Raw genomic sequence first — 501,004 nt, forward strand, 5'->3', positions numbered from 1 at the left:
TCATAATTTTCATAACCTTCACCGTGTCTGTAGTTACATCTCCTTTTACAATCCTAATGTTATTTTCCTATGCTTTCTACTTCTTACCTATCTTGCCAGATGTGTGTTTGTCTTTTCAAAGAACCATCTTTTGGTTTTATTTGGTTCTCCCTGTTTTCTATTTGATTTTGGCTTTTATTTTTATCTCCCTTTTTAGGGGCAGGGTGGGGACTTATTCTATTATCCATTCTATAACTTCTTAGAAACTTAGCTAATTAATTTCAGCCTTTCTTCTTTTTAGATTAGCATTTACTATAAATTTCCTTCTCTTTACCACTTTTACTGTATCCCACAAGTTTTGATATGTAATATTTTCTATTATCATTCAGTTCTAAATATTAAAAAAAATTTTCCATTGTGATTTTTTTTTCCGACCAAAGGGCTATTCAGAAATATCAAGGTTTATGGTAATTTTAAACTGTCTTTGTTGTTGATATCTAACTTAATGGCACTGTGGTCTGGGAACGTGGTCTGCATGACATCAATTCTTTGAAATTTGTGAAGACTTGCTTTGTGGTCTTGCATGTGATGATTTCAGTCATTGCTGCATGTATGCTTGAGAAGAATGTGCTTTTTAAATTACTGAGTGCAGGGTTCTGTATTCATCAAATCCAGTTTGTTTTTGATCAAATCTTCTACAGCTTTACTACATTTCATCTTTTGAAGTAGTAATAACTCAGAGACGCTTGCTGAAATGTCCCACAATGATGGTACATTTTTCAATTTCTCCATGAGGTTGAATTAATTACTGCTTTATATATTATTTAGATTTTTAAGATCAGTTTTGTACAAGTTTAGATTTATCTGTTGGTGAATGAAACGACCAGAATGTATCACTCTAATAATACTTAAGTCTATTTTAATCTGAATTTAAGACAACTAACCACCTTTCTTTTAGTTACTATTTGCTTGCTATTTCTTTTTTCATCCTTTTACTTTCAACCTTGGTGTCTTCATACCTCAGATATTAATATAAGCTGCAATTAACTGGATTTTATTTCATCCAATCCAACAGTCTCTGTTAATAGTCACCTTGTTCCACTTAAATTCGTTATGGTTACTGATATCTTTTGTTTCTACCATTTTAGCTTGGTTTCTATTTGTCTCACTTTCTCTATGTTTCTTTTTTCCTCTTTCTTGCTGTTTCTTGTAATGTGTGTGAGTTCTATTTTGTTTTGTTTTCTTTTGTTTGTACGTTTGTTCATCTGGGAGATTTCATTTTATTGGTTTTTAGTTTGGCTTTGTATTTAAATTGTTTGCTGTTAAACTTTACACAGTATTACTTTTTTTAAAAAAAAATTATTTATTTATTTTTGGCTGCGTTGGGCCTTTGTTGCTGCATGCGGGCTTTCTCTAGCTGTGGCAAGCAGGGGCCACTCTTTGTTGCTGCACGTGGGCCTCTCCTTGTGGTGGCTTCTCTCGTTGCGGAACTCGGGCTCTAGGTTCGCAGGCTTCAGTAGTTGTGGCACACGGGCTCAGTAGTTGTGCCTCGCAGGCTCTAGAATGAAAGCTGTGTAGTTGTGGCTCATGGGCTTAGCTGCTCCGCGGCATGTGGGATCTTCCCGGACCAGGGATAGAACCCGTGTCCCCTGCACTGGCAGGCGGATTCTTAACCACTGTGCCACCACGGAAGTCCTTACCCAGTATTTCTGTATTATTAAAATGGGAGGAATTATTTCCTTTATCAGTATGGTCTGCCATTTTTATCTAGAAGCCTATATATGTATGTACACACACACACACACATTCTCTCTCTCATATACAAGAATTTTTGTGAGACTGATACCCAGAAATGTAATCTTTAGGTCAAAAAGTTATATACTATTTTGAAACTACATTTTAAACTTAATATTTCATGGACACCTTTTCATGTCATTCAATATTTTTCTATAACACTATTATTTAATTGCTCACAATATTTTACTACTGTAAAATTAATCATATTTAAAACTAATTCCCTATTTTTAAACACTAATTTTGCTATAATTTATCACTTCTTATAATTATAAGCAAACTGATGATTAATATTCCTGGGCATACAAGAATGACTTATTTATATTTTTCTTCAGATAAAATCCTACAAGCAGAATTACTGAATACTCTTTAGAGTACATGTACTTTAATATGCTTCAATACCAAAAAAAAAAAAGGGCTTCCCTGGTGGCGCAGTAGTTGAGAGTCCACCTGCCGATACAGGGGACACGGGTTCGTGCCCCGGTCCGGGAGGATCCCACGTGCCGCGGAGCGGCTGGGCCCGTGAGCCGTGGCCGCTGCGCCTGCGCGTCCGGAGCCTGTGCTCCGCAGCGGGAGAGGCCACAGCAGTGAGAGGCCCGCGTACCGCCAAAAAAAAAAAAAAAAAAAAAAAATGCTTCAATACCAAATTTATACTTACAGTGAAAGTTTATGAGAATCTGAGATCTCCAAATGTTTGAAAACTCTGGGTAATATAATTTCTCTTATCTGTGCCTGGTTGTCAGATGGAAGTTTATATCTCATTGTTTAAATTTACATTTTTTCCTTATAAAGTTAAACATTTTTCACATGCTTACAGCTACTTGTTTATCTTTGGTGAATTGTCTAATCCGCTCAGACCACTTTTATTTGGGGTAATTTTTTAATGTAAAAAATGTATTTTACATTTAGGATGGTATGCTTTATACTCGCTGCAAACATTTTGCCCTAGTATATCATTTGCCTTTTAATTTAACGTTTATGTGACTTTTCATGTACAGAAGTTATTTTTCTCTATGCAAATCAATCTTTTCCTTCATAATTTCTGATTTTGGCATCACACTTTAAAAGGCCAGCTACAGGGCTTCCCTGGTGGCGCAGTAGTTGAGAGTCTGCCTGCCAATGCAGGGGGCACAGGTTCGTGTCCCGGGCCAGAAAGATCCCACATGCTGTGGAGCGGCTGGGCCTGTGAGCCATGGCCGCTGCGCCTGCGCGTCCGGAGCCTGTGCTCCGCAACGGGAGAGGCCACGACAGTGAGATGCCCGCGTACCACAAAAAAAAAAAAAAAAAAAAGGCCATCTACAATTCCAACAATATATACACATTTCCTTTTTTCCTTCTGGACTTCCCTTGTTTTAACTTTTACATATGGATCTTTAATTAGGACTGGGGGGAGGTGTAAGATTCGAGGTAGAAACCACACTTGCCTTTTTTCTCCTAATGGTTAATTAGTCGTCCTAACTGATTTATTGGATAATCGATCCTATCTTCTTTATCATATATTAAATTCTTTCAGATACTTGTGTTTGTTTCTAACTGATCAATTCGGCCCCATTGATCTCTTTACTTCCTGCATCAGTTCATCTGGGAGATTTCACTTTATTGGTTTTTAGTTTGGCTTTGTATTTAAATTTTTTTGCTGTAGATTTTGACCAGTATTTCTGTATTATTAAAAAGGGAGGAACTATTTCCTTTATCAGTACTGTCTGCCAATTTTTATCTAGAAGCCTATGTATGTATGTAACACACAGGTGCATGTGCGTACACACACACTCTCTCTCATATACAAGAATTTTTGTGACACTGATTCCTAGAAATGTAATCTCTTTCACTCTATGGTACATGGGACATCTTCATATCTCAGATGGCAACTCCTCCCTCAAAACTGAACTTTTGAGGGGGTTTCTTGGCTATTCTCACACAATTATTCTTCCTGATGATATGTGAAGTCATTTTGTCAATCTCCTTCTCCTCTTCCCACCAAAAGCTTTATTTTGATTGAAACCGTGTTATGTTTATATACTCCATCGGGTAAGAATGGATATCTTTTATAGTATCATTTTCCAATCCTAGAACATAAAATGTTTTTCTGTTATTCAAGGCTTCTTTTGTATCCCATAATAAAGTCTATAGTTTTAAAAAATAACAGCTTCATTGAGATATAATTCACATACCATACAATTCACCCATTTATTCACCCATTTAAAGTGTACAATTAAATCATTTTTAGTATATTCACAGTTGCACAATCATCATTGCAGTCCATTTTTAAACATTTTTCCACCACAGCAAAGAAATCCCATACCCATTAGCATTCACTCCCCATTTTCCTCCAATATCCCCGTGCTAGGCAACCACCGATGTGCTTTGTCTCCATGGATTTGCCTATTCTGAACATTTCACATAAATGAAATCATTCAGAATGTGCTCCTTTGTAACTGGCTTCTTTCACCTAGCATAATGTTTTCAAGGTTCATCCATGTTGTAACAATTGTCAGTACCTCATTTCTCTTTATGGTCAAATAATATTCCACTTTGTGAATATGCAACATTTTATTTATCCATTCATCAGCTGATAGACATTTGTGTTGTTTCCACCTTTTGGCTAATAAATAATGCTGCTATAGGTACTTGTACATACGTTTTGGTGTGCACGTTTTCACTTTCCTTTGGTATATACCCAGGAGTGGAATTCCTTGGTCATATGGTAGCTTACCTTTTGAGGACTTGTCAGACTGTTTTCCAAAGCATCTGCACCATTTAACATTCCCACCAGCAGTGTATGTATGAGGGTTCCAAATTCTCCACATTCCTGTCAACATTTGTTATAGTCTTTCTTTTTGATGGGTGTGAAGTGGTATTTCCACTGTGGTTTTGATTTGCCTTTCTCTGATGACTAATGATGTTGAGCGTTTTTTCACATGCTTGTTGGTCATTTATATATCTTCTTTGGAGAATGTCTATTCTTATCTGTTGCTCATTTTTCATTTGGTTTTTATTATTGATTTGTAGGAGTTCTTTATATATTCCAGATTAAAGTCTCTTATCATATATATGATTTGCAAAAATTTTCTCCCATTCTGTGGGTTTTCTTTCATTTTTTAAAAAATATTTATTTATTTATTTATTTGGTTGCACCAGGTCTTAGTTGCAGCAGGTGGGCTCCTTAGTTGCAGCTCCAGGGCTCCTTAGTTGTGGCTCACCAGCTCCTTAGCTATGGCACATGGGCTCCTTAGTTGTGGCATGCATGTGGGATCTAGTTCCCTGACCAGGGATCTAACCTGGGCCCCCTGCATTGGGAGCAGGGAGTCTTATCCACTGTGCCACCAGGGAAGTTCCTGTCTTTTGTTTCTTGGTGGTGCCCTTGAAGCACAAAAGTTTTAAATTTTGATGACGTCCACCTTATCTGTTTTTTCCTTTGGTTGTTTGTGCTTTTGATGTCATATCTTAAAAACCATTGCCTGGTCCAAGGTCATGAAGATTTACACTTATGTTTTCTTACAAGAGTTTTATAGTTTTAACTCTTACATTTAGGTCTTTGATTCCTTTTGAGTTAATTTCCATGTGAAGTGTGAAGTAGGGATTCAGTTTCTTTCTCTTTCTTTCATTCTTTGCTTTTTTTTCTTTCTTTTCTTCTTTTTTTTGGGGGGGGTTATGGGTATCCAATTGTCTTAGCACCATTTTTGAAAAAACAATTCTTTCCCCCTTTGAATTGTTTTGGCACACTCATCAAAAATTGATTGTAAATGTGAGAGTTTATTTCCAGACTCACAATTTTATTCCACTGATATATAAATATATCTGTAGCTTTGTGGTAAGTTTTGAAATCAGGGAGCTTGAGTCCTCCAAATTTTTTCTTCTTTTTCAAGATTGTTTGGGCTATTCTGGGTCTCTTGAATTTCCTATTCTCAGGCTTTTTTGCTGCTGGTATGAATGAGCTCTCCTTTCGATTTGGTCAATGCTGTGTACAGAAAACTACTGAATGTCATATATTTATTTTTATGTCCAGCTACTTTACTCTGCTCTCTCATAAGTTCTAAATGTTCCTCAGTCCATTAGCCAGTGTTTCTCAGCTAGACAATCATATCTTTTGTAAGTAAGCTTGACTCTTCCTTCCCAAGTTTATGTCTCATTTTTCTTCTCATTGTTTTTCCTTGAATTTCAGAATATGGTTGACACTATTCAAAGTGTGACATTCTTGTTTTGCTCCTCGTTTTCATAGGATTGTCTGTTATTAAGGACTATATTATCCATTCCAGGTCATCACTAGGTATCACACTGTCTGTTGAATTGGAATAAATACATTTATCTTCTTGAAAAAGGCTTTTTACTCCCAGTCACTAAGAGTTTTCATCAGGTCGCATCACATTAGGATAATTATATGATTCTTCTCCTGTGTCCTATTCATATGATGAACAATATTAATAAACTCTTAACACTGACAGCCCCCTGTGCCGGCCCCTTGTGTAAACTGTATCTCTTGAGCCAGTAGGAACAAATTAGCTCACACTAACAGGAATAACTCAGGTCTTACTGGTGCAGCTCCCACCTGTATAATATAGAACAGATGTCACAAACTGAAAGTCAGTAGGTCATGTCTGGTTTGGCCTGCAAAGCGGTTTAAAATACCGTTTTGAATTAGTTTCCAGCACTTAAAAATCAGATTTCAGATTAAGAGTTCCAGTTTTTGGTTGCTCTTTACAAACTATAAAATCTGACCACACCAGCCCTGCATTCTCACATGATCACAGTGAGCTGAAGTTGCCCCCCTCGGTGGGGGGTGCTTTAGAGGTCTCCACATTTGCATCCTTGCCACACCCTATCGTCTCCATACTGTATTGTCCCCAGACATCAAGGTCAAGGGTCGGTTGCCATGTTCTGTATTTGTGCAGTAGTTTTTCTTACAACAGAATTGCGTGAAAGTGAAATGTGTCTTGTAATCATGTCTCTAGCAAATGTGGAAAAATAAAAGGGGCCAAGAGGGAGATGTGCTTTGGGAGACATGGGAGCACGCTTATTTCTTGGCAGGAGTGAAGAATATTCCTATAATGTTTAATACACAAAGTGTGCCTTTTGAAAGGATACAATGTGAGATGCCACCAGATAAAAAACTCATAAGAAGAATATGGAAAAGATGTGTAGGGGAAAGAAAACCTTACTGAACTGGAAGAAAAAAAAAAAAAGGACTGAGATGTCAATAGGGTTTGTTTCAGGAGGCACAGAGCATCAACAATACTATTGTGAAATGCCGTTATCTAGTAAATGAACACCATCTCCCCAGTTCTGTCCCTGAGTCTGAGCTGTTTGGCTCTTGGCGACATTTGAGTGTCTGACCCCTGCTCCAGTCCTGGCTGGCTGTAGTTCTAAGTCCTGGAAAACAGGTGTCAGGTGCTGATCATATCTCCCAGTTGGTCTGCCCTCTTGGGACAGGGAGACACAGGTGGAGCTGAGTGGGAGAGTAGGGGTGGGGGTGAGGGTAGATAACAGGCGAGCTTAACACCTGGGTCACACGTGCTGGTGGAGAAAGAGAATGTCCACTTTTGATGTGGGATGGGACCAAGTGGTCTTCATGGGATGCTCAGCTCCCTGGTAGCGAACCCTAATGGACCCCTCTGTTTCGGCTTTCCTCCACCTTCAGTTTTAGGAACACCAAAGACACGGAAGGAGGCAAGGATGCCATAACTTCTCTAGCACTCTCTGTAGCTTTCCAAGTGCTCTCAGAATCCACCACGTCAATCTGGCACACGCCATGTCATTCTCACTACTCAGTTCCTGCTTCCCGAGCCGTTCTACCCCTTCTTCCCTACTTGGCCACGTATGGGCTGTCTCCATCTTCCCCCTTCTCCTTGTTTTGTGGTGGAAAAAGTAAGGACAGGGGAGACCAGAGTCCTTGGCCACCCTTCTCAAGTTGTACGACCTCGGGCACATCCTCTCACAGCCTTTGTGGCTCTGGTTCCTTATTTGTAAAATGCTGGGTGTGAGGGTCGGGTGGTGGATGAGGAGTAGAAATACTAGATGGTTCTGGGCGACTTCCCATCTCTAATTGTAGGCTGGAACCAATTCTCTGCGTTCATCCAAGAGTACTTTCTGTTTCTACGTTTTTGGGGAAGTTGCTTTTTCTTGGTATTTTGCGAGTCAGGGAAAGAAAAATCATTGGCGTTCACATCTCTCAACGCCTCAGGTAGGGCTGTGGCTTCTGACCAACAGTAACGGCTGATCTTGTGGCCGATTTTGAATGCCTCTAACAGATATTGTGACACAGAGTCCCGTTCAAGAGTGGAAATGGAAATTCCAGCCTTGCCCTTTGCGAACTCTGACATAAACTGCGATTCTTTCGTTGCCAGGGCTGTCAGCACAGTAGCCAACCTTCTCATTCCCAGTTTGCAATGAGAAAACGGAGGCACGGGGAAGTGCAGTGACTTCCGGGATCCCTCGAAGAGTTCTTTCAGCTCCGGTAAAACCACGTCTGCCGCGTGGCCTGTGAGGAGAAAGGGGGCGGCCAGAAAAGGGCCTCGACTCTGGAGACTACCCCAACCCGCCTTCAGGAGCCGAGAAATGGCTAAGTCACAGCCACTGGTGGTGGAAGGTGAGAAAGTCAGACCAGAGGCTGGAGCAGCAGTGCGCAAAGTCTGGATCGGCTGGTATTTCTAGAAAGGTTTGTAAAGAAGGGTGAGGGTCACGGCACCCGTCTGCACAGCAGGGGTGCAGGCATTTTAAATGTTAACAGCACCCAGAAAATAGAAGTAAGAGGAGGAAGTGGGGCGCTCGGTCGCAGTGAGAGAAGGAAGCAGCTCGTCGGAGCTTCCCCTTTCTCCTCCTTCCCCGAAGCCCTCACCCCAGGCCCCTCTCCTGCTCCGCCCACCCATCCAGCCCCGGCCAAAGCCGCGCTTCCGCTCCCCCGGCCTCACCTCACCTCATTCCTGGGGGGGTCGCTGGTGCTAGCTGCTGGTGACCCTTCTGCCGTGCCCGCCCCCGGCCAGGGCTGTTCCTTCCGAGGGCAGACGGGCTCAGAGCTGGGGCTGCTTCTCAGGCGCGCGGCGGGCTCGGGCCAGACTCCGAGGACGCTTGGGTCAGGCCGGTGCCTCGCCGACGCTTCCCGGTCACCAGGTGGCGCTAGAGGCCGGCTGGGCGGCCAGCCCCGCCCCGCTCGCGTCCCGAGCAGGCCCCGCCCCGGCGTGGCCCCGCCCCCGCCCCCAGCCCGCCGTCGGAGCGGAGCCCGGATAGATGCTGGGTCCTACCGCGCGCGTCTCCAGCTCGGGCGTGGTGGTCCCGACCGTACCCGGAGTCGCAGGGAGTCGCCGCTGGAGAGGGGCTCGGCGCCCAGCGGGGACTGCAGGTGTGTGGCCGGGGCGCGGGGGCGCGGAGGGCACGCGTGGGGGCCCGAGGCGGAGACAGAGTTGCCCGCGGACCGTCGGGGAGCCGTGCGCCCTAAGCGCATCAGCTGCAGCGGGTGGGCTGGACAGAGCCTGCTGTCTTCTGGCTCCGTGAATAGGGCCCACTGCCGGGGACGGGATCCGCATGCACACACGCGTGCCCAGTAATCCCGAAGATAGAAGGGCGTTTCGGCGACTGTCCATCCTTATCTAAGTAGACACTGCTGGCCGTGTCTGTGCGGTCCGAGCGTGGCCGCGGCCTTCTACTGCCTCTTTTTTAGGCCGCCCTTTGTCGTGGGGTCAAAGAGTCTGCCCTCCCGTCTGGGAGCTCTCTCGGTGAGCCTTGGCATCAGGGGTCCTTAGCCACCAGGACCTCTAGCCAGCGTGGGTCCCCAGACAGTGGCTGCTGTCAGCGGATTCGTGTTTACACCCCGGGTGTCCCTGTGTGACTCGCGTGTGTGCGTGTGTGTGCGCGTGGGCGTGCGTGCTGGCCTATCCCAGGCCTGGGGTAAATAAGCAAGAAGTTCAGGTCAGTAGGAGGAAGGAGATTGTTCAGAGGGAAAAGGAAGGCGAGATGAAAGCAGCAGGATGTGGTATCAAGTGAGTTACAAGCCTCCTGCAGAGAGGAGGAGTGGGTTTAGGCGAAATGAGGGCCAGAAGTAGGCCAGGTCTGCCTCCAGGGTCCTGTCTGGATCCCCTTCTCTTCCTGCCTGTGTGGTCGTTCTGTCTTCTCCTTCTCCACACCTCCCTTCCTCCTGGCCTGGGACCACCCAGTAGGGCACTGGTTCCCAGAACTTGTTAAAACACACATTCTCCAGGCACCCCCTACAACACAGCTTTGCAAGGGTGGGGTCTGGAATCTGTATTTTTCTAAAATTTGAATAAGCTCCTGAAGTGATGGGGCTGGTGCCGATGCTTGGGAGCCCTGTGTGGTATGGAAAGGGCTCCAGCCGGGCCCAAGGAGCTGCTCCGTGGGTGTTTGCAGAACAAGGGAGTGGGCGTCTTGTGCTTACCTGCTTCCTCAGTGTGGCCACCCGGTGTGGGTCCAGGAAGACAGTTTCAAACGGTCCAGCTCTCTCTTCCTGCTTCAGGATACCCTCCTCTGCTTTCTGGAGAATAACTAGCTGGGACGCTGGGTAGGGACAGCTCAGGGTCTTTGTATGCTGAGCCTCATTGGGGTTTTAAGACCCCCCTGCCAATCTCTTAGGTGAGGGATGACAAATTATCTTCTCTCCACAAGCTGTAGTGGAAGATCTTCTGCCTCCCCTCCCTGCCATGCACCGCTTTTCATTTCTTTCGAGAAGAATCAAGTGGAAGCTAACTGGGTGAAAAGCATGGGGTTACTGGAAGGGTCGTGATGGGGAGGCTCCACAGTGGAGGCTGCTCTGTATTCCCAGTCGTTGATCACAAGTTTACTGGCTGAGAAGTGGGAGGAGAGCCAGTCGCCTTTGCCTGGGCAGCCCAGCATTGGAGACCCCAGCTTGGGTTCAGACAAGCGCTCAAATAGCGTTGACTTGGTCTTAGTTCAGAGAGGCTCACCCCAAGAAGCCGAGCTGGCCAGCCCTCTGGGACCTCTATGAACCAGAAGGCTTGTCTGGTGCAGTTGTGGGTGGGCTGAAAGCCTGGATCAGCTTCTTAAGAGAGGAAGCTTCTGGAGGGGCAAGATAGGGTGGTCGCCAGCAGCTCAAGGGAGAGGCGTGAAGCTTGAGTTTGGAGCTTCTGGCATAGATGGGGTGGGAGGTGGACAAAGCAAAGACTACATCTGACTTCTGCAAAGGCAACATGAGACACTCCCACAGCAAACATATATTATATATTAGGATATTCCATCAATTGGAAGGTGTACATATTTTTGCTTTTTTAAAACAATTCTGAAATCAAGATGCATCTTACCATCAATGGTATCTTACCATTATAATAGGCAGCAATCTTTCTTTCTTAATGGCACACAAAAGAACGGTGCATCTTACAATTGATGGCGTCTTTATTTTATTTTATTTTATGTACTAAATCAGAGTTTCTAAAACTGTTCCATCTGTCCTGCAAGATGTTCCACGAAAAAGAAGAGGACTCCTGTCTAAAAGTGCATGAAATAGGAAACCCTATTCCTTCCTTAGAGATTTATCAAGCACGCTAGCACACTAAAGTCTGTGAGAAGTCCTATAGTCGAAAACGTGATTTAATTTTTTTTAACATCTTTATTGGAGTATAACTGCTTTACAATGGTGTGTTAGTTTCTGCTGTGTAACAAAGTGAATCAGTTACACATATACATATGTTCCCATATCCCCTCCCTCTTGCGTCTCCCTCCCTCCCACCCCTCTAGGTGGTCACAAAGCACGGAGCTGATCTCCCTGGGCTATGCGGCTGCTTCCCACTAGCTAGCTATTTTACGTTTGCTAGTGTATATATGTCCGTGCCACTCTCTCACTTGGTCCCAGCTTCCCTTTCCCCCTCCCCGTGTCCTCAAGTCCGTTCTCTACGTCTGCGTCTTTATTCCCGTCTTGCCCCTAGGTTCTTCTGATCATTTTTTTTTCTTTTTTCCTTTTTTTTTTAGATTTCACATAGATGTGTTAGCATGCGGTATTTGTTTTTCTCTTTCTGACTTTACTTCACTCTGTATGACAGTCTCTAGGTCCAATTGATGCCATCTTATTCAGTTCTGTCAAACACGATGTGCGTTTTACAGATATGGGGGGATGCTTTCGATGTACACAGGTACACACAGAATTACGTCCTTCTTGTAAGTGAATTTGCACACATCACTTTTTCCAATAGCTCTACCTTCTACACACCAAAACTTTTCATGGTATCCAGTTTTAAAGGAAATCTTTGTAACATGTGCTGCTTGCCTTTGTAAATCTAGCACACAATGTGCGATTTAATAATTTCTTGAAAAGATCAAACGGTTCTACCTGCCGTATTGTACCTTGGGTCTGCTCAGGGCAAAATTTCTGTCATCTTTCTTTTTGTCCTTTCCCCCTTTAGCTATAACTTCATGGTATTGGGCAGTGGGCTAAGTACTTCTCCATTTCCTTTAATCTTCACAGCCACACTCTGAGGTCGCCACAGCTGTTATCTTTATTTCATGTGGGGAGGGGGGAACTGGGGGGGCGAGACCACACTGCTAGGTGGGCTGATGACCAGAGATGACCCAGCCCAAGTGGCAGCCTGTCTGTGCCTGTGGAGAGCATGGCTTGTAGGGCATGACTTTGGGGGCCTGAATCGTGGCCGTCTCCAGGTCTTTTCTGTTTACCTCCAGGCTAGTGGCTGGGAGGTTATGGATAGTTGGGTTATCAGCTAAGTAACTTCCGGATAAGCGAGGTATAGCTGTAGCAAGGTGCAGACGATTGGAGGGTGGGGGCCGCTGAATGGGAAAAAGTGGGTGACTGGTGGCACAGAGCAGACACTGGCTGCTCCTTGCGTCTAGCGGGTCTAGCAGCTGGGGCACATGGCTTTGAGCTTTAGAGATTGTCCTCAGTGGGAGACGCCTGCCTCCAGCCTTCCCCAGCTCCCGGTCCAGCCTCTCTCCTGTTGCCATGGTGATGTAAGGCAACCAATCTGAGCAAGTCACTTTTCAGCTGCAGATCCTTCAGGGCTGCTCTTGCCCTCTGGAGAAGGTCCGTACCCCTTAGCGTGGCTAGCAAGGCCCCCTGCCCCCCCCCAGCCCAGGTCACCGCGTCTGCTTCATCTCCTGAAGCTCGGGCAAACCTCTGTACCTTTGCACGTGTTCTTTCTTCCTTGCACGTTGCCCTTCCCTTCCTCTGCCTGCCCAGTGGACCGTGAATTCATCCTTGGGTGCCCAGCTCCAACCCCATCCTCTTTGAAGTCTTTCCCAGTCCCCTCCTCACTCCATAGCACTGGCCACCCTGTCCTTCCGTCCTCACCGTGCTTTCATGTCCTCCCGGAGCGCTGGCCCGTCTGGCCTGCGGGGTCTGACCAGTGACTCGGTGTCTGGCTCACCAGAGCCACCTGATGCGCAGCCTGGCTGTTCAGCCATCACCACCGCAGGATCCCTGCCCAGGGTCTCTCAGGTGAGAGCGGAAACCCCCCGCGTAGCAACAGGGGAGGATGCGAGTGCAGGGTGGCGTGCGGGGGCAGAAGGGTGGGGTCCAGAGGGAGTGGTGCACTTTTCATTTTCGTGTCCTCCAGAGTCTTGCTGTTGTTGTTGACCTAGGCAAATGAGTCTGTGTGGTTTCCTCGTGGGGGGCAGGGCTGGGGTGTGACGACCAAAGGCAGCTTCCAGGCTTCTGCCTCTTGTGGAGTCAAGGGAGCGCGTTTCTGCCCGGCTCCTTCGCTCCCAGCCCTGTGACCCTGGGTGAGTCCATGTACGTCTCTCTGGGTGTCAGTTTCCCTGTCTCCTTCCAAGTGCACACGAGATGCTTTCCACGGCCCCTTCCTCACCTCCAACGTGCCGTTCCTTGGCTTAGCACTTCTGCACGGAGCACCTTCCGGGTGCCGGGCGTGTGCTGGGCTCTGAGGATCCCGAGGGCGACAGATAATGTTCCCGCCGTCGTGGAACTTAGTCTAGTGGGCAGGACACTAGACACATGTCATGTAATAACAATCGTGACAATGATGGGGTCCTCTGAGAGTACAGAAAGGGAGCGCAGTATAGTTTGGGGGTTAAGGAGAGGCTTCCCTGAAGAAGTCACATTCGAGTTGAGACTCGAGAGATACAAAATAGAAGAAGACAGCAATGCTAATAAAAATAATTCCTAACGCTGAGCAGACACCTGCTAAGCGCTCTTTGGGTGCACCCTCTCAGGTATTCCTTTCGGCATCTCTGTGGGGTATGGGGTCCTCCTCTCCTGCGAGAACCAGGGGAGATAATTCTGGCGCAGACCAGGGGCTCCTCCCCTGTGCCTCATCTCCTCCTTCCTTGCCCCTCCCCCATACGCTAAGGTCTGGCTTCTAAGGCCATAAGCACTGTTAGGGGGTGCCTCCCTTTTCCTTTGCACTGATCGTCGCCAGAGAACGCGTTTCGGTGCTGCTGCCGCCGGGGCTCCCTGCAGGAGTCCCCTGCATTTGTGCTTTTACGTTGGCCATCCACAGAAAACCACCGCGTAGTTCGCTGGCCCTTCATTTTGTCTGTCTTGGAGCTGCTGTCCTTGCAGGGTTAAGCAACCCTGATTTTGTGTGTATCCTCTAAGAAGTCACCTCTTCAGCCTTCACGTCCTTCTTCTTCACCCCAAGTTTTCTTCCCAGGACCACGAGGTCCCTGCGGACGTACCTCTGGCTTTTGGGTCTGAGCATTTGTTCCCAAATGGCTTGGTGGTGTTGACTCTTGTCAGGCAGTTCTCCCCACAGCCGTTTCTATGCAGCCGGGCTGAGGCCACCCACCTCCTCCGTGCATTTTCTGGGTGACATCACATCGCCACCTGCAGCTCTTACGGAAGAGTTTCGAACCCTCTCTCAATAGTGGGCCTCTCTGAAAAACTGATAAAGTGATAGGTCATCTCCTCCACCCCCTACCCACCTGGCAAAAGGCACACGTGCGCACACACACACACACACACACAGGCTCTTGCAAAGTTTTGCAGAAAACCTCAGGGTCTTCTCAGACCTCTGCTGTCCACCACGGAACCCAGGTGAATAGCCTCTGTTCTGGAAAACAGGACTTTCTGTTCACCGATTTCTTTGGCTACCCCCCAGCACAGTGCCACGCAGGAGTCAGCGGGTGTCTGAGGCAGGGTGGGGTGATGATGGGTGGTGAACACGTGCAGTCTGCAGAGGAGGCCACTGGTGACTCCCTGGGGTGATCTCGGGGCTCCGTGCGGGGACCACTCCCGAGCCACGTGCACGCTTTCTGGGTGCATCGTCAAGTCTTGAATTCAGTCCGTTTCCAAGATGATTGAAGAACGTTACTTTGGCTAGTGGTGTCCTTAAAAGAAGCCCTCTGATCCGTCCCCCAACCAGGGAGCTAGATTTAAGGCTCCAGAGAAGCCAGAGACCATGAGACCAGAGAAGGTGCGTGTTTGTGCCTATTCGCACAAATAGACACCGTCCAGGAAGCAGAGAGGCAGCCGCTGCTGTTGTTTTTGCCGCAGATATTCTCATGGCCTCCCGCACGCCCAGACGCTGGCGTGAGCCTGAGGCTTTGTTTCACTGGTGTGGTCACAGCTGTTTAAGAGCCGATGCCTTGAAGTCAAGTGTCACCTGTGAAGGAAGTTTTCTTCAATTCCTCATTTCTAAGGATTTGTTAAAGCATGAATGGAAGTTAGGTTTGTTACAACTTGAAGCCTCTACTAGGAAACTCTTGTATTCTTTCACCTTGAGATAGATTTGCATGACATGTTATAGTATTTATTTATGCTGCTTTGGGTCTTTGTTTCCGCGCGTGGGCTTTTCTCTAGTTGCGGCGAGTGGGGGCCACTCTTCTTCGCGGTGCACGGGCCTCTCACTGTCGCAGCCTCTCTTGTTGCGGAGCACAGGCTCCAGACGCGCAGGTTCCGTAGTTGTGGCTCACAGGCCCAGTTGCTCCGTGGCACGTGGGATCTTCCCGGACCAGGGATCAAACCGGTGTCCCCTGCAGTGGCAGGTGGATTCTTTTTTTTTTTTTGCAGTACGTGGGCCTCTCACTGTTGTGGCCTCTCCCGTTGCGGAGCACAGGCTCCGGACGCGCAGGCTCAGCGGCCACGGCTCATGGGCCCAGCCGCTCCGTGGCATGTGGGCTCCTCCCGGACCGGGGCACGAACCCGTGTCCCCTGCATCGGCAGGCGGACTCTCAACCACTGCGCCACCAGGAAAGCCCTTGTTTTTTTTTGTTTTGTTTTGTTTTTTTAGGCGGATTCTTTAACCACTGCGCCACCAGGGAAGCCCGACATGTTATATTATTAACTTCCTTCTGTTCTGCTTGCACTTCTGGAAGAAACTCTACTTGGTCAAGGAGTTTTGTTCTTTCAGTACAGTGCTGGGTTTGATCTGCTGCGATTCCCTTTAGGATTTTTGCATCTATGCTCACAAGTAAGGTCGGCCTATATTTTCCTTTCCTGTACTGCCGTTGTCAGGTTGTGATGTGCTGGTTTTGTGATGTTCTGGGTTTGGAGGCATCTCATCTCCTCCTGCACCCTGAGGACAGCGTGTAGAGCTGGGAATGATCTGTTCCTTGGAGGTTGGGAGAACAGCTCTGGTCTTAGGTCTTCCACTGCTGGATTCTCGGCTTCCCACCGCCCAAGCCTTCCTCTCCTTTTCTCTCTTCCTCAGTCCTCCCACGTACACACCTAGCACCTCAGCGCTCGCAAGTTGGAACCTGAGAGTCATCTTTGATTCTTGGGCCTCCAACAGTCAGCCAGTAATTCCCATGAGTCCCAACCTTCTCTGCCCTTTGGCTAAGGAAAGGCCCATTTCCACTCTTAGGTGCTTCCATCCATCTGGAGAGCAGTTCAAGGCCAGGTGCTGTGTTCAGTGGGGATGCAGGTAAACCACCGTATACCCAGAGAAAGGTAACCAAGATAGTGATGGCATAATACAAAATGTTTACAGAAGGAGAGATGTTCTTCTCTAAGAAGAGGATGTAAGGGAGAAGTCATATCTATCTTTAGATGTTTGAAGGGCAACATCCTTTGGAAAAGGTGAAGACCTGCCCTGTGGAGGTCATTCTCCAAGAAGGAAAAGGGACTAATGAAGGGAAATTATAAGGAAATAGACCTCAGCTCACCACAAGGAAGATCTTGGAGAAAGTCAGGCCAGATTAACGATGGAATGGGCGGCCTTGTGGTAGTGAGTTCCCCATTGGGAGAAGTATTCAGGGAAAATACATGTCAGATGTAGAAACTAAAGCCATGAGAATGGAGACTGAGCTCACTTCATTTCTAAGAGTTGGTAGTTCTCCAAATCACAGTGGCTGTGTCCTACTGGCTATAGAAAAGTTGGTTGTTCTGAGAACATAATTTGAATTTAAGAAATTCAGTGGCCTTGAATAAACAGATCCCAAAGCTGGGCAGTTCCCTTACAGATCCCACAGCCCTGCTCCACAGCCCGTTTCCCCAGAGCAGGAGGAGCCTGTTGGTGGTTAGAAAGCCAGAGCCGTCCATGGTGAGACCCTGGAACCATGAGTGGACACCAGGATGCTTGCCCATATCCTGTGCTGGAGAAGGGGCTTTTGTGATGGGGGTGGGGCTCTCTTGTTCTTGGCTCCTTCCAACACCTGGTGAAGTCGACTACTTGAGTCACCTTCCTGGGTGGCTGTCGCAGATAAACTCTCAGGGCCAACCTACCCAGCCAGGTTGCGCTGGGAATTAATGGCCTCTTGTTCTTGGGGTTTTCGAGCCAACGTTTTGTGGGCCTTTGCATTTTGCATTCACTTCTGTACTGACATCTTGGGAGTTTCATTTTGAGAAAACCCCAAACTCAGAGCTCTCCTTGGCCTGTTACTGTGCTTAAGAGAAAACAGGCAGCTGTGGTGTGTTGTTCAGGCTCCAGGATGGGGATAGAAGATGAGCTGTCTCATCCTAGCTGTCCCCCACTCACCTCCTTGTTCCCTCTTGGATCAATGGGCTCTGTATTCTGGCATCCCATGAGTTTTCAAAGTCCGCTGTCCAAGAGTACATCAGTAGGAGCTGCTGTGGTGGGCTGAGCAGAGAGGGGACCCGCTCCTTCCTTCCTGGTACCCATGTCATGGGCGGGACTCGCAGAGACTAAAGCCCTTCTGATCAAGGTGGCGCCCTGCCTCCCGCCCTTCCCAGGCTTCTCTACTGGATGGCTTCCTCCAAGGTCCTTGGCGGCCTTGTAATGGCAGATTCCAACGGCCTCCTCCCAATTGCATCTCTCTCTGCAGTTTCCGTAGCATTTGCTGCCCAGCACCCCTTCCGAGAGCCTCTCCCTCACCTTGTGCACCCCCTGGCGGTCCTCTGCACGTTTCGCTTCTGGCCGGCCCTGGATGTGCTTAGCTCCCTCCCCCCAGACCCTTGTCTCCAAGTCCATGCTGGTCATTTTCACCATTTCAACATCCACACACGTCCAGAGCCCAACTCTTCATCCACAGAGCAGGCTTCCTCTCCAGACTTCCCCATTTGGGGGTCTCTAGTGAAACCAGACTCCTGGCCTGGAGACGTTGCAGTCACCTCTGAGTCCTCCTTCCTTCTTCCTGTCCCCACTCTCCAGCCAGCGTTGATGGTGCTTCCTTTCCCCCGGGCTTCTCGCTTCTTCTCATTTCCCCATCGTCCTCCTAGCCACCCCACTCAGCTTGCGTCACCGGCACCGTAGGCCTGCTTAACTCCTTCGTCACCCTACTCAGAAGCCTTTGGTGCCACCCGCCTCCTAGGGAAAGTCCAAAGTCCAAGGTCTTGTGTTCTAGTTTCAAAGCTGAGTCCCCGCTCTTCGTATCTTCTCCGTGAATCCACACCCTCTCCTCCAGCCGGACTGCCTGACTCAGGTCCCCCAAGACCTGATGGGCGTTCTTACCTTTCGCATCCCCCTCCCTGATGAGGAAAAAAACCTCCCAACCATCCTGTTCAGTGCCAACTCCCCACTGCAGGGCCAGCGCCTGGTGGTGTTCAGATCGTGTTCGGTGAATGAATGGTGGCCTGGTACAGCAGCCAGTACAGAGGAGGCCTGGGTCAGCCCCGGTGGCCGATGATTGGGTGTCTGAGATCTTCGTGGGGTTCAGTCATCCTCTGGGGATGCACCCTCCAGGCATCTCCCTGGATCCTGTGGGCGTCTGAAGGGGCAAAGCCCTGTGTCTTTGCGCTCCAGTACGGGCGGGACAAGGCAGATGTCCTCCTCTGAGGGGGCTTCAGACCCCGGAGCCCCTGGCCACCTCCAGCTGCTAAGCCCTGGCTCCTTGGGAACTTCTGTCCCACCCTCCAAGTTACTCAGATTCAAGGCAGCAGCTCTCTTAAGTCAGGGAGCTGGGAAGCCCTGGGGAACTGCCTGGGGACAAGCCACTCCCAGGCTGCTGACCCCGCCTTACAGGAGCCAGGGGAAGTGTCTGTTTGCAACATGGTGTTTACAAGGCCGAGGGGCTTCCTGTCCACCTAGCAGGCCGGCTGTGGGGCAATCGGGAGCTGTGTCTTAAGGGGAGCCGGGCAATGAGATGCTTGGAGGGTTTCTGAGGATTCTTCAGACATCCCAGGGGCGGCCTGGCTGTGCTGACCCTGGAAGACGCCAAGGGCGCAGTGGAACGAGCTCAAGTTTTTAAACTGGGAGAAAATGAAGTATGACGGATCATTATCATTAATTTGCACATTGTCCTTTACAGCTTCTAAAGCACTGTTAACAGTCGCGGCCCTGCTGGTCTAACGTGCAGCCCACCAGAGTGAAAAGCGATTCCCTCGGTCTCTCCCAAGCAGGGATGGGCTTCTTTTTCCTTTCCTTTTTTTTTTTTTTTTTTTTGAAAGGGAGTTATGCTCTGGGGAGGAAAGAAGGCTTTCTGAGGGAAGGAAAGGCCTCCTCAGGAGAGAGAAGGTTTCCATTCTACTTCCGAGTTCATCCAAGGTGGAGAGTGACGCGCCTCTCTGTGCCCAGCTGAGAAATGGGCTGAGACTGGCCCACCCACCAACCTGGAACCAACCGGCATGGCGCCCACAAGAACACAGGCCTGGGTCCAAGGCCCCTGGCTATCTCTGGTTTCCAACATAAGCACCTGGAAAGGTCTGGGAACGTGCCTCATGTTCTCTTGGCTCTGGGGACAGGAATACTCCAGGTTCTCTCTCTAGGGAGTGGGTGATCCAAAGATGGGGCTCATCCTCTTTACATGACTTCTGAGGACCTGAGATTGTTTTCTGTGGTGAACGCTTTCTCTGAACCCATTCGAAAAAAAGAGGCAGAACATGAGCTGCCCCTCCCCCCACCGGGCAGAGGTGCGAGGGACACCTGTGCCACCAACACATTAGCCTGCCGGTCACGGCGCGATGATCCTGGCTTGTGTAGGGAGGTTTGCTGTAAAGGGCAAAGGAAGAAAACAACAAGGGCACGGCCCTCGAAGAATCCGATACTCAGACCTCCTACTTGAAAGCGGCAGAGGTTGGCCCGAGGGCCGGGCTTGAGAAGGGAGGTGAGAAGTTGAGTTGAGCAGGTACTAGCCTTGGGGTGGCATCAGGAGAACACATTTCTGAACAAGTGAGGCTACAGAACTCAGGTGCAAGGCGTGTGAGCTGTTTGGGGGTCGGGAGAGGAGGTCGTTCTAGCAGGCACCTGAGTCAGCTGGAAAAACAAGATGGCAGGGACGTGTGGGAATTGACAGCAGCAAGCCCTCCGTACTGGGCCAAGTGCTGGATGCAATGGATGCAGAAGGAAATACCACCAACTTCCCATTCCCTTTAGCCTCCCTCCCCGGCCCAGGTGCCATCACTGTCCCACATTCTCCCTGAGGTGGGTGTAGAGGCTGAGAATGCCCGTCTTGCCCCAGCCCTCTTCCCTACTGGGTTCCCGTCAAGGCTCCTGTAGAGGGAATGTTGGAGGGACTGGGCTGGCCTCATGGTTGGGTCCAGAGCTTAGTCCTCTCCGAGAGTCCTGTTGCCTCTCCTCCCCTACCCATCCAGTGCTTTTGAAGATGAGATTCCTTCCCATTGACTGCATTACTCCTAAGACCTGCTCGGTAGATGGAGGTGGGAACATTATTATGTTTTCAATTAAAGACTTACTCTTTTAGCGCACCTGTAGGGTTACAACAGAACTGAGAGGAAGGGACAGAGATTTCTGCACATGCATAGCCTCTCCCAGTATCAACATCACTCACCAGAATGGCACTTTTTATTTTTTTAACCAAGGATGAACCTACATTAAAAAAAAAAAAACTTTTATTTTATATTGGAGTATAGTTGATTGACAATGATGTGTTAGTTACAGGTGTACAGCAAAGTGGTTCAGTTATACCCACACAAGTATCCATTCTTTTTCAAATTCTTTTCCCGTTTAGGTTATTACAGAATATTGAGCTGAGTTCCCTGTGCTATACAGTAGGTCCTTGTTGGTTATCTGTTTTAAATATAGTAGTGTGTACCTGTCAATCCCAAACTCCCAGTCTGTTCCCCCCCCCCACGACCCTTTCCCCCTGGTAACCATAAAGAATGAACCTACATTGATGCATCATAATCTTCCAACGTCCATAGTTTACCTTAGGGTTCACTCTTGGTATTATACATTCTATGGGTTTTATAAATGTATAATGACATATATCTATTATTATAGAGTATTGTCAATACACTAAAATTCCTCTGTGCTTTGTCTATTCATCTCTCCCCCTCCCCCTCCCCCAGGAAATCATTGGTCTTTTTATTATCTCCATAGTTTCATTTGGAGGACATAATTTTTCACTAAACTATTTGATCTCGTCTAGGGAGGAAGAGTTTTGTAATACCCATGCTTTATTCTCATGGTACCTTCTTATCAACCCATAAGAGATTATCTCTAATTCATTTACCAAAACAGTACCCTCTCAACCTGAATTGCTTCAGTGCTGGCCAGTTAATCCAGTTTGCTCTGAAGAATGTCTGACCTTTCAATAACTCAGTCACTGCTTCTCCCCACAAAGCGGGATACACAGAGGTGGGCACACCATGTGGGAAATGTATGCTGCTTCTCTAGAGGATGACTTCAGCGTTACAAGGGAATTTTGGGTACATCCTGTAGTCTCTATTTAAGGTCAGACCATAAAACATAGTCTACAGATTTGAGGAAAATCCCACCCACTGTATCTAAATGACACAGTAATGGACAAACAAAAACGTAATTTTGCTTCTTAGGGAACTCAGTGGTGACTGAAATATCTGTTAGTGTATTGGTGTTTGTTATTTCGGAGAGACCCCAAAATGGTAGTGGCTTAAGCAAGATAGAGCTTTATTTCTTCTTCATGTAATAGTCTGAGCATAAGTGGTCCAGACTCTACATGACAGCTTCATAGGCTGGGAACCTATGCTCCTTCTATCTTGTTTTTGTCTCCCTCAACATGTAGCTTTCATCTCACGGTGCATGATGGCTACTCTAGCATTTGCCATCAGATCTGCATTCTAGCGAGCAGGAGGAAGAAAGAGGAAGAAGGCAGCATGCTTATTCCTTTTAAAAGCATGATTTGGAAATTACGCTTATCAACGTCTACTTATATTCCATTGGCCAGAAGGTAATCAGATGGCCGCACTGAGCTACAAGAGAACCTGGGAAATATAATCTAAATTTTCGAAAGATTATATTACTATAGAAGAAGGGAGAATGGCTATGGAAAGACAGTTATGAGTCTCATCCACTTTTGAACTTTACTAGTTTGAGACCTTTCTGAATCTTCACTGGCATATAACGGTTCTTTATCTCTTCTGTTGTGCAGTAGCCTACCTCCTAAGTCCTATTGAACACCGTTAATAAAAAATGGCATCCTGTACCAAAAGGTGGAATCAGCCCAAATGTCTGTCTCCAGACAAATGAGTAGACAGAATGGGATCTGTATGTACAATGGACTGGTATTTAGCCTCAATAAGGAGTGCAGTTCTGATATATGTTATCATATGGATGAACCTTGAGGACGGCATGCTACGTGAAATAAGCCCATCACAAAAAGACAGTGTTGTCTGATTCGACTTCTATGAGGTACCTAGTGTAGCCATGCACATAGCGACAGAAAGTAGAATGGTGGTTACCAGGGTCTGGGGCAAGAGTGAAGTGGGAAACTAGTGTTTAACGGGGACAGAATTTCAGTTTGGGAAGATGAAAAAGTTCTGGAGGTGATGATGGTGGTGATGGTGACACAGCAATGTAAATGTACTTAATGCCACCCAGCTGTCTATTTTGAAATGGTTAAAATGGTAAATTTTATGTTATTTATATTTTACCACAATTTTTACCATGGCGTGCCCTAAAGGATCAAAGGCAGAGTTCTCCGGCATTTTAGGAGAGGTGACCCCCAGATGAAGACCCTTGGCTCTCTTTTTTGTTTGTTTTTGTTTTTGGCGGTATGCGGGCCTCTCGCTGTCGCGGCCTCTCTCGTTGCGGAGCACAGGCTCTGGACGCGCAGGCGCAGTGGCCATGGCTCACGGGCCCAGCCGCCCCGCGGCATTGTGGGATCTTCCCGGACCGGGGCACGAACCCGCGTCCCCCGCATCGGCAGGCGGACTCTCAACCACTGCGCCACCAGGGAAGCCCTTCCTTGGCTCTCTTGAGTGAGTTTCTTAAGCCAGTGGTGAAGCATTTATCTTGTGATAATTCTGCTCACATCTTTTTTACATTGGCGTGGGCCTGTAGCAGGATTTGCTAAAATTCAGGTGTGCTGTTTTTGTGCATTTTCTTTTATCACCTGTTTAGTTAGTGAATTCCATTCTCGCCCCTGGTGGTCCCTGGACCCTTTCCTGAATGTTGTTCACAAACTGCCTCTTAACAACATGTAGACAGTGTTGTCAGGGGGGCTGGCAGACTCAGAGACTGTAGTTCCCAAGATTCTACCTTTTTAAAAGTTTTCCAAAATTGGGACAGCCTCTTCTAGGGTTTGTCCCCGTCTTTCTCTGTCTGTCTCACCCTCCGTCTTTGTCTCGTACATCTTTCATTTTCTCTGATCCTTCAAAGACTATTGGTAGCAGTTCCCTTTCACAACCTCAAGTTTCTTTATGACTCTGAGAGGTATTTATACTCATCTGCAATCCTCAACTCATTTTAAGCAGCGGGCTCCCTATTTGACTTCAGAGCCCTCTGTGTCGGCGGACCCTTCTCCTCCCCAGGCTCCCCCGACCCCCTTGCTGGTGTGATCATCTAATTCCCAAGGCCAGTGTGACACTCACCCATTGAAAATGGCGCAATAGCTCCACAGGGCCCTGGAGGAAACGCTTAAGCACTTCACTTGGCATGTAAGGCCGTTCTCAGTCTGACATCCCAGCCCGGGCATCTTCACCTCCCAACGCCCGTGTCGTGCTTTACCCTCCAGTAGTTCTGAATGCCTGGTCGTTCCCTGCAGGAACCAAGCTGTCTCACATCTCTTGCTTCTGTGCATTTTCTTACACCCGTGCCTGGATCCCGGGGCAGCTTCTTCCTGTAGACTTAATCTCGGGAGTTACCTTCTTGGAGAAGCTTTGCTAATTGACCTTGACCCTCCTCCGTCGCACCCGTCCCTTGTTAACCCCTGCGGGGTTGCCTCGCCCATTGGGGAGGGTCTAGTTGGGGGTTATTTTGAATGATGCTGCTCTGAACTTTCGCGTGCGTGTCTTTTGAGCGTGTACCCGGGGGTGGAATTGCTGTGTCATGGGGCAGGTTGTGCTGTGGTGGGTACCGCGAAACGGATTTCCATTTGGAAAGTGGCTGGACCAGTTCACGCCCCACCTGCAGTCATGAGGCTGAAGTTCAGGTGCTTCACATCCTCACAAAGTGTTCTCTGTCTTTTTCGTTTCAGCCATTCTGGCGCGTGTCTAGTAGCATCGCATCGTGGTTTGAGTTTGCATTTCCCTGGGGACTGATGAAATTGAGCGCCTTGGCGTGTTTATCGGCCACTTGGAGACCCTCTTTTGTGAAGGGTCTATTCAAGTCTTTTGGCCATTTTTCTATTGGGTGATCTGTCTTTTTCATGTATTTTTTTCTTGTTGGTGGTCCTACCACATTGCTTGGTGACCTTCAGAAGCCCATCTTCCCCTCTGACTATGAACTCCTTGAGATTTCTGGACCGCCCCCCGCCCAGTACCTGGTAAGACCCTCCGATAACAGACACTCAGTACATGTTTGCTGTTGACTAAATAAACCATCTTTGATCCATCCTTTCTGGTAGGATAACCGTTCTCCTTGAGAAAAAAGATGGAGGAAATAGCCACGGAGCAGATCTGCGTTCTCTCCTGCATCTATAACTGTGCCCCCATCTTTCCTGAGTGGCTAGCCTAATCTCTCCAGGTTTAGGCTCTGAAGTAACTCTGTGGGCCCTTTTTGATGTTTTCTGTGTTTTTCTCAAGCCTCCCTTTTGTGACACGCTCACTCTCACTCTTTTGTGATTTTTCTGGGGGACCTCACTTCCCACTTTTTTTTTTTTTTTTTGCGGTACGCGGGCCTCTCACTGCTGTGGCCCCTCCCATTGCGGAGCACAGGCTCCGGACGCGCAGGCGCAGCGGACGCGGCTCACGGGCCCAGCCACTCCGCGGCACGTGGGATCTTCCCGGACCGGGGCACGAACCCGCGTCCCCCGCATCGGCAGGCGGACTCTCAACCACTGCGCCACCAGGGAAGCCCTCACTTCCCACTTTTACGCATACCCCATGAAGTCACGCTGGCCCCTGACATCCCCCCTCTTTTCTCTTTCCTGAGACTCTGTAGCTTGCCTCCAGAATTTAATTTTCTGAGTTTCTTTCCCTGCTAAGCCATCCTCTCCGATTCCTGGCCTCTTAGGAGTCTGCTTCCTTAACGTCTAAGACAGGGGTCTGACTGTCTGGCATTTTCTTCTGGGATTAGCCCAAACTTTGAGGTGAGGTGGTCACTTCCCCCTGTTTCCCCCTCACTCCTATTTTACAAACCTTCCGTTTTTCTCGGTCAGAATTAAAGACACAAGACGGAATAGTAGTTTTCCTCTTTGCTTCCTTGCCCCTCCAAGAGATGAGATGATCAGAGGAGCAAGGCTTTCTCAGGTGGCCTGGTTTTAACCTAAGCCTCTAAGGAGACATCCAGCTGCCGTCCAGGTGAAGCACGCGGCCATCCCTAGCCTTGCAGTGGCTCAGTCCTGTGATTCATACGAGGAAAGCGCCATCCTCATCTCAGTCAAGCTAGTGTGCGATCCCACGTGCTTCTCTCTTCGGTTTTCTTTTTTCAAACCTCTTGGTCATTCACTTATTCATTCATTATTCGTTCATTCATCCAGCAAATATGTGCCAGGCACTCTTCCAGGTCCTCATGGAATGACATTCTGATGGGGCTGGAGGAGAGAGACAGACAATAAGCAGGTTATCGTTTATTATTTATATAATAAGTAACATGAGTTGTGTGTCAGCTGGTGATAAGAGAGGTGGAAAAATAAAGCAGCAGGTGCCAGAGGTTTACCAGAAGATTTCATTCAGAGCGTAACATAAAGACCGGAAATATGAGGGAGTTAGCCCAGCAGACATCTGGGAGCAGAGCATTCCACGCAGAGGGAACAGCAGGTGTAAAGGTCCTGAGGCAGGTGTGTGCCTGGCATGTTGCCCTGGTCATTCTAGTCCACAGAATGTGGCAGCCACCATGCTGGTGTCAGCGAAACTCAGTATCTGAAATGAAGGACAGTGTATCAGTCATGTTTGTATCTACCACAGCATCCAGCAAAGTATCTTGTGGTCATATATACTCCATAAGAGAAGTTTCTATTTGAGGAAGAAAATTTAGGTTGGACACCATTAAGGACCCTTTCATCTCTGAATTGCTGTGATCATCTTAGTTGCCTGGTGGCTTGCACCCATCTCTGAGTAGCTTGCTTTCTAGCTGTCCCATCTGGGCTCTTCTGAACACATGGTCCGGTGGCTTCTGGTCATGTGGCCTGGTCTCTGTCAGGGTGTGGGGTCTACACTGGATATGTATGTTCCAGATACTATTGCTTATAACAAACTACTCCAAAACAGAGCGGTAGAAGACTTTAACCATTTTAATATGCTCATGGATTCTGTGGGCCAGGAATTTGGGCAGGGTACAATGGGGTTGGCTTGTCTGTGTTCAGCGATGTCTGAGGCCTCAGCTGGGAAGACCTGAACAGCTGGGCCTGGAACTCTATATCAGAGGCCCTGCAAAGTGGCCACTCCACATGGCTTGGGCTTCCTCACATCAGAGCGACCCCAAATGGGTCGTTAGATTTCTTACACAATGACTCAGAGCTCCAAGTGCAAGTCTTCTAGTACATGAGGCAGTAGCTGTATCACCTTCACGGCACAGCTTGGGAAGCCACCCAGTGTCACCTCCACCGTCATCTATCGGTTGAAGCAGTCACAAGCCTAACCAGGTTTAAGGGGAGGGAATTAGATTCCACCTCTTGCTTGGGGAGGTGGCAAGGCTGCATTGTAGAAGAGGCCGTGGGATGGGAGATGTTGTGGCCATCTTGGAAAATACAACCTTATGATGTGCCTTCTGTTTCCCTGGGGAGGAATTCTCATTTTGTGTTGTCACTGGGCTGTGGTGGATTTTCAGACGTCCGCTTTGTACCCTGCCCAGCGTAAACTCCCAGTGTAAGAGGGTTGCTGGGACCAGTAGCCCTCCTCCTCCTACTGCTTAGCCCCTGTACGGATGAGGTTCCCCGAGGCGCAGGGATGGTGGGTAGTCAGTCAGGCACAGAGCAGGTGCCTTGCAAGAGCATACACACCCCTGGGGCCTAGCAGACGAACTTGTGTAACTGTCATTCTTTTGCTCAGTCCGATAATGGCCTCAGGTCGGAGAATGTCCTTGTCCTTAAGGGATGCATGCTAAAATATTAGATTGAACCGTAGGAACTTGCTGATATCCGCTCGCGTTTAATATGGTTCAATTTAATATCGAGGAGTGATTTGCCGTGATATCCGCAACCTCTACCTTACTTTCAGCAGAATACGTATGTGAATGGCGTCGACCTGAGAATTGGGTCTACCCACTGGAGTAGCAGCCAAGTAGGAGTAAAGGCTGAAGGCGGAGGAAGGCTGGGGCACTTCCGTCCCCCTTCCTCCATCCACAACCCCTACTGGTAGCCTCCTTCCCAGCCCTGCCTCTTGGGGGAGGGGGGGAAGGGGGAGGGGGGAGGGGGGTGTTCCTGGTGGGGCTCAGTGGGATTCTGCAAGGGGGGCGGGGAGGGATGGCAGCCCGGGGCTCTTGAGTTGTCTGCACCGTGGCACGCCGCACGGGCTCCTGACCGGAAGTTCTCCAGGATTCAGACCTGCGTGGGGGCAGCCCCGTCCACGTACATCCTCTGAAAGGGTCCTCCGAGCCCCACGGATCTTCTGGTTCCCTGTTTCCCAGGCAGCGTCCTGCTTCCGAGTGCCCTCGAGCTGCAACCTTTCGGGTGGCTCCGCCACATCCTGTGCCCGGGTACCACTCTCAAAGCACAGCCAGATGTGCAAATTCTGCGGCTGTGCCCGGGGCCGAGCGCAGCACAGCTTGCTTTTCTTGGAAGTCATTGGTGATTTGTTAGAAAAACAGGAAACATTGGGGCTGCTGGTGTACATTCTGCCTTTTTTGTTTTTGTTTTCGAACCGCTTTCATCCGTCTCAGCCTCAGGACGTTTTAAGGGCATTTATGCTCTACCCGGCCCTTCAGGCCTCCTCCTTGACATTCCTCCCCATCCCGCGCAGCCTCTTTCTCTCTCCCTCTCGCCTTCTGTCGCCACGGGGACGAGGCAGGTCTAGGGAACCACGGACACGGGTGCCGCATCTCGGTGATGTTTGTAACTTCGGGCACGTGCTTCTGGGGAGTCTGGCTTCCCGGCACCTGCCCTTCTCCTCCTACCCCGTCCCCCACCTTGTTCACGGTCGTTAGACAGGAAGCAGGGTGGTCTCTGCCCACCGGGACCTGCTGGGGCACACGGGGGCAATGCGGCTGGGCTGGGAAATCCTTCATCCCTCCTGGGTCAGACTGGAGCTAGAGGCGTCCTCGGAAATCACTTTATCTCTCTGGGGACACAGAGGCCTGGAGGGGACTCTCCAGGGGCCCCAGGTTGGAGGCCTTGATGAAAGAGGAGGGACGGGAAGGGGTGAGGAGGTCAGGGTCTGGCTCTGGCTTTGCCCCAGATCACCCCCTCCCTGGCTGGGTCTCAGAAATGCAGGGGTGGGGCCTGTGGTTATTTGGTGCATTGAGCATTGGTTGAAGTGTCAGAAAGTGCTGCTGCTTCTTGGTGTCCCTTGGCGAGTTTTTCCTGGGTCTCATCTTGTCAGGGGTGAACTCTGAGCATGTCCGGTGCTTGGCTTGGGGGTGTACTCGAGCCTTCTTGATGTCTCTTCCCCACCCCATAGGTATCATGACGGAGGGGCCCATTTCCCGTTTTATGGATGGAGAAACTGAGGTCCAGAGAGGTTATGTGGCTTAACCACTGTTCTCCGCTCCGCAGGCAGCCCCACGAGGCGAGGTCTCTCTGCCCAGGGAGCTCCCCTGCTGGGCTTTGCCCTGGGTTCTCACCCAGTGCCTCTGCACCACGCCTGCAGCGGGGCCTCCCCCTCTCCAGGGGGAACCGAGCTTAGGGGCTGCCCTTCTGAAGTCATATGAGAAATGTTACGTGAGAGATGAGAAACTCCCCAAACCTCTCAGGGGCGATGTTTGAAAAAGGCATTAAACTCTCCGGAGAGAGATACAAATGGTAAGACAGAGACTAAGGTGGGAACCAGCCCAAGAAACTGAAACACTGTTTAGGGAGCTTCCCAGAAAAGAAGCGGTTTTGAGGAATTCTGGGCTGGGGACGGAGAGTGGGTGGGAAGGCAAGCCCTCCTCACACCGGGACTCCTGAACATCCAGGGCAACAAGAGGTTCTGGGGGGCGGGAAGGGGCAGGAGGGGTGGGCCCTCCCTCCTCCCTCCTCCCTCCTCCCTCCTCCCTCCTCCCTCCTCCCTCCTCTCCTGCCCACATTCCCATTCCTCCTGGTCCCACAGCTTCTGGGGAGCAGAGACTCTCACCCAGGGGTCTGTGAGCTTGGATGGGAAAGCCGTGACATCTTCATCGTCACCCACCTCTAACTGAACCAGTAGAAATCCAGATGTTTTCCTATCACTTTGCAGTCGTTGTATGTACTGCAAACAGCACTTATGCCTTTTATTACTTCAAAGTGATGCTAATGATTAGACCCACTGCCGGATTTTGTTATTTAATGTGTAATGAGAAGAGCAGATATTACCATGTTGAAAGTCTGATTACGGAAAACAGTTGATAATTATATTTCAGTGTAATTCATTTCCTCTGCAGTCCCGTGCATTTTATTCGTGCGTTTAAAGCATTATTCTGAACGGGGTGGGGGGCTGGTGTCTGTGGACTTCTCCAGTGGGTCTAGGGCATGACGAGGTTAAGGATACCCACTATTGGAGCATTTAGGTAAAAAAATTCTAGGTGTTACCTGACAGCTGAGGAGGGCTTTGGTGTTAGGCAGACCTGAGTTGGCATCCTTGCTGCAGACCCTGAGAAAGTGGCTTTATCTCTCAGACCTATAGTTTCCTTATTGTATATAGAGATAAAAGAAGGTCTATCTTGAAGGACTGTTCCATGTGCAAGTGCCGGGCAGGCACTGGGAACCATTGTGGGTAGTAGCTGGGGGTACTGGCAGTGGTTTATTCAAGCCCATGAGACTCAAGCAGGATTATTTTTTATTACAGAGGAAACTCCAAGCTAGGTTCACCTCTTACTATCCCTCATACAGAAGGGAAAACTGTATGCCTGGATAATGCCTGTCATTTTTTTCTTTTGCTCTGGACTGGGAGCAGCTAGCCCCCAGGTATCCAATGTGAATCTTGGTCCAGAAATTGAAGTATTTAAGAAATAACCACGTCCATGCAATGGAATACTATTCAGTCACAAAAAGGAATAAGTACTGTTACATGCTACAACATGGATGCACCTAGAAAACGTGCTAAGTGAAAAAACCCAGATGCCAAAGACCACATACTGTATGATTACATTTCTATGAAATGTCTAGAATAAGGAAATTCATAGAAACAGAGAGTGGATTAGTGGTTTTCAGATGATGGGGAAAGGAGAATGGGGAGTGACTGCTAATAGGTATGAGGTTTCTTTTTACGGTGTTAAAAATGTTCTAGATTTAGGTCGTGTTGATGGGCATACAATATCATGAATATGCTAAAAACCACTGAAGTGTGCCCTTTAAAATGATGAAATTTTAAAAAATGTTTTATTTTATTTATTTATTTGGCTGCACCAGGTCTTAGTCACGGCATGTGGGATCTAGTTCCCTGACCAGGGATCGAACCTGGGCCCACGGCATTGGGAGCATGGAGACTTAGCCACCGGACCACCAGGGAAGTCCAAAATGATGAATTTTATGTTATGTAAATTATATACTATGACTAAGTGGGATTTATTCCTGGTATGCAGGCTGGTTCCACATGGGAAGATCAATGTAATTCATTACATTGATAGGCTAAAGAAGAAGAATCATATCATCAGTAGATCAACAGTAGGTACAGAAAAAGTATTCAACAAAATCTAACACCCATTCATGATAAGTTCTCTTAGCAAACTAGGAATAGAGGGGGAATGTCCTCAACTAGGTGAAGAATATCTACAAAAACCCTACAGCTAGCATCATACTTAATGGTGAAAGACTAGATGCTTTCTCCCTAAGATTAGGAATGAGGTAAGGCTGTCCCCTCTTATTCCTCCTATTCACCACTGTACTAGAAGTCATAGCTAATGCAATAAGACAAAAAAAAAAGGGGGGGGGAATGAAAGCTACACAGATTGGGAAGGAAGAAATAAAACTGTCTTTGTTTACACATGACATGATTGCCCATGTAGAAAATCCCAAAGAATTAAGAAACTCTTGGAACTAATAAGCGATTATGGGAAGGTTGCAGGATACAAGATTTATTCAAAGAAATCTATTGTTTTCCTATGTACCAGCAATGAGCTATGGGAATTTGGAATTAAAAATACAACACTGTTTACATTAGCACCAAAAAATTCTGCACAAGATCTACATGAGGAAAACTACAACACTCTGATGAATGAAGTAAGGAAATATCTAAATAAATGGAAAGATATTCCATGTTCATGGATAGGCAGACTCAATATGCCAGTTCTTCCCAATTTGATCTATAGATTTAATACCATTCCAATCAAAATTCCAACAAATTACTGATTCTAAAGTTTATATGGAAAGGCAAAAGACCCAGAATAGCCAACACAGTATAGAAGAAAAAGAACAAAGTAGGAGAACTGAACTACCTGACTAAAAGACTTACTCTAAAGTTACAATAATTAAAACAGTGTGATACAGGTGAAAGAACAGGCAAACAGATCAATGAAACAGAATGGAGAGCCCAGAGATAGACCCACACAAATATAATCAACTGATTTTTGACAAAGGAACAAAGGCAATTCAGTGGAGACAGGATAGTTTTTAAACAAATGGTGCTGGAACAATTGGACATCCACATACAAAAGGAAAAAAAAAAGAATCTGTATACATACCTTAAACCTTTCCAAAAAATTAACTCAAAATGGATCATATACCTAAAGGCAAAATGCAAAACTATAAAACTCCTAGATGATAACAAGAGAAAACCTAGATGACCTTGGCAATGAGTGTTTAGATATAATACCAAAAGCATGACACATGAAAGAAAAATTTGATGAGTGGGACTTCATTAAAATTAAAAACAGTGAAGTATTTGCAAAATGTTTATCTGATAAAGGACTTATGTCCAAAATATACAAAAAATTCTTAAAACTCAACAAAAGAAAATAAATAACCCATTTAAAAAGTAGGCAAAAGATCTGAACTGCTCACCAAAGAAGATAAACAGATGACAAATCAGCATATAAAAAGATGCTCAAAATCATAGATCATTAGGGGATTGGAAGTTAAAACAATAAGGAGATACCAGTATATACCTATTAGAATGGCTAAAATCCAAAAAACTGACAGCACCAAATGCTGACAAGGATGTGGAGCAACAGGGACTCTGATTCATTTCTGGTAGGAAAGCAAAATAGCACAGCTACTTTGGAAGACAGTTTGGCAGTTTCTTAGAAAGTTAAGACTTAGAAAGCCAAGTCTTGCAATTGTGCTTCTAGATACTTATCCAAATGAGTTGAAAGCTTATGTCCACCTACAAACCTGCACATGAATATTTATAACAGCTTTATTCTGATAGCCAAAAATTCGAAGCAACCAAGATGTCCTTTGGTAGGTGAATGGGGAGACAACCCAAGGTACATTCACAGAATGGAATATCTTTTAGCAATAGAAAGAAATGAGCTACGAAGCCATGAAAAGACACGGAGGAGCCTCCGATGCATATGGCTATGTAAAAGAAGCCAGTCTGAAAAGTCTACATAATGTAAAATACCAACTGTGTGACATTCTGGAAAAGGCAAAACTATAGAGACAGTAAAAAGATCAGTGGTTGTCAAGGGGTGGAGGGAGGGGAAGGGATGAGAGCATTGGGGGTTTCTAGGGCAATGAAACTGTTCTGTATGATATGATAACGGTAGATACATGACATTTTTGCATTTGGCAAAACCCATAGAATGTACAACACAAAGAGTGAACCTTAATGCAGACTGCGGACTTTAGTTAATACTATTGTATCGATACAGGTTCATAAATTGTGACAAATATACCACACTAATGGAAGATATTAATAATAGGGGAAACCCTGGGTTGGGAGGGGAAGGGGGGCAGGGGGGTATATGGGAACTCTCTGTACTTTCTGTTCAATTTTTCGGTAAACCTACAACTGCTCTAAGAAAGTTAAAGTTTATTAAAAGGAGAAAAAAAATAACCATTTCTTTATCTTCTTACATCAGCTGAAATCCAGCTCTGAGCCCCACCTATTCTGCCAGGAGCTGTCTAGGAGCTCAGAGTTTGAAACTTTCCTGCCACGAACTAAAGCAACCGAGGTGGTTGCTTTATTAGCATGGGGACAGAGCCAGGGGAGGGAACAATGTCCAAAAAGAAATAAATTAATAGCACCATAAATTGTCCTGTATCTGTACCCTGTGGCCGGAGGAGCAGCTCCTGGAAAGCTGGGGTTCTGGCCTGAATCTCTCCCTTTGGCCTCTGGCAGAAGACATAGAGGAGGAAGCAGGTCTCCAAGGCAACTTGTCCCACACCGTGGGTGGCTAGAATGACTCGATCAACACGTCCCTCCCAGGACTGACTCATTGAGAAGTTACAAGAGATGTGATTTCCCCTTGAGGCCTGAGGAATATCCCCTGTTTCTCAGTAGGGTCACAGCGTCATGGCTACACATTTGGGTGGGGCTTTCGGTTGTAGCACATTTGCAAACTCACCTGTCCAGGGAGACTCCTCCTGGGTCTTGCGCCAGGCGCTGGGGTTGGAACCGTGTGCGTGGTGGACGAGCCACTGTCGTCACAGCTGAAAGTCCAGCGGAGGAAACAGTTACAGCGCAGGCGAAGGGGAAGCAGAGCGGGAGGGGGTGGGCACCCAACCCAGCCTGGGAGTCTGGACGCCTTTCCCAAAGAAGTGACCAAAAGAATGTGTATTGAGAGCCTAAGAGCCATATTGTAACGGAAAAGAATCTAAAAAAGAATAGATATATATGTATGTATAACCGAATCACTTTGCTGTGCACTTGTAACTAATGCAACATTGTAAGTCTTCAGTTTAAAAAAAAAAAAAAAAAAAAAAAGAATCTCTAGGAGGGAAAAAAAAAAAGATACAGTTAAAAAAAAAAAAAGCCGGATCAAAAGCAAGGAGGATGGTGGAAACGTTTCAGGCCAAGGGAGCACAGGCAGGAAGAAGTCTCTGATGGACAAGGAAGGTTGGGGTGAGAGACGGGCCAGGGGGAAAGGGCCCGGACTCCCCGGTGACTTGTAAGCAGGGTGAGGGGGTCGAACTTTGTCCTCAGGCAAGGGAAAACCACTAGAAAGCTTTAAGAGGCAGGGAGGTAATGACAGTCAGATGTGCTTTTTCAGAGACAATTCTGCATAGAACAACGTCTGTGCTCTGATGCTGTAAGAAGAAAATATGCGGGGCGGGGGGGAGAGGGACGGGGTATGTTACATCAGCATGTAAATGCATTAACAAGACTGGAAGGATAACAGGGCACGCTGAGTGGGGAGCGTGTGCGTTTGAAAAGGGAAAGCGGGGTGCAGGTAGATGGTCAGACTAGGAAAAACTTTCAAGGTTTATTCTATACACTTATGTATTATGTGAGTCTTTAAAAAAAAACATTTTTATTGGGGTATGGTTTACATACAGTGAAATGCACAAGTTTTATTGTACAGTTTGACGGGTGACGGAAAATATGTAACCTTGTAACTCCTATCAAGATATGGAATATTCCCATCATCCCAGAAAGTTCTCTCCTGCCCATTCCTGGTCGTCTCTCCTTGTACCTCCCAGCGACAACTACCATTCTGATTTATTTCACCACAGATTAGTTTTGCCTGTTCTAGAACTTCTTGTAAATGGTACCACAGAGGGTCTGTTTTTTGGGGGGTCCAGCTTATTTGCACAACACGTTTTTTGGTGTTCATGTTGTTACACACATTCATAGTTTGCTCTTTTTAATTCCTTCCATCACCTAGTAGTAATGGATTATATGAATACACCAAATAGGTTTATTCACTCACCTATTCATGGATTGGGTTGTTTCCGGTTCGGGGCTAATATGGATAAAGCTTCCATGAACATTTTTGCACAAGTTTTTTTGTTGACACGTGTTTTCATTTATTTTGGGTAAAGAGGTGGAATTATTGGGTCAAAGTGGTAGGTATTTGTTAACCTTATGAACCTGCCAAGCTGATTTTCAGAGTCGTTACAACAATAATGTATGGTTGCCCTATATCCTCACCAATTTGGTAGTGCTAATCATTTTACTTTTAGGTATTCTAATATAGTATAATCTCATTGTGATTTGAAATCTGCATTTTCCTGATGACTAATGATGATAAACATATTTTCATGTGTTTACTGACCATTTGGGTATCTTTCGTGAAGTGTCTGTACTTATTTGTTCAATTCTGGAATATAAGTCATTTATCAGATATATGGATTGTGACTATTTTCTCCCAGGCTGTGGCCGTTCTGTAATTTTGTCATTTAAAAATATTACAGAAATGGAATCATACATCAGATAATCTTTGGCTTTTTGATTCAGCATAATTTTCTGGAAATGCATCCAGTTTTTCGTGTGTATCAATGATTGTTTCCTTTTTATTGCTGACTAGTGTCCCATGGTATAGCTGTACCATCATTTGTTTAACTACTCGCTCACTAAAGGACATGTGGGTTGTTTCCAGTTTGGGGATATTATGTGCAAAGCTGCTATAAACATGCACGTGCAGGTTTTTGTGTGAACATAAGTTTTCGCTTCTCTGAGACGAATGTGCAGGAGTGCAGTTGCTTGGCCATATGTTAGTTCTAATGTATGTATTTACTGCTGTAGATTTCCCTCTCAAAACTGCTTTAGCCGTGTCCCACACATTTTGATATGTTGTATATCCATTTTCATTCTGTTCAATGAATTTTTGGATTTCCCTTGAGACTTCCTCTCTGATCTATGGATTTATTTAGCTGTGTGTTTCGTTTTCAAGTGTTTGGAGATTTTCCTGGTATAGTTCTGTTACTGCTTTCTAGTTTGATTGCATTGTGGTCATAGAACATACTCTGTATTATTTCAGTTCTTTTAAATGTGTTGAGGTTGGTTTTATGGCCCAGGGTATTGTCTGTCTTGGTATAGGTTCCATGGATAATTGAAAAGAATGTATATTTTGCTGTTGTTGGGTGGAATGTTCTATAAGTTGATTAGATCCTGTTGGTTGGTTGTTATTGCGTTTCTATGTGGTTGTTCTATCACTTGTTGAGAGAGGGATGTTGAAGTCTCTACGTTTATGGATTTGTCAATCTCTCCTTTTCCATTTTATCATTTTTTCCTTCACAGATTTTGTAACTCTGTTGTTTGATGAAAGCACGTTTAGGATTGCTGTGTCTTCTCGGTGGATTGACCTTTTTGTCATTATATAACAGTCCTCTCTGTCTGTGGTGATTTTCTTTCCTCTGAAGTCTTCTTTATCTGATATTAATATAGCCATTTCTGCTTCCTTTTGATAAACGTTTAAATGATATATCTTTACCTATTTACTACTTTCAACTTGTCTGTATCATTATATTTGGAAGTGAGTTTATGATAGACAACAAATAGTTGAGTCATGATTCATAATCCACTACCAATCTCTGTCTTTTAATTGGTATATTTAGCCCAATTAAATTTAATGTAATTATTGATATGTTAGGGCTTAAGTCTGCTATTTTATTATTTGTTTTGTGGGGTTTTTTCTGTGTTTTTGTTGTTGTTTCTGGGTTTTTCCCATGCCTTTCTATAGATTACTTGAACTTTTTTTTAGAAATCATTTTGATTTATCTATAATGTTTCTATAGGTATCTCTTATATAGCTTTTTTAGTGGTTGCTCTAGATATTATATTTTATATACATAACTTATCACAGTTTAATTATGTCATAATTTTACCAGTTCTGATAAAGTATAGAAACCTTACTTCTTTTTAGGCCCCTTTACCCTTTTCCCATTTATTATAAAATTGTCTTAAATATTTACTCTCCATTTATTTATTTATTTATTTATTATCTGCATACATTTAGAACTACATGAGACAAGTGTTATAAGTTGTTATTCAACCATCAAGCATAATTTAGAAAACTCAAGAGAAGGGAAGTCTATTGTATTTACCCAGATTTTTGCTTGCCATGTTCTTTCTTCAATCCTGATATTGCAAGATATTTTTCTTTTATCATCTTCTTTCTGTTTAGAGAATTTCCTTTAGCCATTCTTTTAGAGTAGGTATGCTGGCTACAAATTCTCTTAGTTTTTCTTCATCTGAGAATGTTTTGGTTTCCCCTTCATTCCTGAAAGATATTTGCACTGGATATAGGATTCTAGGTTGACAGTCCTTTTCTTTCAGCACTTGGAAAAGTGCTGTTCCATTCCTGTTGGCCTTCATGAATTCTGATAAAAAAAATCCACTGTCATTTGAATTATTTTTTGTCTAAGAGAAGATGTTGTTCCTCTCTTGCTGCTTTCAAGATTTTTCCTTTGTCTTTAGTTTTTATAAGTTTGGCTATGATGTATCTTGGTGTGTATTTCTTGGCTTTATTTTGTTTGGGATTCATACAATTTCTTGAATCTGTAGTTTTATGCATTTTGCCGAATTTTGCCAAGTTTTCAGCCATTGTTTCTTTGAGTAGATTTTTTAGCTCTGTCTTCTCTCAGTGGGACTCAGATGACACGCACGCTAAACCTATTTGTTATAGCCCCACATTTCCTTGAGGCTCTGTTCATTTTTCTTCATTTGATTTTCTCTCTGTTGTTCAGATTGGATAATGTTATTGTTGTGTCTTCAAGTTCATTGATTCTCTCCTCTGTGCCCTCCATTCTTATTTCTTAAAATTCTTTTAAAAATTTATTATTTTTGGCTGCGTTGGATCTTCGTTGCTGCATGCAGGCTTGGGGCTTCTCTTGTTGCAGAGCACAGGCTCTAGGCATGCAGGCTTCAGTAGTTGCAGCATACAGTCTCAGTAGTTGTGGCACATGGGCTTAGTTGCTCTGCAGCATGTGGAATCTTCCCAGACCAGGAATCGAACCCATGCCCCTGCATTGGCAGGTGGATTCTTTTGGCTTTTTTTTTTTTTTTTTTTTTTTTTTTTTTTTGCGGTACGCGGGCCTCTCACTGCTGTGGCCTCTCCTGTTGCGGAGAACAGGCTCCGGACGCGCAGGCTCAGTGGCCGTGGCTCACGGGCCCAGCCGCTCCGCGGCATGTGGGATCTTCCTGCACCGGGGCACGAACCCGTGTCCCCTGCATCGGCAGGCGGACTCTCAACCACTGCGCCACCAGCGAAGCCCAGCAGGTGGATTCTTAACCACCGTGCCACCAGGGAAGTCCTGTCCCCTCCATTCTGCTGTTGAACTCATCCACTGAATTTTTTATTTCAGTTTTTATATTTTTCAGTTCTAAAATTTCCATTTGGTACTTATTTGTGTCTTCTATTTCTTTGCTGAGACTTTTCTAGTTTTCATGTGTTTACAGTCATTCATTGAAGCATTTTAAATAATGGTTGCTTGAAAGTCTTTTTCAGATATTTTTAACCATCTGTCATTTTGGTGTTGGCATTTACTGATTGCATTTTTTCATTCGGTTTAAGATCTTCCTTATTCTTGATATGACTAGTTATTTTCTATTGAAATCTGGACATTTGGGGTATTTTGTTACAAGAGCTTTAAGGCTCTGGATCTTATTTAAACCTCTGCTTTGCTGAGTTTCTCCAACACATCCCTGAAAGGGAGAGTGGGGCAGGGAGTGGGGAGGGGGAACTGCCTTTCTACTGCCAGGTGAGGGTGTAAATCCAGGTTCCATTCTCAGCTTCCACTGGTACTGAGGACATGCTCCTTATTACTGCTGGGTGGATGGAGTGGGAATTCTGGCTTCACACTAGGCCTCCACCGATACCTCCCTGGCTGGGAGGGACAGGAGTGCCTCATTACTGCCCCATTGACAGCATGGGGTAGAGGAAGTGACCTCATTACTTCTGGGCAGCAGTGAAAGCCCTGATGCTCACTACACTTCCTCTGACAGCACCCCAGAGTGGGGGGTGTGCTCTTTACTGTCTGGTGGGGCTGGACATCCAGGCATCCCAGCGGTCTCCGTTGAGACTGCAAGGTAGAAGGGGGGCCTATCACTGCCAGTGTGCACGGAACGCCTGGCTCCCTACTTGGCCGGTTGGGGGAGGGGTTGGGGCACCTCATTATAGCCTGGCCAGAGCTAATAAGTCGTGTTCATGAGCGGGACAGAGAGAGAGAGAAGGCGAGAGATTTTTCTTACATAACTGGGCAAGAGCTGAAAGAGAGTGAAAAAGAGACTAAAGAAGATGGACATGCTGGTGTCTGAGAGCAATCGCCTGCTGTTGGATTAATGGAGGGAAGATGGATGGTGAACGGTCTTCACTCTGGGAGGGAGGAAACGATAGTCAAGGTCAGAGATCATGAATTAGGCAGTCTGTCTCAAGTTTATTCCAATGGCAAAGCATCCATCTGGAAGTCTCAGTGCTCCATAAAATCTGCTTTGCCCAAAACTATGAAATATTCCTGTCTGTCTCACAAACTGGAAGTGATTCTGCAGAAAGTGAGCAGCTATAACGAATGCAGTTTGTCAGAACCACAATCTTTTTACACATGCAAAAAAATCAGAAAGCTGCCAGTATATGTGTAATTGGCCTTTCTGGAGTTTCTACATTTGCATTCATTTGCTGCTTTATTACTCCAGGAGCATTTGCTGGCAAACAAGGCAGGCTCTAAATTTGCAACGTGGCGAGATTAAACAGCCTCCAGTGCCAGGTGCCCGTGGTTTGGCCCAGGGGCCCATAGAATTTGGTTGCCGCCTGGAGTTTATATATTGGTAAATTCTTATCGTCTTTCTCTGGTTCCCCTTCTTGGCAGTAATTTCATTTTGCCCATCTCTGGCTCCATTATGGTTTCCTTTATGTGCACAGAGAAGCTAAATTGCCTCGGTCCTGCCAAGAAAGGACATGCCTCACTTACCAGCTGAGAGAATGCTCTGTGCCTCAGTCTTCTCATCTGTAAAATGGGAAAATGGAGATAAGAGAGTGTCTACCTCATATGGGTTGAATGAGTTAATTCATAGAAAGCACCTAGAAGTGCCTGGCACGTTTAAAATTAATCTTGAGGAGAGGAGCTGAGGTCACTCACTGCCGGGCCGTGGTGTCTGATTCTCACCCAAGCCAGAGGGTGCCATGACTGTCCTGGGGTTCTAGACTCAGATTCTAGTTATAGATTTGCCACTTTCTTTTTTAAAAATTTATTTTATTGAAATATAGTTGACTTACAATGTTGTGCTAATTTCTGCTGTATAGCAAAGTGATTCAGTTATGCATATATATATTCTTTTTCATATTCCTTTCCATTATGGTTTATTACAGGATATTGAATCTAGTTCCCTGTGCTACACAGTAGGGCCTTGTTGCTTGTCCATTCCATGTATATTAGTTTGCATCTGTTGATTCCAAACTCCCAATCCATCCCTCCCCCACTACGGTTCCCCTTGGCAACCACAAATCTATTCTCTATCTCTGTGAATCTGTTTAGATTCCACATATAAGTGATATCGTATGATATTTGTCTTTCTCTTTCTGACTTACTTCACTTCGTATGATCATCTCTAGGTCCATCCATGTTGCTGCAAATAGCATGAGTTCATTCTTTTTTATGACTGAGTAAATTCCATTGTATATATACACATTTTCTTTATTCATTCCTCCATCGATGGACATTTAGGTTGTTTCCATGTCTTGACTATTGTAAATAGTGCTGCTATGAACATATGGGTGCATGTATCTTTTCAAATTATGGTTTTGTCTGGATATATGCCCAGGAGAGGGATTGCTGGGTCATATGAGATTTGCCACTTTGTGATCTGAACAAGTCCTTCATTGCTTGGAGCCTCCATTTTCGTATCTGTAGCATGGGAGAGTTGCATTAGATGGTCTCTAAGGTGCTTTCCTAGTCTTAGAGTGTAGTGTATAGTCTAGCTAGTGTGTGGTGGGGATATGGGTGAGAGTGTATTTGTAAAATAGAAAACGTTACGATGTATCAGAGTCATCCAGGGAGTGTTTTATTTCTTGGCCTGATCTCAAAGCCACCTGGAGGTGAAATGTATACATTAAGAAGGCACTGCAATAGCTAATAGGTAGCATTTATTTTATTTTATTTATTTATTTATTTTAACATCTTTATTGGAGTATAACTTTTACAATGGTGTGTTAGTTTCTGCTTTACAACAAAGTGAATCAGTTACACATATACATATGTTCCCATATCTCTTCCCTCTTGCGTCTCCCTCCCTCCCACCCTCCCTATCCCACCCCTCTAGGTGGTCACACAGCACAGAGCTGATCTCCCTGTGCTATGCGGCAGCTTCCCACTAGCTATCTAATTTACATTTGGTAGTGTATATATGTCCATGCTACTCTCTCATTTCGTCACAGCTTACCCTTCCCCCTCCCCATGTCCTCAAGTCCATGCTCTAGTAGGTCTGTGTTTTACTCCCGTCCTACCACTAATCTCTTCATGACATTTTTTTTTCTTAGATTCCATATATGTGTGTTAGCATACGGTATTTGTTTTTCTCCTTCTGACTTACTTCACTCTGTATGACAGACTCCAGGTAGGTAGCATTTATTGACTGCTTGTTATGTACCAGGCACTATTCCAAACATTTTCCACTTATTAACTTATTCTGCTCAACCTTCAGCTCTCGCAGACCCCAGGAACACACCTGGCATGCCCTGTCCTTTTAGGGGACACCAAATTGGTGATAGACGCAAATACATCAACATTTTATGGTAACATTTGGTCATAGTGTTATCAAGATATTCCAGAATATATTAACTACTGACTTTTCCTGGACTGCCATCAAAATGAAAATACGGTTTAAGCATTCTTCCGGAAAGCCCTCAGAGACCCTCTAAGAGCCCCAGAGATTCTCAACCCCAGTTTAGGAACATGGGGTTAGGGGATTTTGAGGCAGCCAGCTCTGTGGTGGTCCACCCACCAGTAATTAAGAACTGTGACTCTTCATTAAATAACAATTAAGTCAAGTTCATGAAGGGCAGTGAAGCTTTGGACAACCATCAGGAAAGATACAGAAAGGGTATATAAGGCTATGTAACTCTATGAAGGGTTATATAGATCAAAGTATATACCCTTCACCGAGCTTCCCCTTATGTTACAATTTATATGACATTGTACAGTTATTCAAACCAGGAAATGATCACTGGTACAAATCCTTATTTCGATTTTAGCCAGTGTCCCCCTAACCTCCCCTTTCCAGAATCCAGTCCAGGATCCCACGTTGCACTTAAGTGTTTGAGTCTTCTAAGTCTCCTCCAGTCTGTGACAGTTCCTCAGTCTTGCCTTATTTTTTATGACCTTGACTCTTTGGTGAGTTACTGGTGAGTTATTTTATAGAATTTCTCTCCATTCAGTTTTGAATGATTTCTCATGATTAGATTGTGCGGTTAGGAATTTTTGGCAAGAATCCACAGAAGTGATCTTATGTCCCTTTCAGTGCAGCATATCAGGATATCAGGGGATATGTGATGTTGATATGTCTTATTATTGGTGCTATTAAGTTTGGTCATGAAGTTAAGGCAGTGCTGGATTTCTCCACTGTGAAGTTATTGTGTTTTGTTTTGTTTTGTTTCGTAATTGATCAGTTTCTTGGGCGAAATACTCTGAGACCCTGAAATCTCTCATTTTCTCTCAGATTTTCACTCACAGATTTTAGCATCCACTGGTGAATCTTGCCTGCAATAATTATTACCGTGGTGTTCGTCTAATGGTCATTTTGTATTTCTCTCATTCCTCCCGCATTTACTAATTGGAATTCTTTTGTAAAGAAGACCTGTCCCTTCCCCTCCATTTATCTTTTTTAGTTTATTATTTATGACATTAGTGTAGGCTCATGGGTATTTATTTTATCCTATGAATTACAATCCAACACCTTCATTATTTAGTTGTTCAGATTGTCCCGGCTTTGGCCACTGGAAGCTCCTTTAAGCTGGCTCACATGTCCTTTTGACATTCCCCATCCTTTTTCAAGTACTGACTTATTTTCTGACTCTACAAGATGTTCCAGGTCTTCAGGTTTAACTTCTATATTTCCTGTCCCAGTCCTAGAATCAGCCATTTCTCTAAGGAGCCCTGATTCCTTTGATTGGAGAATGATATTTAGAGACGAGGGTCTGGGCACTAGGTGTGCTCATCGTTACTGGGAAGGCATTGTTTCTAGGCTCTCTCCGCAGACAGAGCTAGAAAATATATGTATGCCTATTAATCCAAGCTCACACACATCTTTGTTTCACTTCTATATGTATCTATCTGAATATGCACGAAAAACCATGAGTTGATACTGATTTCTCCCGTTCCAGTCCAACACCATAAGGTGGTTCATTCTAGACTTCTCCCTTTTCCTTATCTGTAACTTCTTTCTCCAACAGTGAGAAACTGGCTCTCATTTTCTGAGATCTGTTTACTTATTTGTTCAGTCCTAGCATACCCATGAAGAAGCTGCAGGATTTTTAAGCCACATCCCTATAAGAAACAGATTTAGTAACTAGAACACAGTATTTGTATGTGGTTCTTTTTGTCTTTAGCCTTTACAGTATCCAGTGAAAATACTACTTTCCAAAGTTACTCAAGCTAGTTCCTGTATTCCCCACTCCTTTCAGTGTGGTTATGCTAACCATTTATAATACAGTCAATTTGTTGTTTGTTTCCCATTTTTGTCCCCCGTGCCTCCCCATACCCTGGTCGATTTATTTATTTCACTTGGGGTATGTAAAATATTGCTGTGGTTCTAAGAGTCAAAGCCAGAGATACGAAGGTATCCCCAGAAAAGTGCTGTTCCTTGTCACCCCCCATCTCATTCCCTTACCCTCCCCCCATCTCACCCCAGTCTCTTTGGTTTCTGGTGTATCCTTCCTGTATTAGAAATGAACATTTAGGGGCTTCCCCGGTGGCGCAGTGGTTGAGAGTCCGCCTGCCGATGCAGGGGACGCGGGTTCGTGCCCCGGTCCGGGAAGATCCCACGTGTGTCGCGGAGCGGCTGGGCCCATGAGCCGCGGCCGCTGCGCCTGCGCGTCCGGAGCCTGTGCTCCGCAACGGGAGAGGCCACAGCAGTGAGAGGCCCGCGTGCCACAAAAAAAAAAAAAAAAAAAAAGAAGAAATGAACATTTAAAATATTAGTTTGTGGAAGAGATTCTGCCTTACGAGGGGGAGCGTGGTGACCGAAAAGGGAGGTCAAGCCACAGGGGACAGTAGGAAGGGGGTGAGGGAGGAGTGACTCAGGACTGACGCGAGTGGGGTCAGCGTGGGACCACATGCCTTGGTGCTTCTCTTATGTCCACCTGTGGGACTGAGTCTTCAAAGCATGGGCCTGGAATGTTCCAGAACACCAGGGAAGCAGTGTGGGGTGCCGCCAGACCCTGGCCCATACTTCCCTCCCTAGGAGATGTGGACCCTCCAGTTCTGCCGTTTTGCACTAAGTCCCCCAAGAAAAGAAGCTTTCTTCCCAGCTGCATGGGGTGGGGGGGGGGGCTGCATCAGGAAGCCGGACCCAGGCAGGCTCTGCCCCTCTGACTAGCCCTGCCCAGGAGGGGAGATGACCCCTGTCTTGCATCACAGGTCATGTCAGCGTGTGAAGAGGAGGTCTCCCTGTGCCCTTGGGCACCCCCTTCCCCCAACCCCCTCCCCCTCCAGCTCCAGCGCTCACTGTCCTGTTCAGGGTCCCCAGGACAGACTCATCCTTACTGGCTCAGAGGAGGAAGTTGGAGGTGGCAGCAGGCCCCGTTGTTGAATGTCTCAACGCTACCCCACTGTGGCGGGGGGGGGGGGGGGCATTCCCATTCCTGGCAGCAGCAGGAATTTCACAACTGGAGCTCCTTTTAGTAAGGTGGCAGCGGGGGTTGGGAGGGGGATGCCAAGGGAAACCAGGCCTTGCCCACCAAGGCTTTGAGAAAAGGCATCATCCTTGGGGAGGGAGAGTGCCACCTCTTCCCCATTCATCTCCGCCCCAAAGCCGCTGGGGTTTTGCTGACGAGTCACCAGAAGCGGCTGATGACTGACTCATCAGACAGAAATGAGCGTGCCAGAGGGCCAGGTGGCGAGCCGCGGGGTGCTGGGTTTACCCCCAGGACAGCTCAGCTGAGGATCCCCGGCCAGGCTCCCATCGCTCGGCTCCCACGGCCCAGCGCCTTGGGCAAGTCCAGCCTCTCTGAAGACCCAGGGCAAGCTCTAGATGGCCTCAGGATGCCGGGGGGCGGGGGGCACACCGGGAACTCTGCCCAGTGCCCGAGGATAAGCTCTTGATCGTCTCCAATGAACAGCAGAGGACACTGAGGCCAGGAGATGGGAAAGTCGCTCGGGGCCCAGAGCAGGGAAGATGCGTGGGCCACGGGCATCGGAGCGGGTGGTGGGGAGCAGCCTTTAGCCCGTGCAGGCTGCTCGCAGCAGCCCCAGGACCCCGCTCTAAGGATAGGGCTGCAGCAGAAGTAATGTCGCCGAGGACGTTCATTTGCATCTTACCTTTGTATCACCAGTTACACTGCGACACAATAGGGCAGGGTGACTCACTCCTGCTTTGTGACCCAGCCAACTTGTCTGTCGCAGCAGAGACTGGGTGGTGGGATCTTTAAACCTAGTTCCCAGGGTTCAGCCCTCGCTCTGAGCTAGAGAATGACTGGGACCCTCAGGCCACCGTGGTCATCGCCCGGTCCAGCCTAGACTGTTGCTTCTGTGGGCCCTGGTCCTCCTTCTGGAGGAGGCAGGGCTGCAGTGGACAGCTGGCATAGACAGACATGGCGGGCGCAAGATTCCCAGCAACTGGGAATGCAGGGCTCCTAATTAATGTTAGTTCATTGAGCCTGCGCTCGCTGGGGTAGAAACGTGAAATCGTTTTATTTGTCTCCCAGTAACTGCATCTGACTGTGCCGAGCAGCAGGCAGAGCCAGACTCCCTGCGTCGCCACCTCCTAGCTGTGTGACCTTAGACAAGTTGTTTAACCTCTCTGTGCTGCAGAGTGCCCTTGCTCCCTCCAGCTTCCCCCAAAGGTGGTCCAGCCTTCAGCCTCTTACTGCTACGTTTCCCTCACCCGGCCGGGGGCCCTCCAGGTGAAGAATCAACAGAACAGCTCAAGTCTAGCTTTTCATCCAAGTATCTACCGCTACCTCCACCCTTCCCCGAGGAGCTCACATCTTTGCCTTACCCAGCAGGGAGCCTGCCAGCCTCCCTTTCCTCTCCTCTTAGCCCTCCCATGGCTCCCAAGTAGCCCAGAAGTATGTTTGCTGGCTGGATAGAGAGTGAGCTGAGAACAAAATGGCAGCATCCCGTCCTGGCAGGTGTCTCATCTGAATAAGGGATTCTTTTTTAAGCCCCTCTGCCCTTGGCCTTGGGGAGAGAAAGGAGGACCCCCTGGAATGGTCGACGAGCCCTCCTCTCTTCCCAGTACTCTTGTATTGAGGGGGGTTGGCGAGTGGGCAGCTGTACCAGTTCTGGACCCGTACCTCCCGGCAAGCCCCCCAGCGTGGTTGCCGGCCCCTGTCCCTGACAGCTCACGGTGACTCTTAGCACTTCAGCAGGTGGGTCGTTGAGCACCTTCTGTGCTTAAGAGTTGTGCCTCACCTGCCATTTGGGGTTTTGGAAGTCCTGCTTTATATCCTAGTCGATTTTTTCTGGCGTTGATTCTCCCAGCCCCGCCCAGACCCAGGGCTGCCCCTTAGGCTGTCTGGGTCTTAGCTCCTCCTCTGAGCACCGCCCAGGGGGCTGACCGGGGATGAATCAACCTATGGGGACCAAGGCCTGCTGATGACGTCTGAGCCAGCCACTCACGCTCCAAACTCATCCTTTTGAAGGTGCCTGGTCGTCTAGCTCCTCCCGTGGGTGCCGTCAGCCCTGAGCCTGCACAGGACCGAGCTCAAGAGGGTCTTGCACTTGGGTGGCCACTGCAGCCAGAAGGGTGAGGCCGCATCCTGAGTGTTCGTGCCCGGGGACATGCATCCATGCTGGGCACCGGCACACCCAGGGAGGAGGGGCCTGACGTCTGCCTCGTGCGGCTCAGGGTCCACAGAGCCCCTGTCTGGACTGCACACAAAGAGTCGGCACACAAAAGGCCCTAAGGTGACCATGAAAGTTGCCCTAGAAGGGCCCAAGGACGTCTTTGGACATCCAGGTGCCACTAATGGAAACACCCAAGGTCCATGGTCCTGACTCACCAGTGAAAGTGTTTCTTTTTTTTTTTTTTTTTTTCGGTACGTGGGCCTCTCACTGTCGTAGCCTCTCCCGTTGCGGAGCACAGGCTCCGGACGCGCAGGCTCAGCGGCCATGGCTCACGGGCCCAGCCGCTCCGCGGCACGTGGGATCTTCCCGGACCGGGGCACGAACCCGTGTCCCCTGCTTCGGCAGGCGGATTCTCAACCACTGCGCCACCAGGGAAGCCCCAGTGAAAGTGTTTCTGATCTCAGTCCGCCACCTCAGCCGCAGGAAGGTGGGTGACCTGGGGGGCTGGTCCATCCTGGGCCCTGTGCTCCAGGTCTCAGCCCTTGGCAGGTCCATTTCTGCACCCAGATCTTTGCATCTGCTACCTCCTCCTTCTGGAACATTCTTCCCCCTCACTTCTCTCCTGGCCTCCTCATCCAACTAAAATGTCCCTTCTGAGAGGCTCTCCTGACCTCCCAACGACCTGGAGGGGGCCCCCCACTCGGCCACCTCCCAGCACCATCACTTTCTTCTCAGCATATATCCCCCTCTGCCGTGACCTCTTTCTTTGTCTGTTAGATCGTTCCCTTTCTCTGTCCTACCACGGGGCACGCCTGCTTCATTCACTGCTGTGTCCTTAGTGCCTGGCACATAGTAAGGGTTTAGTAAATCCATGGAAGAATGAACGCATGCATGCTGCTTTCTGTGTGCCCACCCCCGTGCCATCCCAGGGATATCATCGAAGTGAAGTGGTGTCGGGCAGCTCACAAAGGGCTTCTGTTTCTCTGGGTGCCTGGTTCCTTCCTGGCTGGGGAAGTAGGAGGTTTTGCCTGCTGGGTCCAGGGTAGGATTTCTTAGCTCTTTGCATGTCGTTTGCATGGCTCAGCTCTGAGCTCTGTGCTTCTGCTTGTGGTTTCCTGGTCCATCCCCTGTTCCACAGAGTTGGACCACTGCTTCCTTGACTTCCTTCTATGACCTGGCCTGACTGGCCAGCCGTGGGGGTCTGCCTGGAAGGGGTGAATGCAGTGAAATTCCCAAGGGAAAGTGGGCTTGTGGCAAAGACTGTAACAGGAGAGCTTTCGTGTCTTTTTTTCTTTTTCTACATTTATTTATTTTTGGCTGCGTTGGGCCTTCATTGCTGCACGCGGGCTTTCTCTAGTTGAGGTGAGCGGGGGCTACTTTTCGTTGCGGTGCGCGGGCTTCTTATTGCGGTGGCTTCTCTTGTTGCGGAGCACAGGCTCTAAGCGCACGGGCTTCAGTAGTTGTGGCTCATGGGCTTAGCTGCTCCGCGGCATGTGGGATCTTCCTGGACCAGGGCTCGAACCCGTGTCCCCTGCATTGGCAGGTGGATTCTTAACCACTGTGCCACCAGGGAAGTCCCAGCTTTTGTGTCTTGAAAGCTCACTCAGCGCATCCACTGTGGCATTTAATCTTCTCAACAGCCCTGGGGGGTTAGTACCATTGTCACACCCATTTTACAGATCAGTAAACTGAGGTTCAGAAAAGTTTAAAGAACTTGTCCATTTGCATGGCTAGCAAATACCAGAGTTGAGATCTGAATCCATGTCTGTTGATGCCAGAGGCCAGGCTTATTTGCTGCACTGCACTACCTGTCACAGCTTCCTGAGGGACCCAGGAGCCCTGACACATCACTGTGAAGCTAGGCTGGCTCTGCTGGAGGCTCTCAGAATGTGGCCCTTGTCATGGTTCCCCACCTGGTGCTAAAACCCCTTCTTAGATCTCCTCCTCAGCGGCCCTCCAGCCTGAGCTAAACACCCCGGCTCTTTCCTCAGTAGGACTGGAGAAGGAAGGGGGTTCTTTTTTTTTTTTTTTCTGGCTGTTCCGCGTGGCTTGTGGGATTTCAGTTCCCCAGTCAGGGATTGAACCCGGGCCCTCGGCAGTGAGAGCGTGGAGTCCTCTAACCACTGGACCGCCAGGGAGTTCCCAGAGGAATTCCCAGAAGGGGGTTCTTTGAAAGACCAAGCCAAGCAAGGGCTTTGAACAACTGGTAACATCGCTAAGCCTCAGAGACAGCAAAGAAAAATGGCCAAAGTGGAGGTGAGGGCCAGGGGCCTGCGGCCTGGGCACCCAAGCAGAGGGTGTGGCAGGGTGGAGGTGTGGCATACGTGAAGGCAACCCCTGCCGGGCGCCAGCATCAGAGTCCCCGGCACCCTGGCGGGGAGCTCTGTGACCTTGTCAGCAGGAACAGGCTCCCTGGCCGTCCCTGAGGGCTGGGGCCCGCAGGCCTGGAAATTCAGAAAAAGTTCCCCATGTGATCCTGATTTTCCCTTTGAGGTCCTCCTGCCCAGCACTGGGGTCTGGTCACGCCGTGGGCACTCCCTGGGCTGTTGCAGCCACTCACCCCTGCCGGGGTGGGGGGAGGGGGTGGCAGGCGGGGAGGCGGGAGAGGGCCGCACCTCTCCACTCCCCCTGCCACCCCTCACTTCCCGTAGCCTGTGCTGTTGGACCACAGGCGTGCGCCGTCCTGCCGTTCTGAGTGGCACTTCCAGGAGCCCAGGAGCCGGTCCAGCCCTGGAGGCAGCTGGCTGATGGCACCGGCTGTGAGTGCCCCCTGTCTCTGCTAGCTGCCCTGCTAGGCCATGTGCTTCTCGAGTCCGGGGTTCTCCAGGCTGACCAGGGTCTGTCCCCCACGCAGGCAATGACTCAGGATGCAGCCAGGGGCCACGACGTGCACGGAGGACCGCATCCAGCACGCCCTGGAGCGCTGCTTGCACGGGCTCAGCCTCAGCCGCCGCTCCACCTCCTGGTCAGGTAGGTCCCAGGGAGCTGGGGAGGTGCATCTGGGGCCCAAGGGAGCTTCAGGGGCTGTGGTGAGCACTGGTTCAGGCACGGAACTGGCAGGTTCTGGTTCCAACCTTGTGTGTGTGACTCCCCAGACCTCACTTGGGCAGTTGCTCAGCACAGCACCTGATGGAGAGTCGCCCTCTGTGGGTGGCAGTTTCTCCTCCCCCCCCCCCCGCCCCGTGCTGCCTTCCTCATCCTCCTCATGTGCTAGAAGCATAGCTCCCTGAAGAAGGTATTGGACCAGCTTAAAAATGCCACACTGCTGATTTCAAAAGAGCAGCTGGGTATTTATAGACAGTTCTCCCCAGAATTCTCCTGTTTTCCTGGTTTCTAGTTTTCTCCACGGCCCCATCCTCCTCTTCCCCACAGAACAATGGAGAATCTCAGCAGAACTTCAGGGAATAGGAGACCTCCGTGTTCCACGATCCCCAGGACTGAGAAACAGGGGTATCTGCAGGCTGGGGCAGTTGTCTCCAAGGCTAGAGATTAATTTAATAACTCCTTATGCCCCTAAAGATTTTCCACATCTCACTTGCCTCCCTAACTACCCCACGAGATAGATACCCATGCTCCTTGAACATAACTGGTTCCTTCCTACCTCAGGACCTTTGCACTTGCTGCCTGGAATTCTTCCCTCAGGACTACGCTGAGCTGGCTCCTTCTCATTCAGGTCTCAACTCAAATGTCACCTCCTCTCAGAGGCTTTCCTTGGCCTCTGGAATTAAGCAGATCGGACTTCAAACTGTCTCTCACTGGCTGTAGGAACTTGTGCAAGTCCCTTAGCCTCTCAGGACTCACCTGCCTTGACTGTAAAATGAGAATAATAACAGCAGGAACCACCTTCCCGAGGCGGGGGGATGGGAGATTCAATGGAGGTGATGTGTGAAAGGCCTGGCACCTTAGAGGTGCATAGTAGGTGGCCCCTAAATGGCAGTTTTCTTCCTTCTGGCCTCCTACCCAGGTTTTAATGAGACTAAGCTTCTAGAATTGAGGGGCCATCAAGTCAAAGAATACACAAATATCTGACTGTAGCAAATTTTACGAAAACCTGTGACCGTATGAACACACTGACTGGGGCCTGCGGCGCTTCAGAAGGAGCTCGTACACACGAGGGGGCCACTTTCACCCCCACTGTTCTCATTCCCCATCACACACACCCCCCACAGACCTCTGTGACTACCCCTTTAATGTGGGGGGAGTTTACCCATGCTGACTGCAGGGAAGCAGAGATTGACCAAATGAGAAAGTCTGGGGAAGTTACAGAGCGACCAAGTGCTCCTCGTAGCTTTCAAAATAGAAATGAATGGCGCTTCCCATTCCCGGGCTCCACTGCCCAGCAGTTCCGGGAGGTCCCATGGCTGTTGCAGACTCAGCCTTGTGTCCTGGGGTGGCGACCTCTGCTTCTGTGCCCCTTCCCTGCATCTCGGAGGATGTGGGAAAGCGGGTGCTCTCCAGAGGCACAGGGAACAGAGTCGTGGCCGGTCCTTGGCTTCTAAGGGAGACCCCAGCCCCTCTCTGTGTCTCTTGAGCCTCCTGTCTACGCAGGAAGAAGAAACTTTTCATTATCTTGATGGGGCACAATAGGGTCGAGTGCGTCGATCCAGAATTTCCTGAGACTCTTACTTCAGAAGGGAATGCCCCAGTGCAGCCCCAGGAATTGCACTTCCCTCCATCCCACAACTGACCCCTGGCCTCTCCGTCCCTTTGCAGCTGGGCTGTGTCTCAACTGCTGGAGCCTGCAGGAGCTGGTCAGCAGGGATCCAGGCCACTTCCTTATCCTCCTGGAGCAGATCCTGCAGAAAACCCGCGAGGTGAGGGCTCGGCCTGGGTTTGAAGGGCAGCGCTGGGGTCAGCCTCATAGAATCGAGAAATAGGTCCCCACAGAACGTCAGTTCTGGGGTGCCTGGACCACCAGGGGGCTTCGGAGGCACTGGCAGCCTGAGTTCTCTGCTTCGGTGGTGTTTGTGGATTGAAGGCCTCGGGAAGGGGCGCCGTCCTTTTGCTAAGAACATGTTCTGGGTGAGCCAGGGTCCCGAGATTAAGCTGCTTCTTAAGACAGACATTGCTTGTAAGTCAAGGTGTCAGCTACAAGGAAGGGAGGGCACGCTACCGAGGTCCTTTCCCCCAGAAGATGCAAAAGAGAAAACTGATTGGAGAGGTAAACCGAGACCTCCTCTAACAGTTCAGTAAACAGGCTTCTATGACTCAGAAGAAGAGTATGTTTAAAGCTGATCTGGGGGACTTCCCTGGCGGTCCAGTGGTCAGGACTCCGCACTTCCACTGCCGGGGGTGTGGGTCCGCTCCCTGGTTGGGGAACTAAGATCCCGCATGCCGCGTGGCCAAAAACTGAAAAAAAAACAACAAAATTTTTTTAAGAAAACAAACCTGATTTGGGCTGGGGTTCCAGAACAGGCACGAGTCCCTAAAGAGAATGGCTCTTTTATGTTTTATTTTGATTTTTAAATACACGACTGAGTTGGAAAACACATGTCTTTCTCAGCTGTCCCTTTACCTCTAAGAAAAAAGTCTTGGTTTATCAAGACACCCAAGGTTTCAATTCTGGCACCACCATTTACCTGGTGCCTTTATACCCTGATCACAAGGAGACCAACTCAGAAGAGCTGAACCACCTCTGAAGTGCTTATCTTATTAAACCCCAATATAAAGGAACAACTACTGTATAGCAACAGGGGAGGGTTTTATAGAAGGGGCCAAGCAGCAAGTGTACTGGACACATGGTCTATTCAGGACCATGAAGGAGAATTCTGTCTGATCCTGCTGCCATCGCCAGGCACAGCAGAGGTGGGGCTTTCTCGGCTTCTTCAACACCCATGAATTCCAGAATGGGTTGCGAGACCACTAGTATTTTGACCAAAGAATTCTGAATTGTGTCTATACATGCTTGTTTATGGTGTGGTGGGTGAGCTCTATCAAAGAGGTGATTCACAAAAGAATAAATAGAACTTTTAAACAATATGGAAAATGTTGCTTCAGTTATAGTAAAATAAATGGAAACCATAATGACACAGCTTTTGCCTAGCAAATTCGCAAAAACATGATAATAACCAGTGCAGGGAAGGGTGTAGTGAAATGGCACTTTTATACATACACAGTATTATAAATGGCAAAATTCTTTTGGAAAGCAATTTGGTGATACATTTCGAAGATCATAAATACGTTTACAGTCTTGTATCCACTCATTCCACTTCTTGAGCTCTATCCGTGATAAATAATCCAAATTATAGAAAAAGGAGTATGCACAAAGATTTTCACGGCACAGGTACTTAAAAGAGCAAGAAAATAACCTCAGGTGTCTAAAGCTAATAAATTATGGAGATCTACCAGAAGGAGTATTACATAGGTAATAAAAATGATGGATAGTATCCAAAGGTAGAAACAAAATTTAATATATTAAAAAACTGTGGGGAATTCCCTGGTGGTCTACTGGTTAGGACTCGGCACGTTCACTGCTGGGGCCCGGGTTCTGTCCCTGGTTGGGGAACTAAGATCCTGCAAGCCTGCAGAGCCTCCAAAAAAACCAAAAATTGCATCATTAAAATGTATTAAATGGTTTAGGGAAAATTGACTAAACATTTCCAAAAATATGGAGTGAGATTCCAAATTCATATTATACAGAACTCTAGGTGGATTAAAGGTTTAAATTTAAGAAAATGAAGCTTCCAAGAAGAGAACAAAAACCCTATATGAATATTTACATGAACCTTGCATGCAAAAGTGAAAATCCATAAAGGAAAAAGCTAACACTTGTAATTTATGTACATTAAAAAATCCATAAAATTCAAAGACCAGCAACAAACTGGAAAACATGTTTACAATACAAATAATAGATAAATGTATAACTAGGAGGGGGAAAAATATGGTCTTAGAGATGATGTAGCAAAACAGAAATCCACTTACAATATTGTATGTAAAAGACATGAAGCGTAAAAATATGCACCCAATGATTACAACTTAATACACAGAAAAAAATGGAGTAAAAGGAGAAATACATTGCAATATTAGTTGTGGCTGAGTTTGGAAGGGGGATATCGTGGGGTTGTGTTTTTTTTTCTTCTGTTTTCTGAATGTTTGTCTTGCGATTGCATTACTTTTCACTTAAAAAAGAAAAAGAAAAGAAAGGAATAGAGAAGAGAGCGGTGCTCTGTTGTGTACCTGTGATGAGCCTGCCCCCCCTCCTGTCCCCCGCACAGGTCCAAGAGAAGGGCACCTATGACCTCCTCGCCCCCCTGGCCCTGCTCTTCTACTCCACTGTCCTCTGTGTAAGTTCCCGGCTGGGCCAGGCTGGGGGAGGTTGGGGAGGAGAGGGCAGAACAGCCTCCACGGAGAGGGCAGAGCCCTCACAGCTCAGAGGGTGAACCCACAGAGAGAGAAACTGTCCCCCAGTGACACTTCAGGTGGGTGTCACCCCTCTGATGGCTTCAGATTAGCCATTTGAGAGGCCTCCAGTAACTCCACGCGGACGCCATCCCGCCTGGAGTATCTGGGCACCCATGGAGGGGATGCGGTCACAGCCCTTTCACAAACCACGGGAGAGGTTCTCTTAAAGACATGTGACGTCCACCTCCTTTTGTACCCCAGTGCCGTCACCCCGTGTTCACCAGACCGGTGGCATCAAATGACCCCCGCAGTACGTTGAGTCAGTCCACTTCAAAGAATAAACATTGGCCTCTCGTGAGGATATTTAAATAAAGGCGGTTTAGGCATTGAAGACCATTCCTCGAAAGGGGTGGCAGCGGTGGCACCCTTTAGGACGACCTCCAAGGTGACAGCTTTTCAGAGAGGCCCTCTGGGGTATTTGGTAAATTGTTATGTTTGGTGAAAACAAGGCCCCTGTAGTAGAGACATCCTACATCCTTGGGCACCATCTTGCCCATCTGTAACTCACTTCCTATGGGTGACTTTCAACTCTGCCTGCCCTCGTCCCGGGACGCACTGCTGCCAGGAAAAGTGTGCCCTCTGTGGAACATTCCAGAAAGGAGCAGGGTCAATATCAGTGAGCTTTCTCTCACCCGGACCTCACTGCCCGCCCCTCCCTCTCCATCCCAGACGCCACACTTCCCACCAGACTCAGATCTCCTTCTGAAAGCAGCCAAAACCTACCACCGATTCCTGACCTGGCCCGTTCCTTACTGTAGCATCTGCCAGGAACTGCTCACCTTCATCGATGCTGAACTGAAGGCCCCAGGTAAGTGTTGAGGTGGCACGCACGTGGGGCCGGGCCCATGCGGTCGGGAGGTTTCCATCTTTTCTGAAACTGGGCTTTGGCTCTGGCGCCCCCCCCCCCACTTCATATCGTTCAGCTCGTCTCTGCCCGTGGCCTGCTTCACAAGCCTGGAGCCCCTTTTCATGATTCTAGTGCTCCGTGTCTGCCTCAGCATCAGACAGCTGAAGGCAGCAAACACGGGCAGTAGCTCGAGGAGGAGCTCTCAGGGGTACTGAGCAGGGGTTCAGGGCACGGAGACCCCACCTCCTGGCCTGTGCCTCCGCTCTGGTTAGCCAGGGGTTCTCTGAGGCTGCCCAGGCCAGACAGAGAGGCCCACACAATGTTGACGAGAGGCCCTTGTTTGTTCTCTTTACCCCAGAACACGTAGGGGGATGCATGTGTGAATGGACTCGGTTCTGGCCGGGGAAGGCGGCTGGTACCAGGAATGAACAGGTAGATGGGTACCACGACAAGTGTGGACGAGGGCCTGGTACTGTCCAAGTTTTCATATGTGGATTCTGAGAAGTAGTTCCTGAGACATTGCAGGTGCTATAGCAGACGGGAAAAGGAGGTCTAACGAAACTATTGTAGAGCCAGAAAAACATGCTCCAGTATGATTTACTGAGAGGTGGTCCCATATTAGAGTAATTCATCACATCAGTAGCTCAGAGGAATAAAGTCACACAAACATCCCAGTAGATGCCTCTGAAATGTTTGATAAAATTCAACTTCCATCCATTCCAAATAAAAATATTTAAGGTAAAAAAAAAAAAGACAAGAAATGAAAAAAAAATTCAACATCCATTCCTGATATTCAAAGCCCCTCTAATATGTGGAAACGATTAATATATGGGAGGGTCCTTAATAAGGTAACAACCCACTAGAAGCGTTTCCATTATTAAGTCAATAATCTTCCTCTTCGTGCTTGTAGTTATTTTGCCCGTGAAAAATAAGAAAGAAAGAATATTTCCTCTTTCAGAAAGATAAAATTTTAATTACATAGAGATCAAACAATTGCTTATCTGTCAAGACTAAGAATAACCCAGAGCACTGTCAGACTAGTAATCAGGTAGGTAAGAGCTTTCTTATATAATAGCATCAACCAGTAAGAAAACATAATGTGGAAAAAAACAATTTACGATAGCAACTAAAAATATAAGTAAAGAAATGTGAATAACCTACACAGAGAAAACAAACTTTACTGAAGGATAAAAAGTTTAAGAGACAGGGCTTCCCCGGTGGCGCAGTGGTTGAGAGTCCGCCTGCCATTGCAGGGGACGCGGGTTTGTGCCCCGGTCCGGGAAGATCCCACGTGCCGCGGAGCGGCTGGGCCCGTGAGCTGTGGCCGCTGCGCCTGCGCGTCCGGAGCCTGTGCTCCGCGAGGGAGAGGCCACAATAGTGAGAGGCCCGCGTACCGCAAAAAAAAAAAAAAAAAAAAAAAGTTTAAGAGACATTGCTGGATTGAATCAATATTGTAATAACACCAGGTATTATGGAAATAAATGTAACTGCAGTCAAAAATACCAATTTTTAAAAATTTAACAAAATAAAGTCTTTTGGACAGAATAAATGCTCTACAGTAGGATTTATTATGTACTTATGTATTCTTAAGGAAGAGTAAGAATGAGATAGTTCTCTACTAGGTCTTTAGAAGTACTGTAAGGCTATAGTTATTAAAATAGTACACTGTTGGTATAAGAATAGAAAATTAATGGAACTAAATAAAATAGCAAGGAACAGATTCGATGTATAAAAATGTATTATATGACAAAGCAGCATCCTCAAATCAGTGATGTAAACAATTGGTCATTTTATAAATGGTATCAAGATAATTGACCAAAAAAAGGAGGGGTTTAAAATTCTATCTGAAAAAAAAATTGAGTTCTATTGCAGACATAAAAATAACTTTCAGATGGATTAAATATTTAAGTGTGGAAATGAAGACCATAAAATTAAAAAAAAAAAAGACCATAAAAGTAATGGAAGAAAAATAGGTTACATGAGCCTAGCTACAAGGGTGTTCATTGCTGCATTCTTCTTAATAATCAACTAATTCCAAAAAAACTTAAATATTGTACATAGTTGAATAAATCGTAGCAAAGTCATTTGGTGGAGTCCTCCTCACTTATTAAAGATGAGATCATAGAAATAAGGTTACTGAGATGAAAAGATGTTAAGTAACGTGTTGAGTAAAAAAGCAGCCCCCCCCCCAATACTAAGTATGTTGTAATCTTGTTTTTTTTTCTTTTAAATCTGTATATGCACCAGACCCTGTTTAGTATTGGGAGTGTCTTAAGTCTCATCGTGTGCATGAAACACACACAGGACGGAAGTACCAAATCTTATTCCCTAATAATTCAGGGACCCTAGAAAGCACAGGACTGAAGCTTTATATGAAAATTCCTTTGGGGAGGTTTATGACTTCCTTCCCCAACTGCTCATCTGATTTGTCTGCCCAAGCAATCGGCTGATCTGTCGTCTCCCAACCAATCAGCTGATCTGTCGTCTCCCAACCAATCAACTGATCTGTTTGCCTAACCAATCAGCTGATCTGTTGTCTCCCAGCCAATCAGCTGATCTGTTTGCCTAACCAATCAGCTGATCTGTCTTCCCCCAGCCAGTCAGCTGTCCGTTGTTACAGGCACAGGCTAGGGTAGCCAAAGTCTACCCATTACGTGGACCTTACCTCCTGGTAGAGACTTGGGTGGAAGAATTAAGAAATCCGGAAGGCCTTCAGGAGAAGGGGTTGGACTGGGAAAGGTGCTGAGGCACATGGTGAATAGACAAGTCAGGCAATCTCTTTCATTCCCTTGCTCCCTGCTACCCACCCTCCGAACAAACAGATCTAGATCACTTCTGGGCTTCTTGCTGGTGACCAGAATTCCTTTTAAAAGAACGCAAAGCTTTCCTTCCTTTCTATAATGAGACAGAAAGGATTCAAAATGCAAATGCCTTGGCAGGACCTTCAGTCTCTACCAAAGATCTAAATGATTTTACTTTGAAATGGGTAAAGGAGAGGTTGTCCTGGGGGAGGGCTGTCTGTCACCTGCGTGCAGGGGGACGCTTCCCAGTTTCAAGTGGAACCAGCTGTCTCCCCTCAGCTGGATGCACGCTATGCCTTGAGATGTTTTTGTGGGCAGCTGAGCAGGAACTCAGCTCCGAGCAGCCCCCAGCGAGCCGATGTGGGGCCAAGGGGTGGATGTGGGCTGTGGGGAGGCCCGGACTCGGGGACGTGGGGTTCTAGGCTTGGGGGACAAGAGCCAGGCAGAGCAGCAACTGGAGATGGAAATGGAGTGAGGGTCCTTGGACTCAGAGCAGGGAGCACTCCTGGCACCCGAGTCGCTCACTGCCGAGGGTCTTCCCCTGCACCTTGCCCCTGGGACCCTGTGAGGGCTCAGGTATGCTGGGGACCGAAGCAAATGGCTGGAGGGGGACGTTCAGGCCAGGCTGCTCATGCCAGGAACGCCTCCTCTTCCAGGGAAAGCAGAACCGAAATAGGAAACCATTAGCTCTTTCTTGTGTCAGAGAGTCATTTTCAAACAGTTAAAAAAAAAAAAACCAGGCACTCCTACAAATGTATAGCGAGCCCGTGTCGAAACGCATTCAGTTCGTTACTGAGGGGACCAGCAAGGTGGGAGGGCTGGTTTAAAGGAGGGTATGAGAAACAAATAAATTTCTCATCTAAGCCACAAAAAGATGGCAGAATTAGATACAAAATTAGTTAACATCATATGGGGGACTAAAACATCACACAGGGCAAAAAACCCCTTTGAAGTTATCTTTTATAGTGAGCAAAAATTACTCATCTCACATCCACAAGTGAACCTCTAACTAACTTCACAGAACCTGCGCCCTCATGAATAGCAAGTAGCAAATTAAACCAGATTAGCTCCTTTTACATAACCCTCAAGTGGGCTAGTTAGGAAGTGCTTTGGTGTGATCCTTGTAAAGGCACATGGTAATAGTTTTGCCTTGTTGCTGAGTCGCTCCATCCCCAGTAACCCCAGCTGAGAGAGGCAATAGGAGGGAGGGAGAGGGGCGGGAATGGGGGCCCGGCGATGAGCTCTTGGGGAGAGGCTGAGGCTGAATCACTTGGCGGTTACCGGTACTTGGTACTAGCCCATCGCCGTGTCAAATCCTGGGGCTGTGGGGCCTTTGGCAAGACATTGAACATCGTAGGAACCTCAGTTTCCTCGTCTGTAAAAATGGGAGCGTAAGAATGTCTCCCTCTCCGCAGTTTGTGAGGATGGATGCTGGCCTATATTGATTTCCCATTGCTGGGGACAGTAGGGTTTGGGGTGGTATTAGCTTAATAGATGGATCTTGGCAAGGTCACAGGGAGAAGATGACAAGGGACCTGAGAGCTGGGCCCTCCACCCATGGAGCCTTGGGGAGCGAGTTGCCATGGAGATGAGGGAAACAGTTTATCCCACTTTGATGTGGCTGGGTGGCAGAGGAAGTGGGCAGGTTATCAAGCCTGAGGGCCTCCCCCTTCCTGACTCTGCCTCCAGTAGGGTCGCCTACTGCCTCCATCTGGGGGTGGCAGGAAACCTCACGTCAGTGCTTCCGGGTCCTGCCCACCACACCCCTCTTGGGTTCAGCCCATATGTTTGTGGAGTATTTATGCCCACACAGCTGTGCAGACCATAATGCTTGCCTGCAGAGAATTGGTCTGTCATCCTGAGGGGTGACAGAATCATATGTGTGAGTCACCGCAGTTTTCAAAGCACCCAAAGCCCCATGATTGTATCTCACCCAGACCACAGCCCTGTGGAGTAAGAGGGAAAAAGCAACATTTCTCCCATTTTGTGCGTGAGACAACCAAGGCTCAGAAAAGTTTGATGATTCTGGCTTTAGCTATAAAGTCAAATGTGAGAGAAGGAACATGGGCTTTCAGATAAGAAAGACCTGTGCTTTGTCACTTACTAGCCGATGACCTTGGACAGGTTACATAAGCTCTCTGAGCCTCCTTGTCAAAAGTAGGACTGCGTTCATAGCAGCTCTGTTGACAGTAGCCAGGACACGGAAGCAACCCAAGTGTCCGTCAACAGATGAATGGCTAAAGAAGATGTGATACACACACGCACACGCACACGCACTGGAATATTACTCAGCTATAAAAAAGAATGAAATAATGCCATTTGCAGCAACATGAGTGGACCTAGAGATGATCATACTGAGTGAAGTCAGACAAAGACCAGTATCACATGATATCACTTAGATGTGGAATCTAAAAAAATGATGCAAATGAACTTATTTACAAAACGGAAACAGACCCACAGACATCGAAAACAAACTTATGGTTACCAAAGGGGGAGGGGGTGGGGAGGGAGAAATTAGGAGTTTGGAGTTAGTAGATGCAAACTACTGTATATCAAATAAACAACAGGGGGCTTCCCTGGTGGCGCAGTGGTTGAGAATCCGCCTGCCGATGCAGGAGACACGGGTTCGTGCCCTGGTCCGGGAAGATCCCACATGCCGCGGAGCAACTAAGCCCGTGAGCCATGGCCGCTGCGCCTGCGCGTCCGGAGCCTGTGCTCCGCAACGGGAGAGGCCACAACAGTGAGAGGCCCGCATACCGCAAAAAAAAATAATAATAAAAAATAAAATAAAATAAAATAAACAACAGGGATCTACTGTGCAGCAGTGGAACTATATTCAGTATCTTGTAATAACCTATAATGGAAAAGGATCCAAGTCTCTTTGCTGTACACCTGAAACTAACACCACATTGTAAACCAACTGTATTTCAAGTTAAAGAAATAGGACCGCAGTCGTTCTTGAGGAGGAGGAGGAGGAGGTGACGGAGGGCAGTGATGGCGTTGGTGGCCTTCACCGAGGGCTGACAGTGCGTTCAGCACTGCTGAGGGTGAGTGTCATCTACCCTCAGAACATCCCCGCGGGGAGTTACTATTATTCCCGTCTTTCAGGCGATGAAACTGAAGGCCAGACAATTCAGCTGGCCCACGGCCACGTGGCTAACAAGAGTTCTACCACTTGAACTCATGTCCATTTGATTCCAGAAACCATATTCTTTGACTCCAAACACCACATTCTCATGTTCACATGAAGCTGTGTTTTCTACCAAGAGGCACAGGTAGGGGATTGTGTGTGATGAAAGGCCCTGGGCGGTCCTAGCTGGTGAGTGCTCTCCCCGCTTGGGCAACTTCTCCTGCCCTTTTTCCTTTCACTGAGCACGTGCCCACCCTTTGACCTCCTTTCAAAGCAGGAACAAACCCGCATTAGTCAGTTTTGTCTCTCAGCTGGTGGCAGGTGAATTCCGAATGTTCTTCAGTGGCGATGTGTTTCTCTGGGACATGACTGATCAAAGAATTTTCATTTTATACTTTTTATCTGTGATTATGGAATGGAAGGTTTACACCCCTTGAGAGAACGTCAGACTTCATTGGCTGTAGGTGGGCCTCTGTGCCGTCGTTGCAGAAGGAACATTCTGACACCAGGTGCGTGGGGTTCCCCCACCCACCAAACGGTTCTCCAGCTCTCCAGGCCCCTGCTGGGTATCCAGCGATTCAGTTCACTTCTGACCCACACTACCTGGAGTTTGGCAGACCGTACGGGCTAAGGGCTCAGTGCCACAGACCACCCCCATTTCAGATGCCAAGTCCCTTACTTCTGACTGTCTGGCTATAAATCGGGGGTTCCCATGACCTCCTCCTCGGGTTCTTTAATTTGCTAGAATGGCTCGCAGAGCTCAGGAGAACACTTTACTCCCATTGACCGATTTGTTACAAAGGATGTGATAAAAGATACAGATGAACAGCCAGATGAACAAGTACGTAGGGCAAAGGTCCGGAAGGGTCCTGAGTGTAGGATCTTCTGTCCCTGTGGTGTTGGGGTGCATCAGCCTCATGACACATGGATGCACTCCTCCCAACCCCGTAGCCTGAGGTTTTTATGGAGGTTCTGTGATGGAGGCACGATCAATTAAATCTTGGCCATTGGTGGTTAACTCAACCTCCAGCTCCTGGAGGGAGGAGGGGAAGGCAGTCACGTGGTTGGCTCCTTCAGGCAACCAGCCCCCATCTAGGAGCTACCTCGGGGCCCACCAAGAGCTACCTCATCGGCATAAGCTCAGGTCTGGTTTAAGGGGGCTCGTTGTAAATAACGAAAAGACGCTCCTCTCACTCGTAATCAGTCACTTTCCTCAGGAAAACAAGTCTTAGGAGCTCTGTCTGAGGAACTGGGTTGAAGACCACATTTGTTTCTTATCCTACTGCAATATCACAGGGAGGTTTGAGGAAAAGAGTGGAGGGCACCTCTTCCAGAATTCACAGGCTGTGATTGGTTAGGACTTAGCCAGCTGCCTATAACAGCCCACAATAACACTGCCTTAAACTCATAAGGGTTTGTTTTTTCTCTCACATTAAAAAAAGTCTGGAAGAAGGCAGTCCGGGGTTAACACAGTGGTCCCACGAACGCTCTGGGCCGGCCTCCTCCCATCTTTCTGCTCCACCGTCCTTAGCAGGAAACATCGTCCTCAGGTCACTTCATGGTCTAAGATGGCTGCTGGAGCTCTGGCCATCATGCCCCCATTCCAGTTAACAGAAAGGAGGAAGTGAGTGGGGGTTGCAAAGAGGGGTCTTCCAGAGGCACCACCCAACTCCTTCTGCAAGGGAGGTTGAGAAATGTGATTTATCAACCGGGCACATTGCCCCGTGTCCCGTTGGTGAAGGAGGGGGTGGGTGTTGGGTAGATGCCCAGAAGTCTCTACCACGTGTGACTTACGAGTAAGAGGGGCTGGAAGACCTGGACTGGTCCTGTTGGGTGACTATCAGCAGGGTGCTGAGAGGGCTGGGGTGGCAGACCTCGCCTCCCCCACCCCCAGGCCTGGAGACTGTGCCAGGCTGAGGCCTCGTCCATCCCACGGGCCGTTCCAGGGGGTCACTGCAGCATAGGTCTTTTTTTTTTTTTTTTTTACATTGGCCTATTTATGCCAAGAACCAACTCCCCTCTGCGTGCGTGTAGTTCTGCCCAGTGGTTTCCTTCCCCTGTGTTTTCCTCTCGCCTCCCCGACCTGGCTCAGGCCACACCCCTTCCCACCCTCCACATCCTCCTCCCCGCCCTGGATTTATTCACACCTGAGGCCGAGCCTCACCTTCCTGCCCCAGGGCCTGCTGAGGCCCCAGGGCCTGAGTCCCCCATTCCCCGATTCCCGCAGACTCTCTAGAACCCAGGCCCGTCGCAGAGATGAGGGGCAGGAAACTGCTGCCCAGGGGACCCCAGAAGGGAGGAAAGCATAAGAGGAAGCCAGCTGTCGGGAGCTGTTTGGGTCAGGGTCCGATGCTGCGGGTCAGGCGAGGAACACGGCATCGTCTCCTGCTGGGACTGAAATGCAGCTAAGGCGGGGCCCCTCCTGTGTCGCGCTGGCCCCGAGGACTCTGTGGACTCTGGCGCTCACCTTCTGCCAGCGAACCCGGACAGCGTTCTCGTTGCCCGCCGCACGCACGCACGGATGCCCAGTGGGCCGTTCCGTAAGAGTGTCGTCAGTGTGGAGCCAGTTCCTGCTCGGTGGCGCCAGGGCGATGGTCACGCATCCTCTGTCTTCCCGGTCGGCTCTCCTGTGCAGAATGGCCATTGCTAGTCACCACTTTAAAAGAGGGAGAGGCGGGGAGGGGTAAATGAGGAGTTTGGGGTTAACAGATGCAGACTACTATGTATAAAATGGATAAACAACAGGGACCTACTGTGTAGCCCAGGGAACCATAGTCAGTACTTTGTGATCACCTATAATGGAGAAGAATCTGAAAAAGAATAGGTAGATATATATATGTATAACTGAGTCACTTTGCTGTACACCTGAAACTAACCCAACACTGTAAATCAACTCTACTTCCATCAGAAGTCAAATAAATAATTTAAAAAATTTAAAAGAGGGAAAGCTCAGGTGGGTAAACAAAGCTCAGTTGCAGAGGGGCTCACGTGCCTTGGCAAGGCGTTTGAACTTCACCGTGGCTGCCCACCGTTGGCTCCCAACTGCCAGGCCCCATCCCTCGCCCGTGTGAGGGGGCCCTTTCCATCTCCTACGTATTAGGACCTGACACGGAACCGCCTAGGTGGGTTTTTTGTTCAGCCCTTGGGCCAGCCTGGGTCTAAGAAAGCCAGTCCCAGAAAAGTGTTCCCGTCTGCCAGAGATGCCCAGGTGGGAGGGGCGAAGGTCAAAGGGAGAGAGGCGCCCAGTGCCCTGAGGCTCCCCGGTAAGTGGAGGTCCGTTATCAAGAGAAGCCAAGGAGGGGGGGATTGGATGGGTGTCTTTGGGAGAGGGGTAGAGAGTTTCAGCTGATGCTGCTGGAATCCGGGCTGTTCCGCAGCACCGGCCAACCAGCTCTGGAAACAACGGCCTCCGGGTCCCCCCGCTAATACAACAAAATCAAGCAAACAGCAGCTCCCAGCACTAACGATGCTATAAATCCCCAAATGAGACCGTTAAAGCATCCTAAGATACGCAGGTGGAGACATAGAGGATGTTAGAGAATGTTCCTCGTCACGGAGACTAGAGGCAGGAGCAGGTTTCAAGGAGAAAGTGGTCAACAGCCCCCCGGGAGTGTGGCCCCGGCCTGGCCTGTGTTTACAGAGTCAGAAATGGGGCGGGGCCGGCAGCGGGTCAGCAGGGCGTGGGTTCCCCGTTAAAAACATTAGATGGTAAAAGAAGAGCGTGGACGGGTCAAGAGAAGACTTGGCTCTCCGTGTGTTTTGGGGGGCGGGGAGATTGGGGGGCGGGGAGACCTGGGGTGCGGGGGACACTCCTGCAGCACTTTGTTGGGCGTGGAAGGGGCAACGAGGGGACTTTTCTCGCTCATGTCTGTGAGCGGCCACCAGGTGGCGTCCTGAGCCCTGCTCGTAATCCCTGTTTCAGGGACTTTCCTGTCAAAATAGACGTAACATTAACATCCAAACACGTGACAGTATCATGGAAGACACGCCAAATGAAAGGCCCCCAAAGCAAAGCAATTGGGCCCTAAGTTGGAATACCGTGCATTGGAAATGTTCGGCCATTTACTACCCAAAAGTCACGGCCCTTCTGTTGACAGCCGCCTGTGACCCCAGCCTTGTCTCTGGCTCCTCCGAGGGGCTGCCTTTCCGCTCCCGGCTCCCACCCGGTCCACACCCGGCAGGGCCCCTGTGACGATGCCCAGGCTCTAACAAGGAGGCTGCCTGCCCCCCTGAGTCCCAGCCTCATCAGCGAGGAGTGTGAGCTGTCGTGTTAGCAGCCTCACCGTAGTTGACGCAGAACTGAATACGCACTTTTCCAGCTACGGAATTGAGTCAAGTTGCAGGGGAAAAGGGAGACCTTTGGCTAGTTTCTTCTCAGCACATTGGAATCAGAGGTCACGGAGAGGTGGGTGAGGCCAGAGCGGAAGGTGGGGAGGGGGTCTTTGGTGCAGAGAGGCTCAGCCCTAGAGAGGGACAGCGCCAGGCAGGACCACGGGCCCCTGAGGGCCCCCCGAGAGCATGTGGGAAGCGGGGCCGGGAGGCCAAGGGGGAGGCTGGGGGCTGGCCGGAGCTGAGGCTGAGCTGAGGGGTGCCTGGCACACCCACTGCAGGAGGTCACCCGGGACCGGGAGAGGTCGGCAGGACCAGCTGGATAGCAGGAGATCCGGCCGCTTCAGGGGCCTCCGTCTCCTCCCAGGGTGCCCTGCCCCGCAGTCTCTGAAGAGTGAAGCTTTGCAGGGCGGGTGGGGCCTGGGAACCAGACTGTTAAAGACCCTGCTGGCAAGGGGCTTCATCTGCCCCTCATCCGGGAACTCCCAGCTGGATTCTCCAGTGCCAGGCTCCTGCGAGGCGCAGGGCCATGGCTGCTGAAGGAACAGGTTAAGTCCGTGAACTGTTTTTTTGTGTTTGTTCTTTTGGCCACAGGAATCTCCTACCAGCGACTGGTGAGGGCCGAGCAGGGCCTGTCCACTAGGAGTCATCGCAGCTCCACTGTGTGAGTGCTCTTGAGGAGGGAGGAGTTTGGCGGGGGTGGGGTCAGGTTTTGTGCACAGCCTCTTTTTTCAGGGCTAAGTGTCTTTCATCAGATTCCTAAAAGGTTAAAACCACCTGCCTTGATTGTGCCAGGTGCTGAGCGAACATACGTTACCTTACTTGACCCCCATTTTTCAGTTGAGGAAACTGAAGGTCAGAGAGGCCAAGTAACTTCCCCAAGGACACTCAGCTAGTAAGTGTCTGAGTCAGGATTTGAGTCTTAGACTTCCTCAAAAGCCGAGGCTCTTTCTGTAATGTCTTTCTGCCTGTTAGTAAGACAACGTTTTTCCAAACTTTTTTGACTGGGACCTACAATAAAAAATGCATTTTATATGAAAGCCTGGTGTACATACACACACACACACACACACACACCCCTGGGACAGGTTTTAGGAAATGAAAGTCACCCTCTCCCAAGGATGAACTCTGATCTCTTCTAGTCCATTTCACTTAAAAGGCTGTTCTGGTTGTGAATCCCTGAAGTGATTTCATTACCCACTCTTGGGTCCCCGCCTGTTGGAAAAGCGTTAGAGAGGAAGCCTCCATTCCAAGGACCCTCCGGCAAGCCTCCAAGCACGTGGGTGCCTGAAGACCCCAGCCTCCACCAGCTCAGAAGGTCTAGTCAGCCCAGCCCCTCCTCACCCTCAGTCTGAGGGGTTCACAGCACATTCAACTGAGCAAACATTGGTTGAGTTTCTTCTCGGTAAAAACAAACAGAAAAGCTACTGGTAGATTTTGAGAGAGACAGAAAGGGCATAAAAAAATGTCTTATAAATGGTGGCTTGGTAAAGTAAGCAGGACCCTGCCAGAGGGCTGAGGCAGGTGAGCGGTGGATTATCGCCAACGCCTTTCTGGGTACTTCCTGAGCCCCGGGCACTGTTGCAGGCATCACCCCATCATCCAGGCCTTTTGTTAACCCTGCGAGAAAGGTATTTTTTAGATCAGGAAACTGAGGCACAGACAGGTTCGTAGAGCGAGCTTCGAGTAGAGAGTCGGTCTCACTTTGGTTTTCTGTAGGTTGGGAACGGGCGTGCAGAGGAGGTGCAAGTGGTGAGGGCCCGGGTGTGGCTGGCCTGGTCCTGTATACAGTGGAGCTCAATGCATGTCCATGAGGGGACGATCCAGCGGTCGGTGAAGGAGGAGGGCCCGGGGAGGGACCGTTTACTTGAGCCCGATCCCTTTTTCTTACAAATAGAGAAATCAAAATGAGTTCCTCCCTAAACCCTGGGAACTCTGACAGAGCCTGGTCCCATTCCTGAGCCCTGGCCACAGGGCCGGCTCTGGGACCTCTGTCCACAGACGCTGGCAGGAGGGCCGCCTGCCTGGTGCTTCTTGGCACTGGGTTTAAACACAGCACAGATTTGTGAGAGAACGAGGGCAAGTGTGAACAGTTCATACTAAAACACCTTGGGCTTCCCCGGTGGCGCAGTGGTTGAGAGTCCGCCTGCCGATGCAGGGGACACGGGTTCGTGCCCCGGTCCGGGAGGATCCCACGTGCCGCGGAGCGGCTGGGCCCGTGAGCCGTGGCCGCTGAGCCTGCGCGTCCGGAGCCTGTGCTCCGCAACGGGAGAGGCCACAACAGTGAGAGGCCCGCGTACCGCAAACAAACAAACAAAAACATACTAAAAGCCTTTACAGGTATAATACCGCGATGGCTGGAATACCTTCGAGAAAATACAGTGATCAGGGGTTGGCCAGGGTGAAATGCGGACAGACATATGTCGACTGTTAACTGAGTGATGGGTCTTCGGGGTTCACGATTCTCTTAACATTTGGGTATGTTTGAAATTCTCCATGATGAAGACATTTAAACACTGGGATCAAGAGGGAGACCAGGGGCCAATCTCGCCTTCTGACATGGACCACATTCTGCCTGTGGAATGTGTATCTCTCTCAATAAACTTGCTTTCACTCAGAAAAAAAAAAAAAAGGGAGCCCAGGGTCCAGGGGAGGAGGAGGTGGGGGTGGGGCGTGGCTGGAGGCACACTCCCTCCCCCAGCCCGATGCTGGCCCGCATGATGGCTTTGGCAGGTTAGAAAGGGCATCCCCTGTAAGCATAGGAATCAGATGCAGCCCTGGCTTGGCTCCCCTTCCTCCTGGCAGATGCCACCCCACACCCCGACCTTTGGCTTGAACAGGGAACGGGCTGAAATTTCAGGCCACACCACACGACGGCATGTGGCTGTCCCGCTGTCCCCTCCCAAAATGACCGCCTGGCTTCCGGTCACCTCACCTAAAACACAATCCTTTTCTACGTCATCTTGCATCTGTTCAAATATCCTGTAGGAAAAATGTTTTGTATAAAAATCAAGGTAGACATTATTTGTGAAAATTGGGTTCAGTTTTTAAAGATTTTTTTGGATGTGGACCATTTTTAAAGTCTTAATTGAATTTGTTACAGTATTGCTTCTGTGTTTTTCTCGGGGGGACGGGTTTTGGCCCCAAGGCATGTGGGATCTTAGCTCCCTGACCAGGGATCGAACCCTCAGCCCCTGCACTGGGAGAAGTCTTAACCACTGGACCGCCAGGGAAGTCCCGAGTTCAATTTTTAAAAGGTCTTTGAAGACCCCCAGCTGAAAACTACTCAAAAGTAGATCATAAGCTTTCCCCTTGGAACTGGGACCCCTGAGCCCCCAGCCTCTCTCCTGGCCTCCGGGCCCATGTGGGCTCTGCGGCTGCCACCCCCGCGCCCAGTAGCCATGGCCTGTCCTCTGTGTCCCCAGCACCGTACTGTTGCTGAACCCCGTGGAGGTGCAGGCCGAGTTCCTCACCGTGGCCGACAAGCTGAGCACACCTGGGCCCTCCCCGCACAGCGCCTACACCACCCTGCTCCTGCACGCCTTCCAGGCCACCTTTGGGGCCCGCTGCGACCTCCCAGGTCTGCACTGCCAGCTGCAGGTATGTGTCTGGGGCCCTGGGCTCAGCACCGCCCCCTCCCGGCAGAGCACCTCTCTGCAAAGGCAGCGTCCCCTCGCTGTCTCCGAGGCCCGGGTACATTGGCCTCCGTCTCCCTGAGTGACATGGCGGGGAAGTTGCTGGAGGGCTGGCCTCGTTGAGAAGTTTCTGTTGTGCTGGGTCCTAACCCAGGTGGGTGGCACCCTAGACGATGGGACTGGACACAGAGCCTCCGAATCCAGCGTGGGCTGGGTGGTACAGGACTGAGCTTTAGACTGAAGCGGGAGGCCCCGGGGTCTAGTCCGAGCTCTGGGACAGGTCAGCTGTGTGGCCGTGGGCAGCGCCCCCCCCTCTCTGGGCCACAGCGGTGAGCTCTGAAGTCCCTCCCAACTCTTCAGGGCTCTGGCCCTGGTGGGCCTTTCTTTCTGACCACTTCTGGAGAATAGGGGCTGAGTGAGAGGCCTGGCTCCCTGCTCAGCCGTGGGTGGTGGCAGGAGATGAGGCTGGGGACAGACTGGTCACCGGGAGCTCGAGAAGTCGGGTGGCCGAGCCGTGGTTCGGGAGCGAGCCTGCCTCCCCCCTGGGTTTCAGTCCAAGACCCTGGCAGAGCTCGAGAACCTCTTCACGGAGACGGCAGAAGCACAGGAACTGGCGTCTGGCATCGGGGATGCAGCTGAGGCCCGGCAGTGGCTCAGGACCAAGCTGCAGGCGGTGGGGGAGACAGCCGGCTTCCTTGGTGCCTTAGGTGAGGCTCTGGGGGGTGAGACCCGTTTCCCCCGTGGCCCGAGCACCTCCCCTGGTGAGCAGCCCCGGTCGGCCTGGTGCTTCCGTGCCACATCATCATTCAGGGACCCGGGTTCTCTGACACCTCCTGGCTCCAGCATCCCTGAGCGTGCAGTTCCCGTCTGCAGGGTCAGGGTTGGGCCGCCAAGATCGCCACTGGGGTGGCCTGGGGGAGGAGGAAAAGAGTGCTGAACAAGGGCAAGGGGCTTCGTTTTCACAATGAAGACAACGTACCCCTTTGAGCCACCTTAGTCATGTGGCCCGCCTTGCCCCAGTGGGTCCGGGAAACGTCTATCATAGAAGAAGGGATGCCTGATGAGATGGTGCCGTAGTTCTCCTGTTCGAACCAGAGGCGCAGGGGCTGAGGCCTGGCCACATTCATGCAGCTCACAAAAGGGCATGGCATCTACCTGGTGGCCTTGAGAGAAGCCCTCCGGCTGCGGGCCAGGCATCCCAGCTTCCGACTCAGCCTCGGCCCACCCAGCTGCGTGTCCTGTACCGGTCCTCTCCCAACTCTGGCCTCTCCTCCAAGACGAGGGGTCTGGGCTGGCCCATCTCAAGGCCTCTATCCAGCCCTCACCTCCTGCCCCTCCCTCCCCCGTTGCTGCAGACACTGCAAAACCTGGCAAGCTCCGTACCATCCCCATCCCTGTCGCCAGGTGCTACACCTACAGCTGGAACCAGGACAGCTTCGGTAAGCAGCCCGCTGGGGCCCTCGTGGTACGCACCCCCCGAACCGCCCGGGCTCTCTTCCTCTGCAGCTGCCCCTCGCCCCAGCCCCCTGCCAGCCCCAAGTTCATTCTGTCTCAGCCTGTCACCCCCCGCCCAAGGGTGTGCAAGAGGGGTTCCAAGGGCTCAGACACCCAGACGCCGTCTCCCCTTGCTTCCCTGCAGACGTCCTGCAGGAAATCCTGCTCAAGGAGCAGGAGCTGCTCCAACCAGGAATCCTGGGGGACGAGGAGGACGAGGAGGACTTGGGAACCGAGGGGCATCGTGCTGAGAGGGACTCGCTGCTCTCCGCCGGCTCGGCAGCCTTGCACGACTCCGCCCTGTCCCTCGCCTCATCCCAGGCCTCGGGACCCGCCCTGTCCCGCCGGTTGCTGACCTCCTTTGTCTCGGGCCTCTCCGACGGCATGGACAGTGGCTACGTGGAGGACGGCGAGGAGGGCTCCTTCGAGTGGCCCAAGAGGCCTGGCAGCCAGGAACTCCGGGGCCACCGCAGGCCCGGGCAGAAGTTCAACAGGATCTATAAACTCTTCAAGAGCACCAGCCAGCTGGTGCTGCGGAGGGACTCCCGGACCCTGGAGGGCGGCCCGGACAGCGCCCCGCCCCTGCGGCGGGCCGGCAGCCTCTGCAGCCCCTGCGGCCCCCTGGACGGCCCGGCGCTGCCCCCGTCCCGGGCCCAGCGCTCCCGCTCCCTGCCCCAGCACGAGCGCGACCCCCAGCTGCCCGGCTGGCTCCTGGCCCCCGCCTCCCGTCACCAGCGCCGCTGCCCCTTCCTGAGCGGGGACGAGGACCCCGGGGCCTCCACGCTGCGCGTCGTGGTCTTCGGCTCCGATCGGATCTCGGGGAAGGTGGCCCGGGCGTACAGCAAGCTGCGGTGAGAGCCGAAACGGGGCGGCAGGGGCGTGCTGCCGGCGGCGTCTGGGCGCCAGGGCTGGGCTGCCAGAGGGACCAAGGGCCTCCCTTCTCACCGTCTTCTTCTCAGCAGGCGGCTGGAGAACAACCGTCCGCTCCTCACGCGGTTCTTCAAGCTCCAGTTCTTCTACGTGCCCGTGAAGCGGAGCCGCGGGCCCAGCGCCAGCGCCGGCCCAGCCCCTCGGAGCCAGACGCCGCCGCTCCCCACAGACTCCCCCAGGCGCCCCGGCCCGGCGGTAGGTCCCCAGCCCTGTGGACCCAGCAGGGCGGCAAAAAGCGAGGAGACGTGAGCAGGCCCCAGTGACCGGAAGGGGGCTGGCTCGGAAGTCACCGGCAGCCCTGTGTTTAGGGGCCGCCGCCTCCCCCCCCCCCCGGGCGTGGCCCCTGCCCTGCACTTGGCCGGACGGTGGGCGGGGGCACGTTTTGCTGTGTGACACGGCCTGAGAGTTGTCAGAGCTCTCCAAGGGCGCAGAGAAGCTCAGGGTGGGGCTGCAGGGGCCGCCCAGGGCCCCGAAGCGAGGGTGGCAGGGCATGACTCTCGCCCCCGCCCCAGGAGCTGGGTGCAGCCCCCTGGGAGGAGAGCACCAATGACATCTCCCACTACCTCGGCATGCTTGACCCCTGGTATGAGCGCAACGTGCTGGGCCTCATGCACCTGCCCCCTGAAGTCCTGTGCCAGGTAAGCGGCCCCCTTCCCGGGTGCAGGTGGAGGGCCCTGGCTGTGCCTGCGGCCCCGCTGGAGGACCAGGGCTCACTCGGGATCGAGCAGGGAGGGCTGAGCTGAACCCAGGGCTCGGGGGCCCAGGGAGGGCTCACCGCACCGAGCGGGAGGGGCCCCAGAGGGTCCAGCTGCCTTAGGCTTCAGCTCCCTTCCTCAACTCCCAGCTTTTGTCTAGCTCGGGGCTCATGGGCCAGTGAGGGAGGGGCGGAGGCCAGGCTGTGGGTCCTCCCTTGACCACTCCGTTTCCCGCCCCCATCTCACCGCGCCCCTCCCTGGCCACGTCTGCCTCGGGATCTCCACTCTGTGTGTCTGCACCTCTGTCTCTCTTCCTCTCATCCTCCCTTTCTCTCTCCCTCTCTGGCCACCTGTCCCTCGGGCTCGGGCTCAGGCTCGCCCCTCCCCACCCACAGCAGTCTCTGAAGGCTGAGTCCCGGCCCCTGGAGGGCTCTCCTGCCCAGCTGCCCATCCTGGCGGACATGCTGCTCTATTACTGCCGCTTCGCTGCCCGGCCGGTGCTGCTGCAGGTCTATCAGACCGAGGTGAGGCCCGCCTTGCCCCGCCCCTTCCCCCAGACTAGCTGCAGGGCTGCTCCCACACCCGGGCAGCCGGCAGCCCCGTGCCGCGGGAGCCCCGTGCCGCGGGTGCCTGTGCCGGGGCGCTCCTGGAGGTCCACGCTGATGCCCACGCCCCTGCCCTCCCCAGCTGACCTTCATCACCGGCGAGAAGACGACAGAGATCTTCATCCACTCCCTGGAGCTGGGTCACTCTGCCGCCACACGCGCCATCAAGGCTTCGGGTGGGTGCTGCCTGAGCCCCAGTGGAGGCGGGGCTGGGGGGCTGTCACACCGGAGAGGGGGGGACCCTGGGGTGGCGGGGCGCCGGGGCGCCAGGAGGCGGGGCCCCTGGAGGTAGAGCCAGAGGGAGGTGGGCCGGGATCTGGGGCCCTGGGGAGGAGGGGGTCCCAGGGCGGCGGGGCAGGAGGGACGAGAAGCGGGCGGGGAGGCAGAGCCCAGGGTCTGTGACGGGCACTGGAAGGAGAAGGAGCAGAGGGTCTGTCTGTCTGTCTGTGTGGCGCAGGTCCTGGCAGCAAGCGACTGGGCATCGATGGTGACCGGGAGGCCATCCCTCTAACACTACAGATTATTTACAGCAAGGTGAGACCGATGCTGGCCCCGCCTGTCCGGGATCTGCCCCCCGGCTGCCCCCACAGAGCCAGCCGCCTGTGCTCCCCGGCGGTCTTTCAAGGCTCTCCTGCATGCTGAGAGAAGGGGCAAGGAGAGGCAGTGGGCCTTCCTCTCCCCCTCTGCTTCCAAAGCCTCCAAATCCTCCAAATCCCCGGGTCCACCCCACTGCTGAACGGGCTCAGCCCTTCCGTGAAGTGCTGGGGCCCGGCCTCAGGGCTGGGGGTGAGAATGGGCCCCAGTGAGGGACAGGCCAGGGACTGCTGTGCCTGGTGGGGGTATGGGAGTAGGTTTGGTGTGCGGGGAGCTGGCGGGGGAGCCCACGAAGCACACCCAGGCTCTGGCCCACCCCCCGGACGGGCAGCCTCCTGCCTCCCTCCCTCCCTCAGCAATTTGAAAGATCTTTATTGAGCACCTACTCATGTCAGGTTCTGTGCTGGGCCGGGCCCTCCCTCTTAACTTCTCTAGAGGAGGGAGACAGACAATAAACAAGGAAACAAAAAGTGCCCAAGGTAATATTAAAGGGTGGCAAGTGATGACAAGGCAACCAAATGGCTGGTGGGATAGAGGCAATGGGATTCTTTCCATGTAGCGGCCGAGGCGGTTGGCAGGGGCACTGACACTCACTGGGTGCTATGTTCCGGGTGTTCGTTAAGCGCCCGCTGTGCCCCGGATGTTGTTCATGGCACAGGAACGTTCATGAGAGTGAGCAAAGCTTTTACAGTCTGGAGGGGTTAGACGATCCCACAACACATATAGTTACAACTGTGATGAACAGATGAAGGAGAGGTAAAGGGTTCTGTGAAACCCTTGATGGGATTGTTCAACCCAGTGAGGAAAGTTAGACAAGGTTCCTTGAGAAGGGCCATTGAGTCAATGTTGGAAAGAAAACCAGGAGTTAGTTAAGTAGGAAAAAAAGAGAGACGTGCCCTGCAGGTAGAGATAATAGCATGTGCAAAGGCCCTGTGGTGAGAGAGAACATGAACATCAAAGGGCACTGAAGGAGGACCAGAGGGGCTGGAGCAGAGACAGTGGTGGGTGGGGAAAGGATGATTAGGTGAAGCTAAAGAAATTGTCAGGGCTGGAATGCCAAGGGCCTTGGTTCAGTGAGAGGGGTTTTGTCCTTGTCCTAAGAGCAGTGGGTATCCTGTGAAGGGCTTTCAGTTTGGGGTGTGGCAGGGTCAGATTTGAGCTTTGGAAGCCCCCTGTGGTGGCTCTGTGGGGAATATTGGAGGGGACCCCAGGGAGTGTGGGAAAGCCAAGTCAGAGGCTCCCGTGGTTGTTCAGGCGAGAACATGGGCAGCCTGCACTAGAGAGGAAAGAAATGGGGGTTACATGTGAATCACATGAGCAGCAGGGCTTAGGGAAGGGTGAGAAAAGGAGAGGCTCCGACTCCTGGATTTCAGCCTTCTGCGACTGGCAGGCCATTTTCTCAGAAGAAGCCCAGCTCCAGTGGGGGAGTGGGTGTGGGCCATAGTGGGTTTGAGAGGGAAGGAGAGACCAGAACAGGCAGTGGGAAGGCGGGCCTGAGCTCAGAGGTGACGTGTGGAGATGGGTGTATAGGTGGCCATGGAGAAAGGGCCATGGCTGAGGCTCCCTCAAGGAGAAAGTAGGAATAACAGAGCGGAGGCCCCAGGAGAAGCTCCTGAGACCTGCGTCCTGTGATGAGGGCAGAGGAGGGTGATGGCACAAGGCAGAGGCCCCAGCCAGGCCGGCGGTGGGGAAGCCAGGAGCGCGCCGCCACGGACGCCCAGGAGAGGGGAGGGGTGGACAGGATGGCATTCTCCCGTAAGGCCAGGCAAGCTGAGGACTGAGGGTGCTTGTGGCTTTGGCAACGCGGAGGTCCCTGATGACAGAGACATTCAGACAAAGACCCAAAGAGGGGGCTCTGCCTGGGACCCCCTGCCCGTGAGCCTGTCTCTCCCTCACTCGGGGTTCAGAAGATCCTCAGACCACCCCTTGAGACATTCTCAGCACTCGCACCCCACGGCCCAGTCACCAGGCTGACCTGTGGACCAAGCCAGTGACCTGATGCCCCCCCCCGGATCCAGTAAGGTCTATATAGGGGTCGAGGGGCTCTTGGTGAAGAAGCTGGAAGGCTCGGGTGAATGAGAGCAAGCTTCCTGGGTGAGCGGCTGCAGGCGGCCGGTCTGGAGCCGCTTCTTCAAAGAGAAGGCAATAGGCACGGGGGCGGGGGGGGGGGGGGCATGCGCCTGAGAGGGTCCGGCTTTGCTGCCTTCCCAGGGGGCCATCAGTGGACGCAGTCGCTGGAGTAACATGGAGAAGGTCTGCACCTCCGTCAACCTCAGCAAGGCCTGCCGGCAGCAGGAGGACCTAGGTGAGGGGGCGGGGGGTGGGGGAGGGGGGAGGGGGAGGGGAGGGTGGGGGAGGGGGGAGGGGAGGAGGGGGAGGGGGGTTGGGTTCCTGAGCCTGGCCTGAGCCGCCCTTGCCCTTCAGACTCCAGCACGGAGGCCCTGACGCTAAACCTGACAGAAGTGGTGAAAAGGCAGAACCCTAAATCCAAGAAGGGCTTCAACCAGGTAAGCGCTTTCCTCTCCTCCCTGCCATCCCCTCGGGAGACTTACTGGGAGTGTGTGTGCCTGCGTGTGCGCGTGTGTGCGTGTGTACGGGGGGGTGTCCAAGGGCCGCACTGGGGCCTGTGGGTGGGAGGAGAGGCCGGCCAAGGGTGTGCACACCTGTGGGGCTCCGTGGTGGCCGCCAGGGGCGCCCCGAGTCCGAGACGGAGTGGCCTCTGTGTCAGGGAACTCGGGCTGTCACGGTGAGGACGGTGGGGTTTCTCCTCCCAGGACACCTGCTCCTTCCAGACTCAAGAAAGGGCAGAGGCTGGGGAGGAAGCGGGGCCCGACGGAGGGGCCAGTCCCCTGCACGCCCGTTGCGCCTGGAGAGCCGGCAGCCGAGCTCCTGCCCCACTCCCTGCACCCAGTCGAGCGGTTCCAGGGGAAGAAGCAGCCGAGGGCTGGCAGCTCCGGGGCCAGGGCTCCCGGGTGACCTGGGCCTTCCTTCTAGATCAGCGTGTCGCAGATCAAAGTGGACAGGGTGCAGATTATGGGCTCTAACGGCTGCCCCTTTGCCGTGTGCCTGGACCAGGACGAGAGGAAGATCCTGCAGAGCGTGGTCAGGTCAGAAAGCGGGGTCCCCCAGCTCTGCTTCAGCACCCCCCCCCCGGAAGCCTGGAGGGAGCTGGAGGGATGGGAGGCCTGCCCTGACGCCTGCCCTGCCCCACAGGTGTGAGGTGTCACCCTGCTACAAGCCGGAGAGGAGCAGCCCCTGCCCCCCGCCCCAGAGGCCCTCGTACCTGCAGGCACAGGCCGCACCCGACCTCTGCCCCCTCCTCTGTCTCCCCATCATGACTTTCAGCGGAGCTCTGCCCTAGCGGCCCGGCACCAGCCCGGACAGCAAGCCCGGGGGCAGCCTCCTCGGGGCCCCCTCCCTCTTGGAGGGCCTCGCTCCCCGTGGAGAACTGGACCACCCTTTGCTGGTTCAGGGTCCCGCTGTGGGCCCTGGCAGCAGGCAGGGGGCAGGGGTTAGGGGCTTGATGGCGCCTCAGGGCTCTGTTTGGGAAAGAAACAGGCATTAGGGACACGGGCCTGGCCTTACAGCCCCTCAGATCCCTCAGGTAGAAAGGAGAAGCATGGGCGGGCTGGCCTCTGAAGGCCTCTAGTGTGGTCTAGGATCCTTTCTAGAAGAAAGATCTGAGGCTCTGGTGCTCTGGGGTGTGGTTTAGGCCTCCTCCCCCAACCCTTGGCCAGGCCCACCCTTTACTTTGTCAGGGACTTGGGGAGCCCTTGGAGTCTGGGATTTCAGCCCCCCTACTCAGGGGTTCAAGGTGTAGAAACGTAGATGCGACTTTTCTGACCTCAGTACCGTTGCTCCCATCCCACGCCCCTCTCTGTCTCTCTCTCTCTCTCTCTCTCACACACACACACACACACACACACACCCTTTCTCTCTCTCTCAAGTTCCCCGGATCTTCTAAAAAACAGCACTAACACTTGACCTGTCTACTGTCAGGACTCAGAAGAGACTCTCTCTGGAGCCTCTTTCTGGATCGAGATCCTTGGGAGACAGGACAAGCTTAGATTCAGTGGCGTCTCAGTTACCTTCTAGCTAAATGACCAGAAGGAAGTGAATTAGCTTCTTCGAGCCTCCCTTTCCCGAGCACTAAGATGGGGGGATATAAGACCTCCTGAAAAGGCTGAGACAAAATGGTCTGCAAAGCGCCCGGCTCAGCCGCCGGCTCCTAGCAGGTGCTCAGTAAAGATCAGCGGCGTCGCCCCTTAAGCCCTGACTCACCTGTCTGGCGGGGGGGGGGGGGGGGGATGCTCTCGCCGCTCCCGCGACGCTCTTCCTTCCCTCCTTTCCAATTCACTGGTGAGGCAGGACCCAGACCGAGGGGGTAAGGAACACTCGGTTCTACCCTCTGAAGGAGGAGCGGCCTTCGCCAGGGTGAGAGGAGGGTTGCACACGTGCCTTCACCTCCTCCTCTCCCAGGTTGGCCCCTGTGCCCCACTTCCCATCTCACTCCACTGTGTGTGAAGTCTTCAAAGTTGCCTGGCAGCATCGCACCTGGGGAAGTTCCCAGAGGAGTAGAGGAGGGACAGTTGAGCTTGCGGAGCTTAGGGCCTGATTGGGGGGAAATGGCTGATACAGCATGAGAGCCAAAATGTTTAACTACCGGGTTGCAGTGGTTTGAGAAGCTGGAAGCTGATGTGGGCTAGGATGGTAGGTGGAGGGCGGACCTGGGCCTGCGATTTGGCCTCGTAGAGGTGGAGAAAGTAACCACGGAAGCAAGACAACTGTATTCTACGCAGAACCCCTCCTTCCCCTCCTGCTCCTGCTTCATCTGTTCCAAAGCTTCTGGGCTTATAGGAGCCCATGAAACCGCAGCCCAGAATACTCAGGACTGGAGAGAAGTGGACAGAGTGTCTCTGACCGCATATCGTCACCCTGCCGCTGTCAAGGCCATCTGTCCTTGGTTCAGGCCCCAGACAGTGGTTGGCAATATACCTTCAGTATTTTTTGTTGTGTGAGCTGATTGTCCTACTATTGACAGATGTTCGTGATTGACAGATGTTCAAGAATAAACGAGTGGAATTTAATATTATTGTCAAATAAAACTTGATTCCTCCTGGATTTAATGACTTACAGTTATTTTCCTGCTAGTTGGCTAGTTCACGGAAATCACTTCACACAGAGTGGAAATAAGATTCTTGGGCGGTTGTTTTGTTTATCTTTTTGTAATTTTCCTCTCTATCAAAAATACGCTTGTGCCGAAATTTTCTGTGTAATCCTCATCGTGCTGCCGAGAGGAAGGGAAGTGAGATCCTTGCTGACCCTCTGGACCTGGGGCTGTTATTAGACTTGGCTCCTAGGGAGGGAGAGAAAAGGAGGTGGAGGGATGGTGGAGGACACCTGTGACCTGGGAGAAGTAGGTAAGCACCAGGCTTCCAGCACAACCACATGGGACGGAGGAAGAAGGAACCGTGAGAGGCTTTAGCTCTGTATCAGCGAGCTGTTGCAAACAGGAAAGCACACCTGATGCTCAATGGACCACAACCGTGATCATTTATTCTCGCTCGTACATCTACGGGACATCTAGGGATCAAGGTGGGGCTCAGAGTGGCTTGGCTCCAAGCTGCAGGTTGGGTTCAGGTCTGCTCTATGCGTTCCTCGGGTACCTTGGGTCAGCCTGTTAGCATAGGAGGGGTAAGCAGAGACATGTGATGCCTCCTGGGGCCTGAGCCTGGAACTGGCACAGTATCTCTTCTGCCAACATTCAGGCGGCCAAAATCGATGAAGGACATCAGCCCCACAGAGTCAATAAACTCAGCAAACCTCACACAAGAGAAAAATAAAACTGCATGAGAAGAGCACTTCACCTCTGATATTCTTTCCAAAACCCTATGACCCAAGACTAATAATGAGGAAAATGCCAGACAAACCCAGATTGTGGGGCATTCTACAGGATAATCTGACCAGTACTCACTCCAGTGTCATGAAATACAAGGAAGGACTGAAAAATTCACAGATTGAAGGAGACCAAGGAAACCTGAAAACGTGGGATCCTGAAACAGAAAGAATCTTAATGGAAAAACTGCTGAAATCCCAACAAAGTCTGGAGTTTAGTTTAAACACACACACACACACACACACAAGTGCCCCTTGTCAAACTTCTGAGAGAAAAAAAGTAATGAGAAAATCTGAAAGACAGCCAGAGGAAAAAAATACACTTAATCGTCAAAGGAGCAACAACTAAACTGAGAGCTCCCTTCTCTACGGAAACAATGGAAGCCAGAATACAATGAAATGACATATTTAAAGTGCTGAAAAGAAAAAAAACAAAACCTGTCAACTTAGAATTCTATACCTGCGATTGTTCAATGATTTTTAAAAAATTATACACTGCTCACAAGAGAAATTCTTTAAATGTAAGAACACAGGAAGGCTGAAAGCAAAAGGATGGAAAGAATAACACCATGCAAACATGTCCCAGAAAGATGGTGGTGTTACACCAATATCCGACAAATATTTTAATGTCAGAAGCATTATAGAAGATAGAGGGGCATTTTATAAATTTAAACTATAAAGCAATAATTGACAGAATTAACATTTCCACAACTATAGTGAAGGACTTTAACACATTTCTCTCAGTAGCTGATAGAACAAATAGACAAAAAAAAAAATCAGAGTTATAGAAGATCTGGACAACACAATTAACAAATTTAATCTCATTAAAATAGAACACTGTGTGCTCAACAACAATAGAATTCACATTGTTTTCAAGTACGAGTAGAATATCAAATTTCAAATGATTGAAATCAAACTGAGTATATTCCCTGACTACAATGAAATTAAACTATCAATAAGGTAAATTTTACTAGAAAATCCCAACTGCTTGTAAATCAGGCACTTCATCTCTAAATAATCCAGGGGCCAAGAAAGAAAGAAAAGTGGAAACTAGAAAATATATTGAAGTGGTTAATAATGAGTATATGTTACTGAAACTCTCAGGATGCTTAAGCAATACTTAGGAGAAAATTTATTGCCATAGAAAAAGCATATCTTGGGGCTTCCCTGGTGGCGCAGTGGTTGAGAATCCGCCTGCCGATGCAGGGGACGTGGGTTCGTGCCCCGGTCCGGGAAGATCCCACGTGCCGCGGGGCGGCTGGGCCCGTGAGCCGTGGCCGCTGCGCCTGCGCGTCCGGAGCCTGTGCCCCGCAACGGGAGAGGCCACAGCAGTGAGAGGCCCGCGTACCGCAAAAAACAACAACAAAGCATATCTTATAATAGAGCAAAAACTCAGTTATTTACATTTACATCTCAGAAAGCTAGAGAAAGAATAGTATATCAATCCTAAAGAAAGTAGAAGGAAGGAAATAAGTGTAATAGCAGAAATTTATGAATTAGAAAACCAACATACTAATTGAAAACCCCCTAGCAAGACTGATGAGAGAACAAATTATCAATATCATGAATGAAAAAGAAGACATCTCTACAGATCCTGTACACACTAAAAAGGTAATAAAGGGATATTATAGATTTACCAATACAGTTGGTGATTTGGATAAAACAGAATTTTCTCAAAAATACGCTTTGCCCATCTGACGGAAGAAATGGATATCCCAAATAGGCTAATATAATTAAAGAAATTGAAACCATTATTTTCTTAAGTCGACTGGCAACCAATCATGTTTTTACTGTCTCCATAGTTACAAATTTTCCAGAATATCATATAGTTGGAGCCATACAGTATGTAGCTTTTTCAGATTGGCTTCTTTCACTTAACAATATGCATTGAAGATTCCTCCATGTCTTCGTGGTTTCATAGCTCCTTTCTTTTTGTTTGCCGAATTTTCATTTTATTGATGGACCACAGTTTGTTTATTCGTTCACCTACTGAAGAGGACATCTTGGTTGATACCATTTTTTGGCAGTTCTGAATAAAACTGCCATAAACATTTGTGTGCTGATTTTGTTTTGGGTTTTTTTGCGGTACGCGGGCCTCTCACTGCTGTGGCCTCTCCCGTTACGGAGCACAGGCTCCGGATGCGCAGGCGCAGCGGCCACGGCTCACGGGCCCAGCCGCTCCGCGGCACGTGGAATCTTCCCGAACCGGGGCACGAACCCGCGTCCCCTGCATCGACAGGCGGACTCTCAACCACTGCGCCACCAGGGAAGCCCTGTGTGCTGGTTTTTGTTCGGACGTACGTACGTTTTCAACTCATTTGGGTAAATACCAAGGAGCACAATTGCTTGATCGTATGGTACAAATATATTTAGGTTTTTCCGTTTTGTTTCGTTTGCTAAGTGCCAAACTGTCTTCCAATGTGGCTGGGCCCCTTTTTTCATTCTCACCAGCAACGAATGAGCGTTGCTGTAGCTCCGCATCCTTAGAAGCATTAGGTATTGTCAGTGCTATGGGTTTTATCCCTTCTGATGGGTGTGTAGCGATATCTCGTTGTCTTAGCTTGCTGTACCCTAAAGACTATGGCGTTGAGCGTATTTTCATGTGTTTATCTGCCATACGTATATTTTCTTTGGTGAGGTGTTTGTTCAGATCTTTGGCCCTTTTTTAAAACATTTTATTGGAGTATAATTGCTCTCAATGGTGTGGTTTTGCCTATGTTTCAACTGAGTTGTTTCCTTATTGTTGAATTTTGAGTTTTTTGTATATTTTGGATACCAGTCCTTTATCGGATATGCGTTTCGCGAATATTTTCTGCCAGTCTATGGCGTGTGTTTTCATTCTCTTAACAGTGCCTTTTGCAGAGCAGATGGTCTTAATTTTAACGAAGTCCTATTTGTCAGCTTCCTCTGGGGCCCAGGCCATGGTGGTCTGGTACCATCCTTAGACCTCTTCCTAAGGTCCCTGACATCCAAGTCACGCCTCCTCCGGAGGGAAGGCTCTCCCACAACCCCTGTGTCAAGGAACGCTTGGAGCCCTCTCGGTCTGCTCAAAGCAGGGGCATCAGAGAGTTTTCCAGCCCCTGCAGCTTCACCCCCACGGGAGACGGGTGTGGACCTGGACTGCTTGGCACCTGCCCTGGGCAGACTTCCCTTCCCCCACTGTCACGCCCACCCCACCCTCGAGCACTGGGAGGTTAGCCGCTGCCCTGGGAAGAGGGCTTCTTGGTTTTCTTGGGGAAGAAGCTACTCCCTCCTTTACCCAAGTCTCTGAATCCCTCTTCACTCCCCTAACCCTAACCAGCGAAGGGGGGTAAAGGGAGCTCCTCCCCCACCAAGGAAAGGGGCCTCTCTGAGCAAAACTGTAGCCGCAGGTCTACGGAAGCAGGACTGCCTGGGAAAGAAGCCGGAGAAAGCTAGGAAGGCTTTGCAAACACACTCTCCAATCCCTCGGGTTACAGACGGGCAAACCGAGACCCAGAGAGGAAGGGACGGAGCAGAGGCAGCTAGGACCAGAGCCCGGCCAGGACGCTCTGTCTCCTGCCCGAGTGCGTGTGCACAGGCCAGGGAGTTTGCGTAGGTAATAAAGGATTGGGCTCTTCAGGTTTTCTCACTGACGTCCTGATCGATCCGCAGCCTTCTAGGTGCGAATTTTATACAGACAAGCGCCTCCAGCTCCTCCTCCACACTCTGCGAAGCTTGCAGACCTGCCCTGGAGGAACCTGCCTTATTAGGAAGGTAAAGGGGAGGGGGGCGGTGCGAGGGTGCTGGGGCAGGGAAGGATGGTCTCCAGGCTGACCTGAGGACAGGGGGAGTAAGAGGATGCCAGGCCCTGCCCTCCAGGGCCACCCCAGGTTCTCTCTGCCCTTGACCCCGTTTCAGAGGGGCCTGAGGAGTTTGGAGGGGGCACAGGTGCAAAGGGAGGCCTGGGCAGAGAAGTTTTCCTCACCACCTTGAAGGATGGCTTGTGCAAGAAGGAATGGTCTGGGTTTCTCTGTATCGTTCCCATCTTGCGGGCCTCTCACTGTTGTGGCCTCTCCCATTGCGGAGCACAGGCTCCGGACGCGCAGGCGCAGTGGCCGCGGCTCACGGGCCCAGCCGCTCCGCGGCACGTGGGATCTTCCCAGACCGGGGCACGAACCCGCGTCCCCTGCATCGGCAGGCGGACTCTCAACCACTGCGCCACCAGGGAAGCCCTATCGTTCCCATCTTGATCCATGTAAACGTGTTACTAGTCCAGCAAATACAGACATTTAAATTTAAGATAGAATGTGGTTGGTCCTTAGGTACTGATAATGATTTGCAAGAAACAAAGCAAGCTGAAAAACAATCTGTGTAAATCACCCCAAGCTATGGCCCATGGTGGTCACTGGGAGGGGAGGGGAAAGAAACTGAGAAGGGGGAGGAGGAGGCTTGCTTTTTTATTCTGTATACTGCTGTATAATGTTTGTTATTACAATGAAAATATAGTTTTGAATTGCCTGAGCAATATTTTAAACACTAAAATTTAAAAAAAATGTTGCCAGGGTTTAAAATCAAAATTCCTTCTCCCCCCAAAATAAGAGTGGCTGAAAGGTGAGGGAATGGATAAAAACAGAAATCAGTTTCCTACAAACGTCACCCCATTACCCCTAACTCTGTGTGCTCACACAACCAACAAAACCACACTGCTGGGTTTCCCTGGTGGCGCGGTGGTTGGGAGCCCGCCGGCCGATGCAGGGGACGCGGGTTCGTGCCCCGGTCCGGGAAGGTCCCACGTACCGCGGAGCGGCTGGGCCTGTGAGTCGTGGCCGCTGCGCCTGCGCGTCCGGAGCCCGTGCTCCGCAACGGGAGAGGCCGCGACAGTGAGAGACCCGCGTACCGCAAAAAAGTAAATAAATAAACCACACTGCTGGAAGTCAAGGGTGGAAAATCCCCGATTCGAGTACTGTTCCTCGCCAGACATTACTAGTTGCTAACAAGGTCCCAGGAGATACTGATGCTGCCAGTCCAGGAACCATGCTTTGCGAAACGCTGGTTTAGGGCGTGATGTTGTTCTGCTGCCCTGGAGGGAATTCACTAGAAGCAGGGGTGCCCACCAGGTGAGTGCCAGACTTGCCACTGCCTTGGTCTTCCTGCAATAGAGTTGAGAGCCAAGGAACACAGGCCAGGCTTCAGGCTGGCTCAGCCTGCCTGCGGGTCCTGCCTGTGGTCCAACAATGAACTCTCTGGACTAGGTGTTTCCTGGTTTAAGTCCCATCATCTGCCAGTTATACGAGCCTTTAAACTCAAGTTTACCCATCTGCATAATGGTCCTAACTCTTGAAGTGATTGTATAGATAAAGTAAAATGTGTTTCTATAACAGCTATTTTCTGGTTTATTACCTCTCACTGCTTTCTAAGGGTGGGTCCTACCAACCAGAAAACCATTTGTTTTTTGGTTGTTGTTAATGAGTTTGGGGTATAAAAACTGGGAGGCAAGGATTAGAATGGAGTTGAGGTGGTCTGAATGCACTTCAAGAGGACTTGGCTATGTTTGTGAAAAAATCTGGGTGGGAGGAGCCAGGAGTTAGTGAGTTGGGGTCACGGGGAGAAAAGAGAAAGGAAAAAAAAAAAAACTCTACCAAGTCCAACGGCATGGCCTGGAGGAGGGCGTCCGGACAACAGAAGTATCCACGGAAGATTTTTAAATAGCTTGTTAAAAGATGAGTAATAGCCACTTCTTTTCCATCCTCCTAATGTAATCGTCAGTAAAATCTACATTGCTTATTAGGATTTTCTGAGAGTGAACTTGGAAAACTCAAAGAGATGATGAATTCTGCATCGGCTGCTGAATGATCCCAGAGGGGGACCCCCGCAGAATATGGGGCTAGAGCAATGCACAGGTGGCCCTGGGTTTCCTGTATCCAAAACAAATAATTCTTCCCTGACTCCAATACCCTGGCCCTCTAGAGTGCCCTGAGCCAGCACTCACTCCCTACCACCACAGTAACAAGAGGATTTAGTTTGTTTTAATTTGTTTAAAAATTTAAAGTTTCATTTGTTTAAACCTCTCAGCTGCTTAGTAATAGACAGGGAAATAAGTAAGACATGTCTTTCTGAATAAAGGGGACTAGAAAGAGGAGTGAGGATGGAACAGAAGCGGTGGATTGTCTGCAGGAAAGATAAGTAACTTGGCAGCTCCAAGGTGAATTAGTGAACAGAGTTCCAAACGCCCAGGCTGGGATAGAGGAACCTGGGAGGCTATCACAGCTGTGCCCAAAGGGGCCATAGATGTTGAGCCTCTGCTTCTGTATCTTGGGCATTGATCACCCCAGAATGGCTTTTCAACCATTAGCTAACCAGGTGATCTAGGAACCAGAGCAGTAAGTGCAGGGAACCCTCACCCTCTCGAGTCTGATGCTTTTATGGATCGTGTTGGTCTTGCTGGGGGAAAGGGCTGTTCCTGAGAGATCGGTGCAGATGGGAAACTTGGCAACAGACGGCCTGAAAAGCCGTCTTAGGTTTTAAACAAACCCTAAGAAGAGCATCTGGAGGGACACGGCGTCACTGGGAACAATCAGAGGGGCGATGCCACCCCCTTGGTGATGGTAGGTGTGGTGCGCTGGGGGCAGGTATGGGGTCTTGGTCCTACCTCTGTCTACGTCCTTCACTCTCTCTTTGTCTCCTGGCTGGCTATCAGCTGCGTGCCCTCCAAATGAGGACGCCTCAGCTCCTCCTTGCAGGGGACAGCTCCCAGGCTGTCCACGGTCACCAAGCAGCCCCTTCCGTGGCTACCACACCCACGGTCGTTGCAGAGACATCAGCCGATGATAAGAGGAGCAGAGCAGCCACAAGAGGCTGACACCAACTTGTGATTTCCGACTCAGTCAGGCCAAAGCTGATAAGGAGAAGGGGCTGCCTGTGATGTCCACACTGCTGCTGCTGCTGAGTCCTGAACCTGCAAGGGCTGACTTCTTGGTCCTTTATCCTGTCCTGGACTTATTCACTTCACTCATTCATTCCCTCATTCATTCGTTCATCCAGTCATCTCTTTGTTTTATTTACGGAGGCAGACTGTGACTGTCTCTTAACATTCTCTTATCCTGTGATAGATAGAATAATGAATAAGGCCCAGCCTCTGCTTTCTCAGAACTTACAGGGGGAGGGATGGGGCAGACATGTGACCTAAGAATACAAAGATGCAAGATAAAATGTGAGTTCAGTCACGTGAGTGGGACGGAAAAGAAGCAGCTATGAGAGGGAAGCTGAGCTCTAGAGCAAATGATTCAAATTTCTGGACTTTTTTCTTTTTTTCAAATGGCCTTTTCTACAAAAGGAAGGGATGGAACAGAGCCCACTCGGCCCTTGCAGAGAAAGGTCAGCGGCTTCTCCTTTGGTTGCAAAGGAGAAACCCAAGTGACAGAAACCCAGTGCAAACAGTCTTCATCGAAAAGGAGGGGGCATTTATTGGATCACATAGTTGAACAATTAAGAGAAGATCTAGGCATCAGGGTTTCAGGCACAGCTGGATCCAGGCATTCATGCAGTCTGCAGTCTGCCTCTCTCCAGAGCCCTTTAGGCATTAGGCCAAATTGGATGACAGCATAGAGTGTGTGAGTTTTTCAAAGGTCTAGAAATGTGTTGGCGATTCCTCCCAATATTGCTTGTCTTCAAAATATGAGAAAAAGAAAGAATACGACAAACTAGCAAACATGTCACCTTGGAGGCGATCTGCTCCCCAGCACTGCCCTCTCCTAATCATCAAGGTCAGCAGATGCTTTTCGGTGCTCTTTGTCCACGTCTTCTCTGCAGTCTTGGACACCGTTGACCATCAAGTCCTTGACACTGTCCCACCCCCAGCTTCCATGGTACTCCACTTTCCCTCCTGACCTGTTTTGCCCTCTTCTGTACGGAAGGAAGGATGATTAGGAGTGAGCCAGGAGAAGGGTTGGGAAGAGAATCCCAACTTCACTGCACATGTGAAGGCCTGGAGGTGGGAGACGGCCTGGATCATTAAGGAACTGCAGTCGTTCTGGAAGGCGTCAGAGCAAGGGGGTAAAGCCTGAGGTTGGCCCTTCTTGAGAAGGGCCTTGCAAGTCATGCTAAGGAATTTGGGCCATTCTCTTGAAGGTAATAGGGAGCTGTTGAAGGTTGTAACAAGGTGTAACGCGATCAGATTTGTGTTTCACTATCAGAAAGAGACCTTTGGCCGTGAGGCCGAGGCAGGGAGACATCAGGCAGTTGTCATAATTTAGGAGAAAAACAATGGTGACCTCATGACAGCCATGGGGGATGGGAAAAAAAAAGTGGGACAATTCATGAGACAGTGACAAGACTTGGTGCTGTTTAGGTGTAACAGGTGAGGGAGGGGGAGGTGTGAAGAATGACACCCAGGTTTCGGATTCTGAGATGAGCAGCAGAGAGGTGGGTTTAGAGGGTGAAACGAGGAACTGGCTTCGCACCTGTTGAGTCGGAGGAACTTGGGGCCATCTGGCTGACGGTGTCGGTGGGGTGGGGCGGGGGGTTCTTGGTGTGTCTGGAGCTCGAGAAAGAAGTCACGGCTCCCTGCATCACTGCCCAGGCAGCGCCAGCGGGGGGCCCACGGAGGTGCCACCCTCCCACCCAATCAGAATAAAGAACCTCCGGTGGCCAGTGGATGACCACAGACACTTCTCTAGAAAGCAACCTCGCAGCAGGATGTGCTCTGGGAGGAGCTTTGAGGGCCATGGGGAAGGGGAAGGAAGAGGAGGGGACAGAGCCAGGCCTGTGCGACACTGGGCTTTTCTCTGCAGGTCTGGAGGCTGCAGACACCGGTCAGGGCTCGTCTAAGACATCAGGTGGTCCCGGGCCGGAGGCCTCCCTGGGCAGGACTGGGGACAGCTGAGCTGCAGCTGAGCCAAGGTAGGCGCTGGCTGGGGGTAGGGTCTCCAGGGAGGGAGCCGGGAGAGGCCGATCTGAGCAGAGCAGATGAAGGGTCCAGGAGGAGGGACGCTGGAAGGGGAGCCCGTGAGGGGCAAGACACCCCTGGCGCTTGTGAATACACGCCCAGCCGTTCTGAGACGGGTTGCCCAGATGTGGTGGCTACTATGCCCATTCTGCCAAGTTAAGATTATCCAACCCGGGCGGTCCAGTGGTTAGGACTCCGCACTTCTGATGCAAGGGGCACGGGTTCGATCCCTGGTGAGGGAACTAAGATCCCACATGCCTCGAGGTGCGGCCAAAAACAAATTTTTTTTTAAGATTATTCAATCCATTTTCACAAGAAGAAAGGACGCAGGACCCTGTGAGAAGACCTCTCCTTTCCTCTCCGAATCCTGTAAATGCCAGTAATAACAGGACTAATTATTCACGCCTGATGCTATAGAATATTCATTAGCCCATTGGATTCTCACGGGCGATTGGAGGAAGGCTGGGCATGTTTCTAATGCCGGTTTATAGGTCAGGAGACTGAGGCAACTGACTTGCCAAAGACTGCAGAGGGGGTAAGCAAGGCTGGGTCCCCATCTGTGCCCCTCCTGGGACATCACCTGTCCATCTCTGTCTCGAGCCTTGGCCATTCTCCACACACACACACACACACACACACACACACACACACGGATCGAGCATCTTCTACGTGTGCAGCCGGCGCCAGAGTCCAACCAGAGCCGTGTCTCCGTCCTTGAGAAGTGCCCGGCTGGTGTGGGGTTGAGACACGGCCGTGAGTGGCTAACACAGACAGTAACCGGCGCCGGGGCCGCTGGAGGCGCGGTGTGCGCGCAGGTGGAGAGAGCCCCGCAGGTGTGGCATCAGGGAGGGCTCCGCGCAAAGTAGCACCTGGGTCTTGAGGGAGACGGAGGGCTCGTGTGCAGAGATGGAGCGGCGGGCGGCCCGGTGAGGGGGGCAAAGTGCGCAAACCCAGAGTAGGAGAGTGGGTGTGAACAGCGAGAAAGAACAGCTAGAGATTCCGTTGGGCTGCTAACGCGTGGGGTTTGCGGCGGACTTAGCAGCGTGGGCCTCTCCCGTTTCTTTATTTAGCTCTAAGTAAGCGGCTTTTGAACATCATCTCATTGAGTCCTCACAGTAATCTTGTGAGGTAGGTGCTAATATTAGGTCTCCTTTAAAGAGAGGGAAACTGAGGCACAAGGGCTCCAAGCAACGTGTTGCCATAGCAACAGAGAGGCCTGGAACCCGGGCAGTCCAGCACCAAATGCTAACCTGCCCGGCCACTCTGCCACTTTCCTGTGTTACCGCCTCGATGTGAATGCCAGGCTGCCTCGTGGCTTCCTGGTCTGCATCCAGGCCCTGTCACATTCCTCCCAAGCTCCCCCCGCCCCCCTACCAGGAACAATGCTCTCCTCCTCCCCCCTCGACCAGCCCTCTCGCATCCAGGTGTTTCCTTCCCATCCGGAGGCAGACTCCGTGAGGAAGTGGGCCTGCCCGGTCCTCAGGGGACAGCGGGGGAGCAGGGCTTTTGGGAATCTGGAAAGCCCAGCGGGCCTCGTGGGATGAGGGTCGACAGGGGCCCCCCCTCGGAACCCCAAGCTCTGCATTTCCACCCCCCACTCATCACAGGCTCTGAACCAAAGAACTGGGTGTGTCGTCATCTGGCAAGTCTGTCTCTACCGAGAGAAAAACTCAGAGTCCTGGAAATGGCATCTGCCCCGATAGCCTGGGGGCGGGCGGCCTGCAACGCGGGTGGGAGGAGAGGGGAGTGGTTCGGCGGTAGGGGGTCCCTTCTGTGTGTGCCAGGGCGGTGGGCGCAGGACAGGAGGGAGGCAGGGCTGTGGTCCCGGGAGACTCCGTGCCTTTCTTCCCAAGGGGTGGCTTCTTCTGTCTGAAGAGTCTGGGGCAGGCAGGGGATCCTCCGAAGCTGGGATCTTCACGGCCAAACACTGACCCGGAGCCAGGCCCCCTCAGTCCTGCTCTCTGCGGCCCTTCCTCCAGCCGGGAAGGCTTTCCCGCCATCTCTTGCACAGAGAGAATGGACAGCAGCAGCTGCGAACAGGGTCCCATCTGCTTCTTCCTGCTGCGTGTCACAGAGCCGCCTCTGTGGCTCTGTGGCTGGTCCTGTGGCCTATTTTACCCCAAGGCGGTGAACAGCCGTGTGTTTCACCCGCCCTGAGGACCGTTCGTTGCTAGCGTTCTGTGTTTAAGGAGGCATGTCCTCTGCATCCCAATTCATTCATTCACTCGTTGGTTCTGGGTTTCTGGTCTCGCCCCTCTGCTGGAAAGGGACAAAGATTTTACCCTCCTCGGGACTAATAGGTTAGCGTGCCACCGTTTTAGGGATGCTGGCAGAAAACACGAGATCCTAGAGTCAGAGACCCAGGTGTGTATCACTCACGGTGCAACAGGCAGCGTGAGCGTCCTGCCCCCAAGCCCCCTGGGAGAGCGGGGAGGTGGCCCCAAGAGGATGCTGTGCGTCACGGCTGAGGAGCCCTGAGCTAAGGAAACCCCCAGTGTTCACGGTGGGCTGCGAGCAAACCTGCCATCTTTGCCCTGGAAGGAGACATTGTCTCTATCATACTGGTCGGCAAGGAAATCCACCCTCGGCCCTGGAGGAGATACTCGCTGTCTGTTCCAAGGCTGTTCACGATACAAAGCTCCTTGAAGAAATGATCTGGAACGAAAAGCTCAGCAGACAGGCACAAACCCGTGGAGAACTGTCTGCCAGCACCCTCCCACTGTCCCCTGGCTGACTGCATCCCAGCTGCACTGTCCCTTGAAAAACCTCGGGCGCCTCCCTCCTCAGCGCTTGGGTGGCTGTTCCCTTCGTATGGAACGAGTTTCCTGCAGACATTGCCTGGCTTGCTCCTTTCCTCCCGCAGGCTTCAACTCAGAGGTCACCTCCTTGGGGAGACCTTTTAAAATCGCGCCCCCAACGCTGGAATCTCACGATCCCCTTCTCAGCCGTGTTCCTACAGCACTTCTCAGCATCTCACACGCAACTGAATTATGGCATGTATTGCCTTACCCCCCTCCCACCCTCACTGCCCACCCTCAGCAGTGCAACCTTTCTGAGAGCAGGGGTTTTTGTCTACTTTAACTCATTGCCACATCCCTGGGAACTGGAACAGTGTCTCACACTTAGAAGGGGCTCAAAACATATTCGTGGCGTGAATGAATGAATCCATCCACTCGTACGATCTTCAGCTGAAGACCTGGTTCTCTTACCTCGAGTCTGTAGGGCAGATAAGTCTCCATCACTATTGAGCAAATGAGACAAGGAATGAATAGCACTGGCCGGGGGTGGGGGTGGGGGACGTATGAGAGGCCGCGGCGCCGTGACCGTGGGGCTGCTCCCAGGTGGCTAGGATTCGCCCCGTGGCCGCTTTCCGTGCTGCTTGTCAGCTGCTGGGAATCTTCCCAACTGGTGGCAGAGGCCGGTGCGTTTCTATCCTGCGATGTCGCATTCTTGCTATGACTGGGGGAACTGGGAGAGGGCAGGGGCCTGTGAGCTGAGCTCGGACGTGCCGTTTGCCTGGTTAGCAGCACAAAAGCCACAGTCGGTCATCCGAGATGGAGCCGGAGACCGATGCCCCGCCCAAGCGGCAGAGCAGCGCCCTCACCACTGTGTCTGGGACCCCCTTCCCCCGGGACCGCCGCCTCTTCACCAGCATTCTCAGCAGCATCTCTGTTTCCTGGGCCACTTGCCATAGCAACCATGCTGAAGAGACTTGATTCCGTTCCCTAGCCTGAGGGCGGCTTGGGGACAGGGACCCTGTCTTGTCTTCTTCGTACAAGTGCTTGCCTTTCACGATGCAGTGCATCGGGGGCTACGGAGAAGTAGAGAAGTGTACCGTAAATGCTTGTCACATGGCCCCTCGGGGCAACTGCGATGCCCAGCTCACATCAGGCGTGTCTGTAATTAACTCTTCTCTCCGAGAACTGGGACCTGGGCCTCAGCAGACAGTCCCCAGCTTACAATGGTTTGACTTAAGACTTTTCGACTTTACGATGGTGGGAAGGCAGCGTGCATTCGGTAGAAACCGTACTTCCAATTTTGATCTTTTCGCAGGCTAGCGATACGGGGTACGATACGCTGGGCAGGGCAGCCCCTAGCCAGCTCCTAGTCCGCCCCATGATCACAAGGCTTACAGCCGTTCTGCACCCACACGACCATCCCGTTTGTCACTTTCAGTAGAGTATTCAATCCATTACGTGAGACAGTCAACCCTTTATTATCAAGTAGGCTTTGCGTCAGAAGATTTTGCCCAACTGGAGGCTAATGGAAGAGTTCTGAGCAGCTTTAAGGAAGGCAGGGCCAAGCTGTGGTGTTCTGTAAGGGTAGGTGTGTTCGATGCATTTTCGACTTACGATATTTTCAACGTACAATGGGTTTACTGGGATGTAACCCCGTCATAAATCGAGAAAGATCTATATAGCTTGTGGGTTGCCGGCTTGTCTGCCTCCAAGAGCCCAGCAGGAAGCATGAACGATGCCACAGACCAGCTGACAGTGGTGGACGCGGTAGGAGGGGCGGGTGCGTGGCCCTTCCAGGGGGGCAGCTGCAGTCCAAGCCCGCTGCTTGTTGCCACGTGGAATCACGGGCCCATTGTTTCCAGATCTTCCAGTTATTCCTTCTAAGTAAAAGCTGAGAATCTTGATTTTTATGTGAAATCTGACTTTTAAGTGTGGGCTACAGAGTCAAATTTTCTAGAACCGTGGCTGCTTCCAGGGAAGGAGGAGGCTTGCTTTTTCACCGTATGGCATGTGTACCTTTCAGACATTTGCCATGGGCAGAGTTTTTAGCGTGGGCAGTGAATTCTAACAATATACCAGGCAGAGCAAGTCTCTGGTTCCCCGTGCGAATGCTACCGAACGAACACGTTTGGTCTGCCCGAGTCGCAGTGAGCCCAATGCTGAGATGCTGAGGTTTGCAGCAGAGAAGGGGTTTATTCACGAGGCAGCCAATCGAGGAGACGGGAGAACAAACCTCAGATCCGCCTTCCTGAAGGCGAGGGGGCGAGGGGTACCTATGAGATAAAGATGAGGCGTGGGGAGCCTGGGGAAAGGCGATGGGGATAAGGAAAGGTGAGGTAATCATCGTTCCGTGCAGGTGCAACTAAGCTACAGGCTTCTTCGTGGGACGCGTGCTCAGAAAATGGTGCCATTAGCACGTTCTGAGGGTGGAGGTATTGGGCCCCTGACGCCAAATGGTCACCAGGTGGACACTTGCGCCTCTGCCCAGGTGGAGGGTCTGTGGTCTCAACCAGTCTTAATGGGCTCAAACTCAGACTGGACACAGCCTTGAGTTCCTAAAACACACCTTGGGCGTGCATCTCATCGTTCAGGCTTCACGACACTTGGAGGACACGCGAGTTTTTGTAAAAATAATTAAAGCGAGCTTGATCAGCAAAGGCAGTTGATTATTTATTAATGGCTCACTGGTAACTCCCCTCGGTTTCCGTGTAATATGCGTGTCATCAAGCTTGCCGTGGGCCTGGGGACCTGTGTGCCAACGGTGGGCCGAGAATGTGGCGAGTCGGGCCACGCTGCGGTCAGTGAGAAGTCACGGGCCGGTAGACCCCCAGCTCCTAAGGGCAAGGACTGTGTCTCACTTATTTACCTCTAAACGTTCAGGCCTGGCACAATTTCTGCCACGTGAACAGTGCTCCATAGGTGCTGTCTGATTTACTCAGCAATCGCAGTCCCTCGAAACACTGCCAGGAGCTAGGAAGAGAGCCAGAGGGCCTCGGAGCAGCCCAGATAGATGTTCCAAGAGCATGGGAGGTCCGTGCTCTTTTCATAGATCAGTTTCTCGGGCTCTGTCTCCATATTTTACATACAAGACAATGCCACGTGTTTGTGTGGCTTCCCAGCCTCCAGCAAATTGGCGGTCTGGTGAAAGAGCAGAGACAGCAACAGGGCAGCCACCAACACGGAGGAGCCTTTGTCCCAGTTTCAGAGAGGCACCCCCCTCAGAACAGACAGATGACAGCAAGCGCCCTGTTGGATGGATTACAGAGCCTCGCCCTTCCTGGCTGGGAGGGCCAGTGAGGCGGTGGGGCAGACGGCAGCCCCGTCCACCCACTTTGTGCGAGGTGCGGTCCCCACTGCTGAAACGGGATTCATACCTGAGAAAGTAGGAGCCTTTCAGCGTAGGGTGGAGGCTTCCTTCACCTACCAGCAGCCCCTGAAGTCTTCACTGTGTTACCCGTGCAGTCAACTCCCATGAGATTCATCGAGAAAACCTCAGAGGCAAGTTTGGGTGCTTAAAAGGGCAAGGTTTATTTCCTGAGAAATTCACATCATCCTGAAATGAGACAACTGAGATGTTGCCGCCTTTTGCCAGAATGACCTGGATTCTGCCTGTTTCCATTTCCTGTCTGGTGCAGGCTTGACCCCTGAGGGCTCTGCCCCATACTGGTGTGGTCAGCAGCCCCAAAGGACAGGAAATAGATTACAGAGCTCCCCTGAAGAGGAACAAGGGGGTGGCACAGCATATCCCCAAGACCTGCACAAATACAGGCACCGCGTACCTGGTTGCTGACTGAATGAGTGAGTGATGAACGAATAGAAGAATGAAGGAGGCGTTCTGACAGCGATTGTTCAAGCTTCTTAGAATTCTGCTTTCCATTAAATATCATCCAGGCCACCCCCAGCTTTACATAGTTAAGTCCTGAGGATACACACCTCTTTTTAAAAAATATTTATTTATTTATTTGGCTGTGCTGGGTCTTAGTTGCGGCACATGGGATCTTTAGTTGTGGCATGTGGGCTCTTTTAGTTGCGGCACATGGGATCTTTAGTTGTGGCATGTGGGCTCTTTTAGTTGCGGTATGTGGGCTCTAGTTCCCTGACCAGGAACCGAACCCGGGCCCCCTGCATTGGGAGCGCAGAGTCTTAACCACTGGACCACCAGGGAAGTCCCTACTTCTCTCTTTTTTAATTGAAGTGTAGTTGATTTACAATATCGTGTAAATTTCAGGTGTACAGCACAGCAATTCAGCTACATATATTCTTTTTCAGATTCTTTTCCCTTATAGGTTATTATATAATATTGAGCATAGTTCCCTGTGCTGTGCAGTAGGTCCTCGTGGGTTAACTATTTTATACATATTAGTGTGTATATGTTAATCCCAGCCTCCTAATTTATCCCTCCCCCGACCCCACCTACACTTCTCTTTTTTTTTTTTTTTTTTTTTTTGCGTTATGCGGGCCTCTCACTGTTGTGGCCTCTCCCGCTGCGGAGCACAGGCTCCGGACGCGCAGGCGCAGCGGCCATGGCTCACGGGCCCAGTCGCTCCGCGGCACGTGGGATCCTCCCGGACCAGGGCACGAACCCGCGTCTCCTGCATCGGCAGGCAGACTCCCAACCACTGCGCCACCAGGGAAGCCCTACACTTCTCTTTTAATCTATATCTTTGCAGTTTCTCTTCCTTTAAGGCTGCTCAGTGGTCATTATTAGCTGATTCCTCCCCGACAAAAGTTTAACTGTGTGTGTACTTTATTTTCCTCGGGCAGAGGGTGCTCTGTGAGGTTTGGAGCAGGGGAAGAATGGGTACGGAAGGAAGGGAGGGGGCCATGACTGGGCACCCCAGGCTGAGATCTGAGCTCTAGCCCTGGTTCATCATTCATTGGACATGTGACTTCAGATATTTCTCCAAAATATTTATTCACTGTCTCCTGGGTGCCAATAACTGCCTTAGGCACTGGGCATGCTGCAGTGAATAAGACACACTGGAACCCAGTGTTTGTGGAGCTCACATTCTAATGAAGAGCCCAGAAAACTAATCATTACATGGGAAAATTTTCTGATCCTGATGAAAGCTATGAATAAAGTAAAAGAATGTGCTAGAGCATGACCGGGAAAGCTGTTTTAGAAAGACTGGTCAAGGAAAGGCCTCTCTACGGAGGTGACATTTCACATGAGACCCGAGCGTTGAGAAGGAGCCGGCTGTGAGGAGAGCTTGGGAGAGAGGTATTCCGGGCAGAGGTGTGCAAAGGCCCTGAGGTAGGACTGAGCTTGGCAAGTTAGAGGAACACGAAGAGCCAGCCATGAGGTGAGATCCTGGTGAGCCAGAGGGAGAGTGGGATGCGATGCAGCTGGAGAGGAGCTCCGAGGCCAGATCGGGCAAGATTTAGGCAGGATGTGAGGAGTGTGGACTTTATGATAAGGTCTAAGGGAAGTTATTGGAGGCCTTCAATCAGGGGCTGGGTTGTAGGGGGAAGAGTGGGAGCTAGGAGACCCACTGGGGGCACTGCCATAATAGTCTGACATTCTAGCTGGTTCTTCTGGGTGTCCATGTCACAAAGAGAGGAGGAGGCTGCAGCTCAGAGAGGCCCCCAGTGGGCCCCATGGGGATGGGGGTGCTGGGACTTGAGCTGGATTCCTCAGACTCCAGAAGTCACGCCCACAGCTCAGCATGGTCAGCCTTACAGTACGGCAGTCCCAGAGACCCAGGGAGGAAGAGAAGAGCAATTATTTTAATAGTTTTATTGTTTTTTCCCTGCGATTCTAAGTTACACGCGCAGTATAATTCAATGACCGTGTCCTTGAGTGATGAGCTCACAGGTGTCTATTTTATTATGCTTCCCAACTTACATACATGTCAGCCCTCTCTTTTGTGTGCCCTCTGCCACATAATAAAAATAAAGTCAAACCTATTTCATATTAAGACATCAGATGTAGAAATGTATTTAAAATGAAAACCAGTGCCTATGGGTAAGTGATACCACTTTTTTTTTTTTATAGTTTGGTGTGTATCATTAAAAGATAAAGGACTCACACACATACACACCAGGGAAATCTGAATAAAAAGGTATCGGTGTCAATATCCTGGTAATGATATTTGCACTGCAGTTTCACAAGGTGTTACCACAGTGGGAAACTGGGTAGAGCACACGTGAGATCTCTCTGTGTTATTTCTTACAACTGCGTGTGAATCTACAGTTACCTCAACATTGAATGTTTAATTTAAGAAAAGACAACAGCTGTTTTTTTTTTTTTTTCCAAACAGAACTACAAGACTATTATCTCCCTCCACCCAAATTACTGTGGTGTTCAAATTCCCAGTTGCCTCGAGTGTCATAGTTTTTTGTAATAGTTTGAATTAGGATCGAAATAAGATTCACTTTGTTGATAATGTCTCTTAAATCCTGTTAATCTGTAGCGCCCCCCCCCCCGTTCCTTTGGCTTTACGTCTCCCCTCCTCACCTTCACCCCATCTTCCCTGCAATTTATTTGTTAAAGAAAACAGAATGTCCTGTAGAGTTTCCCAAATGCTGGATTTTGCATCCTGGTAATATCTGTATTTCCTATAAATTGGTAATTCGATATAGAGGCTTATTTGCATTTAGAGTATATAAAACATGCACAAGCTTAAAAAAATTAAAATGGTAAAAAAAAGGGTATATATTAAAATGTCAATTATTTTCCACTCCAGTGCCTCGGATGTTTGTCAAGAGGTAGCTGTGCCTTGTGTGTAAATGATCTGGTTTTTTAAAGATGTGAGAGCACCATTGAACAAACGTGCCTTTTTCTTGGTAAATTCTAGAATTTGGTAAAAGCCAACTAAGCACACAAGCACGTGATACCAGTTACAAATTAAGATGTGGGTTTCTCTCTTTTTTTAATACTTTTTTATTTTTTACATTTACATACAGTAAAATTGACTATTACTGCTATGCAGTTCTATGAGTTTCAATACATATATCGATTTTACCACAGTCAGGCTACAGAGCAAATCCATCACCCCAAAAGTTCCCTCTTGCCCCTCTGTAGTCACCCCCTCTCCCTATCCCAAACCCTTACAACCACTGATCTATTTTCTTTCTCTTTTTTTGGTAATAAATAAATAAATAAATAAATTTATTTGTTTGTTTGTTTATTTATTTTTGGCTGCATTGGGTCTTCGCTGCTGCGCGCGGGCTTTCTCTAGTTGCGGTGAATGGGGGCTACTCTTCGTTGCAGTGCGCGGGCTTCTCATTGCGGTGGCTTCTCTTGTTGCAGAGCTCGGGCTCTAGGCGTATGGGCTTCAGTAGTTGTGGCACGTGGGCTCAGTAGTTGTGACACACGGGCTTAGTTGCTCCACAGCATGTGGGATCTTTGCGGACCAAGGCTCGAACCCGTGTGCCCTGCATTGGCAGGCGGATTCTTAGCCACTTTGCCACCAGGGAAGTCCCTTCTGTTGTATTTCTTTTTTTAGTAGCTATCCCAGTGGATGTGAAGTGCTTGCTCTATGTTTTTAAACTATCCTCATTCGATTTTCGGTACCAAGGGTAGGCTGGCTTTTTCAGAGAATCTGTTCTTCTTTCTCTATTCTTTGGAACAGTAACCTCTGTGCTAAGTAACATAAAAACTTGCTTCACTCTGTAGGTTTGAGAGAACTTACCAAAGGAACCATCTGAGCCAGATACCACTTTTTAAGAGCTAGTTACTTGATGGCTTTCTCTGTTTCCTCACTGGTTACTAATATAAGCAGTTTTTCTAACTCTTCTAGAGCCTTTTGAGTCATTTTTATTTTCCTAGAAAACTGTATGATACAGAGGGTTCAGACTTGCTTTATACAGATAAATGTCATATGGGATGTTTATCATTCCTAATATTGTCTCTTTGTTTTCTCTTTCTCGATTAGCTTTCCCCAGCGTGTGTATTTTTTTTTTTTTTTTTTCTTCAGAGAAACAAGCTCTTGGATTCTTGCAGAGTTCCTCTGTTTCCAGTTGTGGAGTGTGTTGCCCTGGGAAGCAGACTTTGGGCATCCGTCCTCTGGGGTCACAGTGGGGCAGCCTGTGGTCATGATTGAGGGCATGAGCTCTAGGGCCAGATGGTCTGAGTTCAAGTGTTCATTCCTTTACTTACTAGCTATTTGACCTTGAATCGTTATTTGTCTCTGTGTCTCAATTTCCCCATCTGTGAAATGGGGAGAAAATAGTGCCTAGCTCATAAGGTTAATATTAAAGAGCTGATAGTGTTTAAGTGTTTAGAAGAGTGCCTGGCACCTAGGAAGCACCACGGAAGCACTTCTTAAATAAATCTAGACTCCCCCGCCTCCGGTTGGGGAGAAGCCTAGGTCCCCTGGGAGCCTCTCCATTCCACAGATATACTTTGTACACGTCCCACCACTTACACTAACTGTCTCTTCTTTTGCAGAACCACCTCTTTGCAGGAAAACAAGCACCTTACTTTCCATTCTGCTGCCTGAGACCGTCACGTCCTCCTGACACTTACCCCAGGCCCCCATGGAGAGCTCAGGTCAGTATGGTCCGGGAGAGAGGGGTCTGGCGTGCCTCTTTGCAGAGTGGGGGAGGCCCATCTGGCAGGTGAGGATGCCCCCAGGGCTGGCAGGACCACGTCTACCCAGCGGGGCTGAGAGACCCGCCCTCAGCTCCCCAAACGCGAGACCATCTTGAGAGATGGATATCTACGTGCTTGTACGAGCCCCAGCTTCCAGCAGATCACTGAGCGGGACATTGGGAGTAATGACAATAATAGAAATATAAATTGCCCAGCACTTGCATTTATTTAACAAAAACCTCTATGGCACTTACAATATATCAAGTAGTGGGAAAAGCGCCCGACAAATATTAATTCGTTTAGTCTTCATAAAGACCCCATAAGATAGATATGATTATTACTTCCACTTTACAGAATATGGGAAAGTGAGAGAAGACAGGTATTGTCCCAAGGTCACATAGATATTGTATGGTCAAATCAGGATTTGAACCCAGCAATCTAGCTCCAGCATCTGTGCTGTGAATGACTTCTCTACGGGTTGCCTCAAGCAAAACATCAGAAGGATTCTGCGAGGTCGGGATATCAGTACAATTGTCCTCATTTTACTAAGAGGGAAACAGGCTCAGAGAGAGGTTAGGTAATTTGCTCAAAGCTACAGAGCTAGTAAGTGGCAGATCCAGGATCGGAACCCACGTCTGGCTGATTCCAAAACCTAGACTCTTCTCCCTACACCATCCTGAGACAACAAGCAGAGATGACCCTTCCCCCAAGATGTGTATCAACTCACGTTCACCTGGAAAGTCAGAAACCACTCCTCCGGCCACCAGGCATAGACTGCAATGCCGTTGAAGGTCCCTGTCCCAGGGAAGGGTAGGGGACACCCCGAGGCGGGCACAGCCACGAGCTTGTCATCATTGCTAAGACAGCATCCTTTCCACACCCCACTCACCCTCAGAGAGCCTCACCCAGTCAGAAGAAGCTTCAACCAGTGAGTCTTGGTGTCACAAGGTTCCTGGTCGTCTTTAACCAGCTGGGGTTTGGGCTGGGAGGACAAGGGTGGGGACAGCACTGTGAAAATCTCCTACTGAACATTTCAAAACCAACTTACTTTGCGGTCACTTTAATTACAACAGTAAAGACACATCGGTATCGTGCTTTAGGAAGGGAGGTATACCGATAAAGTTTCTTTGGATAGAAGCAATAGAATCCCATATGGTTCATTTAATCTTCAAAGATAAAAAGTGGCCGAGCATTGAAGGAACAGCTGAAGCACCAGACAGGGCAGGGAACAGGGTGGATCTGCCGCCAGGACACAGGAAGAGGGAGGTTCTCTCCACTCCGGGCTGTCACCCACACAAAGGTCACCCAGAGGGAGAGAGAGAGTCCGTTGGCCAGCTTGCTCCCGTGCCACTCCGAGGCCAGGGCAAAGCAGGGCACCTGGGTCACAGTGTCACCAGGATTATAGTGAGCAGGCAGGATCCTGACAAAAATATCTGGGTGCCCTGCTGCCCAGTCAAGTTGACACCTAAAATTAACCATCACAAGAGGGTATGGGACAGCTGCAAGAAGACAAAGACTGGTCTGCTTGAAAAAAATCTTAGGAGATTTTATTCCTGTCATGGCTGGACCCAAAGAGAGTCAGAGCACTGGTGTCTATAAGGGTTACATTTCTAAACAAAGGTTATATCTTTTGCAAACAAGCTAACAGACAACAACAGAAATAATAGTAATAGTAATAAACTTTCTCCACTTGTGTTCTTTTAAATACATTTATTTATTTTATTTATTTATTTTTGGCTGCGTTGGGTCTTCGTTGCTGCGCACGGGCTTTCTCTAGTTGCTGAGAGCGGGGGCTACTCTTCGTTGCGGTGCGTGGACTTCTCATTGCGGTGGCTTCTCTTGTTGGGGAGCATGGACTCTATGTGCGTGGGCTTCGGTGGTTGTGGCTCACGGGCTGTAGAGCACAGGCTCAGTAGTTGTGGCGCACGGGCTTAGTTGCTCCGCGGCATATGGGATCTTCCCGGACTAAGGATTAAACCTGTGTCCCCTGCGTTGGCAGGCGGATTCTCAACCACTGTGCCACCAGGCAAGCCCCTAATTGTATTCTTTTAAATCTCCTCCCACCACCGTGAGAGGCAGGAGTATTGCCAGGGAGGGGCCATCCTGACCCTGTGACTTAATTCAGGGATGATTGTCCTCTGTGAACTCTGAGCATCTTGTCACTTCACGGCTTCTCTAACAGATCAGTTACTCTAGCTCCAAGCTTATCGCCTAAGGCAATAATTGTCACTGAATTAGATTAGTTCTGTAATCTTGTACATTAGGTTCTCCTGGGGAGATATTTTTAAAAGTTGAGTATTTGGGCCCCACCCTCAGATATCTGATTTATTTGGTTTGGGGTGGGCTCTGCATTGGTATTTTTTAAAAGCTTTCCAGGTGATTCTAATGTGAGCCAAGGGTGGGAAGTAGGGGAAAAGCAAACATCCAAGAGGAGGTTGGGGAGAGATTTGACTGTCTAGGATCGCAGGACAATGGAGAGCTGACATTGCCAAGTCCCGGGTCAGCTTTGAGTGGCCGGAAGTAGAAGAGCAAACCCTGAACTATGGGTGTCCTGCCACAGCAGGACCCTGTCAGCCTTTCTTCTCCCTTCCTTCCTCCCTGTTGTCTCATTAGCTGTAATAACATCTGCCCTGGTTGGAGAGCAGGGAACCCTTTTTCAGGCAACTTTATCAGGGCGTTTTTTTTCTGCATTCAAGCCCCAGGCACACATAGGTAGATGCATGCTCACAGCCTCACCTGGGTATCCCCTCTTCCCTTTCCCCAGTAAAGAGGTGAATGGTCACAAGTAAGATGACAGCTTTAGAGGAAGCGCATTTCGGCAAACAGAAAGCTCTGCTCCAACAAAAAGCTCTGTGACCTTGAGAAAATCGCCTCTCCCCTCTGAGCCTCATTTCCCCCTCTGTGAAATGAGAAGAGAGCCAGCCTCCGAGGTCCCTCTGGGTCTGACCTTCTGTGGTTGGAGAGGCGATATGGGGCGACTTTCAATCTAGATTCCACAAAACAGGGAGAACAGTATTTGTTCTGCCAAACTCACAGGGCTCTGCTCAGAATCCAATCCAATCCAACAACACACACACGTTGTGTGTCCCTGAGTCAGAGAACAGTAACAGATGACCCCAGTGTCAGTAGATCAACACAACAAATGCTTATTTCTTACTCATGTCACCACCCAATCTGGGCTACAGTCTTTCAGGGACAGAGGCTTCTTTCCTCTCGGGCACCATCATCTTCCACATATATATTCCAAGATCATGGAGGATAGGGTGGAGGGTTTTATGGCCACGCCTGAAGGTGGCACATACCTCCTCCACCACGTACCATTGGCCAGAACTCAGTCACATGGCTCCGGTCAAACCGCAAGGGAGTCTGGGAAATGTAGTCTTCTCATCTACCTGCAACAAACATGAACTTGGTTTGATGAACACGTTATCATTGTCTTGCTACGCCTACATAAGACTCTCTACGTGTGTACCATTCAAGTGCTATTTATTTTGTTATTTTTAAAATGTATTTATTTATTTTTGGCTGCGTTGGGTCTTTGTTGCTTTCTCTAGTCGTGGCGAGCAGGGGCTACTACTCTCGTTGCAGCGTGCGGGCTTCTCATTGCGGTGGCTTCTCTTGTTGCGCAGCACGGGCTCTAGGCGCGCGGGCTTCAGTAGTTGTGGCTCGTGGGGTCCAGAGCACAGGTTCAGTAGTTGTGGCGCACCGGCTTAGCTGCTCCGCGGCATGTGGGATCTTCCCCTCGAACCTGTGTCCCCTGCATTGGCAGGCGGATTCTTAACCACTGTGCCACCGGGGAAGCCCTCAAGTGCTATTTAAATGTTAGGTATTAATAGTAATCTGGATACCTGATAGTTATATCCTATTCCTGGATGGAGGGGTGGATAATGAATGTTATTTATTTAGTGGCGGTTCTGGATCAAGAATGCTGTTAGACATTGCATATCATGTATATCATGTATAAACGACCCCGAGATACTTGAGGCACGAGTATCTTATTTCTTTGGCTTAATCAAATCAAATCCAGCTTCAAGCTCTTGTTTTCCAAGGTCCGTACAAATTCCAATGTCATTCACTTGCGGTACCCCCCTCCTCTCCTTGGCATCCTGTGAGAAGCCCAGAGGTTACAAAGTCTGGATGATGGGAAGGGTCCGTGGTCTTCAGTCCACTATGGCTGCAGCCCCCAGAACAGCTTGCATGGTCCATAAGGAGACAGAGGGCTCCTTTGGGGACATTCTTGTGCTCTGGCAAAGGTGGCTCAGGAGACCACAGCAGTGGCACTCAAGCACACAGAGTTTAGCGCTTAGCTGCCCTCACCTGAGATCTTTGCCACCACCGGTCGGCTGTGTCTCAGTCAACCCTGGTCTCCCTCCCTCCTGGGTCCCCATCACCCTCGTGCCCTCACAGTCGTGGGAATCCAACCTTCCACCCTTGAATTGCCCCTCCCTTCTTTAACTAAAAGCAGCAGCCGTCACCCCCATTCCTTGGAGACAATCCAGCTTGATTGTCTCAATCAGGCAGCCAGGGGTCTCAGAGTCAAGGGGCCGGGGAGAGGATGTAAGTGAGGGAAACAAGGGGAGTGACCACTCGGAAGCCCTAGGGGATCTGTGCCCCGTCTCAAGGGGCAGCTGCTCCCCAGCCCCTGTCCCTGTCACACGGAGGAAGAATGCACGCCCGGTGTCGACAGACTTTCAGGAGATGCCAGAAATCCGAACTTCTATGCAAAATCTCCTGATTTGTGAATGTTGGCAGCTAGTTCCATATGTTTTTTTTTCCAAGACACTCTACAAGCCCAAACAAGACACGTCTGCAAGCCAGATGTGGACCAAAGCCTGAGAGTTGGTTCCAGCTGCCCAGACTTTTGAAAACAAAGTTTATTTGCGGCTGTCTCCCGGGGCTACTAGCAGAGTCTAACTTCTTCATTTTTCTCTGAAACATAAAAACTTAACTCCCTCTGCAAAGCAGGAGAACCTAGGGCTCAGGAGACAAAGGTTTGGCTGCCCTTCTAATGAGGGGGCAGGGGGGGAAAATCACAGTTATCACAGTTTTAAGTCTTTTGTGTAGTCCATGGCGGGGAGGTAGGAAGAAGAAGGGAGGGGAGAAGGAAGAAAGAAGGAAAGAAGAAATAGGACATAGCATTATTTTTTAATAACTCACCCTGCGTTAACTCATTTATTTTCATGCCAGGTGGAGCTCGGTAGATGGAAGGATGGCTTGCGACAAGACTTCTTGCCAGGCCAAATAATTTCCTTGCCAGTTTTGGCAGATGCTGCACTGACCAACAGAGTGGCCGGGTGGGCAAACGTGCGCTGCAACGCCTGCCCACTTCCTGCCTGCTCTGAGCCTGAAGGAGACTCAGATTCAGACCTGGACCTGGTCTGGGCAGGGGAACAAGTGAGAGGCAGGAGGAAAGTGAGGCTTTCAGAGATGCTGGGTGGCCCCAGCAGACGTACAAGGGCCCACGCCAGAGCCACGGAAGGGCCAGTCCATGAGTACCAGGGCATGGGGTGCCTTGACCTAAACAAATTCTAACTCCCGGACCGCAGCCTGCTGGTTTTTTAGATCTGTCCTCTCTACCCTACCTATTTCCAAAGGAATCTGAGGCAATTAAGATACGTTTAGTACAACATGAAGCAAGCACACCCGAAAAGGAGCAAAGGAGAGAGGTCTCTGTCACTTGAGATGAGCTGATTTTTGAGACGGGGCCCCAATTTGGCTGTAAGTTTCCTGAGCGCCAAGGCAAAAGGGGAACCTCCGAGGCGTGTGGTTTGTACTGTCTGACAACAAGAGACTGCACCCTCGCCTGTACAAACAGCCCCTCGGTGGGAGCTGATCATAAAGGGGAATTGATGGTACAGGGAGTGTCTCCCGTACTTCCTGTGTTGGTCCAGATCCTCTGAGAAGCAGACAGCCAGACAAGATTAGACGTGCGAGGCTTCATGTGGGGAAAAACCTGTGGGACAGAAAAGGGAGAGGGAGCTGGTGGGGGCTGGGAGAGCAAGCGCCCGGACTGTGATGAAAATCCGACTCTGGAGGAAGGAGGAAGGGAGGAAGGGTTGGGTGGAAATGTGCTAGACTGACGGGTCTTGGGTTGGGGAATCCCGGAGCCACAAAGTCCGCCACCTACAAAGGTTCCTGAACACGAGCTGGCTTTAGAATCCCTGCTGCTGTCCCTATTGGCTGGGAAGTGTGGCCTCGGCAGGAGGTGATGGATTTCACAGCCCAACAGCACAAAGCTCCTTGGTTCCCTAAACTCTGTAGTGGGAGATCAGTGAGGTGCATTCTCGTGGCTACCATGCTTTCCAAATGTCAGTTACTGATTCGTGTACCCACCTCCACAGCTCTGCAGTGTCAATGCTCTGCTGTTAAAGAAAAAACTCATTTTGACACTTGTTAAGCCCTAAAGAAGACTTTATTCAAGATTATTGCAACAGAGGAGAGAGATGGGCCTCTGCTCTGAATAAGGCAAAGACAGCTGGGGATTTACAGCCAACAAACAAGAGGAAGGGGTCAGTGGATGGAAAATTCCTAAGAAGGGACCTCAGGGGTGGGAGATTCTTACTAAACTGACCTAACAGGATTCTTGCTGGACACAGGTCAAGGACTTACACATCAAAGGTGGGGCATAGAGGACTCGATCACATATCAGGGAGAGGGACTTCTATCGACTGACAGCAGGATTCTTGCTAAAACTGGGCTTGGAGACCAAGGACAGGACAGGGCCTACGCTGAGGGCCCAGTGGAGAGCAGGGCTCCGAGGATCCTGAGTGAAGTTTGGTCAGGGAGAGAGTTCTTGTCACCTCCTGGTATTTATCTGATATGTTTCTTTAAATTGACTTTAAATTTTAGCTTCGTACTAGTTGAGGAACTAGTTATATATATTTTTTCTATACATTAAAATAAGTGCATAATTACTCAAATTTTAGAATCATCTGTGTACCATCTAAAATGGTTTCACATGTCACTGGCAATATATGTACCACGCTCTGGGGAGAGTGGATTTTACAAAGAACACAGAAAGGCTGATTGAAAGGCTGTATTGCAGTCCTGGCCAGGATGCAGGCTGCCAGCTCTAAGTTGATTACTTCTGGGCCCCTCTTGAGGCTCAGAGAAGAGGTAAAAGACATTCTCAGGGAGAGTGGAGGTGGCAGTAAGGGCCAGGCCAGGGGCTGCTGGCCTCAAAGCTTCCCCACCCTGCTGCCCAGATGTGGATCTGGACCTCCAGCGGAGCGTGCACGCCGTGCTCCGAGAGCTCAGCGCCCAGGCCCCTGCCCTGCCGAGCAACCAAGGTAAGAGCCGGCAGACATCCTCCGCTCTCTCTGCTTCCCCCACCCCAGCCCAGCCAGCTCTGCCCACGTGTTCTCGGGTAGCAAGCGCCCCGGCCTGGAGCTCACAGAATGAGGGGCTTCCAGCCAAGCCCCCGTGCTCCTGGAAATCCTTGGAGCCTGAAGGACCCAGAAGGCCTTCTCTGCCCCCTGGCTCACCCTCCGGGGACTGTAGCACAGCCCATCGGGGGCGGGGGGGGGGGTCTGCCGCCCTCTTTCTTAACCGCCTTCTCCAACTTGCCTTGCCAATAAAGGTCCCCTGGCCCTCCAGGCCCGCATGACTCCCAGGAACAGTGGCTTGGGGTGCTGAGCTGTAAACACCGCTGCTCCAGAAGCCACGTGCACACGCTAGCCTCCCGCCTCCCTCCTTTCTGCCCTGGGGATTCACTGCCCATGGGGGCTGCAGATCAGAGAAACCCCCCCACCTGGGCGTGGAGCCCAGCGCCTGGCAGTGGGGGTGGGGGTCAGACCTGGGACTCCAGGGCCCAGGGTCCTGCTCAGAGGGGTCTCCTCTCAGAGGCCCCCCGCCCGGCCCGCCTGGCCGGGCACCCCTTTCTCCTGAGTCAGGCATGTGGAGATGGTCCCTGCACAAGAAGGTCGAGCGGGATCCTGGTAAGAGTCCGGCACTGGTCCGCATCCTGCTCAGAGAACTGGAGAAGGTGAGTCCTCGGGCTTCGGGGGGTGTCGGGGGGGGCAGACGGGGGGGCGAGAGGAAGAGGGGCCCTTCCCGCTGGGGACTCGGGCCCACCCGCCCGTGTCTCACACACTTTGGTCGTTTGATTTCTGCCGTATTTCTCCCTCTCCAGTACTCTGCTATAAGCAATTTTATCTTGACGTTGACTCCCACTCTTTGACCTGAGTCAACGTCTTTCAGAAAGGATCTCCCTACAACGCGACTGTAAATGGAAAACCCGTTATCACTGGACAGAAATGCAAAGTACCCGTAAACGTAAATGCCTCACTACTAAAAATTTTCAGAATTACCCTCCACACCACCCCGGTGCTCCACGTTTGGGAGACGCTGCACTCAAAGGAGCCTCCAAGCTGGCGCCTCCCCTGTCGCTTTGCTCCCGGCTCCTGCCCGGGGTCGCTGCCGCCCCTCCCCCACGCCCCCACACCTGGGCGCCCCGCACGTGTGCGCCCCTCCCCTCCTCTTCCACCAGGGCAGGCGGTGGCCCTTTAGCACTCCCCGCGGCCTGCTGGACACCGCCTTCCAGCCCATCCCCCGCTAGGACGTGGCGAGACCCCTGCGACCCCCAGCCCCGTCCATGTCCTGTGATCTCCTGTTTTCCAGGCAGAAAGTGAGGACGCCCGGCACGTCATCATTCCCTTGCTGCACACCCTAATGTACGTGCTCACGAAGGTGAGCGGGCGCTGAGGGTGTGGCCCACGGGTGACGGGGCCGGCCTCTGCCTGGCGAGCGAGCCTGCAGGAGCTCTGCGAGCACCCGCCCCCGACTGGCTTCTCGCCATAGCCCTGCCCTCGCCCTGATACACGAAGGGATGAAATCGGGGAGGTAGCGGCGGTGAATTTGCAACCCCGACGGAGCACAAGGCCTGGGGGAGGGGAGTTGATTTGCTGGCAGGACAGGATGGGGATGGGTTTCCATCTTGATCAGCCTGACTGTGGTGTAGGAGGGGAGATGTCTTAGAGATGCTGGGAGAAGAGGCTGAAGGTGTAGATTTGGGAGGGAAGTGTGAGCCCAGGTCTGGCTGCTCTCCCCGCGCGCGCCCCCCCCCCCAGGACCCTTCGAGACCTAGGGCTCTGGGCACCCTGACGCTTCCCTCTCACCCAGGCCACGGGCATCACAGAGGAGCTCCACCGGAGAACCTATGCCTTTTGCACAAGGTTGCTGACCTTGCCCGCCCCCTACTGCACCATCGCCCTGGACTGCGCCGTAAGGCTGAAAACGGAGACGGCCGTGCCAGGTAAGAGCCCCTCCAGCTCCGCCCAAGGGCTTGCCTTCCTTTCCAGGATTCCAGGGAGCTCAAAAGCCCCAGCACCTTCTGGGAAAGTAGGGAATGGGGGTCAGGGCCTCGGACGCTGGTTGGCTGAAGTGCTCTGCCCTGCAGGGACGCTGTACCAGAGGCTGGTCATTGCCGAGCAGAACCTGACGAGTGAGCTGTACCCCTACCGGGAGAGGTGAGTGGCCCCAGCGAGGGTGCTGCGCGCAGGACAAGTGAGGCATCTGGATGGGGAGCAGCCCCTCCCATCCATGGCATTTGTCCAGCAGCGGGCGGCCTCGGGGTGGAGAGGGCGTGTCCTTCCCTGGAGATCCCTGAAAGCAGTTAGGACTTTCCTCTGGGGCTGGATTCAGAGCTCGCCCGCTCACATGCAGAACGTGCACACGAGCACTGGTCCATGGTTCCACCTGCATTCTGCCCTTGGCCGTGGTGTCGCATCAGGCAGCCAGAGGCACCTCGAGAATATCAATAATTCAGGCCACAGTCACACCATGAGATGTGGGGTCTTTCATCTGCGTGTGTGTAAGACCGAGGACACGTCCACTGCTCGTGCCGGGGAGAGAGGCTGACGGAGTCGGGGGTGGAGCAGGGGGTGCGTAGCCTCCTCCCCTGCAGGTACCTCTGCCCACCTGGTACTGAAAGGTGTAGCCTGGGGCTCTGTGTTCGTGGGGGTTGCAGGGAGGGGACGGGATCCAGAGGACTTGGCATTGGAGAGGTTGAAGTGACAGTTGAGTATGGAAGAGAGGGTGGGTGAGGTTGGTTTTCTGGTGTGATGAGGGTGATGAGAGGAGAAGGGGCTCACTTAGGGTTCAGAGCTCGTTTCAGCAGGAAGGATGTAGGGTCCCTCCTACAGGGCTATGGGGTCGATGGGCCACGACACTGAGGGAGGGAGCGACATTTCAGCTGGAACTTACCTAGACATGAGAGGGACCCAGAGGGACCAGCTGCCCCCCTGGAAGGGCCGTGCCTGCTCTTCTTCTTTTTTTTTTTTTTTTTTTTTTGCGGTACGCGGGCCTCTCACTGCCGTGGCCTCTCCCTTTGCGGAGCACAGGCTCCGGACGCGCAGGCGCAGCGGCCATGGCTCACGGGCCCAGCAGCTCCTCGGCACGTGGGATCCTCCCGGACCGGGGCACGAACCCGCGTCCCCCGCATCGGCAGGCGGACTCTCAACCACTGCGCCACCAGGGAAGCCCAGTGCCTGCTCTTCTTTGCTGCAATCTCCACCACTCCCTAGTGTTGTCCCCCAATAGAATTTTGAATTTGAGGCTCCTGTTTTTGGAGGAAGTAAATAACTTGGGGGGGGGTGGCGGGTGCTGCAAGGCTCTGAGGGTGGCCCTTCTCCCCGTGGTCGTCCTCATCAACCCCCGATCCCCGCACCTTTGCCCTCAGAGTGTTCCTCTTCGTGGATCCTGAGCTGGTGTCTCCCTCCGTGTGCAGTGCCCTGCTGCTGGAGATCGAGGCGGCCCAGGGGCAGCGGACACCGGAGGCCTGCATGCGCCACGTGGTCTCCCACGCCCTGCAGGCGGCGCTGGGGGAGGCCTGCGAGGCAGGCGTGCTGCAAAGGAAGCTGCAGGTGAGGTCATTGCCCTGCCCTCCATACCACTGCTCCCTTTCCTCGGCTTCCCCCTTCTCCTGTTTCCATATCGCCTCCCCCCCCCCCAGCCAAAGATAAAGACACATTCACTAAGGAAAATTTGAAAAACAATGCAGAAGAGCCAAGAAAGAAAATAAAAATCACTCGCACCCCCTCTACCCACACACATTAGCAATTAACATTTGGTTTGGTTCCTGAATAATAACGACAGTGACCATCATAAGAGCCATTGTTTATTGAACGTCTGCTGTGTTCCAGGCACCGTGTTAAACACTTTACAGGTGTCACCTTAAAAAAGCCTCACCACAGCATTGTGAAATGGATGTACTTGTCAAAACAAAGGCACAGAGAAGCCCGTGTCCTACCTGTGGTGGCACAGATAGGAAGTGGCTGTGCCTGGATTTGAACCCAGGTCTATCTGACTTCAAGCCTATGTTCAATCACCTTCCAGCCCCATCTGCAGCCCCACTCCTTTTTAACAATTGAGCTATCAGACTCTGTATACAGTTTATATACTGCCTCTCTATGTGCATATATATAATATCTATTTTTCCTTGCCACTGGAAATATGCCATATGGAAATATTTTCCTTGGAAAACATGTGCTTCTGCTGGTGCAGAGAATTCTGTCTCGTGAATGTGCTGTTATTTCTTGAACTATCCCCTGCTCCTGATGCAGGCATTTAGTTTGTTTCTAACACTTGCCCGCTCATTTCCTAGCTTTTCTCTCTGACTCAGCCTCACTCCTGTCCACGGCCAAGACTGCAGCAGGTTGCGGATTCTCTGGCCGCGGTGGCCCCAGGTGCTGGATTTCTTGGGTGGGGGAGGATGCCGGTGTGGCCAGTCGGAGTCTGCACAGTAGGAGGAAAGGCGCCTGCCCTGCGGGAAGCGGGGTTGGAGGATGGCTCAGGGCCGTGGTGCCGTAGGAGGGGCCGGCTCCAGAACAGGGTGTCCCTGTGGCCCCTTCCAACTCTGATTCCTTGTCCCTCTAATTGCTCGTGTTCATTCAGCTGGTCATTCAGCAAATATTTACTGGAGCCCTAGCTAGACAGGATGACCCACTCTCCCGTAGCCCAGGAAGTTAAGACCCTGCTCAGCGGACCCCTAGCACAAAAAAGAGATCAGAACAAGCCCTGCTGTGCCTGCCCATGTCACTCGTTTGGGCCCTGCATCCTCAGTCATGAGCTGGGATTAGCTGGTGGTGAGTGGGGGTGAGGGGACACAGCCAGAGAACAGTGATCCAGGGGAGTTCTCAGGGTGTCAGAGAGGTACCCATGGAGACAGGAGCCTTCGGTGCTGGAGAGCATGGTGAAACTCAAAGCTCTTCAAAACCTGTTTGCGCTAAGGAGAAAGGCTCAGCTTGGTGCTTTACCCTTAACCTCTTGAACGCTTGCTAATCTGCCTTTTTTAAAAGAAAAAGCAAGCTTCCGGCTCTAAAGCGTTGGCAGGCCATAGTACCTGGCTAGAATTTAATAATAGAGTTTTGTGATCATTATATTCATCTTAGTTATTTTCTGATTATGACAAGTGACACTAGCCTTTTTACTTAGACCAGCGATATAAAATTTGCTTTTGAAATAATTTTGAAGCAAAAAAAGTGCAATGATTTAAAGAAAAATAATGATTTATAAGTGGTAGGTCAAGGCAGCATAGGAGTGACAGACGTTTGGGAAATACTCAACAAATATTTATTGAGCACTTACTATGTGCCAGCAGATGTTCTAGGTGTTGGGGATGCAGCTGTAAATGAAACAGACAAAACTGCTGCCATCCTGGAGTTTCCGTCCGAGTGATGGCGGAACAGTGATCCAGATACTTAGTGACATTCCAAGGAGGCTGGGCGCCAGAGGCCATCCCTGCCCCCCTGGGTTCCCGACATTGCCGGGCGCCAGCTGTCCCCCCACACGCCGAGGGGACCCCCAGCTGCAGGCGGCATCGGGCAACAGCTATGGCAGGGCAGGAGCCGAGCCCTGGACGTGGGAAGGGCTTCATGGGGAAGCTCCTGCCGGAGTCCCGGGAAAAGGGGAGGTGCCACTGGGCTGGCTGTCCGTGCACCTGCAGGCTTGGCGTTGGAGCAGGGGTGGGTGGGTGCAGAGCCGGAACTCAAGCTCTGATGCTCCTCCCCGGCAGACCAGCTCCCGCCGCGCCCTGGAGCGCTATTTCCACGCCGTGGTGGCAGCCGTGGAGCAGATGGCCAGCGAGCCCAGCCCGAGCCGGGAGGGCCACCTGCAGAGGCTGGAGGAGATTTACTGTTCGCTGCTGGGGCCGGCGGAGGCCGCCAGGGGGCGCTGCGGCGGTAAGCGGCAGGCGCGGTGAGCTGCGGTCCGGGTGCCCTGCAGGGGGCGGCAGAGAGCAGCGCTGTACCTGCTCTGAGTCTGCGCGCGTGGCTGAAGCGGGGTGGGACACGCAGCGGCTCCCAAGAGCTTGAAGGTCCCGGGCTAATTAGAAGGTGGGTAATTAGGGTGATGATAACAGCTGACACCTACTGGGCACCTACTAGATACCCCAGTTGCTGTTCTCAGCAGTTTACACATATTAAATCAATTAATCCTCACAGTAGACTACTTATGAGGTAGAAAGCATTAACCCCATTTTGCAGGTGAGAAAACAGAGTTAGAAAGAGGCTATAAATCTTGCCCAAGATCACCCAGTTAGTAAGTAGCAGAGCTGAGATTCAAACCCAGGCTGTCTAGTTCTTAACCACTATACTGTAGCAACCAAGGGATCCAATGGTCCACGGAGCCTCTAAAGAGCATCCAAGATAGCATCTGAGTCCACATCACTTACGTCTGGTCTCACAGATTTTTATTCCAACGCTTCCTTTCTGCTTGCATTTTGATAAGACAATGCCATACACTGATGGGAAGCAAGCCCGTGTGTGTTGCAGAAACTCCAAAGAGCCCAGAGAAGTGTCTGGAACATATATTTTCTGGCTATTGGAGGACGGTTCTGATTTGTGTCCTGTTTCACGGCCGCTCAAAGCACCCGTGGAGTTTGTCGGCCGGCATGCCCCGAACGCACGGTGCACCCATAGGTACAGAGCATTTATTTGCCTGAGGACTGGAAACCATGGGCAGAGGCCAGCGTGCCAGCCCTCCCTGGGCTTGACCTCGGCAGCCCAGGGAGGGTGGAGACTGCAGAAGTCAGGGTGAGGCAGGCAGGTTGGGCACCTACTTAAAACTTCCTCCTCCTTCTCAGCCTCCTCTTATTTTGCTTTAATATTCTACACTGCCTCTGATTGCCACATGGAAATGTCTACTCATGAAGCCAAAGGTGGGCCAAACCCTGGGGCAAATCTGGCTTTGTTCTCCTTGGGTACCACTTGCTAACTCAGCAGTAAATCTGCGTGGGCAGGACAAGACCAGTCTGGGCTGCCCCCACCATCCCAGACGCATCCAGGCACCTGCCTCCCGCCCAGACTTGCCCTGCGCATCTTAATGGCCAGCCAGCACCCCCTTTGAGCCCCTGCTGCTGGGGGGCAGCGTGGGACAGTGGTTATGGGCACCGTGTCATGGGTAAAAGCATGGACTCTGTAGCCGGGCTGCCTGGGCTCAAATTCTGGCTCTGCCACTTACTGTGTGACCTCAGGCCAGTTACTTAACCTCTCTGTGCCCCTAACTCCTCCTCTTTAGTGAAGATAATATTACCTGTGCCCAAGGGTCGCTGGTAGGACCCGGTGAGATGATAGCACTGTGGGCATGGTGAGAACAGTAGTAAGTTAAGTGTTCAGTGACCGTGGGTTGCTCTCCCCTAAGGAAGCTTGCAGCCTTGTTCAGGAGGGAGCTGTGCTATGTGGAAGTTAAATCCTGAGGCTACATGTTAGGTGTGCCCAGTGTGCAGCCAATAAGGTCTGGGGAGGGGATGACTCCCGGGCTGGAGTGTCAGGAAGGCTTCTGGAAGGAGGAGGCGGGGGGGGGGGGCGGGGTTGGCTGGCCCTGCTCTCTCCCCTGGATGCAGGCTTCCTGCTGCTCTTCGTACTCGGCCGTGACTCTTTTCAGCACCAGGAGCGAACATTGATTGAGCATTTACTGTGTGCAGGCTCCCGGAGGAGGCCCTGAGAAATACGGAGGCCTTTCCCCTGGTCTGCATGTGGCCAGGATGTCTCTGAACAGTGGGAAAGGCAGCATGGCTGCAGCGGGGCTGGGCGAGGGAGAAAAGGTTGGCAGTGATGCAGTGAGCTGGCCTGCGAAGGGTCCTGAAGGCCCAGCTAGGAAGTCTGCAGGAAACTGGGAGCCGCTAGGCATTCTTGGGCAGGTGTTAGGCCCTGGGTGAGCTGATGGCGGCAGAGAGGCAGAGGAACTCGACGGGGCCAGATATGGGAGGGCGAGGGTCTCTGCCACCCGCCCCCCTAGGCCCCACACCGGAGCTGGGGGTGGGGAGAGGGCAGAGAAGAATGCCACAGTCCTCTCCTCTGTGGTCTCCACAGCCTGTCCTTCAGGTGACCCCCCCCCGGACCGGCTGCTAGGCAGCTCTCTGCCCAGCCCCCTTATCACCTTCCACCTATGGACCGACGAGGAGCAGCTCTGTAAGTGCAGTGCCTTTGACCCCTCTGGGGGGAGCGGGCTGGAAATAGTGGCGTGTGCGTGTGTGCCTGTGCGTGTGTCTCTCAGCGTGTGTGCAGGTGTCTTTGCGTGTCTGTGTCTTTATGTCTGCGTGTGTGTACACTGTGTGTGTCTATCTCTATGTATATTTATTGTGTATCTGTGTGTACGTCTATGTCTGTGTCTCTGTGTGTATCTTTGTGCATTTGTGTGTCTGTGTTGTGTCTTTGTGTCTGCCTGTGTATCTGTGTGTGCTCCTTGTTCCCTGAGTTGCTTGCAGCACCTGAAAAGAGGATACATTTTCTCTATGTCAGAACACTCCGTGCATTAGCCACTGGCCCCATGTGTCTAGGAAGCGTCACATGCCATGATGGTGCCAACAGACAAGACATGTCCCCAAGAAGGAGACAGGCACGAAAAAGCTATGGCTTCCGGAGCAGGAGGGGGCCTTCTAGAGAGGCCCACTCGCCCACACTTCCCCTCCACGCTGATGTCTGTCCCCCAGTCCCCCTGGCTCTTCTCAAGGGAGGGGCGAAGATAGAGCGGCAGGCTGTGGTGGGAAGTGCCAGACTGGTGAACCGGGTTCAAGGCCCACAGGTCCTTTCACGTGCTGGGTCACCCTAGACGGACTCAGTTCCCTGGGGGCCTCAGTTTCCTCATGAGCAATAACATGAAGGTCGATTAGAAAAGCCAGGAGCTGGGGCTGCCCTGGTGGCGCAGTGGTTGCGAGTCCGCCTGCCGATGCAGGGGACGCGGGTTCGTGCCCCGGTCCGGGAGGATCCCACATGCCGCGGAGCGGCTGGGCCGCTGAGCCTGCGCGTCCGGAGCCTGTGCTCCGCAACGGGAGAGGCCACAGCAGTGAGAGGCCCTACTCGTGGCAGGAGTGTGTGGGGTTCTTAGTCTCTGGTGGCCACAGAACCTCTGTTCCTTCACGGAACATCTCAGGAGGCTTCTGTTCAGCTAACCGTGTGTGGGAAACACGGAACCAGCAGCCTTGCCAGGGTGGGGCCCTGCCAGCCTCGCATCCCCTCTCCGCCCTGATGGTCCCCTTCGTCTCCGCATCCCAGGGAAGGAGCTGGTGCTCTTCCTGCGCCCGCGATCCCAGTGCCTCAGTGCAGACTTGGAAGCCTTGGATCTGCAGGGCCTCCTGCCAGACCAGGCGTTGGCCCGGGCGTCCATGCTGTCCACCGACAGCGGCATCGAGCGGGACCTCCCTTGGGGGGCCGACGAGCCGCCCGCACCCGGCAGCCCCGAGGTGGAGCGAGCCAGGCTGCAGCGCAAAGGGGGCATCAAGAAGCGGGTGTGGCCCCCGGACATCCTGATGCCCGGCAGCTGGGATGGGCCGCCGGGGCTGCACCGGAGGACTGGCAGGCCCAGCGGGGATAGGGAGCTGCTGCCTGGGGTCTCCCGGCTGCACACGGCCCGGGTGCTGGTGCTGGGCGACGATCGGATGCTGGGGCGCCTGGCCCGGGCCTACCACAGCCTCAGGTAAGGGCCCCTAGGTGCGGCTGGGAATGGTCGGGGCACAGGTGGGCCCAGCCTGTGCTGGTGGAGGATGGAAGGGGGGGGTGCTCAGGTGGCCGAGGCCTCCTGAGGCAGAGGGTGGGGCACCGTGCTCCCGGTGCCCCCGCACCCGGCCACCATGGAGCACTGTGCTTCCTGCTTTACTGCACCCATTCTACAGATGAGAAAACAGAGGTTCAGAGAGAGTAAGTCAATTGCCCAGAGTCAAGAGATAATAAATAGCAGAGCCAGGGTGTGGAACCAAGTCTGTCTGAAGCCAAAAGCCCCTGCCCTCATGCCTGTGCTCTGCTCCCCCTTGCCAGGAAACGAGAGACCCAGAAGTTCTGCCTCACCCCCAGACTCAGCCTGCAGCTCTACTACATCCCTGTGCTGGCACCTGAGGTGGCTGGATGGGGGCGGCGGGGGACGTGGGGGAAGAGATGGCAGATGGGATCGTTCTTCCTTAGGATGTGGAGCTGGGAGAGACCTGGACGCTTTCTGTCCCAGAAGCCACAGACGTGGGCCCTGGGGGCTGCATGTGGCCAGAGAGAGATGCTCTCTCACTGGGAGCATCGTTTTGCTTTTCTAATGGAATTAATGGCAAGCTTCTCAAACGGGGCTCTCACACACACGCACACGCGCACGCGCGCACGCACACACACACACCCCCCCCCTCAGCCACATACACGCCGCCCTTCCTGGGGGGCTGGGAATGAAGCCGGACTGGCAATTTTTCATTTCCGTTGCCCACTCTGCTTCCGATTGGAAAGCATTAAATTCAAGGCAGTACTTGCCTCTCCCCTTTTAAGGCTGCTGATCATTTTTCAGTGTCCCTGGCATGCATCCTCAGGGAAGGGGATTCCAGCTTCATCTCAGGTGTAAAACACGTCTTCACATGGTGCACAAATCGACACCCCAAGCGGTTGAGTGATTTGGCCACATTCCCAAAGCTAGTTTGCCTGGGAGGGGTACCTGGGGACCCTCCGAGTAGGAAGAGAGTGCCAGAGGGGGCCTGACGGGTCTGCCCTGTCCCCTTGTCCCTTTGTCCCCAGAAGCCCACAGCATCCAGGCATTCAGAGCTCGGAGAGTTGGCTGCGTTCCTGGGCCGCGCAGACCCGTGGTATGAGAGCATCGTCAACACCCTGTGCCCTGCCATCCACAAGCTGGCAGAGATGGTGAGGCAGCGAGGGTAGGAGGGTGGGAGGGAGGTGGTAGGGGGTGTTTTCTTGACCCTTGACCTCAAGAGTCAGCCCAGGGAGCCCCATGAGGGGTGAGGCGGGAAGGGGTACAGAAGAGGAGCCCTAACCAGCTAGTGGCTGGAATTCACTTGGAGCGCGTACCAGGCACCTACAGGAACGCTATGGAGGAGATAAAGTGAAACATTCTTAAGTGTGTAGGCCGATTATATGCCTTCTTTTGTGAGTTTCTCGTGCTATTTTCTCTCCAACTGCAACAGTTCATGCTTCCTGAGCACTGCCACATGCCAGGTACTGTTCTAAGCACTTATACGCAGCAGCCCTACCAACCAGGTACTCTTGTCTGTCTACAGGCGCTATCGCCACTGCATTCCCATTTTACAGATCAAGCAGCTGAGGCACAAAGAGATTAGGTCACTTGCCCAAAGCGACAGAAGGCGTCCCACTTGGAATCAGGCAGCTTGATTCCAGAGCATGTTCTCTTAACCGCAAGCCAGTGCCAGTTCCCCACCCCAGGCAGCGGTGCGGGGCAAGGAGAGCTCAACTTTTACTGATTGGAAAGGCCTTCCCTTTCTGCTGTCATATGTGCTGCAGACATTTTCCCCCACTTTTTTATTTGATCATCAATTTTGTCAAAGTGGTTTTTTTGACTCACAGAATTTCAATATTTTTACCCTTTATGGTTTTTGCCTTTGGAGCCGTGCTTTGAAAGGCCTTCTCCACTCCAAGATGAACTAAATATTTACTGATAATTTCTCTAACACTCTTATGGTCTCAATTTTTACATTTAAATAACCTGTCTGCCGTTAATTTTAGTATGTAATTTTATTTTTTCCAAGTGTTTAGCCAGTTGTCCTAAAGCTATTTATTGCGTAAACCGTCTTGCCCCATCAATTTGAAATGCCACTTTTATCGTTTACTAAATTGTCACACATGCTTGAGTTGATTTCTGGATACCTATTCTTTCTGATTCATCTATTCATTTTTGTATAAATTAGCACTTTTTAATGTTAATATCTGGCACGGTACATCTACCCCGTTACTCGTTCAAAACTTTCCAGACTTGGAAAGTCTTGTTTCTTTATCTTTCCAGATAAATTTTATTTTATTTTATTTTATTTATTTATTTATTTTTTTGCAGTATGCGGGCCTCTCACTGTCGTGGCCTCTCCCGTTGCGGGGCACAGGCTCCGGACGCGCAGGCTCAGCGGCCATGGCTCACGGGCCCAGCCGCTCTGCGGCACGTGGGATCTTCCCAGACCGGGGCACGAACCCGCGTCCCCTGCATCGGCAGGCAGACTCTCAACCACTGCGCCACCAGGGAAGCCCCCAGATAAATTTTAGAATCGCTTTGTCAAGTTTTATTTTTAATTCCCTTGGGATCTCGATTGAAATTTGGAGAATTAACATCTTTAGCACCTTATGTTACACTCTCTGGGGGTGAGGTATAACTCTTCACTTATTAAAGTCTTCTTGTATCTCCCTCAGGTGAGTTGTACAGTTTTCATCATATAGATTTTACCCATTTCCTGCTAAACTTATTCCTTATGTTTGATGGTGTTTTCTTATAGTCGTGGATTTTTCTCCCATTATATTTGGGTAGTAGTTACTGCTAGTATAAAAGGAAGTTATTGATTTTTACATAATTACTTTCTAACTGGCCACATTTTGCTTCATTGCCTGATGGATTAGGGCATCTTCTTATATTCTAATAAAGATATTGGAGATAGGCATCTTTTCTGAATTATTACTTATCTGAAAATGTCTTTGCCTATATATGAAAGACTGTTTCGCTGGGTATTAAAATACCTTTTCCTCGAAACCTGGAGGATACTAACAGGAGAAACATCTGATGCACGGTCTCATTTATACTCCTCTGTTGGTAGCTTTTCTCCCTGCCAAGACACATGTAGGATTTTTATTTTCCCGTGCTCTCTTTCCCCTTATAATTAACAATTTATGTGGCCCTTACACTTACTCCAAAAGCATTTTCCACATGGAGAAAATGGAAATAGTGTGAACAATGGCAGCACTATTAGAAGAAGTTCATAGTTCCTCAGTGTGAGCTTTTTGAAAGGAACAAGATTTCAATAGACCAGATGTGAAAGTTAGGCGAGATATTATAAGATTGGATACGGGTGAAATACTCTGAGCTTCTTTCCAACTCCGATACTATCAGACATTATGTAGACATTCTGTTTACCTGAAAAACCCATTATGCTTTATAATCATATGGGGTTGGGGAAGGCCTGTAGGACATGGCACCAGTCATTTCCCAATAGCATGTAAACATTAGCTCATTTATTAATATATTCAGATGCCACAAGAACTCAAAGAGACCTCAGATCATCTGGTTCCAGCTCTCATGCCCAAGGTTACCTGGCTAGTGAGTAGCTAATGCAAACTAGAACCCACTCCAGTCTCTCTCATCATTACTTACATTCTCAAGCATCTTGTCTACCCCAAGCACCCAGCACAGTGCCTTATACACAGAGCTGCCCGATATGTCTGTGTGGATTGAAATGAATCAGAGTCCCTGAGATGGGGATTTAGACAGGCATCTTTTGATTAGGAGCAGAAGTTGGGTGGTGGGAAAGGCTTGGACTGTTGAAGGACCAGCTGGCTTAGTGTATCACAGAGGGCACATGGGGGCTTTGGAGTTTCTCTGTTAAGAAAGTGGTGGGAATTCCCTGGTAGTCCAGTGGTTAGGACTCGGCACTTTCAGTGCCAGAGCTCGGGTTCAATCCCTGGTCGGGGAACTAAGATCCTGCAAGCCATGCAGCATGGCCAAAAAAAAATGGCAGCTCCCACAGTAGGATGGAGGAAGCTGGCTGAAGACAGTACCTCTCCCTCACTCACAGCCTCTCTGCCTGGACACCTCCCAGACCGTAGACCCCTTCATCCTGGATGCCATCACCTACTATGTTCGCATGGGCACCCAACCCATCTATTTCCAGATCTACGCAGTCAAGGTAAGCTTCCCACCTGGGGCTCCAAGGAGACCATGGCGGCCTGCTGGACCCCAGGACCCCACAACCTAAATACCCTGGTTCCAGGGAAACAGGGGCCCAGGATGCAAGTCATAAACTCATCCAGACATTCTTGGTTGTTAACTTTCTCTTCTTACTCTCTGGATGAGTCAGGTAACTATTAACCCCTAAGGCCTCAAGTTCAAGGAGGAGCAGGTTTTCTTCATGTGGAAGGTTCTCTCCCTTACCTCACATCCTTCCCTTCATCCTTGCCAACCCTCACGTCCTACAGCAAAACTGCCCTCATCTCTGCTCCTCTCAGCCCGATTGGGTGCTTCTCCTGGGTGCCCCTGTGATGCCCTGGGCATCCCTCTGACGCCTCACTGCCACTTTGTCATATACCTGCAGATGCCTGTCCCTCCCCACCAAAACCCTGAGTCCCCTAAGAGACTGTCCTTTGTTTATCTTTGAATGTCCTGCTATTAACACCATAAAGTGTGTGTGTGAGTGTGTGTGTGTGTGTGTGTGTGTGTGTGTGTGTGTGTGTGTGTAAACCAAAGAGTGGGTCAGTGTGGGACCGGCTGGGTGCAGTGGGTATAAAATTAGAGCCAACGTGAGGTGGTAAGAAGTTCCTGGCTTTGCCTCCTGGTCCCTGCACCTGTTCACTGTGTGATCGCGGGTACCTCTGCCTATCTAACATTCATCTTCCCCATCTTTGAAATGGGGATACGCACTTCCCTGGTGGTCCAGTGGTTCAGACTCCGTGCTCCCAATGCAGGGGGCCCAGGTTCGATCCCTGATCAGGGGACTAGATCCCACACATATGCCGCAACTGAGAGTTCGCAGGCCGCAACTACAGATCCCGCGTGCCACGACTAAGACCCAGCGCAGCCAAATAAAGGCAGAAAGAAATATTTTTTTAAAAAAAAAAAGGTGGGGCTGTCTCAATTGGCACAAGCCTTTCTCCTTTCCGGAAGGCAGGTGCCATGTAGGAGGCGGGGCAACCATTTAAAATAGGAATAATAATCTTCACCACAGGGTTCCTGTGAGAATTCAAATGAGTAGAAAAATAAATTAAAGGATAGGGGAAGATAAGGGCAAGGAAGTCGGCCCACGGAAGATTTGAGGGCAGCAGTGGGTAGTTGGATTAAACCCCCGCATCCTGGGCTGCGGGGGTTAGCGGGGAGCCGCCTCTGCTGGCCACGGCCTCCTCCAACCCCCCTCCTCCTCGCCTCCCTCCAGATCTTCTTCAATGACCTGAGCCAAGACCCTGCAGAGGACATCTTCCTCACCGAGCTCCAAGTCAATATCCAAGACTCCAAGTTGGCCAGAGGTGAGCATCTGTCTCCCCTCCCCAAAGCTGACCCGGACTCAGCTCCGGAAGGCCCGCTTCCAGAAAGTCCTCTCACCTCTCACCTAACGGTTCTCCCCAAGCCCCGTCCCACCTCTGCTGAATCCCGGGGCGCTTTGCCCGACTGGAGGGCCGCCTGGGCCCCCTGGGGTACTGCCTTTCCACCCCGGGACAGAGGCAGCTTCAGCCCCACCTCAGTGAGGTGGGGAGCCAGGGCGGCAGGGACGGGGACCCCCCGCCTTCATTCAGCCTCTTCTCCCCACTGCAGATAGCCCTTCGCCCAGGAGGAGGGCCGTGGCCGAGGGCCCGGGGGCTGAGCTCTCCGTCTGCTACCAGAAGGTCAGTGTGCGTGGCACGGCCAGCAGGTGGCCCGGAGGTACATCTCGGGGGGAGCAGATGTCAGGGACGTCAGGGGGAGCAGACAGAGCCGGAGGAAACTTCTGCCCTTTTCTCGCGGCTGCCCCCAGAGTTCCCCGGCCCCCAGGGGGTTTTGCAGGGATGCGCGGCTTACAGGTGTCCTTGCCCACGGCCAAGGAGGCGATCTGACCTAAGGAACAAAGGCGCTGTCCCCTTGCTCAAAAATACCCTCCTCGCTAGCCGGCCCGATGTATGGGGGTGTAGTCCTCGGCCCGGAAGGCTGATGGCGCTCCCTGGGCTGAGTTCTGAGCCTGCGTCCTCTGGCTCCTTACTGGACATTAGTGACACGGCCGGCACTCAGGGCAGGGACGGGAAGCGGGGGACACGGGGGGCAAAGGGGACAGAAGCGGGACTGTTGACCTAGTGTTGCGTACCTTGTCCTGAGGACCCCCTTCCGTCCCTCCGTCCCCCTCCCCAGGCCCTGCTCAGCCACCGCACCCGAGAGGTCACCGTGTCCCTGCGGGCCACCGGGCTGGTCCTGAAGGCCCTTCCAGCTGGTGACACTGAAGGTGAGGGACACGCCGAGCAGAGACAGGGAAGGACGCGCCCGGGAAAGCTGGGCCGGGGAGGAGAGAGGGTGGAGCGAGAGGAGACGGGCCGAGCCAGGGGAAGGAGCCTCCCTCCCGTCCCTGGGATCACAGAACATGGTCGCACTCTTACCCGTGCCGAGCCCGCAGCTGGGCGCCAGGCTGCCCGGGTGAGGACCCGCCTGGCCTTCAGGTGGGTCGCCACGGAGCGGCACTGGGTGATGTTTCTGCCGCCAGATGAACCTGGGCTGGAAGGTGGAGGGGCCACGCGGAGGGGTGTACGTGGCCTCGTGTACGTGAAGGAGACGTGTGACTTTGGCAAGAGCTCTAAGACAAGAGGCGGTCACAGAGCAGCGGGTCAGGAGCACAGATTCTAGAACCAGTTGCGCAGGCTTCGAAGCCCAGCTCTGCCACGTTTCCATCTGTGTGACCTCGGGTTACTTGTGACCTCTCTACCTGTTTGTTCATTTCTAAAATAGAGACAAGATGCCAATGTATGTGCACATAGTAAACTGTAGCGTCAGCCCTTATTGTTAAACTTTGATTTCTTCTGTTTCCTTTACAAAACTCCCACCCCATCCACCCCCGCCCTAACTCCTGAATCTCCTCCAAATTTTCCATCACACAGTCCTGTCCGAACTGTTGTTGGATCTCTAAGAACCCTCCTTCGTCGACAGAGAGGGGTAAAGCCAGGCAGCAGTCACACAATAATAATAATAATTATTTTTTTTTTTGCGGTACGCGGGCCTCTCACTGCTGTGGCCTCTCCCGTTGCGGAGCACAGGCTCCGGACGCGCAGGCTCAGCGGCCACGGCTCACGGGCCCAGCCGCTCCGCGGCACGTGGGATCCTCCCGGACCGGGGCACGAACCCGCGTCCCCTGCGTCGGCAGGCGGACTGTCAACCACTGCGCCACCAGGGAAGCCCACAATAATGATTTTTGACACATTATACACTGTGAGGAAAGTCAAGGAAATGCTCTCAACACGTTGGCGCAGATGCCCTCCTACAGCCCCTCTGTCTCACACACCATCCTGGGCTACACACTTCCTGCCGTTCTGAGCATGCCCAGTGGCTGCAGAAGAACTTCTTCCCACTGGCAAGGGGCACAGGAGAAGGTGAAAGAAAGGATTTAGGTTGGTGATGGCTGCTATTCCTCAGGACATAGAAATGTGGATTCTCCAGGGGAGGGATACAGAGGACCTGGAGGGAACTGAGGCTTGGCGAGAATCAAGGTAGAGTCAGGAAGTCGGGGGCTGAACAGGGTGTGGGGAGGGGTTAAAAGGGGGTGGGGCGGTAGTCAAGGTGGGTTTGTGTCCTTCTTGGGAGGCGGAGGCTCAAGCTCCCCTACTTCCCTAGAGGGCCATTCACAGCCCTTCACCCGCCTTCTCATTCTTCCCAGTTGCAGGGCCCACCCACTGCCCCCCAACTGCTGCTCCGGAGACAGACCACACGTGCCTGAGTATTAGCGTGACAGAGGTTGTCAAGACCTCCAACTTGGCAGGAAGATCCTTCTCTGTAAGTACTGGGTAGAGTGAGAACGGGGGAGATTCAAGCAGGGTAGGTGGCAGGGAGCCCGGGGGGAGGGTTTCAGCCAAGGGGGAATGGACTCTTCTGAGCCTTTCTGAGCCTTTGCTGTTGAAGTGGGTCTTCCTGTTGGAAAGAATCTGCTTTCCAGTCACTCTGTTTGAAATACTGAGCAGCAACTGGCATGCGTAAGGCACTGGAAGAGTTAAGGCCCCGCCCTCCACCTCCACCTGGACCATCTGAGGACCTAAGACGAGCCCAGGTAGTAGGAAATGCACCCAAGTTCTGGCGTCCCCCGCACACAGCAGCCAGACTCCCAAACAGCAGTGGCCCGGCCTTTGACCACATCAAACCAGCTCTTTCAACCTCATCGCCCTACCGCCACCCTTTGCCCTTACCGATACTCACAGAGAGTCCCTTATTGACACAGACATGGGACCTGCCCATTTTCTGCCTATCTGATGGCCTCTCTGGACTTCACTGCCCTTCTCGGCTGGGCTTGGAGCCCGTGATCGTACCTGAACCACGTTCTCGGGACAGCCTCAGCTTCCCTACATCGCCTGCCAGGCAGACGCTACCTTTCGGTCAAGCCGCCTCCTCGGTCTGACGCTCAGGTGTCTGCTTCCGCGACATCCTGCATCCGTGCAGGTCAGGGCCGCTGCACGCTCGTGACCTCCCACCTCATCCCGAGCCCCGGCATCACTCAACCCCTTTCCTCTGGACTCTTTTTCCTCAGCCAATTCCTCAAATAGCTACTGTTCTCCACTTCAGTCCATGGCCCACTTCTTTTCTTATTCCCTGGACTCTCAAAACCACGTCCATGGCTTTAGTCCAAGTCGTTAAGGGTGCCCAAACCTTTATCTCCTGCTCTGACATTCATCCTTGAGTGTCTGACTCCAGCATTCGACTAAGTCAGCGTGGCCTCGGTGTCCCACGGCACCCCAAACTCAAGATGTTCAAAACCAGAGCCGGTGCTTTCTAGTAGTTAAGAGCTCTCTAGAGCCAGACTGCCTGGGCTCAGACCTGGGCTCTGTCATTGACCAGCTACGTGACTTCAGGCAAGTCACTCCAGCTCTCTGTGCCTCAGTCTCATTGCCTGGAAAACGGGGTCGATCATGGTACCCCCCTCTCCAGTTGTTGTGAGGATTAAATGATGGCGACGTGTCAAGCTTCTAGAAGAGTGCTTGGCCAAGTTAGAGCTATATATGTGTTAGCGGCTGCTCTTATTTCATCCCCTCCTCCCCTGTGTCCCGTCTCTCATTCAGCGGGACCATCATTAACCAGTCACCTGTCCCAGAAACCTTGGAGTCAGCTCCGATGCCTCCCCTGTCTCACCTCCCCGTGTCCACTGGGTTTCTCTCTCAAACACTCTCACACCTCTCCCTTCCTCTCCACCCTCCTTCTTGTGGTCCAGCGAGGCTGACCATCTGTCCCAATTTGCCAGGGACTAAGGGTTTCCTGGGACGAATTGGTCACCCTTGGGCCAGACCTCCATCCACCCCCTTCTCCTGGACAAACTCTACAGCCTCCCCGCCAGTCTCCCCGATGTCATATCCCAGCGCTCCTCCAATCCACCCTCCACACCTCGGCCTGCGTGATCTTTCTAAAACAGAGCTCGCACGCTTGACTCTGTGCTTAAAAGCCCTCGACCATTTCCTACTCTCCAGGGCAGAAGGGCGGAGAAACTTCAGTGTTGCATTGCTCGGTTCCTCTTTCTCTCCATCTGCAACTCTGGCCACCCCTGCGAGCACTTTACGCGGGGCTATCGGTGATACTGAACCACGCCTGGGTCCTCTCGCCTGCCCTCAGCAAAGCCAATACACTGACACCGGGTCGTGGCGAAGGAAAGGGCGGTGTTTGTCGCAGGTGCCAAGCGAGGAGTCCAAGGAAGCTGGTGCTCAAAACCATCAAAGCCCCCGATGGGTTTCAGCAAAGCACTTTTAACGGCCAGGTGAGGGAAGGGCCTCCCAGTGTCAGCTGGTGCACAGCTCTCTGATGGGTTGATGGCGAGGTAACAGGGTGGCGTCACAGGGGTTCACATGATCAATCCTTAGGTGCCAGTAGGTCTGGGGGCTACCTGCTCATGATCATCAAGTAGTTAATTCCTTCCATTTGGTGGTGGTTTTAGCATCTGTAAAACAACTCAGGAAATGTGCATCAGATACTGTTATCTAGGTACTTCAGAGAGGAGCTACAGCAGAGGATATGGGGGAGGGGTCTGTCCGGGGAAGGTCCCATAGTGTCCTGCTGGGTTACATTTGGAGGTGTACCGGCAGACCCTCCTCTGTGCCTTTGCTCACGCGCTTTGCTTGGCCTGAAACCCCATTCCTCCCTTTCTTTTCCCCATCTGCCCATCTGCCTTTCATAACCCCTATTTCTCTTTCAAGATGAAGCTCAGGTGTTATCTCCCCCAGGTGGCCCTTCCCTCCACCTCCTCCACCACACTCCCCATTCCCCACTCCCCGGAGAGCTAGGGACCCCACCTCTGTGCTCCCCCAGAGCCCTGGGGACACAGCCATGGAAGCATTTGCAAAACTATCAACGATATGTGATCTCGTGGCTCAGGCCCTATCTCCGCCTTTCCAGCACTCACCGTGGGAATGGGCCAGAGCGGGAGCTGGCTAGATGTTCCCTGATCATCTGATCCAGCCTCCACGCGTGCACGATCTCACCTCTAACCAGAGTTCATTTTTTCTGGGGCAGCCTGTGCACTGGAGGAGCGCTCTGACAGGCTGAGAGCTTTGTACTGAGCTGAGATCTTCCAACAGGACAGCTCTGTATTTGAGCTTCAAGTTCCAGGGTGGACCTAGTTACCTTTATGTCTTTCCTCTTTCAAAGTCAGTTCCTTACCACAGTTTCTATTTTTAATGGCCTCTTTAAATAACCTGGTTGTGAGCTTTTTGCAGATCTAAACCTACCACCCTAGCGAGTTCCCTTTTACCTCCGTACTGTCTTGCTACCTACAAGGTAGTTGCTAGTACTACCATAATTTTTTCTCAGTCGGTGGGAAGCAAAAGCACAGAGTGATTAAGAATCATGTCCAGGGGCTTCCCTGGTGGCGCAGTGGTTGAGAATCCGCCTGCCGATGCAGGAGACACGGGTTCGTGCCCTGGTCCGGGAAGATCCCACATGCCGCGGAGCAACTAAGCCCGTGAGCCATGGCCGCTGAGCCTGTGCGTCCGGAGCCTGTGCTCCGCAACGGGAGACGCCACAACAGTGAGAGGCCCGCATACCGCAAAAAAAAAAAAAAGAATCATGTCCAAGGTCACACGGCTAATAAGTGGCAGAGCCAGGATGAGAACCCCGGGCTCTGGGTGCAGAGTCTCTCGGAACATTCTTGCACACGCTGCCCGTAGACTCCTGGCTGCCAAGCCCACCTCCCACTCCACAAAAGTCCAGCAGAAATGCCTGGACATGCTTGAGCCCCCCCTCCCCCCACCAGGTTGAGGCTCTGTTTGTCCCTCTGCTGTTTGACAGCAGGAAAGTGGATCAGCCCTGTCTACCATAGAGAGCTTATGAAAAATGCCCAGGCCGGGGCTGGACTCCAGACCACTTAGGTCAGAATTTCTAATTTTATGTTTCGGAACGGTGACTCCAGGGTTGAGAATACTTGAATGAGGTGGAGGCTAAGGCTCTAGAAACTCCAGTGCTCTGTGGTGGTGGGTCATGCAAAGCTGCTGTCCACGTGTGCTATGGGCCAGTGACCGGAAAGGCCCTCAGTGCCCCACCGGGAGCCCAGGATGCTCTACGTTCTCTGTCCAGGGGGAGGGGTCTCTCGAGAGCTGCCCCCTCAGGTCACGGGTTGGAGGGCTGCCTCGGGGCTGCTTTCCTCTGCTCCTGGGTACTCTCTGGAGAAGCTGCGCGGGGCTGTGGCTGTGAAGGGTGGGAACACCTTGACCCGGGCTCCCCGTGCAGAGGACGTAACTAGCCCCCATGGTACAAACTGGGGCAGGCTTTAGTCTGAGTCATGGGGATAGGTGGCTGTTTTCCAGACCCTCTGTCTCTGCCCCAGGGAAATAATCTTGTATGCAATCCAACACTGAGTACAGGGGTCAGGGCTTATTAAAAACCCTGAAGTGGCCCCCGATTCTATACATAACATGCCCATCAAATAGGAGGTGCTCAGGTCACTTCAGCACCTGGCAAGCTCTAGCTGTAGCATCCCAGGTTGTGTTTGAACTTAAGGACAACAGGTGGGAAAAAGAACTGCAGAAATGATGGGAGAGCCAAGGACCAGGGCAGCCTAGAAGCATCTTATGCAGGCTTGTCACTACTCAGGGTCACTTGCAAGAAGAGAGGCAGGACCCTTGTGTACTGAACTGAAACACACACGATTCCGGGGTAGGAGGTGTTGGCTGGGCCGTCTGTTACCAGGGTGACGCTCCCCAAGCTGTCTCCGTTGCAGACGGTGACAAACACCTTCCGTTCGGCTAATGTCCAGATCCAAAGCCGGGACCAGAGGCTGCTGGCGCTGTTGCTGGACAAGGACAGTTGCCGCGCGTACAGGGATGTGGCCAGGTGAGGCTGCGCTCCGTGCCCCTGGGGCAGAGCTTCCCGGCTGCCGGCCCCGCCGCCCCCCCCCCCCCCCCCCCCCCCGCCCCGCGCTTGCCTCCAGCCCTGAACGCCTTGTCTGGGTGGCTCGTGGGCCAGGCAGGTATCCCTGATGGGTGTGGACTCAGGTGATGACTTAAATCCAGGAAGAAGAGCAAATGACGGCTGACCTTGGGCAGTAGCTGAGATTAAGTTTTCCCGAGATTCTTCTACAAAGGCTCAGCCCGCAGCCCTCCTGATCCAACTCCCCGTGCTGGCACTGGCCCTCCGACACGAGCTGCCCTTCTACGGCAGCTATGACCCAGTTAACACGACACTTACTGGGGTCCCCCGGGGAGGTGTATGTAGGTCAGGCAGGCACGCGGGGTGACCCATTCAGGCGTATCCTCCTCTCTGTGCGTTCGCCCCAGGCTCAGGGCTTCTCTTTCTCCGTCTGACTCTTCCTCTTCCTTCTGCGGAGCCCCCTTGCCCATACCCGACAATAAAGGGGCTACGTTTAAAATGCCCAGGCAGACCTGACCCCTGAGATGGGTCTCCCGAGCTGGCCTCTCTCCGCCTACAGGTTCGAGGTTGCTCCCTGCCCAGAGCCGTGTTCTGGGGCCCAGAAATCCAAGGTGCTGGGGCTCAGCTCACACCAGGAGGAGATGGAAAGGACCAAAGCCAAGGCCAGACCCCTTCTAATGCCCATCAACACGTTCTCTGGCATCGTCCAGTGAGCCCAAAGGGGCTGCAGAATCGCTGAGTCTGAGCGCGGCGGGCCCGAGAGGAAGGATACACTACCCCACCCGCCCCAAACACTCACAGCAACGACTAGAACAAGGCTCCTTGGGCCGGCTTCCAGCCCCATCTAAGAGCCAGCAAGCCCCAGGAGCACGGGGGGCTGGCCGTGGCGGGTGCGATGGAGCAGGGCCCCCACGAAGGGTGGAGGAGGCCCTGGCCAGGCTGTGAGCACAAAGCCCAGCTCCTTGCGCCCGTGTCCGCTCCTCCGTTGATTTCCAATCCCTGCCTCTCCCACGCAAGGCCCCCCACCCGGCCCTTAAAACCAAGGTGAGAGCTGCCGTCCCGTGGCCTGGGGCAAACAGGATGTGGGCAGCGGCAGCCCCTGGCGCCCAGTCTGTCCCCGTCCCTGTAGCGGGCCGCTGCCCCACCTCGCCCACTCCCAGGCAGGCGCGCCTCCCGCTTGAGAGGAAATGTCAGGTTCAATAAATGCACGCTGAAGTCTTTCCGCTGTCCTCTGTATCGGGCGATACTTGTGTTTGAGTAGAGGGCATAGGCACCACATAGTCTAACCTAATGACTCTGCTTAGGCCCAGGTAAGAGCTTGGTGAAACATTCACTGGTGTGTTCTGTCCACCTGCCCGGGCCCCTCCTCGTTCACGTTCACGGGGGGCCTCCTGACCAGAGATGTCTCCAGAACGGAGGTGGGGATGCAGGCTCATTTCAGAGGAGCCAGAGATGAAAGACATCAGAAGTCTTGGCTTTTGAGTTCAGATGTTAAGTCCAGATGTTATCCAGATGCTAAGTCCATACCTATCACCTGGGCAGTCCCAGGGGATGGTGGCATTACAGGATGGGAGAGTCCCTTCCAGGTCTGGGACCCAAGAGTGGAGAGGTAGGCACTTCACTTTGGGCCTCATTGCCCTGGGGGTGGGGGCAGTTCTCAGAGCCTAGGGGCATGGCGTAAGAGGGGGTGCCTGGGGGCCTAGGCAGATGGACCCAAGAGCAAGCTTAAAGAGAGTCCCCGCGCCTCTGTGGGCTCGGGAATCAGCTACGGTTTTCCCCAGGTAGTTGAAAGCAAACAAGCCCAAGGTAAGAGGTGCAGCCGTGAGTGGCTACAGGGACCACAGGACCTGAAGCCTGGATGTGGACCGCAGGCACCTTGACAGACACCATGTGGAGAAATCCCTGCCCCTCGGTGGCGATCCACCCTGGACAGGTGAAGACGGAGAAGCTGATGGAGGTGCGGTCCTCCACCGAAGCTGCCCCTGCGGAGCCCGGGGAGGAGAGGGACTAGGGACAGCCCTGAATGTAACGGAGATGGTTTTAAACGGGAAATGACCGATATCACTGAATTTGAGGGAGTTTATCTGAACATGGCTAGACTTTCTTTTTCTGTCATTGGGGTTATGTAAATTGATTCATATCCATTTGGGCAACAAGTACTAGGTTCTTGAAATAAACAGCTGCAGGGTTTACCAGCTGTTAGAGTTAGGTGAGGGCTCTGGGCCTTCTCCCCCAACGATCTCGCCACCAGCTTACAAGGAAAGTACGTCATAGACCAAACTCGTCTGCACACCCAGATACGCGCCGGCTAGTAGCCCTCCGCATCCCCACCCCCAGTCAAGTTAGGTGCTCTGAACAAACCTTGCTTGAAACATTCACACAAGGACGCTGGGTGGCTGGACACTGTAAAGTGTCCATCTCAAAGTAAAGTCTTCCCTTCCAAAGGGTCTGGGCTGCTGGAATCTCCGGATTCTTAATCCTGTTCACCAAGGGAGGAGATACCTCCAAAAACTATAATCCATGTGACTTGGACACCACGAATTTCACCAGTGAAATTTTGCCAATATCTCTCGGGATAATTAATGAATCCACTTCCGTTGATCTGAGATCATTAACGTGTTTATATTCACTCCTTCTGGAGTGTGACTTTTGGATGAAGCGTTAGCTAACCACCTCTGGCGTGTGTATTCCCCAAATGGACAGCTGAGCACTCTCAGGTGTAGATTAAAACGATCCAGAGCTTCCCTGGTGGCGCAGTGGTTGAGAGTCCGCCTGCCGATGCAGGGGACGCGGGTTCGTGCCCCGGTCCGGGAGGATCCCACGTGCCACGGAGCGGCTGGGCCCGTGAGCCATGGCCGCTGAGCCTGCGCGTCTGGAGCCTGTGCTCCGCAACGGGAGGGGCCACAGCAGTGAGAGGCCCGCGTACCGCAAAAAACAAACAAACAAAACAAAACCGATCCAGTACATGCATAACGTTGGCCGGGGGTGGGGCTGAGGGTGGGTGCTGCACGGGGCTGCCTGGAGGAGCTGCCGCCTCAAGACCACCCTCAGCTGTCAGTCCCTCTCGGGGGATTGTCTCCACTGAAGAAAACCGTGTCACCTAAGGTCGTGCCTCTTCCGGAGGCAGCTCACATCCAATCAAACAGTTCTAGGCCCTGGGGACAAAAATAGCACTTTGATTCCAATGGAGATAGACAATCAACAGGACAGACCCGTGAAACAGAAACCGGCGGTGTGTCTGACAGCGATGCGCACCGCGGAGGAGAACAAGCGGGGAAGGGGAGAGTGTGAGTCTGGGGAGGGGGCGGGGTTTGTCAGCGAGGGTAGACAGGGACGGTCCCTGAGGGAAACAGGGTCGTCCTTGATCAGGGGGCCCATGAGTAAAGACCTAAAGAACACGGGGCAGGGGGGCATATCATTAATTCCACTCTCGCTCCTCCCCAGCCAAGTTTTACTTGCCTGAAGCAGTTCAGGGATCTAACTCAGCATCGTGGGCTATGCGGGGGCCCTGGGGGTGGCCTCGAGCGCACCCTGCAGGCCTCAGCCCACGACCCTCCTGCACCTGCGCACGTCTAGCCGGTGCGGCCCGCAGGTGCGCCGGCCCCGCCCCTAAGGGGCGGGGCCCTCCGGGCAGGGCCACTTCCGGGCCGGTGGCCGGACGTGGGGCGGTGGGCGGGGAGGAGCGCGGGCGGCCGTTGACCCGGCCGGTGACCGCGGCGCCGACGGAGGCTGGAGGTGCCGTGCGGCTCGCTCCCCGCCTCCCTTCAGGGCACATGGCGCCGCACCCGCCCCGCGCCCCGCCGCGCCCTCCGCCCGCCCGGGTCTGACGGAGTCGGGCAGCCATGAGCGCCAACCCCCAGTGGGACATCAGCAGGGCGCTGGGGGTGGCCAGGTTCTTCCATCTGGTGTGCGGGGTCCGGGATGCCTGCGTGACCCCGTTCCTGACCCTCTACCTGCGGCAGCTGGGCCTGGCCGCGCCCTGGGTGGGCATCCTAATGGGAACCAAGCACCTGATCGCAGCCTTCTGGGCTCCCTTCTGTGCCCTCATGGCCAAAAGCTACCAGAAGCGGAGGGTGCTTCTGATAGGCTCGCTGCTCGGCTCGGTGGGAGCCAGCCTGTGGATGGTCCTGGTGCCGCCCTTGGACAGAGACCCAGGGTACCGCTCGTGTAATGGAAGCCACAGTGTGACGGCCACGGTCCCACCACCGGGGGTCGCACTGACTGTGAACGTCACCTCTGCCCCCGAGCCAGCTCCGAACTACCCAGCGCCCAGACTCGCAGCCGAGAGGGGTACTGGGGTCGCCCCAGCCGATGGCTTCAGAGAAGGGCCTGGGGAAAGTGGCCAAGAACCTTTCAGTCGTCTGCCCAGCTCCTTTGTGGGCTCCATCCGAGGAACCAGGACCACATCCCGAGTTCTCCTCCATCCTGTTACTTCAAGAGTGAAAGATACTCCCCAGGAAGATGCTTTTAGGGTGGTCAGTCCTGCCCTCCCTTTGCTTGCTGGGGGTATGGCGTTGGCAAGTCCGGCCAACCGGTCGGCAGCCACGGGCATGGTGGGGGCCCTCGACCTCTCCTTGGAAGGGTTGTGGTGGACTTTCATCCTCTCCCGGGGCTCCATGGTGTTCTGGGAGCTGCTGACATCCCCTCTGGAGCAGGTGGCAGATGACAGCCTTTATGAATACCTGGATTTTGTGGATGCCACTGACCGCTACAGAAGCCTGTGGATCTGGAGGCTGCTGGGCATGTCGGCAGGCGTGTGTGGCATCTCAGCCTTGGTGGGGCAGCTGGACTGCTTCCTGACGACAAATGGCCCCCGGGGTGTAGTGCACTTCTGCGGCTACTCACTGGTCAGCACCCTGGCTTTACTGGTGAGCATTGCCTTTCCCGTCCCCTTCTGCAGGTGGTGGGAGCCCAGCTACAAAATGGTCAAAACCCTGTCTCTTGTAGGCGGTGACCCCCGCCTCATCACCCTCGCCCTCACTGTCTTCTTGATAGGAACCGCCACCAGCACCGTGCAGAACTTCCTGTTCTGGCACATGAAAGACCACGAGAGCTCCGAGCTGGTCATGGGCTTCTCAATGGCCCTGGGCTTGCTGGGGGAAATTCTACTTCATCCTCTCAAAACTCCGTTGCTTAGGAAGCTGTCCAGGGTGGGCACGGTGGGGCTAGGGCTGGGCTGCCTGGCGGGGCAGCTTCTGTATTTCTCTTTCCTCTGGAGCTGGTGGTCCGTCCTCCCCGCTCAGATCTTGAGTGCCCTCAGCCACGGGGCTCTGTGGCGGGCAGTCGGGGCCTCCATAGAGCATCTGGCCGCGGCTGTTCAGTCTTTTTAAAATAATGGAGCAAGAATACCTTTGCTAAAAACCAAAGCATTTCCCTTTGTGGTCACTCTTTTTTGGCGAATGCGGTTTGCAAGAGCTTTGCGTGGTGCTGTTGGTTTCAGCCGCGGCTGAACTGCTCAGGTGAAACTGACGGGGCTGGGAAGGCGATGGAACTGCAAGACTCAGTCGGCAGAGGCGGCAGCAGGCTTCCATGAGTCATGTACATTCCTGTGGATCCTAAGGCTTGAGCCCGAGCCTGTAAAAGCCATGGCGGGCAGGTAAGGATGGTCATGAGAACCGAAACTCTTCTCTCTGTCTCTCTCTCTCTCCACTGATATACAGGTGCCCACCCTCACGCCGAGGTACTTAAGTCTCCAATAAGAGAAAATGATGGGAAGTGTAATGTGTGTTGGGGGGATGGGGGTGGAGGTGAATAGGTTTCCATTCTTCCTCTCAGTTGTGTGCGTCACCAAAATAGGATCCTTAGACTCATCTTCCAGACTGAGATGAGAGCAAGAGCCATTTCACGTCCTTTGGACTCCCGTTTTGCAGGCTCCACCTCCCGAGAGCACACGGAGACATTGTGCATCTGCTTCATGAGGGTGCGGCAGCCTCCTTGGGGCTCGGGTGCTAGTACCTGTGCCATTGGACCTCCCACAACAAACCTATGAATAAATCAAAGTTGTTCACTGCATTTTACAAGCAAGAAAACAGTCTCAGAAAAGTCACACATTGGGTCACTGGCGGAAACACCTCCAGAGCCCTGATCTCCTTCCCGCAAATCTGGTGCATTTTCCTCTATGCCAGTAGTTCCCAAGGCTGGATTTAGACACGAGCCACAAATTCGGGGGTCCCCAGGGCTACCCTCACTTCTGACCCACTGGCTACAAATCTGGGGTTCCCACTTTCCCCCTCAGGTTCAATAATTCACTAGAATGACTCACAGAACCTATGAAAGTACTACACGAATGTTTACAGTTTTATTATAGCCAAAAGAAGAGACACATAGAGTGCGGCATGGAGGGTCCCAAACGTGAAGCGGCCACGTCCTCTCCACGGAGTCAGGGTCCACCACCTCTGAGCCACAGATGTGTGCAAATACACGGATGCCATCCCGGGAGACTCTGGCATCCGTGGTCTCCATTACATCAGCATATGGTTCATTGAGCCATGGGTCTGCACTCAGTCTTCAGCCCCTGTCCCCTTCAGTCCCAACAGAAGTCAGGCTGTTGTCACATGGCTCAAAGCCCCAAACTTCTATTCAATCACGTGGTTGGTCTTTCTGGCACAGCAGTCCCCTTCCCAGTCATCTCATTAGCATTAGGGTCCCTCACTAGTTACCTCATTAACATAAACCAGAGGCCCTCCCAGAGTCACGCATTAGCATAAACACAGGTGTGGTCCAGAGAGACCCACCAAAAATAACAAAGACGCTCTTATAACTCAGGAAATTCCAAGGATTTAGAGGCTGCCTTCCAGGAACCAGGGCAAGGGGCAGCCAGCAGGCCCAACAGAAAACACATACACACACAGAACAAGACAAGCTGAATGTCAAGCGAGATGTTCAAACAGTGTTTCAGGAACTGTAGGGCAGGCATGATGGTTGAATGCTGGGAGGAAACCTCATGGAGGTGATGACATAGGCCTGCATATTGAAGGAAGGATTGGGTCACAAAGACTTAGACCTCAGAGGTGTGACTTTTACGCTAGTAACCAGCCACTAGATCAGTTCAGCATCATAAAGTTAAAAGCAAATGAAATCCTAGGCTCGCAGCCTCGTGGCTATCAGGGATACTGAGTTCTAACACATCTTAGTTCCGGCTAAGAGGAAAGTAAATATCGGGTGCGCCATTAACCTTTCTTGCTCAGCCTTACTTAAACCTTCATTTCCCAGGTGAGTTTGCAGAATACTTGATCCTAGCAGGGAGGGGGGTGGGGGCATTCAAAAAGAATTCTGTGCCAAACAATTTAAGAAATTATGTAAATGATGTCACCTCTTAGAAACTTCCAGTACATATCAGCAATGGAAGACTTTGGAAAGCCCTATAGCCAACCAATTTGTTTAACTTTGTTGGCCCTGTAATTCCCCTGACATAACACGTATCACAACCTTCTTCCAGGCACACAGATCACTATCTTGCAGAGCTAGTGTTCCCTGGAAGAGGCTTGGAAAACACCAGTGTGGGTAGTTTTCTGTGTGACCCTTTCGACTCAGGGGCAAATCTGGGCTCCCACAGCCAGACTGGCAAGAGTCGAGGGTATCCGTGCTACAAAGCTCTCTCATTAAGCCAGAGCATCCACTCCTTTTACACGTGAAGCAACTAAGGCTCAGAAGGTTAAAATTCAAAACCAGATCTGTTTGAGCCCATCTACTCAAGCTGTATGTTGAAACTGGCTCAGAGAAGTGGAGAGGCTATTCTACAAGGGTAGCGGGTGATCACCAGGCAGGGGCACGGCGGGGACAAGACACTAACCTTGCTTGTGGATTTTGCATGAGGAGTTGTGGAAAATAGGCTGGAGACATGGGTTGGAGTCAGATTGTGGACACCCTCAATGTCACCCTAAGGGAAAGGGAATTCACACAGGTTCAACCATGCCTGCCCCCACTGTGCCTGACACCTGCACATGTCATGCTCATAATTCTCACCACACAAATGCTCGTTTTACAGCAGGGGAAACTGAGGCTCAGAGAGGTTAACTGACTTAGCTGCTCGGGGTCATGACTGTTGGATGGTGGAACATAGCTTGAACCCAGATCTGACCACTGCCGATCTCATGGTCCTTCCTCTGAAAATTCACGCTGCTTCCCGGAAGTGAAGATTTTTACCAGCCAGCTGAGAGGCACTGAAAGTTTAGACTCTCTCTTGCGGGTTGCACTGCGAACAATGGGTCTGGGTTGCTGGAGCTCCGTCAGGGCTGGGACGTGTGTCTTGGACAGACCATTGCAATTGTCTGGGCAGCAAGGGGGCTGCATCTCAGAAGCATGTGATGATCCAATGATGTGACAATGTATGTGCCACAGATTGAATTGTGTCCCCTCCAAACTCATATGTTGAAGCCCTAACTGCCAACGTGATGGTGTTTGGAGATAGGGCCTTTGGGAGGTAATTAGGGTTGAATGAGGTCATAGGGTGGGGCCCTAATCCGATGGGACTGGTGTCTTTATGAGAGGAAAAGGAGACACCCGAGAGCTCTCTCTCCCTCTCCCTCCCTCCCTCCATCTCTCCCTCCCTCTGTCCTTCTCTCTCTCTCTCTCCCTCTCTCTCCACCAGTGCAAGAAGAAAGGCCATGTGAGGACACCTCGAGAAGGCCACTGTCTCCAAGCCGGGAAGAGAGGCCTCACCAGAAATTGAATTCGCCCACAATTTGACCATGGACTTCTAGCCTCCAGAACTGTGAGAAAATAAATGTCTGTGGTTTAAACCACCCAGCCCAGGTATTTTATTACGGCAGCCGGAGAAGACTTATGCAGTATGCAAAGGAGTTGCAGAGATGGATGGTTATTGATCGACTAATGATGTGGAGGTTAGGGAAGAAGGAGGTTATCAAGGATCACAGATGATTTTGCAGTTTTGAACCCATGTGATACGGGGAAAAGTCTGTAGAAATGGCAGAGTCCAGAATGACAGAAAACCAGTGCCTATATCATAAAAATGAAAGACAATACAGAAAAAAACATTACTCCTAAGGCTTCTAGGTCCCTTCCACAATGGATGGCTGTCACCGAGACCAGGGATATGGCTGTTTGGTGATACTTGTGATGTGGGACAGAGCAGAAGACATTTCCCAAATCAGAGGCTTTTCCAGAGCAACGTTCAGGAAACCGGACTCTCTTTTCAAGTCTGGTTGGGAAATAGCCTGGAGACATGAGTTTGGACTGGACTGCAGTTCCTCTGGACCCTGGGAGCCTGTGATCTGTGATCGGAGGGTGATGTGTTGAGGTGTCTTCTGTTACAGAAGTGAAGCTTAAGATGTGACCCCTTGGGCAAACCACTTACCCTTCCAAGGTCTCACCTTCCAAGTCTGAAAAACAAGGGCCTTGGCCTCCATGATCTTCCAAATTGTGCCGTTTGACCGGACATGATCCCTTCCTTTGAGCCTCGGCCCTTCTCACCCCGCAGAACGGCATGGCGTCCTGGAACCCGAGGGATGTACTGAATGAATGTTTATTTCCTTCCCTGAACCTGGTACTGAGCCTCTGGTCTGCTGTGCAGCGTGGCCACGTAGAGCCCCAAGTCCCAGCCCTAGACTGACCCTCTGCCCTCAAAACCAGGGCTCCAGGGGAGTGATGGGATGAACCCGAGGGGCAGTCCCTGGGGGCTGGAATTGCGAGCCTGGGGTGGAGGGGGGTCTGCGGTGGAAGGGGGAGCCCCAGGCAGGCACCTTCAGCGCAGGGAACTCCCTCCTAGCAGCGTCCGAATTCCAGCTCTGCACATGTCAACCATCATAGGCTGCAACGTTGGACTCCTGCATCCGCTCTACCCTGTGCCAGGGATGAGGGCATCCTCTCGGGCCAGAGAGGCCATTTTCTACCTCCACATGGAGTGCGAGGGCCATAAACTGAGGGCCATGAGCTGGGACTGCGGAGAACAAACCGGGACCTGAAGGGAGGAAGGGAGTCGACCCGCAATTCAGAAATGTTCCACCAGGGGGCACCAAACACACGGGAAAACATCCGCCTGGCTTCCTTTGGCAAACATGGGCCCGGGCCCTTCCCAAGGCTCCGGTTCAGGGTGAGGCCAGCTCCCTGAGGACCCTTTAGATCTCGAAGCTGGGAACTATGGGGAAAAAAAAAAACAAAAACAAAAAAACAACGATGATCAGGTGCCACTGTTGAGCTGGATTTGAGTGAGAGATAGACCTCCTCCAGGAGAAGGACTTGGGAGAGGGGATGCTGCAGGGTTTACAGTGGACTTGGCAGGTAAGAGACACGGGTACCAGCGGCCCTGCCGGCTCAGAGAAGCCGCTGGTATTTCTTCCTGAGGAGACAAGCTACCCTTATGCTGCTTTGGTCTTGGGCAGGGTGGGTGGGAGTCCCTGTAAGTGTGAAAGAAACAGGACAAATGGCTGCATGTATCACTTGAAGATCCCAGGGTTGATGGGGGCCGTATGGAGTCAGAGCCTTGATAGGAATAATATCAGCTTCACAGGTCCTCACTTCAGGCCCCACCCCTCCATCCCTGGCTGCCCCTCGAGTCTCACCTGTTTATATTTGGATGCCTGCAGTGAGGACCTCACCAGCATTTACCAATTACTCTGCTTTCAACAGCCTTCACCCCCTACCGATGGAAAAAGATAGGAGGATTTGTCACCTTTGGGAAAATCCTGAGACCCTCTGATACCACCAGGATACGGCCTCTTCCTTTCTCTCCGGAAGCAGATGGCATCGACAAACTGCCTCTTTCTATTGTTCTTGGCAAGATATGTTAAAATCTGTGTGCCCTTTCCCCAGAAAAGAGACTAGACTTCCAGTAAGGAGAGAATCTTTTTTAAAAAAAATTAATTTATTTATTTTGGGCTGTGTTGAGTCTTCACTGCAGTGCGCGGGCTTTCTCTAGTTGGGGCGAGCGGGGGCTACTCTTTGTTGCAGTGCGTGGGCTTCTCATTGCCGTGGCTTCTCTAGTTGCGGAGCACAGGCTCTATCTAGGCTTGCAGGCTTCAGTAGCTGTGGCACGTGGGCCCAGTAGTTGTGGCGCACGGGCTTAGTCGCTCCGCGGCATGTGGGATCTTCCCAGGCCAGGGCTTGAACCCATATCCCCTGCATTGTCAGGCGGATTCTTAACCACTGCGCCATCAGGGAAGTCCCAGGAGAGAATCTTTTGCTTGGAGGTTGTAGAGGCTGTCAAGGTTTCCACTGGAGAATAGTGAGAGGCTTGCCCTCAGTGGGGTGAATGAGGTGAAAGAGCTATGGTTGGGTGGTGTCACTACTGAACCTGCCATAAATAATGGCCACGGGGGGCCACCATTTCTAAGGAAAGTTGTGAGAGGGATCTGAATGCCTTTCCCCCCCTCACAACAGCTGCCACCATGCCAGTTGTGGGCAGCAAACATACCTGGCTGTGTCTGTCCCACGGGCTGGTGAGCCAGACCACCTTGGGGGCTCAGGACATTTAAAGAAATACTGTCTTCCACAGAGGGGGTAATATCTGAATATGCTTGGCATTTTCTTGGATAGAGACTATAGAAGCATTTAGAAAACAAAACCATTTTTTTAAATGAACTCTTCTGTGTTACTTGGTGCCCAGAAATCTTTGCCTTACTACAATCAAAGGAATCTAAGCAAGGTGACCTGGGAGAGGAGAGAAGAGATACTGGGTACCATTACTACATCCAAACTGGGGCCCACCACCAGCATCGCGCCATCCACCAATAGAAACATGATGGGGTTTACGGGTGGAGGACAAAGTTTGCAAACAGGCACGTGTAGCATCAAAGCATACAATCAACAGAGCAAAAGGCAGCCTATGGAATGGGCGAGAATATTTGCAAATCCTACATCAGACAAGGGGTTAATAGCCAGTATAAAGAACGAACTCCTACAACTTAACAAAAAACAAACAACCCAATTATAAATATAGGCAAAGGACTTGAAGAGACATTTCTCCTGAGAGTATATACAAATGGCCAACAAACACAAGAAAAGATGCTCCACATCTATAATCATTAGGGAAATGCAAACACCATGATGAGATAGATACCCATTGTGGATGGCTGCTATCAAAAAAACAAAAACAAAAAAACACAAAAGAACAGAAACAAACAAAAAAAAACAGAAAATAACAGGTGTTGACAAAGATATGGAGAAATTGGAACCCTTGTACACTGTTAGAGGAAACGAAAACTCCTGGCTTTTTCTGAACATACGTCTCATGAGGAAGCCGGGAACTTAGCTGCACCTGCACCAGCACGGAAGGACGACTGCCTCACCTTTTTCTTATTTCCAGTCCCCTTTCCCCACGCTCCCCACACCTCAGACCACCCGGCTTCTTTATCCCATACCCACAGGGGTCAAACTCATGCAGACAGAAGGTAGAACGGTTGTTACCAGGGCTGCGCGCAGGGGAAATGGGAGGTGGTGTTTCTGGGTATAGGGTTTTAGTTTCCCAAGATGAAAGAGTCTGGAGGCTGGTTGCACAAACTATGTGAATGGATTTAACGCTACTAAACTGTATACTGACCAATGTTTGAGATGGTCAATTTTATGTTTTACCACAATTTTTAAAAATATTTATTTATTTAATTAATTTATTTTTTTTGCGTTACGCGGGCCTCTCACTGCCGTGGCCTCTCCCGTTGCGGAGCACAGGCTCCGGACGCGCAGGCTCAACGGCCATGGCTCACGGGCCCAGCCGCTCCGCGGCACGTGGGATCTTCCCGGACCGGGGCACGAACCCGCGTCCCCTGCATCGGCAGGCGGACTCTCAACCACTGTGCCACCAGGGAAGCCCCCCCCCCAATTTTTTTTTTTAAAGAGTCACGTCGGGGCTTCCCTGGTGGCACAGTGGTTAAGAATTCCCCAGTCAATGCAGGGGACACCAAGACAGTGGTGTCCAGCCCTCTGTCCCTCCCCAGCTTTGTGGGCCAGTAGCCATGAAAAGTTAGCAGTCTCCAAGCTGATGGAGAAGTCTGATTTCTCTTCGAGTTCTGTTAAAAGCCCATTCCTAGAGCACAGTCAATATTTTTTCCAAGTTAGAAGCTACCTGAAAAATCTCCATTCCCAAGGTGTTATGGCTATTTGAGTTGACTCACAGCTGGGGGTGGCGGGGGAGGGAAGGTGGTATCCCTAGGGCGTTACCAAAAACAATAGCAATCTTCTAATAATATCTCAGCTGCCTGAGGTTGTGATTTTGGTTGGAGCAAACAGAAGCCTGACCAACAACAACAAAAGTTTTAAAGTAAGCCCTGGAGAACTAGAAAACCACAGGGAACTTTGCAAAGCTCCACCATATTCCTAGGGATCTAGAAGGCTGTGCACATGCACATGGTTAGGAAAGGCCTTTGGAAAAAGGCTGCAGGCACTCACCTCTGACTGACCCTTAGGCCCTGTGTACTCAGGAAGTGAAAGCTGAGTCTGTTCTGTTAACTGCCTGAAGTTTGAATGTGTGTCTTCAGACACAGATCTCCTTGTCAAAGGGTAGAAGACACATAAGCAAGGCATTTAGTGGAATCTTTAGACCGGATCATTGGCTTACCACTAAATTATACTGAACCAGGGGTGAACCCTAGGAAACCAGACTTTTAAATACGAAGTTAAAAAAAGGTGGTGGGGGGGAGCGTAACAGAGAACTCAAGTGCTATACACTTCAGGGAATACAGAATCTGTAGAATTAATTGAGGAAAGTCACTAGCAAGCAGCAACTAGAAAAACAATAACAAAACAACAACAACAAATCTGGGGAGAAAGAATCTGATTTCAAGTTGTTACAATATATTATTTTAAATATCTTTTTTTTTTTTTTTTTTTGCGTTACGCGGGCGTCTCACTGCTGTGGCCTCTCCCGCTGCGGAGCGCAGGCTCCGGACGCGCAGGCGCGGCGGCCACGGCTCACGGGCCCAGCCGCTCCGCGGCATGTGGGATCCTCCCAGACTGGGGCAGTGTCTCACCAAATAGAGAATATCAACAACAACAATAAAAACAGAAATTACAAAAAAGAATCAAATAGAAATTCTGGAGTTAAAAAGCATAGTTACTGAAATGAAAAATTTGCTACAGGGTCTCAGTCGCAAATCTGGGCTGTAAGAAGAAAGAATCAAAAACTTGAAGGTAGGTTAATAGAAATTATCCAATCTAAGGAATAAAAATCAACAGAGCCTCAGAGACCTCTAGGATATCATTAAGCATACTAACATACACATAATAGGAGTCCCAGAAGGAGAAGAGAAAAAAAAAGAATATTTTTAAACATAATGACTCAAATCTTCCCAAATTTGATGAAAAGAATTAGTTTTGTCGTACTATGTCTAGGTGTGGTTGATTTTTTGGGGTTTTTTTTTTTTTTTTTTTTGTATTTTGGGTTCTGTTTTTTGTGTTCTTTTTGGATGTGAACTTTTTTCAATTTGAGGTCTCTTCTGGAAATTCTTGGTCATTTTTTTCTTCAAATATTTCATCCCTCTCCATTTTTTTCTTCTTATGAAATTTCCATTATTACTTTAGATTTTCTATTTTTTACTTCAATCCTCTGTATCTTAGCTTATTCTCCATCTCTTTCTGATGCCTTCTGGGAGAGTTGCTAAAAATGGTCTTCCACCTACTAATTGTTCTTTGTCTATATGCATCTGCTCTTCAATGCATCCATTAAGTACTTCACTCAGTTCTCATATCCAGTATGTCCTTTGAATTCGTTCATCTTTTATGCTTGCTTCCAGCATCATGTTTCTGATATCTTCCCTCCTCTCTCTGAGGATATTTGTTATGTTTAGTTTAAATGCTTATTCCTTTAATCCATTCGTTCTGTTTCCCTTGGTACAGGTTCTTCTGTCTGTTCCCTTTCTTTTATAACAGTTACCCTCCTCAGACATCCCATTATTTTCCCCTCTGAACTCATGTGTCCTTGGAACCACCAATGACCTTGGCCTGGCGGTGTGTAATTGGGCAGTCAGAGAGTCTCTGTGTTGCTGTCTGAAAGCAACCACTCGCCCTTCCCTCTCCCAGCCAGGCAATACTCTTTCTCAGTAAATCTTCCAGAACCTCCTCCCCAGACATTGCTCTTTTCCAGGGGCTACCTCCCTCTTGCAACTCTCTGTCCCTTGAAAGACGGAACACTTAAGTGTGTCCAGCCTGGGTGCCCCTGTATCTGCTCCAAGGCTGCCTCCCCCTCACCTCACTGCTCCGGGCTGGTATCACATTGGCACTGGGCTAATGCTGTTTTCTTGCCCAACAGTGGAAATAGGGTGTGCAGTGATCTTCCCAGCAATGTAAAGGAGAGAAATGGCATGGTCTGAGCCCCCTCCAACTTTTTTTTTTGTATCTGGCCCTCTTCTGCTCTAGACTACCATTAGAGAGAGCGAGAGAGAAAGATTAAGAAATCCAACCACTTTCTGTTTCCCTAGGGTTTTCTTCTTCGTTTTTATGTTCGGTTCTGGTGTCCCTCAACCTCCCTCCCATCTCTGCAGCATCTCACTTTTCATTTCAGGAACAAAGAGCCTCTCCTGGTTTGCCATCTTGTGGGAAACCTGAAGTCAGCCTCATGTGTTGTGGCTGAAGATGAATTTTAATCTCCAAGCCTCCATTCTTTTCTTCTCTGTAATGAGAAGTTTGGAACAGATGATCTCAAGTTGTCCTAGCTCTAAAATTCTGTGATTCCATGCAGTACACGCAGAGGTGGCAGGTAAGAGACACTGAGGTATTTTAAGACCACACAGTTTCCAAGGTGATATAGAGACATAATGGGGGGGGGGGACACCCAACGAGAGAGAGTTATTAACGAAAATGAATGTCAAGTTAGAGGGTGGGATGTCAATCAAGTTTCAAGGAATGAGAAGGGGTGGATATTGACAGAGAAAGAGAAAGATGTCACAAGCGAAAGGGAAAACCACTCATTGGAAAAAGGTTTGGAGGAGAATCAGCAAGTGTGGAGAATGACAAATGGGCTTAACCCACCATGGGAGCAGATGCCATCTTTTCTTTCTAATTTATTAGGAAATATTTCTGACTTACCAATAGTACACAGAGTAACATAGTGAACACTTGTGTGCCCCAGTGCCCAATCTAAAATATTACTCACGACCAGTATATAGCAACCTTCTCTCCACCATCACCAAGAGCTGGTAGCCATTATCCTAATTCAGCGTTTATCATTCTCAGTAGTTCTTTATACTTTTACTTCATATATGTATGCAAGGCAATACTTTGTCTTTGAAAAATCAGTTTTCATGTTTGAAGACTGAAGTATGATGACTATGGGAGCTTCCCTGGTGGCGCAGTGGTTGAGAGTCCGCCTGCCGATGCAGGGGACGCGGGTTCGTGCCCCGGTCCGGGAAGATCCCACAATGCCGCGGGGCGGCTGGGCCCGTGAGCCATGGCCGCTGCGCCTGCGCGTCCGGAGCCTGTGCTCCGCAACGGGAGAGGCCACAGCAGTGAGAGGCCCGCGTACCACCAAAAAAAAAAAAAAAGAAGAAAGAAGAAGTATGATGACTATGTATTGAAATACTTGTTTGAGTTTTTTTAAAAAAAGCGTCAGTGCTGAAGGAGTCCCAGGACAGGGGAATAATCAAATAGATGGAATAACTTGGATCAGAGCATGAGAAACTTCTTTCTGCTCATTAGGTCTCTCCAAGGTGATGACGCAGTGGCTGGCAGAGAGCTCCCCCGTAGCTGGAGCGTTGGCCCCCTTCCTGATGGAGAGAGCCACACTCCTAGAACATCCAGAGCAGAAGGAAAGGGATGGTCTCAGCTGCTGCCCAGCAGAGCCGTTCGTTTGGACCAGGGGGAGTTCACTTCTCAGAAACACCAGCCTTGGGAAATCAGGCATCAGAACACAGCAGGGAGGCAGTTTTCATCTCAGAGACAAGCCCAGGGGCAGGCTGAGGTTTGGGGCCAGGCGCCAAGGTCAGAGTTGGCCCGGGACTAGTCACTGACATGAATACCACCAAGTTTCTGCCTCATCCTTTACGCGTAAGAGGCCCTTGAAAGTGCCTCTGAAGGGGCCTGTCAGCCTCGGCGGGAATAAGAACCATTCTGTGAAAAGATGGCTGGGGTCAGGGAGGCCCTGGCTTTGCACGATCCTACTGTAGACAACCCAGCCCTGCTGGGTGCGGCCCTCAGCCCGAAACCCCGCTGCAGCAAACAGATTAAAAATGCACTCCCGTCGACACTAAGTATAATTTGCATTGACACTAAATATAATTTGGGGGAGAAAGAAGTGAGAGGATTTTTGTAAACACACTTTTGAAATCTTTGTCTATAAATAACTCATTTAATTCTCAATTTGCTTTGGTTTTTTTCCCAAAAATCTGTGCATAATTGGGAATTTTTGAGAAGTGAAGAAATCAAATCCACAGATTACTTTCAAATGTGTGAAAGACTGTATGAATGCTAAAATTAACACTTCATGAAGTTGGAATACTATGTTTGTATGCATTTAATTAAACATTTATTCTTTATTTTGCGGTTTTCTTTCTGTATTCTAGAGCCAACAATCCTTTCCAGGCTTCAAACATTGTTGCAAGCTCTTGAAAAGCTCATAGACCCTGGGCCCTGGGCCCACAGGGCCTGGAGGATAAACAACCCAGTTGGGGAGATTTTATGGGAGGTGCCTGGGTCTGTGGGCCCTGATTGGCTCCTTTGTCCCAACTCCCTACTCATGGTCGCTTGTGGTGGTAGTAGGGGCAGCGTCCTGAAGACAACATTCTCAGAGGTAGTCACCAGAGTTTATTTCCTATTTTCTCCCCCAATCACCATAAGATTGGGAACCTTGTTTTGTTCACTGCCGTATCCCCAGCCTAGAATAGTGTCAGGCATGTCACAGGTACTCAACGTAAGTATTTGTTGAATGCACGCTCATTTCTGGGAAATGGGACTGGATAGTAGATCAATAGGGCCCCAGCTGTTATCAATTGTGTCTGAATGATGGACAATGAGAATATATTCACTCATTACCCTTCTAATTCGAAAATAACATATTTTCACAATGAGATGTCACTTCATACCCATCAGGATAGCTTCTTTCAAAAAAAACCCAGAAATAACAGGTATTGGTAAGGATGTGGAGAAAGTGTAACTCTTGTCCTTTGTCGGTGGGGACGTTACATGGTACAGCCGATATGGAAAACAGTATGATGGTTCCTCAAAACTGAAAATAGAACTACCATATCAATCATTCCAGCAATCCCTCTTCTGGGTATATCCCCAAAGGAAATGAAATGAGTACCTCAAAGAGATCTCCGTACTCTTATGCTCATTGCAGCATAAACACAGTAGGCAAGATATGGAAACAACCTAAGTGTCCGTCAGCCAATGAATGGATATAGAAAATGTGGTGTATATATGAACAATGGAATATTATTCAGCCTTCAAAAAGGAAGGAGATCCGGCCATCTGCAACAACGTGGGTGAACCTCGAGGACACTGTGTCACATGAAGCAAGCCAGACACTGAAGGATAAAAACAGCATGATCTAACTGATACATGGAGCCTAAAAAACTGTGGCACTGTGGCCTCAACAGACCTCCACATGTGTGTTTCAACTTGTTTTGGTTTTGGCCGGAGGTGTTTTTTAAGCCTGTGAATTTTAATACCTTTAGGGCAGTGGTCCCTAACCTTTTTGGCACCAGGGACGGGTTTCGTGGGAGACAGCTTTTCCACAGGCGGCAACGCGAGGGACGGGGAGCTGGCAGATGAAGCTTTGCTCACTCGCCCGCCCCGCCGCTCACCTCCTGCCGCGCAGCCCGCTTCCTAACAGGCCGCGGACCGGACCGGTACTAGTCCGTGGCCCAGGGGTTGGGGACCCCTGCTTTAGGGGGTCTAGAGAGTCAGTTCTGTCTTAGACCAAGTTACTCGCCCAAGCTCTTAGGTTATTGAGTTTTTTCTGTCTGGAGGGACACTAGCAATATTAATATTTTATCTTTAGAACATATTTTAGTATGGAGCAGTGGACACTCTCTCTTGTCCTTCTTCTTTTTCAATATTTAAGTGCTCTAATTCTCCAAATAATTTAGACATTATTTTGTCAGCTTCTGGGGAAAAAAATCTCTCTGGGATTTTGATTGCAAGTACATCAAGTTCCTAAATCCATTTGGACAGAATTTACCTCTTTACAATATTGAGTCATTATTCAGAAATGTAAGTCTCTACTCAGTTCTTTTATATCACTGAGTAAAAATTTAAAATTTTCTCTTTGAAGATCCTGCATATTTCTCGCTAAATTTATTTATTTCTAAGAATTTTTTTTGTTGCTGCCAATACGGATGGATATCTTTTTCTCATTGTTTTTCAAGATTACAAAAATAACATGTGGTCATTGTACAAAAAGAAATTAAACAATATAGGAATATAAAGAACCATCACCCCACTCCCGTGTCATTCTGTCCCCAGAAATACGGTGCTATCCTTCTAGGGCTATGCTTAACTATACACACACCGCAGGCACACACGCCCGCACGCGCACACACACACACAGACTACACATTCTGTTCTGCATCTTTCTTTTGTCACATAGCAATTTATCACAGAAACCTCTCCATGTCCATGCATATAAATCAACCTCAATCTTCTTATAAATAGCATAGAATTACATTAAATTCTAATTGTTTTTCCACTAATTAACCATTCTCTTGGATTTTGACAGTACATGATCACAGCATCTGTCATTATGAAAAAAAGAAAAAGAAAAAAGAAAACTTTGTTTTGTCTTTTTGCAATAGCCAGAGCATCCAAAACAATGTCAAATGATTGTAGTGACAGAAGAAAACCTGTCAGGTCTCTAACTTTAACAAAAATGTCTTTAATGTAAATTTTAATGTTATCTCTTGGGTTCAGATATTTTTTATCATGTTGATAAAGTGTCTTTGTGTACTAATAATTTGGAATTTAAAAAATCAGGATGGATGTTGAGTTTTTCAATGCATGGTTGGCATATATCCCAACGATCGTAAGTCTTTTCTCCTGAGACATATTTATAGAATTAATTTTATTAATAGACTTCCTAATAGTAAACCAGTTTTGTATTCATGGTCCTGGTGAATTATTCTTTTAATGTACACTAAATTAAATTTGATAATGTTTTCATTAAGATTTTCTTTTTTTTCAAATTGAAGTATAGTTGATTTACAAGGATTTTCATACTTGAGATTGTGACTGGCCTGTTTTTTTTCTTTCTTTGTCTATAATTAGTTCTTCTATAAAGCTCTGCTTTCAGCTTACTTCCAAACATTCTTTTAATTCTCAAAAGAAGTACAGCACAAACGGGTTTGATGCTGCTGGGAACACAGCTAAACCACATCGCTAGCCCCTTGCAACATAACTAGTCATGTGACCGGTTCCCACCAGAGGTCAGTGAATGGACATGGTGTTGGGTTTGTTAAGAGCAGAAGGGCCTTTGCTTTCTTTCTTTCCCTTCCGTAGCGACCTTGGAGGTCATGGAGCTGCGAGATGGGAGGGCTTACACTTTTCACTGCTTGGAAGAGAATCTCCCAGGAGAGCTGCCCCGCTGAGAAAATCCATATTGGACCTTGGTAAGCTCTTGAGACTTGAGGTTGTTTGTTACAGCAACTAACATCAACATAGTTGACCCATACAAGGAATTTCCATAACGTCCATTTTGAAATGTATTTAATATGGTTTATCTGTGCGATTCCACTTAACATGGAATCTAAGACACGGAAAACAACATAGACAAAAAGTGGTTTCCTCACACCCAGTACTCCGTGTGTACCTAGCACTGTGCTGGTCTATATGGCAGGAAATATTTTTTGAGACATTAACCTAGATCTTTTTTCCTCCTGATATTTTTCCCGCTCTCCCTTTTCAAACAGATAATTGTCTCCGAGGGAGGATGGGACAGGATAGAAAACAGAAAATATTATGCCTCTTGGTTCCCAACAACCTAAATCCATCAGATTTTCCTAGATGCCTCAGAGGCAAGTATCAAGATGGAAAAGTGGAGGTAGGGGGTGAAGGGTGGTAAGAAAGCGGGGCTCACCCAAGGAGGGAAGAGGAGAGGAGTGGGGGAGAGTACAGACTTCCGTGAATCCCAGACAGCCCTGCATCTTGACCCACAGCTCTGGAAAAGGCAGTGAGACCCCAGGGAGGGATGGTGGGTGATGGCGATGAAGATTCTCGTGACTTTCCCACGAGGTACAGAAGCAACAGAAACGCTACACGGGCACGTACACCGGCAGGAGAGGAAGATGCCTTAGCAGCTGACTGTATGCACCAGCCGGGCCCTGGACCACCCGATTCGTAGATGCAACCAAGCACGTGTCGAAATACCAGGGCAAGCAGGTGATTTCGAGAAACAGAGAGCCTCCTCCTCGAGGCCGGGCATCACACACACCCCCTCTTGGGGGAAAAGGGAGGGAAACCGCCGCTGTGCCAAACTCTAGGTAGTAAAAAGGAGAGGGTCTGTTTCTTGCGGGTGCTCCCGATGGAGAGCCCTCTCGGGTGGAGGCGCTGAGGGTGGACTGGGATGGTGAGGGGGTGGGGGCCGTCAGGCTGCCTCTGCAGATCCCGCCGGGCCGGCTCTGGAGGCGAGACTTGGGGGAGGGAATGGGAAAGGGCGGGGTGGGCCGCGCCCCGCCACGTCTCCTCCTCCTCCCCCTCCCCGGCCGGGATGGAGGGCGGGCTCGGGCGGCCAGCAGGGGGCGCCGGAGGACAGGCACTGCCTCGCGGAGGACTTGCCGGGCTTGGGACGCTGCCCCGCCCGAGACCCCCGCCCCACCCCGGCTCCGCATCCCAGACCCGGAGGGGACCCGGGCGGCGCGGGCGGGCGGCGTGCGCGGGGGAAGCAGGGAGAACCCAGCGGAGCCCGGAAGCCTGTGCCCGGCCGCGGCGGGCTCGAGCTCACGGCTGTTACCTCCGGGCGGGGGCCCCAGGGTGTCCGCCTCACACACGGGGTCTCAGATTTAGACGCTGGACCTCGGGCCAGATGAGCTGATGCACAAAGCTCTGATGGGATCAAGGAAGGCAGGCGTCATAAAGCAGGCATGTAACATATCTGACATTTATGTTAACACAATTCGGCATTTCTTCCTATTTTAGTACTCCGCCAACCTCAAAACATGGCACTGGCCGTGAGTCTCTTACCCGACGAGGGGCCTCGTCCTGGCCCTCCTCCATCTCTCCGGGGCACGGCCTCTTTGGTCCCCAGGCTTATCGCCTATCTGCACCCCGCCCCAGCCCTCTCCCAACACATACACCCCTACACATCCTTCGCCCACTACTTGTCTCTCAACTTCGAGCCTCCTGCCCTCCTCCCACAGGCCCCATGCGCCTCTGCCCACCCCTACCCCTGCCTCAGCTAAACAGCTTCCTTCAGTTCTTTTCTCCTCGACCATCTGTCCCAGCCCCAGCCCCCTGCCTCGCCCTCACACATACACCTGAGCCCAGGAGGGAGCCCGCCCCCTCCCCGGGCGGGGCTGCCCTGCAAAAACATGCCTCTACCAAAACCCCCCTTTCTCAGCCATGGTCGCCCGGCCCCTGCCTCCTCGGCCCCCGGCACCAGCATCAAATCAGGCCTCCGATCAGGCCGAACTTCTTCCCAGAGTTCCTGAGGGTTAAATGCAGGAGCAGAGAGCCAGACCCCAGCCAGAGTGGGGTCAGTGTGGACAGGCGTCAAAGGGCAAAGTCTGGGTTCCGCTTGTGGTTCACAGAACCCAGAGACCTGTTGCTAGGTAACCAGATCTCCCAGCACCTTCCCAATACATCCCGAGCTGCCGATAGGCAGCCTCCAGCCATCTTCCCTGAATCTCTCAGACACCCACCCTCTGTGGGACCCTGAAAAGCAGGAGGAGGGGAGAAGCAAGCCCTGCCACCACCCCGGAGCTCCGCCACCCCCGTTTCACCGTGAAGATTCGGCCGCTGGGCCGTTAGGTCACAGCTGCCATGAGTCTGGGCATCATGGAGGAGGAGGATCTGGCCGAGTACTTCCGGTTGCAGTACGGGGAACGGCTGCTGCAGCTGCTGCAGTGAGTGTCAGAGGGCCTGGGACCACCGTGCCCAGCCAGTGCCCCACCTTCCCACCTGTCCCCCCTGCTCCTATAACCCAGCACCCCAAATCACCCTGGCACAGATCTCCCCCAGCCCCAGCCTGCTCCCCAGCACGCCCTCCTCTCCTTCTCTTCTCTCCCTCTCAGCACACCGTTCTTTTCGCTCAGATGGCGTAGGGCGCCTTCCCTCCCCATGGGGGGCCTGTCTCCACGGGTTCCTCCCGGTCCCGGGCTGCCCCAGGCACTCAGCGCCCACAGTCCCTCTCGCCTGTGTCTTGGGCAGGAGGTTCCCCAGCATTGAGGACCACTCCGTCTCCCCATCCATCCGGCTATTGGAGAAGAAGAAAGAGGCCAAGATCATGCATCAGGCCATGGGGCAGGAGAAGGAGGTGGGCGGCGCAAGGCTTGGGTGCGGTGAGGGCCACGGGGCTCAGGGAGAGCCTGAGGACGGCCCCGTGTTTTGTGGGTGGGGGTGGGGGTGGCTAGAGCCAGGCATCGTGGCTGGTGATCCTGTGTTTCCCCTGCACAGCCCAGAAGGGATCCGAGGCTTGGGGTACCAGCGTCCTGCGATGCTCTGCTCTGAACCAGACGTGGGGTGGAAAGTGGGCACCTGGGGACAGGGGCTCTAGGGCAGGGGATGCTGGGGCCTTCCTCGGTTCCCATCCAGGGGTCCTCCTGACCTCTCTGCTCCCCCTCACCCCTAGACATTTCAGCGCAGGATGGAAACCCTGAACCTGCGCTGGGAGGATCTGGGAGTCAGGGAGGCCCAGCTGAAAGCCTACGTACAGAAGTTTGAGCCGTTCATCCAGGTACGAAGGGGCGTGGCCTGCTGCAGCAGGGGTCCCACACTCGGCGGCTGGTCAAGTTGCCTCTCCTTCCACTCCGCACCTTCTCTGCCTCTTGCCCCTCCCTCCTTATCCTTGATTGCCCTGACTCCTCACCTGGGTTAGAGGTCTCCTTGGTACTCACCGTGCCTGGGGCTTTCCCCTTTATCTCCCCCTCCCATTGCTCTGTGTGTATTGATAGTTTCCCGCTGCCCTGTCAGGCTCTGGATTGCTGTCTCCTATTTCCTTGCCTGCGGTTGGCACATACAGTTTTGTCCAGCACATGAATGATTGATGGATGACGAATAAATGAATGAATGTGCCACGGTTAGGGCCAGACACTTGGGGATACAAAGATGAATCAGACAGGGGTTTATTTTTTATTTTTATTTATTTATTTTTAACATAAATTTTTATTTTATTTATTTACTTTTGGCTAAGTTGGGTCTTCGCTGCTGCACACGGGCTTCCTCTAGCTGCGGCGAGCGGGGGCTACTCTTCGTTGCGGTGCGCGGGCTTCTCGTTGCGGTGGCTTCTCATTGCGGAGCACGGGCTCTAGGCGCGCGGGCTTCAGTAGTTGCGGCACACGGGCTTCAGTAGTTACGGCGCACGGGCTCTAGAGCGCAGGCTCAGTGGCTACGGCGCACGGGCTTAGTTGCTCCGCGGCATGTGGGATCTTCCCGGACCAGGGCTCGAACGAACCCACATCCCCTGCATTGGCAGGCGGATTCTCAACCGCTGCGCCACCAGGGAAGCCCCCAGACAGGTTTTTTTTTTTTTTTTTTTTTTTTTTTTTTTTTTTCGGTATGCGGGCCTCTCACTGTTGTGGCCTCTCCCGTTGCGGAGCACAGGCTCCGGACGCGCAGGCTCAGCGGCCACGGCTCACGGGCTTAGTTGCTCCGCGGCATGTGGGATCTTCCCGGACCGGGTCACGAACCCGTGTCTCCTGCATCGGCAGGCGGATTCTCAACCACTGCGCCACCAGGGAAGCCCCCCAGACAGGGTTTTAGTCCGCACAGCTCACCCTACCCCTCCATCCTTGCACTGAAGGCCCAGGCAGGGGGCATTGAAGAACCAGGTACTGGAGTCCCCTCTGAGACAACCCCTCTCAGTGTGTCCTGAGAGGAGGGATTTAACCATTTCAAAATCCAGATTTCTCCAGACTGGCTCCAACCGGGCACCTGCCGAGCCTTGAAGGGCTGGCCCAGCCCCAGGGGGTAACCTCTGGCCTCTGCTACAGGGCAGTCCTGTTCTCAAGCATCTTTGTCTCTCTCTCTCTGTCTAAACCAGGTGGGAAAGGAAGCTGATGGATCAGGCATTATTCTCCAGAGGTCCAGTCTTTCTTACTGGCCAGAGAAAAGCTCATGGAGTGCTTGGGGTGGCAGGAGATTTGGGGGTGAGGGGTTCCGCAAATCGTCAGCATCCTGGAGAGCTTGTTACAGATACGGACCCTGGGCCCCTCCCCTCTCCTTGCTTTCAGCAGGCCTGAGGTCAGGCCCAGTCGACTGTATTGTTAAAAGTATCCCCAGGGGATTGTGATGCCCGGCTGGACTTGGAAACCACTGGTTTGGGGCCCCTCTGTCCGCTCCTGGACCCACAGGGCCGAATGCAAATCCTCCCGGTGCCTTCCTCCGTGTCTTCCAAATGCCACCACCACAGGCACCCATCTGGGTGGGATCACCACAGCCCCTGAAGGGGGAAAGGAGCCACACACATGCAGTGTGAGAGGTCTGCCCCTCGTCTTGGGAGGAGAGCTTGTCCGCCCAGGGAAGGAAGGAGGACGGATCAGCCCACTTGCAGCAGCTGAGCCTCATGTCTTTCTTTGTGGGCACTGAATTGCCTGCATCATCTCCTCCTGATGCCAGTCTCGAGCTGCAGGAACATCCTCTCCGGAATGGCCTTGCCCCCCCCAGGCCCTCCGGACTAGGCCCACCTCCTAGCTCGTCTCCCTAGAGCTCCAGCAGGGCTGCCCCAGCTTTTGAAAGGAAGAGAGGGGACCCTGCCTCTCATTTCTACAATTGGAGAAGCTGAGGCACCAAATCAGGAGAAACTGTGGGCTTCCCAAGTCTGGGCTCAGGACTCTGCCCTGTGACAAACGGCCACCACTAAGGACAGAGATGAGGGACTTCCCTGTTGGTCCAGCGGTTGGGACTCCGTGCTTCCAGTGCAGGGGGCTCCGGTTCGATCCCTGATCGGGGAACTAGGATCCCGCGAGAGGAGCGGCGTGGCCAAAAAAAAAAAAAGAAAAAAAGAATAGAGGTGGAAACTTTATCGGAAGATTTTCCCAGCCTTCCCCGGGTTTGAGTTCTCTCCAGACGCTGAGCCCAGTGGGGCGTGGGGCTTCCAGAGCTCAAATCCCGCAGAGTCAGGATCACTTCCTGTCTCGTCCCCATAAGGCCACCTTCTGATGTTGGATTAAATCTCTGTCCTCTCAGCCTCCTCAGTCCATAGAAAGCCCTTCAACCAGCTTCTAATAACCGTGGAGATGCTCTTCCTTACACCTCATCCACCACATGGGCAGCCTGGCCACCCCCATCCACCCTCAGGGCGGACAGAGGCCTTGTGGGAGCCCCACCAGCCTGGGCCCCAGGGAGGGCAGGACCCACGTCCGATGGGCATCACCTCCCCGGCCCCAGGAGAACGACCAGAAACGGATCCGGGCCCTGAAGAAGGCCAAAAAGGAGCGAGAACTCAAGAAGCAGTGCACGTGCGAGCTGGCCAAGGCCAAGCAGGAGATGGAGGCCCTGCAGCTGAAGCACCAGCGGCTGAGCGCCAAGCTGCAGAAATACTCCATCTTCAACAAGTACCTGGAGAAGGTGGTGGAGAACTCCAAGGTGCGTGGAGGGCTGAGCGGGGTGGGAGGTTCCTCAGGCCCACCTACTCTTCCCCAGGGGCCTGGGCTGTGCGGGGACTGGGGCAGAGATGGTCACCTGCTCTGGGGAGAGGCCTCCAGCCAAGGAGGGCAGCTGGCAGAGGCCCCTGGAGAGGCTGGACTCATTTCTCAAGGGTGGGGACCTGGTGGTGTATCTTCGTCTGTGTGCGTGACACCTGTGGACCTGTCTCTATATGGGTCCCGTGTCCGTGTCTAGGAGCGAGGTCTTGTTTTGGAGCACCAACGATCAGCTGCGTCGGACGTGACCCAGGCTCTCCCTGCTTCCCCTCCTTCCTGGTGTTCTTTAGTTTACTTGAGAGTAAATGGGCAGAGAAAGCCCCAGCCTTGTGCAGAGCTGGGCACTCAGCATGTGCTGGGCCCCGGGCTGGGTGGGTGCTGCAAGCGCAGCCTTGCTCAGTTCACTCACTAGCCCCCAGAGGAAAGCCGTCATTTCACCCTGTTACGAGGAAGAAGCAGAGGCTCAGAGAGGTTAGGTAACCTGCTCAGGGATGCACAGCTTATAAGTGGCCGAGCCGAGCCCTTGCTTCTAACGACCCTTCAGTGGGCCCCACAAAGCCACTGACAACTGCTCTTCATAAAGTTGCCTTGTTGCCGGAGCTAAGGGAACTTGTCTGCCCCTCTGCCCACTCATGCTTTCTGGAGCATTTGACACTGTCCATGCTCCTGCTTGACATATACCTGTGCCCTTTCCGCTGGGCCTCCTCCCTCCTTCCACTTTCAGGCTACCTCTGGCCCTTCCTCCTCAGGCTCCTCTGGGGCTCCTCCTCCTTAAGTGCCTCGGTCTTTGTCCCACAGCCTGCGCTTTTCTCCCTGAGGAATTCCCTGGGCCTCTGACGGATGTCACCCATGTCAACGGCCATCCACCTATGTCCCCCATCCTCCCATGTGACAGCAGCAGGGCCCTTCACCAGGGTGGAGGGAGGTAGGAGGTATGCCCTCTGGGGTGTGAGTCCGTGTCCTGTGGGGGGGCACGGGGAGACAAAGGATGCACAACTTTTTTAAAGGTCCCGGCAATTTCCATATAGAACCACTAACCTAATTTAGTTATGCGTGAGTCCCAAGTCTGAGTTACTTGCTGCATTCTAAGTTACTACCTACTGTATGATAAGTTGTTCATTTAATAATTGGGTTTTGGGGGAGGTGGGGGAGTGAGAGAAGACTGGTATAGTAAAGCAGCAGATAGATTATAGGACACGACGCAAATTTAGAGCTAGTAAAGTGTGTCTTAGAATGGAGGAGGTTGGCCTGGATCTCTCTGGCCTGGAGCTCCCTCCGAAGCTTCAGGCCCCTACATCTAATTCAGTGAGTCCACAACTGCTTCCTGCCGTCCCCTGGCCAGCGCTGCTGCTGCTGGGTCCGGTGCTGGTGAATGGTAAGACCACCCACCCACCCACAGCCTCGCCAGAACTCCGGCTTCTTCCTGGACTCCTCCTCCTCCTCCCTCACTCCCCGCAGCCATCAATCAGCAGATCTGGTCTATTCTGCCTCCTAAGTATTTCTGGAATCCAGCCCCTGCCCCTTCCTCATCCAGACCGAGTTCAGCTCTGCGTTATTCCTCGCCGCCACCAGTCTGTCCAGCATTCTGCAGCCAGTGGGATCCCAATCTCTCTTTCTCTTTCCCTGTCCTTTATTTCTTTCAAACTATTTTAAGTGTACTGAAAAGTATACATAAATATATAACAGCACCCGAGGACTCTCCAGAGCTTCGTCACATCTTAATATTTCCCCCAATTTGCCCCCTTTTTTTTCTAAAATAAAACACGACTGGTAATTGAAACCCCCAGTGTGCCCCCCTTCCAAACACCATTCTTCAGAGGTAACCAGTTATCCAGATTTTTTTTTTTTTTTTCTTTTTTTGCGGTACGCGGGCCGCTCACTGTTGCGGCCTCTCCCGTTGCGGAGCACAGGCTCCGGACGCGCAGGCGCAGCGGCCGCGGCTCACGGGCCCAGCCGCCCCGCGGCATTGTGGGATCTTCCCGGACCAGGGCACGAACCCGCGTCCCCTGCATCGGCAGGCGGACTCTCAACCGCTGCGCCACCAGGGAAGCCCCCGCAGTAATCCAGATTTTTAAGCTTCTCATTCTCAGGCTTGTTGTTATTATTTTGGGCCACAGTTTACATTATCCATAAACTATGAATAGTATGTACATGTCCTTTTATGGCTTTTTTCCAATCAGTGATTTAAAAAAAAAAAAAAAGCTTTGTATCATGGGAAATTTCAGACATATACGAAAGTAGAGAAAATAGTCTATTGAATCCCCATTACTCATCACCTGATTCCAGCAATCATCAGCTCATTGTCACATCCCCACCTCTGCCATTTTGAAGCAAATGATATTCTTTTCATCCATAAGCATTTCATTATATGACTCTAAAAGAGCTCTTTTTCACACAGCCACAATACCTATATCCAGACGACATCGACATTTCCCCAGTCATTGCACAAATGCTTTTTGTACAGCTGGTTTGTTCCAGTTGGGGTCCAAATAAGGTCCTCAGACTGCATTTGGTTGATGTGTTTCTCAAATGTCCCAGATATTATGACTATGCTGATCAAAAGAAGCCAGACAGGAAAGAGGACATACTGTATGATTCCACTGATATGTTTAAAAACAGGTACAATGAACCCTTGGGGCTAGAAGTCACAATTCTGGTTTCCTCGAGGCAGATACTGACTGAAAGGGGGCCAAAGATCCTTCTAGGGTGCTGGAAATGTCCTAAGTCCCCCTCTTCACATGTTAGCTAGAATACCACCATCAGGAAAAGGACTTCATAAAGAGAATCTTCCCCTCATTAACTGTTTGATGGCTAGGTGGACCTTAAAGAAAAATCTTGTTAAATGCTTGACTTTTTATTACAGTCTTCAGAATAATGAGTTGGTTCTCCCGCATCCCCTGCAAGTGCCCTGTGATGTTGTTGGTATCACTGCGAACAACGCATTTGCTACGGTTCAATCCTTTGCACTTATTTTTACTGATGTTCAAAGGGTCCCATCTTTGGACGGTGGGAGCCTCTTCAAGTTGCCACCAGAGACCTTTTGGCATCAGCGTTTTCAGGTTTGGAGAGGTGCTCCTGGTTGCTCTGATGTATCCCATTCGCTTTAGCTGTTGTATACCACTGCATCTCTCAGAAATGCAGACAGGAAGTTCTCTCTCTCTGCTGTCTCCTTCAGTGGATGAAGTTCAAGTTCACACCCCTCAGGGTTTACCGGGCACTTTTTTAACTTCTCCAGGGCGATCTCTCCCTTCCCATCTTGAACTCAGGCCATTCATATGAAACTCTCTTGCTCATCCTGGATATGCCACACATACCCCATCATCTTTCCCCAGGCTGTTCCGTCTACCTGGACTCCTTCCTCACTTGCCCCCACCTGCCTTTGCCTGACTATCTTCTCTTCGTACCTCTGGTCTCATTTTAACCATCCTTTTCCTGAGGAAGCCTTTTCTGGCTGTCCCCATCTCCTCTAATGCTGGGTTAAGTGGCCCTTGCCCACAGAGGATGTATTTGGGGAAAGGCCAGTTCCTGGAACTCCAGTCTATCACTGGAAATGTCATGAGATGGAGCGACAACTCAGGGAGTGTCCCCTGGGTGGCTGCAAGTCACGTGTTGATAACCCTCCCCCCCCCCCCCCCGGGACGTGAGTTGGCATCCTGGAGCTGGCGCTCACAGCGCCTTCTAGAGAGGGAGGGTTACAGGGCTCCTGTTCTGCTGAGTTAGGGCCAGCAGCGTGGCCCTGCACCGTGGCAGACGGGGCAGCTGAGCCTGGCCAGCCACCTGCCCCACTGGTACCCACCCTCTCCAGACCCCGCCGGAGGGAGGCCGCAGCCCCTGTTGAACAAACACCAGAGAGCACGAGGCTGAAGATACTACCCAACAGCCGCCTGCAGCCCATCCCCCAGTCACCGAGAGAGCTTATCACTCGGTGTTGTAACTGACTATTTACTTGTCTGTCTGTCCTGCCCCGCCACCCCAAGTTGTAAAGCTTCCTAAAAGCAGGGTCTGGCTTTCTTATCTCCCGTTCAGCTGGGGAACCTTTAGAGCGGTTTATTAATCCGGGTCTCTGAGGGTGGAGCCTGGCACACGTCTTTGTTAAAGCTCCCAGGTGATTCTAATAACCTGCAGTCAGGACTGAGAGCCTTGGGCGTAGATGCACGTGCTCCCAACACGTGGCCCACGGCCCATACCAACTCAGGAGGAGCACAGGGGGACTCCAAGGGCCTCACAGCCTCAGCCCCTTGGCCCAGGGCCTCACTGCCGGGCAGAGGCATCAAGGCTGGGAGTGGAGGGCGCACGCAGAGTGGGGTCGGACCCCCGGGGCGGCGGTGCACTGGTCCGAGTCCGTCCCTCCCCCCCGGCCCCCCCCCCCCCCCCCGCCCATCCCCAGCGCAGTTCGGAGAGATCCACGAGGTGATCGCGCACTACAAGACACTGGTGAGCATGCACCGCCACCTCATGCAGTCAGTGCAGGAGGGCCAGGAGAAGGTCGAGCGCGCCAGGGCCCAGCTGGCGCACTACAAGGAGGAGAAGGAAAACGAGATCCTGCAGCACAACAACGAGCTGGCGCACCTGCAGATGCGCTTCGACCACGCCCGCAGTGATGTCATCATCTGGGTGAGCGCCCCGGGGCCGGTGGGTAGGGGACACCCCCCCCACACACACACACACACCTCCCCCACACACACACTCCTAGCGCTCACGCCCCGCCCTCATTCTCCTCCCCAGGAATCTCGCTGGGCACACATCCAGAACACCGCCGCCAAGAAGACCCTCTTGCTTGGCACCATTAAGATGGCAACGCTGAACCTCTTCCAGATCGTGAGCAAGCAGCTGAAGGAGGCGAGCTTCGTGCCCGTGGAGGACACGCACAAACAGCTGGACACGGTAAGAGGAGGCCCAAGTGTCTGGCCAGCTGGCTCGACTGAGCCGCGATGGTTCTCCGTGGGTTGAGCAGAGACGTGATTCCTACAGAGCAGTGGTTCTCAAATTTTCACAGCATCAGAATCACCTGGGGGCTGGGGCGTATCGCTGAATCCCACTCCCAGAGTCTCAGACTCGGTGGGTCTGAGATGAAAAGCCATGAATTTCCATTTTCAACAGGTTTCCAGGTGCTGGTGCTGGTGTGGGTTCCACACTTTGAGAACCACTGCATGAGCGCTAAGGCTCTGTTGGCCCCAGTCAACACGGGCAGTAGCAGGGACCCACTACTGCATTCACCAGTCACACAAAACAGTCTTACTAAGTTCTAGTGAGATGCTGAAGGCTTGTGACTGACCCCCACGCTTGGGGAAAAGAGAAAATCGGCGGATGGTGCGGGGAGGGAAATCAGCAAGGGCAGGGAAGTGTCAGAGTCTTATTAGTACCCTTCTGAGATTTTTCTCTTTGAAGTAGTTGAAAGAAAATGACTTTTTCACTGTATGATTCAAAGCTATTGGATGCCATGTCCGTGTGCCACCTGAAATTGTCTCATTTCTGACCAAAGGTACTCGCATCCCACGATTTGGGAAACTGCACCAGCAGATGCATTAGCCGTGCTTCTTGTAACATGCAGAGAACCATGACTAATTATTTATCCTTTTTGGCAAAAGCCTGCCTTTAGCTCTGTCGTGAAATAGTAGAAAGTAGGCTCCTAAAGGCTGGGGTTTCTGTTTGCTTTGTTCCCTGCTGTATCCCCAGCATCTAGAACAATGCCAGGCAGATAGCAGGCACTCAGTAAGTATTTGGTGAATGAATATGAAACACAAGCTGATAAAAGCAATTGACTGAGAGGTGCTTCCTCTGTTTAAAAAAAAAAAAAAAGTGAAACTCATGAAATGTAAAGAATTTCACCCACTGACCAGCCAGGAAGTAGGATTTCCTTAAACCAAAGAATCAGCCTGCATCTTAAGGCTTATTAGAGCAGAATTATTAACAGTCCAAAGACTGTAAAGGGAATTTGTAAGAAAAGTTGTTCTGAAATAGCGATCCTCAAACTTTTTTGGTAGCAGGATACCTTTACACTCATAAAATTTATTGAAGACCCTCAAAGAGCTTTTGTTTATATAGGTTCTATCAATTGACATTTACCTTGTTAGAAACTCAAGCAGAAAAATTAAAAATAATTCATTTAAAATGACAATAAGGGGGCTTCCCCGGTGGCGCAGTGGTTGAGAGTCTGCCTGCCGATGCAGGGGACACGGGTTCGTGCCCCGGGTCTGGGAGGATCCCACGTGCCGCGGAGCGGCTGGGCCCGTGAGCCACGGCCGCTGAGCCTGTGCTCCACAATGGGAGAGGCCACAACAGTGAGAGCCCCACGTACCGCAAAAAAAAAAAATAATAATAAAATAAAATAAAATGACAGTAAGAAGCACATTAACACAGATAGCATTTTTTAAAATTAATTAATTTATTTATTTTTGGCTGTGTTGGGTCTTCGTTTCTGTGCGAGGGATTTCTTTAGTTGCCACGAGCAGGGGCCACTCTTCATCGCGGTGCGCGGGCCTCTCACTGTCGCGGCCTCTCTCGTTGCGGAGCACAGGCTCCAGACGCGCAGGCTCAGTAGTTGTGGCGCACAGGCCTAGTTGCTCCGCGGCATGTGGGATCCTCCCAGACCAGGGCTCGAACCCGTGTCCCCTGCATCGGCAGGCGGACTCTCAACCACTGCACCACCAGGGAAGCCCCACAAATAGCATTTTTAATGAAAAACACGTTTTCAAATAGTATTTTATGGGACGAGTGGCATTATTTGACACTTGCAAATCCCTTGAATGCCTGGCTTCCTGGAGGACAGGTGGATTCTCACACCTGCTTCTGCATTCAGCCTGTCGCGATAGCCTATGTCACGGGAACATCCCACTCTGGTAAAAGCCCCTGTAGACTCTCAAGAAAATAAGAGCACAAAAGACAATAACATCTTAGTATTATTTAAAAAAGAGTTTTGGGGGCTTCCCTGGTGGCGCAGTGGTTGAGAGTCCGCCTGCTGATGCAGGGAACGCGGGTTCGTGCCCCAGTCCGGGAAGATCCCACATACTGTGGAGTGGCTGGGCCCGTGAGCCATGGCCGCTGAGCCTGCACGTCCGGAGCCTGTGCTCTGCAACAGGAGAGGCCACAACAGTGAGAGGCCCGTGTACCGCAAAAAAAAAAAAAAAAAAAGAGTTTTGGCCTTGCAGACCCCTCTACCCGGCAGTGGGTCTCAGGACGCCCAGCCGTTCTCAGATCCCTCTCCTTTAGCCGTTGTAAAGAAAGATGGGGCAGGAGGTGGTGATCTCCAGCCCGTGGGCCCTGCTCGAGCATCCCCTGCTCAGACCATAGCTTACAGTCCATGCACTCCAAATTCTGAGCTTTCGGATTCCCTCTCAATCTCTCTCTTTTTTTTTTTTTTTGGCTCCACGGCTTGTGGGATCTTAGTGCCCTCACCAAAGATCGAACCCAGGCCCCCAGCATCGAGCAGTGAAAGTGCCGAGCCCTAACCACTGGACTACCAGGGAATTCCTGTTCTCAACCTTGATTTGCTTTGATAGGAATTCCTCATATTGCCCAAATGTTATTTTTAAATATTCCACTTCATTCCTGTAGGATATGAACCTACACACACATGATTAAGTAGCCTGAAAAAAGAAAAATAAAGACCTAGGGAAATATAAGTTAAAAGCTGAGGTCAAGGCAAGAGAGAGATGTATGGACTCTAGATTCTTGGATTATAGAGGACAGTAGTTCAACAGGGACAGTAGTTGGCTCTGAGCTTCCTGGTAACCAGAAGGAAAAGCAACACATAGTTCTTGTACCAAAATAAGAAAACACATGGTTTCTTCAGAAAGAGCAAAACTTTCCCAGCACTTAACCTCCAGCTGAAAATTTTCAAGGAGGCTTCAGAGACACTCAGTGAATGATGTTCTCAGCAGTGTGGCTCCAACAGATCCATGCATGGGCTTCAGAAAGCAGCCACTTATTTAGAATGAGGAACAAGGTACCACTCAGGGAAAGTGATTTTGCAAAAGACCAAGATGATTTGCGTTCAGTATACTGTGTGTGGAAGGCGGAGTGTTATTGTTTCTGAATAAAGCCCAAACTCTCTGCAGCAGCGTCTCCCAAACCGTGCTTCGCAAATCCTAGAATCCCAAGATAGTAGTAAGTTTCCTCCAGGGAACTAAACGGACTCTACGACCTAAAAAAATTTAGAAAACTTAAGTTAAACAAAGTTGGCTGGTTTTAAAATACAGGACTTCACAGTGCCTTTGCTATGGTTCTGCCCTGAGACTCTCCAAGCAGATAAACTTTCTAAAACTTACTTGACCTCAGACCCTTTTTGGGGCAGGTGACTACTTACTACAAGAACATAGTTTGGGAAATACTGGACTTGTCATCTCTGTAACCTTGGGAAAGTTGCTCTAATTCAGTCACTGTTTGTTTCTTTCCTCTCTTGCAAAATAGGAATTATGTTGGTAATAGTAACAGTATTAGCAACTAACTGGGCTTTTTGTTGTTGTCTTTTTAACTGGGCTTTTGAGAGTGTTGGCCAGTCTGTATAGACCCATCTTTAGGAACATTCTTGAAAAGGAGAAATTTTAGGACTGAGATCTTAAAGGCCATCTAGGTCAACCTGTTCTCCCCCTTCCCTTTTTAAAGATAAAGAAACTGAGTCCCAGAAAGATGAAGTGATTTCCCCAGAGCTGCATCCAGACCCCAGGTCGCCATCCTTTTTTAAAGTGAAGTATAGTTGGTTTACAATATTGTGGTAGTTTCAGATGTACAGCAAAGTGATTCATTTGTACGTATGTATGTATATATCCATATTCTTCTTTTTCCAATTCTTTTCCATTATAGTTTTTTATAAGGTATTGAATATAGTTTCCTGTGCTCTACAGTAAATCCTTACTGTTTCTCTGTTGTATATATGATAGTGTGTATCTATTAATCCCATATGCCCAATTCATGCCTCCCCACACTTTCCCCTCGGTTAACCATAGTTTGTTTTCTAGGTCTGTGAGTCTGTTTCTGTTTTGTAAATAAGTTCATTTGTACTATTTTTTAGATTCCACGTGTAAGTGATATCATATAATATTTCTCTGTGTCTTCTTTGTCTTACTTCACTTAGTATGATCATCTCTAGGTCTATCCATGTTCCTGCAAATGGCATTATTTCATTCTTTTTTATGGCAAGTAATATTCCTCTGTGTGTGTGTGTGTGTGTGTGTGTGTGTGTGTGTGTGTGTGTGTGTGTATACCACATTTTCTTTATCCATTCATCTGCTGATGGGTGCTTAGGCTGCAGGACCCCCAGGTCTTCTGACTCGTGAGGCTGTGCTTTTTCCACTGTGTCATACTGATTGCATGTTCTTTACAACAAAAGTTAGCGAATAGAATTCAAACTTCCCTTGATGACTCAAGATTATCATAACGAGCATCCGTTCTAGGTTTCCAGCAGATGACCTCCTTGAAGGCTTTTAAATAGTGGAGAGCCGTCGGCCCTGACCCTGGCTGACCCCTTCCTGCTAAGTGCGCGTAGCCTCTGCGTCCACTCAGGAGCCTCCCTTTGTCTCCCTTTGTTAGACCGTCAGCCTGTACTTCATCCTCTCGCTGCGTCTTCCTCTAGGGGGTTCCCACATCCATCCGTGTCCATCACTTCTAGTCTGCTAAGCCGCGTTCTCCATGTCACCGGGAATAATTGTCAAATGAGGGAAAGTCGGTCGCAGGACATGGTGACTCCTTACAAGCAGGTTATGCCAGGACATTTTTGGATGGGTGGCTTGTCACCTGCTGGGATTAACTGCGGTCCCCTGGCCTTGCTAGATCCAGCAGTTTATCCAGGACCTGTCAGACATCTGGGCAGAGGTGAAGAAGAAGGAGAAACAGCAAGTCCGGGTTTAAGGAGCAGCCACGGTTCCAGGATGTTCTGAAACAGAGAAGGGAGAGAGAAAGTACCTGGTGACCCCGCCATCCAGTCAGCCCAGTCCAGCCCTCTGGGACCGCTGGGCCTTTCGGAAATGCCTGTTTTTCCCCTCACGCCGCAGCCCGTCCCATCCGTGAAAACATTAAATTCTATTAGAAGTTCGTTCCAAAGTTCTCTCTCTCTCTTCGGTGGTTTATTCACGGGGAAGAGGGTCCACTGAGGGGAGAATCCCCCAAAGCAGCCCCTCTTGAAGCTGGTCACTTAGGCTGCCCAGGTCTGGTATCTCTTAGGCTTTGCAGCTTACACGGGAAGTATCCACGTGGCAACGCACAGCAGGGTGAGTACATAGGACCCTTCTGTCCTCTACCACTGGCATTTTTTTTTTTAAGTTGGTGTTTCCAGTTGGGGTGCAAAGACTCACTAGAAACCGTGAGGGTAGCTTCCTGGGTCAGAGCACCGGAAGTGGTAAGTTAGGAACTCTTTCTTCCCTGACCTCGGGGGGAAGCCCTGCTGCCCTGCCCCCGCTGGACCCTAAGACATGCGATATGGTATCAGCAATGCTGACGTAGGAAGAGCAGGCAGGCTGCCAGGCGACAGCATCCTAGCAGGCCGGAATGATGGCTTCAGACCGACAAAACTAGACCGAGTGGAGGTAAACGTGAAGTCTCGCCCTCAACGGCCAAAAACTCAACGGCACTGGTACCAGTCGTCAGTGGCAAAAGGCAGGTCAGGGGCTGGACCGAAAGAGCAGCGTTTATTGAGCGTATGTTTCATATGCATCATCCCAGTGGGAACCGTGTGGAACCATTAGCACCTGAATTACCAAACAGGACGCTGGCCCAAGGACACTGGCTCCAGCGACGGGGTCGGGAGCCGCACCGGGTCTGCCTGCCCGCAGCCTGTGCTCCCCACGCCAGGCTGCTTTGCCCTCCAGGGGCAGGCCGAGGGGGCGGCCTGAACAGGGCTCCTTGTTTCCTCCTTGGCCCTGTGATCCCAGAGGCCCTGCGGAGAGACCATCCCCTCCAGGGGAGTCTGCCGCAGCGCCCCTGCCCGGATCCTGCCGTGGGCCGCGGTCCCCCCTCGCCTCTGTGTTCACCATCGGCCAGCAGCGTCAGCATCCCCTGGGAGTCCACTAGAAAGGCAAATTCTCGGGCCCCATCCCAGGCCCAAGCATTGGAAGCTCTGGAGGTGGGGCGAAGCCCTCTGGGTTTTAACGGGCCTCCAGGTGATTCGGATACGAGCTCAAGTTTGAGAACCGCCACCTTAGGGTAAACCAAACACTCTCAAGGACCTGGGATCCCACCGTGCGAGCTCACACCTATCGGTAATCCCGCCTGTAGAGTCCACGCGCGGTCAGAGGAGCAGGACCAGCAAAAGGAGATGCAGGAGGACATCGGCGGCTTGGTTCGGGGGATCTGACCCGTGCAGGGAGGCCGCCAGTTGAGCAGTCTCTGCACACCTGTCGTCTTCGCACCGATGCTGGAGCTGGAAGCCCAAGGATGCGGGGTAGTTGGCAAAGAAATATGGATGTAAAATGGGGGAGATGGAGAGTGAGTCGGAACCCACGCTCACAAGCTGGGCCCGTGAGGATGGACAGAAACCCATGGTAGTTCTTGTGGCCTCCAAGCCGGGAGGGGTGGACGTCTGTAGAAGCTGGACCTGGATCACGGAGCCGAGCAGCCACACTTGGCCCAGGAGCTGGAGACGCTGCAAGAGGGTCCAGGGAGGGAGGGACAGCTGGGGCCATGGCCTCCCGCAAACGAGGGGAGTGGGCAGTGCAGGGGTGGCGGTGGGAGCCTCCACCTCTGCCCTCAGGCCTCTCACTGGAGCCTCTGTGACCCCTGCTCCTTAGAAACACCTCGGAAAAGGAATTCTGGGGAACACAGCGCAGCCTGGCCAAGCCGCCACGTCCCCAAGCCTCCACACGACCATCATCTGTTTCACAGGTGAGGGAAAGGGGAGGGGAGTAGGGCTTTCTATCCCCTGCCAAAGGGCCTTCTCTCTGGAAGGGGTTGGAATGTAACCGAGCAAGGGCTCCTGTGCTGGCAGCGCAGAAAGCCAAGCTCTGACGGCAGGTGTTTGCAGCAAAATCAGGGTTTATTTGCAGGACGCCAAGCAGAGAGAACGGGCGACTCAACGCTCAGAAAATGCAAACGCCCGATGGCTTTCAGGCAAGGGTTTTTAAAGACAGTGTGAGGAAATGTAACACCGGACACTATAAAACTCTTACAGGAAAACATAAAAAGAACACTCTTTGACATAAAGCACAGCAAGGTCTTTTTTGATCCATCTCCTAGAGTAATGGAAATAAAAACAAATGGGACCTAATGAAACTTAAAACCTTTTGCAAAGCAAAGGAAACTACAAACAAGACGAAAAGACAACCCTCAGAATGGGAGAAAATATTTGCAAACGAAGCAACGGACAAAGGATTCATCTCCAAAATATATAAACAGCTCATGCAGCTCAATATTAAAGAAACAAACAACCCAATCCAAAAAATGGGCAGAAGACCTAAATAGACATTCCTCCAAAGAAGACATACAGATGGCCAAGAAGCACATGAAAAGCTGCTCAACATCGCTGATCATTAGAGAAATGCAAATCAAAACTACAATGAGGTATCACCTCACACCAGTTAGAATGGTCATCATCAGAAATCTACAAACAGCAAATGCTGGAGAGGGTGTGGAGAAAAGGGAACCCTCTTGCACTGTGGGTGGGAATGTAAATTGATACAGCCACCATGGAGCACAGTATGGGGGTTCCTTAAAAAACTAAAAATAGAATTACCATATGACCCAGCAATCCCACTACTGGGCATATATCCAGAGAAAACCATAATTCAAAAAGACACATGCACCTCAGTGTTCATTGCAGCTCTATTTACAATAGCCAGGACATGGAAACAACCTAAGTGCCCATCGACAGATGAATGGATAAAGAAGATGTGGGGGACTTCCCCGGTGGTGCAGTGATTGAGAGTCCGCCTGCCGATGCAGGGGACACGGGTTCGAGCCCTGGTCCGGGAAGATCCCACATGCGGCGGAGCAACTAAGCCCGTGCGCCACAACTACTGAGCCTGCGCTCTAGAGCCCACGAGCCACAACTACCGAGCCCGCGTGCTGCAACTACTGAAGCCCGCGAGCCTAGAGCCCGTGCTCCACAGCAAGAGAAGCCCCCGCAAGGAGAAGCCCGCACACCGCAACGAAGAGTAGCCCCCGCTCGCCACAACCAGAGAAAAGCCCACGCGCAGCAACAAAGACCCAACGCAGCCAAAAATTAAATAGCTAAATACTTATAAGAAGATGTGGTACATAGATACAATGCAATATTACTCAGCCATAAAAAGGAACGAAATTGGGTCGTTTGTAGAGACATGGATGGATCTAGAGACTGTCATACAGAGTGCAGTAAGTCGGAAAGAGAAAAACAAATACCATATATTAACGCATATATGTGGAACGTAGAAAAATGGTACAGATGAACCGGTTTGCAGGGCAGAAGTAGAGACACAGATGTAGAGAACAAACGTATGGACACCAAGGGGGGAAAGCAGTGGGGGTGGTGTGATGAATTGGGAGATTGGGATTGACATGTAGAAACTAATATGTATAAAAAGGATAACGAATAAGAACCTGCTGTATAAAAAAAATAAATAAAATTCAAAGAAAAAAAAGTGTGAGGGGAGAGGGTCGTAGGGTGCCCGATCCGCTCGTGGACCTCCTTTTGATTGGTCGGTGGTGAGGTAACAGGGTGATGCTTAGGGGATCTCAGTCACGGGCCTCCTGGTTGCAGCCAGGCGGCATGCTTGGGGTCAGCACGGAGTCACCATCCTCCGTCGGGTGGGGAGGTCTTAGCTTCTGCAGAACAACTCAGAGATGCGTCACGTCACGTTGTTATCTGTGTCCCTCTCACGAGGACCTAGGAGTCCTGTGACTATTGTCCTGGTCATCAACCGCTTGAGCCTGCTCTCTGGAACTCGGGGAAGGTCTAGGAGAGCGAAGCCTTTTTTCTACGAAGAAGCAACAGGGGACACAGAGGGGCTCTTGTAGCAGGAGGGCCTCGCAGGGTCCAGTCCCCCCCTTTTCTTTGACCCTCCTCAATCCTGAGAGGAACAGGGGCAGGACAAGAAAGGGAATAAGGTTTTGGATAGAGAGGTTAATCGTAAACTTGGCAGGAGAGCTCAGTTTTCGGGGGAGTGGGTTTCAAGAGGGCAGAGGTCATCCCGCAAACCCAGGAGGGCGAGTTCTGGGGGTGGTGCTGAGAGGGGGATGGGCAGAGTCTCTCACTGCAAGGAGGTGTCTGGGCCTCCAGCACCAGGGTTGGGGGTGAAGGATACGCCTCTAATACAGCTTCCCCTCGCCTTTGAGCCTCCTGGGCTGTTTTCTGGGAGGCGGGAAAGGGCACAGGACAGACGGTTACCCTAACCCCCCCACACACAGCGCCAACGTGTTCTGCTGTATCTGTGAGGTGTTGTTTGAGAAGTTCAGCCTGTAGGGGCTGAACGCACTTCCCGGGAGGCCTTGGGGTGGTGGGCGGCCCAGCCCTGCCCCAGGCCCCTGCCTCCCTCCCCTTTTCCCAGCTCCTCCCTCTTGGAGTGTCAAGTTTCCCAAAGTGAGGGATCCTGAAGGGTCACACTCCGGGCCCCTGTGATCACGCACAAGCGTACCCTGACCCACACGGCTTTACACACGTGTGCATAACTCACTCGGAGACTCCTTGCATTTTTCAGGTTTCCAAAGGGGCCCAGCCCGGGAGCACAAGAAATTCTGTGGGTCTCGGCAGATTTCTTGATTACAAGCGAAGCCACAGATGCAAACTCATTCCCAAACCCACAGAAAGGGGCAGAGCCACTCCAGGAGGGCCAGCGATTCCCTCCCGAGCCTGAGCCAGAGGGCTTCTCCTTGGAGCGGGGACAGGCGGGGGTCACGGACACACCCTCACTCCTCTCCCCCAGCCCCTCAGCCCGTCCACCTCGGGCCCTGGACCCACAGAAGGAAGTCCAAGGCGGCCCACTCAAGAGGGATTGGGGCTCCCAGATGCAGGAGAGGGTGTTTCAAGGAAAACAAGAAAGATGGAGTTAAGATGATTGGAGCTCTCCCAGCAGGAAAAACACCAGCTCATTAAAGCAGAAATAACTGATTGGTTCCAGAAATGAATGGTTCTCATCAGCACAGGCAGGAAGTAGGGTGCCGGGTGTTTTATGGGTAACGGGAGGCAAGAGGAGGGAAGACCTTCAGGGACTTACTCTCAATGCTGTTAGTGCTTCCTGATTGGGGGCGGGGGGCGTGGGGGAGGGGAAGGAAAAAGGAGAAATAGGGCCTCGAGACGTGAAAGAGCCCAGCCCGCCGGCAGCCAGGTAGGAGGACATCTCCATGTCTGTCACTTACGTCACGCCACACACGCAACCCCCAAACAGCAGTCAATGTCCCAAAGCTGCTGGTGAGGAGCGGGCTTAGAACAAAGAGCTGGAGGCTTTCGGAGTGGTATCCATGTCTCTGGAGTAGTTGAAGAGCTCATGCTTCTGTAGGATTAGCTGTTGGTTCCTGGGATCACACCCCTCCCTCACACCCCACATCTGGGTGGGGTCCCAGCTGGGGTCCCACGTCTCACATCCAAGGCTTTGGGGCAGCTTGCGGGGACCTGGAACCTTCCTCCTGTCATTTCAAGCCATCTCAATTAGGGGTCATCCCGCAGGCACCTCCGGGCTGAAACTTTGGATCCGGTGATCTCTATCAGAAGTGTCCACAGCGGGGTGTGGGGGGCAAGCAGAGTCCCAGGAGGCCCCAGGCAGCTCCTTCCCCTGGGAGATGAGCCCTCACTGGCAGCTGTGGGCCTCACCTCAGCTTTCCTCACCTGGCCCGGCACTCCCCGCTAGCTCTAACTCTTTGAAACTTTTAACTTTTTGAAATCGAGAAGTCTCCCGCTGCACACCACAGAGTCGGGGGCGGTCAGAGCCGGGCCCAGAGGCATCCAGAGCGTGAGGACTCCACCTGCCGGGGAGGCAAATACCCATCTCAGGAATTTTAGGAGGAAACAGCCTGGATCTAGAAACATCCAACAGAAGGAAAGCCAGCTGCCCGCTGACGCAAAACGGATTGTATTCGTTTTCCATTCTGCGTGACAGGTTGACACCAACTCAGAGACCTAAACCAGCACCCGTGCCTGTCTCACAGTTGTGGGTCAGAAGTCCCTGTGGACTCAACTGGGTTTTCCACTCAGGGCTGAAATCAATATGTTGGACGGCCTGGGCTCTTGTCTGGGGAGTTTAGGGAACAATCCACTTCCCAGCTCGTCCAGGATGTTGGCGGGATTCCTTGCAGCTGGGGCTCGGAGGGCCCCAATTCCTTGCTGGCCGCCAGCCCGGAGCCACTCTCTGCTTCTAGAGGCCGCCTGCCTTCCTTGTCGTGTGTGATGTCCTCCATCTTCAAAACCAGCAGTGGAGTCATTGTCACTCTTCAGATCCCTCAGACTTTCTCCTCTAATACCATCCGGAGAAAACTCTCTGCTTTTAAAGGGCTCAGGTGGTAAGTTTAGGCCCATCTCCCTTTGGCCATATGGGAGAAACACGAGGGTGTGAAGGTCACGCAGGCCATCTTAGAACTGTACCCACCCTACTGATCAAGAAAGGATCTGGATGGGTGTGGAACGTCTAGCGTGGCAACCGTTGTTAATACTGTAGCGCAGGGCTTCCCTGGTGGCGCGGTGGTTGAGCATCCGCCTGCCGATGCAGGGGACGCGGGTTCGAGCCCCGGTCCGGGAAGATCCCACGTGCCGCGGAGCAACTGGGCCCGTGCGTCACGGCTGCTGGGCCTGGGCTCTGGAGCCGGCGAGGCACAACTACTGAAGCCCGGGCACCTAGAGCCCATGCTCTGCAGCAACGGGAGAAACCACCGCAGTGAGAGGCCAGCGCACCACAACGAGGCGGGGCCCCTGCTCGCCCCAGGTGGAGAGGGCCGCGCGCATCAGCGAAGACCCCGATGCAGCCAAAAATTAGTAATAAATCAATAAATACATTTCTGAAGAAAACACACTGTAGTGCATATTTGACAGTTGCTACGAGTGTAGATCTTAAAAGTTCTCATCACAAGAGGAAGAAAATGTAACTGTGTGGTGACAGATGTTACCTAGATGCATTGTGATGGTTTTGCAGTATATACACATATCAAAGCATCATGTCGCATACCTGGAACTAATACAATGTTGTATGTCAATTATACCTCAATTGAAAACAAAAATGTCAAGACAGCTTGAAGAGGAAGAGGAGGAGAAGGCTAGGAGGGACTGTGACAAGGGTGGTTCAAAGCCAAGACGAGGCGTGGATGGAAAGGAACCTTCCAGATGTGCAGCTGACCTAACGTTTACTCGTGATAGTTTCATCAGGACAGGGTTCTCCTGGGGCCGTTAAGCGTCCTGGGAGGCAATAAATGGGCTTTAGCCAGTCTGGGAGTCTCCTGATGTTTTATGAAACTTTTATATACATGCACATATAGAACTTTCATGAGTGAGGGGGTGGGGTGGGGGCAGGAGGAGGTCCATGTCTTTCAGTAGATTCTCCCAAGAATCTTCACCCAATGAGATTAGGAACTACTGCCTTTCTTTCTTTCTTTTTTTAAATTAACAGCCTTATTGAGATATAATCCGTATACCATACAATTTACTAATTTAAAATGTGCAATTCAGTGGTTTATAGTACATCGACAGAGTCGTGTGATCAACACAATCAATATGAGAACATTTTCATCACCCGCCCCCCCAAAAAAACCTCATACCCATCAGTAGTCATTCCTGTTTCCTCCCAAACCCCCAGCCCTACCCAACCACTAACCTACTTTCTGTTTCTCTGGATTGGCTTATTCCGGACATTTCTTTTTTTTTTTAAATTTTTTAAATTTTTAATTTTAATTCTAATATATATATATATTTTGGCTGTGTTCAGTGGTCGTTGCCGCATGCGGGCTTTCTCTAGTTGCGGTGAGCGGGAACTACCTTTTTGTTGTGGTGCACGGGCTTCTCATCGTGGTGGCTTCTCTTGTTGAGGAGCACGGCTCTAGGCACATGGGCTTCAGTAGTCGCGGCATGCAGGCTCAGTAGTTGTGGCACAGAGGCTCAGTAGTTGTGGCACAGAGGCTCAGTTGCTCTGAGGCATGTGGGATCTTCCCCGACCAGGGATGGAACCCGTGTCCCCTGCACTGGCGGGCGGATTCTTAACCACTGCACCACCAGGGAAGCCCCTGGACATTTCTTATAAATGGAATCATACAATATGTTGTCTTTTGTGTGGCTTCTCTTCATTTAGCTTGTCTTTAGTGTTCACCCACGTTGTAGCATGTATCAGTACATCATTGCTTTTTTTAATGGCTGAATAATATTCCATTGTATGGATTTACCACATTTTATAAATCCAGTCAGCAGTTGATGGACATTTGGGTTTTTTTCTACCTTTTGGCCTTACTGTGAATAAGGCTGCTAGGAACATTCTTATACAAGGTTTTCTGTAGATGTAGGTGTTTGTTTCTCTTAGGTATATACGTATATATATATATATATATATATATTTAGGAGTGGAATTGTTGGTTCATGTGGTAACTCTGTTTAACCTTTTGAGGAGCTGCTAAACTGCCTGGAACTACTGCATTTTGAAATACTCTGGAAGCACTTTCACTTCAGGGATTAATGGCAGATTAGCGAAAAGGAAGGCCAGCTGGCAGGGAATAGTCAGAATGAAAAGCAGGATTTGATGAAGCAATGGTCTAGGGACAGTTGATGACTGTAATATCCAATTACAGGCTGCCTGGACTCAAGGGAAGGAGGCTGAACCATGAAATAGACAGCAGACAGCTGTCCCAGCCCTACGCATAATTCACTTATCGGCCCCCCCCCCCACCCCCCGTGTGCCTTTGCGCCTCCCGCCCAAGCCTTCCCATCCACCACCCTCACACCTGGGCGTCAGCACCCATCTGTCAGTCAACAGATAGTGGTATAATTGGGTGCCTCCTACATGCCCAGCACGGGGAGGAGCGGAGGGGACAGATTAGCAAACAGTTGATACGGTTCCTGAATCTGGAGCTTATGGTCTTTGGGGAAAGAGAGCTATTAAACCAATACTTATAAGTAACTGAATAATTATCACCGCAAGGCTGTCAGGAAATGCGGGGTGCTGAGATCATATAAGGGGATGGAGGCGGGAACCAACCACGTCTTTCTGAGGAAGCTGTGTAACGTTTATGGAGAGACTTAGAATACGACGAATAGGTGTTTTTCTTAGCCAGACGATGGTGAGGAGGAGGGGGTGGAGAAGGAGGGAGGAGGGTAAGGCTGTCCTAACACAGAACAGGAGGCCTCTGGGTCTGGAAGAGATGGGGCAGAAGGCCAATGTCACTGGAACAGAGGGAGTAAGGGGAGAGACGGGCTAGAGCATGCAAGGCCTTTGGGGTGGGCCTTTCCAAGGATCTCGTGGTTTTTTTGTTTGTTTCTTTAAACATTACTTTTTAAACTTTTTAAAGAGGTTGTGGGAAGGAGTTTATTAATTAGTTTGTCTATTTCTGCTGCGTTGGGTCTTCGTTTCTGCGCGAGGGCTTTCTCCAGTTGAGGCGAGCGGGGGCCCCTCTTCATCGCGGTGCGCGGGCCTCTCACTATGGCGGCCTCTCCTGTTGCGGAGCACAGGCGCAGGCTCAGCAGTTGTGGCTCACGGGCCCAGTTGCTCGGCGGCACGTGGGATCCTCCCAGACCAGGGCTCGAACCCGTGTCCCCTGCATTGGCAGGCGGACTCTCAACCACTGCACCACCGGGGAAGCCCGGATCTCGTGTCTTATTCTAAGGGAACTGAAGAGCACTAGAGGATTTTACTAAAGCAAAAAAGCAAAGGCTACGAGGCCAAAGGTTGGGCTCTGAGGAGAAGTTTATTTGGTTTTTGTTTTACAGTGAGAAGCTTGAGAAGCCAATGTGGCCCATCCCTGCGCCAGGACTGGGGGGCGGTGGGGGTGGGAATGAGGTTTGGGGGAAGAGAAAGGGAGTAGACCTTTCAATCTGAAAAACAGAACAAAACAAAACTCCAAACCCTCTCTGTCCTGTGCTAGGAAGGTAAGTCTCTGAGTGCTGCAGGTGAAATCTGGGCTTAATCAGGTGGGCACAAGGCCCCCTGAGGGGAGATCCTTCCTTGGAGGCTGTCCCACTGTTTGATGCAAGGCAAGGTGCCCGACTTGGGGTGACGGCACGCGGTTGTCTTAGAAGCCAGACCTGCACTGCTGTCAGCAGGCTATACAGCGTGTCAGGGTCGAGCCAGGGAGGAGCATGGTGACGTTTGCCCTTGGAAGAGATGCCTTTGGCCGCTGTATGGAGAGTGGGTTAAACAGGGTGCCAGCGAGGAGGGAGGCCAGAGCGCCTGCAGGGAGACCACCTTGCCGAAGGATATTTTTTCAGGTAGAATTATAACTTCCATATAAATATAAAATGGGCACGTCTTAAAGGTTTTACTGAACTCATCCATGGAGTGAACCAGTGTGACGTAAAACCCAGTTCGGAGGAGAATCCAAAGAACAGGTGTTCCAGGGAGACAATCTGGTACGCTGAGGTTAAGTTGCTAATAGATTTTCAGCCTCACTTCCTCAGCCCTTTCTTGGCTGACACCCTAATCTAAAGCAGCCACTCAGTCATTCTCAAATACATAAGCCCATTGTATTTTTTTTGTAATTTTAAATTAATTACTACTTGGGAATTCCCTGGCGGGCCAGTGGTTGGGACTCTGTGCTTTCACTGCCAAGGGCACAGGTTTGATCCCTGGTCAGGGAACTAAGATCCGACAAGCTGCAGGGCGTGGCCAAAAAAAAAAATTACTGCTTAATTTTCTTATTTGCTCATTGTTTAAATAACTTCACTATAAGCTCCATGAGAGCTGGCATAGTTTCTGTCTTATTCAGAGATGTGTCTTCATTGCCTAGTTAGCGCCTGCTACATAGGAAATGCTCATTAAATGTTTGTTGGGTGAATAAAGTGAATGAAGTATATATTCTTTAATGGAAGGACCTATGCTGATCTTTGGATCTCTATAGTTCTGAGCATAGCAGCCTGAACGTGATTGGAGCTCAACTAACATTAGTGACTGAATTAACATACTTTATAAGACAGTAAAGAAGTGAAAAATGAATAGCATGTGTGTGATCTTATTGTTTTCTGCCCCTAAATTTGAGGTAACTTAACACTCGGTAATAGATAACTATTGCAGATAGCTAGGGTTTTTTTCTTTTTTGCCTAATCGTTTGAAAATAAGTTGCAAACATCATGACCCTTCAGCTCTAATTATTTTAGCAAGTTTCTTTGAAGAACAGTGACACCCAAGAATTTTATTTTGATTTATTAGGAATTGTCACATCTGTACATTTGAATATCGATTAAATGATTTCTAATATACAGTTCATACATTTCTCCAATTGTCCAGTATATCCCAATGGCCTCCCACTTCATACAGAGTAAAAGCCAAATCCTTACCGAGGCCGCGAGGCCCTCCGTGATCAGCCCCGCCTACCCCTGTCACCTCTCTGACCTCATCTCCTACCCTCCCCGTTGCTCACTCCTCTCCAGCCTCACCAGCCGCCTCCACGTTCCTCTCACACCACGGCCTTTTGCACTCGCTGTTCCCTGGGCGCAGAATTTGCTCTCACCTCCTTAAAGCCTTGGCTCAAAGGGCTCGGGTGTCTCTTCCTCCGTGGGGTCTACCGTGGGTACGCATTCTGAAATTGCAGTCCCCGCCCCTGGCACGCCCATTCCGTTGCCATAAACATAGCACCTTCTAACCTACTGCAAAACTCACGTGTTGACTTTGTGTAACATCCGTCTCCCCTATTAGAAGGTCAGCTCCAGGGGGGCAGGGGTTGTCATCTGTGGTCACGGCATTATCCCCACCGCCTAGAAGGATGCCTGACACAAGCGTCAGTGGGGCTGGTACATCCATCAATGGATGTTTGTAGGATGAATGAGTGAACGGAGGAGTGAACTGAGAGAAAGGCCTCCCGTGGACACTGGCGAAGCGGACATTGGCGAAAGGGATCCAAAGGTCAGCATAGGTCCTTCCATTAAAGAATATGTAATGAACCGAACGCCTGCTGTCCCCACATTTGGGGCAGAGTCAGCAAAAGGAGGGCGAGCCTTGCTAGCCAGAGAGGGGCTCTGTGGCGGATGCCCTGTGTTCTGGGTTACATCCGGCATCTCAGAACATCCCTCTTATCTCAGGACATTTCTATACTCTGCTTTAAGAAAGAGTGAATAATACGAATAATTTCTGGCCTGTCATACTGAAAGCTTACCATGTACCAGTCATGATGTCAAACACTTCAAACCCAGTGTCTCATTTAAGCCTCCCAACAATCCTACAAGGCACGTATTACCATAAATCTCATTTTCTAGACAAAGATGATTCAGAGGTTTCACTGACTTTTAAAATTAATGTTTGATTTATTGGAATTAACATTCACAAACCCTAGTTCTTCCTTAAGCTTCGGCTTACAAATCTTACTGTTATTTGTGGCCAACATATTTTCACAATCACTTTCATAAAGATGTGGAATGTTTGATTCCAGTTACAAAGTTAAACTCCCTTAAACATTTTAAATTGCATTTAAACATTTATTGTGTTCAGTTTCCTTTTATGTGCTTTAGTGGTCTAACTTACCAAACAGAACCTTTCCAAGTATTTAAATTTAAATTATTCTTCCAATAAATTAAACTTATAAATATGGTGAACTTTGAGTTCTCTTAAATGTTCCCATGCTCTAAGTTCAAGGAGTTTTCAGTTTAAAATTATAATCTGAATCAATTCCATTCCTACTGATTTTCCATTGGAAATTCAAGATTTTTACTCTAAATAGGCCAAGTCCTATTGAGCTATAAATGCGTAAGTATCAAATGTGCGCAGATTCTTTTACCTAAAAACATTAATATCATGATTTGGGTTCCCTTGAACTTTCTATGCTTAATTTTAAATCTATAATGATGCCCACTCATCGAGGAAACTATAATAATTTCACATCGTTTGGGGGGTTTGCCTTCTCAACTCTTCTGAGATGACAGAACATCTTCTCTGCCCTGTCATTGCTGTGTCAGTGACCCCATAATGCAAAGGAGGTGCCACATGGCCTAGGACACCTAGATTTAAAGGACATGTTATACCCCTGCCAGGAAACTCTACTGCCTGAATTGATTTTGCACCTTTGGCTGTTAAGATCAGTCAAGCCATTTTTAATCTGAAGCTAAAGAGCTTCAAACCAGAAGGAATCCTGCATTCTTTCATATTCTTTTGTCTCTTTGGACCATGCAAATGTTAGAGATATTAAACTGATATCTGATTGAATTCTGGCCTAGGAATCAGCTATTTTCCATCTAGAAGGGGAACCCCAGGCATCCGTCAACAATGGGAATGGACTCGAGGGGTTATCAGTTCCTTCCCAGGCCTGTGACATCACACCCTGTACTTCCACACCTGAGAGGGCAGCCAGCTCTCCGGGCAGGAAATAGGGAGACTTCCTCCAGGGGCCCTATGCTGGATTCTCTCCTTCCGTAAAGGTTAAAGTTCACACGTGAGACTAGAAGACAGAAGCAGCAGAACTGCAGCTAGACGCACTCCTCTGGAGGAAGCACAGAGGTGCCCGAGTCCTTCTTTACTCATCTCTTTACAAATCACAATAAGCCTGGTGAGGCTAATAAGGCGGGTGGCATTGTTCCCATGCTTCGTTCATTCATTCATTCAACAAACATTTATTGCCCATGCTTTCTGGGCAAGGTCATTGCCTTTGAGGTGGTCAACAGTCTGCAAGGGAGCCCACCAGCCGGAGCTCAGGGCTGAATGAAGTTTACGGTTTGGGAAGTGCAGGGGGGCCCAAGGGAGGGAGAGTAGTGTCCTTCAGGTGGAGGACATCAGGGAAGGCACTTGACACTCATCTGTGTTTACCGGGTACCCACTGTATGCCAGGCGCTACTGGGGGAAGGGTCTAGGGATGAGTAGGAAAAAAGTAAAACGGTGTAATTTCAGGTTCTGGGGCACCGTCGTTTGTTGAGTGCCTACAATGTACTGACACTAAGTGCTTTACATAGATGGACTTGGTTAATCCTCCTGGCCCTTCTGCGAGGCAGGAAAACATTAATATCCCCATTTTGTCAGTGAGGAGACCGGTTCACTCATCTCTGGCTGCATAGCAATGCACCCCAGATGTAGTGGTTTCAAACAGCCATCGTTTTCTTGCGTCACGAGCCAGCGGGTCAGGATTTCAGGCAGGGCTCAGCAGGGGCGGCTCGCTCCTCTCTGCTCCACAGCGTGAGCCGGGCTTGTGGCTGCGGCTGGAGGACCCAGATGGCCTTGTCCCTTGCCTGGAGCGTCAGGCTGCTGTCACCTGGGGCGCTCTGGTTGTCCTGTACGTGACCCCTCTCTCCAACAGGGTGGCCGGGACTTCTTTACTCTTCTTCCCAGAGCGCAAACACAGAAGCTGCAAGTGACATTGCACCACGGCCACCGCATTCAGCTGGTCCACAAATGTCACGGAGCCAGCCCAGGTTCCAGTGGAAGGGAAACTGACATGGGGGGGGGGTGGCGAAGTCACAATGCAAAGGGCACGCAGGATGGAAGGGATCGCTGTGGCTGTCTCTGGAAACAACCTCACGCAGACACGGGTTTAAATCCCTTGCGCGTGGTCATACAGCTAACAGGTAGGCTGTGGGGGTCAGTAGGGTAAAGGTCAGACATGCAGAAATATGGAGGACATCTCAGATAAAATGATGCTGTGAGCAAGGGCCCAGAGTCATGAAAACCTGGAGAGTCATTGCTCCGTTTGCTGGAAGAAGTAGGTAGACAAGAATGAAGCCATATAGGGAATTCCCTGGCAGTCCAGTGGTTAGGACTCAGCACTTTCACTTCCGTAGCCTGAGTTCAATGCCTGGTTGGGGAACTAAGATTCCTGCAAGCCTCTCGGCCAAAAAAAAAAAAAAGATACAAGAAATTTAGGGTTACCAAAGGGGAAAGGAGTGGGGAGGGATAAATTACGAGGTTGGGATTAACATATACACACTGCTGTGTATAAAATAACCAACAAGGACCTACTATATAGCATGGGGAGTTATATTCAATATTTTTTAATGACCTATAAGGGAAAAGAATCTGAAAAAGAATATATATATTCTGAATCACTTTGCTGTACAGCTGAAACTAACACAACACTGTAAATCAACTATGCTTCAATAAAAAAGTTTTTTTTTTTTAAATAAAAGAATGAAGGACTTCCCTGGTGGCGCAGTGGTTAAGAATCCGCCTGCTAATGCAGGGGACACGGGTTCGAGCCCTGGTCCGGGAAGATCCCACATGCGGCGGAGCAACTAAGCCCGTACGCCACAACTACTGAGCCTGTGCTCTAGAGCCTGTGAGCCACAACTACTGAGCCCACGTGCCACAGCTACTGAGCCCGTGCTCTAGAGCCCGTGAGCCACAACTACTGAGCCCGTGGGCTGCAACTACTGAAGCCTGCGCACGTGGAGCCCGTGCTCCTCAACAAGAGAAGCCACCACGATGAGAAGCCCACGCACCACAACGAAGAGCAGCCCCCGCTCGCCACAACTGGAGAAAGCCTGCACGCAGCAACGAAGACCCAACGCAGCCGAAATAAATAAATTTATTTTAAAAAAAATGTTTCTGATGATAAATGTTAAAAAAAAATAAATAAGTAAATCAAAGAATGAAACCAAACAACGTAGGCTGGGGCCAGACCGTGGCTGACCTTGAACACCAGGCTGAACTGTTTGGACTTGACTCTGTAGGCAGTGGGCAGCTATGGAAAGGTCTGGAGCAGGAGAGTGACTTGATCAGTAGGGAGGCTAAGCCGGCCCTGCATACCCACGTGCGGGATGAATGCAGGCAGCCGGATAAGGGAGGAGTCTCCTGCCGGTGGTGAAGACCTGACCCGGAGAGCACACAGGGGAGCAGAGAGCTGGGTCTGCAGGCAGGAAACCCCACAGGGGTGCCTCTGACACAACTTGGCATCTTTGACGTTTTACAGATGAGGAAACTGGCTCTGAGGGGTTAATGCTCCAGGATCTCCTAGCAAAGCGAACGGCAGAGGTGGAAGGTAAGAGGTCTGTGGGCAAAAGAGTAAGAGGACGGTGTGGCCTGGGATGGGGTCTAGGTCTTTGGACCCCTCGTCCATTAGAGCACAACGGGAGTGTTCGTGGTGGGGGCCAGAAAAGTAGGGGCTCCGGTGACTTCTCTGTAGGGCACGTTGGCGTCAGCGACGCGTGGTGTCGGTGCCTTGAATTGTCCAATGAGGAGATGACTTGGATTGAACCAACAGAAAGAGCCCGCACTGGTGGGGAACCCACCCTCTTCCCAGGGCCAGGAGCCCACTCATGGGAAGCGAGGCCTGGTCCGCTGGGTCCAGTGGGGGCTGGTGTGGACGGGGAAACAGAGGCTTAAGTTGCCATCTCCACACACACCCTGAGTTGCTTCGAGGGTCTTTCTGAGTCGTACATCTTTTTTTAAAAAATAAATTTATTTATTTATTTTTGGCTGAGTTCAGTCTTCGTTGCAGCGCGCGGGCTTCTCGTCTTGGTGGCTTCTCTTGTTGCGGAGCACGGGCTCTAGGCGCGCGGGCTTCAGTGGTTGTGGCTCGCGGCCTCCAGAGCGCAGGCTCAGGAGTTGTGGCGCACGGGCTTAGTTGCTCCGCGGCACGTGGGATCTTCCCGGACCGGGGCTCGAACCCGTGTCCCCTGCATCGGTAGGCGGATTCTTAACCACCGCGCCACCAGGGAAGCCCCTGAGTGGTACATCTTTAAGAAAGCAGCAGGGAAGAAAGAAGAGGGGACACAATATGCAGTTCTTTCAAAGCTCTTAGTTTTCAAAGACACTGAGGTTTCTGTTTTTTTTTTTTTAAAGAGAGCCTGCTTGATCTCATTCTTAGCATCTCTGGCTGAAAGGGGCCCCCCCGCCCCCTCTGTGCTTGTTACTCCCTGGGATTTGTATCTTTTCTTCTGACATACTTCATGCAGGGAGAACTCATTTTGGCTTCCTCAAAAATTGGACACTAAATTTAGAACTGGCCTCAAAATTTCTGGTCTTTGAGCTCAACTTGTCTGGCTCAGCCCAGCCCGCCACAGCCGTCTCTTATCACCATGATCGTTGTTCCTATTTGGTTCTCCAGTTGTCTTAGAAACGTGAGTTGGTATGATCGGTCACGGCCAAGAACGGGAAGCCAGAGCCCACCGGCCTATCTGGGTAGGACACTGTCTCTGCTCTTCCCTTGTAAATAATGTTCTCTCCGAGCAGAAAATATTTGCCCCTCATTTATGAGAGCCGGGCCCCTTGGGCCCATTCCAAATTCCTCTGGTCTCCCTTCCATCTGTTGCAAGTTCCTTCCCTAACTTCTCATCCCTGGAACCACCAGAAAGCCTAGGAAGCAGGCCTTCGTTTGCGCCTGGGCCCATCTGCTTGCCATCTGGACTCAGGCCTATTAACCCCTGACCTTCAGCCATAATCCCTCCTCTCGGCTCCTTTTATAAATTCACTTTGGGAGAAGGAGCCAAGAGCTGAGGCACCTCCCAGGCCCCACTGAGTGGTCCTTCACATGCCCAGTTCTAACGAAGGAGACGTCATCTCCCTTGGAGCCTAACGGCTGGTTCTGATCTCTGGGCTCTGCCCCTCACTTCGTATGTCCTTGGGCAAGTCACTTGACTTTCTAGCCAAGCCTGTTTTCCCATCTATAAAACGAAGAGTGGAATAAGTGGGTCTCTAACCTTAGGGTGCATCCCACTTTAAAACATGCCATGCCTCTATGCCATGACCAGTTCTTACTGGAGAAAGCGTCCTTTTAGCATTAAAGAGAGGAGTGTCGCCCACTACATCCCTGCAGAGCATCACCCCAGAAGGGCACTGGAGAGTGCCAGCATCCCTCGCTGAAATGCAGTCATAACCGCCCCTACAACTCAACTCAGAATGATTCTGCAGGAGTCCATGGCCAGCTGGATCTCATCCATGATAGTTCAGAAGGTCCACAGCATTCTAAAGATAAAAGCTAAGTTCTCTAGAGCAGTGTTTCCATGGAACACCGGCATCCCATGTGGGCTTGGGCTTTGCCAACCTGTTGTCCAATAAATTTTGGGAAAGCTGGATTTCTTTACCGCAGGGTTTCTCAGAGCCTTGAACTCAGAGCCACCACTACAGACATTCTGCTTATCCTTCAGAAGAGCCTCTGTTTTTGCCCTTTTGCTAGTTCCATTTCACAGGTGAGAAGATGAGGCTCAGAGAGGGTTAAATGATCTGCCCAGAGCCCTGCAGCTTGGACGGTTGGGATCTGAACCTACAGCCGTGTTCCTAACACGAGGGTATATTTTCATCCCACATTACGGGCCCTGAGAGGCCGCCTTTGTCCCAGCTGAAACCCCTCAGAAAAAACAGAGCAAAGGGCAGCTTTCTGGGGAAGGCGAGGAGACGGTAAGGGGGCGTGTTATGGGTGTATTAAAGCCTCTGGTACGGGGACCCTTAGCTGTTTCCTGGGGACAGTTCACTGGGGGGGGGGGGCGCTCACAGGCTTGTCTGCCGCTCCTTCCAGCTGTAACTGTCTCTGGAGTAAGTCGGGAGGAGTGTCATCCCTTTACAAGAAAGTTTCGCAGAGATTCGTGTTGATCCAGAGATGCCGGTTCTAGAAGTATCCATTGTTCTATGCGGATTAGTACGACACAACTGCCCCTCGCCGCCATACCTGATTTCATGGGGTCAGCAGCAGCTCCCAGGTGGCCCGGCTGCTGCCAGGGGGTTCTGAGAGCCTGAGTTAGTTACTAGTCACCTGTTCACTCTTCTCCATCTCTATCGAGCGCTAACTGAGCACAGCGCGTGGGAGACGCAGTGGCGAACAAGTTCAATGTCCCTGTTCTCCAGGAGACGGACCTTACCCACAAACAAAGGTCCCAAGGGGTGTAGTTACAACCGAAGTGAGTTCTCCAAAAGGAACGTCGTTCTGTTACAATAGGTATCACGGGAGCGTGACCTAGTTTAGGAAGGCATGTGTGGCCGCGAGGGGCACCAGTCACGTGTCCCTTCCAGAGACCCTCTTCCGAGGAAGCTGGTTGGCTGACAGCTCCCAGCGGCCGCACCTTCTGGTGTTCACACAGCAAGGCCACACCCTCCCCAAGTAGCCTGTAGCCAATGGCAGCACAGCAGAGACGTCCCGGCTGGGCGGTCTCTGCTGACCCAGGACCACGCCCCCAGGCGGGCAGAGCGTCCCCCAAGCTGAGCTGCCCTGCCCTGCCCTGCACACGGTGCCTCCTTCCCTCTCCCCTTCCACAGGGTCCGACCTGAAGGCTCTCCCCACCTGTTCCTACTCCCTCACTCGCCCTCATTCCGCTTCGGCATCTGCTTCTGGTTAAAAAAAGACATAACTGAGTAAACTTTAAAGACCTATTGGCTTTATTGAATGATTCATGAATCGGGCAGCAACCAATCTAGCAGGTAGAAAGGAGCTCCTAGGAGCTGTGCAAAATGAGAGGCTTTAACAGGCAGAAAGGAGCAGGAACAAGGAAGTTAGGCTTGGCAAAAAAGCGGGTTGGTAATTGCAAGGTCATTTTCCTTTAGGGGATGGCAGGGGTCTACCAGGCAGTTTATGTAACTAATACCGATCATTTGATGCCTGACTGGCTGGTTTGAGATTTCATTTTTGGGGACCTCCCTGGTGGTCCAGTGGTCAGGACTTGGCACTTTCACTGCCAAGGGCCCGGGTTCAATCCCTGGTCAGGGAACTAAGGTCCCTCAGGCCACACGGCGAGGCCAAAAAAAAAAAATTTTTTTTTTCATTTCTGGGAGAGCTGAAACTGTCATTAAGTCTCAGTTCAATGGTGACACGGGGCATAAGCAACTCCATTTTGGACCTGCTGTCTTGTTTTTAACAAAAGGAAAATGAGAAATTAAATATTTTGAGCTGAATGATCAATGAAAATATAATCTATCAAAACTTATAGTATACAGCTAAAGGAGTGCTTAAAGGAAAATATTGTTTATTAGAAAAGAAGAAAGATATAAAATCAGTGATCTAATATTCCATTTCAATAAGCTAGAACAAGAAGAGCCAGGTAAACCCAAAGTAAGGAGAAGGAAGGAAATAATAGTGATACGAGCAAATATCTGTGACATAGAAAACATACAAACAGAAAATTAACAAAGCCGAAAGTCGGTTCATTGGAAATATAAACAAAATTGGTAAATTCCTAGCTAGACTGATCAAAGAGACAGAGAAAGGAGGAGAATAAATTATGAGTACAAGGAATAAAAAAGGAGATATCACCACAGAGCCTGCAGACATTAAAAAAGAATAATAAAAATAATAAGACAGTTAAAAGAATAATAAGAAAATATTATAAACAACTTTATGCCAATCAATTTGACAACATAGATGAAACGGACAAATTGTTTGACAAATCGCAGCTTACCAAAATTGACACAAGATGAAATTGAGAATCCAAGGAGTTTTATCTATTAAAGAATTCGAATTCATTATCAAAACCCTTCCCTCCAAACAAACTTCAAGCCCAGATACTTTAACCAGTGAATTCTATCAAACATTTAAGGAAGAAATAACACCAATACACACATTTTCAGAAAATAGATGGGGAGGGAACCTTTCCCACTTCATTTTATGAGGTCAGCAGTACCCTGATACCAAAACAACTAAGACTTTATAAGCAGATTGAACCCAGATCTCAGCACCATAATTAACAAGACTTATTTCTTAGTCGGCCGCACGTCCAGAATGGGTCATCAGGAAAACTGTGCTTGTCACAGACACTCAGGGACCAGGCTGATGAAGCTTCTGTCTCAACAGAACCTTCCACTATGATTAAGGCAGAGAAAGGAGACCTAGAGAATTGCATACTGACTCTTAAAGCTTCTGCCCTGAAGGGACATGTGTCACTTCTGCTCAGGTTCATGACCATGTCCCAGGGGGGTGGGGGTGTCCTAACATGCTTTTGGAAGGAGAGGAGAATGGACAGTGATCATCTCGGGAGTCATAGGTGAATATATAGTAACAGAAGAGCCGAAATAAGTAACATGAATGGCCTGCCCAGTGAGAGTACAGAGTGGACCCGGGTGCCCTGGGGGCCTGGGCTTCGGAAATCCCACCAGCCCGAGAAGGGGGGAGAGCCTGGGGAGGAGGCTGAGATGGAGCCACCAGAGGGAGGGGGCCAAACCGGCTGAGTCCACGGAGGGACCGGCCAACGGCGTCTCATGTGATTGAGCGGTCGTGTAAGAGGAGGATGCGGACCGCCAGGATGCCACTGGTACCCCGGGCAAGATTCTATGTCAGGGGAAGTGATGGTGGTAGAAGCCAGAATGAAATGAGTAAGAACTGAGCGTGGGGTGAAGGAAAGCAGAATATGGACACGTTTTAAAGAAGTTGGTTGGGAGGGGAAGGAAGGCAGTCACTGGAAGAGGACGTGTTAGGAGAAGGTTTGTTTATTGCAGTGGGTGAGCCCAGAGGATGTTTAAATGTTGATGGGAACCATGTAGTTTGGAGGAAGGGATTCGATGTCTAAGAGGAGGGAGTCGGGGACAGTAGAAGGTTCCTGGAAGGTGGGACTGGAAAGTCGGCGATGAAGGATGCCGTGAGGTGGAACGGGGTGGGGTGGGGTGGGAGGCTGTGGCTGAGCTGGTGTGAGTGAGAGCAGGCGGGAGGGGAGCCAGAGGGAGAGTAAAAGCTACGCAGAGCAAGCACACCGTGAGGCGGAGAGCCGGGCGGGAGGAAGCCTGCGGCAGAGCCTTACTTTTCTTTTTTCTTTTTTTAACAATGGAGGTGTAATTGACTTACAGTGTTGTGTCAGTTTCAGGTGTACAGCAAAGTGATTCCGTTATACATACACATATATATGTATTCTTTTTGAGATTCTTCCCCCTACAGGTTATTATTATAAAATATCGAATAGAGTTCCCTGTGCGATACAGTAGGTCCTTGTTGTTTACCTGTTATATATGTAATAGTGTGTATGTGTTCATCCCAAACTCCTAATTCATCCCTCCCCACCCCCTTCCCTTTTGGTAACCGTAAGTTTGTCTTCTATGTCTGTGGGTCTATTTCTGTTTTGTAAATAACTTCATTGGTATCATTTGTCTTAGATTCCGCATATAAGCGACATCATATGATATTTGTCTTTCTCCGTCTGACTTACTCCACTTAGTATGACCATCTCTAGGTCCATCCATGCTGCTGCAAATGGCATGATTTCATTCCTTTTTACGCCTGGGTAATAAATACTCCATTGCATTTATATACCACATCTCCTTTATCCATTCACCTGTCGATGGAGCTGGTCCTTTTTCTTGAAAAGGTTTCCTTCATTCAACAAATACACCAAATACAACAAAAACACACCTGCTGTGTGCCAAACCAGGTCCTGGGCACCGTGCGTAGAGCAGTCAACAGGACCGATGCCATCCTCGTCCTCAGAATCCGTGCCTGTATCCAAAGAAGCCAAGTGGCAACAACCTCTTTGGCCGGGCAGGTGCCCTCAATTTGGACCGATTTCTTGAATAGCAGCAGGTAGACACAACAGATATGGGGGTCAGAGGAAAACAGACTTCCCATAATAGGAAGGGGCTGCTGGATAAGGCTTGTCCTCTGGAAAGTCTTAGGGACTTTGGGGAAGGGAGGTGTGTGTGTGTCCAGATACGTCTCTGGAGCAACTTGACTCAGAGAACCCCTCTGTGCTTGGAGTGTGTTGGGATGTGTTGGTGGTTGCCTCTACATGTGTTTGGAAGAAAAAGAGCCAGACCAACAAAGTGACACCCTCCTAGGAAGCATGGTCATTCTGGTTCTTTGTTGTATTTTACTTTCTGTTGCAGAAATTTGAAAGCAGATACAAAAATGGAGAAAATAGTACAGTGAGCCTCCACGGCCCATCGTTCTCACCACCACTGACCTCTTCCTCCTCCAAACACCTCTGACTTGTCCGTGCCTCCCATTTGGCAGTTAATAATGTACTTTCTCATGAAATCTGAGTTTCAGCTCCTCCTGAAACCGGCACTGTTTCTGGGCTTTTTCTGTTACGTGAGCCAATACATTTCTTTCTAGACTTCATTGTGAAATGATTTTTTTTTTTTCTCTTGTGATGGAAAGAATCCTATCTGCTCTAGAGACCCAACCTTATTCACCCAGATCCCTGGGCCCAGGTACCCTTACAAGGGCATCCAGTTCTGTGTTAGTTATCAATGGCTGCATAACAAATGACCCCAGACTTTGTGAGTATGGTAACCAGCCTCTAAGAAAGCCCTTAAAGATCCTCTCCTCCTGATATCTGTGCCCTGATCAGTCTCCTCCTATATCCTATTGAGGTTTCTCTGTGAGACCAACAGAATGTAATGGAAGTGATGTGACTTCCAGATCATAAGAGACTTGAACTTGGCACCTTGCTTCCCCCAGGCATGTCCCACTGCCTCGTTATGTCCGAGGGGCACACAGGCGGGTCCCTGGCCTAGCCCTGGGGGGCCAGGGAGGGCTTCCTGGTGTAAAGCAATGGCTGAACTGCATCCTAAAACCTCATCTCCCCCCTGACTGCTCAGTGGACACAGGCCTCTGAAGGCACATTCGAGGATGACCTCACCCCTTCAGGACAGGCTCTCACGCCTCCCAGGACGTCAAGGGACATGTCCGGTTGGATGCATCCTCGAGGGGAGAAAGCCAGACAAGGCCCCCAGACCCTGTTTCCCAGCTGGGCCTCACACGAGCACTTTCTGAGGGGCCGCCCGCCTCCAGTGCCCCGGCCCCTGCCGTCAGTGCAGGTAAAGGCAGGAGCCGCGGTCCCCACGGGCAAGGCAGGGCGGGTGGTGGAGGTGAGGGTCGGAGAGGAGGTGTTGACCCCCTGCAACCATGCAGACACACGTCCTGAGCCACGCTGTCGGCCGGGGGGGTGGGGGGCTGGCTACTGGCTGGTGCTCGGGCCCCCAGCCCCTCTGCTGGCAGCTGTCGCCATGCCCCGCCTGTGCCTTCCCCAAGGGGCGCGGGGAGCAAGCCAGGACACCTCTCCCCCTCCATCAGCAGCTCCTGTCCTCCTGCCCACACGCTTCCCGCTCCCACAGAACCCCTTCCTGGCAGAGCGCCTTCACCAGGCCTGCCTCCTCCCCCAGCTTCCCGTTTGGGCTTCATTGTTTTTCTCTTCCCTTTTGCTAAAGGTCCTTGCTTATGTGAGCTGGCAATGGCTGGGCATTAGCATGGCTCTCTGTGAACATTGCTGTGTGTGTGTGTGTGTGTGTGTGTGTGTGTGTGTGTGTGTGCGCGTGTTCACCACTGGATATCGGTGTGTAAGCTGGACCTGGCATAGGGTTAGGCACATACTCTGGGGACTCACAGGCTCAGATGTGAGAGGAGGCAGGGAGACAGGCAGAGGTCCAGACTCTTTAGCACTTCCTGGAAAAGACCCCCAGCTGCTCTATCCCCTGCCTCCCTGCCAGCCTTAGCGCGTACCACCCCTACAGAACTCACCCAGCTCCTGCCCTCTCTCTCCCCTCAGCCTAGACTTCCTGTTCCCAATCCCCACCCACTACTAGGCAAACTACTGCCTGACCCTTCAGGCTCTGCTCAAGTGTCACCTCCTCCCAGGAGCCTCCTTGAGCCCCTGGGTCTGGGCTGGATGCCCCTGCAGCAGTCGCCACTGCCTCTTCTCTGCCCAGGGCAGCTGCTGGAGGCCAGGACCTCGCCTGTGCTGGTCATCCTCCTTCAGCATCCCACCTGGTACCAGGCCCCGTGTGGGAACTCCCTGCAGAGGGGTGAATGGAAAGAAAATTATATATGTATGTATATAACCATAGCCAGAGAGAGAGAGAGAGAGAGAGAGAACTTTTCCCCCCCCAGCTAAGCAATCTAGACTGAACTTTTCTCCTGGTGGCCTAAGTAAGGGTAAGGTTCAAGCGTATTGTAGGGATGTTGGGGGATGTGGGTTCATTTGATCTTTGGAACTGGGCGTGGCGTGTGCCCCTCCACCCTGCTACCTGCATACACGCTGGTACCACACCAGGCTGCTTTCCGAAGAAAAGAATGTGTGTTATCCCTCAACTTCTAATCTCGCTGGTTTAAAGCCAGCGTCAAACACCCTCAAGCCATCATCCTCCCCACCAGGAACAGACTTTGAAGTCAGTCTGGGCCTTAGAGGGGGCAGAAGCCTTCTAAGGGAGGGAGGCCCCGCCCCCTCAGCCCCCACCCCGGCTCCCCACAGCCAATCACTGAGCCCGTTTGGCTTCCGGAGCAAGGGTTGGGGGCGGGAGGCAGGGAGCGGGGCTGGAAGGGCTTTGGAGCCCCGCAGGCTGCGTGCTCCAGGGGCTGACGCAACTGGAGAATTTGGCTTCTTTTTATCACATATACCATTTTGCCATATATGGTCAAGGAGAGCTACTGGCAGCGAGGCTCGGGTCCAGATGGTGGGCTCCCAGAGTGAAGTGAGCTACATACCAGCCCGGAACAAACAGACCATCGCTCACTCGCCGGACAGGTGGGTGGGCCAGCAGGGGGGTTATATATAGTTCTCACATTCCTTCACTAATGCATGTTGGCCCCCAAAGGCGCAAACAGTCTCCATTTCTGGCTCTTTTTACTGAATTTGCTAATTGCTATTCTTCTATAACCAGGGGAACGAAAAGAATTCCAGGAGGAATGTGGGGAAAGAGATGTGCTGGCCATTTCCCTTCCTTCAGACCCTCCCCTCCCCTCCTCCCGCAGCCCCCCTGAAGTCTTTCCCAGCCCGGCCACCCCCAGAGGGCCTTTTCTGCTGACTCGCCTCATTTCTCCCCTTGCGCCAGAATCCTCGCCTGCAGCCCTTGAGCCCAGGTGAAGCTGGCTGGGTGCAGGTGAGCCCCTGAGGCCGGGCGGGATGCAAAGAAGTGTGGAGTCACAGCAGACAAGACGCCCCAGCTCCCAGAACCTGTCCCAGCCAGATCCTGGCCTGGCCAAGCAGGAGGTGCTGCCCCAGCCTTCCCACGGCCGGCCGTGAGGTGGCAAGAACGGTAACACAGGAAGCCAACCGCTAAGACTCTACGAGGCCCGAGTAAATATCGGCGATCCCCCAAGGCCACCGTCAGGACCTCACTTTATATCACCAGCCTGAGGCAGTCAAGATTTCCGAGGTTTACACCTTCAGCCCAGAATTTTTTCAGAGCTTCAGAATCACAGGTCGGAGGTGGCACTGTTACACGCCAGGGTGGTGGCTCAAATCCTAAAGCAAAGACAGATGGAGCAAGGTTAGACCCGGTCTGGAGGGGTGGGTGCAAGCTTAAGGATGTTCACAGGAGCAGCTGAACCTCTGACGTCAAGGGCGAGGAAGGCAGGCGGCCAGCCTCTCGCATGGTGTCCAGAAGCATCCTTAGAGAGTACACCCTGGGTGAGATGCGGCTTTGGTGATCCCCGTCTTCTAATTCGCTCCAAGTAACAGGGACTGATTCTTCCAGCAGTGCACCCCCCTGTGCCTCTAGCACAGAGCGGGAGCTTGACCCTGCTACACAGAGAAACACGAGGGAGCTTTTACAAGCTACTGGTGTCCGGGCCTGGTACACTCTGACCTAATGGCCTGGGGTAGGTCTCGGGAGTGTGATGTGTTATATGTCAGTCCCTCCCAGCTTCCCTGGTGATCTGATGTGTGCACAGCTGCAAACAGGGTGGCTCTTCCTGGAGTGTGTGACATGAGCCGTCCAGCTCCTGATTACCTGGGTCAGCCTCAGGTCCCCCAAGCAAAGCCCCTTCCCAGGGGGCTGCGTCGTCCAGCTGGCCGGTAAGGATGAACCCTGGCCTGGAAGTCAGAAGCTGACTCCCACCTGGCTCTCCCCTGAATTGCCAGAGCCCCCTCCTCAACACTCCGAACGTCTTAAAACCCCAGTTTCTTCCACCGCAAAATCAGGAGGTAGAAAGTTCTAGAAGGGCCAGTGAGATTGTTTACCTAGTAGTCATGCTACTAAATAATTGCTATGTACCCCACCATGCTGGGTGCTGAAGGCATGCTATCTCATTTGGTTCCACTACTCTGCCCACTGTAAAGATGAGAGAATCGAGGCTAAATTGCCCGGCCAAGGTCCCACCACCGCTAAGTGGCGGGCTGGGCGAGGGGGAGCTGGAACCCGATTCTAGAGCTTGCAGGTCTGAGCACCGCCACTGGTTTACACACGAGACGAATGTGAAGGGACTTTTCGCTGGCCGTCTTTCGCAGGATGTCAAGGCTAAACCTGGCAAGACAGACTCTGGGAGGGTGCTTCGGGTCGTGAAGAGCAATGCCCTCAGCCGGCTCCTGATTCTGGCACAAGCAGTGCCATGCTTGCCCTGCCCTCCACTGCGGGCTGCCAAGGAGTGGGTTTCAAAGCCGGCCTCTTCATTGACTAAGAGCACAAAGTAATGGTTGGCCCAAATATGAAGCGACATCAGTCAGCGGAGAGAGTACGGCGACCCCTCTGTGCCCAGCAGGAGGGAAAGAAAAAAACAAAATGAAGGGCTTCCCTGGTGGCGCAGCGGTTGAGAGTCTGCCTGCCGATGCGGGGGACACGGGTTCGTGCCCGGGGCCTGGAAGATCCCACGTGCCGCGGAGCGGCTGGGCCCGTGAGCCATGGCCGCTGGGCCTGCGCGTCCGGAGCCTGTGCTCCGCAACGGGAGAGCCCACAACAGTGAGAGCCCCGTGTACCGCAATAATAATAATAATAATAATGAAGCAGGAGGAGGGTGGCTGAGTGGACAGTGGGCCTGTCTCCAGGAAGCCAGTAGCGTGCAGGTTCTGGTCTCCTCCATCTCACCTCTACCTTCCACCTTCTTTGGAGGAAAATCAGAAGGAAAAGGAATTTGAGCTTAGAAGAAGGTCGAAGATGATGATAGTGTCGTGAAGGAGTGAAGGTAGAAGCAGCCTGAATCAGGAAACTGGGCCATGGTGACCGGAATTGGCGAGTCCAGGAAAAGCCAAGAGGCCAAGAGAGAGAAGTCAGGGAAATGGCTTTGTCCTTGTGTGACCTTTGTCGACTTAATGGAAGTTGGACTTGAGACATGCGAGTTGAAGAGGTGGTCGATTGCCTCCAAGGTACTTTGCCTGAATTTAGGGGAAGCTGCCACTGGTGGGACTTTTTTTTTTTTTTTGCGGTCCGCGGGCCTCTCACCATTGTGGCCTCTCCCGTTGCGGAGCACAGGCTCCGGACGCGCAGGCTCAGCGGCCATGGCTCACGGGCCCAGCCGCTCCGCGGCATGTGGGATCTTCCCGGACCGGGGCACGAACCCGTGTCTCCCGCATCGGCAGGCGGACTGCCAACCACCGCGCCACCAGGGAAGCCCCCTGGTGGGACTTTTGTCAAGGTGTTTGAAAAGTCTGACTACAGTCAGAGCGTGGATAGCTGTACAGTGAGCATCCTTCTCTTCGTTTTTATTAAAGACACACACATACAACTCGTAAGTTAAAAATTAAGAAAACCGAGTTTGAAAAATAATAACTTTATAAGACACAATAGAGAGAAACCAGTTTCCGGGTGCTTTCCTTTCCACTAAGGCTGGACTCCGGTGGTTCTGGCTCTTCTTCTCAGATGGTTTCGGTGAGAAAACCTTGCCTTTGTGTTTCACCTGCTTGATTGGATGCCACACTCCCCCTCCCCTGAGAGATGTTTGGGGCTAAGCTCTACAGCCTCATCCAGGGCTCTTCGTGCCCACGGGGCCATGTAGGCAAGGTTTGAAGGTCAGGAGGGAAGACGCCCCCTGAAGCTCTGACGACGAGGCTTCCTGCTCCAGCGCTGATTTTAGAAAATGTAGAATGTCAGCGGCAAAGCATTCCTCCGGATCTAGTTTTCCACTCCCCTGCAAGGCAGAAGAAGCAGGTAAGGGACGTACAGGGAAAGCCGGTGAAAAGCCTCTTGATCCAATCAGCTACATCCAGAGAAAAATAAACCACCAAAGGGAGATGCTGACAAGGCCCAGATGAGGCTGGGTCAGGAAAAGCAGACTTGAGAGGAGCCTGGGTCTTCAAACCCTTACGATGGTATCATTCTTTTAAGGTGTTTTCCTTATTGAAATTCTCAGACATATACCAAAGTAGACAAAATAGTCCAAAGAACCACCTTGTACCAATCTCCCAGTTTCAACAGTTGGCAACACTCTGCCATTCTTGCTTCATCGTCTCCGCCCACATTTTTTTTTTTCTGGAATATTTAAAAACAAATTTCAGATACGTCATGTCACCCCGAATACATCAGTATTTATCTCTAACAGATACAGACTTTGTGTTTTTAACACAACAATATCACATCCAGCGAAACTAATAATTCCTTAATATAAAATAGTTTGGTTTTTCTCTCATTGTCTCAGAAATGCCTATTTTTAGTTTGTTCAAATCGGGATCCAAACAAGTCCACACATTGCATTTGGGTGTATGTTTCAAGTCTTTTGGTTTATAACACGTTCCACTCTCCTGCTGTTTTTCATGTCATTTATTTTGCTGAAGAAACTGGGTCATTTGTCCTTTAGAATTAGTCACATTGGCTGACAGAATCCTCTTTGGTGGTTAAACTGTTGTTCAAGGATAAAGTCATGTGTCAAGATTCAAGACCTGGGTGTTCTCAACCCTGACGGCACATCAGTCTCACCTGGGGAGATCTTAAACGTTTCAGAAGTCCCGGCCTTGGCCCTGGTGATCCTGATTCAGCCAAATCTAGGGTAGAGCCCAGGAGTCTATTTTTTTAAGCTGCCAAAGCGATTCTGCTATGCACCCCCCAGTTGAGAACCACTGACCCCGATAGTTGGGCTTTTCTCAAAAGGGCTACTGATTATCCACAAGGAGGAGAGGAAACGGTGGGGTGGGGGGGAAGGGGAAGGAGAAGGAGTGGGGGGAGAAGGGGGAGAGGGAGAAAGAGGAGGAAGAGGAGTTGTTGACAAATACTTATTGAGCCCCAAGCACTAACTTAGATTGGGATGGTGTTTAGAGAGAAAGAAAAGAGGTTCAACTTACTGGTTTAAAAGTTTAGACCAGGGCTTCCCTGGTGGCGCAGTGGTTGAGAGTCCGCCTGCCGATGCAGGGGACATGGGTTCGTGCCCCGGTCCGGGAAGATCCCACATGTCACGGAGCGGCTGGGCCCGTGAGCCATGGCCGCTGAGCCTGCGCGTCTGGAGCCTGAGCTCTGCAAAGTTTAGACCAGGGAACCAACTCTGACTAAAAATGCAACAGACTTCAAGTCTGAGACCTAGCTCACGTTTTAACTCCCTCTCCCCCCCCACAGACAAATGTGATTGGGAGATACCAGATTCTGGTGGGACTGAAGGAAGTGGTGAGAATCAGTCGCTCTGGCAAGAATGGGAGGCTGACCTCCATGGGGCCTGTAGGGGCCCATCTTTCTCTGTATTCTGGGTCCGCTGCCTTGAAGCTGGCATTCACTTAATACTGCAGATCATTTTCATCCTTGGTGGGTCTACTTGTGAACAAGAGAAAGACTAAGATGAAAGATCATGCCGATAAGTTAAAAATGTTCTGTGACATTCAGCTCATGGGATAAAATCCCTTATTTGGCATATGAAGAAAGCCATATTCCACTTAAATTATAATGTCTAACAAGTAATGAATATCAGTTAGAAAGGTTACCCTTTATGCTTGAATATGATAAATTTCTCATTATCCACAGAGGTGAGTCAATAGATATTAAACAAGATTCAAATTGGAGGGAAAAGCATAAAGGAAGGATGTAAGTTTGATTCATTAAAATATAGCATATTTGGGGAATTCCCTGGTGGTCCAGTGGTTAGGACTTGGCACTTTCACTGCCAGGTCCTGGGTTCAATCTCTGGTCAGGGAACTAAGATCCTGCAAGCCATACAGCCAAAAAAAAAAAATATATATATATATATATATGTATATATTTATTTATTTATTTATCATAAACTAGAAAGATAATATAAACAAAGTTAAATTAAAAGCAACAGGTTAGGGCTTCCCTGGTGGCACAGTGGTTAAGAATCTGCCTGCCAATGCAAGGGACACGGGTTTGAGCCCTGGTCTGGGAAGATCCCACATGCTGCGGAGCAACTGAGCCTGTGCTCTAGAGCCCGCGAGCCACAACTACTGAGTCTGCATACCACAACTAACCAAAGCCCGTGCTCCTAGAGCCCGTGCTCCACAGCAAGAGAAGCCGCCGCAAGGAGAAGCCCGTGCACCACAACGAAGAGTAGCCCCCGCTCACCACAACTAGAGAGAGCCCACACCCAGCAAATGAAGACCCAATGCAGCCAAAAATATCCTTTTAATAAATTAAATAAAATTAATTTAAAAAAATATATATATAAATAAAAATTTTAAGAAAGCAACAGGTTAGGAGAAATAATGGTCACATATTTAACAATTTTTTTTTCCAAAATAAAGAAAAATCTCCCACAGATCAATAAGAAAAACACAAGTAACTAAGTAGGAAAAGGGACAAAAAAATAGGAACAAGTAATTCACAAATAAGAGTTTCCATGTGGCCAAGAAACAAAAACAGGATCAATTACAGTAGTAACCAATGAAATACAAATTAGAACAGCAGTAATATACAGGTTCTCTTGTATATTGTTTGTGGAAGTATAAATCAGTCAGATTGGAGGTCAATTTGACTGTATCTATTGATATTTTAAATGCCTGGACCCTTTGACTGAAAGCTCCACTTTTAGGTACCGAATCTGAAGAACCAATAGCCTGTACACCCAAAGAGCCATTTACAAAGATGCTCTTTCATTCATCCATTTATTCAGTGAATATTTATTGAGTGCCTACTGTGTAGCAGACACGGTTTTAGGCACGGCAAGGAACAGAGCAGGAAATGTTTTTCTTTAAAGAAGTTCCAGTGGGAGCAGCCAGAACAATAAACAAACTAACAAATGACTAAATAGGGTAAAGTCAGGCAGTAATAAATGCTATGAAAAGTGTTTCAGCCACATAATAATGAAGAAAATTTGGAACCCGTTAAACGCTCCTAAATAGGAAATAATTTTAAATATATAAATATAAATATATATATCCATACTATGGACTATTATATAGCATTTAAATAGGATGAGACAGGTCTGTGTATACTGACGTGGTAAGTTCTCCAAGACATAAATTTGCTAAGTAAAAACAGAACCAAAAAGCCCACAAAACACAAAACCTTGCAATTCAGCATGTGGAATTTAATCCCATTTCTGTAAAAAAGAAAAGTACCAAATTATATAGATGTACGTGTATATATGGAAATGAAAAGGTTTAGAAGATAATGTGGTCAATTCTAGGCAGGGGATTAGGATTTGAAGGGAGAGTCAGAGAGAATTTTTGCTTTTTCTGTATGGTTTGAACTTTTTTTTTTTTTATAATGAGAATGTTTTTATAAATGCCTCACATATTAAAAGGAACAAAATAACTGTTACAGAACATAGAAGATGGAAAGCTTCCTGATTCAATTTATAGAACTAGCATAACCCTGATATTAAAACCTGACAATGTTAGCACAAATAAAGAGGACTGGAGATCAGTGTCACTTATGAATACGGATGGAAAATTCCTATGTAGAACATTAGCAAATAGGATCCAGCAGTATATAAAAAACCATGGCTCAGCAGGGTTTATTCCAGAATCACAAGGATGGATGAATATCAGGAAGTCTATAATATAATTTAGCAAGACAATCAGTACTGCCCTTGGACCTGGGCAGCAGGGCCACCTACCTTGGCCCCCCTCCAGCCCCGCTTCTCCCAAAGGGTAAAGGGTTCCTCTGGGTCAGGGAGACTTGACCTGTGTTCCTCCTTCCTAATAGACCACACTGTCAGTACCAGGACTCCCAAACTGCCTGCCCAAATGGCCCCAAGTCCATTTCCAGGGCCTACACTGACCTCTCCCCTGGTTCCAGCCCATCAAGGGTGGGTCCTGCCGCCAGAATAGGACACACCCCAAGGCCTCAGGGACGATGCCAGGGTGAGGCTGTTTGTGTGGTAGGGTAGAGCTTGGATACTTGGGCTGGGGTGTCCATAGGTGTGCATATGAGGTTCCGGGTATGGGACGGAGCTGGGGGTGGGAAGAAAAGCATGGTGGGCCGCAGCCCGGGGTTGGGGGTGGGCAGCCTGTCTCTAAGCTTCCCTATTCTAGCACGATATTCCAAGGGGTGCGAGTATTCTAAATTCAAACCTGGCCTGCCAAGTTGTTACGAAGGTAGATGTCAGGGTAGGAAACAAGAACGTGTTTTATTTAACAGTTTGACATTTTGGTTTGCAGTTTCTAAATATTTACAAATATAACAGCCCCACGGTTGTTAAGGGCAACTCGGCAATAATAGAACCCACGAGAAAGAAGCATGATACCAAGCATAGAAAAGACATTGGAAAGACGAATGGAGACGAAGAAGAGAGAGTAGTGGGGAGATGGAAATGGAGATGTTCTGAAATGCAGTCACGTGGTCCTCAGTATGTGCCTTCCTCTGCTAGGTGGTATACGGAGTGGAGAAGAGATCCCGTGGATTTTGAAACTTGGAGGGGATAAGAGTGGTGGCTGTTAATTTAAAAGTTGGGAGTTAATTTTCTGTCACTAAAGATGGAGATTTATATGTATCTTTAAGGCCAACTGTTTTTATCATTGTTTGTCCCAGGCCCCAGCAGTGAAAGCACGAGTCCTAACCATTGGATCCCCCAGGGAACTCCTGATTGCTTTTAAACAAACTGTGACGTCAACACAACCTGACTGCTCGTGTTAATTGTAATGATTTCCTCATGCTGGTCTCAGTGTCTGCTGTATCAGAGTGTATAAGACTGCGCCACTACTCCAGCTTTCTCTGTGGAGAGGTGGTTCTGTGATTATTTTTTAAGGGAGGTTTCACTTCTGGAGACGAGAATCCGAGGAAAAAAGCATAAGAGAAGGCACTCCAGGTCTTCTAAACTTCTATCTTTAACTTTGTTGCCCCCTATCCCAGAATGACTTTTTTTTTTTTTTTTTTTGCGGTACGCGGGCCTCTCACTGCTGTGGCCTCTCCTGTTGCGGAGCACAGGCTCCGGATGTGCAGGCTCAGCGGCCCGTGTGGGATCTTCCCGGACCAGGGCACGAACCCGCGTCCCCTGCATCGGCAGGCGGACTCTCAACCACTGCGCCACCAGGGAAGCCCAACTTTTTTCTTTTTAAATAGCTTTGTTAAGGCATAATTTACATGTCATAAAATTCAACTATTTTAAAGGTACAGTTAGACAAGTTCTAGGAAATTGATACCGTTGTACAACCATCACCAGAATCCAGTTTTCGAAGATTTCCGTTACCCCAGAGATTTCCTTTGGGCCTCTTTGCAGTCCTTCCTTGCTTCCACCCCCAGCCCCAGGTAACCACTGATCTGCTTTCTGTCTCTATAGTTTTGTCGTTTCTGGAAATTTCGTATAGATATAATTATACAGAATTTAGTCTTTTGTAGTCTGGCTTCTTTGAGTTAGCCTAATATTTTTGAGATTCATCCATGTTTTAGAGTATGTCAGTAAATCACACTGATACTGTATTCTTACTACTACTGAATAGTATTCCACTCAGTGGATATATCACCCTTTGTTTATCCGTCCATCAGTTGATGGATGCATGGGTTGTTTCCAGTTTGGGGCTATTATGGAAAATGTTGCCGTGAACATTTGGTATAAGTCTTTGTGTGGACAAAGACTTTGTATGTTTTAATTTCTCTTGAGTATATACCTAAGGATAGAATTGCTGAGTCCTATGGTAAGTTTATGTTAAAAATTTTAAGAATCAGCCAAACTGTTTTCTAAGGTGGCTGCTTTATGTAAATTCCCACCAGCAGTGACTGAGAGTTCGAGTTTCTTCACATCCTTGCCAACACTTAGTATTGTCAGTCTATTTGATGATAGCCATTTTAGTGGGATATCTCATTCTTGTTTTAATTTGTATTTTCCTAATGTCTGATGATGTTGATTGAGCATGCTTTCATGTGCTTATTTGCCAGCCAAGTATCTTCTTCGGGGAAGTGTCTATTTAAATCTTCTGCTCATTTTTAAAACTGGGTGATTTATCTTCTTATTAAGAATACTCTGTTAAAAACGTCAGTCGAGGGACTTCCCTGGTGACGCAGTGGTTAAGAATCCGCCTGCCAATGCAGGGGACAGGGGTTCGAGCCCTGGTCCAGGAAGGTCCCACATGACGCAGAGCAGCTAAGCCCGTGCGCCACAACTACTGAGCCTGCGCTGTGGAGCCCGCGAGCCATTAACTGCTGAAGCCCATGTGCCTAGAGCCCGTGCTCTGCAGCGAGAAGCCACCGCAATGAGAAGCCCACGCACCGCAACAAAGAGTAGCCCCTGATCTCCACAACCAGAGAAAAGCCCTCATGCAGTAACGAGGACCCAACGCGGCCAAAACTAAATAAGTAAAACTAACACACCATTGTAAAACAGTTATACTCCAATAAAGATGTTAAAAAATAAATAAGTAAGGGCTTCCCTGGTGGCGCAGTGGTTGAGAATCCGCCTGCCGATGCAGGAGACACGGGTTCGTACCCCGGTCCGGGAAGATCCCACGTGCCGCGGAGCGTCTGGGCCCGTGAGCCACGGCCGCTGCGCCTGCGCGTCCGGAGCCTGTGCTCCGCAGCGGGAGAGGCCACGGCAGTGAGAGGCCCGCGTACCACAGAAAATAAATAAATAAATAAAATTTTAAAAGTCAGGTGACTCAGATTACCTTCTTTGCTGAACACTTGTCAGTGATTACACATTTACCTCCACCACCACCACTTCTTCTCCAGGTTAATTCCCACTCATCGACCTCCCTCAACTCATAGGTCTCTTCTTTAAGGTAGTCTCAGGAACCTCCAGTGTGATATGCTTTGTCATGGCCTCCTGGATGTCTACTTCCTAGCACTTGCTACCATTGTAGTTAAATACTTAAATGTGTAATTTAAATCTTTGTCTCCCATGTCCTTCAACAGAGCGTGGGCGCCATCTTGTCCCCCTGCATCCTCTGTGTTGAGCCGTTGCCGGGCACAGTGGGCATCTCAAACACATTTGTTAAATAAGTAAGTGGACAAAAAAGGTCCTGCTTCCTTAAGGAGCGAGGTTTCTGAAAGGCCATGTTCATTTCAAGCCAGGGGCTGACAGCAGTGTGAACCCTCAGGGGACTCAGGAGGCCTTAGTGGAGCCTGGTATGGTCAGGGCCACAGAGAGGAGCTGTGCACTGAAAAAAGTAACAGGTTGGGGGCAGGGGGCCGGGGGAGTTTGGGATTAACTTACACACACTCCTATACATAAAACAGATCACCAACAAGGACCTACTACTGTATAGCACAGGGAGCTGTACTCAATGTTTTGTAACAATCTATAATGGAAGAGAATCGGAAAAAGAATACCACCACCACCGCCACCCCCCACCAAAAACAAGTAACAGGCTGTGTCTGAGGAGGACTTGTAAAAGGCCAAGTGTAAAGAGCCTGTCCTACGGATGGGCCTCCACCTGGAGGGAATTTGTGCTCCCAGAATTCCTTCCTGGGGAACAATAATTTAGCTCTTGAATTGAGAGATGAGGAATGACAGTGGATGTGATGAGGAAAAAGCTCTGCTGTAGAAGAAGCTATGGGGAAAGGCCTCTGTGACTCCATGTTGAAAGGAGAAAGTCCCTCTTTCCAGCACAGGTTGTTTTTTTTTTTTAAAGGAACTTTATTTTTTATTTATTTACTATTACTTTTGGGGGGGCTGCGTTGGGTCTTCGTTGCCGTGCGCGGGGTTTCTCTAGTTGCGGCGAGCGGGGGCTACTCTTCATTGTGGTGTGTGGGCTTCTCATTGCTGTGGATTCTCTTGCTGCAGAGCACAGGCTCTAGGCACGTGGGCTTCAGTAGTTGTGACACGAGGGCTCAGTAGTTGTGGCACATAGGCTTATTAGTTGCTCCGCGGCATGTGGGATCTTCCCGGACCAGGGCTCAAACCCGTGTCTCCTGCACTGGCAGGCAGATTCTTAGCCACTGCGCCACCAGGGAAGCCCCCAAGTTTGAGTATAAAACATTAACTGGAGACCAGTATTTCCAGGAGACACAACAGTTCCCCTCCCCCACCCCCATGGTGCCTGGCCTCTGCTTGAAATTTTGTCTCAGCCTTTTTCTCTTCCTCACAGTCCCCGTGTCTCTAGTTCTCTGTCTTTACTTAGAATGGAAATGTATTTACTGGTGATTGTATTTGTTTGAAGTAAACCAATGTTAATCAAGCTTTGGATGCATTGAACATTTTGAAGTATCACCCTGAAAGAAAATCTAAATGTCCCCAAATGAGGTTCTGACATATTTTATGTTTCCCACGGGTGGGTGGCTTGGGTGGGTGAGCTATTTGAGCAAGAATCATTTTATTTCTGCAAAGCTGTGTGACTTCTGTTTTTCATTTTTACCTTTTGTAATTCCCTTTTTTGTTTTTTGAAAATTTATTTTTCTTGGGCTTCCCTGGTGGCGCAGTGGTTGGGAGTCCGCCTGCCGATGCAGGGGGCGCAGGTTCGTGCCCCGGTTCAGGAAAATCCCACATGCTGCGGAGCGGTTGGGCCCGTGAGCCATGGCCGCTGAGCCTGCACGTCCGGAGCCTGTGCTACACAACGGGAGAGGCCGCAGCAGTGAGAGGCCCGCGTACCGAAAAAAAAAAAAATTTTTTTTCTTTTTATAAATTTATTTATTTATTTTGGCCACGTTGGGTCTTTGTTGCTGCGCTCAGGCTCTCTCTAGTTGTGGTGATCTGGGGCTACTCTTCTTCAGGTTGCACAGGCTTCTCATTGAGGTGGCTTCTCTTGTTGAGGAGCACAGGCTCTAGGCACATGGGCTCAGTAGTTGTGGCTTGTGAGTTCTAGAGCGCAGGCTCAGTAGTTGCGGCGCACGGGCTTCGTTGCTCCACGGCATGTGGGATCTTCCCAGACCAGGGATCAAACTCGTGTCCCCTGCATTGGCAAGCAGATTCTTAACCACTGTACCACCAGGGAAGCCCCTCCTTTTTGTTTTTTAATTGAAGTGTACTTGATTTACAATGTTGTGTTAATTACTGCTGTACAGCCCAGTGATTCAGTTATACATATATATGCATTCTTTTTTTACATATTCTTTTCCATTATGGTTTATCATAGGATATTGAATATGGTTCCCTGTGCTATACAGTAGGACTTTGTTGTTTATCCATTCTCTATATAAAAGCTTACATCTGCTAACCCCAATCTCCTGTTTCACTCCCCCCCCACCCCTTCCCCCTCCCCCTTAAAACCGTATCACTTTTTTTTTTAAAAACAGGTTTTTTTTTTTAATGTATATTTTTTATTTTTGGCTGTGTTGGGTCTTCGTTTCTGCGCGAGGGCTTTCTCTAGTTGTGGCAAGTGGGGGCCGCTCTTCATCGCGGTGCGCGGGCCTCTCACTATCACAGCCTCTCGTTGCGGAGCACAGGCTCCAGATGCGCAGGCTCAGTAGTTGTGGCTCACGGGCCCAGTTGCTCCGCGGCATGTGGGATCTTCCTGGACCAGGGCTCGAACCCGTGTTCTCTGCATTGGCAGGCAGATTCTCAACCACTGCGCCACCAGGGAAGCCCAAAGCCGTATCACTTTTGTTGAGAGAAGAGAGAAAGAGGATGAAGAATGCAAGTTACCATCCTGGTAAGGTGAGCCATGAGAACGGGGGCTCCGCACCCAGACTGGGCATCCCCAAGAGCTATGGGGCTGAGGGGCAAGGTACCCAGAGCTGGGTCTGGAGCCCTGGCAAGGTTTCAAGATCCTCTAGCAAATTGTGATTCAGACATCTCTGTATTATAGAGTTCCTCTTAAGTTGTGGCCATTGGATTATTCATTCTTTTTTTGTTTTGTTTTGTTTTTTTGGCGGTACGTGGGCCTCTCCGTGTTGTGGTCTCTCCCGTTGCGGAGCACAGGCTCCGGATGCACAGGCTCAGCGGCCATGGCTCACGGGCCCAGCCGCTCCGCGGCACGCGCGATCCTCCCGGACCGGGGCACGAACCCGCGTCCCCCGCATCGGCAGGTGGACCCCCAACCACTGTGCCACCAGGGAAGCCCTTCATTCTTATATATACATTAGAAAGAAAATCTCTAAAGAATACATCAGGCCATATGGTTACCTGTTATTGGGGAGGGGTAGCCAGATGGGGGTCAGGGATTTGGGGCAAAATTTTTACTAGGTAATTTTAAACAATTTTTAAATTTTGAAACAATCTCAAATTTATGCAAAAGCTGCAAGTATGGTAAAAATACCTTCCCCCCCACCCCTGAACCGTTTGAGAGTCAGTTGCTGATAGGATGCCTGATCACCCCTGAGTACTTTAGTGTGGATTTCCTGCAAGAAGGACCTCCTCTGACATAACTACAATATAAGCAACAAAATCAGGAAATTAACATTGATACATTTCCACCATTTCAGGTGTCCCAATAATGTCCTTTATAGAAACAAAAGGATCCAATTCATAATCATGTGTTGTCTTTAGTTGTCATGTCTCTTTCAGTCTCCTTCATTCTGGAATAGTTTCTTAGTATTTCCCCAGCCCTCATGATCTTATAGATTATAGGCCAGTAATCTTTTTTTTTGTAATTGAAGTATAGTTGATTTACAACGTTGTGTTAGTTTCTAGTGTACAGAAAAGTGATTCAGTTTTATAGATAGATAGATAGATATGTCCTTTTTCATATTCTTTTCCATTGTAGGTTATTACAAGATATTGAATATAGTTCCCTGTGCTATATACACTTGGATACACTTGGATCTTGTCGTTTATTTTTTATATAGTAGTTTGCATTTGCTAATCCCAAACTCTTAATTTATCCCTCCACCCCCTCCTTCCCCTTTGGTAACCATAATTTTGTTTCCTATGTCTGAGAATATGGTTCTGTTTTGTAAATAGGGTTATTTGTGTCATATTTTAGATTCCACGTATAAGTGATATCATATGATGTTTGTCTTTCTCTGACTTACTTCACTTAGTATGATCATCTCTGGGTCCATCTATGTTGCTACAAATGGCATTATTTCATTCTTTTTAAAAAAATATTTAGTTGTTTATTTGGTTGCATTGGGTGTTAGTTGCAGCAGGCAGGCTCCTTAGTTTGGCATGTGAACTCTTAGTTGCGGCACGTGGGATCTAGTTCCCTGACCAGGAGTCGAACCTGGGCCCCCTGCATTCGGAGTGCAGAGTCTTATCCACTGCGCCACCAGGGAGGTCCCTTCATTCTTTTTTAGGGCTGAGTAGTTCCATTGTGTGTATGTGCGTGTACCTATGTACATATATATATACACACATATGCCACATCTTCTTTATCCGTTCATTTGTCGATGAACATTTAGGTTGTCTACGTGTCTTGGCTTTATTGTGAATAGTGCTGCCATGAACATTGGAGTGCAGGTATCTTTTTGAATTAGAGTTTTCTCCAGATAGATGCCCAGGAGTGGGACCGCTGAATCATGTGGTAGCTCTATTTTTAGTTTTTTAAGGAACCTTCATATATTCTCCATAGTGGCTGCACCAATTCACATTCCCACCAACAGTGGAGGAGGGTTCCCTTTTCTCCACACCCTCTCGAGCATTTATTGTTTGTAGACTTTTTAATGATGCAGGCCTGTAATCTTACAGAATGTCTTTCAATTTAGGTTTGACTGATGTTTCCTTTTTTCTTTTTTTTACTGGAGTACAGTCGCTTTACAGTGCTGTGTCAGTTTCTGCAGCACGGCGAAGCGAATCAGCCATAGGCATACGCACGACCCCTCCCTCTTGGACCTCCCTCCCCGCTGTCTGACGTGTCTTTGATTAAATTCAGGTTATGAATCTTGGGCAGGACTATCACAGAAGTGATGTATAATCTTCTCATGGCTGTCTATCCGGTGGCATATGATTTCGATGTGTCCCCTTACTGATGACGTTAACTTTGATCACTTTTTTAAGATGGTGTCTGCCAGGATTCTCCACTGTAAAGTTACCCTTTTCCCCTTTGTAACGAGTGAGGATTTTGTACTTTGAGACTATGTAAATACCCTGTGCTGTCTCAAATTTTGAATTTACTCACTTTTTAATTAGAGACTCATAATTTCCTATTTTATTACTATTTCCCTTCTTTACTTTTTTTTGGAACCATGTGAATGGATTAACTATTTTAAAAACTAATTTTCAAAAAGAAAGAACCTGAAGTCCAATACCTTCACTGATCATGAGACTTCACTGAATTCACCATTATCCTTTGGCCAAGCTTAGGGCATGTACCACCCAAGGTGCGGGGGGGGGGCGGTGGGGACAGAGGGGGTGTTATCAACCCCAGGGGAACTCAGGACTGAGCGGGGAGAGAGATTCCTCCACATGGAAATGGGTGGCTGTTACCAAAAGCAGGGAGAATGGAAACTAGGCGGCTAAGACACTAGTGGATACAAAAACAACAAAACACAAGAAAGAAACTATGACCAGAGGGCCTTGGGAGTCTTGTGCTGGGACGCAGGGGATGTGTTGGAGCGGAAATGGCTACGAGCAAGTAACGAAACAAGCCCCAGGGCCAGGGGATGACCCCAGGGCAAGAGGCCCCGGCTCGCTGGCGTTCCGAGTTGGAAGCCAGGCCACTTTCCGTGGAGTTGGGACCCAAGTGGGGACAGTTGACAGCACCTGGCTGCGGAAGCCATTCAGAGGCAGAGGATTGGCTCCTAGGAAGGCCTGACCACGTCTCCAAAAACATAATGTGTCTTGGTGAGAGAGTTTAGATGAAAGAACGTCCCTGGGAATTTGCTAGTCGTTCTTCCTAGAGGTGGCCTTGAGCCCAGCATTTGAACTGTGGCAGCGTTGCTGGGATGGAGAGAGTGGTTGGCAGCCGTTGAACTCTTTGTAGACTCTGTTTTTCAAACACAGGAAGGATCTGCCACATTACGTGAATTATGCTTAATACCGTTCACTCTATGCCTCTCAGCCAGGCTTTGCTCTCTCCACTTCTCAGCCACAAACCCATGGAGTCTGCTTATCATTCCTGCGTTCACAGGATATTTTCAGAAACGGTATGCTGCCAGTTCTCCCTGGCCTGACCAGAGCACACCTCCGCAGACAGACTCATTTTGCAGATTTCTAACAAAGCAAATATGTTGATTTTGGCATACGTTAGCCCCAACTTCAGACTAGATTGCTCGATTGACTAGGAAAAAAATATCTAGGGAAAACACATTTTATGATTTTAACTGTTATTATAGGTGCTCTCAAAAAATAAATCTGTGACCTGCCATATATTTCAGTGAAAGAACTCACATCTGGTTCTGATTAACGCTGGAGTCTGTTGGCTGACTTAGCACGGGAGTCTTTTCTGGAAGTCAGCTCTGTGTCTCAGAGATTTTTGTTTTCACCCAGAGAGACACAGTGGAGACCTTGTTCCAGCACAAAGGCATTAACTGTTAGCGTGACCCTTCACAAACATGGCGATGCTCATCAAAGACCTCAGAATCCCTCCTGGAGGTCTGACACAGACAAGGCCGAAGGCAAGGGCGGATGGATGGAGAGAGAGAGTTCCAGGCTAGCTCAACAGACTAGGCTTTAGGCATTGCCATTTTAACCCCCAGTCACAAGGAGGACCCATAGAAGCTTTGAGAAAAGCATTGTCAACCCTCACCCTCTCTCTGGGAAAGAGGAAAGAAAAAATAATAAACACTATGGTACATTCACTTTTGTGATGAACAAGATGGTAAAATCTGTAACAGACATCCTGGGATAGCCCACTTTTTTCTCTCAAGATATAAGAGCTATAATAAACACACATCTCGGACTTCCCTGGTGGCGCAGTGGTTAAGAATCAGCCTGCCAGTGCAGGGGACATGGGTTCGAGCCTTGGTCCGGGCAGATCCCACGTGCCACAGAGCTGCTAAGCCCCTGCACCACAACTACTGAGCCTGTGCTCTAGAGCCTGCCAGCCACAACTACTGAGCCCACGTGCCACAACTACTGAAGCCTGCGAGCCTAGAGCCCGTGCTCTGCAACAAGAGGAGCCACCACAATGAGAAGCCCGCGCACCGCAACAAAGAGTGGCCCCCCTCTCGCTGCAACTAGAGAAAGCCCGTGCACAGCAACAAAGACTAAACACAGCCACAAACAAAACAAAACAAAAAAACACACATCTCACTTTCTTTATGGGCAAGATGGCAGGATGAATGGTAAAACTGTGAAATGAAGCCAACACAGCCAATAGCTGCACTTGGTCCATAGAAGTCGAGTCCACTAAGCATTGTCCAGGATGAAATGCCTTTGACCTGAAGCCTCATGATTTTTTTTTTTTTTTTTTTTTTTTTGCCTTGGCCGTGCGGCTTGCAGGATCTTAAGTTCCTGGCCAGGGATTAAACCCGTGCCCTCAGCAGTGAAAGCGCAGAGTCCTAACCACTGGACAACCAGGGAATTCCCTGAACTCTCATGGTTTTAAAATCTGCTGGCAATAGCTGATTCTGGCTAATGAGGAGTCACAGCTCCTCCTGCCTCCTTCTCTGTGGATAAGAAGAACAAGATAGCTTCAAACTCTAATTCCTCCCTCTTACCTCATATTCTTTCTGTGGAAGATGGGAACCATGTGGAAAAATAGCATCCTGCCCTGCTCCTGAGACGTGAGTGGGTCTCGCTTGGGGTGGCCTCCCCTTACTCTCCATCTATATGGCCCTTCCTCTCCAGTCACACCCTACACACCCCAAGAACTCTTTGCCTAACTGCATGTGCATTGCCTCTCAAAGGAAACAGAGAGACCAGTTGTTCCCAGTTACACCAAGGAACAGAGAGAGGTAATGATAGCCTTGAACAAACCTGACTTAATAGGGGCAGGACAGTTTCTTTCCCGAGTACATACCTGTAATGGACTTTATCTTTCAAAAAGCCTTTGATGAGTTCCCCACGTACAGCTCCACGAGTCACTGGATGACTGGTCACTTTTGTCACAAGTAGGGACCTACCTTAGGGGCAGGGATAAATGGGTTCTTCTCTGCATGGAAATGTATGAATACTAATTTTTTAAAAATCAAACAAATTATTTTTATTTATTTATTTATTTTGGCTGCGCTGGGTCTTAGTTGCAGCACACGGGATTCTTTAGTTACAGCACGTGAACTCTTAGTTGCAGCATGCTTGCGGGATCTAGTTCCCCGACCAGGGGTCGAACCCGGGCCCCCTGCGTTGGGAGCGCGCAGCCTTACCCACTGGACCACCAGGGAAGTCCCTGAATACTAATTTTAAAAATAGCCAACAGTTATTAAAGCACCTACTATGTGCCAGGTGTTGCCCTAAGTGCATCCCAACTATGAACTCACATCATCCTCACCACAACCTTCTCGGGGAGGTACCGTGACAATACCAATTTTACAGGCAAGGAAACAGTTACAGAGAGATTAAGGGCCTTGATTGAGGCAACTCAGCTAGCTCTAGAACAATCATCGGTGACATTATAAAAATTCATTTAGATTTTACAGTAAAATCTCATTGTAATATTTGTGAATGACAAAACACGTAAGCGTATGGAAAATTCAATGAGACTAAATTGCAGAAAGATCCTCTTAGCTTTAGCTCTGTCTGCCCGCAGCCTCCTGACAATTCTAACCCTGCGTCATCCTGCAGCAATGTCCCTTCCTTTCCAAGCCCCAGTCACCACCCTTATTTAGGCCTTTACTCCGTCTGCCTTGAACTTTATAATGGCCTCTTAACTAGTCTCCTGGCTTTCTGTTGCTTCCCGGCTCCAATGCAGTTATCGCAGCACTGCCAGATTAAATGAACACAGTACAGCTCTGTCTCAGCCCAAGCTAGCTCCAAGCCCACCCATATCCGTGTTCAAAGCCGTTCACGGCATGCCATGGCCAACTTTGCCAGCATTGCCGGAGTCATGCTCTTTTTTTTTTTTTTTTTTTTTTTTTTTTTTTTTTGCGGCACGCGGTTCTCTCACTGTTGTGGCCTCTCCCGTCTTCCGTTGCGGAGCACAGGCTCCGGACGCGCAGGCGCAGCGGCCGCGGCTCACGGGTCCAGCCGCTCCGCGGCATGTGGGATCTTGGAAGGTCAGTCCTTGTCCTCAAATTGTCTTTCGTGGTGAGAAGACAGACTTGTAAACAAATGCAAAATCATAAGTTAATTGTTCCAAGGTAGGAGTGTACAAAGTACAGCAGGAAAAGAAGTACCCACATCTGCCCGGGGACATCAGGGATCTGTGAGCTGAGAGAAAAAGCCAAAGGCCCAAGTGGACCATAGGAGAGAGTTCCAGGAGGAGGACACAGGGCACAGGGACACCGTGGAAGGACAAGCAGCTGAGTCCAGTGGTGATGCAGAGTTTGACGGGAAGTCAAGGAAGTTTAAAAAACAGGGGGCCAGATAAAGGCCTTTCATGAGTTGAGTTATTTTACAGATGTAAGTCCAACTCCAAACTACAAAATGACCTTAAAGTTTTTCTGGAAAAAATAAGTGTGAGAATTGCCAGGATTTTTAATTTTTATTTATTTATTTATTTATTTATTGGCAGTACGCGGGCCTCTCACTGTTGGGGCCTCTCCCGTTGCGGAGCACAGGCTCCGGACGCGCAGGCGCAGCGGCCACGGCTCACGGGCCCAGCCGCTCCGCGGCACGTGGGATCTTCCCGGACCGGGGCACGAACCCGCGTCCCCTGCATCGGCAGGCGGATTCTCAACCACTGTGCCACCAGGGAAGCCCCCAGGATTTTTTTTTTAAGAAGAATAGTGAAGAAAGAAAAAAATATTACTCTACTAAATATTAAAATATTAGATCACAATGGATGGTCGGAACTGTGTGGTCCTGGTGGGGATTAGAAAGATAAGGAATATAGTAGGAAATACGGAAATGGATCCAGGTATATATTACAAGTCTTATAAAATATTTTATTCCATTTATTTATTTTTTAGTTTTATTTTTTTGGCCATGCCATGCGGCATGTGGGATCTTAGTTCCCCGACCAGGGATCGAACCCGCACCCCCTGCACTGGAAGAACACAGTCTTAACCACTGGGCCGCCAGGGAAGCCCCTAGACTTATAAATATTTTAAATGTGATATCTCAAATCAGGATCAAAACGGTGGATTATCCAAAAGATGTTTTTGGAACAACCACCTGAACTATTTTGAAAAAAAAGTTGGTTCCCTACCCTTCCCCATCCTTCACAAAATAAATTCTAGATCAGTGCTGTCCAACAGAGTTTTCTTTGATGTTGGAAATATTCTGTATCTGTGCTATTCATTATGGTAGCCACTGGCCGCATGCGGTTATCGAGCACTTGAAGCGGGGCTAGTGCGTTGAGAAGCTGAATTTTTTATTTTAATTGATTGAAATGTAAATAGCCATTTGTGGCTGGTGGCTACCAAATTGAACAGCACTGTTCTAGAGGGACTAAATGTATAAATATAGGAAAAAGAAAGGACACGAATAGGAAAATCACAAAAGAAGAAATACAAATGTCCAATAAATATGAAAAAAACCCTTCAACCTCACCTATAATCACAGATTCACCAATCAGGCCAACTATGAGAAAATTCATCAATCTGACAATGCCTTAAAAAATGTTGCTTTAGAAAACTTTTAGAGGAAAACATAGGAAAAATACTCTTTGACATAAACCACAGCAAGATCTGTTTTGACCTATCTCCTAGAGTAACAGAAATAAAAACAAAAATAAACAAATGGGACTTAATTAAACTTAAAAGCTTCTGCACAGAAAAGGATACCATAAACAAGACAAAAGGACAACCCTCAGAACGGGAGGAGATATTTGCAAATGAAACAACAGACAAAGGATTAATCCCCGAAATATACAAACACCTCATGCAGCTCAATATCAAAAAAACAATCCAGTTAAAAAATGGACGGAAAAAAAAAAAGGGCGGAAGACCTAAATAGACATTTCACCAAGGAAGACATACAGACGGCACATATAGGGGCACATGAAAAGCTGCTCAACATCACTAATCATTAGAGAAATGCAAATCAAAACTACAGTGAGGTATCACCTCACGCCGGTCAGAATGGCCATTATCAAAAAAGCTAGAAACAGTAAGTGCTGGAAGGGGTGTGGTGAAAAGGGAACCCTCCTGCACTGTTGGTGGGAATGTAAATTGATACAACCACTATGGAAAACAGTATGGAAGTTCCTTAAAAAAGTAAAAATAGAACTATCGTATGACCCAGCAATCCCAGTACTGGATATATATACCCTGAGAAAACCATAATTCAAAAAAAGACATGCACCACAGTGTTCACTGCAGCACTATTTGCAATAGCCAGGACATGGAAGCAACCTAAATGTCTATCAACAGATGAATGGATAAAGACGTGGCACATATATACAATGGAATATTAACCATAAAAAGAAACGCAATTGAGTTATTTGTAGTGAGGCGGATGGACCTAGAGTCTGTCATGCAGAGTGAAGTAAGTCAGAAAGACACAAAAAATCATATGCTAACGCATATATGTGGAATCTAAAAAAAAAAAAATGGTACTGATGACCCTAGTTGCAGGGCAGGAATAAAGATGTAGGCATAGAGAATGGACTTCATGACATTGGGTGGGAGGGCGAAGCTGGGGTGAAGCGAGAGTAGCATCGACATATATGCACTACCAGATGTAAAAGAGTTGGCTGGTGGGAAGCAGCCGCATAGCACAGGGAGATGGGCTCAGTGATTTGCCATGACCTAGAGGGGTGGCATAGGGAGGGCGGGAGGGAGGCTCAAGAGGGAGGGGATATGGGGACACGTGTATGCATATGGCTGATTCGCTTTGTTGTGCAACAGAAACGAACATGGTATTGTGAAGCAATTATACACCAATAAAGATCTATTAAAAAAATGTTGCTATAGACATTGTTCAGGAGGGGGCAGGGAAGTAGGCATTTTCCTGCATCGTGTGAGGAGGTGTCGATTGATGCAACCTTTTTGGAAAGCAATTTAGCAAAGCAGATCAAATTACACATTCTTGAGTCAAGTTTCAGGTATTCTTATATCCCCCGTGTTTATTTTACATGAAACCCCGCCCACCAATTAAAACCCCTCCCCCTCGCAGTCATTATTATTATTACTTTTGTTTGTGCGTGGAGTACATTTTTATTTAATTGGGTCACTTATTTCTGGATGGCCGTTGTCTGCTCTGTGATGGTGGCAGTCCAGGCCCCATGTTGGTATAGTTGGTGGTATCCCCTGGGGCAAAGGGGAGCCGGGGAGAGGAGAGCTCAGGCAATGGTCAGCACTGCCATTCACTGAGCATTCAGCTCTGTGCCAGCCACCTGGCCCCCAGCCTCTCACCACAACCTGGTGAAGTAGATACTATCATCCCCATTTTACAGATGCGGAAACAGCTCCAGAGGGGTTCAGCGTTCCCATCCCGCAGCCGGGAAGCCAGGGTTTGGAGCCGGGTCTGTGACTCCGCTGGCCGGCAAGGACTCCAGGACCACATGCGACATTGAGGCCCTCGTGGGGCGAGGCCGTGGCGGGTAAGACACCCCCCCGCCCCCCCCACCCGCACACAGAGAAGCTACGCCCCTGGGCCCCCCTGATGGCGAGCGGGGACCTCACCAGCGAAGCCAGGCAGACATCCCTCCCCCACTACCCCGGAGACACAACATCCCTGGTGATCTAGCCATCTCTTACCTCCTCACGCTCCTGGGACCTGAAGTAAGAAAACTGGTGTATGTGTGGGTGGGGGGTTGCTGGGGTTTAACTCGTTTTGAAAAGACTTTAACTTGCGGAGGCTGGGATGGGGTAGAGCTCTCAGAAAAGGAATTTGGGGAATGGAGTGTCCTCAGATTTTTCCATCTGCTGCGACCAGGCCCTGCCAGGGATGCCAGAATGCTGTGTGTGCCCGGCCTCGTCGCGGCCCAGCCATCTCCCGCGACGGGCTGGGGCGGCAGGTTCTGCAGCTGCGGTGGGGAGGGGGGGAGGGGGAGGGGATGGGGGTGGTGGGAAATGGCGGTTCCGGGGGAGGGAGAGCCCGGAGGCTGCCAGCTCCCTCTTGCAGCATAATAGTTAAAGCCTGAGATAGTTGTGTGCTCACAAGGAAGTGGGGTTGGGGAAGCAGAGCCAGACTCCATCACTGCTCAGAAAGCAGCTTGAGTCGAGGCTGCAGTCAGAGCTGGGTCTGTAGCAGGGAGCTGGCGGCGGGGACATTTTCTGGGGGGGCTTAGACCTGCCCAAAAGAACAGGAGAAGGCTGGTCTCCACAGGGCAGGGAGGGATGGACTTTAAGGTTTGCAGGGATGGTCCATTTTTATTTGAAAACTGACCGACCTGCATCTTTCCCGGAAGAAAGAAGTATTTGGTTTTGTGTCTGTTTTTAAACGGTGAGAAAACGTAACCGTGTGAACCTGGAAGATCACTTCAGCTCTGTTGAGTCTCATCTGCGGTATCTGGAACAGGGAACTAAACCCGCGGGTGTTCGGTTAAGGTCCCTTTTAGCGCGAAGGTCAAGGATATTCAAACATTCCCAAGTTCTGCCCCAGACCCACTGAGTTAGAATCTCCGGGGGAAGGGGCCTGAGAACCTGTATTTTATTTTATTTTATATTTACTTGTTTTTTTAAATAGATGAGGATTCTGAAGCACTTTTTCTATAGTCTTACTGAGATGTAATTAACATACAACACTGTGTAAGTTCAAGGTGTACAGCATAATGACTTGACATACATATATACTGTGAAATGATTACCCAAATAAGTTTAGTTACCATCCATCACCTTATATAATTACAAAATTTTTTTTTTCCTTTTGCTGAAAACTTTTAGGATCGACTCTTTTAGCAACTTTCGAATATACCAATACAGTCTTTTTCTTTTTTTTTTTTTTTACTATAGTCATAATGTTGTACATTACATCCCCAGGACTTATATGTCTTTTTCTTGAGGAGGGGGTTCTTTTTTTTTTTTTCGGCTGTGCCATGTGGCATGCGGGATCTTAGTTCCCCAACCAGGGATCGAACCCGCACCCCCTGCACTGGGATCACGGATTCTTAACCACTGGACCGCCAGGGCAGTCCCAGAGACTTATGTGTCTTATAACTGGAAGTTTGTACCTTCACCCAATTCCCCCACCCCCACTCCCTTCCTCTGGCAAACCTCAGATCTGATCTCTTTTTTGGGGTTTGTTTTGTTTTGTTTGATTCCACACATGAGTGAGATCATGCAGCATTTGTCTTTCTCTGACTTACTTCACTTGAAGCTGTATTTTAATGGTACCCCAGATGAGTCTTACACCAGGAAAGAGCAGGAATTGCTGTAGGGAAATGGCACATCTCTAACCACCCCCAGCTCTGTTTGGGAGAAACGAAGAGAGAAAGGGGATGGAAGCTGGGAGCCCTGGCATTCAGGACTCTGAGATGTCAGGAACTGAGTTCCTGAGTCCTTCGGTCCCCCTTGGTGTCCCCACCTGCCATCCAGCAGCCCTGGAGCTCTGAATTTCTTCCATGAACTTGCCCACACGCTGGCACCCAGGAGAGGCAGCAGGAGATCAGCACACGGGTTGGGGGACACGTTCCAGACCAGAGTTTAGGGACTTGGGGCGGGGGGGTCTGGCCCCACTCTACCACTGGTCTTGGCAGAGTAGCTTTGCGAGGCCTTGAACCCACGGCTTGACTTTTCAGAGCCCCAGTTTCTTCATCAGTAGAATGGGGACGATTAATAAGCTCATTGATTGTCAAACAGTCAATAAATATTACTGAGGTCTAACTGTCGGGGCCTGTCTTTAGGCTGCCGGCAGCATCCAGTGAGGCATCAACGGAAGAAGTGCTTTGAGCAGAGGAAGCTCTTTATCAGCATTTCCCGAGTGTGCACCAAGGATGTGGGCTATTAATAGCGCTCCGTGAAAATAAAAAGGGTCTGTATTCAGTGAAGGAAGTGCTTGATTAAATCGAATTAAACCGTCTTTGATTTAGGACTTCTCGGAGTCTTTTATTGAATGTGCACTGACTTGCCAGGGCTGAGGCTGTGTGTGAGGGGGGCTGGAAGGGGTAGAATTCAGATCTTGGACTGGTTTGTTTGGTGATACCACTAATTAGTGGAGTATCTCTTTTGTATGTGTGTGTGTGGTGAAATATACATACCACAGACTTATCCCTACCATCCATCTCTAGAACCTTTCCATCTGTTTTCAAATGGAAACTCTGTACCTATTAAAGAGTAACTCCCTATTCCCTCTCCCCCTAGCCCCTGGCAACTACCACCCTACGTTTTGTTTCCATGAATAGGACTACTCTAGATACACCATATAGGGACTTGCCTGGTGGTGCAGTGGTTAAGAATCCGCCTGCCAATGCAGGGGACGAGGGTTTGATCCCTGGACCAGGAGGATCCCACATGCCGACGAGCAACTGAGCCCGTGAGCCTCAACTACTGAAGCCCACGCGCCTAGAGCCCGTGCTCCGCAACAAGAGAAGCCACTGTAATGAGAAGCCCGTGTACCACAACAAAGACCAATGCAGCCAAATAAATAAATAGATAGACAGAGAGATACACCATATAAGTTCAATCACACAGTATTTGTCCTTTTGTGACTAGCTTATTTCACTTAATATATTCACATAGCATTCCTCCATGCCGTAGCAGGTGTCAGAATCTCTGTCCTTTTCAAGTTGAATATTACCCCGTTGTATGTACAGACTGCATTTTGTTTCTCCACTCATCTGTCTGTGGACACTGGGGTTATTTCCACCTTTTGGCCGTTGTGAATGATGGTGCTGTGAACAGGGGTGTGCAAATATCCGTCCGAGTCCTTGCTTTCCGTTCTGTGGGGTAGGTACCCAGATGTGGAATTGCCGGAGCATCTCTTGGACTGGTGTTCTGTGGAACACACTTTTGAAACATTGCTCTTTATAGCTCTGAGGGAGCACTGTTTAAGTGAGAGAAAATTCCCGAATTTTCCAGGGATGTTCCTGCCGTGACTGATGCAGTGGGAAAACATCCTGGGTTAGGAGTTTGAACTCACATTCCTCTCTGATGAGGACCTCTGTGGGCCTTAGATTCTGCAGCGGTTCCTTGAGTGCTGAACTGGACGGTCTCTTGAAATCTCAGATTCTCTGACCTAACTTGGTCTCCCTCCCACGTGATCTGGCACGAGAATGGGGGGTGGGGGCGGGGGCAGGCCCCGGTCCGGAAAAGAGATGGTGTGCAGCTACGGACAATTAAATGTCTTTGTCCTTCAATCTCAACATTTTAATCTTTTTTAAACCTGTTTCCTTTGGTGGGGGAAAAGGATATTTAGCTCTTTCCTCACCTTCTTGCTTCGAGGTCTCTAACTCCGAGCTGTCCTCTCCGTCTCTAGAGCCGGTGTCACAGCTGTGACCTTCCTTCGCTCTTTCTCCCCAATCAAACAAACTGCTAGGAGGGAAGAGAGCTGCCTGTATTTCCTCTTCACTTTCCTGTTGGAAGAGTGACTTTCCTTTTCTTCTACCATTAGAAACACCAAAGAAAGAGTAGTCACAGAAATTTGTCTGTAGGCTACAAATGATGAACCTCAGAAGCTCCCCTGTCCCACGAGAGAGGAGCAATTTTCCACTTGCTTCGTCAAAAACAGAGACTTCGCTCTCCCATTAGGAATCTCTGGCTGCTACTTGAATTTTAAATATAATAGCCAGGTTTATACATTAAGCAAGCTTTGCCTGGTTTGCTTAGCAACGGCTCTAACTTTTATAGCTCCTTCTAAAGGAACTTGCAGATTTCATGATAATAACATCCATCTCACTGATCCAGAAGGGAAGAAATCTTAACCTTTCAGAATGATGAAAATCTAAAATTAAGCCACAAAGCAAAACAAAACCCTCCAAGCCTCTGGAATAACCTTCACAAAATCCCACACTAAAGACAAGAGCTTTATTTGTGAGAAAAGCCTTTAGACCTGGAAATTCCATTCACTTTTTTTTAGCAGAGCCTTCTCGACAGCGAGTCAAGACCTGGGAGGGAAGCGCTACAGACGTGTTAGCAGCAGTGTTAAACCATCTGGTAGCTCGAGGACAAAGGAGACGGAAACCTAAAAAAAGCAGACATGGAACTGTGCTGTGACATTTTTGACAGATTCTAATCAAAATGACTAAAGTCAACAAAGTATCGATTTTTGTAAAGATAAGCTTCAGTTATCTGGAAAACTCATTTGTTTTTGAAGAATTGGGTGCCAGCAGAGCTGCATAATTGAAGTATCACTGTGTTTTGAAGCAAAAAAAAAACCTAGCAAGATGTTCAGAGATTTAAAATCTATCCATTGGATGAGTCACTGGTGGTGTGTACAGGGCTGGAGGACCGGGTGAGGTCTCAGCTAAGACGAAACTCCTAGATTTTTTGAAAGTTTGGTGGTTCTGTGTAGGAAAACCCAACACTTTAAATGCACAAGCTGTCCTCTTGTTTAAGTAGAGGCTGGGATTTGGGCCTTGATTTAGAGGAAAACCTTTAATAGACCTTTGATTCTGTAAAGGTAAAGTAGCCGTGTTACCCTGTTCTGGATGGGGAGGTTTGCTTCTCTGTATGATCATGTAAATGAGTGTCTTCCCGTGGGCGGAGCTGCATCCCGGATGTTTCTAAAATTATTGTTTCTTCTGGAAAGATGTGTGATGGGGTCTGGTCCAAGACTAGGAACAGTTATCAGCAGGTCCAGGAAAGCTGCCTGGAGCCTTATCTTCACTGCAGGCTGACTGAGTCCCCTAAAGGCAGCTAGACGGGCATGGCCTGAGGCCACCTGGATGCTCCCACAGATATTCCCCCAGACCAGGTTATTCTAGAACAACCGTGCAACCTAAGACCTTAGGAAATGTGCTGACTCCAGAGTATTGTTCTGATGCCGTTTTGGGGGCAAAGGAAGGCAAGACCACATTCTTCTGGGTGTGGGTGGGGTTTCCCCTGCAAGGAATGGTTGTTCCCCTGATCAGTCATCCTGGGGTCCAAAATAGGGACTTGGGGGCTTCCCTGGTGGCGCAGCGGTTAAGGATCCACCTGCCAATGCAGGAGACACGAGTCCGAGCCCTGGTCTGGGAAGATCCCACATGCCACGGAGCAACTGAGCCCGTGCGCCACAACTACTGGGCCCGTGCGCCACAACTACTGAGCCCATGCGCCACAACTACTGAAGCCCGTGCACCTAGAGTCTGTGCTCCGCAACAAGAGAAGCCACCGCAATGAGAAGCCCACGCCCCGCAGCGAAGAGTAGGGCCCGCTCGCAGCAACTAGAGAAAGCCCGCACACAGCAACAAAGGCCCCGCGCAGCCAAAGATAAATGAAGAAAATAAATTTATTTTTTAAAAAAATAGGGACTTGGGAGGAACTTTAGACTCTCCTAGGGGAAAACTGCTCCTTGTGCATTGAGCTTTGAGGAAGGAAAAGCCTAGACCCTGGCAAGGAAGGGTTTATTCAGGATACTCCCAGGGCGAGAGGGAAGTCGAATTCTGCGATGGACAACACGTCAAGGGCAACTGAAAGACACCAGAAGGCGGCAGCGTTGCCAGATAAAATGCTGGACGCCCACTTAAATTTGCATTTCAGATAAACAACAAATACTATCTTAGCGTAAGTATGTTTTGACTATTGCATGGTTCTTAATATTGCACAAGACATACTGACACTAAAAAATTACTTGTTGTTTATCTGAAATTGAAAGTTAATTGGGCAGCCTATATTTTTCTAAATCTGGCAACCCTAAGAAAGGAACCTCTGTGAAGACCCTCCATGCTATCTTTCTTGTTACCTCCAAGTTTCCGGCATTACATATGAAATAAGTGGCTCAGCCTTGCTAGGGGAACTCGAGGAAAAGGTCTGTGCCTTGCTGAGGTGAGCCAGATGGGCTGGGAGAGCTGTCATTGCCGGAAGAGTCAGGCTCTAGAGGGGGGAGTGGGGGAGGGGGTCCTTGGGGAGACGGGAGTAAGGGAGTTACCCAGGATCTCAGGGCTGATAGAGGTGAAAGTGGAGTCAGGACAGATGTGTAGGTCTTGTGGTATTTCGTCTGGAGTTCTAGAAAACTTGCAGAGGATCCTGGTAAAAGTGTGTGGTCAAGGAGGCTAGGGCCCTGACTACTGTGACTGGGACAGCATGAATACATCACCTGATGACGTCTGGGATACTTGGGTTACGAATTCAACTTGATGCATCAGGGTTGGAGTCTGTGATGTTGTGATTCATAGTAAGAAATATGTATTTGGTCTTTGATTCCATTTCTGGCACAGAGCTCCTAAAACCCTTAGCATTGCCTGTGTCTTTTGTTATGTTAATGGAGGCTCTTGGAAAATACCTAGAGCTGGGGCTGGTTGCTGGGAGAACCAGCCACGTGATTAGAGGGTTGGAACTTTCAGTCCCACCCCCCTGACCCCCGGGGAAGGGCGGGGCTGGTGAATCCATCACCAGTGGCCGGTGATCGAATCAATCAAGCTTCTGTACTGAAGCCTCCATAAAAACCCAAACCGAGAGGCTTTGGGTTGGTGAACAGGTGGAGGGTCTGGGAGAGTGGTGCCTGGAGAGGGCGCGGAAGCTCCCCACACAACTTCCCACGCACCTTGCCCTCTAGATCTCTTCCTTCCATCTGGCTGTTCCTGAGTTATAGCTGTCAACTGAAAAAAAAAAAACAAAAAACGTACAACCTAAAGCCGAGGATTATGTTTTATTCGGCGGACTTTCTGAGGACTTAAGTCCGGGAGGCAGCCTCTGAGTTAGCTGTGAGGGGCTGCTCCGAAGAGGTAAGGGGGTAGCCAGGATACATAGGAGTTTTTGCAACAAAAACCCAAGTAGTTGGAACATCAAAAGATTACTGTTAACGAACGAAAAGCAGACATCAAGTTAATGCATTTAGCGCCGTTCTGCGTATGGGAAGTTGCAGGGGTCTGGGCTCCTTGAGATCATTCCTTTGATATGCACCTTAACTATCTAGGGTCAGTATCCTGCTTTTCTCCTTCCTGAATCCCCTCAGGGTGCAGAGCTGGGCGGCTGCAGGGGCTGGTGGCTCGATCGCCTGCCACATACTTTGTTTACTGATATGGCAGGTGACATTTCTCATCCACATACCTTTTATAATAAACTGGTAATCCCATAAGTAAAATGTTGCTGTTCTGTGAGCTGCTCTAGCAAGCTAATCCAGCCCAAGGAGGAGGTCATTGGAACCTCCAATCTGTAGCTGGTCGAGCAGAAGCACAGAGCTGGTAACCTGGGCTTTCGATTGGCGTCTGAAGTTGTGAGGGAGGGGGAGGTCTTGGGGGACTGAGCCCTTAACCTGTGGACTCGGACGCGTTCTCCATGCAGATAGTGTCACAATTGAGTAGATTCGGAGGACGCCCAGCTGGTGTCGGAGAACTGCTCGTTGGTGTGGGGAGCCCCTCCCGCCCTGCAAACACACCCACGTTGGAACTGGGTACAGAACCCTTACAGGAACATTTCTGTGCAAGGGTGTCCTTTAACATCCCAAGTGATTATACACTTGGTATTAACATGCAACTTTTCCTGTCGTCTGTGTTTCAGCTGAGGCGCCCGCGATGAGAACATAGCTTGTTGGGTGCCCACATATTCTCAGGAAAGGCTCCAGATCATCTTTGCAGAACTCAGTAAAGTGATGCCCCAGACTAATCCGGACCTCAGAGCATCAGCCACTGGAGGCTGTGCCACTTCAGCCACTGGGAGCTGAAGTGTCCACAAGGAGACTGGAAAGGGAAGGTTTCCCCCAAATCATGGGGTACAAAGGTGAGGAGGGGGTGCCCTTCCCTTTCCCAAGCCAAAGTGCCCGGCCTGTGTCCCCCCGGGGGTGGCCTCACACTGGAACCTGCCACACCTGGAAAATAAAGGTGGAGCAGCTCAGGGCAACTTCCTGGGAACGGGCTGCGCTCACATTGTGTGTCAGGACACGGGTGAGCGGACTTTCCCATGGGCCCCGTGTACCTGTGGACAGTGGCCAGGCTTCAGTTCTCTGGCAAAGGAACTCCGTGATGAAGCTAAAAAGAATGATGCTGCGTGAAAGCAGCCCAACCAAAAAAAAAAAGAGTACAGACTGTATGATGCTATTTATATAAAGTTCTAGAGAATGCAAATTCACCTCCAGTGCCAGAAAGCAGATGAGTGGTGCTTGGGGGTAGGGGAGGGACAGGAGGGAGGAATCACTGAAGGCCTCAAGGAAACTTTTGGGAACCATGGAATGTTCATTATCTTGATTTCTGGTTCAGTGGGCCTCTTCAGAAGTCAGAACTTATCGGCAGTACACTTCAAGCGCGTATACTTTATTGTAGGCCAGCTCTGTCTCAGTGAAGCCGTGTTCCATGTGAGTGTGCCTTCCGCCCCCAGCAGGGAGAGGTTGGATGCAGAAACTGGTCCTAAGTGGTTAGCAGGGCAGTATATTACCTGGGCCAGAAAGCGGCGCCGGTGCCGTGGGATATGACTCTGGAGAATTCCTAAGCACTGGACCACCTGCCACACCCAGAGGGCACTGAAGCCCAGGAAGCCTCCCCCTGTCTCTCATCCTCCCCGTCCCGTCCCCAACCCTAATTCTGCAAGAGCCTGAGGCAGTCAGTTGAGTGGGGCAAGGATGAAGGAGGAAAATGAGGCAGCCACCCATGACCCCCTTCCCCCGTTGCAAATCTCCAAATGTGGGGCGGGAGAGAAGCTTTCCAGTGGTGGAGAGATTGGAGTTTTGATCTCAGTTTTAACATCTCTAATGACAAAATCGTTTAATTCCTGAAAGACGATGGTGTGGAACGAAGTTGTTTCCTGCTCTGCATACCAATGAGTCCAGCTCACTCAATAACCAGTTATGTTCTAGTGTCTATCGACCTAGTCTCTTCTACCTGCTGGGGATCAAGTGATCTGCTGTTTATTTTATTTTATTTTTTTGTAAGTAGTTCAGTGCAATTTTTTTTTTTTTTTTTAACATCTTTATTGGAGTATAACTGTTTTACAATAGTGTGTTAGTTTCTCCTTTACAACAAAGTGAATCAGTTATACATATGCATATGTTCCCATATCTCTTCCCTCTTGTGTCACCCTCCCTATCCCACCCCTCTATGCTGTTTATTCTTAATTACCCCCATGGGAAATGAAGAACAACAGAGCATACGTGGGTATCTTGCCAGCTAAAGGAGTGTTGAAAGGAACAACGAGACATTTTCGGGCAAAGTGCACAATCTCTGGGTGCCTTGATTCCCTCATTTGTGAAAGGGGGATGAGGTTAATAGTCAGCTTAGGCTGAGTTGTGCTGTAATGACAAACAGCTCCAAAGACAAAGTGGCCTACGCTAACAAAGATTTATTTCTTGCTCATATCACATGTCTATCACAGGTTGGCTTTGGCTCTTCCCCCTGGGACCATACTGAAGGAGCAGCCCTTTTCTGAGACATGGCTGGTGTTAGGGCAGCAGGAAAAGAGTGGGTGATGGTGGATCCATGCACTGGCTCTTAAGGCTCGTTTTTTTTTCTTTTTTTTTTTTCAGCCTCACCCGCGAGGCTTGTGGGATCTTAGTTCCCCGACCAGGGATTGAACGCAGGCCCTCGGCAGTGAGAGTACAGAGTCCTAACCAGTGGACCGCCAGGGAATTGCCAAGTCTTGTTCTTAAAAATGGCATCTGTCAGGCTTCCCTGGTGGCGCAGTGGTTGCGAATCCGCCTGCCGATGCAGGGGACGCGGGTTCGTGCCCCGGTCCGGGAAGGTCCCACATGCAGCAGAGCGGCTGGGCCCGTGAGCCATGGCCGTTGAGCCTGCGTGTCCGGAGCCTGTGCTCCGCAACGGGAGAGGCCACAACAGTGAGAGGCCCGCGTACCACACACACACAAAAAAAGGCATCTGTCGCCTCTGTTTACATTTTCTTGGCTGAGCGTGATGTCAACAGGGTGGGGAGAGAGAATTCTCCCATAAGGAAGGACAGAGAATATTGGGGACAATAATACAGTCTACTGCAGTACCTACCTACCTATATAAACTGCTTAAAATAGTGCTTGATCAGGCCGTGGAAGTGCTCTATAAGGACTGTTCTTAGTACTTTCTTTTCCTCTTGAATTTTTGGGGACTTCTGCTAAGGAGGCCAGTTGCTTGCAGACCCTGATTTAGGAAGAGCCCCTACATCAGCTGCCCAATTCAGCAAGAACTACCAAAACACCAGAGAGGAGCCCTAACAAAGAGGTTGCTGGAACCCAGGCCCCAAAGCCTGATTTGGTGTCTGATTGAAACATTCTAATGAAGAGGAATAAATAAAGCTGTGTTTTACTGAGCTATTTCTGAAAGTGTCTCCCGAAAGACAGGCGTCAGGGTATTGGGTGATCATTCGTCGGCTATTTCAGGATGACTAGGACACTGCAATGTTCTTCGCGTCTCCAAGCAGACTGCAGTAGCTCCGCTTCTGTCAAGTGCCGAGACCACGGAGGGAGCGAGGCCGGGCTCCGGGCCGGCTGGGCTGCTTCCTCTCAGTATTGGGATCAGTATTATCTGGGCTGGTCACTGGCCACCAGTTTTCCGTGCAGCACCATGGGGACCCAGACCATCCCAGCGGGAGACAGGAGGCCTTCCTGGTGTGTGTTGGATTTGGGCTTTTACATTGGGCAATCAGAGTCTGTGGCTGGAGGCTGTCATGGGATCATAGGGAGGGGGACTTTTCACTGTCCTTGAGCCTCGAGGCCACTGCAGCCACTGGACAGGGGCCATTCTTGGGTCTCAAAGACTCTTCTCGGCCCCTCCGAGCCTTTCAAAGCCCTCTGATCTAGAGCACTAAAGAGACCAAAACTCTGATTGTTGCAAGTGGGGCACTGAGGCAGAGGAGCTACAGAAGAGGAATAGCAAGATTTGTGATCACCTTTCAATTCTTATTAGGACAGATTTAACTTTATTCTCTCTCTTTTTTTTTTTTTTTTTTGCGGTACGCGGGCCTCTCACTGCTGTGGCCCCTCCCGTTGCGGAGCACAGACTCCGGACACACAGGCTCAGCGGCCATGGCTCACGGGCCCTTTATTCTCTTTCTTTTAATGGCTTAAAAGCCATTCCAGGGCTTCCCTGGTGGCGCAGTGGTTGAGAGTCCGCCTGCCGACGCAGGGGACGCGGGTTCGTGCCCCGGTCCGGGAAGATCCCACGTGCCGCGGAGCGGCTGGGCCCGTGAGCCGTGGCCGCTGAGCCTGTGTGTCCGGAGCCTGTGCTCCAAAAAAAAAGAAAAAAGAAAAAAGAAAAAAGCCATTCCAGCATGCGCCCTACAGCTACTGTCTCTTATCGCTTTTCTCCTTATCAGTTCAATTCAAAATGACAGGCATTTATAGGTTATTTTCTGACTAGTGAAACAGGCACTGCCTGAGGTCTTTGGATGGTACAGACAGACCTTGAATCCTAGTCCTGTTGTTCTCGAGTGGTAGTAAGTGTACAAGGGTCTGTACCGCAGGGCCAGATGTGATAAGGCTTCACAGAGCTCGGGAGTACTAGGCATTCATGCCGTAGGCAGATGATGAGGGCTTCCTGCAAGAAGTGGCACTTGAGCTGGGCTTTGAAGGGTGATGTTCCCTGAAAAGATTGATTCATGTTCTAAGCCCCATACCGGTGAACGTGACCTTATTTGGAAATTGGGTCTTTGCAGGTGTGATCAAGTTATGATTTGGGATCATACTGAATTAGGTTGGGTCCCCATCCAGTCACTGGTGTCCTCTTGGGAAGTGTGGACCCAGACAGAGACGGGGAGGATGCTCTGTGACACCAGAGGCAGAGATTGGAGTGACGGGCTACAAGCCAAGGAATGCTGATGATGATTGCAGGTACCAGAAGCTAAAAAGAGGCAAGGAAGCATCCTCCCCTAGAGCCTTCAGAGGGAGCATGGCCCTGCTGCCACCCTGATTTCAGACGTATAGCCTCCAGAAGCGTGAGAGAATAAATTTCTGTTGGTTTAAGCCACCCAGTTTGTAGTAATTTATTATGACAGCCCCAGGAAACCAATATAGATGGGTAGGACTTTGAAATGGAGGAAAGGACTACGTGTAGACAGCCACTATGAGTGAATGTAACAACTTCGGAAAGCCTATGATGTCCTTGGGGAATAATCAGTAATTTGCTATGTCTGGGGCAAAGGAAGTAGAGAAGAGGAAAGAGCCAAATTTAGTGGGAGGTAATGGAAATACAGACTGGCGCCCTGAATGCCTGGCTAAGGAGTTTGGCCTTTATCTTGTATGGGATGGGAAGCCATTAGCATTTTTTTTTTTTTTTTTTAATTTTTGGCTGTGTTGGGTCTTCATTGCCACACGCGCGGGCCTTCTCTAGTTGTGGTGAGTGGGGACTACTCTTCGTTGTGGTGCGTGGGCTTCTAATTGCAGTGGCTTCTCTTGTTGAGGAGCACGGGCTCTAGGTGCACGGGCTTCAGTAGTTGTGGCACACGGGCTTCAGTAGTTGTGGCGCACGGGCTTACTTGCTCCGTGGCGTGTGGGATCTTCCCAGACCAGGGCTTGAACCCGTGTCCCCTGCATTAGCAGGTGGATTCTTAACCACTGCACCACCAGGGAAGCTGCCATGAGCATTTTTGGTCAGAGTCTGAACTGTGCTTGAGATAAATTACTTTCATTAATCAGGGGTAAGAAATTGCCTTCCTGTTATGGCTTTGGGTTTCTTCTTGTCCTTCTCACTGGTTTTGGCCACAGTGATGTTAGGTGATGCTGGGCTTAGTGCCACAGAATGGATGACTCAAAGATAGGGACATGCAGAAAAGGCATTTGACAAAATTCAATGTCCATTTATGATAAAAACTCTCAACAAGGTGGGTAAAGAGGGAACGTACCTCAACATAATTCAGTGCAATCCCTAGAAAAATTCCAATGGTATTTTTCAAAGAAAAGAGCAAATAATCCTATATGGAACCACACACACACACACACACACACACACACACACACACACACAACCAAACAGCCAAAGCAATCTTGAGAAAGTAGAACAAAGTTGGAGGCATCATGCTTCCTGATTTCAAACCACATTCAAAGTGATAGTAATTAAAACAGTATGGCATTGGCATACAAACAGATACATAGATCAATGGAACGGAATAGGGAGCTCAGAAATAAACCCAAACATATATGGTCAGTTAATTTATGACACAGGAGCTAAAAATATACAGTGGAGAAAGAATAGTGCCTTCAACAAATGGTGCTGGGAAAACTGGACAGCCACATGCAAAAGAGTGAAACTCCACCACTGTCTTATACCATACACAAAAATTAACTCAAAAATGGATTAAAGACTTGAATGTAAGACCTGAAACCATAAAACTCCTAGAAGAAAACATAGGTGGTAATCTCTTGCACATAGATCTTGACAATTATTTTTTTAATCTGATACCAAAAGCAAAGGCAATAAAAGTAAAAATAAATAAGTGGGACTACATCATACTAAAAAGCTTCGGCACAGCAAAGGAAACAATCAACAAAATGAAAAGGCAAACCTACTGAATGGGAGAAAATATTTGTAAATCATATACTGATAGGGAACTAATATCCAAAATATGTAAATAACTCATACAACTCAATACCAAAACCAAAAAGCAAACAATTAAAAAATGGGAAGAAAATCTGAATAGACATTTTTCCAAAGACGACATGCAGATGGCCAACAGGTACATGAAAAGATGCTCAACATCATTAATCATCGAGGAAATACAAATCAAAACCACAATGAGATATCACCTCACACCTGTCAAAGTGGATATTTTCAAAAAGACAAGAAATAATAAGTATTGACAAGGATGTGGAAAAAAGGGAACCCTTGTGCACCGTTGGTGGGAATGTAAATTGGTGCAGCCGCTGTGGAAAACAGTATGGAGGTTCCTCAAAAAATTAAAAATAGAACTACTTATATGATCCAGCAGTTCCACTTCTGGGTATTTATCAAGAAAAAATGAAAACACTAAGTCGAAAATATATCTGCACCCCCCAGATACTTGCAGCATTGTTTACAATAGCCAAGATATGGAAACAACCTAAGTAAACAACTCAATGGGTGAATGGATAAAAAAGAATTATGGTGTATATATGTATAATGAAATATTATTCAGCCATTAAAAAGAAAAATGAAATCTTGCCATCTGACACAACATGGATGGATGTTGAGGGCATTGTGCTAAGTGAAATAAGACAGAGAAAGGCAAACATGGTATGATCACTCTTACATGTGGAATCTAAAAACAAGCAAAACTCCCAAACTCATAGTTACTGAGAACAGATTGGTGGTTTGGGGTGGAGGTGCCCAGAAGGATGGGGTGGGAAGAAGGAAAAAATGCAACGCTGGGGATAGTTTGATTTATCACTAAACTGTGCTTTCCGTAGTTGATGAGCGCACAGTATTTGCTGAATGAAGTGAATGAATTGGCTAGTCAACTTTTGGTTTAGGAAACAACAACAATCCCAAAAAACAAAAAAACCCGCTCTATTATATACTTTATATTAAATATGGGGAGTGGGATTGAATGCTGCAAAAATAACCTAAAAAAAACCCATAAGAACAGGGTCTAATTTGAGTTTGCATCCTTAGCGCATAGACTAGGTAATATGTGTTATTCAGGACTTTAGCTGTAAGTAATAGAAAACATTCTGCTTAAGCAACCAGAGAATTCATTGGCTCACAAAACGGGGAAAAAATGAGAAGATGTATTAGTTTCCTAGGGCTGCTGTGATATTGTGATTTATAATATGAAGTATACATTTGGTCTCCATCCCAGTTCCTGACCCAGAGCTCCTAAAACCCTTGGAATTTCCTCAGTGATGAGAGCCGTAAAAGATGTCTTGTTACATTAATGAGTGACTTTTGGAAAGCCCCTAAGTCACCTAAGGATGGGGGCTGGTTGACAGGGGAACCAACTGTGTGACTAGAAGTTTGGAACTTTCCATCCCACCCCTGACCTCCAAGGAGGACAGAGGAGCTAGAGATTGAGTCCCGTCACCAATGGCTGATGATTTAATCACTCATGCCTACATAATGAAGCCTCCATAAAATCCCGGAAGGACGGTGTTGGGTAAGCTGGACTGGTGAACACGTGAAGGTTCTGGTAGTGTGGCTGCCTAGACAGGGCATGGAAGCTCTGAGCCCTTTCCCCACTTGCCCTGTGCATCTGGCTGTTCCTGAGTTATGTCCTTTTATAATAAACCAGTAATCTAGGAGGTAAAATGTTTAAGTTCTGTGAGCCACTCTAGCAAATTAATCTAACTCAAGGAGGGAGTCATTGGAACCTCTGGCCTATAGCCAGTTGGTTAGAAGCTCGGGTGACAGCCTGGACTTGAAATTGGTATCCGAAGTCGGGGTGGGGACAGTCTTGTAGGACTGAGCCCTTAACCTGTGGAATCTGATGCTTTCTCCAGGTAGACAGTGTCAGAATTGAGTTGAATTGTAGGACATCTCGCTGGTGTCAGAGAATTGCTTGGTGTGCGGAAGCCCTCACGCGTCAGGGGTCAGAAGTATCGTGAGTTTTGCAGAAGTGTGAGAGTAAAGGAGAAACATGGGAATAGTGTAGGTTTCCTTCTCAGCTGCCCTAAGAAATTACCACAATCTGGGTGGCATCCAACAACAGAAACATTCCCTCACAGTTCTGGAGGTTTCAAGTCTGAAGTCAAGGTATCAACAAGGTTACTTCCTTCTGGAAGCTCTCTCCCTCTCTGGAGGCTCTAGGGGAAGTTCTGTTCCATTCTTTTCTCAGCTTCTGGTGTCACCAGCAATCCTTGGCTTGTAGACACATCACTCCAATCTCTGCCTCCATCATCACATGGCATCCTCCCTATGTATCTGTCTCTAGATCTCTTCTCCTCTTCCTGTAAGGACTCCCATCTTCTTACAAGGACACCCATACAACCTCATCTTAACTTGATTATATTTGCAAAGAAACTATGTCTAAATAAAGTCACATTCATAGGTGCTAGGGGTTAGGACTTCAACATTTCTTTTTTCTTTTTTAAAGGAATTGTTTAATTACTATCATTTTTAAAATTTTTATTTATTTATTTGGTTGCACCAGGTCTTAGTTGCAGCCGGCAAGCTCCTTAGTTATGGTTCCCCGTCTCCTTAGTTGCGGCATGCATGTGGGATCTAGTTCCCTGGCCAGGGGTCGAACCCGGGCCCCCTGCATTGGGAGCTTGGGGTCTTAACCACTGCGCCACCAGGGAAGTCCCAGGACTTCAACATTTCTTTTTGGAGGACACCGTTCAACCCACAACAGAGATATGGCTGGCTTCAGGAGCTCAAGCAATATCATCAGGGCTCTGTCTCTTTACTGTTCAGATGGGCTTTCTGCCTGATGGCCAGCATCAGACCAAGGATGTAAATATGCGGTGGTGGTACAGGTGGGCTTGGGCAGGGAAGTGGTGTTAAACAGCTCTTGTGTTTCATGCTCATGGATGCGAAGAGGGATAGGGAACCCAGGAAGACGACAGTTAGGCGTGATTGGTGAGGAAGGGCAGATCAGAGACAAATGGAAGGCGGTTTGGATAAGGAGCAGAGATGGGGGAGGGGACAGAGTTAGTGGAGTGGAGCTATCATGGGTCCGGATACCCTGTTACCTGGTTGGCACAGATCTCCTTGTTTGTTTGTTTGTTTTTTGGCTGCACCACACGGCTTGCAGGATCTTAGTACCCCGACCAGGGATCAAACCCAGGCCCCTGGCAGTGGAGGCGTGGAGTCCTAACCACTGGACCGCCAGGGAATTCCCAGCACAGTTCTCTTTAAAAGGGTCCAGTTGGGCTTCCCTGGTGGCGCAGTGATTGAGAGTCCGCCTGCCGATGCAGGGGACGCGGGTTCGTGCCCCGGTCTGGGAAGATCCCACAATGCCGCGGGGCGGCTGGGCCCGTGAGCCGCGGCCACTGCGCCTGCGCGTCCGGAGCCTGTGCTGCGCAACGGGAGAGGCCACAACAGTGAGAGGCCCGCGTACCGCAAAAAAAAAAAAAAAAAAAAGGGTCCAGTAAAGAGCAGGTACCTAACCCTAAACTTGAGGAAAAGCACTGCTTTTCTGCGGAGATTGGTTGCTCCTCCCGGGATGGGCGGGGTGGAATCTGTTGTCTTCCCTCTCCAACTTCCATTCTGCATCCCTTGGTTAAAAGCCCCGTCATTTTCCTTTAGGATAATTCCCTCCACCACCGCCTCCAGCTCTAGCTCCTGGGGTCTCTTGAAAACCCAGGACTGGACAATCAGGACAGTCCAACCCTTTAGCTAGAGCCGAAGTGATTGGCTCAGGGAAAGGCCTCCTCTGTGTCTAGTGAGTCCTCCTGCCTAGACTTTTTCTGGAAATATTGGGAAAAAAGAAGCACCCTTTTCGGTGGAGGGTGCGAAACCGGTAGGGTGTAAGTGTGAAGCTGCTAGGGACCATCTGTGCCACCAGCTGGCGAAGCCTGCCTCTGAAAGAAACCAAGACAGAAGAAAACAGAGCTGAGAAATGGAGACAGGACCTGAGGCCCGGTGACGTGGTTCTAGCAGATGTATCTGACCAATTCACCCATTTATCCTCCTGTTTGTCCAACAAATGTTTATTAAGGATCTACCAAGAGCTGAGCTCTTTGCTAGTTTCAGTAATAAGTAAATAAGACTTCATGAACTCTGCCTCCCAGGGGTCCCTGGTCTGTGAGGAAGTTAAAGACATGGTTTTAAATTATAATGTTAAAAAGGCAGAAAAGGGTACATTTTATGAGAGCCCCAGATCAAATGATGTGGAAATTCAGGAGAGAGATTATTTCCACTAGGGAAATTGACATTCTTGGATGTCTTTGGAAGGCAAGGAGGATGTGGACATACATGGATGAGATGAAGGACGTTCCAGGAGGAGGAACTATATGAACAAAATAAAAATTATGGGGTGTTGAGGGGGTGGATCAAAGCTTGAATTTGGCTGGAACATAAGAAATAGGAGGAATAGGAGAACTTGGAAAGTTGAGTTCAAAGAGCGATCTTAGAAAGCCAGTGGGGGCAGGGCAAAGAGATTGGGCCATATTCTGTTGACAATAACTTTCTTTTTTTTTTTTTTTAAACAGGACTCCTACAGCTTCTTCAAGAAAACAAACTGAGTGGTGTAGAGCATGGTTGGAATGGCAGGAGATTGAATGTAGGAGTCAGTTTTCCAGGTAAGAAGTTATAAGGTTCCAAGCAGGGTAATGTTGCGGTAATGTATTGCTGCATTAACAAATCGCCCTGAAACTTAATGGCTTCAAGTGACAGCAATAGTATCACATCTTACAATCATGGAGATCAGGAATTTGGACTCAGCTACAATTGTTTGGACCAGCCCAGGGCTCAGCTGAATAATTCTTCTGTTCGACAGAACACCCAACTAGAGTCACTCAACAGTATTCAGCTGGTAGGCTGAGATGGTCTAGAAGGTCCAAGAGAGCATTGCTCTTATGTCTGGCTCCTTGGCAGAAATGGCTGGAAGGCTGGTCTCAGTTGGGCCTTTCTCCCACTCCATGCAGTCTCTCAGGGCCTGTCCAGCAGCCCAGGGCTGTAAGCGTGAGAGTTTCAAGAGACAGGAAGTGGAACTTGCCAGCCTCTTAAATCCTGGGCCTGGAGCGTGGCACCTCCATCACTTCTACCATATGCTATGGGTTCAAGTAGTCACAGACTCCACCGAGGTTCAAGAGTTGAGGACATACACCCCACATCTCAATGGGAGTATTGGCCAAGAATGGTGGCTCTCTTTAAACCACCATGGGTAGTAACAATGGGAATGAAAGGATGACAGGTTGAAGCTAAATTATAGAGGGAGAAGTCAGAGGACTTGGCAAGTGCTTAGAATCATTCACTGATGAAATATTTATTGAGCATCTACTATGTGTCAGGCAGCATTGCAGACACTGAGCACACGGCAGTGGACAAGACAGATCTCTGTCCCCTTGGAGCTCACATGCTAGTGGTCTGGAGAGTGGAGGATGGTTTCCAGTTTGTGGACCTGGAAGCATGGAGGTGCCACTATCAGACAGAGGAAACCCAATTTGATTGAGTCTGATGGTATAACCGAAAAACTAAATGCTCAATTCTCCCAGCACTTCAGTTGTAATCAGAATAGCAGTAAAAGCCCTCTGACTCCAAGCTGTTGAGGAAATCCAGGATTTTGCCTCCAACCTCAGGCAGTGCCTATAAGAGCACGAAGAGAAAGACCGGCACTTTAACAGCCTCGTAGATGTCCTGCCTTCCTCCAGCAGGAAGAGCCTTGGAATCATGCAGATCCCCTGCCAATTATACTCCAGTAACAAGGAGGGCGCTAATGTTGGAATTCACACTCTGACCCACTCAGCTTGCTTCCCGCATGAATTTTTTTCCGGGAGAACTTCTCCATTGACCCACGTTTTAAAGAAACAGAAATCTCTGGCCTTAGGAAACTATTTTGGGGCCTTTGGGAACTCAGATTGGTTTTATTTCAAAGAGACTCAAATACCCATGATACATTATTGAGTTTTTTTTAAAAAAGCAAATTGAAGAGTCATAGGTATAATATTCATGGAAAAAACTATTTTATACATGCACAACGAAAGGCTTGGAAGGATATTGTGTCAGTCAGGACGGGTGAGGTTGTGTCCCAGTGCTAAATCATTGTAAAAATCTCAGTGTCTGCCACGATAAAGGTTTACTTATGTACACCAGGGTGTCACGGGCTGGTTGTGGCTTTGTGGTCTTCACTCTGGGATCGAACTTTCTGGAACATCGTGGCAGAAGAGAAAACCATGTTCTGGCTCTTAAAGAATCTCTGTTCTTTGGTCCAGCAAGTTCCATGGCTAAGCCTGAGCACAACAGGGTGAGGAAGCGTACTCTCGCCTTAGAGTAGCATAGTGACAATGACTGAGCAGTAACACAAAATCTTTTTTTTTTTTTTTTTAAATATTTATCTATTTATTTATTTTGGTTGTGTTGGGTCTTAGCTGCGGCACGCGGGATCTTCGTCGCGGCATGCAGACTTCTTAGTTGCAGCATGCATGTAGGATCTAGTTCCCTGACCAGGGATCGAACCCGGGCCCCCTGCATTGGCAGCACAGAGTCTTACCCACTGGACCACCAGGGAAGTCCTAGTAACACAAAATCTTACCACAGAATCTACTGAACCGTTGGTAGTGATTATTGCTGAGGTCAAGGGCCAGGGGTTAAGGAGATTTTATCTTTCACTTTCTACACGCCTGTATTATTTTAATGTTTTTCAAAAAGCATGCACTATTTTTGTAATTAAAACCACGTTTAAATCTTACTTATTTTTAAGTTTTTATTATGGAAAATTGAAACATAAGCAAAAGAGAAGAGTCTGAGGACACCCCCGACCATGACCTGTCACCCAGCTTCCAACAGTTTAACTCATACACAGTCTTGTTTCAACAGTAATGCTACTCACTCCTCCCAGATTATTTTGAATGACTCCCAACATCATATTACTTTGTTTTGAATATATCAGCATGTATCTCTAGATAGGGATTCTTTAAAAAAACCCAACAAAACCACAATATCATTATCACAACAAAAAAAATTAACAATACTTCCTTAATTTTATCAAACCTCTAATGAGTATTCAAATCCCCCAGTTGTTCTACCTGTATATTATTATTATTTTTTTTGGTGGTACGTGGGACTCTCACTGCCGTGGCCTCTCCCGTTGCGGAGCACAGGCTCCGGACGCGCAGGCGCAGCGGCCATGGCTCACGGGCCCAGCCGCTCCGCGGCATTGTGGGATCGTCCCGGACCGGGACGCGAACCCGTGTCCCCTGCATTGGCAGGCGGATTCTCAACCACTGCGTCACCAGGGAAGCCCCAGATTTGGGTTTGATTTCCTTTTTTTTGGACAACTCAGAGGTTGCATTCTGTACTTCCACCAGGAGGACCATGTCAGGTTGGTTTTCTTTCTATGATGTTAGTATCCACTGACGATTATTGTCTAGCTCCAATATTTGCAGGGGGTTGTAAAGCAATGACATTCCAATTCTACCATTCCTTTGTCATTTATTAAGGGAAAGAACTTTTCCCTCGTCAATTCTTTGGCTATCCTGCAGTTACAGTTTATATAGGAAAGGCAAGATAAATGCTTGATTTTTTTTTAACGTCTATTTACTTGTTTCCTAAGTCATGAGATTGTTCCCTTGCCCTCTTCAAAGGTAGCCCATGAATTTGTTTTTTTGTTTTAATCATTGTGAACTCATGTATTTAAACATATTTAATATGTTTCGATTCATTGCCATTGTTATAATTATGATTCACAAGCTGTGGCTCCGGTATTTGGCCAGAGGGAGCCTCTCACATTAACTCCGATGTCCTTTTGTCATAACTTAGTAGTTTTTGATATTTTGTTTCCTTGCTTTCTGTTATGATAAGATATTCCAAGCTCATCTTGTATATTTCCTGTCTCAGACCTGGACTTAGCCACTTCCCTGAGGAGCCTATGTTTGATAGCATTTGTAGACCACAGTATAGAGCCTCCAGGGGTGCTCATTGCTCTAGGGGTGTCTACTGTTTCTAGGCTTCTTCCATGGGCAGAGCTAGCAAATACTTTTTTTAAATGACAGAATATTTTCATCAATTCTTGCGCAAGTTCCGGTTCAAATGCAGTACTGCAAAGTGTTTACTTCACCTCATCTATCTTACATATATGCCTGCTTTCTCCTATACGGAAACACCTGGTTCCTGACAATATAACACAATTACTCATCAGGTTTAACCCACAGAGTACACGTAACAGTGTCAGAATAGCAATATCAACCCTATCACCAGCAACATGATTACTGAAGATGGTTCCAGATTTCTTCCCCGCCTCCCCCCCTTCGTTCCTTCCTTCCAACAGTTCTCTTTGTCCTTACGATTATCGCACTAGGAACGTGCACGCAAGTTTCTATGCTTTCAGGTCCCTCGGAATACTTTGTGTGGTTATGCCTCAAATTGGATAAAGAGTTCGGTTCATTTTTTTTTTTCCCACTTACTGTAGATTTTCAATGAAGATGCTTTTTTTAAAAAAAAAATAATTTATTTATTTGTTTGCTTGGTGGTTTTTTTTTTTTTTTTGGCTGCATTGGGTCTTCGTTGCTGCACGGGCTTTCTCTAGTTGCAGTGAGCGGGGGCTACTCTTTGTTGCAGTGTGCAGGCTTCTCGTTGCGGTGGCTTCTCTTGCTGTGGAGCACGGGCTCTAGGCGCGCGGGCTTCAGTAGCCGTGGCAAGTGGGCTCAGTAGTTGTGGCTTGCGGGCTCTTGAGTGTAGGCTCAGCAGTTGTGGCACACGGGCTTAGTTGCTCTGCGGCATGTGGATCTTCCCGGACCAGGGCTCGAACCCGTGTCCCTTGCATTGGCAGACAGATTCTTAACCACTGCGCCACCAGGGAAGCCCCAAGACCCTTTTTTTAAACTTTAATTTTGTTTTAGTTATATAAAATATTTACATGGTTCCAAAGTCATACCTACCAGACAAGGTCTATTTAGAAAAGTCCAGCTTCTATCCTTGGGACTCTACTCTATTTCCTTTCTCTCCCTATAGATACTTAAAAAATAATAATAAAGTATGGCTTAAGTTTTGTGATTAAAAAAAAAGATACATCCTTTCTTATATTCTGCACATACTTTTCTCCACCTTGCTTTTTTCATTGGAGATGACTCCAAAGCAGAACTTTCCTTAGAATTCGGTAAAAGGATTCCCACCCTGGGTCCCTGCTCCAGAATCCATGTTTTAGGGGCCTCCACATATCACGAACACAAACAATACGCTCGTTAAAGAGTGTACAAATGCAATAGACTCTTACATAATAAAACATGGTTCCCCGCTAATGCGGAGTGTACCTGTTTCTCCACCAACCTTGCCAAGAGTGTGTTGTAAACCTTGAGTTTGGGCCAATCTGATAGGTTGGAAATAACATCTGTGTAGTTTTCATTTATGTTGTTCTTATTATGAGTGAGTTTGGGCATTTTTTTCATATGATTAGGGACTGTTTTCATTTCTTTTTTTCTGTGAATGATCTATTCATATCTCTAGCTCATTTTCCTGTGGTGTTACTGATTATTTTCTTCTCCATTTTTAGAAGCTCCTAATATACTAGGGATGTGAATCTTTTGTCTGTGAACAACTACAGTCTTTCTCTGTAGTAGACTCTGGATTCGATTTGGCGGGGGGGTGGGGGGGGGTTCAGCAAAATATAAAGTGTCATCCATGCCCTCACAGGAGCTTACAAGATAAATAACAACAAGGGGTATAAGTAATCTTATGAAACAGTAAGAAAAGAGAAATCTCAAAGGAAAAGGATGAGTGACAACCATTTGGCCACAGTCCTGGGCGGTGACTAAATGCCGTGAGGGTCAGAAGAGCCCAGTGCCTTGTGCTTTGCTACTCAAAGCCGTGAGCATCCCTGCCTGGACCCACACTTTTCCCACCAGGAGCTGGCGTTGGTCTGGCACACAGATTCCTTGGCTGTGTTTCTTTGACAATTATAACTGAGGAATTCAGCTTATTTTGGGTGAAATCCCTGGAAGTCCAAGTTCAGCTCTCAGTCTGGGCAATGCAGCCACGTTTTCCAATGAGTAACTCCTTCCAATATAACTCCTGGCAAACGACCCTATCAGTCGCGGAGAGAATGTGCCGTCATGTGCGGTGAATTGTAAGACCACTGTGTGGGTCTTGACTCATCTGTCAGAGAAGGGGTATTTTGAAACCTTGACCTCATTGGCAAACATGTGTTTGCACATACCTTTTTTTTTTTTTTTTTTTGCACATACCTTTTGTCAGATGCAAATTTTCCATTCCCAGTTTAGCTCTTCCAGATTTTCCCCGAAATGAAAGATGTGGCCATGAAGAGAGAGAAACTTTTAATAGGTCTTGACTCCAGGTATGTTCCGGGGAGCTCATTTGTCTCTGGGCCAACTTCCTGTTGACTCAGCAGCCAGGACGAGGGAGACAGAGGAGCAAAGTACCAGAGTAGCAGCTGCCATTTACTAAGCGGTTACCCGTGTGCCAGGCACCGTGCTTATCACTTTACGTACAGCAGCTCCTGAACTCATGCCATGACCCTGACAAGTAGGAAGGACTTGACTTCATCCAAGGTCAAGTCACTACTGAGCTGGGATCTGAACTCAGGCTGTGTCTCCAAAACGTCTCTGCTTAATCATTACGCTGGATGTTATCTAGATATGACCTGCTTGGCCTTGAGCCAAGAGCCACTGGCCCATCAGCTGGGGACTTGGAAAAAGTATTAGGCATTTTCACAGGCTGTCAGGCATTGCAGGGAAGAGAAGGTAACTGGATGTCTCCATGATTTGTGAATAGATGCTTTGGGGGAAGAATGGGCATCCCTTTACTTAAATCTCCCTCAGGCTTCTAGACCTATCTCCCCGTTATCTTGATACCCTGTGCCATCCTCTCCCCTCTTCTGTCCAAGCTGAGAACCAGCGCTATTTCCGTGAGTTCTTCCTCACTCCCTGCCTAAACACGCGAGCATCTTCTGAATTCTACAACCCTTTCTGAGATGCCCTGTATTATTTTTCTCCGCACACAGCAGTAGTGCTGCACACAGTAGGTGCACCACAAAACTGCCGCGGCTGAAAATGATGACACACAGAAAATCCTGTATGGAGAGTGGGCAGGTGACTCAGGTCTGAATCCTAGCTCTGCACTGATTTGCTCTGTGCTATTGGGCAAGTCCCTGACTTGCTATCTCATCTGTGAAATGATGACTAGGCAGCTTCTACAGGCTCCTCCATCCATAAAGGTCTAGACTCTGTGATTCCCACATGTCTGTCTGAAGGGCAGATGCAGGTCTGGAGCTCCTTTGAGAAAGCTGGGTTCCTGGGCAGGCCCTCTGCTTCCCGCCAGCCAACTCTCAAATACCTGGTATGGAAAATAGTGTTATTATCAGTGGGTTCACACCCATCAGTGTTTTCAATAGAAGGAAATAAGGAAATCTTTCATGAGAACATTCAAAGGCAGAGCAGGGACCACCCTTTCCGAACATGCCAAAAACACTGCACAACTATGAAACTGGAGCCTAAAATTGAGGAGAACAGGGGCCTTTGCTTGAGGTCCCCAGTGGTGTTTCTCAAACTGAAGAGCTTCAACAAGGCTCCCTGACACAAGTCCTCCTGGGAGGAGGACTTGTCCAGGTGGATTTGTGGAGAAAGGGCCCTCCAATGGAAAATACAATAGCATAGGCAAAGGGGAGAAGATGGCCAGAAGAAAAAAGCAAGACAGATGGAGAAGGCCAAGGAGAGGTGATTATTAGGAGAAGCAGCTGTAATGAAGGAGCAGGAGACAGGAATTTGAGAAGGTAGGTTGAGATCACATTATACAATATTGTGAAAATCAAGCTGAGGAATTTCTGTTTTTTCCTTTTTTGGCTGTGCTGTGCAGCTTGGGGGATCTTAGTTCCCCAACCAGGGATTGAACCCTGGCCCTCGGCAGTGAAAGCACAGAGTCGTAGCCACTGGACAGCCAGGGAATTCCCTGAGGAATTTCTTATTTTTTCTAGGATTTCATTTACTTTCCCTTAGAATCTAGCCTTTCCAGTAGAAATCATATCAACAAAAATAATTTTTGAATTTTATGTTATTGGAGAATTTCAAAGATATGCAAAAGTAGAGAGACCAGTAATGCAATGGAATGAATGTTATTTTGGGGGGACCAAAATCCATATGTTGAAATCCTAACCCTAATATGATGGTGTTAGGAGGTGGGACCTTTGGGAGATGAGTAGGTCATGAGGGTGGACTCCTCATGAATGGGATTCATGCCCTTGTAAAAGAGACCCTGGAGGGCTTCCCTGGTGGCGCAGTGGTTGAGAGTCCGCCTGCCGATGCAGGAGACACGGGTTCGTGCCCCGGTCTGGGAGGATCCCACATGCCGCGGAGCGGCTGGGCACTGAGCCATGGCCGCTGAGCCTGCGCGTCCGGAGCCTGTGCTCCGCAACGGGAGAGGCCACTGCAGCGAGAGGGCCGCGTACCGAAAAAAAAAAAAAAAAAAAAAAGAGACCCTGGAGAGCTCCTTCCCTCTTCTGCCACATAAGGACACAGTCAGAAGACAGCCATCTATAAACCAGGAATAGGGCCCTCACCGGACACTGAATGTGCCAGCACCTTGATCTTGGACTTCCCAGCCTCCAGAACTGTGGGAAATGAATTTCTGTTGTTTATAAGCTATCGATTATATGGACTTCTTTTCTTTTCTTTTTTTTTTTTTTGTGGTACGCGGGCCTCTCACTGCTGTGGCCCCTCCTGCTGCGGAGCACAGGCCCCGGACGCGCAGGCCCAGCGGCCATGGCTCATGGGCCCAGCCGCTCCGCGGCACGTGAGATCTTCCCAGACCGGGGCACGAACCCGTGTCCCCTGCATCGGCAGGCGGATTCTCAACCACTGCGCCACCAGGGAAGCCCTATGGACTTCTTTTATAGCAGCCTGACTGACTAAGACAAGTGATAATAAACTCCCTTGTACCCATCACCCAACTTCAACAATTCATGGCCAAACTCCTTCCATCTGTACCCTCTCCACTTCCCCTCTTTTATGCCATTTTAAAATAAATCCCATGGACTTCCCTGGAAGTCCAGTGGTTAAGACTCCATGCTTCCACTACAGGGGGCATGGGTTCAATCCATGGTCTGGGAACTAAGATCACGTATGCCATGCGGTGTGGGGTGGGGTGGGGGACGTGTGTATATATATATATGTATATTAAATCCCAGACACTGTATTCTTTCATCTGTAAATATTTCAGTGTAAATTTCAAAAATAAAAGGACTCTTTAGTGTCACATAACCGCAATACCATAACCACACATAAAAAAATTAGCAATAATTCATAATTATACAATATTCAGTCAACATTCAAATTTCTATTTGTTTCCTGAATTTTATTTTATACACATACACACACATTATTATAATTTGTTCTATTGCTTGAATGAGGATCCAAAAAAGGTTTCATTGCATCAGGATCCAAAAAAGGTTTCATTGCACTTGGTTGATGTGTTTTTTAAATCTCTTTTAACCTACAGCAGAGCCTCATCTTTTTGTTGTTGTTTATTTTTTCCTTGCAATTTATTTGTTGAAGAAACCAGGTTGTTTGTCCTGTGGTGTTTCCCACAGTCTGGATTTTGCTGATTACATTCCTCTGGTATGGTTTAACATGTTCCTCTGTCCTCTATAGTTTCTGTAAATTGGTAGTTGGGTCCAGAGACTTGATCTGATCCCAGTTTGAGCACTTAAGGATAGCTAGATTCTACTGACAAGACTTTCTAGGATTCAAATGCTGGGCCAAGCCTTTGCAAATATTCTCTTATTTAATCCTTGAAATAATCCCGTGGAATCTGTGCTATCATCATCGTCATCACCGTTATACAGATGAAAACACTGAGGCTTTGAGAGATTGTATCACTTGGCCAGCGTCACATAGTTGTAAGTGGTAGAGCCAATTTAATTGATTGCTGAGTCCAGACGTTTATCTGTGGTACCATACTACCTACTGTGAGAGGCCCTGTGTGACACGGAGATGCACTTCGAATACTGAGATTATCCCTTCACATTTCTCTTGCTTAGATGTACAGAGCAAATGCTCCTAAGTGTAGAGGTACCTGTATGTCTATCAGAGAGGACCTTTATAGGTAAGCTATTTGTGAGGTCTATGTGTGTATATATAACTTCCAGTTAGCATTGTTTGTCTACCTTTTTCTTTAATCTTTCGGCCACACTGCATGGCATGTGGGATCTTAGTTTCCTGACCACACCCCCTGCATTGGCAGCACAGAGTCTTAATCACTGGACTGCTGGGTAAGTCCCCACCTCATATATATATATATATATATATATATTTTTTTTTTTTTTTAACATTTTGGGATTTATTTATTTATTTATTAGAAATGTTTTAATTTTTATTTTTGGCTGCGTTGGGTCTTCGTTGCTGTGCGCCAGCTTTCTCTAGTTGCCACGAGTGGGGACCACTCTTCCTTGTGGTACACAGGCTTCTCATTGCAGTGGCTTCCCTTGTTGTGGAGCACGGGCTCTAGGTGCGTGGGCCTTAGTAGCTGCGGCATGCAGGCTCAGCTGTTGTGACTCGCGGGCTCCAGAGCGCAGGCTCAGTAGTTGTGGCGCACTGGGCCTAGTCGCTCCACAGCATGTGGGATCTTCCCAGGCTCGAACCCATGTCCCCTGCATTGGCAAGCGGACTCTCAACCACTGCGCCACCAGGGAAGCCCGGGACCACTATTTTAAACAACAACAACAAAAAGCCTTTGATAAAATATATCTTTCAAGAATAGACTGATTTGGATTTTTAAAACAACCTCCAATGAGATGCCCACATGCTTTTTTTTTTTTTTCCTGAAGAGTCATATCCATTTTTAGCAAATCCAGGGCAATTTCTTGATTTTCTCTTCACCTAGTGAGTAGGACCAATGCAAACCAGGACTGGCTCCTTATGGCCGAGGTGGCAATAATGCTGCGTCACATAATAGCAATCAGGCTTGATTTCAAACTGGGGTTCTCTGCACCGAAATGTGACTCCCCCTCTTCCCACCAGGTCTGATCCACCAGGGTCCACAGATACTCTGAGACCAGTGACCCTGTTTTTATCTCTAACCATTGACCAGACTTCAGACTTCTCCGGTGACCTGTTCCTCTTTCCATCAAGACAACCTGGACCCTCTAAGAAACTTGCTTATGGTTTGTTATTTGCCAGCGTTCACACCAGCAGTTGTTATCACTTTGCTAACATTTCCCTTTCTTTTTGCTTCCTTGTCTTTTTCCTGCTGCCTCGTCCTCTCAACTCTCTTTTCATTTGTTCCTTAAATATTTACTGATGAAAATTACACTGGAAGTTTGGGAATCCCCAGATGTGTATAGGGTTCAGTGTCAGCTTCCAGGAACCTCCGGTATTACTTCTCACCTTCTTTTCTGCCGCAAGTATTCTGTTCTTTAGTCCAATGCTGTGACTTCCCACCGTTTCCTGGTATCAGTTTTCCCTGCCCATGCTTCGGTTCCTTGCATCCTTGCCCTTGCAGCCCATTATCCTCCACTGTTGCAGTCCTGATGGGGATTCAGGCTCAGCTGAAAATGACACCTGGAAAGCGGGAAGGGATCTCCTCACGCATCCATCCACCCATCCATCCATCCTTCCATCTTTCCATCTTTCTCTTCAACAAGCATTTGTTAAGCATCTGTTCTGTATCAAGCACTGAGCTAGCTCCTGGGGATACAGCTGAAAACATTGACTTTGCCTGCAGGGAGTTCACAGTCTAGCACTGTGGGGTCCACTGTGGTAGCCACCAGACACGTGTAGCTCTTGAGCACTTAAAATGTGGCCAGTCTGAAATGAGAAGTGCTGTAGATCCAAAACACACATCAGATTTTGAACACTTAGCACAAGAAAAAGAATGCGAACTAGCCTCTTAGTGATTTTTTTACATGTTGAAATGTAATATTCTTTTTATATTGGGTTAATATGTTTTTAAAATTAATTTCAATTATTTTGCTTTACTTTTAAAATGTAGCCCCTAGGAAGTTTCAACTTAGATATGTGGCTTGCATTGGTGGCTCCCATTCTGTTTCTCTTGGACAGCACTCGTTTCAAAGGAGGATACAGGGATGGAGATAAAAAAACATACAAGGGGTTTTTATAGGTGCTTTGATAAAGGTGTGTACAGGGTACAGTGAGGGATTATTTTTATTCAAGAGGCCACGAGAAAGTGGAGGAAGGGAATCAACTTATACTCTGCTAGGCACTTGCAGATATCCTCACACACGTTTGAGGCAGTTTAACATCTTCATACGTTGGCTTGGCACTTTAAGTATCTCAGTTAATCTTTGCAATTGCTATCACCACAGCCTGACCACATCTTTTCCAGGCTGCTTACACCAAGTCACCATCATCTCTCAGATGGACTGTTTGTGGCAGCAGCCTCTTAACTGGCCTGCCCTGACCCCCACTTTAATCCATTCTCTACATTATGACCAGAGGGATGCTTCCAAAACACAAACCTGGTCACTTTACTCTTCAGTTGAAAACTCTCGCATAGTTCCCTCGCTGTCCTCCAGATGAAATCTAAATTCCGCCTCATGGTTTACATGTACGATCCGGCCCCCACCTACCTCCTCAATCCCTTATTTCACACTCCTCCGCCTCCTCCGTTCACTTTGGGGTAGCTTTGCTCTGAACTTCTTTCTGAGCTTGGAAAGCCCTGTACTCTCTCTTCTACGTATTATTTTTCTCTGAAAGTATTTTCTTCCTCGGTTTGTCTGGTTAATGCCTTATTTTTTCAGATTATATTTTCAAAATGACTTTCTCTAAGAAGACTTTCTGGAACTTCCCCCACCCCCACTCCTGCCACCATTATGGGTTAGGTGTCCCTTATGTGTCCCTGGATCTTGCTGTACTTCCCATAATGTAGTACTTATCATGCCATATTGCATTCTTTTTTTTTTTTTTTTTTTTTCTGGCTGCATTGGGTCTTTGTTGCCGCACGCGGGCTTTCTCTAGTTGCGGCGAGTGAGGGCTACTCTTCGTTGCGGTGCACGGGCTTCTCATTGTGGTGGCTCCTCTTGTTGCGGAGCATGGGCTCTAGGCACGTGGGCTTCAGTAGTTGTGGCTCGCAGGCTCAGTAGTTGTGGCACACAGGCTTAGTTGCTCCGCGGCATGTGGGATCTTCCCGGACTAGGGCTCGAACCCGTGTTCCCTGTACTGACAGGCGGATTCTTAACCCCTGCACCACCAGGGAAGCCCCATATCGCATTCTTGCAGTCTTTTTGGATCAGAGTCCTCTATAAGAATCTACTAAAAACTGTACAGCTTCTCCCCAGGGCGGGGGGGGGGGGAGAAAAAAGAACAATACGTTTTGCATACAATTTGAGGCTTTATAAAACCCCCAAAACTCTTTAGGTTTCCACAGACTCCAGATTAAAAACCCCTGCTCTCTTCCTAGATGCAAAAGACAGTAAGCATTTCTCACAGGTACAAGTTGCTCTAAGACATTAGGATGCAAGGACTATCGTGCTTTTGTTTTTCTAAATCAAATTAAATCTGAGTTAGCCTTATCCTGCGTGGCTGGTGAGAAGTCTTAAATTAGTCATTTTCAGGAAACTTCTGTTTTTTTCTTTTCCCCCCAAAACTCCAGAGCTTAAGGGGCCCAAGAAAATTCTGGAAGGTTCCTTCTTTCTCAGATCATTAGAAGTTTTCTATTTTTAACTGTTCTCCCTTCTGTTTCAAAATGCCCCAGTTGAGCACTGACCCTTCCTGTCAGTCAGGAATTATTTCCCCGGGGTGGGCTGTGAGGGGCTCAGTACAATAGCGTCTGCCCCAAAGGAATCTTGTTGAAAGGGGGCCCCTTCTCATGGACACCCCAGATCTCCTCCTCCTTCACCACTGTCAGGGAAATAGCTCTTTAACTCAAAAATACCACCCTTTCTCTTATCTCTCTGGAATGATCTGACGTGAAATCCCTTGACAGGCATGACAGAGACTGAAAACGCAAATAGATGCCTAAAAAGACCCGGAAAAGAATGTCAATGAATAAAGCAGGTTGGCTTCCAGAGACAACAGGGAGTAGTGGTGACTGAGGCACGCTCTAGAACACAAGCTTTGTCTGAAAATGAGCAGCAGCTAAGGCATCAGCGAATTGGCGCTGAATTTCCAGATCTTTTGTGTTTTCAAGGGAAACCAGAAATCTGGATTGTCATGAGAGAACTCTTTTTTCTATATTTTTAAAACATTACTTGTTAAGGTATAGTTTTTAAATCATGTAAGTCACAGAATAATATTCAGTGACTTTTTAGTAACTTTATCCAGTTGTGTAACTCACCATAAAGCAATTTTAGAACATTTTCATCATCACAATAAGATCCCACATGTATATTTACTGTTAACCCCTGTGCCGTCCTCCTCCTCCCCACCCCAGCCCTTACCTCAGGCAACTACTATTGTACTTTCTGTCTCTATAGCTTTGCCTTTTGGGGATATTTCATGTAAATGGAATCATACACTATGTGGTCTCTCTGTCTGACTTCTTTCACTGAACATAGTGTTTTCAAGGTTCATCTATGTTGCTACATGAATCTGTAGTTTGTTCCTTTTTATTGCTGAATAGTATTCCATGGTATGGGTATACCACATTTTGTCTACCCATTCACCAGTTGGTGGGCATTCCTTTTTTTTTTTTTTTTTTTTGTGGTACGTGGGCCTCACTGCTGTGGCCTCTCCCGTTGCGGAGCACAGGCTCCGGACGCGCAGGCCCAGCGGCCATGGCTCACAGCCGCTCCGCGGCATGTGGGATCTTCCCAGACCGGGGCACGAACCCATGTCCCCTGCATCGGCAGGCGGACTCTCAACCACTGCGCCACCAGGGAAGCCCTGGGCATTCCATTTTTTTCTGCTATTATGAATAATGCTGCTATGAACATTTGTGTGCAAGTTTTTGTATCCATATATATCTTTTTTTGTTGTTTTTTTGGTAGATACTGAAGGATAGAATTGTGAGTTACATGTGAGTACATTCATGTTTAACTTTTAAGAAACTGTCAAACTATTTTTCAGAGTGACGACACCATTTTCCTGCCAGAAATGACTGAGGGGCCCTGTTTCTCTACAACCTCGCCAACATTTGTTATTGTCTGCCTTTTTGATTATAGTCATCTAATAGTGAAGTGGTATCTCATTATGGTTTCGATTTCCATTTCCCTAATGGCTAATGATGTTGGATAGCTCTTGACTTTTAAATGTTGGAATTCACTCAAATTTATTAAAAAAAAATGCTTCATATCAGCACTGTACAGACGGAACAAAACAGCTTAGAACAAAACAGGTTCATGGGCTGGAACAGCCCTGAGGGAATGAGTTTGGACTTGTGACCTAGACTCTGCAAAACAGTGGTCTGTGACCTTTTTCTTTTGGGGGTAAAAGCAGCCTAGACTGCCAGCAAAAATTACTATGGAGAGAGGACAAAGATTTCTCACTCTTTTGTAATGAAATTGTAGATTAGTAAAAAAGGACAATTTTCAATCTATATATTCATAATGCCATTTTTTCCCCCCAGTAAATCATCCTGTTACATATTTGTTGAATGAGTCCTTCAGGTATATGTATATTTGTATCCTTTTTCTTTTCTTTTTAAAAATAAACTTATTTATTTATTTTTGGCTGCCTTCGGTCTTCTTTGCTGTGGGCGGGCTTTCTCTAGTTGCTGCGAGCGGGGGCTACTCTTCGTTGCGGTACGCAGACTTCTCACTGCAGTGGCTTCTCTTGTTGCGGAGCATGGACTCTAGGCGTGTGGGCTTCAGTAGTTGTGGCATGCGGGCTCTGTAGTTGTGGCACACGGGCTTAGTTGCTCTGCAGCATGTGGGATCTTCCCGGAGCAGGGATTGAACCCGTGTCCCCCGCATTGGCAGGTGGATTCTTAACCACTGTACCACCAGGGAACTTCCATATCCTCTTCTTAGAGATGAAGTTAAGGAATTTGTCAAAGATTAAAGCTCTAGTAAGTGGCAGGGACGGATTCAAAGCCAGGTCTATGTGGTCCTAAATCCTGCATTTTCCTGATCAAAATGGCAAGAGGTTCAGGGATGGAGCTACATGGGGTGAGACTGGAGTCAGAATTCTGAGCCTGGCTGGCTAGATGACTGAGGTGGAGGGGGACATGATGTGGGAGCAAGGGAGAGGAAGGAATCAAAGAGGTTTCAAGGCTGGTTTCATTAACAGACAAAGGGAAGTTGGGAAGAAAGAGTTTGGGTGGAGGGATGAAGTGCAAGTGGAAAGAAAATAGGTTTGGGGCTTCCTGCTTTTGCAGTTGTCCCCCCCATCCAGGTAGGGACCTATGGCAGACAGTTGAAAATGTAGGGCCCAAGGGCTGCAGAGATGCCATGGCTAGAGATGCATTTGGGGACAGTTTCTATATTTTGGGGGCCATGCCACGCAGCTTGTAGGATCTAAGTTACCCGGACCAGGGATCGAACCTGGGCCTCCGCAGTGAAAGTGCCAGAGTCCTAACCACTGGACTGCCAGAGAATTCCTGGAGACAGTCTCTTTATTATTGATTTCTCTTCAAGACTGACATCTTTGTGATGCTGAATTCTGGTGAGCTTCCTGCCCTCCTCTTCTGATGGTCCACTGAGTTTGTTTTAAAATTATGGGAAACCACAGACTCGGTGGCTGATGGGGCTGTTTGTGTGTGAATGCTCTAAGCATTCAGAAATGACTTCAGGGGCTGGCAAAGCTGAGACTCAGGCGTTAGAGATGGAGTGTTTGGTGTTCTCTAAAAAGTTTGTTTTTTTTTTTTTTTTTTTTTTTTTTTTGCGGTATGCGGGCCTCTCACTGTTGTGGCCTCTCCCGTTGCGGAGCACCGGCTCCGGACGCACAGGCTCAGCGGCCATAGCTCACGGGCTTAGTTGCTCCGCGGCACGTGGGATCTTCCCGGACCAGGGCACGAACCCGTGTCTCCTGCATCGGCAGGCGGATTCTCAACCACTGCGCCACCAGGGAAGCCCTGTTGTTGTTTTTTTTAATTCAGAAGAGGAATACCGTTCACATGCTATGTACAGTTAACTTGTACTCCATGTGCAGGCTGCATTAAGGAGGACAGACTCCCTGGAGCCAAGTCACAAGACACCTGGACAGGGGGCAGCTTACTCCAGGAGGCTGGTGGGGGTGGGGGACAAGATGCCCTAGGACAAAGGACAGTACAGGACCTGATTCGGACTTCCCCAGGAGGGACTCTGCACTCAGCTGCCGTGAAATCTTCTCTGAATTGCACTACCCGCTCCTTATCGTTTCCTGTCTTGTTTTGTTTTTTCCTTTATTCACATTTTACCAGACCGGAAGTTTCCTAGGTCTAGCCACTTACATCATAAATAATAAAATGCACCCCAACATGAAATAACTACATCTTGCTGTAAAATTTTTTTGAAAAGATTTGGATAAACTTCAGTTTTTGTAAGAATAAATCATTTTGTGACTTGTGACTTAAACTTTATTATATTAATATATAATTAATTAAGGGTCATGTTGCAGTTGACTAGATATTGCAGATGTTTCATTAAATATTGATTAACTTTGCTTTTTTTGGTTCCCTTTCCTTATTTGGGAGCTTTTTTTTTCTTCTTCTTCTTCAGGTCTCAAACGTTTTCTAAGGCCTTTGAAAAGTTAATAGGCCCTGGGGGATAAGACAGCTCTACAGAACCTGCTCATAGCCCCTCTCAAGTAGGGAGCTCTGTTGAATGAATGAACGAACGAATGAATGAGGTTAAGTCCTTTTCCCAAGACTTCTCTCCAAGGGTGGTTCGCTTCTCAATCTTCTGGAATCTCAGCCCAGCCAGGAGTCTGGGTAGGGAGGCGTCTCCCCTTTCAAACATCAAACCGCAGCAGCGGAGGAAGCTGTCCGGCAGCCGCCGCTCGGCGGGCCTGGGCAGGGTCAGCCCGGGCCCGGGGAGGGTCAGCCCGGAGCCGGTGGTCGCGACAGTGGCGGGAGCGCGGACCGCCGACTGAAGCCGCTTCGGCTTCAGGGCCGGAGCGCATGGGCAGAGCAGCAGCCCGAGACTTGCCTCCCCTCCCCCACTGCAGGTGAGCCGCCGAGCCGCGGCCCGCCCCCCGCCCAGCTGCCCCGGGAGTGACGTAAGGCCTCTGGACCGCGCTCCGGCCCCGCCCCTGTAGGCAGCGCCCGCGGCCCGAGGCCCGCGACTCCGCGGTGGAAGCCGGTCCCGCTGCGGGAGACGCCGGCTGTGACAGGCAGAGGAGGCGGCGAGGCACTTGACTGGGCTGCCCCCGCAGCCCGACGCCAGGACGAGGCGCCTCCAGGCGGAGCTCGGGGTCCCGGCCGTGGCACACCTGCCCCGCGGTCCGCACGGCCGAGGTCGTCTGCGGGGTCTGCACCCTTTGCCCCACGAAATCGCGGGGCGCCCAGCCAAACGCAGCTGTCTATCTCCGCCCGAGCCAGCCAATCGCCCGCGACTGCCCCGGCCGCACCTCCCAGAATCTCTGACGGGCGTGCGGCTCAGCCTATGAGATGGGGGCCTCAGCGGCCTGGGCTGGGAGCGGGAGCCAATGAGCATCATTTCAGGTGGGTGGAGGGAGCGGACCTCGGGAAGGTAGCTTCTTTCGGGTTGCTAACGTTTTCCCTTGGAGATGGGCGCGCAAACGGACCAGTGGGTCTGGGGGCGGTGGTGACGGGCGTGGAGCTGGCCCAATGAGGGTGGGAGGGGGTGGGGCAGTCCGGAGTAGCAGTGCTAAAGGAGCCCGGCGGAGGCAGCGGTGGGTTTTGGACTGAGGCGCCGGATCTGTGGTCGCGGCTGGGGACGTGCGCCGGCGCCACCATCTTCGGCTGAAGGTGAGAGGTGCGGCTTCCCGGGTCCGAGTGCGGCGGCCGGGGACCGGGGGACGGTTTGTGGGGGAGGAAAGGATCGCCGGCTGGGGGCCCGGGCGGCTGTGTAGGGCAGGAACGGAGCCGAAGCGGGAGCTGGGGAAGACAGAAGGGGTTCTGGGCGGAGGGTTTACGGCTGCAGGGGCCGTAGATTCGTGCAAGGAAGGACCTTGGGGGTGGGTAACGGGACCCTAGTGGGTGGAGAGACCCCTGGAGGGGCGGGGAATGAGGTACTTGAGAGTGAGACCCCTGCAGGGATTAGGGCCTGGGTGTGCGGGAGGACGACCCCTGGGGGGCTGGGGATGGAGATCTGCGGGTGGGCATGTGCTGACCTGGTGCTAGGCGTGCGGGATCCGTGGGGCGCGGGGTTTGGGGGGCCTCGTGCCCTGGTGGGTGTCCCCGGGGGTCCCGCGAGCCTGTGCTTGCCCCTCGGGAGGGGAGGGAGTCCTGGGGCGGGCTGGAAAGCGCCATCCGGGTTGGGGGTGGGGGAGCGCTGGACGGGAAGGGCCACTGGGTGGGTTAGGCCGGGTCCGGCATCCTGAGTGCGGTGAGGGGTTCGCCAAGGGCTCGGAAGGCGGGCAGCGCGCCGGGACCTGCGGGGTGAAGGGACCGGAGGGCAGGGCTGCGCACGGCCCAGGAGGCGTGCGGCGGCGGGTGAGGGTCTCAGCAGCCGGCCGCCGGCTTGGGGAGGGTCGGGCTCCGCTGGTCCCTGGGGAGCTGGGCGGGAGAGCTGGGGGGACGTCTTCCCAGGCGCTCTGGGGACGGCGGGGGCTGGGTTTGGACGCCCGGCCAGGCCCGGGCGGTTTGGGGGGGGTGAGGCGGGAAATGTGGCGGGGGCGCGCTGCAGCAGGGCGGTCGGGGGGGGAGGGTCAGCCCTCGCCTCGGGATCCCTTTATTGTGTAAGTGATCTGGGCATGGCGCGGAGTCTCTTCCTGGCCTTCTGCAGTGGGGGTCACACCCTGATCCCATAAAATCGGCCTGGAATGGGGTCGGAGGGAAGTTGAAGGCGCGGAGTCCCAGCGTCCGCGGGGGCTTTGTGGGCCTGCGGTGGGCGGATGCGGCCCAGGGACCGGCGAGGCTCCCAGCCTGGCCTGCCTGGGAACTAGGGCCTTGGGAAGGAGGTTGGCGACTCTGGTCTGAGCTCAGCTGGTGAGTTTGGGGTAATGTGGCCTCTGCCTATGACCGTTATCTCTGTTCCTTGGGGCCTCTGCAGTTCCCTTCGAGATCACTGCGGTGGATGGAAGGGGGTGGGGTGGGGTAAGGGAAAGCAGGCAGGGTAGATCCCGACTGCAAATGAAACAAAGACTGCTGTTTTCGCTGAATAATATAATACCAAATATAATACTTCGGCTTTGCTGAGATTTTTGTTTTTAACATTGAAGCTGAGAATTCTTTGAGTCAGGCTTAATTATTCTTGATAGTATCTCACTCTGGAAAACTTTAATGTATTTATTGTTTCATTTTCTTCATCAATCCACCTTTATTAATTACTCTTTCAGTTCCATGCTTTTGATGTTTAAGTATGCCCTGTCTGTCACGGACTCAGGAAAAGTGGCCATTTTATGCAGCTCCTTACTTCTGCATCTTAAATTCAGTTCTTCCTCGTCCTTATCTGGAGAAAGCATATGGTGTAATTGTGTGATATAGCACTAGCTTTTGCTGCAAAGGGATGCGACCCGAGAGGTTGGCTTTTTATTTGAGCTCCGTAGGGAAATCATTTCAATGAAGACAGGCTGGATGGAAGGTGAGATGGAGGAAATTTTGAAGGGCACGTTGTATGGTGAAAGATTATAGGCTTCAGCGGAAGATGTACTTACTTGTCATATAGGAAGAATAAAAATTCCTGGTGTCGGCACCACGGTTCCGAAACATTTAACACGGTGTAAAGATATTCACAGAGGTGGCTTGGGCCATGAATAGCGATAGTGTCCTTTTGTACTTAGTTTGTACTTCTGCTCATTTGTTTGAACAGAATTCTGATAAATGAACAGACTTGCAGGTCTCTAATGTAAGTGACCTCTGTGGTAGCGTTACACAAATCGGGACACTTCTCTTTTAGCTTATCCATCTTAGAAAGATGCGCTATCATATGGATCCCTTACCCATCATTTTTGTTTGGCTTTTTATATGAAAGATATTCATAAAACTGTTTTCCTGTGCCTGTACCTGTAGTAGGTGCTGGGAGGCAGTCGAGAAGTTTCATGGGTGATATTTCATTGAGAGTCTAAAATGGCCTTGGAGATGGAGCTCTGGGGTGTGTGTGTATCTAAAAGTAAATGAAGGGGATGGGGCTTTGGCTCTGTAGGGAGCTAATTTGTGCACAGATCAATGATTCAACTGTAATTAGACAGTTATTTCAGATGACACCAAGAACCTTCAGATTCTGTCTGTTGCAAAGATGTTCCTATTTATTCCTTTTATTCCCCAGTATAGGTTTTTTTTTGTTTTTTTTTTTTCTATAAAATACAAAGCCTTTGCTAGATTGTGCTAGTGCGTTCATTGGCCGAGCCTGTATTCTTTTGTTTCTTTTCTGGCGGCTTGTGGGATCTTAGTTCCCAGACCAGGGATCGAACCCTGGCCCCCGGCAGTGGAAGCGCAGAGTCCTGACCACTGGACCGCCAGGGAACTCCCTGAGCCTGTACTCTTGAAGCCATGATTGATAATTGATCGAGAGGCAATATGTAGTGTACTACATGCCCTTCAAAGTTTTCTCCTTCTCACCTTCCATCCTTGTAGCATGTGCTCTGGAGCTGAAGTGAGTTTACTCAGCTCTGCTCCTTGTTATCTCTGTGACCTCCAGCCAGTTATTGGCTTTCTCTGAACCTTGGGTTCCTCATCTGTAAAATGGAGGTATTAATAGTACCTACCAGGTAGGGCTGTTGTGAGGATTAAGAGTTAATACATACATAAACAGCTTAGAATAGTGCCTGGCCATGATTAGTGGTATATAACAACAGTATCTGCTGTTTTCAAAATTCTAGTGTTATCCTTGCCGAAAGGCAAAGCGTTTGGGAGAGGGTTCCCTGTTAAATACCAGCATTATCAAGATTAGGTACCAAATGTACAACGGAATGAAAAAAATAAAGCATATTTGGCAACCGCAAGTGAAGAGTTAAGATGAACAAAACATCTTCACTGGCCTCAGGGACTGTCAACTAAGCAAGGATTTGAGCACCTACCACCTGAGTCCTCTGGTACCGAGGTGAGGGAGGGTGAGAAGAATGCCAGGAGAGCCGCACAAAATGTTAGGAGAAGGATAAGGATTAAATTGCCAGGTTGACCTGAAGAGAACTTCTGAAAGGGTGGCGTTGGGTTAGGATTTGAAGGAATGGTTAGCTTTTGGTGGTGGAGGAGAAGCTGAAGCTTACAGTGAGGGTCGGGACCATTCGTGTCCTATTGATCAATAGGAATGTAGAGGCCCTCCTGTGGACCACAGGAAAGTATCCTCACGGTGTTTAGTTAGTTGTAGAAAACAATGGAGAAGTAAAAATTAAAAGTAGTTTGTGATCACACTACCCAGTGGAGACCCAATGACTATTTGCTTCTTTTAAAACAAAAAGGAAAAAAAGTGTTTATTTAATTCCCCCCCCCCCCAAATCGGGAGCATATTGTAATCACACTATTGTGATCTATTGTGGGTTTTTTTTCCCTTATATTAAATTATAGGTGGTTCCCCACCTAGAAAAAGTACAGACTGATACATTTTAAATGTGTTGATTTGATCAAATAATTTTTAAATCCATGATTTACTTTAAAAAAAAGAAAAAAGACCTGCCCTAGAAATGACCTGTTAAGTTACTGTGATTTATAGTTATTTGCTAAATCTAAGCGTATAATTACATGTCTAATGTAAAAGTAAAGAAATGTGTGCATACATACAGGCAGCAAGGCAGTTTCTGAAGTGTTGTATGGGCTATACAGTTTATACCTAATAAGAATAAGAGTAACTTGTTATTGTATTTTGTTCTAGTTGGATATTTTCTCTTTTAAGAGACCGTCCTTCCTAAGGCAGAGTGTGTGTCCTGTTGTCTGTATCCACATTTATCCAGGATGATTCCCATTTCAGAGCCATCCTCTCCCTAGCAGTGGGTAGTGAGTGTATAAGTTGGGAAGACAGAAAACTTGTTAATAGTCTTACTAGTGCAGTCCGGAGAGGTGATGGGTTGGTTTTTGAAACCGTTCTTCAGAATGTACATGTGTTCGTGAATATTTTCTCTATTGCCCACTCCCACGTGTATGCCTGAGAAGGCAACTGCAAGTATCGTTAGAGAGCATATTAGCAATTCTGTCGGTAGAAGTCTTAATGTTACATGTTTTGTGATCTTTTTGTTTGTTTGTTTTATTCTGTTTTGTGATTTTTGTTTTGTCCAAGTGTATACCCCTTAAAACGTTAGCATATCCTTTAAATCAGGTTATGAATTAGTCTAAAACATTGGTTTTCAACCTCTTTTTCTACTCCAACATACCTGGTAGTAACAGTGGTTCACCACGGCAACCGGAGACCGGTGGAGGAATGGTTCTCAGAGTGTGGTCCGGCATTATCAGCAGCATCTGGGAGTTTTTGTTAGAAATGCAAATTATCAGGTCCTCCACCCCAGACCTACCGAATCAGAAATTCTGGGAATGGGGCCCAGCGATCTGTATTTTAATAAGCCCTTTAGGGCTTCCCTGGTGGCGCAGTGGTTGAGAGTCCGCCTGCCGATGCAGGGGACGCGGGTTCGTGCCCGGGTCCGGGAAGATCCCACAATGCCGCGGGGCGGCTGGGCCCGTGAGCCGTGGCCGCTGCGCCTGCGCGTCCGGAGTCTGTGCTCCGCAGCGGGAGAGGCCGCAGCAGTGAGAGGCCCGCGTACCACACACAAAAAAATAAATAAGCCCTTTAGGTGTTGCTGATGCCCTTGCCAAAGTTTTGAGAACCATATGCTCCAGGGCATGAGTGTTTGTAATCGTTTACATTGTAACAACCAGTTTCTGAAGAATCTTAGCTATTTGATTCTAGTACCTTCTTACTGGGGCTGAAAGGGCTAGTATCTTGTACCACTATCAGTGATTAATCTTTTAGGACAAAGATAAATAGATCCCCTTAAGAATCTGAAGAAAGTTATACGCGTTCTCCTCAGAAAAGCACAGATACACAAAAAAAGTTGTACGTTTTCAGACCATCTCAGTGATTGCGTGGAGCTTGAACTTCGTCTACAGACTCGAGGTTAAGAACCTCGTAACAACTGTGGATGACTTTATGATTTCCCTTGCAGCCTTCCATTCTCTTGCCTTCCAAGCATCCCCATCTTTTTCAGGAGAGGGAAAAGCTGGGAGGGTTTGATGGTTACTCACTTGCCTTCTTGCTTTGCTTTGGATGAGATTTGTAATAACCTGGAATTTGGAGTAATAACAGAAGTATTTAATGATGGTGTTGGATTCCAGAAAGATGTTGTCAGGCAGGAATAATGAGTCACATCAGAAAGATGAGTGACGAGTGTAAAATCCTGTCCTTTGATCCAAAAAGTCAATCCCACAAGTATAAGAGGAGAAGTAGCTTCCAGGAGCCTGAGTGGAGCTTTCGCTGACAGCTCCTTGTGAACCAATCGTAAATGAGTGCTCAATAAACCACTTAGGTCTTGAGATACTGTTCACCGTAAAAGTCACAGAAGCAGTGCTTTCCCCAGTGGGGCCTAAGGCTGTGAACAGTTCCTTTTCTTCTGCACTGGTCAGACTGTGTCTGGAATATTCTGTTTGCTTCCAGTCCGCACACTCTAAAGGGGCATGGAGTCTGTTTAGAGGCGAGAGACCAGAGTGGAGGAGTGAGTCCTGATGAAGGACAGGATGCAGGAGAGGAACCGGCGGGGAGCAGCTGCGGGCCTGGCAGTGGAGACCTGAACAGCCCCCATCACATACTTGAAAGGCTGGGTGCGATGCTAACTTACGCCCTTCCCCTGCGGTCTCGTGATCACACTGAGGCCACATGGGCCATAGCGAAGCTGCAGGGGGCTGGCTTGGGGTAATTGTAAGGAAGAGCGTTGAGCCTGTCGTCTGAAGGTAGGATGGGAGGCACATTCTAGACCTGAGGGTCGGTCTGCTGGCGGCCACCGTGCGTTTCTGTAGCTGTCAGTACCTCCTGGTGGTCCAGCAGCACTCCGTGGGCCTTTTGTCATGAGACTTTGTTTTCTTTTTCTTCCTTTTCCTTTCCCTTCTTAAGTCCCTGTTTAGTTTGTGGTGAGGGTGAAATAGGAGATGGAGAGGGAAAGAAGGGTAAAACTGGGACTTTGCTTTGCTTTGCTTTTCCCTCCTGCTCGTTTTCCAGCCGTCAGTGACAGGCTACATCTCGAGTGGTCCTCAGACGACCGGAGTCGTCATTTGTGGTCACCCCTGAAATTTACCTTGCAAACCCAGTTAGGATGGCCATGGAGAGGGGCTACCCCAGCTCCTTCACTCAAAGTTCACGCTTTCTGTTTACCAAAGCGTTTGTTTTAAGTTTCTTAGAAGAGTAAAATTTGTGAACCATAGGAGATTTTGAAATATCTGACTTTGTCCTCCTCCCCCTCTTCTCGCAGAGGCCATCGCTCTCACACCCTCCTGTTCACAATGGCGCAGAGAACTGGACTTGAAGATCCCGAGAGGTATCTCTTTGTGGACAGGGCGGTCATCTACAACCCTGCCACTCAGGCTGATTGGACGGCCAAAAAGCTAGTGTGGATTCCATCAGAACGCCATGGTTTCGAGGCAGCTAGTATCAAAGAAGAGCGGGGAGATGAAGTTATGGTGGAGTTGGCGGAGAACGGAAAGAAAGCAATGGTCAACAAAGATGATATTCAAAAGATGAACCCACCTAAGTTTTCCAAGGTGGAGGATATGGCAGAATTGACGTGCTTGAATGAAGCTTCTGTTTTGCATAATCTGAAGGATCGTTACTATTCGGGACTTATCTATGTAAGTATGCCCTCTAAATGATCATGTGAAGTGGTGACTGGGAATTAATGGAAATTATACATGCTGTCCTAATCAATGTGGAATACTCACATACTCTCTGTTTAACATGTCTATTTCTATTAAAGATAGAAAGATTGTCCCTTGCTTACCCAAGTCTTGCTTTGCTTTAAATCCGAACACATAATTTTAAATAATCCAGTCTGCAATTAAATATACTAAAATGGTATTTGAGTCTTTTGTGTAGTGGTGCGCTGGAGCCTAATAAGAGGGGGGAGAGCGTGTGGCAGAAAGATAAGGGAATTTAACATGGTCGTAAGAGTTGCATGAGTGGTAGGACACAGACGGCAGATTGGTAGGAAATCCGGTGTATATCCAGGGCGTATAAAGTGGTGGGGCTGCAGGCTTAGAGGTTTCAGTGAGGAGCAAGACCAAGGCCCTTGGGTACAGGGAAGTCCGGAGGCTGAATGCTGAGGTTTTTAAGAGGAAACAGTTCAGGGTGAGATTGAGGCTGGGGTTGTCCTGTGGTTAGCAGTTGACACACATGTCACAGTCACTGACGGTGTTGTGACCGTATAGAAGTCCCCAAAAGTAATAAGGGATCAGGCTGAGAGGAAAATGCAAGCCAGATACTGAAAGAATCTCGAATGCCAAAAGAGGCTTGAAGGGATGGTAGACACGGGTGGCAATGATTTAAAGAAGGCAGGGTAATTAGCAGCAACATGGATGGACCTAGAGATTATCATACTGAGTGAAGTAGGTCAGAAAGAGAAAGACAAATACCATATGATATCACTTATATGTGGAATCTAAAATATGACACAAATGAATTTATCTACAAAACAGAAACAGACTCCCATACATAGAGAACAGACTTGTGCTTGCCAAGGGGAGGTGGGGGGAGGGATGGATTGGGAGTATGGGATTAGTAGATGCAAACTAGTATATATAAGATGGATAAACAACAAGGTTCTGCTGTATAGCACAGGGAACTATGTTCAATATCCTGTGATAAACCATAATGGAAAAGAATATGAAAAAGAATGTGTGTGTGTGTGTGTGTGTGTGTGTGTGTGTGTGTGTGTGTGTGTGTGTATAACTGAATCACTTTGCTATACAGTAGAAATTAACACAACATTGTAAATCAACTATACCTCAATAAAATAAATTTTAAAAAATAAAGAAGGCAGGGTAGATAGAATGTAGATTTAGAATGAAGAGAAGTAGAGGGAAAGGTTGACACTGTAATGGTCTGAATTTGGAAAAGAGAAATTGAATTTTATGCAAAGAGTGTGGTACTAACGTCCATGTATAATCCAGAACTTCAGCAAAGCAGAAGTCGTTTTCCCATAGAATTAATTAGTTTACTTAGTGGATGTTTACTGAGCACCTACTATGTTCTAGGTGCTGGAGAGAGTGTGGTGAACAGGCCAGGCCAAATCCCTGCCTTTGTGGTACATCGTGTACGGAAATAAAACAGGACTATGGGATGGCTTTCCCCAGCAGGTCAGGGAAGGGCTCTTTGAGAAGGTAGCATCTGAGCTGGAATCTGACTGATAGGAGGGAGCTAGCCATGGGAACATCCGAGAATGAGTAGTTCATTCATGACCTTTGCCAGAGTAGTCTGAATCAAGCCTGGTGGTCTCTTTTATTTTATTTTATTTTTTCTCTATGAGTTAGGATGCAAAGTAAGGGTGAGAGGCACCAGGGTCGGGAAGGTGGCTTGAGAATGCGTAAGGTTTGGAAAGGGGAGGAAGCCAAGGATAAGAAAACAACTGGAGAGCAGCATTGGGAATCCAGCTGAGACTCAATAACAGAATGTGTAAGGTGGCCCCATTTTTGTCTGGAGAGAAAGGAGTGGAGAGAGGGAGTGAGAAAACTGGGATATTAAGAGCTTGTGGTCAGATCATTACGTTGACGTCTGAGATTTGAGAGGTGGATCAATTTTGGATGATACCAGGTGCGATGAATTGCACGAAGGGCTGGAAATGAACCAAAAAGCTGTGGAGTGCTGTGCTGTGGAAAGGAGCCTGTCTGCCCCCTGACCCCACCCTGCCCTCGAGGGCTGCTGCAGGGAGGAGAGAGGAGGAAAAGAGAAATGAGAAGGAAGCTGTGGGTAAAAGGGAAGGAGGAGGGGAACGACAATTTAGTTTATTTGTAGCCATTCCTCATGATAATTCTAAGTATTGCAAGTATCTTTTATTGAGTTTGATTTTTTTCCAGCTTAATTCTGGGACAACAGGAGTGAATTTCTGGGTTTCTTTTCAAAGCATGGCCCCTTGGGCTTTACAGAAGGAGAATCTGAGTTTTCTCCTTTTTAGAAATTTATTTATTTATTTATTTGAGGCTGTGTTGGGTCTTCGTTGCTTCCCACAGGCTTTTCTAGTTGCAGTGATTGGGGGCTACCCTTCATTGCAGTGGCTTCTCTCGTTGCAGAGCACGGGCTTTAGGCACGTGGCCTTCAGTAGCTGCAGCACGCGGCCTCAGTAGTTGTGGCTCACAGGCTCTAGAGCACAGGCTCAGTAGTTGTGACTCATGGGCTTAGTTGCTCTGCGGCATGTGAGATCTTTCCAGACCAGGGCTCGAACCTGTGTCCCCTGCATTGGCAGGCGGATTCTTAACCACTGCGCCACCAGGGAAGTCCCTGAGTTTTTTCTTGAAGTACTAAGGTCACAGCAGAGGTGAGGGTTTGGGAGGATCATACCTTCAATTAGTGGGGTGGAGAGAGGGTTCCTGCGGAAGATTCACGTTGGAGCGCTTAACTCTAAAGAAATCTAAGAGAATGGGGCTGTGGACGGCTGTGGCTGCTGAACATTGAGTGAAGGGTGTAGTATTGGGCTTTGGAATTTACCCAGCACTTGAAATTGATCAATTGAGGTACCATGGTATAGACACTGTAATAATTTGGATAGGACCTTTGGGACCTATTTCTTTTTTAAAAAAAATAAATTTATTTATTTTTGGCTGTGTTGGGTCTTTGTTGCGGCGCGGGCTTTCTCTAGTTGCGGCAGGCGGGGGCTACTCTTCATCGTGGTGCACCTGCTTCTCATTGTGGTGGCTTGTCTTGTTGTGGCTCGCGGGCTCTACAGCGCAGGCTCAGTAGTTGTGGCTCACAGGCTCCAGAGCGCAGGCTCAGTAGTCGTGGCTCACAGGCCCAGCTGCTCCACGGCATGTGGGATCTTCCCGGACCAGGGCTCGAACCTGTGTCCCCTGTGTTGGCAGGCGGATTCTTAACCACTGCGCCACCAGGGAAGACATATTTCTATAGATAAGACATAACATATGTTCATTTAGGTAAGTTACTAACAGGTTTGGTTATGTTATTTCCTTGTATTTTCTTTGGATTTAATCTCCCCAACTTCCACCTTCTCAGGTCATTAATTTTCATCTTCTTTCTTAATAAAACTACTTAAAAACTGCAGATGTCTTCTCTGCTACGTTTTAGCTTACTTCACACATTTTGACATGTAATATTTTTAGTGTTCAGTTCTAAATATTTTCTAACTTCTATTATTTCTTATTTAACCTATGAACCATTTAAAAGTATACTTTTAAAATTCCTAAATGTTGTTTTATAAGTTATCTTTGTGTTATTGATTTTTAAATTAATTGCATTAATATAGTCCATATAATAACACTCCTTGTTTTTGTGAGACTTGCTTCATGTATCATATTGTCAGTTTTTATGAGTGTTCTGTATGTTTGTTCAGAATGTGTTTTCTGTTGGGTGTAGAGTTCTATATGTGGCCATTAGACTAAGTTTTTTAATTGTGTTTAAACTTTACTAATTTGTGTCTTCTTGGTCTGTTGATTATTGAGAAGTGTCTTAAAATCTCCCAGTGTGTTTTCTCAAACTAAGTATGCATTCCTTAAAAATATAGTTTAGCTTTGCCTGTTGTTGAATTTTTATATGAATGCATCTCTTAATACATACCTTTTTGTGTCAGTATTTTTGCTCAGCATTACAATTTTAAGATTCACCCATATTACTTTGTGTTGATGTAATTCAGTTGTTCTCAAAGGGTGCTCTACAGACTTCTAGGGTATCTTTAAGACCCTTTCATGGGATCCTTGAGGTCAAAACTATTTTCATGATTATTGAAGACTTTATTTGCCCTTTTATTGTTGACATTGGTACTGATGGTATAAAAACAATGGTGAGGAAAACTGCTGACACCTTATCGTGGGTAAAAGCAGTGACCCCAAACTGTACTGGTGGTCATACTAATCCGGTGTCACTCCAGAATGTCACTGGTAAAGCAGGAGGAATGAATGAATTTATTTCAGCTCTTGAGAACACATCTTTTAATATTCTGTGTGATGAAATGATAAGTATGCACAGTGCTTCTGCTGCATATTGAACTAGGATGGTTGCTTTGAAAAAAAGCACATGTGTAGCTATTTGAGTTGCAAACTAAACTTGCCACTTTTTTTTTTTTTTTTTTTTTTTTTTTTTTTTTTTTTGCGGTACGCGGGTCTCTCACTGTTGTGGCCTCTCCCGTCGCAGAGCACAGGCTCCGGACACGCAGGCTCAGCGGCCATGGCTCACGGGCCCAGCCGCTCTGCGGCATGTGGGATCTTCCCGGACCGGGACACGAACCCGCGTCCCCTGCATCGGCAGGCGGACTCTCAACCACTGCGCCACCAGGGAAGCCCTGCTACTTTTTTTATAGAATACCTTTTATTTGATAGAATGGCTGATACATAAGCTATGATTAATTCACACTGGGGTATTTGGCAGACATTTTCTTGAAAATGAACAAAGTGAGCCTGTCATTTTAAAGGAAACAATTGAATGTATTTGTTGACAATGATAAAATTTGAGTTTTCACATGAAAATTAGAATTTGTATCTGCCACTGTGAACTTGACAGCTTGTCAACACTTAAAACCTTCCTGATGGGCTTCCCTGGTGGCGCAGTGGTTGAGAGTCCGCCTGCCGATGCAGGGGACACGGGTTCGTGCCCCGGTCCGGGAAGATCCCACGTGCCGCGGAGCGGCTGGGCCCATGAGCCATGGCCGCTGAGCCTGTGCGTCTGGAGCCTGTGCTCCGCAGCGGGAGAGGCCACGGCAGTGAGAGGCCCGCATACCACACACACACAAAAAAACCTTCCTGATGAGATAGATGGCAATATTAATGAATGTGATTTTTTTTTTTAATGTCATATAGTGTGAGATGTCATCATTTGGAAGACTTGAACACTTCCTTGAACCAGAGTTTTCCAAATGATGTGTACATGATGTTATAAAATCATGCCTGGGTAGAAGATTCATTCACCTGTGCAAGCTTAGCCAATGGATTTGATGTATGTAACGGAGTATGAAAAGTTCATTAACAGGGTGTCAGATGCTACATTGCATCTAATCTTTTAAGAAATTCTTACTTGTCGAGTTTTGGTGTAGTATCGAAGAGGAATATCTATAATTACATGAAAAGGCTGTTAAACTACTCCCTTTTCCAGTTAAAAATCAGTGTAAGGCTAATTTCATGTGTTTCAGTCAAAACATCATCACAATAGACTGAATGCTGAAACAGTGTTGAGTGTTTTCTATTAAAAAAATTGAGTGTTTTCTATTAGGCCAGACAATAGAAGATTTGCAAATATAAAGCCATACCACTCTTCTCACTTTTATTTTGGAAAACAAAAGGTTATTTTTCATAACAGATGTTATTTATTGTTATTTTTAAATGAATATACATTATTCAAACTATGTATATTTGTATAAAAATGTATAAAACAAAAGATTTAGGATCTTTAACAATTTCTAAGAGTGGTAAAGGGCCCTGAACTATGAAAGTTTGAGTATTTTGTTCCTTTTTGAGGAATGGAATGTTCCACTGTAAGATTTTTTTTTTTTTTTTTTGCGGTATGCGGGCCTCTCACTGTTGTGGCCTCTCCCGTTGCGGAGCACAGGCTCCGGACGCGCAGGCCCAGCGGCCATGGCTCACGGGCTTAGTTGCTCCGCGGCATGTGGGATCTTCCCGGACCAGGGCACGAACCCGTGTCTCCTGCATCGGCAGGCGGATTCTCAACCACTGCGCCACCAGGGAAGCCCCCACTGTAAGATTTTTGACCCAATTTATTTATCCTCTCAACTGTCTTTGGACATTTTTCTTTTCCCAGTTTGTGGCTATCATTGTACAAACAGTGCTTTAGTGAACAGTTTCAGACATGTCCTGGTGCACAGAAGCATGGCTTTCTGTAAGGTATATAACTAAGAGTGGAATTTCTGGGTGGTATAGGACATGCATATCTTTGACACATATCTTCAGCTTTTCTAGATAATGCCTAAGTTAGTCAGATTCCAGCAGGAAACAGAAGGCCCTCTCACTAGGTATTCTGCGAATTTAATAAGGGGACGACGATTTGCACACATGGGAGTAGAGTTTAGAAAACAGATGCAGAAATGTTGCAGTATCCCAGCACTAGTGATGGCTGAGAGCCCTGGACCCATCTTCATCTTTAAAGGAACAAAGAGCTGTTACCTCAGCTGGGAGAGGATGCTGTTTGGAGAGGGCTTCCTGCTAGGAATTGTGGCCGCCTTTAGAGGGAAGCGGACAGCTAGCGGGGAGGGGCCTGGGGGATAAACATCCTGACTTCATTCTCCCCTCACCCTCAATCTCCTGGTGCCTAACTCAGCTTGAAGCCGGAGGAGAAGGGAATTTGGTGACGTATTTCTTAGGTTCAGCCTCAGTTCCATTTGGAATTTAATCTTGGGTATGGTGTGAGGTAGGGGGCAAGGTTAATTTTTTTTCCCCAAATGACTATTCAGTTGACCTAGTGCCATTTACTGAAACATAGCCAGCCCTCTCTCCACTGCTCTGAAGTGCCACCTTTGTTGTAAATCAGATGCTTATGAATGTGTGCTTGACTACCTGTTCTGTTTCATGGGTCTATGTGCCTATCCTTGGGCTGATACCACATTGTCTTGATTATTGCAGCTTTATACTATGGCTTGGTATCCAGTATGGTACGTTCTCGCATTTGTGTTCTTCAGGATTGTTCTGGTTGTTAGGTCCTTTGCATTTCAGTATAATTTTAGAACCCACTTGTCAGTTTTTCATACACACACACACACACACACACACACACACACACAACCTTATTGGAATTTTTATTGGGCTTTTGCTGATTCTATAGTTCATGTTGGAGGAGAAATGAGATCTTTACAATATCTGTTCATCTAGTTCATTTATTTAGTTCTTAATTTTTCTCAATATGTTTTAGGGTGTTTTTTGTAGAGGCCGTGTATATCCTTTGTTGGATTTATTTTCTGTAGGATTTATTTTTAGGTGTTTGATTTCTTTTTTTTTTTTTTTTTTTTTTTTTGCGGTACGCGGGCCTCTCACCGCTGTGGCCTCTCCCGTTGCGGAGCACAGGCTCCGGACGCGCAGGCTCAGCGGCCACGGCTCACGGGCCCGGCCGTTCCGCGGCACGTGGGATCTTCCCGGACCGGGGCACGAACCCGTGTCCCCTGCATCGGCAGGCGGACTCTCAACCACTGCGCCACCAGGGAAGCCCTGATTTCTTTTTTTTTTTTTTTTTTTTTTTTTTTTTTTTTTTTTTTTCTGTGGTACGCGGGCCTCTCACTGTTGTGGCCTCTCCCGTTGCGGGGCACAGGCTCCGGACGCGCAGGCTCAGCGGCCATGGCTCACGGGCCCAGCCGCTCCGCGGCATGTGGGATCTTCCCGTACCGGGGCACGAACCCGTATCCCCTGCATCGGCAGGCGGATTCTCAACCACTGCGCCACCAGGGAAGCCCCCTGATTTCTTTTTTAATGCTATTTAAGTGGTGTTTTAATTTTTATTTTTAAAATAAATTTATTTAATTTATTTATTTTCGGCTGTGTTGGGTCCTCGTTGCTGCACACGGGCTTTTCTCTAGTTGCGGCGAGCGGGGGCTACTCTTCCTTGCGGTGCGCAGGCTTCTCATTGCAGTGGCTTCTCTTGTTGCGGAGCATGGGCTCTAGGCTCGCAGGCTCAGTAGTTGTGGCGCACAGACTTAGCTGCTCCACGGTGTGTGGGGTCTTCCGGGACCAGGGCTGGAACCTGTGTCCCCTGCATTGGCAGGCGGATTCTCTACCACTGCGCCACCAGGGGCGCCCTAAGTGTTGTTTTTAAATTGTTACCATTAGGTAGAAATACAGTTGCCATGTTTTTTTACAGTTAACTTTTGTATATTGACTTTATATATTCACCTACCTTACTAAGTTTATTTATTGATTATAATAGTTTAGCTGAAGAGTCTTTGGATGTTGTGTTGAACACACTCATGTTGTCTGTAGATAATGACATTTTTATTGTTTCCTTTCTAATTCTTGTACATTGTTTTATTGCATTGTCTAAGAAGTTTGATAAATGTTTGTTGAATAGTGGTGGTTATTGAAGGCGTCTTTGTATCATTCCTGATGTCAGAGGGAAAGTTTTCAATATTTCACTATTAAGAATGACTTGTTTTGAATATTTTTTTATTAGATTCAGGGACGTTTCCTTTTGTTCCTAGTTTTTATCCTGCATGGATGAATTTTTTAAAATACTGATTGGTTGTTAATTTATCACATGTTTTTCCAGTTTCTGATCAAGTGATAGTGTGATTTTCTGGTTATTTTGTTATTGTGGTGAATTATATATTATATTTTTTAGTGTTAAGACTAACCTGGCAAGGACCAAGTATTCTTTTTATGTATTACTGGATTCCTAGGTTTTGTTTGCTGATATTTTGTTTAGAGTTTTTGCATCTATATTCATAATTGAGATTGACTTTAAAATTTCCTTTCTTTTGATGTCCTTGTCATATTTTGCTATCAAGATTATGCTGGCTTTATAAAATGAATCATGGAATATTTTATCTTTGTATTTTCTCTGGAAGAGTTTGGATAAGATTGATGTTATTTCATTTTAAAATAATGATATAGTTTCCTTTGTGGGGAAGTTTTTCTTTCGTAGATATAGAATTTTTCAGATTAAAAATTTTGGGTATCAGTTTTGATATTGAGTTTTTCTGGAAATTTGTCTATTTCATGTAAATTTTCAAATTTATTGGCATAGTGTTGTTCATAATACCCTTTTTTTCCTGTAGGATTTGTACTGATGTTCTTTCTCACTCCTGATACTGATAATCTGCTCTACTCTTTTTAAAATGAGCCTCACCAGAGGTTTATCAATTTTACTAATCTCAATCATGTCTTTTAATTACTTGAGCATATTATTGTCCAAGATAATAATACAAGGCAATAAAAGACTCACAGGGAACCCACATATTATCTTGGTTTTTAGTCACAACTGTTGCCTTACGTGCCACTTACTGTATATAAAATTGTGAAGTTAATTTGAGGCTCTGCACGACATCAAGCTAGTTCTAGAGTTTTGCTCTGGGCAGCCAGTTAGATGAAGGGGATCGAGCATGTGTAGATCAGTCAGGGATTTACATCCTTCTCAACTGGGCTTTGGGCTGGTCTATTTCTGGTATACTCTAAACTCTCAGGGTGTAGCAGTTAGGGTCCTAGCTGAACCCCTGGGGTATTTACCCTCCTCCGGGAGTGGCTTTTTTTTTTTTTTTTTTTTTTTTTTTTTTAATCCAAGGTCTGTTGTGCTGTTGAACTTCCCATAGTCTGGATTTAGTTGATTGCATACCTGTGGTGCCTTCTGTAAAGTGGTAGTTGGATGCAGCGGCTGGATCTGATTCAGATTCAGGACGCACAGGATGCCAGCCGTCTCTCAGTTTACAATGTTGAGATGGATCGGTGACTCAGTTTGGGCCTCGTCAGCCTGATTTGTGCTGTAGGAGTGTCTACCTTCACCTAAGGGTTTTAGAGACGGTGGTGGGCTCTGTCCTGATCCATCATTTCATTAGGAAGCAAAATGGTGATAGTCTAATGTCATCATTCTTTCTGTTATCATTGGCTTGATGACTTTTTTTTTTGACTCAGTGTGTATTATAACACCTCCCCGCCCCAACCAGGCACAGACAGTTTTCTTCAAGTTTATTTTTATTTAATTTAATTAATTAATTTATTTATTTTTGCGGTACGCGGGCCTCTCACTGTTGTGGCCCCTCCCGTTGCGGAGCACAGGCTCCGGACGCGCAGGCGCAGTGGCCACGGCTCACAGGCCCAGCCTCTCTGCGGCACGTGGGATCTTCCCGGACCGGGGCACGAACCTGTGTCCCCTGCATCGGCAGGCGGACTCTCAACCACTGCGCCACCAGGGAAGCCCCAAGTTTATTTTTGATTACTGTTCTTTTTACAGAATTTTGACCTTTTTTCCTCCCTAAGGAGCAGTGATTAATATTTTAGTTATCCTTTCTTTGCTCTCCGTGTTCATCTTTCCTCTATGTATTTTTAAAATTGGTTTTATCTTTGTACCTTCTTTTTCTTTTATTATTTACCTTTGGTTTATCTTTCTTCAAGAGTCCATGTTGTATTACATTCTGTTGCAGCCATAAATCTGTTCCCTAAAGTTTTCTTTCAGCTTATTTTGTAGAGAATGTCCAGAGGTCATTTCTCTCTCTCTGGATATTCTGGAAGATGATCTTTTCTTTATTACATAGGGTTGTTGTTGTTTTTTAAATACACACGTGAATTTTATCTAGGTGTGGTGTTTGCAAATGGTGTGAGCGACCTGTTCTTTCTTCTCTTCCTTTCCTTTTTGGGCGGCGGTCTGGTTTCTTCTGAGAGCTGCGGGTCGGGGTGCAGGGTGGGGTGATGCTCCCAGTTCAATCCCCTGTTCCTAATAAGAGACTGTTGTATCTGCTCTATTGCACTGATATACCTATACCTGCCTCTGTTTCCTGGTTCTTGAATCCTTCAAAGCTATGAAGTAATAATGTATATGCGTATCCCTGTTTTCTTAGACTGAGGCCTGACCCTAAAGGATGAGCAAGAGTTCCTAATACTGGATAGGAGACGGGCATTCTGGGCAGAGCCATCAGCATATGTAGAAGCCTGGAGGCATAAAGCAGCACAGACTGTTGGGGAAATTTCAGGGTTGTTTTGGTGCTGGTATTTTTGTATAAAAACTGTTACTTGGTGTCTTAAAGCCTTTGCAAACTTCTTCAAGCCTTTGCAGTTCTTCAAAATGTTCTCATGGCTTTAGGATTCCAGTGTTTCCAACTGTTCAGTAGGCATTCATTCTCCTGGGCTCCCTTATTGTAATGAATCTCCTTTTAACGTGCCACAATTCAACATGTTAAAAGGGGATTCAGTATCTTTCCCCACAAATCAAATGATTTTTCCCGTCCACTCGTTATACTTTTCCATCTCTAAAGCTTGACGACCTTGGAGTCATCTTTACCTTGAGCCCTGAATGGTTTTCTCTATTCAGAGTCCTAACTGCTGTTGAATCTCCAGCCCGCTTTCTTCCCGACTCATTCCTGCTCCGTTTTTTGTCTCATGTTTCTCTCCTGTAGGCCTGTTACTGTGCCTGGAGAGGTCTCCACCTCCTGTTTCCCACCTCTTGCCCCTTCAGTCTCTTTTCCATATGGCTGCCAGGTTTATGCTGCTTCAGGGATGCCTCTTTCCTTCCATCACTCTTCTCTCCAGAACCTCTGATACCTGATCCGCTAGAGTGGACAGGATCTGCCTGCCTGGACTCTTCTCTCTCACCTTCCACGGAACGAACTATTGTCAGCTAGACTGCAATTCACTCTGCTGTGGATATACCCTGCCACCAAGTTTTACATTCTTAGTATTTTATTTTATTTTTAAAAATTTTAAAATATTTATTGATTTGGCTGCTCCAGGTCTTAGTTGCAGCGTGCAGGACCTTTGTTGCGGCGTGCGGGCTCTAGTTCCCTGACCAGGGATCGAACCTGGGCCCCCTGCGTTGGGAGCACTTAACCACTGGACCACCAGGGAAGCCTCACATTCGTACTATTTTAATAGGAATTCCTTTAATCCCTCCTTTTAACCTAATAATAGTCTTTAAAAAGAACATCAGAGACCCTCTAGGTCTGGACTTAGTACCGAGTTGTACGGTTTCTGACAAGATGGCCATGACCTTCAGTGGGGTTTGTGGTGTGTTCCGCCCCAGAGCTTCTCTGTTTAAAAGGCTTGTTCACCTTTCTTTTTTCCTATCGCTCTCTTTTTAGTGCCTTATATTATGTCTTGTTTGCTTAGTGTATCTTTATCGTCTTTCATCCCCTAGAGCATATAAGAAGGTGCTTAGTATCTTCTGCATGTATTCAAATGCGTAATAATGACATTTACTTTGAACTTAAGGCCTCCAGAGAAATTCACAACACATCGCCGTCCTTCCGTGTGACTTGGGGAGGACAGAAGTGGTACAGTACTGGTTCAGTGCAGGAGCCCAACATTTGAGCTAATTTTCAAGATGGAAGCTTAGCTTTTTAAGCACTTCAGTTTAGTGTTTGCACTCAAACCTCTATTACTGCTTCTCTTTGGCAAAGCATAGGACGCTGATGGTCAGTCAACCTTGTTTTTTGATGACTTACTCATATTTGTCAGATTTACTCATCTCTGTGATCTTAGTCCTTAGAAAAGTCCCCAACACATGATAGCCACACATGTTGGAATGATTTCTGATTACAAATGTCATCACCAGGATCTGTTACCATGCTGCACATGCTATGGGATGTTCAACCGAATTGGCGTATTTTAACTTCCTTGGAGGTTTTGGGTTTTTTTGTTTCGTTTTGGCAGTCTGTAATTATTTTCCTCTTACAAAAGAAAGTGAAATGCAGAATTTGTAGCTTCATGATCGACTTCTATCTCATTTTTGAAGAAAAAGTGGAAGTTGTATATATAACGATTCATTGAGATGTGTAGTTATGATTTGTCAAATTTCCTGTGTATAAATTAAACTCAATAAAAAATTAAAATGTTGAGATTGCCTCTGCTTAGTTTTCTCACCCTTAATAAAATCTCTGTTTTTATTGTCTCTCGTTGCCTTTTTGTCCTGTGGGTGGCAGAGAGGCTGGCCTAGTTAGACTAGAGACGCGCTTGGTTGGAGGTGCCAGGCTGCTGGGTGGGTGGTCTGAGAGCCGGCCCGGGTTCCTGGAGGTGTGATGCCGGACATGAGAAAGCCAACGGCTTCAGGCCCAGGGGTCACCCAGGGAGGGGCAAGGAATTACTGTGGCCTCAGGCAAACAGTAATCAGTTCAGAAATCAGGCAGACAGCCCAAATCAGTGAGCTCAGGGCAGGGCCCTTGCTTGCCTTTGTCTTATTCCCAAGCGCTAATCTAGGTAGGAAGTGCATTCCACATCCGAGCCTCCGTTGGGAGGGAAGCAAAGATAAAGGAGAACAGCTGCTGAGGTGGTTCTGATCACTTGAACTTTTTTTGGCCGCCTTTCTCCTTTCAGCATCGTTCACCGCAGCGTTCAGAAGAGTGGGCTCGACAGTGCCTCCTGGTGGCCACTGCCGGGGGTTTCAGCCTTTCTGAACACAGCTTGTTGGTTAGAAGCCCCTCGGTGCTCCCTGGGGAGCTGAGCACCCCTGATCCTCGGCCTTTCCTAGGATCCTCTTGCCTTTAGATTTAGAATCACCCGAAGTAAAGGGTCTGCCTCCCCGTGCAGCTGAGGTGCCTTCAGCCCCGCCAGGACTGGAGCATCTGGAAGCAATCCTAACCGCTCTTGATTTTCCATAATTCCCAGAGTCAGTTCTCAGAAATCATTCCATGTGAATTATAAAAACCCCAAAGGCAAAAGTGCTCCCAGCATTAATTCTAAGTAATGTTTTCCCTACTGATGAGGATGGTTTTTATCTTCTAGACTAGTGGCTCTTAAAAATTTTTGAGAGCCCCCAAAGAGCTTTTGTTTATATTTCATGATATTTACTGTGTTTAGAAAGTAAAACACAAATTTTAAATATTTATCAACTCATTTAAAAATAATAATAATTAATTAATTAATTATTATTAATTATTATTAATTAATTATTAATCATTTCTATGAAAAAACCCCTTATATTTTCCAAAGCAAAAAAAAATTACAAGAGTAAAAATGTTTTACACTTAAAAAAAAAAAGACTCTTTAATAATAACCTTTCCAGATAATTGTGGATTCTCTCCTTTGATACTGTACCCAAACTTGGCCACCGGTATTTCCTTCAAGATGAGTTGCAACGTGGAATCTGAAGCTACCTTAATGAACTTTTCATACCTCGTAAACTCATGAGAGAATGAATGTGAAAAAGCAAATGACATGTCGTTTGAATCATGACCCGTGGCTTCATGAAGCCATGAAGCGCATATTATTATTTACGTTTGACAGGTGAGGGAATTGAATCTAGGAAGTACCACTTACTAGGCTCTCAGTGGGAGAACTGCTTGTGGTTTGGAATTGCCCATTATGGGTGAGATTTAATTTTAGGGTTAGATTAATTGTGCAAACGATAAAGGTCTCCTGTTCAAATTACTGAGTGGTTTGTCTCCTGATTGGATCCTGTGGATATATGCAGTTTTTGGTTTTTTTTTTTTTTTAACACTGTATTTTATTTTTATCTATTTTAGACCTATTCTGGACTCTTCTGTGTAGTCATAAATCCTTACAAGAATCTTCCCATTTACTCTGAGAATATTATTGAAATGTACAGAGGGAAGAAACGTCACGAGATGCCTCCACACATCTATGCCATATCTGAATCTGCTTACAGATGCATGCTTCAAGGTAACGGGAAATGTTAGAATCTTACTCAGAATTTCTTAAATGTAATTCGGGTTTTTTTAGAATGTCTCAATCTTTTCTACAGAGGGCTTTACTTTTTTTTTTTTAAGATTAAAAAGAAAAGCGATAGATGTTTAGTGTAGAAAAATTATGAATTCTTAAGATTCGACTAGGCAGTATGGCCATTTTCTATAGGCATCCGGTAAGTATGCTTGGTGCTTCATAAATACTTCATGTTCATTTTTCTGTTAAGAAGCATCTAGTTTTTATATCTATTTGATCTCTCCACCACAAGCCAGTATAATCAAAGCTGACTGCATTCGTTTTTAAAACCAGCAGGAAGAATCATAGAAAAGGTGGATGCATCATTGGGGAAAGAAAGATTATAAAATATTTTTTATTTAAATGCATGAAAAAGGACACGACAAAAGTTAAACCACATGTGTGGAGTTGGTGGATTTTGATTGTCTTCTTTTTGGGTTTTGAATGAAATATAAATTTGAAGAGTCCTTAATTGGAATTATGGCTTCAGACAATGATTTATGGAGGAGTTTTTTATGAAAACTAGAATGGAGCAGCTCTGAATGCATTTAACATTATTGTGTAACAAGACTGCATTTATTTTTATTCCTTTTAAATTTTTTTAAATTTTAATTTTCTTGGAGTATAGTTTGATTTACAATGTGTTAATTTCTGGTATACAACAAAGTGATTCAGTTATACATATACATGTTCTTTTTCTTTTTTCTTTCTCTTTTTCTTTTTATTTTGGTCACTCCACGTGGTTTGTGGAATCTCAGTTCCCTGACCGGGGATTCAACCTGGGCCCCAGCAGTGACCCCAGTGGCCCCTAACTACTAGACCACCAGGGAACTTCCTTATATTATATTCTTTTTCCTATTCTTTTCCATTATGGTTTATCATAGGATATTGAATATAGTTCTCTGTGTTATACAGTAGGACCTGTCAACAAGACTGCATTTAAACGTGGGACTTCCTAGCACTATGTGAAATCTTCCGTAGTAACTCTCCCTCTCTCTTTTATTTTTTTAAAAATGAATTCTGTAAAGTAACATAAAATCTACGAGGTCTTCAGGAAGCAGAGTATGCTGCATCCACCTGTCAACAAATCTCAGGTCCTGGAAAGGCTGCCTGGGTGCTGGGTCTAAAGGGTAGTGTGAGGGAGTTAATACCCATTTCCTACTCAGGTATCATTTGGATGCTTCTTACATACCAGGTCCTCGGAGGCAAACAGGAAGTGCTTTAGGACTCGAATAGTGGCATAGATGGGTAAGAAGAGGTTCAGAATCCAAAATGAGCTTAGGCTTTAAAAAGAGTCAATTTAATAACCCTTTCTTAGGTTCAGAGCCAAGAATGTTAAGAAATGGCCGTGACTGTGAAAAATTGCAGTCAGGTGATAGAGGAGGAAAATCATCAGCTTTTTGTTTTGTGTCTCATTCTGTGTGTCCATTGAGAAGAATGATCTTTACATGCAGAAAAGTATTTGTATGAATGAGCAAACTGCCTTATATGGGAGAAGAAATTGGCCAAAGTACACTCCTCCTCTGATTGAATCCATATTTTCTCTTCGAAACAAATACATTCTCACAACTGAGATTACCGAACCCCTGTTCTTTGAAGTATTGTATAGAACAGGAGTTTCCAGAAGGCTGGGATGGTCTCACATTATATAATTCTAATTTTTAAAAAGAGGAAGAAGCTCCCCTTTCTATTAAGCTCAAGAGCTCCCACTCTTGAGCTTACTGTACCTGCCAGGAAAGATTCTAGAATCTACTGTTAATAGTCTAGAGACAGCATGAAAATATTCCTCACATTATTTTACACTGAGTAGGAAGGGAGATATAGTAGACAGCGTTATCAGAGAGTTAGGACTTCTCCATGGTGTTCCATGGTCCCCGTGATCTCCTCGTGGTTGGATGCTGCCCAGTTGTGTCTGAGATGCTGATTAATTATAGAGGTTGGCCGGGCGTCAGGGTGTGCACCAAGGGGTTTGTGCCCTTTCCAACACTCTCATCGATATACTTGAAGACGTAGGATGCATGCCTGTAAAATTTATAGATGACATGAAACTGGGAGGAAAAAGAAATACATTTGGTGAAAAGAAACAAGAGTTTTTAAAAGCTCTTGACAGGCTGAATGGTGAATTGACTCTAGTTAAGAGGGATAAATGTTAATGCCCCGCTACTGGGTTTCCAAACCAACTGTATGAATCCAGAGTGAGGAAGGTGTGGCTTACCAGTATATGGCATTATTAATATCGTCACTAACGCTAGAATGAACCTGTACTGAATATTATTATGTGCCAGGCACTGGGCTAAACGCTTTATGTGTATTATTCAATTTTTTTTTTTTTTTTTTGCGGTACGCGGGCCTCTCACTGCTGTGGCCTCTCCCGTTGTGGAGCACAGGCTCCGGACGCGTAGGCTCAGCGGCCACGGCTCACGGGCCCAGCTGCTCCGCGGCACGTGGGATCCTCCCGGACCAGGGCACGAACCCGCGTCCCCTGCATCGGCAGGCGGACTCTCAAGCACTGAGCCACCAGGGAAGCCCTATGTGTATTATTGAATCCACAACAATCCTGTAAAGTAAATAGAATTACTGTCCCTATTTTGCTGAGGCACAAAAAGTTAAATAACTTGACCAAGAAAATGTAAATAGTAAGAGGTACAAACGAGGATTCAAAACCAAGACGTGACACGTACTTATCCACAATCATAAACTGCCACGGGAAAGTTAAAAGAATTAGTTGATAGATTTGATTACATAATAATTTAAAACAGACAATAAAACCCGAAAAAACCCCACTCTAACCTCCACTGTATTTTGTTCTATAAGTAGGGGGCTACCTGCTGATACAGGATACAACACAGCCGGGTGGGACGTCTGCTAGAGCAGTCGGACAACAGTCAACAACATGCAACTGCTCAAGAAGCTCCGACCGGCTACCAATGCTCACCCGTCTAGGTTTTCAATTACAAACATGAGCAAAAAGCTAAACGTCAGTGGGCCTACGAAGAGGTCCTGTAGCTTGACAGGGGACCATGTGGAGGGTTTCAGAGCAGATGGTCCTACTGAACAGAGTTTGCTTTTTTAACACAAAAAACCGAAGAGAGCTTAATTTTTTTTCTTAACTTTAGATTCTAGGGGATATTGCATCAGTAAAATGCAGAGGGACTTCCCTGGTGGTCCAGTGGTTAAGACTCCGTGCTCCCAGTGCAGGGGGCACGGGTTCGATCCCTGGTCAGGGAATGAAGATCACAACATGCTGCATGGCGCCCCCCCCCCCCCAAAAAAAAAAACAACCAGTGGGACTTTAAAAAAAATGCAGAGTGTACCTGGCACATAGTAGTTGCTCAAGAAATATTCATTGACTGCATGCATGAAAGTAGAGTTCTTGGACATAAACTTGCTTGCAAAAATCACCAACTCTGAAAGCATGGGATAGCAGAATTGACATAATTGGACTAAAGCAATGAATTAGAAGACCGACTCAAGGAGTTCTTCCAGAATACACAACAAAAAAGAAACTGATGGAAATTATGGCAGAAAGAGTAGGAAACATGGTATGTGCTCTACATATCTGTAGACATGGTATAGACTCTCAGGGGCCACGAGAGAAGTGATAGTTTTGAAAAAGTTCACCAGAGCTGAAGAAGGACTTGAGTCTTGAAACTGAGAGGGTTCACTAAGCGCCAGGCAGGAATCTTGAAAGGAGACACGTGCCTGGTCTAACACAGCATGGTGTGGATAGGGCAACGTCAGGCGGTCTCAGTGGAGAGGGCGTCAGTGGGCCCAGACGTCTCATTTGCAGTCCTGCGTGTTAGAAACTGAACACAGCACGCTGAAACCTGTGCCCGATAGGTAATCGTGCGCGGGGACCGAAGGCTGTTGATATTCCAGGCTCCCCGGGCACCCTGTGTGCCCCTCCCCTGCCCCGCCCCCCCCCCCGTGGCGGTCCACCCCACCCAGCTTCCACTCAGTAGCAGCCGACACTGCCCCCCACCTTCTGTTGACCTAGACAGACGTAAAGGCAAATTTTGCTGTTAACAAGTAGTTGCAGCCCCCCCCCCTGCATATCTAAGACCTGAGATTCTACCTTCTTCCTGGAGTCTTAGAATGAAACCCACATCTCCTGGGTTCTTTTGTTTCCCGGTCACATCTTCGTTTCCCTAATGCTCTCTTTTCATTTCTGCCTTAGGTTAACTCCCACTCTGTGATGTGCAAACTTCCCTATGTGTTCAATGTCTTCGTCAAGTGTTTTCTTTTTCTCTGGGCTTTAGGCTTTTCCCTGAGTGTGGGCCCTCCCACTCTGATCCTGTGCGCTGGGAGATGGGGTCAGTGTCCTTACTCGCCGTGCAACTGCTGGTCTATTAATGCTCTTTACCCCTTGAAAACCCTGCCCCTCATCGCTTGTAGCAGCTTTCTTCTGGGTTCCCCTCCTCCCTCCTCCTCCCCTCCCTCCTTAGCGGGTCTGGCCCCCAACACGTCGTCGTGGCCTCCCTGCTTCTCAAGCCCTGCCACAACCCTGTGTTTCTTCCTAGTTTCTCCTGAACAGCCAGCCCCCGGTCTCTTAATCTTCTCTTAATCTTCTTCTCTTCTGACTTATGCTGCTGACACCCTAGACTGTGCCACCTTCTGAAATGATCTTATTTTTCAAATATTCCAGAAATTCTATTGCAAAATCCTTCCGTCCTGGCAGCTCAGTCAGCAAGTCTCCTGACCGTGTTCTTTGACTCCATTTAGATCTTGGGTCCAAAAGCTGTTCTCCTTTTCCCCTCTGGATTATCAGTGCTGCCTTGACTTTCTTCCTTGTGTAGTTTAGATTTTATAGTCTGTCATTTCAGCGTCTTCTGTCAGTATCCTAGTCGCCCTGTCCCTTTGTTCTTTTGTTATACTTATTTGGCAAAATTCTCACCCTAGGTCAATCAAGATATTTGTCTTTTTTTAAGGCTCTTACTTGGGTTGCTGATGCCTCCGGAGTCTTCTGTTCATACAGCCGAACAGATCAATACTCATGTTAATTTCGTGACCACGAGCCCAGATTCCAGGCAGAATACTGCTTGCTAATCCTTCCCTGATTGTCTGATTTAAGATTATAACCTCACTCTCCCTACAGATTGTCTCAAGCCCCCGCCCACTTCAGCTCCCTAGGTCCCTGTGTCCCCTTCTCCTCCCCAGCTGGTGGCTTCTTTCCCTGATCCATGGAGAAATTAGGAGCCACCAGAGAGGAGCTGCCGCAGCTTCCTGAGCCAGATTGACAAACCGTCCTGTCGGGCGCCCACTCCTGTGAAGGCAGTCTTCCCCGCTCCTTCACCTCTGACACCCATCCCATCTCTCCTAGGAATCCGTCTCAGGAAGCTCACGGCGTTGACTGTCTTCTGCTTCCCTTTTCAGAGGCTCCCAATGTTAGCATTAAATGTGCTGAAGTTTTCCCCACTACTTTAAGAAAGAAAATTCTCCCTTGCATCCTCTCCTTCCCTTCACAGCCAGGTTTCTTGAAAGCATCTGCCGGTTGGTGGGTAGATATGGTTGGTGGTAGGAACTTGTGAAAACGTTCCTGTTTTCTCAGGGAAAGGTGAAGCAGGGTCCCAGCTGAGGGTGAGGAGGAGGGAGCAGAGATGGGAGATTTAAGAGAGGAACCGTGTGACATAATTCTCTAGAAGACTCAGATAATACTTACATTTATACCGTTGACATTGTGTCACATGTTTAAAACAACAAGCTATTGGAAATACAGGGGAAATGTGACCCACAATTATAGAGGGAGCTTTAATGTGTTTCAGAATTTGAGATAAGTAGGGAAAAGAAAGAATATAAAGAATGTGATCAACACAATTTAGCAAGATTGAGTTGGAAAATGTATATACAGTACTACTGCCCATCGAGCAGAAAGAACATTTACAACCTTGGCTTGTAGTTTTGATGCTAAGTCACCAATAAAAATCTCAGATCAGTCCATGTTCTCTGACCACAGTGCAGTAAGACAAGGTATTAACAGATTTCCACCTGGGTTTGTTTTGTGGGAGTGTTGTTTAATGAGTTCTTCTTACTGTTTTTGCTGTTAGCCATTCATCTATATGGCTCTTTTGGTAAAAGAAGAAATCAAAACTGCTATTACAGATTCTTTAGAAGTTAACCACAACAAAATAATCACATGTAAACAATTGATGGCTTAAGGCAAAAACTGCTTTAAGAAAGAATTCATAGCTATAAATATTTTTATTAGTAAACAAAAATTTATATACAAGCCTTTTTACTCACAAGGTAGATAAAAGACAACTTTATGATAATTTATTAAGCTGTATTGTCTCATGAGCTTTTCTGTGTGTCATTTCACACGCACAAAAGAAGTTCTTTAAAAGTACAGCCTGGGCTTCCCTGGAGGCACAGTGGTTGAGAGTCCGCCTGCTGCTGCGGGGGGACACGGGTTCGCGCCCCGGTCCGGGAGGATCCCACGTGCCGCGGAGCGGCTGGGCCCGTGAGCCGTGGCCGCTGAGCCTGCGTGTCCGGAGCCTGTGCTCCGCAATGGGAGAGGCCACAGCAGTGAGAGGCCCGTGTACCGTTAAAAAAAAAAAAACAAAGTACAGCCTGGATGTTAACTTAAGACTTCTTGTGGTGATCATTTTGCAGTATATACAAATATTGAATCATTGTGTTGTACGCCTGGAACCAATATAACGTTACGTGTCAGTTATACCTCAATTTTTAAAAAGTACAACATGAAATGAACCTAAACAAGAGGAAAAACATAAAATTGTTAAGTAAAACTTGAACTGGTTCCACAAAAAGACCGTAAAATAGACAAACATTTGGCAAGTGTGACTAAGAGAGAACCACCAGAAAGAATAAAGGTTTTATAACACTATAAACAGAGACAAAATTGACTCAAAATAAGGTGGAAAACTTAGAACAATGCCAGTGGGAGAAATGGTAAAGATTGTCAGAGGTTTTACCCTTATGTCTCAAAGACACAAGGCCCAGATAATTTTAGTGGTGGAGTCTATCAAATCCCAAGGACTAGATAATTCCTGTGTTATCTAAATGGTTTTAGACCATTAAACAATGTGGAATAGTCTGGATAACATCAAGATCAGAAATTGTCAAAGAACTTTGAATGCTTAAATTACTTTTTACTTTTTGTTAAAAAGTAATACGTGAAGATAGTTGAAACAAGCAAACACACCGTACAGCAAGGCTTACATTATTGAAAAAGAAACAAGAGATACCTGTCCTACCCCTCCCTGCCCATTCTGGATTTCCTCTTTAGAGGAAATCATATTTTAATCTGTTTCTTCTTGTGTATGTATATATTTCTAAGTAACAGGCTTGATATTCTTTGTTTCTTTTTTTTTTTTTTTTTTTTAACTTCCAGTGTTTTCTATAGACTTCCTATTATGAAAGAAGAGTTTTTAACTGCCCACCCCCATCTTCCTGATAGGAGTCAAATCAACATTTTTTGGCCATTTTCGTATTCGACATTTAAACTATTTCTCCTATGATCACATTTCCTTTCTTACACAATTTGCTGTTTTCCCTGGGGTTAGTAATTTTCCTATTTTGGGGGAACAGAGTAGTTCTGCAATTACTACATTGATTTGACAGAACTACAAGTCTTCTTTCAATAGGTAGACATGTATCACGTAATTGATCAGTGTCTTTTCTCCCTTGGAGACATACCCCCGGGGACCCTTTATCCTCCAGTCTGTACTTAGTGGTCTTCAGACTTGCCTTCACCTGCACTCTGGAAATTCCTTGCTTCTTTCTGTGGACTGCTGGATCAAAGGGTTTGTGTGTTTTAAGGGTATGTGTGTTTTTGGTGTGGGGGGGTTTTTTTTTTTGGCCTCACTTTGGGGCATGCGGGAGCTTAGTTCCCTGACCAGGGATCAAACCCGTGCCCCCTGCAGTGGAAGCACAGAGTCCTAACCACTGGACCAACAGGAGATTCCTCCTTGCTTCTTTCCCTGGTTGTATTTCTTAATTTATGGATCCCATATGCTGTTATTTTGGATGGAGAATAACCTCCAGTAGCTTCCTGAGAAACAGTGGAAATAACGAGTTGTTCTACGAATAAGTAATTACTTAAAAGGATGGCCCATTTATATAGCGGAATCATGAGCAGCAGTCTTGAAATGATGTCAGACACACCAAGGGATGTCCTAGTATAATAAGCACATATACTGCCCCTCTCTTGTTTTAAGAATAAGTCTTTTAAGACTAGGATTGATACACATCAAAATGTGCACCTTTAAAATGTAGGTTAAAGGATTCTTTTTGAAAAATGTTGAAACTGGGTACAAGTTTCTTACATTAGGAGAAAGAAAAGCAAGGGAAACCAACCATCGTTTAAAAGACACATCAATGAAGGCTTCAAAAGGTCAGAAAACAGGTAACACCAAATATAGCGGTAAATATAAATACTTTTAACCCCCTATAAATAACAGAACCTAATATAATCATATGCCCCTTACAAGAGAGACATCTCAAAGTAGAAAAATCATAGCAGTGCAATGGTGGGCATTTCCTCTGCCAAATGGGTACAAAAAGGGAGCATCAATTAAAGTCATCTCAAGTCTAAAGTAGACGTCACAGCAGAAACAGGGACAAAGGGCATTATTTTATGCCAGGAAGAGGAATGTTTTATAATGAATTACAGTTGCCTTGAATCTGGTATTGAATCTTATAATGTGGGAATACAGGCAGTGGGAGACAGTAACACTCCTTACCCTGAGAAGCTGTCAGATGTAGGAAAACCCTTCTGGTGATTGTGTCAGAGAACTGTTATCTCATTGAAGATACAGGAAAATAAATAAAGACAATATCATAGTGATAAGTGCTATGAAGAAAACTAAGAGGGTACAGGCATCATGTGAGAGGGTTAGTGAGGGGATGAAACAGTGATTTCACTGGGTGATAAGTTTGAAGATGTACTTATTCTTTAGCCAAAAATAATATATGGAAGCAGTAAACAAAAATAGGCAGAACCTGAATAAGAAATTGCAGAGCTTTTTTAAAGGCTTAAATGTAGAGGGACAGCATGTTGCTGGATGGGAAAACTAAATATATACGATTTTAGTAAGGTATCATTTGCATACAGCAATATTCAGCCTTTTTAGTGCATAGCTTTTTGACTTTTGACAAATGCATATAGTTGTGTAACTACTATCAAGATAGAGAACAGGGCTTCCCTGGTGGCGCAGTGGTTGAGAGTCCGCCTGCCGATGCAGGGGACACGGGTTCGTGCCCCAGTCCGGGAAGATCCCACATGCCGCGGAGCATCTGGGCCTGTCTGTGAGCCATGGCCGCTGCGCCTGTGCGTCCGGAGCCTGTGCTCCGCAACGGGAGAGGCCACAGCAGTGAGAGGCCCGCGTACCACAAAAAAAAAAAAAAAAAAAAAAAAAGATAGAGAACAGTTCTATCTTCCCGCCAAATTTCTACACTCTCCTTATAGTAATTCCCTCCCCTCTAGTCCATGGCAACCACTGATTTTTTTTTCCCTTTGTTACTGTAGTTTTGCCTTTTCCAGAACATCGTGTAATCATACACAAGTTAGCCTTTTGAGGGTGGCTTCTTTCACTAACATAGTACATTTGAGCGTCATCCACCAATACTTCACTCCTTTTTAGTTCTGAGTAGTATTCCATTGGATGCATGTTCCACAGTTTATTTATTCACTTACCATTCGAAGGGCATTTAGATAGTTTCCAGTTCTTGGCAGTAAAGACACTAGAAACATTTGTATACAGGTTTTTTGAGTGTAAGTTTTAATTTCATTTGGCTCAATACCTAGGAGTAGGATTGCTCTGTCACATAGTTGGTGTATGTTGAACTTTATAAGAAATTACCAAACTTTTCCCAAATGGCTGTGCCATTTTTCAACCTTACTAGCAATGGCTGAGAGTTCCAGTTCTGCATCCTGTCAGCACTTGGTATTGTCAGTTTTTTATTAAATTGTAGTCTCTCTGATAAGTGTGTAGTGATATTTCATTGTGGCCTTAAATTGCATTTCCCTAGTGACTAATGATATTAAGCATCTTTTGATGTGCTTATGCCACTTGTATGTCTTCTTTGGTGAACTGTCCAAATCTCTTGACCATTAAAAAAAATTGGGTGGTTTGTTCCCTTATTACTCATTTTTGAGAATTCTTTGTCCTTTTTAGTTACAAGTCCTTCATTGGGTAAGTGATTTGCAATTTTTTCCCACTCAATCTGTGATCCATCTTGAGTTAATTTTCATGTATGGTGCAAGGTATGGATTGAAGATCATCGTTTTGCATGTGGATATCCAGTTGATCTTGGCACCATTTGTTGAGAAGACAATTTTTTTCTCCAGTGAATTGCCTTTGTCAGGATTCTCAATTCCTTTGATCTGTATGTCTGTCCTTTTGCAGATATCATACTGTCTTGGTTACAATAGCCATATAGTAAATCTTGAAATCAAATAGTGTATTTTCCACCATCATTCTTTAAAAATTATTTTCTCTATTCTAGTTGCTTTGTCTTTCAATATAAATTATAGAAATCAGCTTGTCATTTTCTAAAAAAAAAAGGTCCCACTCTTCACATTTTGATTGGATTGCATTGACTCTGTAGAACAATTAGAGCAGAATTGACAGTAGTTTTGAGTCTTCCAATCCATGAACATGGTTTATCTATTTATGTAGATCTTTAATTTATTTCATCAGTATTTTAGTCTTTAGTATATAGATCTTGCACATACTTTGTTAGATTTATATCTAAGTATAACATATCCCTTAGTATAACTAAGCATTTCCTGTTTTTAGTAGTGTTAAATGGAACTTTAAAATTTTTAATTTCCAATTGTTCACTATTAATATATAGAAATATTATTTTTTAAATGTATATTGACATATTTTGCAACCTTGCAAAAGTCACTTATTCTGAAAGGTTTTTTAGTAGATTCTTTGGGATTATCTCTATAGACAATTTTGTCCTCTACAAATAGAGACATTGTTATTTCCTCCTTTTCAAATCTCTGCTTTTAATTATTTTTCTTCTTTGTGATGTTGAATAGGTATAAGAACAGACATCCTTGTCTTATTCCTGGTCTCAGGGGGACAGCATTCAGTTTTTCACCATTAAGGATGATGTTAACTGTCTGTAGGTGTTTTGTAGATGCCCTTTATCAAGTTGTTGAAGTTCCCTGGTATTCCTAGTTTGCTGAGTTTTTTGTTTTTGTTTTTACTCATGAATGGATTTTGTTTTATTGTATGTCTTTTCTACATCTATTTAGGTTATTGTTTCTTCTTGAGTGAACTGTAGTAGTTTATGTCTTTTAAAGAAATTATCCCATTCATCCTAGTTGTCAAATTTTTTGGCAGAAAGTGGTTCCTAATATTTCCTTATTATCCTTTCAGAATTTCTGGGATCTATAGTGGTTTTCCCTTTCTCATTCCAGATATTGGTAATTTGTGTCTTATACCTGATCATTTTGTCTAGAGATTTATCAATTTCATCGATCTCAAAGGACCAGCATTGGGTCACTTGTATTTTTTGGTTTTTGTTTTCCTGTTTCCCATTTCATTGATTTCTGTTCCTTATCATTTTTTTCTTCTACTTATTTTGCATTTAATTTGTGCTTTTCAAGTTTTTTAAGGTAGGAGCTGAGGTGACTGATTTGAAACCTTTTTCACTGTTGAAAATATGATTTAATTCAACATGGATTTATTGAGTACCTCCGTATGTGTTTTTTGAAAGGTGCTTTGGAAAATAACTGAGCTATCAAATGAATCTCTACTCTTTAGAAGGCTAGTTGAACATGAAACATTTTTGAACATGAAGTTATTTCCCGTAAATGTCACTATAAGGCCGTGTCTGGTTATATTTATAGGTTTTTAGAGTATAAAGTTCATTGTAAACTATGAAGTGGAGTTCTATAGACGTTGCTCAGACCAGGAGAATTTGGGGTGTGAGGGTTCATGTTTAGAGTGAATAATAGGCAAAAACTTGGTAAAATCCTAGTTTTATAGGTGGAGAACCGAGACCAGCAAGGAATCAATGCCTCATTTATAGATCTGTGGGCAGTTTGTGGTGGGGCTGGAGCTAGGACGGAAGATTCCAGTTCCCGGTGTCTCGCCAGTGCCCGGCCTGGCTCCTTGTACTGGGTTCTCTCAGTGGGCGGATGGCTGACTGTTAATTCTGGGAGTAAAGAAGCAAGACAGTCTGTGATCTCAGGCAGCACGTGCTGGTGGGGCAGGCAGGTGGCAGTATCGTTTGTCTGACCCCAGAACACTGTGGTCAACAGAAGGCAACAGGGAGGAGCCTGAGGAAGAGGGTCTGGGGAGGCGTCTCAGAGGAGATACAGCTGAGCTGAGCCCGAAGGGCAGGTGGAGGTAATCCTAGCGGTCATGGATCCGGGAAGGACATGCCAAAGAAAGGAGATGGCACGTCCCTGGGAAGGTGAACCAGTAAAGGGGCAGACATCAACTATGTTGCCCGTGGCAGCCAGAAAGAAGGAGAAAACAGTGGTTGGGAGCTATCATTCGGAATTAAATTAGACTCAAGGGCCCAGGCAGTAATATGCTCTTGCATATAAACTCAGTTTATACACAGAGTATATGAATGGATTTGTTTCTTTTAATAATATTATATGAAAATAGTATGACGTAGTGGAGGAACTCTTCACTTCTCTTTGATGGAGGTTATCTATGCCTGAACTACTGTGAGACCTTCATTGGGCACGTGATGGCTTTTCTGATGGAAAAGCAGGCACAGCCTAGGGAGCGACGGAAATGCTACCTGGGCCAGGCCCTCGTGTCCGCAATTCCTTCTGAGGCAGTGACAGTCTTGGTCGGGAGTGTTGAGGACACAGGCGCTGGAGGCAGACAGGCCTGGGTTCTCACCTGCATCCTTGTCCTGCCAGTAGCTATGTGACTGGAGGATTAACTTCCTCAAAGAACATTCTCGTCTGTAAAGTAGAGATAATGATGCTCATAAGTGATTGGAAGTCATACATCCTTCACAGGTGGTTTTGTCCTTGGACTACACATGGGTTTGCATTTCACCTTTTCAGTTGAAAAAATTGAGCTGAATATGAATACTTAAATCATTCATCACTTTAAAATCATGTTAGTTTTTTTCATCATACGTCCTTTTGTTATTTTTGGTGTATCTAACATTCTGACTTGAGACAGTGGTTAAACCTCATGTTTATCCTCCTTCAATCTTCTTTTCCACTCCATGTTTGATACTTTTTGGGTTTTTTTCTCCTTTAAGGTCAAATTAATAATGATTCCTCTCTGGTGGTGGGTTTTCTTGAAAGGCAGTGGTTTCCAAACCTGGCCCTGCATCAGAATCACCTGGGGAACCTACTTAAAAAGGGGTTTTTCAGTCCCTCCCCCTGAAGGTGGGGGTGGAGCTCTGCGGAGTTCATTTTTATGAAACTTCCCAGTTGACTCTGGTGGGCAGCCGGCCTGGAGAGGCCTGGTTGGTTAGACGTGTACAGTCATCTCAGCCTGGACTGTTCTCTCCCGCAGAGAATCTGGCATTAGAATGATGAACTTGACTGGGTTTAGGACTGTATAATGCATAATAGGTTTGGGAAGAGTTAACTTGACCTGAGAGCAGCAGCGTATTTTAGAGGCTATCACTGCAACTTAATTATTATATCAAATTTTTTAAAAAGCAGGCAAATGGTCACTTTCTTTTTTTGTTTGTTTGTTTTGTTTTGTTTTGTAGATCGTGAGGACCAGTCAATTCTTTGCACGTAAGTAAATGTTGAACATTCAGACTTCTTTCTGATTCGGTTGGAAAGTAAAAGCCATTATGTTTTTGGATGGGGTGGGGGGAGGGAGAGCAGTCACCTACAGAGTTTGATGTAAACCTTGTAGCTGTTTTTTTTAAGACTACAATATATAAGTTGCTTAAATTTGGTGTTACTCTTTGGTTGTCAGACTGGGCATTTCACACATTTCATAACGTTAATCTGTGAAACTTACATCATTACTTTGTTTGTCCGAGTGTTGACCTCTTGGACATCTTGGGAACTGAGCCGTGCCACCCAGGAAGCATTATTATCACGCGCCTGCGCGCTGTGTGTGTGAAGTGCTGGAGAGTCAGGATTGAACAGAACCCATGGCAGGGAGCGGTCAGATTTGCACGTTCGGAAGGTCCCGCTGGCTACCGGGGGTGGGGGGGGGGGGGGCGGGGAGATTGCACGGGGAAGCGTGAGCACGCGAAGACCAGGCGGGAGGCTGTTGAGTTAGCTCCGTGAGGGGTGGAAGTGACTGCAGGTGGAGAGGTGGTCGTGGAGCCAGAGGAAAGTGGGTGGATCTCGGGTGGAGGTTCGTTTAGGAGACAGGCCCGGCGGGACTCGGTGATTTAACACGCCTGAGAAAGGGGAGCTCAGAGAGGCTGGAGTTGTGCCAGTTTCGGGACGTAAGGAGTTCGGTGGAGGAACGGGTTCGGGGCGGAAGGCAAGGAGGTTGGCGGAGGACGCTGACCTTGAGGGGCCTGTGGCTCTCCAGAGTGGAGCTGTCACTAGGCCGTTGGCCCCGTGAACCTGGAGTCGGAGCTGTGCCCGGAATGCAGAGCCGGCGGCCTGGGTGACGGCAGCCACACGGTGAGTGAGGTCGCCTCAGAGTGTGGGATCCCCGGGAGGGGCGACCCTCGAGGGTGGGGGAAGAGGGTGAGACGCCGCAGAGACGCTCAAACCGTGGCCCACGGAGTGGGTCAGCCTGTCGGACGCCCTTGAGCTTGAGTGAAATATACAGAACCACGGGCGTGGGATTTAGCGCTAGAGCAGGAGGCTGGCGGTGGTCGACTGAGGTGCTCTGGGGGTGGGGAGGGAGGTCGAAGCCTGACGGCGGTTGAGGAATGACGGGGGCGGGGAGTGTGTGTGTGTGTGTGTGAAAAAGTTTAAAAAAATCAAAAAGCCAAGTGAAGACCTGCTACTTCCACAGGGCTTGAGAAAGTGAAAAGTGCAGCTGTGGATTAGTGGTGAGAAATCGACTTTTGTTTGTTTTTTTTTTTGTTTTGCGGTACGCAGGCCTCTCACTGCCGCGGGCTCTCCCGCCGCGGAGCACGGGCTCCAGACGCGCAGGCGCAGCGTCCATGGCTCACGGGCCCAGCCGCTCCGCGGCATGTGGGATCCTCCCGGACCGGGGTTCGAACCCGCGTCCCCTGACTTGGCAGGCGGACTTTCAACCACTGCGCCACCAGGGTAGCCCAGACTTCTGTTGTTTTTGATGGTGTGTTTAATGTGGAAGAGTTTAAATGCTGTAGAGGGAGATGGGGGCAAGGCAGAGAGAACTGAGGGGCGCGGAGGGCACGGGGTGGGTGTCTGGCCGGGACCTGGGGGGCACGCGAGGCCTCTAGAGTGACAGGGAGGCTGGGAATTGAGAAAGTTCCCATCTCGTGGCTTTTCCTTCCCATGAAGAGAAACTTTGGTGTTAATAAGATGGAGGAGGGGAGAAGCAGAAATAGCTGACACTAGTCTCCCTGTTGTGTAAATTTTCTTCCAGCATTGTTTAGCCTCTGAGTTATACGAATCAATATACATTTATTTATTTTTAAAATAAATGTATTTATTTTATTTATTTTTGGCTGCGTTCGGTCTTCGTTGCTGCATGCGGGTTTTCTCTAGTTGCGGCGAGCGGGGGCTACTCTTCGTTTCGGTGCGCGGTCTTCTCATTGCGGTGGCTTCTCTTGTTGCAGAGCATGGGCTCCAGGCACGTGGGCTTCAGTAGTTGTGGCACGCGGGCTCTAGAGCGCAGGCTCAGTAGTTGTGGCGCAGGGCCTTAGTTGCTCTGCGGCATGTGGGATCTTCCTGGACCAGGGCTCAAACCCGTGTCCCCTGCATTGACAGGTGGACTCTTAACCACTGCCACCAGGGAAGCCCCTGAATTAGCTTTCCTTAAACCATAAACTACCCTGACACTTAATGACTTAAAGCAGTTTTCCCAGCAGTTGGGTTGGACTCAGCTGGGCCTTTCTGCTGAGCGGGGCCAGGCTGAGCTGTCTCACCTGGGATGGGGGTGGGGAAGGGAGGAGTTGCTGTCTGGCTGGCGGGGGGGCCTTGGTTGTAGGTCTTTTAATTCCCCACCAGGCCAGCCCTGTTTTTAACATGGTGACAGGTGCCAAGAGCAGCCGGAGAGTGAGCTCCAGCGCATAAGGTTGTGCACACTTGCTGCCGCCCCGTTCCCAAGCCAGATGGGTGGCCGAGGCCAAGGTCAGTGTGTGAAACACTAGCCAAGGGGGTAGGTACAGCAGGATGTGAAACAGGTGGGGCCGTTGCTGTGGACCATCCCCCACAAGGGTGTTGGAATGGAGCCAGATTCAATCCAACAAAAGCTGGGACAGTTTTTGTAAGTGGGTGCTGATGGGGGGGGGTCACTGAAATGAGAGAACTGAGGACATTGGCCAGAGAAACTGTCGCGATGGACCCTGCCTGGGATATGGGCAAACGAGGGGGGAGTGATAGGGAGGAGGGAGTTGTGTCAGAGAACTAGAGGACAGGTCCTCCTGGGGACACCGGAGCAGAAGGGGCAGGAAGAGGAGGCAGTGTGGCCGCAGGTGACGCGATGGGGACACCTCGGTGTGGCCACAGGAGTGGGCAGCTGACGCAGAGGGGGAGCAGGGCGTCGTCGGGGTTGAAGGTATCAAGGAGCCAAGGGGCCTGAGTTGGGGGCGGTGTCACTGACATGAGGGGAGGAGAGGCTATTCCAAGATAAGACCCTTCCTTTTTTTGGCGGGGGTGGGGGGGTGGGGAATAAAAAGTGCTTTCTTTTTTGAAACGGGAATGGAGGTTTTTGTTTGTTTTTAATGATCTTACTAGACAGAATAAATCCAAGTGTCAGAACAACCATTATGGCTGTATGTGACCTCAGAGAGGCGGGGCCGAGGGTTAGAGGCTTTATAACAAGAGGGCCTGGGAGCGACGTGAGGGAGAGTGAGAAGGATGCCCCCTGACTTTCTTCCTGATCAGGTACGTGTGCAGGTGTGTGATGCAGAGCAAGGCCAGCAGAGGAGGGAGTGTCCGGTGAGGACCCTGAGAACGTGGGTGACTTCGCACGCGGTGGGGCGGCGGGCCCAGAGAGGACAGAGGAGGAGAGGGGCGTGGGAGCAGGAAATACTGGGGTTTGGGATCAGGAGAAAGCAAACACAATATGAGAGCAGAGGAGCGACATTTGAGGCGGTGAACAAGGCGGGCAGGGCTGTGAGTCTGAAGGCTCCCCTGCAGAGTTCATCTCTGGGCCCTGGTGCATTGGGGAAGGGGCGTGGGGGACTTGGGCCTTTGGGAGGCAGCAGCCTTGGCTGCTGTCCTTACTGGCTTCTGGGGGGTTTCTAGCTCAGGTGGGCAGCCATGCAGCCAGGTGAGTTTGTAGACCCTCATCCTTGTCACAATCCCTCAGGACTTCTTAAGGAATCAGTGAACCTTCCAGGCATAGGGGACGGCGGGTGAGAAATGGTGTCAGGCAATCCCAGGTACTTTGGTCTCCCGTGGAGCGCAGGGTGTGAAGTGGGGAATACATGCCACTTTAAACTCAACGTGCCTAAAAATTAACCTTTATTCCTACATAGACAAGATGTGTCTCCCAGTATCCTTCTTTCCGTCATCAACGCTGTGTGTTTCCAGACTCAAGGTTTAAATCTTGCCCTGTGTTTGGACTCCCCGCCCTCTTTCCTGTCCCTATTTCTGGTTGTCACCTCGTTTCATATTTCTCCTTCTTGTCCTCGCCCTGCCCAGCACCTACTATCTGACCCATCTTGGTGGATCCTGGCTGACTTCCTTGCCTTTTAGCCTCTTTCTCCCTCCAGGGAGGAAATATGCCCATCGATACAGTCAGTTCCAGCCCACACTGATTTCCCCTCATCAGGCCCTTTTTTTTTTTCATAGACGGCAATTCATTACCTATTTAGGTCGTGCGGGTCTTGTTTTTTTTTGTGTGGTTTTTTTTTTTTTTTTTTTTTTTTTTTTTTGGTGGTACGCGGGCCTCTCACTGTTATGTCCTCTCCCGTTGCGGAGCACAGGCTCCGGACGCGCAGGCGCAGCGGCCATGGCTCACGGGCCCAGCCGCTCCGCGGCACGCGGGATCCTCCCGGACCGGGGCACGAACCCGTGTCCCCTGCATCGTCAGGCAGACTCTCAACCACTGCGCCACCAGGGAAGCCCAACAGTCAGGGTCTTGTTTTATAACTAGACAGTAAGGTAGAAACTGTGACTTACCTTCATTGCTTTTTTTTTTTTTTTTTTGATGGTACGCAGGCCTCCAGATGCGCAGGCTCAGCGGCCATGGCTCACGGGCCCAGCTGCTCCGTGGCATGTGGGATCTTCCCGGACTGGGGCACGAACCAGTGTCCCCTGCATCAGCAGGCGGACTCTCAACCACTGTGCCACCAGGGAAGCCCCCCATTGCTTTTTAATTATCCCCTGAGAACCTGGCACACTGTTCGGGAAATGGATAAAAATGCAAACAAGAGAATATGCATCTCTTAATTAACTAGGAATCAAGGAAACACGCTTAAGTACAGATTAGGAAGTTTTAGAAACTAGTGAATACTGTATGTGTCTTCAAAGGTTAAAACCTTTCTGATAGCATTTTATAAAGGCATTTTATTTTGCAACTTCAAACCTACACAAAAATAGAATAGTTGGTGACCCCCATATACCCATCCCCTACTTCAGTGATTTTTAAATTTTCTTTACTTCATTTGTTTTCCTTTTTTTTAAAACTTTGCTCATGCATTTCCCCAAGTTTTTATTTTAAAAAATTCAAACCTGAATTTTACAGAAAAGTTGAAAGAATGGTACTTTAAGTGCCCGTATACCCTTCACTTAAATGTCAGTTCTCTTTGTACACACACAGCCCTTTTTTTTTTTTTTTTGAAAAAAAACCATTTGCAAGTTTGCAGGCATCCTGACACCTTACCCCTAGGTACACAGCAGGCGTTTCCTAAGAGCAGGGCATTCCCACATAACCACAGACCATTGTCACACTTGAGAAGATTGACAAAGATTCAGTAATGTCATCTCACGTACAATCCATATTTGACTTTCTATAACAGTCCTCAACGTTTAATCCTGTCAGGCTCTCACGCCTTGCATTCCTTACATCTCTTCATTTTAATTCTGTATTCTAGAATAGTCTGTTCACTTTTTTGCTTTACTTACTTATTTAATTCCATTGGCTGTATTCTTCCAGAAGCCAGTTGTTTTAGAACGTGATCTGCAAATGTCTTTTTAAAACTGTTTCAAAGCACTTCTGACCTTGACTTCCTGGACACACTCCCCTACGTGGGCCTGCTCTGCAGAACCAGCCGCAAGCTCTGGGGCTCCCCGGTTACCTGTACTTCTGACTAAATAAACAGCTACACCCTTGGGGGTTGCCACTGCCCGGCTCAGATTCGACGCTTTGCTAGAATGACAGGTCAGAGCCAGGCAAAGGAAGAGACACAGAGGGTGAGGTCTGGGGATTCCCCAAGGCACAGCTGCCATATACTCTGGTCGCTTCCCTTCCCAGTGCATCAGTGTATATCACCAACCAAGAAGTTTGTCTAAGCTTCAAAGTCCAGAGTTTTGATTGGGCTTCATCATGTAGGCGCGACTGATTGAATGAGTGTCCACTCCCTCTCCCCTCCCAAGAGGTGAGGCTCCTGTCACATGGTTTAAAGCCCAAACCTCTGATCACCCGCTTGGGCTCTCAGCTTGGCCAGTCCCCATCCTGGAGCTATTGAAGTGCCCACCGTGAATAACAAAGACATGCCAGGTACTTAGAGGCTCCCTCCCAGGAATCAGGAACAAAGGCCGGCAATTCTTTATTATACAGCACCGGTTAATATGAGGTCGTCACGAGTCTAGTCACTGGGGCTCCGTGAAACGAGCGCAGTAAGCGAGCTACCTTCTTCTGCTCCGGAGCGAGAGAGGAATAGAACTTGTGTGCCACCTGTCTGCAGTGTCACAGTAACAGTGACCCCGCGTGCAATACGCAGGGGACCAGGTGCAGGACATGGACCTCTCCTCTCCTCTTCGGGTGGATTGGGAGCTTGGGTGACCATTTTGGATAAGGACTGGAATATCTGGAAGCAGGAAACGCTTAGGGGAGGGGATTTCTGCTGTTTGGCAGAAGCAGAGGTTAGTGAGCACTGATTTACGCTTGTCACCAAAAGTGCCCGTTACAGGCACGCAGTTAGATGGGCATTGTCTTTTCAGACTGACATTTGCATCCATGGATGATAGGCTTGGATTTGTGAGGTAAGTCTCCTAGCAGCTGGTTATCTCTTTGTGGACATAAAGTAGCAGTCATCAAGTACCATGTTTGTTTTCTTTTCTTTAAAATTGAATTTTTGGAACATTTTATTATAAGTATTTTCAAACCTAAAGCAACATTGAAAGAATTTTGCAGTCAGGACCCATATATCTACCACCTAGATTCTACCATTAATATTTTACTGTACTTTCTTTATTGTGTATTGATCTGTTCATTGCTCTATCCATCTGTCAATCCATTTTACTGTTTGTGTCCGGAAGGAAGACTTTCCCAGCTTGGGCCCTGTGGTTGGGTGTCTACAAATTGACAACAGACAGACTCACGGGAGGAAAGACAAGGTGTATTCACGCATGTGTGTACGAGTGCTCAGTGAGGAGTAACTTGGTGAAAACCAGAAATAAAAGGCTTAAATACTAAACTTAACAAGAGGAGGAGTGCTGTAGGAGGATTAGGGCTTCTGGGGGAAAGTATGGAGGGTTCTGTTGGGCTTTGTGACGCCAGTGGACAGCTGAATTTGCACTTCCTGGTGCTAAGGGTCAAGACTTCTCCCAATCCGGAAACTCCCTGGGATGGGGGTCCGTGGCAGCTGTATTTTCAGGAGGCTCTGCTTAAGGTGAGATGGCATTCCTTTCTGTGGCCGCGGATGTTTAGATTGTTTTCAGTTTAAACTGAAACCCACTTTGATGGGCTGTTAATCCCTTCATCTGATGCGTTGGTAAACGTCAGCACACTTCCCCCTGAATACTTCTTACATAACGTGAACTAAAGTCCAATATTTACATCTTTATCTTTTGAGATAAAATTTACATATAATGAAATGCACAGATCTTAAGTATATAAGTGCTGAGTTACTTGTGTAACGTAAACCCCTATCAACATAGAGAACATTGCCTTTATGATCACCCCAGAAAGTTCCCTCCTGTATCTAGCCAGTTCCTACCCTCACTGCTTTTAGCCTCACCATACTTTAATTCTTAGTAATTCTATAATAATCTACCGGTTATGATATTTAATAACAAACAGCTTTTCATGCTTATATCTATTACAAGCTACATTGTGGCTTGCGAAATATGAAAGTGTTAAACAAGGTATCCCAGAATTAAGAAAATATGATATGTTCCCTGGTGCCTTTGAGGACCCACCAAATAAAGAACTCTAGGGGTAATCGGGGTCGTCTGAAGTTTAGTACACAGCTGAGCTAATTAAGATTTCTGTATGAGAATAACTAGTCAATTTTATTTAGTAGTTATTTTATATTAAGTACCTATGTTTGCAAAGGTATCACAAAGAGAAAATACAATCGGAAGCACCATTTTTTTAAAAAAATCAATACTTAAGTAGTTTGACAGCTCCTGTTTAACCTCTACTTTTTTAGTCATTTACTCTAATTTACTTTTCCCCCAGAAGGATGCACTTGTAAATTACCCTCTGGCCTCATCTGCGTGCAGCTCCCCAACTAGACTTTATTTCTGCAGACTCAGGCCAGGCAGTGTGAGCTCTCCCACTTACGACCAAGCAGGTGGCTTGGATCCCTTATTCTAGTATCCCGGCAAGAACTTCCTTGATCATGGGAGAGCACCCAATGTAATTGCAAGTGAAATCCTGTTAAGAGTGTAATCCTCATGTTGACTTTCCTTCTCATTATAATTAAAATTCAGTCACCCTTGGTGAAGAAGTTACTCTGTTCTCTACGCCCCCTTTTAAAGAATACTCTGCTTACGGGCTTCCCTGGTGGCGCAGTGGTTGAGAGTCCACCTGCCGATGCGGGGGACGCGGGTTCGTGCCCCGGTCCGGGAAGATCCCACGTGCCGCGGAGCGGCTGGGCCCGTGAGCCGTGGCCGCTGCGCCTGCGCGTCCAGAGCCTGTGCTCCGCAACGGGAGAGGCCACGACAGTGAGAGGCCCGCGTAACGCAAAAAATAATAATAAAGAATACTCTGCTTACATTTTATGACTCTAACTGCTGGTTAACTCTAGTTTTTCTCCTTTTAAGTGTGTTTGTATATAATGTAACAATTATAAAACAATTGTTGCTTCACATCCGTCTTCTATCAGGATGTGACAATAGATTTTTTGTTGTTAAGGAGTTTTATGTCCTATACAAATATCACATTAAGTGGTAATGATAAGCCATCCTGGATTTCAAACAGTTAGTTGATTCTTGCTATAAGTAACATACCTTAAAAGTTTTAAGTTAACCAAATCGATAGAATTGATTAAATAGCTAAGGCAACTTTGTAATAGACCCCATAAATGTCCATCTGATCTTGACAAAGGATCAAAGGCGATACATTGGAGCAAAGATTGTCTCTTTAACAAATGGTGCTGGAACAACTGGACATCCGCATGCAAAAAGGAAAAAAAAGAATCTAGACACAGATCTTATACCCTTCACAAAAATGAACTCAAAATGGATCAAAGACCTAAGTGTAAAATGAAAAACCATAAAACTTCTAGAAGATAACATAAGAGAAAACCTAGATGACCTTGCCTATGGTAATGCCTTTTGTGATACAAAGCCAAAGACCTCTATGAAAGAAATAATCGGTAAGCTAGACTTCATTAAAATTAAAAACTTCCGCTCTGCAAAAGACAGTGTCAAGAGATCAAGAAGATAAGCCACAAACTGGGAGAAAATATTTGCGGCAGACACGACTGATAAAGGACTGTTATCCAAAATATGCAGAGAACTCTTAAAAGGCTCAACTGTAGGAAAACCACCCAATTAAAAAATGGCCCAAAGACCTTAGCAGACACCAAAGAAGATACACGGATGGCAAAGGAGCACCTGAAAAGTTGTTCCACATCACGTCACCAACTACGCACCTGCTAGACTGGCCAAAATCTGGAAACACTGTCAGCATCAAATGCTGCTGAAGATGTGAGGCAGCAGGAACTCGCGCTGGCTGCTGGCGGGAGTGCAGAATGGCGCAGCCACTTTTGAAGGCAGTTTGGCCGGTATCTTACAAAACTAAACATACTCTTACGATACGATCCAGCAATCGGACTCCTTGGTATTTTTCCCAAAGGATTAAAAACTTAATGTCTGCACCAAAACCTGCACTTGAAAGTTTATAGCAGCTTTGTTTGTAATTGTCAAAACTCGGAAGCAGCCAGGACGTCCTCCAGTAGGTGATGGATAAATAAACCGTGGTCCATCCAGACAATGGAGTATGATTCAGTGCTAAAAAGAAATGAGCCGTGAAGCTATGAAAAGACATGGAGGAGCCTTAAGTGCACATTACTGAGTGAAAGAAGCCAATCTGAGAAGGCTACCTACTGTATGATTCCAGCTAGATGACATTCTGGAAAAGGCAAAACTATGAAGATAATAAGTATCAATAGAGCGGTGGTTGCCAGGGGAGTGGGGGGCGGAGGGGAGTTGAATAGGCAGAGCACAGAGGATTTTTAGGGAAGTGAAAATATTCTGTGTGATACTATAATAGTAGATACAAGGCATTATACATTTGTCCAGACCCCATAGAACATCCGGAGTGAACCCAAATGCAAACTATGAACTTAGGGCTCATCCTGCGTCAAAAATGTACCATTCTGGTGACTGATGTTGATCACAGAGGAGGCTGTGTGTGTGGGTGCAGGGGTTACAAGGGAGATCTCTGTACCTTTCTCAATTGTGCTGTAAACCTAAAATTGCTCTAAAAAAATAGTCTTAAAAAAAATAGTGAAGGCAACAAAAAGTGTGTTGTAGTTAAAAAACCGTTGTGTTGTTGGATAGGTTTTTTTGTTTTGTTTTTTGGTTTTGTCCCAGCTCTACCATGACCCTAGGTCAGACAGTGAGCTTCTCTAGACCTCAGTTTGCTTTTCTAATGACTCTTTGCCTTATGTGTCCTCAAGTCTTAAAACGTGGGGGTTTTTAGATTATTGTGGCTGCATCTCAGTGATAGCTATATTATGGGGAACGAGTAGGCAAATCAACTTGTAAATAGAAGTTTAAAATGTTCCAGGCAAATGTTCCAGAAAAAGGAACTAACATCTTTGCAAATGTTGTCTCCGTGAATCTTTGCAATACCCCTGTTATCTCCATTTACATAACACGGCTGACACTAGATGGTATTAGTGTTTCATAGATGACTTGAACCCAAGTCTATCTTGATCTTACTAGTAAGCTGCTTTCTAATAGAACACAGTTTTGAAACTGTAGGAAGTCATTGAGTAACGCTATTTATATATATATGTATATTTATATGTTTTATGTAAAATATGTGTTGTTTTTCAAATTAAGGTTATCTAAAGCAAGAACTTGAGGCAGAGGGTGTTTTTGAAGCTAGACTGAATTTGATGTTACAAATATCCAGAGAGAATGAAAACGAAACCAATTAAGATCTGGGAAAGGAGGGTTCTCTTTGGGGAAATACCCACAGTCCAGAAGGGGTTCAGAGAAAGATCTCGGAACTGATCATGCATTAATTATCTACCTCACTGCTTCTCACCACTGTTGTTTTTTATGTTATTGTTTGGCTTGCACATGGCTTTGAGAAGCCAGTGAAAGCCACAGATCTCTCTAGAAAACACAGATACCTTCAGGTTAGAAACTCCTGATCTTTTACATCCGTATGTGCTGCAGCAGACAACAGGGCACCCCACCCAGCAGGCTGCTTGCTCTGTTCTCCCGTTAACCTTGCACTTGTGCCCCGGAGACCAGCAATGGAACAAGCAGTCCTTTACAGTATAGAACCACTGCATTGGTAGATCTTGTCTCGTTGGTGGAAATGAGGTCAGATTCCCTTTGTCTTCTTCACTCTTTGAGGGCTTGGCCTGTTGTTACCTTTGAGGATTCTCCTAATTTTCTTCAAGAGGAGTCTGCTGAGCTTTCTTTGTGGTTCCCTTTCCTGTTTACTTTTTTAAAAAAATATGTTTATTTATTTTTGCCTGCGTTGGGTCTTCGTTGCTGCGCACAGGCTTTCTCTAGTTGTAGCGAGCGGGCGCTACTCTTCGTTGCGTTGCGCCGGCTTCTCATTGCGGTGGCTTCTCTTGTTGCGGAGCACAGGCTCTAGGCGCGTGGGCTTCAGTAGTTGTGGCACGCGGGCTCAGTTGCTCCACGGCATGTGGGATCTTCCTGGACCAGGGATCGAACCTGTGTCCCCTGCATTGGCAGGTGGATTCTTAACCACTGCGCCCCCAGGGAAGCTCTGCCCATTTACTTTTGTTCAAGGTGCTTTACTTCCCCCTTTTCCATCTGGGACAGATGTGCCACTTCCCCTTCAAAAACTTTTTTCTAAGGATTATATTCCTTTGATCCTGCCACGTCTTTCCTAGTCAAATCAGAGGTTATCACCTTTTTACTTCTGTCAATTTCTTTATCATCACTGTTGACCATTGTCATAGCTGTTACCAGTACTGACATTTACGGAGCAACTTCTGGCTGGGTGCCATGCTATGCTGTTTACATGCATTATCTCAGTCCTTTGAAGTAACCGGATCTCATTTTAAAGGAGTATAAACTGAGGCTCAGAGAGCCCAGTAACTTGCCCAAAGCCCCATAAGCTAGGAAGTGGTAGATGGGATTTGAATCTAAGTAGGTCACCAGGACACCATGGCCCACTTCTTAACCACTTTACTAGCACTATAGAGAGTTTAGTAGTTCAAATTCCCTCCTATATGGGGGAGGAACAGCTGAGTGGACAATAATAGGTAATGTTTACTGACTACTAATTATAAGCTTTAGATGGACTGTATTTTTTTCCTTCACAGTAACCTTACGTGTCAGAAGCTATTACCCCCATTTTGAGGTGAGAGTATAAAGCTGTCTCCCCTCTTGGGACCTCAACCGTAAGGTATTGGAATACAGCTGTCTTTGAAGCAATATCTTCTATTAGCAGAGGTACCTTAGACCTGAAATATGGAAAATGTAGCAGAGTTCATAGGTGGTTGTCAAGTACAGCCAAGTAAGTGTGACAGATGGGGGCAAAAAAATGCTTTCAGGACACAGTGAAGCATGTCCAGTTGAGAGGGGTTAGCTGAGAAACCTCAGAGGTAAACCAAGCTGACAAGGACCAAGGACAGCTGTTTTCAAGACGAGTCATCAGCAGGCTATATGAGGCTCATTTCTTCAGGTAACGAAAAATTATCTGTTTGAAACCAACAACCAACATCATGCTTAGCTTGAAACACTAGGTGTTTTGAATAAAGTTAAGAACAAAACAAAGAAAACCGACCTCGTAGTTCTTACCAAATTACACATGAATAAAATCCAGATTCTTTCCCATGGCTCCAGGGTACATCACATCCACCCCTTCCCACCCTGGCAGTACCTCCTGCCGCTGTCTGCCTGGCTAGTTATTTATCTAAATACTTCACTCTGGCCGCCAGTTCCTGGGATATATACCGAGCTTTTGCTCACCTTTCAGGAGGCTCCCCCCCCTCATGGCATCTCCAGGGTGTTACCCTTTGCTTTTCTGCCTTATCCCTTTCAGCAGCCTCCTTGTTTCCTGTCACCTCCCTCACATGTAATTATCCCATTTGTTTTTCTTGTTTACTTTGTCTCTGCTGATCTTGAGCTGCACAAGGACCCTGTCCACAGCTCTATCTCTAGCACTTGAAAAGGGTGCCCGACACATAGATGATTTGTAAATATGTGTTGAATAAATGAATGAACGAAAATCATTATCCATGTACCAGTGGTAGCCAGGTAGAAAATATAGTGGTGGTGAAATTAATAACAGGAGCAAACAAACAATTATCAAATAGAGCCTAGAAATAAATTTTGTGTAGGATGTATATTCATTTATTCAGCAGAATTCAGCAAGTACGTGCTATGCTAGGCACTGAGTTAAAGGATGTATAAGACAGACGTGGTCCTTGCCTGTTTTGAACTTAGAGAAATACAGAATTTAACTGAGACAGATGAAGCCATCATTTCTCTTAAAAATAGCAGGTGTATTATTTAACTCACAATTCTGTCTGACTAGTGTTACGGGGGTGGCGGGCGGGGGGAGATGGGAGAGGGATGTAGCAGAACCAAATTATTTGAAGTTTATCTGAAAAGAACCTCCGAGACCACTTGATTTATTTTTTAAAGACAGTGATGTGTGCTCTGGTTCCTCATACTTCCAAACTGCTGCAGGGCGGTGCTGGCTTTGGAATAAGTCATAAGTGTAAGGTAAAGATAACATTTCAGATCGCTGGGTAATCGGTGTCTTGGTCCACCATTGATGTTGGGATGTGGACTGAATCATTTGAGGGGAAAATGAGATTCAGTCTTGACCTCAGACCATACTTTTTTTTTTTTTTTTTTTTTTTTTCAAATTACTTAAAGACTTAGTTGTAAAAAGTGAAACCATCAAAGTCTTGGAAGAAAATATAGGTGGTTTTAATAATATAGATGATATAGGAATGAAAATATAGATGGATATAACGTTAGTGCAGAAAGGCCTCTCTAAGCCTGAATAGCAGGCAGAAACCTTAATGGAAGGTTTGGTGGATTGGAGTACCTAAGACTAGACTTAGATGGCAAAACAAAGAAGGGGACAGTTTTTTATTTATTTATTTATTTTTTGGCCGCGTTGGGTCTTCACTGCTGTGCACGGGCTTTCTCAAGTTGCAGCGAACAGAGGCTACTCTTCGTTGCGGGGCGCGGGCTTCTCATCGCGGTGGCTTCTCTTTGCTGCGGAGCACAGGCTCTAGGCACGCAGGCTGCAGTAGTTGTGGCACCGCGGGTTCAGTAGTTGTGGCTCTCGGGCTCTAGAGCACAGGCTCAGTAGTTGTGGCACACGGGCTTAGTTGCTCCATGGCATGTGGGATCTTCCCGGACCAGGGCTCAAACCCGTGTCCCGTGCATTGGCAGGCGGATTCTTAACCACTGCGCCACCAGGGAAGTCCCAAGGGGACAGTTTTTAATACAACAGTAGATGGTAGTTAATAAGCTTAATAGGTAAAATATTCTTAGACACCAGTAAGTGGGTTGTATCTAGAATCATCAAATCTTGGAGCGGGAAAGGGTCTAATCCTGTTCCTACATTTTACCAATGATGGTGTCCATTTCCAGAGAAGTTAATTTCCTTACTCAAAGCCATACAACTAGGTGATCAATAGGACCCTTTTGCCCCACCCCTCGGTGGTGTTCGGGTGCAGAGAGTTAGGGAGGTAATCCAACCAGGAAACCTAGAGAACTCGTGTTGGGGACAGTGCAGATAGTACAGTTCCAAGTACAATTTCAAGAAAGGGTCAGAGTTCGAAAAAATCGATTTTCAAGCCTTAAATAAAAGAGGCATAGAGGATCACTAGTTGGCCATGTACATAATAACATTTTTGAGTTCCTGGGGTGTTTTTGTTGTTGTTTTTTAGAAAATTAATTTAATTATATATTACAGTTTTTTATTTTAATCCAAATTGAGATTTTATTCATTGTCCAGGTAGGTTTGCTTTGCCCGGGTCTTGGGGAACCTCAAGTATTTGATCAGAGAGGCCATAATTCAAGTATCACACTGTATGCTAGCAGCTTGCCTGAATTTCAAGCTTAGTACTGCGTAGAAATAAAAAGCAACCTGTGAAATGTGCCAGCCTCGTTTGAAAATAGAAATCATAGGAAGTGATAGCATTTGTCCCAGTTCATAACAAAATTCGTAGTATTCCTTCATTTTCTGTACAAATTACGTCCTGGCTGTGTGTCAACACTGCACAAGGTTTACGTGGATTAAAAAGAAACTACACAAACATACAAATCAGCAAACGCATGGGGCCCTTATCCTTACCTCGGGTGAGGCTGGTGATCACTGTGAAGATTTGTGTATGAGGTAGGTACGAGGTGCCACGTGGGTCGAGGGGAGGGAGCCACCGTCAGCCTGGTCTGAGAGGTGAGCCAGGAAGGCGTCTAGTGGCCTTGAAGATGCTGTCAGTAATCAGTGGACACATCCCAGAGTTCGTTCAGCTCCTTCAGATTAAATTACCTTGGGCTTCCCTGGTGGCGCAGTGGTTGAGAATCCGCCTGCCGATGCAGGGAACACGGGTTCGTGCCCCGGTCCGGGAAGATCCCACGTGCCGCAGAGCGGCTGGGCCCGTGAGCCGTGGCCGCTGCGCCTGCGCGTCCGGAGCCTGTGCTCCACAACGGGAGAGGCCACAGCGGTGAGAGGCCCGGGTACCGCAAAAAAAAAAAAAAAAAAACAGATTAAATTACCTTAATTTAACTGTTTTAGGAATTGTTTCCAGTGCTGGATATGTTTCTGGTTCTGAGGCATTGCTTCACAAACATTCTAATAAACTTCACTTCTCTGGCAGAGCCCCCAATTCCAAGGGGAAAAAAAAAAATTGTTGTGAACATTTTCCTCTGTCCCCTTACCGGCATCTACCAAAAAAATATTTGGGTTAATTTATGCCATTTAAAAATAATAATTTTCCAACTACTGGTGATAGTATCTTTGTCTTCTTCCCTACGTATTCTGTTTTTACTTTCTACTAATGCTTGTTCCAACTCAGTTTAATTTTGTCGATTATAGTTTGGGAATGTGTGTGCTGTGCTTTTTGTGAAGCAGCCTATGTTAATATTTCTTTCAGGGGTGAATCAGGTGCCGGGAAGACAGAAAATACCAAGAAAGTCATTCAATACCTTGCTCATGTCGCTTCTTCACACAAAGGACGAAAGGACCATAATATTCCTGTAAGTGTTTTTTCTGCTGTTGTTTTCTTAAAGCCCTTAGATTTATTCTTTTGTAATTTTAGAAACAAGAATAAGGAAGCAAGCGTACTCAGTGTGCTGCTGTAATTGACAGCTCTCTTGTGTTCCCCACTCCCCACCCAGCAAGGAGGGAGCTAGGGCATCAGGAAATTGTTAGTAACTAGCGATTCCACCAGGGCAAACTGGACTTTCGGTTGTAACCCGATGCCTGATTTCTTACAAAGCTGTGGTGGGGATTGTTAAACATTGATGAGCAGTGCTTAGGAAGACTTCTTCGTTTCCACCAAAAGAAGATCCTCAGATATTTTCAGAGCTTCTTCCTGAACTTACAGAGCTACCACCCACAGCAGCCTGAGGGGGGAGGATAGAAATTTGGGGAGGATTGAAGATAGAAAAGGGGTGAGAATATAAACGTCAGTTATCCTTAATCTGTAGATATGAGAAGTAGTAGTTAACACTCCCTGAGAGATGCCAGGCAAACCAGCTTTCACGGTTCTAAAACGCACATTGACTTGGTGCTTTGGATGTGGCTTGCCGCTAGGAAAAGACCCAAACTTGCTAACGTTTGCATTTATCTGTTTGTAACGAGCAGCAGGGATCACCTAAACCAGTGAAACACCAGGCAAGTGCTTTTCTGTATGCTTCTTAGTCTTGACTGTTTGCACTAATTTCTGTCTTTGCATTGAGTCTCTCCTAGAAACAAATACCATTAGTTCTGAGCAAAATCTCCTATGAACAAAATATTTAGTTTTGAAATTGTGTTGCTTTGAGGCTTATTCTTTCCTGAGAAGCAGCATGCCATTTTGCTTTACCTTTGTTTTGTAGAGGAATTTTAATATTTATTTGCCCTTTCATCATGACATTGAATCATATGTTTATGAAGCCTGTAGACTGAGGGTTTCGCGTGTCAGTTACCAGGTGGAATTACTTTAATGCTTCTTAAACAGGTGGAAACCTAACTTTATGCCACACATTACATTTTGAATTTGGGGCTGCAGCTTTAAAAGTTGCAACTTAAAAAATTTCTAATCTGTTAACGTTGTAGGACCTGGTAAGTGTTTTAACCCAAAAGCCTCATTGTATTTAATACAAAAATTTAGAATTTTCTTTATCCAGGGCAAGTAGCAGAGGAATGTTATTCTCCCTAATTATCAGATGCCCGCCTTTTAGCTCCGCAGAGCATAGCAATGAACAAACCATGGGCCGGAGCATTTCCTGCTACTTGGCAAGAGAGGGAGGGCAGAGCTGAGCCAGCTGCCTTGGGTAGAATGAGACGTCTGTACTTGGACATCCCATTCCCTCGCACTGCAACGGTTTTGGTTTGTCTGTCTTCCACAAGCATAGTGGTGCAAAGCTAGCATAAAGCTGGAAATGATAGTGTTATGAAAACAATCTCTTAATATAAAGAAACGATCAGAAACACCTAAAGGAATAGTCCCAGATACTGAGATTTTCAGATATCTTTTTTAGAATTCTTAAGAAGTTCTCAGACACTAAAGCTGTACTCTACCTACGAAGGCCCAGGATGTCCTTTTGCTTTTAGCTGTAGACCAGACCGCATCGGGAGGATGAATGAAACAATCATTATCCTATATGATACTTAAAGGCTTCTTTGCCAGTTAAAGAAGGAATCGCTAGACCAGCAACTGGCTTTTCTTTGTGTTTTAGAGTACATGCTAAATGACCTTTTAATATGTACCTAGATCACTAGCAAAATAGTGTTCAACAGTTAACGTGCAGATTCAATGTTTCCAAATCCCCTGTGGATTACATGAATCATTATCGTTCACACTGTGTTTCAATGTCATCTTAAACTGCAGAGTGGATCCCTGTTGTATGTGAGTAGCATGCCTACCCCTAGATTTTACTTTGGGTCCAATCAACCCCTGAAAGCAGGTTCCCTCCAGGAAGGCGAGGCGACGGCGTCTCTGGGCCGCGCTGCACTGTCGTTACTGATTTGCATGTCCTGCTGCATGTTCTCACTCTGCACGGAATCTTCCACGCTGCTTTCGCCAAGGTTACGTTAAAGCCAGTCAAGTGGTAGCCACGCCATGTTTTTAGAAACATGAGAAGACTGCTGGTTCTCAATTAATTTTTCTTCCCCAGCACACCTGAGGAATATGAGATGCTCCTGCGCCTAGAGACTGGTCACACCCCGGGGAGGGCTGAATCAGGAACTTACTTCTCTCCCCACACCCCCTCCCCCTCCGGGGCACCCGTAGGCATCACCCCCTCACCCCATTTCGAGGATGACGGCCGTAAAGTAATGGTTATACTTTGCAAAGGCAGTGTTCCTCTTGGTTTAATGTCACTGGTTTCCAAATTTATGTTGAACTTTATTGGCAAAACTTAGATTGCCAGGAACAGTTCGTGTCACTTGCTAGCATTTTATCACTAAACAGCAGTATAAATTGTAAAAACAAAGTGGAGGGCATTGGTAGGTTCCTGATTTTGTGAGTCTTTGTCTCTTTGCTCATTCTTTTTTTTAAAATAACTTTATTAAGATTTAAATTCATGTCCCATAAAATTCACTCCTTTAAAGTGTACAGGTCAGTGTTTTGTTTTTTTTTTTTTTTTCAGTGTATTCCCAGAGTTACGCAATTATTACTACAATCAATTTTAGAACATTTTCATCACCCCAAAAAGAAACCTTATACCTATTAGGAATCACCTTCCGTGTTCTCCCAGCCCCTGGAAGTCACTCATCTACTTCCCGGCTCTCTGAATCTGCCTGTTCTGGGTATTTTATATGAACAGAACCGGACAATATGTGGTTCTCACTGTGCATAACGTTTTCAAGGTTCTTCCATGCTGGAGCACGTGTAAGTGCTCCACTCCTTTCTGCGGCCACATAATAACCTGTTACGTTAACTTCGTCACGTTCTGTTTATCCCTTCACCAGTTGACGGCCATTTGGATTGTTTCCACTTTGGCACCAATATGAATAATGCTGCAGTATATAAGTTTTCACGTAGCCATACATTTGCAGTTCTCTGGGGTGTATACCTAGGAGTAGAATTGCTGGATTGTGGTAATTTTCTGTTTAACGTTTTGAGGAACTGCCGAACTTTTCCATAGAGGCTGCACCACTTTACATTCCCCGCAGTGTCCGAGGTTGTCAGTTTCTCCGTATCCTGGGCAACACTTGTCATTGTCTTTTTATTAAGGCCATCCTAGCGGTGTGAAGTGATCGATTTTTTTAATGTTTACCTTATAACTTCATCTTCATTACAGAAATATGAACAAATGTAAGAAATAAATTTTCAAAATTAAGGTCACAATATTTAAGAAGTAAAACATTTGCCTATCGACTTTTACTTACCGTAACAAAATGAGTCCTCGTTTGGCTTAATGCCCCGGCCAACGGCAAGTGCAGCTCCAGTGCCCATATGCCCTCATCGTAGGTCACTGTTACAGACCCTCGACGTCTGGCACAGTGTCCAGGGCCACTCCAAAGCCTGGATATGGTACGATTTCAGAGCAGATCTGAGGACGACTAATTTCTTAAGCTGGACCATCCCCTGGGAATGACCCCTTCAAGCCAGCCCACCTCCCCACTGACTCCTGAGCCATCCACCTCTAGATGGCAACTTCTGGGTGACTCTCTATCTACTGGTCTAAACTGCCTTGAACTAAGACCAAAAGGTGATAGATAGCAAGTAACAAGCACAGAAATTAGAGCCTGCCACTCGAGATTAGAGTCTGGCTCTAAACACGGCGATTGACTGCTGCCGCCAGCCTCCAGCCCTACTCTGTGGTCAGTGGGACGCCTGCAGCTTTGCCCATCAGGCCTACAAGGTGCAGCAAGAGTCCAGCCCAAGTCCCCTTGCTGGCTGAACTGGAGTTTTGAAAGAGGTGTATGTATACATATATATATATATATATAATTTTTTTAAAACCAATTTAAAACTCATCCTATCTACCATATAGCAAGTGTATATAATACATTATGTAATAAACACAAGGGTATAGTTTTCACACGATTGGTAAACCTTTAAAGCATCATATAATTCTAAATACTTAGCACTTTAAAAATAATTTAAATAGCCGATGCTGATTTCTTTTCCCCACATTCCCAAGTGACGTTTCTCATTACTGTGTAGATGAGAAAAGGGACATTGCCCATCCAGGTCCAGCAGAAAGGCTGGCACTTAGTCACTGTCCCCTGATGGTTTGCAAATGGCTTCCTAATTTGGTTGAGAGCTGTTAGCCCTGTTTATCTGAATGTGAAATTATTCAATGCAGAAATGGTCAAATTTTAGTGGTAATTTCTTAAAGATCACTTTTGTGTGTTTTATAATATTAGCTCTGTGTCAAGCTCTTTGTGATTCATTTTTGAGTTTTTGAGATCTTTACTTGGCCTCAGTGATGTCAAAAATCCATTGGAAGAGAAGTACCACCACATTCCTGTTGATGTAGTGGCCTCCAAAGCAGGGGCCCAAGCCTGCGGTTACCACAGTGATTACGAGGACCCTTCGCGCAAATCTTACTCCCACCTCTGGCTCACCACCGCCCCCTCCCCAAATACTACTAGAATGTCTTCGGACCGCTGGTTACCCATCCATTCAGCAGACATTCACGGAGCATCATTTTGGCGTGATACTGACTAACCTCATGCGGGGTATACGGCCGGTGCCTTTAAGCCAATAGAAGAAAGAATGGAGTCAGGATCAGTGGATCACGTGCACACACGTGCGTGCGTGCATACACACGCGAAGGAGAAAAGAAAAGAATCGATAAACTTGACCCAAAGAATTCTTGAAGCCATGTCTAGGGAATATTAAAATGAGGTATACAATATTTGTTTTACCTCCAAGTTAGGAAATTTTTTTTTTTTTTTTTTTTGGTGGTACGCAGGCGTCTCACTGCTGTGGCCCCTCCCGTCGCGGAGCACAGGCTCCGGACGCGCAGGCGCAGCGGCCACGGCTCACAGGCCCAGCCGCCCCCGCGGCATTGTGGGATCTTCCCGGACCGGGGCACGAACCCGCGCCCCCTGCATCGGCAGGCGGACTCCCAACCACTGCGCCACCAGGGAAGCCCAGGAAAATATTTTAAAGATAGATTATTATTGAAAGTATTTTTATTATGATTTGGTAGGATAGTGTGTAATTTTAAGGAACCTGTATTCTAACTCCTTGATCTAACCGTAGGAGTGCCAGGGAAAGGCAGTGCCCCACTTATCGAGTCCGGGTTTTTCTGACAGTTTCTACGCCCTCATCACACAGACTGAGTGAGCTTAAGGGATTCTAGAGCCCAAATCATTATTGCGGTGCCAGTGCACCGAGAGCTTTGCAAGGTGTTGGCACAGACTCAGTGATGGCTGTGACCTCTAACCTCCGGGGGAAAGGCACTTCCACGTCCCAGCACGACGGCTGCTCTTCTCAGTGGTGACTCTCAGCCATTAACATTGGTTCAGGACACCATGTTTGAGAAACTTCGATAGCATGTAGTGTTTAGAGAGATTTACATCAGGAGTAGTCTGGTGTCTTGAAGTCCATAAACGGGAGGATCCCCTGTACAGGGAGCCTATTATCTAACGCCAGGGATGTGAGCTGATGCCATGTCGTGACATTCACGTGGCCGGACTGGTTCCTGACTGGTTTCAGTTGAACACAATAGCAGACTATAGATAAAACCTGGGAAAATAATCCGGACAATCGGACGCTCCAGGTAAATGCTCTAGAGTAGACGTGCAACACCGCAGCGCCTCACCGTGTCACGTGCTTCAGGAACGTTTCCTGCCCTTTCACCGGAGTGAACCACGCCACCGAAACATCCCGCCACACCTGGGTTAGATGCTGAGACTGCGTGTATGGCGTAGATTTGTTCCTGATTTTGGAGTCGATGATAGTGTAATACGTCACAGAGCAAGTGGCCATTAATTTTAAAATCTTACGTGAGCTTCCTTGTACTCTTTTTTTTTGCTTAGAGAATCACAGTAGCTAGCAGTTTTTATTCTTTCTTGAGGTCTGGTATACTGTGGGTATTTTAAAATACAGGGGTAAGATTTGTGTTTGGAAAGAGCGGATTTATTTAAGTCCTACGGTGTAATTCTGAAATTACATTCCAGGGACACAGAAATGCCTCATGCTTCCCCATATAGCCTTCTGTTGTGTTTCATGATTAAAGCATATATTAATATACTTACATATTTTGTTTGTAAAATCTGTTTTATAGCTTAATTTGCATATAAGTAATGACCAGTCTACCAAATACAGTACACTTAGCTTTTTAAATACGCACAAGAATCCAGTAGCATCGCCGTCTTTGTCATCTCTGAAACCGGAGATGAGGATATTGCCCTGTCTACATCGTTAAGATATTATGTGAAACCCTTGGAAAAATGGCAAGTCTTATTACCAGTACGGTGGAAATTATTAGAATTTGCTGCCTTAAATCTTTGGAACGAGGCAAAGTAGAAATAAGCAGAAGTATAAGTATTAATATGTCCTTAATTGAAGTATCATGCTACATTTCATTTCATGAAAACCAGTTTGCTTTATTTTAAAAACTCTCCACTTAATTTACGTGCCCCGTCCTTAAATTTGCCATCACTGTGCAACGTGACATTTTCTTCTTGTGAGCACACATGATAGATGCTAATTTTTTCCTTTAGCAGAGCCCATAAGACCAAGGTAAGAAGCCAACAACAAAGTTTGCTGGATGGCAGATAAAATGAAAACACTGACTGAGCAAAAGAGGCAGTGTTTGCTTTTGCTCTTTTTTTTTCTCTGAGGACTGGAGTAAACATGTTAGATTAACATATATTTGCTTTTATTTGTGTGTGTGTGTGTGTGTGTGTGTGTGTGTGTGTGTGTGTGTGTGTGTAATGTCTTTTAGGGGGAACTTGAACGGCAGCTTTTGCAAGCAAATCCAATCCTGGAATCATTTGGAAACGCAAAGACTGTGAAAAATGATAACTCATCTCGTTTTGTAAGTTTAAAAGCACTGGAAACTTTTCATTCCTCAAACTTCTAGTTGAATGTCTACCATGATTAAGCAAATCAAGTACCTTCCTTCCTAACAGATGTAGTATATGGAACAGGGCTGTCCAATAGAAATACAATGCAAGTCACGTGTAATTAAAATTTTCCTAGTAGTCACATTTTAAAAAGCAAAACAAATGGGAAAGTAATTTTAATCATATGTTGATGATATATAGTTATGACTGTAGATAGTTATGTTTTATTCTATGGATGTATAATTGTATAACCTCTCTGAACTTATTTCTTCGTTTTTGATTGGGGATGATATATAATTATGAGGTTGGCGTGGAGACTAAATGAGATGCGTGCTGAATACTTAACACAGAACCAGGCACAGTAAACACTCAACAAGCGAAGTTGGAATTTGATGTGGTAAATTGCTCTTTTCATACATTACCATTTCTATGGGATGTGGACCTCAGAATAATTTGTCCCTCACATTTTGTCTCCTCAAAAATTTCCTCTCGGCCGCTCGACTCTCCTAATTCGCTGAAAGCTTTACTTCCTTCCTCAGCCCGACCAGCTTGCACACCTAGTCTGGGGACGTTATCCTGGGCGGCAGCCGGCTCAGCGTCGACACTTGAGTAGCAAATCATTCAACTTCTGTTATTTCTACCTAAGTCATTCGAGTTAATTCTATGTTTTTCCTCCCTCCTCTGATATTAGACGTCTTGGTTAAAGTTAAGGAGGCCAGAATCAGAGACCTCAATTCTAACAGTCCCTTGATGGGCAGTTTCTGGAAATCGGGTTCACTGTGACATTCTTTACTCCGGGTCCGCACGTGAATCTCCTGATGACGTGGTTTCCGTGGTTAGGAGAAGCCACCAGATCACAGGGGGGACTCAGGAAATACCGAGGTAGCTAGATAACCCTCTGTATGCCTTTGCCCGGGTTGCCAAAACAGAGCACCACAGACTGGGTGGCTTAAACGAGAGACACGTGTTTTCTTGCAATTGGAGGAAGTCTGGCGTCAAGGTGTCGGCAGGGTTGGCTTCTTCCGAGGCCTCCGTCCTTGGCTTGTGGGTGGCCGTCTGCTGTGAACTCACGTGGTCTTCCCTCTGCACGCCTGTGTCTGTTCTTCTCTCATGAGACCCCGGTCATACTGGATCCGGCCCAGCCCAGTGACCTCATTTTAGCTTAACTGCGTCTGTGAAGACCCTTTCTTTAAACACGGTCACGCTCTGAGCTGCTAGAGGTCAGGACTTCAACATATGGATTTGGGGGTGGGGGACGATTCAGCCCATGACACCCTCAGAGGTAGTTTAAGTGCAAGAGACTTTCCCAGTTATGTAAGAAGTATGGGACTATTTGCTTGGAATATTGTTTATTCCCAGCGGGATAAACTCTGAAGATTTGCTTAATCCAAGTTCACTTAGTAATTATTTTAGCTTTCTGTGAACAAAGTGGGCTAACAGATGTGCCCTGGTCAGTAGGAAGCACGGCTGTGACTTTTGGCTCTGGGGAAACTGAGCTGCTTTTTGAGTTTCTGTCATTCTTTGGATCATCAGCACTGAGCTGGAGCCGCAGTTAAATCTGAAATTCTTCCTCCTGAAAGCCCTGTATTTAGTGGCTGTGTCACTGGATGGGAGCTACCAGCTTTGGTATGTGAGCCTCCGTGAAGATTTTCAAGGACTTCTTAGTGGAAAATGTTTTCTTTTACCACATAAATCAAGTTTCCAGTCTATTGTGATTCTACACCCCCCCCCACCCCACCCCCCGCAAACCACACTCTAAATTCAAGAAAAGCACTTTTGTACCCATTTGTCTCATTTTTGCCTAGAAACGATAAATTGCTACTAACCGGTCACGTGTGTCCTTTGGTAAAGAATGTAGTGATTCTGTTACTAAGTGGTAAAGATTCATCTACTGAGGTTTTTGTGTTTGGGACAGATAGGCGTGTTGCTATGTAACAAATTCCCCTAAGACCTAGTGACATAAAACGTTGATCGTCTCAGCGTTTCTGAGTGCTGGTTCTGGCCCGAGGTCTCCCATGAGGTCGTCATTACTGTGTGATTGGCTAGCCCCGAGGCATCTGAAGGCCTGCTGAGGCTGGAGGAGCTTCCCAGCTTACTTGGGTAGCTTTTGGCAAGAAGCCTCAGTTCCACACCTCAGTGGCCTCTCTGCAGGAACGCTTGCTCACGACATGGCAGCCGGCATCCCCCAGAGCAGGTGACCCGAGTACCGGAAGGCAGGGGTTATTGAGGCCATCTTGGAAGTTGGCTGCCAGAGATCATTAGATTTCCATATTGACACATGTAGGTTATAATCCATAATTTGCATTACTCTAGATCAGTGGTTCTCAATTTGGGGTCCCCTGGGGATCCCACGTTTGACGTCTCGTGGGTGGAGGCCAGGGATGTTGCTAAACATCCTACAATGTACAGGACAGGCCCCACAACAGAATTATCCCCAAATGTCAGTTATATGGAGGTTGAGAAACTCTGCTCTAGTTTGTTCCTTTAACTTGTAGTCTAAATTAAGCTGATCACTTTTTGAAATTTATTTGCAGAGCGATTACTATACTTAAGTCTCCTTAATGTTCGTTATTGATGCATCCTGTTCCAAAGGTTGATAAAATAATTCTGGTGGGAACTTCTTTTACATTCTACTGGTGGGAAGAATTTTTTAGATTGTTTCCTAGCAAGATTGATTCTAGCAAGAATCACCCATTCAGTGTGAATTCTCAACAAACCCTGATTGAGCTGAGGTTCTACCTTCCAAAGTGCTTGTACTACTGAGTAATTATCATTAAGTATGCTCAATCTAATATAGTAAAAGCTAATCCTTTTTTTTTTTTTTTTGGAGTATAATTGCTTCACAATGCTGTGTTCGTTCCTGCTGCACGATGAAGTGAATCAGCCATAGGCACACATATACCCCATCCCTCTTGGACCTCCCTCCCACCTCCGCCCCCAGCCCACCCATCTAGGTGGTCACAGAGCACTGAGCCGAGCTCCCTGTGCTGTACAGCAGGTTCTCACTGGCTAGCTGTTTTACACATGGTAGTGTATATATGTCAATCCTAATCTCCCAATTCGTCCCACCCTCCCCTTACGCCCCTGTGTCCACATGTCTGTTCTCTACGTCTGTGTCTCTATCCCTGCCCTGCAAATAGGTTCATCTGTACCATTTTTCTAGATTCCACATATATGTGTTACTATATGATAGTTGCTTTTCTGACTTACATCACTCTGTATGACAGACTCTAGGACCATCCACATCTCTACAAATGACCCAATTTCGTTCCTGAGTAATTTCATTCGCTGAGTAATATTCCACTGTATATATGTACCACATCTTCTTTATCCATTCCTCTGTCGATGGACATTTCAGTTGTTTCCATGTCCTGGCTATTGTAAATACTGCTGCAGTGAACATTGGGGTGCATGTGTCTTTTTGAATTATGGTTTTCTCAGGATATATGCCCAGTAGTGGGATTGCTGGGTCATATAGTAGTTCTATTTTTAATCTTTTAAGGAACCTTCATACTGTTCTCCATAGTGGCTGTATCAATTTACATTCCCACCAACAGTGCAAGAGGGTTCCCTTTTCTCCACACCCTCTCCAGCATTTATTGTTTGTAGATTTTTTGATGTTGGCCATTTCGACAGGTGTGAGGTGATACCTCACTGTAGTTTTGATTTGCATTTCTCTAGTAATTAGTGATGTTGAGCAGTTTTTCATGTGCCTCTTGGCCATCTGTATGTCTTCTTTGGAGAAATGTCTGTTTAGGTCTTCTGCCCATTTTTGGATGGGTTTGTTTGTTTGTTTTGATACTGAGCTGCATGAGCTGTTTGTATATTTTGGGGATCAGTCCTTTGTCAGTTGTTTCATTTGCAAAATTTTCTCCCCTTCTGAATGTTGTCTTTTTGTCTTGTTTATGTTGTCCTTTGCTGTGCAAAGCTTTTAAGTTTAATTAGGTCCCACTTGTTTATTTTTGGTTTTATTTTCATTACTCTAGGAGGTGGGCCAAAAAAGATCTTGCTGTGATTTATGTCAAAGAGTATTTTTCCTATGTTTTCCTCTCAGAGTTTTACAGTATCCGGTGTTACATTTAGGTCTTTAACCCATTTTGAGTTTATTTTTGTGTACGGTGTTAGGGCGTGTTCTAATTTCATTCTTTTACATGTAGCTGTTCAGTTTTCCACTGCACCACTTATTGAAGAGACTGTCTTTTCTCCATTGTATATCCTTGCCTCCTTTGTCATAGATAAGGTGACCATAGGTGCATGGGTTTATCTCTGGGCTTCTTATCCTGTACCATTGATCTATATTTCTGTTTTTGTGCCAGCACCATACTGTCTTGATTACTGTAGCTTTGTAGTATAAAAGCTGATCTTTTTAGAAAAGATTTTTGATCAAGGCAGTATTCTTAGCTATTCATTCAACCAAGAAACAAACATATCTTTAATATTGACTTAGGGCTTTAATTCTTAGAAAGTCAACTTTATATTGATATGTACGGTATATTTTTTAAAGAGTTTCGTAGCTAGCTACTATTATCATAAGACATTAACTGCACAGTACAACAAGAACTTGATTTTAGCAGGTCCATAAAAAATAGTGAAGTAATTAGTTCTGTTGACTGACTCATGTTCAGTTAAAACACCCTTTATTTAGCAGTTGCCTGTGGGTGTTGTCAGCACTGGTTCCCACGGGGTTAGAGAGTGGCCAGCGTAGACTCATTTTAAAATTAAACTTTATTAATTTAGATTTTTTGTTGTGCATTTCAGTTAACTGTCAAGCACCTGTTCTTTGCCAGGCACTGTGCTGCTTACTTGTTATCTCCATTGGATGTCTAATGGGTTTCTTGAATTAACAAATGGAACTTGTTTTTTCTTTCAAAATTTCTTTTTTTTAAGTCTGACGTCAATAAATGGTACCATCAAGTCACCCGGTTGCTTAAACTTAAAATAAAAACAACAAAACCTAGAGAAACAAAATACCTAGGAATCATCCTTGACTGAGCCTTTTTCTCATGGCCCACGTCCAAGCCAGGAGTGAATTTTGTGGTTCCACCTCCAGAACGTATTTCACATCTGTCCACGTTTCTCCTTCTCCCTTCCCTAAACTCCTTGTTCGTCTCAAACCTGGTCTGAGGACGTTTCCTCTATATCCTCTATCCCAGTGCCCCGCTGATTTCCCTTGTAGCGCTTACCACAGTCTGTAGTTGGCGCTCTGCTTATCTGTGATCTCTCTCCCGCTAGCATGTAAGATCTCTGGCGGTAGGGACCCCGTCCACCTTGCTCTCTGGATCCTTAGTTGCCCCTGCCTCCCACATGTAAGTACATAGTAGGTGTATGTATTTATGGAATCCATTGTTACAGTGTGGTTGCCTACTAAGTGCTTGACACTCTTCTATGCCCTGGGAATATATCAATGCACAGAACAAAGGTCTGCAGCCTCACAGAGCTCACCTTCAGTTGGGTTTTACCTTTTTTGTGTTTCTGATGACACGCCATCAGGTACAGTTGAGCTCAGGGAGTGTTGCACGTGCCAGGCTCTCTGCGAATATGCATGCCCCAGTTTTTTGGATTTTTTTTCAAATTGAAGCATAGTTGATTTACAATATCATGTTAGTTTCAGGTGTACAGCCAAGTGATTCAGTTACACATTTTTTTCATATTTTCCATTATAGGTTATTACAAGATATTGAATATTGTTCCCTGTGCTGTACAGTAAATCCTTGTTGCTTATCTGTTTTATATGTAGTTGTGTGTATCTGTTAGTCCCATACTCCTAATTTCTCCCTCCCCACCCTTCCCCTTTGGTAACTGTAAGTTTGTTTTCTATGTCTGTGAGTCTGTTCCTGTTTTGTAAATAAGTTCATTTGTATTATTTTTTAGATTCCACATCTAAGCAACATCGTGTAATGTTTCTTTCTCTGTCTGACTTACTTCACTCAATAGGATAACCTCTAGGTCCATCCATGTTGCTGCAGATGCCAACGTTTCATTCTTTTTTATGGCTGAGTGGTATTCTGTTGTATACATATGTACCACCTCTTCTTTATCCATTCATCTGTTGCTGGACACGTAGGTTGCTTCCATGTCTGGGCTACTGTAAATAGTGATGCTGTGAACACTGGGGTGCACGTATCTTTTCAAACTAGAGTTTTTGTCTTTTCCGGACACATGCCCAGGAGTGGGATTGCTGGATCATGTGGTAACTATTTTTACCTTTTTAAGAAACCTCCACCCTGTTTTCCATCGTGCGTATGCCCCAGTTTTAGAAGTGTGGGCAGAAGGTGCACGGGAGCTGCTGGCCCCACAGCCAGGCCAGCCTGGGATTGGGGTTGGACATCAGACCGAAAGAGTGACGTGACGTTAAAAGATGAGTTGTGTGTACAGTGGAATTCCATGTAGTCATTATTTACAGGCCACATGCCTGCAGTGAAAATAGTAGAAACTATAAAGTCTGTAAATTTTAGAATCCACTTGTTTCCATTTCTTTGATCTGATATAGACAAGTAATTTCCTGAAGAATGTCTTTTCTTTCTAAGGTGACTAGCACATGGTTTGTATTGAAGGGGATCCTTTAGGAGAGCATCGCCCTTATGACAATAATCGTTCACAGTTAGTCCAGCTCTCTATGGACAAGTGAAGTGCGTTCCAGATGGAGGAGATTTATGTAAAATGAATGTCTTGTAATGGAACTTTAGAAACAGGGAGTTCAGTTTCAAAATGATTGTATCAGCAGATACGTCTCATCTTAGAAAGTTTTAGTAGGGATCACTTTCCATATCTGCACAAATCTTTTCCTTTATTTCTTCTTCTTCTTTTTTTTCCTTTGCAAAGATTTAGGCCAATTTGGCAATTCTGTTTTATGTACCTTGTGGTAGCTAATTAGCCTGTAATTTTTGAAGCTAGATAAAGCCTCCAGGTGCCTCCTTACCCCTCGGCTACCAGGTTACAAGAAAAGTGAGTCAGAATTCTGCACCCTCACATGTATTATTGAGCAGGCACCAAAATCAGTTTTGTGGGTACATTGAACACAGTTGCTCTTCTGTCTTGTGTTGTCTCACCGAGCCTTTCTGTAAAGATTTACCGAGGCAGATGTGACAGTGTCAGACACAGAACGTGGTCTGCACCACGCAACCCCCATCCTCCAGATCCGCGGCTGCCCTCCCAACCCTGCAGCCCCTGGGGCTCGCTGCAGCCTTGACACCCGGCCCACACCAGACTGGCTGGCGGACATCTGTGTATTTCCAATCAGTCCATGGCTATTAATGTCACTCATTTTTCCCCAGGAATTTCTAACATCCGTTACACTAAGTAACAGGGCCACTTAGTTCACAAGAAAACTCATTTTACTAATTAACAAAGCTTCTGGTGTAATCTGGAGATTAAGAGAGCTGAAGCATTTAAAATAGCCATCTGGCCTTGGGATTAAATCCTAACTAATTACTTCCCAGATGGGTTTTCCCATTTAGGGCAAATAGCTGCCTCCAGAGTGGAGATATTTCCTGGAGCAAATTAATACACATCCATACCACGCTATCTATACTAACATGTTTTCAGGTAAATTACAGATCTTATAACAACTTTAAATACCAAATTAGGAAGGGGGAAAGTATTTTCAGAGCATGAAACAAACCTGCATTGTCCCTGTAGTAAGTTGCTAACCATCTAGGTTTAATAACTATGGAGACGTCGTAACCACCCACCGAAAAAGTTCAGAAAGTCAATGTCGAATTAGAAGGAATGAAATTCTTTAAGATAATTTTCTTCTTATTTTCTTGACAGTATCAAAATATCCAAGTTGTCCTATTGCACCTTTTGAGTGAAATTCTTTACAGTTTCTGTTTTACATAAGAGAGAGGATTCTGGCCATCTTTGCTGTTCAGACTCTTGCCAGTAACATGCTGTCTTAGTTGTCCTTGGATTGGGAAGCAATGTGCATGGCACCAAAATGCATCCTCTATCATTAACACATAATGTACTTGTCCTATTTTTCGCTTTTCCTTTGTTTTTGTTTTCATTGGCGAAATCCTGGTTGGATATTCTGAGTACCATAATCTGACCTATATGGGAATCAAATACAGTGTGAGCATCTTCACCACGAGTTTCTTCACGTCATGTCTAAAAGATGAGAGGACCCAACCCATTTAAAAGTAAAACTCTGCTTGTTTTCCACTTTAGATTTGTATGTTAATGAAAATGTTAATTCTGAAAGAGTATTTATTATGTATGTGAAGGAAAAGCTTTTCAACCTATATATTTTATTTTCTCCCCTGACTCCACCCCAAGACTAACACTGAAGTGATTTCACAGCCCCTGGCCTGCCTCTTACCTCATTTGCCAGGATGTTCAACATTAAGGGGAATATTTAAACCCTGGACCATCTGGGGGATATTCAGTAAAGTATTTCTTTTTGGTTCAGAAATTTTGCTTTTTTCTGTTGTCAAAATATTGATACTTGGGTAGTTCTCGTAAAATAGCTGAACATGAGTACCGTTTAGCATAGAGAGTTGATAATTTTCAACTTTATAAGGTTTTTTTTGTTAAAGTGTTTTAAAAATAGAACCAAGATTTATAAGTTACTAAGTAGGTTACTGGTTTCTTTGGGGGTCAGGACAGGGCCAGAGGGACACCCGCAGTCCACTCTGCCTTCTCCCACATGTAGGCTTTCTCATCCCATCCTCTTTTTTCATTAGTCTTTTGCCTGGCCCTTTTCCTTTAGCCAAAAGGTGTTTCTCTGGCACTAGCTGTAATGGTTAGAGCAGCTACGGATGCCAGTTATAAAAAGGAAAGGGAACCGATTTGGCTAGGGAACTGATGAGCAAATTAGATGTTGTATGTTGGTGACTTTGTTTATGCAGGTAAGCGATCATATGTCTAAATTATTTGGGGACATTTCTTTTTAGGTTACCTGTTCAGAAGCCCGTGTTTTTAGTTCAGAAGCACTAAAAAACTTTAGTTTGTTTTTTTTCTCCTTTGAATCTAACTTCCTTTTTTAGTTTATATTTTCTCATGAAGTAAAGGAAAAATAAGTTCACAAATATAAAATGGATAGTGTTCAATTTAAAATTTTAAAGTTAATAGAGTTCAACTTTACCAGTGTGATAACTTTGTCCTTTTGCCCAAATAAATAATTTTTGTTTAATGAATTTTGAACTTCTAATGTAGAGTGGTAAAGAAAAGGGAATAGGAAATAGTATAAGAAGTTGAAAGCTTAAACAGCATGTAGATAAATACATAATAAATTAGACAAGTTATTGAAAGCTGAAAATTTGTATTACTGTATAATGAATTTTTAAGTGAAATATTCAGTAAGAATTAGGTGATATGATATGATTTTGATTAACCTTTCTGCAGGGTTAAAGTGAGAAGTTTGAAAAAGTATCTGTTGGAGCAGTTGTGTTGGCGGTGTAATCTTTGCAGCTTTGAAGTAATAACATTGTCTTGACTACTCTCTCTTAAAATAGTAATTTTTTACTAACTCAATGAAATAGTGTATAGATGATACAGCTGTTTAAAATTTGTAAAGAATTTTAATCCTCATTATAACATTAGGACCTGATTTTAGTTTTTGAGTTTCTTTTTTGAGCAGTTCTAATGATTTGTAAGGACTGATAGTTTTGAACTTTATTGTTTCTTAAGGGTCTTCCACAAAACAAGAACAAAAATGACTTATTTTAAAAATAGCATAAAACTTATTTTCTCTCATAATTACCATATGAGTCCTTTGGGCCATTTTATAAATCTAAGAAAAATTAATGGTTTTAGTGACCTTATTTTTTTCTGTATTTTGTAACATTTTGCTATTTTATCATCCTTGGAATTGATTCATCATTACTCATCAGTTATTCCCAATAGTGTTTAAAAAGACTAAAATAGGGGCTTCCCTGGTGGCACATGGTTAAGAATCCGCCTGCCAATGCAGGGGACACGGATTCGAGCCCTGGTCCAGGAGGATCCCACATGCTGCAGAGCAGCTAAGCCTGTGCGCCACAGCTACTGAGCCTGCGCGCCTAGAGCCGCACACCACAACTACTGAGCCCACGGGCGCGCCTAGAGCCCGTGCTCCGCAGCAAGAGGAACCACCGCGATGAGAAGCCCATGCACCGCAACAAAGAGTAACCCCCGCTCGCTGCAACTAGAGAAAGCCCATGCGCAGCAATGAGGACCCAAAGCAGCCAATAAATAAATAAATAAATAAATTTATTTATTTTTTTAAAAAAGACTAAAATAATAAGACTAATGGAATTGCCTAGAAGGAGGCTATAACAGTGACTGTTGCATCAGCCTTTTGTTTGCTTATTGTATTGCCCAAAGAATTGCATTATCTTTCAAGAAGGTATGAAAGAATGCTACAGACAGCATTTTTGTAGTCTGCTTTTAGATTTCAGTGAACATAGTTGAAAAAATCAGAAGTTTTCACCCTAATGACAAAGAGGAGTAAAGTGACAGAGGAACACATTTCACAAATATTAGGTGAATGCAAAGAGACAGGCAGCGTTGTAGACTCTGATGACAGTGAAATTGGTTCTGTAAGTCTCGGGTTGAGTCTTCAAATGGTGTAGCCTTGAATTTTCTCAAACTCGAGAACAATCTGTTTCTAAAGACAAAAAGGAAATATGTCATTGGCATCCAGTTAGTCATTCAACAGGAAGGATTTCCCAACTCAGAATTTTGTAATAAGAATCTGGACTGCTGGTTTTACTAAAAGGCCGTGTGACGGATGTGTTCTTTCATCTTGTGTAATGTTTGTGGATCAGCATTTATGCAGTATGGTTTGTAAAGGGACAAATGCTGAAGGCAGAATTGTATATGAAAGTGTTTGGAAGGCAGTAGACGGTGTACAAATGAAGAGATTCATTGGATTGACCATTCTAATCGGTGCCTGTACATCTAAAAATGAAAATGTTTTACAGTTACAGAGCCAAAAAGGACTTCCTCTCATAAACAGAAATGATGGGCTGTCAGCGGTTTTAGGTGTTCTTCCAGTATTGCATTCTGACAATGCAAGGGCAGTAGTAAGTGAGAACCTGTTGGTGGAAAGGTGTAAAGGTGTTGATAGTTGCCACTCTGAACAGCTGTTACCCTAGGATGTTGTATCTCTTGAAGATAAGGGAGTAGTTTTGCCTACAACCTAGAGGTTGAAATCAGACTGCAGTGTATCATGGACTATTACTCTCTGTAGTAGATTTATTTTAAGAGAACATAAACACAGATCCTCCCTTTAAATTACCATTTAGTTTGAAGCTAACGGATCTACTTGATAAACTGTAAGGCTACTCGGCTCCGCTGGGCTGTTTCTGGGAACCCTTCTGTTCCCATAGCACCGCCTCTCAGTCCTTTGGACGCTCCTGGACCACGTTCTTCAGGTTCCGAAAAAAACACCGCCTTGGTTCTCCTGAAGTTGGGGGGGCCACTGGTCAGCATCTCTCAATGCCACAACCATATTATTTGTGTAAACTCGTTGTTTGTATAAAAGTAATACTTAGATCATAAGAGCCCGTCCGAAAAGGAGGAAAAGTTTTTTCTCACGTTTAAAAAAAAAAAAAACTTTCTCTCCCACCATAAAATGAAACTAACCAAACAAGCAAATTGTGGTTTTTATTTTGTGACGCGTAAGTAATTAACAAGTTCTCTGGAAGAAATTGTTCAGTGCTCACCAGCAGCCTCTTAAAGATTTGCATGGTAGTCTGATGGAATTTAAATTGTTACCTCATTAAGTTCGGTGATACAAGATCAGCTTTTAAGCTAGAGGGCGTTGCTGGTATTTGTGTTACCATCCTCGTTTCCAATTTCATGTTCTATTCTGTTGTCTGCATATACTCAGTTACAAATGTAAGACCCGTGTCCAGAGTTGTTTTGGTTTAGCCAACGTTTTGATAATTTATAAATGTGGTGAGTGACTTTATACGTGACTGTGTGAGGGGTGCTGAGAGGCTGTGTTTCACAGGATGCCTTTGCTTCCTCCAGGACTCATGTTTTTCACCTCCCTCTTGAACCCTTTGGGGTTTAGTGGCATCTGAGGCAGACCCTTAATGGAATGCATGTCTGTTACTATGACGGCACGATACCTTCGCCATACCAAACTAGCCATGCATTTCCTGTGCAGAGCAAGGCTTTTAGAAAATATGAGATAGAACATTTACATTTTGGTGGCGGGGGGGGGCTGGTGTTTGAAGGACACTTTGGAAAGGGTGAAGGGGAGAACGGGGGTGAGGAGGCAACTCCTTGGTGTGTACATGAGGGAGACTTCACTGCCGGAAACCAGCGTTAGGCACTTTCTCCCCAGCTTCCCCGTGTACGATCTCTTTTCACCTTGTTTTCCTAGCTTGGTTTGAGTTTATTAAAATTGGAAAACTGGGTGAGTTCTTACTGAGTGCTCATAATATTGAGCAAAAAATATGAGTTCTTTTTTAAAATTTAATTTATTTTTGGCTGTGTTGGGTCTCCGTTGCTGCGCGCGGGCTTTCTCTAAGTTGTGGCGAGCGGGGGCTACTCTTCGTTGTGGTGTGCGGGCTTCTCCTTGCGGTGGCTTCTCATTGCGGAGCACGGGCTCTAGACACGTGGGCTTCAGTGATTGTAGCTTGAGGGCTCAGTAGTTGTGGCACACAGGCTTAGTTGCTCCGCGGCATGTGGGATCTTCCCGGACCAGGGCTCGAACCCGTGTCCCCTGCATCGGCAGGCGGATTCACAGCCACTGCGCCACCAGGGAAGCCCCAAAATATGAGTTCTTGATTTTAGTAAGTTACCCCTTTTTTCAGTTTTGAAAATCAACATTATTGAGACATAATTTACCTGCAATAAATCACAGTTCAAAAATTCTGTGGTAGCCTCCGAATACTGACTACTCATTTTTTTCTACTTAAAGTAAATATTTATACACTGAAAAACATAACATTGGAAAGGTGAGAAGAGTCCTGAAGTCATAGGTGAAAGAATGGGCAAGTGGAGTGGAGACACAAGTGAAGAGTGTAAATCAGCATTTCATGAGGAAGTAATGTTTAATTTAACGTGTCTATTGTAAATCTAAGGAATAGATGTTGAATTATATTTTTTTAAATGATGTTTATCTAAGGAGGCCTAAGATATCTCCCTTGATTATTTTTTTAAAATTAGTTTATTGAGTTACATTTTGCATACAGTAAAATTCACCCCTTTCGAGTGTACAGTTCAGTGGATTTAGACGAATGTAAATAGTGTAACTGGCGCTGTGATCCAGAGATAGAATATTCCCATCCTCCACAAAGCTTCCCTCCTGCCTTGACACAGTCAGTCCCCTCCTCCTAACCGTAGCTCTGATAACCACTGGTCTGTTTCGTCTCTATAGTTTTGTTTTCTTTAGCGTGCCAAGTAAATGGAATCGTGACGTAAGTGTAGTGTTTTCCATCCAGCTTCTTTAACTCAACATAAAGCTTTTTTAGATCCATCCATGTTGTTGGCTATACCACTGGCTTGTTCATTTTTATTGCTCCGTGATGTTCCATTGTGTGAATATACCACTCTTTCTTTATCCATTCACTCTTGGTGGACATTTGGATTGTTTCTTTCGGGGGACTATTAAGGAGAAAGTGGCTGTTCACGTGCAACACTTCGTGTCATGTGGTAACTTACGTTTAACTTTATAAGAAACTGGCAAACTGTCTTCCAAAGTGGCTGTACCAGTTTGCATTCGTTCCAGGGTTGTATGAGAGTCCTAATTGTTCTGTATCCTTGCTGGGCTTTCTTAAAAACTTTACAGAGTGGATATGTAGTGCTATCTCATTGTGCCGGTTTTAGTTTGCGTTTCCCTCATAACTAATGATATTGAGCATCTTTTCATACACTTACTGACAGTTTATGTATCTTCTTTGATGAAGTATCTGTTTAAATCTTCTGTCCAATGTTTTTTTATTGGATTGTTTGTCTTGTTACTGGTTGTAAGAGTTCTTTATATATTCTGGGAACAAAATCCTTTATCAGATACATGTTTTGCAAATATTTTCTGCCAGTCTGGTTTCTCTCTCTCTTTTATTTTTTTAAAATCTTCTCTACAGCGTCTTTTCAGTGTACGTGCTGCTGAAACGAGCACTGCAGTGTCTTTTAAAGAACAGAAGTTTTAAATTTTGATGAAATCCAATTTATCAGTTTTTTATTGTATGGTTTATGCTTTTCGCATTCTATCTAAGAAATCTTTGTCTAGCTTAAGGTCATAAAGATTTTCTCCTGTTTTCATTAGCAAGTTCTTTTAGAAAGTTTTCTTTTTATAGTTTTAGCCCATGCGTTTAGGTCTGTGGTCTGTTTTGAGTTAATTTTTGTATATGGTGTGGGGTAAGGGTCCAGGTTCTTTTTGTTTCATTTTGCATATTTTTCAAGCACCACTTGTTGAAAAGACTGGTCTTTTCCCTGTTAAATTACCTCAGCACCTTTGTCAAAGATGAGCTGACCGAGTGTGCGTGGTCTATTTCTGGACTCGACTCTGCTCCATTGATCTGTATCTCTGTCCTTTAATCAATACCACACTGTCTTAGTAATTTTATAGCTTCTTGAAATCCAGTAGTGCATGTCCTCAAGCTCTGGTCCTCTTTCTCAGAATTGTTGTGACTTCTCTAGCTCTTTTTCATTTCCCTTAAATTTTAGAATCTGCCTGTCGACTTCTATAAAGAAAGCCTGCCAATCCCTTGCCTTTTCATTGGCTGAATAATAGTAATATGTTTAACAGTATCAGTCCTTAACAGTCCTGGGATTCTTGATCATTGTTATGTTCCTTTATTTTGCCAAGTATTTAATTTGGCCTTTTATATCAGTATTTATTAGTAAGATATTTGCTTTTATTTTGCTTTCCCTTTTTTATGATATCTTTACCAGTTTGGGTATTCAGTGTTATGATAACTTTATAAAATGAATTATGAAAGAATCACTATTTTCTGTTTCCCTGAAACGGTTATGTAGTAAAGCAATCAAATATTCCCTAGGAATTTGCAAAACTATTTACGACCAATCCATCATTTTTAAAGGAGTAATTATATTTTATTATTTTCTATGATTCTGGTCGGTTCAAGTTTTCTCTTGTTGTTTTACTGAATGGATTTCTGTTTTCTTAGGAAGTCATCTACATTATTTACTTTTTTCAAGTCTAGCATTATAGGGCTGGGCATAGTGTTCCTTTAAAGCTATTAAAATCTTTCAGATTATTTAGAAGAGCTTTTAAAAAGTTCTAAATGGTTAGGGTTTCATTTTTATTATGTCAAGGAAAGTAACCTATCCTAGCCCTACATTAAAAAAAAAAAATATTGAGGCTTTTTCTTTTTATTGGGGGCAGTATATAAGGTCTGCTTTTGTAAGCAATTCATGGATACGTGATAGAGTACTTTGGCTTATTGTTTTATTATAGTGTTCAGATCTCCTATGTCCTTAATTTATTTTCAGTTTTCTCTTTGTGATTTATTTTCAGGGCAAGTTTATTCGGATCAACTTTGACGTAACTGGCTATATCGTTGGGGCCAACATTGAAACATGTATCCTTTTTTATAACCACATTATTCAAAATAGAGAATGATTTAATCTTCCTGTGGCCTCGTGGCAACCCTCTGTGGTACCTCTCCCATTATCCAGATGATAAAACTTGAGCTCAGAGAGATTGTGACTTGTTCAAATACCTTCAACTTCGGAATATGAACTCTAAAGTGGTATTTTGTTGTTCGTTTTTTTGTTTGTTTGTTTGTTTTGCGGTACGCGGGCCTCTCACCGCTGTGGCCTCTCCCGCTGCGGAGCACAGGCTCCGGACGCGCAGGCTCAGCGGCCACGGCTCACGGGCCCAGCCGCCCCGCGGCACGTGGGATCTTCCCGGACCGGGACACGAACCCGCGTCCCCCGCATCGTCGGGCGGACTCTCAACCACTGCGCCACCAGGGAAGCCCGACAATCTTCTTATACTTGTTAAATACTCTTCAGTGATAGAAATACACTGCTTCTGTCCCTCAGTTGAGGGATAAATCAAACTTTTCCTGGTAATTCAGAACTGTGTTTTATGTCTCTAAATATACTCAGAGCCAGAAAACACAAGAAGCGCTTGAAAATGACAGGCGAATGGAACTAGAGTTTCTTCAAACTAGGGAGCGTCGTTCATGTGAGTGTACTTTTCGCCGAACGTGGAGGCTGTGTTTGGGATAGTCTGATTTAAAATCAGGCTGTATGGCACACACATAATTCACTTCGTTGGCCCCTGGGAAGGTTTACTTTAGAGGAGGCGATCCTCTCCCAAAGCAGTGAAACTGAGACTCTGAGAGCCCAGTGTGGCTGTCAACCCAGAGACACGCCGGGAGCATCAAGGCCCTGTGGACAGAGAACCCAAACAGGCCCCAGATGTGCGTCCTGATACCCAGGCGGAGGCGCGGTGTTACGACGTGCAGGCGCTGAGTGGGGACTCGCAGGCGTAGGACAGGAGTTATGCACGTGTATTTTGGAGTTCAACAAAGTTGTGATTTGTACCTCTACCACTTACTAGCTGTTTTGTTTTTTTTTTTAAACTTTTCTACATACAGTGCTTCGCATTTTTATTATTTGTTTGTTTACTTATTTTTGGCTGCGTTGGGTCTTCGTTGCTGCGCGTGGGCTTCCTCTAGTTGCAGCGAGTGGGGGCAACTCCTCATTGCGGTGCGCGGGCTTCTCATTGCGGTAGCTTCTCTTGCTGCGGAGCACGGGCTCTAGGCACGCGGGCTTCAGTAGTTGTGGCACACGGGCTCAGTAGTTGTGGCTCTCGGACTCTAGAGCGCAGCCTCAGTAGTTGTGGCACGTGGGCTTAGCTACTCTGCGGCATGTGGGATCTTCCCGGACCAGGGCTTGAACCTGTGTCCCCTGCACATTGGCAGGTGAACTCGTAACCACTGTGCCACCGGGGAAGTCCCAGCTGTGTTATTTTGCGTAATTTCTTTGTGCCTTGGTTTCCTTATTTGTGAAGCTGCAGTAGTAATTCTGATGTTAAAAGGCTTTTCCTGCCTTCAGTGTCACCCTTAACCTCCTTTGCTCAGACCTTCTGGAAAAATCTCGTGCTGTTCGTCAAGCAAAAGATGAACGTACTTTTCATATCTTTTACCAGTTGTTATCTGGAGCAGGAGAACATCTGAAGTGTAAGTTACAAAGTTTTGTACTATTTTATATTCAGTTGAGTATCTTTTTTAATATTAAAAAAATTTTTTTTGAGAAGGAGAACAGTTTTGGGAAACAGATTTATACACGTACACCAGAATTCTAGCTGCTTAAATTACAAAAATGATATTGAACTTCCAAGCCATGGGATCAGTACTTTAAGTGACAAGCAGCTTATGGGTGGTGTTATATTATCTTTTGTACTTTTGTTTCTTTTCTTTTAAAATAATTTAAAATTAGAAGACAAATGATGTGTTTTTATACACATTCCATTTCCAAGTTCATAAATACAAAAGTAAGAAAAAAATAAATTTATTTAATAAAATTAACTTGAATAAATATGTATTCCTTCCTAGATTTACAACTGAATAGGTGTTATGCTTCCAGTAGTACTAGAAAGAGCCTGTGCGGATTTATATTTATTTATTTTGTGAATCACAAGTTTAGGGTTGGACAGGGTAAAAAGTAAATTCTGTTCTGGGTCAGAGTTTTGCTGGGTCAGGAGGGGGAGGAGAAGGTACACAACTTACCAGTTACTTCTGAGTTTCAAAGTCCATATGCTGTTTCTCTAGAATTAGTATGTATCTTATTTAGCTATCACAATAGACATATAAAACCCAGTCATACTTTTCTCATCTGGGGTCTAGGCTTTTGTTAACCATAGGTCATCTGTGGAAGCATTAAACCCAGAAATCAGTTAAAGAAAGACCTGCAAGGAAATAAAAAAAAAATAATAAGCAGCAAGTAAATAGAGTAATTGCCAGCGAGAGACTAAAAATTCAAGATTATACGTTAGGTAACGCTGAAGGGAGAAAACCCTCAGGCTTTCAGGCTGGCAGGCATTCTGAAGTAGTAATGAATCCAAAAAAAAGGCAAAACTGTTAAAAGAAGGAGATTTTTAAAAAAAAAGAAAGCAAGCAATACCCAATAGAAGCTAAATGTGATGTAAATACGAATTAAGGGATGGAGGTGATTGGGAGAAATTCTCTGCAGCAGAGCCGGTTACACAGAAAGCTAGGAGCACGTGATAGCATCTACGAAAGGGATAAGTGTCTGTTTTACTATTTTGAGTGCTCCTGAGAATGCCCTTGTGCTCTTAAGAACACATTTCTTGAAGGAGTCAGTTAAGTTCTCTCTAACTCATGGACCCTGAAGTATAGAGTCGGTGGGAGTGTCCGTTATAATACCGTGTCAGACTATTACTATGTCAGACGTCACTCTCAGAGGCAATGCACCACTAAACAGACTGACTTGGAGAAAGAGTTTCAAGGTATTGTCTGGGCTCAGCATTTACCCAGTCCATATTCTACACCTTCCATATCCAGGTCTTTATCTAAGCCCATGCAGTCTTCACACTGACCTCATAGTGTTTGCTATAAACTCCTTGCTAACATAGGAACATAGAATACGGGTTTGAAAGCTTTCCCTCAAGAGACGCCTAAAATATTTAAATCTGAAAATAAAGTTTAGTTGTCTGGAAGATTATCATACCCCAGCTTTCTGATTTCAAATATAATATTATACAAACCGCTGGTCCCCAGAACCCCTGTTTAGATGTTTGTTGTTTATATCATCGTTTTCCTTCCTTGTACAGATAATGGAAAACTGTCTTACATTTGTGTATTTAACATGCGCATATAAAGAAAGAGGAAGTACGCGGTGGTGATGGGTTGGATGCACTCCTGCCACGCGGGTGCAGTTTGAAGGCGGGGATGTGCTTTGCTTTAGTCTCTGCTGTTGACTATTTATTACGTTGTATTCTGTTATGTTTTCTTTCAGCTGATTTGCTCCTTGAAGGATTTAATAACTACAGATTTCTCTCCAATGGCTACATTCCTATTCCGGGACAGCAAGACAAAGATAACTTTCAGGAGACAATGGAAGCAATGCATATAATGGGCTTCTCCCACGAAGAGATTCTGTGTACGTGGGATTTCTCTAAGAAGATTCTGATGCTCAGTGTTCATAAGACTTATAAATCGGGGGTAAATCACCTAAACTAGAAAACGATGGAGAAACTCATGGGAACTGCCTGTAATTTTATGAAATCCTGAGCTTTGTCTTACTGAAAAATTTTGTACAGCTAATTTTTAGCACAACATAAGTTAGAATATGTCTCTGCTACATTTTGATGCGGTATCTTAATTAATTTTTTTCTTCTTATATCAACATAAAGCAATGCTTAAAGTGGTGTCTTCAGTGCTGCAGTTCGGAAATATTTCTTTCAAAAAGGAGCGAAACACTGATCAAGCTTCCATGCCGGAGAATACAGGTAAATTGATTAATACTGATTTTATTTCTAGTTCCGTGGTCTCTTGTTGTGTGCTCCAAACACATGTGACAGCGCGAGCGTAAAAGCCCTCCTGAAGTGTTTCCTATGAGACTCCACGTGCCTGGGAGTAAGGGTCACTCTGATTCCATAAAGGAGGGACGAGGACGGGGTGCAGGGTGAGATGCGGCGGTGGGGACTGTGCCTTAGCCCTGGGGTGTTAGGACTGCGGGGTGGGAGGGGGCACAGGCTGCAGAGACCACAGGGCTCATCTGAAAGGGAGCTGCAGCTGCTAGGTTCTGTAGCCAGTTTTCTCCTTGCCAGGAATACAGGCCCAGGGCTGCCAACTACAGTTGATTTTTCAAAGAAAGGTGGAAACCTAGAGTTTAATATGAAATCTTCAAGCTTTTAAATATCGAAAATGGATTGAAGTTCACACTGGTCAAGGACAGAAGTTTGTGAACCATAAAATGTGCTTGCAAGCCTTGTGAGGTCTGCTTCCGAGGGTCTGGAGACAAAAAGGAAACTGAGGAATCAGTGTATTGACTCCAGTGCTTGATCACCCAAGGACGTAATCCTGCCTCCCAGGATCCACCGTGGCCAGTGAAGGCCGACATACATCACGGTCTCTAACCTGGAAACCGGCCTTCTTTGTTGTAACCAATATTAATTTAATTCTGTGTAACCCTTTTAAGGGACCTGTCCATCTCCTGATACCTCATCACCACAATTTCCTGACAAAGCCTTGGCACCTCATCTTAAATCTTTAGATTGCCAGGATCACGAAATGTATCATTCAGTCAAAGTATTTTGATTGACATTTGGGCCAGCTTCTTCCATACAGCTTTCACGTGGTTAAGTAAGACTTAAAATCGAGCAGTTTAAGATTTAGAACAAGAAATGTATTAGTGTAACTTTGCTTGGAAATCTTGACCTAGAGATGGAAGAGAATCAGGTCACCCTTCTGAAAGACAAGGCAGCCAAGTGTGTTTCTACTTTTTAAAATATAATGTGATAGGTTTTCTACTTGTTATTTTTTTTTTTAACCCTTAAAAAATATTTATTTATTTATTTGGCTGCATTGGGTCTTTGTTGCTGCACACAGGCTTTCTCTAGTTGCAGCGAGCAGGGGCTGCTCTTCGTTGTGGTGTGTGGGCGTCTCCTTGCAGTGGCTTCTCTTGTTGTGGAGCACGGGCTCTAGGTGCACAGGCTTCAGTAGTTGTGGCTCGCGGGCTCCAGAGCGCAGGCTCTGTAGTTGTGGCACAGGGGCTTAGTTGCTCCGCAGCATGTGGGACCTTCCCAGACTAGGGCTCGAACCCGTGTCCCCCGCATTGGCAGGCAGATTCTTTTTTTGTTTGTTTGTTTGTTTGTTTGTTGTTTTTTGTGATACGTGGGCCTCTCACTGTTGTGGCTTCTCCCGTTGCGGAGCACCGGCTCCGGACGCGTAGGCCCAGCGGCCATGGCTCACGGGCCCAGCTGCTCCGCGGCACGCGGGATCCTCCCGGACCGGGGCACAAACCCGTGTCCCCTGCATCGGCAGGCGGACTCTCAACCGCTGCGCCACCAGGGAAGCCCCTGGCAGGCAGATTCTTAACCAATGCGCCACCAGGAAAGTCCTCTACTTGTTATTTTAAGATAACTTTTAGCTTATAATGGTTTTGTTTTCCTTCTTTTTTTAATGCCCTTGATTTGTTACTTTTTCATACTATTTTATAGACTCTGTCATTTGAAAATTTCCCTGAAAACCCGGAAATGTCTCATAATGGCAAGGCTTTCCCCCTCTTTTTGTTTTTTCTCTACTCTTTTCCTTCTTTCTTTTCTTCCTTTCTTCTTTCCTTTATCTCTTTCTAACTTTATTTTTCTTTCTTTCCATCCTTCCCTCCTTTTTCCTTTTTTCCTGCTTCATTTTCAGAACAACTGTTTTTTTTAAAAAAACAAAACGACTAAAATGGCTCCCGTGTCATTGCTTCGTTGCTGTTCACTACATCACCAGTAATGAAAGTAAAATAAATCTCTTTCTAATTGTATGAGAAGCTTTAAAAAATTAGAACTCTATAAATAATTTTTCTCAAATTATTACCTATATTAGGTAGTGGTGGTTAATTAACACTTGCTCTGTTGCAGTGTGTAAGAGTTTGTACTTTTTAATTACAGGAAAATTTAAACATGTAAGAGGAGAGAGAAGAGGGTAAGGAACTCCCCACATTCTCGTCACCTGGCGTAGACAGTCACCAACTCATGGCCTGTCGTGTTTCATTCATACTACCTCTCACCTCCTCTTTTCTGCATTATTTCAAAGCAAATCCCAGATATTTCATTTGTAAATATTTCAGTCTGATGCTTGACTCAGGATCAAAAAATAAGGGCCTGGGGCTTCCCTGGTGGCGCAGTGGTTGAGAGTCCGCCTGCCGATGCAGGGGACGCGGGTTCGTGCCCCGGTCCGGGAGGATCCCACGTGCCGCGGAGCGGCTGGGCCCGTGAGCCGTGGCCGCTGCGCCTGCGCGTCCGGAGCCTGCGCTCCGCAACGGGAGAGGCCACAACAGGGAGAGGCCCGCGTACCGCAAAAAAAAAATAAAATAAGGGCCTGAAGTGAGCATATACACTTGGACTTCTTTTAGTATTGGTGATATTTCTGCTTTCTCTTACCAGAGTTTTTCAGGTTATCAATGTTTTTAAAATTTTTAATTGTGATAAAATTACACATAACAAAATTTATTTTGACCAGTTTTAAAGTGTACAGTTCAGTAATGTATATTCACATCATTATGCAATCAGTCTCCAGAATTCATCTTGCAAACTTAAACTCTAAAACAACTCCCCATTTCCCCCTCCCCCAGCCCCTGGCAACCACCATTCTAGTTTGTTTCTATGAATTTGACTAGTCTAGGTACCTCGTAGAAGTGGAATCATTCAGTATTTGTCTTTTGTGACTGGCTTATTTCATCAGGTTATTACTATGTTATTATACATTAATTTCCCATGGCATTTTTACATGTTGGTACCTAAGTGGCATTTCTTGAAAAGGACTTATTCTCTACTATTGTCTGTAGTACTAGAAGTAAAACTATCTTTATTAAACATACCAGTCTCCACAGCGCATTCCTCCTTATCCACTCCCCGCCCCATGAATAAGGTAAATATAGCGAACAGCTGTTGACCAGTAGTACCAGAGCACCACAAATTCGAAAGAAAAAAATACATTTGATCACAGAAATTTATCACAAACATAGTAATGAACCAAAAGGAAGAGCACGTTTTGATTATCGGGCTTTGGATATAAGGCAGTTTGAAACTAGGTAAAATCTGAAAAAACAATCACAAACAGACCAAGCAAGAGCTGGGAAATTAGGGTCATTATTGCTGCTTCAAAAACAAAAACGAAAACCAAAAAAAGACTGCCAGATCTAACCACCTATCTGCAGGAGAACAGAGGCTGGAGGCCCATGTTAAATGACCACGGGGTGCAATCAGGATGAATGATTCCGTTTCCAGCGATGCTGAAACATTTACATGCGCCCCCTGGAGCTGCCTTCAGAGAGATATTGGCAAATTATTACCTTTTAGATTGACTATGACTCTTTTAAAAAAGCATAAATGGCAGATAAGAGGATAATAAGGCTTAGAAGTAGAAAATGTGATGCAATTATAAGGGAGCTTGTTTTCCTGGTAGAGGAAAGTAAGCCAAGATGTAACCACGCTATAAAGTCTATTTTTTCGCTGCTAAAATGATGTTTATCGTGATAAAGCAAGAGAGTGTAGACAGTTTGCTTTTGCTCCTTTGTATTTTTCAACTTCCCGTTTAATACGTACACACCAGCACACATACGTAGGTTAACTAAAAGGAGCCAGGACGTAGGGGTTGAGGAGGGCGGTTGGTAAAAGCTGGTGAGAAGAGTCACAAAGCAAAGGAAGTGCTCTCCCTGAGGCACGGCCTGCCCTGCCCACCCGGGGTGCTGCTAGGTTGCCAAGAGTTCATCTGGATCAGAGGGGGGTAGGATGCAGTGCGTCTTTGAGAAAGAACTTGGTTACGCTTCTAACGGGATTTAAAATGTACTTACCCTTATAGAATTTAATTGTTATTTTTAACACTTAATCAAATATTTATTGTAATAATTGGAACACTTGTTGGACCTTAGTGACATTAGACAGTGAACTTCTGCTGAGGTAGGTGCCCTACTGCTGGTGAGAATCAACAGTAACACAATTAGCAGCTTTTGATGTGAGCTGAGGAATCAAATAATTTCAATAACCTTTAGGTTTCTTGCCTACTGAAATATTATTAGGGTCACTGTCTGGGCATGATAAGCTGTCTTGGTAACATGATGATTTAAACTATTTTAAACACCATTTTTCTCATTCTGTGCATTATCCATGGTTTCTAAGACTTAGTAACTTGCATTAAATTACCCAGAATAAGAAATTGCTAACTAATCTTCTCTGATATAACCTAAGGGTGAGTATTATTAATTTGAAAGGATGAAGGTGGGTTTCATCAGACCTAAAACTTGCCCAGCCGTATGCCTTATATTTAATTTCTTAATACAATTTGATAGCTACTAAGGTGTTGCAAGTGTTTACTGAATATCTTGTTACTCGATCGTAAGCAGAAGCCCAGTATTCAGGAGACCTTTTACCCTCTAGTTGCCCAGAAGCTCTGCCATCTCCTTGGCATGAATGTGATGGAGTTCACTCGGGCTATCCTCACGCCCCGGATCAAGGTCGGCCGAGACTACGTGCAGAAAGCACAGACCAAAGAACAAGTGAGTCCGACCTCAGCTGCTCTCACACGTTTGTGTGAGTGATAACCGCGGCCATTAGACCTTCTGGTGGGCGTGCAACAAACGGAATCAACCGAGGCTCTATTATATGGATGTTTCTCGGTACTAATTGAGTACTTTCTCTCAGAACATTTTTCAGAGGTGACTTGTTAAAAAAGGAAATCTGAAATATCACCTTGAGTTTTCCCCAGGTAGACGGGCCGTCCGTGTTCCCCAGGACACGCACCTCGGGATGCTGCCCAGCAGTGGGGTGCCCTGCTTGCTCCCTTGTCCCTGTTGCGGGGAGCGGGGACAGCGCCAAGAATGCAGGAGTCGGATTCACCCGTTTCCTGGTGGGCTCTGGGCAGATAACGCTGCCTGGAACCCCAGGAGCGGCGGGAAGGGTTTATTTTTACTGGGCATCCTCACCCGTTTCCTGCATTGCTGATCTCCAGTTCGCATGTAATTGTGCTAATACCCTCTGCTGATGTATAAAATTCAGAGAGGATTAAGCCGTAGGTGCTCTTTTAGGGTTTTGGGGGTGCTGTAGATCATTAAACTCCCCCCATCAAACAGCTGTTAGTGTTTTGTCGAGATTATTTCCGGAATAAAAGGCTGACGTTGTCTAATTACAGGCCGATTTTGCAGTAGAAGCCTTGGCAAAAGCCACCTATGAGCGGCTCTTCCGCTGGCTCGTGCACCGTATCAATAAAGCTCTGGATAGGACCAAACGGCAAGGGGCGTCTTTCATTGGAATCCTGGATATCGCGGGATTTGAGATTTTTGAGGTATATCTTTCTCTCTCCTGCTCGTCCTTCCTTCTGTTTATTCTTTTTACAAATAACACTTAAGGCTCCCTCTGTACCAGCTGCAGCGCCAGCCACCAGGGATGTGATGGTAGATAAGTAGGTACAGTCCCTGCCATTCTATTGACAATAGAGAGTCAAACGTTATCAAGTGACAGGAACCGAAAATTCTCAGAATTTTGGATAATGAAGTCGGGGGGGGGGTGCTGTGATAAAAGGAATCGGGGGGCCCACTGTGGAAGGTGTGTCTGCGGCAGGAAGGGTGGAGCACGAGAAGCCCCGGCCTCGGGAAGAAGCCCCAGCTTGATGAGAGTAGGTCCCGTGGTCCTGTATGGGAGAGAATGGGTCAGATGTGAGAAGCTGCTAGAAAGCCAGTGGGACTAGATGTAGCTGACCAAAGGGGCAGAGGAGCTGGAGACACGGAGCGTGAGATGGGAAAGCAGAAGCAGGGAGGCCGTGGAGGATGGCATTGCCGTAGCCTGGCGGCCGGATGACACTGGCTTGAGCGGGAGTCAGGAGCAGCTGTGTGAGGGCGAGAGCTGAGGCTCCATGGTGGACTGTGTTCTGAAGATACACCCACAGGGTCTGGAGATGCACCTCAATATATTTCATTACTAATCGGACTAGATTTCTCCAGACATTCACCGTCGATCCGTCAAAGGTTTGTAGTCACACTGCTGCTGTGGTTTCGCTGAACGTTGATACAATTGTGGTCTCCTAAAAATGTGTAGCTTTATCTCTCCTTTGATAGACACTGTATATAGCAAGGCACAAACACTCCATTAAATACTTCTTGGGATCAGTGTGCTGCTTTGGCCAGTTGGATACTGAACTGTCCTGTTTTAAAATGAGCCCCTTTGGACTCTAAGTCTGTCCTCGTCAAATCTGAACTGTTACTGGTATCAGCGGGTTTATCCCCCACACTGCCACTGCCACTCTAAAAGATTGCTTTAACATGCTTTTTCTTTTTCGTTTTTTAATGTATTTATCTTTGGCTGCGTCGGTTCTTCGTTGCTGCGCGCCGGCTTTCTTTAGTTGCGGCGAGCGGGGGCCCCTCTTTGTTGTGGTGCACAGGCTTCTCATTGCGGTGGCTTCTTTTGTGGAGCACGGGCTCTAGGCGCGCGGGCTTCAGTAGTTGTGGCTCGAGGGCTCTAGCGCGCAGGCTCAGTAGTTGTGGCGCACGGGCGTAGTTGCTCCGCGGCACGTGGGATCTTCCCGGACCAGGGCTCGAACCCCTGTCCCCTGCATTGGCAGGCGGATTCTTAAGCACTGCGCCACCAGGGAAGCCCCAAGATTCCTTTAATATGCATTGATTTGTGAATAACTGAAAAACCATGGAAGGTGGCTGCGTGCAAATTGCATTGTCTGTTGCCTTCCTGTATATAAACCATCAGAAGATACAGTGAAAGAAAAGACCCCCACTTCCAGCTGCCAGCAAGAACAGATGAAATACCTAAGAAGAAATGGGCAAGATTTAGTTGAAGACAACTTTACAGTGCAACTGTGAAAACAATGAAAGACTTAAAGAAATGTAAAAGTATAGCTTGTTCTTGGATGAGAAAATTCAGCATTGTAAACGTGTAAATCTTCCCCAAATTTATCTTTTTTTTTTTAATATGTTTTTAACATCAAGAAAGTAGAGCATAGATTTTATTTTATTTATCTATTTATTTTTTGGCTGCATTGGGTCTCCGTTGCTGTGCGCGGGCTTTCTCTAGTTGCAGCGAGCGGGGGCTACTCTTCGTTGCGGTGCACGGGCTTCTCATTGCGGTGGCTTCTCTTGTTGTGGAGCAGGGACTCTAGGGGCACGGTCTTTAGTAGCTGTGGCGCACAGGCTCAGTAGTTGTGGCGCACGGGCTTAGTTGCTCTGTGACATGTGGGATCTTCCCGGACCAGGACTTGAACCCGTGTCCCCTGAATTGGCAGGCCAATTCTTAACCACTGCGCCACCAGGCAAGTCCCCCAAATTTATCTTTAAAGTGAACATACTTGTTGAAAACCTATTTCAAGGGGGTAGAGGAGGACTAGGCAACCGGCTTCTAAAGTAATTTGAAAAATAATTAAAGTATAGATAGTAAAATTCTGAAAAAGAAATGAAAAGAGGATATTAAGAGATAAAACATTATAAAGCTGTAGAACTTCAGAAGTATGGTTTTGACATACGGATATACACAGACAGTAAAAAAAAAAAAAAAATGTTTTAGATGCTAAAAATGCAGGATTGTTTAGTGAGTGTTATTTGTCACGGAAAAGAATGGAAAATGTCCACTGTTAGATCTATGCTCACGGTAGGAGATTGGTTTGATTAATTATGATATACATGTAATAGAGAACCATGCACCTATTATAAAGAATGAGGTGGCTTTATATTACAGACTCCAAGATGCGTTAAGTTTTTTTAAAAATCAGGGTGTGCACAGACTGTTTCTCGAAGGATCACAAGTGGGTGCTTATAGGAGAGCAAGTGGGTGATTGGAGTCAGACTTCTCAGTGCAACTCTCTGTACATTCTTAATTTTATACCGTGTGTTACCAATTTAAAAATCGATTATTTTAAAATACAGTTGGTAGCTTAAACATGAAGACAGGTAGAAATCCATTAAAGAAAAATACCATCACATGTAGTAACTCAGGCTAAATAGAGCAGTAAGATCTCATGATCTAAGGCAGAGCAAAATCCATTCACATAAACATAACCAAGCACCATCGGGCGGTCCACAGGTGTTGACGTGGGTCCCTAGAAATACGGTGTTGAACGAGGCAGACTCTGCCCTGGCCCTCCTAGCGTGACCTCGTTCTAAGACGCTGAGTGTGACACCTGCCAGGGAAGATTGGAGTGGCTTTTTCGGACTACAAATCTATGCTTTGGGGCTGGATTAAACCTTCCCTAATTACAGATCACTTTATAGTGAAAGAGGTTGTTTATGGGCCCGTGGTGCTTGTGTGGACAGCGTGGAAGCTGGAGGAAAGGCTGAGTACTTCTCATGTGAGACGCGGCTGCTTTACGAAAATTATCCCTGTCCCTTCATCCATCCATGTTTCGCCCCCTCGGCAGCACAAGAGAGAAATGGGCAGATCTCACAGAGGGAGGGAAAAAGAAATGTCTGTAACAGATGAAAAGGTTATTCTTTTTTTTCTACCATTGTTTTCCTTAACTCCCTCTGGAGCCGGTGGCCTGAGTAAGGAGCAGAGAAGACAGCAGCCCGTCTGTCCTCTGGGCCCTCAGAGCTCACGGAGACGCACTTGCCTCCTTGGCCTCTGGCCTTCCCAAGTCTCTTCGTTTCTCTTCTTCTTCTCTCTTTCTCATTTATTCATTTCTCTTCACTAATCATTTGCTCATCACAATGTTTTTATTTGTAGATACTCAGCACACTAAGTTTATCATTTTCTCATGTTAGCTTTGCAGCAATGTGATGTGTGTGTGTGTGTGTGTGTGTGAGACAGGGAGACAGAGAGACAGAGAGACAGAGATGAAGAGGGACCCCCTCGGTTTAGTCACTGTCATGTGATGGACTTGGTAGGATGGTCAGGGCCTGATGACTAGCCCTTCGAGAACTTTCTGAGCACTAGCTGACGCATTATCCCTCCCCCACCCCCACCCCCGCGTTTGGCACCTGCAGCTGAACTCCTTCGAGCAGCTGTGCATCAACTACACCAACGAGAAGCTGCAGCAGCTCTTCAACCACACCATGTTCGTGCTGGAGCAGGAGGAGTACCAGCGCGAGGGCATCGAGTGGAACTTCATCGACTTCGGCCTCGACCTGCAGCCCTGCATCGACCTCATCGAGAGACCCGTAAGATCCGCCCCCCGCCGTCCGGCCCTCGGCTCCTGCTCAGGCGGTGCCTTGAGTGTTTTCTTGCCATCAGCTGAGGTGGGAATGACCCTGTCTCAACGAGTGCCAAGATAATTTTCTAGTCGAAATTTCCTAGGAAAGGGATGCCCACTTGAAAAGGGAGTAGCAGGCCAGTAAGACCCTTCCTGAGCTGTCCTTCCTCACGGCCGCGTCCCGTCCTCGCGTGGGTCCGTGTGCTGGCCGACGTGGTCCTTCGCTACCCGCAGGTGCCACGGTGGCGGCAGCTGCCTTCGCTCCAGCCCTCGGCACGTGTCAAGGGTGCGGGGCTCCCCTGAGCACACGTCCAAGGTGATAAAGGGGCACCGTGTCTAGCTGGGAGTAAGACAGGTCATGCAGATCCATTTTGGGGGGTACCTAAAGCTTATCCTCACAAGTACAAAGATGCTTTTTTATAAGGTTTTGCAAAACCTGGTAAGAGTTTATAATCACGGGGAAGTTAACTATAGCACGTGGACTGGTACGGCATCGTGATTCCATTGTGGGTCCTTTCAAAACGGAGAGTGAGGGCAACTTTTTCCAGAAGGAAATGGCAGGGCACCTGCCTGTCCCGGGCGTCTGTCCGCATCCCTCCCAAACCCAGGCCCCGCCTGGCTTCATACAGTACTCTGACCATGAGACAAAAGATGGCCTCCCAAGCTCAAAGCTCTTTAGAAATCCCCAGTGAAGAGTAAAGACACAGACCTACTGGAGCATGGCCTTGAGGACACGGTGGGGGGGTGGGAGGGTAAGCTGGGACGAAGTGAGAGAGCGGCAGGGACATACATACACTACCAAACAGTAGGGTGGATGGCTAGTGGGAAGCGGCCGCATAGCACAGGGAGATCAGCTCGGTGCTCTGTGACCACCTAGAGGGGTGGGATAGGGAGGGTGGGAGGGAGGGAGACGCCAGAGGGAAGAGATATGGGAACATATGTATATGTATAGCTGATTCACTGTGTTGTAGAGCAGAAACTAACACACCACTGTAAAGCAATTATACGCCAATAAAGATATTTTTAAAAATAATAATAGTAAAAAAAAGAGAAAAGAAAAGAAATCCCCAGTGAAAAGGAAAAGGGATGAGAGATCTTGACATTGAAAGATGAAGTAGGAAAAATAAAAAGGAGACAAAATTATGGACCTTCTGAACCATGCCGCCACTTAGTCCTTTAGAAAAGATTAAATTATATTTGGCTCCTCTTTCAGAATTTAGAAGTATTTTCATTGAAACAGATTAAAAATGTAAAAATTACGGCAGAAAGATGGGTGTTTCACTTATCTTAACCCAGAACTGCATTTTTCAAAGTTGTCAGCTGAGTGGGTTAAACGCCATCCTGGACCCTAAGATCACCTAAGCCTAGTGGCCTTTGCTTATCGTGTTCTTTTAGCAGCTCTGAACCCCGCACGTCCTTTCAGGTAGAGGGGCCACACACTAGACGGCCAGGGAGTGAGGGTCTCAGTCCTGGGCTCCTGGAGGGGAGGATTCTCTCAGCTGCTTCTGCCTGCTCTGTTAACTTCCGCCTTCCTGTGACCACATTATTACAGCGTTTCATTCACGTTTAACTAGAACCTCCGGTCGCTTTTTAAGCAGTATTCGCGCAGAGCCAGCTCTTCTGCAGTAAACATGAAGGCCCTGTGAGTTGAGGAGAACTGGTCCTAAGAGATTTATTCCAAAAGCTGATTTCATCACTGTGCCCCAGAATTGGTACGCCCAGTCTCGTATCAGAAACTTTGCCGTATCTGCAGTATGGCAATAAACGATGACCCCCGAAGCACTATAAAATAGGCCCTCATTGTTTAAATATTTCATTTAGCTTCCATGTGTACCCCACTACTGTCCTCCGAAAAAGAAGTCGTTCCATTGATTTCCGAGCTCACAGAGAATGGCAAGCTCTGGGCGTTTTTTTTTTAATTTGAGACATAATTCACTCTCCTAAAATTCACCCTTTGAAAGTATGTAATTCAGTGAGTTTCAGCATATTCACAGAGTTGTGCAACCATTACCACTGTCTAATTCCACAACATTTTCATCATCCCGGAGGGGAGCTTCCTACCGTCGGCAGTCACTCCCGTTCCGCTCCGCAAGTCCCTGGGCCGCTGATCTATCTTATGCCTCCGTGTCTTTAAGTCTCTAAGGCTTTTTTCAGTGAACTAGTTGAGTGACATACATAAAGGCTCTGTTTTATTTGTTGATAAAACAAACCAATGACGTAACTGATAAAATTACTTCATCACTTCCATGTATTCTACTCAGCAATAGGTTTAAATATTTCACCAAGTGTGAAGTGCTCGTTTTATTTAGTCATCACTTAAACAGACACTTCAATTGACTAGGGTATAAAATGTCTGAAGCATTCCAGCTAGTTGAGGATTTATAACAATTCATCCATCCAGTCATTGAATATAAAGATGCAGTTTTGTCTCTACACCTTTCACTTCCTTCCTGGTGTCTTTTGGGGGAGCTATCTACTTGGAATTAGTTTTTTTATAAGTTTCTGACATACAGTACTCATCCATTTTCTTAGCAGTACTTCTTGAGCGGCTTGCGATCTCAGTGTTGTTTGCACGGTAGTGACGATTGGGCATTAGCTGCTACCCTAGCGGTTTGATTTGCACAGATCTTCGCGAAGCTCTAACTGTTTCGGAAGTTAAACCGCCAAACCCAGTGGAAAACATCCTTGTATGTACAGTGACGTGCAAAACGTGTCGGTTCTTCTTGCCTCTGTTATCAGGCTAACCCTCCTGGTGTGCTGGCCCTTTTGGATGAAGAGTGCTGGTTCCCTAAAGCCACAGATAAGACCTTTGTTGAAAAACTAGTTCAAGAGCAAGGGTCCCACTCCAAGTTTCAGAAACCTCGTCAACTGAAAGACAAAGCTGACTTTTGCATTATACATTATGCAGGGAAGGTAAGAGTGAAAGAACTCCATTAAAAGTGCTGTGTTTGAGATTTTGCCGCATTTGATGAAGGCTGTAACAAAAATGTGCTGATATACCCTTATAAACCCTTGCATATAGTACATATTACAAATGCACTTCCTTCGAGACAACCCATCTTTTGGATTGTTCTGTGGCTTATTTGCGGGGGTGGAACGGGGGAAGTACAGAGAAGGGTTTGTTGCAGGGCCGAGCGAGGAGGACGGGGGGCTCAGGCCCAAACCCCCTGAGCCCCCCGACAGTTTGGGGGAAAGGTTTTTATAGGCAGAATCGGAGGTGAGGGCTGCAGGGTGTGTGGCTTTCTTCTGATTGGCTGTTGGGGAGGGAGCGGGGCGGGGCTCCGGGAGTCTTGGGTTGAGCCTGCAGTTGCCCTCCTCCACCTGGGTGTGTGGGGGCGGGGGTCCCGTGGACGTTTTGGGGGAAGGCTGGAAATGTCTCTTGTTTTTGTCTCCTCCCTCTTGCCGCACCCGGCTCTGGCCCGGCAGGTGGACTATAAGGCAGACGAGTGGCTGATGAAGAATATGGACCCCCTGAATGACAACGTAGCCACCCTCCTGCATCAGTCCTCTGACAGATTCGTGGCAGAGCTCTGGAAGGACGGTGAGGACGTGCTTGCGCGTGTAATCAAACTGGGCCGAATCTTTGACAGTTAAGGCTTATATATACATATATATGGTTCTTTTGCTTACAGACGTGTGTAGACTTTTTAACTTTAAAGCTCTTTATTTTCCCTAGAGCAGGGCTGCCGTCGTATCGGAATTTACCCACTTTTAAGAAAACTTGGGTCATAAGGCATCTGCCCTCTTGGTCAGGTGCTGTAGGAACATTCTAGAAGCAGAGCCATGAAGAACTACACATTGGCCTCAGGCCACCCTGGTCCCAGTGCAGTTGTCACCCAAGGGTGCTGGGATACAAAACCCGAGAAGCCTTGTGCACCTTCTCTGTGTTGTGTCCAGGCCAGCCGAGCTGTGCCCTCCCCCAGGGCCCTACCCTCCGCACGCACGCAAAGTGGCGGGGGAAGAAACTCAGGCCGTCTGCCTATAGATGGGTCGTTTTTATTTCCATCAGTCCTCACACTTCTTTTGTTTACATGAACCTCAGGCGAAGGTTTTGGTGATTCTATCATAGACTAGAGGCTTTGCTGGTACCAGAAGAACAAAGCAGCTGTGTGTCTGTCTGTGCAGTGGGGCCAGCATCGTCTGGCATTTAGCTTTCTCTACACGTTCATCCTCGTTGGCCCACCGCTTCACTTGGCCTCAGGTCACGCAGGCCCTTAGTTCGGCTCTGGATCTGCCCCTGCCTAGGCTTTGACCATGAGGCCAGGCCTGTCAGTTACCTGGCTCACTTCTGCTTTTGCTGTAGCATCTCAAGACCTTGCCCTCTAGCTACCTCCTCAGGTAGAGGGAAGGAAACCCAGAAGGCAGATCCAGAGGGCTTAGGGCAATCAGGACAAAAGGAAAGAGACAGAGAGAGAAGGACAGCCACCGAGAAAGCGAGCCGGGGATGGTGGCCCTACCAGAGACAGCCTAGTCAGGGTCACGTGCACTGGCTCCAGCAAGTGCGAGGGAGCCTGCAGGGCCGGGCACACCGCACACGTACACGCACGTGTCCTGGGGAGAGATCGTGTGCGTGAGACTGTGTACGGGGAGGGATTGGGGGAAGGGCTAGGTTTCCAGCGAGCAAACCGGAAGCTTTTGATCCGTGTCCCACTGGGTGGAGGTCTTCACCCACTGCTGTGTGCTTGCTGTCACTTGCGGTGACCTGGTCAGCCTGGGGGGGGGCCCGTGAGGACCGAGGCGAGAGCAGGACCCCGAGGTGGCGTCTGCGGCGCCCACGCAGCTGAGGGGCTCTTGGCCCTGTTCTGGGAAGTGTGAGAGTGGGTCTGAGAAGTGGATCGAGCGTGGAAAAGGGGGCCCTGAGCTCTGGCGGCCACCGGGTCCGCAGGGCTGGGAAGGGCAGCACAGGGCCGTGGGAGAGGTACACAGGAAGCGTCACGGAACGAGGAGGAAGGAGTAACGCTGCCCGTCAGAAATGCTGTGTTCAGTCCGGAGTCGATTCCGTTGTGCTGCCCCGGGCAGTGTGGCCCACGGAGCCCACCGCGCCCACCCCTCCTCCGGGCTCCGCTCAGATCTCAGAGCAAAGGGAGTGAGACGCGTGGACGGACGGCTGAGTGTCACAGACCCCTGAGACGAATGCCGCGGGGACTGCCTTGTTCCTGGGGTGCTGAGGTCAGACGCCATGAAGGATGAGGCAGTTTTCCTTGTCCTCGAAAAATGATATTTTGTCAAAGAAACAAAGCAAGCCGGCATTTCCTGAGCATGTGCTCAGGGCCGGGCAGTCTCCCAGCAGCCCCTGACGAACATTCACACCCTGTCGGGGCCTTGACCATGGAGGCTGAGCAGCTTTCTGCGAAGCCACTCATCTAGGGGTGGGTGGCATTTTTAGGAGTGACGTCGGTGTGCAAGAAGCGCGGGGGTGAAGCCGGTAGAGGGAACGGTCACGGGGCGGAAGTGGAAAACCCCAGCTCGGGGTGAGCGTCCCCCGATGGGGCGTTAGGGCAGGGTTGGGGCCGGGAGGCAGAGTCAGCGGCAAGTGAGGCCGGCGAGGGATGAGGCCGGAGCGCGGAGTAGCGCGGTGGCCAGTCTCAGGTGAACCTGACTTCATTGACTAAACGGCGTCAGTAGTTTTACGGGCCAGGGCAGGGACACAGCGCGAACTTGAAGAAGCAGAGCGGGCAGTGGTGTGTTGGAGGGATCGGGGTGAGAGACCCCGGAAGCGGGGAGTTCAGCGCGAGGTGACCGTGGAAGGAGAGCCAAGCAGAAGACGAACAGAGGAAACGAGCATTTCACCGCTAAAGTCTCAACAACAGATTTTCTCTCTCCGTTTTGAATGAGAAGAGAGGCAGGTGTGTGGGGACTCATGAGAGCAGGTCCCGGGCTGACACACGGGTTCTGACGTTGTGGAACCACTTTTGACCCCTGTCTTTTCGCTTCTTACCCGAAAACAATACTGCGGGGAGCACCCTTGGAGCCCCTGACCTGTCCCTGTGGCCCTGCATGTCCAGCCGCGCTGCACAAGCTCACCGCACACGCTTGTCAGCAGCGAGGTGGACCCGGGAGCCGTGAGCACGTGTCCCCTGCCGCCCAGGGCCTTCCTCTGGATGGAAGCTCGGGACACGCGCACGGGCGGGAACGGGACAGAGGAGCCTCTGCCTCGGCTCCCTCCTTCCAGGCCCCTCCTTTAACTCCCCGCCTCACCGTCCAGGTACGGCAGCGGGTCAGGAGTGCCGGGAATGTGGGATCCGGCAGGTGAGGGCCGAGGTGGGGGCTGCAGCTGCAGTGATGATATGGTGCACATTCTGCACATTCCGTGTCACAGGTGCGGGTGACGTGTCTCACGGGTAGGACCCCATCTGCAGAGCCCTTACCTGCCTTTCTGTGCTTTTCATGGGCTAGCTACAGACAGCTTCCTCACTTGATGGCAGAAGCTCTGAGAGGAAAGGCGTGTGGCCTGCGGGGCCCTCCCGTCCTGGCTCAAGCCCCGTCCACCGGTCCTTGGCCCACAGCTCGGGCCCTGCCGGGGCCCTCACCTTTCTCCACGTGGCCAGCTTGGGAGCCCGTGTGGCCACTGTTGTCCAAAGGGGCCGAGCGGAATCCTCTCCCCATTGTGACCTGACTGTGCCAGCCTCCACTCCGGACGCATCCTGTGTGTTTGCTCTCCTGATACCGCTTCTCTTAATGGGAAGTCCTGCCATCCGTCAGCTCAGGTGGGCGGTGGCTCAGTTTAACCTGAGTGACAGGCTCTCAGAGGTGACCCACCATCGGGGGCAGGGGCAGGCAGAGCCTGATGCCAGGCTCCTCCCATCGCGAGGGCCGCGTGTCTCGCGCACGGGGTCAGCGGCAGGCACAGGGGTTTGAAGAGGGTCGTAGGGTGGAGAACTCATCAGGCTCACTCAGGACGTAGAGATGTCTTGGGAAAAGGGGAGCTCCTTCTCTAGGAAGAGAAAAAAGCCCTGGAGAAGCATGGGATTGTTTTTCTCTTTTTACAGCCACATCAATTCAAAGGCAGAAAATGACAAGTTGACTGAAAGAATGTATGAGTATATGATGTATGAATATAGTTTGCCTGTGAAGGTGCAATGCCTTGAGTATAAAACATTTCATGTTAAAATAAACTTTGTGTTAGAGTTTTCTCCAGGCCAAACCAGGAGAAATAAGATTTACTGGTGGCAGCCCTGCCCTAGAGACTCATAGCGCCCTACTTTTTTGCCGAAAGATGTTTTGCGATCTCTCTACCAGCTGCACACGATTTCTTGTTACTTCTCGGGGCTAACATACAAGGAAGAAAACACCTAAAAATTACATTTCCGTGTAAATGTATCTCCTGATATTTTCACGAGTCACGGTATGATCGATAGGTATCATCTTAGTTATGATGTGAAGTTGCTTTAACATTTTGTACAATAGAACGTGCTCCAATCGAACTCTGTTTTCCTTAGCGGTAGTTACCTATTCGTAGTGTGTATTTGAAGTAAATTATATTTCCAAAATCTGGACTGGAAATAAAATTACGCAGCAGTGTGAATTTTTGACAGTAAATGCCGCTAATATTTACCTTTTCCAGAGTAATCTAACTTGCTGCAGTCTTGTCCTGATTTGCTAATTGGAAGATAATTTTATGAAAGACAACGCAAATAGTACCTTATTACTCTTAAGTTTCATCCTGCCTTTACATGGGGTAACCATTTGACATTAATATGATATAATGCTCACGCCTGGAGTTGGGAATGATTCAGCTATCTACATTTATTTTATACAGAACTTTGTCCAGATGTGCAAATTCTCTAAAGAGTAATGTTTGCATGGGGTCTGCCCTGGACTAGCTGCTTTTGTAGCCCAATTGCAAAGTTGACTTGTGATGTCGAATGTCTTTCACACTAACTGAAGTGTTTGTGTATTTGCCCTTCTGTCCTCCTGTTTTTGCTGTTTCTCTGCTTTAGAGATTCAGAATATTCAGAGAGCTTCTTTCTATGACAGTGTTTCTGGTCTTCATGAGCCACCAGGTGAATGGATAAAGCCTGTAGGTCTTCCAAACACAAGGGGTTTCAGCCCAGAGGAAGAACGTGCGGGGTGGGGGGCCTGGCAGGGTGGCCGGGGAGGACGGGGGCTGGGTTTCTGGGTTTCTGTTTTTGTTTTGCTCATAGACCTGCATGAACCTTCATTTCATGCTCAGTTTTATTATCCTTCAAGGCAACTGTTTGAGCGCATAAACAATTCAGTCGCTGCTGCCTACACATTGCTTCTTTTATGCGTAGCCCGTAAGCACTGCAGAGCAAAAGGTCTGTCGCTACCTTTTCCAGGAGTGCAGTTTGACACAAGCCCTCTAAGGGAATTGTTAGGAATCGATTGCCCCGTAATATCTCCTTTGTCTTTGAGTTACCTTTAAATTTTCAACTCTAAGGAACTCCAAGGAGGAGTAGGTTTTTTTTCTTTTCTTTTTTTCAAGTCATTAACATTTTGTGAACAAATAATTATCTCACGTATGTTGGTCTCATCATTATGCCTTTTATTTGGACTTTATGTGCATATCTGGCTACTTGCCCTTTTCTTTTGAACTGAAAACCATGGAACTATCTACAAGGCTTGATATGTGCACATAGATAGGAAGAGTGGAGTGTTAGAACCTGTACCTTGAACCTGAAATTGATCTTCACACATTTGGGCCTTACGGTTTGAATCCTCTGCCCTGTTTAAAATACAGCCTAACCTGTATATCGACTGTACTTTAAAAATAGATAGATAGATAGATGGAAGGAAGGAAAGAATTACAGCCTAACCATGGCGAAGAGGCCCTCCAAAAGCCTAAGATAAATGAAGATCACCTAACCTTCCAATTGTGTAGTGAAATTGGCAAGTAGTAAAAACTCAAAGGTACCGTCAAATTCGTCTTACAAAATTTCCTTCGTGATTTTTGGAACATAATGCTGAGACCCAAACCCATCTCAAAAGTGTTTTAAAAATATGTTAAAGAAACATACCCGTTTTAATCCAAGATTCCTGGGGTCGGTTCTGGCTCACATGCTGTGAAAGAAGTAGGTTGCAAGCAAGGGGGCGGAGGAAGGGAGAGATTATGCCGAAGGTCGCTCCCGTGAGCCGGGATGACTGGTCCACAGGAGAAATCCTCAAGGTCAGTCATCTTTGGCCTTGCGGGTACTGAGAGAGTTGAGGAAGTGGGGAGAGAGAGAGTTAGATGGTAGTTTGAAGCTTACGGTGTGCCTGGGACTTGTGCTTTGTGGAAAGGCCAGCGCTCGATCTTTTGGACTTTCTCCCAAAGTAGAGCTCCCTCTTTAAATTCATCCCTCCAACTCTTGGATTTCTAACCGTTTAAGAGACTTCCAGCCCGTGGGCCCTCATCACTCCCCCGCTCCTGGCACCAGACGGGTGCACCGTGAAGTCTGTGGGTGGGTGTCCCACACCCAGCCCTCCCACCATGGCCTTCCCTCTCCTGCAGCACAGATGCTCTTTCCTGTGGCACCACGATCTTCGGGGTGTGTGGACCAGGTGCTTTTCTCTACCTGCAGGATCAGGTACAGGGCCACCCGAGACAAAACCATTCCCTGAGGGAGCCGGCTCCCTCCTCCCCGTCTGCTTGCCTGGGCACTGGAAACGTGCCTCGCCCGTCTCTCTCATGAGGTGGCCTCTGGTTGAGTCAGCCGGGGTCTCAGTCTCTCCCCACCCCGGAGGGCCTGGTCTTCGAAGTTGTAGGCGGTATTGATATTTCTACAGCAGAACTGTCCTCCTCAACATGTGCTCATGGATTCAAACCCCAGGGAGGGGTAACGGGTTTTAAATGAGAACACGGGCTTTAGTATTTTCAGTGATTCCTCGGAAGACAGCGGATGAAGGGGGGTCCTCGGGATCAAATCGTGATGGCCTTTGACACACTGAGGTGGGCGGTGCCTCTCAATGAGACGACAAAGAGCTATGGCGGGCCCTGTGCTTCTAAGTACAGTCGTAAGGTTAGGAAAACAGCATTCGAAGAATGTGCGGGCTTTTGAGGAGAAAGATGAGAGGTAGGGGTAAAGAGAGGTTTCCAAAACCATCAAATAACAAGTGCAGGAGAGGAAGGAACAGAATTTCTAGAGGCAGAATAAGGAGGTCATACAAGTTTCTGCTATAAACCAAAGGACTGTTTTCTTCCAAATACATTTTGAAAATCTAGACTCCTGGGATAAACTAGTAATGGAGGATGCAGTGAATTAGCGGAGCGGGTCCCTAACCTCCAAGCGGCAGGCGGTGTTTTTAGCCTAAAAGGGCCTGTGACGATAGGGGTGGCAGCTTGTGGCTTTGGTCCTGGTGCGAACCGTGTCGGAGGGACAGTTGTGTGTAATCTGCCCTAACGCCAGCGGGCACCTGCCGTGTCCTTCACAGGGTAGTAAGTACCCTTCGGTTCTCTGAGCCCCCACGAGTGCTGGACGGCAGCTGACGGGTCTGGAAGGGTGACCACCGGAGACATTGTGAAAAGTACAGGGAGCAAGTTTTGGTCGTGAGAGAGAACTCCCCCCACCCTTTTCGATCTCTCGTAGAGGCAGCACTTGAAACGTGGTGGCAGCAGTTCACCTGGGGCTGGGAATCAGCAGGGAGAGCTCGGTCCCGGCCTGCAGGAGGGCCGCCCCCTGGCGTCTCCCTTCATCTCCTAGTGGCCCCGGAATTCTTCCCTTCCTTCTTGGCATAACAGAAATGACGATGTTCTGACCTCGAAGACTTTGAACCAGTCTTTTTCTTCCCCTCAGTGAGTCGTCAGTATCCAGTAGCACGACTGATGAACACGGTCATCATTGGATCTCCGTGTAGATTATATCCACTGGCCCTAACCCCTGTTTTTAGTGCCTTTTAGACTCTCCGGTTTAGGTCTGACCCGGTTTCTGTGCGCAGTTTCATTCATTGTCTTCGTGCGCAGTGGATGAAGGTTTTATATGTCGTTGCATGTTCTGCTCTTTCCTATTTCTTTATCTTGAGTTCTAACCAGAGTTGGGAGCTCGAGGAGAACCAGCTTCCGAAGTCCGGTGGGGACAGTGACACTTAGTTCTCAGGGTTACCGCGGGTATCGGACGAGGCGGCGAGAGCGTGACCCAGCCCGGGAAGTGCCCGAGTACACACGCTGCCTGCCTGGCCTCGCACTTGCCGCGGCTGCCTCTGCAGCTGCCGTCATTGCTGTTGCGCCCTGGTTGCTGCTGCTGCTCTCATTATAAAAAAACAGAGAAAATCAATAAATGCCTATTTCCTTGGCCGTTGTCTCAGGCAGGTCTTCTTTTCTTCACGGTGCCCCGAGGCCCCGCTGACAGGCAGGCTTGCTGTGCTGCCCGGTGGAGGGCATTAGTCATACTCATGGGACCTGCCCGCGGGAGGAAGCGGGAGTAGCCGTGCCGGAGGCGCTGGCGGGAGGTGTGGGGCTCCCTGTGTGCCCAGACTTTGGCTTCCGCAGGGGCAGAAAGTACGGATGGGGAGGGTGGGTAAGGGAGACAAACTTCAGGTCACCTTAACGCCGGCGCTTGGTGGAAGGCAGATCGTTTTCTTCCTGAGTCACACGCTCCCCGTCAACTGCTGAGCTTCCTGGAAGTTTCCTAAAACTTCCCAAACCCTCTAGAACATTTAACAGATTGGTCCTACAACCCAGTTATGTAACCACTGTAAATTTGTTGTTCCTGTGTAATAGCCGTACCCTGGAGATAGACTATTCGACGTTAAGATTGTTTCTGGGAATTCGTAGCAGTTGAATATTTGTTTCGGAATCGTTTTCAACTGTTAGTAACATTTTAGTGGACCTGAAGAGTCGAGCGGTCTCCGTGTATGTAAATGAGCACCGAGAACCCACCAGGTGCCGGGCACAGCGCTGGGGACTAGAGGCTTCTCTAGGATAGGAGAGTGTGATGTAGTTCCTAATCATTGTGTCTGGGTATTAAAGTTAACATTAAGACAGTTTTCTCCCCCCCCACCTTTTTGGTTTCCAGCTCTATTATCTAGAGAGAGTTTCTGAAGAACCGGCTTAAATACTTGCAGTGAAATAATAGCACTAGTATTTTGGCCCGTGCACAGATTTTAAAAACACAAAGTCTCATGTATTCCTCTTGTCTCCTGAGACCGTCCGCTAGAAGAAGGGCCACTTAAGCATTCCGGCTGTAGACGATACCATTCCTTATGTAAAACTGTTGATGGCGGTTTTATGAGATAGAGGATTACAGTTGTTTTTTTTTTTTTCCTCTTAAACTATGAACACGCCCTTAGAGATCGCAGGTCTTTGGAGCTCATCTCATTTCTGACTGTCCGCGTAGGGTTTATTGATGAATAAGCTGTTAGTGTAAAATACTTGGAACTCTTTTCAGGCCACTGGGCAACCAGGTAATGAATTGCAATGCCCACCAGCAGCCTAACCAGCCTTTCCTGGATAGAGGAGGAGGAGGAGGCTAATCAAAGCCATTCTTTTACCTTCAAACCCTGGGCAGTAGACACTTGGAGGTTTTAGTAGTGATATTAAGTCTTAACAGAGGCAGTGCTGCTCATTTCAAGGGGGCTGCTGGAATCTTGTCTGCATTTTTCACCTTTGTCTGGTTCCTGCCAGAACAGTTTTCAACAAGAAAATATTCTTGTAAAACAGAGGTTTTTCTAGGTCTTGATTTTTGAGTGAAATCGTATATGATTAGTGTGGCCCAAATCATTTAATGAAGTTCCCGAAGTGTTTCTCTTTTACCCACTAATTTTACTCATTGATAGAAACTAACCTTGAGTTTAAGTTTTTGAAATTAAAAAAAAAAAAAACAAAGTCTGAAGCATTAATTTTTTAAAAATCTTAATATTTAGCTTTGGATTACCCTTATTAAAGTTAAATTTGAAAATCAGGCTCATTATGATAATAATTTTTGTTTATTACTTAAAAAAAAAAAAAAGTGGTCCTTGCCCGGGGCTGCGTCGTGGGTCCCTGCCGTCCTGCACTGTGGAAGAGGAGCTGCCCCTTCAGGGAAAGAGCCGCAGACCCGTGCGCTAAATCCCCGCAAAGTCAGCGCGGGGCGCTTTCTCTTTTGTTGTGGGCGTGACTTGTTCTTGTGGGTCATTTTGTGTTCATTCAGTGGATATTTGTTTTAAAAAAAAAAAAATGACTGTGTGCCAGGGACGACGATGCTGAGGCCAACATGAGGACGCTGGGAAGGCAGAAGGAGCCATTCGAGCTGGTGATCAGAGGGTCCGGGGACACCAGGGATCTGCTTTCAGGACCCCGTGTGTGTTCGATGCTGGAGAGAGACGTCCCCGGAAGCTTAGTCCCGCCCGAATATACAGGGAACAGAGTGAAAGTGTCATCCCAGGGTCTGACGTATGTGATTTGAAGCCTTGAGGAGGGAGTGGCCTGTTTAGCCTGGAGGCGGGGGGTGGGGGGGCAGGAAGAGGTGGTAGGGAAGCCATTATGAGTTCGCAAGGAGGTGGGGTTCCTGGCAGAGAGAAAAGGATGGAGACTTGAGAGCTTTGTGTCTTTGAGAAAATGCAGCTGGTTTTTGTAGAGTTGGCAGCTAGGGAAGCTGATAGGAGGTCCCTTCACTGAGCACTGCATGCTTTCTAGGCACCTGGGTTCTGTAAGGTAGGTCACCTTGGCTCCATTTCACAGAGGAACAGACTGAGGCTGGGAGAAGATGGGCAACTAGACCCAAGTTCACGCAGCTTGTAGGCGGCAGGTGTTTCTGACTCTGGGTAGAGTTCACCCCTGTGCTCTGCTGCTGGGCTGTTATTTGGACCGTTTCCTACAAGCTGTAGGAGAAACGGAGGGGTTTTAAGTCTAGGAGCAAGGAACTTGCTTCGTTTTACACAGAGCTGTTAATCGTGACAAAGGTGTAACTGGACAGCACATTGTGGCCGCAGGGGTGGAGGATGAAGTGGGAGAGTGAGGCTGGAGGAAGGAACCCGGTAGGGCGTGGGCAACAGACCAGGGCAGCGGAGAGGAGGGATGGACTGAAGACTCCGGAAGTTTGTCCTGACTGGTTCCGGTAAATCAGCAGCTGGACGTGGGAGGGGCATGGAGGCCGGCTCCCGGTTTCTGGCCTGAGTAGTAACCCGGGGCCACGTCTGCACTAGATACATGCAGGAGGAGGGACAGGGAGAATGTGCTTCAGTTCAGGACATTGACCTTGGGCCCCCCTACTTCCTTCTCATCCTCCTTACCCAACTCCCCCTCCTGCCCCAGCTCCTGGGGGCTTGCCCCACGCCCCCATCCCCGGGCATTCGCCCTTTACGGGGCTCATCCAGTCCCATAACTTTAAATCCTATCTGCAAGTCAGCAACTGCCAAATCTACCTTCTCTCCTTCAGACCTCTTTTTCTTAGCAGCAGGCTGTCCGCTGTCCACTTGACATCCCCGCCTCGGTGTCTCACGGGCGCCACAAACTTAAATCGAGTTTGGATCCATCTTTCTACCCACAGAACCCCCTTCTCTCCCCATCTCCCCAGTGGCGGTGCCACCAGCCACTTGCCCGCCCAGGCCCAAATGCCAGGAGTTCTTGCCCTCGCCCTCTGCCTTGTTCTCCATACCGAGTTCATCCTAAGGGCAGGTCAGTCCTGCCGCCCAAACACATCTGGAAGCTTCCTTCTCCACCGTCTCCTCCGCGATCTTACGGGTTCGGCCTACCATCGTCTCTCTTAGGGCCTGGACTACAACACAGGTGGCCCCGCGCCCCCCGACCCCTCCCCCAGTCCATTCTCTGTCGCGTGCGCGTCCTCACCTCCTCAGTCCCGAGGCCCCGCTGGCGCCAGCTTCTTGCACTTCTACCTGCCTCTGGTCCTTCACACCTGCAGTGCTCTCTCCACCGGCTCATCCTTACCCTTAAGGCATTAAACGGAATTTCTCCAGCGAGGTCTCTAACCGCCCATGCTTCTCACAGCGTCCTGTTCTTTTCTTTCAGTGCACTTCTCACTGTTTGTAATTGTGAAAGCATTTAATGTTTACTTCATTTATTTGCTAACATACATGTATCAAGCACGTCATATGCCAGACGTCGCACTAGGTTAGAGGGAGGTGATGTGGAGAAAAGCAGACGCGAGGGGCGCTTTGTGGAAGGCAGAGGCAGCTTTGTGACTTCTGGGTGGACGGGAGAATATAGGTGTTTAGTGCTGGCGCTGGCAGGCCAGGTATCGTGTCATCGCCCAGGATGAGACTGGGGCTTGAGGAAGGCAGAATCCTGGCCAAGCGCTGTCTGCCCGCTCTTGCGTCCTGTCTCATTCTAGAAAGGATTTTAGGTGAGCCGAGTTTGGGCCCTCGGTGCGCGTCGTGATGTACAGAAAACGCAACAGAGAAGTCATCAGGGAGAGTGTGGTAGTTAGAGAGGTGGGTCGAGGGCCAGGAGAAGGTAAGAGAAGCCAGGCGTGGAGAGTTTCTAGAATGCTGCTGAGATGGTCCACGGGTAAATGGACCAGGGTCAAGTCAGCCACGGCCCGGGCCTGTCATGGCCTGAGTGGGGTGGGGTGTTGGGGGGAGGGTGGCCTGGAAGCCAGTCGGCTGCACGGTGGGAAACTGGGGGGAAGGATGAGGCCAGTGTGGGAACCGCCTAGAAAGAGACCCAGCTCTGGGGAGCCGGCAGCGGGCGGGCTCACGGAAGTTGGTCGTCCTGGCGCGTGCAGGGCCAGGCTTGGCGAGGAGAGACGCGCTGAAGGCAGGGGAGAGCGGTGGTCCCCAAGGGGCACAAGCAGGAGGGGCTTTGACCTAAACCCTCGAGCCTGGCGGCTTCGCTGAGGAGAAAGCGTAGGTGGCGTGCAGGCGTCATCGACCCTTCTCGCGGCTTCCTCGGAAGGCCTGCGTGACTTGGGCAGTTCCCTTACCTCCTGGGCCGTGGTTGCCTCTTGCATAGAAACCTCACTGGCCGTCAAGGATTGGAATCAAGGCTGAGGCTTTGGGCTTCCCCGGTGGCGCAGTGGTTGAGAATCCGCCTGCCGATGTAGCGGACACGGGTTCGTGCCCCGGTCTGGGAGGATCCCACGTGCCGCGGAGCGGCTGGGCCCGTGAGCCGTGGCCGCTGCGCCTGCGCGTCCGGAGCCTGTGCTCCGCAGCGGCGAGAGGCCACGGCAGTGAGAGGCCCGCGTAACGCAAAAAAAAAAAAAAAAAAAAAGACTGAGGCTTTGCCGAGAGAGCGCTTCACGTGGTCACAGGGGCCCGCGTGCCTTGTGCCCCGGGGCTCAAGCGGCAGAAGCGGAGGGGACCGCGAGGGTCGAAGAGCGCGTTGACGGGGTAGTTCAACTGATACGGTGGTTTTTTTTAAAAAAAATGTCGGTTGGGTGTTTCTCTCATTCGTCAGATTGCTTTTAATGAGAGCGTGTTAGACACCGAGTGTTTGGCTGGCGGCTGGCGCGCCCGCGGGCTTCTGCGTGTGATCCCGTCGCCGGAAGCGTTAGGTGTGTGGGCGGCGGAGACCGTCAGCGGCTGTAGTAAGAGCGGAGCGTCCGAGAGGTTGAACGGCCGTTGAACTCAGCTCGGGCGCTGACTGCTTTTCAGAAGAGACCCCTTCCCACGGAGTGTTCTTGCCCCTCCGTGAGTGTCGTCCGTGCTTTGAGGAGAGAGCTGAAGTTCACGCCTTCCTAAAAACGTGAGCTGCTGTGATCTAATCTTCCTGCATTTGCTGGCCTTTCTCTTTGGAGATCTAATGACCAATAAATAAGAGAGGACTCTGGTCGCTAATCGCTGAGCGTATTCACTAAGTGGATTTGCTTTGTATCGATGTACATCTTAATGCACATTTTTAGAAGCCGCTTCCTATCTTGAGACCTGTCACAGTGTCGGCTTGTGTATCAATGGCGGCCAGTAATCTTTCGTCTACCAAGTAACTGTATAGGTAACAGGCACACGTTATCAGGCAGTGAGCTCCAGAAACTAGCGCAGCGGAAGGCACCTGCTGGTATGTGGTACGAATTGTCACAGCACCACAGTGTCCCGCCCTAGAAGTGTGTGGCTTTTAGTTCCACGGCTTGTGCAGTGTCTAGATATGCTGATTGCCTTACCTCTATGGCACCTCTTCTCATTTGTCCCACAAAGCTTGTGCTGCTGCCCCCTCACTCTGTCTTTTCTCTCCCTGCTACAGGGTTAGAGTTGGCTTATTTTCCCTTGTCTTTTCGATTTCCGCCAGTGGACCGGATCGTGGGTCTGGATCAAGTCACGGGGATGACGGAGACAGCTTTTGGCTCTGCCTATAAAACCAAGAAGGGCATGTTCCGCACAGTCGGGCAGCTCTACAAAGAATCCCTCACCAAGCTGATGGCCACGCTCCGCAACACCAACCCTAACTTCGTGCGCTGCATCATTCCCAACCACGAGAAGCGGGTACGTGCTCAGCAAAGCGGGTGCGGGCGCTGGAGGCTGATCGAGGCCCCGTCGCGAGGATGAAGCCCTAAAACTCTCGTCTGCTTGGCTAGGCTGGAAAACTGGACCCGCACCTAGTGCTGGATCAGCTTCGCTGCAACGGCGTCCTGGAAGGGATCAGAATCTGTCGCCAGGGATTTCCCAACCGCATTGTTTTCCAGGAGTTCAGACAGAGGTATCGCCCACCTTTACCTGGGTTCTGTGTGTATCAAAGCTTATCTGAATATGAGTCAAACGGTGAGACGAAGAGAAAAGACTCTTCCTGGTTCCCTGGAGGGTTTCCGTTCTCCTTTCATACGGGAGGGCGGTCGTCATTATTACCTTTAGGGTTGGTCGGGAATATTGAGTGCCTGCTCCGCAAAGAGGCAGGCTGCCCATCACTTCTCAGCGCAGCAAAGACTGCTCGCTCCCTGCCCTTGGGGCCCTGAGGCAGCAGTGAGGAAACACAGGGAGCTGAGAACCTACGGTGCACTCATTCAGACAGTTCTACCTGGGATTTAAACATAACTCTTTTTTAAACTGATTTTTTTAAAATACAGGAATAACGTATGTTCCTTTTAGGAAAAAAATTAATTACGTTAACAGTAAATAAAAATTATTCAGGTGTGACTCCTAAAAGCACTTTGGGACATTTCTTTCCATCTTTTTTTCAATGACTATATCTGTGTATGTGGGTATGTATGTATTTTTCCCACTGTGTAGGGTCGGAAATACAAGAGATTAGAAAAGAGTTAGGAAAAAAAGAAGAGGGACAAGATCAGTGTGCAACAGAAATGGATGAAAACATTTTTTTGTTAAAGTGTATTCTGTAATTTTCTGTAACAGTTAGTCTAGTTTGCCTTTTTCCTCTTTGCTCCTGGAAATCAAGTTTCCAAATATGAAGCATTTGTTTTTCCATAAAATAAACAGTGCTGCAGGTCGAAGCGTAGCCCTTTCTCCCAGAGGGAATCCAGTTGAAAAACTGTTCCAATCCCTACAGGTTTTCAGGGAAACCCTTATTATGGCCCCACTATATGATAAACGAGCTGGTAGATTTTCACTTTTTATTTGATAGGAGAAAATGGAACGTAACTGGCATCTAAAATACAAAGTTGGTTGAAGTAGCCAGGATTCATCTTTTAATACAGCCACTGTCTTTGTGCTAAAATTTATTTTCTTGGGGGTATAACCCACATATAGTAAATGCACAGACCTCAGGTGTGCAGGTCAGTGAACATATGTGCACCCAGCCTGGCGCTGTTTTGAGTCACCCTGAGACTTCTTCCTGATCTTTTTTTTAAAAAATTTATTTATTTTAATTTATTTACTTTTCGCTGTATCGGGTCTTCATTGCTGTGCGCAGGCTTTCTCTAGTTGCAGTGAGCGGGGGCTACTCTTCGTTGCGGTGCGTGGGCTTCTCATCCCAGTGGCTTCTCTTGTTGCAGAGCACAGGCTCTAGGCACGCAGGCTTCAGTAGTTGCGGCACACAGGCTCAGTGGTTGTGGCTCACGGGCTTAGCTGCTCCGTGGCATGTGGGATCTTCCCGGACCAGGGCTCGAATCCATGTCCCCTGCATTGGCAGGCGGATTCTCAACCCCTGCGCCACCAGGGAAGCCCCCTTCCTCCTGTTCTAAACAGAGGCCTCCAAGCATTGCTCTTACAGCCTTTTCTGTTATTTGATAAATGCCTACAAGTTGACAGTGACTCAACAAGCAAAGAGCCAGATTCTCCTTGCATCTTGTCTTAAGGATGTGGACATTTTGTGGGCAATAAAAACAAAAAGTTTCTAAAATCACCATGCTTTTGATTCCTCTCCACCACAACTTCTTAAACATGGTCTCTGACTTGGGAGAATTGACTGCATTTTCATTTTGCTGCTGCTTTTAAGAAATAGAAAGTAGATCTGGAGACAACCTCAGATTATCAGCTGGTCATTTTTTTACTCTTAATTCGACATGACTGCCCATTATATTCTTGCCTCTTAGGGAAAGCAAAACTCATAGTTAGTAGGTAAACGTTTCCACAGATTTTTACAAAAGGCTTTTGGGCTGCTTTTCTTACAGATACGAGATCCTAACTCCAAATGCTATTCCTAAGGGTTTCATGGATGGCAAACAGGCTTGTGAGCGCATGGTAAGCTCTTCTGGATTTTTCTAGTTCGTGGGCTGTTGACACAGTCTTTCCTGTAGCAAAAATAATAAACAGACTCTTTCTCTCTCAGATCCGGGCTTTAGAATTGGACCCAAACTTGTACAGGATTGGACAGAGCAAGATATTTTTCAGAGCTGGAGTTTTGGCACACTTAGAGGAAGAAAGAGATTTAAAAATTACCGATATCATTATCTTCTTTCAGGCTGTTTGCAGAGGTTATTTAGCCAGAAAGTAAGTGGGAAATCATGTATTAAATGCTTAGAGTGTATGCTTGTGCTAATAAGCGTGTGTTTTGTGCTAGAAATACAAGAGCGCGTGAGACTTGAGGTCCCTGTCCTGTGGGACCGAGAGCCAGGTAAGCGGATACACGTTCTAAGTAAGGACACAAACAAGGGGCCAAGACAGACAATAAAGGGGTCCTGCTTCAGCGTGGGTCCTCGAGGAGGGCTTCTCTGAGCCCGTCTGTAAATGAGAGGTGCCGCGTGGCGATCTGCAGGTCCAGTCCAGGAGGGAAGGAGGAGAAAGAGTACCTTAGAAAGAAAGAGGGATGTTTCTCCTGTGACAGAGCCAAAAAGAAAAGAGTATCTAATAGAGGACTGATGAAGAGCACGGCAAAGGGAAGGGGAGAGCGGGGCCTTGTTCACACCCGCGTGCGCGCGCACACACGTGTGTCTGGGGGTAGGTGGCAGGGGCCGTTTCCGGCAGCGTCTGTGAACAAAGCGCCAGGTCCCGTGACAAGAGTTGAGGTCGGCGGAGCGGGGCCGCCATCCGGCAGGGACGTGGTCACGTCCCCGACCCCCAGCCCAGCCCACAAAGAACATTTACCTCTAGGAAGTCTCCTGTGACAGCGGCTGTCAAAGCCAGTTCTCTCTTATTTGCTGCAGACTGAATGTGTCCCCCAGAATCGTGTGCCAGAATCTAATCCCCGGTGGGATGGGGTTGGGAGGTGGGGCCTTTGGGGTGATTAGTGCATGAAGGTGGGGCCCTCACGAATGGGGTTAGTGTCCTCATGAGCGGGACCCCACAGAGCTTCCTTGCCCTTCCCCCACGTGAGGCGACAGCAAGAAGAAGCTGTCAGTGAGGAAGTGGGTCGTCGGCAGACCCGGAATCTGCCAGAGCCATGATCCTGCGCTTCCCAGCCTCCAGGACTGTGAGAAAGAAATGTTCGTTGTTTACAAGCAAAACAAAACCAAAACAGTTTTCTTTAACTAGTTTTCCTTCCTCTTCTTCAGGGCCTTCGCCAAGAAGCAGCAGCAGCTGAGCGCCCTGAAGGTGCTGCAGCGCAACTGCGCCGCGTACCTGAAGCTGCGGCACTGGCAGTGGTGGCGCGTCTTCACCAAGGTGGGCGCCCGGCTCCCCCCGGGGACGGCGCGCGCGGGACCCAGAGCAGCCCAGGGGCGGGGAGGCGCAGGGTGCGACAGGCGCTGTTCAATGTCGTGAGTGTAGGTGAAGCCGCTCCTACAAGTCACTCGCCAAGAGGAGGAACTCCAGGCCAAAGACGAAGAGCTGCTGAAGGTGAAGGAGAAGCAGACGAAGGTGGAAGGGGAGCTGGAGGAGATGGAGAGGAAGCACCAGCAGGTACAGCTCACCAGTTCCCGCTCCGCCCTGCGTGCAGACGCGCCATCCCCCGCCCGGTGAATTCCAGATAAGCGGCATCGTATTTTGTGTGTATTTTTCACGCCTTTCCAAAGCATAGACGTTTGATCCTAGAGGCAGCGGCGGACGTGTCAGGCCAAGCGTTGGGGTATATATAAACTGAAATCAGCTTGACCTCTTGCGTTTTTGCCTTTGTCACCCTTTGGACACCCAGATGATCACGTTTGCTATCAGGTGTGCATTTAACACCAGTGAGACTTCTCCTGGTATTAGCACCTTCCTGTGACTGCTCACAAGGGACCTAGAAAAAAGTAAAAGGATGAGACAGTACAAGGCACCCCCCCTGCCTGTTCTCTAGCCACGGTGGTCTTGAGTCCACATCCCGTTCTCAGGAAGCTGTGCTTCATGGACAAAGCAGAGACTCAGGAAACGTTTGCAGTTGACGGTGATAGGACTGACGTGTTCAGGGCCAAGAAGTTTTTTAACAGTAGAGGCCAGAATATCATTTGATACCAGACGGCTTCAGTCACCATGAACTTCATAGCATCTGCATAATATTTCCCCTCCTATTCTTTGGTCCCTTTGTGAATTACCTTAATAGTAAGGAAGGGAATTCTTTAAAATAGCATGAATTTAATATGTATTATTCAGGATAACATTTTTCGTTGTTTCTGTTGTCTCAAGTTTTCACCCAGCTTATTTTGCTAGAGCCGAAGATATATTTGAAAGTTTTGCGATTGATGTTACATATTTTTAACTCGGGGTTTCTTGGGTGACCTGCGCTCACCACTGGAGTCCCAGTGACTGTCCCTTGTGCATAACCGGCCAGTCATAGCACCGGACACTTTATTGTGATTGCAGCTGCTAGAAGAGAAGAATATCCTGGCAGAGCAACTGCAAGCAGAGACTGAGCTCTTTGCTGAAGCAGAAGAGATGAGGGCAAGACTTGCTGCTAAAAAGCAGGAATTAGAAGAGATTCTCCATGACTTGGAGTCTAGGGTTGAAGAAGAAGAAGAAAGAAACCAAATCCTCCAAAATGAAAAGAAGAAAATGCAAGCACATATTCAGGTATCTGTGATAAGTGTCATTTAGGATTATAGTTTGGGTTTTCCAAATGGATCTGTTGGGTGAATAGATGTTGTGGGTTTGGATTCTTGTGTCCATTGAGGAACAAAAGGAGCCTAAGTAATAAGTCGTTTCTCCGCCCCCCCCCCACCACCCCTTTAAAAGATCATTTGAAGCACACATACAATAGATTCCTTCAAACGTAGATTTGTTATTTTGAACAGGAATCTTTTTTATTTATTTACATTTATTTTTGGCTGCGCTGGGCCTTCGTTGCTGCGCGCGGGCTTTCTCTAGTTGCTGCGAGCGGGCGCTACTCTTCGTTGCGGTGCACGGGCTTCTCATTGCGGTGGTGTCTCTTGTTGCGGAGCACGGGCTCTAGGCTCGCAGGCTCAGTAGTTGTGGCGCACGGGCTTGGTTGCTCCGCAGCATGTGGGATCTTCCTGGACCAGGGCTTGAACCCGTGTCCCCTGCACTGGCTAGCGGATTCTTAACCACTGCGCCACCAGGGAAGTCCCTTGAAAGTTTCTTAAACTGGCCATATATTGATTTGTATGTACAACTCTGTTCTGTGATGCATATGTTTATTAGCTACAATAATGTAGGGTATGAAATAAAGAGAAGCGTGTTATAGGAAAACCACGTGTAAACTCTGGAATCCCACCCAGTTTAGTAACGCACTCATGTTGTGAATGGCACGGCACGCCTGACCTGAGGCAGCCCTTTCTCACCAACCTGTACTATTTCCATGGTTGTTTCTGAGTTCTCTTTCTCTTCTCTTTTGGCTAAACATACATAGTAGAATGAATGAAGTATGCGTTTGATGTAGTTGGACTATATTATTCAATTTCCATGTGTCACTACTATTCTAAAGTACGGATTTTAATAACTACACATTATCCCATTTTACAAGTATACCCACTTTTAATCACCAAGACTTTTCTGAAGTATGTTCATAGTTCCTCGGTATGATAAATAACACTTTGCTACAGGTCTTTTAAATATAAATCACATCTGTGCCTTTTCCTGAAATTGCTGGTTTAAAAGAAATGCTCTTTTTCAAAGCTGCTGCATTGTCCCATGTTGGCTTCCAGAAGGACTGACCCACTTTGTACTTAACCTATAGTGGACACAAGTGTCTGTTTCGCATAATTACATCTTATATTTTTAAAAATAACCCTGCCGTTCTGAAAATCAAAAGCTGGCCTTTCATCTTGACCTCGCTTGTTAGCATGTGTAGAACCTCGTGGAGAAAGTGAGGAGACTGACCGCATGTACTTCTCCCCAAGGACCTGGAGGAGCAGCTGGACGAGGAGGAGGGGGCTCGCCAGAAGCTGCAGCTGGAGAAGGTGACGGCAGAGGCCAAGATCAAGAAGATGGAAGAGGAGATTCTGCTGCTCGAGGACCAAAATTCCAAATTTATCAAAGTAAGAGACTCTTTCCATTTAAGAGCGGCTTTTATTTTTATTTTTTAAGTAAGTTTATTTTATTTATTTATTTTTGGCTGCGTTTGGGTCTCCGTTGCTGTGCGTGGGCTTTCCTCTACTTGCGGCGAGCGGGGGCTACTCCTCGTCGCGGTGCGCGGGCTGCTCATTGCAGTGGCTTCCCTTGTTGCGGAGCACGCGCTCTAGGCGCGCCGGCTTCAGTAGTTGTGGCGTACAGGCTCTAGAGCACAGGCTCAGTAGTTGTGGCGCATGGGCTTAGTTGCTCCGCGGCATGTGGGATCCTCCCGGACCAGGGCTCAAACCCCTGTCCCCTGCATTGGCAGGCAGATTCTTAACCACTGTGCCACCAGGGGAGTCCAAGAGCTGATTTTAGAATATGGAAAATGCTTGTGTCAATGCTCTCACTGAAAGTGGCTTCAAAGAGGAAATTCTCAAGATTTCAAGTTCATTTATTCAGTTTTCTCTCTAAGTCTCTACAGATTTATAGTCGGTATGGATTTCTAAAGACAGAAACTATTTAATTTTTTTAATCCACCAAATATCCTTTTAATCCCTGAGATGAGTGAACGTGCACATTTTGTGCCCTTTGGACACTCACCGACGACTTGTTCCCATCTGGGCGGTAATACATTCAGCACCGGCTGCAGGACTGCAGGCCAGGCGGGTGGGCGAAGCTCTGGAAGGTCATGAGCCTCCCTTTCCTGCCTTTTTGGAATATACGATCTGCTGGGGGAGACAGTGCCAACATTGCTTGTTTTCTAAGTAATAACCAAACCCAGTTGTCTTTTTTTTTTTTTTTGCGGTACGCGGGCCTCTCACTGTTGTGGCCTCTCCCGTTGCGGAGCACAGGCTCCGGACGCGCAGGCTCAGCGGCCACGGCTCACGGGCCCAGCCGCTCCGCGGCACGTGGGATCTTTCCGGACCAGGGCACGAACCCGCGTCCCCTGCATCGGCAGGCGGACTCTCAACCACTGCGCCACCAGGGAGGCCCCCAGTTGTCATTTTGAATGCCTTTTCTGAAGCCGATTTTCCTATTCAGGAAAAGAAACTCATGGAAGATCGCATTGCTGAGTGTTCCTCTCAGCTGGCTGAAGAGGAAGAAAAGGCAAAAAACCTGGCCAAGATCAGGAATAAGCAAGAAGTGATGATCTCAGATTTAGAAGGTGAGTGGTGGAGGTTAGAGAAATTTAGGGCTAGGACATATGAGCCTTTAGATTTTACTTAAATCAGAACGTGCTGTAATAGGAAACGTACGTGGGGATCGCTCATCAGTTTGGGTTCAACTATTAAAATAGCCCTCTTATATGGTGGTGTCATTTGCCTAGTCACCAAGTATTTAGTGCCATCAAACGGCACTAAATTATTTTTAAACTTTTACTTTTTAAAGTTAGGTCCTGTAGTAAAATAGATTGCCCTTTGGTGGACACAGCTGGGACCTAAATTAAGTGTGAGCTGCGCACGGGCCGTTAAATTTGTACGTGTTTCATCTAAATGCTGCGTCGAGGTGCCTAGTGTCCCTTCACAAAGGGACAGCTAGTGACACAAAACCCGGCAGGCGCAGGAGACTCTGCGCAGGGAAGCAGTGTCTCGCTCTGATGGCCCAAGTCATGTCAGCAGATGCTAGGATTTTTGCAAAATGGATCACTGCTTTCTGCAAAAGAAATAAGAAAAGAGGGTGGAAGCTGGAAAGAGCCCAGAAAACCTTCCCTTTGACCCGCAGCTGGAGACGGGCGTGGACAGAGGAGGAAGGACGTGGCTCTTAACGCCCTGCTGTCGCGTGGTCGTTTACAACGGGGAGCAAACGCGTGGTTTCTGAAACAGTATTTAGGGTTTTGTTGTCCTCGCTGTTGTCAGCCTGAAATTCTTTCCATAAACCATTCTTGCCTGTAGGCGATTCCTCTGGGAAGGGTAGGTAGGCCTGTCCTTTGCTCACCTGACTGATGGGCGGGTGAGGACAGTGTGTGAAGGGAGGCTTCCGCAGCCCTAATGAAGGAATCACTGCAGGATTCAGAGGGCGGGCGGGCGAGATGCCCACACTCTGCCCTCTCGCCCTCAGGGCTCAGGAACTGCAGTCTGGGTTCATACCCGGTTCACACGCCGCCCAGCCTCTGCCAAGCCCTCTGCGATCCCGGGCACAGCACGGGGTCCAGGTCACTTTGGCTCTGATAGCGGGGCCCGCCCCCTCCCCGTGGAAGGACATCCTTACAATCCTCCCAGTTTCTTCCTGAAAATTCCACCCTCCTCCTAATATATCTCGCCTTCGGTTTGATCTTAACTGGTTTCAGGTGATGGAGCGGCCGGCAGGATGATATTAAGGCAGCGACATGCTTTAGAATACACGGGCTAATCTTCAGCTTTAATCAGTTTACATTGTCAATGTGTCCGTGTGGAGTAACAGTCACTGTGTTGAAGGGCTTCTTGTATCTTGCCCTAAAGAGCGCTTAAAGAAGGAGGAGAAGACCCGCCAGGAACTGGAAAAGGCCAAAAGGAAACTGGACGGCGAGACCACGGACCTGCAGGACCAGATCGCTGAGCTCCAGGCGCAGATTGACGAGCTCAAGATCCAGGCGGCCAAGAAGGAGGAGGAGCTTCAGGGCGCCCTGGCCAGGTCCGCGCTGGGTCTGCGCTGGGTCCGCGCTGGGTCTGCGCTAGGCCTGTGGCTGGAGGGGGTTCCCGACAGATGAGACCCCGGGCACTGACTTACGGCTTCCTTGTCATCGGGTGTGACACGGGCCTGGGAGACCTGGGAGCACTGGTGTCGGGGCAGCCAGAAAATCGCATCGATCCTTCTCGGTATTCACACTGAAAAATCACACGTCATATCACGAAATCCTTGGAAATTCACACCTGAACAGTTTTAACCATATCAAATTTTCTGGTTTCTGTACGTTACAGATTAATTTCAATATGATTTAGAAGTTTAGAGGAAATCACTTTTCAGAAATATTCCCCCTCTTCTAGCATGATTTGCTATTCAGTCCTAAACCATTCAGTTAGAGAATGCAAGTCATATATAGTAAATACATTTATACTAATATTTCATTTCTTTATAAAGAATAACTATTTGGCTACATGTTCAGAGGACTCAGTTTAATTTATAATGTATTACAATCAAGAAAATCTTATAACAGAAATTCTTCTCTGCCTCTGTCACTCTTAGTCTTTCTTTGGCCACTTACAGAGGTGAGGGCTGGAACCCAGAACTAAAATGCTCCACCTCCTCCCATGTGTCAGCTTCCCCTCCCTCACCTCAAACTTCCCACCTGTCCCCGGTCAGAACATCCACCCACGTTAAACCACGCGTGAACAAAAAGATGCACCAGAGGACACAGAAGGCGTAGAGCGGAGGGTGTGATGGTGGCGGGTCTGCTTCCACTTTGTTCCAAGAATTTCTCTGCATTTGCAGGTTCACTGTGGGCTGGAACCAATCTGACAGACAACACCGCTACCTTGAGCACTGTTTTAACTAGAAGAACATTTGCTTGAGGGGGAATTTTTAAATATTATAATCATTAAAGTGAGACGGTCCTACCTTCTCACGGAGAACTTTATTAGCCTTTTGGACAGGACCCAGACTCCGTCCTGATACCAGCTCTGGGCCTCCAAGCCGTGGGCCGGGGGTGGCGTCTCGGGGTCTCCCCCGGGTGCCGGCTCTGAGCACTTCCCGTGCCCGGGTGTCTCCGCAGGGGTGACGACGAGGCGCTGCTCAAGAACAACGCGCTGAAAGTCGTGCGCGAGCTGCAAGCCCAGCTTGCTGAGCTGCAGGAAGACTTTGAATCCGAGAAGGCTTCGCGGAACAAGGCGGAAAAGCAGAAGAGGGACTTGAGTGAGGAGCTGGAAGCTCTGAAGACAGAGCTTGAGGACACGCTGGACACCACGGCAGCTCAGCAGGAACTGCGGTAAGTGGGGGCAGGGCAGAGATGCTCGTCCTCGGGGAGTGGGGTGTTTTCCTGTACGCCGTCACTTCGAGCATCCTCCCTCCTTCCTGGAAACAGTGGCACGTGGAACAGTAACAAAATCTCGGTGGTTAGAAACCAGCCGGCCTGTAGGTAGAAAGCACAGGGCGGGTGCATGCACCACAGCCAGGTGTGCAGAGGGAGGTGTGATCAGAAAAGCCCCAGGTACGCACACGGGGCTGCAGGGGAGAGTTACACCTGAACCACGTGGGGGGGGGGGCACGGACCAGAGGGCTAGAGGGGACAGACACAGAAACCGGAGGAGGTGGGGGTGTTTGGGCATCTGCTGGGCGCAGCAATTGGCCTGATGAACAGTGGTGAGGAAACAGACGAGAAGGAGGCCCGTGTCCACAAAGACAAAAGGACACGTGAGTGCAGGTACCCACGTAACAGATGGGCCAGCCGCCGGGCGTAGGCAGGAGGAGAGTGAGAGCGCAGCCAGACATGACTCACTCACGGGAGGTCCCTGACCGCCTCCTCCAGCCCCGCCCCCTGCCCCAGGCCGTGAGTGTGGGAAGCGGAGCCTGCCCCCGAGAGGGGGGCTAAGGGAGAGCCTGCAGTAAGGCGAGGGCAGTAGGGATCATTTACAGAGGCAGGTGGGTAGGGGCGTGTGCCCGTCAGGTGCTGGGCCCGGAGAGAAGCCGTGCCGAGCCGTCGGGCTGAGGTCAGACGGTGGGTGTCCGGAGCGCTCAGTGCCGGAGAAACGGAGGAGGTGAGCCCGATAACGTGCCAGGGACTTCGCCCGCGAACGCGCGGAGCCTCACGGCAACGGGAGGGTGTGTCCCCGCAGAGCCACCTGAGCCCGTGGGGCTAGAGGCTCCTACCCGCCTCCACAGAGCAGCTCTGCTTTTAGCAGTTTTAAGTCCTGGCCTTGTCTTTAAAATACCTGCTTTTTAAATATCTGGAAACCACTGAACTGTGGGCTGGAACCCACAGTCTAATGATTAGACTTGGTTGAAATAGTCATTCTCAGCTGGGCTTTCAACCACGATAGAAAAAAAGGTTCTGCTCACTTCTTCCCTTCAACTCTTGTTTAAAAAAAAAAAAAGTACCAATGATAGGCGCTTTTTTTTTTTTTTTTTGCCACACTGCACGGCTTGCAGGATCTTAGTTCCCCAAGCAGGGATCAAACCCACCCTCCTTGCATTGGAAGCACCGAGTCTTAACCAGTGGACCACCAGGGAAGTCCAGTATGTGCATATTTGTTAAAACCGTGGATGTGCTCCAACAGAGCACTCCCTGCTTCTGCTGGTGAAGGGGTCGGATGGTCTTGCAGTTCCAATGCATCGGGGGAAATGGGTGTTGCCACCTGGTAGATGGGGGGTGAACTGAAGTAACCTCGATGGAGTCTCTGTCTTGCTGGGCTGATGCTTGGATGCTGGTGCCCCTCCTCCACCTCCAGCATCCATCCCTTCTCTGCACGGAGGCTTGCAGAGGACAAGGCCGGACCCCCGCACGCCTTTCACCTCCAGTGAACGTGCGGCCGAGCCAGGACCTGCCCCCACGCAGCCAGCAGCCATCTGGGCCCCTCTTCTCTTTGCCGCAAGCTGGTCGCAGCCCCTAGATTTCACTTCCTTGTAAAGAGAGGAAAGTGCACCCGCACAGCAATCAGCACATACGGCACTGTTGTAACTGGCTGCGGGTTTCAGAGCAAGTTTGCCAGAGTTGTGCTTCAGGATGACTGGAAAGTTACCGCTCTCTAAGCGCTCTGTGTTCCGGCAGCTCTCAGCAGGGGTGGTATTTACCTTAACTGGTTTCGGTGTTAAGCTGTGCACTTAAATTAAAGGTGGTGCTGAGCCCCACTTCTGTCGGGGTGCAGTGTCCTGCCCGATGAGCCTTTACCAGCCCTTTTGGGGGTTTACCCTCTTCCGGCTTTATTGAAATGCCTGCTGGCGCTGTGGCAGGCATTTGGGCAACTTGTGTGAAGCAGTGCCTGGCCTGTGATACACGCAGGCTGCCCCGAACGTCCGAAGACCCTTAGGGACATTACACGGTGTCTCGACTGTAAGTCGCATGGGGAACGGGGGTCGTGCTGGTTCTGGAAGGTTTCCCGCTACCACAATAACAGACACGCCAGCCTCCTGGAATCCATGTCATGTTTCAGACAAAAGCAGAACTTCCAAAACGTGCGTTTAATTTAGTCATTCAACTAATTCTGAGCTTCTCCCTCTGAAATTACGTGTCTCTAGTACCAAGCGTGAACAAGAAGTGGCAGAGCTGAAGAAGGCTCTCGAGGAGGAAACGAAGAACCACGAGGCTCAGATCCAGGACATGAGGCAGAGGCACGCGACCGCCCTGGAGGAGCTCTCGGAACAGCTGGAGCAGGCGAAGAGGGTAGGGGCGCGCCGGTGGGCGGCGCCGGGGGCCCCTGATTCTGTCGAAGATCACATGCTCCTCTCACTGACAGCCCTCTCCCCCCGAGACTTAGCTCCGACCCTTCCGCAGCTGGAAGTCCTGCTCCCGCTCACCTGCTCCCCGGAGGCCGCCGGGCCCCGCAAGTGTCCCCGGGGCTCCGCCCCTCCTGCCCCCCGTCCCTCCTGCCCCGGGTCTGTCTCGGGCGCCACACGCGTCGTTGCCCTTGCTTCACGGGTCCCGCTCCCGTATCGCACGTGCTGGCTGCCCGCGGTGCTGCCGGCACCCCCACACTGTACCTGCCGCCCCGCGCCGCGTGCACAGGGCCGCTCCACGCGCAGAAGTCTTCACGCTCCGAGGACAGCGGGTGTCTTCCTTCATTCGTGCAGCACGTGTTGCCTGCGGGCTCACGCCGTGTCGGCACGGTTCTCCGGATACCAAAGCCGTGCCCTTTGCGCCCTCTGTTGTAAAACTGCCGGCGAACTGTGTTTCCCTTCCCTCTCCCAGCTCAAGGCAAACCTGGAGAAGAACAGGCAGGGCCTGGAGACAGACAACAAGGAGCTGGCGTGCGAGGTGAAGGTGCTGCAGCAGGTCAAGGCCGAGTCTGAGCACAGGAGGAAGAAGCTGGACGCCCAGGTGCAGGAGCTCCACGCCAAGGTCTCGGAAGGGGACAGGCTCAGGCTGGAACTGGCCGAGAAAGCGAATAAGTTACAGGTAGGCCTGGGGAGCCTTTCCTGGGCGTCGCCCCCAGTGTCGGGCGGGACGGGGCGGGGACTGACACCGGGGGGGCCCCCGGGGCTGCCCCAGGTCCGCCTTAGGCTCCTTGTGTTGTTCTCCCACTTGAAGCTCCCAGCGCCCCCAGGTGAGTCTGGTGGACGAGGACGTGAGAAGCTCGCCTGCCTCTGGGCTCTGCCGAGTCCACGGCCCTCCCCGCCCCACTGCTGCCAAGACTGGTGAAGTGGGGGGGTCTCTGAAGGGCGCTGCTAAAATGAGGATAAACAGAAACGCCATCAGCTTGGGTTTCAAGTATAGAAACGCCCTCCGTGTGCCTTCCCTCTGCTCACGTGACTAGAGGACAGACTAGAACGAAAGGCAACTCCTGTCCCTTTTGTCTACGACCCACTGTCCCCACAAAAAAACACAGACGGTCTTACGCCACGGGCGTTTCTAGGGGGGAGGCATTTTAGAGCTATCATTAATTACACACGGAAAAGGAAAAGAATGTTTTTACCCTCTTATTCATAAAACCTGACCCTAAGAAATAGCTACATGTTCATGATAAATATATCACACCGGATTTTCTTTCAGCTTAAAAAGAACTGTGGGCTGTGACTCTTACAATGTAAACTTCTTCGAATCTGTGTGATAAGGTTTTCCAGTTCTCTAAGAAAATGAATTACGCTTGCGCCCCCCACCCACCTCCCCCAGCATACGGATAGTGCATCTTCGTGTGAAGAAGGGTTACAATAAAACACCTGCTGATCTTGAGCCTCCTCACACGGGACGGCAGCCACTCTTTCAGAGGATTTGGTATAATTTTTGCCTCTTGCCGCCGAGAAACAAGGTAGCAAAGCCAGTTAGGAGAACGCCCTCCACGTGTGGGCTCTGCCGTCCTCAGCCTCCCCGTCCGGGTGGGAGGTGGAGGCTGTCTGCGGTGGCTGGCTGGCTCAGGGCCTGCTCACGGGGGCGGCAGACTCTCGCTGGTGAGCCCTGCTTAGCTGAGGCTGACCCCTCCTCTCCGCGATACGCTCGCTTCGTGTGCATCTAGGGTCCAGAACCACCACTCTTTTCTCTCTGCCTGCTGCTGACGTGAGTCATAACCTTTCGCTCCTCCTTGCAGAATGAACTGGATAATGTCTCAACTCTTCTAGAAGAAGCAGAGAAAAAGGGTATTAAGTTTGCCAAGGACGCGGCTGGTCTTGAGTCGCAACTCCAGGACACACAGGTATTCCCCTGGGGGTGGAGTGTTAATAGTAACTCTGCAGCTTCTGTGATCTGTGAGTTGGTGAAACATGCTATTCCCAGAACTGCCCTCTTATCACCTCTTTCTGATTTTCTGCTCTACTTTGTTTTCTTTATATACATTTACTTTATTTAATTATCTATTTATTTTTGGCTGTGTTGGGTCTTTGTTGCTGCGCGCGTGCTTTCTCTAGCTGCGGCGAGCGGGGGCGTCTCTTCGTCGCGGTGCGCGGGCTCCTCATTGCGGTGGCTTCCCTTGTTGCGGAGCACGGGCTCTAGGCGCACGGGCTTCATTCAGTAGTTGTGGCTCGTGGGCTCTAGAGCGCAGGCTCAGTAGTTGTGGCGCACAGACTTAGCTGCTCCGTGGCATGTGGGATCTTCCCGGACCGGGGCTCGAACCCGTGTCCCCTGTATGGGCAGGCGGATTCTTAACCACTGCGCCACCAGGGAAGCCATTCTGCTCTACGTTTATTTTCAACCGTCTTGCACCAAAACCAGCCCTGATGCTCAGGGACTCACCTTTGAGCTCCTATCTAGAGCCTGCGGTTCCTGTGTCTGGCAGGCATGTGGGTGCCTGGGAGATGGCTCTTGCTGTCTGGCCGGGCGCTGCCTGGGGTGCGGTTCACCAGGCGGCGGTCCTGTTATACATTCGTGCACTGCTGGCCGTTTTAAACATTTTCTCATGGTTTTTGTCCGTTAACACTGACCTGAGAGAAACAGGAAAGGATTCCAGGAGTGATAAAGGATGTGGGAAAGAGAAGCTCGCAGGTCCCTGGCCTGGGACCCTGTGTGGGGTGGGGGGTGACGCTGCCATTGCTTGTGAACAAGTTTGTTTTTGGTTTTTTGGCCACACTGCACATTGCGGGATCTTGATTCCCTGACCCGGGGTTGAACCCGCGCCCTCAGCAGTGAAAGCGCAGAGTCCTAACCATTGGACTGCCAGGGAACTCCCTCATGAACAACTTTAGAGCAATATTGTGTTAAGGGCACTTGTTAAATGATCAGGTGTGTTTTAAAATCACTTGTTTGTTAATATCACTGGGCATTTCCCACACACTGAGACTCTATGTTTTTTTGTTTGTTTTGTTGGTTTTTTTAAAATTTATTTATTTTTGGCTGTGTTGGGTCTTCGTTTCTGTGCGAGGGCTTTCTCCAGTTGCAGCGAGCGGGGGCCACTCTTCATCGCGGTGCGCGGGCCTCTCACTATCGCGGCCTCTCTCGTTGCGGAGCACAGGCTCCAGACGCACAGGCTCAGTAGTTGTGGCTCACGGGCCCAGCCGCTCCGCGGCATGTGGGATCTTCCCAGAACAGGGCTCGAACCCGTGTCCCCTGCCTTGGCAGGCAGATTCCCAACCACTGCGCCATCAGGGAAGCCGGAGACTCTGTTTTTTTTAACAGAGGCATTGTGGTTTGGGTGATTACCATAACCTAAGTACTGACCGTTTAATAAAAATAAACAGGAGCTTCTTCAGGAAGAGACACGCCAAAAACTGAACCTGAGCAGCCGGATCCGGCAGCTGGAGGAGGAGAAGAACAGCCTTCAGGAGCAGCAAGAGGAGGAGGAGGAGGCCAGGAAGAACCTGGAAAAGCAGGTGTTGGCCCTGCAGGCCCAGGTGCGTGCATCCACTTGGGACGCGGTGTGGCCTCGATGTGTGCATTTAGCAGCTAACGTCCCTGCCCTGCTGGGTGCTTTCAGCTCCATCTGGGACAGTTAGTGGGGTCTTGCTGGGAGCGAGGCAAAGGCCCTCGGACTGTGTCAACTGTGTGAATTCCAATCCAGTCACACCCTTTTATAGGTGATTAGCGAAGAAATTTCTGGTCTAAGATTCACTTGCTCAGAAACATGTAGTATTGTTTTGTATTATTTCTTGTGACAAAATATCGAAAACAAGTTTTATCTTTATTCCTCAAGTGTGAAATCCAGTTGAGTTCTTTAATAGTGATCTTTTTTCCTTCAGTTGACAGATACCAAGAAGAAAGTAGATGATGACCTGGGGACAATTGAAAGCTTGGAAGAAGCCAAGAAGAAGCTCCTTAAAGACGTGGAAGCACTGAGCCAGCGCCTGGAGGAGAAGGCCCTGGCCTACGACAAGCTGGAAAAGACCAAGAACCGCCTGCAGCAGGAGCTCGACGACCTGCTCGTGGACCTGGACCACCAACGCCAGGTCGTCTCCAACTTGGAGAAGAAGCAGAAGAAGTTCGATCAGGTGGGTGCCCGGCGCCCCCACCCCTGGGCTCCCGGGCCAGCGCCGCACGTGTCCTCCTGGCAAAGCCCTCAGCTTTGTCATTTCGGCTTAAAATAATCCTTTCTTATTTAAGAGCAATATATATTTATAGCAAAATTGGAAAAAGCAGACCGGCATAAAGAAGGAAACAGGAGAACACCCCTGATATTCTTAGCAATAATTCAGGCACGTAGCAGATGAGAGGAGTCTCCGCTGCTTTTGAAATCGATTTTTACTGTTTCCCAACGCTGCCCCGTGTAGCTGTTAGCAGAAGAGAAGAACATCTCTGCCCGCTACGCAGAAGAGCGAGACCGGGCCGAAGCAGAGGCCAGAGAGAAAGAGACCAAAGCCCTGTCCCTGGCCCGCGCCCTGGAGGAGGCCCTGGAGGCCAGGGAAGAGTCTGAGCGTCAGAACAAGCAGCTGCGGGCAGACATGGAGGACCTGATGAGCTCCAAGGACGACGTGGGCAAGAACGTGAGTGTCCCGGGGGCGGCACCTTCGGGGCAGGCCGGCGACTCTGGGAAGGCCCAGCCCTACGGCAAAGGGCACCAGGAGTGCCTTGGCCTGTATATAAATAGGGGGTTAAAGACTCCCGGGATAAGGCATCAGGTTTTCTGCAGTCTGCTCTCGGGTACCTGTGCCAAAGCCAGGCGGGGGGTTCTCGCCGCCCTAAGCTGCATCCTGGCAGGGGTCCTTTAAATGAAGGGTCTCTCCGTTCCTGGGTCTCAGGTGGTTGTCAGATGCAGGCACCTGAGGTCCCTGCAGGCTGAGGGTAGTGGGGCCTGTCTCCTGCACCGAGTGGGGAAGCTGGAGAGGAGCCAGGTGGGACCCCCTCCTCCTCCCACTGCACACGCCGCCGCCGCCCCCCCCCCCCCCGCACCAAGAGCTGCTGTGGTTTTTATTTACCCTACCCCCTCCCCTAGTGTACGAGGTGTTGAGGATAGTGATGGGGGACCCAGGCCTGGGGGTCAGAACAGGTTCGGGGCTTGACTCTCCCCCAAGCTCCCATTTAACGTGTCTAAGCCTAAGTTTCCTCTTCTGTCAAATGGACGTGGTACTTGCCTGTTTCATGAAGCTGCTGCAGCTGTGCTCTGAAAGGCATAAAGTCCTCTCTAAAGATAAGAGCTCATTTTCCCGGGACACGGGCTCTCCGGCCACATCATAAAGGGAGGAAGGACTGTCCTGCCTTCCTGCTGAGTCTCCTACAGCCTGGGGACCGGCCCCGTGGACAAGAAGAGCCCTCCCAGAGTAGAAATGGCCAGGATGACATAGTACAACGTAGAGAGAGAATTCCACCACCGATTCCATTTTCTTGGTCCATATTAGTTTTCTTTAGAACAAACGACAGGCCCACATTCCTTCCACAAGCATTTCCTTTGTGCCTGTGAAGTGCCGGACACTAAGAGACACAGGCCCTCCTCACGCTGTAAGTGTAAGGCTTCTCCTGCCCGTGTGACAACCGAGATGGCAGTGAACCCCGGAGGGACACAGCATAACAGCGCCTGCGCACGCCTGCCTGAGGCTCGCCTCCAGGATCAGAGGGGACGTGAAGGGGGGGCACCCAGCACGGCGCTCGGCACCGAGAACTCAGTAAACGGGTGTGGTGGGCATCTCTGCGCAGAGAGGGGTCAAGCCTCTTTTTCACTGTAAGCCCGCCTTGCGGGCCTCACAGGCCTGAGTGTGGAAGTCTCCACGTGCGCATTTTCAACACAAACGGCCTTTCCCACAGCAGGAGGGAGGTCCTGTGTTAGGCACAGACCTCAGGCCGGTGGCCAGTCAACGGGCGATTCCCCGACACTGTGCTCTTTTCATTGTTCACCGCTTTTAAAGCTCTCTCGGCCTCGAGGTCACGGGAGAGTAACCGAGCGACCCTCGAGCACCCGTGAATAAAGAAACCAGGCCTGTCACTCAGGTGGCGCGCTCTGAAACGGGGGCTAGTGCCGCTGCAGTGGGAGGGGAGGAGGCGTGGGGGGGGCGGTGCCTGTAGAACAGGAACTGCTGTCCTCGCTTGCCCTCCGCCAAGGGTCATCCCCTGGCTGTGCTTCCTGTGGTCCAGGTTCACGAACTTGAAAAATCCAAACGGGCCCTAGAGCAGCAGGTGGAGGAGATGCGGACCCAGCTGGAAGAGCTGGAAGATGAGCTTCAGGCGACCGAAGACGCCAAGCTTCGCCTGGAGGTCAACATGCAGGCCATGAAGGCCCAGTTCGAGAGGGACTTGCAGACCCGAGACGAGCAGAACGAGGAGAAGAAGCGGCTGCTCGTTAAACAGGTAGGTCGTGGAAGAGGGGCCCCCGGAACAGGAACCGGTTTGCCCCCAAAGCCCGCTTTGGGGTCAGTATCTTACTCATTCACATTGGAACATATGAGCTGGAGGAGGTTTGTATGGTCATTTGATAATTTTATCCTTTAAAATGTGACACAATTGGTTTTGATTTCCTATTTCTCAGATAATATCACTGCTACTTACAAGCCAGAATATCCACTGAAAAGCCCTCAGTGGAAAACCTCCAGGGCTATGTAGTCAGGTTCAAGTTCTGGGCGTCTCATGAGTATCGGTAAAGGGAAGAATCAGTATGTGCCTGACAAGGTGATTCCGAGTATTCCGAAGGTCAGATCCCACGTCCTCGTTAAGCCACTCTTTAAAGGGAAACCTCTAGGTACTTACATTTTTTAATTTTAAGAAGTTGCTTGGGCACTTATGATTTATATAGTTTCCTGAGAGCATGTTAAACTTCTCATTTAAAAAGTTTACTTTAAAAATTAATTGTGGATGTTTTCTCAGTCCCTTGGAGTTCATGGTATCGAGTCTTGGATCTGAGATATATTTAATTTTGCTTTCTTATTTGCAGTCCACTAATACTTATGTTATTAGTCGTTTATTGCTAGGTAGCAAATTACCTCAAACGTAGTGACTTAAAACAACACGCGTTAACTGAGTTTCTGTGGGTCAGGAATTCAGAGTGGACTCAGCAGGGTGTGTCACCCGAAGGCCCGACGGGGGCTGGAGGGTCCGCATCCCGGCTGGCTTGCCCACGCACAGGGTGCTGGCCCGAGACCTCTGCTCTGGGCACGCGGGCCAGTCTTGTTGCATCACCGAGACCATGAGCTCTGCCTCCTTACGTGCCTTTGCTGTGGTCAGGGGAAATGGTTTGTACCAGTGGCGGTGGCTAAAGATCTCTCTGTACAAATTAACTGCTAGTAACAGTAATAAAGGCCCAGTGGCAGGCAGCACCTGTCCAGAGTAACCTGAGCCCTCACGCGCCGGTTCTGTGTGTGGGCGCCTGGGTCAGGCCAGACGTAACCCGATGCGCGGTCCACTAGGTGCGGGAGCTGGAGGCTGAGCTAGAGGATGAGCGGAAGCAACGGGCCCTTGCCGTGGCTTCAAAGAAGAAAATGGAAATAGACCTGAAGGACCTGGAAGCGCAAATCGAGGCTGCAAACAAAGCCAGGGATGAAGTGATCAAGCAGCTCCGCAAACTTCAGGTAAGTGCGGCCGTCAGTCTCGGGTGGTGGTAGGTGTCATCTGGTCCCGCTTATTAGATCAAGCGCAACGTGGCCCGTGAAGCTGGGGAGAAGGGCTCTGGGCAGCACCCAGCCTGCCATCTTGCCCGCAGGCTCAGGGTTGCCAGGTCACCCCGGCAGAGAGCACAGTGCGGCCGTCAGCCTCGGCTGTGGGTTGGGGCCACAGGCCATAAAGATGGCACGTGTGTAGGCAGCTCCAGTGTCTACAGTGGGCCTGTGCTTGGCCCACTTGGACTGATCGGGGTGGAGTCACCAGCGGGGGCGGCAACCGCCGGGGACAGGCTTTGGGGGCTCTGACAGCCTCTGACGCTCAACCAAACATGCAGCCACTGAGAGGAGAGCAGTGTCGACTTCCCTCCGCTCGCGCCGTGAGCTGTAGCGAGCCTTTCCGCCCGACGGGATCCTCACGTTTGCTACCCGGATGGCGTGCCGGTTTTCACTATCACGGTGACAGAGAGTGATTTCCGTAGTGACTCATGGTATCGGCAGCATGTGATGGGCCCTTTCATGGAAGTAGGCACAGCTTCCCTGGAGGGAAGTCTGTTAGGACAGAAGCTTTAGCAAGTTTCCATGCCTTTGACCTTGGTGATTCCGCATCTTGAGAATTTACTCTAACAGAATATAAATATGAGGAGAAGTACTTACCTACAAAGGTCGTAGCTGAAGTGTTATTTATGATGGCAAAAATGGAAATAACCTGAATGTAGGTGGACTGCCAGCCGTTCAGATGAAGGGGATATGTATGCGGTGGCCCAGGAAGATACAGTGTCGGGAGGGCAGTTGAGTTTGTAACTCGGCACACGTGTGTATAGGACATGTAGTTACACACATTTAGAAAAAAGTTTAGAAGGAAAAGTCATCTCTGGATAATAGATTTATGAGTAACTTGTTTTGCTTCCTTACACTTTTTTAAAAAGCTAAATACAACGTTTTTTACTTTGACCAGCTAATTACAAAGAATATAAATTATATTACTATGACTTTAACAGCTTTATGGAGATGTAATCCACACAACATTCAATTTACCCATTTAAAGTGTTTTTGCTGCTTTTTAGACTATTCATAGGGGCTGTGCAGGCACCACCCACCGTCTCATTTTGGACAGGCTGGTTCCCTCTGAGAGACCCCGTGCGCACTGGCTGTGACTCCACACCATCTCTGCCACGTCCAACGTTGATCGGCCACTGATCTACTTTCTGTCTCTATAGATTTGCCTATGCTGAACATGGCATATAAATGGAATCCTACAATATGTGGCTTTTTGTGACCAGCTTCTTTCTCTTAGCATGTTTTCAAGGTTCACCATGTTGTAGCATAAATAAGAACTTCATTCCTTTTTATTACCAAATAATATTCCATCGTTTGGACATACCCATATTTTTTTTATGAATCCATTCGTTAGTTGGCATTTGAGTTATTTTGACTTTTTAGCTACTATGAATACTGCTGCTATGAACATTCACATAGATTTGTGTGGATGTGTGTTTTCAATTTTCTTGGGTATAGACCTAGGAATGGAACTGCTAGGTTATACGGTAATTCTGTTTAACTCTGAGGAACTGCCCAGTCTTTCCACAGCGACATTTTACATTCCTACCTGCTATGTATGAGGGTTCCAGTTTCTCTACATCCTCACCAACACTTGCTATTGTCCATCTCTTAGTTATAGCCATCCCAGTGGGTATGAAGTGGTATCTCATTGTGGGTTTTTTTAATATATATGTATTTACTTATTTATTTATATTTGGCTGTGTTGGGTCCTCGTTGCTGCGCACGGGCTTTCTCTAGTTGCGTGGGTCCTCGTTGCTGCGCGCAGGCTTTCTCTAGTTGCGGCGAGCGAGGGCTACTCTTCGTTGCGGTGCGCGGGCTTCTCATTGTGATGCCTTCTCTGCTGCGGAGCACAGGCTCTAGGCACGCAGGCTCAGTAGTTGTGGCTCACGGGCTCTAGAGCGCAGGCTCAGTAGTTGGGGCGCACGGGCTTAGTTGGTCCGCGGCATGTGGGGTCTTCCCGGACCACGGCTCGAACCCGTGTCCCCTACAGTGGCAGGCGGATTCTTAACCACTGCGCCACCAGTAAAGTGCCTCACTGTGGTTTTGATTTGCGTTTCCCTAATGACAAATGATGTTGAAAAGCTTTACATGTGCTTATTGGCCAATATCATATGTGAGAAAAAATGTCTTTCAGTCCTCTGCTAAGCTTTTGTCTTCAGTAATTGAGTTGTAACATTTCTGTATATATTCTAGATGTTTCATAGGAGAGATACAGTTTCCAAATATTTTCTTTCATTGTCCAGATTATCTATTCACTCCCTCAGTGGTATTGTTTACAGCACAAAAGTTTTTAATTTTAATGGAGTCCAATTTATCTTTTCCTTTGTTTCTTCTGTTTTTGTTATGTCTGTGAAACCACTGCCTAATCCAAGGTCCTGAAGATTTAGTCCTGTGTTTCCTCCTAAGAGTTTTATATTTTTAGCTCTTTTTCTAAATCCATTTTGAGTTAATTTTTGTTATATGGTTTGACATATGAACACAATTTCATTCTTTCGGATATGGATATCCAGTTGTCCCAGCACCATTTGTTAAAAAGACTAGTCTTCCCCCCCTTGAATTGTCTTGGCACTCTTGTCAGAAATCAGCTGACCATAGACTTGTGTTTACTTCTGAGCTCTCAGTCCTATTCCATTGATCTCTATGTCTGTCCTACCACCAGTACCACACGGTCTTGATTACTGTAGCTCTGCAGGTTTTGTGGTTGGGAAGTGTGACTTCTCCAACTTCGTTCTTCTTTTTCATGACTGTGTTCTGGGTTCCTTGCAATCCCATTTAGGATCAACTCATCAATTTCTGCCTCCCCCCACCAATCCCCAAAGCCCCCCACTTGGATTCTTACATTGTGTTGACTTGGAAGATCAACTTGGAGAGTGTTGCCATCTTAACAGTACACGGCTATCATTCCATTTATTTCGCTATTCTTTTTTTTCAACGATGCTTTATTTTATAGTTTCTGGTGTACAAGTCTTATACTTTAGCTAAATTTTATCCATTTTGATGCTAAGTGTAATTGCTTAGTTAATATTTAGAATGTTTATAGTTAGTATATAGAAATATAATTGCTTTTTGTGCAGTTGTCCTTTGGTATCCGAGGGGAATTGGTTCCAGGACCCCCCTACTCCATGGATACCAAAATCCTCAGATGCTCAAGTCCCTGATGTAAAATGGTGTATTGGGACTTGCCTGGCATCCGCGCTTCCAAACTGCAGGGGGCACAGGTTCGATCCCTGGTCAGGGAACTAAGATCCCACATGCCGTGCAGCACAGCCAAAAAAAGGGGAAGGGGAGAGAAAAAAGGTTTTTCCCTCCCAAGTACCCTGCTAAAATGGTGTATTACTTGCATATAACCTATGCATATCCTCTCGTATACTTTAAATCATCTCTAGATGACTTATAATACTACCTAATACAAGGTGAACGATATATAAATAGCTGCCCATGTGGCAAATTCAAGTTTTGCTTTTAGGAACTTTCTGAGAATTTTTTCCCCCTGCATATTTTTGATCCACTGCTGGTTGAATCCACGGGTGTGGAACTCACAGATATGGAGAGCTGACTATATATTGATCCTGTATGCTGCAGCCTCACTGAACTCGTTTATTAGTTTTAATCATTTTTTAGTGGATTCCTTAAGGTTTTCAATATATAAGGTTATATCGTCTGCAGATTGAGCTAGTTTTATTTCTTCTTTTCCAATCTGAATGCCTTTTCTTTCTTTGTCTCGGCCTAACTGCTTTGACTAGAATCTCCATCACAATGCTACACAGACCCGGCGAGGTGAGGCATGCCTGTCTCACTGCTTGTCTTAGAGGAAGGCATTCAGTCTTTGACCATGAAGTATATTAGCTGTTAGTTTTTCACTGATGCCCTTTATCAGAGTTTCCGTCAGTTTATTGAGTGTTTTTATATTGAAAAGGTGTCAGCTGTTGTCAAATGCTTCTTCTGCATTTATTGAGATGATCATATAGTTATGTTAATTCATTTTTTGGATATCAAATCAACATTGCATTCCTCAGATAAATCCCACTTGGATGGTGGGGTTTATAATGGTATATAAATACACAGAATGTGTAATTCTTTCAATATGTTGATGGATTCAATTGGTTACTATTTTGTTGAGGATTTTTACATCTGTATTCATAAGGGATATTGGCCTGAATGTTTTCTTGTCTTATTTCTGTCACTTCCACATACTTTTATATTTACAATACATGCATACATATATATTATAATCTGGAGAAAAATATCATATGTTTAAAAACTAGGAATGGACACTGCCCCAAAACTTTCTTCCTATTTATTAATCTTAGGCTCAGATGAAGGACTACCAACGTGAACTAGAAGAAGCTCGTGCATCCCGGGATGAGATTTTTGCTCAGTCCAAAGAGAGTGAAAAGAAACTGAAGAGTCTGGAAGCAGAAATCCTTCAACTGCAGGAGGTTTGTTTGTTTACTTATTCATCCATTTGTTTAAAAAAATACATCTGCCCTGGAGATTTCTCTCTAAGACCAGATAAATATATTTTAGTATCCTTGTAGCCTGTCCACGTTTAATATGGTGCTGGACCATCTTACTGCCTCAGCTGGGCGGGCAGTGTGCTCATACTCTGGCTAACGTCAGAGAAGTTGATGGCTAATTTCTCAAATCTGACTGCGGTCCGAGGCGCACTTAGCGCCTTGGGCGAGGTGGCAGCAGCTTCAGGCACTGTGAACAGCCCGAGGTTCAATCACGGTCTCAACTTATTCAGGAACTTGCCTCATCTGAGCGAGCCCGCCGACACGCCGAGCAGGAGAGAGATGAGCTGGCGGATGAGATCGCCAACAGCGCCTCTGGCAAGTGAGTCTCCTGGCAGCAGGTGGGAAGGGGCAGGCATCTCACAATCGGTGCTGGCCTCCCGTCCTCGTGGGCCCTGGGCCCATTCCCCTGGGGTGCGCCCGTGGCACTGAGACAGCCATGGGGGTCCGTCTAGCATCTAGGAGTCAGTAGTTGGTTTGCTCATCTGTTCAAAGTCTGGAAAGATGAGCACGGGATGCTGAGGCCTCGGGCTGCCCCGGCCCCGGGCTGGCTGCACAGCCCTGCAGGTCACACCTTCCTGTGCCAGTCGGGCCCACACAGGTGCAGGAAAGACATTCAGAACCGACCTGGTTTCCAAAGGGCGCACGGCCTCGCAATGCAAGTCCTCACTTTCAGATTCATTAGGTTTGACAAGCACATTCCTTAGACTTACCCTGGATGCATTTTTCATTAAAAGTCCTTTTTTTTTTTTTTTTTCCCCCAATTAAGAGGTTGCTTTCTCCATTTAATTACTGTACTGAGTATTCACCGTGGTCATTTTCTAGCACGCCATCCTTTGGAGCTGGCATTTGATCTCGGTGCACTAGAAAAGCTAGGGAATGCCAGGATGTTTTTGCACTTCTAAAGCTGACACTGGCTGCCGAGAAGAGCTGGAGAAGGCAGCAGGGCGGTCAGCTGGAAGGCTACACACCGGTCCAGACCAGAGATGATGGGGCCTGGCCCGGGTGGTAGGCCTGGGGCTGGAGAGAAGTGGGTAGTGTATTTGGAAGCGTAACCAGCTAGGCGTGGCGGATTGGGGAGGGAACAGCAGGGTGGGTGGAGGCGCCCTCTGGGAGTTTCCCGGGTCGTGGAGACCGGTTCTGAGCCGTTGCCTCCTCGCCTGGCAGGTCTGCGCTGCTGGATGAGAAGCGGCGTCTGGAGGCACGGATAGCGCAGCTGGAGGAGGAGCTTGAAGAGGAGCAGAGCAACATGGAGTTGCTCAACGACCGCTTCCGCAAGACCACGCTGCAGGTGGGCACGCAGCGGCCGCCCCAGGGAGGGCTGCGCCGTCCCCCGCGCCACTGACCCGTCTCCTCTCCAGGTGGACACGCTGAACGCAGAGCTGGCGGCCGAGCGCAGCGCCGCCCAGAAGAGCGACAATGCGCGCCAGCAGCTGGAGCGGCAGAACAAGGAGCTGAAAGCCAAGCTGCAGGAGCTGGAGGGCGCCGTCAAGTCCAAGTTCAAGGCCACCATCTCGGCCCTGGAAGCCAAGATTGGGCAGTTGGAGGAGCAGCTTGAGCAGGAGGCCAAGTAAGAGGTTTCTGCTGCTGTAAAACCAAAGAAAGGTGTTTTACAGCGTCTCTGCTACAGACCAGGTCCAGGTTCAGCCTGTGAGTCAGAGGTGACACAGACATGCGCTTTGTCCCACGGGAGCTCCCTTGGCAGGGCAAGAATGACAAGAACACGTGTAACCGGAGAGAAGGCGGTGTGAGCCCTCAGGGTACGCTGGGCTCACCTGTCAGCCCTTCCCAGACTCAGCTGAGGGCTCGTCACACTGCCCGTGACTTCCTGGTGCCATCGTTTACATCTCCACCCAAAGTCGGCTGCCCGAGTTGGTGGCGTCACGTGAAATGCTAGAGTTTGTTGGCAGAGCAGGAATGCAGTAGGATAAACATACCAGCTTTTTTTCTCCCTGAGGAAGGGACTGCTCCGTCCTGTTGTCGTAAACCATTCTGAAATTTATGAGGAGTCGCACACACAGTACAGCTTTTGGCGGGCATTTACAAATCTATTAGAATAGAAATCACAGACTGCCAGAGCTAGCGCAGCCCTTCAGCTCACCCTCCTGTCGGGGAGCTCGGGGCCCAGAAATGCAGGGTCTGTGCTCAGAGCCTGGCATCCTCTCCACCCGGCATCCCAGACTTGCCCCTGCACTCAGCTCTAACAGTTAAGGGTTTGTTTGCTGTTGGTTGTAATTAACATGACTCATGACTCGCCCTTTCAGCTGACTCCATCACTATATCTAACGTTTGTGGAGGAACAAAAGAACTTTTTCTGTTTTCAGTGGAGTCCTCCAAATAAGCTACCTCTGCTTCACGTGGGACAGTGGAGGCCTGTCTAGAAACATGGTGCTGACTCCTCCGTGAAGCGTGGAGGGGTGGGGGCGTTGTTTCAGAGTCAGCTGCTCTAGCATCTTCGTACGTAGTCAGTAAATTTTAAATTGAAACCATCGCCTAATAAATTGAGTCTTTGTTTTGTTTTCCAGGCTGAAAAGTTAGGGGATTGGAGTAACCAACTAAGGTTTTTGTCTTCAAAAACTCTACACTCAAATAAGTGACAGGCAGCTTGTATATAACATTTGATCTTCGGTAGATCACTAAATAAAGTGACTAACATCTGTGTGTGAAGGAATAATGCAGTTTTTCTACCTGTCAGCATTAGAATACATTAAAGGCAATGCACAGTTTGACCAGAAGGGAAAAGTTTCTGGGCCATGTTGATCACGAAGATACAGAGGTCCCAGAAAGCACTCTAACAAATGCCATCTTCCAGAGAAAAGGACTTTAAAAAAATACTCAAGAATTGGGAAAACTAACATGTTGATCATTTTCATTTTCATAGGGAAAGAGCAGCCGCCAACAAGCTCGTCCGTCGCACCGAGAAGAAGCTGAAGGAAATCTTCATGCAGGTCGAGGACGAACGCCGCCACGCCGATCAGTATAAAGAACAGGTAAGGGCGGAGGCCGGGCAGGAGGAACGCGTCTTCCGCTCTAAGTGCTGTAGCAGGAGATGGACGCGTTAGTCAGAAGCCGTGTTACCGTGTAACGGGCTGAGCGAGGCAGAGCCATTTGAAACGCTGAATTCTAACGTTTCAACAAACGTGCTGCTCCTTGTTCCTGCCGCTCACTCCCGGGTGTGGGGGATACAGAGGTGACTAGGACCTGGCCCTGCCCCGTGAGCCGCCCCCCCGCCGACCCCGCCCAATGCCCCAGATACAGGCAAGGGGTGGGCGAGAGCATGTCAGGAAGGCTTGAAGTGTGAGGCCTGGGCTGACCTTAAAGTTATCGTGTTTCCTCCACGAGAACGGACGCTGCATGAGTGCAGAGATTTCTGCCTCTTTCACCCACTGTCATCTCTTGACGCCCAGAAGAGTTCTGGGCACAGCCGGCAGTCACTGAATATTGGCTGGACGGAGGGGTGGATGGATACAGGAGGTGTTGAATGGAAAGGGAAGGGAAAGCACACGTACTGCACGTGGAACCCCAGTGCTCCTCCTCCTCTGCGTCCAGCCATCTGTTTTCCAGCGCCAAGGGCACGTGCTGATAGGGCTCTGGACCGTGGTCAGGTCTGCACTGGCTAAAGCCTGGGTGGGGGCTGTGTTCTCCTCTGGCTCTCGGTCCTCTGAGACCTGCCGCCGTGGGCGGAGCTGAGGATCCACTGCCTTTGGCCCAGACCCTCCTCTCCTCCCGCCCTGCTCCAGTCAGGCACCCAGCCTGGCCTTCCCTTCCCACGCCCACGCTCAGGGCCCGGGAACACCGAGGGCAGCTCGGGGCAGGTGTGAGCTGGACCCGCAGGGCACTGGCCAGGCTCTGTGGCTCAGGAGTGAGGGATCCAGTGGGCAGGCTCAGTTCTCGTGTCAGGTCTTCCAGAGTGGCTTTGTACTTGAATCAAACAGAACGTCGACAATGAATGGAGCACCTCCGGGGGTTGGAGACTGTCCGCACTGTTGGCTCTTCTGCGTCTTGCGCGACTAGCCCTTCCCTTTCACAGTCCCATAGGGCACTCGTGTGAAGATACTAAAACTGTCATTTTTCTGCAGAAAACTCAGGGATGAAAAGCCTTTAAAATGCTTTTTAAGTTTCCTTTAGCATAATTTGCTGCATAGACAAGATTTTGCCGAGAACGGCAGGCTGGTCAAAAGGCCTTGCTTGGGCCAGGCCCCAGTCTCGCGTGTCAGCGCCTGCCGCGTGGGGGGGTTCGCTCGTGTGCGCACTCGCGTGGCTGGCAGGGCAGAGGCCTATGCTGACACACTCAGGATGCAGCGATGCCGCACTTGGATTCACCGGTTTGGTGTGACTTGGTTCGTGTAACTTCCCCGAGATGGAGAAGGCCAACGCCAGGATGAAGCAGCTCAAACGGCAGCTGGAGGAAGCGGAGGAAGAAGCCACACGTGCCAACGCGTCTCGGCGCAAACTCCAGCGGGAACTGGATGACGCCACCGAGGCCAACGAGGGCCTGAGCCGCGAGGTCAGCACGCTGAAGAACCGGCTGAGGTGAGCGCCCCGAGCCTCCGCGAGGTCGCGCCCAGAGCCTACGACCAGCTGCGTCCGTGGGCTCTGGGTGCAGTGGTTTCTCAGGCTCCTGTCCAGCTCTTCGTTCTTGCCTGCTTACCCGTTCAGGATCCCTGACCGTCGGTAGTCTTTGAGGCCGGAGGAGCAACAGGCCTGCTCATTTGCGCCGCATTTGCTGGCGGGCTGTGCGGATACACGGCTCGAGGCTTGAGAGCTAGCCCAGGTGTCTGTCCGCGTCCCGGGTGAGGGCAGAACACGGGGAGCCAAGGCTACACCTTCTCCCCAGGAGGACAGCTTAGCACAGGTGTGGGCAGACCGTGGCCTACGGGCCAGATCCTGTCTGTGCCCCGCTCTCCTGTACAGCCAGGGAGCTAAGAATGGTGTTTACATTTATAAAGGCTGTAAAAAGACAAATAAGAATGTGCAACAGAGACCTTAGGTGGCCCACAAAGCCTCAATAGAGCATTTTCTCCACCCTTTGGGGAGAGGCTGGCCCGTGGTAAGCAGGTGGAGCTTTCCTCACCGTGTCCATCACAGAGCAGGGAGCTGAGTCCAGCCACCCCCGGGGCTCCGGGGCCCTCCCAGGATGGGGTTCCGCAGGCGGGTGGGGGAGAGGTGGGAAAGCGCGGAGCCGTTCCTGATCTGCCCGCCACCCCAGCCGGTGCGTCTGGAGGAAGGGCTGGAAGTTGAGTCGCCAGGTGGTCGAACGACTTGCCAGCCACGTGCTGTCGTGGTCGTGCCCACACGCTTTCTGTGCTCTCCAGGCGAGGAGGCCCCATCAGCTTCTCCGCCAGCCGATCTGGCCGGCGCCAGCTGCACATCGAGGGCGCTTCCCTGGAGCTGTCGGATGACGACACAGAAAGTAAGACCAGTGACGTCAATGAGACGCAGCCGCCCCAGTCTGAGTAGATCCGAGGAAGCCGGGGGAGGCGATACCGAGGGACACGCAGGAAGTCACCCAGCGCCCCGGCCTCGGGACCCCCTGCAGCTCTGGGGGACTGGCGAACTGCACGACTCCTTCCTGAGAGATCGACTGTGTCTTAAGGACTCGCAGCCTACACACCTGTCTCCTGCTTCAGATTTAGGTACAATTGCTCCCCTTTTTATATATATATACACAAAACCTACACATATTATTAAACAGATCGTCTCATCATTGCATCTATTTTCCATATATCCATCAAGAGACCATTTTATAAAACACGTTAAGAAGAAAACCCTTTTTCAAACAAACTCTAGACCCCGTTGCCGGTCGCTGGGGCAGCCCCGGGGTTGCTGCCCAGCCGCTCTGCATGCTCTGTCGTACGGACAGCTACCTTAACCTTAGTTCTGTGTTCATGTGGCCCCTGCCTCCTCAGCCACGTCAAGTCTCTTAGAACGTTGTGGAACTTAAACTGCACCTGTAGCTCTCATTTCCTTCAAATAATGATCAACACTATTTCAGTGAGCAAACTGTGAAAGGGGCTTTGGAGAGATTAGGAGGGGTGGGTTGGATGCGGGGAAGCAGCATCCGTGTGGAGTGGCCATGCCCACGTCCCTCGAGTCGTGGTGTGCCCCCGTTTCTTCACGTGAACTGTCCTCGGCCCGATCTGTGCGTAGGAAGAACAGTGGCCACCACCCAGCTGGGGCCCCGGCTCCCCCAGCGTGCCCCCACTTCTGGAGCGAGCGGCTGCAGGCCCCGGAGCAGGAGCTCGGGGATACCCTCCCTCGCCAGCCAGGCTCTCATGCTGACCTTGCAAATTCAGCCGCTGCTTTGAGCCCAAAATGGGAATATTGGTTTTGTGTCCGAGACTTGTTCCAAGTTTGTTGGTGAGGTTGACAGAACCTCGAGAACAGATGCCACCTGCCTGAATGTTGACATGCCAGTGGATGTGACTCCTTTTTCATCTCTCCTTTCCCCTCCCCCTTGGGACAGTGTTACAGTGAACATTTAGCATTCTGTTTTTGGTTGATAGTTAATCAAACTGACATTACAGAAAGTGCCTTAGACACTACAGTACTAAGACAATGTTAAATATATTATTTGCCTCTGTAACAATCTAATGTATTAAGTTTTGACTGTGCTTCATATTATCACGTACCTCTCTAGTCAAAAAGTGGTATTATAAACATTCAGTGACAATGAATCAGTGTTAATTATAAATCCTTGATCCTCTGCAACATGCTTGAAAACACAAACCTTTTGGGTTAAAAGCTTTAACATCTGTTAGGAAGAATTTGTCATGTGGGTTTGGAATCTTTGATTTTCCCCCTTTATGAATTGTACTGGCTGTTGACCAGCAGACAGCTGACTGCAAATATCTTTTCTTGTATTTCCCACGTTTCTAGACAATGATTTTTGTAAGACAATAAATTTATTCATTATAGATATTTACGCCTGCTCTATTTACTTGGAGGAAAAAAGCACCCGTTGAGAATAAACAGACCTCAATAAACAAGAAAAATCATGTGAATGTGAAATCTGTTTTCTCACCTTCTGTTCTCAATTTCCCACCTGTGGTCTGATCGGAGGTTGGAAGCTACAGAGACTTTAAATGCTGACAGCCAGGCTGCTTTTATCTGAGGGCACTGCACTCGCAGAAACCGTCGGATGACAGGCTAATTCTCTGGGCAGTCTTGGCGACAGATCCTGTTCTCACCGATGGCCTCCGTGTGTAGCTGCATCGGGAAGGAAGAGGCTGCTGGAGCTGGAGCCCCAGCTGTTAACGGAGAAGGGAGCAAGCCAGGGCTGCAGGACGAAGCCTTGAGGAGGCTTTCCAGTCACCCACCGATGAAGCTCATTACTGGATTAAGAGGTCCAAGACATTTCAGACTACATTTTCAGGCAGGAGGCGCATTACAAATGCTTTTGGGAGGATTCAGCGATGAGATCCGAGGGCAGCTGTGAGCCAGTTAGGACAGGCTGGAGAGAGATACTAGGGGAACACCATCATGTAGAGAGCGCTGGGGGGTTTTCCATGGTAGGCTCAGGTTAGGCTGGTTCTGGGGGTCTGAACTATATACCTAGGCTGCTCGGCAGCTGTGGGGATGGGAAAAAGGGGCCAAAGCGCTCCCCTTCTCCTGTGTCACTACCGTAGGGAAAAAAGGTGAGCTGCACTTACTGTGTCTCGGGTGTGTTCTCCTCACCCCTGCATATTCAGTATCTCGGTCCAGGGGTTTGTGGAATGCAGAGGCTTGTTTTTCTCAAAAAGAATCCTTCCCTGCTGGCTGGTTTAACTGGTGTTAATGTCACACTGTTTCCCAACTACTCAGCCTATCAGGAGAAACATACAATCTACATGAACAGATTCCAATCCCTGATTCCAAAAAGATGCTAACTGGACCTTTCCTCACTAAACAGACCACCACCGTCAGAGCCCAAGGCAGTTCGTGAAACATTCGCGGGGCGCTTAAAGCCCAAGGAAAACAGTGATGGGAGTGGGCGCTGAGTGTCAGAGACAAAGCAACAGGCCGGCTCCACCCCACAGGCGTATGTATGGTGGACGGTCCATCGTGAGGGAGGGCTCAGGCGAGACGTGAGAAAGCCTTAGCCTTTTGTGGAAGTGAAGTGTAGATGAGCTCTGCTGGGCTTTTAACTCTGTCACGTACACTTTAAATGCTCTGTCTGCCCTTGCCACACCACAGTTGCTGCTCTTTTTAATGCAGACATTCTAGGAAATTCTTTTAAATTACTTTGGTATGGATAACACGTCTGTTCCTAGCCTGACTGTCCTGGGTATTCTGACAGCAGAAAGACTAGTGCCCTATCACACTTCCTTCTGTCACCAACCTTCCCCCCCACCCCTGGAAACCTCAATGAAGATGAAATGAGCTGGAAGACCAACTTCTTACAACCGGCCCTCCCTATGGCTCTGGGTATCACTGACCCATGGCCCCTTCCTCCTGACGCCAACGTTGCTATGACAACAGACATGTCTGTCAAGACTGCGGAAGAAAAGAGCTCACAGTTGTCTGATGCTAGGAACCACCACTTCCTGCCCCACCCCTAAAAAAAAAAAAAAAAAAGCAAGTCACAACAGGCCATAGGCTGGAATCTTTAGAAAGTGGAGACATGGCTCCGCTCCCCCTGGTTCAGGCAGGCCTGGGTGAAGCCCGTGGCTGAGACCCGAGGCGAGTCCCCATCCACAAAAGCTTCCCAGTCGCTCTGGGAGGGACAAGATCTTCACCAAGAGCTTTCCCAAAGGCTGAGCATTTGCAAGAATGCTACGTCCTGTGCAAGGTCAGGGCCAACCAGGCAGTCTACTTCCTCACGTAGCCAGCCGCCTGTCATTTGGCAATCTAGCAAATCATACAATTCTTTTCAGAAATCTAACATGAAACACTATAAAGGTATAATGACATGACGCCAGTCTCCAAAGACAACGTTAACTAATTACAGTGCCTATGTACCATATGCACAAAGTATGAACACATCCTTCACCCCTAACACCAAGACTGCAAATTCGTGTTTGATGCATGACAGCAGTGAGGTCTGCTTATTTTTTTCAAAGTCGCCCAATAATGGAATCCGTCCCCGCTAACTGGATGTCATGAAGCCTTATTCACGATGTGACGTGACATAATCAGACTATTAAACACTGAGTCCGACTGAGACATCCCAGCAGAGCGCTGGCTCCTTCAAAGGACCATACTGCACCGAAGCCAAGACGCTCCCGTTCTCGCATGTGTGAGCTCACGCACCTCGCAATCGCCTTGCGGCGGTGGTTGTCACGGCCTGACTGCTGGTAAGGTCAATAAAGCCCAGCGTCAGGTCGTGTGGAATGAGTATCAGCAGCTTACGGTAAAATTCTGGAGCCAGCAGCAGAACATGCTTTCCAGAAGCACTGCATCCCCAGCCCTCACCGCGGCGCGGAGGACGGCACCGCTTGGGAAAACACGGACAAGGGCAAGCCTGGGTCACAATGTCGGGATCACAGCGAAGCTTGAGGAGCATCTCCCACATTTTCCTTTTCGCGTACGAATTAAGCGTGATATGATGAAAATCTGCATAAAGAAGTCTTTTAGACTTTCAATAAATACAAAGTCTAAACGATAGGTGTTTTCATAGTTCCAGCTGACACATTTCTCTTACTGGTTTACAAAATAAAGGTGCGTCTTATAATTGCTGGAGTTTGAGAGTCCATGAAATACAGAACTCTCCTCACTAGGCCAGTGCTGGGGTGGAACCTGGGGGAACCTGCATTTTAAAATTTCCCCAAGTATGACTCAGCCTGGTCATCTGGCAGGTCAGGGGGCCTCCTGCTTTGCGCCACTTGGTCAACTCTCAGAACTACTCAGCACAAGTCTTCAGGCCAAGTGGGTCAGCGAAAGAAAATCCGTCTCGTTACTTCAATTTTTTAAAAATTTGAGCAACTTTACAGGTAAATTTAGAACCCACAAATAGTAAACTCTTCGCATCTTTTCATTTCACTAATGATTTTTTTAATAAAGCTGCAACTGCACGTTCATCTATTTTGTGTCCTCACCGATCGTTTTCCATTCCCACGGATCAGCACGGCGGCACGCGTACACTTCAGTGGCTCTGTGGTCTTTTGTTCAGCTGATAACTCATCGCCCCCCGCAACCATTCCATTCCCCTGCCAGCAGACATTTATATCAGTTCCGCTGAGACGGATTTTGTTTGTTCTTACTACCATAGGTGAGGAGCTGTGACAGCTTATCACATTGTGAGATTCAGTCAAGACTTAAACAGAGGATAACTTAGTGACACCAATATGTAAAAGTGTACCTAGTCCCCTAAATTCTAGGTGACAGCAGGATGTGCTGGGGAGGGTGGGCAGTTAAAGCACTCACTTTTTTGGAACCAAAAAACAGTGCTTCGCAGCTCCACCTACTGACAAGGCTCTGAGCCTCACACGTCGCGTCGCTGTGGACCCACGCACAGAAAACGTGCCCAGGCCAGCCAGCCCAGCACCCTCGTTCCCAGGCCTCCACCTGCATGTCATGACCCAGGCAGAATGTCCATGTTTCAATGGGGGCAGCAAACTTGATACCGGATTAGAAAACACCCCACAGGTAAACAAGTGAAACGTCTGTTCAGTTTCGAAACACTAGCGTAACTCCCGTGGGTGCAGGCGGGCAGCAGGATAAAGCATGACTCCAGACCCTATAACCCCACGTGGCACAGACACCAGCACCATAAGCTTCGCTCTGTTTTCAGATTCGCCTCTTCACGTGCACTGTCTTACAAAAGAAGTCTGTTACATTAATATTTACTAGAGATTGGTTTTCCTTAAAATTAAAAAAGGGCTACCGTATTCCCATATATCATATTTTTAAGTCACAGGACCAGTTGTTAAATAAGACGCCCTGAGTCTTAGGAAGATGATTTGCAAAGATGCCTCCTGCCCCCGCTCCCATTTTTAGAAAAGAATTCAGTAACACTTTCAAATTTTAAAGGCCAAGCTAGTGCTCTCAATTTGTTTCAAACTTTGAGACAAATATAGAGAGAAAAACCACCCGTGAAGTAAAAGTCAATGTAGAAAAGACTTATCTTAGCATCCTCTAGGCAAACAGTGCGGACAGCTGACAGCCTGGACCCAACCCCCCTCAGGCCCTGTTCCCACCAGTGGCCAGGCTGGCTATTCTCGGTGTCGAGAGACCTGGCTACAGGCTGCCCCCTAAAGCCACTGCCGCACCCCAGGTCATGTCCCCTTCCCCAGAGGTGCCAGCTTCCACCCTGGCTCTCAGGAGCTGCTAATGGCGTCTCCAAGGCAGCTTCTGAGAGAAGAATCCCCGCACGACAGACACAGGACTGGGAGAGGAGGAGGGTGGATGAGCCGCATTCCTGCTGCTTCAAAGGCTGTGCCGCCTCCATGTGCCACTTCCAAGGGTTCAAAATCAGCCCACCTCCTGAGGCACGAGACAGAGTCAAGGCCAGCGAGGCCTTGAGTTTGACAGGGGTGGTGAAGACAGCAGAAAAACACTGGGCTCCTTTCCGAACCTGGCTCTTCCGTGAACCAGCTGTGTGAGCTTACCCTGGGCCCACGTTCCCGTGTGTAGACCGAGGCAAAACCAGCTCATCCTGCGCCCAGGTCACTGTATCTAGTTGCCACTTGCCTACTTGTGACTCAACATCCCAGCTGTGGCTTCCGGCTCCTCACTGAGTTGGCGGGGTATCGCTTCTGGCCATTCAGCTGGCTCCTATTTTATGCAGGAAGACGTTTCAGGAGCAAGGGATGGGAATGGGTGCTGAGATGAAAATATCTGGAGACAAGAAGCTGTCCTTTGCCACCTGGAAAATCAGCCCCCTCCACGCAGGGGAGACCATGTGGACCCAGCTCAGGGGCAGCTCATTCCTGAAGGTTTCAGTGTGAGCTACGCAAACCTGGCAATCGAGCAGCCCTAGGAAGAGAACCCACTCAGAGGATCTTTAGCTACACAGGCAAGCAGTTAGTAGAACTTTCATACAAGGAAGCAAATACAAAGCAGCATCTTGAACCAGACACAGAGGGTCACTGACTTACAATGGTTTAAGATTTTTTTTTGACTCTACCAGGATGCAAAAGCGATACACTCAATAGAAACCATGCTTTGAATTTTAGATTTTAATCTTCTCCCAGGCTAACAATATGCAGCCCGATCCCATCTCACAGTGCTGGACAGGGCAGTTCCCGGTCAGCCACACAATCACGAGTCAACAACCGATAGAATTACAACCATGCTGCACCAGACGACCGCTTGGTTTTTCACTTTCAGTGCACTATTCAATCAATCAGAGGAGACAGTCAACACGCAATTAGCAAATAGGCTTTGTGTTAGATGATTCTGCCCAACTGTTGGCTAATGTCTAAGCGTTCTGAGCATGTTTAAGGTAGGCGAGGCTAAGCTACGATGTTCCGTAGGTTAAGTGTATTAAGCGCATTTTCAATTTACAGTGCATGGGTTTACTAGGACGTAATCCCACTGTAAGTGGAGGAAGATCTGGAATCCACAGAGAAAAAGCTGCAAGAGGCTTGGGGAATCCACCAGCTTCCTCAGGGGGTCACACGTCAAGGGCTGCTGCAGCCGTCAAAAATCAAAGCTATGTGGGAGGCCTCTCCTGAAGGGGCCAGAAATGAGCCCGGCAGCAGGCAGGCTCTGTACTTGCACGGACCTGGCCTGGGCTCTCCTGGACCCAAAGCAGTGGTGACATCAGTGAACAACCCGTGGGCCCCTGCAGCCAGGGCCCTACTCAGAGCCACTACCTGAGTAACAACTGGTGGGGTGATCCCAGGGGTGTGCAGCTGGAGAGGAAGTGAGAAATCGCTGGGGAGCCAAGGAAAAGGACTGAAGCTCCAGAACTCATCCTTACTTTAACCAGAGTAGCTCTGTTTGTTATGTTTTAGAGATTTGGGGGTCCTGCATAAGCAATGAGGTCTGCTAAACGTTGAAACCTCTGACCTAATCCAACCCTTCCAATGATGGCTGGGAAAGAAGCTGGGAGTCTGCCCATCAGTAAGAGACCTGGAGTTTTCTTTTCAACGGTTCGGCCAGCAGAGCTGGGCACAGCACACACGCACCAGAACAAGCGTCTCTCGTGAGTCAACTTATGACGAAATCTCCAGGAACAACTAATAGAAGCTATTCCTGCCTGCATACTGACAGACCGAAGAGACAATGTTTAATGTATCCTACCTTAATGTGTCTTATTCACTTAGGAACTGGATTCACTTACTTTTCATTTACATATAGTCTTAAAACCACAAACTACTCCGTTTATGCTCTTTGTTGTAAGCAGTGCTCAGAATCTGACACATTCGTACAGATGCCCCAGTTTACTTGTTCCTCAAGTCCAGTCACCCTGTCTCTTGCTACTAAACGTCTGGCACCTTCTCTCAAGGGATGAGGAGGGAAGCCCGGATCCAAGTAACCTCTAATCCCAGAACACCAGCACGTGTCATGAACGGCAGCCCAGCAGAAGGACCAGCTCCTGGATCCATCGCGGTTACTCCAAGACTTAGCAAGCTGCCTCCCTCAAAGTGCAGGTCTTTCCTCCCAGATTTCCACACAGGGCCAGGGCCATTCTCAGGCTGCTCCTGGAAATCACAGCTAAGAGCAGAAACCAGCACCAAGAATCAGCATGAGGAATATGTAAGCCACAAGGATGTACTGTACAACACAGGGAACATAGCCGGTACTCTGTAGTTACTATTAATGGGACATAACCTTTAAAAACTGTGAATCGCTATATTGTATACCTGTAACTTATGTAAAATTGGACATCAACTATACTTCAATTCTTTAAAAAAATAAAAAACAATCAGCATGAGAACGCCTGTTCACACATCCTGAGGCCGCCTCAATTTTCTTTGCCCTATTCCACAGCTGCTGTCCATCCCCGTGTCCCATGTCACAGCAGAAGTGACATTTGAACCTGGCTTTGCAACTCCAGCTCCTCTCTCCCAGGATGGCAGAAACCAAATAAAGCAACCTCAATCCTTTTTCTTTTTTTTTCTGTGAAATTTATTGTTTCCACATTAAAAGATTGTTTTGAGGGGGAGTAGTTTTTTTAACCACATGACGATCCTACACAGCTGCCCAGAGTAGGACACCATCATAAGTCTCTAACATGCCATATGAGTTCTGAATAAATAAAAGCTACAAAGCCCAAGTTATATACAAATATCTTAGGCAATAATGTTTACAAACCTATGTACAATAAAACAAATGTAAACAGTAAATGCAGCGTGAGAGTAATCGACGGATGCACAGGGACAACCACTTGTGGTCAGCGCGCCCCCAGGAGCTGGCGCCAGCCGCCCCCGGAATCAGGCCGCTCGACCCTTCCTAACGCAACCGGACAGGCCCTCTGAAAACAAAACAGAAACACTCTGAAGGTGTCATTTAACCGAAGGACCAGAGAGCTGGCGAGGAGGTTGCCACCACCCCCTACCCCGAGTCTGAGGCACATGGAGGAGGAGGAGACGGCAGGGGCACAGCCCTGCGTGTGCCAGGTCCCAGAAGCTCCTGCCACCTGGGCTCAGACAGGCGTTTTGCTGCTCTGGGAGGCTAGTCTATGGAATGATAACTGCTAAAGTAAAACCAGAAAGTGCAGAAAATGTTCCCTAATTCAGTGACCTTCCTGACTCTTTGCCAGCAACAGACCCAAACCGTGGGGGGTGGAGGTGGAGGACACATGATCCATGAGCACTGGAGATGCTTGGGTGGGAGCTCAGGAGGAGAGCACACGTCGACCTGATTTGGGGGAGAACCTCTAGAAGATCTGTAATGTCCTAAACATAACTAAATCCTATCAGTACAGCAGGGAGGGGGCTATGAGGCAGGTGTGATGAATGGGTACTTCCGCATCCAGTGACCAAGTAATACGTGTATGTATCACCTTGTGACCCACAAAAGTGCAATCATGTGAAACCAACGGCACTACGGCGAGAAGAGAAAATAGCCAGTATTGGTGTCGCGCAGAGTCCTGGGGCTGGGCAGGGCCCAGCAGCCGCCACTGCATGCAGCCTGCCCTCTGCCAGCCGTGGGGAGGCAGACGGAGGGGCACGAGCTGGGCCCGGGCACCGAGGGGTGAGGCGTGGGTGTCCTGGGTTGTTGCAGGAGGGCGGGAGCCCCAGCCTGGAGGCCGGGCACTCACGCGCTGAGAGGCAGCATACCCGGTGCCGACGACGGGCGCGAGGAGCCCAGACCGGGAGGAGGAGAAGCCGGGTCAAAGCCGTTTACTGCCCTGTGGGGGTGGCCAGAGCAGAGAAGGGAAGAGAAAGAGAGACTGTCATTTAAAATCACTCGACACACAGCGAAATTCATTTGCTCTCTACAACTATTCCTCTTCCCGGCCTAGAGCAGAATCCTGATGGCCCGGGGGAGAGAGCTGCCTAGAGAGCGTGAGCTGTTGAGAGACGAGAAGCCCGGGGTCCTGGGGGTGATGAGACTACCGCTCCCTTCTCGGCAACTTCATCACACTGGCCGTGGCAGCCACAGCCCTGATTGATTTCCCAACGGAGCAGGTTAAACGTCTACCAGTAGGGAACTACCTAAATAAATAAGGGTGCAAACCAACAATGAAATATCATACAGCCATTAAACACACATTCCAGAGTTCTTAACAGCACGGAAAATATTCCGAATGTAATTAATGCTAGGTGGAAAAAGCAGCAGGTTACCAAACTGGATATGCTCCATAATATGAAGGCAAAAAAGTGAGTACTATATATTCTGGACTACAGCCCCTTATACAGCTGGACATTACCATCCAGAGCTAAATCTAGAATGTGTCCACACACACACACACACACACACACACACACACACTCCCACACATACCACAGAAGGAAAATGTAACAATAGTTACTCTTCTTCCCTCTGAGTTGTGGGTAAATTTTATTTACTACTTTATACTTTTCTGTTGTTTTCCAAATCTCCTACAATGTACAGGAACATCTTAAATAAGGGGGAGAAAAATAACTTTTTAAAATTGTCCAGCAAGCAAAGCCAGATGGGTAGGCTTCTCTGCCACCTCGTGAGACACCAGCCCTGCCCAGCACAAGCACCTGCAGCCAGGACCCAGCCCCGCCCCCGCCCCCGCCCCCGCCCCCGCGCCAGCCCCCGCGCCCAGCAGCACAGCCTCAGGAAGCGATGAGGGAGTGAGTGCAAGGCCTGCAGTCCCTCTCAGGACACCACTGCAGCCCTCCCATACTGACAAACTTCCTAGGAAAATGTGTCCCACTCACAACTTGGGAGGTGCCACCAAGTGCAAGGGGCCGGACTGCCCCACACGCGCCCACCGCTGTCCCCGCCGGCCTACTCATCAGAGGGGCCCGGGGAGCTGAATACAGACTCAGGGACAGAGGTTCTCTTAAAAAAAAAAACAAAACACAGACACATATTCCCCACCAAGATCAAGATGATGGTTTCACACACTGAAGAGGTGAGGGTAACCTCCTGGAGAAACAGGCGTGCAAAGAGACTTGACTGATGACCCTTGACTACTTTGAAGAACAGTTAAGATCTGAAGAAACTAACCTGCGGGTAGATTTTGAGTTGGAAATCATGCTACCCACACAGGCCAAGAGCAACAGAAGGGGCTCTGACCAGTGCAATCTCTCCCCGTTGTCCATTTTTCCACCTCAGTGACGCACGCCCACAATTTTCTCTTTTCTCTTTGGGCTGGGGAGGTCTGATATCTGAGCTTCATCACATTTGACAACTTTAAATCATCCCTCTCCATCCTCCAAGGCCGTATGCCTTTGCCTCTTCTGGGGACAGAGCCCACATCCTATATGCCACTGTGGCCCTCACGTAATAAGCCATTTGTCTGCCTGGTCCCAGAGCCCTGATGCCTGCCTCTCCTAGAAGCTCAGGGAGAACTAACTAGGCAGGCCTCACAAACAGTTTCAGCTTTACGCGTGTGAACATCAGATTCTCAGCTGCACAGAGCACAGCAGCAGGCAGGGCTACAGACAGTCCCCAAAACCCGCAGAAAGGGAGCAGTGCTGGGTGCCAAGGAGAAGCCGGCGCCTGTCCCACGGGGCGTGCAAAAGCAGCAAACGTGAGCACGGCTCCACCAGCAGGTTCAGGGCTGAGAGTCCTGCATTTTCAGGACCTTTAAGGAATGTTAAGTTCATCCCCGTTGTTATACTGCCAAGGAAACAAAAGCACGAGAAGGTCCAGCCATTCACCTGAGCGAGCCCTGTGAGCTCGTCAGTGGGCAGCTGGGCCCACAGCCTGCCTCCAGCACCCCGGCCATTACCCTCTCCCAGTCTCCTCCTGGCCCAGGGACACCGGCCAGGCTCCAGTGAGCGAGCACGTTGGTGCTCCCACTGCAGGCTGCTCTACTGGGAAAAATAAGCAGTGCAAAATCCAAAATATAAAGGGAAAACAAGAAACTAGATAAAGTAGCTTCTCTGTGTGGACAGAGATGGGAGTTCTGGATTTGAAAGTTCGATGGAAGAGAGAGAGAATAACAATCCACCAGGGTCTTACCTAGCACCTCTCTTTGAGTCCAGAATTAGTAAGTAAAAGACCAGGAGGAAGGAGAAAGCTGACCCTAGAGGCAGAATTATCAGTCTGGTGAGGTCCCTTGAGGGAACCCGCCAAACCGTGCAATGAGGAAAGGTTTCCAAGAAAAGAAACACCTCCATACTCACCACATTTGGTTTTAGGGAGCAGCAAAAGAGCTGAAGGGAAATGTCCCAGTGGACAACACAGGACTGAATGGAGAAAGAATGGGCAGGGATGGAGATACAGATCTGGGAATCATCTATGTAAAAAAGGTTCCAGAAGCTATAAAATTTCCTGATCATACCACAAAAATCTAGTTTAAGAGTCTGAAAAATAGAGAATCCAGCTAAGACAAGGAACTAAGGTCAGCTGTAAATGGCAACAGAAGAAGTCAAAGAGGGAAAAGAACCAATGCGTGTTTAGAAGCTGGTCAGCAGGAGAATAAATTTAACACGATATAGATAAAGCATGGGGACTAAATCTGTCAAGGCAAGGACAGGCACACCTGAGAGGGCAGGAAAGAAGAGGAGGAGACGGGGCTAGAGCTACTTCAGGGGAGCAGGCAGACACACCCCAGACGCCCGTCCTCCAGCTACATGGATAAACGGAGGCTGCGCACAGTGCCAGCCCTCCTCCGCCCAGGCTCTGCAAACTGAAATTTACATTCCTCAAAAGGAAGGAAGCCCTTATACACGTCCCCATCTAGCATTCCAGTGTCCTGAGGGAACACAGCGTGAGCACAGAGGAGAGTCCCCACACAGCAAGAATTCAGTATCATTAGTGCTGCTTTGAGAAAACAGAAGACACTAGGTAACAGGAAGCACCCCAGGCCTGTGGAGGCAGTCAACTGCAGGTCCCAGGGCCTGGCAGTGACCCCCAACCCCACCCCCCCCAGACGGCTGGCGTCATCTCTACCACACTCCCACCTGTAACATGAGTACCATCAGAGCACTTCACGACCGCCCCAGGACCACTACAGCTAACTTGTTTTTGTTTTGCACAGCTGAACCAATAATAATGGTGCACAGTCAAATCAAACAGGAACCTGAAAGCTCACTCATGGGCTGGAAGTTGGTTAAAGCAGTCAGCCCCATGCAGTTAGTAAAACCAGTTTGTTAATGTTAACTTGTCTTCCACCACACACCATGATTCAGAATGAAAGAGCACAGCAAACAAGTTCAGTTACCCATGAACAACGTGGGAAATATGACTTTTTCTTGCCTAGTAAAAGAAAGGAAAAAATATTAAACAGTAATACAAATACTATTTTCACACCATGCCTTAAAATTAGTCTACGTTCACCTACACCCAACCCAAAAGAAATCGGACTGGCTTACAAAATTAGGACAAGTGATACGTAAGAAGCTAAATAAAAGCTATGGAGCAAAAAAAGAACATTTTTGAGAGAACTCAAGTGACTGCACTGCACGTGAACTGGTGTCCTTTTGGGTGAGTGATATGAACGGCTGGTAGCGGTCGGAGGAAACAGCAACAACAGGGAAGTAGGCCCAGCAACCCGCACTGTAGGGACTGAAGTGATCACAGACTAGATAAACTCCTGACTCCAAGAAGCCCTCAACTAACCAGAACTTACAAAATATTTTCAAATCCCATAAAGCAATACATAACAGTAAGGCTTTATGTTTACGGGGTAAGGCGTTGCTTCACCTCAAGATTCTGAGGGAAGCAGGAGCGCACAGTGTATACATTCAATACATTCAATAAGCGCACGCGCACACAAACCAACCGTGGCAAACTCTCCCGAACAGTAACAGTGCCACCGACAGACTCCTTAGGAGTGAGAGGCAGCAGGCAAGTTCTAGAGCCAAAGGCTTCTTTAAATGGAAAGCTTCTTCTCATGCTGAAACTACAAGCTACACTTCTACAAGAACTGTCATTTATGCTTTTAACCAGCCAGGTCTAATAATGGAGCTGGGAGTCGGGATGTTTACCCCTTCCTTTTGCAGCAGGCATATGCCATCATGGTTTTTATCCAGTCACCAGGTGAGCAGGAAGGAAGGCCGGAGGTAAAAAGCCAGGCAGGCCAAAAGGAAGCCAGAATCAAAGCAAAGCAGCAAGGAAGTAAGAACATAGCCAAACCCACACAACAGTTATCCTCAGGAAGATGGCAACTACAAACGAAACCCGAGCAATAATAGGTTGATACTTGAGTGTGCATATACAATCCTTTTACCATATAAACTAAACACTGGAGAAAAAGCCAACCCATAAAACCATATTTCATTCTTAACAGAAAGAATACAATTAAAAATGTGTACTATGTAAACCAAAACTAAACATTATCTGTAACTCGTTCTACTGAGAAGCGTATTTCCAGATTCAGCTCAGGACATAAAGCCTATACCTACACCTGGGATGCTCCTCAAGGGACAGGGTCTCCGTCACAGTGCCCAGGGCGCCCTCCTCGTTCCAGGTAACACTGAATCCTCCGCCAGAGCAGTGAGCCGGAACTGATAATGTTATCCCTCCTTCATCGTGACTGTTCTAAGGACTTTTTATTGCAAAGGCATCTGCCCGACCAATCCATTTATGGTTTGCCTGTTCTCACGTCGTAAGATTCCGAAGGCGCATGAAGAAATATGATTCCAGATAGACAAATAACTACTCTATTGGAGGGAATTATAAGTTGCAGGAAAAATAATTAGGTACTACTTCCAACACTCATGAAGACTTCCCCTATAACCTTCCCTGTACTGTTTTGGGGAAATGCCATCTCTAATGTAAAAATATCCACCTACTTATTCCACTTATCATTATAGTATAAAAATGACACTCCTCAAGGTTGCCTGGAACACCTAAACGTGAGGCATATTAATTTTATTCTTACCACCACTGAGGAGCCCCAACGGTTGGAATAAAGTTCTGATTCATAGGTTGATATTTTAGAATGTGCTTTTAATGAAATGTGTACAAAGAAAGCCCTGATCTATATATTATTTTAAAGTGTGCTCCTTAATGAAATACATACACTTCAAGGTAGAATTCTCTTAAGGGAGAGAGAAAAACCAGAACACTCCACTCCACAAGGATGAACAACAAAAAGCTTTTTAGAGTGGACTATGTATCACATCAGGGCCTCCACAAAGGTGCCACCATCACTGAGGAAAGCAGAAAATACAAGTTCCTTTAAGAAGCTGTGAAAATTTCTATATTGCTTTCACAGAACAAGGACAAGCTGCCTCTCTGACTCAAATCAGAGACAGTGGCAAGGGACCACTGGTGCCTCAGTTGCTGCTCCACTACCAGCTACCTTAAGTCACACAGTCAGCATCTCAGACCACAGGTCCTAACCAGTTACCTAGACTAACGCACACCCGTACAAGAGTATAGCCGTGCAGCATTTTGTTGGTTTTTCTTTTTTTTTTTAATTGAGTAGAACAATATGTACTGACACGGAAAGATACTGGCAATATAAGTCACCACAGGCATATTGCAGAGCAGTATTTAAAGCATCCCAGGGGCTTCCCCGGTGGCGCAGTGGTTAAGAATCCACCTGCCAATGCAGGGAACACGGGTTCGAGCCCTGGTCTGGGAAGATCCCACGTGCCGCGGAGCAACTAAGCCCACGCGCCACAACTACTGAGCCTGCACTCTAGAGCCCGCAAGACACAACTACTGGAGCCCGCGTGCCTAGAGCTTGTGCTCCGCAACAAGAGAAGCCACCGCAATGAGGAGTAGCCCCCGCTCGCCACAACTAGAGAAAGCCCATGTGCAGCAACGAAGACCCAACACAGCCAAAAAGAAAAGAATCCATCTGCCAATGCAGGCGACACAGGTTCGATCCCTGGTCCGGGAATGTCCCACATGCCGTGAAGCAACTAAGCTCATGCTCCACAACTACTGAGCCTGCGCTCTAGAGCCCGCGAGCTACAACTACTGAAGCCCGCGCACCTAGAGCCCGTGCTCCGCAACAAGAGAAGCCACCGCAGTGAGAAGCCCGCGCACTGCAACCAAGAGTAGCCCCTGCTCGCCACAATTAGAGAAAGCCCACGCACAGCAACGAAGACCCAACACAGCCAAAAATCAATTAAATTAATTAAAATAAAGTATCCCATAAGTTTTTAAAAGTGTATAGCAGATGCATAAAAATATGATTTTACATGCTAGGAATAACTATAAGGATGCAAAAACAGTGTGAAAATGGAAAACACTTTTTACTTTATATACTCTGTACCAACTGACATATTTTTTGTTTTAAGGATGTACCACTGCTTTAATCTTACAACCATTTTTTTTAATTCTTAATTCCCCAAAAAACATCTTCACATCATACAAAACTTGTATCTCCTAAACTGTACTTGATCCAGTGGTTTTATATTTTTCTAAAATCTTCAGACAGAAGGTTTGTTGAAGAGTTCACACATACATGATCATCATGTTCTCTTCTACTCTTAACAAATATTTGCCAAGAAAGTCTACCAGCCTGCAAGCGCCCTGAGCACAAGGACCGTACCCTAGTCACCTTTACTCCCCAGAGCCGAACACAGATGCCTTTCAAGAGTCTGCTTCCCAGGACAGAAGTTTCAGAGTCAGGGTTCCCAGGGCAACAGACTCCATGGGGACTAGAAGACAACAGACTTCATGTCCCCTCAGATCTCAATGATAACGCTTCAGGTAGGTTTATCAAACTGAGTTTATCTTTTCAAAGTTCAACAAGCTCAATTAATAATGGGCAACTTCACTACCAAAAAATTAACGTTTAGAATTTCCAAGACTTACCCTTTGTCGAAGAAAGACGTGTGCCCTGATCGAGAGAACTTCGTGCCGTTGCTATTCATCACCCCACAGTTAACATTCCCTGAAATATAGGATTTTCGTGATGCTTGGTCCTTTGCAAAATTCCTGCAAGCTGCTAATTTGGATTCTAAAGCCTACAAAAGGAAGAAGGAATGATTTGGTTGTCAAAACAGTAGCTGCACATAAAAATTTGCATTTCAAACCATTTCTATGTCAAGACTCAAATCTTACTCTCTCAGTTGATAATGATGGCTGTTTAAGCCATATCAATCACCTTTCTAATAGAAAGAGGGAATATTTATGCTGACTCCCTTTCTAATGAACTCAGAATATATACTTCTCTCAGTGTTACTGAGGGATACAGATATAATCCTCACCTTACAACTAAGAAAAATGTGGCACAGTACACAGAGATGGATCCCAGGTCTCCTGGCTCTATCCACTGTTTCTTTCTAAGTTGTAGACTGTTAGTTGGCTAGTTGGGTGTGTGCATGTGTGTGTTTTGGGAGCAAGCATTTTAAAGAATGCCAAAACATCACTTGAAAATTTTTTAAAGCAGCCAATTCTTTCTTTAGGGCTTCAGGTTAGTCGTTTCTACCGTTTCAGAATGGATAAGTTCATTTACAACACCTCACATGATGTTAAATGCTATTCTACTCCTGAGAGCACACTGTAAAACGTCTAATACCCTTCGTCTATAATTAAATAATTCACCTGAAAATGACACCAGCCCGTTAGCATTTACCTCTGAGTGCCTGCTTAGCACCTGTCACAACACCTGGTCAGTGCCAGGTTCTACAAACCAACAGATGACATGAAGAGAACAGAAGTTTCTCATCAATTTCCATCGCTCACAAACATCACCAACTCCCCCTTTCCCGAAAACACTTTACCAAATCAAACCCCTTTCCCCCCAAAAAAAAAGACAAAAAATAGTCCAATCCTATTATCCATGACACTAAGGAATGTGGAATACATAGATAAATTAAACCCACAGGGACTTCCCTGGTGGCGCAGTGGTTAAGAATCTGCCTGCCAATGCAGGGGACGTGGGTTTGAGCCCTAGTCAGGGAAGATCCCACATGCCGAGGAGCAACTAAGCCCGTGCACCACAAGTACTGAGCCCACGAGCCACAACTACTGAAGCCCACGTGTCTAGAGCCCGTGCTCCACAACAAGAGAAGCCACCGCAATGAGCTCACGCACCACAAAGAGAAGCCCGCGCACCGCAACGAAGAGTAGCCCCCGTCACCGCAACTAGAGAAAGCCCGCATGCAGCAACGAAGACCCAACGCAGCCAAAAATAAATACATAAAATAAATTTATTTTAAAAAAGTTAAATCCACAAATAACATATTCCACTCTGAGAACTCTCCCCCCATAATTTCAACAACAGCCATTAAGACAGAGCAAGAAAAACAGACCGAAACTTCTTTCTCTTCTCCTTTCTTAAAATAACAGTATCATGACCTAGTAAAATAACAACGAAAGAAGGAAGAGAGGTAGTGACCTTGTAGGACAAGCTCTGAATAAGTATTTTTTCAGCATCTTATTAAATAGACACATACACAATAAAAATTGAGAGCCATTAACTTCCTATATTCAAGACACTCATTTATTTGTTCTGATATTTGCTGAGAATCTATCATATAACAGGTACAACTTGTGTTTGAGGTGTCGGTGAGACAGCCTAATGCAAGCACTGGGTCTGGCACTCAAAAACAGTGGACTAGAAATCAAGATTTAGACCATATCCACACCACGTAGGAGGTGAAAGTGTGGTTGTGAAGAAGATCAGAAAGGTAAGGACAGAACTCTGAGCAAAATCAACAACGAAAGGTGGGCAGCTGAAGACCCAACAAGACGACAAGCAGGAATGGGCAGGAAGGCAAGCAGATGTGACACAGCAACACAGCATCAGAAACGCAGAGCAAAGAAGGCCATTTCACAAAAAATAAGTCAGTGTTGAATGTTTCAAGTAAAATTAGGACACAACAGCATCTCTTGGATTTGACAGCACTGAGATCATCAGTGAGCAATTTGAGTGGAGTGAGCAGGAAACAGAGCCCAGACTAGGCTATCTGGGGAGTGTGTACGCCATCAAAACTGCTAACAATAAATGGAGACATGCTTTCAAAAACTTGGCTGGGAAGGGAAAAGAGAAACAGAATGACAGCTAAAGAGAGGCGTAGGGTAAAAGGAAAGAATAGCTGCTTTTATTTTTGCTTTTAAGGTTTAAAAAGTGTATAATATGTAACATATAAATATTAAAGTATAAATAGTAGATATAAAGTATATATATATGTAATACATTATACATAAATATTGTATATAAATATTAAAACATATAGTAAAAGTCTGAAGATACAGGAGACATAAAGATGAGAAGGCTGGAAAGAACGAGATCCAAAGCACAGAGGGACAAAATTAGCCGTGAGAGGAATGTGATACTTTTACCACTGAGATAAAAAGGAAGAACAGCCACAGAGGTAATAATAGGAGAGTACTAAAATAAGGTTAAGAGAGGAAAACAAAGTTTAAATAGATGGCCTTGATTTCTCAGTGAAGAGGATGCAAGAGTGGGAATGGGGCTTCCAGGTGAAGTCAGTGGACAAAGTAGTGTGAAGTAGAAAATGCAATATTCATAAAAGTAGGCAGGGGCTGGAGGATAACAGCAGACCAAAAACTCTAACGACACCTTAAAAGACAAACTGTCAGCTGAATGTGTAAACAACGCAAGGACTCTAAGTTCAACTTCTGTGCACCATTTCTAAATAAATTACTTAAGGTACTAAAGCCAAACAGGGAACAACGATGACAACATGGGGTCCAGGAACAGGCAGAACTAACCCAAGAGTATAATGAAGAGAAATTCACGGCTGACAGCAGTGCAGCAGCCCTAGAAGCATATCAGAGCACTCAGTAAATAAGAAGCCGGAAGATACAAGATATAGCAAAGAAAGTGTATGTTTCTTCCCTCCACAAGAAAACAAAGGTGGGCTTCCCTGGTGGCGCAGTGGTTGAGAATCCGCCTGCCGATGCAGGAGACACGAGTTCGTGCCCGGGTCCGGGAGGATCCCACGTGCCGCGGAGCGGCTGGGCCAGTGAGCCATGGCTGCTGAGCCTGCGCGTCCGGAGCCTGTGCTCCGCAACGGGAGAGGCCACAACAGTGAGAGGCCCGCGTACCACAAAAAAAAAAAAAAAAGAAAAAGAAAACAAAGGTGATCAGAAATGCTAAGACCCATGATAACAAAAATATCCAAGGATACACAAATTATATATGCATACAAAGGCTGAATGTAATTTTAAAAAATAAAAATCGTTGAATTCGTTGAAATGACAGGATTTTCGGAGCTTTTTTCTTTTTATTTATTTTATTGTGATCTTGTAAAAATTGTTTTGCAGTGAAAATAAAAAAGATGGCCAATTAAAAAAATGTTAAGAAAAAGACATACATGTCCATGTCAACTGTAATACAAATATGAAAAAACCTAATATGGTTTTGAGTAAGTAATAGGTAAAGAACAAAATGCTTGAAACACCTGTTGAGCAGCACAAGTAAAACAGCCCTAGAACCCAGCTCCTCCTCTATGATTATTCTGTAAATAATACACATGTAGGCATAATATTTTAGGTGCTGTTGACTAACTTTCAGAACCAATCAATGGAGAGCTCAGGAAGGGACAGAGACACACAACAGGGAGCTGAGATACAGTCTAATAAATTCAGAAACATAGGTTTAAGCATGTTATTTAAAGTTATAGAAATAACCAAAAGAACAAAAAATAAAAAATTAGGAGGATGTAAATTAAATTCCTCATCTTTTTGCTTAAATTGTTAAGATACTGAAAAGCAAGCACATTACTTCAAGTTATAGGTTACAACAAATAGGTTAAACTAATACAACGCAATCATGTTAGGAGTAAGGGAAGATTACTCTATGTACTGTGTGAATGATTGTGCACATTACTTTTTATAGTAACTTTAAAATGCAGATTGAGAGTTAATCTCACAAACAATAATTTTATGAGCCAGAAAAGGTAACAATAGGACCTTTTATCTTGGCCTCCCATTTCTTCTTTATGTAAAGTATAATGCAATTTCTGCTTTTTTCAGAAAGAGTCACACACACAAAAAAATAAGTGAAGGGGCGGTGGATAGTGGGAAGTTTCAGGGGTAGATTATTGAAAAGAGAAATAAAAGTCACTGAGGGAAACGGAAAAGAAAACTAATGCTAGAAATGCTAACTTTACAGTGGCTTAAAAATCTACAAGGTCATATAACTGTTTCCTGTGATCTGGATAAAGGAAAGAAATCCACTTCCTTGACTGATCCAGGCTGCAGGTCTCCTCCATGGCCAAAAAGCCCATGAGTCAACAGTGGCAAAGTAAGCGATCCGTGGATCACAGATGAGTAGGAACAAAGTGAAAGCAAGAGATAACCAAAAAATCAAAACAAGAGTACTGCTCTCGATAAAGTCAAACAGTAGGTATTACACAGAGTAAAAAACGGAATAAGCACAAAACCAAGTTTAATATTCCAAAAGCCGAAATGTTCTGGAACGCAAGGTTAGAGCCACGGAGACAGCACTGGAGTTGAGGGGGCCGAGCAGCAGTAAGACGTGTATGACTAAGCACAGAAATTCATGTCACGAGCCAACGCAGAAGTGCTATGAAGAAAAAGCCTGGGGATGACCAGGAGGACAGCAGGCAGAGCAAAGAAAAGGATCAGAGGGCGGTATAAGACACACAGCCTTAGAGGAAACATCCAGGGGGAACATGAAGAAGGCCCAGTGGGAACTTGGGAGCTAAGCGCAGGGACCTTCTGCAGAGGCGCTGGCGAGGCTGAGCCCTGGTGGTGTTCACAGTCTCAGCTGGTCACGGGATGCTCTTGCATCTCAACTTAATTACAGACTTTACCACAGTAAGGCATCCTTTTTTTCTTCCCTCACTACAAATTAAGAAATAATTCATTACCTTGGCAGCTGAAACAACTAGTGATAAATAATTAAAGGCTTACCCCTACTTTCCGTAAGAGGTCCCCCACGATGTTTAGTGCTGATATCCTAGCTGAAGGAGTCAGTGGACTGGTACCAAAACCGTTTGGTATAGCTAGAGAAAGATAAAAGGGGAGTGATTACTCTTGCAGTTCCCTTTACATTTGGGTTTTGATATTACAAAGCAGTATACGCTCAATGAAAGATCAATACAGTATTCCAAACTATGGATAAAGTATGAAGTGGAGACACCACAGATATCTCCATTGGCTGTTTAGATTATATCCAATTTTTCATCACTATAAACAATGCTAAAAGGACATATACCCTTAAAACATCTAGACAAGTATTTCTGGAGGAGAGTTTCCTAAAAGTAGAACTGCTGAGTCAGAGGATATGCCCATATTTTCCACCTTAATATCCTGCCAAAATGTTCTCTAGGTTGTGTCAGTATCAGCAGTCTGAACGGTAATGCCCTCAATAGTATTAGACATCTTTTTTTCCTGCCAATTTGATAGTCACTTTGTTTTAATTTGTTTCCCTAATCAAAGAGTCATTTGAATCTTTTTTTCTGGAAGTCATCTGTTTATCTCTGCACTTTTTTCTACTGGGTTGTCTTTAATCAATTTGCAAGAGCCCTATACACTATAGATATTCACCTTTTCTCTTATATACGTTGTACTTCCCAGTGTGACATTTATCCCTTAAACTTGGTGGTTTGGGGGGTAGCCTTGGGCTTCCTCACTGCAACATAATAAAACGTTCCCCAGGGGCTTCCCTGGTGGCGCAGTGGTTGAGAATCTGCCTGCCAATTCAGGGGACACGGATTCGAGCCCTGGTCTGGGAAGATCCCACATGCCACGGAGCGACTGGGCCCGTGAGTCACAATTACTGAGCCTGCGTGTCTGGAGCCTGTGCTCCGCAACAAGAGAGGCCGCGATAGTGAGAGGCCCGCGCACCGCGATGAAGAGGGGCCCCCACTTGCCACAGCTAGAGAAAGCCCTCGCACAGAAACGAAGACCCAACATAGCCATAAATAAATAAATAAACTTAAAAAAAAAAAACTGTTCCCCACATTTTCTCCTAATGTTTTTCTAAAACACTTTTTACCACTTAGATTAGTAAACTCATCAAATATCTAAATTTTTCCCCTCCAAATGGATATCTAATTGTTGTAATACCATTTAGTGAAAAAGACTTATCTCATCTGAAATGTCACTAAAACCACACAGTGAATTCTCTATACATTTCAAGTTCCAGTAAATTATTTGTCTATTCTACCAGAAATATGCTGCTTTAGTTATTATAGTGTTAAAATATATTTCCTAAAGGGCAAAGCCTTTTCTTATTACTAACCTCCTATTTCAAACTTTTATTGACTATTCTTGCACATTTACTCTTCCAGAGTAACTTCATTAAAAATAAAGTTTTCTTTTTAATTTTTATTTTATATTTGGCTGCATTGGATCTTCACTGCTGCGCGTGAGCTTTTCTCTGGTTGTGGGGAGCAGGGGCTACTCTTCGTTGCGGTGCGCGGGCTTCTCATTGCGGTGGCTTCTCTTGTTGTGGAGCACGGGCTCTAGGCACATGGGCTCAGTAGTTGTGGTTCACAGGCACTAGGGTGCAGGCTCAGTTGTTCTGGCGCACGGGCTTAGTTGCTCCACGGCATGTGGGATCTTCCCGGACCAGGGCACGAATCCGTGTCCCCTGCATCGGCAGGCGGACTCTCAACCACTGTGCCACCAGGGAAGCCCATCCCCAGAGTAACTTTAAAATCAACTTCACAACTTTAAAAATCCTATTAGGATTTTTATTAGAAATTTAAACTATTGATTGATTTGGGAAAAACGGATATTGCAACTAAATTAAGTCTTCCTATTCTGAATCATGGTATTTAACATGATATTTATTCACATCTTCTTTCATGCCCAAAGGTTTTCAGTCGTGCACATTTCTTCAATTAATTTTTGAGATATTAAAGCATGGCGGTTAAGAGCTCTGGAGCTCAACTACTAGATACACATCCATCTCTGCCGTTAACTGTGTGACCTTAAGTAACCAAATGTGAAAGGGGCTAATAAAAGCACTTAAATCATAAAGTTGTTAAGTTTAAATTCATTAATAAATTTTGTTTTTTGGCCATGCCTCGCAGCAGGCAGGGTCTTAGTTCCTTGACCAGGGATTGAACACACGCCCCCTGCAGTGGAAGTGCAGAGTCCTAACCACTGGACTGCCAGGGAAGTCCCAAAATTCATTAATAATTTTTTTAAATGCAAAGCACATAGTAAGTGCTCAATAAATGTTACTATTATTTTTATGTGCTTTCTACAGAGTTGTAATCAGCAGGTAAAATGCTTTTGTTGCTGCTGCTGCTACCCTTGTCCTCTAGAATACAACCGCACTGAAGGTAGCAACTTAGTTTTATTAGACCACTATCCTCCCCGCATCCTGAGTAATGCTACATGACATAACAGGTGCTCAATGTGATACAAAGAAACTGCTATACTTCTCTTGGCAGAAATTTCTGGATCTTCTTTTGCCCTATTCCCCTCAAATTTTATATTTTAGGTATTATTAAATCTGTACTTTTATGGTAAGTTGTCTTGAATGTTTTGGAAACAGGCATTTTATCAATAAAACACAATTAGAGCTAGACCACTTCATAGAGATCAGCTCTTCAATCTTGCAGACCACTTCGTAGAGATCAGCTCTTCAATCTTGCCACTGATTTCTCTAACCTCTGGCTTCTCACTGTGTCTGTGCAGACTTTCTTGTCATGAAACGGCAGCTTTTAGGTCAACGAAAGCTCATGCTACCAGTTCCAATCGAAAAACGTGTCTGTCTGGACACATATTACTACCTTAGGGTTGACATTACCGTAACTGTGCCAGAGCAAAAGCTCTGTGTCCTACTAACACCCCCTTGAGGCTCCAGACTATTCTGATTAGTGCTCAACTAAAGAATTTTCAGAATTTATCTGCATAATTCTAATTAGTAACATAAAAGCAAAGCTTTGTTAATTCTCAAATGCTAGTAATTGTAAGGTCCTCAAATACACAAGCAGCCATTCCAAAAAAAACGAGAGCTTCTGACGATTGCTGTCATCTATCTACTTCCTGCTCTGCATTCTCAGTAGCAGAGTCAGCACATACCAGTACCATCAATAACGTAACTATACAGAATTTTCACATACCTTACACCTCACCTCATAAAAAGATGAAGATAGGGTAAATTATCTATTCAAGGGCTACTGAGCACTTGCAATGAGGCCAAAGCAATTAGAAACTCAATTTTAAATTTTAATTCATTTAAATCAATAAAAATTTAAAATTTAAATGGTCACATTGGCGTAGCTACTGTATTGGGCAGCACAAATATGGGGTGTACTAACCGCCCAGACAGAAACCTTCTCGTTTCACTCCGAAAGAAAGTTCTATATTAAAAAAAAAAAAAAAGTGTGAAGAAAGACAGCTTCCACTGGGGGAGAAGAAAGTATGGGGGTGTGTGGAAGTAGCTGAAATATGATCTCCAAGCTGCAAAAACTAAATAAATCTCAATTGAGAGCTTCAGGGTTCCATTTTTAACGTTCTATCTAGTGGCTACTAAATCATTTTTCTGCTTACCTGGATTAAAAAAAAACACCTTGACTGATGGCAAAAGGCATATTCTTTCTGTACTATTCATCAGTTACTCTGAACATCACCTATGAAAATGGCAGCTACTGGGGCATGTTATAGAATGGACATGTCCACCCAAGCCAATCTTAGACAAGTCTGAATGGTAACTCAGTGAGTCTCTGTACTTTCTGTGTATAAAGCCTTCTAGTCTCCCATGATATGTCAAGTGGCAAAAGAAATAAAACTGCATTTAAATACAATCCCAAACACAACACCATAAAGCAACTATACTCAAATAAAAAATTTAAAAAAAAATACGATTCCAAAACTTGTGTATAACAAGGTGACACAAACACAAAAAAGCACACACAATAGAAAAAAATTCAAAGTGTTAACAAGAGTTGACTTTGAGCACTAAGATTACAGAAGGATTTTATTTTTTCTCGTTTTTAAATTTTTCTACATTAACATGTATTACTGCTATAGTCAAAAAATACACTTCCCTTAAAAACTTTTATTAAAATTTCAAGTTATTAAGCTGCTCTTGTCTTAAATGTAGCCCTCATCTCACTGTTTCCTACTAATGAGTTGGCCTAGGAGAATAATGCCTTCCGCTTTACTCAGTGCTAGATTTAACCAACTTTTAAACTGAAATGATTGCTTAGGGACTTCCCTGGTGGTCCAGTGGTTAAGACTCCGTGCTTCCAATGCAGGGGGCACGGGTTCGATCCCTGGTTGGGGAACTAAGATCCCACATGTCACACAACATGGCCAAAAAAAAAAAATTAAAATGATTGCTTAAACCTTAGCAACACCTGCTTCACCAGCAAAGCCTCTTAGTGGATAATCAACCACAGGTTCAAAAAGAAAAGACACTACAAACCTTTTGGTGAAGGAAAACTGTTCTCTGTTCCTTTGCCAACAGGAGTAGCTGGCAAAGAAAGTGATGCTTGGACAGCAGAATCCATCTTTTCACAGTCTAGAGTTGGAGAACTGGGAGCCGACTTTCTAGTTACTTCCTGCTGTCTCTCCCGAACAGCTAGTTCTTGTCTTAAATCTGTAAAATGTTGCAAAAGTAGTAATATTCACTAGAGGAAGCAAATACATCAAGCAAAGTCGCATCTGAAATGGCATAAAGACACTCTTCCTAAATTACTACTTCTCAAAAATGAATTTCCTATTTAACAATTTTTATTTCCGGGGAAATAAAAATGACAACAACCCTACTGTCTACATGATCCTTTAGACTTTAAAAATGCTATAAACTTAACAGCACAATTATTTATGCCTATATGAAAACACAGGGCAGAGTCCAAAGCAGAACTCACAGTGAACATATATGACACAAAAATAAATATTCTTTACCAGCTCATTTGCATTTATTTTGAAATGATGATGTAGTTTGGGGATTATTACAAAATCAATGAAGTGCATTTTTGTCATTTTAAATGGGTTGGCTTTTTTTTTTTTTTTTTTTTTTTTTTTTTTTTTTTTTTTTACTAACTATCCTATGAAATACTTTGTTTTAGAAAGGAAGTAGTCAAAATAGTTGCAAATTGTTTTGTTTTGAAATATTGAATTTTTAACCCAAAATTAATGTTTTCTTTTCCAGTTATGCAACTGACCTACAGAATACTTGCTTACATTAAAAAAAAGATACAAAGTTACCATACTCCTGGGTATACATGAAAAAGAATTCAAAGTAGGACACCGAGATATTTGCACACCCATGTTCATTATGGACACATGATAAGTGAAATAAGCCAGTCACAAAAAGATAAATACTGTATGATTGCACTTATATGAGGTATCTAGAGTGCAGTCGTCCTTCCCTTATCTGAGGAACATATCTTCTAACACCTTCAGTGGATGATTTACGTCCACTGAGCGTGATGGTGCAAAATTTCATCCAGCTACTCAGAACAGTACACAATTTAAAAATTTATGAATTGTTGATTTCTGGAATTCTTCACTTAATATTTTCAGACTGCAACTGACCATGGGTTACTGAAACCATGGAAAGCTAAATCTCGGATAAGGGGGGACTACTGTAGTCATACCTAACAACAGTAAGTAGAACTGTAGGGCTTCCCTGGTGGCACAGTGGTTAAGAATCTGCCTGCCAATGCAGGGGACATGGGTTCAAGACCTGGCCCAGGAAGATCCCACATGCCACGGAGCAACTAAGCCCATGTGCCACAACTACTGAGCCTGCGCTCTAGAGCCCGTGAGCCACAACTACTGAGCCTGCACGCCACAACTATTGAAGCCCGCGCACCTAGAGCCCGTGGCTCTGCAACGAGAAGCCACCGCAATGAGAAGCCCACGCACCGCATGGAAGAGTAGCCCCCACTCGCCACAACTAGAGAAAGCCCGCGTGCAGCAACAAAGACCCAAGGCAGCCAAAAATAAAAATTAATTAATTAATTAATTTTTTTAAAAAGAGAGAGAGAAAGTAAAACTGCAGTTGCCAGGGGCTGTGGAAGGGAGAAATGGGAATTTTTTGTTCAATAGGCAAAGAGCTTCAATTCTGCAACATTAAAAAGTTCTACAGATCTACAAACAATGTGAACATAGTTTAACATTACTGAACTGTACCCTTAGAAACAATGTGAACATAGTTTAACGTTACTGAATTGTACCCTTAGAAATGGGTAAGATGGTAAATTCTACGTTACGTGGTTTTTTGGGGTTTTTTTGCGGTACACCGGCCTCTCACTGTTGTGGCCTCTCCCGTCGTGGAGCACAGGCTCTGGACGCGCAGGCCCAGCGGCCATGGCTCACGGGCCCAGCTGCTCCGCGGCATGTGGGATCTTTCCGGACTGGGGCACGAACCCGTGTCCCCTGCATCGGCAGGCGGACTCTCAACCACTGCGCCACCAGGGAAGCCCACGTGTTTTTTTTTTAAATCAGAATTGTAAACTTAAAAATAAATAGGATAGAGTTAATATTTTATACATTATATAAATTATGAGGAGTTCTTCAGATGAATAAACCCTCCCCCAAAAAAGGAAAAGTCATGAACAAAACAATTTTTAGAAGAGCCAATAAACATTAGCAAAAAGTTTTCACAAGTAGTAACCAAAGAACTACAAATTCAAAACAATGTGATATCAATTTTCAACTTTCAAATAGATTTTTAAACAATTTTAGGGACTTCCCTGGTGGCGCAGTGGTTGGGAGTCCACCTGCCAGTGCAGGGGACATGGGTTCGGGCCCAGGTCCAGGAAGATCCCACATGCCACGGAGCAGGTCGGCCCGTGTGCCGCAACTACTGAGCCTGCACTCTAGATCCCGTCACCCACAACTGCTGAGGCCCGCGTGCCTGGAGCCCGTGCTCCGCTGCGAGAGAGGCCACCGCAGTGAGAAGCCCTTGCTCCGCAACAGAGAGTGGCCCCCGCTTGTCGCAATTGGAGGGAGCCCACATGCAGCAACAAAGACTCAGCACAGCCAAAAATAAATAGATAATTTTTTTAAATATAATTTTTAAATCTGTTTTTATTATTCACAATACTAGTAAACGTTGTGAGAAGGACACTCAGTTACCGCCAGAGTGTAAAGTTACCAACTTTCTAAAAAGTAATTGAGCAGCATCCATTACAACCATTAAAGATACTTATATCCTTTGCCACTTCTAAGAATCTAAGAAAATCAAAGATACTCCCCAATATTATGTACAAGGACACTATTTACAGCAAAAAATTAACCACCACTAAAGGACCCATCAAAAAAATCATATATAATAGAATATTATACATTTTCAAAAACCTGTTTCAAAAGATTTTTTTAATAGCATGGATTACATTCACTATATTAAAGGATGATAGAAAAAATATATATATGTATATATAACGTGGTTCCAATTATATAAAGGAAAAAAATATACAGGTAAGTCTACGTATAGTCACAGGGAAGAGTGGAAAGAAACACACCAAACTCTTAGTGGGTTCTCTCAAGATAAAGGGATTGACAGAGACTTTTAGTTTCTTCTTTACAATATTCTGCATTCTAACATGCATGAAAGAAAAAAAAGAGGGAGGGAAGGAGAATTTTAAAAGAAAGTATATATTCTCTATATGTATAATATGTATACAGCAATATGTACACATATGTAATGCTAATATGTGCATGACAAAATTATTTAGGACAAGCAAAAAGGAAAAAATCCTAACAAACCAAGCAGTATATATGCACAGTGGTCGTGGTTAAGGCTTTGGGAAACAGAACAGGGTTTGAATCCCTACTGACAACTCAAACTCTCTGTGCCTCGGTTTTCTGACCTATAAAATGGGGATAATAATACCCACCTCCTAGAGTTGATGACGTAGATATTGAATAAACAGATTTAAAGTACTCAGCATAGTGTTTGACAAAAGCATATAAATGTGTAGCTGTAAAAAGTTGATCCTGGGGCTTCCCTGGTGGCGCTGTGGTTGAGAGTCTGCCTACCAATGCAAGGGACATGGGTTCAAGCCCTGGTCTGGGAAGATTCCACATGCCGCGGAGCAACTAGGCCCGTGAGCCACAACAACTGAGCCTGTGCATCTGGAGCTTGCACTCCGCAACAAGAGAGGCCGCGACAGTGAGAGGCCCGCACACCACGATGAAGAGTGGCCCCCGGTTGGTGCAACTAGAGAAAGCCCACGCTCAGAAAAGAAGACCCAGCACAGCCAAAAATTAATTAATTAATTAATTTTTTTTAAAAAAGTTGATCCTAAAGCTAGCTTAGCACTCTGGCTCAGGGACAGTAAGGTAATAAATATTCTTTAAGTATAAATTTTACCTCTTGCTTCATCCTTTAACCTCTGTACAGAGACCAACAAAGATTCCTTTTCATCAAGTTCACTTTCTAAAAATGCATTTCGTTCAATGGCTTGATTTAGCCTTTGTTCAAAGTCTTCCAGCGAAACTATTGTTGCCCTAAAAAAAAAAAAAAAAAAAATTAGAGTCCATGAATTAAAGAAATAACATGCAAATAGCTACTACAAAAGGAAACTGTCAGTTTATCTCATGCCATTTCCTGACCTAGAAAGCCTGGCCCAGTTAAAAGAGAATGATCTCACCCCCTTCTGACCTCTGGTGCATTTAGTGTCTCTACTATCATTTGGGGCCATTTGATGTATTCTTTTCTCTTAAATTCCCATCTAAATTCCTTCAAGTTTCTTAAAGGAAGCCTACTTAGCATACAATTTATATCTCCCCATTGGACTTTAAACATGAGTCAATGAAGTTTACATATTTTCAGGAAGAAAACTTTTCAATAGTTTGAGAGTATATTAAGAATTAACTAAGAATTAGTTTAAAGCGCGGTCCCAGGTCCCACTCTACTTTCTTCCTACCAAGCTTTTCTTCTTCCTGCATTTCTCATCTTACTTATTCAGCAAACACTGACAGGTACCTGCTATGTGCCCTCTACCCACTATGTGCTACAGAAATAAAATTTCCTCAGCTCAAGTTAGAACCCTCAGTGCCAGGGGTCCCCGGCAGGAGGTGAGCGGCGGGACAGCGAGCAAAGCCCCATCTACCGCTCCCCGTCGCTCGCGTTACCGCCTGAGTCCCCCTCCACTCCACCTCCATCCACCCCCCATCCCTGTCTGTGGAAAAACTGTCTTCCACGAAACCGGTCCCTGGTGCCAAAAAGGTTGGGGACCACTGCTCAATGCCATGTCCAATTTTACCACCTCCTGTCAACTGTCAAAATGCCTCTCAATTCCATTTGCTCTCCTCCAACCTTCTGCCCTTGGCTTAATTCTTCATCCATCACCTGGATTACTCCTCAATGGTCTTCACATCTCCTCCTCTCTACTTTCAATTCCTCAGTATTATCTTCCCAAAGCACAATTTGATAATACTCCTTTGTTTAAAAATTCTTTTTTTTTTTCGCGGTACGCGGGCCTCTCCCTGTTGTGGCCTCTCCCGCTGCGGAGCCCAGGCTCCGGACGCGCAGGCTCAGCAGCCATGGCTCACGGGCCCAGCCACTCCGCGGCACGTGGGATCTTCCCGGACCGGGGCACAAACCCGTGTCCCCTGCATCGGCAGGCGGACTCCCAACCACTGCGCCACCAGGGAAGCCCTGTTTAAAAATTCTTAAGGAGCACCTCTTTGCCTACAGAATGACTTTCAAACATAGCCGAGCACAAGGTTCTCCACAACCTGGCCCCAGACATCTTCCAGTCTCATCTTGTTCAGCCATACCGTCTTTACACACTTCAGTCAAAGTGAAATATTAACACCTCACGCACTTTCCTGCCTCTCTGCCTTCGCATCTCTCTCTTCACCGGTTAACATCTACTCCTCCTTGCAGACTCAGCTTCCCCAGCTACCACAGAGTACTTTAGCTGTGCCCTTCCCTATGCCCTGGAGCAGGCTGTCATTCCTCATACCAGTGTTTATCACGTGGACTGTCCCTCTCTGTCACCCAAGGGCAGTGGCTAGCTTATCTTTGTATCCTCAGCTCTAGCATCATGCCAAGCATTTAAGTGTCACTCAGATACTAAGGAAAGGAATATCAAACAGTAATTGTAAAGTAATAGGAATTAAGTTTGGAATGGTTAAGAAACAACTAATTATAGATATATGCAATCTTGGCAAAGTAATGGCAAGCCACTATAGGCTGTTCAGCAAAATCATAATAAAAGCATTATGAGACAATTCATTGGTCAGTATTAAAACAGAAGAGAATAAAAAACAGTGAAATTTTAAAGACAGATCAGCTAGGAATTAACTGCAGGATTCAGGTATAAGATGTGAGGACCTTCAAGAAGTGTGGTAGTACTGAGAACATACAGGGAAGATGGAGGAATGAATGAGACATGTTTTAAAGAAAAACCAACAGGATCAACAATGGTACCTGAAAGAAGAAGGAAAAAGGAAAAACAGAAAGAAAAGCCTGGAAGGGCATTATCTGGGGAGATAAGGAGTTTTGCTAAGTTTCAATGTGAAGACTTACAGGTGACATGAAATACCAAAAGGACATGTTCTGGAACTAAGATCTAGGTGATAGGTTGAGCCTAAAACCAAATTTTAATCACTGATCGCCAACTTTGGTCACTCTAACAAAATGCACGTCGCTCACTGACCTTTTTGCTCGCTCCAGGTCATCATTGGCCTGCTCCAGCTCTCTCACATACTTATGTAGCTGCTCCTTAATGGCCCGAGTCTGACTTAAATCATCTTCTAATACTGAGACCTGCTTGTAGCTCTGTGCATACTGATGCTCCAGTTTCTCCTGAAGGTGTGGGTACAGGAAGGAAAGCATGTGTCATTAACATATAGTTTTCTTTAATAAAGGATGTAACCCAAGTAAGGGGTAGGACGGGGGCGGGTGGGATCCAAGAAATTCACCCACAATCTGAGTTGATGGTACCCCTCTCTCCTTTTTACACTATTTAAAAACAATAACACGTTCATTCCAAGTGCCTTAACTCATATAAAATTAGTCAATCATTCTCCTCTCAAAGAAATCTAATAATGATCTCTCTGAAAAGAGGTAAAATAGTGAAACCGTTGCCTTAAAAACCTCAATCTTGGTGGGGGAACCTCTGGGTTCTTAGGCTGAATGAAGCCCAGGGTAAGCACAAAGAAGTTGACTGACAAGAGTTCAAATTCCCTATACCTAACCTTCCCCAAATCTACCCCACTGCCCAGACACAGGAACACCCCAAGCATCTGGCTTAGGCATGTGAGGAAGAGAAGCAAAAAAAGGTTAATCTTTCACTCCTGAAAATTCCTCGTTAGAAGGGAATTTTTAAAAACTAAACTCCAAAACTAAAGGAACTACGAACCATAATGAAATAAATGTGTAATTCATAAAAATATAATTTTAAAGTGCCACACAATGAGGTACCTCTGTCAAGACAAATAATCAGGCAGCTTTTGAAAATTATAGGAACTACAACGTAATATTATAGCTAGGAACATTATAGCTAAAAAACTGACAGCTACAGTTTCCAAGTGAACTACTGAACTCTAAATCACCTTTCCCTTGGTTCCATGAAAGCAAACTGTTTTTGTCAAAAATTCACTTTAGGCCTTTTTACATTTTTATGTTGCCTGCTGCTCTTAAGCTCCACCTAAAAGAATGTATTTCTCATTTTAATAAAACCCAGCAAATGAGACACCAGCTTTTATTGCCACAATTACCTTTAATGCTTCCACTTCATACTTCAGTCTTTGGTTATCAGCTTGCAAGTCTCTATTTCTTTGTTCAGCCTGTACTAACTGTGCCTCCAACTCTGCTTCTAATTCTCTGCTTCCTTCCTGGAATTCAACTAGCTCATCCCGAGCTTCCTGGAAGCTAATCAGAAACAAAGCGGGAAAGATCAGTTATAGGAGGAAGCGTACGGATCATCCTGAAGATGATTATATATCAATTCAATAATTTTTGCCTGAACGTTATGCTACCATAAAATATACTAAACAATAAAGGCCATCTATTTTGCATCTCTTACTCTATATTCAGGGTTCAATGAAAATAAGTTATAAGCCTCAAAAGGATTCGTTTTTTATACACTCACCCCTTTCTTATTTAACATATTGATAAAGAAGCACATGTTACAATCCACAAATTAGTTTAACATTTAGATTTTTTCAATATAATTGGATTCCTCTGTAATTCTATTATTTAATTTTATGCGTTTAAAAATGTTATTCTGAGAAGGGGTCCATAGCCTTTCCCCAGCCTATGAAGGCACCTATGGCACAAGAAGACTAAGAACCCCTGCCACAGACGCACCCTTTCCATATCCACTAGCACAGTACAGTAACTGGCTTCAGCAATAACAGTGAAATAGCAATAAAAGGTTTGACGGGACTTCCCTGGTGGCGCAGTGGTTAAGAATCTGCCTGCCAATGCAGGGAACAAGGGTTCAAGCTCTGGTCCGGGAAAATCCCACATGCCACAGAGCACCTAAGCCCGTGCGCCACAACTACTGAGTCTGCGCTCTAAAGCCCATGAGCCACAACTACGGAAGACCGCGAGCTTAGAGCCTGTGCTCCGCAACAAGACAAGCCACCGCTATGAGAAGCCCACGCACAGCAATGAAGACCCAATGCAGCCCGAAAAAAAAAAAAAAGGTTTGGTAAGTCTTACTAAACTGTTAACCAAAGTTGGAAGATGTATATATATTTAAGAAAGATTTCATTTTAAAAAGAAATTTAAGATAAGTTTTGGTACTTAAAAGGTTATCGGGCTTCCCTGGTGGCGCAGTGGTTGGGAATACGCCTGCCAATGCAGGGCACACGGGTTCATGCCCCGGTCCGGGAAGATCCCACATGCCGTGGAGCAGCTGGGCCCGTGAGCCATGGCCGCTGAGCCTGTGCGTCCGGAGTCTGTGCTCCGCAACGGGAGAGGCCACAACAGTGAGAGGCCCGCGTACCACCAAAAAAAAAAAAAAAAAAAAAAAAAAAAAAAAAAGGTTATCTACAAGTTTTCCCAACTAATTGAAATGATTGAGATTTTATAAAATGCTCCATATACCCCTGAAGCTCTTGTCCCTCCCTCAAAGCTTTGCTGGCTCCAGACACTGATAACACCTGCCTGAAGAAAGTCTACACTATGAAGGCCTAGAGAGCTTATCAGAATCTCCAAAAGACCATAATGATGAGGCAGAATCTGTACACCGAGCAGGCCAAAGATGGCCAAGAGCAGTAATAAGCTTTATAAAAGGAGGTAAACTACCAGGAGAAATCACAAATGACAGTTTTCTTACTATTTTAATAATTTGAGTAATATAAGGATTTATATCATTTTTATATTATTTAAATACAAGCAATGTTATGACTATTTTTAGATTCCCAATCCTATATCAGAAACTCTAAATTTAGCTTTGTTTAAAAAAAAAAAGGGCACAAACTAGAGATTATGTATTCCAAAGCCCTCTCCTATTTTTAGGATGCTTTTCAATATTACCTTTGTTTATACTTCAAGGAAAGTTCCTTCCAATAAGCAGTTTCCTCTTTTAAACTTGAAAAATCTGGTATATCTTCACCATCCATGGTCAAGAAAGCCTGTGAAATAATAAAGACGAAAATAAATTAATAGAGAACATAGGAATCTTAGTAAAAGTATAAAGTCTGGGACGACACTAAGTCTACAGCATTTTGGAGGGAGTCAAACATGAAAGATTCTAAGAGCAGTTAACTCTTTGTTACGATAAGCTCAGGCACCGAAATCACTTCACTGCCCCACTCACAGGGACCACCAGCTCTGTGGACAGGGTCAGGAGAGGAGATGAACAAAGTCGCGGAAGCCCCGTGAAGCGCTTCTGGTGGCAGCACTAGGTTCTGGGGAGTTGACCCCACGAATCATCCCGCAGCTGGTTCACAGAGAACTGATCTTCTGGGAATCGGGTGACAGAAACCAAGCTTACTGTCAGAGTCGCTACTGCTGCGTGCCCTTCTCTGTTGTACAACTGCTTCAAAACACCTGCTTGAAACATTTTATGCCAGGTAGCCATTGGAGGAGATCAGGGACCACATTCCCAATAATTGACTATCATTACATTTCTAAAAATTTCCTGTTAATTATCTTTTAAGTCCCAAGCTTCCTCCATAAGTCCACTAATTCTCCAACTTCAACATTCTTTCACCTTGGTTCTTCTCCCAAGGCTTTCAGAGTGGGTTAAAAAGTATCTATTTAGTTAACCTTGCATTTAGACTGACTACCTAAAATTCCCAACTGACTGTCAGGCCCAATGGAATACCAAAGACGTTGGGCTTGTCCTAGATTCACACCTAAATGTTTCAGTCTTACCTCCTACAACCCTCTCCCCAAGCATCCTACTTTATATTCCAGCAATACTGTTCAAAATTCTCCTAACGCACCATTCTGCTTCAGGTCTGGATATTTTCCCTACCTGGAATGGCTCTTCTTCCTTGTGCATTCAGAAAGCCCCTATTTACCCTTTAAAACCTAGCTGTCAGAAATCATTTTCTGTCCTCACCCAGACAGCACTAAAATCTCCCAAACTCTTGGCCCCCATGAATATGCTTTCATGCATATATTTACTACATAATAATGCATTTGCTTACACCTCCCCCTATTAGGCTGTGTATTATTCTTACTGATTTCAACCCCAGCACACTGCCTGCACAATAACAGATATTCAATAATATTTATTAAATTAAACCAAAATTGATTCAACCTAATCCATACTGGGTAGCAAGAATTCAAGGCCAGCTTTAAAAGTAAATTAATAGGGACTTCCCTGGTGGCGCAGTGGTTAAGAATCTGCCTGCCAATGCAGGGGACACGGGTTCTGAGCCCTGGTCCGATCCCACATGCCGCGGAGCGACGAAGCCCATGTGCCACAACTACTGAGTCTGCACTATAGAGCCTGTGAACCACAACTACTGAGCCTGCGCACGCTGCAACTACTGAAGCCTGTACACCTAGGGCCCATGCTCTGCAACGAGAAGCCATCTCACTGCATCGAAGAGTAGCCCCCTTTCGCGGCAACTAGAGAAAGCCCGCACACAGCAATGAAGACCTAGAGCAGCCAAAAATAAATTTAAAAAGTAAATTAAAACTTGAAGTTGTAGAGAATATGGAATTCACCCAGCAGGACCCACTACTCACAAATGTTTAGAAAAGACACGGACAAGAACAAATACAGAACTTCAACTTGAGGGTAGGTATACCAAAGAGACATAAGAATGGCTTCTAGTTGAATAAAATTAAAATGTAACTATCAATATATACATTTAGTGTAATGCTTTTGCGGCCTACTGTGACTTCTGGTTTTAGTCAAGTCTTTCCTGACCACATCGTCTATTATTACTTTTGGCATATTAGTCAATCTTCTAATTAACTTAAATTACCAATCAGCCTAAGAGTTCTCTGAAGAGATGGTCCTTGACATACTTGGCATCTCTTCCTGGCACTAAGCACAGCACTTTGCTCAGAGAAAGTACATAGCGCTTACAGATGTTTACTGAGCACCTACAATGTGTCAGACATTATTAAGTGCTGGATAAACATTCAGTGGACCAAATGCACCCTCCCCTAATCTTATTACCCCTAAACTGGCACACTTTTGTCTGTTCTTCTACCCTTGAAGATACCATTATAGCATGACAGCATACTAAAATGTAAAACCTACAAAGTTAGGAGTCCTGCTGAGACTGGGTTCTAGGGTTCCCACTCTACCATTAAATTCCTTAATGGCAATTAAGTAATCTGCTTAATCTCTTCAAGTCTCAGTTTTTTCATCTAATAAGGGTTTGGACTATACTACCTGACTTGTTTCTTCAAATATGTATACTGGTTAGTAAATAATACTGATTAATTTTATAATCCTATCTCGTCATCAAAGTTCCCAATTCCTACTCAATTTCCCCAGATGTTGGGATAATCTTATTTGTAACTGTAATTTAATTTGTAGTAAGGTGTGAATGAGGATGAGGCTAATCCAGTGGCAAGAGGTTTATTTGTATCTCCGAAGAGCACCCAGAGCAGTTAAGGGCATCACCACGTGGTATCAAAAACCCCTCAGACTCACTGCCTAAGTCTCCTTGACAACCCAGCTGAAGATATAATTACAGGACACATGAGAAAAGCGCCTCAGGGTGAGGAAACAGTCATTGTGTCCCTTGAATGCTCTACATAAGGTCTTTTCCCAAAATGCAAAAAAAAAAAAAAAAAAGTTAATTACATTTGAAATCTATGAATCCAGCCGTAAAGAAGCTCCTGGGTGCTGGTCCTCAAATCTGGAGAGACACATTTGCCACTGGAACACTGGCAACCATGTATCAATGTGCAGCTCAAATATTCAGTTTCTCACACACAATCAATAAATTACGGTTTTGCAAAATGTTATGAAAATCTAAGGGACACAAGAAGCAAAGTTCTGCTGCTACTTACTCTATTTTAAACAAGAAGTATTTGAAGAGTTTCGATGAAAGGTTGTGTCTCTCCGGGTAGTTTCCAAGGGCAGGACCTGTGTCTTACTTATAAATCCCTTCTGCCTCACCAAGAACATGGAACACCGTAGAAGTCTGATATTTGAATCTAACTTATAATCTTTTTTTTCCTATTATTCCCCCTTTGCTTTCAAAGTACTGCTTTCCTTTATTAATATCGAAATTCCTATTCCAGAAATGGTGTAAGCCAAAAGATGTGTGGGCAGTTTATTTCTACCTCACAACACATCACCATGCATTAAATCATGATTATAAAACCTATCATTCTCGGCTAGACAAAATTATCAGTCTGAGGCAGGCCAAGCCACATCCACAGTCACTTACAAAGCTCAGCACAGGCTCCACATCACAGAATAGGGAGCTGCTGGGACTTACTGGGGAGAGCCTTGGCGATAACCACTGCACACCAGCTACCTAAAATAATCACTGTCCAGCCCTTAATTCTTAAATATAAATGGACAAGCAAGAACCACCAGACAAATGAGAAAAGCCAGGAGCATGAGTAAGAAAATCCTAGGACCTACTGAACCTAGAGGAAACAGGTAATTCAGGAAATGAGAGAACTCTTCTCATACAAGACCTCCGGAGGGTTACCTCCCACACATCTCCTGAGACAGCTACAAAAGAGAGAACAACAAGACCTGGACAGCACAGGCTACAGGAAATAGTGGCTCCAACCCAGGATTGCAAAGAAGAAACGTCCCAAGATGAAGCCTAGTCCATCACGCCCTGAGAGTCACTCGGTCCAGACGGATGGCTCCAGGAAAAAGGAGGAATCCCATAACAGACACCGTGACTGGGAAGCTGGATAAATCTGAGGTTATGATAAAAGGACATCACTCTTGTGTCAACAAGAAAAAAAAAGCAAGTTGGAAACGCCAGAGAAATCAAAACACAGTATATTTGGTCTTAAATTTACCATACATTTAGTGTGTTGCTCCCTTTAAAGATTCTAGGATTTGGTAAACAAGTCTGTATTCTTTTTTAGGCCCTAATTCTGTAGACTTTGATGATAATACCTCTCAGCCTTGGTCTTCTCAAAGTGAACATTTCTTGTCCTTTTAGCTTTGTATTCAGTTGGCAGCCATCTGGATCCCTTAAATATTTTTGTTGTCTTGCTTGGAATTCTCTAGATTACATACATGCCTTTCTGGAGTTGAGTGACTGATGCTACTTCAGCATGTCAACATTTTATTCGCAGGTAGGATACTTTTACAGTTTCCAGTAATCCTTATGTTACTATGCAGTATTTGATGGTTCTGGCGACTGGTCCATGGGCCAATGTCCTTATGGAAGTTCATAATGACTACTAGATGCCTCTCTTGGCATCTAACATTTACTTGAATGTATGTGAATGTGGAGCCAACCCTTCTACAAATAGGGTTAGGGTTGTTTTTATCTACAAATGTTATCGTTCACATGCCCAGTTTGAAACTTTTCTGTGTGAGGCTGTTTTTCATTGTTGTTGTTGACCCATTTATACAGTATTAGAGGACCTACAGCTGTTATTACCTTGAAGAGTGCTTAGCTAAGTAGTGTTCCCTGAGGAATCTCACTGTTTACACCTCTGGGTATACTCTAAAGTGTCCATTTGTCCCTGTTATTTGGTTCTTGAATAGGGCCGTATTCTTAATACAACTACCAATTTTTCCATCAGTGTCCCCTGGCGACTCAGGTTTTAAATAGCCTTTCGTGAGAAACTTCTTGAGACTCTAATTCTATTTCTTGTATTTTCCTTGTCCAACTACTTAGCTCAGTGTCAATTAATTCTAGCCAAATTATTTTAATATGTTTTTATTTCACACTCGCTTCTGTTTTCTTGCTGAATCTTACTTGAATTGAACGTAGACTCAATTTTTCTAATTAACAGGCTACTTTTACAAGTCACTTTTTGGTCCCTCAAACAGTAATCTATGCCAGAAGCCTTTTACTAAAATGACCATCAGCTTTTCCAAACAAGCCAATTAAAAACACTTAAGAGAGTAACAAGTGGTAACAGCAGCAGAGCAGTTAAGAGCCCAGACCCTGGAGCCAAACTGCCCAGGTTGGAATCAGAGTCCTCTACTCACTACTTGACCTTGGGCAAGTTACTTAACCACTCAGTGACCCACTTCCTCACCTGTAAAATGGGGTTGTTATGAAGATTAAGTGTGTTAACATCTGAAAGTACTTAGTACCGAGTCTGGCACAGTAAACGCAGCATAAATTTCATTTTTTTATTTGGTTGCGCCGGGTCTTAGTTGCGTCGTTAAATTATTTTTTAAAACTGGCCGTTCAGTTGCAGACCGTTGAAGTATAACCACAAAATAAATGTGCTTCAGAATTAAACATACAAATGATTCCTTAAAATTAATCACTTCTGGAAGCTATGTGCATATTTCAGTGATACCACCATTATTGAAAACATTTCTAAAACTTCTTCTGGAATAGCTTTGAAGAACCAGATTAAAAAATAAACAAAAAGCTCTTTCTTTGTGGTCATACCTCATTTCTACTGCCTAATTGGTATTATCCAGCTTTATCACTCTAATTTTATTCACGAGACTTAGCCTTTACAGAAATTGGATTTTTTACAAATAACAAAAATTTGCTACCACTGCAGATATTCAAAAGACCTTCTCAGGAGCTATAAAGACAATCTGTTCATTTTGCTTCAAGTTACAGCAGGAGGATGTGTTCACTGTGTTATTTGAAACTACGTAACTGGAGATATTAGACTACAGAAAGTTAGTCAATACAGAAAACTATACTGCTACCAAAAAAAGAAAAAGCTTTAATGACACATCTACAATCTTCTGAAGCTGAAGTGAAAGTAGGTAATTATATGCTCTTCCCCACTACCCAAATCTTCCCTCAATACTGTGTCCCATACAGATGGAGTGGGGACCCCGGAAGTATGACAACTTCTACACGGGGCATTATCATACTGTATGTGACCTCCAGATATCTAGCAACTGACGAATCAACTCATTTGGGTATAAAACTGCCTGTCCCAAATGCTATATTTACAAAGAAACTTTTCTTTGTGTAATGCTAAGAAAATCCATTTTATATGATATTGTCTCCTTGTTAATAGTTGTAGAATGGACTAGTGAGACTGGAAGAGTTCTTCTGGAACTCACAATAGATAATAGATACCTTTTTACCAAAATTCTTCTACTCCCAAAGGTGACATGTACAGAATTTTAAACTTTTCAAAGTCAATCATAAATATGGTCTCCCCTTTGGTCCTATCAAACTTCTTTTTCTACCTTATGAAGTACTCAGAAACTTAACGTCAGAAGAATTTTAAGCTTGAGTAACCAAATTTATCCCAGTATGACTCAAAATTAGAATAAGTTTTGGAGATGTCACAAAAACAATCTAAGTTTTTACTGAGGCTTCTACTTAAGTGTTCCTCATCCAATTTCAATTTATTTAATTTAAAAAGCCAAAACAGAAAAAAACAACTGCTTCATAAGATTTCTATCTGGACCCAGTCAACATCAACCAGGGCTAACCAAAGGTTTTTTGTTGTTGTTGTTCCTTCTGATCTGACTTTAAATAATAACTTTAATAAAGATTCAGACGAGATATCTTAGTTCCCCTTTATTCTCTTCAACACATAACTTAATGCTGCATTTTACCCCCACCAACTTCATGACTTAGCAAAGCCATTACCCTGTTTCATAAATGGATTAAAAGCAACACAATTTATCAGACAAATTAGCCAGCAACCATGACCAAGTACCAGCGCAGGATTTCTCTCACAACTGAGTAGCAGTTCTTATCCTAGGTAGGTCTGCTCAAAAATATTTGAACACATCTCCTACTTGCTTCTGGTATATTTTTGGCAAGTCAAATTTTCTACTTTGCTTTCTAGCTGAGAAGGGTATAAAAATCCCTTCACACAAAAAGAAATCATCACAAAAAGAAACCAGAACTCCAAGGCGGGAGACGTAAACCCTGGACCAAGCGAAACCACTCACTGGCTCGTAGAATCCACAGTAGAAATCACTTAAGCCCCTCACCCCATCTGGTCTCAATTTCCCCAGCCGTCAAATGGCGAGAAGAGAATCAGGCACAGCCACTAATCAGGTGATGAGTTTCAAAGGAGATAGAGAGAGTGTTCTAAAACGAGTAAAGGCGCTACAGAAATGTAACGAAATTATCAGGAGTGAAAGAACCCTCATTTCCTTGGCAGAACGTAAAGAGTTACTTCGTTGCTTACCAATAACAACAAAAAAAGAAAGGCCAGCACAAGCAACTCGAACCCGTTTGGTGACACTTTTCTGAACTCCAAGACGGGTGATGAGCAGTTCGGCACAGGCAGTCACGGGAATGCCACCGGAGCCCAAGGCGGGCTGCTTCCGCTCTGGCCCCCCGCAGGAGAGAAGCGAGGGGAGTTCAAAATCCAACCGGGCTCCGAACCACCCTCCCAGCTGAAGGGATGGGGGAGGGGCGGCGGAGGAGGATGGCTGAGCTGCCGCCGCCAACGGAGCCGCTCCTTGCGCCACCAGTGCCCGGGCCCACGGTGCCACGTCCCGGCCTTCGTCCCCGTCATCCCTCACCCCACCCGCGGACGCGGGCACATCCTAGGGAGGCCGCCCGGCTCGCTCCCTTCCAGGCGCCCCGGTGAGCCACACCGCGGACCAGGACAGGACAGGGCTGGTTAGAGCGGTTGGAACAGTTACCGCCGGACTGGTCGCCCCGGAACCCGGGCCCGGCCCGGCGGGGCCTCGGACACAGCCCCCGGGCTGGCAGGCTCCCCGGGGACAGGCCTCGGAGCCGCCGGCTCGGCCCGGCGCCCCCCGGGAGCGGCGCCGCACCACAGGCTCACCTCCAATGTGTCAAAAGTGCATGTTCGCCGCCGCTCGACCGACGTCTCCTCTCCGCTGGCCTGGCCAGGCCCGCCCAGCCGCTCAGCTCCGCTCCCCTCCGCAGCCTTTAGCTCCACTCCGCGAACCTCCGCGCCCGGCTCCTCCCCGACACGTCAGAGGGTGCCTGGGTGTCGGAGGCCATTCTGTGACGCACAGGGGCGGGGCTCTGAGCATGCGCGCGGGGGCGGCCTGGGCGGGACTGCGGCGAGAATGGTGTCACGGGGGGCCGGGCCGGGCCCGGCACGCTGACGTCAAGCTGGCGGCGGCCTTCTGCGCCGGTGTTCTGGACCCCACTGAGTGTCGTTTGCGACCTTCGTGGTTCCCCAAAAAGGCTCTACGTTCGGGAAGGTGGCATAACCGTGGATGACAACCTGCCTCCCGGTTTTCAGCCATCGAGTCCTCCAAGTGTCTGTTTCAGTGTTCCCGTTTATAAGAAGAACCTCGGCTCAGATTTCACCTCCGAGTCCACCTCGACCACCCAATTCAGGCGTATTCTAGCCCACTCATCACTCCCTCTCACAAAGACCTCTGTTGTTTCTACGGCAGTCCAACTAGCTGAAATTTTATACTACTTCTTGTCTTCCTCTAGTAAAATGTAAGTTCCGAGAGAACGGAGCCTCATTCCTTTTTTATCCCAGCAGATAGCTTGGTCCCAGGCACAAAGTGGGAGCTCACATATTTGCTGAATGAATGATTGGACTCGTTCAGGGCACCGAGGGAATATAAATATTTCCACTTGTATATTTTATATATTTAAGCGTATATTTATTCATGTAAATATGCGTGTGTATGTGTTTTCATTCCCTTGGGCCCCCAACTAATGGAATCCATTTTATTTATATATATTCCCCCCCACAATACTTGGAGAAGGGGGGGCGAGATAGAGGAGGATGGGCAACTGCCTAGGGAGTGAAAACTTGAACAAATAGAGCTGTTTTTAAAACAATTTTAGGAATTTTTGCTGTGTAATGTATAACATAATTCTCTCTGATGTCAGTGCTCTTGGGATTGGGTTTGTGCGGTTTCTGGACACAGTGATGTGTAAGGTCTCAAGGTGAGAACAAGGTGAGCCTGGGAGGTCCAGTTATATTTTTGAGGGCATGGACATAAACAGGAGCAGTGCAAGACAGATTCTAAGAGGTATCCAAATCAATGAAAATCAGAGAAGTAACTAATGGGATTGTGGGAAGGATGGCACCTCGAACTAGACTCTGAAAAGATCATGATAATAATAATGAATAGTTCACTTTTGTTGTGCGCCATTTGTATGTACTGGCAATTGTGCTAAATGCTTGGTTTGCATAATTTCATTCTCACAATGACCCCATGAGATAGGTGCTGTTATTATTCCCAGTCTACCAAGGAGGAGAGCAAGACCCAGTAAGATGAGGTTACCCAAAGCCACTTAACTAGAAAAAAAGAGGACTCAAGGTTCAAACCCACCTAGTCGGGATTATCTAACTCGAGAAACCACGCTATTAACCACGACTCTACTGCCACTCAAGAAAGGGGACTATTAATAACGACCACTTTTTGAGCTAGAGCCCTGTGCTAAGAGCTTTACATACAAGCAGCTTGTGAGGCTAAAATTATTACATGCATTTTATATACTGGAAAACTGAGGCCCGGGGCTGAGGTTTAAACCCAAGCAGGCCTTAGTGCAAGCCCAGTGACCTGGGACATCATGGAAGCCTGTGACCTCATCCACCAGGGCACAGCTTCAGCCAGGAAAGCGCAGCCCCAGAGGTGATGAGCAGGGAGGCCTTCCTGTGCATCTGGTGCCAAGAAGGAACAGTCCCACCCCAAGAGCAAATAAAGGCTGCAGCTCTGGTCCCTGCCAAGTCCTGGGAAACACACTGAGTCACCTAATGGCAGGCCGGGCCCTGCAGAAAATGTGGGCATCGTCTTCCAGGCCACCACCCCTCCCATCCAGCCCGGACCAGAACTGTTATTTGTCGGGACTAGTGTGTTGGCCCCACCTTAATGAATGGCCTTTGCTTGGCAGGGCTCTCAGAGGTATCAAAGCCCTGTACTGATCTCCCTCCTCTGTGTTGGTAGAGTTTTCTCCAAAGTGACAGCAACCTGTGCCCCACTCCCTGCTTCCAGTTTGTCCATCCCGGAAAAATAAAGTGGAGGTAAAGACGGAAGGCAGCCTCTGAGGGGAACGGAAGTTACAATCAGCTTTGTGAAGGTGGAAAGGTGAGTGAGGGCTGCCCACCCTCTGCCTTCATAAACCATTAGGAAGGGGTTTGCTGAGGCATGGGTCCCAATCCAAGGTGTTTCTTGGATCAAGCCAAGGTGGTCAATGTCACAGTCCCTGACAGCATCCCATCTTCCCTACCACAAACTCTGAGACCCGGGAAACAGAGGCCAGGTTCCAACGCTGGAAGAGGAGGGATTGACCAGCAGCCTTAGGAGAGGTCTGGACACTAACACAGACTCCAGCCACTTCACACACTCACAAAAGGTGATGTGGTGCATGTGAAGGAGACGGGGCATGGGAAGCTAGTGAATCGGGAGCAGACACCTCAAACTCAAAGGTTTGATTCAGTCTGACCTCCATATCTCTTTGGACAACTGTTTTCTGCTAAGCTGTAGGAGCATCAGTCAGGCTGGGCAAGGGACTCCCAAAGGCCGGCTAGTTACTGACAGCCTGCTGGACACGTCCACGAGATTCCCATCACCACCTCCAGCTCTTCGCGTCTAAATCTCAAACAGATTCTCCATTTGCCACAGCTGAAATCTCCAGCAAGGGTTTCACGTTTCTGCCAATGGTGCGGTGTCATTACTCCCCTAGTCACAAAGGCACAAAAGCCTCGTCAACTCACCCTTCATCACCCAGCTTTCACTTCACTCACGTGAAATGAAGTCGGAAAGACTTTCCATTCATAAACTCTCAAATACATGTCCAGTCTTCTGCCCCTGAATCTCCCCAGTCCAAAGTACCCCTTCCTGAACTTCTCTCCCTCAAGTTTCTTGTTCCAGCCCTGCAGTGCACACTGCCATCAGAGTAACCTTTCTAAAATCCCACTGTGTACAGAGCATTACTGGCAACAAACTTGGTTTTGGCGTCCCATTGCCTTTGTGATAAAATACAAACTACGAAGTCTGGCAGTCAAGGTCCTCCCAAAGCAACTCCAACCCACTTCTCCTGTCTCCGTCCTGCAGTTTACCTAGCTGGGTCTAATCAGACCCTCCACTGTGTACCCCAAATGGACAATTCCCTTCCTCTGTGGGCCTTTTATTGACTTCCACTGCCCGATGAGCTACAGCTGCTCCCTAGGGCCAGCCTGCATTCTTCTCTGCCTTTTGAAGTCGCACTCATTGCTACCTCTTCCAGGAAGCCTTCCCTGATACCTAAAGCCCAAAGGGAGTGCTCCTTCCTCTCCGGAGGAAGGAACTATGCAGAGCCCTGCACCGTTCACAGGAGACTTACTGAACACGGCCTTTTGGTCACGGAGGTGTCTGACCTCCCCCAAGGAACCAAAGCTCACCAAGCACAGGAATAATGCTGATTGTCCTAATATCTGCCAGCAACAGGCACTTAGCAAACACTCATTTAACGTGCTTCAGTGAAAGTGAGAGAGGGAATACCCTGGCAGTCCAATGGTTAGGACTCGGTGCTTTCACTGCCAGAGCCTCGGTTTGATCCCTGATTGGGGAACTGAGATCCTGCAAGCCACACAGTGCAGCAGGTGAGAGAACGAATCAATGGTTTGGTGGCAATAACTCCAAATGCAAGACTGACACCACTGGGCTTCCCTGGTAGCGCAGTGGTTGAGAGTCCACCTGCCGATGCAGGGGACACGGGTTCGTGCCCCGGTCCGGGAGGATCTCACATGCCGCGGAGCGGCTGGGCCCGTGAGCCATGGCCACTGCGCCTGCGCGTCCGGAGCCTGCGCTCCACAACGGAAAAGACTGACAGCACTTTCTGGAAAATGCCCCACATTCTAAGAAAAATTACCATATAGAGAGAAGATTTTCACTGGTCTGAAATGCTGAACTTAGGTGATGCCAGGTTACGAAGGAACTGGGATTTGGATCATGAGCAGTTACGACTTTTCTCTAGCCCCAAACTTAAAACTCAGTCTATAGGGACTTCCCTGGTGGCACAGCGGTCAAGAATCCACCTGCCAATGCAGGGGACATGGGTTCGAGCCCTGGTCCGGGAAGATTCCACAGGCTGTGGAGTAACTAAACCCGTGCGCCACAACTACTGAAGCCCGCGAGCCTAGAGGCTGTGCTCTGCAACAAGAGAAACCACCGCAATGAGAAGCCCACGCACCGCAACGGAAGAGTAGCCCCCGCTCGCCGCAACTAGAGAAAGCCTGTGCACAGCAACAAAAGACCCAAATGCAGCCAAAAATAAATAAATAAATACTAAAAGAACTCAGTCTATAGCATCCACAATCTCCAAAGCAACATCTTTTGCTTTTGTAATTTACAATAACTACTAGTTGTTGTTTTTTAATTTTAAAAAACTATACGCTTGGACCTTGAGGTGAGAAGCGATTTGATAAAGTCTTTCGCTCATCAGCTATGCGTTTATAGTGCTTGTTCTGTTCGAGGCCCTGGGGCTTCAACCATATAACTATAAAAAGCACACCCCACCCCCATGGAGCTCATATTCTAATGGAGAAGGCAGTAAGAAAAGAGACAAATTTATTTCTGTCAGGTCATGACAAGTACTATAAAGAAACACACCAGGATAAGAGAATAAGGTGTGGCAGGGGCTGCTGCCTGAGGGAAAATAGGGCTTAATGCTCGGGGGATTCTTCTCGGTAAAACTGTCAAGGCCCTTAAAATAAAGGGCAACAGAGATGTGAAATTAAGAACGTAAAAATATGTGCAGATGCCTTAAACAGAGAGGTTTATCTTACTTTCCATCACAGTGCCTGGCAGAGAGTAGCCACTCAGTAAGTATTGGTTGAATGAATGACTTGCTAGGTGGTCTACAGAACGCCAGAGCTTTCAACCAGATGGTAAATTTCCCCTTCCAAGATAAGGAATGAAAACCAGTTCATGGCTGATTCAAAAATGCCCACTTCTGGGCTTCCCTGGTGGCGCAGTGGTTGAGAGCCCGCCTGCCGATGCGGGGGACGCGGGTTCGTGCCCCGGTCCGGGAAGATCCCACGTGCCGCGGAGTGGCTGGGCCCGTGAGCCGTGGCCGCTGCGCCTGCGCGTCCGGAGCCTGTGCCCCGCAACGGGAGAGGCCACGACAGTGAGAGGCCCGCGTACCGCAAAAAAAAAAAAAAAAAAGCCCACTTCTGTGCACCCCTGTGTTCAGAGCAGAGCAGCACTACTCACAATAGCCAAGCCATGGAAACCTAAATGTCCATCAACAGATGAAAGGATAAAGAAGATGAAGTATATATATATATATATATATATATATATATATATAATATACAATGGAATATTACTCAGCCATAAAAAGAATGAAATAATGCCATTTGCAGCAACATGGATGGACCTAGAGGTTATCATACTAAATGAAGTAAGTCAGAAAGAGAAAGAGAAATATCATATGATAGCACTTCTATGTGGAATCTAAAATATGACACAAATGAATTTATCTACAAAACAGAAACAGACTCACAGACATAGAGAAGAGACTTGTGGTTGCCAAGGGGGAGGGAGGATTGTGCGTTTGGGACCAGCAGATGCAAACTATTACACACAGAATGGATTCACAACAAGGTCCGATTGTATAGCACAAGGAACTGTATTCAGTATCCTGTGATAAACCATAATGGTTTCATTAAGAATATGAAAAAGAATGTGTGTGTATATACACACAACTGAATCACTTTGCTGTACAGCAGAAATAAACACAACACTGTAAATCAACTATACTTCAATGAAATAAATTTTTTTTTAATGCCCACTTCTGGTGGGTCCCTAACCCTTGACCCAGCCAGCCATCAAGAGCTCAGCCTAGGGTATCCCTGTACCGAAGGGAAAAGGAAGTTGCATTTGTTGCCTTTGTTGTATCTTCAGTAGCTTCTTACCCAAAGCAACTCAGGCTCCCAAACCTCAGCTCTTGCATAGAATTTGTCCCCTAAGTTTCAAACTCCAGTTGGCTGTAAGTCAACAGAAAGGCAGGAAGTGGGTACGATGAGGTGGTTATGAGGGGTTTTAGGTTCCAAATCTCCTTGCTCTTCCTTCCCTTTCTGTGGTGTCTGAAAATGCAGCCTGCTTCTGGCCCTCGCAGGATGCTTCGCCCTCTGAGGGCCTCCAGGTGTAGCTCGCTGACAAGTGGCTCTTGCAGGTGAGAAAAAGGAGGACAATTTAGGTAAAGCCTGCAACAACAGGCCTTCCTGCCAGGGTCCTGCCCTGGTTACTGGCAGCAGGAAAGAAAGGGCCCTCGTCCTCATCTGGGGGGCAAACTGAGGTTGCCAGAGTCTCTTTCCCCTATCGATGGACCCGGATATCCTGCCATGCCCCCATGAATCTCTTGGAGCTGCCCCATTTCTTCGCCAGAAGCCTACCTGAACTGTGGACTTCCTCCTGTTCTAGAGCCGTCTGCAGCCTCATGGGTTTCCTGGCTTCAGAGCCTCCACTCCTCCAAGCTTCGTTCTTCACTGTCAGCCCTGGCCCCCACCCCCACCCTCCTTTATGGTCACTACCCACACCCCGGAGGGACAGCGGTATCCACAGAACACATGGCACAACACTGTTAATTGCTAATTTGGTTAACACCTGGGAACCTCAAGGGCTGCTGACATCAGACCTACATAAACGGTGTGACTGTCCCCAGACAAAAGCTATATCTGCGCATACACCTTTGCACAGACAAGGTGGCACCAGTTTTGCCTACTCCCAAACCATTCTAATGAAATGACAGGGCTTAGAAGAAATGGAAGGTTTCTTACCAACCTGAGCTGATTTTCATCAGGCAATTCCAGCCAAATTCCCATTACCAGTAAGCCAATGAGTCAAAGTTACCGGGAATGAAAGATCATGAATTCAACCATTAGACAAAATATATTTGAGTGCCTGGCACTGTTCTAGGCCCCAGAGAGAGGGCAGGCAACCAAACAAGCTTACAGAAAAGAAGGGAAAGAATGGAAACCGAAAATAGATAAAGAAACATTAGCATGTCAGACAGTTGTAAGTACTGAGGAGGAAAAAAGGAGCCAGGACTTTTCAATATTTTATACTTAAGGTGGCATTTAAGGCAGCGCCTGGCGTGTGGTAAGCCCTTAACGTTTGTTGAGTGAATAAAAAACTTGCGGAGAATGTTAAGTTCTGAGTTATTTTCATTGCTCTCTTCTGCTGCTCCCTCTTTCTCCTTTTTCTTTCTTTCATCAAAGCACTTTTATCATTTAGAACGCTACTAAAAGACTCCCCTATTAAAAAATGAGCAATTGACAAAATTGAAAAACACAGGGGGCTAACAAACATATCACATTCCACCTTGCTCCAAATCAAAACCATTAAAGCAGCGCAGCAGAGAAGGGATTCTATATTTCATCCAACAAACATATGAGATTTTTAAAACAGCAGACTACCACGTGGAGACAAGAACACAGAGGAAGCAGCACTCTCGTGGACGGTGCGAAGGGGGTGCCCCACGTGTGTTTTCCTGGCACACAGTTTAGTGGCGTGAGCCAGGAACTTACAAATACGCAGCCCTTGCGATCTAGCCTCTCCTAGGAATTTACCGGAAGAGAAATTAGCAAGGATGTGTGCAGAGATTCATCCATCAGGATGTTCATCAAAGCACTGTTTGGCAAAAAAAAAAAATAGAAACAACCTAGACGAAAAGATCAGTTAAGTGGAATTATGTGATAGCCACACAATACAATAGTAGATAGTTGGTAACAATGATGGTATGAAAGAATATTAACAATGAAACAGATGAATAAAGCAGTTAACTCAACAATAGGTATAATAGGATCCCACTTTTGTAAAACAGAAATACATACATATGTTCTACACAGAAAATGTCTAGACAGATAGATACCAAAATGGTGTTAACAGTGGTCATCTATGGAAGGTGAGATCACAGGTGATTTTCCCTCATCTGTCCTTCCTTTTCTGTATTTTTAAACCAAAAATAATTAACTGTATACTTTTTTAAGTTTAAAAAAAAAAGAATGCATCCAAACTTAACAAAACAAGATCATTTCCTCAAAATTCTTTCCAAATGATTTTCCTAAGTTTGTGGCTTTAGGACCATTTTAAAATCCAGCCTTTCAGCCAGGTCACTCTAGCAGGTACAAGAGTGACATGGCACTCGGGTGTCAGTAAGCTTCAGTAAGAGGGTTCCTAATTCTATAGCACAGATCGTAAGAATTAATTCCCTTCCCCGGTGGTCCAGTGTTTAGGACTCTGCGCTTTCACTGCCAGGGGCGCAGGTTCAATCCCTGGTCAGGGAACTAAGATCCCGCAAGCTGCGTGGCATGGCCAAAAAAACCAAAGAATTAATTCCTCCTGCTGACCCCCTAGTCAACCCAATCTGATGTTATTCTCTCCGGTAAACATATATGTGCTGGTTCCACAGGTGTAAAGTTTCCACCCCACAATCTTTTTTTTTTTTTTTTTTTTTTTTTTTTAAATTTATTTTATTTATTTATTTTTGGCTGTGTTGGGTCTTCATAGCTGCATGTGGGCTTTCTCTAGTTGCGGCAAGCGGGGGCCACTCTTCATTGCAGTGCCCGGGCTTCTCATTGCAGTGGCTTCTCCTGTTGCAGAGCACAGGCTCCAGGCGCACGGGCCTCAGTAGTTGCGTCACTCAGGCTCAGTAGCTGTGGCACGTGGGCTCTAGTGCGCAGGCTCAGTAGTTGTGGTGCACAGCCCACCCCACAATCTTTTAAATGTCATATCTTCTACACATCCATTAACTGACGACATAATGATATTTGGGACTTTGATAGAACCATCTGGGATGTCAACTATAGGTAATCTGGAATGTAAGGATTGCTTCTCCAGGGGTCACTTGTCTGGTGACCATTGTCTAAATAAGGGGAACAATGCCCTGACCATTTGTAATTATAACCTAATATGGTAAAATGACAGTCCATGGGACCTCAGAGGCAATTTCACACTAGTTTTCATCTATTCCTGTACAATAACAACACAGGCCTTGATGTCCGCTTTGAAAATTACAACAAGGGGGTTTTGGGGGCCTCTACATGGAAAATATCTTCTGCTCAAAATTAGGAGAAAGGGCTTTAGTCAGGAGAGTCCTGGCCACAGAAGCCAATTTTGATTCATAAATGCCGAAATGCAGAAATAAAACATCCTAGGTTTGCTGTTAATCACAGTAGAAATGTCCCTTCTATGAGAAGAAAAGAAGCATCCCTTTGGAGGGATGTAGCCCAGGCAGAAGAGAAGACATTAATTAAAGTGCTGGGGGCAGGATAAGCAGGGAGCAGAGGAGCCCTTTCTTCAAGCATGTTGCTGTTTCAACAATTTTCGAAAGTCGTCTGTTGACAGGATGGTTGTTAAAACCCTGATAAAAAGTTATTCGAGGAAGCACTAGGACTTCCCTGGTGGCGCAGTGGTTAAGAATCCGCCTGCCAACGCAGGGGACACAGGTTCGAGCCCTGGTCCGGGAAGATCCCACATGCCTCAGAGCAACTTAGCCCGTGCGCCACAACTACTGAGCCTGCGCTCTAGGGCCCGCGAGCCACAACTGCTGAGCCCGTGTGCTGCAACTACTGAAGCCCATGCACCTAGAGCCCATGCTCTGCAACAAAAGAAGCCACCGTAATGAGGAGCCCGCGCACCGCAACAAAGAGTAGTCCCTGCTCACCACAACTAGAGAAAGCCCGTGCGCAGCAACGAAGACCCAACACAGCCAAAAATAAAGTAAATTAAAAAAAAAAAAAAAAAGATATAAAGCAAGAGGCCCAGACACACAGAGGAGGTGATCAAAGGGTGGCAGGATCCACCCTCCACCCCGAGCCAAAGGTGCAGGCACCACTCCTTCTCAGGGCTCCCCACCCTGGTGTGAGAACCCAGTCCCGCCTGCTCCTCTTCCCTAACCTCCACCTTAGGAATTCAGGTGTTTGCTCCTCTCTGGAGAATCAGCCCCATCATAGGTGATTTTGCTTCCCTTCTCTGAGCCTGTTTCTTTTTTTTTTTTTTTTTTTTTTTTTTTTTTTTTTTTTTTGCGGTACGCGGGCCTCTCACTGTTGTGGCCTCTCCCGTTGCGGAGCGCAGGCTCGGGACGCGCAGGCTCAGCGGCCATGGCTCACGGGCCCAGCCGCTCCGCGGCACGTGGGATCTTCCCGGACCGGGGCACGGACCCGCGTCCCCTGCATCGGCAGGCGGACTCTCAACCACTGCGCCACCAGGGAAGCCCCTGAGCCTGTTTCTTTATCTGTGAAATGTGCAAGCTGGACCAGATGCTAACAGTTCCCACACCCTCCTGGGGGCACTTAGATGCTGCCTCTCCTTGGCCAGTTGGCCCAATGTGATGGCGGGTCAGCCCCGTCCTAGGTGGGTGGGGGTAGGTGACCAAGAAGAGTCTCATTCATTCCTGCCAGCGTTCCTTTGCTAAGCTCCGGGATCGCTGAACTTGCAGAATAAACCGCCTTCAAGCGCATCTAACGTCTGGTGTATTCATTTCCTGAAGCTGCTGTAACAAATTACCACAAGCTTAGCGCTTAAAACAACCCAGATTGATTCTCTTACAGTTCTGGAGGTCAGATGTCCAAAATGAGACTTATGGGACTAATATCAAGGTATTGGCAGGCCTGGTTCCTTCTGGAGTTTCCAGGGAGAACCAGTTCCTTGCCACTTGCAGCTTCTAGGGGCCACAGCGTTCCTGAGCTCATGACCGCATCACTCCAGTGGCCGTTTGTGTTATCACACTGCCTTCTCTGACTCCTCCCGCCTCCCTCCTATAAGGACCTTTCAGATTACGTTGGGCCCACCCAGATAATCCAGCCCAGCAGGAGGAAGAGGAGGAAGTTTCTTCTCTGGGGAAACTAAACCAGAGAAGCTCCAGACCTGGGACACTGAGTATACCGGAGAGCAAGGCTGAATCAGTACAATATAAAGGGAAGTGGGGGACTTCCCTGGTGGTCCAGGGGTTAAGACTCCGTGCTCCTAATGCAGGGGTCCTGGGTTTGATCGCTGGTCAGGGACCTAGAGATCCCGCAGGAAGATCTCGCATGCCATGCTCAGCTAAGACCTGGTACAGCCAAATATTATAAATAAGTAAATTAATAAATGTTTTTTAAAAAGGGGGGGAGCCAGAGAGGGAGGGGGAATACTTCAAAGGCTGAATATCACATGATGAGACCCCAGCTTCCTTCCCTGATGGTCTCCCAGAATGCCGACAGCCTGCACCCTCCAAGCGGGAGATCGGAGAGCTCTTCTTAACAGGATGATCCCCCCATGGCAAAATCCTTAACTTACAACCACAAAGTCCTTTTCGCCATAAAAGGTAACATACTCACAGGTTCTGGGGATTAGGACCTGGACATCTTTGGGGGCTATTATTCTGCCTACCAAATCCGATGCTCCACCTTCACGATATTTGCCACTTCTGCTTTTCATCTTTGAATTTTTCTTTGAATCAGATCACTTTCTAAGAAAATGAACTTAAAAAAGAATCATATTGGGGACGTCCCTGGTGGTCCAGTGGGTAAGACTCCGAGCTCCCAATGCAGGGGGCCCGGGTTCGATCCCTGGTCGGGGAACAAGATCCCACATGCCGGAACTAAGAGCCCACGGGCTGCAACTAAAAGATCCCACATGCCACAACTAAAAAAAGATCCCATATGCCGCAACAATTATCTCTCATGCCAGAACTAAGACCTGGTGCATCCCAAATAAATAAATAAATATTTTTTTTAAAAAACAATCCTATCTATGAAATTATAGAATTGATTGCATGTCATATTTTCCCTATTTCATAAGTTAAATGCATGACTATTAAGATGTCCAATGTTCAAGGACCTATTGTACAGCACAGGGAACTCTACTCAATATTCTATAATGGCCTATATGGGAAAAGAATCTAAAAACGAGTGGATATGTGTATATGTATGACAGATTCACTTTGCTGTATACCTGAAACTAACACAACATTGTAAATCAACTATACTCCAATAAAAATTTTTAAAAATATATATATACATTTAAAAAGATGTCTGTACACCTGAAAATATCACAACATTGTTGATCAACTATACTCCAATACAAAATAAAAAGTTAAAAAAAAAGTCAAATGTTCATCTCTGCACCACATAACATCCCTGTGCGTGCCACCAGTAGTACAGACTGTCCTTTGGGGAAACAAAAATAGAATCCAGCCTCCTGATTTTTACAGAATAGGGTAATTTATCCAAGAAGGCACAGCAGCAAACAGCAAAACTGCGGCTACACCCACTACTTCTTCCTCCTGTCTCCGTGGTCATTAATCACAGCTTGAAAGGATGTCACTTTGTTGTAAAGGAGAAACTAACGTTATTGTAAAACAGTTATACTCAAATAAAGATATTAAAAAAAAAAAAAAAAGAAAGGATGTCAGCTTTTTCTTAATAGCATCTCGCATTGGTGATTCATATGATTTAGGGCTCAGTTCCCCTTCGGCTACACTCCTGGATATTTTATATTTGGAAAGTGGGGTTTCCTATTGCTTTCCCTATGGACCAACATCCACGCATCCTACTTATCTGTGTCGAGCAGAGGGTGTTTACTTGACCCATATCTGGACAGCGTCCAGGTCCCCGGGAAGAATGCACTGCAAAGGGAGGTCCGAGGCCGGTGGCGACTTTGTACTGTGCCCCTTGGCATGTGTCCCAGCTGCTGACTGAAGCTGGAAACAGCTCGAAGAAGACAGAGTTCCTTTCCAATACACAGGGTGTGGGATGATATATAATTGCCCTCCTTTTACATAACAACTAGCATGCAATAAAAATAGCTTTCAGAAAAGAAACTGAGTTATTTGTAGTGAGGTGGATGGACCTAGAGTCTGTCATACAGAGTGAAGTAAGTCAGAAAGAGAAAAACAAATACCGTATGCTAAGGCATATATATGGAATCTAAAAAAAAAAAAAAAAAAAGTACTGATAAACCTAGTACCTAGTTGCAGGGCAGGAATAAAGAGGTAGACATAGAGACTGGACTTGAGGACAGGGGGTGGGGGGGGAAGCTGGGGCGAAGTGAGAGTAGCATCGACGTATATACATCACCGAATGTAAAATAGTTGGCTGGTGGGAAGCAGCCGCATAGCACAGGGAGATGGGCTCAGTGCTTTGCCATGACCTAGAGGGGTGGCATAGGGAGGATGGGAGGGAGGCTCAAGAGGGAGGGGATATGGGGACACGTGTATGCATACGGCTGATTCGCTTTGTTGTGCAACAGAAACTAACACAGTATTGTGAAGCAATTATACTCCAATAAATATCTATTAAAAATTTTTTTAAAAGCTTTCATTAATTGGATACTTCATCTGGGACAGGTCCTGTGATAAGCGCTTTACACACATCCATTCACAAAAACCCCGTGAAGTAGCTCTTAGTGTTCCCGCTTTACAGTTGAGAACACCATGTCTCAGAGAGGTTAAGCAACTTGTCCAGAATCACACAGCTAGTGTTACAAAGTCTATATTCAGGTTCCTCTTCGGCCTCCTGCGTGAGGACCAAGGAACCCCGGTGCACCGGCTCCTAATAAACCTCTTGCGTATTGCCAAAAAAAAAAAAAAAAAAAAAAAAGTCTATATTCATAGAACCTCAGAAGATAAAAGAGAACTTAGAAATTTACCTGAGATGAGGCATGCCAATGAGGAAACCAGAGAGGTTGAGCAACCTGCCCAAGGACACACAGTTTAATGGCAGACTCAGGGACAAAATTCAGGTCTTCAACTCTCAGACCAGTTTGTTCTTTCAGGTTTTCTCTCTCTTAAGCTGTTATTTCTTGGATGATTTTTTTCAGATGCCTGCCTGATCAGCTTCTTTTTTCTCATTATTGCATACATCTCTCCTCCCTGGTGCTTTTGTCCCTCATCATTTTCTCTCTAATTGAAAGCTGTGGAGGAATCTAATGAGAATCCCAGAGTGACCGTTCCCCATCTCTCCCTCTGACCCACAGAAAAAAAAAAAGTGCAAGAAAAATCTCCATGAGTCTGTATACATTAATTTGGAATGAGTAATAATTTAACCAGAAAAGAATTAACGTTTACCTTCATCCTTTCCCCCCAAAAAAGAAATTGCCAAGCAGATACACAGTGGAAAACAAGGTTAGATGAGGACATGATCAAAAGAGGAAATTGTTAATGAAAATCTTAACCCAGTAAGACCCTAAATGTCCATCAAAGGGAATTGACTGAATCAATGATCATATATCCACACAATGGAATACCAGGTAGCCATGAATGATAATGTAATAAAACACTGTGTAATAATATGAGAACAAATTATGATTGGCAAGTCGAAAGCATGAATAAAAAATAAAATGACTCTGCTTTTATTTTTATAAGTATATATATACCCACAGGAAAAAAAAAGACTGGAAGGATATATTTATAACTGGTGGCTATCTCTAGGGGATTTATATTTTCTTTTTTGTGTTTATCTGTATTTTCCAAATTTCCTACAGTGAACACAGATTACTTTTATAATCCAAGGGAGAAAAAAAATTCATCAAATTCTTGACATAGTCATTAAGAACTGCTGTTTTCTGAAGCCTATGCTCTGAGATCGCATATACAGGAAAATAAGGGATCGACCACAAACCTCTTTCCTGAGCTGGCCCATATCTTAACAATTTAACAATTATTCTACTCCAGTAGAAAGATGAGCAATTAACATAAATAAGTGGTTCACTGAAGAAATACCGACGGCCAATAAACACGTGAAAAGATCCTCAATCGTTTCATTAATAACTTTTAAAATGTAAATTGACAATGAGATATTTTTTACTTATCAAATTAGCAGTGTTTAAACCAAATGACAGGGACTTCCCTGGCAGTCCAGTGGTTAAGACTTTGCCTTCCAATGCAGGTGGTGCAGGTTTGATCCCTGGTCGGGAGCTAAGATCCCTCATGCCTTGCGGCCAAAAACAAGAAAAAAACCCGAGAAAACAAAAAACAGAGCAGAAGCAATGTTGTAACAAATTCAATAAAGACTTTTTAAAAATAGTCCATCAAAAAACATCTTTAAAAAGTAAAACAAATGATAATACCCAGTGCTGGTTACAGTTTGAGGAAGCCAACACTCTCAGACAACACTGGTCCAGGTGAAAATGCTACAACTATAGCAGTTACCACAATGGATTGAATACGTGTATCTCCACTTCCTCCTGAAACATCACAAAAAAGACAGGACAGGGGCTTCCCTGGTGGCACAGTGGTTGAGAGTCTGCCTGCCGATGCAGGGGACGCGGGTTCGTGCCCCGGTCCGGGAAGATCCCACAATGCCGCGGGGCGGCTGGGCCCGTGAGCCGTGGCCGCTGCGCCTGCGCGTCTGGAGCCTGTGCCCCGCAACGGTGAGCGGCCCGCGTACCGCAAAAAAAAAAAAAAAAAAAAAAAAAAAAAGGACAAATTTTAAAAGGTAGAAACCCATCAGGACAGACTACGGAAGAGCAGACAAGAGGTCAACAGACTTGGAAGACAGAAACCAGAATGGTGAATGGCAGCTGATGGACCGCATCAGAGAAGGCTGGAAACTGAATGCCAACCGGAAGCAAGCAGGGTGTGCCTCTGAACCGCCGAAAGGCCCAGGAATTGGAGGTACCAGCTACGTCAGAGGACAGCGTGGGGGTGGAGCCAAAACCCGGAAGGGCTGTTGAAAGCACAGCGTGTTTACAAAGCACTCAGACTTCACAGGCCAGGTAACTGACCAGCCAAGGCATTTAGCTCTGCCCCCGCCGAGCAGGAGGACGAGAGGCTTCTCCTCTGGAGAAACTGAACCAGAGAAGCTCCAGACCTAGGGACACTGGGCACACCAGAGGGCAAGGCTGTCACTACACTAGAAAGGGAAGTGGGCTAAAGGGAGGGAGGATTCTTCAGAGGCTTCATATCAAACGATGAGACCCCAAATTCCCTCCCCTACCGACCCTCCAATAATGCCGGCAGCCTGGATTCTACCCTCCAGGCAGGAGATCAGAGAGTCTTTCTCAACAGACCAGATGGCTTGGGACTTCCCTGGTGGCGCAGTGGTTAAGAATCCGCCTGCTAACGCAGGTGACACGGGTTCCAGCCGTGGTGTGGGAAGATCCCACATGCCAGGGAGCAACTAAGCCCGTGCGCCACAACTACTGAAGCCCGCGCGCCTAGAGACTGTGCTCTGCAACAAGAGAAGCCACTGCAATGAGAAGCCCGCGCACCGCAACGAAGAATAGCCCCCACTGGCCGCAACTAGGGAAGGCCCGCGCAGCAACGAAGACCCAATGCAGCGAAAAATAAACAAATAAATTTATTTTAAAAAACAAAGAAAATGAAATAAAAGTAACCTCAAACCCTGAGAATGCCATCTTATAGTTTACAAAACACTTTCACAATCATTGTTCTGCTCAAGCATCACAAACATCCCACAAAGCAGACACATTTTACAACTGTGTAGACCAGAAAATAGATTCAGAGGGAAGTGACTTGCCCATAAGTAAGGCAAAAAGCCAAGACTTAATCACAAGCCCCAACTTGGTCAGCTTGGCAAAACTGCAAGCAACACACCAGCTGTGTCTCAGTCAACCAAAGATAAACCTGTCTGAACCCAAGGGGTTCTCTCTGCAATCCAGAAAAATGCTACCTGGGCAGCTCAGGTAATACACAACCAAATCAAGATGATGGGATTTCAGAAAACCACCAAAGCCAACCCCTGGTATCACCCCCCCCCCCACAGGGACACAGCCAACTTCACAAACTGACCTCAGCCTCTGACATCCCCCGATCACATGGACAGAGAGGGTCCACCAGGAGCCCCCCACCCCAACTCCGGCATGTTGCCAGCTGGCCCTCACCTGGCCCAGACCTTGTCCAAGCTGACCCCCCACTTCCCACCATCCCAACGTACCTGGTCCCGTGTCCGGGCCCTCGCTGATCAGATCAACAGCAGCACAAAGCGGCCGGAGCTGAAGCCGCTAAAACAAAGTAGAAATCAACAGGAAGTGTGAGAATCACCTTCTGACAAAAGAGGCACAAGGACAGGAAGTGGGTTCAGGCCAGGAAGGCTGGGGCCGGCCTTCTAGAAGTGAGGCAACCCTGCCAGCCTCATCGCTCAGCTGTTGTTGAACAAGACTTCAGGGCTGGGGAAGGGAAAAAAAGAAATTCAAGTCCTAACTCTTTAGCCGGAACTTCCAGCTTCCCCATGTCCACTATATGCATGTATGTCTCCGGCCCTGTCTTTGAGGGGAAAGGCGAGGGGAAGAAGAGCTGCACAGAGCCTGGCAGAGCACACATGCGGTACTTAAAAGAAAGAACTTGAAGTCAGATAGCCTCCACCTACCACTTTTAGCGGTGAGACCTTGAACGGGTTGCCGTGAGCCTCTGCATTCTCCCCAAATGAAACGCCGTACTGACCTCACGGTATTGTTTGGGCTTAAATGAGATAACGTGTGTAATTGGCTTCATATGCATCCAATTAGACCCTTTAGCGGGTTGTGGCGTCCACCGCCCCGTTTCTGCCTCTCCCAAACTGACCCGCTCCTTAAGTCTGTCAGGTCAGACCGCCCTGAAGAGCCACCCCAAACACCTCTCACCTCCACAGCGGCTGCAGGTCCCGTGTGTCATTAAGTCCCACCACGTAGGACAAGCATCATTGCTAAGAACTGCTACTGAGGCCGTTCACTGATAATTCCTTCCCATGGTGATGTTTTTCTCCCCAAGGTCACCCAGAGAGGGAAAGGGCTGCCTGGATTTGTCTCTGTATTCCCAGGAGCATCCAGCAGAGCACTGGAAGTTAGTCCATAAATGTTCATGGACCTTTAAGATGCTATGGAGGGCTTCCCTGGTGGCGCAGTGGTTGAGAGTCCGCCTGCCGATGCAGGAGACATGGGTTCGTGCCCCGGTCCGGGAGGATCCCACGTGCCGCGGAGCAACTAAGCCCGTGAGCCATGGCCGCTGAGCCTGCGCGTCCGGAGCCTGTGCTCCGCAGCGGGAGAGGCCACAACAGTGAGAGGCCCGCGTACCGCAAAAAAAAAAAAGATGCTATGGAGCTTTCAGACTGACTGCGGGGCAGCTGGGGAGCATGCCGACCCGCCCTGGAGGACGCTTAGGCGGGATTTCAAGTGATTGCAAGAGGACCCACCTGTGGGTATCAGTGGCGCACCATCTGGAAACAACATCACGCACTGGAATGCAGTTATATTTGGACCAGAAGGGACATCCTTTGAAGATGGTACTTTTAAACCGGTAATAGAATTTTCTGAAGAGCATCCAAATATACTGCCAGCTGTTAGGTTTTTATCCAAAATGTTTCATCTGAATGTGTATGCTGATGGTAGCATATGTTTAGATAGCCTTCAGGATCAATGGAGTCCAATATATGAAGTATCTTCTCTCTTAACATCAATTCAGTCCCTGCTGGATGAACTGAATCCAAATAGTCCAGCCAATAGCCAGGCAGCACAGCTTTATCAGGAAAACAAAGGAGGATATGAGAAGAGTTTCGGCCATTATTGAACAAAGCCGGAATGATTCATAATACACAACTGCGCTGTTCATCTTTTTCATCGTTGTTGTGTATAATTTACCTCGCAGTAGAAAGGCTAACAAATTTTAAATGCCACAGGTTTTAAGGATTCTGCAGAAAAAAAAGGTCCTTCAGTTTAGAACCTACAAAAGCTAGTGTATTTTGATTAATGTACTTTTTATTGCATGGTGTGAACTAAGTTGTTGCTTACATAAATGTGTAATATATCCTGCTTGTATTTTTTTCCAAGTGTATAATGTTAGTGTGGAGTCTTCATGACAGAATATGCACATTTTGTAAATCTGCACTTTTTTCAAATACTGAATGCCTTATTTTTGAATTCTTTAGATTTTTTAATTGGAAGAAAGCACTTAAAGTTTTTTATATATGAACATTACACGTAAAGCTGTTAAAATAACATAACTTCAAGGCAAACAAAAAAGATGCTATGGAAACACCACCCTATTTAAAGCGTTTTGGTAAACTCAGGCATCTGGGCTGAGGCCGCCATAGCAATGGTTTTGCAGGCTGTGGCAGAGCCTTGCAAGAGGGCAGGACCAGGGCAATCCCTAGCTCCTCTTAGCTATTCTCACAACCCCTAAAGCCCTTAAAGATGTGAAATGGGGGAGTGTGATGAAAGCTGAAGCTCAAGCTGCCTGGAAATACTGCTTCCCATCCCGCCCCCGTCTCCCAAAGGAAGCCTGCGTAGACTGCAGCCTACTTAAATCTCCTTCAAAAGCAGCCTTACATTTACAACCTGATCAGGAGACGTGCTCTCCTCCTGGCTCTCTGTCCTCAACCAGAAGACAAAAAGGTCCCCTTTTTTGCAGATGACAGATATCTTGATAGTTAAGATGGCACCTTCTTAAGGACTGCCCCTCACCTCTTGCTCCCTCCCGGGTATCACCCCACCAGGGCTGCCGTCTCCATACTTTCCATAGTGTAACCCCAAGCCTTGTTGACGCTTACTAGGCGCCAGGCACTGTGGTGTTTTACATACAATATCCTGCTTTAATCTTCAAATAACTCTCTAAGTAAAGGCTGTCACCATTCCCGTTTTACAAATGAGAAAACTGAGACCCCAAGAGGTCACGCAACTGGCCCAACGTTAACTTGTAGACATTTCAGATTTTACTCCAGGGATTTTACTCCAGGAAGCTGCAAACTCTCCCACCTCCCACATCGCACAGAGAAAGGACCTTAGAGTCAGCGTGTTCTAAGTTTCGGAACTACTGAGTGTCAGTCATCACCAGGGAGCTAGTTAGAAACGCAGAACCTCAGGCCCCACCCCAGTCCGACAGAATTAGAATTTGCATTTTCACAAGAGAACCAGGTGATCGGTTTGCTCATCAAGGTTTGAGCCACTGAATTGAAGAGATGATGCAATACAGGCGCCCACAGGCAAAGCAAGCATAGAAAAAGAACCCCACAGGGCTCTAGATCTTGGGGATTTTGCCTCTAGAGCAGGGCTCCCCAACCCCCAGGCCGTGGACGGTACCGGTCCGCAGCCTGTTAGGAACAGGGCCGCACAGCAGGAGGTGAGCAGTGAGCTGCGGGCGAGCCCGCGAAGCTTCATCTGCTGCTCATCTCTCCCCGTGGCTCGCATTACCGCCTGAACCACGCCCCCACCCCTACCCGTGGAAAAATTGTCTTCCACAGAAACCCATCCCTGCTGCCAAAAAGGTTGGGGACCGCTGCTCTAGAGGAATCACAGAGACAAAAATTAGGGGTCCGAAGAGCAATCGGACGGCTTTAGAGCGCCACCTGCTGGTCTTGATTAGCTATGCATCACACATATCTGCTCTGGGTATCCCCTCCCAAAGCGGCAGCTACTTGTGTGCAGCGGCTGAGCCTTCTCTTGGGGATTTTTGTGGCTTTTCCCAGCCTGGTTCTTCCTTCCTTCCTATTCCTTCTTTAGACTTCAACATTCACCATTCGTTATTCCTATCACTGGTTCGGATAACTCCATACTCTCTAAATGACAAGAATGCAGCACCTCATGTTTGCTTGCTCCCTTGACCTCAGTTTAGTTCAATTGATTAGGGGTGGGCTTCCCTAGTGGCGCAGTGGTTGAGAGTCCGCCTGCCGATGCAGGGGACGCGGGTTCGTGCCCCGATCCGGGAGGATCCCACGTGCCGCGGAGCGGCGGGGCCCGTGAGCCATGGCCGCTGAGCCTGCGCGTCCGGAGCCTGTGCTCCGCAACGGGAGAGGCCACAGCGGTGAGAGGCCACAGCGGTGAGAGGCCCGCGTACAGCAAAAAAACCCCCAAAAAACCTCTTCCTCAATTGATTAGGGGTGTAAAGCCTAAGACTTGACCATTTCTCTTTTCACTAACATCAAAGCAAGTGGTGAAACCAGGCCCTTAGTGTTACAACCAAGGCATAAAGATTTAAAACTGATCCCTTTAAGAAAGTATTTGCAAAAAAAAAAAAAAGTATTTGCAACATTCGCATGGACATATTTCTACTTACCTATATTTAAATACATCTAAAATCAATAGCAGATGGAAAGCATCCGAATAGTATACAGGACAAAAGATACAGGTAAGCTCACAGCAGAAGAAATATAATTAGTCAAAGACATTTTTAAGAAATGTTCCTATTTTAAACCTTTCTTACCTTCTTTTGAATGTTTTAAATTATTGCCTCTCCCATTATTCAAATTATACACTCTTTCACTATTATTTTAATGGTTATCAAGCAATCCCACTCCCCAGCTAATGTAAGAATCTTAAGATTGATTTAACTCCATATATCCTCCTCCTGCTTTTTGGCTATTATTGTCAAGTATTGTAATTTTTCATGCATTTTAAAACTTAAGATATTATCAATATTATTATTCTATACAGTCAATATTCGTGTATTTTTCCCACACATTTACCTTCTTGTCATTCATTCATTCCTGCATGTCTTTGCTTCCATTGGGGTCACTTTCATTCTGCCTAAAGAATGTTCTTCAGTAGTACTTTTAGTTCCACTCTCTCGGCAATGAAGTCTCTGTTTTCGTTTGTAAACCTCTTTGTTCTACCTTCATTTTTTTTTTTAATTAATTAAGGTCGTTTTTAAATTTTTTTTTTTTTTTTGGCAGCGTTGGGTCTTCATTGCTGTGCACAGGCTTTCTCTAGTTGCAGTGAGCAGGGGCCACTCTTCAATGTGGTTCGTGGGCTTCTCATTGCCATGGCTTCTCTTGTTGCAGAGCACAGGCTCTAGGCACATGGGCTTCAGTAGTTGTGGCTCACGGGCTCTAGAGTGCAGGCTCAGTATTTGTGGCGCACAGGCTTAGTTGCTCAGCAGCATGTGGGGTCTTCCCGGGCCAGGGCTCAAACCCGTGTCCCCCGCATTAGCAGGTGGATTCTTAACCACTGCACCACCAGGGAAGCCCTCAGTCAATTTTTAAAAATAATCTTTGACTTTGGTTTTCAGAAGTTTTACTACAGTTTGCCCAGGTAGGGATTTTTTGTATTTATTTTGCTTCAGATTTGTAGAGTTTCTTGAATCTGTGTTTTAATGTCTTTCACTAATACTGTAAAATTTGTAATCAGTAACTCTTCACCTATTGCTTCAGAGTGACTCACTCACTCTCCTTGAGTCCAGTTAAATGTATTTAGACCTTTACATCATATTCCATACTCTCTTATGCTCTTTTCTGTATTTTCCATCTTTTTTTTTTCCTACTCCTGTGCTTCAGACTGAATATTTTCTACCCACCTGTCTTTCAGTTTACTAATCCTGTCTTCTGTTATATCTAACCGGCTGTTAGGAATTCCCTGGCAGTCGGTCCAGTGGTTAGGACTCGGCACTTTCACTGCTGTGGCCTGGGTTCAGTCCCTGGTCAGGGAACTAAGATCCCACAAGCCTCCCAGTGTGGCCCAAAAACAAACAAACAAAAAACTGCTGTTAAACCCATCTATAGAGTTTTTTTGTTTTGGTTTGGTTTTTGGTTTGGGTTTTTTTTTTTTTTTTTCTGTTTTTAAGTAATTCTATTTTTCAATTCTAGAGTTTCCACTTGGTTCTTTTAAAGAAATTGTTTCTAGTTCTCCATCTACTTTCTTGAATGTATTAGAGTCCATGTACAATAATACCAATATCTTTTTCTCCTTCAGGTCTACTATTTATTTTTTTCTCTTGGTTTTTGTTCATTTGGTCTTGTCTCTTAGTACATCTGTTAACTTTTGTTAAATGTTGGATGCTGTGTAGAATGAAAAACCATAGAGGCTCTGGATTATGTTATTTCTCCAGAAGAGATGGACATTTCTGGGTTTTTTCTTTTGTTTTGGGGGGGTGGTTTTGTTGTTGTTGTTGTGTGTGTTTTGTTGTTGTTTCCAGGCAGTTAGAGTAGGGTTAAATAATTTAATACAATCAGGAATTGAGACGTTTCTGGCTTTGTATGGGCTGGTATGTTTCTGGATTGCCCTTGCTCCTAGATCATAGCCCTTCAGGGGTCTCAGGTGAAACCCTAAAGTGTTTCTCAGGTCCCTCTTTCTTGTCAGATCCTGAACTCCTGAGCCTCGTGATAATGCCAACACTTTAGGCCACCATTTTCTGCTCAGCCTCAATGCCTCCCAAGCAAATTAGCAAATTACAGTAAGGAATTTCCTAAGGAAAGCAGTGGAGATGATCCCCCTCACTTCAAAGGGTTTTCCTTCTGTACAGGATCCTGGTTACTTAAGTTCTGCCCACTTTGGCTACTCTCTAAAGCCTTAAAACAGCTGTGAGTGTGTGGGGGGGGTGGGGGGGAATCTTTTACATTGTTCTCTAAAGGAATCCTAGCCTGATACAAGCCACTCTGTCATGACCAGAAGCAAAAATCAACTAATGTACATTTTTTAAAAAAGATAATTCTGGGGACTTCCCTGGTGGCACAGTGGTTAAGAATCTGCCTGCTAACGCAGGGGACATGGGTTTGATCCCTGATCCGGGAAGATCCCACGTGCCGCGGAGCAACTAGCCCCACGTGCCACAACTGAGCTTGCGCTCTAGAACCCACAAGCCACAACTACTGAGCCCACACACCACAACTACTTAAGTCAGGGGCCTAGAGCCCATGCTCTGCAGCAAGAGAAGCCACCACAATGAGAAGGCCACGCAACGCAACAGAGAGCAGCCACCACTCGCTGCAGCTAGAGAAAGCCCGTGCGCAGCAAAGAAGACCCAATGCAGCCAAAAATAAATAAATAAAATGAATAAATTTTTTTAAAAAACAAGAGTGTATGGGAGTGCCCTGGTAGTCCAGAGGGTAGGACTCCGAGCTTCCCTTCCACTGCAGGGTGCACAGGTTCAATCCCTGGTGGGGTAGCTGGGATCCACAAGCTGCAGGGCATGGCCAAAAAATAATAAAAATAAATAAAAATAAAAATGAGGGTGTGAAAGAAAATTTATTGGGGATCACAAGATAACAACTGAAAAAAATCAGATCCTGAAAGTATTTATTCAATGTGATCCCACTTATTTTTAAATCATCACATATTATAATTATATATTAAATAATATATAATTATCTTTAGCATAATTATATATACACATATATAATAATATATATAGGGGCTGGAAAAATATATATATATATATATTTTTTTTTTTTTGTCACAACGCGGGCCTCTCACTGTTGTGGCCTCTACCGTTGTGGAGCACAGGCTCCGGACGCGCAGGCTCAGCGGCCATGGCTCTCGGGCCCAGCCGCTCCGCGGCACGTGGGATCCTCCCGGACCAGGGCACGAACCCGTGTCCCCTGCATCGGCAGGCGGATTCTCAACAACTGCTCCACCAGGGAAGCCCTAGTGCTATTTTTTTTTAACGATTTTTAAAATTTTTATTTTTATTTTATTTATTTTATTTTTGGCTGCATTGGGTCTTCGTTGCTGCACACAGGCTTTCTCTAGTTGCGGCGAGTGGTGGCTGCTCTCTGTTGCGTTGCGTGGCCTTCTCATTGTGGTGGCTTCTCTTGCTGCAGAGCACGGGCTCTAGGCCCCTGACTTAAGTAGTTGTGGTGTGTGGGCTCAGTAGTTGTGGCTTGTGGGTTCTAGAGCGCAAGCTCAGTTGTGGCACGTGGGGCTAGTTGCTCCGCGGCACGTGGGATCTTCCCGGATCAGGGATCAAACCCATGTCCCCTGCGTTAGCAGGCAGATTCTTAACCACTGTGCCACCAGGGAAGTCGGGCCCATGAGCCATGGCCGCTGCGCCTGCGCGTCCGGAGCCTGCGCTCCGCAACGGGAGAGGCCACAACAGTGAGAGGCCCACGTACTGCAAAAAAAACCCCAACATTGGTGTACAGTGCCTGAGTAAGGCTCTACCCCGGTGGTGTGCTCATCCCCCTGTCACCAGCCAGACCTGAGGTTCTCAGTCCACTATGACTTTGAGGGGGGAATCTTGGTATGGATTCCAAAGGCGTCTAGAATAGAAAGGAGAATGACTGCATTGTCCAATTCTCTTGTGCGCCACCCCTCCACACACACACACACACACACACACACACACACCCATACACATGAGCTAGGCTTCAGAGGTTACCTTTATTCATTTAACAAACATTGATACGGACTTCCCTGGCAGTCCAGTGTTTAGGACCCTGAGCTTTCACTGAGGAGAGCCGGGGTTCAATCCCTGGTCGGGGAACTAAGATCCCGCATGCGGCCCAAAAGAAACAAAACAAAACACATTGATTTATTGAGCACTATTGATAGACACCAGGCCCACAAAAATGGACAGAGATGAGTTAGGATCCCCTCCTACAAGGTCCTAAAAGTTAAAGATGCCAGAGAGGAGGTGATGAGGTAGAAAGGCATTCCTGCCAGGAAAAAATATTTGTTTTTAAAGGCATTAAAAAAAAAAATCAGGGCTTCCCTGGTGGCGCAGTGGTTGAGAGTCCGCCTGCCGATGCAGGGGACACGGGTTCGTGCCCCGGTCCGGGAAGATCCCACATGCCGCAGAGCGGCTGGGCCCGTGAGCCATGGCCGCTGAGCCTGTGCGTCCGGAGCCTGTGCTCCGCAGCGGGAGAGGCCACAGCGGTGAGCGGCCCGCGTACCGCAAAAAAAAAAAAAAAAAATCAGAAGCCCGAGGCCTTCTAGGTATCTAAACTAAAAGCCAGCACTTTGGCCACACTGCGTGGCATGAGACGGCCAAGGGCAGGGGATGTCCAGAGACAGTCTGGGAAAGGCAGTGAGGCCCTCATGTGCCGGCTGAGGAGGGTGGGCTTTGTACTGAGGGCAGTGGGGAGGCAGGGGAGCCTTCAGAGGGAGGAGAGGGATGCAGGGTAACATCTGTGAAGATGCTCTTTGGCTGCTGTGTGCTTGGCTGCAGGTTGGACTGAGGGGGCTGAGGGCGAAGGGGGGTGAGTTGGGAATGAGAGCAGCCCTTGTCCACCTACCAAGCCAGGTGCCTCGGCAGGGCCTATGTTCTGTTCAAAGGCCCCAGGTTTCCCCTGTGCTACAAGCAGCCCCAGGCTATGTAATAATGGGGGGAGAGCCCAGGGGACAAAGGGAACAAGTAAGACAGTGAGATTTTTCAGGGGTGTAAATGAACTGAAATCCCAAAACAGCCTCTGAGCTGGCTGAAACCAAGCAGGGCCCCCTGCAATTGGACTCAGGGGTGGGCACTGGACACTTGATTTGCATTTCCCTGATTGAGGCAGGAGATAGATGGGCTCCAGGCTAGACATTTACAACTAGCCTCCTGTTTACACTTCCTGGGGTGAGAAGAAGATGGGCTCCAGGCCGGACATTCATTGCCAGCCCCCTGTTTACATTTCCTGAAGCAAGAGACAAACGAGCTCCAGGACTACATATTTATGACCGGACACCTGTCTATATTTCGAGATCTGCACTCCGATATAAAAGCCAGCAACAGAAATAGGGTAAATAACCAGACATTGAACATTTTTATGGCAGGGACAGAGTGGGACTAAACTCTGTTAAAAGATCAAGAGGTCATACATTTCCCATCCTTGGGGCATGGGAAACATTGCACATATGCAGAAAGGCTCATTGGGGGTCAAAAATGAGGGGGCACCACCCCATAATATGTGATGCTAAGGCTATCCCATAGGCCTCTGGGCTGTAATCCATCTTAGCAAAAAGTTGCCCACGCAAGTTGGGAAGGGTCCTAAGGCAAGTCAGTGTGGAAAAAGAAACCAGATAATTGGCCAAAGGTAAACAAAGATCCGGAAGAACTGCCCTATATAAATGACTTAACCGCCTATTTACTACATTCTTCCTCATTAGGGAGGATGCCCACATGCTTTCTGTCCCGGTGAGCATCTGTGTCTTGCTTCTATCTTAACAAATCGTTTCTCTGTGTGCTCTCCCACTTGTTGTGCTATATCTCTAATAATAAACTTTGTACCTGATTTTACAGTTTTGCCTCCGTAAGAAATGCATTTTTCACTGGAGGCAAAAGCCAGGGGGTGTGGTGGCTAGGATTTCTGGTTTTCATCCGGGCTACCCAGATTCCTGGGCAAGGAATTAAGATCTGGCTTCACGCCACCACTCACGACGGCAGCCTCTGAGATCATGATGATTAGCAGTGTTGAGCATCTTTTCATGTGCCTATTGGCTATCTGCATTTCCTCTTTTGAAAGATGTCTATTCAGTTTTTCTGACCATTTTTAAAATCAGGTTGTTTATTTGATGTTGAGTTGTATGACCTGTTTGTATATGTTAATCCCTTATCAATCATATCATTTGCAAATATTTTCTCCCATTCAGTAGGTTCAGGCACCTTATTTGTATCCATTCGTTTAATCATCACAATCCTATAGAATAGGGAATATCACCTCCATCTTTCAGATGAAGTAACTGAGGGACGAAGGGATTAAGTAACCTACCCCAAGGTACATGCACTTTCTCTTTATATAAACACACAAAGAAGCCCTGTGAACGCTCACGCACTGATCTCAATTTCCCCACACTCCCTACTATCAAATCCTATAGAGTGGGTCCTCCTGGCTAATATACCTCTGGCTCTCAAGCCTTCCTGATCACTAATCCCCCTCTACCTGTCAAAACTTAACAGCCGGGAGTTCCCTGGTGGTCCAGTGGGTAAGACTCCACGATCCCAGTGCAGGGGCCCCAGGTTTGGTCCCTGGTCCTGGAACTAGATCCCGCATGCATGCCACAACTAAGAAGCCCGCATGCCACAACTAAGAAGTCTGCATGCCACAACTAAGACCCGGCACAGACAAAATAAATAATAAATATATATATATGTTTAAACTGTCCTATGTCCTACTCTGTTAGGACCTTGCTAGATGACTACAGGCAAGCTGGTAAATAAATTCAAGCTAACGTTTCCCCAGCTGATATACTTACTCTCTCAGGTAAGGGGTGTTTGTGTGTGTGTGTACGCATACATATATATACATATGTAGATATGATTTTTAAAGTGGAATTCTTATTTTGGAACACAAAACCACGACAGACTATGATAATAAATACTTACATATTCAAAGTAATCCTCAAAGTCAAGCTTCATGGCAGGGCAGGACCAGTGGAAAAGGTTTTCCACTATAACCACATCACATTAGACCAGGGGTCCCCAACCCCCCGGGCTGCAGACCAGTACCGGCCTTTTAGGAACCAGGCCGCACAGCAAGAGGCGAGCGGCCAGTGGGTGAGCGAAGCTTCCTCTGCCTGCTCCCCGTCGCTGGCATTACGGCCTGAACACCCCCCCACCGCGCCCTCCTGTCCATGGACTGCCCTGCACGAAACCGGTCCCTGGTGCCCTGATCCGCTGCATTAGTCCGAGTCAAAGGACAGCCTGGCCTGGCTCAGTCCCCTCACTGGGGGACACACACAGCCTTGATGCTGGGTATTTGGGGCTTCTTTTCAGGGACCCCCAGGAAGCCCTGGCAGAGCCACAAGCCACCCTGCTGAAGGTGCCTCTGGAGGTGCTGATAAAAGGAGAAAAATCTGGCCAGCCCTCTGGGACTAGAGTTGCAAAATGAAATACAGGATGCCTGCTGAAATTTGAGTTTTAGATAAGCAATGGATAATTTCTTAGTATAAATAGAGCCTAAGTATTAATTCTGGGGGGTTTATAACGTAAGTTTCATGCATACATTTTATTTCTACTTCTGTACGCACCACAAGTTTAGTTTCCGTCTGTCACCATACAGTCGGTCCCCATTACCCAGGAGTAGGTCCCAAATATTGCTCTGAGCGCCCTTATATTAAAAATTGTTTATCTGAAATACACATTCATCTGGGCTGTCTGCTTTTCTGGGGGTGCTGAGCCATGCAGCCTGCGGGATCTTGGTTCTCCAAGCAGGAATGCAACCCGGGCCCTCGGCGGTGAGAGCGCGTAGTCCTAACCACTGGACCGCCAGGGGAGTCCCAGTCTGCATTTCTATTTGCTAAATTTAGGCCTGCCTGGGTCTCCTCACAGCCAGTTCCTGGGGAAAGAACGTGAGAGACCGTCCTGACAGTTGGTACAGCGTCCATGGACGAGGTGACGAGGTGCGATGCCCTGACCGTCCTCCCCCACCCCAGCCTCGAGGGGGCCATGGAGCCAGGCCAGGGTTGGTTGGGTGAGGGAGGGGCCGTCATGGGGTGCCCTGGGGGTGTCACACTCATGCTTGGCTGTGCCTTGGATCCAAGAACCTCCTTTGTCAGAAGAAAACCAATTTCTCAAGGACTCCTGCCTTATTCTTTTTTTTTTTAGGCCTCGCCCCACGGCACGTGGGACCTTAGTTCCCTGACCAGGGATCGAACCCGTGCCCCTGCAGTGGAAGCACAGAGTCTTGACCACTGGACCGCCAGGGAAGTCCCTGCCTCATTCTTGATTATTTTTTCCTGATCTTGAAAGAAACACACATTCAAATATCACAAGAATGTATAAGTCAGAAAGTTCCTCCAGGGACTTCCCTGGTGGTCCAGCGGTTAAGACTCTGTGCTCCCAACGCAGGGGGCCTGGGTTTGATCCCTGTTCAGGGAAATAGATCATGCCAAAACTAAAGATCCTGCACGCTGCAACTAAGACCCCTAGCAGTCAAAATAAATGAATTTTTTTTAAAAAAGTTCCTCCAGAGATAAAACTATCAAGTTGGATGTGTCTTCCAGATTTTCCCTCTATAAAAACGATCATAGGGCTTCCCTGGTGGCGCAGTGGTTGAGAGTCCGCCTGCCGATGCAGGGGACACGGGTTCGTGCCCCGGTCCGGGAAGATCCCACATGCCGCGGAGCGGCTGGGCCCGTGAGCCATGGCCGCTGAGCCTGTGCGTCCGGAGCCTGTGCTCCGCAATGGGAGAGGCCGCAACAGTGAGAGGCCCGCGTACCACAAAAAAAAAAAAAAAAAAAAAAAAAAAAAAAAAAAAAAAACGATCATATATTATCATCATTTCCATAAACAGAATCACAGACTGTTCTGAAACTTACTATTTCATGTGGTATCAGGGACACCCTTCCATGCAGGTGTGCATTTCTACTTTGTTGTTTTTTAAAAATAAACAAATAAATTTATTTATTTATTTATTTTTGGCTGCGTTGGGTCTTTGTTGCTGCGTGCAGGCTAAGCGGCGAGCTGCAGTGCCCGGGCTTTTCATTGGTGGTTTCTCTTATTGCAGAGCAGGGGCTCTAGGCATGCAGGCTTCAGTAGTTGTGGCACTCGGGCTCAGTAGTTGTGGCTCGCGGGCTCTAGAGCACAGCCTCGGTAGTTGTGGCGCACAGGTTTAGTTGCTCCGTGGCCTGTGGGATCTTCTAAGACCAGGGTTCGAATCCACGTCCCCTGCATTGTGGGGCAGATTCTTACTCACTGCACCACCAGGGAAGCCCTACTTTGTTTTACTCTGCCTCCTTCTTTATCTCCATGGTGTTTGGTCTTTGGAGCTCTGAGCCCCTTTGAGTGTGAGATGACGGACACATGTACGTAAGCACACCACCCAAATATTTGTGTATGGCTTTGGGTGGCAAAGCATTACTGACCCCTTCACCCTATCATGGCAGGGGAGCAGGGGGCTGGGGGAGGACCACTGAAATGGGTCCAGGAGGCTGAAGGACTGTATGACTTTTTTTCTTGGGCTGGGGAGACCCATCTCTGGGGAGCCTCAGTAAAAGAGGTCCTGGATCACTGCCTCCATCGTGAGACCCTCTGCTTGTCTTCAGCACCCACCCCTGGGCTCCTCCTTAGGCAGGGGCCCCTCCTCTCCTAGCATCCTCATCGACATCACCTGACTCCAGCAGGGGCCAAACCCCTGGGCAACGCCAAGAGCCTCCCAGCCTCAAACAGGTTGGCCGACATTCACTCCTCCGTGCTGCCCTCCCGACCTGCTCAGTCATTAGGAAATGCACTGGAGGCAGCGGCTGTCACAGTGACAGCGGCAGGAGGAAGTGCCGTCTGCCCAGCACCTCTGGGTGGCTCAGATCTGCTCCGTGGAGGCCCCGGGTGGAGAGGCAGATGCTGCTCGCCCTGGTCCCAGCCAAAGTGAGTCTGGGGGCCGGGCTGGGGGCGGGGAAGGAGTGGGATCCAGTCAGAGCTCGGCAGGGCTCTGCACTGACAGTGGAGTGATGCCAGGGTGTGAGAGTGTGTGTGTGCGCGCGCGCGCGCGTGTGTGTGTGTGTGTGTGTGTGTGGTGTCTAGGGGTGAGGAAGTGGTCAACAAAACCCTGCCTTGGGGAATCCAGGAGGGAAACCCGGTGCCGACAAGTCTCACGCTGCCTCACGCGCTCACTGTCCCAAGGTGGGGGGCAGGGATCGTCTGGGCGGGTGACACCCCCCTCTAGTCCTCGAGGTGGGCTGCTGTGGGTGAAGCTAGGCACTGGGGCTTCATGAGGACGGCTCCCCCTGAGCTGGCCCTCGTCCTCCCCTGCCTCCCAGGCGCCTGGAGGGAGAGCCCCGTTTACAGTCACTCTGAGGAGGGAACTTTGGGGAGTCACTTTCCCATCCAGGCTTCATCTATTCCTTAAAAAAAAGAAACAAAACCAAAAACTTGTTGACAACCAACAAGCTGTACATATTTAACATATACAACTGGATTCTGGAGCTCTCGCGAGGTATTTTCATCCCCGGATGTTTGTTAGATCAGTGTTTCTGTAGAGAAACATTCTGTGAGGGCTGGGACCTCCAATTCTGCCATCTTGCCCTCGATTCTTCACCTACTCCTTGGATCAAGGTCTGGAACGCCCTCCATGGAGGCGTCCGAACCCTCGCTACAGGAGGTGGTACGCAGCATGCGCCCTGTAACCAGACTGACCTGGCCTCAGATCCTGGGTCTGCCCCGGACTAGCAGCCTGACTTTGAACAAGTTACTTAAGCCTCGCGGTTCCTCATCTGTAAAATGGAAATAATATCCACCTCCCAGAGTCGCTGTCATGATGAAATGAGGAAGGGATGCAAAATGCCAAGCACATAGTTAGTGTTCAATAAACAGTCGCTGTTATAATTATTTATTAGCTCAACACCGGTCCCATCTCACCTAGGAAGACTTTTCAGCCCTCCTTCCCCGAAATTTCCTGAAGCACCAATGGGGATGCCTTTGGCAGATAATGTCTTGCACTGTTAGTTAGCTAGTTTGTGCCCAAATCAGAGCATTATTCCTTGCATTTCTTCTGCTGCCCCAGCACCCAAGACAGAGTCAGGCCCATAAGAGGAACTCAAGGATGGAGAATGAAATGGAATTAAGAGAAAGGGAGGGACGCAAGGAGGGAGGCGTCAGGGAGACTGAGAAAGGGAGGTGAGAAGGTGGGGATGGAGGGCAGGTGGCACTGTCCAGACGCGAGTGACATGCCTCTCCCGCAGCACACGATGGGGAGGGGCCTGCACAGAGAAGCCACCGGTGGGGACCTGGGATGCCTTCTGCATCCCCTGCATCCTTTTAACTTTTCCTCAAACTCAGTCCTCCCTGCTCCCCTTCTCAGCCCAAGGAGGAAAGTGCTTCCTAATTTGGCTAGTATCTACTCACCCACCCAATCTATCAACTGATTCTAATGTTTTCTATACTATCTTTGAAATCTCTCTCTCTCCCATCTCCCTCTCCATTCTCCTTCCCAGGTGACCTCAGACAAGTCACTTCCCCATCTCTGGACCCGGATCTGCTCACCTATAAAACTAGATTTTCCTAAATGGCCTCAGAAGTCCTTTCTTCCCCCAGCATTCTCTTATCTATCTGCTTTACTTCTCTCTTTCTAAAAATTTATTTATTTATTTATCTCTGGCTGCGTCGGGTCCTCGTCACTGCACGTGGGCTTTCTCTCGTTGTAGAGAGCGGTGGCTTCCCTTGTTGCAGAGCACGGGCTCTAAGACACGTGGGCTTCAGTAGTTGTGGCTTGCAGGCTCTAGAGCGCAGGCTCACTAGTTGTGGCGCACGGGTTTAGTTGCTCCACGGCATGTGGGATCTTCCCAGACCAGGGCTCGAACCCGTGTCCCCTGCATTGGCAGGCGGATTCTTAACCACCACTGCACCACCAGGGAAGTCCCTACTTTACTTCTCGTGCCTGTCTTGATAACTTACTTCTCAGTTATCCAAACAACTTAAGCGATTAATCATTCCTCCTTTTAAAAAAATCTTTTTTCAAGAAAACTTATAAATGTCCCCTAGGCTCTAAAGTTCCATGAAGGGCTTTCTTGATCACTGCTTATCTCCAATGCCTGGCTCAGTACCTAGCCCGCAGCAAGCGCTCAATAAATATTTGTTGAATAATTGGATGGATGGATGGATGGATGGATGGAATGGCCACCATATGCCTGTGGGGAATAATGAGATGCAGGGGGACACGTTAGCAGTTGGTCGGCTTAAGAAAATCAAGGTCATCCTGAGAATTACCCCAGTTTAGACGTCTGCAAGTGCGTTATGAAACAAAAATGTCTGAGAAACACTGGAATCACCATCTTAATGATCTATGGCCCATCACTTACCTAATCTCTTGTGATCTTGTTCAGTTATTCTAATTTGAGGGGAGCTGCCCTCTGTCAGGGGTGTGATATTCTTTAGTCACGTACGTAATAAGGAACATCTGGGGAGGAGAGGGAAGGCCAGGAGGCAGATGCCAGGAGAGGAAAGGGCTCGGCCTGCCTTAACAATGACACCTACCGTTTATTGAGCACTTACTGCGAGCCAGACTCTTCACTCATGCCACCTCACTTAATACTCTGGACAACGCTGAGAGGAAGGTGGTACGATTACCATCCACCCCACCTTAGAGATGGGAAACAGGGGCTCAGATAGGTTATACAGACAGTAATGGGTATATCAAGGATTTGAAGCCAGCTTCAGAGTCTGAGCCCTTGAACCCTCACCCCAGCCTGGAGGCCACACTGACCACTTCAGAGACCAAAGCTTGAAAACCCCTGCAAAGGCTTTGGTGTTGCCACCAGGGTCCCCAGTCCCCTACCCCTCCCTCTACGTGTTTTTGCTCTTTCTTGGTTATGTGACCAAGTTTTCGACTTGGCAACATGGTCTTGGAACCAAGCCAGGAGGGGGGAGAGATTCCACAAGATTTGTGATGGAACCAACTCTAGTTTGTCCTTCCTATTAACGAATCTTGTTCTCACTACGTCATCTCTCGGGTCTGGGGGCTGCCACACAGCTCTCGTTGTCAGTGTGTCCAGGGGTCTTTTGTCCACGTCACTGATGGAAGAATATATCAATAACAGGTGATCACGGTCCTTCTAAAAAAGGCTGTTCTAGATGAGTTGAGATGACACAGCTGTGATACTGGGGCTACACAGAAGGATGAGAACACTTGGACCACATCACATACCCAAAGAGGTGTTTCCCATCAGCGTTTACACCTTGGGAAACTGGACTAAATCCAACAATGCTGCCATTGCTGACAGCAGGGTTGGAGCCTCTCTTTAGCTCTCAGATAATGTTAGAAACCCACCTGTTACATCACGGTGACTCCTTATCTTTGATTTCAAGCAATCTCGTGCCACTTGAGCACTCATTTGTTTTCCCACCAGAACGGGCACCCGGTGACTTTTGGCCATTTCCAAATGCCAGACGTATCCTCGGAAGATGAAAATCTGCCTTCACAGAGGTTAATCAGAAGTTTCTCTCGCAGCCTCGGGCAGGCCTCTGGGAAGAGTCTGAGGGATGAGTGAGCTGTGCTGGGCAAGGGAAGGAGCCCACAGCTCCCTGACGTGACCGCGCGGCCAGCCCGCCGGCATTTGGATGTGTCAGTTTTGAGTTGCATTTTCAAAACCCTCGTTGCTTTACAGCCACGCGTAGCACACAGGAATGCGATCCAGGGGCTGAGCACGATCCAGTGGGTCAGCCAGCCCGAGCCGGGAGACAGAGCAGCAGCAGAGGCTCTTCTGGAAAACGGCCACACTGAAGCCTGGACTGAGGCCGCGGCTGCATCCGCTTAGCCCTGCTTCCCCTGGGAAACGGGTCCTCCGGCCTCCACTTCGCGCATGGAACCAGGAAGGGGGAGGAGGTGACCTCACAGCGAGGGCCCGTCGGGGTGGAGGTGGGAGGCTACACCTTCCTCCACCACCCACCTCCTTCCAGAGCCCAGCGTGGCCGGGACCTCTTGTTATCGGTCTCCCAATCCCCCTTCCGGAAGCCGCCCCTCATCGCCCCCGAAGGGTCCGCGTTTACTTCCGGTACACCGTGGAGGAGGAGCGTGGGAGAGGACCGGGGAGGAGGGCGTGGAGGCAGCGGGGCGCCAGGAGGCCCGGAGGGGTCAGGCGGGGGAGAGAAGGAGGAAAAGGCGCTGATGCTCCGGCCCTTCCCGTGCGGCCATGTCCGAGAGGGAGAGCCAGGAAAGCTCGGGAGGCCAGTGCCCCGTGTGCTACGAGAAGTTCTGCGATCTGGAGGGCGCCAGCCGGACGCTGCGCTGTCGCCACGTGTTCTGCCATGCCTGCCTGGTCAGGTACCTCCTCTCCACGCGCGTGGACGGGCAGGTCCAGAGGACCATCGTCTGCCCCGTCTGCCGCTGCATCACCTTCCTCAACAAGAAGAGCTCCTGCTGGCCCTCCCAGCTGGACAAGAGCTCTCAGACCCTGGCCGTGCCCATGGGCCTGCCGCCCGCGCCACCGCCGGACACCCTAGGCCACGCCAACCCCCTGGCCCTCTCCCAGCCTTGCTGGAGGCCGTCCCCGAATCAGGGCGGCCAGCTGCCCTTGAACCCGCCGCCCGGCCTGCCCCGGGAGCCGCAGATCTTCATCATCAGCTGCCACGGGATGCCTCTGGGGGCGGAGCAGGACAGCATCCTGCCCGGGCGCAGCCTGGCCGAGCCCTCGGAGGTCTCCCAGGTGCCCACCTCCACCCGGTCGTTCTGCAGCTGCTACTGGGCCCTACTGCTCATCACCCTCATGGCCGTGGTGGCTGCCATCCTGCCCTGGGTGCTGCTGGTGAGGAAGCACGCGTGAGTGGGGCACTGGCCCGAGGGCCGCTCTGGAAGCTGCCCGCTCACACAGCCAGGCTGCCTGGGGGCGGCCAGCCGAGCCCTGAGGGGTGGCCAGGGGCAGAGGGGGTGTTAGGACCGTGCTGGCTGGGGGCCCAGTGGCATCTCCCCACCCCCGGCTCCCCGCTCCCAGTGCGTCCCAGACGGAACAGGGAGGCCAGGGCTGGTCTGAGCAGCCAGGCTCTGGGCTAAATGAAATGGAAACTCCAGGCTCCAGGCCAGGGAGGAAAGCGTGATGGACACCCCTGCTCAGAAACAGCAGCAGGGGCCATGCCCTCAGGGGATACTGGCCCTTCCTCTAGGCTACAGCCGAGTAAGGCAGGGAGATGGGCGGCTGCTCCGTCCTGTGGGCTCACCAGCCCGAGGGGTAGTCCTCATCTGCCAGGTGACCTACCTGAGGCCAGCTGGGGTTCTGCGTGGGGTACACCCTGGAGGGGGCCCAAGGGCAGGACTCCTCCAGGTCAGAATTCCCGGCCAGGGTCCTCCAACCTGCTCCAAGCAATAAACAGAAGGGGTGGCGCAGGGGCCAAAGGCACTTGTGTTTCCTGGAGTCTCAGCCCCCGTCCGTGATACCCCACAGCTGGGCAAGGGTGCCAGCCTGGAAGGTCTTCCCTGAGCGAGAAGCGGATCTCAGGGAGCTCCTGGAGGAAAGAACAGAAAAGGGGAGCGGAGGCCACATCAGGAGTCGGAAGTCTGTTGACAGAGGCTGAGGCCAGCAAAATGGCCCACAGAGCCAGAGGTCTCCCCAAGCCTCCCCAGCCCAAGAATGGTCCAAATTTTGAGTCTTGGGGTTTTCAAGGATAGTCTGGAAGGCGGGCAGTGCAGGGGAAGCCTGGTGACCGGGACTTGAGTCAGCTGAAAAGTATGTGGGCAAACGAACCCCTGGGGCCTCCCTCCCAGCCCAGGTCCTCCTCTTCCTCATGACCAGCCGCTCATTAGAGGCCACACCAGCCAGTTCCCGGGGTGGATTCCCAGGCTGGGCTGGGTGAGGAAGGGTGGGGAAGAGACAGCTGTGCTTGGCAGGGATGCTTCTGTCTCAGTGAACACTGGATCCCAGCTGTTGTCGGCCACTGGCCAAGGTCACACCACCTGGGGACCCCGCCTATGCTGGGGGTCCTTGATGAGGACACTAGCAAAAGCTCAGCTTGGGTCTTGTCTGGGGAGCGAGCCATTCGGGGAGAGGTATTTTCTGTTTACTAAGGCCCGTAAGTCAGTGGGCCATCATCTTAATTTTAGGGCTAAAAACAGCAAAAACCTCAAGCTGTTTCCTGAAATGGGTGGTTCAGAGGCCAGGTGTGCCAACAGCCAAGCTCTCCACGGCCTCTGCCTCTCTCAGCAAAGCTCGCTGTCTGTGGGGAAAGAAGTAGCTCCCTCTTACCTAGTTCCTAAAAGCCTGTAGTGGTGGTCATTTGGGGACCATTAGGGGATGGGCTCCACCTGCAGGGGATATTGGGACACAGGGAGAGTTGATTTAATGCACTTACGGGCTTCTTTTCAAGACTAGAGAAGAACATAGGTGCTATTGGGGGAGGTACAGGTGGATTCATGGGAAAAATGTTTTATTACAGGAATTAAAATGTTAAATTTACAAAGACTCTACTGAGTCAGTTTTAACCCCAGCCAGGCTGCTTCAGTGTCATGAATTTCTGGAGACCTGCTTTTAGCCTTTTCAGATTCTGTTGTGTTTGCCAAAAGTTAATTTCGAAATACCTGTAGTGTTTCCATATTGTGCAGTCGTGACTTGTAGATGGCACTTCTTTTATTTTTAAAGAATGTCAAAAGCTATATATTTTCTCAAAGATTCCAGACACATTGTAGATGCATGTGGGAGGCGCTGAGCTTGGACCTTTAGGATAATTCATTTTAAACGAAAAAGACCATCCGAAAACACAAATGCAAATGGCTCTTAAACATTTACTCAGCCACACTTGTGAAAGGAGTGCAAATTACAATTCTGCTGGCATCCCATTTTTCACCTGTTAGCTCGTCTAAACCCACCCTGCTGCCAACGCTGAGGGAAGCAAGTGAGGTTGGTAGGAAGGGATACTGATAAAACCCCTAGGAGGGGGGCTTCCCTCGTGGCACAGTGGTTGCGAATCCGCCTGCCGATGCAGGGGACGCGGGTTCGTGCCCCGGTCCGGGAAGATCCCACATGCCGCGGAGCGGCTGGGCCCGTGAGCCATGGCCGCTGAGTCTGCGCGTCTGGAGCCTGCGCTCCGCAACGGGAGGGGCCACAACAGTGAGAGGCCCGCGTACCGGAAAAAAAACAAAACAAAAACAAAAACCCCTAGGAGGGGAAATTTGACATTATCTATCAAATGTCCACTTTGACCCAGCAATTACGGTTCTAGAAAGGTGTCTGACAGATACACTTGCACATTGCAGCACTGACATATGTAATTGCAGTGTTGTTCTTAAAAACAAAGAATTGGGAAAACCCTACATGGCAGTCAGAAGGGGCTGGTTGTGTAACTTAAGGTGCAGGGACTGTCATGCAGCTGTGAAAAGAACAAGGAAGGACCTGCAAACTGACTCTGAAAGTCTCCAAGATCCAATGGCAATGGGCAGAGGCAAGCTGTGGAACGCTGGGTATCCGATACTACAACCTGTGTAGAAAGTGGGGGCATAAGAATTTACTTTCTGGGGCTTCCCCGGTGTCCAGTGGTTAAGAGTGCGCTGAGAACGCACTTGAGGACACGGGGAGCGGGAAGGGTAAGCCAGGATGAAGTGAGAGAGTGACATAGACTTACAAATACTACCAAACGTAAAACAGCTAGCTAGTGGGAAGCAGCCGCATAGCCCAGGGAGATCAGCTCGGTGCTTTGTGACCACCTAGAGGGGTGGGATAGGGAGGGTGGGAGGGAGACGCAAGAGGGAGGGGATGTGGGGATGTGTGTATACGTACAGCTGATTCACTTTGTTATAAAGCAGAAACGAACACACCATTGTAAAGCAACTATACTCCAATAAAGATGTTAAAAACAAACAAACAAAAAAAAACGACGGCGCTTCCACTACAGGGGACACGGGTTCGATCCCTGGTCAGGGAACTAGATCCCACATGCCGCGTGGCGTGACCCAAAAACTAAAAAAAGAATTTACTTTCTCATTTGCTTATTTGTGCATAAAACAATCGGGAATATTCGAAAAAAAACTAGTAAGAGTGGTGAACTGTGGATGGGGATGAGAAAATGATGGAATGGGAAGGGAACGTCTCCCTTTACCTTTGGTATTTGGGGATTTTTGAACCAAGTAAATGTAGGTATTATTCAAACATTAAGTTGAAAAATTATATTAGAAGCTAAAGATATCTTCAGTGTACACACTTGTTGCCTGGTGGGGAGTCGGCCCCGAGAACAGTTGGGAGCCGCCAGACTGCTCTTCCTGTGGTTCCAGAGGGTCAGCTGATGTGTCTCGTTCGAGGTAGGACATCTTAGGCTTAACAGGCGCCCAGGAAGGAAGGTAAACGTTTCATGTGCTCAGCGTTCCGAAGTTCCTGTGGATTTCTCTGGGCCCCCCCATTTAATGTGCTCGTTTTGATCCCCTCTTTCTCCCTTTTTCTTCTGGCCGCGCTGCGCAGCTTGTGGGATCTTAGCTCTCCAACTTCCCAGGCCCCTGGCAGTGAGAGTGGGCGTCCTAAGCCCTGGACTGCCAGGGAATTAATTCCCTGTTTTGATTCCCTCTCCTCTCTCCGTCCTTTTCGTTCTCAAATAAAATCTTTCGCTTTAAGCAACCACCCTGGGGTCAGGGCATTACAGGAAGATGACATAGATAGATAGATAGGTAGATAGGTAGACGGATGCCCCGAGGTTAAACAAACTGTCACTCCTCTCTTTCTCCCCTTGTCCAGAGGCATCTCCCCCACCCCCCCACCCCCGCCTTTACACTCACACACACACACTCTCACACACTCACTCAACTCCCTTTGCCACCTCCCATTACAATAACCTTTAACTCTCATACACAGTCTAGGCCGACCCAGCGGGCCGCAGGCCAGGGCTGCCAGGAGCCCGGGCAGGCACATCAGAGACTGCTCTGCCCCTCGGCCCGTGACCTCTGCCCTCGGTGAAGCCTGATGGCGCGGGCAGCTCTTCTGCAATCACCACTTCTCTCTTTGACCTCCCTCACAATCCAAATGTCCTTTTTTTGATACAAAATAAACAAGCTTGGCCCACCCTCACAACTTGTCCCTTTCCTTCGTCCTCCTCAAACCCACAGCAAAGGAACGCCACAACTAATTCTCAGCACAAACTTCTGGCAGTTGCTACAAGCAGTGCCGGTGCAGGCCCTCTGGGCTAGTTCCCTCCACCGGGAACACGCTCCCCCGTGTCTACCTGGAAAACTCCTACCTAGCTTTCCAGAAACAGTTCATGGGTTACCTATAAAACCTCCCCCACCCCTTACCTTGGTGAGAATTGGCCGCCCCTATGCTGTGTCCCCCGCCGCATTCCACCATCTTCCCGAGACACTTAATAATGCGTGTTTGTTCACAAGTCCGTCTCCTCCTTCTAGACCACGTGCTCCCTGACGAGAGGCTAGATCTTAACTGATCTTGCTAAGACCGTACCAAGTGTCCGGCAGAGAATTTAGGAAAGAGTCGAAGCTGGATAAATATCTGAAGAATGCATGAGTGAAGGAATGAATGGGTGAACAAGTGAACAAGTGAACATGACGGTCTGTGGTCCAGAAAAGAAGTTTAGTCCAGGGATGTAGGCATGAAGTCTGGATACTAGCTACTTTGGTGTGTCTTAGGGCTACACAAACACCACCCTCAAAATGGCCCTAAGGAGCCAATTTAAAAGGACTCACTGGGGGACTTCCTTGGAGGTCCAGTGGTTAAGACTCAAAAAAAAAGGACTCAACGTAAGAAGAATGTGGAGAGAGGGCAGCCAGGCGAGGCGGCCAGAGGTTCATGTAGGGTGGAGCCATGACACCCAACAGACACTTGTGAAGAGAAACAGACTGTATAACTAGGCTAGCAGTCACCTGCAGCTGCGGGTACAATTTCCAACGATCTTCACACCGTATAAAGTGGTTATGCTTCCACATGGTGGGTGGGCTGGAGTTGAATTTCGATGACTGTGTTGGATGGAGGGAGGGAGGCCTGAGAGGCTTGGGTGACAGCAGAGAATGATGGGGAGGCTGAAGAAACAGAGAGGACCTTTGTGGGAAGAGAGAAAGATGATGGGGAGGCCTGAAGAAGAGGCGATTAAGGAAACTAGGAAAGACAGTGAGAGGAAAGAGAAGGTGGAGACCAGAAAGGAAGGCAGGAGCCTTCAGCAGCTCCCTACGGCTTTCCGCGTCCAAATCAAACTCAGCTCAACCCCAGAGCCCATGGGCTCCTCTCTGAATCCCTCTCACGCCAGCCACAGGGACCTGGCACCTGGTGGCAGTGTGTCGTGGGCTTCACGCCTCCACGCCTTCCCTCTGCCTCCTAGAGCTAATTCTAACATTCCTCAAAAGTCACTAGAGGGCTTCCCTGGTGGCGCAGTGGTTGAGAGTCCGCCTGCCGATGCAGGGGACGCGGGTTCGTGCCCCGGTCCGGGAGGATCCCACATGCCGCGGAGCGGCTGGACCCGTGAGCCATGTCCGCTGCGCCTGCGCGTCCGGAGCCCGTGCTCCGCAACGGGAGCGACCACAACAGTGAGAGGCCCGCGTACTGAAAAAAAAAAAAAGTCACTAAAGGGTGACTTCACCCCAGGTCTTCCTGGACCCCAGAGTTCTCTCCTCTTCCCGAAGCACCCAGGCACCAAGGAGAGCCAGGGTCAGTGAGCACTTCTCTGGGGTCCTGTGGTTGTTAATTTTGCTGTTTAGCTCATCTCTTAGACAGTGAGCTTCCTGCAGGCAAAAACGTTGACTAATTTCCTTTTGTAGCTCCAGGGTGCAACCTGGCTGTCCCATGAAAGATGTTCCATAAACACTGGTTGAAAAGAATTGCAGCAGAAGAATTCTGCTCTCACTGAATTTTTGAAAAACAAAATCCGGGGCTATATCTTCACAGCATATTTAAGAACACAACTGTTTTTAAATCATGAAAACACATGTTCTTGACTGACTCCACTCTGGACCCTCAAGAATATGGTTTCTCACTCTTTGACTTGACCTCAGTGGGTTCCTACAAATTGGGACCATATAGGGAATTATCAGAAGGGGCTGGGAAGCCATCCTGCACGGGTTCGTCTATAACCTATGGGTTCTGTATAAACTTCCACGAGCTCCTCTCACTTCTCTGTGGCTCAGTGTCCTCATCTGTAAAACGGGACAATACCAGAATGGCAAGGCTATTTGGTGGATTAAAGGAGCTAAAAAGCAGTGAGTAGAAGAGTGTCCCTAAGACTCTGCAAGCTTACTACGTCTTAAGTATCATGAAACGTGTCTTCCCCTAGTATGACACCTGTGTTATTCATTCAACAGAAACCGATCGCTTGCTACGTGCGCGGCCAGGCACGCGGCGGGAGTTCACCCCGCACTGCAATTCTTCTTCAGGAGAGCGCACCCCCTTGCCCTGCTTCCATCAGATCCTGAACTGAATGAGAGCAGGCAGTAAAATTAAGAAAAGGGCACAGTGGGGCTTCCCTGGCGGCACAGTGGTTAAGAATCCGCCTGCCAGTACAGGGCACACGGGTTCGAGCCCTGGTCCGGGAAGATCCCACATGCCGCGGAGCAAGTAAGCCCATGAGCTACAACTACTGAATCCTGCGCTCTAGAGCCCGTGCTCCGCAACAAGAGAAGCCACCGCAATGAGAAGCCCGCGCACCGCAACGAAGAGTAGCCCCCGCTCGCCGCACTAGAGAAAGCCGGCGTGTAGCAGTGAAGACCCAACGCAGACAAAAATAAATAAATAAAATAAAATTATTTTTAAAAGAAAAGGGCACAGTTCTCTACGTGGAAAGGCTTCCTCACGCCGCGCTCCTTCAAAGTGTGGTCTCGGACCAGCACCCTCGGCATCACCTGGGAGCTCGTGAGAAACGCGCGTTCAGACCTACTTCAGCGGGGTGGGGGGCGGCCCCAGTCCTCGGAAGGCCCCTCGCCGGCAGGAGCCGAATCTCGGGCGGGCCCCGGGCAGCAGTCAGCACACACATTGGTGTTGGGGCGGCTGCGGGCGCCGGGCTGGAGCTGATTGGTTACCTGTCAGGCACACTCGACAGGCCTACGCCCTTGGCCCGGGATGTCCAGGTAACCGAGGTGACCGGCCGGCCGGAGTCCCAGCGCCACCTGGCGGTCAAATATAGGACCTGCCCTTTCCCGGCTAAGGGAGTACCCGCTGCCCGGTGTTCGAGTTAAGGGACACGGGTCCCTGGGGCCGCTCGCTCCCTCAACACCCGCCGGGGCAATCAGACCCCAAGCAGCCCCCGCCACTTGCCCGGGAACCACCGTTCCCAGAGGACGCAGCTGCAGAACCCAGAGCTCCCACGGGAGGCACCGGACCTGGAGAAGGGTTCTGCAGTTCCCCTCCGAGCCACGAGATGACGCTAGTTATCAATTTCTTTCCCAGTTTTCCCTCCGCGTTCAAACATTGCGCCTCTCTCGCTCCAAGAAACATCGGTCTCGCGAGACCTCTCAGAAACTTACAAAACCGGAAGCTGTGTGTGGATCTCTTCCCTTTTGTGGCCATCGCTGAAGTGCCAACGGGTGAGTTTACGGGGGTAACGCGTATAATCCGTAGCCATCCGTTCACGGGCACGGTGTATCCCGACCCCGGCGGCCCCGATACTGTTCCGGTGGCCGAGTAGCAGCCTGGAAGTGGGGCCAGGATGGTCTCGACCTGTCTTTCTCCTAGCTCAAGGACCGCCGGGGTGGGGAAGGGAGGAGGAAAGAGGACTTGGGGACTTGGAAACGGGAGCTGAAGGAGAGGAAGCCTATGGTGATTGAGTCTAGTCTGGGCAGTGTAGTTTCCTAAGGAATGGTCTCGAGATAGCTTCTTGGTAAACCTACGGAACTTTCAGACGGCGCTCGCCCATTGGAAGGCTTTTTGGACCCGAGTTATGTGCATTTTCCAGGTTCCGGATGAGGGCCTGATTTCATTCATTTGGTATGGGGCTAAATATGTTCACGCTCAAGTTCGTAGATTAACGTTGGTTGGTCTTTCTAAAACGTGATGTGATGTTTGAATTGTCAGTCTGCTTTGCCCTAATTCAGCGGAAATAGAAGTCCTGTTTTAGCTTCCTCACGCAGTAGTTATGCAGTTTGAGAGTGTAAACAAAAAGTTTAACTACAACAGGTGTGTTGGTAATGGAACATTCTTCTGTTCCATAAGCAAATACAGAAAACATCCTAGTAAAGCAATTCACTACAAGCAGTTTTTGATGAAGTTAAAGAGTGTGACAGCTTTTGTGAGCATTCCAAACTTTCAAGATGAAATTGTTGCAGTTACTTGTTTGTAAACTGAGTGAGATTTGGTCATTTAAGGGTTTGCACCTCTTTTAACTTTTTATTTAGCCGAAATGAAGTTCAATCCCTTTGTGACTTCTGACCGAAGCAAGAACCGGAAAAGGCATTTCAATGCGCCTTCCCACATTCGCAGGAAGATTATGTCTTCCCCTCTTTCTAAAGAGCTGAGACAGAAATACAATGTCCGATCCATGCCCATCCGGAAGGATGATGAAGTTCAGGTATGTGCCGTGTTCAGGTCATCTTGGCGAATATCCCGCAAACTAGGCATAGACGATGGATTGCATTCTGAGAATGATACATTTGAGACATTGGCTCCCAGAACAGGATTGCAAAAGGAGTTGAGCTGGGGACTAAACAAAAAGTATGCAGCTTTCTTCACCTTTACACTTTGGTGAAAGTCAGTTGCCTCAAGCGTCAGATGCAGGCGTAATTAAACAGAAGAAAGGGGGTTTGGAACCAGAATATTAGTTTGGAGTTATCTTTTTCTGGGTATGTTTGGGCATTGGAGAGGCTTTTGAGGACCAGTAAACAATTCTGTGTCTGAGTCAAAATCCATATGTAAGTTACACCTGAGCTGTAGTTTCATATGATTGAGAGTACCAGTAAATAATTTGTCAAATCTATTTAAGTGAAAATTTCTATTGTTTCTTAGCTGTAACTTGCAGCTAGTGATTAAGATTCAAGCCGTCTCTAAAGCAGCTTACATGTTACCAGCATTTCATGAGATGAATAGCCATTTGTCGCTCCTCTGCTGGTGCTAAAATTGCCAGTAGGTTTCGGAGGCAGTCTCCTCTGCTTTCTGCGACTGGGAAGAAACGTGTTCAGAAGCACCTTGGTAAGCTGAGGATCGTTGGGACTCCCGGGTACAGAACGATGTTAGTTAACCTCAGGGAAAGAAGTGGCATGTTCCCTTAAATATTAGCTGCTGCCCACTCTTCGGCACTTAGTTGGGCCCTTTAATGGGTTGTGAATTTAATATTTATGGCCTATTCCCTTTGAGATGGAGTGACAGTTTCCTTGTCACCTTGGTACAAAAAACCAAGGTGGGCTTGTTCCTCGTTTTTAACCTTTTAACAAGCCCACCACTGCTGGTGGATCATCAGTTGTAGGATGCACTGTCCATCACTGTAGCTTTATATGGAGCATAGTTTATTTCCAGGTTAATTGAAGCCAGAGAGAATTATTGGCACATGTCCATTAATGATTAGGTCTTTCAAAATTGGAAGATCCTGTATATCTGATGAAGTGAATGATGTTTACCTGATTCATAGGTTTCCTGATTTTCAAGTTTAATATTCTTTTAACCACATATATCTTTTATTTTTGAATTTGCATGTAGGTTGTACGAGGGCACTACAAAGGGCAGCAAATTGGCAAAGTAGTCCAGGTTTACAGGAAGAAGTATGTCATCTACATTGAACGAGTGCAGCGGGAGAAGGCTAATGGCACGACTGTCCACGTGGGCATTCACCCCAGCAAGGTGGGCGTTTTTCAGAATGCTTGAGAGGGGAGAAGGAAATGTTCAGTTATTCTATATGTGTATTCAATGTACCTTTTCCTTAAAAGCTATTAGTAAGCTGATCAATCAATCTAAAAATGAACAGATCTTAAAATCTAGGAAATCGGGTGATTTTTAGATGATATGGAGCTGATACCCTGTGTATTAAACAGAATTGAGTAAACAGTAAGGCACATTTACAGCCCTGCAAAGTAGGTATTAAGTCATTTGCAGAGGGAAAAAATCTGGACCTCAGAGTCTAGATCCCATAGATAGTGCTATCTAAGCCAAAACAGAAGATATTGGTCTGATTCTCATGTCCTAGACTTTAATGTGAATTCTCCAATACTGCTGTCTAATTTCTCTCCATTAAAAAAATATGTTTAATATAAAGGTAATAAATGTGCTTGGTGCCTATTCAAATCATGAGGTGTTCGTTTTTTAAGATCTTGAGTTGGCACCACAAATCTAATCTTCAGACTACAGGCAAATCGAAAGACTAGTACAGCTGTTGCACACCTTTCACCTAGAATTCACAACTACCATTTTCTTTGCCCTTTTCCCTACCCACTAGTGGATTACAAACATCGTGGCACTTCACCTCTAATTACTTCAGTGTGTATCTCTTAAGAGCGAAGACTTTCCCATTCTTTACTACAGTCTTATTTTTGCCCCCAACTAGATCAGCCATTGTCAAGGTCACCAATCCAGTGACCGATTCTTAGTGTTTTATGAACTTAATGCAGCATTTGACACAGTTTATCTCCCTCTTTATGGCTCATCTTCATCTCTTATTCCAGACAAACCTCAATATCCAGTTGACTAGTTTGCATGTCAACTTAGATATCTAATCAATCTCAAACCTGACATTTTTGTTTGTTTGTTTTTTGTTTGTTTGTTTTTTGCGGTACGCGGGCCTCTCACTGTCTGGCCTCTCCCGTTGTGGAGCACAGGCTTGGGATGCACAGGCGCAGCGGCCACGGCTCACGGGCCCAGCTGCTCCGCGGCATGTGGGATCTTCCCGGACCGGGGCACGAACCCGTATCCCCTGCATCGGCAGGTGGACTCTCAACCACTGCGCCACTAGGGAAGCCCTCAAACCTGACATGTTTAAACTCCTGGTTTTATCCTTGAATGCTCTTGCAGTTTGTTACCGCCACTGTGTGTGGCAGCTTTGTCCTAATGGCTCAGGCCAAAATGTCATTATTATTATATACCCCACATCAGTCGATAAAACCTGTTGACTGCTGTCACGTTGTATCCAGAATATTGTTACCATCAGAGTGGCCTACAAGACTGATCACCAGCTACTTTTTTTTTTTTTAATTTATTTATTTTTGGCTGCGTCGTGTCTTCCTTGCAGCGCACAGGCTTTCTCTAGTTGCGGCGAGTGGGGGGGCTACTCTTGTTTGCAGTGCGCAGGCTTCTCGTCGCGGTGGCTTCTCTTGCTGCAGAGCACGGGCTCTAGACACACGGGCTTCAGTAGCTTCAGCACGTGGGCTCAGTTGTGGCTCGTGGGCTCTAGAGCGCAGGCTCAGTAGTTGTGGCGCACGGGCTTAGTTGCTCCACTGCATGTGGGATCTTCCCCGACCAGGGGCTCGAACCCGTGTCCCCTACATTGGCAGGCGGATTTTTAACCACTGCGCCACCAGGGAAGTCCCATCACCAGCTACCTCTTGATGTCACCTTATCCCACTCTCCGTGTTCTAGTCCACTGGCCTCTTTACTGTTCCTACAGCCATGCTACTCAGTGTGTCTGCTGGTTGGCAGCATCACCTGGCAACTTCATAGAATTGTCCACTCTGTTCCCAGGTCTACTGAAGCAGAATTTGGGGGTGGGACCTGGGGTCTCTTTTAACAAGCCCTCCAGACACACTTAAATTTGAGAAACACACCTGTTAAACTTAGAAGTTCTTCTGCCTCTGGACTTTTGTGCTTGCTGTTCTGCTTGGAATACTCTACCCCTCTTATCAGGTCTCTGTTCAAATATAGACCTTTCCGTGAGGCTTTGCCTGATCTCGATTATGATTTAGCCCCTGTCCTCCAGCATTCCATCTCATATTAGATATAACCTCCATGGCGGTGGACATTGTCTTTTGGTCGCGATGCTATGTTTCCAGACCTTCAGTGCTGTCTTTGCCTTCCCTCACCTTCCTTCCTAAGACTAAAATTTATCATAATCTGGGTGTCTTTAGTGACAATTCTGTTGAGATAAGGTCTGTTCTATGACTTCACTAAAGGTTTTGCAGGTTGAAGCATGTGTGAAGGCTACATTTAATTTCCAACCTTGTGGTACTAACGTTACAATAAAAACAAAAATGTGTATGACTTTGTTAGCTTATAAAACTGAGATGAGAGGAGTGGCATAGTTGAAACGTTTTGCAGTAGAAAAAGCTGATTTTCTAATAAAGCACAGAAGAGGACGTGAGAAGAACCACCAGTGCCACATTGCCTTCTCCTTTGTTGGCTGGTTGGCTGAGCTTTAGTGAACATTTAAGCCAGGTTTGGGGGTAAAGAATCATTTCTAGCACTTCAGAGTGTGTAGGCATCCACTCGCACAGGTGTGGGGAATGGCACTGAGCGCTGGGCCTTCCCGTGAGTTCTGTGTTGGTAACTGTTGAAAGCTCAGGAGCATTTTTTTCTTATTTGTCTGCAGGTGGTTATCACCAGACTAAAACTGGACAAAGACCGCAAAAAGATCCTCGAACGTAAAGCCAAATCTCGCCAAGTAGGAAAGGAAAAGGGCAAATATAAGGAAGAAACAATTGAGAAGATGCAGGAATGAAGTAATCTTGTATACAACTTTCATTAAAAACTGTTAAAATGAAGAGTCTTTGTTTATGTGTGGTGCTTTGAGACGCTGACTAGATTTCGGTGGGTCAGTTTTCAGGAAAGTTCAGGTGATGTTAACTCTAGAATCTAGGGGCAGACGGCTTGATTCCAGTAATGAAAAGTACTGTTTAGAGAGTGTTGGTTTTTTAACCAACTTTGAGCATCAGTTCTTTTTAAAAAAAGTATTTATTTTTAGCTGCGTTGGGTCTTCGTTGCTGCGCTTGGGCTTCTCACTGCGGTGGCTTCTCTTGTTGGGGAGCACGGGCTCTAGACCACAGGCTTAGCTGCTCCACAGCATGTGGGATCTGCCAGGACCAGAGCTCGAACCCGTGTCACCTGCACTGGCAGGCGGATTCTTAACCACTGCGCGACCAGGGAAGTCCCAAGCATCCGTTCTTCAGTGATTGAAATGCTTTCTAACAATATTCCGAAATCGGGACTAATAAAATAGTGATTTTCTTTTACAGCAGGCAGCGGCACTTTGGGGTAAAGCTGAATACCCAAGGACCCCCTTTACCACCTTGTTTTCTGCACTGATGCTGTGTGAGTGCTGTTAGACCAAAATGAATCTTTAGCTTAAAATCTGAAGCAAAAAGTGCTGACCTAAAATGTAGTTTCTCCTAGAGGTTTAAGCGATACCGTGCACAGAGTAATTGTTGGCAACGCCTTCCTCACTTCAGACTTAAGCATTTAAACGTGTAGGACAATGAATGGGGTTTACTTTCCAGGCTGGAGGCGAGCACTTACTCATCTTGGAGCCTTTACGACAACATGGGGAAATAGGTGACCAATTCTGCCGTCGCCGGAGACCTGAGTTAGTGGCTGACTTAGCCAAGGTCGCACCTGGGCCGGCGACAGCTATCACCTCAGTGACCTCACTCACCGCAGCTTCCGCCGAGCACGCTGCAGGCTGGGCAGGACCCCGGAACACAGGCTTCGTAACCGAGAAAAGGAGTAAGATTCCTTCCCGACGCGCCGTCTCCGGACGGCCCCTCAGGAGGGGCGGGGCTTCCGGCCGGCGCGGAGCCGCTTCCGGCCGGCACGGCCGGCCTCCGCCGCCGCGGGCCCACGCGGGCGGGAGGGGACCGGGCGGCGCTGGCGGACGCAGCCGTGGGTGGGGCGGGCTCCCGACCCTGCGGCCCTGGCGTATTCCTTTTCCCTTCCGGACCTCCCTGTCCTGCAAACCCACGCGGATCGGCCTCTCTTCCCGCTGGCCTGGCTCATTCATTTCACTCCTCCCCCGGAGTTGGCCGCCCTTGGAGGAGTGGGCGGGCCCGACTAGCAGGCGGAACCCGCGTGGAGCCTGGCGCGGTGGTGCCGAGACCGCGGAACTCAGGACGCCACAAAGGACTTGATGCCCGTACCGGGTTTTCGGGAATAATCGGGAGTTTGCATTGTGGACGGTGCGGGGACACTGCACTAAGTGCATTATCTGCATTATCACCGAGTCTTCCCAACACCTCGTTGTGATGGAGAGTGGTATTCTCCCCATTTTATAGTTGCGGAAAATGAAGCCTCAGTAACTTTGCCCAGCCTACTCACACAGTAAATGATAGCGTCAGAAATTGACTTACCATGCCTCTGCAGTGCCTCTCTTCTATACCTGTAAGCCAAGTGTTTGACAAATGCCCTTTGAACATCTTTCGTCTCAGCTCTGTATTCGTCTGCGCTCTGAGGGGATACAGCGAGGTAGAAGCCTCAGCCCCTGCCTTCTAGGTGGTTTGTACACCTGAACCAGTCGACTGAAAATGCAGAGCGCTCCAGTGAGTGGTGCGGGCTGTTCAGAGGCGGGAGAGATGGCAGTCAGCTGGAGTGCGTCAGGAAGGATGCTGATTTGAGCTGGGTGTGGTTTGGAAGAACCTGTTCCAGGTCCGGGACAGCCAAAGCAAAGACTCGCAGGTGGGTGAGGAAGGAAGATCTTTCCAGTTTTCTCTAAACAAGCTCATTTATCAGCCCACCAGCGCAGATCATACCAGGAAGTTGGCCATCTTTCTTTGGGGCCTCGTTTGTTTCCTTTTGCTTTAGAACACGTGTTGAAAACTCAGGTAACTACAGGGGTGGGCAGCTAAGGTGAATAGTTAGTAGCTGGCTTAAAGACTGTGCGGAACAGTGTAGACTATCTAAAGGGAGTGGCTGCCTCTCCACTCCAGCCAGTTGTTGCCAAGTAGCAAAGCTCCCAGTGTGACTGGATCGTACCATTTTTCATGAAAGCCAGAAATCTGGATTTTTATATGAACTCCCCAGTCTGTAAATATAGGTAAACCATTCCATTTTTAAAAAACAAACACTGGCTAGACTAACCAACATATGTCTATTAGCCAGATGTGACCCTAGGGCCGTGCTTTAGAATTTCATGGTACCGGGTAAGGACCATTTCTCATATTAAAGACTGAGATTTTTCCGTCTTTTGATTATAAACTATTTTCAGCATGTTTTCTTCATTCTTTTATAAGATGGAGATGAGGCCTTTCCTTCCCGTGTATTTCCTTGAAGGGCCTCAAATGGCAGCCAGTGCAGCCAATTTCTGAGAGATGCTGGTTTCAGTGAGGAGTCTGGAAGGTGCTTCTCCTGGATCCCATTGAATAGCTTGTGGTTTCAAGTCTCTTCTAAGGACTGTGGGATGATAATACATATTCTTTGGGAAACAAAGCCTCGTATCAATGATTATATGGGACTGGTGCATGAAACAGACTGGTTTATTTACTGCAGGACTTCTCAGAGCCTTTAAAAATGTCAGTTTGCACTGAGGGTCTTGAGCTCAGGCTTAAAGAGCATATTATAAACATTCTGTTTCTTCGATTCTGAAATGCATATTTTTCACCTTTAAAAAACCTGGATGTGTGGGCAATTCCCTGGCGGTTCAGTGGTTAAGACTCTATACTTCCACTGCAAGGGGCACAGGTTCAGTCCCTGGTTGGGGAACTAAGATTCCGCATGCCGCACAGCGTGGCAAAAAAAAAAAAAAAATCTGGATATGTTCATTTAATATAGGGCCTCAGTTTTTCCTCTCAAAAGAAAATTGTCATTATGTCAGTGGTTTTATAGTCAGTAGTGTCTTTAGAATCAGGAATGTTCCATGGTTAACCAGTGATGCCAGTGGAGGGAATTCGAAGCCTTTTTAGTGGAGGACATTCAGGATCTGGAAGCAGGCTCAGCTTAACTGAGACTCTTGCTCAGAGCTTTTAATTGTTTCCATCGGAACTTCCCTGGTGGTCCAGTGGTTAAGTCTCCACGCTCCCAATGCAGGGGGCCCGGCTACCATCGCTGGTCAGGGAACTAAATCCCACATGCATGCCACAACCAAGATCCCATGTGCCACAACTAAGACCCAGCACGGCCAAACAAATAAATATTTTTAAAAAAATGTTTCTATCTTTCTCTGCTTCTCAGGATTCTGCCCTACCCCTCAGCTCTTCATCTAACGGCTGGCATCTTGGGGATCTTGTTTTCCTAAGATTATTGGAGTTCCTGTGATCATCACATGAACTCTTCCCCTGGCCTCATCACCATCCTGTGTTCCAGAGTTGTTCCAACTAACGAACCTCAGTTTAGACACCTGAGTATCAAGTTCTCTTCCGGAGGAATTCTCCAATCTCGGTGGAGTGTGGACTCCATTTGGGGTATCTCTTTGGCATGATAATCTCCTGACATATCTCTGTGTCCCTAGATGTAATCTTTTCATTTCTGGAAACAGGCCCTGCTGCCTCTTCAGAACCATCAAGCCTGTACCTGAAAGTGTCTCCCGGCCTTGGAGTGCTCAAGTTCTCTTGGACTCTCTGCTTTGTTCTGGAAATAATGTGGGCTTCAGCTCAGGCAGTGTCAAAACAGGTCAGGCCTACAGACCTCCCAGGAGGACAAAACCCCTCTCCCTCACCCACATAGCTGGACTCATCTTGCTGGATATGAGACCTTTCCTCTCCCTCTGTTATCTTTTCTTTGTGTAATACTCACATGACTGACATTCAGTCGTGCATGTGGGCACGCCTTTGTTCCCAGCACCTCCACTGTCTCTTTCCTAGTCCTGCTACAGCTACTCCTTAGCCCAGGACCCGAGACAGAAGCGTCCTTGTGGCAGCAGCCGGCGTCATTTCAGGAGGCAGTGACATTTGAGGATGTGACTAAAGATTGGAAGTGTCAAGAGGCCTCTCAGAAGGATTGCAGCAGGGGCACAATGCTGGATAGTTGCAAGAAGCCAGTCCCTCAGCGTAAGGACTTGTCTTCAGTTACTAATCCTGTGTACAATCGATGGGGAAAACCATTTAAAAATATCCCAGGAATTCCCTGGCCCTCCTGTGGTTAGGACTCCACGCTTCCACTGCAGGGGATCCGGGTTCGATCCCTGATCGGGGAACTAAGATCCCCCCGCCCTCCCCGCCCAACCCTGCCGCAAGCCACGTGGTACGGCCAAAAAAAACCCAAAAAAATCCCACCGCGTTCTCCTTGAGTCTCCTAAAATGAAGACAGACTCTTCAGCCACAAGAAATTAAGTTGATTGTGGGAAAGCTAAAAAGCTCTCTCTGGTGCTAACTTCAAGTTCACAATTTACTATTGTTATGTGGGTTCCTTCTAGCAACATTCTCCCATTTATATTATTTTAAAAGGAATGGAGGATGAGATATCAGCCTATTATTGCCTTAGGCATTTCCGTTTGTCCTCTTCAGTTAGCAAAGACAAGTTAATAGGTTTCACTGTTTGAGCTAACAGTTTTATTAATTACTTTGTCTAAAGTCAAAAATTACTACATATTTGTATATATATCTTGCTGATTTAAAATTCTGTTGACATTCTCCGGTTATGAATGGGCCCAGTGGGCCCTCTAGTTATCTTTATTCTTTGTTTGTTTATTTATTTGGTTGTGCCTGATCTTAGTTGCAGCAGGGGGGCTCCTTAGTTGTGTCATGTGAGCTCTTAGTTGCAGCATACATGTGGGATCTAGTTCTCTGAACAGGGATTGAACCCGGGGCCCCTTCATTGGGAGCGTGGAGTCTTAACCACGGTGCCACCAGGAAAGTCCCTCTAGTTATCTTTATTCTGTTACTGCTTTACACAATTACTTTAGTGATCTTTCTTCTTTATGTTCAAAAATCGGATGAAAGAGTTAATGAGGAACTTTGGAGCAAAAGTCTTCCAGATGGAATATCAGCAAATTTAACCTTGTACTGTTTCTTTCTACCTTTCGTAGGATCCTTCTTAACAGTTCTCCATGATGCCACAGAGAGCTGGAAATGATCCCCCTGGTGTTTCAAATTCAAGCGAAATGGAAAAGGAGATAAGTAACATGAGAGAAAAGTTTCTCATCAGCGTGACAAAGTTAGTGGAAAGCAAAAGTTACAACAGCAAGGTGTTTTCCAAAGAAAAGTACTTTCAAACAATAAAGGAAGTGAAAGAAGCTAAGGAGAAGGGGAGGAAGTCATCACGTGATTATCGCCGGGCAGCAAAATATGACGTGATCTCTGTACAAGGCACAGAGAAACTAATAGAGGCTGCTCATGGAGAACGAGATCGAATACGGTATTACGTACACAAGGAAGAGCTGTTTGATATTCTTCATGACACACATCTCAATATTGGCCATGGCGGGCGGACACGCATGCTCAAGGAGCTGCAAGGAAAATATGGGAATGTCACCAAAGAAGTCATTGTCTTATATCTGACTCTTTGTAAACAGTGCCACCAGAAGAACCTAGTATCCAAGAGAGGCCTCGCACCCAAGCCCATGCCATGTAAGGACATTGACTCCATATGCCAAGTTGAAATCCTTGACATGCAGTCAAATGCTGACGGTGAGTTCAAGTTTATTTTATATTACCAGGACCACTTGACCAAGTTTATTATTTTGCGGCCATTAAAAGCCAAACAGGCCCATGAGGTGGTCGCTGTCCTGTTGGATATTTTCACAATTCTTGGTACACCTACGACGTTAGAATCTGACAGTGGCTTGGAGTTCACAAACCAGGTTGTCAGTGAGCTCAATGAGGTGTGGCCAGACCTAAAGATTGGCCCTGGTAAGTACCACCCTGGCCAAGGCCAGGGCTCCCTGGAGCGAGCCAGCCGTGACGTCAAGAGCATGCTAAGTGCCTGGATGCAGGGTAACCATTCACATCACTGGGCCGAAGGCCTGCGATTCATGCAGATGGTGAGGAATCAGGCCTTTGATGTTTCCTTGCAGCAGAGTCCATATGAGGCGATGTTTGGTTGTAAAGCCAAATTCGGACTCTATTCCTCACACTTACCCCGGGAAACCGTGGCTGTTTTACAGACAGAAGAAGAACTAGAAATTGCTGAAGAACAACTAGAAAGCAGCCTTTGGATCAGGCAGGAAGAAAGAGCTGAGGCCGGAGCAGACCCATCTGACATGGACGAGGACGTCAATCCCACTCCTCCCAAAGCTGCAGGGCCCAGCACCTCCCAAGGGGCCCCAGGTCTCTTCTGCTGGTGAACAGACTCCTGCCTCTGAGCACCGTGTAGCCACCTGGGAGCTGTTGCCAAGGCCCCAGATGAAAGGAATGAAGGCCACACTCTCAGGAAAGCTGTCCGTGGTAGTCCTGGCTCACAGGGGGAAAGCAACTTGGGTCTCTGATCTCGGGCTGCCATAAAAAATTACCACAAATGTGGAGGCTTAAAACAACAGCACTTTCTTCTCCCTTAGTTCTGGAGGCTAGAGGTCTGAAATCAAGGTGTTGGCAGGGTTCATCCCTTCTGGAGGCTCTGAGGGAGAATCCATTCCATGCCTTTCTCCTTTGGTGGCTGCCGGCAGTCCTTGCATCCCTTGGCTTAGAGTAGCACAGATCCGGTCTCTGCCTCGTCTGCACGTGGGTCTTCATGTGGCCTTCTCCCCTCTGTGCGCTCCTTTTCTGTCTGTTACAAGGACACTGTTGGACACCAAATCTATGTCGTTGGAATTAGGGCCCATCCTAATTGAGGATGATCTCATCTCAAGATCCTTTTTTTTTTCAGTTAATTTATTTACTTTTGGCTGCATTGGATCTTCGTTGCTGCAGAGTGGGCTTTCTCTAGTTGCGGCGAGCGGGGGCTACTCTTCGTTGCAGTGTGCGGGCTTCTTGCTGTGGCTTCTGTTGTTGCAGAGCACGGTCTCTAGGTCTGTGGGCTTCAGTAGTTGTGGCACACGGGCTCAGTAGTTGTGGCGCACAGGCTTAGTTGCTCCACGGCACGTGGGATCTTCCCGGGCCAGGGCTCGAACCTGTGTCCCCTGCATTGGCAGGCGGATTCTTAACCACTTTGCCACCAGGGAAGTCCCTCAAGATCCTTAATTTCATCTGTGAAGACCCTTTTTCCAAGTAAGGTCACATTCACGGGTGCTAGGGGTTTGGACTTGGACGTATCTTTTTGGGGGGCTGCAGTTCTACCAACTACAGTCAGTGGAAGAGTATGTTTGCCTGCAGAACATGAACTGATGGGGTCTGAAGCCTGTAGAGCTGGTGGGACTGCCCTACATATATCCAGTGCCTGTTCCTGCTTCTAAACACATAACCCAAAAGATGGGGGCATCAGAGAAAAAGATGTAGGTGAAGGACAAACAACGAGAAGAAAAGAGGTTCATCTAACATGCCCCAGAGATTGCCTGCCCCACCAGGCAATCAAGTTTCCTGCTTCAAGAGAAACCTGATGGGGGCTTCCCCAGTGGCGCAGAGGTTAGGAATCCGCCTGCCAATACGGGGGACACGGGTTCGAGCCCTGGTCCGGGAGGCTCCCCCCATGCCGTGGAGCAACTAAGCCCGTGTGCCAGAACTGCTAAGCCTGCACTCTGGAGTCCGTGAGCCACAAGTACGGAGGCCCGCGCGCCTGGAGCCCGTGCTCCGCAACGGTTCAAGCCACCACAGTGAGAGGCCCGCGCAGCGCAACAAACAGTACCCCCTGCTCACCCCACAACTAGAGAAAGCCCATGTGCAGCAACGAAGAACCAACATAGCCAAAAATAAGTAAATGGATAAATATATACATAAATTTTAAGAAAAAAAGAGATACCCGATGTACCATGCCCACCACAGGAATTACTGTGTGATGTGTCTGAAACATATTTTTAAAATAGGTCAAAATTAAGGCATGGCTGGAGTTTGGGTGAGTCTGCCAGTTTTCTATGCCTCAGGCACAGCACAACATGTATTCCTGGAAAGGGTCAGTGCATTCCAGGAAGTGACTAGTAGCAGGGAAACAACTAAGGGCTCCAGAGCAAAATACAAAACTTGGCCTGAGGTCACTGCTCCAACCTGAGAAGAATAGAGCAAAGGCCAGTCTGGGCCATAGTTCAGAGTAAAGGGAAGAGTAATGCCCAGGATCTGTGCACTGCGGTATTCTCAAGGCCTGGAAGAGTACATAGCGCATCGGAGGTGTTCAGTAAGGATGTGCTGAGTGAACGAATGCTTCTTCAGAGGTGGACACTGGGGAGGAGAAGGGGCCTGCAGTCTCTTACTCTCCCATTCATTCTTCCTGCATCTCAAAGCCACTCTGATTGCCCCTGGCGCTGGTTTCCTCTTCTGAAAGAGGCAAGAACAGTCCTGATGCCGCCTACCTCATGGGGTCATTGTGAAAGACAGTGAGATGATAAACGCATGTGAAGTTCTAGATGTGAGTTGTCCTTGGCTATCAGCAGATCTTATCCTCCTTGTGAGAGTTGCAGATCTCTGTCCCTTGCCATTCCTTTGCTGAGTAAACAGTGTTTAGCTGGATATCCAGGAAGGCTGCGTTATTATTAGAAAGGAGATGATAACACTTTCCAGTTTGTTTGGGGGGACCAGAGTCTTGCTCTGTCCTTGGCCAGCACCTCACGTTCCATCCTTTCTGTATCACTCAGGCTAGCAGGGCCTTGGACGCCCAACTCGACGGACGTTGCCAGCCCTCCCCGCATGCTGACTTCCTGGTTGCAGAGCAAACCAGGAACGGCGTCATCAACTCGTGTGGGTGAGAGGTGAAATCAGGCAGGACACTCCTACCTTTCCCCGGGGGGGTGGCCACAAATAAACTAGGCTTCCGGAGCTGCTGCATCAGTCTTCCTCCTTTCCTCCTTAGGGTTGGCAGTGGAGAGAGCTGGAGGGGACATCTAGACCCAGTCCAGCCTTACTCTGCAATAACACATTTCAGCATCTGGATCAGAACTGACTGCGTTCAATTTGCCAATATATTTTGTCCACCTAATGTTTTTTAAATGTAAAAAAATTAATTGCCATCACTTTCAAAACAAGATTTCATATAAAAATCTGGATGGGGCTTCCCTGGTGGCGCAGCGGTTGAGAGCCCGCCTGCTGATGCAGGGGACACGGGTTCGTTCCCCGGTCCGGGAAGATCCCACCGGCTGGGTCCGTGAACCATGGCTGCTGAGCCTGCGCTCCGCAACGGGAGAGGCCACAATAGTGAGAGGCCCGTGTACCACAAAAAAAAAAAAAAAAAAAAAATCTGGATGTCCAGTACCTCTTGAGAACTTGGAAGATCTGGCCCCCCACATTTTTGCAGGGCAGCAAGGACCAAGTGGTAACCCCCAGGAGGCAGGCCTGCGTTCTATACTTGGCCACCATCTGGGCCATTCCAGTATTTTTGCATATGCATTTCTGTGGCCTGTTGCTAAAGAAAGCAAATGAAGTCAGAATGTGAATAAAGGCCAGAAACAGACCCATGCCTCTTATTTATGATAAAAGGGGCATTTCACAACTGGGAGGGGTTGTATTATTCAGTTAATGGTGCTGGTCAGTTATACCTCAATTTTAAAAAATAATGGTGCTGGATCATATAGCTATCCAACTGGAAAAAATGAAGTCTGATCCCTAAATATAAAAAACAAAACTAAAAAATATTGGGTGAAAAGGAGATTTGGGGGATCTTGGAATGGAGAAAGCCATAAAAGAAAAGGTTACTAGGCTACATAAAAATTTTAAATATCTATGAAAAATACTACCTTTAAAAAAGTGAGAAAAAGGTAAATGACAGGCTGGAAGGAAATATTTGCAACATCTAAAACAGACATAAGGGACTGTCAACTGAAAAAAAAATGCATAACCTAAACTTTGAGAATTATGGTTTAAGGACTTTGAGGACTTAAGCCGGGAATACAGTTTCTCAGATAGCTCTGAGGAACTGGTCCAAAGAGGTAAGGGAGGAGCCAGGATATATAGCAGTTTTTGCAAAAAACAAAAAAAAAACCCAAAACAGGTAATCGAACATCAAAAGATTATTAATTTTTTTTTAAAAAACAGACATCTCAAGTTCATGAATTTAGTACTTTTCTATGTATGGGAAGATACATGCAAGAGTCTGGGCTTATTGAAATTATCCCTTTGATATGCATCTTAACTAGGGACCAGTATCCTGTTTTTCTGCATCCTGAATCTCCTCAGGGTACACAGTCGTGGGCGGCTGCAGGGGCTCATGACTTGATGGTCACAACATCCTTTGTTTACTGATAATTGCAGGCGACATTCTTTGTCCACAGAACCTAATTCTTTAAAGCACTTACAAATTAATGAGAAGAGCAGCCAAAAGGAAAGAGCAGAGGTTAACTGCAGAAGAAAAACAAACAGGTAGCTGCGCCCTGGTGCAGCTGTGGTGGGATGGAAGCGCACTGAACTTGTAATCAGATCAGGGCTGTCCATTTATATGAAACAGATTCAAGTTACTTGAGGGTTTTTATTTTTTCTGCCATGCATGGGGGAGAGGAGAAAAACGTTTAGTGATACCGCCTTGTTTTAACAGATATCTGACTGATAAGGAACTCCAGTAATGGTTATACTGTATTCAGGACAGCAGTTTTCATTTCCTGGGGCTGCTGTAACCAGCTGAATGGCACAAAAAGGTACTGTTATGGAGGTCATAAGTCTGAGACCAAGATGTCAGCAGCGCTGGTTCCTTCTGAGTGCTGTGAGGAAGAATCTGTTCCAGGCCCGTCTTTTAGCTTCTGGCGGCCTCAGGTGTTCCTTGGCTTGTAGACGACATTCTCCCTACGTCTTCACATCATCTTCCCTCTGTGCGTGTCTGTCTCTGTGTCCAAATCTCCCCTTACATAGTGGATTAGGGCCCACCCTTAATGACCTCACTTTAACTTGGTCATCTGCAGAGACCCCACTTCCAAATAAGGTCATATTCACAGGTACAGGGCAGGAGATGGGGGTTAGGACTCATCTTTGGGGTGACACCGTTCAACCCATATAGCAGGAGCCAATGAGTATGACTGTTGGGGGTTTTTTTGTCGGTAGCCGGGCCCCTCACTGCCGTGGCCTCTCCCGTTGCGGAGCACAGGCTCCGGACGCGCAGGCGCAGCGGCCACGGCTCACGGGCCCAGCCGCTCCGCGGCATGTGGGATCTTCCCGGACCGGGGCACGAACCCGCGTCTCCTGCATCGGCAGGTGGACTCCCAACCACTGCGCCACCAGGGAAGCCCCCGGGAAGCCCCCAGGAAGCCCCCGGGAAGCCCCCGGGAAGCCCCCAGGAAGCCCCCGGGAAGCCCCCAGGATGACAGTTTTTTCAGAGGTAGTTTTTATGAGGTATGGCAACAATTTCCAAAGTCTTAGAAGACTTACAAAAACCCTCCCGTTTAAATGATACTTACAAGGGCATATTTATTTTAACAGAAAACAAGAAATGAGTTACCAGTTACAAACATTCATACAAGTCTCCAATATCAATTCTTGAGAACGATCTTAATTTAATACCTTGTCCAACTAGATTATTTGGCTTTGTTTTGTTTGTTTTGGCGGAGTCCTAACCACTGTACCGCCAGCGAATTCCCCTTGGCTTAATTTTAAAATGCAGAACAGTGTCTCTCCCTCCACATCGTCTGCAGGAGAGAGGGAGTGTTGCCATATCTTTCTGAGGCTCCTTTTATCAATTATGAAGACTTAACATTTTTTAAAGCCAATCTCTGGGATTCTGTTATGTAGCCTAAGGAAGTCAATTTTACTAGGAAAAGTAAATGGAGAATGGGCTAAAGATGATTTGACTTAGCAGTGAAGTGAGGATCCTGCAGCATTTTTTTCCCACAGGCTCAATCCTGTAAACTTGATACGTAACCTTGAACAAATCCCCTGAGCTCAAAGCTCGCCTGTAAAATGGGGATGATGATAATAATAATGCCAATTGTGATAAGGTGTGTGAGAGAGGATGGGCATGGGGGGGGGGGGCTTGTTTTCCCTCCAGTTTAGGGAGCTTGCACAGAGCTCCGTCTCTACCCAGGATGACCAGCCAAACTAAGGCAAGTCCTTTCCTCCAAAAAAAAAGAGATTTGGAGGCAGGAAAGCATCCAACGTGGGCAAGTCCTATTCGAGTCCCTGCTGGACTGGGTCCTCCCTCCTAGCTTCTGCCACCGCTACAAGGTTCAGTGCCCTCTGCCTATTCACACGTCCAGCCACATTCCAAGCCACAGGCCCGTCCTGGAGCCCTGGGTCAGGACACACTCAGCCCTTCAAGGTTGAATGCACCTCGGTTCTCCAACTGCCCCCGGGGTGGTTCAGGAGTGCAGTGGACGGAGCAACTCTGGTTTTCAAACACACTGCTGCTGTGGTCAGAACACGTCACATGAGATCTACCCCCCTTAACAAACTTGAAGTGTATTGTTGACTATAGGGAGAGTGTTCTATAGCAGATCTCTAGGATTTAATCATCTTCCATAGCTGAAACTTCATACCCCCTTGAATAGCAACTCCCCATTTCCCCCTTCCCCCAGCCCCTGGCAACCACCATTCAGTCTCGGTGTCTATGTGTTTGACTATTTTTTAAAATACTCACAGTGACTGGCTTATTTGATTTAGCATAGTGTGCTCAAGGTTCACTCACGTTGTCACATATAGCAGGATTTTTTTCTTTTTTAAGCCTGAATAAACTTCCATTATATGTATACCACATTTTCTTTCTTTTTTTTTTTTTTTTTTTTTTTTGCGGTACGCGGGCCTCTAACCTCTGTGGCCTCTCGCGTTGCGGAGCACAGGCTCCGGACGCGCAGGCGCAGCGGCCACGGCTCACGGGCCCAGCCGCTCCGCGGCATGTGGGATCCTCCCGGACCGGGGCACGAACCCGCGTCCTCTGCATCGGCAGGCGGACTCTCAACCACTGCGCCACCAGGGAAGCCCCACATTTTCTTTATCCATTCATCTGTCAGTAAATATTTAGATTTGTTCCCACATCTTGGCTATTGTGAATAATGCTGCAGCAAACATGAACGTGCAAATATAGATCCTGATTTCAATTCTTTTGGATAAATATGCAGAAGTGGGGTTGCTGGATTATGTTTTTTCGATTTCTATTTTTAATTTTCTGAGGGACCTCCGTGCTGTTTTAATAGCAGCTGCATCATTTTACATTCCCACCAACACTGTACCAGAGTTCCAGTTTCTCCACATCCTTGCCAACACTTACTTAGCTTTTGTTTGTTTTTAGTAATACCATTCCTAACAGGTGTGAGGTGATATCTGCTGTGTGGCATGCGGGATCTTAGTTCCCCAACCAGGGATCAAACCTGTGCCCCCTGCAGTGGGAACGCAGAGTCTTAACCACTGGACTGCCAGGGAAGTTCCCCTTTGCCTATTCTTTAATTGGTCTATTTGTTTTTTTGCTTTTGAGTTGAAGGAGTTCCTTAAATATTTTGAATATTAACCCCTTTTCAGATATATAGTTTGCAGATATTTTGAGAGAAGATGGGAGACGCAGAGATGGATGCTTTAGTGAATGTTCCACTTACAACTATCAAAACTAGCCTAATATTGTGGAATAGAATCTGCTTTTTTGCAGCTGTAGGGGAAGAAAAAACATTTCTTTTGATATTTCTGAGATTCTATTCCCGGTAGTTTTTTGAGTCTACACATTGGAATGTCATTAGTTAGCTCTGAGACAGGAAGGGGGAGGCGTCTGAGAAGCTCAGACTTGAACTCTTGCTTCCAAATTATTCTGCGTGCTTTCTGGACGTTTGTGCAACAGACCATGTAAAGCATGGTTTGCCAAGGTGAGCTTCAACACTGTGTGGGCCAGTTACCTCTGCCTGGTTATTTTAACCTTTTCAGATTTGGTGGCTTTGGGTTGTATCCGTAGAATTTTAAGGGGAAACATTTTGGTGGGGAGGGGAGCCATTTTTAAATACGTGATTTACACATCTTTCCTTTTGTTTTGGAGAAATTTTCCAGAAATTGATTTGAAACCTGAGTTACTTTGAAATATAAAAGAGTAAGAACCCCCTGTTGTTCACAAGTTAGCCAATGGCAGAATAACTTTGTCTCTGGAATCTTCTTCTGAATTTTATCCAAAATTCTATTCCTTTGAATTATTGAAACTTGGTTTCTATTTTTGGTTCCTGGTTCCACCTTATCATTGTTATCTTGGCACTAATCTTTGTTTACCCAGGCTCTGACATTTTTACCCCAGAATTAATTACCCCAGATGGTCTGCTCTGCTCTGTTTTCCTAGCAAACAAAGTGGACAGGAAATCTGAGCTTCCTGAGGCGGTTGGCTTTCCGCTTTAATATGAGGCTTTACCTTTTACAGACATATTTACCTTATGTCTACTTTTCTTATTTATAATTGATTAAATATATGTATTTTTTTGTTTAGATCTAATTATATTTTCTCTTTTTCCGTTTGAAATTTGGTCCTGACATTTTGTCTTTTGCTTCCCCAAGTCTCCTTTGTAGAATCTTCCTGTTCTATTTAATTTGAACTGGTACATCCTTTCTGTCGAGTAGCTCCTTGTTCAGAATAACTTCTCTGCCGGTCTAGGATTTCTTTTCACTTTTAGACACTTCCCTTGACATGACTAGCAGATGAGGTCTTATCAGCCTTTCCTCCTTGGGTTTTGCACAGGTGGGTCATGCAGTGACCAGGTGTTTGCCCCCCCTCTTTGTTCTCCTTTGGAGGACGTCCCCTTTCCCTATGCCTTTCTCCTGATGCAGTGACAGAAATCCTGGAAATGGCTGCCTTAATTGCAGGGACCCCTAGGATCTTGCCTCAACACTTAACCCACATCACCAGTAATAACCCTGAAACACTGTGTCTGCCCTCAGTGGAGTGGAGGGAGCCAGTCCTGACACCTGGCAGCTGCCACCCTTCCACATCTCCAGATGCAGGTATTCTCTGTACCAGGGAGAGAGCCTCCTTGAAATCTATCAGTCTTGGCTTTCCCTCTTCCATCTCTCCTCACCCACCCCCTTCTCTAGCCTATCTCTTTCATCCATCCATTCGACATTTATAAACACCAGCCATGTGCCAGGCGTCCTGCTGGTTTACTCTCAAGTCATTGGTCGTGATAGAGAGTGCTAAATGCTGAAATAGGGCACAAAGCAAAGATTCACAAGGGATCCACAGAAAGGTCACTTAAGCTGAGTTTTGAAGGACTGTTTGCAGTTCACCAGTGAACATTCTCCATTCTGCCTACTTTGCATCAGAGGACTTCTTACAGGGGAAATAGACTCGGTAAGATCCTCAGTAGAAAAACCTGGCAGATACCACCTTAATGCAGTGATCAAATGAGCATACGACTACTGGTGCCTCCTGATATGATGCACTGAGAAGAACACAACGACATTTCTCTGATGTTTCTACCAGAAATGCATCACCCAAATGTAACTATCAAGAAACATGAAACCAACCCAGATGGAGGGGCATCCTACAAAATAACTGGTCAATGTTAGGAACACAAAGAAAGACTGAGAAACTGTTGCAGTTAAAGTAGGCGAAAGAGACATGGCAAATGAATTCAGTGCATGATCCAGGACTTTCTTTTCTGTGGACATCACTGGGACAATTGGCAAAATCTGATGTTGTATTATTATATCAATGTTCATTTCCTGATATTGAGACTTGTGCTGTGGTTATGGAAGAGAATGTCCTTGTTTTTAGGAAATACACACTGAAGTATTGGGAGGGAAAGGGCCATCATGTCTGCAACTTAAATGGTAAAGAAAAATAAGTGTGTGTGTGTGTGTGTGTGTGTGTGTGTGTGTGTGTGCATGTGTGTAGAGAGAGGGAGGGAGGGAGGGAGAGATACAAAGCAATGTAGTAATGTTAACATTTGGGGAAATATGGGTGAAGAATATAAAGGAATTCTTTGTACTGTTCTTGCAACTTTTCTGTAACTCTGAAATGGTGTCTCCACCCCACCACAAATTTTTTTAATTGTCAGAGTCCCACCAAGAGGACAGACAGCTTTGCCTTCTTGTGACCAGTCCTTAGGCCTGGGGACCTGTGAACATGGGGATACAGGGTAGCAACTCTTAGGCTCGCAGAAGCAGGATTCCATGCAAGCATGGCTGCATCATGCAGCTTGGGGAATCTTAACTCCCCGACCAGGGATTGAACCCAGGCCCCAGCAGTGAAAGCTCAGAGTCCTAACCACTGGACCACCAGGGAATTCCCATGCAATCAGTCTTCATTGCCCAGGTTGCAGACCCCAAAAGGTGACTGAAAGCCCCCAGCCCCTGTGCCATTTTCCCCTCTGTACATAAGTATATTTCAGGGATTCAATAGAACGTAGTGTCTGACAAAGCCCTGTGCGGATAAGCAGACACAGAGCCAGAATTCTCACAAATACCATGGACAGTTTCTATCCCACTGACCAAGCTTCACCCTCAAACGGTGGTTCCCCACAGAGAACAATTCTTCCTTCCCAGTAGTTGAATCCTTCAATGACATTCCTTGCTGTACAGCAAGGGTTCTCAACCTGATTCTGTCAAATGCTCTGTGGAGGCAGGAAGTATAACCCTTGAGTTTTCTCCATTGTCGAAAGTTAAACTCTATATTCTCTTTCTTCACTTGTTTTTTTTCCTTTTTAAAAAATTGATAGAATTTTTTTTTTCTTTTTTTTCCTTTACGCGGGCCTCTCACCGTTGTGGCCTCTCCCATTGCAGAGCACAGGCTCTGGACGCGCAAGGCCCAGCGGCCATGGCTCACGGGCCCAGCCGCTCTGCAGCATGTGGGACCTTCCCAAACCGGGGCACGAACCCGTGTCCCCTGCATCGGCAGGCGGACTCTCAACCACTGCGCCACCAGGGAAGCCCAATAGAATTTATTTTTGAAAGCAGTTTTAGACTCACGGCAAAATTGAGCACGAAGTACATAGAGTTCCCACCTACCACCACCCCCCATACACACACACAGCCTCCCTCACCATCAACATCTGGCATCAGTGTGGTACATTTGTTATAATCGTTGGACCAACACTGACACATCATTATCATCCAAAGTCCATAGTTTACACAGGGTTCACTCTTGGTGTTGTACATTGTATGGGTTTTGACAAATGTAAAATGACATGTGTCCCCCATTACACTGTCATATGGAATAGTTTCACTGTCCTAAAAATCCTCTATTTGTCCCTCCCTCTCTACTCTCTAATGCCTGGCAACTGATCTTTTCACTGTCTACATAGTTTTGCCTTTTCAAGAAGGTCATATGGTTGGAATGATAGCGTATGTAGCCTTTTCAGACTGGCTTTTTTCTTTTTTTGGCTGCGTTGGGTCTTCACTGCTGCACCAGGGCTTTCTCTAATTGCGGCGAGCGGGGGCTATTCTTTGTTGCAGTGCGTGGACTTCTCATTGCGGTGGCTTCTCTTGTTGCAGAGCACGGGCTGTAGGCGCGCGGGCTTAGTAGTTGTGGTGCACGGGCTTAGTAGTTGTGACGCACGGGCTTAGTTGCTCCACACAAAGCACAGAAAACTTAACTACAGCTATGAAAGTAAACATAGCTGTTATCAGCCTTGATGTTGCCACAGTAAAAGCCTAGAAGAGGTAAACTAGAAGGTGGAAGGAAGAGAAAGAGCCGAAGTGAAATGTGGGCGACCTGACAACAGAGTCTCCACGTAAGGTTGTGCAGGATGGGCACTGCACAAGAGCACGCAGCAAAGGAGGTGAGTGAGAACTGAATTCCAGTCAGCATTCTGTTCAGCAAGCCATGCCCCGCCAAGGGGGGTCCAGTGGCCTGGAGGAAGAGGTGCTTCGTTCTGTATCTCATAAAGGTGCTGTTCTCTGCCAAGTCAACTACCCCTACATCTATTCAGAAGGGCTGCCTTTTAACCACAAGGTTAAAGGCACAAAAACCCCTTATGGGCTAGCAGCAGTGCTAGCCAATTATCTTTTCTTAAAATTTAAATTAAATTAAATTAAATTATTTTTTGGCTGCACCGCGAAGCATGAGCGATCTTTCCCTACCAGGGATCGAACCCGTACCCCCTACAGTGGAAGCGCAGAATCTTAACCACTGGACCGCAGGGAAGTCCTGGCCAATTATCTTGGAAGGTTTTGTATCAGTGAGAGTTCTCTGGTTGCAAGCGCGAACCCAGACAAAGTTAAGAAAAGAGGAATGTATTGAGGCAATACTGAATAAACACAGACTCGGGGAAGCAGAACATCCAGGCCTAGAACTAAACTTGAGACCAGGGGAGCATGGATGTATCATTAGCATGAGCTGGTCTCTCTTCCTGCTGTTTCCCTCCTGCTCCCCCCAAACCTCCATCCTTGTCTATTCCTGGGCAGGTTTTCAAATCCCAAGTGTCTGATTGGCCTGGATGCCTTGACTGACAACCCACCAGAACCACATGGATTTGGGGAGGGATCGTTCCCCAAAAGAAAGGAAGCTGAGCAGTCAGCAAATAATGATCACTTGCTCACACAGGTACAGAGATGCAGCCACAATGGAGTGCAAGGCTGGGAGCTTTCTGAGAAGGAAGGGGCCCCACTGTTCCATCCGTAAGGGCAGGTGCTTAGACATCCTTAGGGGACAATAGCCTCTCAGTGCCCATGGGCAAAGCCAACCTGGAGAACATGGACCTGGGCTTAGAACATGGACTCGAGAACACAGGCTTATTGGTCACTCCTTGACTGTCCACGCGGACGTGCTTTGCTACCTGCATGACACTCAGAAACAGTCCTACCCCAGGCCAGCTCATCCCGGTACAAACACCAGCACGAATCTCCTTTGTGGTGAGCTCCCAGACCCACGGCACTGCTAGGACATTTCAGTGGCCAGAATTCATTTCAGTGACTGCAATGTTCCCTCCCTTTCACATCTATGAAATATGCATCCTTCCGTCATGTGGGCCTGTCGTTGCTGGTGTTCCTCAAACTCTAATGTGTGTACTCCTGGCCTGGGCATCTCATTAAAATGCAGATGCCACACTTCGGAAAGGCTCCCAGGTGGTGCCCATGCTACCAGGCCAAGGATAACACACTGAGTAAAGAATGAGACTGTAGGGCTTCCCTGGTGGCGCAGTGGTTGAGAATCCGCCTGCCAATGCAGACGACACGGGTTCGTGCCCCGGTCCGGGAAGATCCCATATGCCACGGAGTGGCTGGGCCCGTGAGCCATGGCCACTGGGCCTGCGCGTTCGGAGCCTGTGCTCCGCAACGGGAGAGGCCACAACAGTGAGAGGCCCGCGTACCACAAAAAAAAAAAAAAAAAAAAAAAAAAAAGAATGAGACTGTAGAAGATCTGGGTTGCTAGGTCCACTCTCCTCCCAGGATGCCCTTTGACCTTGAGGCTTTTGGTACATGGGAGAATGACCGGCAGACCCACTTGCCGGAGTGTGTCCTGCTTGCTTGGTTCTGCCCCTGTGGGATATTCCATTGCCTTCTATATGCCAACTAAACAGAAGTAGGAAGAAAAAAATGGCTGCTTAAAACAAAGCAAGAAGTGACTGCAGGGACTTCCTTGGTGGTCCTGTGTCTAAGACTCCATGCTCCCAATGCAGGGGGCCTGGGTTTGCTCCCTGGTCAGCGACCTAGATCCCGCGTGCCGCAACTAAAGATTCCACGTGCCACAATGAAGATCCCGCATGCTGCAACTAAGAGCCAGCACACAGCCAAATAAGTAAATAAATAAATATCTTTTTTTAAATGACTGCAAAGTTAAAAATTTCTGCTCTTGGAAAAATGCAGTTAGAAGAATGAAAATATAAGCCACAGACTGGGAGAAAATATTTTCAAATCGCATATCTGATAAAGGACTTATATCTAGAATATTTAAAGAACTCTTAAAACACAATAATAAGAAAATAAACCCACCCAGTTCTTAAAAGGCCAAGATATTTGAACAGACACTTCACCAAAGAAGATATGTGAATGGCCAATAAGCACATGAAGATACCCAGAATCATTAGTCATTAGGGAAACACAAGTTAAAACCACAGTGAGATAGCACCACACGCCTAATGGAGCAGCACGCAAAACAAAAACAACAAAACTGACAACACCAAGTACTGGCCAAGACACAGAGCAGGATACCAACCAGAACTCTCATACATCGCTGGCGGGAATGCAAAATGGTACAGACACTTTGGAAAACAAATGGCCAGTTTCTAATTTTTCCTTTTTTAAATTAATTTATTATTTATTTATTTATTTTTGGCTGCGTTGGGTCTTTGTTGCTGCGTGCAGGCTTTCTCTAGTTGCGGCGAGCGGGGGCTACTCTTCGTTGTGGTGCGCGGGCTTCTCATTGCAGTGGCTTCTCTTGTTGCGGAGCACAGGCTCTAGGCATGCGGGCTTAAGTAGCTGTGGCACGCGGGCTCAGTAGTTGTGGCTCTCGGGCTCTAGAGAGCAGGCTCAGTAGTTGTGGCACACGGGCTTAGTTGCTCCGCGGCATGTGGGATCTTCCCCCACCAGGGATCGAACCAGGGCTACGGTTACAGACCTAATAAGTGGTAGAGCCAGAATTTGAATCTGGACAGTCTCACTCGAGAGTTTTGGGTATATTCAAAGCATCCTGGAAAAAAAATCAGCAATATTAGCTTTATGGAAAATCAGTCTCTGGTCCCGCTCCCGAATCCAAGGCCTCTTTGCCTTCCTTTGTAGACCAGAATCTGACCCCTGCATTACAAGCCCTCCCTCCTACGTTTCTTCTCTCTCTCTCTCTCTCTCTCTAACCCACTCTGTCTTCCTCTTTCTCCCTTCCATCCTCCTTTTGATTTGGGCACTTAGCTGAGATTCAGGAAATGTTTATTGGTTTTAACTGACATTTCCCCAACACCTGTCAGCACTTCTCTCTGATTCTCACCTCTTCTCAGCCTACTTTGTTTCTTCTCACCCCAAATATGAATAGAAAACAAATTTTCAGAAATGAATGTTTCCTCCCCAAGAGAAAATGCTTCTGAGCTCTCTCGACCAGGGCTCAGGGTAGTTCTGTGGCCTGGGCAATAAATAAACTGAAGGACACAGACAGGCTGCCTCTATGCATTCTTGGTTTAGAGTCGGCTAAACTCAAGGTTGCCTCTCTTTGTGAATCTGGAAAAGCATCAAGGCAAGGCTGAGTTCCCAGTGACAGGTGCGTGCAGGGACCGATGGAAACTGCCAACCCGGCCTCCGATGCTCGGGAGCTGAGCGCATAGGTGACCAATAGGGTCCGAAGTTGATAATCTGCTAAACGCCTGCCCTGGGAAGGCGGGGCGACAGCAAGAGTTCGGCGGGTCGGCGCGGGGAGGAGGCGTCGGCGTGCGGTTGACTGCAGACGAAGAGCTTGCGCCTCAACTTCGTGAGGATTCCTCCTGGGGGGCGGAAGCAGGAGACCGAGCCTGGCCAGATGTCCTGCTTAGGCCGGGTGCGGGAAGCTCTCCTCGTCCAGTAAGTCTGGGTCCAACGCAGGGAGAGTGAGAGCTCAGCCTCACGGGGAGAGGCGGAGCTCGGCCTGGAGGCGGGGCCAGTCCCGGGGGCGGGGCCATGGAGGGTCCTGGCCACGCCCCGGGATGAGGGGAGTCCGGGTTGCGTTCCAGTGAATCCTCGGGGAGCTCTGCCCCTCTGCTTCCCTTGTTCTGGCCTGGGGCGCTCTCGGGCCGCTGGAGGGTGGAGAGCGGGTAGTTTGGAGAGGGCGTACTGGGGAGCCAGGACGGGGCGGCCTCCGGGAGTTCGCTGGAGACGCCGTCGGAGGAGAGGTACTCCTGCACCGGGATGCTATGCCTGCCTGGGCGAGTGGCCAACACGGAGGACAGGAACCAGCAGATACCACTGTAACTGACGAGATGGGAGCCCTGCGAGGAAGGAGGGAGAGAGAAAAGCTTTCAGGGATGGACGGAGAGCCAGGCTGAAGGGCTGTGAAATGGATCGCAGGAAGTGGGCTGGAGGGGTCGGGGGGGTTGCTAAAAGGAGAGGAAAGAACGCTAAGGAGCAGGCTGTGGGGAGAAGCGGGCTGCTCTCAAACACCTGTTGCTTGAGGTCATGATTGCAACCAGCCTCACCTGCAATAATGGCCACAAGGATGTTGACCCAGAGCCCATAGAAGGGCCAGCGCAAAGGGAGGTCGGAGCCGTATCCTATCTGCATTATCATCGACTCCCAAATATGAAGGCCACAAATATGAGCAGCAGGACTGTGAGTGGAGAGAGCACATGCTGATTCAGAGAAAGCCTCGCGACAAGAGCCCAGCTTCCCCAGTCTCTCTCCCCAGTCACCTCCGCCAGGTCTGAGACACATGTGAGCCTTTCCTAAGCCTGTGAAAATGTTTGTTTCTTCCACCTCCCCAGAATGATAGAATATGAAGGAATGGGGCAATGGCAGCCTCAGGATGCCCCAAGCCAGTCAGTGTACCTCTCTACCACCTGGGATGTTAGTAACACCACCACGCCTGGAACGCCAGACAGGGCAGCACTGAGAGAGACTTCTCCTCCCAGGGTCCTCATGCCACAACCTACAAGGAAATTGCAGAAAGCAGCCAGAGGGGCAAGAAAGGGGAGGAGCAACACAGGATGGAGAGGATGATGGACATCAGGAGGGGGCTGTACACAGAGAAGTTGATGCCTGGCAGAGGGTGTTCAGGAAAGGGAGGGAGAGAGCTTAGGGGAACTAATACTAAGTTACTTACTGCCACCTGTACCCCCTCCCTTTTTTTTTTTTTTTGGCCACGCTGCGAGGCATGCTGGATCTTAGTTCCCCAACCAGGGATCAAACCCACACTCCCTGCAGTGGAAGCAGAAGCAGGGACTCTTAACCTTTGACTGCCAGGGACGTCCCATACCTTCCCCCGCCCCCATCATGCATTATTCCATTTTCTCTGTCTTTCTTACCAGGGCCCCATTCCTTCTCCCATCCACTTTCTCCATGCTACTGGCGGTCCTCGTTCCCTCACATCTGCCTCTTTCATGCCCCTCTACCCTCTCCAACAGGCCTTCAGAATGCAGACCCCTCCAGGACCACACGCACTCAGGTCACCCCAAAATGGAAAGGGGCCTCTGAGATAACAGAAACATGAAAGTTCCCTGCACTCCCCGTCTTTCCGTCCCTTTGGAACATGTGGTTGTATTTTGTGTCTTTACTTCCCCCAAACAATTCTTACCTGGTCTCCATCTCCCCATCCTCCCAATATTAGAACCTCTGACTTGGAGCCTGGAGGCTTCCTTAAGTGGCAGGACTCGGGGAGGGAGTGAGGAGTTGAGATGGAACATATATGGGGCACACGTGCAGCTTTGTGTCTGCCTCTGGATGTGTGTCTGTCTGTCTCTGACTATGTCAGAGGAAGAGGGGAGTTTGTGTGGAGGGACTC

At 48.1% G+C, this 501,004-nt stretch overlaps 9 protein-coding genes, 3 non-coding genes and 1 pseudogene across 47 annotated transcripts; 10 read left to right on the forward strand and 3 right to left on the reverse strand.

The window, feature by feature from the left end:
• The first annotated feature begins 7,937 nt into the window (after positions 1-7,937).
• PIK3R5 (phosphoinositide-3-kinase regulatory subunit 5) lies at positions 7,938-78,871 on the forward strand. Of its 11 annotated transcripts, XM_067021817.1 has the most exons (20): positions 7,938-7,951; positions 8,115-8,425; positions 50,144-50,259; positions 52,003-52,103; positions 54,504-54,572; positions 55,360-55,498; positions 66,392-66,461; positions 69,223-69,397; positions 69,986-70,139; positions 70,788-70,871; positions 71,072-71,777; positions 71,886-72,051; positions 72,369-72,494; positions 72,947-73,075; positions 73,239-73,332; positions 73,614-73,690; positions 75,962-76,055; positions 76,175-76,257; positions 76,745-76,857; positions 76,964-78,871. In XM_067021817.1, exons 3-20 carry the CDS (start codon positions 50,157-50,159, stop codon positions 77,109-77,111), a joined length of 2,631 nt encoding a protein of 876 aa, XP_066877918.1. In that variant the 5' UTR covers positions 7,938-7,951; positions 8,115-8,425; positions 50,144-50,156; the 3' UTR covers positions 77,112-78,871. The 11 variants fall into 11 exon arrangements, with proteins under 11 accessions (XP_066877918.1, XP_066877913.1, XP_066877915.1 ...); XM_067021816.1 differs by lacking the exons at positions 7,938-7,951; positions 8,115-8,425 and adding an exon at positions 9,019-9,106; XM_059047502.2 differs by lacking the exons at positions 7,938-7,951; positions 8,115-8,425 and adding an exon at positions 9,019-9,106 and having other exon boundaries at positions 71,889-72,051.
• Positions 78,872-88,271: 9,400 nt separating this feature from the next.
• Positions 88,272-130,510, forward strand: PIK3R6 (phosphoinositide-3-kinase regulatory subunit 6). Of its 6 annotated transcripts, none has more exons than XM_067021061.1 (20): positions 88,272-88,504; positions 99,681-99,782; positions 107,030-107,113; positions 107,717-107,808; positions 108,444-108,512; positions 108,945-109,077; positions 109,222-109,291; positions 110,503-110,686; positions 112,837-113,002; positions 115,133-115,231; positions 116,315-116,735; positions 117,074-117,152; positions 117,803-117,925; positions 120,808-120,918; positions 122,158-122,248; positions 122,535-122,605; positions 123,102-123,192; positions 124,612-124,727; positions 129,178-129,254; positions 129,850-130,510. In XM_067021061.1, exons 2-20 carry the CDS (start codon positions 99,770-99,772, stop codon positions 130,001-130,003), a joined length of 2,244 nt encoding a protein of 747 aa, XP_066877162.1. In that variant the 5' UTR covers positions 88,272-88,504; positions 99,681-99,769; the 3' UTR covers positions 130,004-130,510. The 6 variants fall into 6 exon arrangements, with proteins under 6 accessions (XP_066877162.1, XP_066877164.1, XP_066877160.1 ...); XM_067021063.1 differs by having other exon boundaries at positions 88,364-88,504; positions 129,142-129,254; positions 129,434-130,510; XM_067021059.1 differs by having other exon boundaries at positions 88,364-88,504; positions 129,142-129,254.
• A 2,464-nt stretch (positions 130,511-132,974) lies between these two features.
• MFSD6L (major facilitator superfamily domain containing 6 like) lies at positions 132,975-134,886 on the forward strand. The gene is made up of 2 exons (XM_059047550.2): positions 132,975-134,158; positions 134,731-134,886. Exons 1-2 carry the CDS (start codon positions 133,133-133,135, stop codon positions 134,821-134,823), a joined length of 1,119 nt encoding a protein of 372 aa, XP_058903533.2. The 5' UTR covers positions 132,975-133,132; the 3' UTR covers positions 134,824-134,886.
• A 15,862-nt stretch (positions 134,887-150,748) lies between these two features.
• CCDC42 (coiled-coil domain containing 42) lies at positions 150,749-181,939 on the forward strand. 2 transcript variants are annotated; one of them, XM_067020479.1, is made up of 7 exons: positions 150,749-152,230; positions 152,535-152,640; positions 152,956-153,060; positions 155,712-155,909; positions 160,358-160,579; positions 160,691-160,849; positions 181,871-181,939. In XM_067020479.1, exons 1-7 carry the CDS (start codon positions 152,148-152,150, stop codon positions 181,895-181,897), a joined length of 900 nt encoding a protein of 299 aa, XP_066876580.1. In that variant the 5' UTR covers positions 150,749-152,147; the 3' UTR covers positions 181,898-181,939. The 2 variants fall into 2 exon arrangements, with proteins under 2 accessions (XP_066876580.1, XP_058903524.1); XM_059047541.2 differs by lacking the exon at positions 181,871-181,939 and adding an exon at positions 165,734-165,994.
• Positions 181,940-185,524: 3,585 nt separating this feature from the next.
• On the forward strand, positions 185,525-185,597 carry TRNAE-UUC (transfer RNA glutamic acid (anticodon UUC)). Its single transcript has one exon. It is a non-coding gene; the product is annotated as a tRNA-Glu (tRNA).
• Positions 185,598-191,222: 5,625 nt separating this feature from the next.
• On the forward strand, positions 191,223-387,185 carry MYH10 (myosin heavy chain 10). 15 transcript variants are annotated; one of them, XM_067021824.1, is made up of 45 exons: positions 191,223-191,330; positions 214,083-214,229; positions 232,685-232,774; positions 257,525-257,900; positions 272,366-272,522; positions 286,236-286,263; positions 302,274-302,376; positions 302,987-303,016; positions 309,235-309,327; positions 324,771-324,834; positions 326,347-326,445; positions 328,244-328,387; positions 328,641-328,736; positions 333,375-333,493; positions 334,126-334,278; positions 337,916-338,089; positions 340,861-341,034; positions 341,548-341,662; positions 346,062-346,124; positions 355,214-355,407; positions 355,500-355,621; positions 357,489-357,558; positions 357,647-357,807; positions 358,809-358,917; positions 359,023-359,154; positions 360,034-360,240; positions 361,527-361,664; positions 362,722-362,845; positions 364,119-364,290; positions 365,369-365,581; positions 367,828-367,972; positions 368,498-368,704; positions 369,831-369,935; positions 371,413-371,565; positions 371,911-372,159; positions 372,439-372,651; positions 374,234-374,446; positions 375,499-375,660; positions 380,061-380,189; positions 380,498-380,586; positions 381,432-381,555; positions 381,626-381,834; positions 383,146-383,254; positions 384,625-384,797; positions 385,580-387,185. In XM_067021824.1, exons 1-45 carry the CDS (start codon positions 191,257-191,259, stop codon positions 385,722-385,724), a joined length of 6,366 nt encoding a protein of 2,121 aa, XP_066877925.1. In that variant the 5' UTR covers positions 191,223-191,256; the 3' UTR covers positions 385,725-387,185. The 15 variants fall into 15 exon arrangements, with proteins under 15 accessions (XP_066877925.1, XP_066877926.1, XP_066877933.1 ...); XM_067021825.1 differs by lacking the exons at positions 302,987-303,016; positions 346,062-346,124 and having other exon boundaries at positions 191,224-191,330; XM_067021826.1 differs by lacking the exons at positions 191,223-191,330; positions 214,083-214,229; positions 232,685-232,774 and adding an exon at positions 250,286-250,676.
• TRNAR-CCG (transfer RNA arginine (anticodon CCG)) lies at positions 205,908-205,980 on the reverse strand. Its single transcript has one exon. It is a non-coding gene; the product is annotated as a tRNA-Arg (tRNA).
• TRNAG-GCC (transfer RNA glycine (anticodon GCC)) lies at positions 234,630-234,702 on the reverse strand. Its single transcript has one exon. It is a non-coding gene; the product is annotated as a tRNA-Gly (tRNA).
• A 5,162-nt stretch (positions 387,186-392,347) lies between the features above and the next one.
• On the reverse strand, positions 392,348-429,089 carry NDEL1 (nudE neurodevelopment protein 1 like 1). 4 transcript variants are annotated; one of them, XM_059047519.2, is made up of 10 exons: positions 428,869-429,076; positions 421,039-421,136; positions 419,271-419,424; positions 418,208-418,356; positions 415,912-416,048; positions 412,012-412,185; positions 407,535-407,626; positions 402,498-402,649; positions 398,944-398,978; positions 394,236-395,484 (listed from the first exon to the last, which is right to left on the reverse strand). In XM_059047519.2, the coding sequence occupies exons 2-10, from the start codon at positions 421,122-421,124 to the stop codon at positions 395,477-395,479; spliced, it is 987 nt and encodes a 328-aa protein (XP_058903502.1). In that variant the 5' UTR covers positions 421,125-421,136; positions 428,869-429,076; the 3' UTR covers positions 394,236-395,476. The 4 variants fall into 4 exon arrangements, with proteins under 4 accessions (XP_058903499.1, XP_058903502.1, XP_058903501.1 ...); XM_059047518.2 differs by having other exon boundaries at positions 394,236-395,791; positions 428,869-429,062; XM_067021838.1 differs by having other exon boundaries at positions 398,902-398,978; positions 428,869-429,062.
• A 17,925-nt stretch (positions 429,090-447,014) lies between these two features.
• LOC131746329 (ubiquitin-conjugating enzyme E2 B pseudogene) lies at positions 447,015-447,513 on the forward strand (annotated as a pseudogene).
• Positions 447,514-464,079: 16,566 nt separating this feature from the next.
• Positions 464,080-464,800, forward strand: RNF222 (ring finger protein 222). Its single transcript, XM_067021839.1, has one exon. The coding sequence runs from the start codon at positions 464,171-464,173 to the stop codon at positions 464,798-464,800; it is 630 nt and encodes a 209-aa protein (XP_066877940.1). The 5' UTR covers positions 464,080-464,170.
• A 7,589-nt stretch (positions 464,801-472,389) lies between these two features.
• RPL26 (ribosomal protein L26) lies at positions 472,390-481,048 on the forward strand. 2 transcript variants are annotated; one of them, XM_067020886.1, is made up of 4 exons: positions 472,390-472,467; positions 473,275-473,447; positions 474,569-474,709; positions 480,950-481,048. In XM_067020886.1, the coding sequence occupies exons 2-4, from the start codon at positions 473,280-473,282 to the stop codon at positions 481,031-481,033; spliced, it is 393 nt and encodes a 130-aa protein (XP_066876987.1). In that variant the 5' UTR covers positions 472,390-472,467; positions 473,275-473,279; the 3' UTR covers positions 481,034-481,048. The 2 variants fall into 2 exon arrangements, with proteins under 2 accessions (XP_066876987.1, XP_058903512.1); XM_059047529.2 differs by lacking the exon at positions 480,950-481,048 and adding an exon at positions 477,384-477,560.
• KRBA2 (KRAB-A domain containing 2) lies at positions 478,627-486,522 on the forward strand. 2 transcript variants are annotated; one of them, XM_067020884.1, is made up of 3 exons: positions 478,627-479,458; positions 481,254-481,764; positions 482,742-486,522. In XM_067020884.1, the coding sequence occupies exon 3, from the start codon at positions 482,763-482,765 to the stop codon at positions 483,996-483,998; it is 1,236 nt and encodes a 411-aa protein (XP_066876985.1). In that variant the 5' UTR covers positions 478,627-479,458; positions 481,254-481,764; positions 482,742-482,762; the 3' UTR covers positions 483,999-486,522. The 2 variants fall into 2 exon arrangements, with proteins under 2 accessions (XP_066876985.1, XP_066876986.1); XM_067020885.1 differs by lacking the exon at positions 481,254-481,764.
• The last annotated feature ends 14,482 nt before the right edge of the window (positions 486,523-501,004 follow it).

This window comes from Kogia breviceps, chromosome 19 (assembly GCF_026419965.1).
Source record: "Kogia breviceps isolate mKogBre1 chromosome 19, mKogBre1 haplotype 1, whole genome shotgun sequence".
NCBI lineage: Eukaryota > Metazoa > Chordata > Mammalia > Artiodactyla > Physeteridae > Kogia > Kogia breviceps.

Coding starts and splice junctions, on each gene's coding strand:
- PIK3R5 (XM_067021812.1), top strand. CDS start 8,995: ATGCTGGGTCCTACCGCGCGCGTCTCCAGCTCGGGCGTGGTGGTCCCG. Junction 73,333..73,613: donor ACGCGCCATCAAGGCTTCGG/GTGGGTGCTGCC, acceptor TGTGTGGCGCAG/GTCCTGGCAGCAAGCGACTG. Junction 73,691..75,961: donor TACAGATTATTTACAGCAAG/GTGAGACCGATG, acceptor CTGCCTTCCCAG/GGGGCCATCAGTGGACGCAG.
- PIK3R6 (XM_067021059.1), top strand. Junction 113,003..115,132: donor CGCCAGGGGGCGCTGCGGCG/GTAAGCGGCAGG, acceptor TGGTCTCCACAG/CCTGTCCTTCAGGTGACCCC. Junction 117,153..117,802: donor TCCCTGTGCTGGCACCTGAG/GTGGCTGGATGG, acceptor CTTTGTCCCCAG/AAGCCCACAGCATCCAGGCA.
- MFSD6L (XM_059047550.2), top strand. CDS start 133,133: ATGAGCGCCAACCCCCAGTGGGACATCAGCAGGGCGCTGGGGGTGGCC. Junction 134,159..134,730: donor TCAGCACCCTGGCTTTACTG/GTGAGCATTGCC, acceptor TGTTGGTTTCAG/CCGCGGCTGAACTGCTCAGG.
- CCDC42 (XM_059047541.2), top strand. CDS start 152,148: ATGAGTCTGGGCATCATGGAGGAGGAGGATCTGGCCGAGTACTTCCGG. Junction 155,910..160,357: donor AGGTGGTGGAGAACTCCAAG/GTGCGTGGAGGG, acceptor TCCCCAGCGCAG/TTCGGAGAGATCCACGAGGT. Junction 160,850..165,733: donor CGCACAAACAGCTGGACACG/GTAAGAGGAGGC, acceptor TGGCCTTGCTAG/ATCCAGCAGTTTATCCAGGA.
- MYH10 (XM_067021824.1), top strand. CDS start 191,257: ATGGTGGGCTCCCAGAGTGAAGTGAGCTACATACCAGCCCGGAACAAA. Junction 346,125..355,213: donor TGGTCTTCATGAGCCACCAG/GTGAATGGATAA, acceptor GATTTCCGCCAG/TGGACCGGATCGTGGGTCTG. Junction 361,665..362,721: donor AAAATTCCAAATTTATCAAA/GTAAGAGACTCT, acceptor TTTCCTATTCAG/GAAAAGAAACTCATGGAAGA.
- NDEL1 (XM_059047516.2), bottom strand. CDS start 421,124: ATGGATGGTGAAGATATACCAGATTTTTCAAGTTTAAAAGAGGAAACT. Junction 416,049..418,207: donor GACCTGGAGCGAGCAAAAAG/GTCAGTGAGCGA, acceptor TTTTTTTTTTAG/GGCAACAATAGTTTCGCTGG. Junction 407,627..412,011: donor CAGTTTTCCTTCACCAAAAG/GTTTGTAGTGTC, acceptor ATCTTTCTCTAG/CTATACCAAACGGTTTTGGT.
- RNF222 (XM_067021839.1), top strand. CDS start 464,171: ATGTCCGAGAGGGAGAGCCAGGAAAGCTCGGGAGGCCAGTGCCCCGTG.
- RPL26 (XM_059047529.2), top strand. CDS start 473,280: ATGAAGTTCAATCCCTTTGTGACTTCTGACCGAAGCAAGAACCGGAAA. Junction 473,448..474,568: donor GGAAGGATGATGAAGTTCAG/GTATGTGCCGTG, acceptor ATTTGCATGTAG/GTTGTACGAGGGCACTACAA. Junction 474,710..477,383: donor TGGGCATTCACCCCAGCAAG/GTGGGCGTTTTT, acceptor ATTTGTCTGCAG/GTGGTTATCACCAGACTAAA.
- KRBA2 (XM_067020884.1), top strand. CDS start 482,763: ATGATGCCACAGAGAGCTGGAAATGATCCCCCTGGTGTTTCAAATTCA.